This window comes from Cydia fagiglandana, chromosome 11, assembly GCF_963556715.1.
Source record: "Cydia fagiglandana chromosome 11, ilCydFagi1.1, whole genome shotgun sequence".
In the NCBI taxonomy this organism is placed as follows: domain Eukaryota; kingdom Metazoa; phylum Arthropoda; class Insecta; order Lepidoptera; family Tortricidae; genus Cydia; species Cydia fagiglandana.
Window position 1 is genome coordinate 6,926,564 of NC_085942.1, and position 576,716 is coordinate 7,503,279.

At 37.6% G+C, this 576,716-nt stretch overlaps 18 protein-coding genes and 2 long non-coding RNA genes across 29 annotated transcripts in view; 9 read left to right on the forward strand and 11 right to left on the reverse strand.

The window, feature by feature from the left end:
• Nucleotides 1-13,478: 13,478 nt before the first annotated feature.
• On the reverse strand, nucleotides 13,479-99,836 carry LOC134668843 (allatotropins-like). Of its 2 annotated transcripts, XM_063526314.1 has the most exons (9): nucleotides 99,641-99,836; nucleotides 36,829-37,014; nucleotides 33,179-33,298; nucleotides 31,088-31,102; nucleotides 29,008-29,088; nucleotides 26,837-26,932; nucleotides 23,390-23,471; nucleotides 16,952-17,039; nucleotides 13,479-14,834 (listed from the first exon to the last, which is right to left on the reverse strand). In XM_063526314.1, the coding sequence occupies exons 2-9, from the start codon at nucleotides 37,007-37,009 to the stop codon at nucleotides 14,793-14,795; spliced, it is 705 nt and encodes a 234-aa protein (XP_063382384.1). In that variant the 5' UTR covers nucleotides 37,010-37,014; nucleotides 99,641-99,836; the 3' UTR covers nucleotides 13,479-14,792. The 2 variants fall into 2 exon arrangements, with proteins under 2 accessions (XP_063382384.1, XP_063382383.1); XM_063526313.1 differs by lacking the exons at nucleotides 26,837-26,932; nucleotides 31,088-31,102; nucleotides 33,179-33,298.
• A 16,250-nt stretch (nucleotides 99,837-116,086) lies between these two features.
• On the forward strand, nucleotides 116,087-164,641 carry LOC134668827 (uncharacterized). Of its 4 annotated transcripts, XM_063526288.1 has the most exons (12): nucleotides 116,088-116,259; nucleotides 116,369-116,388; nucleotides 121,627-121,744; nucleotides 125,474-125,667; nucleotides 126,784-128,551; nucleotides 128,804-128,999; nucleotides 133,187-133,433; nucleotides 135,129-135,239; nucleotides 154,129-154,296; nucleotides 155,444-155,651; nucleotides 156,381-156,519; nucleotides 156,935-164,641. In XM_063526288.1, exons 4-12 carry the CDS (start codon nucleotides 125,557-125,559, stop codon nucleotides 157,092-157,094), a joined length of 3,108 nt encoding a protein of 1,035 aa, XP_063382358.1. In that variant the 5' UTR covers nucleotides 116,088-116,259; nucleotides 116,369-116,388; nucleotides 121,627-121,744; nucleotides 125,474-125,556; the 3' UTR covers nucleotides 157,095-164,641. The 4 variants fall into 4 exon arrangements, with proteins under 4 accessions (XP_063382357.1, XP_063382358.1, XP_063382359.1 ...); XM_063526287.1 differs by lacking the exon at nucleotides 116,369-116,388 and having other exon boundaries at nucleotides 116,087-116,259; XM_063526289.1 differs by lacking the exons at nucleotides 116,088-116,259; nucleotides 116,369-116,388 and adding an exon at nucleotides 116,470-116,652.
• A 1,045-nt stretch (nucleotides 164,642-165,686) lies between these two features.
• On the reverse strand, nucleotides 165,687-187,522 carry LOC134668513 (sodium-dependent proline transporter-like). The gene is made up of 11 exons (XM_063525958.1): nucleotides 187,468-187,522; nucleotides 186,899-187,142; nucleotides 183,704-183,908; nucleotides 177,484-177,622; nucleotides 176,610-176,738; nucleotides 176,109-176,337; nucleotides 175,190-175,302; nucleotides 168,202-168,327; nucleotides 167,702-167,899; nucleotides 166,852-166,980; nucleotides 165,687-165,760 (listed from the first exon to the last, which is right to left on the reverse strand). Exons 1-11 carry the CDS (start codon nucleotides 187,468-187,470, stop codon nucleotides 165,740-165,742), a joined length of 1,536 nt encoding a protein of 511 aa, XP_063382028.1. The 5' UTR covers nucleotides 187,471-187,522; the 3' UTR covers nucleotides 165,687-165,739.
• A 13,710-nt stretch (nucleotides 187,523-201,232) lies between these two features.
• Nucleotides 201,233-207,298, reverse strand: LOC134668813 (regulation of nuclear pre-mRNA domain-containing protein 1B). The gene is made up of 6 exons (XM_063526267.1): nucleotides 207,064-207,298; nucleotides 206,512-206,748; nucleotides 205,721-205,947; nucleotides 204,015-204,123; nucleotides 202,249-202,424; nucleotides 201,233-201,454 (listed from the first exon to the last, which is right to left on the reverse strand). The coding sequence occupies exons 1-6, from the start codon at nucleotides 207,212-207,214 to the stop codon at nucleotides 201,308-201,310; spliced, it is 1,047 nt and encodes a 348-aa protein (XP_063382337.1). The 5' UTR covers nucleotides 207,215-207,298; the 3' UTR covers nucleotides 201,233-201,307.
• Nucleotides 207,299-210,619: 3,321 nt separating this feature from the next.
• Nucleotides 210,620-212,427, forward strand: LOC134668838 (uncharacterized). Its single transcript, XM_063526308.1, has 2 exons — nucleotides 210,620-211,804; nucleotides 212,325-212,427. Exons 1-2 carry the CDS (start codon nucleotides 210,620-210,622, stop codon nucleotides 212,403-212,405), a joined length of 1,266 nt encoding a protein of 421 aa, XP_063382378.1. The 3' UTR covers nucleotides 212,406-212,427.
• A 5,295-nt stretch (nucleotides 212,428-217,722) lies between these two features.
• Nucleotides 217,723-357,695, forward strand: LOC134668851 (macrophage mannose receptor 1). Its single transcript, XM_063526321.1, has 5 exons — nucleotides 217,723-218,165; nucleotides 313,207-313,470; nucleotides 342,592-342,692; nucleotides 356,761-356,869; nucleotides 357,399-357,695. The coding sequence occupies exons 1-5, from the start codon at nucleotides 218,063-218,065 to the stop codon at nucleotides 357,647-357,649; spliced, it is 828 nt and encodes a 275-aa protein (XP_063382391.1). The 5' UTR covers nucleotides 217,723-218,062; the 3' UTR covers nucleotides 357,650-357,695.
• Nucleotides 227,074-245,694, reverse strand: LOC134668830 (uncharacterized). Of its 4 annotated transcripts, none has more exons than XM_063526294.1 (12): nucleotides 245,615-245,694; nucleotides 245,474-245,530; nucleotides 244,552-244,676; nucleotides 244,264-244,410; nucleotides 242,428-242,640; nucleotides 238,188-238,350; nucleotides 237,235-237,422; nucleotides 236,609-236,759; nucleotides 236,282-236,376; nucleotides 235,662-235,748; nucleotides 230,887-234,632; nucleotides 227,074-228,371 (listed from the first exon to the last, which is right to left on the reverse strand). In XM_063526294.1, the coding sequence occupies exons 1-11, from the start codon at nucleotides 245,640-245,642 to the stop codon at nucleotides 234,303-234,305; spliced, it is 1,584 nt and encodes a 527-aa protein (XP_063382364.1). In that variant the 5' UTR covers nucleotides 245,643-245,694; the 3' UTR covers nucleotides 227,074-228,371; nucleotides 230,887-234,302. The 4 variants fall into 4 exon arrangements, with proteins under 4 accessions (XP_063382364.1, XP_063382363.1, XP_063382365.1 ...); XM_063526293.1 differs by having other exon boundaries at nucleotides 237,235-237,425; XM_063526295.1 differs by lacking the exon at nucleotides 242,428-242,640 and having other exon boundaries at nucleotides 237,235-237,425.
• On the reverse strand, nucleotides 279,069-280,043 carry LOC134668612 (uncharacterized). Its single transcript, XM_063526051.1, has one exon. It carries the CDS (start codon nucleotides 280,041-280,043, stop codon nucleotides 279,069-279,071), a length of 975 nt encoding a protein of 324 aa, XP_063382121.1.
• LOC134668514 (uncharacterized) lies at nucleotides 292,597-293,991 on the reverse strand. Its single transcript, XM_063525960.1, has one exon. It carries the CDS (start codon nucleotides 293,989-293,991, stop codon nucleotides 292,660-292,662), a length of 1,332 nt encoding a protein of 443 aa, XP_063382030.1. The 3' UTR covers nucleotides 292,597-292,659.
• Nucleotides 357,696-359,768: 2,073 nt separating the features above from the next.
• Nucleotides 359,769-361,648, reverse strand: LOC134668613 (uncharacterized). Its single transcript, XM_063526052.1, has one exon. It carries the CDS (start codon nucleotides 361,473-361,475, stop codon nucleotides 359,769-359,771), a length of 1,707 nt encoding a protein of 568 aa, XP_063382122.1. The 5' UTR covers nucleotides 361,476-361,648.
• Nucleotides 361,649-367,558: 5,910 nt separating this feature from the next.
• On the reverse strand, nucleotides 367,559-369,483 carry LOC134668614 (uncharacterized). Its single transcript, XM_063526053.1, has one exon. It carries the CDS (start codon nucleotides 369,455-369,457, stop codon nucleotides 367,559-367,561), a length of 1,899 nt encoding a protein of 632 aa, XP_063382123.1. The 5' UTR covers nucleotides 369,458-369,483.
• A 26,723-nt stretch (nucleotides 369,484-396,206) lies between these two features.
• LOC134668824 (uncharacterized) overlaps nucleotides 396,207-576,716 on the forward strand; it is a 197,160-nt gene continuing 16,650 nt past the window's right edge. Inside the window, exons 1-17 of one of the 3 annotated variants that reach the window (XM_063526280.1) lie at nucleotides 396,207-396,628; nucleotides 429,903-430,120; nucleotides 430,295-430,541; nucleotides 430,890-430,919; nucleotides 431,515-431,658; nucleotides 432,427-432,598; nucleotides 433,125-433,285; nucleotides 433,643-433,849; nucleotides 434,292-434,362; nucleotides 434,558-437,490; nucleotides 437,587-437,722; nucleotides 437,816-437,947; nucleotides 438,185-438,376; nucleotides 438,565-438,730; nucleotides 438,926-439,134; nucleotides 439,249-439,496; nucleotides 439,720-439,908. In XM_063526280.1, the coding sequence (XP_063382350.1) occupies nucleotides 396,552-396,628; nucleotides 429,903-430,120; nucleotides 430,295-430,541; nucleotides 430,890-430,919; nucleotides 431,515-431,658; nucleotides 432,427-432,598; nucleotides 433,125-433,285; nucleotides 433,643-433,849; nucleotides 434,292-434,362; nucleotides 434,558-437,490; nucleotides 437,587-437,722; nucleotides 437,816-437,947; nucleotides 438,185-438,376; nucleotides 438,565-438,730; nucleotides 438,926-439,134; nucleotides 439,249-439,496; nucleotides 439,720-439,908 (5,532 nt within the window). In that variant the 5' untranslated portion in view covers nucleotides 396,207-396,551. Of the gene's footprint in view, nucleotides 396,629-429,902; nucleotides 430,121-430,294; nucleotides 430,542-430,889; nucleotides 430,920-431,514; nucleotides 431,659-432,426; nucleotides 432,599-433,124; nucleotides 433,286-433,642; nucleotides 433,850-434,291; nucleotides 434,363-434,557; nucleotides 437,491-437,586; nucleotides 437,723-437,815; nucleotides 437,948-438,184; nucleotides 438,377-438,564; nucleotides 438,731-438,925; nucleotides 439,135-439,248; nucleotides 439,497-439,719; nucleotides 439,909-576,716 lie in introns of those variants that run through there. The other 2 variants (XM_063526281.1, XM_063526283.1) reach the window with 2 other exon arrangements.
• Nucleotides 443,474-448,979, forward strand: LOC134668853 (uncharacterized). The gene is made up of 2 exons (XR_010098837.1): nucleotides 443,474-443,539; nucleotides 447,289-448,979. It is a non-coding gene; the product is annotated as an uncharacterized LOC134668853 (long non-coding RNA).
• Nucleotides 452,173-512,836, forward strand: LOC134668814 (CYFIP-related Rac1 interactor B). The gene is made up of 4 exons (XM_063526268.1): nucleotides 452,173-452,771; nucleotides 490,192-490,323; nucleotides 500,877-501,151; nucleotides 507,780-512,836. Exons 1-4 carry the CDS (start codon nucleotides 452,457-452,459, stop codon nucleotides 508,042-508,044), a joined length of 987 nt encoding a protein of 328 aa, XP_063382338.1. The 5' UTR covers nucleotides 452,173-452,456; the 3' UTR covers nucleotides 508,045-512,836.
• On the reverse strand, nucleotides 513,412-539,491 carry LOC134668515 (nuclear envelope phosphatase-regulatory subunit 1 homolog). The gene is made up of 4 exons (XM_063525961.1): nucleotides 539,327-539,491; nucleotides 539,042-539,113; nucleotides 538,828-538,962; nucleotides 513,412-513,595 (listed from the first exon to the last, which is right to left on the reverse strand). Exons 1-4 carry the CDS (start codon nucleotides 539,352-539,354, stop codon nucleotides 513,450-513,452), a joined length of 381 nt encoding a protein of 126 aa, XP_063382031.1. The 5' UTR covers nucleotides 539,355-539,491; the 3' UTR covers nucleotides 513,412-513,449.
• On the reverse strand, nucleotides 517,478-518,049 carry LOC134668697 (uncharacterized). Its single transcript, XR_010098818.1, has 2 exons — nucleotides 517,937-518,049; nucleotides 517,478-517,619 (listed from the first exon to the last, which is right to left on the reverse strand). It is a non-coding gene; the product is annotated as an uncharacterized LOC134668697 (long non-coding RNA).
• On the forward strand, nucleotides 539,781-542,943 carry LOC134668815 (enoyl-CoA delta isomerase 1, mitochondrial-like). Its single transcript, XM_063526269.1, has 5 exons — nucleotides 539,781-539,903; nucleotides 540,037-540,268; nucleotides 540,390-540,536; nucleotides 541,743-541,955; nucleotides 542,635-542,943. The coding sequence occupies exons 2-5, from the start codon at nucleotides 540,038-540,040 to the stop codon at nucleotides 542,887-542,889; spliced, it is 846 nt and encodes a 281-aa protein (XP_063382339.1). The 5' UTR covers nucleotides 539,781-539,903; nucleotide 540,037; the 3' UTR covers nucleotides 542,890-542,943.
• On the forward strand, nucleotides 544,415-550,683 carry LOC134668816 (enoyl-CoA delta isomerase 1, mitochondrial-like). Its single transcript, XM_063526271.1, has 4 exons — nucleotides 544,415-544,739; nucleotides 545,058-545,204; nucleotides 549,327-549,539; nucleotides 550,416-550,683. The coding sequence occupies exons 1-4, from the start codon at nucleotides 544,506-544,508 to the stop codon at nucleotides 550,596-550,598; spliced, it is 777 nt and encodes a 258-aa protein (XP_063382341.1). The 5' UTR covers nucleotides 544,415-544,505; the 3' UTR covers nucleotides 550,599-550,683.
• Nucleotides 551,093-560,624, reverse strand: LOC134668832 (dynein regulatory complex subunit 3-like). Its single transcript, XM_063526299.1, has 9 exons — nucleotides 560,447-560,624; nucleotides 559,484-559,851; nucleotides 558,451-558,623; nucleotides 557,490-557,699; nucleotides 556,920-557,060; nucleotides 553,377-553,578; nucleotides 552,536-552,721; nucleotides 551,798-551,937; nucleotides 551,093-551,276 (listed from the first exon to the last, which is right to left on the reverse strand). Exons 1-9 carry the CDS (start codon nucleotides 560,559-560,561, stop codon nucleotides 551,132-551,134), a joined length of 1,680 nt encoding a protein of 559 aa, XP_063382369.1. The 5' UTR covers nucleotides 560,562-560,624; the 3' UTR covers nucleotides 551,093-551,131.
• The window catches only part of LOC134668834 (TOM1-like protein 2), a 25,861-nt gene continuing 10,269 nt past the window's right edge, over nucleotides 561,125-576,716 (forward strand). The window contains exons 1-7 of the mRNA XM_063526301.1: nucleotides 561,125-561,254; nucleotides 561,779-562,026; nucleotides 571,743-571,850; nucleotides 572,649-572,744; nucleotides 573,178-573,273; nucleotides 575,345-575,491; nucleotides 575,926-576,074. Coding sequence (XP_063382371.1) covers nucleotides 561,200-561,254; nucleotides 561,779-562,026; nucleotides 571,743-571,850; nucleotides 572,649-572,744; nucleotides 573,178-573,273; nucleotides 575,345-575,491; nucleotides 575,926-576,074 — 899 coding nt within the window. The 5' untranslated portion in view covers nucleotides 561,125-561,199. The remainder of the gene's footprint in view (nucleotides 561,255-561,778; nucleotides 562,027-571,742; nucleotides 571,851-572,648; nucleotides 572,745-573,177; nucleotides 573,274-575,344; nucleotides 575,492-575,925; nucleotides 576,075-576,716) is intronic.

Sequence of the window (576,716 nt, forward strand, 5' to 3'; positions counted from 1 at the left end):
ACTCTTTGAAACAATCTGCCGTATTCGAACTTCAAGATATTCATAAGAGACGACACGTATTAGATCCATTATAGTTAGATTATCAACTAGTTCTCTTTTGCAGCGCAATTCGGGCAACCAATGTCACTTTTACGTTAGATACAGTAAGATATCTATTAGATGTGAATTGGATCTCTAAGTCATATTCTGTGGAAATCGTTCAAGAGTATCTTCAGAATCGCGCAAATATCAAATTTGACAGGTTAGATCTTAAACATATCGTTATCGTATCTTGGTGATGTCTAAAAGATATCTAAGAGATATCTATTTCAAAATCCGAATCGGGTCCAATATTCAATAAAGGGTTAACAATGTGCTATACTATAACAAAAATGCAATTTTCAATTTCAAAACGATATTGCAAGTTTATAAATATAATATACTTATAGTAAAAGACGTATACAAAGCTTTATAAACCTAGTGAAGCTAATCAAATTTCTACATATAAATGAAACCTTAAAATCATTGTTGCTTACAAAGTATCAAATCTCCTGGTGAAATAGAACGCCTTCACCTATCCTCCTAAGGCTTACTGTCCTAGCTGTACGGCTTATTCAGTTCAATGAAATTTAAATCGTATGCAATTGGAATAGAGCTGCTTTTGTTTTGGTTCGTTCAATTTTGAAACAAAATAAAATCAACTCTATTTTCTACACTATAGGTTCAAATTTCAGTAGCAATATTTACTGTTTATTTGTATAGTTGGGCCTTAGGAAGCTATAGCAGCTCTGTGGTAAGTGATCAGTCTCAAAGTTGCAAATACTTGGAAATTAATAGATACGCCTCCTCATTAGGAGACTTTGTGTATGTGGGTGTGTGCGGTTTAATTACGCCTTACTTCACTACACCTTATAAAACAAAGTCCCTCGTGTGTGTTTGTGTGATTGTACGCGATAAACTCAAAAACAACTGAACGGATTTCATGCGGTTTTCATTTCACCTGTCAATAGAGTGATTCTTGAGGAAGGTTTAGGTGTATAATTTGTTAACCCGTGCGAAGTCGGGACGGGTCGCTAGTTACGATTTAAGATTAAATTATGATATGTATATGTATATATCATACCTATATATATTTATCAAAGATTATTTACCTTTTAAAACATTTTTCCTGTTGATTCCACTCATATGTTTAATTTCTCTAACATTAAGTATTGCCTTGTAGTTTTCAATATGTAGATTACTGAGTATTTTTGTTCTTTTATACCTACGTACTAAAAATTAGATCATGTAATAATTATGTAATATATTTAATTTGCAGCAATATATATACAGTGGTACAACTAAACGAAATTAATAACTAGCTTAAATCTAAAATAGGCCCCTGAGGCATTGTACCAAGGATGCTGGCGGCATTTCCCCGCTGTATCGCAATACTGATACGTTGTACGAGGTAGCCGCCAGCTCTTCGGTCACCAGTTACGTCAACCAGACGCTTCGCGATTTCTGCGAACAACTTATGCGCGCTGGGACCCCATGGACCTAGAGTTTCAACTTTATTTGCAGCATACCAATTCAAAGCATTTTCATTAATAGCAGTAAGCCAAACAGACCCAAAATGTAACATGGTCACTGTTTCAAATGAAATAAAAATATGATTATTGCCAGGTAAAAATAAATCACTAACCTAACCTACCTACTAAACTAGATCAGTCCATCTAAGTATGAAACAGATGAGATGCGTTGGATATACCGGGATAATGCGTCCATTGTTGTCTCGCTATTCTTTGCTGGTTTGCTCGCGTGGGTGATATCGGTTAATGTTCACGGCAGGGCAATTATAATAGTGCCTGTCTAGTGGGAACATAGTTCTGAAGCGGTATTATGGACTTATTTTTATCACCTGTCATGCGTCGCTTTCGCACTTACATATTTGTTAGAACGTGACAGGCATGGTGATAAATGACAAAGAGCCGACCATTTCAGCCCTATAGAGCCCGTAATCGTGACCACTGCGATCTTTTAGTAATTTGTTGAGCATGGTATTGGGACTTCAAAACTGCCGGGTAACAGCAGCGCAGAGGGTCTACCGCGAACCACGTTCGACGAGTTGCCTCCCTGTCACACTTACGTACGAATTTGCTAGTGCGACAGAGAGGCAACACGTCGAACGTGGTTCGCGGTAGGTCCTTAGGCTATCTATCTACTTCAGCGTAATGACGTGTATGTTGTAGGTATATGTGCAATATATTATATATTCATACTTTCAAATGCTCTAAGCATGATACGACACCTTACAGAGCACGTTACGTACAATTAGCAATTGATACATTTGACGTGCCCCTCTCCCGAAAAAATCGGCAGACTGTTCTGTATAGAAAATGACAGACAAGGCGTTTCCAGTCACTAAATGCTCTAAGACGTCATGCCCCTGTGGCCTATTTGCTGAATAAATGTTTGATGTTTGATACATACTAGGCCTTAAAGTTTTTTGACAAGTTTTAACTATGTCATTCAGTCTGCCTACCCGGTGGTCAGACTTGATAAAAACCATCACCGGCTTGCCAATACCTGAAGCTATTAAGATCGCCGAGGACAGGAACACTTGGAAAAGCATGGTACATCGCGCAGGAAACTCTTCAAACTAGACACGACCTTCAGCAATGAAGACGCCGACTAAGAAGAAGAACTATGTCATTGATGCATCAAGGCGGTTTGTTTACAGGTGGCTTACTGCGAAACATGAAAATCGAGATTTCGTTATCTGCCTCTCTATGGATCAATGAGGCAAGAGTGATAGACTTCCCGATTTGAACATTAAGATACGTCGACGACGTTTTTGTTTGAAGTAACGTCACATTTGACACTGACATATATCTAATCCATATGTGTCGCTTAACTTCAAACTCGGGTAAATCCATTCGACCCTGTCAGCAAATAGCTACCCTATTACCTACCTTTTCTTTATACCAAAATCGCATAATCTGACAGATGGATTTACCCGAGTTTGAAGTTAAGCGACTCATATCGTTTCTAGATCTATTTGAGAGGCAGAAACAGAAATTTGCCCTGTGACTATGCTAGTGCTGCCCCCTACGCAGAGTTCTGCGTTATTCCCTAAAAATCAAATCAAAATATTTATTTGCATAAATAAGGGTACAATGGGTGGTATACAAAGTTAGCTATTAGGATAAGTAGGAGAAAAGAGCAAATAGTCGTCACAAACTTAACCGCGATAGTTTTAACAGGTATCAGTTGACTATCGCATCGGACACCGAGCCCCACTATCAAAGTAAAACTTCATCGGTATTTTTACGACGTTTCCCATCTCCATCGGAGAACAAAGCGGTGTCGGTTACAAAGAGTTGACGAGAAACTTCGATATTGCTTACGGTGACACTGCTTTTAATTTTGTCTTTGAAGATGCTTGTCTGGGTCATACACAAATACATTTTATCACGCTTAAATCGTTCGCGTCTTTCCAAAGTTAAGGGAACTTTTTAAATTTATTTTTAGCACAACATTTAGGATCAGGGATAAGTTATAAGTATGATTTTTAAAGTGGCGAAATTGTGTTATTTTTATTTTTTATTACTTTAAAATTATTTTTATGATGCTCTATTTTAAGACTGATTAAATTGCGCTATTAAACCGGTTGTTTCAACATATTAAACAGACAACCGGTCAAAATAGGTATTGTATAAAGTAGTGAAGTGGTTTTTAAATTACTCCTAGTTCACAAAATGTTGTTACAATTCCTATAAATTTATAAATTGGCATCATGGCCAGACACCCAGATGCATATAGGATATAAAAGTTTTACAAATAAGGAAAATTTTACACACTCCGTTTTATTTATACGATAAACAACGAGTACCTACCTATACCACAGAATAAATAATAATAGTACTAACAAGGAAGGGTACCCAACTGTCGGACTCCGATTTGATTTATTTGATATATGTTATAGAGTAGTCAAAAATAACGGACACGTATTTTTTTTAGCTGCCCAAACTCAACCTGTTAGGAGAAAATAGCCTTCAAAGTACTGAAAATTGACCAAACCTTCTAATTTTTGAGAAGAGATTTGAAAAAAAAATGATAATTAATTACTGGTTTCGTTATATGTTGGAGGACATGAATCAAGAATGGGGACGTGTTTTGTCATTTCACGTTAAATTGGGGCCGAACGGATGCACTTTTAGCTACCTGTAGCAAAGCGACGAAATCGCGGAGTGAGACACGCCTGCCTATACTCTGTATCTTTAGATATTTAAATAAAAAAATTACATTATTTGATCATGTAATTTCATCTACCCTCAAATGACTTAAGAAGCCATTTGAGGGTAAATTTTGTCTAAATACCTAAAGATACAGACTATAGTCTTGCGAGTACGTACGGTCTTCAATCACGATTTATTGCTTGAGTATTTTTAGCATCCCCTTTACATTTCGTATCAGAAGATTAGGAAAGTAATTTACGACCTGGCTATTGGGAAATCCTGGTTCTACAATGGAATTTAAATATTGATAGCTACGTTAAAGGGAATTTAATTTTATAATGTGGTACCTAGAGAAACGTGTCTACCAACGAAATTTCATACTGGTTGCCAGTTTTACTGAACCAAATACCTACTACAACTACATTTTTATTTAAACTTTATTGCACAGTAAAAAATATACAGTGACAAAAGGCGGACTTAATGCTACACGGCATTCTCTACCATTTAGGTTGCACTTATTTTGTTACACTTCATGTTTTTGTTAATTTTTGCCACTTTTTGAGCCACTTGCTGATAACCCATTAAACTGACGTAGGTAAGTCTTTGGGCACTTGGCCCGGCGGGAACCCGACAGTCTAGAGAAGTTGATGATCGGTGGCCAGGTTGAGGGCAGAAGAGGCAGAGGCAGAATACCCACACGTTGGTTTGATGCCATCGAGGAAGTCACACGTGTCAAGTTCCAGGGCTCTATGCGGAAGGGAGAATATCGGCCAGGTTGGAGAGCAATCCAAGTTAAAGCGACTTATGGTGGTCACGACCCTCAGTCATGAGGTTTCGATGAAGAAGAGAGAGGTAAGTTTAGTGACAAACGTAACGTCAACGTACCACCGCGATCAACGTAACGTAAACGTCAAACTTCTCTGAAATTATGACGTATAAATAACACTTGCACATTGGGCTATCAAAATCGCTACAAACTTTTCTTAGTCTAACTGTAACAGTAACACAGGGTTTGATTATCTAAATGTTATTCGTGTCGTGGGGCTGGTTCCTATTGAAAAACTACGTTCACTTATCTCCCAGTCTTCGACATAAACAGCTTCAGTTGAAAACCCCGCTAACTTATTTTAAAGCGAAGCCGGCTTGATGAAGTTTACAATTTCCTAGCGTCATTACAACGCTTGTTTTCTGCGAGAGCGCTAAATGTGTACTTTGATATTTTGCCGTTCTTATAATTGCCGTTTATATAATATTTTTTTGGTTTGGTCCGTAGTAGAAGTGAGTAAGCGGGTGAGATATTTATATAACTGGTGCTCGACGCAGTCCCAGTACATGTCCACTTGAAACTTAACTCATTGTCAATAGAGGTGACAGCAAGGTGTCATCTACTGGGCATTAGCATGTCGAGCACGTTTACCTTACATATTCGCTGTATGCATGGCATGTTTCAGGTGAGGACTGTTGGGCAGAATTGCTAACTATTTTAAATTTATAAAAATTGACACTTTACATAAACCTTATTAAACTAGCCACTAAATCTATCCGTACGTACCACCCATTAAAATAAAGTCGGACTATTAAGCTAACTCTCAATGACATTTACAATCATAAAGTACACCACACACACACACACACACACTACACATGCCACACATACTACACATGCAACTACACTACACCACTACAGATCACTACAGATGCCAGGGCATAATTATTTTCCATCGTATTTTCTCAGAAACGTTTGTATTTCACATGCTACTTTAGTCTACCTCACACGCGTATTCGGGAAACGAGATAATCACAAGATCTAGAAACGATATAGAGATCAACTAGATTTACATTAGATATCGACTAGATGTGACTTGGATATCTAAGTTATAACTTGTCGAAATCGTTCAAGAGGGCCTCCAGAATCGCGGAAACGTCAAATTTGACATATCTATCTTCCAAATATCTTTAAATTATCCATATTACTTGTTGAGGTCTAGTAGATATCTAATACATTTTCAGAATCGAGCCGTCAGTCTACCTCAGTCTACCTCAGTACTTTTTGTGCCGAGACTGACGGAGATAGCAAGACACGTTCGTTTCCATGAAAATCCGATGGAAAATAATTATGTACTACATTTGTAACACACGCACTTTGTCATTGCAAATGGCATGTGGAGTTAGCTTGGTCCGACTCTCGTTTTAGGCGGACTTTGAGATTGTGACGTGACCTTAGAGCATTCAATAACTAGAGTCGCCTTTAAGAGCTTACCCCTCTGCCGAAAAACTTGCACAATCGTGCAAACTTTTGTATGGACTGACATGGCTTTTAGTACGTTACGTACAAATAATGTAGAAATAGTAAACATTTGACGTCGTCCCCCGCAAAAATCCTTAGACTGTTTCGTACAGAAAATGACAGCGATGACGTCTCCTTAAGCATTTTACCCAGTTCTGATCTGCCACAGCCGACTTACTTAAGTAAATAAGATATAAAAGGTCATAATGCTCTCGTTTTATGCAATGAGGTGCGATCATGGGCAATTTGGAAAACTGCCTGGGGCATGGATGTCTAAAATATATACAACTGCCTGGGGCATGGCTGTCTTAAATATGTACAAAGTCTGTCGCTTCAAATGATTTCGATGCAAATCGGGCTACACTTGTTTGGAAGACTGTTTAAATTATTTTCGTCGCTATTTTTTAAAGGTCGGGAGATTTCACCTTTCTTAATAACCGGTGTTAAAAGTCAAGATGTTTAAATGTGTAATAAATAACTAATAAGGTCAATTCTACGAGGTTCGTGAAAAACGGTTAATAAAAATAAAAATGTATTTACATACCGTACCTACCTAATTATATTGCCGGGACTCACTTGAGAAGAAAAGTCTACACTTATGAAGCCACACGAGTAGGTATAACCATAATCTACTAGCCGTGCAGGACTGTACCTTACCAGCTACTACCTAGGTACATACCTACAAGATTATGTATAATTATCTTAAACATTGTTAAATTAAGTAGTTTGTCTTTAAAATGATCTAATAATTTATGTCCATCAAGATTTCATGGTCCCTTTTCTCTCTATATGTAAAGCCATAGTTAAGTTAGAAACATGTTTTACAGAGTTAGACTTGGTAAGGCTACATATTTTACGTAACCACGAATATTTATACAACATGAATACCAGAATTTAGGTTCAACTTGAAAGTTCTTCAATATTCGGGTAAGTGCTGAATACCTTTAAAAGTGATGAGTAACAATTTACACAATTCTTTGCCAATTACCGAACTGTAATGTTTTGAGGAAACTTTTTCTCAAATTACGATATTGTTACTCTGGTGACTATGACCAAAGAGAATTTCTATGACTATGGTTTCCTTTTTTACAGTGACGGTCAAAGAAAAGAGATAGCATGAGAGTATCACTGTGACAAGGCATGAAATGGTACAAAAAAGAGAATAATATAGATACATATATTCTTTTGTTTATTTTTATTTTATAAGTACGTAGTCCAAGATATTTTCAGTGTTCCGTGCAAAACTTTGGGATCACTTCTGTCTTGCAAATCAGTTTTTCTCAGAGACCGTTTGACGTAGATACCTAAAATTTGGAACAGTTATAGCAATCACCACCACTAATATTGTAAATAAGTCAAAACTGCTTATTTCTTATTTAAGGGGGAAATTTAGGGGGTTGAGAGGGATAAGCTGTATTTTTTTTATTTTCTATTGTATTTCATTTGGCCTCGTCGGTACTCGTACTCGTTATGAAACCAACTATTAGAAGTATCGTCCTTTGTCCGCTTTTAGCTGTTTCAGGGCCCTGTCGACCCCATTTATCTCTGAACGTTGTCACGCTTGCCCTTACTCGACCAGCCGAGTCAGCTGTCAAAGCACGCCGCCCTCATTACAACCGCCTAATCCACAAAACATTTTGTCGTGGATATCACTACAGGGTAGATTTATTTTATTTTATTTAGAAATTTAAATCAGGCAACAAGACCCATATTACAAATACCTTACAGACTAACATACATTATATGTATTTTATAAACTTGAAACTAAACACTATTCAGTCGAAAAAACGGCGTGGCTCCGTTGCATCGGCTGCTCTTGTGTCAAATTCGGCAGTTTGCCCCGAAACCTTCGAAACACGACACCGTTCGGCCAGAAGATTTATAAATGAAGAATGGCAGCGTGTTGTGAACCTCTGTCAAAGAGTGAAATGACAAAGAACATAAAAGAGATGTCTTTCTAAATCGCGCGCTTGGGACTTTTCGATGTTTACAAATTTATTAATGAATTAGCGACCCGCCCCAGCTTCGCATGGGTTAACAAATTGTACACAAAACCTTCCTCAATTATCACTCTATTGATAAGTGAAAACCTCATGAAAATTCGTTCAAAAGTTTTTGAGTTTATCGCGAACAAACAGACAGACGGGGCGGAGGACTTTGTTTTATAAGGTGTAGTGATGTTAAGTCAGCTAGTATACGTAGTTTATTCAAACATTTTATTTTATTTTTATTTTTACCAATTCAATTAATTATGGTTGGGAAGGAAAACCAGATCCCGATAAAAATCCTCGACTTCCAGGTCTGATTAGTCATAATATTATGTTATGTACCTATACATTTTGACGAATTAAACCTCGAAGTTTTACGTGGGACCGAAATTTTATACCGTAGAGTTCGTTCAGAAAAACGCAGATGGGATGAAAAACATCCTATATTTATTTACATCAAGATCCGTAACACGCGGAGATCGCGATTATATTGGTTTGCCTGAAGCAATGCCGACCGGCTTACGCTCTGGTCCGTTTTCCGATATGTGATATGTGGCTTAGATTTCGATATAAAAATCGTAAAAAGGCCGTATTCGCACTCATTTTCCCAGTGTTCCTAGTGTAAAAAGCGGCTATTGTGACAAAGCCAAGCTAAGTCAACCTATATGCAGCCTACCTACGTTTATTTATCTTTTCACTTCTCATGCTCAAAAAGTGCACCTTTATGTCGTGCGTAGAGGACATAAAATCGCATTTTATGCTCATGAGCATAAAAGTAAAATTTTCTTCTAAGACTAAGGTAATCGGTCTCAACAGCCAAACAGTTAAAACATATTGCACAATTTTACTGAGCAATAAAATTGTGCAGATGACAAATCTTGTTACTTATATTATTTTATTTTTGCTACAATTTATTAGAAATCCGTATTTTCTGTCATTAAATTTAGTAAATCACATAAAATAGGAGTCGATTATCGTTCAAAAATGCTCCGAAATGTTTGACTTGGAAGAAAACCAAGCGTCTGAAACTCTGATTAACTAAAACTAACTAACTATTTTGGCTCAGCGATCCAAAGAGAATCTTGGCCTCCGAAACAAGAGCGTGCCACCTGTCCCGATTCTGCGCAACTTCCTGCTAGTCAGGAGTGTGAAACTCTGATTACATGTTGAAAATTAAAAAAAAATAATTAAAAAGTTAGTTGGCGGGAATGGTTATGTATTATGTTCTTTCGCTTTACGACAATTTTGTGGTGTAAATTGCCGTGAAAAATGTGTTTTATTTTCCTCGCAATCGAAGTGAAAAGCAGAGTGTACAACAAGGGCATAAATGTCCATTTTTACCCTCGTCTACTATTTTGGTCTTCGCTTCGCTCAGACCAAAAAATTGCCTCGGGTATATATGGGTCACTTTATGCCCTTGTTGTACAATCTACTATTTTATGCTCTTGTTTTGTGTGAACACTTATCCATGATTGTCTTGATGACTTTTCCATTTCGTCGAAATTCAAATAAGAAGGTTTTTTGCGATTATCTCGAAACTTAGTTTTTGTCGAAAAACTGCCTTTTACACTAAATAGGAGGGCAGACTTATAGTTTAGAAGTTGACACCTTTTTATAGGAACATACGTTAACTAGAATACCTAGACATTTTACTATTTTACAAATAAGCCTTTTTATTATCCACAGTATAGATAAGCATTACTTTACAGAATTCTCCTTCAAATATTTTACGTTGTAAACTTCACATTTGCCGCACACCCACGCGGTTTAGTCTAAACGTTTCCTGAAAAGCGATATAAGCGGTAACCCTGCCGGCTTTCCTTTGATCTCGTCACCTCAATGCAAGCTAGAGAAGGAGGCCAATTCCAACATACATTTTGATATCAAAAAAATGTCATTTTAATATCATTCACACGTGCATTTCGCTCGCATTTGTTAGTACGTTGGCACGAGCGAGACGCGCGGTCGAATGATAGCAAAAAGGCATCATTTTGACATCAAAATATCAGTTTATGTATGTATGTATGTATGTCAATTTATTGCACATAAACAGGTTTACATAAAACGGACAAAAACAAAACAAAAATAAAAATGTTATGTACAAAGGCGAACTTATCCCTAAAAGGGATCTCTTCCAGTTAACCTTTGAGAAAATGAGTTTAAATTGGCTTAGTCGAATGCTGGAAGAATTAATGTTGCTCTCATACTTTTAACTCAATTGATTTCATTTTGATACCAGTTGTAGAACATCTTAGCCACACCAATGTACAATGTAATATGCGTGATTTGATAAAAGTTTTATTGTAAAAAAACTAAATTACAAGAAAATGCAGCAAAAATCGCCGACTCTAGTTACTCTTCTTTCATAAGTCATCTACTGTGCAGTAGATCGAAAAGATCCTAACAAACCCAAACTATGAGGTTGCCTTTTTTATTTCAGATTTCTTCTTCTACCTACCTAAGTCCTCCATAATAAGATCAACTTGAATGGAACATCATCAGAGCAACAAATACGAAAAAACTGGGCAAGTGCGAGTCGGACTCGCGCACGAAGGGTTCCGTACCATTATGCAAAAAAAAAACAAAAAAAAAACCAAAAAAAAAACGGTCATCCATCCAAGTACTGACCACTCCCGACGTTGCTTAACTTTGGTCAAAAATCACGTTTGTTGTATGGGAGCCCCATTTAAATCTTTATTTTATTCCGTTTTTAGTATTTGTTGTTATAGCGGCAACAGAAATACATCATCTGTGAAAATTTCAACTGTCTAGCTATCACGGTTCGTGAGATATAGCCTGGTGATAGACGGACGGACGGACGGACAGCGAAGTCTTAGTAATAGGGTCCCGTTTTACCCTTTGGGTACGGAACCCTAAAAAAATGTAAAATTCGCCGCTAAGACACCGAGTAGGATTCGAACTTGAGACTTCGCGGAATTACTTTCTGGTAACCTTTGGTAGCTCAGTTGCTTAAGGGCGATTGGTTATTGGTGTTCTAAATATAAGAAGTACAGTCGATGTCAAAAATATATTAACACTTTTGCACCTTACTCCTTTGTAATAAGGCAAAAAGTGTAAACATATATTTGACTGTATGTAGCAGTGAGTTTTACTTTTTATTTAAAAAAATGTTATTTAGTTTTCAGATAGGTACAAATAATTATGCCAAATCTTAGCTCAATGGGATAGGTATCAACATTATTATTGGATTATATATTTATTTATTTATTTAAACTTTATTGCACATAAAATTATAAGTACAAATGGCGGACTTAATGCCATAAGGCATTCTCTACCAGTCAACCACTGGGCCAAAAAGAGACGGTTGTTAGGTGCAGGTTTTATAATAGAAAAGTTAAAGCGATAATCACAAAACTACTACTACTATTTACAAAATAAACACTAATTAACATACGATGAAATAATAAACTTGCCTTGCTGAAATAATAAATTACGAAAAATGGATTCCGGTTTTAAACGACTTACCTGTATAAGTTAATTAATAAAAAAACCGGGCAAGTGCGAGTCAGACTCGCGCACGAAGGGTTCCGTACCATAATGCAAAAAAAAACAAAACAAAAAAAAGCAAAAAGAAAACGGTCACCCATCCAAGTACTGACCCCTCCCGACGTTGCTTAACTTTGGTCAAAAATCACGTTTGTTGTATGGGAGCCCCATTTAAATCTTTATTTTATTCTGTTTTTAGTATTTGTTGTTATAGCGGCAACAGAAATACATCATCTGTGAAAATTTCAACTGTCTATCTATCACGGTTCGTGAGATACAGCCTGGTGACAGACGGACGGACGGACGGACGGACGGACGGACGGACAGCGAAGTCTTAGTAATAGGGTCCCGTTTTACCCTTTGGGTACGGAACCCTAAAAAGCTTACCTAAAATGTAAAATTGAGGTCAGTTTCTGAAGTTCGAATTTCGCTCCAACCTGGAATATTCTATTGTATTCAAATACGTTTAACAATTAACGTCTTCATTGATGTCTATTCGTATCTGTCGGTTTATGAGTAAAATTGTTTACTATCAGAAATGTACTCTTGTACAACTTTGAGAAGATACGTCAAAATGTCTGTTCGAGTTTACAATATTCTATTGAAAATGGTAAGTACTACTTATAATGTTGATGGTTTTTTTCTCGAGACGGCAACGATCTATAAGTACATTCCACTGAGCCTACAGAAAGTTTTTAAAAGTTGGAAAAGTTCTTGGAAATTTCACAGGAAATAAAGGAAAGTTTCCTTTTGGAAATGGAAAATTTCGATCCCCATACAAAAATATGAGAAGATTCTAAAAATTTTCCATGTGGAAATTGTGCAATTTTGATACTCTCCGACGGCATATTAGTTGAGCCTAATAGAGTAAAAAATCTTTATAGACTAGGAGCAAGCCCCGGAATATAGTACAGTATAATGAGAGCAACGAAAACAGTTTGCTGTGCTATCTAGGCATCTGGGTCCAGGCAGCTGTTCAAGTTGCTTTCATTATCCTAGACTAACATTTGCATTCAGTTTAAAATTTTTAACTAACGTAAATGGAAAGCGGGACTTAGTTTACGTATAGTTAGCAATAATTTATGTTGAGTTAGCAAATTTTAATTCATTTCAGCTAGCAAGGTTCTGTCTTCTTTTCTGAATTCAACTTTGGAGCTCATATAGAAATAAAAGTACCTAAGTACAAAATTCAAAAGAGCAAAAACTGGCCTGGGTCTAAAGGATGATTCACGTTAGGACGGTCCGGGTCCGAACGTGGCATCCGACACTTCGTTTTCTATAGAAAGCATCACATGATCATCGCTGTCCCCTGTCATAGAAAGCTTGACCTGGGCCGTCTTAAGGATGACTCACACTAAACCGAGTCGAGGCATCCGACATGTCATTTTCTAAGATGGCTGATCGGTGATCACGTCTACGTGGTGTAGCGTGAGTCATCCTTTAACATCAGTCACCCTTCTCGAGGAGTAAAAGCAAATATAATGAAACCACTTTTTTGGTACCCGATAAATTTATTTCATCCATAACGTCGATAGTGTCTTTAACAACAAACTAAGTAAACATTGGGTATCCAAAACATTGATTCTCGAATATTTGACTCGCTAGCCTAGAAATTATCATATCCATTATGTAACATTACATGTATGTATGTAGAGCGTCAGAGGTAATACAAAATCTCAATAAACTTTGATAATTCACTTTGTAAACCCCAGCCTAAATAAATGTGTCAATAAATAAGAAAATGTTGCCTTTCCCCTTTTTTTTTGAAAACTTTACAAATATCTTTGACAGAACTAAAGTACACTGATAACCACTAACGTATTATTTTAGTCTTTTACCTCTTACCTACTTCTTGATTTTCAACATTTAATAATATTTTTTCTCTATGTATGTACGTCACGGTGCCAGGACCTCTAATAATAAGCATTTTTTGAAACTACATGTATATTGATTTAAACTAACACGATTTTCAGTTATAATTTATAAAACTGAACTTACTCGTACTCGCTTTTTATTTGGCCTGACGTTTCGAAAGTGACATTAAAAATGTGACGTTCGACGGGAAAAGGTACCTAACGTCACAAATAAAAAAAAACGTTAATGTACGCGATCAAGTACCGATTCAGTTATATAAATTAAAACTTTATGTCTAACGAAAATACATTAACATAGCTAAAACAAAAAATTACCATTTAACAACCAAACTTAGATACAACTTATATAAAACAAATGTGTTGTGGTAAACAATTATTTTATATTTATTTTATTGGGACAGCACCTACATATTGTCTTAACCTTAGACATAAACAAGTGCATATAAATACAAAAAAAATAAGTATAACAAAAAGGAAGTATAACGAAAAGGAAGTATAACTTCAAAATTACAGAGGTCGCACTAGGGTGACGCACATTGAAAAAATCGAAAATTTATATATATTTTTTCAGTATAGATTTGTGATGAAATTTGAAGACACACATTCATATAGGTCTACACTTTCCTACATAGATATAAGGAATTACTTTATAGACAAATTCTTATGCCATTGACATCGTATTTTAAAAACTATTTACAATAATGATAAAACATTATAGTTATATATTACTCCAATTTTAAACAAACTATACAATAGCAGAGTACAAAAACATAATTCCCACTTTTTTTTTCAAAATTATTAAATTTTATTTGATATCACAGTACCTATAGTAACATTTTAATTAAGTAGTATTATTCAAATCAACTTGACAGTGTTGGTACAAATGTATATAACGGGAAACAATCCGAAAGTCTACAACAAATAACTTAAGAGTCGTTTACACGTTCCTGAGGAGTTCGTCCGATGATAGCATGCCGTCCTGTAAACACAGAAAGTACATAAAAAAATTGTATATTAAAAAATAATATGGTTGTCTGTAAAGTCGGTTTACGGACGATAATTTTGCGTGATAACGTCATTACGTAACGTTACTATGGAGATCTGTCCACAACGTTACCATGGAGATCCGTCCACAACGTGACACTTTTTCGTGCATGCTACCGGTGTTCATCGATTTATAAGACGTTATCACGTCAAAAGTCAAAATTTATTCAGAGACAGCACATTACTAGAACAATAAAAACCGGTTAGTTGAATGGGAATATATAAAAAGTGACCCGTTTAAGAGGGTAGTAACGCGAAACTGTAGTTTATATATTGAATTGTAACACGTTATTACGACGACCGGTCTGGCCTAGTGGGTAGTGACCCTGCCTATGAAGCCGATGGTCCCGGGTTCGAATCCTGGTAAGGGCATTTATTTGTATTATGATACAGATATTTGTTCCTGAGTCATGGTTGTTTTCTATGTATTTAAGTATTTATATAATATATATATCGTTGTCTGAGTACCCAAATGACAAGCCTACTTGAGCTTACCGTGGGGCTTAGTCAATTTGTGTAAAAATGTCCTATAATATTTATTTATTACAAAGGCAAATGCTATAAAAAAATCACACGGAAACTAGTAAGGCCAGACTTCAACCAAAATCTTACTAGGTAAAAGTGTGTTTGATAAAATAAAATACCGAAAACATGTATAATGTTCATTTAATTTCAATTAATTTTTACCCTGTATACCACAGCAGTATCATTTTAGTATAATATAGTCGAGTTACAGTAGGACGTGACAAGCAAAGTTTTATACAAAAGTATATTTTCAGAGTTATGAAACGTTAAAACCATTGCGATGACCATATCTTCCGTCGCGAGTTTCGTGCAACGCGTCATGTTTTTTATTCCCTTCTAACCTGGCTTTACGCCCCCTCTTAATGCTCATGGGTGTATTTACTTATAAGAGCTAACTAATTAATGAAACTGCTCGTAGTTTTGTGCGATGACGTCACTTCAACAAGCCAAGGTGCACTTGTAGTACGGGAACCAATTTCCCGTACTTCGCTTTACAGCGGGTACTTTCGCTTGGCCGTGCATACTGTGATGGCGTAAAGGATTTAATTAGGTCTTTTATGTAACCTGTTCAGCGCTTACTACGTACTTACGACATTTCCGTTACTATATGTTTTTGCTATATGCCTGGAAATATTTACGGTAGTTGAGGTAAAGTCATCTACTACTAATCTTTGCTTTTTTCTCACACCAAGATGAGATATTTATAAAATAGATATCAAATCAATACCACATTTAAGTCTAAATAGGTACGCACCCACATGTCAGTGCCAGAACGGTATTTATTAATATATTTAAATAAGGATGCTACGCGCTCAATGTGCTACGAAGCGTACCTATTTGATCTGATATTTGTACAAGCAAAATGCAGGATATACCAAATAAATGTGATACGTAAAAAAAATATTTTGAATATGTCGCGTGTATGATTATCTAAAGCTCTGAATTTGCAAAATGAATTATACATGTTACAATACATTATTTTGCTACATTTATTTTCTAAACAAACACTCAGAATGTTATAATCTAATTGGTATTCTGAATACATTTCAACCCTACAATTTTCAGAAGTGTGATCATCGCTCATTCATGTTTTTAGAATAATTTAATGTGGAACTAGTACTGTTAGTATAAATTAGCATAACTAGAACATCTTTTACTATAGAACCAACCATGAAATCGAAAAAATAACTGTTTTATATAATTATAGCGGCTGATCAGACATAATTGTTTTCAATATAACTGTATTCGCGATTTCGGGGTTAGTCTTATATTCTGTTTCAACAATCTGAATATGGTTTTCATCTTGATACGACCTTTCTTTTTCTTCTCCTTCTTTCTTTCTTTTTTTTTCTTATTTTGGCGAAATGAAATCAAATGCAATTAAGTAGTCTTTTCACTCACACTTATTGGTGCGCGGGAAATACCCCAAACATCACTCAAGGTTGTATCAGAACGAAATGAAAATCATATGGGATTGTTAACAGAACCCTCATACTTATTATTATTATGTAATCTGTTGTTACAAACCTGGTTGATGTCTACGAATTTGCGGACCACGGATCGCGCGAAGTCCGGATTATTCACGATCTCGTTCACGAACCAGTCCAATGGGATGCTGGGAACAAATTAAAATACTTTAGCCATCTGATAATCATTTTATGCATACATGTACAAGTTGGGTCCTATAATACGAATAAATATTAAATAGGTAGTCAATTCAGCCAATTCATAATTATTGATTGTCTGATTTGATTTTTTTCCAAATCAAAATTAGTAGGACAGTTGGATGTAATTTAGGGAAAAGGATCCATACGGTCAATAAAATAAATTAAATTAATTTTGACAAAAAAAATAACGTAATAGATAAGTAAGTAATAGTTAGGTCATTTTAATATAATAATGTGTTCCCATGAGCTGTAAGTATTATATTATATACTGACATATGTAAAATATTTACTTATATTTTTATCAATAACAGATTGATTGATTGATTGAATGACAACTTTTGAGAATGGACGGATGTCCCTTCCCTACACTACGTCCTTACTCGTAAACGTCAGGTTTGAAATCACAAATTCTATTTTTTTTTGTAAGAAGATAAAACTTACCGGAATAAAAAATAATACAAATCAATCGCAAATGAAAAAATATAACATTATTTTGCTTAATGGAGCATTAAAAAAGTTATCAATTTTAGATCGTAAAATTTTCAAAACATCATTACTGTCATCAGCATGGCGGTCATCATGGTGGTGGCTTTTCACTTAATATTATCTTCTCAAAACAATAGGAAGTTTTATCTAAGCATAAAGCGATGACATAAGTACCTATTTTAGTAAGACATATTTTGTAAAACCCCTTTAGCGTTCATTTTATCAAACATGAACAAATTGTTAAAGTATAAACATTTCCCGAAATCCTCGATCTTTTTACCGCGTCGTAAAATTCATTTTATTACGACTGACCGCGTCACGAAAAGAGTTGGGGAAATAGATTTGATACATCTATCAATTCCAAGTGTGTATTAAAGTTAAAATAAAAACGAAGTCAGGGGTCACGGTAACTAAATGAATAGATGTCTTCTTCTGAAAGTTGATACTATGTAATATCAGTTATTTACAGTTAAAGGGCTCAGCTACGTTTAGGTAAAATCAACCTCAGCATTTATTTGATCCATCTATAAACCTATTTTTTAATATGTGTTATAACGTAAATAATTCAAACACTTTTGAAATGCTTTAAGCCTATTTTAGTAATCGAACAATGAGAAATAAATTAAATAAATATTAAAAGGCTTCCATTCTGGTTAATTCGATTATAAATATAAAATAAATTACGAAAAGTAGTAAATTAATAAATATCGAAATATTATTCACATATACATAAACTCAATCAAAAACTTTTGACGTGGATCGGATCCGCTTGGAATTCCATCTGCACCAAATCTTAATCTCCCTTAAATGTGTCAAGACAAATGTACTCGTATCTTACGGCGTGATTCGGGAAATGAATTAGAGATTCATCTCAGCCAGAAGACGTCCACTGCTGAACATAGGCCTCGGGTTGATGTTGAATTAGAGATTCACTAGATATAAAATAGTAAAGACATGTGACGTTCCACGGCAAAAGGTACCTTATGGCGGCTGGCGCTTACGTCGCATAGCGCCGCAATAATATTGGAGCGGCGTTAATAGTTAATAGCGTAAGCGCCACCCACCATGGAACCTTTACCCGTGGGACTCTACTAAGTCATTTCCCGAATCGCGCCGTTAAGCTTAAGCTCCCACAAGGTCGAGTGAAAGTGTGAAGTGGAGTGTTTGTGGGCAGCCTAATCTAATTGGTTCGGTGATTATCTGAGCAGTTGGAACTTGAATCACGTTTTGGGTCATATGAGACGTTTATACGCCTTTAAAGACAATCCAGAGGATTCGTAATCCTTTACCATAGAGTGTATTTATTGGATACCGATAAAAACACAAACATAGACACTAAGTTATCTTTATAGTATTTTATGCAACTTGTTTAAGAGAGGTCAAAAAAGGCGAGTGGCGTGAGTAACAATTTGAGGCGAAGCCGAAAATTTTACTTTTTCTACGACCAAGCACTTACTTTGAAATAAATTTGAAAATTTAACAAATCTTTTTAATTCAAGAAATTCAAAAATGAAGGATATGGGCGGGAAAAGAATGAATGACCGAATGAAATTAAAAAAAACATGTCTATGGTTCACTTATTTGTCAGAGATGACATTTAAAATAAGGTTGGCAACACTGTATTTCATTCAATATTTTTTAAGTGGTCATTACACGAAGTATCGTAAAATCGCCAAAAAGATACTGCGTGTATGCACAAATTCTTTTTTGGGGAATAGACTATAGACTTGTCTTGGCTACTATAAGGTAGGGTTTTAAAGGTGTGTGCACGACCCTTTAAATGTCAATTAAAAGTACGGGAGTAGAAAAAAAGAATTATCGCAAACTTTTTTTTATAAAAAGAATAAAAAAGCTCACCGGATATTATCGTATCGGATATTAAATAGTTTGTGAGAGATTTTAAATCGTTATATTATTATAATGCCACAAAGGAACCACGTGAGTTTCAAAGAAAATGTGGTTTAAAACGTACTCGTTTTATGATGAGCAACTTTATATTTCTTAGAGCCAGACAGTTAGTATTCATGAGCTTCATAACACTTAAGTATGGAGGTATGGTTACAGATATAAAGGTGGTGTGATTTTTCTTTTTAGTTACAGTATTATATAAAATGTATTATTTATTCAACTTAGAAGCAGTGGTCAGCGGAAAATGAGAATGCCAATAGGACTAATTCTAATTTATATTCCGAATAGAAGGATAGAAAATGTAATAGAATAGAGTAGAAAAGAAAAACCGAATAGAAAATGTAAACTAACATATTATTATAAAACACACAGGTCTCGGTCGTTTGATCAAAATGACCAGTGACCAGTCCTTAAAGAGATATTTTATTATTATTATTATATGTAAATGCACAGGCAGCTTAAAGCTGATACGTGCACATCAATGTCCACTTGTGTTTTGTAGTCTACGAAAGTGTTCATCGAGTTTGTTTTTAAAAGAGTTTATCGAAGGTGCACTGATCACTGGCTCGGGTAAACCGTTCCACACTTTCACTACGCGGTTAGACAGGAAGTGTCGTCTGGGGTTGCTACTACTCTGCGTCCGTGTCAGTTTCAGAGAGTGTCCTCTCAGTCTGTCATTTATGTTGCGAGTAAAAATATCGCTTAACCCGGGTACGTTGTAGTGTCCTGTGAGTATTTTATACGTTTCTATCAGGTCACCGCGTTGCCTTCTATTGGAATAGATTCCAGTGGAATTTCTAGTTTATTTCGCTAGTTTAAGCTCTGAACTAGTGACATTGCTATACATGCGAGTAGGTACAAATTGCTCGTTGTTTATGGAGTTACAAAAACTTATTACGGTTCACGACTTAAATGTCACCCTGTATTGTAACACGAATCCATCAAGTGTACACAATAGAAAATCCAATCAAACATTTTACATATCCCCGCCATTTATTATCATTCCACCATTAATCGTATCTATAACGGAAAAATGCGAAATTCTGATTTACGATTCATATGAAAGCAAACTTCTTAGGTAGAAGGCAGGCAGGCGAAGCGATTAAAGGGAACTCTCAACAGGTGGATGACACGCTTACGATCGGAAATCTGATAGTTCGGCAGAAGTTTATACAGGTACAAAACTTTTTAAGTGCGATGTAGACTTCACACCATTAAAAGTATCTCTTGCTGCTAGGTTTTCCTTCAAATGGAAACACAATTGAGATATTATAATAAACAGGTTTCTTCTGAATTTTTATAGTTATTTTACATGTAAAATGAATTGTTACTGGAGCAATAAAGAATATTTACTTACTAACTTACGTTTTCAATCATAATAATGAGGTTTAGTTTAGTAGCTTCAAAAAATGGCTTTTCAGAAACTAAGTGGTCTTTTATCTCAAATTTCATTCCTTTACGTAATAGGATTGGGCTAAGTATAGTTGGGTTATTTTCTTTGTAATCCTTTAAAAAACGTGTATGTGATGATTGCAACGAATTTGTCTTATTGGTAAGGTATGTTGAGGTAAGACTAACACTTGTATGGAATCCTCATATTGTTTGTCTTGTCCCGAGCAAAATAAACTATGTTAGTCTTACCCCACCTTACCTTAGCTATGTTGAAGCAAAAAGCAGTTTTAAACGTATGGTTTTGAAAAACTAGTTATAGTTAAGGAAAATTTTATTTAAATAATGGAAAATGGTCATATTGCAAGTTATATGCGCTATAACAATCGAAAATATGATAATACCATAATCGTTATGAACATAACTCTCCTTAATTGAACTATATCCCAATTTAACCGCGATCGTCATCCATTAACCCGAGTGTTAACTAACCCAAATTTAAGTGAGCACTTAAAACCACCGATTACATTATCATCGTCAATTCATTTATCATTGTACCCCGATTAGTGATGTGCTTTTGCGGAAATAATTTGTAGGAGGGGAATACGGCAGGTCGAACAAGCTCTCTCTCGGTCTTCTCTTTTTATTTTTTCCCTACAGTGAAAAAGTATTTCATCGAATAATTTAGATTGTTTTTTCATAATATCTACGATATTTTAGTGCTACTGTTGAATGATAGACGCCTCTACATTTTGAATAAATTTGTCATTTTATTGTACTAGTATTATTTTTTTGCTGTAAAAGACTTGAGACGCTTGTGGCAAAGAATTGAATCCCTCGATACGCTCAAGATTCCACTGAAAGCTCATGTCAAATCAACGATTCGCGAAAGAATAACACACACAGTAAACCTTTTCAAAACAACCTATATTATAAAATATCTAAAGATTATCCTACGAAATTTTAGAGACTGTAATAATATGTGATCTTATCCCACTTCCCCTGAATGTTGGTTTTTAATTAAAAATAGGTTTTAGCGTCCTAAAAACATAGGTATTATGAACAAGAACATATCCATATAAGGATTTCATGTATTTAATGTATACCGGTGGGTAAAATAATGGTGTATTTAAAATATGTCAACAAATATAATGTATACCTAATACTTAACTAAAATGATTATATGAAAAAAAAAATTGCTTTAAATAAAAAATAATATTTCCGCGTTACACTACGTTATTTATGCTGATCAAATGCCAATTAATCGGGATTAGTACCCGTACCCGACTTATCTATGTAGTGGTCAATAATTCAATATTGATTAGAGTTCAGGACCGTTTAATTACATTATGCATTCATTCATTAGTTGTGATTACTAATCAGAACCAATTACGGGTGAACGAATCTGAATTAGATTGTAAATTAGTGAGTAGCCAACACTTGACCACCTTTGAACTATTGGTCCTATTAATAGTATTACGTTGCGTCGTTACATGACAATAGTGTTATTTATTTTTAAGGTTCCGTACCCAAAGGGTAAAACGGGACCCTATTACTAAGACTTCGCTGTCCGTCCGTCCGTCCGTCTGTCACCAGGCTGTATCTCACGAACCGTGATAGCTAGATAGTTGAAATTTTCACAGATGATGTATTTCTGTTGCCGCTATAACAACAAATACTAAAAACAGAATAAAATAAAGATTTAAATGGGGCTCCCATACAACAAACGTGATTTTTGACCAAAGTTAAGCAACGTCGGGAGTGGTCAGTACTTGGATGGGTGACCGTTTTTTTTTGCTTTTTTTTCGTTTTTTTTTTAATTATGGTACGGAACCCTTCGTGCGCGAGTCCGACTCGCACTTGCCCGGTTTTTTAAGTTTCATTTTGTACCCAGTCCACAGGTAAAAAGAAAGGATTGTGATTGTAGCGGTTTATGTACTTATTGTTGTATTCTTTTTACACGTGTCGCACTCGTATCGGTGGTTACAAGTAGGTAGATTAGTTACTTATGAATGAACGATTTTAATGAATGAAATGTCAATCAATTACGTTAATGGTTAAATTTCTAAAAAAGGTACAATACGATGGGCACGATATCTATGATATTTTTTCCCCAGGTAAAATTAAGGATGAAATTGGACCTAAAAAAGCGTTTAATGCTTGATGATTTTTAAGTATATTTCGTCAACTAGTTATAATAGGATTTTGGGAGGCAAATCAATCGTTTTTACGGTACATGTGGTGCTAATTTACCGCTCTAGTGCGGTAACTAGTACTAAGTAGTAAGTAAGTAGTACGTGCGTAGGTAAATCGAAAGTTTAAGGGGCCATATGTACTGGTAAACGTTGTACAATAAACGTGCGAAAAGGTAATTCGCAACTCGTGTCGATTTAAAACACTCGATTCGATCGTGTTCTAATTTATCGCCACTCGTTGAGAATTTCCTACTTTTCTCACTTGTATCGTACTATTACGAAGACGCAGTCGCAAAATTTAATTTATTAATAACAATTACCTTTCGAGCTTGTCGTCTTCAATCTCCTGCCCTTCCCTCTCCGGCGCGGCCAGCGTCTCCCAGAAGTTGTCCAACCCGTACACTGCAACAGTAATCAAGTATAAGCTGATAGCTGCCGGTCTAGCAGGAGTTGCGTTCTCGCGCGCGCCTCCAAACATCAAGCGCGACTACAAGTATGGACTCGTCGCGCGCGAGACTGCAATTTATGCTCTAGCAGGCGGTCTAATGGTAACATTCCATTTCTAACCGCAGCTGCACTACCGGTACTGAACGCGTCGCTATCATTGTTAATTTCCATAGTAAATGAACAGTAATGCAGTTATCGTTGGAAATGGACTGTCACCTTAATGTCTGATGTGATTGGAAAAGAGTAGCCTTTGGAGTGGATCTTTAAGTCGACACAAGCCGTTATTTCAAAACTTGTTAGACTTGAGTCTTCAGTAGAAACGATCATGGGGCGATCAGAAATGTTTGCTATAAACTTCAAGATACTTTATAATTTAAATTAGCAAAGCTCCTCAATAGCGATTATTTCCATTAAATAAACGATAGACGCTCTTTTATTGAATTCAGCAAAACAATCGATCCCTAAAAGAAAAACAGTTTGACCTAAACTCAAATAATAAAGTGACCTATTCCTGAGGACCTAGACAAGGTGAAAATTCTTTATAAAAAATGCCAATTCAAACTTAAATACCTAATGTATGAAAATAGATTCATTGTCATAGCTTTTCGTAGCATGCCATGGGGGAAATATATCGGGATGACAGCATCCATATATATTTTTTCCTTTTTTTTGGCATTGGTCGATGTAGGTACGATTTGTCATTTTGGCTAGGCCGTCAGGTAGGTATTATACTTTATTGCTATCTATGTCCAATTGCCTGCGCTCACGGTGTTCCACCCTTAGGGCGATACTCGTATGAACGCCTTGCAGGTAGCAGGTAGCGAGCGCAGGCGATTGTACATGTATTTCGGGTCGTATTTTCCTGAAATCAAATCAAGCACATAATCGCGCGGTAATGAACCTTATACCTAGAATACTTCAGTTATATCTGAGTTTGAATGCCCGGTCGTCGAACCATAGATACATTCTCGAAATGTCGAATCCAGAATGCGATATGTTCAACTTCAACTGCAATGTACATTGCATAGATGCAAGCTATAATTAACAGACATCTCGAAGTATACACAAGATTATATTTGGCGTCAGCAAAGCAGTACCTGTCATATATCTTTGACAGAAATATTATTAAGGTAACAATGGCTTATTCATGTACCTCATTAAGCAAAAGTACTCATAGAGACACAATAAAAGCTATCTTACGAAGCACACTCACGTTATAACTAATTATTACGTCGTAGTGACCAAAGGCAGAGAACTAACCTAGAATAATATATAAATGTAAATCTTATTAGATACCTTTTTTAAATACAATGGAAGAAATATATAGCAGTTTTTGGTAAATAAAATGTATTGTTCAAAGAAACAATTCAATTGTCATTATTTTTCGTTTAACCTTTCGATTATTTAGTGGTTGTTTTAAACTATTTGCGAATGTAATTATATATATAAAAAAGTCAAAAGTAAAAATTTAATGGATAAGGTCTTTTGTTGATAAATATGAATGCACATTTCATCGTTCTTCGGTACTCTACAAAACATTGTGTAATGAATTTGAAATTTTAATAAGTTTTTCATAATAGGTCTTGTTACATTAGTGTACGTATATGCGTTGTGTGCATTGACATATATATCTAGGGACTGGCCTTACGGGCAATAATAATGAGGCATGACAGGGGCCAGTACAGCGGTGTGACACCGCTACAACACGATTGGTTGATGAGTTCGCATCACGAGCGCGATTGGTCGCAACTAGTTGCGTTAGACTGCACGATTGGCTGGAGTTCGTGAGTGACACCGCTGAACTAGTACCATTTTTAGTCCCCGTAAGGCCAGTCCTTAGAATGGTTGTGTGTGTATTGAAAACATTGCTTTAGGGCATTCTTGCCCGTATTTTCCGCACTTCCGATTAAACTTTTAACTAGATGCCGCCTTGTAATAAGATAGCGGGTTTAATGAAATTGCCGCGAGCGGGATAAAGTTTCAACGGTGTCCTTTACAATCATTGTTGTTTTAATTAATATAATACATACATACACTTTTTTGTTTCAAAATAATAACAATGAAATACTCAAAGGCACGTTGCAGTTAAACGTCATAAAAGTAATAACTTAAAAAAAGGACTATGATAGACAGATAGATTTTTTTTTCTTCTATGGTGAGATTAAAGGTTGACTCACGTTAGACCGGGCAGTGTCCGGGCCGGAGCTTTCGGCGCTTACGTTTCTATGACGTGACAGGCGATCACGTAATGCTTTCCATAGAAATCGATGCGCCGGAATCTCCGGCCCGGACACGGCCCGGTCTAACGTGAGTCATCCATTATACTTAGTTCTTTGCTGAGTTCCGTAATCAATTTGTTGATTGTGGTTGATGCAACCGTAAATTATTTGTAGCCAGTTTTAGAAACAAATAACGAATCTAAAATACGCACCAATTTTTTTCCTATTTAGTAAAATATTATGTTAATAGGTATGAGTTAAAGGCGTTCAATGCATATATAGAAAAATTGCACATGGAATTACGATGTCAATGTAAACTGATTAAACAAGTTGCAATGGTACATGTAAAATAAATATTACCTTCGGCAGTTTTCAAATAAACAATTGCATTAATGCATGTAGATATACATATATGGACATATGAACCGCTTTTATTCACAAGTACATTCATGTAATTAATTAAGCAAGTACAACAGTAACAAGTACAATAAGTGGGGTATGTTTTTCTCCACTTGACTGAATTCAGGGTTTTGGCTGAAATAAAATACATAATAATACATATTAGTTATAATAAGCTTACACTATATACCTATCCTTTATGAGCGTTGTATTGGACAATTATAGCATACAATTTGCAATCCCGGAAATACGACAGGATTAAACAATTAAAACAACACTTGTTAGAATTGAATATAATTATTAACACATGTCCCGTGTCCTAAAAAGCAATGAAATATATAAAAAATATGGTTGTCCGTAAAGTCGGTTTACGGAAGATAATTTTGCGTGATAACGTCATAAGAAAACATTAACTACGTATTACGTAGGTAGGTAACGTTACAATGGAGATCAGTCCACAACGTTACCATGGAGATCTGTCCACAACGTGACACTTTTTCGTGCATGCTACCGGTGTTCGTCGATTTAAAAGACGTTATCACGTCAAAAATATCACACGGATGTACACACGTCAAAATTAGCCCTCCGTTTGCACGTGGGGTTAGAGCCGTCTCATGGCTTTTTATCTAAATAGTGTAAACATCGTACCTATTCATTTACTGATATAATAGTTCGTGAGCTTATCCCGAATCGGGGCATTACCTCGCTTGTCCGGCATTTTTCGCTTGCCGTACCCGACCGCTACGTTAACTTTATTATCGGGCTTGAAATCCGTTCTTCTTGGTCTTTTCTCTTCTTCTGTTACAGCACCGATTAATGTTTAATGATTGTGAGGTTATTTGATAAATACAGGTTTTTTGTACAACTAGACATATTGTCCATGGTGATTAGGTAGGTCATACTGAAATTTGGCCTTTCCATAGAAAACATCGACATCCACTCGACCAAAATGTATGAAACGGCCAAAACATGTGATTTCGGAGTTGGTCCCATAGAAAAATTTGTTCAGCATGGTCTACCTGATCACCTCGCACAATATGGCTAAAAACGCCTTGTATGGTAGAAAACCGTAAACATATTTGAACTAAATCATTGACAATTTGACAAAGGCTTGAGATCAAATATTTTTATCCTGTTTATTATATTATTGTCAGGGGATTTTTGGAACTATGCTGGCCAGTACGTTATATAAGGACTGTTCAGTTTACTAAGCGGACACTTACACCTCTTTTAATCGGCGAATTTAAAATCAATTGACGTACAGCTCATAACAATATAATCAACAATCCCTTATTTATCAATTGCTACATATTTGTTCCCATAATAGTCAAATATTTTTCCCGAAGGACCGAACAAATTTGGAACATAGCAAGTTAGTTCTGCAATAAGGATGCACAGGCTAGTATTCACTGCGAAAAATCGTAAATATGTACATATTTTCCAAGTTAAACGTGAATAAAATAATTAAAACATTTGGAGAGCATCATATGCTTGAAGATTTTACAAAATCCCGGCACAGAAGCGGCCCGGCCAATCCAGAAACAAAAGTATTGTCATGCGGCTGTTAAAATCAATAAATTACTTATCGGTTCGCGAAATTCCTAAGACAGCAGGCGTTAGAGTAGGCACAGATTAAAATATAAGAAGTATGTACAATAAATGGACCCATAAAAAGAAAAAAATGGACAAAAGAATTACAGAGCAGCGAAAGCAATCGAAAAAAAGAAGCGTCAAACTGTACTACATTTTACATTAAGATAAATTTCGTAGCATTTTAATGGACAACGGAAAATGCGTAAAATGTTGCTGTAGTACGTTACCAATGGCCCTGATGCTACCATGCCGTTGTAGAAGATCATATATTCGACGAGGAGAGTAACATCAAAATTGACCAATTCATGAAGAAAGTCCTTGTCTGGCAGGCAATTGGTTCCTGTGGCCTTAAAAAGTTTGTTCTATTTTGCGACATGAACTTTGGTTGCGACATTTACAGAAAATAATGCATCTAATAACGAGTACTTTCCGTCTATCAGACGCATAATGTCACCTCTTCATTTCGGCCTGATTTGGCAAGTGCCCACTATGCTGGTCAGAAAGTGAAGCTACTGAATTTGAAAAACATTGATTTCGTTCAAAAACAAGTCAACTCATCTAATTGCCCGGAACTCCACTCCATCGAGTGGCACTAGACCAATGTGAAGATGCGCTTAAAAAAGGGTAGATGAGAAGCTAAAACATTGAAAGAATTCAAACGAATATTGTTTACAACTTGTCAAAAAGTGTCAAAAACTGATGTGCAGGCACTTGAACGGCGCAACCGTGTAAAAGTACGAAAATCTTACCGATGTTATTATATTATACTATATTTACATTAAAATGTTTTGCGTTGGTTTCCGTTTTTATTATATTTATCTAAATAAAGCGATTCCAGAATTAGAAAAATGTAATTTATACTTTTTTGTGTGTCCGCTTAATAAAATGAACAGTCCTTAGGTAGTATTTATCTTATTGTAATATTATACCTATTAAATTTGGTTCTAAATGATTATAAGAACCTTACTTATAATAAGTAAACGGTCTATTTCCTCGATATTATTTATACCAATCAGTTTTACATGAATCCAAGCGCGTTATTTTTCAAAAAGCACAGACAAAAAGCTATAATTGTAAACATTCTTTGCGCTTCAAAGCCTAATGGACAGAGCACACCGGCTGCGGGTGCGTAGCGCGACGATGTTGCAGCCTTGCACGCACGCGTCACGCAAGTGATGTGCCGAGTCTCATACGGATCTCTATATCACAACGCGCACGTGCACATCTACACACGCACAACCGTTGTGCACAGGCCTAGCAAGATACCGCTGACGGTTTACCTTCATCAGCGGTCTCATCACTCCGTTTGCCGAAGCTTCGAGCCACCATCATTAAGTTCTTGGGGTTGAAGCGCCTGGGCTCTGTCAAAAACGTTTTTATAAGCGCTTCCATTTTGTCTATAACCAGTCGATATGGTTTTACACAGTACAGTTTTTGCGCCAGACAAATTTTGTTTTTTACGACTCTTGTACACTGCATTAAGAATGAAAGATGACTCACGCTAGACCGGGCCGTGCCCGGGTCAACTCGTCTCATATGTCAGTTTCTATGACGGCTGACCGGTGATCCCGTGGTACTTTCCATAGAAAACGAAGCGCCGCCCCGCTGTAGCGTGAGTTATCCTTGACTCACGTTAGAACGGTCCGGGCCCAGGGTGTCACTTTGTTTTCTATAACGGGTGATCGGTGATCACGTGATGATTTCTATAGAAAATGTAAGTGCCAAAAACCTTGCTCGAACCCGGACCGTCCTAGCGTAAGTTATCCTTTTATGCTAGGTAGGCAACTACCTGTTACCCGTTGTCTTGCTTATTATTTTTAATTGAAACCTAAATCATAAGAGTGACAAATTCATCTGTCAAGCAGGTGGGTGGTTATTATTCCCTGCTGATGCACAGTGTGAAAGAGCCAGTAATTCAGTGCACAGAATAAACACGAGTAATATAATAACCTAAACACATTTGCTGACCATTGGTAGACCTTATTTCGTTGCAATAAGATCAATAGATGATTACTTATTTGTGTCGACGATCCTATGTCCTCAAGATATTGTGGAATTAGTAAGTTTATATCTCGTTATTTTTTGGTAAAACACAAAAGTAAATTATGTTCAGGTTATTTACTAGTAGGTAAGTGTGAAAGTTCTCAACTTTGTAATAAGCTCTATTTTTATTTAAGTAACAATGTGGGCAGATATATATCAGAAACAGAACACTGTTAAAATTAAACTTTTAACCCAGATCTGCCCAGATTAAGTTACTTATAATATAAAATACTTTCGGTGCATGCCCAAGACAGCCATCCTTCAAAATAATTACAACGAATATTACAAAGTTAAGAAACTCGGAACAAAACTACTTAGTATTAAAAGTAGATATCTTAATTTAGATCCGTCACAAAGATCCTTATACTTATCTAAAACATAATATAAATAAGCATAAGTTTCATAGTCTTCGAAACTTAAAGCACCATTTAACACTTCATATTTTTTATTAGAAAGATACCTTCGGGCTCCATTTCTGGTGTTCTTTTTCCATAATCCCTGGCGGTACCTACAGGTGCCGAACTTTTGAATATATACGTGGTGCGACTGGATAGTTCTGGTGCAAATTGGTCTTGCATGTCCTCTAATAATAAACAGGTTTAGAAACAACAATATATAAAACAAAACGCAAATAGCAAGAACTCTTTTAAGTCCATTTTATTATTTTAACGGACTTGAAAAAAGTAAAAGGTGTTTAGGAAGCATTTTTCCTATTGTATGTTTCAAAAATTTCTTAAAGACGCGGCATTCTTGCAACACCTTTAAACCAACTGATACAAAAATTGCAATGTAAATATCTATCAAAAAGACTGATATAGGTACAGTGAAACACAAGCCTAGCACGACCATGTTTTTTCAGAAAAATTCTAAGCAACAGTAACGCAGATAATCTTCAGGTCAGTTCGAAGATTAGGCAATGGTTTAAAGATATCACGATTCACGTCCCTCATAACAACTGAGGCAATTTTATAGAGTTACGTAAGCGACAAAACTATAACCAAGTATGTCCTTGAATTGAGACAGGAAGCAAGTGTTTTCATTGGGCGCAATTCGGGAAATGAATAAGAGATTCACTAGATATGAATTTAGTAAAGATTTGTGACGTCCCTCGAGTAAAGGTACCTTAGGGCGGTTGGAGATTATTAACGCCGCTCCAATATTATGCGCTATGCGACGTAAGCGCCAGTCGCCATAAGGTACCTTTTACAGTGGAAAGTCACATATCTTTACTATTTTATATCTAGTGAATCTCAAATTCATTTCCCGAATCGCGCCGATTGTTTTGTCCAAGCGCTTTCAAGCTTCCATTTATTTCACCGTAAGAATTGGATTCTCTGTATACCGTTCTTTTTCCAAAACCTCTAGCCAAAATTACTGGTACTGGACTTTTAAATGTTGGCGCTCTGTTAGAACGCTCTAGAACATCATCGATGTCACCTATTATTGTAAGAATGATGGGTCTTAAAGTAATAACGAAAATATTAATCTAGCTAATAGAAACAGCAATGCGAACATGTTATTGACTCCAATTGTTGTTTGTGTGGAGTTACGAAGCTGAACAATGACTTGACTACTGCTAAACCTAACGCCACTTGCACCATCCCACTAACCCGGGGTTAAGCGGTTAAACCGATCCAGTGTCAAATTGTACTGGTAACCATAGTAACTTCAGGTTTAACCGGGTTAACCCGGGTTAGAGGGATAGGGCAAGTGGCTCCTAGTGGTTTACCAAACCTAGCAGAAGTTACTTGATTTTGTAAGTGACGGTGTTTACTGATGCAGTTAAACTGTTACATATGATGTGAATTAGGACAGGTTGAAGCCAACTTATTATATAATTGTGTTATTCAATTTATTTATTAGGTAAGTTGACATTGTTTATATGGTAATTTTATGTTGTACTATCTTGTGAGCGTTTTGGGGCCACCTGTAAGCCCGCAAGAGTTGAATACCAATAAAACAAAATAAAATAAAAATAAAAAACTTTGAAGAACATCCCTTCAACATAGAATAATATTTCTGAATAGGACAACTACAGACTTTTCCTAAGCGCTGCTTGTAAATAGTAAAATTCGAAAAATATCTCCAGTTTATATAGCATGTGAAGCGTCCTCAAGCACAGTTAATTTTTTCAATAGAATACCTTCGGGTTCCATTTTTGTGGTTCTTTTCCCATAACCATACGCAAGATTTGCCGACTGAGGCTTAAAGGTTGGCGTCCGATAGCTACGCTGCAACGGAGTTGGATCTCGATCTTCGCCTAACAATCAACTACAGTTAAAACAATCTATATACACAGTAATCTAGACACAAATAGCAATTCAACCTTTAGCATACCTGTGGCGGTACTCTTCGCAGGTACTATCAAGGCTATATTTGAAATAGTTACGAGAGCTATAAGTAACCAGTCAACATGGGTTTTGTATTAGTAACAATTTTGAAATCCTTGTAGGAACTTCTTAAGCATTTTGCACATATTCCTGGTGAGAAGTTTTCAGCACCTGAACGAAGAAGTCTAAGATATAAGCAACAACGACAGACGATAAAGGATGACTCACGCTAGACCGGGCCGTGTCCGTTCCGAGGCGTCCGACATATCATTTTCTATGACAGCTGATCGGTGATCACGTGGTGCTTTCTATAGAAAACGAAGCGCCGGAAGCTCCGGCCCGGCCACGGCCCGGTCTAACGTGAGTCATTCTTACCAGTAATATCTTTCAAAGGTTTAAGTATTGTATAAGTTTAAAAATATTCATCGAGAAAACCAGTCTTATTTCTCGACTCAAAGCACCACCAATCACTTCCAATTATTTTTCCCGTAAAGGGTACCTTCTGGCTCCATTTCTGGTGTTCTTTTTCCGAAATCTCTTGCGTAGTTATTGCTCGATGAACTGTGGAATGTTGGCGTACGGTAGGTGCGCTCCAGCGGCGTCTGATCTCTAACATCGCCTTAACAACGAATTAGGGTTAAAACAGAGTGTATGACCGACTAGAAAACATTAAGTTAATAGAAGACAGTTATTTTTGACTAGGATCTTAGTATTTATTTACATATCCGATACATAAAATTATACATATTTTCCCACGATTAGGCCAGCAATTAATTTACGGGTATTTCCGAATGTTACAAAAAGCCGCAAAATCCAGTCGAAATGGTTTTGATATGTGTAGTAAAAATACAAGCATTTTTGCCAATCTCTCTTGGCATAAATACCTTTGGCGCCTTTTACACAACAACCAATAGTATATCTTAAAACATACAAGCGACAAGGCGTTTTACTTCCTTCTGAAGCTCTGTATTGGTTTAAAATGTATGAAGTATATTCGAGAATCGGGTCTCCGAGTTTAATTCTCGAACTATCCAAAGCACCAACGAACACTTCCAGTCACGTGTCCCATTAAGGGTACCTTCTTGTTCCATTTCTGGCGTTCTTTTTCCAAAATCTCTTGCGTAATGCTGAGCTGGGCTCTTGTATGTCGGTGTTGCGCGGTACGTACGCTCTGGCGGAGTTTGGGCTCCGACATCTCCTAATGAGTGAAGGTTATACACAAGCTTGATTAGAGAAATATTGTTATCTGTGGGAAACACAAAAGAACAAACTTCGCTTATTGTATTGTGAAGTCGGAAAGTAATTTCGCTCGACTCAGTAGCAGTCTAAGTTGGTTGTTCATTATTGTCTTCGAGTTGGGTTAGATACCTGCTTATAATGAGTTGTTAGAAAAAGTACAAAAGGTAGGCAACAAATAACCTAACAATATTCATAGTAAAATGAAGAAACAAAAAACAAATATGAAACTAATATGATCTACAAATATGAACCAAACATAAAATATAAATAATATGTGTAAGACCTAAGCTAATTTTTGCGCTTTTGAATTTGGAACTTTCTTTTATTTCTATCAGAGTTCATAAATCGAATCGGAGACTTAGAAGGGTAAGTAAATCATAAAAAACCTACTCCTGTATTTTCAATGTAGGTTACAATCCAATCTGTAATAACAAACTATATTTTATGTTTTTAACCGACTTTTAAAACCCAAAGAAGGAGGTTATCAATTCGGTTGTATGCTTTTTTTTTAACATTGCATTCCAAATGATAAGAATGCTAAGTTAGTAAACGTATAAAAGTAATCTTCAACCCAATTAAAAGCTTATACTCATAAATAACTAACAAAAAAATGACATAATATTTCGCGGAAAATCCAATAGAGAATTAATGTCCCACAATAAAAAAAAATTCAACAGGTTCTTATAAAACAATTTCATATTTCATTTGAATCTCAATGGAAGGTGGATGACATGAAAAGGCTAACGACTGTCAATTCATTGCAAATTATGCGACCCGTTAGACTCATAGTTGGTTGTTGTATAACTTCCAAAACTAGTTGAATAGCTCATCCACCAGTTAATAGACATGCTAATAGATCGCTTGTTAAATTCCTGGTCGCATGCTTGGAAGATATTTTGAAATGGGTGTATTCGAATTCAAAAGGTGCTAAAAGGGTTAGTTGCATCTTTTATGAGTAGGTTTCTTCTTATATGAATAATAGTGTTGATACATTAAAGTATAATGTTCGTTATTTCGGAAAGTCTGCTTATAAAAATAGTATCGAATTGGAATATGTGTAACATACTGAAAGCTTAAAAATGGCTCTTGAACTAACACAATTAAACACGAAAGGTACCTATTTTTAGGCTGTTACAAAATTAAATCGTTGTGTCAAATATAAAACAATAACTTTTTTGTCAAACAAGGGACTTATTCAGTACATCTATGTCAACATATTACTATATCCATCCGTACGAGCGTATTAAGAAACAGAACTATGAAATGTAACATCCTATGTATACCATATCTTTCGCAAATAAATAACTTATGACTTAAAAATTAAATATAATTCCAAAATAAATTCGAATTAGTCCATAGCACTCGTATATGTATCGCTTCCTCGCTACGCTTTACAGCGGGTATGAGTGATATGAGTATGTGCATTTTAGATCAAGTGATACCCACGTCAAAGGCACATACCAGCTTCAGGCTCCTTTGACCTTTCCAGCAGATTGGCATTGTAGGTGGAACAGCACGAACTATTTCGGAATCGTGAGGTTCGATTTGGTTCCGACCGCGGCTCTACATGTAATTTCGTTGAGCTAAATGGTAATACGAATTTCAGAATGCAGAGAGATAAATTCGACTGATTTTAACTATATTTAACGACGTCTATTAAAGTGGGTATCTAGAAAGAATAGATTGAGAGAAACATTAAAAATAATAATCAATGAAAAGGAGCCAAATTATGAAATTCTTCTTTCACAATTCGGAAGATCGTGTCAGTCTTGCTTCAGCCTGTTAGCCACCAAAATCGTTGTCCCCAATGTCACAGAATAAATAATAGTACTAGGTACAGAAGACTCAGTCTTTAACAAAATGCGTCTGTGACGATCAGGACAGATATGGCCGCTAGCGACAGCGCCACGCGCGGCTTGTGGCAAACCCCAAAATTGGGGTCGAAAGGATTTACTCTTACCTACCGGTAGCAAAGCGACGAAATCGCGGAGTGAGACACGCCTGCCAATGTGAACGATGTCGATACATGAGTGTTGTCGTATCAAAACTATGAAATAGACACAAAGGCCACAGAGTACCGCTTCACTGGATAAAACGCCTAGATACTTTTGTGAAAAAGGGGATATCAACGAAGAATAGTCGAAAAATTCTATCGAAAAATTGCTCCAGCCATTTCCTATGATAAATCCATTACAGGCCTTAAGAGCCAACAGGAGTGGTCATTTCTCCATACAAACGTACTCGACTGTTTCCTCCGTGGGTTTTGATGCTAGAGCAATGATTTTTTCAACACAGATTAATATTGTCAATATCTGTGTCAGACCGTTTTGCTTTTATGATATTTTTGTTTTTTAAGGCGCTAGAGTCCTTCAAAAATGGCCAAAATGGCCTCATTGACTATGCCGCAATGAGAGGCGTAGTATTCAAAACTGATATCAATTAGCCAAAAAAGCAAAACAGTCCTACACAGATAATTTCATAATTATTTAGATTTTCAAATTTGGTTACGATTGGTTAAGTTTTGGAGGAGGAAACATTCGAGTACGAAACCTCGATTTTTGAGATTTTTACGCAGGATTTTTCGCCTTGTCCTTATCGCACTAGTTTTAGGAGCCGATTCCATTAGCGAGACGGGTATATTTACCTAAAATATTCAAAACTCAACTCCTGTTTCGTCTTATGCCTACAGGCTTATAACATATTTCCATGACAAACATAGTGAGCGTCAGTTTTTCATTCATGTATGAACGGGATTTCCATTTGACTAACGAACATTATGCGGAAAGAAACAAAGTTCTTTCACAAACTTTGGAATTGCAACTCTTCCACCACTGAAGTTTCAGTCATTTATTGTCGTTACGTGGTGTTGTATTGTGCTATTAATCTCGGTTAAGCACAACTTCTAGAAGCAACCTCCAATGGCGGCTGAGAAAAATGTAGTGGGGAAAACTCGTTAAGAAATGTTGACTTAAGTAAATCATAAATGTGCACATAGGTACCTAAATCATAGATAAGGAATATCCCTTTTATTGATGTAACAAAATTGCTAACCCGATAATAAAGTAAGGATAAGTACACACTTTGTATCATTATTATTTTTTATACTAGAACTAATTGTACAGCTAAAATCCATCTTCAACAAAACACCTGAAAAAAAATTCCACAAATGAATGATATAGGCATATCAGTCGCTTATTGTTCGGTCTGCCTCAACTCAAAATCTAAGCAGAAATTGTAGTATCTATTATGTACCTACTTTACCACACCACAAAGTCATAAGGTCACAACAACCATTAATATGTATGTTATACACAAAACTCACGGAAAAAAATATATACAAACTGGTTGGTCTGTTTATTTGTAAAAAAGTCATCTATGTGCAAGTGTTCCTAGATACAATTTTTAATTTTCGCTGGAATATTTACATAAATCCATCCATACATCTTTCATCACAAACTCGTATATTTAACACAGCTAGACAAGACTCACGTTCACTCCTAGTGGAGACCCTGCCCCGTTTCCCGAAGCCCCTTGCTGTCATCATCTCGAGGTTCTTGAAGCCCCTGGTGGGGCGCTGCTGCTTGGCGCGGGCTATGCGCGCGTCCGGCGCGCCGTCGGACAGGACGCAGAAGGCGGCGACTACCAGGAGGAGCTGCATGGGGATGCTCATGTTGTCTGTGAACAAAAAAGAAAACATATTTTATAATGGGTCCAGGGGTTGATACTGTCACAGAATAAATAATAATACTAGGTACAGAAGATTCACTCTCTAACACAACGCGTCTGTTACGATTAGGACAGATATGACCGCTAGGTGCCGGTAGCGCCACGCGCGGCTTATGCATGGCTAGCCACCAAAATTGGTGTGGGAAGGATGTATTTGTAGTTACCTGTTGCAAAGCGATGAAATCGCGGAGTAAGCCACGTCTGATACTGTACAAAATAAAATTTTATATCATGGCATAAAGTATGGCAGGCTAGAATGGTTCGGGTCCATGCCGATGCGTTCGGCACTTCAGTTTTGTATAGAAAGCATCACGTGATAACCGATAACCCGTCATAGAAAACGAACTGAAATTTGGTATGGAGATAAATTATCTCGATTCTCGTTTATTAACCTCTAGCGGCCCACCATATAAGAAAAATTGCCAGGCAAATTTGAATTAACTGTATTAGAAAATAGAGTTGATTTTGCTTTGCTTTAAAATCAAACAAAACAAAACAAAAGCAACTCTGTTCCGTTTTATAAGGATTCAAATTTCATTGGAGGTAATTTACTACTAGTATTAGGACATTGAACCCCAAGAGGTTAAGTTTAAGGCGCTTATTTTTACTTCTGCTTCAATACGTGACTATGATGAGACTGGTATTAAATATTGCTCCATAGAACTAAAATAAATAAAAAAAAACAAATTGGCCTGGATTTGTTTTACTTACTTAAAAAAACCCGGTAATTTTTTTAGTTGTCTATAGGTACTTAAAAGTAAAAAATGAGGCTTTAGGATCGATAAGGTTACATAATTTCTTTGCCCACCTGCTAACTTCAAAACTTGTTAATACCAAGAAAGTTTTTAATTAGAGCATTATACACCGTAAACTTGTTGAAATTCTTAAAAAATGAATATGATGAGCCGTGTAAATTGTTCTAACTTATCTGGACCGTGTAAAGTAGGTACATTACGAGGCACTCAAAGTTTTACGAGCCGGAACTAATGTGAGGTGTCAATGTGAGACGGTATCGTACCTTACTGTACCGTAATGGTACCGTTCTGATGCATAGTAAACCAGCATTACTGTAGCAGTATTGCAGTACGAGGGATCCTCTCCCGCATAGGGCTATACAGCCACGAACGCAAGTGTCGTTACCGGGATGCTGCTTAAAACATCTGACACAGATGAAAAGGCCTATTATTATTGCAGCACGACAATACTGCCGACTGCGTTGCTGCCGTAAATGTCAAAAAGACTGGCAAAATATCGTTAAGGACATTAGTTAAATTAACATTAATATCTAGACACGCGGCAGCGTGTCAAGCCAAGTTCAAGCAAAGGAACTGGCTAGCCAGCGCCAAGTGTAATATTACACGAACCACTTGGTGCCACTTTTGACCCTTCTATAACTCAAAACATCTTTAACGTAAACACATAAAACTACGTGTGTTTAATTATATCCATAAGGACATCTAGAAGCCCAAATTTGATGAAGCTAGCTCAAACGGTTATAAAGATATGAAGGTCAAAAAGTCGTAAATTTTAAGACTGACTGACATACCTATAGTACCTAAACCTAACCTACTTCCAGATGACCTAGAAGGATGAAATTTGGAATCCAGCTCAGTTATTGTGTGAAAGCGTAGGAAAAAATCTAAAAATTAAAAAAAGTTATAAAATAGGGTGGGTCCCCATACAAAAAAAACATTTTTTATTGTGACTGACATATAAGTACCTAAACCTAACCTACTTCCAGATGACCTAGAAGGATGAAATTTGGAATCCAGCTCAGTTATTGTGTGAAAGCGTAGGAAAAAATCTAAAAATAAAAAAAAGTTATAAAATAGGGGGGGTCCCCATACAAAAAAACCATTTTTTATTGTGACTGACATATAAGTACCTAAACCTAACCTACTTCCAGGTGACCTAAAAGGATGAAATTTGGAATCCAGCTCGGTTATTGTGTGTAAGCGTAGGAAAAAATCTAAAAACAAAAAAAAAGTTAATAAATAGGGGGGGTCCCCATACAAATTTCTTTTTTATTGTGACTGACATATAGTACCTAATACTTCCAGATGACCTAGAAGGATGAAATTTGGAATCCAGCTCGGTAATTGTGTGTAAGCGTAGGAAAAAATCTAAAAATAAAAAAAGTTAAAAAAATAGGGGGGGTCCCCATACAAAAAACCTGTAATACGCGCTAAACAACCGGCCAACGGTGTGTCGTTGGCGGCGCGCGGCACCACATAATTAATACAAAGAACAGAAGTAAAAAACATGCAGCGGAAACACAAGAAAAAACATTAAATCTCAATACCTGCCTAGTTTTCTTTACAAAAAGTATTGATATCCTATCAAAAACATAAATGTAAAAAAGGAGAGCCAAGTTCAATACAAAAATTATGCTTGGCTGTGGGGTTCGCCGTAAAAAGAATGGAGATCTAAATGAGTGCCAAGTTCTATGCAAAATCCAAATATGTATTTATAGGAACAAAATAACATTATAAACAAGTATTAAACTCTATTTCTTTGCTTTATTGGATACCTATAACAATTGCTGTTATTTAAAAAAAATGTGAGATCTTAAAGTAGGTTAGATTTGGCTTGGCCAGTTTTTATCAGAATTACAAAATATATATGTTGAATAACTTTATAAAATGACTGATGTAATGAAAACTGGCCAAGTCAAATCTAACCTGCTTTAAGATCTCGCATTTTTTTTAAATAACAGCAATTGTTATAGGTATCCAATAAAGCAAAGAAATAGAGTTTAATACTTGTTTATAATGTTATTTTGTTCCTATAAATACATATTTGGATTTTGCATAGAACTTGGCACTCATTTAGATCTCCATTCTTTTTGCGGCGAACCCCACAGCCAAGCATAATTTTTGTATTGAACTTGGCTCTCCTTTTTTACATTTATGTTTTTGATAGGATTTTTTCATTACATGATTGATTACATTTTATTACATAACATGCACAAAGCCGTTATAATGATAAGTGGGGCTTACAGGCCTATTCGGATTTCGAGATAATCACAAGATCTAGAGACGATTTAGAGATCAACTAGATCTGCAGTAGATATCGACTAGATGTGACTTGGATATCTAATTCATAACTTGTCGAAATCGTTCAAGAATCAAGAAAACGTCACACTTGACATATATATCTTACAAATATCTTTAAATTATCCATATAGTAACTTGTTGAAGTCTAGTAGAAATCTAATTCATTTTCCGAATCGAGCCATTAGACAGGGTAGGCCTTTGCTCAGCAGTGGGACACAATATAGGCTACTAAAAAGCTTATTATTTTATTTATTATAATATACTGCATTTTTATACCAATTGTTTATTCCCAATAGAAAAACGAGAGAAATAATTTATGTTTGAAAGTAGAAAATAAGTACCTACACAACTAGGTAGCTACTATTACTTATAAACTGTGTAAATCATTCGATAGCGTGACGTGACGTACGCGTTTCCGTTAAGTGTAATTTTTTATGGGATTAGCTGCCGTATTCGAACTTGAAGATATTCACAAGAGACGACACGTACTAGATCCATTCTAGATACGTTATAGTTTAGATATCAACTAGTTTTCTTTTGCAGCGCAATTCGGGCAACCAATGTCACTTTTACGTTAGATAGAGTTAGATATCTATTAGATGTGAATTAGATCTCTAAGTCATATCCTGTGGAAATCGTTCAAGAGTATCTCCAGAATTGCGCAAATGTCAAATTTGACAGGTTAGATCTTAAACATATCGTTATCTTATCTTGGTGATGTCTAAAAGATGTCTAATAGATGTCTATTTCAAACTCCGAATCGGGCCCTTTGAGTGGCCCGAACGTCCCGCTTGGCGCGCTGTCCAAAATTCCATACAAAAATAGACATAACGCAAACCCAAACGCTCGTCACGCTATCAAATGAAATGTACACTAGGGGTTCTGAAACAGATTTTATACCTACTTGTATACCCACGAAAGAAAAAAAACTCTAAGGAGCCAGGAGGCGTTTTTGGAGCAGGTGGGTTACCTAAAAAACAAACGCATTACGGATAAAACCATTGTGCACTGAATGTTTTATTTATTATCTTTTGGACTGCCACTATAAGATTTAAAGTGCAACATTATAGGGCACTCAAACTTTTACAACCCGGAAGTCGGACCTAATGTAAGACCGTATAAAACCGACGGGTCGCCTAACAAGCTTCCGATTGCGGTTTATACTCCATAGACCGGTTTACGGCGTGTTTTATTGTGGCGAAATAGTAAAACTTGCATGGATAGAGCTATTTATTGCAGCCTTTTATAAATTTCACACACCCACCCGCCGTACCCACACGAGCACAATATCTGCTTGCCCTAAGATTGACTGGTAGACTTATATTCAGAATTAAAAACTGTATTTATTTAGGCCTCTGTCGTGGCTTTCGACTACGTGGCGACTATCTCATTCGCACCAGCACTTTTTTAACTGGCGTTAAAATTTATTGACACTAATTGATACTAGGCGTTTATTCACACAAAGGCGGTTTTTAATCAAACACTGTTCGTTTTTCAAGTGGCAGTGCAAGTGTTATTTAAAACGTCGTTTATGACGTATAAACAACACTTGCACTATGTGTACTAAAAAAAACGTTGCAGACTTATCTTGGTCTAACTTTATATTCCTTTACCCGACATCGAATCCAAAATATTAAGTATGGGGGCACGTCAAGTCGAGCAATTATAGTCCGTTTTTTTTAGCATTAGAAAGAACTTCGCAGAAGTAAGGTTGTGGTTCCAAATCCGGCACTTTTAGCGGTAATAATTTGAAGTAAATTATATGTATTGACCATGCTACATTAGATAATTCAATAACTATTAACAATTAAAGAGCCTGATAAAAACTGCACGCTTGCTTCTGTGGAGTTCTTTCTAATGCTAAAAAAAACGAACTATAGTTTTTCACCTCAGCAGCTCGAAGAAGGGTACCTTGCTACTTAAAAACAGTGAGCAAAATGCAATTTTGCTCACAGTTATATGAAATAGACTATTATAGAATCTTTCGCTTGCACGGGACTCAAAAGAAAACCTATCGAACCCACCTTCGGGACTCGAGACCTATCAAACTTTGATGTCTTGTTGTATTGTACAAATAACTATTACTTTATTATAAGAATCGACTTCATTGGAAGCTATTACGGCAAGTACGAAATAGTTCCAATAACGAGATAATACTAAGTTAGATATCAACAGTTTGCGGATAAAATACTTCAATAAATGCATACCGCTATCGCCGGTGTAGAATAGTTATTGCGATCGCGTACAGAGAGGCAAAGAAACTATCAATGGAACCAATTAAATGTCGTAAAAAAATAGTAAATACTCTTGTTTTACATAGATACTTGAAACTTGAATAAATAATAAATACTTACATATTTGGAAGCTTAAGTAGAAGACGCTGTACGGCGACTGACGCTTTATCGAATAAGTAAGTAAGTTTGTCAACCTAGTAATCATCAGTAAATTATCATAATGCGGATGCGGTCGGCCTGCCTGGTACGGTATATATAAAGGTAACGTAGGTAAATAGGTATAGTTCGTTTTTTTTAGCATTAGAAAGAACTCCACAGAAGTAAGCGTACAGTTTTTATAGGGCTCTTTTATTGTTAATAATTATTGAATTATCTAATGTAGCACGGTCAATACATATAATTTACTTCAAATTATTACCGCTAAAAGTGCCGGATTTGGAACCACAAGCTTACTTCTGCGAAGTTCTTTCTAATGCTAAAAAAACGAACTATAGGTAGGGATGATGCGGCAAAACTGCGGCTATGACTAAACCGCTTTACACACTGCATACACTCGCCTTAGTATTTATTTAGCGTCAGACCAGACTGCGAAAATTCTGCAGCAATTTTGATAGCCCACGCAGTGCAAGTGTAATTTTAAATGTCAAGCTTCTATGAAATTATGACACGTAAATAACGCTTGCACTGCGTGGGCTTTCAATATCGCTGCAGACTTTTCTTGGTCTAACTCTATCCATGCACATAGTTGCTAAAGATCACAGGGTCGTGACACTGGTGGGCAGAAGACCTCGTCTCGCCTCGAGAATACACGGCAGGAAGCCCTAAGCTAAAGTTAATCTAGCTATATCCGTCCGTGAGGAAATCGCATTTTGTCTCACTCTGCCACTATGCATTTTTAAGTAAGCATTAAAATCTTACTGGCTTTGTAATAGAAAAGTGAGCTGGTATAAATGAAAAATTCTTACTTCAAAATTTGTACTTGCATTCTAAGGCTACAATCCAGGTAAAACTGGGCGTTATCGGGATTGGATAATTTCAAGCGATGTTTCGTCGTCATATTTGCTGTCTTTATACCATGACTGAATTTAGTTTTATTTTTATGCTGGCATAAAAGCTAAATTTAGTCATGCTTAATTCATTCCCAAGTCCTACTAGAGTCGACTATTTAGAGTCAGGCCAGACCAAGAAAAATCTGCAGCGATTTTGATTGTTCAAGTGTTATTTATACGCCATAATTTCATAGAAGTTTGACATTTAAAATAACACTTGCAGTGCGTGGGCTATCAAAATCGCTGCAGACTTTTCTTGGTCTAACTCTAGTAAATAATACATAGGTAATTTACGCACGAAGTTACATCGAATTCAGTTATGTTTTTTTTTTTTACCTAATTAATGAACATTTATTTCAAAGAAACTATCTATGTATAATATAACATATTAAATATAAAATATTATTGTGTATGTTTAAAAAATAATGATGATATATTATATGAATTTGGTAAAAACAACCTGAGAATTTCCCCCTTGGTTAATTTTACACCGATTGCTCTCTCTTTGAAGTCATCATACGCATAAGCTGCATTCTTATTTAATGTAATAACAGGTACCGCCACGCATAATGTATGATACCAAAAGTATTCCGGCAACAACCCACTTACGCGTGCGAGAGACACGACGAACTTGTAGCAAATTTAATTATTCTGTGTACCAAAGAAGATTTTGGGGCCAATTGTGTTTTAGCTATTTGTTATAGTTGTCATGTTATTTTGATACGACCTCGAGACAGCGTGAGCCTCTGCACCAATCAGCTTGAGCCTTTAACGCTGGTTAGTCCTCACGAAGCATACAAGAGGTCGTCTTATAAGTCATCGCTCGGACTTATTACTTATTAGTGAGCGTGAGAAACGTGAGAAATCTCGAGCAACAACACTATAGAGGCGACGGGGGGATGGGGGAGATGACCGGAGGGAGAAGACCATCTCGTCCTAAGGAACTTTCAGCAGGTATAGCAGGTAAAGTGCTATTGTTAGTTGTTAAATTTTTTATTGCTACCTTTTTTTTTGGTAGGTTGTCAGATATGTTACAACGTATTTTTAATTTCGTCGCTTTGCGTATGTTTAATGCCTCACGGGTGCACACATGTCGCCAGCTCGGATCCCTTTGTTTGACATAAATATTGAAAGACATAATGTAATGATTGTCGGATTATCATTAGTCATATTTCTAAAACCGTTCATTTTTCAGGATTTACGTAAGGTTATCCTCTAGATAGGTTAGATTAGGTTTGTTTTATGGCAATCTCGAAAAGTTACTCGTTTCTGAGAAAAACCAAATTATGATTAACGAAAATGCGGACACAATACATTATGACTTATATAATAGATACCCTTGGCAGCTCCATAGTACATTTGCTTTGAGTATCAAATAAAATAAGAACCATACCAACTTGTTGAAACAGAATAAGCCTCCATATTTAGGCAGACTTTATTTGGTGGCGCTCGAGGCGAAATCAAGGTAACAACTTAAAAGGTTCTGTATTGTTATATTTAATATGTTATATTGTTATATTTAATCGTCTTTAATTTTATTGTCATAATTAATTAGCGCTCGAGCATTCCAAACAGGTTTCTTGTCTGATAAACAATATCGTCTACTTGACAAACTAGGTACACTGACGTTCAATAGTGTATGGAGATGTTTCTACCGTAGGTAATATTAATATGGCATTACGGTCGACATCTATCCATGCACTTTGGAACGTCACTGACTGTACCTATACTTATTTACTTACATGGTCTTGAATTTCGGCGTGCTTTACAGAATTTGAAATTATTATACCTACCGTAATTAGTTGTTACAGGGCGTTTGAAGTCATAAGTCGTTTGATTTCATGTATTAAGTATTTTAACCTTTTACCCTACCCTACGCGCTTTGAAGAAAATGCCTAAACATAACAATATGCGGCTGCAAATTCAACAGGTTAACAAAAAACAACCGCATGCCCTTTTTATGAGCGATGTACCTAAATTAATTATGTAATAACAGCGGTTGCCGGAAACCTTTAATCTTTCATATGAATTAGATAAAAGTTGTTGAATAATTAATTTCATCCCAGGGATATCCCTGTCGTTTATAATTAAAGAGCATATTGCAATTGTCGGTATATTTTTAGAACTCCTAGGATTTTTCATTGCGAAAATCAGAACCTGAACAATAATAATTGAAGTTAATATTGAAACATTTATAGTTTCAGATAGTCCACCTGTCCAAGATTACTCAAGTTTATTTTAGCACCCAGTTTGATTTTCTTGTGAAGTTGTGACGGATATTTTTTGCGCTGTTATTACACTAGAGTCTAAACGGGGCCGACAATCACAAGGAAGCATGGATGGATGGACTTAAAAACCTTTAGTGTTACAACATCCTGAAATAGTTTAATATCGGCAAAAGAACTAACTTTTAAAAGTATTTAAGTAAGTTCTAACGGTAGGTATCTATTCTTCATCAACGAAAATACCCGCACTATCAAAGCAGTAGATTGTGTCGCTCCGGCAAATTGATCAATAATTAGATGCGGAAACTTTGTGTCGGTCAACAGTGTACGGAAATGTACAGGGGGACTTCCTAAGTGAAATTACTTTGCTAGCTCGAATAAGATATACTCGGACCTTAGGGGTCATCCATTATTTACATCACACGTTTAGGGGGAGGGAGGGGGTCAAGAAAATGTGACATATTGTGACATGGGGGAGGGGGGAGACACAAACTTTGTGACGTCACTTTAACTTCATCAGTAACCGAAAATTTATTTAATTTATTTTATTCGCTGTACATTTAAATAACAAGTTTTTAAAACGATAATCGTTTTTATTCGTTTAATTTTCTTTCGTAAGCAGTTTTGGGTTATAAAATTACTAATATTTATATCGTCAAAAATATTTTGATAAAATATTAATAATACTTAGGTACTTACTTAATTCCATTTGGCGATTTCGTAGAAAAATGTGACGTCACACTAGGGGGGAGGGGTTTGCCAAATGGGACCAAGTGTGACAAGGAGGGGGGAGGGGTCAAAAACCCTAGAAATTCGTGTGACGTAATTAATGGATGACCCCTTAGATAATTATAGTACGATTAGAGTGCTCCCTCCATACATTAGTTTTGATGCCAAAACGACTATTATTTTCGCAGTCGACATCTAGCATCAGTATTCCTACTTGATACTAGAATTATTTAGTGTCGCGACTTACGAAAATTAGATTAAACAACAATATTATTTATACAAGTAATTTTAAAATCAAAAGGCGATGAAAATAGAGTTCCGGTTAATCGTCTATAATATTAGCTGAAAATTGTTGAGCATTCGGTCGTCGTCGAACATCTATTGTCAAGTAGCAGTACTGATATTTCCGTTACTCGAGCTCGATGCTAGCATGCCGACTATGAAAATAATAATCGTTTTGGTGCTAAAACTGATGTATGGAGTGAGCACCCTATGTATTTTTTTCTCTATGCTCTCACCTTGCGTCTATTGCTTAGATAATAGATTTACTGGAAATTAGGTCAGGTTGTGCCAAGAACTAAGCATTTCAAAAAACATAAGGACGGCTTGCCATTGACTGGCTATTTTCCACTAAAGTATTCTACTATATTTCACAAATTGTGACTGTTCTGACATATTCATTAATAAACCTAGAATTCGTCTACGCTAATTTAGTGATTAGTTACTACGCTAAGTTATTTAACTTAGCACTTCAAGTCAAGCTCTACTTTTACCTTCAGTACGGATATGATGGTCGTATTTGTCTACGTGACAGCGTGATAAAACGGTGTCCGTCCCTTTCTATCCCGCAGAGTTAAAAAGTGACAGTTGTTTTCATCATCATCAGTCGTTCCCTCAATGCTGAGGATCGTGACATCATGTCCTAATGTTGCTGACCAGTCTCTTCCATAGGCTTCTGTCACCCGCCATATGTACGGCTTCCTGCAGATGTAGATGCAGCGGTGTAGTGACTTGTGCGCTCCATCTAGCGGGTGGTCTGCCACGAGTCCTCTGGCCCTCAACTTTGCCCGTCATAGTCGTCATTTCTAGGCTATCAGGAGAACGTCGTGAGAGGTGGCCAAAATATGCAAGGATGCGGTCTTGACATACGGTCGACAGCCGGCGGTTTATGCGTAGCTCTTCTAGAATGGACTGGTTCGTACGCTTTGCAGTCCAAGGTATTCGCAGAAGTCGACGCCAACACCACATTTCGAAGGCATCGATGCGACTTTTCATTTTGTTGTTTCGACGTTTCACAGTTGTTTTATCATGTGGATAAATGTGGATAAAGCGATCCATAATAGGCTTGCAGGTATCGGATTTTGCCGAGGTGCACAGAGCACACAGCTGAATCCATTCATTCATATTTAAATATTCTCCTGCAAACAACAATAGATACGTAGACTTTGTAGCATGTCTATGGTATAAAAACATGACCTGTATTCAAATGCATCAAAACACGAAAATTCTGTGCTGGTGATACGTTTTTGTTATTCTTTCATACAATGCTGTCCTTATAAAATTGAAGCCAAATTGCTTTTATCTTGCTCGTTTCTAAATTAGAATACAAAATGGTCGTGAAGGAATTTTTTTGGTAGGTGTATATTCACTCCTCCTCACACTAACCCTTTCCTCACTCCTCAAACTAACTAATATTTGCTCAGCAACTTTAAAAAGTAAGTGTTTTGATTTTTAGAACGTAACGTTTTAGAAGAATATTTAACGTCATTCCAAAATATGTTAATTTCACGATATACATACAAATAATGCACAAAATAATATTGCAATCACACGAGAATTTCAACATAAAACTACAATTGTCATATTCTGCAAATCCAGACCTAGAATTTTCAATCATAAAAGTTTGAGGCAAGGTCTATTGTTATAAAAAGTGCTAAGGACTTTGGGACTTTATAGAACCGAAAATAGTATACACACATGGGTGTAAGTGACGTTAGTGCGTGTTAGTTTGACAGGTTGAACAGGTAGGCTTGCAGCACTGTACTTGTATCTAGGGCGTCCTGAGACTGATATAACCTAGGTGATCGAATGTATAAGTATTTCATGTACATATTAAATACGTTCTATAATGGTTCTATATTACCCATCGTCTGACAATATGTTCACTGATTCCAAAACCTTATTGCATATACATAAGTTTATTATTACTTTATTAGCTTAGATAACACATATAAATGGTACGGCGCGATGCACTTAGGGACAAATCTTCATAGCCAGTTAGTATATTAATATTATCTATACATATAATAAAGCTGTAGAGGGTCGAAAGTCTGTACATGGAAGATATTTGAAAAAAAGTTGGCTGGGGATACTTAGAATCAATAACAGAACACGTTCCAAAAGTTTTTAGAATTTTTGTCTGTTTATCTGTTTATCTGTTTATCTGTTTGTCTGTTTATTTGAACGCGCATCACGTGAAAACGGCTGAACGGATTTTGATGAAAACTTTACTAATCTGTCGAGAAAATCCCCGGCCAGGTTTTAGGCTATAAAAATTCAACCCCTAAAAGGGGGGATAGCCAAAACACTCGATTGACTTAATCAATCAATCAATCAATCAAATTTTATTTCAGGCAAAAAATATACCCATACAAAAATATTAAAATAAAAATAATTACAATTAAAAATATTATCATATAAAAATTAAAATTAAAAATACATGTCAACAAATTACATTAAAATTAAATTAAAATCTACATATTTACATTAAATTATACACTGTGCCTCTGGATCCCATATGTAGGTCATTCCAGTGCCTCCAGAGTGAACCAGCAGGATCTCCAGGAATGAGCTGAAGCAGACTGTTGGAACTGTCACGTACTCTGCGCATTAGGGAGGCGGTGCGTTTACGGATTATCGCAATGAATGCGTCCACTCTAGCCTCCGCAAACATCCCCGAGGCGCTACAGTAACGTGGCAGTCCCATCAGCATGCGGAAACCATTATTGTATTGGACACGCAGGGCATTGAGGGTCTTTTTTGTGTAATTTGTCCATAGGCTGCATGCATAAAAGGACTGGCAAAAAGCCCTAAAAAGGGTCTTTTTGACATCCCTGTCACACCGTGCAAACCTACGTGACAGCAACGCAGTTAAGTTTGCCCCAGCAAAGCAGTTAAGTTTGCCCCTGAATATTATGGCGCTACTTAGGAAGGAGGGGCAAAGTTTTTTCAAATATGTGCTACCACTATAGAGTACCCTGGTAAACTAACAGATGGCGCTGAATTTAATACGTGTTGACATGAATAAGCCACCGAGAAAGGATTTTGCCAAATTAACTCTAAGTTTAGAAGAGAGGGTACGTATATCAACAAATTTAATTGAATAATTATGTTGATTTAATAATACAACAAAATTAAACGAGTAGCGCTTTCGAGTGAAGTCAAAGAGCGAGCAGTAGAAGAGACGTGATTACATGCATAGATTTGATTTCAAGCCACTCTTTTGCAGTTCGGCGTTAGGTCTTATGCGAGGCCTTCTACCTTACGGCAAAGTTGATCTTCTGCTTTAATTACACTTGGGCATGGATCCAAATCAAAGCTTTCCTCTTTCGCAGCTGGGCCTTCTGCCTTGCTCACACTTCGCCAATTCAATTCACTTGGTCAATTCCAAGCTCTGCTTTCTTGCATTTTTTCACCTCTCTTGCATCAAACAACCTCGCTGAGACCCATAAATATCGAGCCCTATGCGAAGCTAGGCTGATAAAAAACTGTCCCATTCCCATCCCTTCTCTGTATGAAATCCTGGATTCGCGCCTGGTTGGGACTAAAAGTAAAAATGTACAACTGTCTATCAAATTGTATTTTTTATATCGAAAAATTTTCGCGCTCGCTTCGCTCGCGTTTTAATAACTTTATAAGGTCTGATAAAGATCGTTCATTCGGGTGGCGAATGCAGCATCATTACTCTGTTGCAACGTTACTGCTGCAGCACTGTCAATTTTCGTGATAAAATGATGTAACTGATTTCCATACTAAAAGTAAAAATGTACAACTGTCTATCAAATTGCATTTTATTATAGAAAAATTTTCGCGCTCGCTTCGCTCGCGTTTTCAATCACTTTCTAACATATGATAAAGGTGACATTCAGGTGGCGACTGCAGCAGCATTACTCTGTTGCAACGTTACTGCTGCAGTACTGTCAATTTTCGTGATAAAATGATGTAACTGATTTCCATACTAAAAGTAAAAATGTACAACTGTCTATCAAATTGCATTTTTTTATAGAAAAATTTTCGCGCTCGCTTCGCTTGCGTTTTCAATCACTTTCTAACATATGATAAAGGTGACATTCAGGTGGCGACTGCAGCAGCATTACTCTGTTGCAACGTTACTGCTGCAGCACTGTCAATTTTCGTGATAAAATGATGTAACTGATTTCCATACTAAAAGTAAAAATGTACAACTGTCTATCAAATTGCATTTTTTTATAGAAACATTTTCGCGCTCGCTACGCTCGCGTTTTCAATCACTTTCTAACATATGATAAAGGTGACATTCAGGTGGCGACTGCAGCAGCATTACTTTGTTGCAACGTTACTGCTGCAGCACTGTCAATTTTAGTGATAAAATGATGTAACTGATTTCCATACTAAAAGTAAAAATGTACAACTGTCTATCAAATTGCGTTTTTTATATCGAAATATTTTCGCGCTCGCTTCGCTCGCGTTTTCAATTACTTCCTGAGATATGACAAAGGTGACATTCGGGTGGCGACTGCAGCAGCATTACTCTGTTGCTACGTTACTGCTACAGCACTGTCAATTTTCGTGATAAAATTATGTGACTGATTTCCATACTAAAAGTAAAGATGTACAACTGTCTATCGAAATGCGTTTTTATATCGAAAAATTTTCGTGATAAAATTATGTGACTGATTTCCTGGCTGTAATGCGGCAATGGACGTCACTCAATTTACCAAAAAAATTCAATGTAATCTTGATGACCCTAGGGAGAAGGGGCACCATGGTCTAGAAATGCTTAGGACATCAAAATATCTTAATCTGGCACTGGTCGTTAGCGGAGTCAAACGATTTGACACTCGCATTTTATACGCATTTCCATGCATTCCCGAAAAAAATCGAATCGTTCGCAAAAGTCTCGCAACGCATTGAGGTTACAAACGGCACGCGGTCTTCCTCAGGAGTCTGAAGAAGACCACGGTGAGTGGCGCTCTAGCCAGACAGGCCGCTTCGCTTTCACTCGCGCGCGTATACCTTACTGTATCGTCCGATATACACTCTGTCGTTAAAATCACGTGTAAAATTTTAATAAGGGCTAAAAAAACTATTGATTTTGGAGTGTAGTTTTATTTAGTGGAACCTAATTGTAAAATATTTTATCTGGACTACAGTCTTCTAGCATATCCATCTGTCAACTTTATTTCAAGTTCCGCCTCCAGGGGAGAGGGAGAGAAATTAGGATCAGAAATTAGCCGCTTACTGACACAGACCGAATTCCACGCGGGCGGAGCCGCGGGCACAGCTAGTCAAAGTAAATAAAGTGAAATATATATATTATGAAGAACATATTAACCAACATGGTAAAACTTATGTTAATATTCGAATTTAAACTATAGTGAGACATACTAACTTTACGTGAGACCTAGGCTCTCCGAAACATGTAGCGTGAGTGACTACAAAAAATACGTGAGTGAAACCGTGAATTAGTTTTAACACCTTCGCTGCGGAAATTAGTATAACTCGTAATTAACCATTCTTTGCATAGGGTCTTTCGACCCCCTACCGCAATGAACTCAATCATGTCATGTTAATATATTGCTTAACTTAAAGCAATAGTTATAGATAAATATGATAAATTTGGCTTCTGAATAGAAGTCTTATGACAATGCCGAATCAAGATGTATCATTATTATAACTTTAAGTAACTGTGAACTTGGAAACTTGAGATTTGCTAATGCTTGCTTTACTTACTTATATTCTAAGTAGACTTGAAACTTAAACTATTATTGTTAAAAGGGGTAAGCTAAATAATGAGCCTTCTGAAGTAACTTTGTACGTGCATATAGGAGAAAGTAAAGTAACATTTCCCGAATAAAACTACATAAAAATTATCCTATGTATCAGAGATATATATAACTCCGTATAAGATAAATAAAGTCTAAGAAAAAAACGTGCCTCGGACGGCCAAGAAAAAGTCATTCTCGAATAGATGGCGCCATTACCTTTGGCCTATTCTCGGCTAGATGGCGGTAGAACACCGTTTGGTATTTAACAATTTTAACACATATCAGTGAAAGAACATGGGTCAGTATGGAACAATAAAAATTAAGAATCATTTATCCGTAAACATGTTTTGATTATTTTATACATTTTCAATTTTATTTTAAGTTTTAATCGTGTGTCGATAGATGGCAGTAAATGTACCGTGACTACAAAATTAACAATGACAGGACCCCTCTATACTATCTATTCTTTTTGTATGTATAAACGAACCTCATAACATATATCCTTGGATTGGTCGTAATACGTCGTACCAATAAAAAGTATAAAATGTGTCAAAAATGTATAGCCTAAAAGCAATATCATGTCCCCATTCCAGCCGGCGTATTATGGATGGCTTTATCCATCTTTATCCACGTGATAAAATAACTGTCACTTTTTAACACCGTGGGATAGAAAGTGACGGACACTGTTTTATCACGCTGTCACGTAGACAAGAACGACCATTATATCCGTAGATTCACTTTAAAGCGAAAATACTCGTCTATTATAAACTGTAATGCTGTTGTATTAATACTAGATACGATATAATATGATATATGTCGCCCTATTATGTGCACATGACAGCTGCAATTGATACATCCAGGATGGGGCAAAATCACGTGACAAATTCGCTGATATATCATATTTTTGCACAATTTGGTTTATTTTAACCGAGATATATTATGCAGATTGATTATTTTACTTTAAAAATAGTGAAGAGGTTATTTTATCAAAACTACATGTAAATTTTCAAAATACAGCGCAATTATTTAAAGTTATCTCGGTGCCCTCCACAAAAGATACCGGCGCTCCAAAATAACCCGTAAGGGCCACGTGCACCACTCACTAACCCGGGGTTAACCGGTTAAGCCTGGAGTTACCATGGTTACCAGTGCACTTTGACACTGGGTTAGAAAGATGGTGCAAGCGGCACTGAGTAAGAAGTTAAAAATGCATAGGTACGCAAGCAAGAAAAACATATTTTTTCCTCCTTAGATCTAGACACGCGGCAGCGTGTCAAGCCAAGTTCAAGCAAAGGAACTGGCTAGCCAGCGCCGAGTGTAATATTACACGAACCACTTGGTGCCACTTTTGACTCTTCTATAACTCAAAACATCTTTGACGTAAACACATAAAACTACGTGTATTTAATTATATCCATAAGGACATCTAGAAGCCCAAATTTCATGAAGCTAGCTCAAACGGTTATAAAGATATGAAGGTCAAAAAGTCGTAAATTTTAAGACTGACTTATGACTTATAGTACCTAAACCTAACCTACTTCCAGATGACCTAGAAGGATGAAATTTGGAATCCAGCTTGGTTATTGTGTGTAACAGTCAAATCTAACCTACTTTAAGATCTCACATTTTTTTAAATAACAGCAATTGTTATAGGTATCCAATAAAGCAAAGAAATAGAGTTTAATACTTGTTTATAATGTTATTTTGTTCCTATAAATACATATTTGGATTTTGCATAGAACTTGGCAGTGGCACTCATTTAGATCTCCATTCTTTTTGCGGCGAGCCCCACAGCCAAGCATAATTTTTGTATTGAACTTGGCTCTCCTTTTTTACATTTATGTTTTTGGTGGGATATACCTACACAGATATTTGTTATTTACTTTTAATTTTTATTTAGGTATCAAGCGATCCTATTACTTAGGCACAAATGCGATCTTTACTTAGCCACCAAAAACAACGCCTATCAAAACAACAAATAGGAATGTTTTTCTTTTATTAAAAATGTCATCCATCTTCTGTTCTTTTTTTAAAGTGACACATCACAAAAGAGCCACTCTCTACGAGTGTAAAAGTCGGGTCTATTGCAAGCATTCAAGAAACCCAACGAAGTTTTATCACAAAAAGAACCTTGGTAATGTAAGTATGAGATATTCCCCTTGCGAATAAAAGTGAGTTTCAAATTTGGATTTTCACTTTGGATGTAAATGTTTGCAGGTATAAAATTCAGCGGAGGAACATTCAGATACACAAAATATAATAAAGATCCTTTTAATATCATTGCATCACGCTTAAAATATGAGTACTAGAAGAGTGTATAACATTGTACGTCATATTTTACGTTTCTGAAACACCCCTCAGTATTATTGTTGTGTCAGACTATTGTATTTTTTTATAACGGTAGACTAGGCTATTGTGTAAATTCACGGCATATTTTTGTGAAAGTGATGTGTTTGTATTTTATTCATAGATTAACACATTCACTGCCAAGCACACGTAAAGGTGTTCATTTTGTACTGGAAACGGGGCGCCCGGCACCGAAAGTGTTAATGCGCAAAGCCCACAGGTGTACAAAGTTGTTCAAACAAAACAAAAGATTAGGCTGTCATTCCGGGACTTAACCTTTTCGTACATGAATATTGATGGTCTATAAAGTGCTATGAACTAAATTACATAAAATTTTATTAACCCTTGTTAATTTACCGAACTGTAGGTACTTGTCCTACGTGATAGCGATTAAGTTTTCGCTGGTTTTCAAATTGTATGCATACAACGTGTAAAACAATGACAAAAATCTTATCAATATCAGTCTGAAGACTAACGATCTTTGTATACAACCAGTGTTATTTTAAAAGAAAATTATTCCAATTCTGAAAAATATTATAGTACTTCATTTGTATGTAATAGAAAATTGAGTGAGTTGGTATTCGTTATATCACTACACCGTCTACACCTTATAAAACAAATTGCCCGCCGCGTCTGTTTGTTTGTGTGTTTGTATTATCGCGATAAACTCAAAAACTACAGAACGGATTTTCATGCGGGTTCCACCAATCTATAAGTAATATAAGTTTTACGAAGTAGTAAATACTAGTAACTAAGTACTAGTATTTACTACTTCGTAAAACACGGTCGACTATGTATCCATTAATAATCGCTGTAACGTACAAATCAACAGAATTTAATAATAACAAAAGAACCAATTAGAATTTAGCCCGACACTGTTTTGTTTTGATTAAAAAACCTGAAATGCGGAAAACGCTGAGCCTGCAAGTCCAGGCGTGGCAGTTAAAAGTTAATCGGATCACGTAAACCTTTCGCTATATGTACGTGTATCGAAACACCGAGGCAGCGATTGTTTTTACCTTTTGATTCCAATTTTAACACAACAGGAGACACGCGGCGCGATTCGGGAAATGAATTAGAGATTCACTAGATCTTATCAGTCGGATCTTATCTTGGTCGGATATCGTGAACGCTACTCATGCACTGTTAGTGCTTGAATATGGGGACAGGGCCTACCGCGAACCACGTTCGATGTATTGCCTTCCTGTCACATTTACGTACGAATTCACAAGTGCCACAGAGAGGTAACACGTCGAACGTGGTTCGCGGCAGGCCCTCACTCCTCAGGCTCTCAGAAACATGTCGCACGGCACGAGTGAATAAAAATACGCGAGTTAAAACGTAAAAATAGCTTTTTAACATTTTGCGTAGCTTACTACTCGTATAAAAAGTTTTTGATAAAAGAGGCTAGAGGGAATTAGTTGTACAAAACTTACCATTTCCTTTTGAAATAAGTCTTGAATATACTTTTAAACTTATAAATAAAATGAAATAGGTATACGTAGATTCAAATATTTATGCAAACAATACACTGGCAATTTACACCATTTATGCATAAGGAAAATATGTATAATATTATGTAAGTTTTGCTTATTACATATAAAATGCTCTAATATTTCTCAAAACAAGTTTACCTAGTTACTTGTAGCTTTTACATGTTATTTTTTTTGAGGTTCATTAAAAATTGCACGTGTTTAATTGATCAGATTCCCACTTTATTAGAAGGCAAATAACAATCAAGTTTAATTGATTTTTAGGAACTAAATTACTTCGCTTATGTAATAATGAGACATCTCTAACGGAAAAGTCGTGCGTTCATTATTTAAATAGACCAAATTTAATTCATCTTTTTTTTTATATTGCTGGGACCATTGATGGCTTTAGAAAGATACAATGAATTTCTCAATACTACAGCTTATAAACAATTAAATACAAATATTAGGCGTTATCACATAATAAATAATAGTACTAGATACAGAAGACTCACTCTATAACAAAACGCGTCTGTCACGATCAGAGTTGGCCGCTAGGTGGCGACAGCGCCACGCACGGCTTATGGCAAACCCCAAAATTGGGGTCGAACGGATGTACTTTTAGCTATCTGTAGCAAAGCGACGAAATTGCGGAGTGAGCCACGCCTGGCATTATGTAATAGATACTCAATTGTGCCAATATGAATTTGAAACTCACTGTACAAGAAGTATATTTATTGCGCTTGATTGTTGCTCCAGGCGAGACTTCACAATGCATTTTGTATTCCACTATTGAGCTCGTCCCTATAGTTCGTTTTTTTAGCATTAGAAAGAACTTGCAAGAAGGTAAGCGATCTTAACATGTCTTTTAAATGAAAAACGCTTTTTAAAAACCAAAAACGATTACTTATGAAAGCAGAAGAATATAAATGATCGTATTAGATTCATAATTGTTACATATTTGCTGTAACTTATTTTTAAAATGTGTTTTTCAATTAAAAGACACATCAATATTGTTTACATTATTTCTAATGCTGAAAAAACGCACTGTAAAATAAATAATAAAATAAAGCAACTTATTCACAACAACTACCCCCAAAGTTCTAACGTATACACTGGTCCTCACAGTGCCACAGAGTGGTCGGTTAACATTGTGAAGTTCAGGATGAAGCAATCGGTTCTGACCGCGATCGGTTGCATTCGGTTTTAGAATGTCTCCGATTTGATAGGAGTTTTGATGAGTTTGGTGATAACGTGGGAGACGTGATTTGTATTGTTTATTTTTAGAAACTCGGACAATGTGTTCACGTATATCCAGTGATTAATGAGTTTATAAGCCCATCTATTTTTCTGATAGATAGCATCAGAATATACCTTTAAATACCTATTTCATATAATCCGGTGCCTCATGTGACTAGTTATGTACCTACTACATGAAATTCTATAGATAAAGAAATGCGGTGCTATACGTTTTTAAACTGGTAGTAAGATAATTTTCGTTTGACATGGAAATTGTGCTAAGACAGGAACGGAGTAGGGTAGGTACGTAGTTAAAAGTTAGTACGTACAGAAATAACTTTATACTTCATACAATATTATTACAACTATTACCGTTAATGAATTTAATGACTTAAAACATAAGTTTGCCGTCCGTAGAGAAACTATTATTCTAAGTGCAAACACTTTTATATGACTCGTGAATAAAGATAGGAGCGTTAATAATAGTACGTGACGAATAACGTCACGTTAACAAGCCATTGCGTGCATCGAGCGAGAAGCCATAGAACTTAATGCTTTACACAAAAATGGCGTTGTCATCAATAAAACGATCCTTTTCTACATGAACCTATAAATAAACAATCTATATGTCGGCGGCCGATCGTAAGATCAGGCAGATCGTAATGTTCCTGTGTATTGTTTTGAGGATAGTGACATTAAACCAATATATAGGTAAGATAGGTTCGTTAGGTTGCTTCAGATGCCCGAAGGGCAAACTGCCCAGAAATAGGAGCCCCGCGTAGCGGGTCTCCGTCGACTTAGGGAACGAGTCAAAGATTTTCACGTTTCACGATATGCCTAGGAATTTCACGATCTGCCTGATCTTACGATCGGCCGCCGACATATATAAGGTGCTACTTTATTAGTTGCAGATATTTATACAGCATACAGCTGATAGTACTCGGTTCCTGGAGTATATTTAAGTATGAAACATTATAGCTTTTACGATGTTTTTTTTGGAGAAAACTGAAAAACAAATTTGCTACATAAAACACCCTGTTAATGTGATTATTGAATGTGAACTCATTGAATAGATTCCAGTACATCTTTTACCTCACCTGTCTAGCCACTTCATCCTAATAACCTTTTGCATTATTCCCGCCGAAATTAAATTAAAATTAAATTGAAATTAAATTTTATGTTCGGTAAAGTAAAACAAAAAAAATATTCAGAATTTCTATTTAAAGTTAATTTTATTGTTTAATAAAAGTAAAGTATCATTTCTTAAAATATCTTCAACGAATAAAGTAGCACCTTATACATATAAATGTGTATTTAAACACAAGTGCCTCAATATTTATTTTATCAAGACAAACGATATAAAATATCAAAGGTCGAAACGACTCCATAAATGCGTTTATATCAGGATTAGGTCCGATTCAATTCTGCGGTGTTCGGAGTGTGATAAATTTAAACGAAGATGCGAAATGACCATCGACAATTTTATCACTGGCCGATATGGGTGGAATATCAATTTGCAGGATTTGATGGAGGAACGAAGCCTTCGATATGCGATGTTTTCCTATGTTGGTATATGTAAATCAAACAGTTCGAGGTTACACAAACATTTGAAATGAGTTTGAGTACCTACCTACACTAAATTAAATATAGACGTCAAGATCTATTTCATAGCAAATAAAATATTTAACTACTTTGGAGTTGGTCTGCAATAGTACATTGCGATACCAGTATGAAAAATTCGCAACGAATGGCGATACGAGTTGCGAATTACCTATTTGCACATGTATCGTATAATGTTTTACAGTACATATGGGCCGTTGAATTCTCGTCGTAGATACGTAGGTTATTATCACACTAGTGCTGTAATAGTACATTACGATACATGTGTGAAAAGTAGGTAATTCGCAACGAGTGGCGATAAATTGAAAACAACCGAAGGGAGTGTTTTAAATCGAAATGCGAATTACCTTTTCGCACGTGTATTATTTTACAGTACATATGGCCCTTTAAATTATTGACATAGGCACGTATTGTGCTTAATCCCGCCCTAGGGCGGTAATGTAGCACCATTATGTACTATAAAATAGTATTTTATACAATCGTGATATAATAAAGAGCTTTTCAGTCGAGTACCGTGTTTAGGCAACGAAGCTTGCTGAGTTGCCTAAGTCAGGTACGAGATTGAAAAGCTTGATTATATCACTATTGTATACAATACTTTTTCTACGAGCCAACAATAGTACATTGTAGGAGAGGACGGAAAACCGCTAAAAGATGGACGAGTGAGTTCGAGGGCCGACACGTTAGTGGAGGCCCTCGAATAATACGAGTCCATCTTTAGCGTTTCCGGCCGAGGCATTACATAGTGCTTTTCACGACTACTGCGAGGAAATAAGAAAACATTTACATAACTATAAGTACTAGCCCGCGATTTCTCTGGTAGCAAATTACTAGCCACTGCCTGTACTGTCTCTTGAATTTCGGTAGGCGTCAGCTTAAGAATATCATTTTCTTCACTAGAAGAACTCATTTTTATAGCGAGCGTAGATACGCGTTTCTTATATTTTTTAATCAAACACAATATACACTATCCAATTCAGTAAGTATTTTCAGATCCCGCCTTTTTTACTTTTTTTACCACTTTTAAGAGGCGTTTTTCTGTTATTTGCTTCAAACCGACTCTAAAATTAGAAGCGTTTTTGCTAAAAAAACCACAAACAGCTACAAAAGTCAAAAACGCCTTAAGCGTGAACTGAATGGATAATTGTTAAAAAAAAATGAAGTGAATGGTTTTGTCATTTCTTTTTTTTTTAAACAAGAAATTGGTTCTATAAATAACCTAATTTTATTTTTGAAGGAAAAAGTTGCGCAAAAAAAGACCTTTTATTGTTTTTTATGTTTTAAATGATACTCATTGCTGTAGCGAATTGTCACCAATGACAGATGATGATAACAATGAAACATTGTAGTAGTGGTGGTTCAGGTGCTACAGCTATTGCCTACTTTCCAGCTTGGTTTTAGACCATCTATTGCTACATTTCCGAACAGTGGCGTGAAAAAATAATACTTTAAATAAGAATCATACAAACAAACCAAACCAAAAGTATACACGGCTAAGATACGCAAGCAGCCGCGATACCTTCATACTGGTACGCGCCCCCGCCGCCACGCCCGGCGCGTTGGTCAACGACACCTTCTCGTAACTCATGAGACCCTGGTACTTGCTCCGCGCTAACTTAAATTTTTAGACAGTTGTTTTCTCGATTTTGGCCACCGTAGCCTATGGAGACTAACAAGCAATACTAAGTGGTTTTCGTAGTCAATGGATATTGCTATTTTAAGGGTGTCACATGCACGTTTCTGACTTATGTTTCTACTATACAACCTAAAATAAATAATTAATTTGAACATTGGTTTTGTTTTGTCCTGTTGATCGCGGAGAGCTGTGATTGGTGAATTTCATTATAGTTGACTAAACTGTATCGTAATGAATATTATAGTTGAGTTGAGAGCCCATACATTAAAAATACCCACTTGAAGTTCAGTATAAGAAATCTTAATTCAAGAATTATAGTCGACGAGTAGGAAAATAGTATTTAATGAAACGCAACGAAATATATGCGTGTATTTCAATTAGGTAAGTACATAATATAGTGGTTTGGTATTTTTTAATTCTAAAGCACGTAGGTGTGGTAAACACATTAAAATTTAAAATTAATGACGTTTCCCATTTTGTTAATTTGGCACGACACCACCAAAATTTGCTATCGCGAAAGAAAAAGTTAATCAAGAATTGAAACTACTTTCCTTGTTTTATTACAACTTAACAACACTTAAGAGAACAACAACCGAACTAAGAGATTAAACTCCGCATCATTAAGCAGCGACCACGGCAAATAAGCGAATTCCCAATAGAAATACGTTTGAAGTGAAACACTAATGAAAGTAATATAATTACTACCACGCCTATCAGTAACGGGGGCGTCTCTAGGGAATGTCATGTGGTGTCAAAAATGACTTTATAAAACTATTAGCAAAATTTAATAAGTGTGAAAGAGTTGACATACTCGTTTTCGATGCTCATAGTGTACTTATTGTAATTGATACTGTGACCACGACGCCATGTCATAGTTACAAGTACAAGTAGGTACGTATGATATAGAATGTTGTATACGGATATTATGGTCTTACTTGTCATCAAATTAATATTTTTGAACAACGTTATTATTCTATAAAAGTAACACTCATTTACAACTAGTTTCATGCGAATGTATGAATTAGTAACATAATTTAAAAATATCTATAACTCCCTAGTGAATTAAAGCTTTTTTTTCACAAGCCATAACTAACAATTCCTTCAGTTCAGTACACCTGCACAAAAATAAGATCGTTTTCGAGCAAGTGTGATGAAAAAATATAAATTCAGAGCAGTAGAAACGAGTCATATTCCTTATGTATTTAGCCCAAATTAGGGTAATTACAGCAAATAATTTTGTAGGACTCGGAAACTGTTAAATAAGTTCAACAAAACTATTCCATAACGATCTACTTTAACCACTTAGTAATGGCAAGATCTATCTTAGCGCAGTACACAGATATAGATTGTTAATATTGTTATATATGTTACTGAAAAACATAGGTAGGTACAGTACATTTTCGAGCAATTATTATTACTAAAGCCGTCAAGGAATTTGATTCATGTAACATTTCGCTTCTTGATACAATACAGTAACAATCACATATGAAAGTCTCCAGGGATCTCACTGGATCACTGTGACAAGTTGACACACATATCATTATTTGACTGTACAGGGGCCAAATTCGACATGTACAACTGTCAGATTTCGCATCCACGTCAAATCAACAGTTGATTTTATTGCATACTGAGTGTTGATTCCATCAACGGTGGATAATATCATTTGGTACAACCAAAACTCAACTCTAAACTAAGGGTGGTTCGGTTTGGTTTGCTTGTCACCCTAACTGTGGATTGTTAATGTCAAATTTTGACATTGTACGTATTTGAGAACTTATGATTTTTCCCATATCAACGGGAGATCAACACGATACGTCAAACGTCGCTTGTCGAATAGGGGTCCAGTCTTATATACTTCACTATCTAACTCTCGGTGCTAGGCTAACTTGTGGTGGCTAACCATTCCGAATAAACAAAGCCAACAGACTGCTATCCCATATCGGCTGTCCAGCAAAAAAAAGTAAGACGAGAAAAGAAGCTTGAAGCTTCTTTGTGAACAGAAATACCTCATCTGTGAAAAGTTCAACTGTCTAGCTATCACGGTTCATGAGTTACAGCCTGGTGACATGTCTGTCACTGTAATAATATCTACAAGGAATAAATGCTCAAAAATCTATATTAATAATAAATTCCTAATAAGACAATTTAATGGTTTGCGGAACACTTTAATTGAGCAAATTTTCTTCATAAGTTTTTTGTCTGTCTATGGACAGCGGAGTCTTCGTAATATGGTCCCATTTTTATTTTACCCTTTGAGTACGCAACCCTAAAAATGGTTTCAATTCAAGAACTGCAAAATCTAAAGCCCCTTCTATGTAAAATAGTGTAGGTAAGTACATTTCTCTCCCAGAGTGATTAAGGTACGAAGAGTCCAGACATACCGTGAATAAGTGATGGATAATCCTTACTTTCGCCTTTTTAGAAAAACTCCTTTGTGGTACTACCTTCATCGCCTCATGCATGCTTCTCCTCTTCAGAGTTACTATCCAATTAATATTGCCAGCTACCAGGTTCAATCTAGACGCACTCAATAAGCTGACAGATATGCGATATGCTCCATCGACGCTTCCGGCATGTCTATTACCAACTTCAATCTCATAGATCACTTAGTTTCTGAATAGTTTCATGAGCGCGTAGACAACATGCCAATCGTTAACGCTCCGTAGTGTGACGTAGTCATCTCTATCACTCTTCAATATTAGTGCGACAGTGACAGTTGCGTTTCGTTAGCTACTGAACGCTAACGATTGGCATGATGGCTACGCGTTAGGAACAGTGTTCATTAAATAATTGTTATCGACACACCACTGATCGCTTGGAATTTCATATATTTGTGATTAATGAGGATATGGCTCTCTAATGAATAGAACGTGAGTAAAATTAAATCGAAGGAAGGGTTCTTTTAAAATGACGCACTACGGTGCTATATGTATAGGTAGCTATAGAAAGTTAATGGCTAACATTTTGACACACTAATTACAATATTTTATTGGACGTTATAAAATGTGAATTTAACCGTAAGTTGCAGTTTATGTAGTATAATCATAATGTATCGTATATGTATGTGTATTAGCCACGAAGTACTATACGAGTATACAAAACTAAAGACGTGAAGATTAATTTCAGAACTTCGTAACAACTTTTAATAAGAATTGTAACCAAATATGAACATTTAAAGCTTTCTAAAATTTTAACGAGTTATTCATGTTCGTTAAGAAATGCTCTTATGTTTTCTAATATGTATAATTTCAAAGGCATAGGAGCATAAAGGCTTATAAGTACTGGTGTAACTGTAAATCTATCAAACTTCGATACACGTAATAGGATGGAATTCTTTGAAAGTATTTTTGGCTTTTGTTTGTAATGTTCCTTTTTTATGGTGGTAAATTTACCTCGGAAAACTAAAATTAAATGTAATTGTAGTCATCGGCAAGCGGCACCAAAAAAAATTACCTGTCATTTCAATACATTTTATTTTTTAACCTTTTTTTATTCTTTAAAATCTTATTTTATTAAAACAGACTATATTGGAATGACAGGCAGGACATCAAAGGATGGGCACACAGATTTTTACATACAATGTTATCGTTGTACAATTTTTTTTTGTGATACACACGTTATAGAATATGTAGATATGTATATGTATATGTAGATATGTGTTGTTAAGTTTGGGCACGTTTTTCATATCGCGCATAAATTTTACCTTCGCATAAAATCTTAACGAAACTTGTTTTTCAGCGGATGAAACTCTTTATGGACAAATGAATACATCACTGCTCAAGAAACAACAAAAAAATAAACCTCATTTATGGCGCCGCGTCGCCGCGAGGATATACATCGTATTTTTTAGCATTAGAAAAAAGGTAAACAATCTTGACGTGTCTTTTTATTGAATAATGCTTTTGAAAAATAAGTCACGGCAAATATGTAACAAATATAATGGCGCTGTTATGGCGCTGTCGGAACGCAATACGAATCCTTCATAAAAAGAACATCCCTTAAGCTCCGTGAAAAATGGTCCAAACTATACTCACAAATAATCAACTGGATCAAAGTTAAAAATACAAATATCATTCACCAGAGCGGTCTCTCTAAGAATTAGAGGAACGAGTAGAAAGATAGAAAGATTTGGATCTGAAGACGGCTGTGGAACACCCATCCTTGAAGATTATAGATTTCTCTTCTTTCTACCGTACAACTGTTTTTAAATACGTCTAAAATTGTATTATTTAATGTAATAAATGTTTTTCCTTCTGAAAAAAACAAATATAGATGGTCAAGCAAATCTTGTCAGTAGAAAAAGGCGCGAAATTCAAATTTTATAAGGGACGATATCCCGTCGGGCCTACATTTTTCAAATTTGCCGCCTTTTTTTACTGACAAGATCTGCTTGACCAAGTATATGAATAAAGTGCTGACAAAATCAAACTAGTACGCGTCACTTCAGCAGGACTAGTTAACAATCCCACGCTTACCGAATGTTTGGCAAGCGGTAAATCTCTTTGAGTAATTAAATCAGATACCTCTTTGATTGCGAAACACTTCGCACGTTCTCTGAAATATATTTAATGAGACAAGTTATTTACTCATTCATGTTAAATACGTATACATGCTAGATTAACGCTATTAAGGTGAAAATATAGTTAACAATGTAGTGAGTATTTATATTAAATGAATGTAAATTTAATATCTTATAATTTGAAATCGTAATTATTATACATTTATTATATTTTAAGATGAAGAAATATACTTTTATTTGTCCTGAAAATTAATAAGTGACGAGATAATTAAACTCGGTCTAGGAGACCGGTACTCAACTATAGTCTGTATCTTTAGGTATTTAAAAGAATGTAAACAAACCACAATTAGGTATTTTATTGGACAAGCTTCAAGTCAATTAATTTAACTCGATGAGCCAAAACTTACAGAATATTTACTACGATATCTTATATATTAGGTACATAATTCAACGTAACAAAGAAACTGCTGTAATCATGGTATTTTATTAATAGGAATATGTATATCTGGATGATTTGATTAATTAATATAACTATCACTTAGTGTTGTAATTTTTTGCTATTATTCGCCCTAGTAAAGAACCCAAGACGAAATCGAATATTTAGCCATTTTAAGGTAGATGAAAACATTATCCGTCAATGAAAACTTGCTTTACTCATTTCTTATTTCTTAAAGCTGTTGTTGTAATTATTCCGTTTTATTCATTTGCTATTAAACATCTTATAATAAATGCGGTATAAGTAACTGTTTTCACTATTTCAGCGCCATTTCTTAATACATGAACGTAAATTAAGACATAAAATAAGATAATGGTTACTACCGTTATTTGCAGAGCTCCCATTAAAAATGGAGAATAATGACTCTGTCTATAGACATTTCACTCGCAGATTTTAATACAAATCTAAGACCGTATCAACTGGGATTACCTACCTACTATTAGCATTATGAAGCTATAAAGGCACAAGGAAAGAACTACCTTCTAAATAATTCAAAGAAAGTGCTAAAAAGCAAAAAAAATCCCTAGTGCTGTATGGTGGGCTATTTAGAAAAGTGGTTTTAAGCATTTTCAGTTAGCTATTTATTAAAAGTATAACCCGTTATTTTGAAATATTACTATTGTAGGTACACTTATAGTGTTATTCGTAAAAACGCTTGTAAAGTCTAACAAGTTCTTGATAATCGTTTGTCCTTATCCGTAATTTTAACATTTGTGTTTGTTAGAAAGAGACAAAAATTAACAGAAGTTTGCTGCAAAAATTAACCCCTTTATTCATAAAACAGCAAACTACGCTCTAACAAACGTAAGCCCTCTCAAATAAGAGTATCCTACTTTTCTCATACCTACTGTAAAAAGTACCCACTATGTTGGTATATAGGTACATACAAATAACTATTTGTATGTGTATACCTAGGGTCAGGTCGGATAAAAATAAGACTAGGTACTTTAACACTCAAAAACTTATTATATCTCATCATCATAATCATCATTTCAGCCATAAGACGTCCACTGCTGAACATAGGCCTCCCCCTTGGATCTCCATACTCCATACGTGCCGGTTGGAAGCGACCCGCATCCAGCGTCTTCCGGCGACCTTAAGAAGGTCGTCTGTCCATCTTGTGGGTGGACGTTCTACGCTGTGAATGTTAGTCCATGGTCTCCACTCGACCACTTTTCGACCTATTATATCTCATTCCTATTCAATTTAAAAAGAAGTTTGCACTGAAGGCTTCTTATTATATGGAATAAGAATCAAGTAGAATAAGAGTGTTAATTAAAAACATAGTCTTATTATTACCCGTGTCTCTATATTTACCCTACCCTATAACAATTTTTGAGCGTTAATAACTTAGTCTTATTATTACCGGTGTCTTATATTAACCCTACCCTATACGAGTAACAATTTTTGAGCGTAAAAACTTAGTCTTATTATTACCCGTGTCTTATATTTACCCTACCAGACCCTATATCAAAATGTTGGCATTAATTCGGGCTCACAATGGTCCCGTAAGCAAATATCATGAATTATGCTGAGTTGACTAAACCCGAATTTGCATTAAGTATCAAGCTTACAAATCGTGGTCCGATACAAAGGACAGTGTACTTAAGGGAAGCAAACGGAATTGTGTGTTTAGAACCATCCAATCCTATTCTCTAATGTTTCTATTAATCGAATTTAAACTAGAGATGCAACGGATAGTTGTTTAGCCGGATACCGGATGTACGGGCTGGCCTTCGGCCGAATATTCGGTATCCGGCCGCCCGAATTTTCGGCTGGCGGAACTATAGCTACATTTTGGTTTTTCAGGTGCGCATTGTGCAGGTTTTGACCTGTTTCATAGTGAACGTTCGCGCGGACTCATTTCTTTGTTCGAAACATCGAAAATGCGCGTGCAAGTGAGTGAAATGGTTAAATTGTTTTAATATAATAAACGAGTACGATTATGACCGTGACTGTTTCTTCCATCCAATTTATTTATTCCGAAATCAAGCAAAATTATTATCCGGTATCCGGCCGGATAGTAAAATAAGGGCGGGATAGGCCGGATTCCGGATAATAACCGAATATCCACATGCATCTCTTATTTAAACTGTTGTGATACACACTAACATAACTCAGAACCGGTTTATTCTTCATACAAAAAATTCCGGTATTATTCCGTTATTTTTCGTTCTTTGGATTATTACTTCAATATTTCAATTTGAATATGACATTCTAATAATAAGAAGTTGTTACCTAAATACCATATTCAGTAAAGAGCATAAAATAGTTAAAAATATTAGGATATTAAGAGTTTGAAAAATACCGGTTCCGAGCCCTGTTTCAGAGGCCCTAAAAGCACGAGTGACTAAAAACAAGTGAATCTAAACCTTAAAACATACTTATTAATTTAGAAATCATATTGATTGGCGCGCACTTAAGAATAAGAATAAGAAATGTTTATTAGCACAAATGATAACTAATAACACAAAATAAAATAACACAAAACTAAAATTTAATTACATAAATATTTGTGCCAAAAGGTCCTCACTCAGCTTCTTGTCACGTTGTGTATCCTAGGACACACAACGTGACGCTGACTTACTCACTCTATATCTCCGCCACATGTGTGCGAGTGTGACACAATGATTATTAAATGGGTATTTCTTTGCTGTATGAATATAGTTTCGTCCGCGGCTCTGAACAAATGTATGGGTCGGTAAATCTATTGTGTAGGGATCATCCTTAATTTACATAATTGTGGCGGTCTTTGAAATCCTAAATAAATAAATAATTAATCGTTGTTGGACGTATTTACACAAATTGATTAGGTATTTATTTGTGTAAATACTACGGTGTGTGTGACCCAAAGTGAGTCCTAAAAAACAAAAGTAAGTAGTTCGTTATAATATCTATATATCTACCTTATTTTCGGTAAAAATCACCCGTTGAGAATGTGTTTTTCAAAATAAAGAAATACTGCAGAAGAGACGACACGTACTAGATCCATTCTAGATACGTTATAGTTTAGATATCAACTAGTTCTCTTTAGCAGCGCAATTCGGGCAACCAATGTCACTTTTACGTTAGATCATCATCATCATCATCTCAGCCATAAGACGTCCACTGCTGAACATAGGCCTCCCCCTTGGACCTCCACTCGTACCGGTTGGAAGCGATCCGCATCCAGCGTCTTCCGGCGGCCTTAACAAGGTCGTCCGTCCATCTTGTGGGTGGACGTCCTACGCTGCGTTTGCGTTACGTTAGATAGAGTAAGATATCTATTAGATGTGAATTGGATTTCTATTCTCTAAGTCATATATCCTGTGGAAATCGTTCAAGAGTATCTCCAGAATCGACCAAATGTCAAATTTGGCAGGTTAGATCTTAAACATATCGTTATCGTATCTTGGTGATGTCTAAATGATATCTAAAAGATGTCTATTTCAAAATCCGAATCGGGCTCATAGTATAAACTGCTGAATGAGGGCAGATTGATATTGTTTAACCAAGTAAGATAACTAATTACGTTGTTATTAGTTTCACACAGACCAAACTGTAATGAGATTAATGGAATAAATACGGGTAAAAATATACACTGTATTCTTCTTTGATATATCTAACACTAACTTTACTGCCATGTGACGTTTTTTTCGTACTATAATATTAACCTCATTAAGGTGACATTCCATTTCCAACTGCAGCTGCAATACTGTTCATTTTACTATGGAAATTGACAATGACAGCGACGCGTTTCCATAGTAAAATGAACAGTATTGCAGCTGCAGTTGGAAATGGAATGTCACTCTTAGGCTGACCATATATTTTTTTCCTATTTTTAATTTGAACCTTATTGTATAGTATATAGAAATGAGTTACGTTTTTTTTTGAGAAAGTAAGATAACGAAAGATATGTTTCTTTATTTGGTTTATGAAAGGTTTTAATTATATCCTGTCAAGCCATTTCCGTCAGCAGAAAAGAGCGGCAAATTTAAAAAATGTAGGCGCGAATGGTTATCGTCCTATAAAAAAAATGAATTTCGCGCCTTTTTCTGCTGACTAACTTGCTTGACCGGCTATAGACTGAAAGGGAGTGTACATTGTAATGCACATTGGGACTTCATAGGTTATTAAAAAAACTTTACTACTGATATATCTTCGAGCAACACGGAAGGGAGGCGGCATTCGCACTATTTCCCCTCTGCCGAGGTACAAGATTAGCGCGTCAATCTAATCTAGCGCGGGTAATAAAACTAGTTGCACTTGGATTTTTCACTAGACCGAGTCCAGACGCGCGCGTGAACACTGCTGCACAAAAATGCCTGTTTGCTCGGTTTTTTGCTATAAAAAGAGGTCGGGGACATCAAATTTACAAAAAGAAAGTGTTACATTTCACATGTAATATTTTTTTTTACATATCATACGCTTAATTACATTTAAATACAATTATTATATTTTAGTCTCAAGTAATTGTTGGATTTATCGATTTTGCTCGCTCAGTACAAATTGCGGATCGGTCGAGCGACAAATCCGACTTCTCATCTCTCAGAATACAATGACATACTTCAACGAAAATGTGTTAGTGTGCGTGTTGTGACACTAGTCACTCGTCCGTACACAAAAAGAGAACGAGGTTTGCAAGATTTGTCTTTGACGTGTGTCATTTTGTATGTATTTGTGTCGTCATTACAGAGGGCCTACCGCGAACCACGTTTGACGTGTTGCCTCCCTGTCACACTTACGTATGAATTTACAAGTGCCATAGAGATGCAACACGTCGAACGTGGTTCGCGGTAGGGCCTCTGATTGGATTTTGTATGTAAGTGTGTGAGAAGTGCGACTATGTGCACCTTCCCCCCGCGAAAAATGGCAGAAAGATTTGTACGGTGAGATATCGCTTGGGCCCCTCCCTTCCGACGTGTCGGAAGCCGGTGTTGCTCGAAGACTGATATTATTTAAGTGCCTTGTTATTCCATTTTGAAAAGTTATATTCTTAGTGAGGAAAGCGGACAATATCAAATATCACATTTAAAATACAAGATTTTCACACAAGCACAAAAGAAATGTGATATTGCTTCTAGCCTACATGATACCAGTAGTTTGTTTACTTGTACACGTGTTATGACTGTTCATAAAATGAAGGAAATATTACTCAACATAGGTGTGCAATAAATAAAATATAGAGAATTATGCTTTACTCATGGCATAATGATACGATAATAATATTTGATATAAGATGATGATTTTAATTTATTCTTCCTTTAGAAAACTGCAAGTTTAGCATTAAAATAAGTTGTTAAAGTAGAATCAATTTGGTTTACAGTTAAAATATTTATTTATTTGCATAAAACATGAAAATAAAGTACAAATGGCGAACTTAATGCCTAATGGCATCCTCTACTAGTCAACCATCGGGCCAAACAGAGACATGTAAAAATTTTACAGTATTAATAGTTTTTCTCCTTAAGAATCATCTTAGATGCGAATTGTTGAAATACCTAATGTATGTACAGAACAAATGTAAAAAAAGAAAACATTATGGGACGATCTTAGACAAATTCACTTAGCCCCATACTAATGTCAAATAAGGCTTGTGTTCTGGGTATTAGAGGACGGTACATTTATATAAATATTATGTAGATAGATATATACTTAAATAGGTACATAGAAAACATCCGTAACTCACGAACAAATTTCTCTGATGAACACATAAATAAATGACCTTACCAGGATTTCAACCCGGAACGTCTTACTTCCTAGGTTGGTAGCAAAGTTTAGAATCCTTAGAAGACTTGTAACACCACACGAAATTTTAGAAATTTCCTGTATATTAATGTGAAAGATAATGTTGTGAATGAATTTGCAGTAATTAATGTTTCCTCAACCCTCGGGTAATAGGATTACGGCGGTTCAAATTTTACGGAAATAGGTAGAGTAGGCGTTTAAATGTGGTCTATACGGCACTTGCACCCGAAGTATTTTACAATATATATTTAAGTAGGCTCTTTTTTTAACTATTACAACATTTTTACTGGTGGCTCTGTTAACTGTAGATCTCGCGAGCATTAGCTGAATAAATTAATGACTCCACAATTTTGAAAGATTTCCAAAAATTTAATCGAGAAATAAAACTATTTAATCATCGGACCTGCCGGCAAAATTTCACAAGAATCGTACATTTGACGCATAAGAGCTGATTTAGACGGCGCGCGAACTCGCATGCGATTTTAGATACATTGCGGACTGTCGGTTACGTCCAATTAAACCGACCGATCAAAAACCGCAATGTAATGAAACTCGCATGCGAGTTCTCGCATCGTCTAAATGAGCCCTAATAATCAGATACGCTACCACAGTCAAAATAAATGTAGTTTTGTGGAGCATTGTATGTAACAATAAAGTTGTAACTTCTAGTATAATAAATAACTAAATAAATAAAATGATACCTAGTTGTGATGCTGTCTGTAATACAATTTAAATTCTAAACTGAAGTATTTAGTGATACTGATGTGGCGATTAATTTAAAATGTGTCAATATAAATGCACATAGGTATATTACAATAACCATCCCGTGGGCATGATTAACAAATCGTGCCCCAAAAAACAAGAATGCCTGTTCTTAACCAGCGAACCAGTGGGGCTATTGTGATAGGCCCTTCATCCACTAATGGTGTTGCGAATTCATTAATTACCTGAGTAAGCGTATCTGATTATACTCATCGGGATCCTAATTCAATTTTGAAATGAGCATTAATATAATAATGTCAAACGTAATTGAATTGAAACTGTTGTGAGTTATACAAATATTAAACTAACTTTACGGTTGAACTCACGTATTTATAGTCACACCAGTGACTATAAATACGTGAGTTGAAGTAATGAGTTCATTATCAAGCACTAACAGAGTACATGAGTACCGGTTACGATAGCCGCGCGCCGCGTACCGACTATAGGCCCCGAGCATGAACTATAGGGGGCAGCATAGGAGCCGTCAGATTTTTGGCGCGAGGCGTAAATGTGTCGTTTATGCTTCCGATGGAGCCCACAAGATGGCAGAACCTAATATGGACAAGGAAACGTACCGACGAGAACAGCACTTGCTTAGGAAATGTACACATAAGTTTCCTATTTAGACCACAAGATGGCAGACCCTCCAACGCGCACGATCCCTATAAGTCGCCCGAGTGACTAAAAATACACGAGTAAAACATATCAAGCAAGTCACTCGTGTAATTTTTAAGTTCACTCACAAATAGCAACCGACTTAGCTAATGACTAAAAGCAGCTCAGCACGAAGTGATAATTATTTAGAATAAAATCAATCACGATTTCCTCCCACACCTGGAGAACAAAACACTTGCTTACTCCGATTAGGACAAACTATGACGATCTATCACTGTCAACACCTTCAGTTTCTGCCAGCGCAGTGATTTCTGATGCCTTTTCAACCCGTTGAGAGATGATTGACAGTCTTCAAGAAGGTAAATATGGCAGGGAAGGTAAATAATAATTATTATTATCCTAGGAGGCGGTACTGTAAAGGTTTGTAACCTTTACAGTCTTTTTTAATCTGTGACTGGTTAGTCACTATATTCAAATTTAGAATATCAGCCCGCTGTCAAATAGAACGCGGTGCGGAATTGGCATTCGAACGTAGTGATTATATGCTCTTTGGGCATTCGATTAGAGGCAGCCATCGAGTAGATATTTAATTGTAAACTAGCTGAAAATATATATACAAAAGAAGTGATCTACTGTATTTCTATGCCCACAGCGTCCTCCCAGGACCAGGACAGGTCTTTAGGCCGTTCCCTTTACATGGTGGAGGATGCTATACTAGCGTAAAGTTTTCCCCAGTTTTCGCGTTTTAGATATCGCGCAAGAGTAAGCACAAGAAGTGTGAGCGAGATAATAAATAAATAATACATATTATAAAACAAAATACCCCACCGCGTCTGTCTGTATGTCTGTGTCTGTATGTTCGCGATAAACTTGAAAACTACTGGACGGATTTTCATGCGGTTTTCATCTACTGGTAGTGCAATTCTTGAGGAAGGTTAAGGTGTATAATTTATTAAGGTTTACCCGTGCGAAGCCGGGGCGGATTGCTATATATTAACGTATAAATATTGTTATGTAAAGTAATTAACTAATTACTTAATTAGATTCGTTCTGATTCGTATTACGTAGGCACCAACTATATATAATTGAGGTTGCCTTGACAACCAGAACAATTACAATTTAATTACCTTTACTCGTGTCTTCGAAATGCCTAAGGGCCCGATTCGAATTTTGAAATAGACATTTATTAGACATCTTTTAGACATCACCGAGATACGATAACGATATGTTAAACATCTAACCTGTCAAATTTGACATTTGCGCGGTTCTGGAGATACTCTTGAACGATTTCTACAGGATATGTCTGACTTATAGATCTAATTCACATCTAATTATCTTACTCTATCTAACGTAAAAGTGACTTTGGTTGTCCAAATTGCGCTGCAAAAGAGAACTAGTTGATATCTAAACTATAAACTAACGTATCTAGAATGGATCTAGTACGTGTCGTCTCTTGTGAATATCTTGAAGTTCGAATACGGCAGTATATTATTAACAGCTTCCCTTCAGTTTTAAGTATATTATCATTTTATGCCCTTAAAATATACCGAATACCTACCTACATGCAAGTCCTGCAACTAACACCTTTTGTAATCCATATGACTTGTACCTACAGTTAAAAAAAAAAATATAATTAGGTACATTGGGGTTACTTCGAAAGCGGGGTCGTTTTGAAAATGGCAAAGCACGGACGGAACCCTCAGTAGGCGAGTCCGACTCACACTTGGCCCGTTTTTAGGGTTCCGTACCCAAAGGGTAAAACGGGACCCTATTACTAAGACTTCGCTGTCCGTCCGTCCGTCCATCTGTCCGTCTGTCTGTCACCAGGCTGTATCTCACGAACCGTGATAGCTAGACGAAATTTTCACAGATGATGTATTTCTGTTGCCGCTATAACAACAAATACTAAAAACAGAATAAAATAAAGATTTAAGTGGGGCTCCCATATAGCAAACGTGATTTTTGACCAAAGTTAAGCAACGTCGGGCGTGGTCAGTACTTGGATGGGTGACCGTTTTCTTTTTTTGCATTTTTTTCCGTTTTTTTTTTTGCTTTATGGTACGGAACCCTTCGTGCGTGAGTCCGACTCGCACTTGCCCGGTTTTTTATGTCACCGTGAATAATTTCATGTGCCACATGATATGTCAATTAATACTTAGATAATTAGTTTACTTTTCTGTTATAGTTAAAAGGATAATATTAACCTCACCTCGGCCTACATTCTACACGATTCCGAGTCATGTTGACGACTTTCTTACTCGTGCGTAACATAAGCCATGTGGAAAGGTATGTAGGGTAAACTATATCCCACCAAAAACATAAATGTAAAAAAGGAGAGCCAAGTTCAATACAAAAATTATGCTTGGCTGTGGGGCTCGCCGCAAAAAGAATGGAAATCTAAATGAGTGCCACTGCCAAGTTCTATGCAAAATCCAAATATGTATTTATAGGAACAAAATAACATTATAAACAAGTATTAAACTCTATTTCTTTGCTTTATTGGATACCCATAACAATTGCTGTTATTTAAAAAAATGTGAGATCTTAAAGTAGGTTAGATTTGACTTGGCCAGTTTTCATTATATCAATCATTTTATATATATTGTAATTCTGATAAAACCTGGCCAAGCCAAATCTAACCTACTTTAAGATCTCACATTTTTTTAAATAACAGCAATTGTTATAGGTATCCAATAAAGCAAAGAAATAGAGTTTAATACTTGTTTATAATGTTATTTTGTTCCTATAAATACATATTTGGATTTTGCATAGAACTTGGCAGTGGCACTCATTTAGATCTCCATTCTTTTTGCGGCGAGCCCCACAGCCAAGCATAATTTTTGTATTGAACTTGGCTCTCCTTTTTACATTTATGTTTTTGGTGGGATATCAATACTTTTTGTAAAGAAAACTAGGCAGGTATTGAGATTTAATGTTTTTTCTTGTGTTTCCGCTGTATGGTTTTTACTTCTGTTCTTTGTATAATTATGTGGTGCCGCGCGCCGCCGACGACACACCGTTGGCCGGTTGTTTAGAGCGTATTACAAGTTTTTTGTATGGGGACACCACTTATTTTTTGACTAAACTTTATTTTAATATAGCAAATATAATAATACATATATTGGGGTAGTTTCAAATATGTGCTTGTAACGGTTCCAACGCTACAATAAAAAAATATTTTTTGTATGGGGACCCCCCCTATTTTTTAACTTTTTTCTATTTTTAGATTTTTTCCTACGCTTACACACAATAACCGAGCTGGATTCCAAATTTCATCCTTCTAGGTCATCTGGAAGTAGGTTAGGTTTAGGTACTTATATGTCAGTCCCAATAAAAAATGGGTTTTTTGTATGGGGACCCCCCCTATTTTTAAACTTTATTTTATTTTTAGATTTTTTCCTACGGTTACACACAATAACCGAGCTGGATTCCAAATTTCATCCTTCTAGGTCATCTGGAAGTAGGTTAGGTTTAGGTACTTATATGTCAGTCCCAATAAAAAGTGGTTTTTTTGTATGGGGACCCCCCCTATTTTTTAACTTTATTTTATTTTTAGATTTTTTCCTACGGTTACACACAATAACCAAGCTGGATTCCAAATTTCATCCTTCTAGGTCATCTGGAAGTAGGTTAGGTTTAGGTACTATAAGTCATAAGTCAGTCTTAAAATTTACGACTTTTTGACCTTCATACCTTTATAACCGTTTGAGCTAGCTTCATGAAATTTGGGCTTCTAGATATCCTTATGGATCTAGACACGCGGCAGCGTGTCAAGCCAAGTTCAAGCAAAGGAACTGGCTAGCCAGCGCCGAGTGTAATATTACACGAACCACTTGGTGCCACTTTTGACCCTTCTATAACTCAAAACATCTTTGACGTAAACACATAAAACTACGTGTGTTTAATTATATCCATAAGGATATCTAGAAGCCCAAATTTCAGGCCGATTTTTGTATTGAACTTGGCTCTCCTTTTTTACATTTATGTTTTTGGTGGGATATAATTAAACACAAGTAGTTTTATGTGTTTACGTCAAAGATGTTTTGAGTTATAGAAGGGTCAAAAGTGGCACCAAGTGGTTCGTGTAATATTACACTCGGCGCTGGCTAGCCAGTTCCTTTGCTTGAACTTGGCTTGACACGCTGCCGCGTGTCTAGATCATGTACAAGAGAAGACGCGGAAAGTATTTACAAATATATTTACAATATTATTTACATCACACAAATCACAAATTCCACTGTAGAAGGTAGAGAAGCAATAAAGAGCACTCTCTCCAGGCGGGTGTTATGCCTGGGGACCGAAGTCCACTGAGAGTTGGTCGGAAGTTATATATATAGAAAATGACATTATAAACTCCGTAAGCGCGATGTAGGTCTCACATACTAATTGCGCTCTAGACGTAGTATCTTCTTAGTAGTTCATGCGTTCTAGCTCCCTAACGCCATCTGTTAGATTATTATGGCACGACGTTGGCAGTGACAGCTATAGGAGTCGCCACAGCCACATGTAACTATGAAAATAACTCATTTAGCGTAACAGATTCACACTGACTAATAAACATATCCTCAAAGTCCTTGCGTAATTGACATAAGGCTTACTTTTCCCTGGCATGTTAGAAATAAATCTCAACACCCGTATTTAAAATCCAAGTACGTCATAAAATGAGACGTATTGGTTGCAAACAACTTGACAATAAAGCGGTATTGGCGGCCATAAAATAAATCCTGAGGAAGCTAGGTGCTACGTCAGCGCGTAGCATAGATCTCGTAGCACTATTGCTACGGCCAGCTACGGCGTAGCAGGTTTCAAGTTATTTCTGTTTTTAAAGTTTCGGAGGCGTATTCTGATTGTAATAACGGGTTGTGAATTTGATATGGATTTCTTATGGATATGGTCTGTCAGTGTCAAAAATGAATTTTTTTCGACTAGAAACTGGAGATATTTCTAAGCTCTTGCTGTTTGTCCTTAACAGGCCTGATTCAAATTTTAACAAAAAGAATTAAGAATGAAGTTTCAATTCGGTTTTTATTTAAAAAAAAACTTCACTTTTAACACTGACTCATCCATATCTTAATGAGGTCAAATTTTTGACGTTTATTAAAATTAGAATCAGACCGTTTACCTATAATCAAAAAAAAAAATTCAGCCTATATACGTCCCACTGCTGGGCACAGGCCTCCTCTCATGCGCGAGAGGGCTTAGGCTATAGTCCCCAGGCTAGCCCAATGCGGATGTTCACCTGGGGGCCGATTTTTGAATTTCGACCGTTCGATTTCGTCACTCGAAAATCGGTGGAAAACGGCGAAATGCTAATCTTTGAAATACGAGCGATAGAAATTGGGAATCTAGTGGTATTGACCACTCGTTTTTAATTCTATTAGTAGAATTTAAATGCCTAGTAGTGGAGATATTATTGAACGAAATACACGAAATCGAGCGGTCGAATCTCAAAAATCGGCCCCCTGTACGTTACAATATTTTGTATACTTGAATATTGAGCAATAAACATCAAATAAATATACAACGAAAAGAGAAAAGTCACATCAAACACATACAAGCACTAATTGACATCCGTAATTGCTAAAATAATACAATATAAAATGTTTCATCTAATAAATGTTTGACCTACATAGTCTAATTAAGAAACAGAGATAAAGTAATTACATGTAATAAGCAAAAACAAAAAGCCTCTTAGTTCACGGTCGTTTTACTTATTTCTTAGCTGTAATGAATAATCCATAAATTCTACTTATTTTCAGATTCTAGACATTTTTTCTCGTAATATTCCTAAAATATCGATCAACGATAAGCTATCATGAACGGTAAGCTCACAAGGACGCTCCTTCAACTAGGAAAGGTTCGACTGATTGTGAGGGTAGCCAGAGTCATAACAGGTCATGGACTTTTTAACAAACATCTTTTTATAACAGGTGTCACAGACAGTCCCCTATGCCGTGGATGCATGGAGAAGGAAGAAACAGCCTCTCACGTGGTGTTGGAATGCAGCGGATTGGCCCCATACAGGGCAAAACATCTCGGATCCCCGAGAGACCTCCCCGAGGTCCTACTCAACATCAAAGGTTTGATAGGATTCCTCGAGGAGCTGGGCTGGCAAGACTAGTCCACACCCTATCACGCAAAATAAGCGCAAGACGTCGAGTTGCGGAAAATCGCCCGAACTACAATACAATACAAGCTATTTAGGGTTCGATAAAGTATAAAAAGGCTCAGATAGATGGCGCTGTTAACGCAAGTTAACAAAAACTATAACAAATTGTGAAATTGGAATGAACCTCACAGAAATGACAATTTTTCTCGCCATCTATTCCGTATTTAAATGTCAATAGCCACTCTAACTATTGCACATCATGCATTTTTCGAACAAAACTGGAAAAAGTTAAAACCTGTAGAACAACGGGCATGAAACAAGCAACTCTCTCAAATTAAAATCCATTCGAGACAAGCCTTTGATGCTTCATTCCGGAATATTCACTTTCACGGCAGAATTATTAAACATGTGTATTGTGTTCACAATATATTTGAAACAGAGTACGAGTTTGCACGTGTACAGCTATCAGACAGTGATTACACACTGCCGTATTCGAACTTCAAGATATTCACAAGAGACGACACGTACTAGATCCATTCTAGATACGTTATAGTTTGGATAGCAACTATGTATAGTTCTCTTTTACAGCGCAATTCGGGCAACCAATGTCACTTTTACGTTAGATAGAGTAAGATATCTATTAGATGTGAATTGGATCTCTAAGTCATATCCCGTGGAAATCGTTCAAGAGTGTCTCCAGAATCGCGCAAATGTCTAATTTGACAGGTTAGATCTTAAACATAATTATCGTTATCGTATCTTGGTGATGTCTCAAAGATATCTAATAGATATCTATTTCAAAATCCGAATCGGGCCCACAGTGACACATGGGCGTACGCAGCATAAGTAGGGAAGGCTGGGTACGTTGAAACAGAAATTCTTAGCTTATGGTCAGAGACCAGGGTGGGGCAACTGCCCCACCTTGCCCCACCGTGAGTACGCCCATGCAGTGACACAGTGCTGACACAGTGGTGTGGTGGTGCCACAGTGGTGTCAGTGGTGAAGAAACAGTGGTGAGTGAGTCATGCTGAGTCGGGACCATTTCCTGGCTAATATTACTTGTTATTGTATGTAATGTTATGCGTTTTAATGTTATGTTATGTGTGATACGAAGAAGAGCTCGGAAAACATAAACTTTAGCCGCCTAGAGGCTCGTTTTCGAACGTAGTATCTATATTGGAATCGCATCATTACGAGTATTTGCAACAATGTGAGCCAGAAGTTGTATCCTGTAGATACAGTGTTACCTTAGGGCATATAAATATATGTTATCGCTTATCAGGTGCATCGCGTTTTAAAGCATGACTAATTACAAAAATAATATTAAATAAATAGCAATACTTTTTTTATCTGTTCATGATATTTTTTTTAAACCAACTGCTGTGTATTCTTTCTATTCTACCATTGAGTATAAAGACAGAGTGTGGTCACTATTATATTTTTCCAAACGAGCACACAAGCGGACTTTACGCACAATACTCAGCAGAGCTTAAAAAAGGGGTTTCAAAACACTTTTATATTACCTTTTTTTCGGTTTCCCGGATCTCATTTCCTAAGCGAAGTGCTTATGCGTGAAACTTGGATATAAATTATCATATGAACCCTATGTTATTCTTATTTAACGATCCAAATAACATTATAAAAAGCATTTTTATGCAAGTGTGTATTCTCCGTTACTACTGACTATACTTAGCTGTGGAAGATTTTACTTTTGAACGATGCCATTAAAACATAAGTGCTCCGTGTACAAAGTTTTGACGGAGCATTAAAAAACCAAGTGACATTAACTAATAATATCGTTTAATTTACTTGAAAAGATCAAAAGGTTATTGACTAAATAACAAAAAGGCGAAAAGCTAAAAAGTGTCTTCCTGTCCACGTGTTGAATATTAGAGTAGTAGGAGTTTTGTCTAAGAAATAAATAAAATAAATAAACTAAGCAGTATCTTTTGTTCAAAGTGACTTGATTATTTTGAGATACTTATATGAATAAAAATTGCTTGCCTTTACGAATTAAAGGGTCCAAACATGTGATTTGTATTTGGAAACAACAACATCGCATTTACAGTTTAACAAAAATAATAAACCTACGGGGGAAGTAATTGGGTCTATAATAGTAAATATTTTAGTAAGAGCAAAGATAATACAGTGAAACCTGGATAAGTGGGATCTCAAGGGACGAGCAAATTGGTTTCACTTAAAGAGGTTTTCCACTTACCCAGGCTCCCAGTTAGCCAGGTACAAATAAATTTCTGTCTCATTTACAGAGGGTTCCATCAATAGAGGTGAGAATAGAGTATATTTCAGTTATAGAGGTGGTTAATAAGGTATTTAGTAATTATCTTAAAAATAAATAAGGTAAAATAATCCTAGTCCCTAAATATGTTTTAAGTCTGTATAAATATTTAATTGAATTTATTATGAATGATTCTCCAAAGGATAGAAATTTCAAATTTAAATTAAATTTGATACGGACTTCATTGCGTATTAGAAATTTAATAAATAATAAATTATTTTTTCGTGTTACTGATCAAAATTTCAGCTTTCGTTTCGATAGTTTTAACTACTTACATAAATTAACTAAATCAAACTTGAAGTTGTTTAGACACAATTAGGCAAATGCGGATTTTGTGGATAGACTAAGAGTTAGTAAGAATACGGAAATTGTTCAATGAAGTCCAAGTTAGAGAGGTCATAAATTGACGTTATCTCAGGTACAGAAGTCATTTCCCTATAAAACTCTAAAAAACGATTAGGAAAATGTAATCTTACAAATATAGTCTCAGTAATAGAGGTAAAATACACCCTCTGTCTCAATTATAGAGGTAAATGTGACTATAAAATCACAACAACGAATCCCAGTTATAGAGGTTCGTTTTTTCTCAGTAACAGAGGTAATTCATTGCTAAAGTGTCGGGACCGCACCATGAGTCCCAGCTATAGAGGTTTCTCACTTATCCAGGTCCCACTTAACCAGGTTTCACTGTATATAGGTAGTATAGAGGGCTATTGCCAAAGTAAATTTTGTAGTCACGGTACATTTACTGCCATCTATCGACACACGATTTGTATCAATTAATCAAAATATGTTTACGGATAAATGATTTTTAATTTTTATTGTTCCATACTGACCTTCTTTCACTGATATGTGTTAAAATTGTTAAATATCAAACGGTGTCGTCAACGCCATCTAGCCGAGAATAGGCCAAAGGTATATGGCGCCATCTATTCGAGAATGACTTTTTCTTGATTTCCGAGGCACGTTTTTCATCATTATACGAAGTTGGAGGAATGGAGATGTCTCGATTCTGTTGTCTTCCACGGGACGCACAGAGTACGGCCGCGTCTCCGAGCCGGTCACCTATCTCCGGCATTCTAATGTGAAATTGGAATTAAATACGCTTAACCGTAGCGTAATTTTTATAAATTACTAGTCATTGGTGTCTAATGTAGATTTGTAACCTGACAGCACGTTGAAATTTGGAGCCTATTCCATATGTTCACATTAGCTGTAAGTTGTCATACCTGTTCCATGAAAAGTAAAGCATATCAGCGCGGCGCTCGCCGCCCCCATGTTTAAATATTATTGCACCACATACGGTAGCCAGTTGATCATTACTAATTCGTATTGTTAAAACACTCGTGTTATGATTAATGATAAATATCAAACTAAATTTATAAATCTCTACTTATTAACGGTCTTATTATTTAATAAAACACAAAAAGCACTACCCAGCAAAATAATTAACTAAGTTAGCACTAGTCAGATTATTGCGAAAATCACGAAAGTTCATGCCATTACAATATTATAATGGATTAGATATGTGGCCGGCAGGGTGGGTGTTGTGTTTGTCAGTTACATGGTAAAATGATTGGCTGTGCGCTAATTACGTATACCTAGTTGGAATATGTAGTGACATCGGCTCGTCGACCGAGAAATTACAGATACTAGTAGGTAATTGGTTTCGTATAATAATATACATATATACAAATTCGGTCACATGAAGTGTGGCTTGGGGGCCTAACCAATATGCATCGACAAACGCTAAGCGAAAAGAAAATAATTATGTATCGGGATGGCAGATGCTAAGAATTTTTCCGTCAACTTAAAAAGATCTAGATTTGCTATAATACGTAACTAATAGTCCGCATTTTATAGTATAAGGTGGCAGATTATTGAAGGGCGACCGGTTATTGAAACCTTATATTAAATGAATTTAGCATAAGGTGGCCAGCTCCAGGTGGAAAATTCCTTCAACTTTCTAATGTGCCCTAAATTCTAAAATTAGTATTTACTTATTCGCTCACAGTCATAATTAGCATCTCATTGTGTATTACCTGTTGAACTTGTCAACGAATCCACATCATATATGTACACTGGCGTACAAAAGTGCATGGACATGTTTCAACCGTAATATTAAAGCATTACGGTCGACATCTAACCATGCACTTTTGAAAGCCACTGTACAGTCGACGTTAAAGATATGTTTACACTTTTGCACCTTACTCCCTTATAATAAGGCGAAAGATGTAAACATATCTTTGTCGTCGATTGTACCTACATAATGGCTACTCCATTGAATCAGAAAAGTATCGGTCCACATTGACATGTTGCGAAGTTTTGACACGTTGTGACAAGCTGCTTTATTCTTTGTGTTGTATAGGAAATATACATACATGGAAAATTTACAATGTAAAGAAGTTAGCATGGATTTAAGGTTACATTCAGATTGCGACTGCTGTTTTTATGGTGCAGCAGCATAACGGGCAATGTCAATAATCTCCTTAATAAATTCCATTGCTTTATTGCCATATTGCTGTAGCAATTGGAGCGTTAATTATGTCACTCATTTCATGAAAGAGATCGAACTTTGTATGGAGAAAAAAGGATAACAAATCTCCACACCTTTATTCTATTATAATTTGTGCCAAATTTGAACTAATTTCCTAATGATTAACCCCTTTATTTATAAACGTTTACTAAAGTTGACAAGCCGATCATAATCGTTTGTCCCGTTCCGACGTATTGGTATAATGGAAATGGACAATCGATTATTATCGGCTTGTCAACTTTAGTAAACGTTTGATCATAATCGTTTGTCCCTTTCCGACGTATTGGTGTAATGGAAATGGACAATCGATTATTATCGGCTTGTCAACTTTAGTAAACGTTTATTGAATAAGGGGTTAGTGGTTGCAATGATTTGGTGATTAACTAAAACAATACTGACTCGATTGCGTCACCATTTGTTTTCTTCGTAGTTCCTCCTGCCGTCCTTATGCTAAAACAAATATTTTTCTGTAACATACAGCCAAGTGAATAGCGAGCCTCAAATAATTTGCATGCTTTTCACATACTGCCGACAAAATAAAATACACGCTCTGCCTACAATTTCATTAACTTCGATATCGGGAGCCGAAGAGCCGGGAAACTGAATACCTAATGAAGAATTTTATCCAGTTTCGGATTTCCTTTTAAGTAAGTGAATCACAAACGTGTCAAGTGCCAAAAAACATTTGATAAATGATACAGCTTCATAGGTAAGTTTTTTTGTCAATAATTCACTGCCGTATTCGAACTTCAAGATATTCACAAGAGACGACACGTACTAGATCCATTCTAGATACGTGATACTGCCGTATTCTAACTTTAATATACGTCAATTAATAGATCTAGAAACGATATGGATTAGATGTGTCAGTGTCAAAAGTGACGTATTTGTTTGAAGAAACGTCACATTTGACACTGACATATCTAATCATATCGTTTCTGACTATTAATTGAAGTATCTTACAGAAAATCGGGCCGATAGTTTAGATATCAACTAGTTCTCTTTTGCAGCGCAATTCGGGCAACCAATGTCACTCTTACGTTAGATAGAGTAAGATATCTATTAGATGTGAATTGGATCTCTAAGTCATATCCTGTGGAAATCGTTCAAGAGTATCTCCAGAATCGAGCAAATGTCAAATTTGACAGGTTAGATCTTAAACAGATCGTTATCGTATCTTGGTGGTGTCTAAAAGATATCTAATAGATGTCTATTTCAAAATCCGAATCGGGCCCTTAGTCTGCATAAAACTAGGATCAATAAATTTCTTTATTAGTGACTCCTATGGTGTATTCTTTCTATCACTGCGCTCCAGGCCTCTCGATCTTCGGCCATTTGCATCGTTGCCTGGAGCGAAGTCTATAATTTTATCCACCCCTAAAATTATCTTCATACAAAATTCGGTTAATATCAGTTCAAAAACTTTACGAGAAAGGGTGGCAGAGATACATACGCGTTTAATTTACGAGTAGTTGGGCATGAGTCATATTAAAAGGAGGAAAAGTTCATTTTGGCCGGTTGTGCTCATACAAAACGATTTTTATTGCGACCCGCTTGGCTATATAAATTTTTTGACAGTCGACATTTTAAGCCAAATAGTTCAACTACAAACCACGACGTGCACTATCACCGCTTCTACTGCCACGCAATTTGGATATTATTGTGTTTGCTTATTAGTTTTGCTGAAATAGGCGCCTGAACATGAAACGTAGGTATATTATTTAGTAGTGTACGTGTAGTGCATAGTGCACGTCGTGGTTCGTAGTTCCTCCTTTCATTATACCTACTAAGGTACTCCTGTAAAGTTGTACACTACACAATTTTTAATGTTTGTGTAATATCCCGCGACACTTTGTTACTACAGCGAATACAAGATAACAGCAGGTTTACTTTTTAAATTAACCGCTACTCTGTTTCTGGCATTCATTATCATCATCATCATCATCATCATCATCATCATCATTGGCCTTTGCGTCCATTGCAGGCGATTTATGGTGTAAAACCGGAGCGACACCTTTTTTGTTATTATAAATGGAAGTTTAGAATTGTGCAACGACACATGCACGATCCGAGTCTCGTCACAGAGGAGAGGATACAAAAAAAAACGGAAAAAAATGCAACAAGAAAACGGTCGCCCATCCAAGTACTGACCACGCCCGACGTTGCTTAACTTTGGTCAAAAATCACGTTTGCTGTATGGGAGCCCCACTTAAATCTTTATTTTATTCTGTTTTTAGTATTTGTTGTTATAGCGGCAACAGAAATACATCATCTGTGAAAATTTCAACTGTCTAGCTATCACGGTTCGTGAGATACAGCCTGGTGACAGACAGACGGACGGACAGACGGACGGACGGACGGACAGCGAAGTCTTAGTAATAGGGTCCCGTTTTACCCTTTGGGTACGGAACCCTAAAAAGAAAATCCTACTAATGTCGCATCTACATCTACTGTTAATACGAAGGATAGGACTCCGTGGCTAGCTTATGTAAAGTAAGAGTCCCTTACAATGCCAATTGATTATGTATTCATGGGTCACTTAAATAAGGGGTCATCCATTCATTACATCACACGTTTAGGGGGAGGGAGGGGGTCAAGAAAATGTGACATATTGTGACATGGGGGAGGGGGGAGACACAAATTTTGTGACGTCACTTTAACTTCATCAGTAACCGAAAATTTATTTAAATTATTTTATTCGCTGTACATTTAAATAACAACTTTTTAAAACGATAATCCTTTTATTCGTTTAATTTTCTTTCCTAAGCAGTTTTGGGTTATAAAATTACTAATATTTATATCGTCAAAAATATTTTGATAAAATATTAATAATACTTAGGTACTTACTTAATTCGATTTGGCGATTTCGTAGAAAAAATGTGACGTCACACGACGAGGGGTTTGCCAAATGTGACCAAGTGTGACAAGGAGGGGGGGAGGGGTCAAAAAACCTAGAAATTCGTGTGACGTAATTAATGGATGACCCCTAAACCACCAAATATGACCTATGTCCGTATATTTTTTGTATCTCTTGAATAAATAACATAAAAGTCAAACACGACTGTAATTATAGGAAAAGGTGTAGGTACCCTAACTATTGACGAATAATGTTTTCTTTACCTTTCCCGATATTTTCTGTAACACGGAAAATCTTAGCTTAGAAATATATGTTCATTCGCCATTAAATATATTAGGGCACCTAAGATGCTATAAAGATATTTTAACAGAATAGAATAGAATATATTCGTAAGCACAAACAATTGAGACAATAAAAACATAATATAAAAGAAAACGCAAAATAAGAATTTTAAATTTAAATGGTAATAAATAACTGATGTAACGAATATACCTACCTATAACAAATTTGGGTTACAAGATTAATTGTAGCAAGTTAAAATATATTCGAGAACTTCTTTCGATCGTTTAATAAGTTTCAACATTACAGACACATATTTTTTGAAATCACATTACTCTCAAATAAGATTGTTACTGTCCCAGAACTATTATTTGCTAAGATCATCTTATAAAAATATAGATTTCCTTCTCTTCCAGGCCGCGTAGCCAAGATGCCAATCGCTTACGCTCCGTAGCGATCGAAACGCAACCGTCACTGTCACACTAGTACGGAAGAGTGATAGAGAGACATAATGCTTTTCGTTGTCGAAGCGATAGCGATTGTAACCTTGGCTAGGCCGGCTGACTATTTTTCGCCTAGCGGGGAGAAGTAAACAAAATATAATCGTAACTTAAATAACTATTCCGACGAGTAATATTTATCTTGCGTAAATGAAATCGTTGAGTTAAGAAGACCCAACTGTCGACATAAAGTTTTAGTGCTTTTACTAGGTCATCCATGGCCAAATAATTTTGAGAGGCCGTATTATTATAGCAGTTATCGCGGATAGAGCGTTCGTCAGTTCACATAGACATTTATGTAAAGCGCTTTAGCTGTGGCGAAAAACGTTACTTTAGTACCCTAGGCCTTATCTAAGTATCCTCATATATTCTATATCTAAGTCCTTAGTCCTATTTAGCCTGATGTAAGGGTAACATTCCATTTCTGACCGCAGCTGCACTAGTAGTACGAACGCGTCGGTGTTATTGTCAGTTTCCGTAGTAAAATTAATGTTAGTGCTGCTGTCGTTGGAAATGGACTGTCACCTTAAGTTTGTCTGGGCTACGCTACTATGCTATTGGACAAGCTACGCTGGTGGGATTGCTACGCTAGAGGACAGTATTGGTTGTCTAATATAGCTCCCATACTGGCTGTTATAAAATGTTATATAACATAGTGTGACAGGGATAACACATGGAAACACTATTTAGTACTATCACGCTGTCCCTGCCACACGATGTTATATAACATTATAATATAACGGCCAAAGTTGGAGCACCATAAGCGGTGTAACGCACGAGTGAAGTGGGTCAAAACTTTTTAGTTTGAGTTAAGGTTATATGACTTTCCTGTAGACATCATAAAATAAAACGGACTTTAAATATGCATGTAAAAATCTTCTTACTTCTTAAATTTGTATGATGAAAGTCGAAAGATGAAAGAAAAATATATCCAAATTGTTAACTTTTGTAATGTTTACAGAAAAGATGTTTTCCCGGAGGTTTTTGATTCAAAGCGAAACATGGCTAACGCAAAGAGTATGTAATGCTATGTATGTAATATATGTAATATAATATAATGTACGGTTCAATAATAGGTACCACAATATTGCTCTCTCGAACCTGTATTCGTACAACAATAAGAGAAATTACTATCATAATATGATACATGGGCAAACAGTGATGTCAAATTGACGTCAATCTGTACGTACGAATCTAACTCACAAACTTATTAAGCTCCAAGTATGTTTTCGTTTAAGCGGTTGTTGCGTAAGCATTTGCTAAAACAAGAGTTCGAATAATATCCATCTTTATTATACTTATAGTATGTATTATATAAATATGAGGTAGTTTATATATATTTTATTTATTTATGTAGTTCAGCGGTTCTCAAACTTTTTTGGTGACGGAACCCTTTTGGAAAGCGAAATATTTGGCGGAACCCCAAATTAAAAATTTTCGTTCGTCACTGTGGACAGTGTGGACCAGATATGCCTAATATAGAAGTGCTGGTTTTTTCTTATTATTACAAGTATTTTCGCGGAACCCCAACAGAGGCTTTGCGGAACCCTAGGGTTCCGCGGAACACACTTTGAGAATGGCTGATGTAGTTTATAATTATGTATAGTTTGCTCTTTTTTAATTCACTCAATATGTATATTTATCTCTCTGCACCAATTGTAGATATCTCTGTTTGGCCCTAATATGGTTGACTGGTAGAGAATGCCAATTGGCATTAAGTCCGCCATTTGTACATTGTTGTGTATATTTTGTGCAATAAAGTTTAAATAAATAAACTTATCTGCTTGATAATGTCCTTTATTCTCTTCCTTATTTCAAAAACATAGCGATAAAGCTTCGCTAAACAAGGTTACTTATCTTAAATAATTCACTTTCGTTGCGGGTTGATTGAAGACTTCGCGAAAAGCATGTTTACTTTTTATATGAGTTTTATATCTTCTCGGATCATAGAGGCTTTTATTTCGGTTTTTATGGATCCTTGTGTTATATAATAACAGTTCCATTTATTTTTACTTCGTTTGTAATGGGCTCTGCGATCCTAGAAGTTAGAATGATTATTAAATGGCTACCAATTGATATCGCAGTTTGCTTGTAACGGTATTTCTTAACCAATACCCCCATAGTGGAGCTATTTATTTTTTCATGTAAATAAGCTTTTAATTAAGTCATTATTAATCGCTTTTAATTAAGTAATATTAATAAATATTTACACTAAACATTATTACGAAGTAAATATTGTAGTATTTCACAATTTGAAAATCTTAAAAATTAATTATTTGTCACAATCGTTACCCCCAATCAAAAACTTAAATCAAAAAGCATTTAATTAAGATAAATAATTAAAGTATTAAAATATTAATTTCCTAAGTTATGAAAATACTACTAAATTGGACCAAGCCAACTCTGCATGGCATTTGCAATATTGAAGTGTGGCAATGACATTACTAATGTCAAATTACTATGAAAATATGACATTTGTGGTTTAATCCGAAACCGGTTATACATATTGATGTTTGATTAATATATTAGGGGTTCAATAATAGGGGGGGGGGGGTTAGGGGTTACCATGCTATTGCAAAAGTGCAAGTATTTTGTGTTAGATTTTTTGTATATTTGATATTATTTGAACAAATAGGCCAAATCCCCAATTTGTTAAGACTAATACATTATTGCCAATTTACGCCAATATATTTTGGAAGCTTAGGTATTGGTACACCAATCCGCAAAAAAATAATATTTCTTCGTCATCAATACCAGTGTATTTAGAATATCCAAAATGACGGCCACCCTCCGCCTCCGGATTTCCGTCTCACTATTCCCGGTTAATCTATTTTATTTTATCAAGTATCCCTTGAATGTCTCCAATCCTTTTTCATTAAAAGATAATTCAACATTTTCAACATTTTCAATGAAACTTTTCTCATGTTTTTCATTTTGGCTAAACTGCTTGAAAATTAATCGTTTTAAAGGCTCTTTGAAGTTTTAGCAGCTTTTTTGCGAATACAAACTTCGGGGCTCTTTCAACTGTTTAACCATTATTTAGCCAACGGGATATTCATATTTGGATTTTCTTGGCCCGTGACGTAGAAGGAAATTATCGTTTTTTTTATCATAAGAAGCTCCTTCTTAACATATTCACATAATGGAATCATTGTTAATTCAAAGGCTCTTAACAAAATGAAAATATTTATGATACGTAGTATATTTATACAATAGGTATTTAATTTATCGTGCTCTGTGAGGCTATAGAAAAAAATAATGTGTTACAAAAGTGATGTTAAAGAAAATAGAATTACAAATTAAGAAATAACTAATAATTTATATCTCATAAAATAAATTGTTTATAGGTAGGCAAGCTTATTAACATGCAAACTACAAGTCTACTATTCTATTCCAAGATTTGTAAAAATGGACATGTTTAGCTCTTAGAGTTAATTTAATAGCCATTCTTTAATTAACTACTCCAAGAAACACGACGGGGGAAACATTTAAACGAATTACATTGGTTACATTCGGTCCTAGGGGAAAACATCCCGAATCAATGAGGCCTAAAATAGTACCTATTTTTAATTAATTGAATAAACCGACAGACGTTAGTTCAAATTATTATCTAAACGGTATTTCGTTAACGTATTTGACATGGAACGGACATCCTTTCATATGGAACGTGGAACTCGGATTCACGTTAGTAGGTATTGAACTCTAATTAATTATAATTTATAGTTCGTTTCTTTTAGCATTAGAAAGAACTTCGCAGAAGTAAGCTTGTGGTTCCAAATCCGGCACTTTTAGCGATAATAATTTGTAGTAAATTATATGTATTGACCATGCTACATTAGATAATTCAATAATTATTAACAATTAAAGATCTTTCTAATGCTAAAAAAACCAACTACATATAATATTACTGCACGGATCCACGTTAAATGGCCTACGGAATACGAAAAGTTAAAAAACAACGGGTTGCACTCCGGGAGTGCCGGTAGAAGTGAAAACTCAATAACATTGTAACAGGTTTTCGATCAGATAACGTGTCCATCTTACGTCTTACGAATCTTACGGTCACGTGACCTGTCGCGAGTTTAACAATTTTTCCCCATCACAAAAGTGCACAGCGCCGCTAAAGAAGTTTACACTTCAAAAAGTCTAGTATTTTCTTGAGACATTGTTTATTCATACGCATACTTTACTTTATTAAATCTCTAATCGCTCAGATAAGTCCCAAATCAAGTAGAAGACAAGTTGAACAATATTATACTGAGAATTTAGCCATTAAAATAACTGAATATTTTAGAGTACTCACTTATTAATTCCTATTTAGATAATTCAATTTAGCAACATGTCAGATATGCCTTTGACGTCCCTAACAAGATATTCTGTAATGACCCTCCGGTTATATCATAAATATAACTGAATTATAAAGTAAAATAGCATGCTTGCGGGTTAATTCTGAAATGTGGTTTTGATTCAGCTAAATATTACATTTTCACCGTAGTTTATCTAATATTATTGGCAAGTTTGAAACGGGTTGGAAATTGAAATATGACGTAAGTAGATACTTGCTTTAAACTCGGAGTTTTTTCTCTTATGTTTTTTTTTTTCAAATGATAATAGCAAAATGTTTGAATTACGTCGCAAATATGCATATAGTGAACTTAAAAATATTATAAATTAATTTAATTTAGATATTCTAGAAAAAAATGAACTCATAAAACAAAGTATGCATGTGTCTAGGTATGTCAAAGTTTAAAATAATAATAAATACAGTTTCAAAAACAAAGTTTAAAAAATAATAAACAATAAAGTATTACATTGTTTTAATTTTAAATAGGTATTTTTGTTTTAAAGCGCAAATAAATAAATAAGAAGTTGAAATGGAATCCCTTTCAATTTCCATTAGAGAAAGGTTCTTATCCTACACGCGCAATAAGGACCATCCTACCAAAATTTCTGTTAAGATTCTCTAGAACCTGTAATATTATAGTTAAGTTAGTTGTTTATATTTTCACGAACTAAGTATATCGCAAGACTAAAGTTTCAGTAGTTCGAAACTGTTCGGGTCTAGCCTGAGGGGCTACCGCGAAATCCGAAATTCTCAAATTGCGGGGATCTTTCTCTTTTACTCCAATGAAGGCGTAATTAGAGTGACAGAGAAAAATGCCCGCAATTTGACAACTTCGATTTTCGCGGTTATAGCCCTGACCTAGCCTAACAGAACATTACAAAAACAAGCACTAGGATATTAGAAGCACCGAATTACCTTATAATTTGGCAAGATCTGTTCGCAGCGTGTGTTCCGTAGCGTCTCATGTTATTAGGGTTCCGTACCCAAAGGGTAAAACGGGACCCTATTACTAAGACTTCGCTGTCCGTCCGTCCGTCCGTCCGTCCGTCTGTCCGTCTGTCTGTCACCAGGCTGTATCTCACGACCCGTGATAGCTAGACAGTTGAAATTTTCACAGATGTATTTCTGTTGCCGCTATAACAACAAATACTAAAAACAGAATAAAATAAAGATTTAAATGGGGCTCCCATACAACAAACGTGATTTTTGACCAAAGTTAAGGAACGTCGGGAGTGGTCAGTACTTGGATGGGTGACCGTTTTTTTTTTTGCTTTTCGTGCGCGAGTCCGACTCGCACTTGTTTTATATTATATTTTTTTTTGTGAGATCAACTCATGTTATTTCATTATAATTTGTTAATAATCATTATTCATTAATCACGGCACATTTGATGTTTGAGAGACGAAGATGGGAAACAATCAAAACGCACACATAAATTTGGAAATGACTGGTCCAGCCGGCATATTATGGATGGTTTTATTCCACGTGATAAAATAACTGTATAGACAAGAACGACCATTATATCCGTACTGCCGGCGTATTATGGACGGCTTTATCCATCTTTATCCACGTGATAAAGTAACTGTCACTTTTTAACACCGTGGGCTAGAAAGTGACGGACACTGTTTTATCACGCTGTCACGTACCTAGACAAGAACGACCATCATATCCGTACTGAAATGTCACACTGTTGACAGACGACTTAGTAAAAATGCCCCGTTTAACCGATATATTAATAATGATAACTATTAACTAAGCGCTATTTGCACCATCCCACTAACCAAGGTTAAATGGTTAAACCGTTGTCAGTGTCAAATTGCACTGATAACCACGGTAACTCCGGGTTTAACCGGTTAACCCCGGGTTAGTGAATGGTGCAAGAGGCCCTTATAACTCACATTTCACTTAAGCACGCTAACCTTTAATAAAGCCATAAGCATTAAGGGAAAATTATGTCCATATTTGTTTTATGCCTTCAATTTCCTGACGAGGGGCCTGATGGCCTTGGGCAAGACTGTCTTGGCTTTCATGTGAGCATCGCAATTAAGCTTTTGCATAGCTTTTGTTGTTTTAAATGTTCGTTCGTTTAAAAGTAATTTTTGAATCTATTGCGAACACACGAACGGACAGAGCGGCTACCGCGAAAACCGAAATTCACAAATTGCGGGGATCTTTCTCTTTTACTCCAACGAAGGCGTAATTAGAGTGACAGAGAAAAATCCCCGCAATTTGCGAACTTCGATTTTCGCGGTTATAGCCCAGACGCGGCGGGGACTTTGTTTTATAAGGTAGTGATGTAGTCAGTATGGACTCAGGCCGCGTAGCCAACATGCCAATCGCTTACGCTCCATAGCGATGGAAACGCAACTGCCACTGTCGCACTACGGCACTAATATGGAAGAGTGATAGAGAGACACAAAGCGTATCGTTGTCGTAGCGATAGCGATTGTCAGCTTGGCTAGGCCGGTTGAAGCCTTAATACATATTAATATAGGGTACATCGCCAATTACTAGCCACCCCCCAATTACTGGCCACTTAATTTGATTTCTATTTATAGGTGAACACAGTTCATTTTAGTATATAAGGTACGAAAATCCAATTATTAGCCAGTTTTCAATTACTGGCCACCTATTCCAAAAATGAATTCTATTTACAGATAAATAAAACTCATTTTCAGTATAAGGAAAATGGCCAGTAACTGAAATTTATCCACAACCCACTCGTTCAATAACTGGCCGCCTCTTACAAAAATGAGTTCTATTCACCTATACACAGAATTCATTTTAGTATAGGTGGCCAGTAATTGAAAACTGGCTAATAATTGGCGATGTACCCTATGTGTGTACATACTAATATTGAACCAACGCTTTTCATTACTACTGAAATTTCTCATTTAAGTTTGAGTGTAGTAAACTATTCATTTCAATATGTAAATACGTAAATAAATTACTTTTAGCCATTCAAATATATGTTGCGAAATTTATATTAGTAATCTGAAATTTATTTTATGCCAGATACCAGAGGGATACATTTTAGACTACGAATTAGGGCCCGGTTCGGATTTTGAAATAGACATCTATTAGACATCTTTTAGACATCACCAAGATACGATAACGATATTTTTAAGATCTAATCTGTCAAATTTTGACATTTGCGCGATTCTGGAGATACTCTTGAACGATTTCCACAGGATATGACTTAGAGATCCAATTCACATCTAATAGATATCTTACTCTATCTAACATAAAAGTGACATTGCGGTTGCCCGAATTGCGCTGCAAAAGAGAATTAGTTGATATCTAAACTATAACGTATCTAGAATGGATCTAGTACGTGTCGTCTCTTGTGAATATCTTGAAGTTCGAATACGGCAGTTAGAATAAGAATGGTTTTTCAATTCAAAAAAAAAATCAATTTAGGTAGATGAACGATACAGGCTTATGGGTTAGTCCTCTCATTAATATTCAAGTCCTAACCATGTTTAAATGAGTGTTGTACCAGATTTTATAAAGCTCAATGATACCTATCATCTGAATCAGTACTAAAATCTGAATTTTTACAAACAGGCTTCAATGAGAGGCTTCGGCCTCGGCTTGCAAAAATATGTCATACTGATATATTGTTACCTTATATGTATACTTATATTATTTTACCGAATTTCCCAACCCACTAAAACTAATCCCAATAAGGCCTAGTTTCCCCTCTGGGTTGGAAGTTCAGATGGCAGTCGTTTTCGTAAAAACTAGTGCCTACGTCAAATCATGGGATTAGTTGTCAAGCGGACCCCAGGCTCCCATGGGCCGTGGCAAAATGCCGGGATAACGCAAGGAAGAAGAGATTATTTTACCGATTTTTTAAAAGCGTGCACTTGCGAAGTCGAGGCGGGTCGCTAGTTTTAAATGAAAGATTGTTGAATTAACCCTTTTTTGCAAGTGTATATTTATGAATGTATTTTTTTACTATAGCTGCGGTATTCATTATGAATTTTGTTTAGATATAACATTTTTAATAATACTATTATGTAGTTAGTGCTTCTGGACGTTTTCCGCAAATCGACAACCATTGTAAGAACAACCACTGTGTAAGACGAGCTAGCGCTACTATAACTTTTAATATTACTACTTACTTATATACTTCCACTTTTATTTAAGCTTGGATCATATCACACCGCTTGTGTTCACGTAAGTAATGATTTTAATCAGAGTAATATGAAAGCAGTTGTTGAAAATATTTAAATCAGAAAATTAGGCTTGGCCCCATTTTAATGGCTACAAATATAATGACCACCAAAAAATACTTCGGTACCCTAAATAAAAAAATCATGCTTACCAAAAAAAATTACTGAACACCAAAAAAATAAGGCCTAAAATTACAAATGTACCACCATTTTAATTACGACTGCACTTCAAATTGTATTCGAATACCAAATATATTGAATGATTACCAAAAATCATTAATGATCACCAAATCTTGAAAACCAAATAAATGCGATATTTTCACCTAAATAAACCACTATGATACCAAAAAATTTATACATATTACCAAATAAAGTAAAATGATGCCAAAATTACTAGCCCCTCCCGCTCAACCCCCGTACCCCGCACCGCATAACTTAGGTAGGCATACTGAAATGCTACTAGAAAAGTATGTTAGGTTAGGTTTGTACTGCTATCAGTTAAGTGGGCTAGGTTAACACTGCGACCCTTACAGAAACGAATTGCTACTAGAAAACTGGGTTAGGTTAGGTTTGAACTGTGACCCTTACAGAAACGAAATGCTACTAGAAAAGTGGGTTAGGTTAGGTTTGAACTCCAACCCACACAGAAACGAAATTCTACTAGTAAAGTGGGTTAGGTTAGGTTTGAACTGCGACCCTTCCAGATAAGAAATGCTACTAGAAAAGTGGGTTAGGTTAGGTTTGAACTGCGAACCTTACAGAAACGAAATGTTACTAGAAAAGTGGGTTAGGTTAGGTTTGAACTGCAACCCATACAGAAACGAAATGCTACTAGAAAATTTTGCTTTGCTTTAATAGGATAGCAAGATTTAAAAATTTGGTTATAATTTTACATTAAAATGGAGTTCTAATTTTGGTGGTCATTTACTATTTTTGGGTTTACAATGATTATTTTGGTGTCATTTTATTTAATAGGATATCACGATGTAAAAATTTGGTTATCAATTGACATTAAATTGGGGTTTGAAATTTGGTAATTATTTACAATTTTTGGGTTAATAATGATTAATTTGGTGTCATTTCCTTTAATAGGATAGTAAATTGTAATAAAATTGGTAATCATTTCACATTAAAATGGTGTTATAATTTTGGTGATCATTCATTATTTTAGGGTGGTAAAGTAGATTTTTTTGGTATTAAATTTTATTAAATCTGGTGATCAGTTAAATAGCAGCCCATTTTAATTACAAAACTTCTGGGATAGGTACACAGATATTTTAAAAATAATAATCTGTTAGACCGAGCTTTGCTCGGAAAACATATAATTACTCAAATATGCGCGTTTTTCCAGAGATAAGACCTTCGCTAGATCGGTTTTTCGCCCCCGAACAATTGTTAGAGCCGTTTCCGAGAACCCCGAAATATATAAATATTATTATATATTATTATGTAATTGCACGTTTAAAGGTATAATATCACTCGTCACTCGTGTATTTTTAAGTTGGAGGTTACTCGATATGTTTCGCTCTATATCGAGGAGCTACAACGGGAGCAGGAAATTAAAAGTACGTGAGTGACCCATTTTAATATACATATTTTATAGCCTTAGGGGAATGTCAACAGGAGAGACGTGAACTTAATTGCTGATACAACAGACATAGTGTAGCCACAGTTTGTGATCAAATCACAATATGAACATAAACATAATTTTAAACGGTGTTTCAGGCGTGAAGTATAGCAAACATACGTAAGTAAACATATGTAAGGCGTAAAGTATGACAAATATGAAGTTATTAAGAATGCATGTCTGCATGCATGCATGTTGATGGACGGACAGGGTATGGTAGACCCAAAAAACGATGGATGGATTGTGTGAAAGAGGATATGAGAAAGAAAGGAGTGAGTGCTGAGGACACGAAAGACAGAGGAGACTGGAAGAGAGAAACATGTTGTGCCGACCCAACATGACGTGGGATAAGGGCAGGGGAAAGAAGATTAAGAATGCATGTCTGTTTCATAAGTATGTTTAAGTACACTACATTGTACAACTGATCCATTTGTATATGCGACCTTTTGGATTCTAACCCCTATTCAGAAAATTTTACGTTTATTTAAATTATGTTTTGTCCGTTTTTTACAAATACATAAGTCAAAATGACAGATAAAGACAAACGATTATTAGATAATTGAGGTCTGGAGCCCGTTTATGAATAAAGGGGTAAATAAATAAATTTAGATAAGATTTAATATACATATTTTTCACCACACCCGCTCGTAAAGGCTTACTTTGCACTTCAAAAACTGATAGCAAAGTTGCATTTTATTTACATGTGAGGCAAAGTAATCAAATGCAAATTTTGAGTTGTTTTCTTATGTTTGCTGGTAGAATTGACTTTTAAGTGATGATTTTGGATGATAAATATTCAATACCATTCATTTGGATTTTGTTTGATATTTTACATGTAATATTTGCTTCGGGTTGGTGTGGTGAAAATTTTTGTGTTTCACTCGGGGGAATACTTTGTTTAACCCTCGTGCTTTGAAACCTTTGCAAAGCTCAGGATTCTAATTTTGGGATCTTTCGCTTGCTCGGGTACCTATCAATATTAGCACGAGCGGGTAAACCACAACTTTGCCCCCTTGTAAAACAAATAAATATTTTGACTAGGTACATTTGTAGGTTTGATTAGAAAGGGATGGGCGAGCGATATGTGGAACGTGTCACACAGGTCAGCGAGCACCCCTGACGGTCTCTAGTATAAATAAAACTTTTAAAACTCTACTCTAACATATAACTTTCACGATTAACACACACCAAATAATGTTTTAAATCGTGTAACGCGGATGGCTTCAAAATAATTATTAGTTTGATGAGTTTCTAATTTGTAATTTTGCTGATATTGCCAATTTTATTTAATAACATTTTTACAACTTTATAACAAATCAATAAAACTTATAAATAAAAAATTTGCCCTAAGTCATGGTCCGTAGGTAGGGTGCCCAGAAGGCTGGCCGCATTGCCCCGCTGGATGGCAATGCTGATCCTTTGGGCAAAATATTTTGCTGATCCCAATCAAACTACTGATGTTTGATATAAGTACAGTCGACGTCAAAGATATGTTTACACTTTTGCACCTTATGCCTTTGTAATAAGGCGAAAAATGTAAACATATCTTTGACGTCGACTGTACATAACTACCCGACATAAGTCTCTTTATTTCCATATTTTGGTTTGACTAATTGACCACAACTACCTACATAAATATGAGCGGAAAAATCCGCATCGAAACATCGAAATTAAACGACCAATTAATTCGCTACATATTGTTCTCAAACTGTTGTTATATTAACAAATTTTCTAGGTAGATTTAATTATTTATTCCTATAAATATGCATTAATTCGAATAACATTATATTTCCAGAATAAAAATAAAATCTCATAATTATTGTCCTGTTAGGTTCTTGTTTTATATACGTTGCTGAATTTGCCAAAATAATTAATATAGGTACGTAATGAACATAAGTATTTTAGGCGTTAAAAATACTTATATAAATAGTCTTCAATACATAATCACCTGTCCTAAATGCTGTCCAAAAAATGTGTAGATTTTTTTTCAACTGTTATTTTATTATTTAAATAATATAATCGCCTGTATTCATAAATAGTTGCGAAACTCCGCAATGTTCACGAAACTTTAAAAAATCTAAACTATAATGAACTTACCTTAGTTTGTCGTAATCACTAAGCACGTCTGGACACAGCGCGAGCGACGCGCAGGTGAGACTAGAGTGGCCTCAGCAGTGGAGGGTTGACGCTTATATAGGCGGTCTTGGGGGTTGGTCCAAGCGGCGTCCGCCCAGCGTAGGCGGGCGTAGGTGTCATGCAGGTTGTGGTCCAAATATGTGACATTTTAAAATATAAATAAAAAATAAAAGCCTTTTATTTGTGATCCCTTAAATAATATAATTACGAGTATTATAAACTAAAATACAATATTTCACTTTACATAATACTTCTAATAATATAATTATTGTAAATAGAGTTTTTTTCGTATCCTACGTATTATTTATATTGGGATCCCCTATTGAGTAAAGGCCTCCTCCAGGTTTTGCCACCTATCTCGGTCTTGGGCCACTTGGTATTTTAGATTAGGATAGGGAACACTGATGTACCCTAGTTGGCCTAGTTCACACTCGTACTAATTACGCGGAAACTTTGGCTGGTATTAGGACTTTTTAATTGTACCTGTACTGTAAAGAAAAACAAACGTATTTTGACCAACTATGGCCATACGTATGAATTGACGTTGAAAACAATTACGCATATATGTACACAAAATGCAACGCAAACTTAAAGTATAAACGCAGATGACAAAAAAAATACAAATCCAGTGCGTGTGAGCTGTAGATCTCGTTAGTCTGACTTTGTACTAAATAAATGTATAGCTGCGCCATCTATACAAAAAAAACCGGCCAAGGGCGAGTCGGACTCGCGTTTCTAGGGTGCCGTACATAAGTCCGACTCACGCTTGACTTTCTAATAGGTTTTCCTGTCAACTATAGGTAAAGAACTATATTAGTTTTTTTTTTTAATTTTAGACCCAGTAGTTTCGGAGATAAAGGTAATTTCTCGCCTATTTTCTTAAATAACTTCGAACCCATGTATTTTAAAATTATAACAAAAAACATGTCCATCTCTGGGTCACTAATTTACATGTGTACCAAATTTCAACTTAATTGGTCCAGTAGTTTCCGAGAAAATAGGCTGTGACTGACGGACAGACAGACAGACGCACGAGTGATCCTATAAGGGTTCCGTTTTTCCTTTTGAGGTACGGAACCCTAAAAACGCAAAATTTATCGACAAATAATCGACCCTGCTCACAAAATTTCACGAGATTGCGATCTGTAGAGGAGAACAGCCGAACCTACAACGAAGACATACAAAAACATTGTTGTCCAAGTTGAAACGGGGACGCATCGTGCTCGCTTGGTCAAAATATAGGATTCGTAAAAGTGACCATTCATTAATTACCCCGTAGCCGTCTATGCAAGCCGGTGGGAACAATACGTTACTACAAACTTGCTCCTGCTATGTTAATAATAGTACGGTGAAAGTATAAAACTTTGCCGTTTAACATAACTTTGCCCACCGCGTCACAGCTCAGTACGTGCTATGACGCGGTGGGCAAAGTTATGTTGAAGGGCAAAGTTTTATACTTTTACCTTACCGGTAAAGCAGTGATAAATGATAATTAGTAAAGTTTAGGATGCATTCTAAATGTATCCGCCTATCCGCTCTATTTAATCAGCAACGCCAGTTTTGACACTGACTGATTAGAGGCCCGATTCGGATTTTAAAATAGACATCTATTAGATATCTTTTAGACATCATCATCGTTAAGATACGATAACGATTTGTTAAGATCTAACCTGTCAAATTTGACATTTGCGCGATTCTAGAGATACTCTTGAACGATATCCGCAGGATATGAATTAGAGATCCAATTCACATCTAATAGATATCTTACTCTATCTAACGTAAAAGTGGCATTGGTTGCCCGAATTGTGCTGCAAAAGTGAACTAGTTGATCTCTAAACTATAACGTATCCAGAGTAGATCTAGTACGTGTCGTCTCTTGTGAATATCTTTAAGAACGAATACGGCAGCAGATCCAGAACTAATCCAGATCTAATTCATACCCTGTTATTGAAATCAGAATACACCTGTAAGCCTACCTGTTAGTCTTATAGCGCTACGCCGTAGAGCATGGTTTTCGAAAGCATATGGAGATGGAGAAACCGTGCTATTGAATGTTATATTCAATTTTAATACCTGTGTACAAAAAAAAGATGATATCTTTAACACCTGCACAAAACATAAAAGGTTGGGACCTCCCACGGAGTATGAAGAAAAATAATATAGATTATTTGTGTCAGGAGATCCCGTTTTTCTATGCGAGTGCAAACGGGCAACGAACTCTTACTTAATTGAATTTATTTACAATATGAGATTAGAGTTCATAACATAACATAATAAAAACAATTTATTTTCCACAAAAACATGATTTATATGTAGCTACTGCTATAATTAAAACATTTCCTTACCCACTCATGTTTGCTGGTACGTTTCACACGGCATACCCCGTGTCAATGTTTTAATCGTCTTTTATTAAACCACAACATAATTATAAATACACGGTGTTGCTTTCCATATAGATCAAGTGAGCCAAGCAAGCTTGGTGAAAATTAATGATTTCAGAGAAAGTATAGGCGGCTTTATATTATATAGGTATATTTATAGTTGTATTAAAATTCTCTGCCACGTCCGTAGGTACTTATTGCGATACCAGTAACTATACAATTGTCATTGTTTTCCTATGTATTATTTTTTCCTTAATAATACAGTATCTCAAAACATTCACACTTTTACAGACCATTCATTTATTTCATATACTCGTACACACCAAAATAATTTCGGCAAGAGAGACATAAGATAGTGAGGCCGATTCAAACGTACATTTTGACATGAAAATGATATCTAAATCATGTAATTTTGTTATTATTTATTCGCCCGTGTATCTCGCTCGCTCCAATACATGTCCGTAGAAGTATATTACGAGAGAAATTCACTCGCAAATCTTTTAGATATCATTCTGATGTCAGAATGTAAGTCTGAATTGACCTCATCGGGGCATTAAACTGGGTAAACCAGGTGAAAATCGGTCCCCGCGGGATCGTTCGGACACTGCTAACCTAACATTTCACCTCGGGAAATACCACACACAAGTTAAATATGAATACAGTGTACCTAAGTATGTTGTAGAAATTGGATATGTAAACAAATCCATTTACCGGCGTAATAACGCAGGTTTGAAATAAGTATTTTTTTTTGCTACAAATGATAATAAGTATAAAGTACTTACTATTTTAGCGAGTAGGTATAATATTTTTGACAAACCGTTTTAGAGTCTAAAAAACAAAATGAAGGAAGTAAGGTTACGAACGGATTTAACATATATGAAATTGTGCCTCTTGATTGTTAAGGTTTTTATTTTCTGTGAATCATTCTAAAACAAATCTAACATTCATTACTCACAGCAACTTGCGCAATAAGTACATCACAAAACCCGACACAAAAATCCGAACAACACTGCCTTTGCTTTTTTTTTGCTTTGTTACCGAATCCGACACAAGAGCAGCCGATGCAACGGAGCCAACCGCGCCGTTCTTTCGACTAAATATTGTTTCGTTTTAAGTTTATAAAATACATTATGTAATGTATGTATGTTAGTCTGTAACCCTTATTGCCTATTTAAATTTCTAAATAAATAAATAAATAGGTACTTTTGGTGTAAGTAAACAAATCGTGGAATAAACAATTACAGATGTAGTCCATAATTGTTTTCCATCGTATTTTATCGGAAACGTTCGTATTTGTCATGCTACTTCAGTCAATCGCAGTTATTATTTGTAACGAGACTGACTGAAATAGCAAGACACGTTCGTACGTTTCCCTGAAAATACGATGGCAAATAATTATGCACTACATCTGTAAACAAAAAGGCAAATTCATAAAAGAGCCAATTGAATTAAAAGCAAAACAAATTCATCGAACATAATAAATTTATAATCTTTTTCAGGTTTATTAAAGTAAGTAACTAAAATAACACATAATCTAAACATAAAACTAATTAAAAACTAAACTTAAATATAAATATAAACTACTTAAATAATAATGTAAGACAAAAAAAATTAAACGAATAACTAACCTAAAACTACCTAATAATTAAAAACCTACATATAAAAAAATGGCCCCAGGTCTGTGCCCTCCGGTAGGGTGCCCGAATTCATAAAATAATATTAGCTAGAATATATACTTCCACTTTTGACTCTTAAACTAATATAATAATCACAGCTAAGGAGTCTTTAATAAGACATTACTTCCGGGTCACACCACAGGAAACGGGGCCGGAAATGAAATTGACGGCTGCGGGAACGCTCAAACCGCACCTTTTATCATTAAATGGGTTTGCATCTCACCCACAGTTAATTGTTAAAAAGGGTTAGTTCCAGATTCACCGGATTCTTAATACAAGCACCGCTGAATAGCTGCCAGGCGCCCGATTTTATTAATAATGATAGTATGGCGAAAAGGAGGTGGCGGGACGACTTGGACGCATTCTACCCCAAATGGTGGGAAAATGCCGATGACAGGGTCGAGCCTTTGCCCAGCAGTGGGACACCAAAGTAGGCTATAAAGAAAAAAAAAGTATGGCACACTAACTAGAGGTATTTCGTTGCTCTATAAATTGCAAACCTATTTCCGCTGCTAGCTCTCCGTCTATATCGTCGGATACTCTTATACCAGGTGTGGCCTGTAATACGAGCAAAAAATTAAACTGTAGGCTGTACTCCTCATACTGACTAACATTTGTTCAGCAACTTTTAAAAATAACTTGTCGTTTGATTTTTAATACACTTTAAAGTTTATTCTAAGACGCAATGTATGACGACCGGTCTGGCCTAGTGGGTAGTGATCCTGCCTGCGAAGCCGATGGTCCTGGGTTCGAATCCCAGTAAGGGCATTTATTTGTATGATGATACAGATATTTGTTCCTGAGTCATGGGTGTTTTCTACGTATTTAAGTATTTGTATATTATATATATCGTTGTCTGAGTACCCACAACACAAGCCTTCTTGAGCTTACTGTGGGACTTAGTCAATCTGTGTAAGAATGTCGTATAATATTTATTTATTTTTATTTATTTATTTATTTATAATGTATTGCGAATTTTGTTTTGTTTAAGGCGTGACAAGCAACGTCAATCACAATGATATGGCGTGGCGATGGCGTCCATTGAAGATAATATTTATTTTGTATGAAAAATAGGGAGTCTAAATAATTCATAATTTTTAAAAGTTGTAGAACAAAAGTGTTACCGTTTGAGGAGTACAATCTATGTTTTAATTATTTGCTCGTGTTACAGGCCACACCCGGTATTACTCTGATTGTGAATTGTGACGTCATAAAGAAAATCCGGCGAATCGGAAACTAACCTTAAAAAGGTTTAAAGGTGAATCCTTGATATATTTTTGTGCGCTTCCGGATAAGGTGGTCACTTTGACTTATTTCTTTGAATTTTTTATTTTAAATGAATTCTCCAATTTTAAGAACGATTTAAGAGGAGGCTTAATATCTGGAGTGGCAATTTGAGGGCACTTACCAAAATGACATCATTTTGATGTCAAAATGTAAGTTTCAACTGACTTCTTAGGTAACGTCTTAAGGATTACTCACGTTAGACCGGGCCGTGACTTGGCCGGAGCTTCCGGCGGTTATTTTTCTATGACATGACAGGTGATCACGAGCTTTCCATAGAAAACGATGCTCCGGAAGCTCCGGCCCGGACTCGGCCCGGTCTAACGTGAGTCATCCTTTACAATAAAATTTAGTAACTTAAATACCGCACTTTTCACACCTATTTTTCTATATTAGGTTATATACCCAAGAACAAATAAATCGGTTTATTTTGTGTGATATCTTCCATACCAAATCACCCACTATTATTGCTTCAGAGTGTCATATTTTAAAGTATCTACTCGTTGACTAGCTAACTCCTAATTGTTACTGATGAGATAGCCAAAACAGTACTTACTGCTAAAAGTAGAGTTTATTAAACTAAATGGGCAGAGTAATGTGCGCGTATTATTCTCAAGTTAAGTTGTGCGTTGTGCCCTTTGCAAGAATGACAGTCTGTGCGGAAAGAGAAGTCGTGGAATGTACTCGTATGGGGCCCAATACCAATACTTTCCACGACACTTCTCTTTCCGAACAGACTCTATACGGCCCGATTCGATCTTTAAGATATGTACGTCAAGATACGCCAAATATTACTGCTAGATACGATATGTAAATTAGATATGTCAGTGTCAAAAGTGACGTAGTCTTCAAACAAAAACGTCACTTTTGACACTGACATATCTAATCCAAAGCATAGCTATTAATAAGGCCTAGTTTCCCCTTTAACTTGAAAGGACAGACGGCAGTCGCTTTCGTAAAAACTAGTGCCTACGTCAATTCTCGGTATTAGTTGTCAAGTGGACCCAGGCTCCCATGAGCCGTGGCAAAATGCCGGGATAATGCGAGGAAGAAGACTTTTTATCATATATGTTTCTACGCATATTTAGTATTTCCAGGCATTACCCTACATTACCCATGAAGTCCATTACGGATAATGTTGAAGCACGTAGAAGTGACAACTACACAAAGGTCAAGTGGTGACCTTTCCTTGATGTGAATCCATATCGTAGTTTTCTAAACGTTATTGCCGATTAAGCGTCACGTGTGACGCGATTTTTGTCAGAAATTGTTTACGAAACTGACGCAAGATGCAAAATACAGTACCTACGAGTATATGGGTCGAAATTATTTTCGTTGTCTTATTACTGACCACTCTGTCGAGCTTTTATTTTCGTATAAAATAAATAAATTAAAGAAACTGAGTGCTTTTGCATGTCTTTCTAGCTGTAAATTATAATTTTCTTGAAAAATTAAAAACTAAATCTCACCCCATATAAATGTTTCCACTCCGTCACATTTTTTGGGAACAAAAAACAAGACAACGAACTGAATTTTGACCCATTTTACGTAAGCATGGCCATACATTATTTAAGTTTCAATTGGTGTTTCCTATAAAAGCTGTTATGCGTGGTCGGGTAGTGTTAAGAGCCCTTCAACGTGCACACTAGCGCCACTACTAAATTATCGTGATTATTTAAATTTCACGAAAGATATTTAAAAAAGGAGGCCGCTACGGACTGTATTGTGTATTTAAGTACCTTTTAAATACATCAAACTAGTTTTTATGTTGGTGGATTTGTCAAACTATGCGTCCAAAGTAAAAACGGCCGTTTTTGTTTTGAGTTCCTAGATCGACGAATCCAGCAACATAAAAACTAGTTTGATGTATTCAAAAGGTACTTAAATACACAATCCAGTCCGTAGCGGCCCCCATTTTTAAATACCTGTCGTTAAATTTAAATAATCACGATTATTTAGCAGTGGCGCTAGTGTGCACGTTGAAGGGCTCTTAAAGGCAGAAACTCTCAAGCAGCAAATCTCCAAAGGCGTTAGTGTGCAAGCACCCTTAGCTGATTGATTAGTGAATCAGTGTCCTGTTGATTATCTAGGCGTGATGGATATCACGTTGCCAAGTGTTTTCCGTCTTAGGGAAAGGTCAACACAGTCTTTTTGGCACAAGTGGGATTTTGAGACGATACATTTACCCTATTTTCAACGGTGTGACTTGAAAATGTGTTTAGATTTCTACTGAACCTGTTTTTGCGCCTGTCATCGGGCTAATTATCTTCGACGATTTAAGCGGTATATATAACTTGTCAAACAACTTTTTCAGTGGAGAAAGGGGCCAAATAAAAAAATTCTATGGGACGATGGGTTATCGTTCACGCCAATTTTTTTTAATTTGCCGGTTTAGTCTAGTGACGGAAATGGCTTCACAAATTATATTATAGTTGGTCAAGCAAATCTTGTCAGTAGAAAAAGGCGGCAAATTTAAAAATTGTAGGCGCGAAGGGTTTTCGTCCCATAGAAAATTTGAATTTAGCGCCTTTTTCTACTGACAAGATTTACTTGACCAAGTATATACTTTGTATTTGCTCTTTCTCTTGTATATAACATCAAACTTGGTGCCTTTTAGTTCAGTAACTAGCCTAAGTGCTTAGTCAACTAAGCTTGTTGACTTAATTATCTCTTAAATAATTAAACAATATTAGTTCTAAATTTTGAAATACTAAGGTAGGTACGCCTGTTTATTCAATAATGCCTAGGATTAACATAAACGCTTGTTTATTACAGATAACTATAAAAAGTTAAAATATTAGTTAAAATCCTACTGTTGAACAAATCTAAAATCAACACTATTTTCAATTAAATAAGAGGAAAGATAACTTTATTTGTGTTATTATGAGTAGTAAAACGAGAGTTATATCCTTATTACTTTGATTAAATGGTTTATAGGCATCATTTGTGGTGGATATACACTGCGCCATATTGAATGACCTAATAATAGACTTGTTAATCTCCATACACAATTAATCATAGTTGTAATCATGTTTAACATAAAATGTAGACATTGACGATGCAAAAGCGATCCAACAGATCCTACTTGAATAAAATGATTTTTATCTTTTATCTTTTGTAAATCCTGCGGCATTCCTGCCATATGAGCGCGAGATCAATACCGTACCTATTTTAAAGACCACGGCTACTTTTTTTTATAAATACCAGATATCAGCCATTTTTAGGGTGCACCGTGCACCCCTCCTTGAAGTGCCTATGCCCACATCTACAGTATGTGTCTGACCATGGGGCTTTAATTCCAGGGCTTGATTTTACTCGCTAAACTGAGCTACTTTTACTATGGGACCAACCGTAAAATCGGGGAAAAATTTTTGGCTTTTCCATAGAAAACGTCGACATCTGATCAGCCAAAATGTATGAAAAAGTAAAAAAAAAATTCGGGATTCGGGGTTGGAGCCATAATAAAAGAAGCTCAGTTTAGCGAGTAGAATCAAGCCCTGGATTTAAAGCCCGATGGTCAGTAACACCCTGTATACTCTGTACTATATATATCTGGGGGCACGGTAGTGCCCCCGCCAAGACGAGCAAAGCGAAGCGCAAGGGCACTACCTAAATACCTTTTCTAGAAGCACTTCGTCGTTTTTTTGAACCCTCATAACTTGGGTTTGGATTATACCAGATAAACAAAACTATCGAGATATGATGTCAATACTGGACTTGTTAAGCACAAAAAAAAATTAATTGCATAGATTCTCTTTATCTTTAGATTTTATTCATATCTCAAAAAAACCCGGTTTCGTCACTGACTCACTCACTGATTATCATCACTTCCTGAAGTCCTAGGAAGCTGAAATTTGGTATGTAAGAAACAACAAAAAAAACGAATATTCGTTTGCGCCAAATTAAAAAAAAAAAACTTTTTTTCATACAGAAATCATGCATAAAACTTATCTTTTTATCAATATAACGTATGTGTGTGTCACACATGTCGTGTACAAATACATTGCGACGATGATATAAGCATGACTTCAGTATGAAACAAAGTTTTTCTATTAATTTAGCGCAAACGAATATTCGAAAGTAGATAAATGCGGAAAGAATTATTTAGTAATAGTGTGTAGTAACTTTAATAAATGGCGATTGAATTTTGTATCTACTATCCTTATGCGCACTGCCAAGGAATAGAATTCCTTGCCGGCGTCTATATTTCCGTGTTCTTATAACCCGGCAACCTTCAAATCAAGAGTGAACAGCTTCTGGGCGAGCTCGCTCCATCGTAGGCCACGTCTACGCCTCGGCTAGTCTGTGGCCATGAGTAAGCCCATTCATAATAAAAAAAAAATTGTATTAAAACCGAACCACCTTAAGATATTGTTGCGGGTAAGCGGACCCCATACTTAGTTGTTTTTTGTGAGGCCCATGGGGATATAATGGGAAAGTGCACTTCTACCCAAAAAGTACCACAGGGTAAAATATTTTCTTTAAAATAAATAGTGGACATTATCGAAATATCCGTAAGTTTAAAAAATGCCTTGGTTTTCTTTTGTTTTTTCTACCTTAAATCTTGTAATTTACTATCCGATATTTTATTCTTTTTAAATTCATAGTATAGTCCGCCTTTTGTACGATAAGTTTTCTTTTGTGCAATAAAGTTTAAATAAATAAATAAATAAAGAACCATCCAAATACAAGATACCATATTTATAAAAGCCTATTTTTTTTAACAAAAAAAAATATAGGTACCTAAGCTATCATATTTTGGTCAGCTTTTAACCGGATAATAATTGAGACAATAATGTATATCGTAATACAAAATTAGGTGCCAAATACAAAGATAAAATCACAATTAGAACCATTTGCGACCGAAATCACGTCCACGTCCCATAATGATGTTCCAATTATCCTTACGTTATCATCTGCCTTTATTCACAAATAAAATTACATCAACACAGTAAGCTAATCCCTAATATACCTTGACATGGAGATTCCTGAAAAATATATGCAGTTGGGGGTCTAGGTTCAACCTCTGATTACTCGAAATAACTCGTGAATATGGTACGATACTGTCCTTACTCAGAAAGCCGTGGAAAATTCTCAAAAATAGACTTTGTAACAGCCAAATAAGACTCAATTTAAGTTAACAAATGTATCTCGAAAGGAAACCCGCATTAATATTAAAAAGACTTAAACGGTAACAGCCGGGCGATGTTTTTACAATTAAAGCCAATATATATGCAAAGATTAGGGCTTGGAAGATTAAAGCCAAGTTAAGTCCACGATGGATGGGATAGCTGTTTGATTATTACGTTGGGAGAGCAATTTGCAGTGATCTGTCGAAAGACGAACTAACATTAAGGTAATTAAAGGAATAACTCGCGTAAATGGAGATCAGCCGGCCTAGCCGAGGTTACAATCGCTATCGCTTCGACAACGAAAAGCATTATGTCTCTCTATCACTCTTCCGTATTAGTGTGACAGTGACAGTTGCGTTTCGATCGCTACGGAGCGTAAGCGATGTGCATCTTGGCTACGCGGCCTGTACCCGTACCATGATTCACTGAAAGTGTCAATACTGACGTATACGCTAACATCTATGTCTGTATCTTTAGAAGATAATCTACCCTCAAATGGCTTCTTAGCCAGGTCGTTCAGTCAAAAGTCAGGTCGTTCAATGGCAGATCCAGTTAGTTTTGTATTTGGTTGGTCAAGCGTTTAATATGTCAGTGCCAAACTGATGGTAGCCGTACTTAGCTCTGAAACATGTCGCGCGAGTGGCGTAGTCGTATCAAAATAAGATCAAAACCTGCTGCCAATGGCTGCTTGCAGGAAAATTAAGATTCGCAAACCTGTAACAAAATCATTTTTTGAATATATATATCATATTTTGTTACTTAACCTGTCGTCTACCCAGGCCGGAGATCTCCGGCTAATTGTTCGTTACCCTTGTCTCCCGCTCCCCACACGCGCCGGAGAACCCGCATTTGTTACGACCGATTTTTTTTGGCACCCGCGATAATTGGAAGGTGAAAAAGCAGCTTTAATTTCATTCAATAAAAACTGCTTTTCGACTGAGGTTAAAATGGCCGGAACAAATACGGGGTACAAAATAATTGACGGAGATCTCCGGCCGGGGTAGATAGAGGGGTTCTTTTTTGATAGCTTGGTAGATGACAGGTTAAGTTCAGTTATTACTTAGATTGAGTACCTTTTTTCTCACCGTCTTACCAAAACCACTTTGAATTTTCATCATATTTCCAGTATGAAAATTTTATTTATTCCACACTTTCCACAGTGGGCGGCATAGGTAGGTACGCCTAAGGCAATAGGTCAAGACTAAGAATACGAACGTAGTGCCATTGTTTTCACTACCTCTACTCCTAGGAATAAAAAGGACTAACTTTATATGAACTTTGTATAAAATAGCAACGTTTCTTGAAAGATATGTTATTGTTCTAGTTCTTTTTACTGTACCTGGGAATGTGTAGGAAGTATTTAAAGTTTTGTTTCCTTTTGTGTATTAGTCACTTATTCTTTGTGTGCTGGCAGTGGCGGATTTGCCCTAAGGCACAGTAGGCCCGGGCTTAGGGCGGCAAGATATTTAGGGGCGGCAAATTGTGACATAAAATTCGCTGATGGTAACAAGAAATAACTCAAGATGTAGTCAATATTATGGGTGCCAAGGGGCGGCTACAGAGCCTGGGGCCTAGGGCCTAGGGCAGCAAAGACTGCAAATCCGCCACTGTGTGTTGGGACCCAGTGGACACAGTACACGTGTCTAGTGTCCATTTTAAGAGAAACTGGAAGTTCAATAGAAAGCATCACGTGATCATGTGGTCATAGAAATTCTAGCTTGAGCTGCGTGAGTCATCCTCAAACACCTTTAAGGCCTGTGCACACCGGCTGCGTGTGCGTGACGTGCACGTGCGCGTGCGGCGTTGTAGTATACAGATCCTTATGAGAGACGGCACACCGCTTGCGTGACGTGTGCGTGTGCGGCTCCAACATTTTAGCGCACGCACACGCAAGCCGGTGTGGCTCGGCCTTTATTCATAAAACTTTTAATTTTTTTTTTTACTTTAGTTTGTTAATTTGTCTTACAAATACGATTGAATAACGCCATAAGTACTTAAATAATTAAAAATTATAGGTCCATAAACTCTTACATTCTCGACTGCATGGAAATTGAAATGCATTTTTATTAGTTTTGCAGTCAATATCGCTCTCAAAACAAAGCCTGTGGCATCGAGAAGAGCATCGCTTCAAATGTTATTGAAATCCATAACCCGACAATATGACTTGTGAATTGAAACAACTGACTTATCATAGAGATGTGGTACTAAAACCGTCTTTATAACAAACAAGAAAAAGTACAGAATGCAATACTGGCAATCAAAGTGTGTCTCTGAAACATTGCATGTGTTTTATTTGTGTCCAATCGTAAGGGTTGGTAGTTTTAAGAGCATTTCACAGAACTTAAGACGGATACTTCAAAATGTTTTATAAAAAACTTAAATGACCGACTGGCCGTGTCATATTGCTCATGTTACCATGAGCAAATAATTAAAACATAGATTGTAGGAAACGGTGACATTTTTGTTCAACCACTTTTAAAAATTATGAAGTATTTAGAGTCCCTATTTTTTACACTAAATAAATATTATCTTCAATGGACGCCATCGCCACGCCATATTAATGTGATTGAAGTTGCTTGTCACGCCTTAAACATAACAAAATTCGCAATAGGTACATTACGTCTTGGAATAAACTTTAAAGTGTATTAAAAATCAAAGCACAAATTATTTTAAAAAGTCGCTGAGCAAATGTTGGTCAGTATGAGGAGTACTGCCTACAGTTAAATTTTTTGCTCATATTACGGGCCACACCCGGTATATCTACGAGTAACTCACGACAGCCGTACTTAGCGCGGACGGAGTTTTTAAAAAATCGTGCTATAAGAGTCTCGCTGAGCAAAATACTGACTCTTTTCTGCCAATATATTATTACTTTGTCTTTGCATTTGGCTCAATCGAATATGTACTGACGTGCCTACATATACGTATGTGTTTCCGATAGGTACTCTATATAATATTTTAATTTAAAATATTCAACTATTGACAACATATTTTTTATTTCAGGCAGAGACATCCCTACACCTGAAGTACACGTTTCCGGTCGCCTTATGTCGGCATATGAACTGAAACCCTCAAGTATCCACCATGTTTGCTATCGAATGTACACTGGAAGATTTATTATTTTAAAGGAGCTCTACTATAAAGCCAAGTGTATTTACCTACTTATACTTATCTACATAATTTCCACCTTTAGGGTACATTCCATTTCTAACCGCAGCTGCACTACTGGTACTTACTGAAGGCATCGCTGTTACTGTCAATTACCATAGTAAAATTAACAAACAGTAGTGCAGCTGCGGTTGGAAATGGACTGTCACCTTTATGCAACAATAAATTAATAATTTAAAGATTAATTTATCTTGTGTTTACAAATACATAGCAATAAAAAGGCATCATGTAGTGTTAAAGTAGAACCAATTAGTAGGCACATATATTAACAGTTTCTCGACGTGGAGATGTGTCCATAGAGCGACTGGTAGTGCAGGGCAGAGTAGAAGGTACCCGAGCGCGAGGAAGGTCGCCCATGAGGTGGACGGACCAAATAAAGGCAGCAATGGACGGCCCCTTGCACGAATGCGCTAAACGCGCAGCCGTCAGGGAGGAGTGGAGGCGAGCCGTCAAACGTGTCACAAAGGGAGACTTCCAATGATGACCACGACCGCTCTGTCAAGAGTGTCCCGATCAAGAAGATATTAACAGTACTGTCTGTAACAAAAAATAAGGATAACTATACCTGTAAAGAACATAAGAACTTTAGAATAGATGAAGATAGCCCTTTTCCTAATTATTAGTACCTACCTATTATTCATCATCATCATCTCAGCCATAAGACGTCCACTGCTGAACATAGGCCTCCCCCTTACATAGGCCTCTCTCTTACCTATTATTAGGCAACTCTTTTCCTCTTTTCTGTTAGTCCCATGGTTGAAGTTCAAATCAATATAACCTAGTATATCCTTCACAATTGTCCCACGCAACTAAATCCCTATTAGTTTTCTGGAGAAATCGAAATACGAAAATAATGGTATAATGCGTCACGTAGCCGAATTAGGGTGGCAAAGCAAACACTCAATATTTGCCGAGATTGGCGGCTTTAATACGATCCAGATACAGACCACTGCCCCATTGGACGAGGCGTAGAAGCAAAGTACCTAGGTACCTATTAGATGAAGACTAATAAGGTCTTAATAAGTCTAGAATAACTTCAAGATAATATTTGCATGCTTAACCAGCAAAATATGTTTCTGGGGGCCGATTTTAGAATTTCGATCGTTCGATTTCGTCACTGGAAAATTAGTGAAAAACGGAGAAATGCTATTTTTTGAAATACGAGCGATAGAAATTGGGAATCTAGTGGTATTGACCACTCGTTTTCAATTCTATTAGTAGAATTTACATGCCTAGTAGTGGAGATATTATTGAACGAAATACACGAAATCGAACGGTCGAATTTCAAAAATCGGCCTCCTGTATTCATTGGAAAGATATTCCCATACAGGGGACCGATTTTGTTATTGAACACCTTGTTATACCATATTTTAAGCGAATAAAGAATTTTCATTTCATTTCATTTCATTTCATTTCATTTCAAAGATCTATTATTGATTGTGTAAGAGGTTTAAAATCCGTCTATTAACTTTGCACCGATTTGAACAGAACAAAGTGTGGAGTGACATTATAAACGTCATAATGATTTTCATTCGTAGTGACATCGCTACACTTTGGCATTGCAAATGCCATTCAAAGTTATTTTGGTCCGGATCTAAAGTCTAAGACAATTTCGTGCTTCGAATTTGACAGCTAAACGAGATGGCGATGTACGGTGTACGGCTCAGCAGTGTACGTTGTAAGGTAAGTAACTTTGATTGTCAAAAGTGGACGTTTGACAATTCAGTGACCATAAAACCTAGGTGGTCAAGTGAAGCATCACGTGATCACCTGACTGTTCACCATCTTCGGTTCATAGGAAACGTCTTCAGTTCATAGGAAACAAAGTGTTAGACGCCTCGGCTCGGGCCCGGACCGTTCTAGCGTGAGTCATCCTTAAATCGAGAGTCACGGCTAAGTGGTTTATAATGCAGAGTCAATAGGAGGTAATCTTTGGACAGAGATAATCGGTCAGGTAAGACTGAATCGCGTTCCTGTGCCATCAATATTTATTTTAATAAATTGACCAAAAAGTAGGTAGGTAGTAGGATTTATCCTAATTGCAAAAATAATAAATAGGTTAACGATACCTATACCTCCACAAGGAAATTACATGTAAGCGCTAACATTTGTTGTCGGTATTTAATTCGAATCTAATATTATTATAATTAGGTTCCTACCTACTGGTAGAGCTAGAAATAAATAGCTCGCCCGAACTGAGATCTCGTCATAATTTACAGTACAGTGGAAAAAACTAAAAATAGACAGGTATAAATACCTATCTGGACTTTACTCTATGAAGCCTTTCTTGTAAAAACTAAGCCAGTTTAACCATTCCAACTAAACAAGTCTTCCCATCTGCGTCCTTTTTTAACTGCCTTCAAGACAACTTCAAGAATTCAAAAAGAGGATGTTCTTTATTTTTAATGTTTGTTACTCCATAACTCCGTCATTTCAGGACCTCACTCTCGACGTTCAATCAAGCCGGAACGATTGCATACATTATTCTCAGGGCATAGATGGAAACAGTTTGAGCGTACTGGAAATAAATGTACGGTTGTAAGTGAATAGCTGTTACATTTAATTTAAGAAAAGCGCCATCTGTTGACGCGTAGCTGAAGCATTCGATAACTTTCTAAGGTTGGTAGTCATGTGTAGTCTATACGTGCATGGTAAGCTTTATTTAGCCCAAAACTAAAAAAAAAAAACTATTTCAGATAGGTGTCTATGGAAGCAATCCGGCGCTCCTATTGGCTAAAATTTGTCAATTGAATGAGCGCGGCTTTTGTCACATCCTGTTCTGTAGTATTGTTGGTTGAGTGAGTGCTGCATGGCCTCGACTCGACGTAGCGTAGATCCCGTTCCAAGATTTGTCTATAAGACTAAAATTCATGTGCAATATTAACCGCGGTATAATTCGTAATGGTGTTCTCTAAAAGGCCATGGATTTGATGAAAACGGTAAGCAGACTGTTCATTCCACATGTACTTTTTAATTTGTTTGGCTTTTGTTTCTTGTTTTGGTGATTTTGAAACTGGCCATTACATTAGAAAAAATATCTCTTTCCAGAAATTGTGGGCACGTGGAAGGTAAGTGGTGCTAGTTTTCATAAATAGATGGTGCCCAGTTTCGAGTAATGTGATAAAGAATCTTCAGTGTGTTGATTTGTCAATACATAATTGACACCCGGCCCGGCAACTCGGCCCGAGCGTTGTTACGCCATCTTATAGTCCTCCAAATGTTCCGCATATTTTACAGCTTTGCGTTATTAAGAGGCACGATTAGAGGCTGAAAATCACGCTTAAATCGAAAAGGATTGCAATGGAAGTTGGTTCAATAAACATTGCTTTTAGGTATGTCATTTTCACTATTGCATCTTATTTCACGAGTACAAACCACATGTGCGTAGATTTGTTGTTGTTGTTATTTGGTACAGAATTGCGTAATATACTTCTACTTTGCACGTTGGGACACCGCGAAGTGTATATAAAAGTTTCTGATCATGTATTTGTGCTTTTAAATTGGTGTTTCATCAATAGGTGTTATGTATAACCTACAAATTTGACAGGCAGTGAATGTAAAAAAGTCCAATGTTCATCTTGGGAAGAAGTGTCAATGTATCTTAGTTTTGCGGATAACTTCAAGGTTACTTTTCTACTAAAATACAAGCCTACTGATCTTGGTCAGTTATGTAGAAGTTGAATTCATAATAACAGATGAGTTTCTTTGAGTTGTCACCAAATTGTTCCACTGTCACTTTCATTGCTTATATTCTATAGCTGTGTATAGTTGATAAGGAACTAGTTGAAAATAACCTCAAACTCTTCCAATTTCTATATTTAAAAACGGTGAGTTACTTAAATATCTCAAATAGGATACTTACTTGGAATTGTACTTGAATAATTTGTAGAACTAGAGTATTTTAAATATCTGTGCTGCTTTTAAAATTCATTTAAGCACTTGTACTATGACAAAGCACTTAGTACTTGAAAAGTACAGGCAAAATAAGTTTACTGTCTAAATTATGGAAGCGGTGCTATGTACCTATAGATAGACTTATAGATTATTATTAAAACTGCCCCTTTTGTTGGTTACAAAACTTGTAACATTACACTGATTGGAATATAAAATGTCACTGACTTTTCTGTTAATAACTACATAACTTTTATTGCACATATTAGCATTACAAATAATGAATACAACTTTTGGAAAAAAAATAAGTTCCTTTGATTTAAAAAGTAACATTTTTGTTGGATAACAGTTTTGCAATAAACTTAAATAAATATATATTTAACTTAACTTATATTGACATGAATAAGGTCTATTGTGGATCACGATTGTTGTTCTTACTCAGGAAAGTTTGTTGGCCATACTTGTATGTGTAGTCCACAGTTTCGTGTCGCATCGGTTGCAGAGTCCATCTAAGCTAACTTTGCACTGATTTGAACAGAAAAATGTGAGAGGATTACATTGACATCATATTTTCATAGAATTGATGTTGGAAATGCCATATACAGAGTTAGTGGTCTTTAGACACTTAGTACCTGCTCAGGTGAATCAACCAGTATAATTAATAATAATATGACATATAATCTGATGAAAAGGTCCTTATGCACATAGGGTTACCAGATGCCAATGTCAGGAATTTTAGTGAATTAACGGATTTTTTTAATTATGTACCTAAAAGATACATTATTAAAATTTACTTACATAAATCCAAAACAAATCAAATTTAAGCATACATACATATCGCTACCTAGCTTAATCTCCTTTGGTCTTATGACAGCTATAAAGGCATCCTAATTTATAAGAACAATTAAAAGGGTCAAATAGTGCAATTGAGTCACTTAACTTCAAAGTCTGATAAATCAACTACAATTTAATCATAGAGTAACTTAAAATATAATATATCCCTTACTAATATAAGTATGCATTCTAATGAGTGCATCTATCAACATTTGTGGAGGATATTCCTTGTAGAGTGTACTAATGGTCCGTCATTCAGACTTTATTGTTGATTTTTGACTGACTACTTGGTTTGTTTGCTTGCTTGAGGTTCTGTTTATACTACCACCCACACAAACTATGACTGTCTATAACCTATTTTTAGAACTTATTTACTCAATTGACTATAGTATAAACAATTAAACATACTGCTATTATATTTGCACTTTAGTGTATATGGTACTTAAAGATTTTTTGTGTCTATAGCATCTACAAACCAAACAACTGATGTTTGCGGATATTATAGATATAGGGTTCCGTACCCAAAGTGTAAAAACGGGACCCTATTACTAAGACTCCACTGTCTGTCTGTGTGTCACCAGGCTCATTCTCATCAACCGTGATAGTGCAAAATAGTGTGAGTCGGACTCGCCCACCGATGGTTCCGTACTTTTTAGTATTTGTTGTTATAGCGGCCACAGAAATGCATATTTGTGAAAATTTCAACTGTCTAGCTATCACAGTTCATGAGATACAGCCTGGTGCCACACGGATAGTGGAGTCTTAGTAATAGGGTCCTGTTTTTACCCTTTGGGTATGGAACCCTAAAAACAATTAAATCAACTTTAGACCTTAGTAAGGAGTACAAAACAACGATTTCCCTATTAATTTCTTTTTTTTAGGATGCTAATAGCCCTTTTGTCAGTCCTTACTATTATTGTTAGCTTTCTATTACAATGACACTCAACTTTTGGCTGTAGTTTCTGTATGTATCACTGTATCTATATGTATATACTGTACTATCTTGTATATAGGTACTACTTCCTAGACAATGTCATAAAAGCAGTTTTTATGAACATTATGAGATTATCACTTCTATGCAGTTGCACTTTTGATTATGCAATGAAGTACTTTGTGTGGTATAATTTCAGACAACAACAATAACACCCTTAACTTAGTATTCATAACCGTTATTTCATTAAAATACGATGTACAAATGACCAAAGAAAAGAGCGTACTCCCATCTTAAACGCCGGCGACGCATTTGCAACCCCTCTGGTGTTGCAGGTGGCCATGGGCGACAGTAATTGCTTACCAGGCGATTCGTCTGCTTGTTTGCTCCTATATCATAAAAAAGAACAGTTTTTAAGATGCCACATCAGATGAGATTATTCGAAATTATATGACGCAATAAAGTATATTTCCACTTCAAGCTTCGACCATGTGACTGTCATATTTCCGAATAGACCAATGCCTTGTACTGAAGTGTTCGATTGTTCACAATATCATAATTATACAAAAATATTGGGATTAAACCTGCATGTTGCATGATTACGAGTACGTTGGTTTGCCTTGATTTTTATTACGAACATTTTTTTTTATAAACTTCATATTTAAATTTCTATGAGTTTATTGAAATCAAGAATTCATATAGTTAACAAGGCATAGTTTATCCTTCATGAACTTGATCCATGTAAGACTTTCATATAAAGTATGTTTATGTGAATATGTATTTCAAATAAAATATGGCTCCTTTTTGTCTCATCACACAGCTTACACTCATGAAAAACTTGAGAAATGATATTAACTGAAATTCAGTAGAAAAGAAGTTGAAACAATTCTGTAGAGTATGTGTACATAAACTGTTACACAAATAGTGAAGCATATATGTATAGTATAAATATATATGGAAAATTTAACAAAGTGCTTTATTGTATACATAATTTTAAGTATGATTGCGGTCTATTCTGCCTTCCCTGTCTGAACAGCTTAAAACTTCTGGTAGTTAAGGAATGTGTCTGGCCTCAGAATCTGTGGATTTGGTGTGTATGCCCTTCTGTCATGCTTAGCAAATGTGGTAAATTTATTTGGCAATTAATTTTAATGTATACCGATGCATAGGGCTTTTGGAAAGCTTTGGGACTTTGGATTTGTGGGCTGTAACTCGCTCTTTGAGTTTGTTTGTTACTTTATAAAATTTTAGAGTGCTAAGCTAATTTTGCACTGACTTTGCAGTGACAAACTGTGGAGCTGCCATTAGACGAATGACTTTATTTGACGTTTTTAATAGCAATTTCACACAGTCACGGCGAAGTGTGTACAGACTTAGCTTGGTAGACTCTAGGCAGGTGGAATAAATATAATGTTTAAAATCTTCTCATCAAGTTGATGTCCCAAATTTTGATGATTAACACTTTAAACTCTCGCGTTTAGTACACATGTTTAATTACACAAACGATTTCCGACTTTTCAGCTGAGTTGCACCAGCTGTGGTTGGAATTTAAGTTAAAAATAATGAAAGCATATCGCGGTAGACCCGTTTGTGTGATAAAATATTTGATGATTAAATTATGAATTTAAATATTGACGAAAAACTCATTAAAAAAATACACAATGCTAGATGGGTATTAGATAATGTACTTTTATTATACAAATATATAGGTAATGTTATGTAAAAACCAGTTAGTATAAGATTGTATTCTGAAATTGATAATAGTTAAACCATGAACACAAAAGGATTGTTTTTTCCCACTATAATAATACTATAAAATGTTCAGGCTTTTGAACCTTCCCTATGATAACTAAAATTTAAAAATTGAAATAGCCTTAGGCAGTCGATCTTAAAATAAGGTACCATCATGCTCCGGGATTATTGCGCCATTTAGGGTCCTAGCTAAATTGGTTGTTCAATACTTACACTATAGAATTTCCAACTTAGCAAGAACCCTAAATGGTATAACAATCCCGTGTGGCGATTGTACAATATCGAATTATAGTCCGACCACTTAAATGAGTCCTCGCCTGCGCTGAGAGAAAAATCATCACCAGGAATTAAAAAACAGTTCTGTACTGGGGGAAAAAATTAAGTTTTAGTAATAATTATGGATGTTTCACTATTTCTGTAAAGTTTATTTATTTCTACAAACAGCTCAGTAATCCCAAATATAATTTCAACAAACAGATAATAGAAATTGCAAGAACTAATAGAAATTGCAAAAGTCAATTTGTTCCTATTAGTTAACTCTCCTTGTCCCCGGATTAAGTTTATTTTTGTAATTCTAAGTGTATTTTTGTTGTAGTTAAGTTCAAAAAAGGAGTGTACAGGTTTTTAAAAGGTCGGCAACGCGCATGTAACACCTCTGGAGTTGCAGGCGTTCATAGGCTACGGTGACTGCTTACCAACAGGCGGGCCGTATGCTTGTTTGCCACCGATGTGGTATTAAAAAAAAAAAAACTTTTCTCTCAGTGTGCGCGGTACGGGGTAGGACGACTAAGGCCGGCGGGGACTCATTTGAGTGGTCGGTCTATAATTTTCAAATGGAGTTACCACATTTGCTACGCGCGATGTAGATACATGGCTATATATCCGTGACGTGTTTCAGGAATATGAGTTCCTAGACTTGTCAGATGTGAAAGAAGCGGAACTGAGCAGTTTGCAGTGTGCACTTTACCAGCGGAAGACGGAGGGTTCGAGCTACGGTTGGACCGAGCCTGCCATTGGTGAGTTCAAATTTTGAATTATTCGCATGAACCTAGTCGCCGCCATATAGGTATAGGGAATATTACGCGAAACTGCGTAGGGGGCGCTACTACCACAATCCATCACAAACTGGGGGTCTACCGCGAAGAAAATAGAAATATCGTTATTTAACCTCTCTATAACTCTTGCATATTCGAGCGATAAAGAGGCAGATAACTAAATTTCGATTTTCGCGGTTCCCGGTAGAACCTTGTTAACAAATTGCCTTGATGCATCATTGTCATATTTTGTTGTCTGTGAAAACTTGTCAAAAAACAGTTTAAGGCCTAGTATAGCTACTCTAAGTTACTCTATGGTTTACTAGCTAGCTTAGTGCTGCACTCTGGCGGCAGAACATTGCAGTAACACACCCCCTAACCCGCTATTGAAGTTACGCTCTCATTTTAAAACGACATTCAGAAATAACATGAAATTTGACAGGAACATTCTAGTAACATCATGTATATCTATTTATGGTGCTGATTTTAGTTGTTAGAATTTGTAATACAAAGATATTAGAGCGAATAGAAGCCAAACCTTGTCTTGAAGACCTAGATGTTAAGCGTCATATAAGCAAGACCAGGGCCGTCTTAAACTATACTGGGGCCCAAGGGCACATAAAAATTTGGTGCCCTTTTCGTAAAGAAAGCAAATTAAACTAACATTTTTCTACTATGATTTTCTATTTATTATGGGTAATCAAATATACTGTTACTATCAGTCCTTCGGGGCCCCCTGAGGATGGGGGCCCTGGGCACGGGCCCGTGTGCCCTTATGGTAAAGACGATACCTACCTACACCCCCACCCTACCCCTCCCAAGACCTACGCCCTCCTACACACACACCCGCAACTCGACTGAACAACTCCATTGCGCATCGTGTGACCGCATCTTCAAGACAAAGTTCGGTTTTGCTTTATGACCTTTATGTAATATTTGCAATATGATCCTAGTGTTTGAATCGCTATTGTGTAAATGTAAAGGTATTGTATGAGTCGTCATAGTAACGCCTTATCTTAAGAGTCGAGTTATCAATGAGAGCCGAGATTATATTAATGTTAAAATAGACTAAAACTGCTTTGATCGGCTTAAATTAGAAATTTGTCTCATATTACAATCAAAAATGTGGTTACCGTAAGGTCGGGGTACTTTAGCTCCTCAAGGTTACTTTACTCACCCATGAAAACCTATTTTACAGTACATATGGTCCTATTTTCCCGCACTAGTGCGTAAAATAGCACTTTTCGTGTGTATGTCAAAAGTTTAAAGGGCCATATGTTTTGTTAAACGTTGTACGATACACGTGCGGAAAGGTAATTCGCAACTCGTGTCGATTTAAAACACTTTCTTCGGTCGTGTTTTAATTTATCGCCAATCGTTTCGAATTTCCTCTTTTCTTTAAAAATTACATTATGTGATTAATATGTTTTTGTGTAAGCGTATTTAAAAAATTATTATTTCATTAAATGGGGTTTCATGGGTGGACAAAGTAATCTTGTAATGGCTAAAGTACCCCGACCTTACGGTACGGCAAATGTAGACATGAATGGAAGATTAGTTTTTTTACAAGGAAGTAACAATGTTTTGGCATCGTCTTGGGTCGTCCCATTCGTTCGTTTTTCGTCAATTTCTTAAATTTGTCCTATTCTGCTTTCGTCACGCATTCTACATTGAAAGCCACCGACGATTGTGACGAATGAGTGACGAAAGCAGAATAGGACGAATTTAAGAACATGACGAAAAACGAATGGGACGACCCAAGACGATACCAATGTTTTCAGTTCTCATTCTCTAAAAGATGGTGTTTAGTAAGAAAGACGGTTGTTTTTTTAAGCTCTATAGCAGGGGTCTCGAAACTTTTTTACCTGAGGGCCATATTGCGCCACAGACCCTTAAATATGTAAAATAACCTTAAATATTTGATATTTCTGTATATTTTCTTCGCAGTCGAAGTCAAAAGCAAAGTAACTCGGGCAGTTTTGCCCATTTCATCCTCGACCTATATCGGCCCTCGCTTACGCTCGCACCGGTAAATTTCCTTGGATGAAAGGTATCGTCTTGGGTCGTCCCATTCTTTTTTCGTCAAGTTTTTAAATTAGTCCTATTCTGCTTTCGTCACCCATTCTACATTCGTCACAATCGTCCGTGGCTTTCAATGTAGAATGCGTGACGTAAGCAGAATAGGACTAATTTAAGAACTTGACGAAATACGAATGGGACGACCCAAGACGATACCGGATGAAATGGGTTACTTAATGCTCTTGTTGTATAATCTACTAAAATGTTCCAGTCCTGAACACTGACCCAATAACTGCCACCTTCAATCTTAATTCCAAGCAACAAAGGTAAAAACGGCCTGTCAACTATTGAAACACCTGGGGCCTCAGGCGTTTACTTCACACTTGTATACTAATACTGTGTTATACAAAAATACTCCAAATGCAATGCTCTCATTTCTGTTCGTAGTACTATCATTGCATTCGATCTCTTATTTTCATACCTATTTGAAACTTGGCTCGTAAAAATAGAACGAGTGACGTCAGAACTTGTAAACAATGAAGGTGTCTGTTGACTTTTAAAAAACAAAATGGACGTAATATTAAATTGATACAATACAACTAAGAATTCATTGATATGTCGGCGGCCGATCGTAAGATCAGGCATATCGTGAAATTCCTAGGCATATCGTGAAACGTGCAAATCTTTGACTCGTTCCCTGAGTCGACGGAGCCCTGCTAGGCCGGGCCCCTATTTCTGGGCAGTTTGCCCTTCGGGCATCTGAAGCAACCTAACGAACCTATCTTACTTACATATTGGTTTAATGTGACTATCCTCAAAATAATACACAGGAACATTACGATCTGCCTGATCTTAGGGCCCCCCCACATCTGGCGTCTTTCGAGCGTCGGCGTCTGTCGGCGTCGGTCCAGCGCTATGGAAAATGACGTCGCTGCGCAGTTGCGTCGACGCTGCGTCGACGTTGCGTCGACGTCGGCCATAGAATTGTAGACGCCGACGCTCGAAAGACGCCAGATGTGGGGGGGGCCTTACGATCGGCCGCCGACAGATATGCAACCTTTTTTCTAACAGGGGCAAACTCGGCTCCGTTCGGCTCAGCATTGCTCCGAGCAATTATTAGGGTTGAGACAACTTGACGTTCCTTTGCGTACACGATCACAGATAAGATAATGACTTGAATTTTGAGAACCCTACATAGCCGAAAGGGATAGTGCCATAGGTATATAAGAAAGGGACAGCGTAATTTGACCCTGAACCGCTGTCAAACTTCGTTTTTGTAGGAAGTTTCCTTTCTGTACGGTAGTACTGTTACTTATTCTGTGGTGGTACCTAAATATCAAATGATATTCCATACACATAACTCACATAAGTCCGAAAATCTCATTAGTACAGTCAGTAGCAAATAGGCTTGTCAATGTATTTGTTAGCCAGCGCTTATTTCGCTGGGCTAGGCTTTTTGAAGTGAAAACTTCTTTAACGGCGCTGTGCTCTTTTTGTGATGGGGAAAAATGTTAAACTTGCGAGACGCTTCGTAAGACGGACACATGACCTGATCGAAAAACTTACAATGTCATTGAGTTTTCACTTCTGCCGGCACTCCTGGAGTGCAACCCGTTTTTTTTTTTTTTTTTGATGATGACATACATGAAATGGATAACACACTCACAAGTCTCACAACATGTTTGACCGCAGATCTGTCCTCGTGTTCGTCGTCGACCTTGGGCCCGCGCACCGTGTCGAGCAGCCTGGACAGCCTGTCGGGCGGCGAGTGCGAGATGGCGCCCCACTCGCCGCAGCGCGCGCCGCCGCCGCCGCCCTACGCGCAGCCCCCGCCCGCCTACCCGCAGCAGTGGCCCGTGGCGCCGCCCAACGTCTACGTCAGCCAGGTGAGTGCTATTGCAGCAGTGGCAACACGTGTACGTCAGCTAGGCGAGTACTGTAGCCGCAGCAGTGGCCCGTGGCGCCACCTAACGTCTACGTCAGCCAGGTGAGTGCTATTGCAGCAGTGGCACCACGTGTACGTCAGCCAGGTGAGTACTGTAGCCGCAGCAATGGCCCGTGGTGTCTACGTACCGACGTTACGTTACCGACTTAGTCGACATCCGCATCATGCGGTTGTTCCGCATCGATTTTATGCGGATGCAGTTGCAGATGCGGATGTTGAAAATAATGCGGATGTTAGCAGACCGAGTAACAAAAATAACAAACTGCTACATTTGTTTCCTTGCTAACGGGACAGAATAACAACAAAAAATGGTACATACAAAAGTAAAAGTAAAAAAAAAAAACACTTGCACCCAATAACATGAAATATGCAAGATTATGTTAATACCTAGAAAGTGCATCTTCAATACTGATTTGACCCTATCACCCCAGACGAGTTGTTAAAAAGAATGACACAGAGGGCACTGACTGCATAATTAATGTTAATGAATGTATAAATAAATAAAATAAATAAATAAATATTATAGGACATTCTTACACAGATTGACTAAGTCCCACAGTAAGCTCAAGAAGGCTTGTGTTGTGGGTACTCAGACAACGATATATATAATATACAAATACTTAAATACATAGAAAACACCCATGACTCAGGAACAAATATCTGTATCATCATACAAATAAACGCCCTTACTGGGATTCGAACCCAGGACCATCGGCTTCGCAGGCAGGGTCACTACCCACTAGGCCAGACCCTCTTAAAATCTTTCTAAATCTTTCTATGAATCTTTTTATGAATGAACAACATTTATCTATTGAGGAATTCTCTGTTATATTTTTACAAAATTAACATAATGTGGCTGCATTAATTAGTTTTGTTGATATTTTATCAATACAGAAATGTGCTGCACCAGTATTAAAACCGTTGTTTAATATACCTAGACACTGACGCATTTTTAATTAACCCTTATCTAAACTTATTAATATTTATAGAATATATGTACTACGAAATTGCCTTTGCATTTTTTTTACTGTTTATAAAAAAATGCTAATATTCCCAGGTGACCGCCAACGTGAACGTGCATGGCTACATGGGGCAGTACTACCAGCCGCCCCAGCCTCAATACGCGCCGCCGCCACAAGTGGACCGCCCGCCGCGCAACCACCGCCGCGACCGCCGCGGCAAGCGCCCCCCTTCTCCGCCACCTCCCCAACCGCCCCCCTACTACGTCCAGTACCCGCAGTACTACCCCGCCGCACAGGCCCAGGCAGGAGCCCCTCTCTACCACCTACCCGTATACCAACCTCTAGTCTACGGACCTTACGCGTACCCGCCTTACTACCAAGAATATCAGATACCTGTCGAAGGTGAAGACAAGCCTGATGAATACCAACAAGAGGTTGTGATGGAGCAGGAAGCTGTAGATGCTTATTACGCTGGCGCTCATTACGCCCCTCCATACGGCCCGCCTGTAGACGGGGGCGTAGAATACATGCCGCCCATGTATCTCCCCCCACCACCACATCCACCACCTATACCTATACAGCCTCAACCACCACATCAATCGACTCCGCACCAGTTTAATGTGCACGCTAAAAACTTCGTAGTCCAATCGCACAATCAGAATAAATACACTCCGCCAGAAAAGAGTCAAGAACAGAAGACGCCGCCAGCGACCGCCTCTGCTGTGGAATCGTTACCTATTAAAGATCTGACCATCAGCAAGGGCCCGGGCAGCCCGAAGCAGACAGAACGACCGATAGAACAAAAACCAGCCAGTGACAAAGCTTCACCTACCCCTAAAGTAGAAGCCGTCAAGCCAGCTTGGGTAGCGAATGAAAAGGCTCCTGAAGTTAATCAGATACCAGCTAAGGCGTTCCCGCCGATGGCGTCTGCGAGTCAAGTTCCCGCCGCGAATAAGATGCCTCCAGTGGTAAATAAAACTACGAAAGGCCCGGCAGCCCCGTTCTCAGGAGGCAAGCAACCGGCTAAGCCCCTGGTTCCTCAAGCGGCCGTGCCTGTACAACAGGCGGTATCTACCCCAAAAGCGCCGTTTGGCAATAGACAGAAGAGGGATAACGTGGCTAACAGGTCACCGACGAGTGAAACTGCCGAAGTCCCAAGCCCCGCCGCGCCGGTTGAGCATCCTAAACGCGATCCGCCGCTGCCGCCAAGCAAGGCGCCTATGCCTATCTCGATCACGCTACATTCGCAAGGGCCACCGCTGATCGTAACTAACAAATCACCTTTCGGACACTCTAGAAAGTCGACAGCCGCGCCTGAACCGCCTCCAGTGCCTCAGCCGCCTCCCCCAGCGCCTACTGCGTCAGATTTCCCCCCACCACCCACTCCTAGAAACCGTGGAGACTTGCCGCCGCCTGTGGTGCAACCTCAACCCCAACCGGCTCCAGGGAAATCCTGGGCAAGTCTGTTCTCAAGCAAGACCGCAGCGGTCACAGTGACGGCTTCGCCGCCGGCACCTTTGCCTATCGAAGAGCCCCCAAGCCCGACCACAGTATCGCCACCAGCGACGGCTAGCATTCAAAAACCAGTGGCTAAAGTGCCCCCTTTTGACGCGTCTCCATCTCAAATAACGGCTCCAGATAAAAGCTCCCCTGTGCCGCGGCCGACCGCCGCGCCTACTGCCATCTCCTACTCCGAGAAGACCTCTGTGAACGCCATTAGTATAACCCCTGCTGCTAAACCGGCGTCTCCCAGCCAACCTGTGCCCGAGGTCCGGGAGGTTCCTATTCAGAAGGAGCCTACGCCAGCGCTGCCTGTGCAGCCTTCGCCATTCGCTGATGACCCGAACTCTTACAGGATGGGAGGTAAATATTTTCAAAATGTCAATATTTCATATGTCTTATTTGGAAACAGCTAAGTCGAAGTTTGATATTGCTTCGCGTCAGATGACGGGCGGTCAAAGTGTTACATTCTAAATCTTTTAACTTGATTTTTCAATTTACTTAAATTTGTTTCAATATTTTACGTTTATAACAATTCGACCAGCCTACATCTATCTCAGAGCATTAAAACTATTGTTTTACTTATAGTCTCCTTAAAACATTTCTTATTTTCAGAATTCCTGTCAAAATATCAGCTGGACAACAAGCCAGTGACGCTTCTACCCCGCGGCCTCACGAACCGCTCCAACTATTGCTACGTCAACTCGATTCTACAAGCGTTGATAGCGTGTCCTCCCTTCTACAACATGCTGAAGGCACTGCCCTACCAAACCCGACGCGGCAAGTCTAGCACACCCGTCATTGACTCCATGTGAGTCAACTTTTCAATTCTTTCTAGTTTCCTTAATAGCCGGGTCCACACAGAGCGAGCATACGCGCGAGGCAGTTTCCTAGCGCACAAAATGGCCAGTGTAGACGTGCGTCCATATGCTTTTATAATTTTACAGGCGGCGCGCATTTTATAATTACTTGCATAATTTTACACATGCCGAATATCTCCTTCAATAAGCCGAGATTTCGAATTTTTCGTTTGATATTTATAAAATTCTTCAGGTTAGTTGACATAAACATAAAAGTTTAGTTAGTAAAGTAAAAGGGTTACTGCGTTTGGAAAAAAAAATTAAGCAAAGATTTGAAGAAATGGTTACACCAAATGTTTTGGATTCTTCTAGTTTGCAATGTCTAGTTTACAATGATGGTATTATTTTTCGTCTCTGAAAATGGTTTTAACAATAAATCATTTATTGTTGACAAAACTTGCTGAGTAAACTATAACATAATGCAAACAAATCAGTTCATGGACAAGTTTAAGTAGATATGAGATAAGGAATGCCCTTGCATAATAAAACTTATATAAGACAAGGAAACAATTGTAACTGATAAAGATCGTGCAGAATGTTACTTTGTAGCAATTTGTTTGTAATTATACAAGCAATCCATTCTACGTATTCAGTTAAGTAACATATTACTGGTGGCTCTGTGAGACCTTGTGAGCATAATTTAGAACTAAATAAAGAAATAAATAATAAATATTCAAAAGTATAATTGACCAAAAATATATTTAATCATCGAACCTGGTTACAAAATTTCACGAGAATCGGTTGAGAATTGCGACTTGTAGAGGAGAACATCCGGACATATGAAAACATTTAGCAAGCTGAAATGGAGACTTTTGCTAACGCTCGGTTGACTGGGAAATGGTCTATTTAGTATTTAGGTCTATAATATCTGTAAAGAAAAAAGTTGTAAGTTTATCAATTTCCCTCGTTCATATAGAAAGATTGTTGATAATGATACTCTATTACGAAGTTGTGCATATGACTCATGCTATGCAATTTTCACATATTTATCATTTATAGTGAGGGTCGTAGTTTCACGCTAATGTGAGAACGTATATTTTGTATTGTTTTTCTCTAGGTAAGTGCATAAAACTCGTACTTGTCTCGTTCGTGTGACGGCAAAAACGTTGCGTAGAATTACTAGAGTCAGACCAAGCTAAGATGGCAACGATTTTGATAATATAGGCAGTGCAAGTGTTATTTTAAACGTCAATCTTCTATGAAATTATGATGTTTGTACAGTCTGTGCTATCAAAGTCGTTGCCAACTTGGTCTGACTCAACTCAGGAGAATGAAATGACCAATCGCGACCATTACACTGTGTTCCTGCTTCGTCGTTGATTAAAGGCAGTTATATAAACTTATAGACTAGACAAAAAGATTCAAAATCGCTCTCCTTCTTGATGCGACTGGCAAATCATATTACTTTTTGGCAACCGGGTTTTTTAGCCTAATTAGACCCTGCTGAATCCGAATTTGCCGGTTGCTCGATCGAAATCTTGACCGGAAGTGAGATATTTGACATTAAAGGTCCTTTTTTTTCGTTTTTCGTAAATAACTCTTAAACGGTGGCGCATAGCAAAAAATGTTCTATTATATAAGTAATCTACATAAAATTGCCTACAAGAAAGATTAAGTACAATTTTTCGCTAGGATCAATATTCAAAGAGATTTCAACACGGGAAATTTAATTATAATCACTTCTAAGGTCCCGTTTTTTAGGTTTTCGTAAATAACTCATAAACGGTGGCCAATATCAAAAAATGTTGTTAGAATTTAATAATCTACACAAAATTTTGAATAAAAAAGATTCAGTATACTTTTCGCAGGGATCAATATTTAAAAAGATAATAAAGAGGGAAAGTTAATTATAATAAATTCTAAGGTTCCTTGTTTTTATTTTTTCGTTAATAATTTTAAAATTATGAATCATCATAAGCAAAAAAAATCTTATACATAAATAATAAACGTAAAATTTTCTACAAGAAACATTTAGAACACTTTTCGCTAGGATCAATATTTAAAAAGACAAAGCAGCGGGTAAGTTAATTATAATCAATTTTAAAGTCCCTTTTCAGTTTTTTGTAAATAACTCGTAAACGGAGTCCCATGGCAAAATAGGTTTTTAATAACAAATTATCTACATAAAATTTCCTCCAAAAAACATCTAGAACACTTTTCTCTAGGAGCAATATTTCAAGCGATATTAAAGGAAGAAAGTTAATTACAATCAGTTCACAGGTCACTTTTTTTAGTTTTTCGTAAATAACTCGTAAACGGTGGCCCGTTACAAAACAATATTCTACGTAAATACTAAACATAAAATTGTCCACAAAAAAGGTTCTGTACACTTTTTCGCTACGATCAATATTTAAAGAGGTATTAAAGGGGGTAAGTTAATTAAAATTATATTCAATTTCCAGGTCCCTATTTTTAGGTTTTCGTCTATATAGGTAAAGAACTATTTTATTTTATTTTAAAAATGTAGACCCAGAAGTTTCGGAGATAAAGGCCAGACCATCCCCCCGATGGTCATTTTTTGTATTTTAATGTTTTATTTTGGGGGGAGGGGCTTTAGTCTCCGAAACTATTGAGTCTAAAATTTTGAAAAAATATACAGAATAGAACCTCTATAGACGACAGGAAAACCTATTAGAATTATGCAGTCAAGCGCGAGTCGGGCATTACTCAGTTTTTGAACCGATCCCGACAGGTTTTTTAAAGGCAATCACTTGCGTTTCACATATACAAAATACATTGTTAAAAATTGGGTAATGTACGGAACCCTTGCAACGTGAGTCCGACTCGCGCTTGGCCGGTTTATTTTCATTATGTTTTCCATATGTTTTTCGTAGAAAATTTTATATCGAGTATTTATTTACAAGAACATTAAGAACTTATTTTGCTATGAGCCTTATTTTACGAGTCATTTACGAAAATCTAAAAATAGGGACCTGAAAATTGATTATAATTAACTTACCCCCTTTAATAATACCTCTTTGAATATTGATCGTAGCGAAAAAGTGTACAGAACCTTTTTTGTGGACAATTTTATGTTTAGTATTTATGTAGAATATTGTTTTGCAACGGGCCACCGTTTACAAGTTATTTACGAAACTCTAAAAAAAAGTGACCTGTGAACTGATTGTAATTAACTTTCTTCCTTTAATATCGCTTGAAATATTGATCCTAGAGAAAAGTGTTCTAGATGTTTTTTGGAGGAAATTTTATGTAGATAATTTTTTATTCAAAACCTATTTTGCTATGGGACACCGTTTACGAGTTATTTACAAAAAACTAAAAAGGGACTTTAAAATTGATTATAATTAACTTACCCGCTGCTTTGTCTTTTTAAATATTGATCCTAGCGAAAAGTGTTCTAAATGTTTCTTGTAGAAAATTTTACGTTTATTATTTATGTATAAGATTTTTTTTGCTTATGATGATTCATAATTTTAAAATTATTAACGAAAAAATAAAAACAAGGAACCTTAGAATTTATTATAATTAACTTTCCCTCTTTATTATCGTTTTAAATATTGATCCCTGCGAAAAGTGTACTGAATCTTTTTTATTCAAAATTTTGTGTAGATTATTAAATTCTAACAACATTTTTTGATATTGGCCACCGTTTATGAGTTATTTACGGAAACCTAAAAAACGGGACCTTAGAAGTGATTATAATTAAATTTCCCGCGTTGAAATCTCTTTGAATATTGATACTAGCGAAAAATTGTACCGAATGTTTCTTGTAGGTAATTTTATGCAGATTACTTATGTAATAGAACATTTTTTTCTATGCGCCACCGTTTAAGAGTTATTTACGAAAAACGAAGAAAAGGGACCTTTAATGTCAAATATCTCACTTCCGGTCAAGAATTCGATCAAGCAACCGGCAAATTCGGATTCAGCGGGGTCTAATTAGGTTAAAAAACCCAGTTGCCAAAAAGTAATATGCTTTGCCAGTCGAAATCGTTTTTATGAAAAATATGACCAGTCTATTATAGATGGTCGAGAAAATCTTGTCAGTAGAAAAAGGCGCGAAATTCAAATTTTCTATGATCCGACATCCCTTCGCGCCTATATTTTTCAAATTTGCCGCCTTTTTCTACTGACAAGATCCGTTTGATCAAGTATAAGCTATCAACTTATCACCCAGGGTGGAGCTGTGCTACGAGTTCAGCCCGCTGGCGCTGGGGCGAGCGCGGGGCGGGTGCGGGGCGGCGCGCGGCGAGGCGGGCGCGCCCGCGGTGCCGGTGCCGGCCGGGCCGGCGCTGGACGGCGCGGCGGGGCTGCGCGTGCTGCGCGCGCTGCGCCCCTTCCCCGGCTCGCAGGAGGGCCGCCAGGAGGACGCCGAGGAGTTCCTGGGCTGCCTGCTCAACTCCCTCAACGATGAGATGCTCGAGGTCTGTATACTTCAATATACTCTTGTTTTTCTCTAACTATACGGCTCATCCTATTGTTAGACCGAAGCGCACAAGTCTAAAGACCGGTTTTCCTTGAATAGCGGTGCCGTCATGTAGCGGCGGTCTCCATACTAAATAATACGGCTCAATATGGATGTCGTAGTATTTGTATGGAGACGGCCGCTATATGACGGCACCGCTATCCTAGGAAACCAGAGCATAAGCGGGGTATTCTACCTTTCCGATTTCTTTGTCCAATGTCAACGCGCCTCACTCTCATTAAAGCAAAATGTGAGACGCAATACGCATTGGACAAAGAAATTGGATAGGTAGAATAGCACCCCAAGCCGGGCCTTTGGACTATCGAGCTGTAAGTACATACTTTGTTTTTTTTTTTGTGACCATCCAGCGGCCTAGACAGTAATAATCGTTTATGAACATTAAAGGAAACTTAAATAAGTAGGTATGGATATAATTAATTTATACAACATACATCCTTTCAATGAATTTGGCTGATCGCCAAAACTTGCGAGTCACGACCAACATTACTAGAGCAAAAAAATATCCTATCCTAATCTATTATACTCTTATTGCATAACAAATAATATTCTCATGTTACACATGTTTTGTCTAGAATCTAGATTATCGATAACTCCTACGCAGTACGGTTGTGCTATTACGTATACGCTATTTTACAAACAAAAACAACTCTATGTACAATAGTATAAAGGTCCTGTAAAATAATAAAAAACTAATCTAGTTCTGATCAAATCTAGTTTACAATGATGGTACTATTTTTCGTCTCTGAAAATGATTTAAAAGCAAATCATTTCCTTGTAGATATAATCAACTGAGTAAACTAGATACTATTTTATAAGAAATAAGAAACAGTTGCGTTGTACTTGTAATTTCCACTCTATGATCTATTAATTTTGAGAAAAGAATACTTTATGTATTGTATGGTCGACTTCACAAACATCTTTACAAACTAACAAGCCAAAAATATATAAAACAAGGCAATAGAGGCTTCTGGTGACCAGAGGGCTGGCCACTATTTCGCCCAGCGTATTAGCATCGCTATACAGCGGGGAAATACGGCCAGCCTTCTGGGCACCTTGCCCATTGACGGCGATCTGGGGCAAATGTTTTATCTATAGTTTTGTAAGTGAAACTTGTTTATTTCTTTCTTTGTTTTTATTTGCTGAATAATAAATGTTAAAACAAGACCTTATTGTCGTTAAGATACTTAGAGGCGTGTTAATATACCTATATTTGGAATGTTGGCTTGTATTTGTGAATTCGACGGTACCTATAGTCTTTAATATTTAATTTTGTTTACCAAAATTTAGGCACATTTTGGAATTTTAATTCGTCAGTATTGAATTAACATGCGTATTATTAATACCACCCTTAAAACTGTGGAAATATCAAGCAATCACACTGATCCTGATGTTATCCTTCTGAAACTAAATGTACATTAGGATGTACTTATTCGTTGCAGTCTAATTTGAACCAAATAAAGTAGCTTTCGTGAACCAAATAAAGTAGCTTTCGTGAACCAAATAAAGTAGCTTTTCTTTTGTTTCATTGCCGTTTAAAACAAATGAAATTCGTTCCAATTTACTAAAATAAGGTTCAAATTAAATATTGGGAAACTTTGTATGTTGGGTCTTACGAGGTTATTATAATTTTCAGCTGATGAAACTGGTGGAACCAGAGGAGCCTAAAGAGGCGAATGCTCCAGTGAATGGAATCATTACACAGGAGCAACCTCCCGAAGAGGATGATGATGATGACGAATGGAAGGTAATATCATTGTTATTTGTAATATTAGCTGTTCCACCGCCAAGGAGTAGCTAGCGGCAAAATAATGACAATTTGCTCACTCGTATTATACAGGCGCCATCAGATATATCGGAGCAGCCAAGGCGCTCACAAATATCTGAACGCGCAAAACAAACATTCGCTTATAATTTAATATTGCTAGTAGGTCAAAGCTGGCGGGATACCGCTCTGGACCGATCAAAGTGGCGTGCTCTTGTGTTTGAGGCCAAGACTCATTTTGGGTCACCGCGAGTAGTGTGTTTGTGCCGCTTTTGGACCAGAACTTTTCCGCCAGAGGGCGACAGTATGTATGCGTAAGGTAGTGACAATTTAGTTCACCCTACTCCCCGCTAGATGGCGCCACTGTCTATGCGCAACGTTAGTTCCAAAGGTCTCCGCTAGATGGCGCCACTGGTTAGTTCACTCTACTCCCCGCTAGAGGCGCCACTGTCTATGCGCAACGTTAGTTCCGAAAATATCCGCCAGCCCCGCCGGAGGGCGACAGTATGTATGCGCCGCTGGTTAGTTCACTCTACTCCCCGCTAGAGTCGCCACTGTGTATGCGCAACGTTAGTTCCAAAAATCCCCACCAGCCCTGCCTGGGGGCGACAGTATGTATGCGCAAGGTTAGTTCCAAAAATCCCCGCCAGCCCTGCCTGGGGGCGACAGTATGTATGCGTAACGTTAGTTCCAAAATTATCCGTCAGCCCTGCCTGGGGGCGACAGTATGTATGCGCAAGGTTAGTTCTAAAAATCCCCGCCAGCCCTGCCTGGGGGCGACAGTATGTATGCGCAACGTTAGTTCCAAAAATATCCACCAGCCCTGCCTGGGGGCGACAGTATGTATGCGCAAGGTTAGTTCTAAAAATCCCCACCAGCCCTGCCTGAGGGCGACAGTATGTATGCGCAACGTTAGTTCCAAAAATCCCCACCAGCCCTGCCTGGGGGCGACAGTATGTATGCGCAACGTTAGTTCCAAAAATCCCCACCAGCCCTGCGTGGGGGCGACAGTATGTATGCGCAACGTTAGTTCCCAAAATCCCCACCAGCCCTGCGTGGGGGCGACAGTATGTATGCGCCACTGGTTAGTTCACTCTACTCCCCGCTAGAGGCGACAGTATGTATGCGCAACGTTAGTTCCAAAAATCCTCACCAGCCCTGCCTGGGGGCGACAGTATGTATGCGCAACGTTAGTTCCAAAAATCCTCACCAGCCCTGCCTGGGGGCGACAGTATGTATGCGCAACGTTAGTTCTAAAAATCCCCACCAGCCCTGCGTGGGGGCGACAGTATGTATGCGCAACGTTAGTTCCTAAACCATCCGCTATGAAATGAATAGATGTCTCCACTTTGTATGTGAGTTTGAATTCTGCCAGCCCCGCCAGAGGGCGACAGTATGTATGCGCAACGTTAGTTCCAAAACTGCAGTATCATAGGAGAAACGCAAAAAGTGACGGGGTGGTCTCCAGTGGCGAAGGTCGGATTCGAACCAGCGCATCTTTAGCTAACCGGGGCTATCGTCACCACACACTGTATGAACCTCTAGGCCACCCCGTCACGGTAGGACCAGCCTCAATTTCTCGACTACATTCTCATAATTTCTCGGGGATATGCTAAATTAGCGTGTTTGTGGACTGTTATACAATGTATTCTAGAAGTCATGGAATAGAATAAATATGACGTCATCCGATTTCTCAACTATATCTCATTGCGCAAGTAAATGGCTGCATTTGACATCGCTCGACAGAGATTGTTCATCACTGAAAGTTGAGGTAAGTATATATTTATTTTTTACAAAACATTGTACTTAGTTTTCTTTACTGGGTTCACACGTTTCTTTGCCATAATCACCTCGCCCCCTACACCCCGCCCCCTTCCCCCTGCCCCCTACACCCCGCCCCCTACACCCTGCCCCCTACACCCCGCCCCCTTCCCCCTGCCCCGTACACCCCGCCCCCTACACCCTGCCCCCCTGCCCCTACACCCCGCTCTCCTATGCCGCGCTCCCTACACCCCGCACTCCTATGCCCCCGCTCCCCTCCACCGGGTTTATAAAAGAGCATGTTCAGCCATAGTAAACAGTCATTTCACCGCATTCTCACTAGAGTGTCACTACAATTATCGTGTTGAAATAATATTCTACAACAATGGATCCACAAGCTTCATCACATACCAAATGTAAGTTTCTTTTCAAGTATAGTCGTATCATACTAATTTTTTGAGTATATGAACTCTGTTCTGTCTTTGTAATTAAAAACTTCTCAATTAGATACACTTTTTGCTTACTTTTAATATAAACAATACCTAATTTTTATTACATCTTCCCCAGCTGACATTAACAGTACCATGACCGCTTGGTGCTGCCAGTGCTGGTTGTCCACGACCACAGGCGGCGGCTGTGACGGTGGATGCAGCAGCTCCACTTCACACTCACCACCCGCACAACCGATGGCAACAGCGAAAGCACAAGACGACGGGGGCAAGGAAAAACACACCAATCCCTTGTACTACGGCCACGAGAGCGATTCCAGCAACGAAGTGAAATCTTTTCATCAACAATGTAAAAACGAGTGGATGGAAGCGTTCCAAAAGAATACATTGATTAATAGATGGCGCGTGCCCATGCCATTACACTCATTTAGAGCAGAAGTGGCGAGATTGTTGAAAAGTTTATATGTCGAAGGTCACCGTGACGATTGTCATATTTACCGTTTAATTGTAATGTGGGACGATTTAAACGATGAAGCGGAAGAAATAGTGGGAGACGCCCAAATAAATTTTCAAGACTGGATTGACTTGTTAGGTGGTGTTACAGCGGAACTTTTTTCACGCGCAGTGTGCAATGTGGAATCTTTTACATATTTAATTAATGTCATATTTTGTGTGGTAGGTCCAAACATAATAGATTCTGGTGATTATTAATGATGGTGTATTTTTGTTTCCTTTTCATTGTTTACTTTTAAATTGCTAGCTCACTGCACATGTATTATAATTGTACACGTATAGGTATACTAATAATAATTAATAACAATAAATATATATAATATTTCTGAATATAGAGATGTTTTATTGAATGAAACCTCATTGATTTAGAGTAGATAAATGTTTATTGAACATAATAATAGTTAGACAATGTTATCTTTATCTATCCAACTTTTTTCATTTAAGCCGAGCCATTTTACATACACTTTATTTCCACGACGTTTCAACACTTTTTCCACTAGATAAATGTCATGGTGTTTAGTTTTCTGCAACTCTTGTTCATAGAAACATCCAGAGATGGGTTGGTGATTAGCGTCTTGAAGTAAATATGTCACTGGATTAGTAGTTTGCACTCTAGTTATTGTAAATATCTCCGTAGTCCAATTGCCGGTGTAGCCTTTGGCGAAGGTGGATTTATATTTACTAATTCTCACATGTTGACCCACCTTGAACTTGGCCCGTGGTTTAATTTTAATGTTATCGTAGACTTTATGTAACAACTGTTTAGAGTTGTTTTTATTCACACTCGCCGGCGCCATACCGATAGTACGATGCGGTTTGTTATTGTAATAATGCTCCACTTGGCTTATCAGTTGTACCCATGTGTAAGAACCATTCAAGCTAAATTGCTTCCAAATCCAATGTTTTAAGGTTCTAATTAGTCTTTCCACTATGGAAGCTTTCATGACGCTATAGGTAGAGTAGTGGTTGATATGATGACGTGTCATGAGCGATTTAAACTTGAGATTGAAGAATTCCTTGCCGTCATCTGACTGAATATTCTTGGGCCTTCTCCCGCCTTCACTCAAAATTTTGCTCATTGCCCTTGTAACATCGTCAGCGCTCTTGGATTTTAGCGGCTGCATCCAAGCGTATTTCGAAAAAGTATCAATGCACACTAGAATGTATTTATAGTTGTTATTATCCTTGGAGTACTTTTGCATATCAATCAGATCAATCTGCCATGTGTCATCGAGCCCCCTCTGAATGAATCGTCGACGTGGAAATGTCTTTCTCGCATACTTGTGTATCTCGTCGACTACTTGAGCCTTACTCATTTTTCTTCAATGCAATGCGCTTTCCTGGAACTGTTGCCGCTGTCGATGGTGGTGTTTGAGGTTGTGACGGAGTTGGTGCAGTAATTCTTTCTGATAATTTTTCAAGCTTTACCCGTAAATCTTTTATATCTTTAATATTCGCCTTTAGCTTTGTGTTTAAAAATACTACTTGTTCATCTAGTTCAGCTCTACAGATGGCATCAGTTTTGAGGAAAGACTTGTGAATTCCTGCCACTCGTCTATTTTCAAAATTGACTAAATCTCGTTCCACTTTTATATCGTCACGGATTGTAGATTCGCTGCCCAAGTATTGTCCAAACTTGTTAAGAGGCATTGTGAAAGTGAGCGATGGAGGGAGCCTTCATCAGTATTTATAACAAGGTAACCAGGGAGAAACAGATCGGTTTTACCGGAAAACAGCTTTTAAAACAACAAACAGAAGCGGGTCTGTTTTCTTACTTTAAAATTATACCGCTCTCAGTTAGTTCCTCAACGATTGCATTGATCTCGTTCGAATGAGAGGTGTTGCCAGCGTTTTGTGATGCTATCAAAAGCTGTAAACGGCTCACCAGCTCGTTCGGGTCATCCCAATAGATGTAATCGGTTTTTGGATAAAAAGTTTTAGTTGTTAATATATCTCTTTTACCAGAGTTCAAACACCCACCTTCTTTATGTTTCTTTGATTCTTGTGGTTGTTTAATGTAGCGCAGATACTTTAAACTTCTATCTCCACTCAATTGGCCGTTGGGTGAGAATCCTCTACGATGAGCGTTTGTCATGTCTAAAATCTTATTGTAATCATCTACATCTTTTTTCAAAATTACATTCTTGTTTGGTACTCGTTTAAAGATAAGTTCCAACAGTCCAGGAGTCATGTTGAATCGTGAATCTTTAATATACAACACGTCATCAATGATTCTAACTCGACTATTACCAATATGCATTTTATCATCCTCGAGATAAACACCAAATGGTATCTTTGGTGTTTTAACAAGATGTTTAATATATTTATTTTGTAGATCATCAATACTACTATTACCACCTTCATCAATTTCAAGAGCCGATTTCATATCTTCATCATCATCGCTAAGCTCTTCATCTCCCTCTGTTTTTTTCTCTTCATCTCCCTCTGTTTTCTTCTCTTCATCGTCATCATCATCATCATCATCATCATCGTCATAATCATTAGAATCAACATCATCATTATCAATCTGGTGTGTTTTTGTTAAAGGATGATTACTCCACTTGATCAGTTTACTATTGGGTTCTTCGGTTTTGATCAGATATTTCCTTTTACGCGAACGTTGTGGCAATGGTGTGGAGGTTTTTATCAAGGGGCCATGAGGTTTATTCATAACTGCTGGTTTAGCATTGTCATCGTCATCATCGTGATTCTTATTACCCTTGGATTCCAAAGCTTTATTCATTAAAACATTGAGCGGTTTTGTGATTGGTTCAAAGGTTTGCGCTAGCGAAGTGTCAAGCGATGTCTTATCTGCTCGCAACGCCTTTACTTTTCTCTTTACACTCTCAATTGAATTTACGAGTTTCCGTTTCAACTTTTTATTACCAAACATGTTTGCTTTTGTTATTTTAGATAAAGAGGTTGTTCCTCAGTAGCTGACAACATAAAACTGATGATAAACCGGAGATGACACTAAATTTTATACAATAATGTAAACGTCAAATCCTTTACGATATCGACCCTTGTTAATGTCTCTCTCCTTGTCGATTGTTAAAAAAGTGTACTTTTTCTGCCAACACTCGCGACAAATTCCCTTAAACATTTCCCAACTCATGTCGGTGTTCACGTGATCGTCATAGGCATGTTTTAAATTCAACTCGTCCTGTTTGAATAGCAATATAAGATTGGCATTGTCACGTACCAACTGTTTAGGTATCCTACTATATGTCTGACACAAGTAGAAACAATCCAACCAACGATGCCGTCCCATTGCAAAGTACTGACGAATGGCATCTTGATCTTCCAAAGCCACATCATCGAATACAATGACGCTGTCCTCGGCGGCTTCCTCCGGTGGGACGACTTGACTCTTATCATTGTACGTGTGAAACGGAATGTCACCCGCTTGCTCTAAAACTTTACTCAGAAACTGGTATTTGGGTTGATTCAATGATTTCGAATAAAGATAAACATTATGAAACTTTACACCGTTCGGATGTAAGAGTAGAGTCAATAGAACATTTGTCTTGCCACAGTTGGAAGGTCCACAGATGAGACATCTAATGTTATTCGCCAGCAACGAGCCGTGTTTAAAGGAGCGATGAGTCACTGTTTGTTTCACATTATCATCCAGAACAACACTCCAATCTTTAATAGCGAGCGACGTGTTTTGTTTTTTAAGCTTCATTTCACTGTGACATATCAAATCATTAGGACGTGTATTTTATACTCACACATATACACACACAAATATTAAATATATATAAGCATACTTTATACTCACGTACACAGTCAAGTATAGGTACTTGAGATGATAACACACATTGGCGGGGTTAGTGTTAAACATAACCCCAAACTACGTAGACGTAGACGTAGACAGCAGCATCACATAAGCGGCGGTGGTATTATAAATAGTTTAATTAATAATCTACCATTCGAAGCGCACATACCCGGTTACAATTATTGCGGTCCCGGTACTAGATTGAAGGAGAGATTGGCTCGCAACGATCCCGGTGTGAATCCGCTCGACGAAGCTTGTAAATTACACGATATTGCCTACTCGCGTGACAAGTCATTGGAGGGACGTCATCAAGCAGATTTACAATTGGCCAAAGCTGCTGAAAATCGTTGGCGTGGTCACAATCCAATTGGTGAACGCATTGCCGCGTTAGCGGTAGATAAGATTATGAAGTATAAAGTTAAACACGGTATGGGCATGGTCCCCATATCAAAAGTCATAAAAGCAAGTCGTGACGCTGTAAAAAAACACATTGCGAAAAGGAAGGATACAACTGCTAATAAACTACTCAAAGTGGGCGTAAAAGCGGCAAAACATTTTGTTAAAGGGAAAATTGTCAAGGGACATCAGAAACAGCGAGTCATCCCAATACCTAAGAGAGGCGGTTTCCTACCGGCTTTGATACCGCTACTGGGTGCATTAGCCGCCACGGGAACTTTGGCCGGTGGTGTTACCACTGCTGCTAAAAATATTTATGAAATGGTAAAGAATAGAAATAATAATAATAATACCGAAAGCAAGATTGTCGGTAGAGGTTTATATTTAGCACCTTATAAACGTGGAATGGGACTCTACATTACACCGGCTAATGGAACAGTAGCGGCAGCAACTGCAAAATTGATGAAGAAAAGAAAAAAAAAAACAAGGAAATAAATTTACCTCCAATGGATAAAGCTCTCACCGATTTGGACATTGTGAGATTTGCACGTAGAGAGAAAATCCCCTACTTTAGAGGTGTTTTCATGCGAGATAATCTCCCAAAGAATCCTCACTATTATGAAACTGGTATCATTAATTTAGACTCTCAGCGTGGTGAAGGTACACATTGGTGTGCCTATGCGAAAAAGGGTGATTATTGTCTATATTTTGATAGCTTTGGTGATTTGAGACCACCTCGAGAGTTTATTGATTATATAAACGGTACCAAACTACAGCGCAACATGCGAATAGAGTATAATTACAATCGCCTACAGAAATTTAATACTGTAAATTGTGGACACTTGTGTTTGGATTTCCTGTGTACCAATGCTAAGCGTTTGTTTTAAATAAATATCATGAGCATTACATGTGTAGTTTCATTCTTACATTAAACTTCTACCCGTCAGCAGCAGCAGCAGGTATCATGTCCATGACATCATTCACAATAAGTCTGAGCGGTAACGAGTCTGTGTTGAATGTAGACTTTCAACCGGCTCTAGAATTGGACAATGATGGTTTTTACGAGTGTGCTCTCGTGTACTTTAAGACTTTCAACACTATTCCCAATGTTGATAAGAGCAATAATCTGTTTCACTATGGAGATGATGTAATCGCGATTCCTGAAGGTTCATACGAGCTCTCCAGTATAATACACCTCTTGAAGGAGGAAATGACCAAGAGGGCTAAAGGCCTAGAGGGTGAAAGAATGGCGGTGGCAGATATCTTTGTAAACAACAATACCTCCAAGTGTATGATATTCTCGCCAAAGTATGATATTCACTTTGACAAACCAAACAGCATAGGATCATTGTTTGGTTATTCACCGAAAAAGCTTAAAGCAAAATCATCACATTGGTCGGATAAAACAATAAACATAATCATAACAAACACTATAAGAATAGAGTGCAATATTGTGGAGGGTTCATTCGTAAACAACAAGCCGTCGCATGTTTTACACGAGTTTTCACCCGACGTCCCGCCCGGCTATCAAATTATTGAACATCCTACCAACATTATATATTTACCTGTCAAGAAGAGTAACAATCGCATACAAAACATTGAGTTGCGCATTGTAAACGAGCACGGTAATACGGTGAATTTTCGAGGTGAAAGCATTGCACTTCGTTTGCATATTCGTAAAAAGTAAAAAATAAAAAGAAATGATTATTCATAACAATAAAAGCCTTGGTAACAACACTTCTACAATTAGTCGAGATCTTGCTCTCGTGGGAGCAAGTACTACTCGTCGTCGTCGTCGTATTAACAACGAGAGACAGCAACGCCAGTCACTACAACAGCCAAAGAAATTGACACGAGAAAATAGTGCATTTTTACAGAGTATCGGTTTCCAAGTATGTCCTCATCATCTATCTTAAACATTGGTGAGAAGGTGTTATTCGATGATAGTATAGAAAGTATAGAATTTCACCCGTACACTCCGTATAATGACTCGTTCAAAAATAACGACAACATCCACATATGTATCAACCGTCAAGATTTAATTCTACTACCGAGTCACAGTCAAATATTAGTGGAGGGCACAGTGGAGAAAGGATGTCTACTGATCAACAACGGTGCTGCATTTTTATTTCAAGACATTCGTTATGAATTGAACGGTGTGGAGATTGACCGCGCGAGAAACTGCGGTATCACGTCCACCATTAAGGGACTAGTCTCATACACCAAGGAAATGGACCATAGTCTTCAGACGGCGGGGTGGGAAGTTGGTGCTAAAAAGATTCAAGACAAGTTTACTGTGACTATACCACTATCTCATTTCTTGGGTTTCGCCGAGGACTATAAAAAGGTTATAATTAATGGGAAACACGAGTTGATATTAAATCGCGCCAGTACAGATGTAAACTGTTTAGATTTAGCACCCGTTGATGCGGAGAAGGTACCGCAACCGCCAACACCAAATGGTGAGATTGAAATCACCCGTGTCACATGGAGGATGCCAGTCATAAAAGTATCTGATAAGGAGAAATTGCGTCTAATGTCGTATGTTGAGAGGGGCATACCGGTTCAGATAGCGTTCCGCACCTGGGAACTGTACGAATATCCCATACTGCCTGCCTCACAACGTCATATTTGGTGCATCAAGACTAGCACTCAACTGGAGAAACCTCGCTATCTCATTGTTGGTTTCCAAACGGCTCGTAGGAACGAGAAGAGCAAAGATATGAGTATATTCGACCATTGTAATCTTACCAATTGCAGGGTGTATTTGAACGCACAGTATTATCCATACGATCCCTTTTCGGCTGAATTTAAAACAAACAACTATGCGCTCTTATACGACGCATTTACCAATTTCCAACGGTCGTACTACAACCGTCATCATACCAGCCCTCAAGTAAATTACGCTCATTACAAGACACAGTCTCCATTAATTGTCATTGACACGTCAAGACAGTGTGACAGCTTCAACTCGGGAGCTGGTGCTATTGATATTAAATTGGAAATGGAGTTTAAAGAGAATGTGCCGGCTAACACCACGGCATACTGTCTCATCATCAACGATTCACTGTTTGAGTATAACGCTCTCACCAGTACCACTCGTAAAATTATTCAGTAGACCATTGACCGTCCTCACTTGTAAACGTGTCGTGGAGCCTTTAAAATAAAATAAAAAATGAATTATTCAAACATTTATTCACCTTCTTACACACCGTCGATTGATTGTTCCGGCAGCGGTGAAGGTGTCGGTCGCTGTGAGCTGAGCAAGAGTGTCTACAATCTCAAACGCTGTCCTGCTGGTGCAAGTGCTCTGATTGAAAATATCCATGTATACTTGAAGTTGCAGTTTATTGAGGCTAAAATCAGACTAGATGCCTGTGTCAATTTTAATGGGCGATATGAACTCACCAGTGAAGAATGGAATGCAATGTTTGCGGAAAAAGTTGAAGTCATCGGAAACTTCTTTCATAACCCAATGAGTGTTTCACCACAACTGATACAGTGCAATCGTCTTCAGATGTGTATCTCTCCGGTGCCGTTACTTTTACTCACCTGTGACGATGATGACGAACCTATGACAAACTCACACCCCTTGGTGATAAACCACATGGAATGGAGCCATATCGAACATGTCGTGGAGTGTATTAACGCACGTATCGGATACTTGAACAAAACAAAGTCTACCTACGAGAACCGTCTCAACTTTTTCAAGAAACATTTCAAGATATATCACCCCGTCAATATTCAACAGGCACGCAATATTATAGGTAGTTTGTGCAATGTAAACGATATTGTCGACTCTGAAATCAAGTGTTATGCCGCCGATATTTTGTGTAATACCTATATTTTCCATTGAATCGGTTAAATTTTGATGAAAAAATAAAAAATAACTAAACTAAACCCATCTTCTTTTATTTCACAATAGAAACTTCCAGAGAATACTTACCCGATGACGCAATATTGAGTCACTCGCAGTCGAAAGAAACACGTGTAAATTGCACAACATTGCGCAATATTGCGTCACTCTCAGTCGACTGAAACGCCGTAAGCGCCGTGAATTCCCTGGCGCTTACACGTTTAGGTCACGAGATTCACACCCCGCTTCTGTAACGATGTAAGCGCCATGAATTTCACGTCACTTACGACGTTTTGATGTTGCGATGACCGGGGGGCCGCCCCACATCACGCGACATCGGCCTTGATGGCGCACCTGGCCGGCGAGTCTCCCCTCCCCCCTACGCCCGCCGCCAGTTGTGGGTTTGGAAATGCTCCGCCATTTTGGTGCCACCCGACACCTGACACCTGCGCATGACGTCACTGCTCCGCCGGGGCAAGGCACACGTGCAAATTCAAGGTCGATGTCGCGTGATGCGGCGCGTCTCCCCTCCCCCGCTCTGCCGCGCTCCGCAGCCGCACGCGCAGGGCCTGGCAGTTGCCCGCGGTCCGCCACACGGCACACCCGCAAATCATTTCCTTTCGCGTCAGTCTCAGTGTAGCCACGTAACAAGACAATTGAAAATGTTTCCGTGTGAATATTGTAATCGCAACTTTACTCAGAGAGCCAACATGCTTAAACATGTGACTTACTGTATGAAGTATTTAAAGTCGGATAAGTCAGCGAGTTTAAAACGTGAAAATACCATACCTACCAAATGTGAAAAATCAAATCAACGGTTGGTGGGGGAGAAACGCAGTCGAGTTAGCGATGAAGGGCCATCAGTACGAGCTAATGATGACGCATCACCCTCCAAAACGCAAAAATGTGATACTTGTGATATAGAGGTAAAATCATTGCATAATCATCTGAAAAGTGCAATGCATAAACACAGTCTAAAATGTAAGATGTATGACGAAGACACTGAAATATTAACATCAGCGTTCAAGAGCCGGATCATCTCTTATAGACTGTTTACCAAGGAAGAATATCTCACTCCTGACGATTTCATGGACAGTGTACGCCAACGAGTTGTTAATCTCATAGAGGAGAATATATCTAGGGTTAAGAGCGCTGTTAAGGTGAATTTGCAACTTTTCGGACGATATAGTAAATGGATCAAGGTGAATGATAATGATCAGGAGGTGGAGGAGGTGAAATCTTTCAACACCAAGAATAAAGTGATTTCATTAGATGGGTGCAACGTAAATGAAATTTATCAATTGTTTATGGAGGAGATCAGAGTTAAGGCTGAAGACTTTCAAGAACGGGACAGTGGGTGGGCTATAAGTAAAGTGTTACATCTAGAAGTGAATATTAACAAATATCAACCCTTGCGAGGATCATCATACCTGCCCCTACCAAAGTGGGTGCAAGCGAGGCACGCCTGTATTAATGTTAAGAATGATGATGACGCATGCTTTGCGTGGGCCATTGTTAGCGCTTTGTATCCCGCTGATAAACATGGGGATCGTCCCTCGTCATATCCCCACTTTAAGGACATACTAAGCCTAGAGGGGGTGTCTTTTCCCATGTCATTGTGCGGGATTAAACGGTTTGAACAGTTGAATAATATAAGTGTTAATGTTTTTGAAATTATTGATGAGTCAATAGCAGGACCGGTATATCATACAAAAAAGCGACGCGACCGTCATATAAACATGCTCATAATAGAAGATGGTGACAAAAAACACTTTTGCTGGATTAAAGATATAAGTAGATTGATAAGCACACAGCTTTCAAAACATCGTCATAAGATGTGGTTTTGTGATGGATGTCTTTTACCTTTTTCCAATGAAGTAAAATTCAAGGAACATATAAAACGCGACTGTTCCCATGTAAAGACCATTTTACCGAATGATGGAGAAAATATATTAAAATTTAAAAACTTTCGCTATCAATTACGAGCACCAGTTGTCGTGTATGCAGATTTCGAGGCTTTGTTAAAACCTATTATACCCACTTGCACGCCATCCCAATCTTCCTCATATACTGTAGACTATCAGTCACATGAGCCGTATAGCTTTGGTTATTATATCAAATGCTCATACGACGAATCAAAATCTAAATATGTGACATTTCGCGGCGAGGACTGTGCGACAGAGTTTATTAAATCATTGGAGACCGAGTTAGCGCCCTTTGCAAGTAAAATTAAAACTGTAATACCTATGCGTTCTCTTACACGAGAGCAGCAGGTACAATTCCAGTCTGCAATAAATTGTCATATTTGTGGGGGAGTGTTGGGAGACGATAGGGTACGGGATCACTGTCATCTCACGGGTGAGTTTAGGGGCGCTGCACATTCTAACTGCAACTTGAATTATAAAATTTGTAATGAGATTCCAATAGTGATGCATAACTTCAGTGGGTATGACTCACACTTTATAATTAAGTCCTTGAAAAAGTATGACAATGTTAATGTTATACCTCAGAATAAAGAGAAATTTATATCTCTTACTTTGAAGAGTGATGTTTTAGAGTTAGATCTTAGGTTTATAGATTCTTTTAGATTTATGGCGTCCTCGTTAGATACATTAGTGCAAAACCTTCCAAAAAATCAGTTTAACATTATCACCTCACATTTCCCTCATGATAAACTCGATTTACTAACACGCAAGGGGGTGTTCCCCTATGAGTACGTACGGGGGTGGACGCAGCTTGAGGAAACTTCACTACCTCCTCAGACCGCCTTCTATAACAGCCTCGCCAGCTCCCCCATTTCCGATGAGGATTACCAGCATGCCCAAGATGTTTGGGATGCCTTCAAAATTGGAACTCTGGGGGAGTATAGCGATCATTACCTTAAGACTGACGTCATGTTATTGACAGAAGTTTTTGAGAACTTCCGTGACGTCTGTCTTGAGACGTATAAGCTCGACCCGGCTCACTATTATACCGCCCCTGGACTCAGTTGGGACTCTATGTTAAAGCACACTCAAATTGAGTTAGAGCTACTCACTGACATGTCAAAAATAAAATTTATTTCATCCGGAATACGAGGGGGGTTGAGTCAGTGTTGTGGGAAATTTGCAGTAGCAAATAATAAATATTTAAAAAATTATGATTCAGATAAACCCTCTAATTTTATAGTTTATTTAGATGCAAATAATTTGTATGGATGGGCTATGTCCCAGTATTTACCTGTAGGAGGTTTTCGCTGGCTATCTGAAGAGGAAACCATCAATTTCGATATGACTAAATTATGCCCCGAAAATGAAAAGGGTTACTTTTTTGAAGTAGATTTAGAGTATCCTACGAGCTTACATGATTTACACAATGACCTCCCGTTTTGCTTTGAGAATAAGGCTCCATCGATAGGGATGAGTAAAACAAATAAATTATTAGCTACACTAGAAGATAAATGTAATTATGTAATTCATTATATAAATCTGCTACAGGCTATAAGACATGGGTTGAAAGTAAAAAAAATCCACCGCATCCTTGAGTTTACTCAACGTCCATGGCTTAAATCGTACATTGATCTTAATACAGACAAAAGAATACAGTCTAGAAACAAGTTTGAGAAAGACTTTTATAAATTAATGAACAATGCAGTCTTTGGTAAAACTATGGAAAATGTTGAAAAACGACAGGATGTTAGAGTAGTAAGTGCTTGGGAGAGTCAGGGAAGACGGTTAGGTGCGCGCGCTCTAATCGGTCGTCTTAACTTTCATAGCTCATGCATAATCAATGATGATGTTTCGATAATACAAATGACTAGAAATTGTATAAAATATGATAAGCCTATATATGTAGGGTTTACAGTCTTAGAATTAAGTAAAACCCATATGTTTGATTTCCATTATAATTATATGCTACCTAAATATAGTGAAAATATACGACTATTATATACAGATACAGACTCATTCATCTATGACATTAATACAAATGATTTCTATGAGGATATCAAACCGGATGTACAAGATAAATTCGATACATCAGATTTCCAAATAGATAATGTTTACGCGTTACCTAGAGTTAATAAGAATGTATTGGGAAAAATGAAGGACGAGGTTAGTGGGAGAATAATTTCAAAATTTATAGGAATAAGATCAAAGTGTTATTATGTGGAGAAAGCAGCAGCAGATGATGTTTTAATGGGGAAAATGGGGGGTAAAGAGAAGGAAGGGGATAATGTTATTAAAAAAATCAAGGGTATAAAAAAATGTGTCATAGCTAAAACTGTTTCCGGTGAGGATTATCACAATTGTATTATGAACGCTCCACCTCAGTATAGGAACATGAATGTTATCCGTAGTAAAGGTCACCAGTTATATTCGCAAACTGTCAACAAAATTGCTCTCAAGAATTATGATGATAAGCGATTCCCAATCCCATCCAAACCGCATCAAACATTAGCCTTAGGACATAATGAAATAGATACCTATTATAGATTATTTATAGATTTATGCTAGATATAATAATCTTTCTTGATTTTACATATGTACTGTAGTTAAAGTCTATTGACGAAATAAAAATATTATGTGAGTAAAAACATTATTTTATTATGCCTCTCCTTACCCATTGGAACATGTGAAAAAAAAAAAGTTATTGAGTCTTTTTGCGGTCGGTAAAGTACAAACTCCATACATTTGATAAGCACAAGCGACAAAACCAAACGCAAATAAAAATGCATCCGTGGTAACAATAGAATTCGCAGGCGTCCATGGGCTACGGTGACTGCTTACTGTCAGGTGGGGTCGTCTGCTTGTTTGCCACTGACGTGGTATTAAAAAAAACACCGATATATGCCTCATATTTTAAAACAAAGTTATTGAATCTTTGGGCAGTCGACAGCGCGCTTGTATCCACCCTGGAGTTGCAGGCGTCCAAAGGCTACGGTAACAACTTACCATCAGACGGACTGTATGCTTATTTGCCACCAATGTGGTATCATAAAAGAAAAACCCCTTTGCAGTTGGTAAACTATAAACTCCATACATTTGATAAGCACAAGCGACAAAACCAAACGCAAATAAAAATGCATCCGTGGTAACAATACAATTCGCAGGCGTCCATGGGCTACGGTGACTGCTCACGTGTCGCCGAGGCGCTTACCCTCTCCCCTCACCCCGTTAGGCACCCTCCCCTCCCGGTCCCCCTCCCCTCAAGGTCACGCCCCCTCAAGGTCACGCCCCTCAAGGTCAAGGTCAAGGTCACTCAAGGTCAAGGTCACCCAAGGTCAAGGTCACTCAAGGTCAAGGTCACCCAAGGTCAAGGTCACCCAAGGTCAAGGTCACCCAAGGTCAAGGTCACTCAAGGTCAAGGTCACTCAAGGTCAAGGTCACTCAAGGTCAAGGTCACTCCCCTCCCCCCTCCCCTCCCCTCCCCCCCACCCCCGCGGGGGGACTTGAATACCTAAACTGAGGCAGCTCTCTCAAGCAGGCGTCCAAAGGCTACCGTAACAACTTACCATCAGACGGACTGTATGCTTATTTACCACCAATGTGGTATCATAAAAGAAAAACCCCTTTGCAGTTGGTAAACTATAAACTCCATACATTTGATAAGCACAAGCGACAAAACCAAACGCAAATAAAAATGCATCCGTGGTAACAATAGAATTCGCAGGCGTCCATGGGCTACGGTGACTGCTTACTGTCAGGTGGGGTCGTCTGCTTGTTTGCCACTGACGTGGTATTAAAAAAAACACCGATATATGCCTCATATTTTAAAACAAAGTTATTGAATCTTTGGGCAGTCGACAGCGCGCTTGTATCCACCCTGGAGTTGCAGGCGTCCAAAGGCTACGGTAACAACTTACCATCAGACGGACTGTATGCTTATTTGCCACCAATGTGGTATCATAAAAGAAAAACCCCTTTGCAGTTGGTAAACTATAAACTCCATACATTTGATAAGCACAAGCGACAAAACCAAACGCAAATAAAAATGCATCCGTGGTAACAATACAATTCGCAGGCGTCCATGGGCTACGGTGACTGCTCACGTGTCGCCGAGGCGCTTACCCTCTCCCCTCACCCCGTTAGGCACCCTCCCCTCCCGGTCCCCCTCCCCTCAAGGTCACGCCCCCTCAAGGTCACGCCCCTCAAGGTCAAGGTCAAGGTCACTCAAGGTCAAGGTCACCCAAGGTCAAGGTCACTCAAGGTCAAGGTCACCCAAGGTCAAGGTCACCCAAGGTCAAGGTCACCCAAGGTCAAGGTCACTCAAGGTCAAGGTCACTCAAGGTCAAGGTCACTCAAGGTCAAGGTCACTCCCCTCCCCCCTCCCCTCCCCTCCCCCCCACCCCCGCGGGGGGACTTGAATACCTAAACTGAGGCAGCTCTCTCAAGCAGGCGTCCAAAGGCTACCGTAACAACTTACCATCAGACGGACTGTATGCTTATTTACCACCAATGTGGTATCATAAAAGAAAAACCCCTTTGCGGTTGGTAAACTATAAACTCCATACATTTGATAAGCACAAGCGATAAAACCAAACGCAAATAAAAATGCATCCGTGGTAACAATAGAATTCGCAGGCGTCCATGGGCTACGGTGACTGCTTACTGTCAGGTGGGGTCGTCTGCTTGTTTGCCACTGACGTGGTATTAAAAAAAAAAAAACGCCGATATATGCCTCATATTATAAAACAAACATGATGGGCCTTTTTGCAATTTCATAGCGGATGTTTTTGGAACTAACCTTGCGCATACATACTGTCGCCCTCCAGCGGGGCTGGCGGAAATTTTAGGAACTAACCTTGCGCATACATACTGTCGCCCCCAGGCAGGGCTGGTGGGGATTTTTGGAACTAACGTTGCGCATACATACTGTCGCCCCCAGGCAGGGCTGGTGGGGATTTTTAGAACTAACGTTGCGCATACATACTGTCGCCCCCAGGCAGGGCTGGTGGGGATTTTTGGAACTAACGTTGCGCATACATACTGTCGCCCCCAGGCAGGGCTGGCGGGGATTTTTAGAACTAACCTTGCGCATACATACTGTCGCCCCCAGGCAGGGCTGACGGATAATTTTGGAACTAACGTTACGCATACACAGTGGCGCCTCTAGCGGGGAGTAGAGTGAACTAACCAGCGGCGCATACATACTGTCGCCCTCCGGCGGGGCTGGCGGATATTTTCGGAACTAACGTTGCGCATACACAGTGGCGCCTCTAGCGGGGAGTAGAGTGAACTAACCAGTGGCGCCATCTAGCGGAGACCTTTGGAACTAACGTTGCGCATAGACAGTGGCGCCATCTAGCGGGGAGTAGGGTGAACTAAATTGTCACTACCTTACGCATACATACTGTCGCCCTCTGGCGGAAAAGTTCTGGTCCAAAAGCGGCACAAACACACTACTACCGCGCCAACCAAGTAAGTAAGTAAGTAGGTCATAGCCGTTCATGAGCAATGAAACTAACACGAAGCGTAAAATTAACATTAATTACTTTAATCATTTTGCCAATTGAAAATTTTGTCACACAAGTTGCTAAGTACATCATTTTTTCAGAAATGTTCAATAGTACTTTATGTGACTAGGACATAATGAAAGGCATTAAAACTCGAGTGTGGGTTTATGAAACTCACGAGTGTTTTAATGCCTAATTATGTACAGTTACATACACTGCTTTATCTACACACATATTATAAATTTTCTATGATGTATTCAGTAACCTCATATTACAGCCGACATTGATTGTAAATTATAGTCCTTAAGTATTAATTGAAGGGATGTTTACAAAAACAACATAACTGCTTAGAGCGGTTGACACTTTTAAGAACATTGTTAATCGTTTCAGGTGTCAACCAGTGTAGTCAGTCATGTTGTTTTTGTTGGGATGTTCCCTTCAATTATTAAGGACTATATGTTCGGTGCAATGCACCTTTAACACGTTTTTCGGCTCGGCCACGACATCGAGCGACTTGCGACGGCGGGAGCGATAACCATAGGTTGGAGCGTGACAGCGATCGGACCTTTCGCTCCAACCTATGGTTATCGCTCCCGCCGTCGCAAGTCGCTCGACGTCGTGGCCGAGTCGTAAAGCCTCGTACAATAGAAGCAGGACAAGTCAGTAAGTGTGTACGTTTGCAGGTGATGGGTCCGCGCAACAAGGGCTGCGTGGAGCGGCGCTGGGCGGCGCGGCGCACGCCGGTGGCGGACATCTTCCGCGGCCGCACGCGCCTGCGCCTGCACCGCGCGCCGCAGCACGCCGTCACCGACGCCGTGCAGCCCTTCTTCACACTGCAGCTCGACATCGAGGTGAGGAACCTTGTTACTATAGTCCGACCGCTTAAATGAGTCCTCGCCTGCGCGGTACGGGGGCGACGGGGTAGGACGACTAAGGGCGGCGGGGAATGTACGAGCGCCGTACGCCTGCCGCCCGCACCTTCCCCGCCACCCGCACGTCGTCCCACCCCATCGCCCCCGTAGCGCACAGGCGAGGACTCTATTCTATAGTTGCCATGGTTACGGTATCCCTGGTCACTCATAAAATACTAGTTATTTCATATTTAAATGAACCAAACTTGAATTTTTTGGTAGTTATAAGGCCTTTCCATAATGGGACATCTACTGAGCACGTTTGTAGAACATGGTACAGCAGCTCTTCTAAGAAACTATGCTACTAATGTCTCCTGGCTGATGGGATAGAATAACAACAAGAAATAGTTGATCGACCCGACCAATACCAGGTGGACGCAATTATAATCTTCCCAGTGTCAGTCGTGGCTCACTCCGCGATTTCGTCGCGTCACTACGCGGCCCACACCAATTTTGGTATCTAGCAGTAGTAGTTGACGCGCATCGCTACGGAACGAATGCCTGCTCGCGCTTGCGCCACCTTGTGGTCATATTTTATCGTAATAGACGCGTTGTCTATTTATTCTGTGCGAGTGTGGCAAACTGCCGGCGTATAATGGCAGTTTATATCGACGTGCCAAAGGACCTGTCACTTTTTAAACTCTTGGTAGCAAATTAGTGACGGACGCTGTAATTCTCACGTTTTCACGTATAACTGCTACCTTCATATCCATACTGATTCAATCGCTGACAACCGTCTGGATTACCTGAAATCTCAAGTGAACACAAAAAAACGTCGTAGGTATCGTCAAATTAAATTGATAATCTTGCATGACTTCCATAAGAGATCCCTAGTAAGAGGGATATCTTTCAAACGATTTACACTGAACGTTCACACAACAACGACCCAATCTTCGCTTAAAGGCGCTGCAATTCAACAGCACATAGATAAATTCTACTTTAGCAGTCTCATTTACTATGATGCTACTATTTTTCGTCTCTGAACATGACCAAGACATGTCCTTGTAGACAAACCTAACTGAGTAAACTCAACCACGTAAATCCACCCCTCTTTTATCCACCCATACTAAAATGTATCCTTTTTCAGCGTGCATCCAGCGTAAAGGATGCCCTAGAACTCCTAGCGGGCAAGGACACACTGGAAGGAGTATCCGACGCCTGGCAACAGTTATCCTTGGAACAGCTGCCTGTGGTCCTCTTGCTGCATCTGAAGTGCTTCCAGTTGGACTCGGAGGGCCACACCGCCAAGATTGTCAAGAATATTGACTTCCCTGTGGATCTGAAGATTGATCAGAGTAAGTTCTTGTTTTGTGTGTATAGATTCTTGTGAGTCCTATTTGGTGAACACATGGAAACTGCTGAGAGTTTTTTTATTACTCTTGTTGTTTTCAAATGATTGTTTAAGAAACACCACTTAATCAACACATACAAATGGATTTCTTTATCACATCACACATAACAAAAATGACAAAATAATTAAATGAAAATCTTTATTTCAGGCAACTAGTGGCCCATACATAAATACCTTAAAACTAGCATACATATTATAAAAATATATTTTAAAACTAAAACTATAAACACTACAAAACACATTATGGCTGCGATGCATTACGCAACCCCGCAGCGCCGGAGCCGGCCGCGGAACCGCCGAAACTTGACACCCTTCGGCCAAAATTCCACCTTAGTGAAGGATAATGCCCCAAGTTAAATGTTAGATTCACAATATTTTTAAAGTTACCGATATATTTTGATGTTTATTTGGGCACAAACGGTTCATATTGGTTAGGTATTCCAATTTAACGGTCACCTTTACGCCTTGGGACTAAGCTTATTTTGTTCATAATAACATACTTGACATGTTTAACTTTTATATTTCAAACTGCAATGATGGTACATTACTTTTCGTCTCTGAAAGTGGTTCAATCACATACTTGTGGACATCAATGACTGAGTAAATTAAGTAGCAGTCCCCTGCTTATTTTTCCACCCAAAACTTCTTCACTCAAAACAATATGTATTTACAGAGATCATGTCTTCAAAGATCAAGTATTCGGGCAAGCAGCGTCTGTACAAGCTGTTTGCGGTGGTGTACCACGAAGGAGTGGAGGCGGTGAAAGGGCATTACGTTACCGATACCTTCCACGGGCAAGCGGGCTGGATCAGGTATGAATAACTTTTTAATCATGAAACATTGTTAAACTGTTTCTAAATAATTTATTGGATAATTTTAAAAAACCTCACCATTCAACAACACATTACATGTTGTTATTGATAAACTCTTGAGATGGATTGTCAAAGTTAATTATGTAGCCACTGTAAATTTAACGCCATTTGACTTTGATCCTTATTCTTTCACTGATACGTGTTAACTTATTAAATTTTAATATTAACGCCATCTACTCGACTGCAATCTTTTCAAGGGATGGCGCCATAACCTTCAGCCTATTCTCGAGTAGATGGCTTTAATATTAATATTGAACAAGTTAACCCATATCCCCATCTTTGTATTTACCTACTATTCGGTATCTCTAATAGGTATCGTCAAAAGTGTGTATGTAAGCAACACTAATGTTTGCAGATACGACGACTCGACAGTGACGCCGGTGTCGGACGGCGCGGTGCTGAAGCCGAAGCCGCCGCGCATGCCGTACCTGCTCATGTACCGGCGCCACGACACGCTGCCCCCCCACCCCCACCCGCACCCCCACCCCCACCGCGCGCCCGGCAAGCCCGAGTGAGCCGCCCCTCTACAGTGAACCACCCGTCTACAGTGAACTGCCCGGACAGTGATTTGTTTATAAGTGTTGTAAATACTGTGAAAGACTCGAATCGTGCCTGTCGAACGCTCCCTACGGTGCAACGAAGTTGTCTCGTGTACGTAATGTAAGTATAATTTTTATGTTTACGAGCCGCCCCCGGGGGCTGTGTAAAAAGATTGGCCGGCGGTTAGCACTCTGCACGTTTTGGTTTTTTAATGGAAATAGTCTTGTGTTAGTTTGAGTCGGTGGGCGGTGCTAGCCGCCGGGCTTAGTTTTGTATGTGTAATATTTTGTACATTAGGCTCTTTTATTTGAGGCGTAGGATTACTTTATGTGTAAATTCGGATACTTTTTAGAATAAAGTACAAAATGATATTTGTTTGCCGCTCGAAATGAAGCTGATTCATAGCTATGACTATAAATTGAAGAAACTCTTAATGATGCATTCGACCTAATTAATTTATTTTGGTAACTAATTGAATCTGCGAAACGATTGTATATATTGATTGTGTACGTATTAAGTAACTATAGGAGCCGCGTTCTCTGCTGGACAATATGGAATTGTGGTGTTATAATTTGAAAAATTAAAAAAAAAAATATGTAAAAATCATAATTCATGATACATATTTCTATATTGTTCATCTTATTGTGTAGAATAATCTTCCTAATACTCTTCCATTGGAAAATGTCAAGGTACTGTCGAGTACAAACATCTCCGGACAATTACCAGAGCGCATTTGAGAAACTACAGTGATGTATTGTAAAAAGGAAGACTGGTATGTGAATGGTAGAATTATGTAACGTGAATTGCAGACGTTCGTCCTCTTCGTGGTTGATATGGGTTGTAGAAGTGGGTGTCCGGCACCGAGTGCCGGAGGAGTGCTCTTGTATGTGATATGGGATGCCTGAGACCGACGACTAAATGTTTAGCTGTAGTCACTTGTATATTGTATAAAATTGTTATAACGATATAAGTGTTACATATAAATAAACAGATATATATTATCTCGCCGTTGGTATGTTGTATGAAAGGATGCCTGTTTTTAATATTATTCGAATTCAAATTGAGGTTTATATTACTTTTTTTGACACATTACAATAATATTCGCGTATCATTACATCATATTATATCTATTGTCGAAGATCATTAAATTATTAGTAGCATTTTGCTGATATTAAACTTTTTGATCTCACATTTGTTGTTGTTTGGGGAAAAATTTATATGGATGTGAACGAAATTTTCCTTCTCTAGTAATATAGGCAATACATCAATGCCTTATTATTTGAAATACAATATTTTCTTAGTATGAAAATGACCAAAAAATATAATAAAAAAATGTGTTTGAAATTGCAAATAAAATAGAGCTTTTCTAAATTGTTCTAGTAATGAAAATGCAAACACCCTTAGAGTTAATAAAAAATATATATGTATAATTAATTATCTTTAATAAAATATCTTCGGTTCAGTGTCCAAAAGTTGAAAAAATATTTAGTCTTAAAAATTAGTCAATTTAATATTATATATTAATGAAAACGAAATAGGTTTAGATTTGTATGGTTTCTGAGAGAGGTTATTTACGGCTAACACGCTAAGCTTTTTTTATAGTAATACTTGTTTTTGTTTAGTTTGGATCATGGGTAGGTCATAATACTTAGTGATACTGGCAATAATTGTAACTCGTAATAGGTAACGAAGTTTGATGGCACCTACTTAACACCAACGCGGGTGGAACTTAGTTCGTCCGCGCAGTCCACAGTCCACGTAACGGCTTACACATGTGTCGATTCATATAAAAATGCCTTTAGTCTTATAAAATTGCTACGCAAATTTGACGTTTATTTCCTTCTGACATAGCTCATATTCCTTTACAATTTGCATGGAATTAAGTAACTTTCATATGTGTCGTCACACAGTAGTTGCAAGTTCTCTAGGATTAGAACATACGAATTTATCTTTATCACCATTCTGCCATACGAAATAGGTCGGCAGTTTCTCTTCCCACATTATCTTCCACGATACTATCATGTTCATGCCCTGACTTGTTTATTTATTTGGATGCAGTGGAGCCTGGTGCTATTGGTTTGTCTGTATGCCAGTCGTTATAGCAGCTGTCTTAGACATGTTTTAGCAGTGCTGCAAAAATATCTATGTTGCTACCAGATTCAAATTTATCTACACTGCCGTGATAGCTTATGAGGCGACGTTTTGTTACTATGTTGACTGTATTACACTGACAATTCGATCGATATACTTCAAATATAGTTTTAAATGTTAGCAGTATAGATATTCTTGCACCTGACTTGTAGGCAAATCCTATAGGCTGTTGTAATAGCTCGGTATGTGAGGTTTGCATGGGTTTATATACGTAAGACTGAGCGAAGAGTCCGGAATGTCAGTTTATTTATGTAAAAAGCACACGTTTTAGCTCGTAAGTTTTTATTATAACAATTGCTGCCTTTTAGTTAAGTGTCTGTGTTGCATATTTATTGAGATATATTTCTAAAGTGATTGTGCACTGTGTCCGATGTAAATATAGACGAAGATTAAACAAATTAACATGAATACAATATAGACTTTATTTTTAGATGTGAAACTTGACGGTTAACGCAGGTTTTTACATCTTGATTTGTTGCCAAATATCGACAGTTGACAACATAATTTGTCACTACTTTTCTACACTAAAAACTGTGACAGTAAAATATATCTTAAAAGAAACACCCGCTGCAAGGGTGACAATACGGATTTAAATTTTCGAGGCCGTAGGGAGTCCCTTTCTAACAAAAGATGTCAAAAAGTGACATCCGCTTGTATTACAAGTTACAAGCTTTTGAGAAACGGGCCACTGATATGAAGGTACAGAGTAATCTTCTCATATTGATATCGGCTGCAATGTTCAAGAACTCTTTGTCAGTAAAAGAAACCCGTAGATTTAATTTTCTAATTAGCTTGTTCTGGCATTTATAACTTGAAAAATCCTTCTGCTGTATGGCTGTGATGTAGCACCTAGGACTTCGACTGTTATAAATACCAGTTAGCCTAGAATATTAAGGCCTGGAAACCTAGCCGATGTGTTATAAGTGAAGCCAAGACATAACTTTTAAACATTGACATAGATATCTAGGGACTGGCTTTACGGGCAATAATAATGAGGCATGACAGGGGCCAGTATAGCGGTGTGACACCGCTACAACGCGATTGATTGATGAGTTCGCATCACGCGCGCGATTGGTTGATGAGTTCGCATTACGCGTGCTATTGGTCGAAACTAGTTGCGTTAAACTGCACGATTGGCTCGAATTCGTGAGTGACACCGCTGAACTAGTACCATTTTTAGTCCTTAGATATTATACGTCAATGCTTTTAAAACATTTAACTAAGGCGTCTATTAAAAATGGCAACTAGGGTTGTACTTTCACCTGCAATAATAGATTTAGATATACTTAATATGTTATACTTACAACGAAGACCGCAAAAATATCACCATCATAAGATGGCTCTACAAATAATTGTAGAGCCATCAGAGCGTGTCACATAGTTTTGCGGCTTTCGAAGAGTAACATATTATTGCAGGTGACTGTACAGGTTTGGAAGACTTCACCATGGAGCATTCCACGGTCTGTCCCGTACAAACGCATTTTTCGTTTGTTTCATGTATTTGAACTTTTTTCTGTGCAAATTTTTGACCATTTGTCACGGAAAAAGAAACTTATGCCTGTAAATCTTCAGAACAATGTCATGGAATGCTCCTATGAGCAATAATTAACACTCTTGCTTACTTTAATGGCGCAGCTACCCAAAATGAGTCTTGACCTCCGACACGAACACACGAATCAACATTCTAGGCCTTATTTTCTAAGCCGGTTCGCTCCTGATAATTAACGTTCTCAATGTAAATGATATTTAGTATTTACGTCTAACTCGTGAGTTCAGTTGTTTTCGCTACTTGATTAATTACCCCAGGTAAAAGTGGGATTCAGAATTGGATAGAGTAAACGGCTGTTTGATAAAATCATATACTTTGCATTTTAGCGTAAAAAGATAATTGAAAAGTAGGTAGGTCTGACGAAACGTCGATTTAATTTATCTAATTTTGAGTATCACTGCAAATTCTTTTTAATGTTGGTTTACGGGATGAACTGGACTGCCACACAATTTAAGCAATGCAATGTCTTTTATTTTACCTGCATTTTAGTACAGTAAAAAACGCAGGCCAGACGAATTTATACCTTAAGTCCAACGTCATAAAGACTCGCATATGAATGCTGTTATGTCTTGTGTATTTGTGACTAATATTGCCCCATAGCTTATTATAGTTAAAATATGGAAATAACCAATTAACTTAATGAAATACATATTTATACGCCAACCTATTATCACTGCCACAATTAAGGCCCTACCTGACATTGCGTTGATGGAATTATTGAAGTACGCGGTATATCTTATCATTCTCACCGCAAAGTCAAGTAGGGTATTGGAAATAACGTTATTATGAATCGTTTTATACATTAAACCAAATGGGTAAATTCATAAATTAATGTTTAAGGACATTTTGTTGTTCAAATCAGAGTTAAATCGTTCCTAGTCAAGTTTCATCCCGTAATAGTTGAGAGTTTAATCCTTAGTAAATGTTCCTGGATCATAGTTTTAATCTGATCAAACTAGTTGTGAAGTTATCGAACTTAATATTAAATAATTTAAGTAGTGTGCAGCTTCCCTACTGACACTTTCTAAGCAGATAGTTATAGGTCAGAGAAAATTGTTTTAACAGTATTCAATGTGTTTTACGCTTTTTAGAGCTCGTTTTAAAATATTTATCATAATTACGTCAAAAATATCAAAATGAGGTTAAACTATATATACAGATTGTATACAATATTGTTCTACTATAGCACAAAGAAAAAATAATTATTAGTTTGAAATAAATACCAATGCTTCGTTTTGTATCAGTCGCAGAGATCAATTTTATTTATGTTGACAATGTCTAGTCTACAGTAGAAAACTCTTTCGACACTTTTTTGATTATTATTTTACGTTGAACTTTTCCAACTACTTATGCCATTTTGTTTTGGGTGCTCGCGTGGTATACATGAAATCTTGCAAATTATGGTGGTTTCGTATGAAAGTATTGTACCGCGTCCTAATAACTCTTTGCATATTATTAGAAAACACACTAGGTACACAATTGTCCTCAGATTCCACCATAACACAAATAAAAACACCATGAAATCAAAACCTGCTACAAAATAAGACAAAATGGTGTTTTCTAATAAATTGGTAAGTGCTGCTAAGTGCTAGATAATTATACTAGTAGCTACGCCGTTCTTAGTATAACGAAATAAGTGTCTTTAACGTGGTTTAAGAACTGGCAATCACTCATTACTGAGGGCTCCTGAATTAAGTCCGGATTCCACGGAGGTCCAGTTTCTCGATCGGTTAAGATCTTGGTCTCCCGTTGACATCGTATCCTGCGTATGAGGAATCACACCGAATAGGATACCCAAACAAAACATCAACCGGAGATCGAGGCCTAAGCAAAAGGAAGGAACAGTCCCCGTCAGATATATGGGAGCGGCTAAGGTACCCAAAAATATCTGAACATGCGCTTTAACGTCTTGATCAAGCCTCTATTGCTTTGTTCATATATTTGTGAACACCTTGGCCGCTCTAATATATCGGATGGCGACACACCAACCGCTGGAAACTTACGCCTTTGATTGTGGGACGGCTCAAAAATGTTGACGGTTGTTTTATGTTAGGGCGGTAGTGGTAGGTATTCCACCTGTCCAATGTGTATTTTATCTCACATGTTGCGTAATGAGAGAGTGAAACGTAATGACATTGTATCAAGATATTCGACAGATGGAATACCACCCTTAGTTGTGTGGTTGGACTTGCTCGGAGGCGCCCTCTGCAATGAGCTGTTGACTTAACCTCAATCTAAAATAAATAGCAAGAAAAGTGCAATAGTCTAAAGCTTACAATGATAAACCAGAACTATAAACGAACACATTGGCGGTCTATCTACTTAGGTTCTAACGATGTATGTAGTGTCTAATAATAATTATCCTTATTTTTATATGAGAGGTTTATCATTTAAGTTACGTTTAATTTTTAGTAATAAGATCCAAGGCTGTATTTAATACAAGGAGTGTTTTTTCCCAATGAGCTGGATACGTTTTACATTTTGTTAGCCATTATTAGTTATTGTGTGAAAATACTCCTGTTGGTGATAATAGATGAATGTCTGATTTGAAATCGGTAACGTATAGGCAAAGAGAATAGAATAGAGACGGATTGTCAAAGTAAATTACGTAGCCACTGTAAATTTACTGCCGTCTTTCGACAGAACATAAAACTTTAGAACGCCATTAAATTTGACTTTGATCCTTACTCTTTTACTGATATGTGTTAACCAAACGTCGGACTATAGGGGGCAGTTTGAGGGCAAGGTAAGGTTTACAAAAAAATCTTAACTTACGAGGATTATAATGTACCTAGTATTTGTAACATAGTTAATTAAATTAGTTACCCGTTATCATTTTATTCATCTTTAATGTGTAAATACTCTTTGAAGTGATGACTGATAGCACACTGAAGTGGCCACTTAAAAAACAAATAAATAGCTGACATGCGTCATTATGACTGTTGTTCATACTTATATTTGTTGGTAGAGTGCCGTCTAATCAATAGAAAGATTTGCTTTATTTGTTATATTATAATTACTAGGTACCAAATACTAAGTACAAATACTCGAAAGTGAATTGATTGATTTGCGAACCTTACCAATCATTCTGACATGCCACGAAAATGCCCGCTGGAGTCCGACGTATGGTGTTAACTTATTAAATATTAATATTAACGCCATCTACTGGACTATAGGGCAAATGTATGGTGCAATGTTTTCGAGCGATGGCGCCATTCCTTTCAGCCTATGCTCGAGTAGATGTCGTTAATATTAATATTTAACAAGTTAACACATATCAGTGAAAGAATTAGGATCAAAGTCAAATGACGTTCAGTGTTAATCTTCTGTCGATAGATGGCAGTAAATGAATAGCCGGCCTAGCCAAGGTTACAATCGCTATCGCTTCGATAACGAAAAGCATTATGTCTCTCTATCACTCTTCCATATAAGTGCGACAGTGACAGTTGCGTTTCGATCGCTACGGAGCGTAAGCGATCGGCATCTTGGCTACGCGGCCTGTAGCTACATAGTTTACGGCAGTAACTCTCTACTTCAAATCGTCGGGTGACAAGCAAAAGTCACTAAGTACTACCATAAAATTAAAGTAACAATGCACTTTATTACACTTGTAACACGGTTTATTGTCCAATAATTTCAATGGTGTTAGTGACTTTTGCTTGTCACCCGACGAAATTATCTTTGGTATAGGGCATTGTCTATTATGACCAGCTTCCTAAGTTGTTACGTGATACGTGTGTATGACTAATTATAAAATAATCCTTATTTTGGTAACAAATTGGTGTTATGAAAATTTTGTGAATAAAATATGGTGTCATTCTAGCAAGGCATTTTTATTTGATGACCAATTTTCTTTGACTACACCAGCTGACTACTAGGAAATATTTACTGGCCAATTTTTTTTGCTTTATGGTACGGAACCCTAAGTGCGCGAGTCCGACTCGCACTTGCCCGGTTTTTTTTACCCTATATATGGCGGAGGTCGTAAGAGTGTTACAACTGGTTGCACAAAACCGTCTGTCACCGTTAACCTTTTGGACCCTAATGACCGATATTTGCGCACCGCAGGTTCAACGCTAAGACTGATTAATCGGTCACAGACCACAGAGCAACATAGACCTACGTGCATATGCATAAAGTTCAATTTCAGTTTTGACCCTTCGGTAACGTGGCGTCAGTACTGCTTTTGAGTTTGACATGGCGTTGAAAAGGTTAAAGCGATCGCTAAATTTTATCGTATGGGAAGTTTCATAGTTGACTGCTGAGTGACGTTGATCAGTCCGCTAAATGTGGTTGGTGCAACTGGCCCTTACTCTGAATATGAAACTATGCCAAATGGCATTTGCTAATACATATAAACATCCCGTGGTTCCTAAACAGCGCACATGATTATGAGTCAACGTTCCTAAACAGCGCACATGATTATGAGCCAACGTTCCTAAACAGCATGATTATGAGCCAGCGTTCCTAAACAGCGCACATGATTATGAGCTTGAGCGAGGGCAAATGGGAATGATTTATATGACATTACATACTCCCATCTGTCCCCGGCGGGGACAACTGGGAATCGTCAGAACCTTTGCCCTAGTGCTCGTAGCTCAGAATACGATACGCTCGGTTGCCAACCTTGTGCGGGAATCGAGATCAGCAGGGCTAAGATGGACGGCTCTTTATCATTTGTCACCATGTCTGTCACGTTCTAAGAAATATGTAAGTGCGAAAGTGACGCACGGCATGACAGGTGATAAAAATGCGACCATGATACCGCTTCAGGATTTAGTAGTTAATAAATTTTTTTTTTTTAATAATCAGTCTAGATTTTAATTATAGGTCAGTCTTTATTATATATTATAAAATATGAATAAGGGTTTAAAGCAACATACAATGTAATTCCACCAAAAGCTTCGAGTTGCGTCATCTTCACTTCTCGCGTACAATGTTCTGTAAAGCAAAAAGTATCTATGAAATAAAAAACCGGACAAGTGCGAGTCTGACTCGTCCACCGAGGGTTCCGTACTTTTTAGTATGTGTTGTTATAGCAGAAATACATCATCTGTGAAAAGTTCAACTGATGTCTAGCTATCGCGGTTCATGAGATACAGCCTGGTGACAGACAGACGGACAGTGGAGTCATAGCAATCTCCCAATTTTACGTTTTGGGTACGGAACCCTAAAAAACCTTAAACCTTCTGTGCTGCTGATATGATTACGAGTAGGTACATTATTTAATAATGTTATAACGTTTAATAGTTCAGTTAAAGCACCACCTAGTTCGGCTGTCAAACTCGTACCTACCTCGTACTGCATCGCACGAAAAGATGGCGCCATACCTTTGGCCTATCCTATACTCGCGTAATGGCGACACTTTTTGATATTTAACATAACACATACTTATCAAAGAGAAAATAAGGATAAAAGACAAACGGCGTTCTAAAAGTTGTAATCATGTGTCGAAAGGTGGCAGTAAATATACTGACTACAAACTTTGACAATACGCCTCTATACCTACTAAATAAATTATCTTTGTAAGCAGTATAAATAGGTACAGCTTGGCAAAAAAGAGTAGAAATTAAAAAGTGGCAACACTGTAGTGTCGTCCCGTTTTCATATATACATTGGTTTGAAAGGGACACCACTACAGTGTTGCCTGTAGTGGTGTCCCTATTCATTGTAGAAGTGTAAAAAAAACCGGGCAAGTGCGAGTCGGACTCGCGCACGAAGGGTTCCGTACCATAATGCAAAAAAAAAACAAAAAAAAAACGGTCACCCATCCAAGTACTGACCCCTCCCGACGTTGCTTAACTTTGATCAAAAATCACGTTTGTTGTATGGGAGCCCCATTTAAATCTTTATTTTATTCTGTTTTTAGTATTTGTTGTTATAGCGGCAACAGAAAATTTCAACTGTCTAGCTATCACGGTTCGTGAGATACAGCCTGGTGACAGACGGACAGACGGACGGACAGCGAAGTCTTAGTAATAGGGTCCCGTTTTACCCTTTGGGTACGGAACCCTAAAAATCGTTATGCTTACCCGAACTCTGAACTTGAATATTAGATAAATGATGGCGACGAATCCGATGGGAGCCAACATGAATGTAACCAGCGACCAGCCCGCTACGGCGTACGGAGCTTGCTCGATCAGGCCCGATAGGTACGCCACCTGGCGGAAGTAAACACGACTAAACACCAAAATATGATCATGCCTTTGTAGGCTCAGTAAACCATACCAAGCAATAAGTTGTATTAGGCCCATTATTAAGGGATTAAGGTACTAAAATAGCTAGGAAAACGCTGTAAGAAAACCTCTAAAATATCTATAATAAGTATATACCTATCCGGAGAGTAGGTACTATAAAATACAGCGAATGCCAACAGCTAAGATGCTCTGAGTGTCCAGAAAATTGTAGCGAAAGAACCTATTAGTATCTTGGTCGTTCAAGTAACTTTGTAATAGTCAATTGTTTTGTTGCCCGCTGCTTAGTAGTCTAGATAAGTATGTGAATAAACATATAATGTCACCGTGAGTATAAACGGTGCAACCGCCCAGCAGACCCTGACGAACAGGCTAGGGTACTCGACGACCGCGAAGAATACATCCTCGCAGAACACCGTCTGTCCGTACGCGCAGCTCACACACGCGGCCACTATGCCCGCTATTGCTGCGCGCGTATAAAGTGTCGTCTTTGTAAATATAATCTCACGGTGAGTATAAACGGTGCAACAGCCCAGCAGACCCTGACGAACACGCTCGGGTACTCGCCGACCGCGAAGAACATGTCCTCAAAGAACACCGTCTGTCCGTACGCGCAGCTCACACACACGGCCACATGTCCGCTATGGCTGTGCGCGTAAAATGTCGTCTTTGTAAATAAACATCTCACCGTGAGTATAAACGGTGCAACTGCCCAGCAGACCCTGACGAACACGCTCGGGTACTCGCCGACCGCGAAGAACACATCCTCGCAGAACACCGTCTGGCCGTACGCGCAGCTCACACACGCGCACACTATGCCCGCTATGGCTGTGCGCGTGCGCGTCACTGGCCAGTCCATTAGGAAGGTTACCACGTAAAGGCCACCCTGGTGAAACATTAAGTTTGTTTAATGAGGACAAAGTTGGAAATTTACAACAGAGGTTTAACTTTGCCGCGCGCCGTTACGAAAATGAAACAATACACAGTGCAGGTTTGTTTGGGTTGGTCGGTCGAAGTATATCACAGATGGCGCCAGTTTTTCTACTTACCTGTCATTTCTACTAGTGTCAAAATATTCTTTTTTTTTTTAATTTAAATCGCTTATTTCAGAATCATAATATATGACTTAATAACTAAGTTGTTTTATTTTATTTTATAGCCGCGCTTTAAGTACAAGTTCCTATTTACCTGCGTGCATAAAGTCATGACTCCAATGAAGCAGAACAGGATACAGATGGCGATGAGCAGAGCCCACGTGATCTTGCGGATGGAGTGGCCCGTGAACGCCGACATTATCGTCTGCACCGACAACGCCTGTGGAACGTTAAGGTGCGTATATAGTCAGGCGAACGTGGTACAAATGTTTGCGAAATGTTCGCCAGCTGCGCAGCTGTAGGCCCCTGTACATATTGGGCCAACGCAAGCCAGTCCAAGGGACGCAGCCATGCGGTAGGTAGAATGAGATAGCAATATCACTTTGGTCCCTCTAACGCATAAATGGCTCCCCCAGACTGGCCCACGCTGGTCCAATATGTTCAGGGGCCTTTATACACAGTACAAAAATGCTTGAGCCGCACAGCACTGAGCAAATGGTGCGCTAGGTACCTACATGTTTGCCTAATCTGGTACCACCGATAGATTTAAGACTGCGTCGTGCAAAATCAGCGAAAAAGGCAGTCACCGTTTAGTCGCTAGCGTCCACATCGCTTGATAAAAAAATTTATAATAAATATCATTATTATCCCAAAGAGTGTGTTTACAACGAATCACCCTTGAAAATTTGAAATCTTTTACAATATAATAAATACACTCATGCAAAGTTGTACCTAAAACGTGATGAACGAGTGTCAGCGTTTAGTAAAATTTGTATAAAAAAATCGATGCTCATGCTACAAAATCGAGTGATTTCGAAAGCCAGATAACTAGACTACAACGAATCAGGCTTTTCCTATTTTTCCTCTTAAAGGCTACAGAGAAATTCAATCGTAAACGTAAACTTTCGTAAAATTTCCATACATCCGCCATATCTGTCAAATTCTCCTTCTCCTCAGATGCCCGCTGTGGGCCGTTGGAAGCGGACGCGTACATGCTTTTTCCAAATTGACTTTTCAATTTGGCATATATATTGACAGAAATTCATGTCCGTATACGAATGATGATACCAGTGAAAAACTGTGTTCAAAATAAATAGGGTAAATGAATAATGTCACACGGAGATCCAGAGTCATTAAAATTTTGATTTGTTTTTATTCATAAGTCATAATACTTTAAAAATATAACAAATTATTTAAAATATATACGAACACAACCAAATCAGCGTAATTAGTTTCTTCCTAATTCACTAAAAATTAAAAAAGTTTGAAGATTTGTTTTATCTTATTGGAATAAATTTTCATTGTGCTGGCATTCATATTACGTCATTTTAAAAACATATATGTATGACATAATGTCAATATACTAGATAGACAATTTATCAACAAATTTCTTCACATTTTAACGTAAACAATATAAATTATTAAAATTTTATTTATGAAGACGAAGCAATGTTGTTCACATAATATCAGCAATAAAATTTTTAGTTTCAACCAGTTTTGTTGCTATTCTGAGAGCTATCACGTGCTTTGAAAGTTAATTCAATGATATATCATCAAGAAATTGAAACCAAGACTCGACCTGCAGTCTCAGCGTGTTTTTGTGGCATATATTATCAATTGAAAGAACGATATTTCCATCGCAGTGGTATGGTTTACGAGTACCTATATTGGTTTCATGTGACGATGTTTATATAAATGTATCTATCAAATAACAACGTGCTTTTATTTCATTGATATTCGGTGCAAAACGATAACTCAGTAGGTAACGAAAAATAATTACTTATCAAAAATGCCTTAAAGTTTTTTCAGTGAACGTTTATTTATAGGTATTTATGAGGTCTTATGTCTTATCAGCGTGGCTTTGGCCTTTGGACATTTTTGTAATGCTTTGTAATAAGGTAGGTGAGGTATCTATATCCCTCATTTAATAACCTTTTTTTGAATGAATTACAATTTAATTATTTAAATAAATAAGTGGTCTACAAACATACATATCCGCTCGGTCCGCTAAAATAATTTAAGTGCCCTACATAATAGGTATATTTAAGATTAACAATCAGTAAACATCATTAATTACGCTCAAATGCTTGTTTCAGTACAAATTGGCTGAAATACTTCCGACATAAAACCTAAAGGTATAAAAGTACAATTTGCTAAGTAAACTGTCAATCTACATTAATTATAATAGATAGACTCTTAGAAGTCAGCTTACTGAAGATTATGAACAACATATAAGTACTTTCTAAATAAAATACAATTTGTTTTTCCATGACTCATGTAGGCCGTATTTTACTATAGACCATTTTAAATTGAAGATGAAATTAATTCATGATAAAAGCTAATAAGGCCCGGTAATATTTTCTGTTATTCTTGAACTTCTGTTCAAGTCAGTGTTCAACTGTCAGTGCAAGTAACAAGGCCCGGTTCCGAACCAACATGGTATGGTTTTTAGGGTTCCGTACCCAAAGGTTTACCCTTTTACTAAGGGACCCTATTACTAAGACTTCGCTGTCCGTCCGTCCGTCCGTCTGTCTGTCACCAGGCTGTATCTCACGAACCGTGATAGCTAGACAGTTGAAATTTTCACAGATGATATATTTATGTTGCCGCTATAACAACAAATACTAAAAACAGAATAAAATAAAAATTTAAATGGGGCTCCCATACAACAAACGTGATTTTAGACCAAAGTTATGCAACGTCGGGAGTGGTCAGTACTTGGATGGGTGACCGTTTTTTTTTTTGCATTATGGTACGGAACCCTTCGTGCGCGAGTCCGACTCGCACTTGCCCGGTTTTTTTTATAAAACGTGTATTTTTCAAAAGCGCTGGAATATTTATATAACTATTTTGGTATGTGAAGAAACATGAACAAATGAGAAATCTATATTGAATTGATTTGTTAATAATATCCTGATTATTAATAGAACTATTTCAGTTAAAATAAAAGTGGGCGTTATATGCTTCACCTGACCTTATTCGTCCACATTTAGATCCTATAATTATATTTGGTCACTTTGGCCGTCACTATCTATTTGATGCCGATTGTACTAACAATTAAAAGTACAGCTCATATGAAAACCTGTACTGAAACTTAAGCATTTGAGCGTAATTAAAGATGTTCACTGATTATTAACATTACGTGTTAAAGAACCGTGTCCCGATGGTGCGTCCATTAATGAATCGCATACTAACGGATAGAGGTTTACGAGTACATTCACGGAAAAATGATTAAAGGCAACCCAATACTAGTGGCTTAGTTGCCGTTTATAAATCGTTTTTGTCGAGCAAAATCAGCGGAAAAGGCAGTCACCGTTTAGTCGCTAGCGTTCACATCTCTTGATAAAAAAATTTATAATAAATGTCATTATTATCCCAAAGAGTGTGTTTACAACGAATCACCCTTGAAAATCTGAAATCTTTTACAATATAATAAATACACTTATGCAAAGTTGTACCTAAAATGAGATGAACGAGTGTCAGCGTTTAGTAAAATTTATATAAAAAAATCGATGCTCAAGCTATAAAACCGAGTGATTTCGAAAGCCAGATAACTGGACTACAACGAATCAGGCTTTTCCTATTTTTCCTCTTAAAGGCAACAGAGAAATTTAAGGTTAAAGTTAGGTGAGGAATATAAGGCCCGACGGGTAACAAGGCCCAGCATTCAAGAATAGTAGTTAAAATAACAATTAAATAGTTGTAAGCAGTACTGTAAAATACTGATAAGTGTTTGAGGCCTCCTCACTGAGGAGATTTTGTAATGTCATGACCGAACTGGACCAAACGTTGGCATGTTATGATAAGTCTTGTCATTCATGATAGTGTCGGGCCCGTATAAAGTAGTATGAACGACAGCCTTACTGGATCGTATTTTATATTTTTCTTAATTCTAATATGTCAATGCGGTTACCAACTTTTTCTGTCACGTGTGATTATATGCTCTTTGTCTGTCACACGTGTCTTAGAATAAATTTGCACGTTCTTTGTTCGGTTTTATATTTTGTTTGGAAATAACTTATTTAACATTATGCTACGCTAACATCGGTGCACGTAGAGAGATCATATTCGACACATACATGGATTTTTCATAAATTGTGAATCCGTATAACTCCAGCTAATAAGGAACAGATTGCTATTATATAGTATAGGCTTTCCATAATATTGACAACCGTATGACATCATATGAAGTAATAATACGCAAGATTTTGAATTGTTGATTCCAATCGCAAGTTGTTCAAGACATGAACATTTTAGCAATATTATTTATTTTTTACTTTTATGAATCATTCATTAATTTATTTCATCAAAAAATGGTTGTCTGTAAAGTCAGTATACGGACGATAATTTTGCGTGATAACGTCATAAGAAAACGTGGCCGTAACGTTACCATGGAAATCTGTCCACAACGTTATCATGGAGATTTGGCCACAACGTGACTGGTGTTCATCGATTTATAAGACGTTATCACGCCAAAAATATTTACAACAACAAATCCACTGCTTCATTGTTCACCCTAATGCCACTAAACATCCCAACTCTGTAGGTTTATAACATTAAAAATGTTTATCAGATCGTTTTCGTGGGAGACTGTACATTTTCAAAAGTTACAACGATAACAAAAGGCAGTGGTATTAAAAGATGCAGGAGTTTGCGGAGCATCGTAAGGTAGGTAAGGTATTAACACAATTATCGTTACGAAACACAAACTAAGCTTTTGCGATGTAGTACAATTTAAATCAATTCTAAAAGTGAAGTTTGTATAGGTATGTATATTCTTCTGAGAATAAATTGTCTTATACCTGGAATCGATTGTTTTAGTAAGTTAGGTAACAAACACTCTATATTACAATCTTGTACCTATTACAAATGCAAAGTATAGATCGTGTCATTCACGAAAACGCGTGCCTTGACTTGTATTGCCATGTTATTAAAGGTTAGATTTACCAAAGCAGCGCGTCATCGTGGATCACATGAAACTATAAAACAAAATGCCAACAATCAAATGAATCTAGGCCTTAATTTACTATACAGGGTGGAAAGATAAGTCGGGCCCTGGAGGGAAATTACCTTAATTATACCTTATTTTTAAAAAGAAACAAAACTGCATTCAAAGATTTTCTAAAAACTCGCTTGCCTCGCCCGGGACTCGAACCGACTAAAAATTCCAAAAAATAAAAACTCGCAAGTTTATTCTACTAGTCGATACAGTTAATGTTAATGATAACATTTCTCCAAGAAACATTAGGTCTTACACTCGTCTGTTGTACAAAATATCCATAAAATCTAATAAGTAGTTAGTACTTAAGATTTCGTTTGACAAGCCAGATTGAATAAAAAAAGAAAAATACTTTTAATGCAGTTTTGTTTCTTTTTAAAAATAAAGGAATGTCTCTTTTAAGTAAAATGAGCCAGCTTAAGGATTTAAGGCTCCCTCCAGGGCCCGACTTATCTTTCCACCCTGTATACCATTTTAAATTTAAGGCGTAATTCATTCCAGATAAAGGATAATAAGGCCTAAAGGGAAATTTTGTAGGCCTTATTACCCACGAACAATGTATGTGAACTGAATAGGATAAAAAGGAACTAGATTATAACATATTGTTCTCATGTTTAGCACAGTGTAATAAATAAATATTCTTTTATGACAAAAACGATCGTTATATGATAAGTACCTACAAGCTGAAATGTATGTACATTTTACCTGTGTGAAAATTGTATAATTGAGATAAATAAACTAAATTATACTTACTATATTCTCTGTTATTCTTGAACTTGTACTTGGGCTAAAAAGGCCCTCTGTCTGTGCGGGTGACAAGGCCCGGCCCCGGGCCTTATTGAACGTGAGACGAAATAGTAAATTTAATTATTTTTATACAGGTAATTATGAGTTCTTTGATTTCCCGATAAGCATCACTTACTGACTTACAAAAGTATAAATGTAGTACATATGTAGTACCTGAATTTTATTAGAGGTTTTTAAAGCCTTATTATCAATTAAGTTATAAGTGAAATATAATAAGCGTCTTTAGTTGTAAAAAAATATTACAAGCCCTATAACTAATGAGGGGATCATTTTAGATATAGTCCACTTTTTTCGAGTAGGTAAATTCGGACTATGTTTACAAACCGCATACCATCGCCCATGACCACACTGTTAACTGACAGTTCGTAAACCTTATTACAAAAGGCATAAGGTCCACCGATGGACAGTTAAGAGCATCGCCGTTTGTACCTATCTTAATACAAATAAAAGTCAACAACGAAAATAATTAATTACCTAATACGTCACATACCTATGACATGACATGAACAAACAAGGAAAGCTATATATAAAAAGTGATTTTTCTCTGTCTTCTCACAAAGGAAAGCTTTGACAGTTTAAATTCCTGAAAGAAGGTCCGTAGTTAACACTAAACTCGAAACAGCACCTTTAAAAAAACATTAGGGGTCACTGACCTGTCCCAGTAAATTGAGGTAGTGTGTGTGAGCTGCGTTTGTGTGTGAAATGGGGTAATTTGACAGAATCTGAAAATTTACCCTCCTCGACGCCCTCTTAACTAGTACACATTACCACGATTTTCTGTGATTAATTATATAGCTTAGAAAACCGAAGTTGGACAAAAAATTAAATTCGGAATTTTTTCTACAGTCGATTTAGGGTCTCCCCAAATATATCGACGCGCATTCGGCAAAAGCCGATAGGAAAAAGCTTTATGTCCGCGCAATAAGAGCGAAAAAGTCGTCGTTCGGCTCGGCTCGCATCGGCCGGCGCCGGCCGACGCGTCGTCGGCTTCTTCGCTCTTATTGCGTGGACATAAAGCTTTTTCCTATCGGCTTTTGCCGAATGCGCGTCGATATATTTGGGGAGACCCTTAAACAGATACAGGACAGCTCTACATAAGTGATGATCGAACTACCTAGATCAGATACAAGGCGCGGCAAAATCATCGGTACGAATAGTAGGTAGTACCTACCTATGTTTTCGCCGCGCCTTGTATTTTCATTAGGCACCAATTAACTGTAGGTATCTTCGAAGTACTTACTCGTACTATACTAAAGTGTATTCAAAAGAACCTTACCACAAAGGAGAGGGAAAGAACGAATAGCGTGAAGAAAATGATGGCCGACCAAAACTGGCTGCCGGGAATACGGGCCGCGAAGTCTGCCCACAGGATCATTGGTGTTGACGGGCCTGCAATATTATTCAAGTGTTATGATGATAATGAGAAGGAACGTCCGGCCGTAAAACGAATATATCTATCGATCATTGTGGTACAAGATAGCGTTCATTCAGTCCATTTTAAATATGCCGTTTGATGATAATATTTTGTATGAACACAACGGGTTTTTTTATTCATGCTTTGAATGCTGAGCTGATGTAGATGGCACTGTGTATGTATGATTTTTTGCTTAGGACTAGGTAGTCTATATTAATTATATTATAGGGGTCATCCATTAATTACGTCACACGTTTAGGGGGTCAAGAAAATGTGACATATTGTGACATGGGGGAGGGGGGGAGACACAAACTTTGTGACGTCACTTTAACTTCATCAGTAATCGAAAATTTATTTCAATTATTTTATTCGCTGTACATTTAAATAACAAGTTTTTAAAACGATTATCGTTTTTATTCGTTTAATTTTCTTTCCTAAGCAGTTTTGGGTTATAAAATTACTAATATTTATATCGTCAAAAATAATTTGATAAAATATTAATAATACTTAGGTACTTACTTAATTCGATTTGGCGACTTCGTAGAAAAAAAGTGACGTCACACTAGGGGGGAGGGGTTTGCCAAATGTGACCAAGTGTGACAAGGAGGGGGGAGGGGTCAAAAAACCTAGAAATTCGTGTGACGTAATTAATGGATGACCCCATAGGTACCAATCCATCTTTTCTATGGACAGGTAAATAGGTAGGTAGGTAGCTATATTTTACGATCCGCGCATGGTTTAGCACATTTTAATTTGATAAAAGTAACACTCAAGATCTCACCACTCCACAAATGAGTGCTATTCGTTTCATAATCCTTCATCAAGGCTCCATGCGTAGCCCCCAATACTAGGGCGCTGGCCATACAACCAGCTTTAGCCGCAAGAAACGCCAGTAGCACGGTTGTAGAAAGCTTGTGCTGCTGTTGAGGGCAGTATGACCCTAGCATAACTAGTGTGCCCTGTCCGACTGTCATTTCTATGAGAGAGTACTCTATCGCTTCTCTCCAGATCTGGAAAAGTTAAGCAAGGTTAGCTTGGGTCAATTTCTGGATGGGTGACCGCTATAAGTGCTGCTAAGCTACGGTCGTAGCACTCGTAGCCGATAACGTGAGTTTTGTAGAGGAGAAGCGTAAATACTAGCGTTGTAAGTCGCGTTGTAACTTTACCTCCCTAAATACGATTCCCACCGAACGGACGGGGTGGAGTCGGAGCGCATTAAGCTACTCACTGAGAACCTATGCAGTCGGCTACGGCGTAGCGCTTAGAGCGTAGCTTGACTGACCTGTGTTCCTTCGAAGAGTACTCCCCAATCGCAGTAATGGAACATGTTGCCGGCCCCCTCGAGGTTCAAGCAGCCAATTGCGCAGCAAATCAGCACGAAAAACGCCAGTGTGTCTTTGAATAATACCAACTGGAAAAAAAGTTACATAGGTATTAGGAGTAAGTTAAATAGGTACAGGATTTGCATAGTCAAGAGGTTATACACACACGATCACAGTCATGCAGGTACATAGGCCAGGTGAAAGCAGGCGGAGGGGGGAGGTGGCTGCCCTCTCTGGAGATTCAATATTACACTATAATTACTTACCTATGCAACACATGCTGTTATAACTAATAAGTACCTACCTATTATAGTGTACAAGAGTGACAACATAAATTATGACCATGGGACCGATTTTTGAAATTCGACCACTCGGTTTCGTGTATTTCGTTAAATGATATCTCCGCTACTAGGCGTTTAAATTCTACTAATAGAATTGAAATCGAGTGGTCAATACAACTAGATTCCAAATTTCGATCGCTCGTATTTCAAAAATTTCAATTTCGCCGTTTTCCACCGATTTTCGAATGACGAAATCGAGTGATCGAAATTCAAAAATCGGCCCCCATATCGGTACCTATCATCATCATCATCATATCAGCCAGAGGACGTCCACAGCTGGTCATAGGCCTCCCCCAAAGAGTGCCACAATGACCGGTCTTGCGCCACCCGCATCCAGCGGACTCCCGCGACCTTTACCAGGTCGTCAGTCCACTTTGTGGGGGGTCTACACTGCGCCTTCCGTAATGTATAAACACAAACCATTCATTGCATTGTTACGTGTATTAAAAATACCATTATAATAAATTCTTGCATAATTGTAGGATTTGTTTACCTTAGAATAGCTATAAATTCTTTTGACGGCGATCAAGTAGATGAGTACCCAGCATATGATGTAGTAGATGGTGAGCTCCCACACAATGTTCCCTAGACCGCACTTCAGTCCATCTCGCCTCAGTTTCAACACGAAATTACTGTAATCAGATTTAGGTATATATTGCCACTTCAAAAGTTTATATGCAAACGGAATTAAACCAAATAAGTATTGCCTTTTTTACAGCTGCTAAAAAATCTACTTTTCAACCTAAACTAGGGGGTCCAAACTGATCCTTTCGGGATTCGTTCGGCTCAGCATTGCTCCGAGCAATTATTAAGCCCCCTCCAGACTATGCGCGTGAATCGCGGGCGAAGCCGCGAACGCGAGTGTGGAGTCGATTTCGCTGTCTGCGAAAATCGACGCCACACTCACGTTCGCGGCTTCGCGCCGCGATTCGCGCACGAGTGTGGAGGAGGCTTTAGGCTTGACACAACTTGACGTCTCTTTGCGTGCACAACCAAAGATAATGACTTGTGACAAACCTAAATAGCGGAAACGGATAGTACCATACATTAGAAAGAGACAGCATGATTCTTCCCTGATTCGCGTAGATTTCGGTTTTGTACGAAGTTTCCTTTCTGTACGGTAGTATTATTATTTATTCTGTGCCATACTATAAGTCTCAATATCTATCTATACATATAATAAAGCTGTAGAGGGTCGAAAGTCTGTACATGGAAGATATTTGAAAAAAAGTTGGCTGGGGATACTTAGAATCGATAACAGAACACGTTCCAACAGTTTTTAGAATTTTTGTCTGTTTGTCTGTTTATCTGTTTATCTGTTTGTCTGTTTATTTGAACGCGCATCACGTGAAAACGGCTGAACGGATTTTGATGCAAACTTTACTAATCTGTCGAGAAAATCTCCGGCCAGGTTATAGGCTATAAAAAATCAACCCTTAAATCGGGGGGTAGCCACAACCCTCGCTTGATTTAAGTTTGCCCCTGAATCTTATGGCGCTACTTAGGAAGGAGGGGCAAACTTTTTTCAAATATGTGCTACCACTATTGAGTACCCTGGTAAACTAACAGATGGCGCTGAATTTAATACGTAGTGACATGAATAGCCACCAAGGAAGGTTTTTGCCAAATTAACTCTAAGTTTAGATGAGGGGGTACGGACATCAACAAATTTAATTGAATAATTATGTGGAATTAATAATATACAACAAAATTAAACGACAGTAAATTAATTACCCCTCATTGCACAGTGCCATCTTTTTCACGACTACCCAGAAAAAAGAGAGAGAGAGTGTATTGTGTTTTCAGCGTTCGTGTTTGTATGTAGGTCTATATTTATTTATCTGAGTTTCTTTATTAAACCTTAACTTCTGAATGCCTTAACCTTAGCCCGACGTACGTGACACGATGTACGCTTACCAAAGCCGGCTCATAGTAAAACCTTCGGACCAGTGCCGGATTAACCAATAAGCAAAACAAGCACTACGTGCTTAGGGCATCACGTTCAGGGGGGAAACACCAAAATGTCAGGTTGAAAAAGTAGAACAAATTTTAAAATTAGGGACAGACATATCGTTTTTACCACACGATTTTTTTTAGCTGTCCAAAAGATAATTTGCAAAAATAGTTCTTTGGGAAACAATCGGTAGCAGTAGAAGAGTCGTGATTACATGCATAGATTCGATTTCAATCCACTCTTTTGCGGTTCGGCGTTAGGTCTTATGCGAGGCCTTCTGCCTTACGGCAAAGTTGATCTTCTGCCTTAATTACACTTGGGCGTGGGTCCAAATCCAAGCTTTCCTCTTTCGCAGCTGGGCCTACTGCCTTGCTCACCCTTCGCCAATTCAATTCACTTGGTCAATTCCAAGCTCTGCTTTCTTGCATATTTTTTTATGCATGAAAACAACCTCGCTGAGACCCTTAAATATCGAGCCCTATGCGAAGCTAGGCTGATAGAAAACAGTCCCATCCCTTCTTTGTATGAAATCCTGGATTCGCGCCTGGTTGGGACTAAAAGTAAAATTGCGTATTTTATATCGAAAAATTTTCGCGCTCGCTTCGCTCGCGTTTCTAATTACTTTCTAAGGTGACATTCGGGTGACGACTGCAGCAGCATTACTCTGTTGCAAAGTTACTGCTGCGGTACTGTCAATTTTGGTCATAAAATGATGTGACTGATTTCCATACTAAAAGTAAAAATTACAACTGTCTATCATATTGCGTTTTTATATCGAAAAATTTTCGCGCTCGCTTCGCTCGCGTTTTCAATCACTTTCTAAGATATGATAAAGGTGACATTCGGGTGGCGACTGCAGCTGCATTACTCTGTTACAACGTTACTGCTGCAGCACTGTCAATTTTCGTGATAAAATAATGCGTCTGATGGAAATCAGACGCAAGTTGATAGACAGTTGTACATTTTTACTTTTAGTATGGAAATACTAAAAGTAAAAATGTACAACTGTCTATCAACTTGCGTTTTTATATCGAAAAATTTTCGCGCTCGCTTCGCTCGCGTTTTTAATTACGTTCTAACCTAACATATGATAAAGATGACATTCGGGTGGCGACTGCAGCAGCATTAGGTACTCTGTTGGGCTGTCAGCACCGCTGCTTTCTGGGCATCCACTGTTTAAATTTAAGAGGAACCTCGACACGAGAGAAGAAGAAGAAGGTACTCTGTTGCAACATTACTGCTGCGGCACTGTCAATTTTCGTGATAAAATAATGTGACTGATTTCCATTCTCAGCTGTAATGCGGCAATGAACGTCACTCGATTTACCAAAAAAAAAATGTTATCTTAATGACCCTAGGGAGAGGGGGCACCATGGTCTAGAAATGCTTAGGGCATCAAAATATCTTAATCCGGCAATGCTTCGGACTTAACCCGACGTACGTGTCGCGCTGTACGCGTTCCAAAGCCGGGCGCCTTCGGCGCCCTCATACTTAAAGAATCTGGCGTACCCCGACAACTTGGCGCGCTGCACGCAGTTCAAAGCCAGGCGACTTCGACTTTCTCATACTAAAAGAGACGTATTGTCACATAGCGCTCACTAACAGAAATAACAAAACCAACGAAGTTCCACCTAAACCACTAGCTGGCGCTATGTGACAGTATGTGACACGCTGTATGGTTACCAAAAGCCGGGCGCCTTTGCCGCCCTCATACTCAAAGAGTTGGGCGTAGATCTACGTACGTGACACGCTGTACGCATTCCAAAGCCGAGGCGCCCTCATACTCAGAGCGTCGGGCGTAACGTACGCGTTTCAAACCTGGGCGTCTTCTGCGCCCTCATACTAAAAGTGTCGGGCGTAGACCGACGTACGTGACACGCTGTACGCTTGCCAAAGTTGGGCGCCGAAGGCACCCTCATACTCAAAGCGTCTGGCTACGCCCGACGCACGTGGCACGCTGTACGCGTTCCAAAGGCGGGCGCCTTCGGCGCCCTCATACTAAAAGTGTCGGGCGAAGACCGACGTACGTGATACGCTGTACGCGTTCCAAAGCCGCCCTCATACTCAAAGGGTCGGGCGTAACGTACGCGTTTCAAAGCAGGGCGTCTTCGGCGCCCTCATAGTTACTAAAAGAATCGGGCGTAGACCGACGTACGTGACACGCTGTACGCTTGCCAAAGCTGGGCGCCGAAGGCACCCTCATACTCAAACCGTTGGGCTACGCCCGACGCACGTGGCACGCTGTACGCGTTTCAAAACCGGGCGCCTTCGGCGCCCTCATACTAAAAGTGTCGGGCGTAGACCGACGTACGTGATACGCTGCATGCGTTACAAAGCCGGGTGCCTCCCTCATACTCAAAGCGTCGGGCGTAACCCGACGTACGTGACACGCTGTACGCTTGCCAAAGCCGAAGGCACCCTCATACTCAAAGCGTCGGGCTAAGCCCGACGCACGTGGCGCGCTAAATGCGTTCCAAAGCCGGGCTCCTTCGGCACCCTCATACTAAAAGAGTCGTCGGGAATTGCCGGACGTTTGTGGCGCACTGCACGCGGTCCAAAGCTAGGCGACTTCGACTTTCTCATACTAAAAGAGTCGGGCGTAGTCGGCCTACTACAAATCGCGCTCTAAAAAGTATGAAACAATAAAATAGAATTATTTTAAGAAATTATCATGCAGGAAATTATAAATGTTATAATTTTTCGAATAAAAAAGTACAGAGTAATGTAATTTACTATTTTTTATATATTTAGCAGCTTACTGACACAAACCGAATTCCACGCGGGCGGAGCCGCGGGCACAGCTAGTTATCTTCTATACATATAAATGCAAGTGTCCTGACTGACTGATTCATCAACGCAGAGCCGAAACTACAAAAGCCAGAAAGTTGAAATATTCACACCAGATTACATTTATAAAGTGTACAAGAGATAAGAAGCGATTTTGAGAAATTCAACCCCTAAGGGAGTTAAAAAGGGGATGAAAGTTTGTATGGGGTTCAAGTTTTATTTTAAGCTAGGAATTTGAAACTTCGTAAAAAGATATATTATTAAAATACAAGAAAACTAATTTCAGCGTTTTTGAAAATTCATCCCCTAAGGTGGTGAAAAAGGGGTTGAAAGTTTGTATGGATATCAAATTTTTTTTCGAACGCGGGACTTGAATCTTTGTATTTGGGGATATAATTAAAAGACAGGAAAAGTAATTTCAGCATTTTGTAATATTCATCCCCTAACAGGGATAAAAAGGGGTTGAAAGTTTGAATCCATTACAAATGCTTTGAAACTTCTTAGAAAGGCGTAATAGCTGATTAGAAAAAAAAGTAATTGCAACGTTTTTGGAAATTCAACCCCTAAGGGGGTTAAAAAGGGGATGAAAGTTCGTCTTGGGGTGCAAATTTTATTTTAAGCTAGAAACTTGAAACTTTGCAAAAAGGTATTAAATTAAAATACAAGAAAACTAATTTCAGCGTTTTTGAAAATTCATCCCTTAAGGTGGTGAAAAAGGGGTTGAAAGTTTGTATGGATATCAAACATTTTTTCGAGTGCGGGACTTGAATCTTTGTATTTAGGGATATTATTAAAAGACAGGAAAAGTAATTTCAGCGTTTTGTAATATTCATCCCCTAACAGGGATAAAAAGGGGTGGAAAGTTTGAATCCATCACAAATGCTTTGAAACTTTTTAGAAAGGCGTATTAGCTGATTACAAAAAAAAGTTATTGCAACGTTTTTGGAAATAAACCTCTAAAGGGGTTAAAAAGGGGATGAAAGTTCGTCTTGGGGTGCAAATTTTATTTTAAGCTAGGAACTTGAAACTTTGCAAAAAGGTATTAAATTAAAATACAAGAAAACTTCTTTCAGCGTTTTTGAAAATTCATCCCATAAGGTGGTGAAAAGGGGGTTGAAAGTTTGTATGGATATCAAAATTTTTTTCGAACGCGGGACTTGAATTTTTGTATTTGAGGATATTATTAAAAGACAAGAAAAATAATTTCAGCGTTTTTTAAAATTAATTCCTTAAAAAGGTTAAAAGGGGTTGAAAGTTTTAATCCATTACAAATGCTTTGAAACTTCTTAAAAAAGCGTAATAGCTTATTACAAAAAAGTAATTGCAACGTTTTTGGAAATTCTACCCCTAAGGGGGTTAAAAGGGGGATGAAAGTTCGTCTTGGGGTGCAAATTTGATTTTAAGCTAGGAACTTGAAACTTTGCAAAAAGGTATTAAATTAAATTACAAGAGAACTAACTCATTTCAGCGTTTTTGAAGATTCATTCCCTAACGTGGTGCAAAAAGAGTTGAAAGTTTGTATGAATATCAAACATTTCTTTTTCAAGCTTTCAAGCTAGGAACTTCAAACTTGGTAAAAGGGCATTAACATTATATTATAAGTTTGTATTATAAAATTTTGCATCGATGAAAATTATAGGTAAGTACTCAAGATGTAAAATGTTCAAGATAAAAGTCCACGCGGACGAAGTCGCGGGCAACAGCTAGTAAAGTATAAAAAGACACTTCCTACAAACCCGAAGTTTGACAGCGATTCAGGGTCGAATCATGCTATCCCTTTCTAATATATTATAGCACTATCCCTTTCTGCTATTTAGGGTTGTCAAAATTCAAACTAGTGATTATCTTATCTGTGGTCGTGCACGCACAAGGAAGTCAAGTGGTGCCAACCCTAATAATTGCTCGGAGCAATGCTGTGCCGAATGGAGCCGAGTTCGACCGAAGTCAGGAGTGTCTCCCCACTGGTATTTACAAGAAGAAGGAGTGCGCCGGGGTCTCACTGCCGGCAGTGAGCGAGCGATGCCGCGCCGCGCATGCCGGCACCGCGGCCGCTGCGCAGTGCAGCCACGGCAGGAACGAGTGGGCCGAGTGCACCAGCTGCGCCAAGCACCACGCGCTGACTGCGCCGAGGGCTAGCGCTGTTGCCGCGCACGTCAGCAGCATCGAGCACCCCACACCTGGGTGACAGATACGGCGGTTATATCATACGGGCAGTACCGTCTTTACCATAAGGGCACACAGGGCCCGTGCCCAGTAGGGATTGCAGAACCGGCACTGTTTAAAAGAACCGGGATTTTCCGTACCAGGCAAAAATGGAACCGGGATTTCCCGGTATTTTCGGTACTTTCGGGACTGCATTCAAAAATCAGTTTTTACCTCAATTTTCAGGTAAAAAATACTTAAAACGATCATGAACCTATCTCTAAACATTGGTACAGTAGTACCTATAAAAAGTACCGTAGTGAAGGTACACTCATTTCTTTTTAGGGTTCCGTACCCAAAGGGTAAAACGGGACCCTATTACTAAGACTTCGCTGTCCGTCCGTCCGTCCGTCCGTCCGTCTGTCACCAGGCTGTATCTCACGAACCGTGATAGCTAGACAGTTGAAATTTTCACAGATGATGTATTTCTGTTGCCGCTATAATAACAAATACTAAAAACAGAATAAAATAAAGATTTAAATGGGGCTCCCATACAACAAACGTAATTTTTGACCAAAGTTAAGCAACGTCGGGAGTGGTCAGTAGTTGGATGGTCGACCTTTTTATTTTGCTTTTTTTTTGTTTTTTTTTTGCATTATGGTACGGAACCATTTTGTTTACTGAAAAATGATGTTTGCCAGACTATATAAACGTTTTGAACTAAATACAATAAAATACAGTCACATTTGAAATAAAAAAATATGGAATAGTAGTACAACAGATGTCAATAAACTTCACCCGCACTCCGTGGGAAAATCAAAAAACGTCCACGGCCTGTTCACTTCCTAAGAAAGTTATGTCCCCAAATAATTGCGCATGTGTGCGCCTTAAGCTTCTATGTGTGCGTTGGCCTCCGGGAAAAAGTTGCGAGTAATAAAAATAAAAACATTTTTCTACAGCAACATTGCTCCCAACTCTGATTTAAATTATCACAAATTTTATACAATATTAATCATAAAACGGGACTTAAAACGCTTAAAACTTAATTACATGCGATTAAGTTTTATAATGAATATTTGCTTCCAACTGTCTTTATCAATGTTCATAAAATATATGGAGGGTAGGTACGTCTACCCACCATAATAAAAAATATATTTGTCAATGACTCTGTCCAACTGCTGTGGTTAAAGTTCATAACGAAAATTTTATTTATTAACTCTTTAAATAATACATACAACGTGTACCGCTACGTACCACTTAAGACTGTAAGTCTGTACCTACATGGATTACAGCAATGCACATAGAAAATGTGCTAAATGCGGAGCAACGGCTGTTGAAGCAGCCAGAGTGAAATTTACAACTTTAGTGGGTTCAGAAGGAACCGAGTCATAACGCATCTGGAAAGCGTATTAATTAACCGTGAAGAAATGTATGAATACAAGTTGGAAATCTCGAAATCTGTGTAAAATGCCGTGTGTAAAGTGTAGTGTATCTGTGTGTAAAGTGTAATAGGTAGGCATGCCTAATGTTATTTGTATAAAAGGTACTGAAAACTTTGTGAATGCGCTTTATTAATATCTATTTTTTTATTAAGTTGCCAGTTGCCAGTTTTCAGTGTATATTTTTATATGTAAAACATTTGTTAATAAATAATATATATAATGTTATAAACATAAACATGCCTTTTATTTAAATCAATTGATAATACCACAAACAAGGGGTAATATTTGCATCTTGCATATATTTCGTGATATGAAGATAACAAATATGTTTATCAACAGAATTACTACCTACCAATACCCGCCAGGCTAAACCGGTTGTCAACTTTAGTTCCATTGGTACACAAAGACGGCGCCACTAGTATAAACGTATAAACGGTTGGGGACATTTTTTTGTATGGAGTTACCGTTCTTCTCCTAGTGAGTATTATATTCTTTGTACGGAACCCTTCGTGCGCGAGTCCGACTCGCACTTGCCCGGTTTTTTTACGATAATGCCCAGGACAGTATATTTGATTACCCATAATAAATAGGAGACCAAAGTAGAAAAATTACAGTTTAATTAGCTTTCTTTACTTTCCATAAGGGTTCCAAATTATTATGTGCCCAAGGGCCCCAGCATAGTTGAAGACGGCCCTGCATATGGGTACATTAGGTACCTACATACTACATACGGCGGTTATCATACGCGTATCGACTCCCTAAATCAGCGGTCGGCAAACTTTTAGCAGCCTAGGGCCACATTAGCAGTTAACGAAGTGGACGCGGGCCGCACTTTGTTAATATTTATGACTTTATCAGACATTGTCAATATTACATACAAAGTAGCCAGGGAGGCTCGCGGGCCGCAAGTGAGAGGTTCGCGGGCCGCGGGTTGCCAACCGCTGCCTTAAATGATAACTAATATTTGTCTCGTCATTCGCACGAATGCATAACTGCGGGGCTACATCCATCAGTAAACGTTATGTGCTTCAGAAAACTATTTAACCTTTTGTTGCGTACATACCTATTTAGAACTCATAGGAGTCATAGGTTAATTAGATATATTACGTTTACGTACTTACATATATTGTACCTTAGGTTTCCCCCATACAGGGTCGACGCGGAATCGGCAAAATCCGATATCTTAGGAAAAAGCTTTGTCTGCGCAATAAGAGCGAAAAAGTCGTTCGGCTCGCATCGACGGCTTTTGCGCTCTTATTGCGCGGACATAAAGCTTTTTCCTAGCGGCAGGCGTGGCTCACTCCGCGATTTCGTCGCTTTGCTACAGGTAGCTAAAAGTACATTCGTTCGACCCCAATTTTGGGGTTTGCCATAAGCCGCGCGTGGTGCTGTCGCCACCTAGCGGCCATATCTGTGCTGATCGTGACAGACGCGTTTTGTTAAAGAGTGAGTCTTCTGTACCTAGTACTATTATTTATTATGTGCTAGCGGGTTTTGCCGAATGCGCGTCGATATACTTATCTGGGGAGACCCATAGGTATTCTTACTTTCAGCAGTTTCAGCTGAATACAAATTTAACTTACCTCTGGCAATAGGCGATAAGTCCCAAGAGCTCATAACCCCCTTCTTCGTCACCGCCCCTATCCCCAGCTCCAAATAAAACATCGGGTAGCCGATCACGAAACTAAACACGTTGTATAGGAAGATGAAGGGCAAGAGTTTCCTCAGATCGAACAAGTATGGGTGCCACCAGAGCTGGAGAATTCCTACGCAGGACGAGACGACCAGTTGCCGGTAGTTTATGTTGTTGGTCCAACGGTCTGCCACCTGTTTGGGAATTAAAATTCAGTCAAATTTTACTATATTAAGTTATGTTACGTGTTGTTTTCTTCTTTTATCTATAGCCCGCTCCACACTGGTGCGCGAATCGCGACGCCAAGCCGCGAACGCGAGTGTGGTGTGGAGTAGATTTCGCAGATCAGCTAAATCGACTCCACTCGCGTTCGCGGCTTCGGGCCGCGATTCACGCAGTCTGGAGGGGGCTTATCATACGTCTGCGAACTATACTACTAATGTTTATATTTAAGGAAAAATTCACCGTAGGTACTGGTATACGGGTAAATTATAAATAGGTATTATAAATATTGATTACCATGGGCACATCTGTTGATTCAGAATCCACCGATTCTGTCGCGGTCTTCGTAGCAGAGCTCTGTCAAATTATAAATAAAATGGATTGGTAAAATAATATCGTAGTTAATAGTTTATTAAGAAATGTCGAAAATACACTCGACTTACCCCGGTTTCACTCATGTTGCAAACAATAAATAAAAACACATCCAAAATACTTCGTTATTTCAGAAATAGGTAAATATGATATGTCAATGCGTCTTGCCAAAAGGTGTCTATTAAGTGTCATTAAGTACAGTCACCACACGGGAATGTTGAGCCACTTACCACTGTTCGCAACTTGGACGAATAATCCAAGTCGGGGTCCGAACTCTTACCAGTCTCGTATCACGACTTCGGCCGAACTCTGCTGACCAATGGGGCGGTCGTTGCTACAGTTACGTAAAACCAAATACGGTTAGCCAATGACCGCCCGTGTTTTCTTCGGAAGGTGGCGTTACTATGGTTACGTAATAACAAAAATATTTAACCAATGATTGATAGCGATTTTTCCGGAAGCTGACGTTACTATGGTTACATTACAACATCCGCTTTAGTCCTAGAAACGTCTATTTGACTGCTAAGCTGCTATGTAGAAATTTTCGTTCACTTTCCTTTTAACGGCAGCCATTTCCATATAATTCATAAACTGAAACTCATGTAGATAACAGCTGTCAAAAGGAAAGTGAATGAAAAATATAATTATAAATAAGCAGAAGTTCATTATTTTACGAATATTTTATTGTGTTCTTTTTATTGGAATTTAAAACATTTCTTTGTAATGTTGTCTAATACCCTCATTACTGTCTCGTAAAGATCTATGTCAAAATATTTATTATTATTTAAAAAATATTTACGTTTAACTCTACTATTTAAAATGTAAAAAACATAACAAATAGACCAAAATCTGTTTATTCGTATTAAAGCAAAGAGATATCTAAAAACTAATAACTTGTATATGACCCATCGTTATCAATGACAGCTTGGAGACGCGAAGGCATGGACTCCACAAAACGAGTGCAATAATCAGTTCCTCGCAAGTCTTCCCAAACTTCTTGGCAATGATTTTCCACAGCTTGTCTTGATCGTTCATTTCGATTTTCCCATCTTTGGACCATTAAACCCCATAGATTCTCTATGGGGTTTAGATCCGCAGACTTAGCAGGCCACGGTATGACCGTTATTTCCTGTCGACGTTGATGGAGCCAGTCTTTTACAATCCTGGCCCTGTGTATCGTGCAGTTGTCGTGCACAAAATGAAAATGTGGCAATTCTTCCCGTGGATAAAATGCCCTTACGGTGGGAAGCATGCTTTCCTGTAACACGCTGAGATAACATTGAGCGTTGGTCCTGGGAGGTAAAGGAACCAGCTCACCTACACCGTCCGAACTCATCCACCCCCACAAATTTGCACTGATGCGACCCGACTCCCTGTTTGGTATAACATGGTCTTCCGCATATCGCGTATTGTCATAACGCCAGAGATGTAAACGACCGTGGTCACTTGAATTAAACGACTTCTCATCGGAAAATATTGTCGAACCCCAATCAAAATTTCGGTACTGTTGAGCAAAATTGACTCGAGCGATTTTGTGATCTTCCGTCAAAGCAATTTTGTATGCGGGACGTCTATGGTGAAGATCCATAGAATGCAAATGCTTTCGGATGGTATTGGGGTGGCAATTGAAGCGGTCTGCGAAATAGTTGGTAGATATAAACCCATTTTCCATGTAGCTCTCTCGCATTTCATTGCGTTGTTCCATTGATAGTATCGAGACACCATGATTGCCTTGACGGTGATCATTTATATCTCCTTCTGCGGCATACCTATTTACCCACAAACTGACAGTATTTCGCTAGAAAGGAATGAATAGGTTAGATATTTTCTTAATAAAATCAATGTGTTTGGAAATTATTATTTTGTAGAACCTTATACCTGCACATTTAACGCGTTTGCTATTGCACGCATGCTTAACCCTTGCTGGTGCAAAAATATAATTTCATGTCTAGTTTCGTCGTTTATTGCCGGTGGCATATTTGATTTTTTTACTAGATTTAGATAGCTACTTTTCCGCAATTAATGTTACAGCGAAAAAAAAATTGACAATACTCATTGTCAGATATTTTTTCAAAGTTAGAATTTGAGTCAGAAACTATCAAGTCTCTATTAAACATTTCTATAGCTACTGACAGATTATAGGATTATATGTAGACTATCAAAGGTTAGAGTCTGGCTAGCCAAAAATTGTTGACAGATATTTCGTTGTTGTATCACCAATTGTCTATGATTTGAAAAAAAGCTAAAAGTCAGTTGTCGATTTATGTCATTCATTCAAATTGTTTGCGGTTTTTATGGGGTTTATTTTAAATAATATTAATAATTTCTATGCTGAGTGAGGTTCACAAACTATTATTTAAGCTCGTAAATAATTACGACAATGTGCGAAGTCGACGTGTAGCGTTGTATAATGAAAAAGTGCAATGTTTACAACTTCTAACCAAATGTAAACAAAATACGAGGTTGGTGCTCTATAAATATTTTGATACTTTAAGTACTAGTTCTAACATTTGCCGATTACTTTGATTAAGTACGTGAATTTATTAATGCCTGATCGAATCTCATAAATAGGACAAGTGTATAAAGAAACGGATAAATTAAAAGTTCTGAAAAATATCTATAAAATCTAAATATTGGAACGTAAACATGTGTGTTTGTCGTTGACTGTACTTTAAATAGTGGTAGAAATTATGTGAGCTGACTTTGAGTGCACTTAAACGTTTATTTAGCTTATTTCCTTAGGTACCTTATTTGTGCACAAAATATCAAAGATATTGTCTAGTATCAAAACTATAATTCCTACTACACAAAGTGTGACCAGCCCAAGATTTTTTGAATTTCCCGCCAATAATTTAGGTAAAATTTCAGTAGCCAGACTCTATCTACCATATTTCCACAAAGGTTACATAAGTATTCAATTAACGTCAACTAGGAGCTGTGACACATTTAATGATAGTAAAGACAGCAATAGCATTTGTCTCTCAATGAAAAAATAATTTGAAATTGCCTGATAACATGGATATTTATATAAATATCTCGACTTGAAAAAAGATCTCGCCTATTAATGTCAGTTAAATCATGGCATCCAATTTGAAAAAAATACTAGTAGATTACTAAACGGTTTTAGACGAATTCATGAAGAACTCTCGTTATCCAGTTTCCGCTGGGAACAACGACATCTAGCGTCTGATTCAAACGAGTAACTTCAAAATTTAATGGCCGTTGGCTAATCCTTTTCGTAGACGAAGGAATTTTTATTACGTCAACTAGTTTTGACATAGTGAAATTTTGACGCAACAAAGCAACCAAGATATCATCGGGTAACATCGGTGTGCTACTCTGCAGCGGCGCCACCATAATGAATACCAATGAATTATATGGTGAAATGATGTACCTAAAAGGTACATCATGTACATATAATGTTTATGGCCGTACCTGTGATAGGAAACGAAATAATCGGCATTGAAAGTGGCGCCGCTGGGGAGCATACTCCCCAGCGGCGCCACACAGTACTCATAGATAGAAATGATATTAGCAATTTTTTTCTTATGTAAATTGATGTACTAATGCTGTTTATTACGTACCTATTGAAAAAAAGAATTATTTTGCATTGATTAGTGATTTTATTTACATTTTAATTCCGCATTCCGCCTAAACGGTATGAGTTGTAAGAGAGGCGCGCGGGTGAGCGAGATGGAGATAGAAATTCTTCCCGCGGGACCGCGCTCCCGCGGCCCGCTCCTGTTTTCAGTAATAAATACTTTTGTTTTTGCTTTCGTTATGTTTCTGTGTCTGTACTTCTGTATCAAAAGGAAAATGAAATATATTAAGTTCGTTGTATTTTTTATGATTAAAAGTATATAATTAATAGTAAGTTATTTGAGTTATTTGTTTTACAAGGGGGCAAAGTTATTGTTTAACCGCTCGTGCTAATATCGATACCCGAGATAGCGTAAGATCCCAAAATTTAACCACGAGCGTAGCGAGTGGTTCGGAAAATGGAATCTTGAGCGTTGCGAGGGTTTCAAAGCACGAGGGTTAAACAAAATTTGCCCCCGAGTGGAAACACAAAATTTTTCACCACACCAACCCTTACCCGTAGCAAATATTAAATGTAAAATATTAAACGAAATCAAATCCAAATGAATGTTATTAGATATTTATCATCTAAAATCATCATTTAAGAGTCAATTCTTCCAGAAAACATAAGAAATCAACTCAAAATGTACAGTTGATTACCTTGCCTCACATGTGAATAAAATGCAACTTTGCTATCAGTTTTTGAAGTGCAAAGTACTTAAGCCTTTCTGAGCTGGTGTGGTGAATTTTACATTTTCTGTATGATAGTTTCAAATGAGAATTCTATGTTGTTTCATTGTGATTTTCAGTAGTCTGGTTTTAATTTTTGAACTTATTTATATTTTTGTGTTGGCTTTCGTTATGTTTATGTGTCTGTAATATAGAGGTACAATAATATAGAGATGAAACGGGGGAGGCGCCTAATGACTGAACGAGATACACTTATAGAACTTTCAGTAGGAGTAGCAGAGAAAGCGGTACTATTGCTTGTCCTTGTCACAGTCTCACTTTTTGTTTGTTCCCCACCATAAATTCAGTATGGGTTATGGTGGGCAACAAATAACCCGACCGAATTACGTAGATTGTTTTTGGTATATTGTCAGGAATGTTAAAACGTGTTTTTAATATTGTCGCATTGCGTATGTTTTGTCCCTCACGGAGGAACGCGCACACCACTTCTATAGGATGCTACCTTCTATGGTCTGTAAAAAGAAAAATAGTTATTTGTTTTACTAGGGGGCAAAGTTGTTGTTTAACCTCGCGTGCTAATATTGGTACCCGAGCAAGCGAATGATTCCAAAAAAATAAAAACAAAATCAAACCAAATCAAATTCAAATTAATCTTATTAAGTATTTATCATCCCAAAAAATCATTTAAAAGTCAATTCTACCAGCAAAAAAAAGAAAACAATTCAATATTTGCATTTGATTACTTTGCCTCACATGTGAATAACTGATAGCAATTATTAAGTGCAATATTGCTAGCCGTTTTTGTGCAAAGTAAGCCTGTTTCAAGATGGTGTGATGCTGAAAATATTTAATAACATTCATTTGGATTTGATTTTGTATGATATCTTACAGTTCATATTTTCTCGGGTTTGTGTGATGAAAAATGTTTTATTCTATTCGGAAAAGAGCTTTTTCTTCCCTGTTAGGATGGTCAAACTGGCACTTTTCCTCCCTACAAGGAGGAATCAAAGTAACAGTTTTCTGTTCTAGCACACAATTTTTACATTATTCGCTTAAATAATCTATTTAAGCATCAGATTGTGTCAACACTAAGAATCTTTAGTTTCCTCATAGTTGATGTGAAAAGCAGTATGGGTCACACGGTATCAAAATTATTTCGTCTTGGGCGTTAACACTTGAATCCCTCATCACGCTCAGGATTCTACTTTAGAAGGTTTGTGTGATGAGCACTTGATCACAGATATTTTTTTCTGAGTCATGTATGTTTTCTGAACTTTTTCAACTTTGCCCCCTTGTAAAACAAATAACTTACTATTACTGATTTAAACTTTCACGATTATTAAACATTATCAAACTGCACAACGGGACTTAATCGCGTATTTAAGTTTTAAGATTTACCTCCGACGTTTCGAGGACGGCGTTGTCCCCGTGGTCTCGGAGAAGACTGGCTCAAGTTGACATCAACATCTTCTAGCCGCGAACTTAAATACGCGATTAAGTTCCGTTGTGCAATTTGATAACTTACTATTAATTATATACTTTTAATCATAAAAAATACAACGAACTTAATATATTTAATTTTCCTTTTGATACAGAAGTACAGACACAGAAACATAACGAAAGCAAAAACAAAAGTATTTATTACTGAAAACAGGAGCGGGCCGCGGGAGCGCGGTCCCGCGGGAAGAATTTCTATCTCCATCTCGCTCACCCGCGCGCCTCTCTTACAACTCATACCGTTTAGGCGGAATGCGGAATTAAAATGTAAATAAAATCACTAATCAATGCAAAATAATTCTTTTTTTCAATAGGTACGTAATAAACAGCATTAGTACATCAATTTACATAAGAAAAAAATTGCTAATATCATTTCTATCTAGTACTGTGTGGCGCCGCTGGGGAGTATGCTCCCCAGCGGCGCCACTTTCAATGCCGATTATTTCGTTTCCTATCACAGGTACGGCCATAAACATTATATGTACATGATGTACCTTTTAGGTACATCATGTCACCATATAATTCATTGGTATTCATTATGGTGGCGCCGCTGCAGAGTAGCACACTAACATCGGTCATATCGCGATCGTGCCTACTAACGAAAAATACCGAACCCATTATATTACACGACTAAATTGCGTCCATTGCCAAGTGGCTCAACATTCCCATGTGGTGACTGTACCTATAAGAGTTCTGGCAGACAAATGTCATGATTGGTGGTCATGTCGAAGTTTGGATTAAGATTAAAATGCATCTTCATGATTTTCAAATAAAAGCTTCATTCATGTCTGTTTTTTCAACGGGTAATTAATGTAATTATGGTGCATTAGGGGCCCGTTTCTCAAAAACTTGTAATTTGTAATACAAGCGGATTTCACTTTTTGACAGCTTTTGTTAGAAAGGGACTTCCACTTGTATTACAAGTTACAAGCTTAGGTACACTATAGAAATTCCAATTTACCAACATACATACCTATAGTTCATTTTTTTTAGCATTAGAAAGAACTTGCAAGAAGGTAAGCGATCTTGTGACATATATTTTAATTGAAAAACGCTTTTTAAAAACCAAAAACTATTACTTATGAAAGCAGAAGAATATAAATGATCGTATTAGATTTATTTTCAAAATGTGTTTTTCAATTAAAAGACACATAAAGATAGTTTACCTTTTTTCTAATGCTAAAAATGTTGTCGGTTGTAATGTTAACAGCTTAAAAAGGTCCTTAAACAAAATGAATAAAACAACATGTAAAATAACAATCTTATAATTAAATATGATGGTTCTAGCTATACACGCGGGTTGTCCCGACAGTCTATCGACTCGCACCAATACGTGGGCCACACTGAAAATTTCTGGATTCTGATATATGAGATGACTTATATATCTAAGTGGCCTGTCCAGGAATGTTCAGTATGCCCTAAGTACATAATAATATTTGGCTCACAAACACAGAAGGATGATATTGCGCAAGCTATTATCGCAGTTTTAAGATCCACTTTATCAAGTTACCATTTTGTGAAATGTCAATAATGAGAAAACCGTCTATCAGGTAAGGTAAGACCGTCTGCTAGCTTTTTTATCGCTTCTAACTTTTACGTTGATATACTCCACTTACAGAAGGTCGGCAGACCAGAAGGAGTGAAGTTCTTCCTTTCTGACTGTGAAAGAAGTTCGTATACAAATACGGATTCTTGCCCTGTGAGGTTCTTACCAACCGGCCAAAAGTTTTACAAACCGGTCTACTCCACAAGACATTAATTCTTACCTGTTACCAATTTGTTGCTACTGCTGGGCATTAGGTATATACATATAATTTTTGACCATAATAAAAGTTCTAAAATATGTGGCCATTGGCGGTAACCCATTCACATACATATCTAGGGACTGGCTTTACGGGCAATAATAATGAGGCATGACAGGGCCCAGTACAGCGGTTTGACATCGCTACAACGCGATTGGTTGATGAGTTCGCATCACGCGCGCGATTGGTCGCAACTATTTGCGTTAGACTGCACGATTGGCTGGAATTCGTGAGTAACACCGCTGAACCAGTACCATTTCTAGTGCCCGTAATGCCAGTCCATAGATAAATACGTCAATGCGGTAACCACATGGGAAAGATCCCACCTGTACCATCGCCCACACTGTAAATTGTCCAACGGTGGACCTTATTACAAAGACCTTATGGTCCACCGATGGAAAGTTAACAATGTCGCTGTTTGTACAAGTGCAGTGGTAACAAATTGATGTTCATTAACACCTTTAATGGTGAATAGTGACTATCTATACAAAACCAGTTTACATGCATTATAATCAATACATTGCGCTGTTTCAAATAAAATATTTACATTTTTGTGAGAAGCAGCGGCTACAAAGCCAATATATAGCGGTAATCGCACTGATGCGGAACCGCCTGCCACTCCGGTGTGGGAGCGAGACGACGTTGAGCACGGATAACGCGCTGTCCCACTTGCACACTGGTTCCGCATCCAATGTGAAGACCGCCTATTACGAGTAGGTATAGTGGCGTTCAAAAGTGCACGGATAGATGTCGACCGTAATGCCTTAATATTACGGTTGAAACCAGTTTTGAACGCCAGTGTACACGATCTTGTGATAGATAGATACAAGAAATATACTGCTTATTTACTTCCGTATTTCAACAATTGGAAAACAAATAATAAAATAAACGACGTATCGGGTCGTGACAAAACCGCCAACGTGTAAAAATAATCAGTCAAACCCATACCCTAGGTAAATATTTTATCTATGACTCAGTTACCTAAATGATACCAAATCTTAAGCCTCCTCCACACTCGTGCGCGAATCGCGGCGCGAAGCCGCGATTCACGCGCATAGTCTGGAGGGGGCTTTAGAGCATTTAGTAACTGGAGCCTTGGCTGTCATTTTTTGTGCAAAACAGTCTTCAGATTTTAGCGGGGGAGGGGCACGTCGAATGTATGCCTATTTCTACATGATTTGTACGTAACGTACAAATAGCCATGTCAGATAAACGTCAGTCCATACAAAAGTTTGCACAATTGTACAAGGTTTTCGGCAGAGGGGTAAGCTTTTAAAGGCGACTCCGGTTATTAAATGCTCTAAGTACCAAATCAACAAATGTGTCAAAACTGTCATTCTTAATAGTCCCGGCGGCCTAGCACGGTCGCGTTTTTATCCCTTGTCACCATGCCTGTCACGTTCTAACAAGTTTGTAAGTGCGAAAGGGACGCGCATAGTGATAGTCGATAAAAATGGAACCGTGCTGCGCCCGCAGGCTAGAGCACACCGGCGCATGCACTAAAATGTTTGAGCCGTGCACGCACACGTCACGCAAGCAGTGTGACGTGTCTTATAAAGATCTATATATTACAACGCGCACGACTCCGAACAGACGTCTGGTGTGCACAGGCCTTAACATCGGAACCCCACAGCGGCGCACGGCCGAACAAATGAACGTTACTCCTACAAAGGTATACGGAGTATCTTATAAGCACTATTTTGTGGGAAGTAAGGTAATCTATGACAGGAATAGACTCCGTAACGCTTCATAGAAACAATGGACCCGCGTATATTTTTTGCGCAGCTGTGAGCTTCTACCTTTATTAATTAACTATCCAAAAAACAAAGCAAAATATAACAGATGTCTACAGCACTCATGATTTCTTTATGACTATACAAAATATAAGAAATTATACTATAAAGGAAATAATTTGCAAAGTCAATTGAGGAATAGTATAAGCAATTCGTTATTGGTGCCAAAAATACCAAAGATTGTAACTTTTTGGACAAACGATTTTTTTTTAAATTTATGATAAGGGTGGGGAGAAAGGTGTAGGTCCCCCTTCTTCCACTGATGATACGTCAGTTATATTTAGTAGTTGTGAAGTATTTGTAACACAAATTTCAATATTTTAGAACAACTACTTATCTATTGTTGCTAGAAAAGTTAACATAAGCCTTATTATTACTGTATCTATAGATTCGATATTCGAATTTAAACTGTCGTGAGTCATACTAACATTAAACTAATTTGTGACGTTTTCAACCAAAAGGTGTGGTACCTTTTGTCGGTTGTCGATAGGGTTGATTTCAATGAAAATAGCGCCTTATACAGTATGTGTCCGACCATGGGGCTAACCTTTTGGCCGCCGGACCTAGTCCGCAAAGACGCTCACTCACACGCCAGAGCAAATTTTAAGTAAACAACTAATAAAAAGTTTAGGGATTGCAAATAGTGATATCGATATTTACAATTTATGGTAAAAATCTTTTTAATTTAGCTTTGTTCTTATCCTGTTTTAATTTAATTCCAAATTGCCAAAATTAAACATATGTTTTACACCCGAAAATGTTTAAAATATAGGGATTTAACATATAAAACAACCACTAAACAATGTCGATTCAAGACGTGATATCGCCGCACTAGGCTGTACGAGAAGTCTTTTATACAAGACAACGGCGCGCATGGACTGCCCGCAGTGCAGATCGACAAGGACTGTTTCCGCGCGTATCAAGTAATAATAGTCTCTAGGTCAACGGCGTAAGCGCTTGTCGGTACGTAAACTTTATTGGCGTAACGTTAAAGCTGCGCATCATGTGTCGATAAAGTCAATATACCGGAGCTGTTTTAGTGAAAATTACACGTGGGTTGAATTTTTAATGAGTGAAGATATTATTCCGGAATTAGAATCTATCATTATAATTTCAGTTTGGTTTACATTAATCTATAGGTACTCTTATAAAAAAAACGGTCAACGACTTGTTATAAAAAAAATACACATTAACTTCAATATTATAACAAAAAACTAAAGTCTGATAAACAGGTATGTCCCTGTACTACTCTTGTGCGAAGCGGTCGCTGCGGTGTATCCCTTCCCACTAAGCTATAAAATAACATCAAATATTTTTTTTATTTATCTCTTCTGCAATTAAAAAGTCCACAATCTACAAGGGCAAATTTACTTGTCTGCCTCTACTTTATAGAGCTAAAGAAGCTGCCTGAACTTTAAATATAGTTATGCCTATCTGACTCTCGTTCTACGTATTCTAGTAAGTAGTTACCTAAAATTGGCGATTAACAAGTGTTCAAATACTTAGATAAAAACATATTTCTGACTTTATATTTACTTTAAAAATTCCCATATCGAGTTAACATTCCCATCCCTAGCTGTCTTTTATACAAGACAACGGCGACGAGGAACATGAATAATGTTGAAAATTGGAGCAATTTTTTTAAATGCCTTATTATAAAAGAAGGGATTTATATAGCGGCTTAAAAAGCAAATAAATGAAAAAACAAAGACCTTAAATATGAACACGAGTGTAAATTAAATTGCAATTGTTATTATTTTCACATTAACTCAGTGGTTGAATTTGTGTCTTGTATACAAGACGACGGCGCCAGCGTAACGTTCTATCGTTGTCTTCTATACCGGACAACGGCGGTCAAAGGGTTAATTCCAGGGCCTTATTTTACTCGCTAAACTGAGCTACTTTTACTATGGGACCAACCCTATAATCGGGGAATATTTTTTGGCTTTTCCATAGAAAACGTCGACATCTGATCAGACAAAATGTATGAAAACGTAAAAAAAAATTTCGGGATTTCGGGGTTGGTGCCATAATAAAAGAAGCTCAGTTTAGCGAGTAGAATCGAGCCCTGGATTTAAAGCCCGATGGTCATTAACACCCTGTAGAAAACCGACAAAAGTACCCATAAAGTAAATATGTCGCAATGACATCGGACAGGTGGAATACCACCCTCACATATTTTTAGTCACTCGCGCGACATTTCTAGCACTAACAGTGCTTAACAACATTCACGTTAAAATACGTGAGTGAAACAGTAGCAGCCCAATTCGAACAATGCTAATAAATCACAGCGATACGATACCGATCTGTCAGTGTCATTTCTTCAACCAAAAACGTCACTTTTTACACTGACAGCTCGATATCGTATCGCTGTGGCAATTTATAAGCATTGTTCGTATTGGGCCGTTGAATCAGTTTAATGTTAGACTCGATATTGTATTACATATTAATCATTTTATTATAAAGTGAAGACACTCAGTTTTCTTTAAGGGCCGGTTGCATAATATGATCTGTGAATAATCAATAATCAAAGATATGTTTACATTTATCGCCTTATTACAAGGGAGTAAGGTGCAAAAGTGTAAACATATCTTTGACGTCGACTGTACGCTAAAATTTTACAAGGCTTTCCATCGTTTGCAGAGTAACGTTATCAGTCTGTTAATTGTACACACTAGCAAAATGTTACAGCCATTTTGTACGTGTTCCCATTTGTCCCCACCAGACGGGAACAAAAAGGGAAAAAGTAATACTTTAGCTCTAGCTTGACCCCGCCTGGTATTTCCATTAATAAGAATGGATGGTTTTTAGTAGTAAACAAATACTTAGAATTTTGAAAGAAATTTCTCAATACTCCCCACTTCATGCTCATAGGTCGGGGACAAATGGGAATACACAATTTTGTACACCATTGTACACAAATTTTATTACTAAGTATTATCTAGAAATGGAGTTGTCTTTAATATTTGTATGCAGAACAAGTTATAATATCGCTATATCGGTGAACTTTTTTTTTCAATTTTTTAATAAGTGAATATACATTGCAACACACACAAAATACAAATTTTAACATTGTTTTGAACATCGTCCAGTAAACTAAATAAAGAAAATACGGCAAAAACAAAATCTACATCACCTTACAAGCTAATCTATAAAAATATGGTATGCATTTTATGCAATACAAGTGAGTCAAGGATTTGAGAACCATACAATACTTTTAATATTGTAGAAAGCTACGTTGAGGCAACATTTTTTTGAGAAATCGTTGCAACGACATGTCTATACTACGGGTGGTTGGTACAAGTTATTTTTACAGCCAGATTTTGCATTTGTTTCATTCTGATCAAAAATGTCTGCTGCTATAGTCAGTCAAGAATGTGGTCTACCACTTTTCGATTCTGAGTGATAAGTGGTCTACCCACTTGCTTGGCTAACCGTACCTATTAAAAAATATTATACGCATATCTGCTCTCTTCAACTTTTACGTAGATCCGAGCGTAACTACGTTCATAGATCAAAGAAACGAACGAACCTAACCTACCTGTGTGATATAAAAAAGTGGTCATTTTGCGTTCTAGACCGTTCGCGATGTAGACTAAAAGCGATATAGGCAAACTATGTATTACACTAGTCATTTTGCGTTTTAGACCGTCCGCGACTATACCATATTGAGCTATACCTGGGCCAGCCCGCCAGCCCAATATCAACCTCCGTGCATTCTCACAAGGTTCAAAATGACGCGCAGCACACGATAGGCGTTCAGCGGGGATATTTTGACCAGAACGCACAAAAACTTGAAAACCTGTTTAACCTGTTCATGTCACCTAAGCATTTTCCTCCACAACTTGAAAAGCACATGTGTCGGCCATTTTTGAGTTTCAAATGCTGAACAGAGCGCCTACCGCGACACCGATATGCTCGCAAACTTCGGGCATCCTTCTCTATCACTCTAATTACGCCTTAATGTTCGCAGTAGGTCCTTAGGTCGCCCGAAGGGGGTAAAGGCGCCAGGTCGCACACATCCGGCGACATGAGATACAAATACCGGTACCGAAACTGACATAACCGAGGGTTAAATTGAAAATTCGTTATCTGCCTCTGTATTGCATATTCAAGTGATAGAGAGGCAAATAGGCGCATGAAACGACGAAATGGTTCGCGGTAAGTCCTCTGACTACATACATGAGTGGCGCCACCGTTAAGCAACCGGACAGGTTCAATAAAGCCGTAAGAATGACTATTTCCTATCTAATGTCACATGAAAGTTAGAATATACTTGTATAGCCGATATAGCATTTCAGACATTTTTGACCAGAATATCGCTTTATAAATTTACTCATGTCACCTAAGCATTTTCTTCCACAACTCCAAGAGAACATGTGTCGGCCATCTTTGAGCGGAGTTTCAAATGCTGAACAGGTCGCCGGCCGAGGGTAATGGCGCCAGGCCGCCGGTCACGTCGGGGAGACGAGACACATCGGGTAGATTCTCTATGTGGGATTTCACTTCGGTCTTCACTGCGTAGATCTTTTGCAGTTTTATGTTGTATTCCTGTGGACAAAGGTTTAATTAGATGGCGAGATTATAGGGTTGTAGAAAATATATATTGTAAATGTCCACCGTTGGCGCTAGTTGCATATGCAGCTGTAATGCTCAGCCAAGGTATGGTTGGACCGGACCGATACAGTGTTGTGAGCTCAATGCATGTTTTAATATGTGTAAATAATCTTAATTTTAATATAGTTGTTATGTTATGTTGTATCTTGCTTGTAACTTTTTTCTTATTAGCTATTTGTTTACTGTATGTTATTTTTATGTCTTTTTCTTCTTGTCTGTTACCGTCCGTGATTCTTCTCACTTGATGATCTCATCGGAAGATCAGAGCTGGAAGCCACCAGCAACATGCTGAGATGAGGCCATTTCGTGGCACTTTAATCTTATTTTGTGTTTTATATTATGTATTGTCTCGTTTAATTCAATTCTATTCTATTCTATAGAACATCAATTTAACTAGATATTTGATTTACAAAATGTAGTATTTCATGACAAAAAAGAAGGTACTAAGTACTAATTCAACGATAATCAAACTCTAGAAGAGTAACGACTATCTGTCGTGATTATAGCGCTGAATGGGTTGATAATAATCATCACACCTATCCATAGAAGTGTAGTACCTACTAATAGAAGTAGTTTCAAAAGAAACAATTCCGGAGCTAGCACATCTTTGAACAAGCGATAATAGCTCTTAATAAATAGACTATAAGTTTATTTTTCTAACTACGTCCGTCGTTCTAAGGTTCCAGACGATAATAGCTCTTCACACAAATACATAAAGTTGAGTTTACCTCCAGCCGCGCCTCGGCCTGCTTGGCCAGGTCCTTCTGCGCCTGCGCGAAGTCCCTCAACATGGCCGCCACCTTCCGTCTCTTCTCTAGCTCCTCAGTTAGTCTCAAGTTGTATTCGGCCAGTAATTCTACTGCTGAATTGACTATGGCGCTGAGGGCGAGCGCCGATTCTTTATCTGTGGACGGAAATCTGCTTTAAGTTGGTGAATTAAGAGTCCATTTTGAGGTGTATTCTCATTTGTCCCCGCCCCACGTGTCCGCCGCCATACATGAGGTGGTACTGGGAATAAATTATATGAAAACACCTAGGTATTCCCGGACAGATGGGAATACACCATTTTTGATTGACGAAATGAGTGCGCTTTAGCGACCACATACGTTCCAATAGAATTTCATGAGTATTTCATAGAAATGTAATTTGTCTTCGATTAGCAAAGCTGGATTAGGTAATTGGAATATACTTATTTGGATTTCTTGGGAAAACCTTGTAGATTGATGCAGCCTGGAAAAGGATTAATTAATTTTCATCCAGATAGGAATTCCAGTATTCCTCTGAAGCGTGAAATCTAAACCTAAGTAAAGAAAAGTTGTGCAAGTTGCGGAAAGTTTCCAAAAAGTTCTAGGAAATTTCATAAGAAACATTCATTTTAAAAATGGAGATTCCCACAAAAAAATATGTGAATTTTTCATTCGGAAATTTAGCAACTTCGGAAAATTTCCCACGGTATCAGTATCAGTAGTACTGTCAGTTAAATATGTGGTAGTACCTATGTGAATATGACTATACTTAGTTGTTCAGTACCCACACTAATTTCTTTTTTTATGGAAGTATGAAAAAAACCTGCGAGCATACATTTAAAATTAATACGCAAGCCAACAGCAGGTTTTTGTTGGTTGTGTGCGTATGTCTATGTATTTTAGATTACTTTCGATGTGAGCGAATGTTCTCTGGAGTGGCACTTCTTAATTTTGTCCGCCCCGACCATTTTATTATAACGTGCAATAGTAAACATTCCGTAAGTTTGTCTAATTTGCATTCTCCCCTCATCTACTCGAAGGTTAGCTGGAAGAGATCCCTTACAGGGATAAGTTCGCCTTTGTACCTTTATTTCTGTAAATATTATGTAAACCTGTGTTGTGTACAATAAAGTGATTACTACTACTACTACTAAACTTTATTAGAATACATTAAGGTTCATTTGGAGATGGCACACTGCGGCGGTCAAAAGCTTGATAATGCAGTTTATTATCACCAAAGCCTGGGTATGAATTTCCTGCAGTGTTAGCATTCTGGTTACAAACTTTCGTTTTGCATTTCTTCCTATTGCGTCTTCAATTATTGTTATTGATTCATGTTTGTATGTATTAGTGCACTCTCTGGCTTAATTTTTTATGTGTTTCGTTCAACACCGAACAATAAATGTGTAGAATGTAATCTTATCATTACGCTTAATATTTATTTACATGTGTATACAAAACTGTTTGTTCATAGCAATTAGTTTTGTCTATGAATACATAAATGAATAAAACAAAATAGCCGAATGCAGAACATTTCGACTCAGCGCTGAAGCGTTTTGGATACACCATAATTGAAACACCAATATAGTAATAATAGGGTATTTATTAGAAGAAATGAAACAAAAATTTGTAACCAGGTGAAGCTTTTATTCTTATTATTTATCATCGGTAGAGGTAGTTGAATCTTTGTTTTAAAAATAACACCAGTCTTATAATAACCCTAGTGAGTAGGATGTCTCTCGAGTTACCTTCTAACTTAGACAATAATTGCACTTCAGAGACTTCGGGGGGAAGGGAGGCGATGCGCTCGCGGACTGCCTCGTCGCTGGAAGCACTTGATTCTAATTCAAGGAGAGCCTGGAAAAGGAAAGTTATGGTTCAAATATCATATGTACTTTGAAAGGATGGAATGATAGAAAACTTTCGTGAGACTCCGAGATATTAAATATATTGTCGGGGGACAAGCAAAAGTCACTAACTAACAGCATTGAAATTATTGGACTAACACGGTTTTACATGTGTAATAAAGTGCATTGTTACTTTAATTTTTTGATAGTACTTAGTGACTTATGCTTGTCATCCGACGATATTAAAACGCGGGTCGCTCGCGTATTTCAAGTTGAAGGTTTCTCGACATGTTTCTCTCTCTCGCTCCATACAATCTTCAATCAATATGTCAAGCAATCTACAGCTTAAAATACCTGACCTGTTCTAATATATTTAGGGTCGGTTGCACCAAACTGTTCGTATTGTTAAAAAGTTCGCAAAATTTTTATGTAGGGAAAGTTTCATAGTATAGCGCCGGGGCGCGCCGGCTGACGTTGATCAGTCTGTCAAATATGGTTGGTGCAACTGGCCCTTAATATTTTAAGTGATGCACAATATGGATCAATTTTATTTAATAATTATGATCATGTGGGTGGCGTTTGTTTTACGAGTAACAAAGTCTTCATACAAGCAGAAGTATTAACAAATGGAAGTTGAAAAGAGACTTCTGTGAGTATAATTGATTACAGCAATTAGAACAGCCCCCAGTAAGCCAAGAGACAACAGTATAACACTTAATTGAAAAAGTTATGTTACACATGCTACATCAAAAAATCATGGTTTACAAAGGTGACTTAGAAGATGTGACAAAAAAGAATTGCTTGAATATTGCTGAAGTTATATTTTTTTCATGATATTCCAATAGTAAGAAAAAATATTGTCTAACAAATTTATTGCTAATGATGCCCATATGATCTTTACTTTGTAATTTTAATGACAGTTCCCATTGTCGATGTTTGTATAAACAGGAAATGTTGTCACAAAGTTAATTGCTTTATGTGTTTACAACTTCATAGTGCACATCAAGATAAACAAACTTTTATTTTTAACCATCACATTATTTTAAATCGGGCATGACATCTGAATGTAAAATGTATGAGAGATCCCTCCCAAATTTTGTCTAAGATTGCAAATCCTACTCAAGCATGAAACTGACATAGTAAAAACGCAATATTAAGATTTCAACTAGTTTCTATCACAAATTTAATCCACACACAGGCATTATGAATCTTACCTGCACTAAAGGTAGCTGAAAATTTCTCCAATGGTGGGTAGGTATGAAAAATGAATGACATTTTAAGGTGGGTATCGCACTGGTACAGTTTTCTGAGGCAGCAACAGAGTGCGAGCGAGATGCAATGGTGCGTTATAGCACTGTTTCACTTACACACTGCCACCGCATCCGAAAACTGCTTCAGTGTGATAGTCACCTAAGTCCAGAAACAAAATTGTTTTCATTTGAAACTTACCATTCTCACTAATACATACCAGTTGTAAAGTTTGCCAGAAATACACTTAATTTCAATTATCAGTGGTCCATTTAACTTGTTTTTAAAGGAAGAAACAAGCTTTGGCGTAACAGGCCCCTGGAATTTGTATTGCAAGCATAAGATGAATTGTAACTCACCTTAATCAACTCGTCTGGTTCTGGCGGGTCTCCTGGCGGAGTCTTTGGGCTCAGCGTGGTGTGTGTCTCAATCTGTCCATCTACTTCTACTTTAGTCTCACTACGGCGTCTCTCCCGCTTGTCATTTTTCTTAGAGTCTAATTTTGGCTTCTTCTCCGGATCCTTTGGTTCCACATCGGTAGATTTGCGCTTGCTTACCTTTTTAGGTTCAGCATCATTTGGATCAACTGAAATAAGATTTAATATTATCATACTATAATTGGTATTCATTGTAGTTTTGTCACAGTAGCCCAATAGTAGCATTACTGTGACCAAAACTGTCACTAATTAGTGCTTAGTGGTGTACTCGTTTAAGGACAATAATTAACGGTAGTTACACTAATTGTGTCTAAATAGGTTAATGAAAGTAAGAGTGACAAGTTTAACATTTTATAAAAGCCAGAGACAAACCTGTTCTATCAATACATGCAGATAAAATTTCCCGATTTAACATTGATTAGGAATAAAACTCCAGGGTGCCTGGCCAACATGCCAATCCTTTATGCTACAGCATATTGTTATCGTCTCAATCACTCTTCCATTTTTGTGCAACAAACATAGTTGAGTTTCTTTCACTATGGAGTATAAACGATTGACACGTCGGCTAGGCAGCCAGTGGTGAATGTTATCAAATAGTAGGTCCACATAGAACATGCCACCCTGAGAGAAAATTTTGAGCGAAGCAACTTGGTCTGTGTAGACATACTCCTCTCGAGGCTTTGTGAACCCAATAAACATAAAATCATACTTACCAGCCACTTTTAATTCCTGTATTTTCTGAGCGTCATATACACCTCTCTCTTGCCATATATTTAATATTCTATGCAAAGAATGTTTTGTCTTAGCATTAATTCCAGTCTTTGCCATATGCTTCAAAGCATCTTCGAGAACTTCTCCAAACTCCTTGCCATATTCTGGACCTTTCTTTTTACTATTTTGAATAACATCATTGGCTAGATACATAAATGTCAACTGCTTCCCATCTTTAACTGCAAATAAAACAATTATTATTGTCAACACTGTGGTAGGTAGGCTTCTGGAATATCCCTGAAAAATTTCGTTTATACAATAAATACAAGCTGTTACAAATTGAAAGAGTAATAAAAACGACGTAGGTACGTCAACAATATTTATTTTATAAAACGATCATAATCAGTTTTGGCACGTCTGATTTTTAGGCTGTTGTAAAAATAATTTTAAAACCTTAACATTGAAGTAACAAGTTCGTTCGAAAACAGAAATCGATAGAGCATAATTGCGTTTGAAGTGTAATTAGTATCACAAGCAATATAGAATGTAATTACCTTTTAATAACTCTTTATACCAAGTTTTTACGACAGCGGCATGGTGCTTCCTGTGATGAATTAACCACAGAGATAAAGTCTGAATACTTTGCTGACTCGAATTCAACTCTTGCAATTTACGTATTAGCGCATTTTCAGTAAAACCGGCCATTGTTTTTATATTCTACAACAAAATTAACACAGAATCTTCGTAGGAAATCAGGAACGCTTGCAGAAGACCAACGCCATTTTGAAATGAAAATCAGAGCAAACCACAGATAAAAATATTTTGTTTCAAGTTTTATAGCCGTAACACACTACCGCACCGCATCGCGCCGCTATGTTGGTGCGCCACACTCATAAGTGAGAGCGAGAGAGATATATAAAATGTATTCCATAGACTAGCCATAGATAATGATGGGTGTGGGAACTTTGTTATTTTTAATAGTTCTTTGTACAATTACTAGATGGCGCTAATTCGGTAAAGTTTGTAGTTCAGTATTTTGCTTGTAGATGTCGGTGATGAATCAAGATTATTGGAAGCGCGCGCGCTTATGGCTATGATTATGAATACTTATGATATGATTTAAAAATTGTTTTTATGACACCCGAGGTGCTGTTGGTTTTGCTGCCTACTATTTTGCCCTACACCCACGAACAGCAGCAGCAACCAGGCGCGAAGCAATGGGACAAGTTTGACCTGTGAAATTGACTCCAAATAATATTTGCTTATTTCAAAAATTTCCTTTGCATTTTCTGTCCATTGTTACGTCCGCTACAAGTTACTCGCCGGTAAGAAATCTAGTTTTAAAGAAACCGGTCAAGTGAGAGTTGGAATTGCATAGATTAGCATTACGTGTGCGTTTAAATGTAGGTGTTTACGCCAAGTGCAAGCACCTTTCACATGTGCCGTGTGCAATAATCGTAGGCCAATTTCCTAGAGGCTCAAGCGTAACTTAAATGGTATGTCACTACATTCATTATGGTAAAACTTCATATCGATGGATTCTATTTCCGGAGGACGATTCGGAGCGTTGTAGCGAACGCACGTAGGTTGCATTCCTGCCGGGTTTGAAGCTAGACTTGGCCGCAGCCATTGACCACGCCGCGTGTGTTTTCAGTATAGTTATTTTCTAAGAATAGTAGTTGTCGTGTCACGATTGTCACGCATCAGGCGTCAGTGTACGAACGAATAAGTGTAGATTAACGTAAAATATACGTGCATGTGAAACATTGAGTTTCTTTTCATCGCCACACCTACCCGAACCACCCAGGCCGGAGCGGCCAGGGTCCTCAGCGGCATCACAGCAGGCGTTGGAAGGCCTAGCTCCTACCGGACCACGCGAGGCGTCACACCGGAGCGGTGGAGGCGCTCCTCACCAGCAACGAGCACCAAAGGAAAGAGAAGTATCGGAACGCGACCACGGGAGTCCGGGCTAACCGCCTTGTGACGTAGACATTTTTGGTGTTCCCATCAGAGGGGAGGAATTACAGCACGATATTATTGAAAGCCATCGTCATCAACGCGAGCACCGCAGCGGTACATCGCATTGGTAGCGTAATCATCGCTTCAAGTACTCATCGTGTCAGCATTATTCATTTTTGCCGTTAAATTCAGTGGAAACGGAGCCCGGTGCGGTTGGGCATAGTGCGAAAAAATCAAATCAAATCGTAATAAAAGGGAAGGCGTCGGCCGCCATTTTCTTGCGTAGGCAACGGACGGGGACCGTACAGTGCGGAGTGCGGCCATCTTTAGCATAAGGACATTTCCGGTTCGCGGCAAACGTCAGTTTGGGACATTTAGGTTAGAATTATCTGTCAACGTCAAGTGTCGCCAATAGATTAATTAGGTTATCGTCAATATAAAATCCAACTTTAAGGTAAAGCCAAAGCCACCTAACTTGTAAACTGTTAGTCGAATAGTGTCACAAATTAGTGTCTTTCATTAATCGTAAAGTAAATTCACGTCATGTCGTTAAAGTCAATCAAGGTGCAGCTGCGCACCAAGTACCAAATGTTGACCGACTATGCTGGCACGGTCACATCACGACCTGACAGCATGGCCGCGTCGGTGGCGAAGCGGCACTTTGATCTTATTTATACTGAGTACGTCAAGGCCCACGAGTCACTGCTGGCCTACGAAGGTGAGCTCGAGGAGGAGGAACGACTTCAATACCAGGAGTGCTTCAGCGAGGTTAACCGGCTGCTGATCCAGCTAGACGAGGCGTCGGCTGGAGAGGCTGGCCAGTCACACACACCCCGTGGACAGGCAGGTAAAGTCAAATTGCCCTCTGTGCAGCTGCCCACCTTCAGTGGCAACCTGCCAGAGTGGCTCTCCTTCTATGATCTCTTTATGTCGTTAGTCAATAGTAGGGACATCTCCGACGCGGAGAAACATTACTATCTTCGGTCGTCGTTGCAAGGGGAGGCGCTGTCCATTATACAGCACCTTCCGATGGACGGACCCAACTACGCGGTAGCTTTACAGTTATTGCGGGCTCGGTATCAGAATAACAGGCTGCTGTTGGATACATTCATTAGCCGAATCATGAACCTGCCTTCAGTGGCGCACTGGAGTGCAGGGTCACGCTCAGCTTTCTATGACCCGCTCCGGGAGTCAGTCCAGGCGCTTGAGAAGCTCAAGCAGCCAATCACGGAGTGGTCATACTTATTGGTTTTTATAATTTTGCAGAAACTACCGAACAGAATCAAGACCTTATACGAGGAGAGGTACGGTGGCAATCCGGAGGTGTTGCCCACTCTCACGCAGCTACTGGCGCTGTTGGAGGAGCAGTGCCGGGTTCAGCAAGCGGTCTCGCCAGCAGCGGTGGAGCAACCAACTGCGCAGCGTGGTTCCGCACCTGCACGAGGAAGAGCGGGGCCGTCGGGTCAAGCTACCAGGAAACCGGGACCGCCAGCGAGGGTCTTCGCCATCGAACAAGAGACCAATCAGGTGAATTCACCCCCTGTTCTTTGCTCATACTGCTCGAGTGACCAGCACAGCTTGTACAAATGCCCGAAGTTCCTTAACCTGGCGATTTCGGAGCGGAAGACCTGGGCTAGGAAGTCAGGCGCATGCTTCAGATGCCTGCGCAGTCACTATGCACGCGAGTGCATGCAGCGCAACTGGTGCGCACAGTGTGAGTCGTCCGCACACAACTCACTGCTGTGCGATGGTGGTGCAGCGGGGAGAGCCCCACCCATGGCAGTTGAAGCAGCTGTCCATCGGGTAAGGGTCATGCCGCTTGCCACGCCAAGCACGTCGAGAGCAGTCACGCTGCCGGAGCGGTGGCCGTCTCCCCAGCGACGGACTACATCTCCGCCGAGGGCTGCGAAGCCGCAGTCTCCCAAGCCGTCAGTACCAGACCAACCCCAAAGGAGGGAGACAGGGTCACCTCATAGTGCGCTTCAGCCGGCTCAGCTGATTCCCACCGGTCATATACCGAGGGCTAAGGTAGGCGCGCGTGTTCAAGCGGCGCAGCAGTCATTCCACTCATTGCGCTTCGGGACTCGGAGCAGTCCTGAGCCTGAACAATGAGATCAGGCCACTGTTGGTGCACCGGAGGAAAGACTACGAATGGCGCCAATTCGTGTCTCTCCTACAGCTGTGATCATGGTCAGATCAGGCAATGGGTCTTATGTTAAAGCTAGGGCTTTGCTTGACTCGGGAGCGGGGTGCTCCGTAGTGAAGAAATCATTTGTAGAAAGATTCAAAGTACACCAACAGTTTACTGGGAATAATATTTTTGGAGTAGGTGACATAAAGGTAAATGTGCCAGGCACGATTGCTAAGCTTGTATTCAAACCACGCGGGAAAACAGTGCCTATCATCAGTGTAGTAGCTACAGTCATGTACAGGGTTACGGGAAACATACCTTATTATGATACTGAGATCAGGACTCATTTGGATTCATCAAAACTTGAATTAGCTGACCCTGCCTTGGATAAATCGCAGGATGTGGACATCATTCTAGGAACGGATGTGCTCAATTATATATACACTGGTTCAAAGATACTCACTAACATTCCAGGTGTTGAGGCGTACGGCACCTGCTTCGGTCACGTGCTGATGGGGGCAACTTGGAATTACCCATCATCATTAACAACACCGACCGCCGGGACATCAGTAGAGGACTACGGCATCCATGCTACTCGGCTCGAGGACGTCCTAGAAAGGTTTTGGAGAGTGGAGCAGCCCCCCGAGGAGCGGCCGCAACACCCAGAACACCTCGAATGTGAAAGGTTGTATACCTCCACTACTCAACGTTTAGATAATGGCCAATTCATGGTGCGGTTGCCGCTGCGGGCAGACCGACCCAAGCTGGGCGAGTCTAGGGCTCTAGCCATGCGTAGACTGATTTCGTTGGAGGCCAGGCTGGCCAAAAATCCAGTATTTGCTGAAAAATATAAGGAATTCATGAGGGACTATGAGGCACTTGGTCATATGTCCAAATCAGACTTTAATTTCGAGAGCGAACACTATGTAATACCCCACCACGGAATTTTCAAAAAGGGATCCGAAAAGATCCGCGTCGTATATAACGCTGCAGCTAACTCAAGCACCGGAGTATCGCTCAATCAATGCCTTCACTCAGGCAAACCGCTTCAAAATGATATCACTCAAATATTGTTAAATTTCAGACGTCATCAAGTTGTCTTCACGACCGACATCAGAATGATGTTCCGGCAAACGTGGATACACCCCAGCGATAGGCGCTATCAGCTGATTCTGTGGCGCGAGGATCCGTCGCAGGATGTACAGGTATATGAGTTAAATACCAATACATACGGACTACGCTCCAGTCCTTTCATCGCGATAAGGACCTTACTTCGATTAGCTGATGACTGGGAAGCCCAGCATCCAGACTCACCGGCTGCTCATATCATGCGCAGAGATGTATATGTTGACGACATCCTCACTGGGGCTGATTCACTCACCGAGGCCCAAGAACTCAAATCAGAACTCATAGAACTCATGCGGAGCGCTGGATATGAGTTACGCAAATGGTCGTCTAACCGCAGAGAATTATTACAGGATCTTCCGCAGGAGCATTGTGAGATGCCTCGTCAGTTTGACACTGACGACAAGAGTTTCATAAAGGTATTAGGGATACAGTGGAACCCCATGTCAGATTCCATGTCGTATCAACTCAACATACCGTTGGGCCAACCAACGACGAAACGTAGCATATTGAGTACCATAGCTAGACTGTATGACCCGTGTGGCTATTGCGCACCAATCATATTTAGATTCAAACTGTTTTTACAATCACTGTTCACAGATGGATTACAGTGGGATGAGCCACTGTCCCATACTCAAGACCTTCAATGGAATGAACTCATTCAAGATCTACATCACTTGAGTCAGCTACAGATTCCGCGGTGCGTCACTCTGCCCGGTGCGGTGTCACACTCCCTCCACGGCTTTGGAGATGCGTCGGAGCTCGGCTACGGAGCCTGCGTGTACCTCCGGACTGAGGACGCGTCAGGGAATGTACTAGTACGGTTAGTGATAGCTAAGACTCGCGTAGCGTCAAGGAGAGTCAAACAAACCATTCCGAAGAGCGAGTTAAATGCAGCTCACCTGGTTTATAAGTTATTAAACCACGTCGCAGCGGCATACGAGGAATCAGTTCAGATTGACAGCATAAATGCTTGGTCAGATTCCAGAATTGTGCTATGTTGGTTGAACACAAAGCCTCATGTGCTACAGACTTTTGAAGGTAACCGTGTTCAAGATATTCAACAGTCAACCCGACCTATGACATGGAGGTATGTCAGATCGGAGTCGAACCCTGCCGATGTCGCATCGCGGGGGGCTACGGCGAAGGACCTCATCGGGTTTCATCTTTGGTGGAACCCAGAATGGTTAATGACGAATGAGTCACAGTGGCCGACGATGCCGGTCACCATGTCACCAGATTTACCCGGATTCAAACAGTTACATCACATTACGCCGGCCGAGAAGTCATGGGAGGAGTTTCTGTTATCACGAGTCAGTTCGTTCAACAAGCTTATCAATGTGACGTCATACGTATTGCGATTTTGTAAGAACGTTCGTTTGCCGAAAGCGCAACGGAACGTTCGCCCTACGCTAACGATCGACGAAAATCGTGAGGCAATGAACCACTGGATTAAGTACGTTCAACTGGATGCTTACAGAGATGAAATCGTGTTATTGAAAGGAGGCAAGATTGTTTGCAAGTCACTTCAAAAACTCAGCGTTTTCGTAGATGAGAATCACTTCATTCGCGTCGGAGGGCGACTGCGGCATTCATGCTTACGTTACGATGCTAAGCACCCATACCTTCTACCTAAAGACCATAAATGGACTCAAATGTTGATGCAGCATTATCACCGTACCTATTGTCACGCTTCAACGAGCGCACTCATCAATATACTCCGGCAACGTTACTGGATCCCGTCGGCGCGACGTGTGGTATCCCGCGTAATCAATAGCTGTATGTCGTGTTTCAGATTCAACGCTTCAACGCAGGCCCCGTTTATGGCAGATTTGCCAGCGGACCGAGTCACGGCGGCTCGTGCCTTTTCAGGAGTAGCAACCGATTTTGCCGGTCCCTACTGGGTCAAAAGTAGTCACCTCAGAAATGCTAAATCACTCAAAGCTTATCTGTGTGTTTTCGTATGTTTAGGAACGAAAGCCGTACATCTTGAACTCGTCTCGTCGCTGAGCACCGAGGCCTTCATTGCGGCGTTCACACGGTTTGTCAGTCGACGAGGGCTGCCCGCCTTAGTCAGGAGCGATCAAGGTACAAATTTCAAAGGTGCTAGCTCATACCTCAAGGAGGTTAGTCAGTTCTTACTTGACAACGAAATTGTCCTCCAGGAGGAATTTCGTCGCCAAGGTGTCCGCTGGGAGTTCAATCCTCCTGGTGCCCCTCACATGTCAGGCTTGGTAGAAGCCGCAGTCAAGAGTAGTAAGAACCTACTCAAGCGTGAGTTAGGGGACCGCATACTGACCTTCGAGGGTCTTTCAACCGTATTTACCAAAGTAGAATCGGTGCTTAACTCACGGCCTCTGGTTCCTTTATCCGAGGACCCATGTGACTTGGAAGTACTCACTCCGGGCCACTTTCTTATAGGGCAACCATTGCTATCGGTACCTGAGTACCCGTGGAAAGACACTAATGTAGCATGTTTATCACATTTCCAGTCTTTACAAAAGATTTCACAAAACTTTTGGGCTAAATGGCATATTACTTACCTTAATAATTTGCAAACCAGACTCAAATGGTACAATCATGTTCCTAACATGGCTTTAAATGATTTAGTATTAATCAAGGATGAAACTGCACCCCCTCTCCACTGGCGTAGAGGTAGAGTGATTCAATTATTTAAAGGTGCAGATGATATTGTACGATCAGTTAAATTAAAAACTCAGGGCGGCGACTTAATCCGGCCCGTTGTCAAATTGTGTAAATTACCAGTAGAGTGTACTTAACTGTATTAATTTATAAGTTATGTTTTGGTATTGTCACATGTTAACAACTTATGGTACCTACTGTTTAAATTGAATTTATTTATATCAAGATGACTCACTGATTTCTAATTGCAACTGTACTAGGTACTGTTTCTTTATAAGTATTTAGTTGGTTACTTGTTCTTTCATGTCACCACTTTGCTGTGGTCAATGTTTGATAGTGCTGTAAGTTAGACTAGCTAATCCATTGTGCTTCAAGGTATCAGCTCAACTCTGGCCTCCCCCCCGCAGGAATGTTTACGCCAAGTGCAAGCACCTTTCACATGTGCCGTGTGCAATAATCGTAGGCCAATTTCCTAGAGGCTCAAGCGTAACTTAAATGGTATGTCACTACATTCATTATGGTAAAACTTCATATCGATGGATTCTATTTCCGGAGGACGATTCGGAGCGTTGTAGCGAACGCACGTAGGTTGCATTCCTGCCGGGTTTGAAGCTAGACTTGGCCGCAGCCATTGACCACGCCGCGTGTGTTTTCAGTATAGTTATTTTCTAAGAATAGTAGTTGTCGTGTCACGATTGTCACGCATCAGGCGTCAGTGTACGAACGAATAAGTGTAGATTAACGTAAAATATACGTGCATGTGAAACATTGAGTTTCTTTTCATCGCCACACCTACCCGAACCACCCAGGCCGGAGCGGCCAGGGTCCTCAGCGGCATCACAGCAGGCGTTGGAAGGCCTAGCTCCTACCGGACCACGCGAGGCGTCACACCGGAGCGGTGGAGGCGCTCCTCACCAGCAACGAGCACCAAAGGAAAGAGAAGTATCGGAACGCGACCACGGGAGTCCGGGCTAACCGCCTTGTGACGTAGACAGTAGGAATACATCTCGTTTGTAGGAAGTTTAAAGGAAAATGTGTCACGATAGGTATGGCTACACAACATGCCTGCACGAAGGATTTATACACATAAGTAAGCACAAGTAAGTATAAAATCGTGTTACGTAGGTACCTATAATCCTTATTAATTTGAGAAGTGACTGAACAACTTTTAGTATAGAAATAACCGGCTAATTGCCTAAAAATAAATCGATTCATCCATAGAAAATATAGTAAATAGTGGAATGTATTGGGCCCCATATATTCCACCACTTTTCTCTTTAGGCACAGACTAGAGATAGCCCCGCGAAAAACAATTAGACTGTTTCATAAAAACCGGCCAAGCGCGAGTCGGACTCGCGTTTCTAGGGTTCCGTACATAAGTCCGGCTCACGCTTGACTGCACATTTCTAATAGGTTTTTCTGTCATCTATAGGTAAAGAACTATTTTGTGTATTTTTTTCAAAATTTTAGACCCAGTAGTTTCGGTGATAAAGGGGGGGGGGGATGGTCATTTTTTGGCTATTTTCTTAAATAACTTTGAACCTATGTATTTTAAAATTATAAAAGAACATGTCCACTTTTGGGTCAATAATTTACATATGTGTACCAAATTTCAACTTAATTGGTCCAGTAGTTTCCGAGAAAATAGGCTGTGATAGACGGACAGACAGACAGACGCACGAGTGATCCTATAAGGGTTCCGTTTTTTCCTTTTGAGATACGGAACCCTAAAAACATCGACATATCCATCGAAACGCAGGAAACGGCAGGTTTTTTTGCATCGGGGTTGGCTTATTTATAGAGAAAGTTGTTTACTATGATAATCAGCGACTTAAATATTAGATGGTCAAGCAAATCTTGTCAGTAGATTTTTTTTCCATGAGACGATATCCCTTCGCACCTACATTTTTGAAATTTGCCGCGTTTTTCTACTGACAAGATCTTCTTGACCAACTTTATTTACCTTTTAGATTCTGGTAACGTGTACCAAATCATATAATTCTGTATAGTGTATATATTATAATCTACTCTTGCAGCGAACGAACGAAATTAAATAGACATTGTATCACCAGAGACAGGTAAATAATACAGACTTTAAAGTTCCACATAATGCCGGGATCCTCATAACATAATCATCATCAATGTTGTAAATTAATGTAGGTAAATGGTTATCTGTTATATTCTGGTTGAAGAAAAAAATACTTTTTAATACCTGTTTTGATTATTATATAAAGCTGCAACCCGAAGATTAATTGACATGCTCGATCTCCCAGAAGGAGGTTCGTGGGGTGTTAGACTTTGACAGTTTCATATAGAGGGCGGTTTGGTGACCCCCAGAAAAATCTGACATTGGTCTACCGGATTCGGTCAGAAAAATGTTTGACGGCCCGGCCAAACGGTCAGACCAAGGGCCCAACCTTTTCTGTTCTCTTTCAAGGCGCAGCAACTAGTATCATTTCTCTCTCCTCGCTCTTTTAAAAATGCCGTTTGTCAAAAAAGGACAACCATAACAGTTGACAAGGTGGACTTCAAATCAAGTGTTGCCTTTCTTGATGCGCCCAGGCTGTGTATGTGTGCGTAAAAGCGTATATGTGTGCTTTCATTGTGCTCTTTTAGGGATGTGAAAAGTCGATTTTAATCATGTTATATATCGATAAACGCTACACAGCGGAACGAAATAGCGATTAATTGAAGCTTCAATATCTTCGTTAAACATAAACATAATTGAAATGCTAATGGATAATGAATATATTATAATATAATAATATAATTCAATTATTGCGGAACACCTATTTTAGGAGGTATTTATGTATTTTAATTAAATATCTGAACTTTGCCTTGGTTCCCTGCTGGGGCGTGACTATAAAATTGTGATGTGATAACCACAATAAAGAATAAAAGCGTTTTTGGTCATTTTAGGTATCGTTAAGCCTTTGAAGTTAAATTAAAATTGCAAGAAATGTCGATAGTTTATCGATATGACTTTATCGACATGGCTACAGCAACGTGGGCCGCATTGTTAATCGTACACTAAACAAAAGTGGCAACAGTGACAGCTCGCTGAGACTACGTCTTTATATATTATAAGTCTATGGGTCAGACCTAGTTTAGTTATTATAGATGTAGAGTGAATACATAAATGTTGTATTTATATGAAAACGTATCTTCTCATAAATATAAACAGATAAGTAGGTAACGGTATTCCTGAGCGTCAGGAATAAATTTAAATAGTGCCAATGACCTATCTTTCTAGTCATAAAACCCTCGAAGGCTATAAACCGCAAGAATACGATCCTACCTGTTACATCGAATATGGTGAATCGTATAATATTTGCAAGTGTATACAATTCTATCATGTTGCTACGAAAATGAAACTTATAACGTTAAAAGCAAAGTCTTATTTCTAATCTGACGATGAGTGAGATAGGCATTCGTGAAAGTAATCTCATGGATAGTTTGATGACATCGACCGGTCGCGTTCTTTTTGCTCCACCTGCGCGCAGCTTCTCAGTCTGACTCCTAAATGCCGCGCCGCACGCGCCTCGAACGCGTCCGTTGAAATCCGCGCGAAAATGAAATCGAGTTTCTAAATTCAAACATTCATCCTAAATTTAATTTTTTTAAATTTATTGCCAGTGTCTAGTTTGTTTTATCTGTTAGTTTTTAATTTTTAATTTTAAAAGTAAAGTGTAAAAATGAAGTTTCTCTTTGGTCATAATATTCCCAGTGTTGTTTTGATGTCGCTGGTTTTACTGGCTAATGCTCAAAGATCTTCAAATAACGTGCACAGAGACCTGGGTAAGATACACTATTTTTATAATTTTACCATAACTTCGATTATCTTTTATTACGTATTGTAATAGACTCTAAGTTAAAGAAATCACATTTTATTAAGTATATATTACCGTGGTGTAAAGTAGGTAACTATTACTAATTTACTAAGTTTTAGATTAGGTATAAATGTGATATTTTTAAACGACTGCCCAAAAAAAGAAGTGTAGGTATTGTTTCTATTATAGGTACTTATGTATGTACCTATAGGTAGGTACATCTATCTTTATTCCACTGGTTTATTTATATTATCATCTACTTGATATTCTAGAAACAGGAAACACGTATAGCTGCAAATACTGTATTAATAAAGTGTATAATATGTTAATACAATACAACATATCGCTCGTCTACATGCCTAACTACTTAAAATTTATTTAGAAAATAATTGTCAGCAAAGTTATGGTAAGAAAAATATCCTCTTAATGAATTAGGTAAGTATTTAATAACTTAATAATTAACCTATCTTCCGATAAAATAAAAGACTACGCACGGCCCTGATCCTGAACGATCGATACTTCAAATAAAACACGATTCTAATCAAGCTACTAACATAAACATTACAATTAAGTACGCTATGTCATGTTACTTTATGTTCGCCAAGACAATAGTGACCGCGACTGAGCCGCGACTAGATAAATCATGTCAGCTATGAACTGTCCTAGATACGTACACTACAGCTAAAGCGTATCCTAGAGGTTAATTAATATAAGAATGTAAGAGGTGTAAAGATTTAATTAATTCCTATTTTATGATCGATATAAAGATACTGAGCAATTCATTTAAGCAGGTAGTAGGTAAGTAACTAAAGTTATTCAAATATGTAGCTAAGCATTGTTAAATACTCGTACATATACAAATACATATAAGAAGCATAATATTTCAAGTAGGTTCCCTTATCGGTATTTTTTAGTTCTGTAGTCAGATCGAACTCTTTAAAGTATATTAAAATAAAATAAGAAACTAAAATTAAGTTAGTTGACTTAAGGTATTTTTCCAAATTAACACAGTTTATTTGTATAGGATGTATTTAAATAGGTAAGTATCTAAAATAACTTTCTGACGTCATTGACGAAACTAGTCTTCATATTAAAATTATTAAAAAACTCAACACAATAATAATGATAACTATTTCAAGTTTGTTGAATTATTAATACGTTAATACGCATAATATTTAAACAAAACGGCGATTAATCTTACAAAAAAATATAGACGTATATTACTAACCTTGGTTCACATTTTTTATTTTATTTTTGTCGCCGAAAAACTTGAAGAACCTTGAACTTTGTCATGAAATAAGAAAAAATAACACAGCTCACTATTTATCTATAGTTCATAAAAAGTGCGGTTTTTAAAGTACCTACAGATTTTGATTCCCAAGCGTAAGGTTTTTGGATGCCAATTTTTGAATTTCAATCTCTGTGTAGGGATGCACTGCACACTGCACACAGCATCAGTTTTTGATTCCCAAGCGTAAGGTTTTTGGATGCCAATTTTTGAATTTCAATCTCTGTGCAGGGGTGCACTGCACACTGCAGACAGCATCAGTTCTATAGTTTAGTAGTAAAAATATTCAGACACTACAGTCAAAGAGACAGTGTCTTTCGCATTTATAATATATTTATTATATTAGTATAGGTATTTATATTTAGGTATGCATAATTATTATAGATGAAATCCAAAACGTGTTGTAAGTAAACATTTCATTTCGAATATCTCGTTCCTACTTTTACTTTTTTTCTGACAAGTGACAGGTCCAATTTGAGATTTCGCTCAGACCCCTATTATAGTAACAGCACCAATCATGGGACATTTAAGAGGAAATTTGGAGTATTTATGATATTTCCCGTATACATGTAAATGGTCTACCGCTTAGCGTGTTAAAAGATGAAAGTCCTATCCGTCTTTCATGTTTTAGGCGTGTTGTATGAAAGATACAGCAATTAGTTTCCACATATTTAACAAATTAAAACTATGCTTTTTTTCTCCAGTCATGGACACCAAAGTTCCAGTAATGGGCCCCCGGTAATGGACGTGGATCCAGTAATGGGCCCCCTATAATGGACATTGCTCTATCAGTATAAAATATTGAAATGGGGAATAAGTTACGACAAAAAAATCAATTTTTGGTAATAAGCTTTTATCGCTGAATGTATTTTTCTTTCCACAGCCAATTATTATTGTATTTGATCCATGGAGACAATTCTAATATACCCAAACACAATTAGTTAGGGTTTATTGCGATAAAGTTCCCATGGCCACCTCCTGTCTCCATCATCAGATTAGGTCCATGTTATCATAATATTGCATTATCATCCGATTTGCATACTTAATTACGTACTTACACAAAATTTCAACTGAATCGGAAATCGAAAAGTGGCTCAAATTCAGCTACCAAGATTGGACCCACACTAACTAACAGGGCAAGTTAAATAAAAGTTTGGAAAAACGATATTAATTTATCCGAAGTCCGAGAATACCTCCTGATTGATATATTTCGTAACTACATTTTACTTCTGTATTGTTTAAACATGAAATTATGGCATGGCAAGCATCATTTTGTCAATTGTCCCATCATAGGAGGTACGCAGTTTTACAGCTCCTATAATGGGATTGGGCCAAATACCACTATTTTTTTACATCTGTGGAGTCACAACATAGTGTGTTGTATACCTTATCTCATGGTAAATTCAATTAACAAAGCACATTCTAGTTTTCATCAAGTATTAATTAATTGAAATTTAATAAATTAACTCACCTCTCTTAGCGAAGTTGTTAAGAATTCGTAGTGGTATTTTTTTTCAGTGACACGACAACTTTTGGGTTGACGCCAATTTCTTAAAAAGCAACCAAATTTAATGAAACTTCAAACTGAAACAGCTCTAGGACTCTTATTTATGATAATATACAGCCAGTGTTTATAAACTACTTTTAGATACTTATTTTAGAGGAATTATGTTTTTTTGTCCCATTACTGGTTCCACGCCCATTATATGGTATACTACTATACCACATACCTAGATAAGATTATTATGCAAATTAACGAAGCTAAAACTAGACGCTTATGCATGCACGGTAAAATAAAAGTAATAGGGGAATTTTTGTTTAACATTGAGAAGGTAAATAATTACCTTGTTTAATTTTGTAAAAATTTTATGTCTATAAAATAAATACCGGTTAAAATAGTCAGTATTTTTAGAAAGTTATTCCTATATTTTAGCCAAGCACAGATACAGTTTTGCAAAATACATCTTAAAATTTGAAAATTTGAATACGTAAATAACAAACTTTCTTCCTTAAGTTGTCATAAATATCCACTGCGTTGCACTTTTGTACTATCCATAATAGTTATATCATTCGGAAAGACCACTATTTTGTGATGCTTTCATTTAAATAATTCATCTCCAAGCAAACAGAAGAAAGTAGTAACATTTAATTAGATACCTACTAAATAACAATAAAGGATAAAATAGCGTGTCAATTAGCGAAAACATCGTATTAATTAAGCTACTTAATTATAAATATTTTATGCAGTGAAAATACTTTTTTGTTTACTACTCACTACGGAATTAGGTACTTACTTAGTTAAATACAATAAAAAGCACAGCATTGTACAATATGTAGCCGAGTGGTAGGTTATAGAGAGTGGCTTTCAAACAAGAGGTCGGAAAGTACGTTTTGTACTGAATCGAGACAGAAGTATGTAGTAAGTAGACTGAAGTAGCATGACAAATACGCCAGAGGCTTTGCTAAGTTGTATAAGTACGTATAGGTAGGCACGTATAGGTTGACACTTTGATGCCATTGAGGCAGTCACACGCTTCAAGTTCCAGTGCTCTATGCGGAAGGCAGAAGATCGGCCAGGTTGGAGAGCAATCCAAGTAAAAGCGACTTATGGCGGTCACGACCCTCAGTCATAAGGTTACGACGAAGAAGAAGAAGATAGGTATACTTAAACACCGATTTGTTATGCTGTTATCATATACATAATAACAAATTATGACATATTTGGACTCGGAGGTATCAGCCACAGTGTCGAGCGCGAAAGTGAGACGGTGAAAGTTGTCTCACCTCTACCTCTATAATTATTATACACATATTTAATTTGACGTTTCGGCCGCTGGCTGGCCCCAATTTCACATCGGTGACAGGTGCGACGAATTGTAAAATCACTATTGCTGACGTCACAGGCATCCATGGGCTACGATTACCACTTACCATCGAGCGGGCCGTATTCCTGTTTGCCACCATCATTGTATTATTTAAAAAAACTTTATTACATCGGACACAAAACAGAACAGATATTTCTCCTGCGAAGTTTCTGACAATTGTCAAAGGTTTAGAAGAATTGTAGGTAATGAGTTATATGTATTCTTGACAGGTAATGAGTTATATGTCGGAATTTCGTGACAATTGTAGTGTTTCTTGTGACAATTGTCATAAACTTAGCAAGAGAAATATCTGTTTTTTTCCGATATCATAAAGTTTTTTTTAATAATACAATGATGGTGGCAAACAGGAATACGGCCCGCCCGATGGTAAGCGGTAACCGTAGTTCATGGATGCCTGTGACGTCAGCAACAGTGATTTTACAATTCGTCGCACCTGTCACGTTGGTGAAACAGGGGCCTGGTCAATGTATTTAAAATGCGATGAGCAAATAACGCTTCCATCCCGTTCGTTGACAGTGCAAACGAAAGTGATAGTGCTCTAATAATATCTTTATAGATAGTGAATGATTTTTCGCTTAGCTATACAAAATATGTATTTTTACAGCAGGTTTAGACATTTATACCCATATCGTTTTACAGGACTAGGGTAATGGTTTTTAGCAATTATGATATTCCCTGGGAATCGTAGTTATATCGCGCCGCCTATATCGGGCTACGCCCGACTCCTTTAGTGCCTATGAGGGCGCCGAAGGCGGCCGTCTTTGGAACGCGTACGTCGGGCTACGCCCGACTCTTTTAGTATGAGGGCGCCGAGGGCGCCCGGCTTTGGAACGCGTACATCGGGTTACGCTCGACACTTTTAGTATGAGGGCGCCGAAGGCGCCCGGCTTTGGAACGCGTGCGTCGGGCTACGCCCGATTCTTTTAGTATGAGGGCGCCGAAGGCGCCCGGCTTTGGAACGCGTATGTCGGGCTACGCCCGACTCTTTTAGTATGGGGGCGCCGAAGGTACCCGGCTTTGGAAACGCGAACGTGGGGCTCCGCCCGACTCTTTTAGTATGAGGGCGCCGAAGGCGCCCGGCTTTGGAACTCGTACGTCGGGCTACGCCCGACACTTTTAGTATAAGGGCGCCGAAGGGCACGTACGCGTAGCAAAGCCGGGCGCCTTCGGCGCCCTTATACTAAAAGTGTGCTACACATACGCGTTCCAAAGCCGGGCGCCTTCGGCGCCCTCATACTAAAAGAGTCGGGCGGAGCCCGACGTACGCGTTGCAAAGCCGGGCGCCTTCGGCGCCCTCATACTAAAAGAGTCGGGCGGAGCCCGACGTACGCGTTGCAAAGCAGGGCGCCTTCGGCGCCCTCATACTAAAAGTGTCGGGCGTAGCCCGACGTACGTGTTCCAAAGCCGAGCGCCTTCGGCGCCCTCATACTAAATGAGTCGGGCGGAGCCCGACGTACGCGTTCCAAAGCTGGGCGCCTTCGGCACCCTCATACTAAAAGAGTCGGGCGGAGCCCGACGTACGCGTTCCAAAGCCGGGCGCCTTCGGCGCCCTCATACTAAAAGAGTCGGGCGGAGCCCGACGTACGCGTTGCAAAGTCGGGCGCCTTCGGCGCCCTCATACTAAAAGTGTCGGGCGTAACCCGACGTACGCATTCCAAAGCCGGGCGCCCTCGGCGCCCTCATACTAAAAGAGTCGGGCGGAGCCCGACGTACGCGTTCCAAAGCCGGGCGCCTTCGGCGCCCTCATACTAAAAGAGTCGGGCGCCGAGGATCGCCGTGGTCGTATGCCACGATTATAAACTTAAAAGTAATATGGCATACGACCACGGCTATCCTCTGAATCTCTGTAAATATATAAAAAAATCAGTAAATTATATTACGTTGTTTTTTATATAAAAAAATGGTAACATTTATAATATTTCCTGCTTGATAATTTTAGATAAGAATTCTATCTTGTTTCATACTTTTTAGAGCGCGATTTGCAGTAGTCGGGTTTTAGTTTTTGAACTTATTTTTTATTTAATTAATTTTGGGGTCATGATTTCGTTACTAACTTTTTGAAGTCACTTTATATTACTTTTGCGAGGGCGTCCTCAGTACAGAAATGCACGCAGAGCGCCGCCTATATCGGGCTACGCCCGACTCCTTTAGTGCCTATGAGGGCGCCGAAGGCGGCCGTCTTTGGAACGCGTACGTCGGGCTACGCCCGACTCTTTTAGTATGAGGGCGCCGAGGGCGCCCGGCTTTGGAACGCGTACATCGGGCTACGCCCGACAATTTTAGTACGAGGGCGCCGAAGGCGCCCGGCTTCGGAACGCGTACGTATCTTGTAAAAAAATTTACTGTTTCATACATTTTGGCTGATCAGGACTTCTATACACTGAAAGAATTTTTTAGTTGGTTTTACCATATTTCAACAAAATTTATGGGTTAATATAGCACCTACCCTTGAGTTTTGTTGAATCAACAAAAACTGTATTGTTGATCAGTTACGGTAACTTCAACTTATTGCATATTTGTTGATTCAACATTTCAATATAATGGTAAAATTAACCCTCTAACAAGGGGTTGATATAGCACCAACCCTTCGATTTTTAGTTGTTTTTACAAGTAGCACAATGGTTAATTTAACCGTCTAGCAAACTATTAATTCATTACTTAACCTTTACATTTTTGTTAGTTTTACTAGTTTGCACTTGGTGCAAACCTGTAAAAACAACAAACCATGACAGTAAAATTAACTCTCTAACAAGGTTTGGTTTAACGCACTTGAAATGTTAAAAACACAAGTATGTTTGTGTTGAACCTACTTACTTTCAATGGTTAGTTTTACTAGTTTGCACTTGGTGCAAACCTGTAAAAACAACAAACCATGACAGTAAAATTAACTCTCTAACAAGGTTTGGTTTAACGTACTTGAAATGTTAAAAATACAAGTATGTTAGTGTTGAATCTATTTACTTTCAATGGTTAGTTTTACTAGTTTGCACTTGGTGCAAACCTGTAAAAATAACAAACCATGTCAGTAAAATCTACGTGTTTTTAATGTTAGATTAACCCTTTTACTCAAGGTTGTGTTAACCGAGTTACTATATTGGATCAACTCTTACTATATTGTTGGCTCAACCCAATATATTTTAAATACAGCCAACAAAATCGTGGTGTTGATTCAATCAATGTTTTGGTGTTGAATTTACCTGATTTATAGGTTAAATGTACTTTCAAAAAGAGGTAGGGTTAACAGTCCTGCACTGTTGAAACAACTTTGGCTGTAATAGTTAGGTCTACATGTATGTTTTGTTGAATTAACCTCGATTAAATAATAAAACTAACAGTGTATTTTTGTTGAGGCAATAAGTGTCTTGGTGTTGTATTAACCTAGAATCAATAGTATTTTCAACAAAGCAGTTTTGTTGTGTCAACATATACTAATTTTATTGGGAATACTCAAAATTTTTTGTAGTATCAACCTAGATAAAATAGTATTTTCAACAAAACAGTTTTGTTATGTCAATGAGTGCGTTAGTGTTAAAAATACCTAATCTTAATGTTGAATTAACCTTTAAAGCATAGGTTGGGTTGACTTCGATTAAATGGTAATTTTAACAAACTCGTTGTGTTGATTCAATCAAATGTATTGATGTTGATATTACCCGCTTTAAAGGTTAAATGTACTTAAAAAAAAGGGTAGGGTTAACAGTCCTGCAATGTTGAACCAACTTATCTTGTAATAGTTAGATCTACATGTATGTTTTGTTAAATTAACCTCAATTAAATTATAAAATTAACAGTGTAGTTTTGTTGAGGCAATAAGTGTCTTGGTGTTGTATTAACCTAGAATCAATAGTATTTTCAACAAAGCAGTTTTGTTGTGTCAACATATACTAATTTTATTGGGAATACTCAAAATGTTTTGTAGTATCAACCGAGATAAAATAGTATTTTCAACAAAACAGTTCTGTAGTATCAATAAGTGCGTTTGTGTTGCATCTATCTGATAAAATACTGTTGAATCAACCTTTCGAAGTAGAGGTTGGCTCAACACGAGCTACAATGTTGAATCAACTTTCGCTTTAGTTGTTAGGACTACAACTTGTTTTTAGCGGAAGTTGATTCAACACTGTAGCTCGTGTTGAGCCAACCTTTACTTCGAAAGGTTGATTCAAGGCCTTTTTTATCTGTGGAGCCTAGTACGCTAAATTGTATGTCTGACATAAAGCATTCGTCCCTTTCTGGCAAATATGCGAGTGGAGAGGACTAATGCTTTACGTCGGACATAAAACCTAACAGACTAGGGGAGCAGGTACATAATATGCAACACAAATGCAAACTTGATACAGCAAAACTGTTGTATTGACAATACTATTATGTCTAGGTTGTTAATACTAGGTACAATACAAAACATTTAGTGTTCGCAACAAAATTAGTAGAAGACACTGCAAAACAGGTTTGTTAAATATACTAAATTGATTCTAGGTTAATACAATATAATTACATAAGTTCCTTGAATATTTTGATAAATTTACACACATTAGTCAAATTCACACAGATAGGAAGTAGACACGACACTAAACAAAAATATCTTCTGCATGCGTAGGTACACATAACTTTCAGTCAAATAAAATAGAGGTTAATTATAGCCTAACTAAGAAAACAAGTTGGTTCGGCATAGCAAGTACTGTAAAAAGAACATTAAAAAACGATTCATACGACAAAAAGTTTATTCTTAAACAATTGAACCTACCACAGGTAGAAAAAAAATCGAATTAGGTTTAGGTGGCGCGCATATTATGATGCTTTATACATATATATATATATATGTGCGAATATATATTCAAGGTGTTACAAAAACCCTGTATACTTAACCCGAAACCTAGTGACAGTACAGTAGGTACTCACAAAACTGAACAACTTTTCCCACGGAACATGGGTCATGAAATACAAAATGGTTTTTGGGATATATAGTAGCATATTAGATTAAATATGTTCAAATCTAAAAACGAAAAGATATAATAGCTCGACTGCATTTCAATCAGGGCTCGGAACCGGTTTTTTGTAAAACCCAAAATAGCCCCAATATTTTTAATTATTTTATGCTCTTTACGTAGGACTGAATCATGTATTTAGGTAACAACTTCTTATTATTAGATTGTCAAAAATGAAATAATAAAACCAAAGAACGAAAAAGAACGTAATAATACCGGTATTTTTTGTATGAAGAAAAAACCGGTTCAGAGCCTTGATTTCAACTGCGAAACGACTACAAAATCGCAATGGGGTAGGTGGGCTGAGTTGCGTTCTCGCGCGCGACTCCATACATCTGGCGCGACTTCAAGTATGGAGTCGCGCGCGAGAACGCAACTCATGTGTATCATTCATTAATCTTATTTAGTATTTGCTCAGTCATGGCTGGCTCTAACAAAATATATAATTTATTATAAAATAGACTACTATGGAAAACACTCTAAAAGGTAGCCACCTCCCTACAAGCAATTCTGCCATAAAAAATTTACTACACAAAGCTGCCGTCCTAATAAAATACGCAGTAACTATGTATCAATCTCATATAATATATAGTTATTGCATTATTCGGGTTATTCGCACTAGTTACCACCAATTACCAGTGGTAACTACTGGGATTTTTTTCCCAGTAGTTACCACTAAAATTCAACAACTAATAAAAACAGTATATATACTGTTGTATATACAGGGTGTTTGGTACATCGTTTGCCAAATTAAAACGGCAGATAGCTTGAGTCATTTGCTATGTTCTCATACCTAGAAAAACAAAATTGGCCATGGTATTTTTTTACAACTACGAAAATAAAAATTTGAAATTTAAGTACGAAAAACTGTCATAGAAGGGAAGAATTTTTTTTGCACCAAATTAAACATTTCTAGGCCTGAGAAGATAGCAAATGACTCAACCTATCTGCCGTTTTAATTTGGCAAACGATGTACCAAACACGCTGTATATATTGTACTTTAATAAATAATTATACTTAAGGTGGTTCGCTTTTCATACAAAATTCAATCAAAGCTCATTAAGTAACTACACACTATTAGTACACAAATATTTCCGCATTTATCTTCTTTCGAATATTCGTTTGCGCGAAATTAACAGGAAAACAATGTTTCATACAGAAATCATGCAAAAATCATAGTTAAATTTTCATCAATTTTACGTATGTGTGTGTCACAAATGCCGTGTACAGATACATTTGCGACGTTGCCATACCATTTCCGACGTTGCCGGGCTGACCACGACTCGAATTTGGAGTGCCGTCATGTTTAGTGCAGTTTTGTTGACACTGATATTTGACAGGTAGTTAATTGACCTAAGCGAGAAGTTCGTCAACTTAGCTAAGAACTATCATGGCGTGTTATGCAAACAGTCGCTTTTTTGCTTGCAAACGGAAGATTCCCGGTTCGATCCCCAGTCATTGTATGCTGGAACATAACTTTTTGTATTTTTGTTACACCTAAATTTCGTATTGTTTTTTTATTTTTAATTATTTTTTCTTATTATCATACATCGATTATTAAGTATGGGCTACACGTGTTCTTTTATTTTTACAAAGATAATTAGAAATTATACTCTACCTAATCTCTCTGATTTTTACAATCAGGACATCCTCACTGCAATAAAAACCGGGCAAGTGCGAGTCGGACTCGCGCACGAAGGGTTCCGTGCCATAATGCAAAAAAAAACAAACAAAAAAAAGCAAAAAAAAAACGGTCACCCATCCAAGTACTGACCACTCCCGACGTTGCTTAACCTTGGTCAAAAATCACGTTTGTTGTATGGGAGCCCCATTCAAATCTTTATTTTATTCTGATTTTAGTATTTGTTGTTATAGCGGCAACAAAAATACATCATCTGTGAAAATTTCAACTGTCTAGCTATTACGGTTCGTGAGATACAGCCTGGTGACAGACGGACGGACGGACGGACGGACGGACGGACGGACGGACAGCGAAGTCTTAGTAATAGGGTCCCGTTTTACCCTTTGGGTACGGAACCCTAAAAAGAAGTGTATAAAATTTCCTGTGGTTAAAAATAATGGATTTTGTCTATGAATGAAAAACACAATTATTACTATAGTTTGTTTTTTTTAGCATTAGAAATAAGGTAAACAATCTTGACGTGTCTTTTAATTGAAAAACACATTTTAAAAAATAAGTTACGGCAAATATGTAACAATTTTAAATCTAATACGATCATTTATATTCTTCTGCTTTCATAAGTAATCGTTTTTGATTTTTAAAAAACCGGGCAAGTGCGAGTCGGACTTGCGCACGAAGGGTTCCGTACCATAATGCAAAAAAAAAAACAAAAAAAAGCAAAAAGAAAACGGTCACCCATCCAAGTACTGACCCCTCCCGACGTTGCTTAACTTTGGTCAGAAATCACGTTTGTTGTATGGGAGCCCCATTTAAATCTTTATTTTATTCTGATTTTAGTATTTGTTGTTATAGCGGCAACAGAAATACATCATCTGTGAAAATTTCAACTGTCTAGCTATCACGGTTCGTGAGATACAGCCTGGTGACAGACGGACGGACGGACGGACGGACGGACAGCGAAGTCTTAGTAATAGGGTCCCGTTTTACCCTTTGGGTACGGAACCCTAAAAACCTGATAACACTGAGTATGTGGGGGAAGCGCTGCTGGCCTAGCGGAAAGCAATTCGGAGGTCGCGGGTTCTAACCCCGGCTCGTACCAATGATTTTTCGAACTTTTGTACGAAATAGCATTTGATACCTACCTATTTATACACCGATACCTATTTTTCGGTGAAAGAAAACAATGTGAGGAAACCGGACTAATCCAAATAAGTTTACTCTCTGGGTTGGAAGGTCAGGTAGTCGCTTTCGTAAAAACTAGTGCGCATGCCAATTCTGGGATTAGTTGCCAAGCGGAGATTGAATATCTGGGAGACCGACCAAAGCTTACAAAACATAAAAACTCAAAAATGCGCGTTTTCTCATAGACCTAGCTAAGAGATCAAACCCCTTATAGCAAATTTCATCGAAATCGTTAGAGCCGTTTCTGATACCATCCAAATATATAAATAAATAATTATATATCTAATAATTGCTGGTTTAAAGGTAAGATAACACAAAGGAGAAACAAAAAGAAATTACCTACTCGCACCAGTCTTGAACCCCAATCCTCTTGCACGTATTTCCACGAACATACCGTTACGCTATTGCAACATACTTACGTTGTGTGAAATTGTCTACTACAAGGATCACGGAAACACTGTTTGCATGTGTGAGTAATAGTAGGAAAAAGCGTGACAGCAACACTCCGTCGAATTAAAAAGGTGGTTTTTGCACAATGAAGTATTCAATGTTTATTTTAATAGTTCAATATTTACTTAAAGAGTGCGCGAAACATACTTTTAAGTATACAAATACCAAGACCATTTCACAAAAAAATAAAATCTGAAATTTTGCAAAAGTGGTGCCATCTAGCGAGAGTTAGGTTTTGAGTAACCTAGGCGAACCACCTTAAGCCGATTAGTGTTTCAGTGAACTGCCTTAAAAGTGATTAAAAATAAAAATAAAAACAGTTTTACCCGTGCAAGTGCAAAAACTAAAATAGTCAATGAGAAATTAACGCTTGAATGAGATTTATCTTATTAATTGTAACTCGAATTAATTATACGGACGAACATACAAATCAGTTAAAAACAAACTATTATTTATCACTTTAAGGCAGTTTACTGGAACACTAATGGACATATCATTATTTATTAAACTACTCTGTATTTATACGATACAATTTATACTGTTTTTATTAGGTTTGAACTTTAACAAAAAGGGTAAAAGGTGGAGAAAAAAATCCCAGTAGTTACCACTGGTAACAGCTTGGTGGTAACTAGTGGGAATAGCCCCTATTTTTCCTTATATTAGGACGGCTGAAAAGTGCCCTATTGCTCTATAGATAGTGGCGCCTATATACCAAAATTTATATAAAACATAGAAATGATAGCGTTTGAAAGTTGTAAAACAGTACTATTTTCTAACGGTACATTAAATGTTGAAGCAGAGTGCCAGAGTTTTGAGAGAAGAACATAAACCGAGTGATGCCGCCTTAATTGCAGATATTAATAATTTTGTACCAAATGAGGTAGTTGATTTCTACTTATATGTAAACCTGTATGAACCTGCATGTACACTATCTTATGAAAATGTATGAATTATGACTGTAAGCAGCTGGTTTATGATTTGCAGATGGAGTTGGACTTTCAGCTCCTCAGATTACATACTTTACATTAATTTGAAGGAAACCTTGTTTTCTGAAATATGTTAAACATAATAAAATACCCAATAGGTATAACTATTAATATTTCACCCTGCAATACATATCTCCATTAGGCACCAAATGAGGAACTATTGGAAGACTTGTAACGTTCTCTAATTTAAGGCATTCAAAATTACTCGTGCAATTAGTTTCGTGTAGCTGATATGCTTGAAGGTGGTCATTGAAACCAATATTAATAAGAACTTTACATAATAAAAAAATGGCTGGCTCTAATTTAAGTATATAAACAATTTTGTAAAATATAACTTCTTGCTCATTGAAAATGGTAAAAATTAAACCAGGCTTAAACATAGTGCCATATTTTGTCACCCAATTTATTCGAATATCACGTATACTAGATCCGTTTACTGTCGCGTTGGTTAATTCAGGAATCATTGTAGTGTTATCAACGCTTCCACATGTAAGTCTGTCAGAGAAACCCTGCCTAGTATGAACTCTTTGTGCAACGTTTAACTGTTGTTTTATCATTAAAGTGAGAGGTATATTGCGTTTAGATGATGTATTATAAGCAGTTTGTTTTAATTGTTTGTGTTTTGCTTCAAATCGCATGCACCAAATGTGCTTTAGAGGTCCTATACGTTTTATAATATGAGGGTAGTGTATCATAAAATGATGTTTAGGCTTTAACGTGTCATTAAAGTATTCGAGATATTGTTCATGGTGTTCTGTTATTAAATATTTGAGATATTCTACTGTTGAACAGTCAATTTCAGACATTAACAAAATATCAATAATTTTTAACAAGTTCAAAAATAAGTTCCAGACTCTGTCATCTTCTGGAACGAGATCTCCAATAAGAAAAGGTAAAATATTAACGAAACAAGACATCTCAGATGCACTCATTTTTAATTTTTTATTTTTTAAATTGTCAATGGTTATTTCCGTTGCGGGCTTTTGATCTAATTCCTTGGCAGAATAATCAAATAATGATAATCGGCTGTTTAAAGTGCTCAAACTAAATAATTTAGTCCTATGAACATAGTGCAATAACATGTTGCATATATCGTAATGACAAACACCTTCAAAAATATCGTGCATGATATCAACTGCCATATTTTCAGTTACATGGTAGGTTGGAAGAGTATTGAAAATACTATCTCCGTATACGCCTGTTCCGGTTGGGTCATTTGAAATTAAATCTTTAGTATAATTGTCTTTGTTTCTCAAAGTACAAACTGACTCAACTGTTTGTTTACACATTACTGACTTGTGAGTTTTACAAATTCTGCAGTAATAATTACTGGAAAATGATTGACTAAATCCTAACAAATAGTTTAAGCCCAAGTTATCGCCAATAATCAAACCAAGGACAAAATATACTTTTTGTGTTTTACTTTCAATTACTATATCAATACCTTCTGTTTCCAAATCTTTCAATTCACTGATAAGTAAATGAAAAAGTGAATCTTTACCAAACTTTTTTAGGGATGTGTTAAACAGTGACGCAACTAGTATATTTTCCAATAATGATAAATACTCCAACGGAAGAGTTGGAAAACTCAAGTATGTGGCTGCGATGGACTGTTTGCCTGAATGGCTGCCTAAAGCATTGCCCGTTTCAAAATCATCAAAATATAAAAAATAAGGGATGAATATTCCACTCCTACCTAAAATTTTCGATTTCCATAGAGATCCTTGAATGAAATTGCTCAGTGGCTTTCCGGTTTGACTCTGTAAATTTTCCATATTTGTTAAAGTTGATTCAAACACGGATGGTAGTTCAAAAAAACATTTAAACAACTCCTTCAGTGACACCATTGTCCCTTTGGCCGTTTTAGTTTGTAATATGTTAGAGCCATTTTGTAAGCATGGTATCACAGAAGAATCTATTATATATTGCTGGGGTTTAATATAACAACCTAATCCTTCAAAGTACTGTAAAAGTTTCCATTCTGTGTCAACTTTTTCAAACGGAGTGGAACATACATCAATTACAGCTTGAATAGAACTGTTGTTTACAGCATCTGACATGTAATGACTTAAAGTCTCACCAATCACTTTAGTTATGTTCTGTGTTATTTCAGTTAAAATGTTTGCTGCCGTAGCCCTGTTTAAATTTGGATTGCTATAAAGGGACAAAGCAAATTGTAATGCTTTGTTTTGTAAATTTTCAATATGGCTGTTATCATAAACGGTTTTTTCATTTGTATCAGCTATGTCGTCTGAACTGGTTAGCTTTGAAACTTGTGAAAAAGCACAATTAGGTAACGTATCATTTCGTAATATTTCTGTTTCACAATTTTCAATACATGTTACTTCAAAGTCATTATTTTGTTCGGATTCATTGTGGAGAATACAACTACTACTCGGCTCACTTGATTCACAATGTGTGTGTGTATGATTTCTTTGTGTTCTAATATTAGTAGCATTATTAGATTGAGATTTACCCCGCTTACAGATATTGTGACTGAGTAGATGTCTCTTATAGCTTTTTATATTTTGAAAGCGTCTGTTGCATGTAGACTGTGCACAACTATATTCAGATAAATTATTATGTTTCAAGTCAAAATGTAAAAACAAACCTTTCAGGGATTTTAACTCGGAATTACAGATAAAGCAATTAAACGTCATTTTCACTAAAGAAACATTGATAGTAACTTACATTAAATCTGCAATTAAAGTGGCAACACTCGGAAATGTATGATCTTGTGGCGTGTGAATTTCATAAAAGTACCGTTGTATGAACATCCACGGCTGAATACTCTCGCGGGGATATTTTATATCAAATACATGAAAGGTTTTGAAGCAAATGTCAACAGCTTTTAAAAGAGACTCCAGCTGGTAAGTGACGTCATCAAAATTGACGTAGAACTCCGTAATATTTTCGACGTCTGGCCCGACGCAAATTACCACTGGTTGGCATGTGAGTCCTTTCTTAAGGTGGATATCCCGACGTGTTGCAAGGCAATTCTGAATGTCACTCTGAGTCTAAAACAAAAAAAAAAGTTTATTACACATTTGACATCAGTGATTCCGAATAAGACAAACCCAAAAATTGGGTTTGCTTCATGGTTTGCCGAATATGCCGATTGAAATATCTACATTTTACAGGTTTAGTATACACAATAAAAAGCGCTTGTGGCCTAGCGGTAAGAGCGTGCGACTTTCAATCTGGAGGTCGCGGGTTCAAAGCCCGGCTCGTCCTAGTGAGTTTTGCGGAACTTACGTACGAAATATCATTTGATATTTAGCAGTCTAGAAAATAATAAAATGTAAACTGTATATTTCTTACAAAAAATATTCAATAGGTACATGCTTGGAGTACTTAGCTTAGGGTAACATTCCATTTCTGACCGCAGCTGCACTACTGGTACTGAACGCGTCGGTGTTATTGTCAATTTACATAGTAAAATGAACAGTAGTGCAGCTGTCGTTGGAAATGGATTGTCACCTTTAATTTATATTTATTTTATATTCTTAGCTAAGACGCTTTTCGGTGAAGAAAAACATCGTGAGGAAACCTGCATACATCTGCGAAGAATTCAAAGGTATATGTGAAGTCGTCAACCCGCATTGGCTAGCGCGGGGACTATAGCCCAAGCCCTCTCGCGCATGAGAGGAGGCCTGTGTCCAGCATTAGGGTAACATTCCATTTCTGACCGCAGCTGCACTACTGGTACTGAACGCGTCGGTGTTATTGTCAATTTACATAGTAAAATAAACAGTAGTGCAGCTGTCGTTGGAAATGGATTGTCACCTTTAATTTATATTTATTTTATATTCTTAGCTAAGACGCTTTTCGGTGAAGAAAAACATCGTGAGGAAACCTGCATACATCTGCGAAGAATTCAAAGGTATATGTGAAGTCGTCAACCCGCATTGGCTAGCGCGGGGACTATAGCCCAAGCCCTCTCGCGCATGAGAGGAGGCCTGTGTCCAGCAGTGGGACGTGTATATGCTGAAATATTTTTTATTATTATAGTATACAAAATAAGGTATTAAATTAAAAATATTTACCTTCACATGCAATATCAAGCTGTCACGTGATTCTAATATGGTCGGTTTGTTATATTTTTTTTGGTCAGCCAAATCCTTTGACGAGCGCTAAAAACAGAAACATTTATAAGCAAAGGGTCAATATATGTAATATAAGTAAATAAATAATATAAAAATCTTAACAAACATTGAGTAAATAACTGTATGATAAAATAGAGACCACGAACTGTGAACTATCTGTGAACCATCGACTTTTTTGAGGTCGATTAATAAACCTATGTTAGGAGAACCAGACATGTGTGACATTTAAAAGAAAATTTGGAGCATTTTGATATTTTCTCGGCACCTGTAAAATTTCTACCACTTTACGAGTTAAAAGTTGAATGTCCTATTCGTCCATTATGTTTTATGGTTTCAATATAACAAATAAAAACTATGTTTTTTTTGTTCCAGTCATGATGGGATGTATGGTGCCATTAATTTTAAAACAAAGAATAATCAATGAAACATCAAACTTAAGCAGTTCTATGGCTCCTGTTTATGGTAAAATCTTGCCAGTGTTTAAATTACTGGTGCCTGTTCCATTGTAGGGATGTTTACTAATTTACAATAAATGTATCAAAACCTATCAGCTATCTTACCTTTTCGTTTTTATCGTTCCTTCTATTATCAGATCTGCCGACAGTCGGGACAAGTTTCCCACAAAGTAGGGACAAAGCAATAAATGTTTTCGTGTCTGAAATTAAATTTAAATTTTATTAGTGAATTTTATTTTATTATAGGTACCTACTTATTAGAGCTTATTATATAATATGGTCATGTAAAACAAAGACGATTATTATGTATAAGATCAGGTAAGGTAAAAGCAACCTAATGTTTTTTCCTGCAGTGGCCCAATTTCTCGATTCATCCACATAAGAGAAATCTATCTCTATCTCGCGATAAAATTTACCAAAGGCAAAATTTACCTTCTTGTGTTGTGTTGTTGAAGAGGATCTTCAAATCTTGAAATACTTTCACGCCAATAAAAGCAGCATTAGCTTTTTCTAAAAACTCTGGAAACTTCACAAACAGTGAGATGCCCCTTTTAGGATGGCTGTATTCAAAGTCCAACTCAATCTGCAAACCATATAAAATATTAAATACTAATCAGTGCTGAAAGATAATATTTGTCACAAAATAGTTAATCCGTTAGCACCACTTGCACCATCCCACTAGTCCGGCGTTAACCGGTTAAACCGTTAACCCAGTGTCAAATTGTACTGGTAATCGTGGTAACTCCAGGTTTTACTTAATTTACCTAATTTAATATCAATTTTGACGTGTAATATGTAATTATATTATAAATAAATGAGTATGAGTAACCGGTTAACCCCGGGTTAGTGATTGGTGCAAGTGGCCCTTAATCGTTTAGGGCCACTTGCACCATCCCGTAACTCAAGGTTATGCGGTTAAAACGTTAACTTAGTCTCAATTTGTACTGGTAAGTCAGGTTTAACCGGTTAACCCGGGGTTAGTAGAATGGTGCAAGTGGCGCTAAATTAACTTTCACAGGAATAACTATTTTACCGCTTTAATAAAAATGTATACTTACAAGCTGAAAGCCAAAACTCTGCTTTAACAAGGGGTATTTCTTTAATATGTCTTGCAAATTTTTGGTGGAGTTTTTGTAATCTGTTTGTATGCGATATTTTCTAGTTTGCAGCCATTTATCTTTTACTTCTTGAAACGGCTCTTTGTTGTACTGAAGCCATATAACGGTTTCCTCGTCTTCTTCAATGTCTGCTGAAGATAATGATGTTTTAGTAAAAAAGTAAAATGCAAAACAACACATGAAAAGTAAATATAAAACACGTAAGAGCAGACAATGTGGCCAAATACTTTGCAACAAATCCTTAGTATAAGGTACTTAATTAAGGGGCCCATATCGGCCTGTCAGTTGGAACAAAAAGTTGACAGCTCCGAACAACTGATAGGCCGATACCGTCCGGCGGACTGGTAATCAGTGGGCCCCTTTAAGATGGGTTGCGACTTAGATATACATTTGGCTACTTTGTCTGCTATCATCCTGAGCAATGAAATCAGGATTTTCCATACATAGTGACCCGATTACATTGATCTTAAGTGTATTTGGTGTTGACTCTGTAAACTAGTACACCAAACGAACACCAAACATTGCCAATCGGGGGAAATAATTCGTGTGTAAGCCAATTTTAGCATGGGTGTAGGTAATGGTGTATTAAAGAAAATACTAAAAGTACCGGGGGGTGGGGGTGAAGCTAACGGGTAGGGGGGGTTTTAAGGTCACTTTTCGTAGTTTTTCGTAAATAACTCTTAAACGGTGGCCCGTAGCAAAAAAAAAATCTATTACATAAGAAATCTACAAAAAACATTCAGTACACTTTTTCGCTAGGATCAATATTTTAAAATGTATTAATAATATATTCGCGCCTTTTTATACACGTACACACACTTATTATACACGTATTATTTCCGCTGTAATTCCTTCGTTTACTGGCCTAAACATGTAAGTAGTTAGGTAGGTACCTGAATGTTCCTGATCAATATTTTCAATTTGAAGTTTTCTTTTCCGGCCAAGAACACCTTCTCGTTTTAATAGTCTCCTTTGATTATTATACCTATCTATCAGTTTTCCTTTGGCAGGTCTATATTTGTTGTTGTATTTCAAACCAGGTATGTAGTATGTCTCCTAAAAACAGACAAAAACGCTGTGACGTAACTATACTCGTAGTTAGCTAACTTCAGTACCACGAGCTTGACATTGATCTGACACTGACATATTCGCTAGCGGTGTGCGTAACTTACTTTCTATGCATCTCACTCGTATTATCAGTGTTGGGCGTAATTAATTACTTGAGTAATTTAATTACTAATTGAATTACATATAATTTAATTGTTTGTAATTTAATTACATAAAATTTAATTTTCTGTGTAGTTTGCAATTGCAATTACATTAATTCGTAATTAAATTACTCAATTACTTTTCGTTAACTTTTTTAATGATTTGCAAAGATGAACAAATTTACTAGGAGTAATTATAAAGAAAAACTTTTTTAAATCCACTCTAACCAGGATAACGTTATAAGAACATATTTTTTTATCTCGGGAATCATCCCTTGAGAGGGTAAAATGTGACAAACCATGTCGAAAGGTACGTTATTGCGGTCTGCGCTTACGTTGCGTAGCACTGCATTAAATAAGGCGTCGATTGCGTTGTCTTCGATTTTGGTCCACCCTCTTGGTACATCACATACATAATGCCTATCTCTATCTACTTACATACATTTTAGCTAAGCGTCTATTACATTTTCAATGAAGCAACACTAATCTAATTATACTTATACAAGATATCCCATAAACCAACGTCAAAACGAAAAGGGCTGATAATAAGGCACATATAATCCATCATTGTGTGTGTGATGCTATACAGCACGACCACGGAAGATTTTGTATAAATTCACGAAAAAGATGCTATCTGGCACGACCACGCTTTATGTTATGTTATAGCAGTCGCTTTCATAAAAAACTAGTGCCTACGCCAATTTCTGGGATTAGTTGCCAAGCGGACCCCAGGCTCCCATGAGCCGTGGCAAAATGCCGGGACAACGCGAGGAGGAAGAAGAAGAAGAGTACGGTTCTATCATCCGATCAGGGTGCTTAGCCAACATGCCAATCGTTAACGTTCCGTAGAGTTGTATATAGTCATCTATCTCTATCACTCTTACATATTAGTGCGATAGGGATACAGAGCTAGCGTTTCGTTGTGGTAGCGCAAGGGATTGGCATGTTGGCTACGCACCCATGCACCCAAGGTGCCTAGCCAAGATATTTTTTTTTGTTTTTAATTTAATAACCAAATCTTAAGGTACAATTTAGATGTTCTGGGGGCCTGGCTAAGTTACCAATCGCCTACACTCCGACAACCGACAACGAAGCGCTTTCTGTCTCTGTCACTGGAATCTTACCTACATATTAGTGCGATAGAGAGACAGAGATAGCGTTTCGTTCTCGTGGCGCAAACGATTGGTATGTTAGCTAGGCCCCCAGAACAGCTAAATTGTACCATTTGTAATACCTAATGATATGGTTATTATCCGGTATCCGGCCAATATTTTAATATCCGGCCGGATACCGGATAGTAACCTACTATTCGGCCGGATACCGGAAAGTAACATTGCGTGATTTCTGAGTAAACAAATTGGATCTAAGAAACAGTTTATTATTTATTATTTTAAAACATTTACTATTATAGTCCCTGGTGTTCACTTAATTATACGGCAAATGATGATGATGGAATTTCCTTTTGCAGAGTTGCTCCTTTTGACTCACAGATTGATTTACGAAGGGGAGCCAATCGAATTTTTGATGCAAAATTTTGACTCAAGGGTCCCCTTGATTTTCCCTTGAGGTCCCCGAAATTTGTAAAAAATAAAGTTTTGCTATTTGGTCAAGTTTGGTATCATTTTCGTGTAACTCAAGGATGCTAAATTAGTTTCTGATATTTAATTTATACGGTTTCATATAAATAATTTGAAAAAAAATGAAAAATATAAACTTTCTATTTTTTTTTCCAAATAAAAGCCGATATTTTTCTTATTATAATATGCACACAAAAAATAAAAATTTCATGAAAAAGCCCTACTATTTCTCGTTATAAAAAGTATACATATGGCAGATTTATTCTACATTAATGTGACCAAAAAAATTTAAATGTAGACCTACTTTCGACTACCCATTGAACAAGATACAACGGTGTGAGCTACAGCTTAGCAATTTATGATGATGAGATCCCTTTTTACTATACATAGTGAGTCCTTAGAACCCTTAGATCATTTTAGGAAGGAGATTCACCTTGATTTTTGATACAGTCGGGATGAAAGGTGGGGTGATTTGTCCCATACAATCATAAATTTACGCAAGCACCTGTTTAGGTTTCTGCAATAAGTTTGATGACATTTTCGAGTAAATCAAAAGATAGAAATCATTTAGGTAATTAAGTATTCAAAATACAAATTAATAATGTCAATATTGACTAATATTTAAATTATTTTCCTCCGTATAGTTACGTCCCTTAAATCGGATTACGTTGTGCACCAAGCATAAGCAATGTTAAAGAGTATTTACAAATATATTAGGCAGTAAAATCTTTTAAATACGAAATAATGTAACTATTAGTCCATTGCTCTTTTTTTCTTTTAATTTACTCGATAATGACACCAAACTTAATGCAGAAACCTAAACAGATGCTTTCATAAATTTATGATTGTATGGGACAAATCATCCCCACCCTTTCAATCACACCGCACCAAAAATCAAGGTGGCTCCCATTCCTAAAATGATCTAAGGGTTTTAAGGACTCACTATGCCTATCTGTGGGTATCTCATCATCATCAAACGCCGTAATTCTCATAGCTGTAACTCATATATTTGTATACTATTCAGTGAGCTGGTGGTCGAAAGTAGGTCTACATTTCATTTTTTTTCTCTATATTTTTAGACATAAATATACCATGTGTATACTTTTTATAACGAGGAATAGTAGGGCTTTTTCATGAAATTTTTATTTTTTGTGTATATATAAAAATAAGAAAAGTTTTGGCATTTTATCGAAAAAAAATAAAATTGAATTTTTTTTTCAAATTATTTATATGAAACCGTTTAAATTAAATATCAGAAATGAATTTAGCATCCTTGATTTACCCGAAAATTATACCAAACTTGCGCACATAGCCAAACAAATTTTTTTACAAATTTCGGAGGGCACCCCCCCTTAAGTCAAAATGTTGCATCAAAAATCCGGTTGGCTCCCCCTCCTAAATCAATCTGTGAGTCAAAAGGAGCAACTCTGCAAAAGGAAATTCCATCATCATCATTTGCCGTATATCACACTTTTATGTCGTGAGCTCCACGGACTATAAAAACCGTTTATTATTTTAAAACAATTTAAACATTCCACTCACTTGCACGCGCACTTATTTCGAACCCAGAAATGAATCCGCGCGATCGTTAACTACGAAACAGGTCAAAACCTGCACAATGCGCACCTGAAGAACCGAAATGTAGGTATAGTTCCGCCGGCCGAATATTCGGATATTCGATACCGGATATTCGGCCGATGGTCAGGCCGAATATCCGGTATCCGGCCAAACAACTCTCCGTTGCATCTCTAGTTATTATTAAATTAAAAACATAAATTGGCATCTTAGCTAGGCACCTTGGGTGCGTAGCCAACATGCCAATCGTTTGCGCTAAGGCAACGAAACGTTATCTCTGTATCTGTATCGCCCTAATATGTAAGAGTGATAGTCTGATAGAGACAGAAAGCGCTTCGTTGTCGGAGCGCAAGCGATTGGCATATTGGCAAGGCCCCCAGAACAGCTAAATTGTACTAAAGATTTGGTTATTAAATTAATACCCCCAGAACGGCGAAATTTGTACCTATGTAATGTACCTAATGATTTGGTTATTAAATTAAAAACAAAAATTGCCATCTTGGCTAGGCACCACGGGCGCGTAATAGCCAACATGCCAATCTTTTGCGCTACGACAACTGTATCTGTCTCTATCGCACTAATATGTAAGAATTGTAAGATTGATAGGTACAGAAAGCAATTTGGATAAAACAAAGAGGGTGACCATAAATGACGTAAATGAGCTGCCTTATATCAGACCTTTTCATTTTAACGCTGGTTTTTGGAACACTTGTATACTCATATTACTTACATGCAATAACTACCTACGAATAATGCGTATAAAAGTAGGTAACCTTTAATTCCGTGGGAATAAAGACTTGAATTGCTTCAGCTATAACCATAAAATCTTCCTTTTTCATGCATTCGTTATGCTTAAGGTACCACTCAACAATACTTTTGGTTAGATGGGATCTAAAAGTAGCGTCGAGCTTCTTGCACGTTTTCAAACGTGCCAAAACTAGTTTACCGTGGTTATTATCGTTCAAAATTGTTGTTATATCGATTTCCTATGAATAAGAATCAGAAAATAAATAAAGACAATATAGTGGATACACAATTAATACCGAGAAAGCTTTGTGGTAACTGCATAACTAAGTTTGTTTACAAAGGTTTCGAATATTTAGTGTTACGTGTGAAAACAACAATTTGTTACTTATACAGTTTAGGATTTTTTAATGCCACCTGTAGGGAACGTACTTGTATACTTACTTCAATATCTCAAAAAAGGCTAAACAGATTTTGATACAATTTAGCTAAGAATCATCTCGATTAAAAAAAGCGGTCCATCCGTTTAGATGTCACAGACAGACACACAAGACACGTGAAATTTTAATTACTTACCCCTCTTTTTGCGTCAGGGGTTTATAAAGACTAACAGACCGATAGACAGACAGACGGACGGATAGACATGACGAAATTATAAGGCTTCCCTATTAAGACCTACGGAACTCTATTAAAGGCTTCGTCACACAGGACACAGGACGCGCCGCTTTTAATACAAAACGCTCACGTCCCGCCCGGAAAACGCGCCTGTGTGACGGAACGTTTAGGCCGCGGACTGGCCCCTATTTCACCAACGTGACAGGTCCGGCAATTGTCGACATCACTGTTACTGACGTCACAGGCCTCCATAGGCTACGGTAACCGCGTACCATCAGATGGGCGGTGTGGTTGTGTGCCACCAACATGTTAATTTAAAAAAAACTCCACTATATCGCCAGTTAATAAGTACTTATTTTGCGAAGCTAATGACAATTGTCACAAGAAATACGACAATTGTCACAACATTCCGGCACAAAACTCATTTGCTGTCAAGAATTACCGAAAGTTCTTTGAAATCTTGTGACAATTGTCATCATTATCATCATAAGCATCGCAAGAGAAATGCCTGTGTTTTGCCGATATAATAAAGTTTTTTTAAATAATACAATGATGGTGACAAACAGGAATACGGCCCGCCCGATGGTAAGCGATAACCGTAGCCCATGGATGCCTGTGACGTCAGCAACAATGAGACTTGTCGAATTGTCGCACCTGTCACGTTGGTGAAATAGGGGCCTGGACGCACGCGGTCCGCAGCCTTAAAATTCGTGTAAACAACAATTTGGACATGTAGTTTTAACCTATTGTAAAGATGGTGTGCACAACCCATGCCCAACAAACTGTAATACCAAAGAGGGGCCGTCGGGCCGTTTCTGGGAATAGGAAATTTAATTAAAGGAACAAAACCAAGCAACCCCTATGGGTTGCAAAACACTTAGAATAATTTAAAATAAAAATAAAATAAATATTACTTATAGGACAATTTTACACAGATCTACCTAGTCCCACAGTAAGCTCAATAAGGCTTGTGTTGTGGGTACTAGACGACGATTTATTTAAAAGATTTTGATGAAATAATCACTTTTTTAGTAATGACAATTAAAATTAAAATAAATAAAAATTCTAAGTCCCAGCCCCTCTTTGCTACAGTCCAACCAAAGAAAGAGTCGCGTCACTCGAATGGTATTGGTCAAAACCGCATGAAAATCCGTGCAATCGTTTTTAAGTTTATCGCGAACATACAGACAGACGCAGCAGAGAACTTTGTTTTATAATATAAATTAGTTAAGTAATGCTCAAACACTTACGCGTGGATTTTTTCCGGATCGAGGGTTCTCGTTACAGCTGGACACACTGGATAAACTGGACGCACGCCCTGATGGACTACACGGCGCTGATATACCATCATTACTCGAATCTATGTCACTTGTTGTTGCCGCTTCCGTTGACGTTTCCTGCAACCATAACCATTTCAGTAAAGAAAGGAAAACTGTGGTTTTAACTAAGAATAATGTGTCATTTCAACAAAAGCACAGCTTTTGATTCAACTACTTAATAAGTAAAGGTTGACAGGTAAGTAAACAATAGGTACGTACGTCTATAACTTTGTAGAGCTGTTCCAACCCAGATTTGAACAAAATTCTGTCTCTTATATTCGGAATGAGTTCCTGTAACTCTTCAGATTTCATACATTTCATTAATTCGAGGGATATATTGTTATCTGAAATATGTTAAGTATTGCACTGTTAACAATAATATCTGGGAGACCGAGCTTTGCTCGGAAAACATTATAAAACTCAAAAACCGGGCAAGTGCGAGTCGGACTCGCGCACGAAGGGTTCCGTACCATAATGCAAAAAACGGCAAAAAAGAAAACGGTCATCCAAGTACTGACTCCGCCCGACGTTGCTTAACCTCAGTCAAAAATCACGTTTGTTGTATGGGAGCCCCACTAAAATCTTTATTTTATTCTGTTTTTAGTATTTGTTGTTATAGCGGCAACAGAAATACATCATCTGTGAAAATTTCAACTGTCTAGCTATCACGGTTCGTGAGATACAGCCTGGTGACAGACGGACGGACGGACAGCGGAGTCTTAGTAATAGGGTCCCGTTTTACCCTTTGGGTACGGAACTCTAAAAATTGAGCGTTTTCGCAGAGATAAGACTAGCTAGACTAGATCGATTTTTCGCCCCCGAAAACCCCCATATACCAAATTTCATTGAAATCGTTAGAGCCGTTTCCGAGATCAACGAAATATAAAAATAAATAAATAACAATAATTGCTCGTTTAAAGGTACAAGATTCATGAGATAAAACAACACAGAAATTTACCGTGAACCAATTTAAAAAGATGGCGACCGACAAGCTCGCTTTCATAAGTAATAGTTCAAATTATATATTATACTAATGTTTTAAAAGCATTTTCCAATAAAAAGACACGCCAACATTGGTTACCTAATTTCTAACACTAAAAAAAACGAAAATAATCCGACAACGAAAATAACAAACACGTACCTTCGAAGCGTTTAATGGTTTCCGCGGAAATGCCCCATTCATGCAAATATACGAGACCTTAAAAAATAAAAACCCTATTACCTTCTTAATTTATAACAATTAGAGTTAATTACATAACAATCATAATGTGTTCTTACCCACCAATGTTTAAATCCATTATTCCCGTCATAATGTATCACTAGTTACATGTACACATCGCTGCACGAATTCGGATAAACTGGCGGTCGCCGATGGCCGGACTGGCCGGTGGGGCGGAGGCGCGGGGGCGGGGGTTGCGCAAGCGTCGCCTCCGTCGTCACCCGTTCGCGCGCACGAGTTTCGAATAAAGGTTTCCATACACGCAACGCATGGCGTGTCAGCGCACACTTTCTATTGGTACCTATTGGAGTAAATTTAATGAGATAGTAATGGCACTATTACTGGGCTTTAAAAGGGAATAATAAGATAACTATTGAAATAAAAAAAATGTGGGTTATTTGTGTAATATTACTCGTTAGGTAGCGGTTTAGGTATTAATATTTAGAATTGAAATTGTGATTTTAAATTGCAGACCCATAAGTAAAAAAACGACAGAAGCGTTTAATGGTCCAATCATAATGTATCGAGTACCGCCACGGTCTTTGACATGTGATGAATACCTACACATTTTTAGGGTTCCGTAGCCAAATGGCAAAAAACGGAATCCTTATGGATTCGTCATGTCTGTCTGTCTGTCTGTCTGTCCGTATGTTTGTTCTTTTCTAAAACAAATATTTTTTCTACCTATCCAGCGATATGGAAATTTTATGTTAAGATATCTTTGCATGCTATATTAAGATATAGACGGTCAAGCAAATCTTGTCAGTAGAAAAAGGCGCGAAATTCAAATTTTCTATGAGACGATATCCCTACGCGCCTACATTTTTCAAATTTGCCGCCTTTTTCTACTGACAAGATCTGCTTGAGCAAGTATACAAACCAATATCGCAAAATTCTTATATGAACATACTACAAACAGCATCTTAAAATACAAACGGCATCTTAAAAGAGAAACAGATATCTCTTACTCGCTCTCACTTATGGATGCGACGCACCAAGGTCGCGGTGCGGTGCAATAGAGTAAAATAAAATATTGTACCGTGTATGGCGTCCTTTAAGACGCGTCCTTCGCCGCCGTCTTAGTTGTCTATTCTAAAGACACCTATTTTGTCTTACTTTTTACCATAATAACCACTATAACTAGATATGCAATTTAAAAATAAATCCGCGTATTTGGAGGTCAGAGTTACACTAGAAATTCGATGGCGATGGCACGTCACTTAACATTGTGAACATTAGTAACAGCGAATAAAACCGAATACTGCCGAAAATTAAATAAACGAACGCAAGTCAAGTAGGTAACCTATTGCCATGCTTCTCGCACGTGAGCTAGCTAGACGGATATCCTTTTATTATTAATTAACTTCGATGTTCGACAAAATGATTTAACACGTAAATAAATGACTGCATATGCAATCCGCGAAATTTGAAATTCGCGTTAAAGCGAAACCGCGCCTAATAATGGGGTCACGTACTTAAAGCGATATTACTGTAAAAGTAATGTAAAAATGTGAAAAGAGTTGCGATTTTAAAAATAATAAGGAAAACCAGAAAATACGTATGCGACTTTGCTAATACAGCTTAGCAAGTATAAACTATATTATTGATGTCGATTTTACCTGTTTATATTATTGTTATCCCAACTGTTTGTGTGAATTCTGGTGAAAATTATTCTAGGTTCTGTTTGTAATCGAATGTAGAGATGCAAGGGATAGTTGTTTGGTCGGATACTAACCGGATACCGGACATTTAGCCTGACCGTCGGTCGAATATTCGCCCGGCGGAACATTTTGAGTTTTGCAGATGCGCGTCGCGTCGTGCAGAGCCTCTACCATCAGTTTTAACATTGACATAACGCTCACGTCTACGTAATTTACTTTCTGTACATCTCGCTTCCACTATTGCTCGCATATGCGAGTACGAGCGAGATGCATAGAAAGTAAGTTACGTAAACGTGAGCGTTATGTCAATGTCAAAACTGGTGGTAGCCGTACAGGTGATGACTGATGACTGTTTCTTATACCTACTTACTTACCTACTTCATTATTTTAGCATTAGAAAGAACTTCACAGAAAAAAAGTTGTGGTTCCAAATCAGGCATATTTAGGGTAAAATTTTGAAGTAAGTAAATTATAAGTATTGACCATGCTACGTTAGATAATTCCATTACCTATTATTAACAATTAAAGAACCTGATAAAAACTGCACGCTTACTTCGATGGAATTCTTTCTAATAGTAAAAAAACGAAGTAAGTAAGTAAGTACCTACTTATAATTTCGTTCGCGCGGGCTCATTTCTAGGTTCGAAACGAGTATTATCATGTTATTTTTACCACACCAGATGGCAAAGGCTCTTTTGATTGTTCAAAAACGAATAAGAAAGTTGCATTTTATTCACATGTGAGGCAAAGTTTACATTTGATTAATGCAAATTTTAAGTTGTTTTCTTAGGTTTGCTGGTAGAATTAGCTTTTAAATGATGATTTTGAATGACAAATATTTAATAACATTCATTTTGAATCGATTTGCTTTGATTTTGTTTGATATTAATTTACAGTTAGTAGTTTTCTTGTGTTGGTGTGGTGAAAAATTTTGTGTTTCACTCGGTGGCAACATATGTTTAACTTCTCCTGCTAATATTGATACCCGAGCAAGCGAAAGACTCCAAAATTGAAACACGAGCGTAGCGAGTATTTACTATGGGTAATCATATATTATACTGTTACTGTCTGGGGGGCCCTGGGCACGGGCCCCGTGTGCCCTTATGGTAAAGATGGTACTGCTCAATCCGCATGGGGCTAGCGTGGGGACTATAGCCCAAGCCCTCTCGCGCATGATAGGAGGCCTGTGCCCAGCAGTGGGACGTATATAGGCCAAATTTATTTATTATTATTAATTATTTGTTGTTTTTAACTGTTTATATTGTTGTCCCAACTCTTTGTGTGTCGGTTAAATCAAACATTTGAAAGGTCTAGTTCAACCATTCGAACAGGCTGATTTAGCTTTTTGTATTAATAGCAGCGTTTTACCTACCTACCATTAAAACGCTTTCATTGTGTACATTCATATTTGAGAGCCAATGACGAGGGCTCCGAGCGCTACCTGCCTCGTTGCCCCACCTGGTGCACAGGACCTGACGTCACAAGGTAGGGATGGAGTGGGGAGTATTCGTGGTTTGACCGATCTGTTACAGGAAATCAAGTTTGCTACTCTCAAATTATTTATTTATGTTAGGCTTCAAATGACGGTTCAAAGCTTAATGTTGTTTTTACCTTTATATATTGTTATCCCAACTGTCAGTGTAACAGTTGAAACAAACACTTGAAAGAATTATGTCTATCGTTTTTTTTTGTACTGGACCTAACCTGTTTATACTGTTATTTAAACCCCAGCACGTGAGTTAGCTTAGCCATTCGAACATGTAGTTTTTACCTGTTTGATATTGTTATATCAACTGTTTTTGTGACGGATAAAATAAACATTAAAAAGAGTTGTGTCAATTGACTTTTTGAAGTGAAAACTTCTTTAGCGGCGCTGGGCACTTTTTGAGGTGGGGAAAAAATGATAAACTCGAGACAGCGATCACGTGACCGTAACGTTTAGATGGCCACTCATTTAGATGGCATTTAAATCAATAAAGAAAAACTCAATGACATTACATGAAAAAGGTTCTAATCTTGTACGGGTTGAAATACAAGGATCACACAGTTACATTCTAACTTTATATCACTCAAATATAATTCAATAAAGCTGTGTCAATTGACTTTTATTTTAAAGGATTTAAACCGTTCGTATCGTTATTTTAACCTTAACTCGGGTGTTCGTTTAACCATTCGAACGCGTAGATCTAGCTTTATGTCGTGCTATTGTTTTTAACTGTTTATATTGATATCCCAAATGTTTGTGGAACGGTTGAGACAAACATTTGAAAGGGCTATTTTACCCATTCGAACAGGTTGATACAGCTTTTTGTATTGATGTTGTTTTTATCCTTGTATATTGTTATCCCAACTGCGTGTGTGTTAGTTAAAACAGACACTTAAAGGGGCTAGTTTAACTATGCGAACAAGCTGATTTAGCTTTTTGTATGATGTTGTTTTTACTTTTGTATATTGTTATCCCAACTGTCTGTGTGACAGTTGAAACAAACACTTGAAAGGGATAGTTTAACTATGCGAACAGGTTGATTTAGCTTTTCGTATGATGTTGTTTTTACTTTTGTATATTGTTATCCCAACTGGCTGTGTGACAGTTGAAACAAACACTTGAAAGGACTAGTTTAACTATTCGAACAGGTTGATTTAGCTTTTCGTATGATGTTGTTTTTACTTTTGTATATTGTTATCCCAACTGTCTGTGTGACAGTTGAAACAAACACTTGAAAGGGCTAGTTTAACTATGCAAACAGGTTGATTTAGCTTTTCGTATGATGTTGTTTTTACTTTTGCATAATGTTATCCCAACTGTCTGTGTGACAGTTGAAACAACCACTTGAAAGGGCTAGTTTATCTATGCGAACAGGTTGATTTAGCTTTTCGTATGATGTTGTTTTTACTTTTGTATATTGTTATCCCAACTGTCTGTGTGACAGTTGAAACAAACGCTTGAAAGGGTTAGTTTAACTATTCGAACAGGTTGATTTGGCTTTTCGTATGATGTTGTTTTTACTTTTGTATATTGTTATCCCAACTGTCTGTGTGACAGTTGAAACAAACACTTGAAAGGGCTAGTTTAACTATGCAAACAGGTTGATTTAGCTTTTCGTATGATGTTGTTTTTACTTTTGCATAATGTTATCCCAACTGTCTGTGTGACAGTTGAAACAACCACTTGAAAAGGCTAGTTTATCTATGCGAACAGGTTGATTTAGCTTTTCGTATGATATTGTTTTTACTTTTGTATAATGTTATCCCAACTGTCTGTGTGACAGTTGAAACAAACACTTGAAAGGACTAGTTTAACTATTCGAACAGGTTGATTTAGCTTTTCGTATGATGTTGTTTTTACTTTTGTATATTGTTATCCCAACTGTCTGTGTGACAGTTGAAACAAACGCTTGAAAGGGTTAGTTTAACTATTCGAACAGGTTGATTTGGCTTTTCGTATGATGTTGTTTTTACTTTTGTATATTGTTATCCCAACTGTCTGTGTGACAGTTGAAACAAACACTTGAAAGGACTAGTTTAACCATTCGCATAGGTTGATTTAGCTTTTTGTATTAATGTTGTTATTACCTATGTATATTGTTATCCCAACTCTCTGTGTGACAGTTGAAACAAACACAAGAAAGAATTATGTCAATCGTTTTTTTTTGTATTTTACTGAACCTGTTTATATTGTTATTTTAACCCCAGCGTGTGAGTTAGTTTAACCATTCGAACATGTAGATTTAGCTTTATGTGTTACTGTAGTTTTTACCTGTTTAATATTGTTATCTCAACTGTTTGTGTGACGAATAAAACAAACATTTCAAAGGGTTGTGTCAACTGCCTTTTTTTGGTAAGGATTTAACTTGTTCATATCGTTATTTTAACCATATTTCGGGTGTTCATTTCACCATTCGAACGTGTTGATTTAGCTTTATGGCTTGCTGTGGTTATTACTTGCTTATATTGTTATCCCTATTGTTTGTGGAACGGTTGGGAGAAACATTTGAAAGGGTTATGCCAATCAGCTTGATTCCAACATTAACATTTATATTAAAGTCAACTATTGTGAACAGACATAATTAACAAATTTATTTTGTTGTTTCTGGTAATTAACAAATGGTTGAATATCTTTTGTTGTTTTAACGTATTTGTTTTGTTAACTTTACTATTTAAATTGTTATTTCAATAATTTGAACAGTAAAATCAACAATTACCTATTAAACTTTGCAGGAATTGTTACGCCAACATGTACAAATAGGTAAATACAACTGTTTTCATATCAACAAAAACTTTTCTGTAAAAACAACAATTTGTTCATTTTGCTTTAACCCATCATTTTGTTAATTCAACTAATTTGTCGCCAACACGTGCAAAATCAACCTTTTCCTTCTTTCAGTGTACCTATTCACGTTATAAAATGTTGCAGGACATTAAAAAAACACCATGTATAGCGGCCAAACAAATTTCTTTTGCAAAAACCTTCTTGTATCGCCGTAGTCGCGTAACACGCGGATAGAATCCAGAGCGCTTGTAGATTCATAGTTCGAATCACCTAACCGAAAATTTAATGTTTTATCTGGCGCATGCAAGCAAAGCCGGGTGCAAACGCTAACAATATTTATATATTTGAAATGTGCTAATTGAGCTCTTTCCAATGATGTATAACACATCATCATTACTTAATTTTAGTTTTTTGGTTCGTGACTTTATGACCTCTAGCGGGCTCAGTGTTCTATTTTTTGTGACGCCATATAGCCTATAACCAGCGGACGATTAAGACGATTCGAATGACACATCGTTTATTAAATTATAATAAGTGCTTTAGAAGTTATGAGGGAACAGATGAACATACATACATACATACATACATACATACCCACATACATACCGGTCAAAATCATAACCCTCCTTTTGCGTTGCCGTAGTCGGGTAATAAAATAAATGACGCGCTGAACGACATGTAATGCAAAATTTAAACTTACAACTTAGAAGCATGACAGAAAGTCCACATATCTTTGTGATAAGATCACAATCAGATCTAGATATAATTGTGATAACTGTCGGTAAATTCCGCCGCGTACATTAATGATTGTATCAAGAGATGTGATGGTGCCGAAAAGAGATAGTCTATCTTAAAAAGTATACGTGCAGTCAGCAACACGAGTTGCTATATAAGCGGGCCAGGTGTTTAAAATGATCTTGACTTAACTTTATTGTTAAGAGAATAAGAGCGTGTTAAGGTAATTTTGAACACCTCGCCCGCTTAGCAACTTCTGCTGCTGAGTGTACTATAAACGCGTTGTGTTGTAATAGCTTTCATCAAAGGGTTTTGAATAGTTGCAACTCAAATATGTAATAACGAAATAAACTAAGCGTACAATTTGCGATATAGAAGTTTTTATGCTGATAGAGGCCAAGACAAGTCTACGACGATTTTGATGGCACACGCAGTGCAAGTGTTATTTTAAGGCGCTCTTATAGTTGAGTTTTACGTTTCCGAGGGGGTGAAGCAGACGAGTGGAAGAACAGGCGGGCGGGCGCCCCGCGCACCCCGCCGCACCATTCCCGCGCAGCACGTGTACATCCTTATTCTGGCGCCATCGGTATTCTGAATATTCTGATTTATCAGTTCCGGGATTTTTTCCGGCAAATAATATCGAATAAGGTTTATTAGCAAATTCGTAATTTAATGAGTACTTAATGAAATTATATACAATATGAGAGTATACCCCGACAAACTAAGAACCTAATCAAATTATACCCAATTACTATGAGCTACCTACCTTACAAATATAATAGAGTTAGACCAAGAAAATTCTGCAACGATTTTGATTGCACACGCAGTGCAAGTGTTATTTTGAACGACAAACCTTCTTGAAATTATGATTAATACTTGCACTGCGTGTGTAATCAAAATCGTCGCAGACTTGGTCTAATTCTAGAAGTCAATTTCGGGCAAGTAGGTATTGAAAATAAGGAAGAATACTGTAGTTCGTTTTTTTAGAGCACCGTACAAAACTTTGTTCACGGTGCTCTTATGGGATCACTTCGGTCTTGCAAATCGGTTAAATGCGTTTTTCTCAAAGACCGTTTGATGTAGGTACCTGAAATTTGGAATAGTTATGGCAAGTACCATCACTAACACTGTGAATAAGTCGAAACTGCTTATTTCTGATTATAGGGGGAAATTTAGGGGTTAAGAGGGGTAGGCTGAATTTTATTTTCAATTGTAAGAATCGTGTGAGGTACCATTAGAAAGCTTGCAAAAAATTGAGTCGATGGACTGATTTTGACTTCATTTTAGAATGCAATAGTTTCGATAAAAAATGCATTTAAAGTTGCAAGTTTTCATACAAAAATTTTCACCTCTGTCCTGGCGATTTTCGGGAAAACTATAGCTAACAGGCAGCTGACCAGTCAATATCCAACTAAAACGAGTATGGAGACGGCGGGAAAATTATCAGGTTAACTCTAACTTTATTAGTTTTTAAACTGCAGCCTGATCTTTGGTTGCTTAGGGCTAGCTAACTGATGCTTACACTGGTCATTCATATTAAGAAGTAGTTTTAGTTAGAAAGATCCTTACTTAAAACTTTGACATTGAAATTTATGACTTATGTCTTTGATACAAAGTTTAATTCTACTTACTTACTTTTGTGAGATATTTCTTTTTTTTTCTGAATAGCCTACTATAAGTATGAGAGAGTAAAAGATCTGCAAAATGCAACCTTATTATAAAGCAAATAAGTTTAAATTTCGAACGGGCTTTCCAACCAATGGACTATCGCAGTGTGCTCAGTAAGAATCATATTTATTATTGGAGTTTATCAGTGCAAATTTAAATTAAGAATTCCGTTCTTCACTGTCGTTGTGTTTTTTTTTTCACATTAGAGCACATAGAGTTAGTAAAGCGAATAGAGATAATAAAGTCATTCAATATTTATTAACAGCTATGGCGTCATCTACCTATAGATTTTACTGAGAGTATCTGATTCGTCGAAACAGTACCTATTCCTTTTCATTATTAAGTACCATTACATTTATGTATTAATTGTATAAAGTATGTATATTTTTGAACCGATCGGTGAGAGCAGCAACTAGATACTGTTCTGTGACGAAAAAAAATTTAAATTCACAATTCACAGTTTTTGGAAACAAAGGTAAAGTTGATGAAATATAAAGTAAGCCGATCTTGATCAAACTTGTTTGAGTGACAAAAATGTCAGGTAAAATTTGGTACTTACTCATGAATTCCAGTTCTACTAAAATATTTTTGCTTTTAAAAACTGATGTACAATAAGTCCAAAATTGTCCGGTAAGTTAGGTTTATATTCAAATTATACGCAATTCTTTGTAGCAACTCCGCCAAGTGGACGGAAACAGGTACTGGACGGCAACCTGACGCAGTTACCCTACTTGTACTAAAACTTAGACATTTATTATTAGGTACTTATTTCTGTGACTAATATGAAACATGAGCAAATTGATTAATACTTTACGTTAATTATATTTTGAGTCAGAAACAAGCCTAACGTCAAAAACCGAAAAATGCCGAATCACAGACTTAATTGTAATATTATTCCTTTTTGAGTCGTGCCTGCCCAGTCTACAAGTTTAAAATACAACAATTGCGACTATATCAAAGATTATGAGGTTGTATGTATACCCAGTATTTTTGACGGATTTAGTTTTTCATGCTCGAAGTTGCCTGTCAACTCTGACGTATATTAAATTGTCAACTATTTTGGTGTTTGAAAAAATCAATAATTGGAAAAGTGCCGTGGCAGAAAAAGCCAGTCTCACAAAAAAATAATCAATAATAATGAAAATGTTCAGACAAGTGGAAGAATATCATACTTCAATATGTTATGGATGCTAGTAAGATGTAAAAACAACAGTTTAGCGGAATGTCAGTTTACGAAATGGTTTGTACCATGTTTGTACAAATTACAGAGAAATTCATAATTTGTTTCTACTAGAAATGTGCCTTCACCAAACGTTTTAGATAAACGGTATTAGGCCTATATTATATAAACGTTCTTGATTTCGGTTGGCCGAAATGGGACTTACGATTTTTCCTCTTTTCACCTCCAAGATGAGGTTGATTGTTAGTGTTAGAAAGCTGTAATTTGGTATGGATATACAATCAACCCGACAAGGTGGTAAATAAAATCTTTAATCTCTAAAAAATATATCTAAGGTAGAAGCTTCGTAACTTCTACATTACCTATACTAGCCCAGAGGACTTTAATAAAAGTCCAAACTCCAAGGTCCCAGAGCTCCCAGACATTACCTTCTTATTTCCTAGTCAATAAAATGTACTTATGGGATAAATTAGTATTAGTATCCAAACTTAAAACCGCCTAGGGATGTGTCGTACGGTGCTCTGAACACCGTAGTCTTGACTTCGTGCTTGGCCAATTATTTAGCATTAGAAAGTACTTGAAAGAAGGTAAGCGATCTAGACATGTCTTTTAATTGAATGGCGCTTTTTAAAAATCAGTAACTATTACTTATGAAAGCTTATTTTATATATTAGGACTTTTATTTTATATAAAATCAATCAACATTTGGCATGATGTGTCATATCCCCGTAGCTGCAGGCGTCCATAGGCTATGGTGAATGCGGGTCGTATGCTGGCTTGCCACCAGTGTGGTATATAAAAACAGCATTTTTGGAATAAATTTCCATATAGCACGGTACGGACTTGGCGGAAATAAGGTAGAAGTACTAGTGCACAACGCTGCACTAGTATTCGACACGGGCACTTTATGTCAAAGTGACAAGAATTAAATTTGAATACAGAAAGATCGTCGCCGTTCAAATTTAACCTATATTACTTTGACATAAAGTATAGTGTGTAGCTTTCAAATAGAGCTCAACGGCTAATCCTATTGTCTATTGTTAAGTAAAACCGCACGTGCTACTTACGTGCAAAAAAGGGTCTTAATTATTTTATTTGGCACCTGAGCGCCGGCTAGGCCAACGCTCAAAAAACCAGTGTAGGTGCGCTCTCCGATAACGCGCCTTTGTGTCATCTCGATGACACATTTTAGACTGGTTCTGTAGCGTTCGACTCGCCGCACTCAGTAACCGGAGTACGTATTTTTTATGCAGGTGGTTGTGGCACGTGGCATGAGCGGTTTTACTTAACAATAGACAATAGGAGTCTGTGGCCATGAGTAAGCCCATTCATAATAAAAAAAAAGGATTAGCCGTCGAGCTCTATTTGAAAGCTACACACTATACCCATGTCGAATACTAGTGCAGCGTCGAGCACTAGTACTTCTACCTTACCTAATATTAAACACAAAACCATTTTAGGCATTTTTCGACCACTTCCCTTAAAACGCATGTAGGTAACTCGAAAACTAAAAGCGGTGAAATGGTTAGGTACCACTCGGAAGCCGGTGTTGCTCGAAGGGTACCACCATACACTAAACACTCCCACATAGGTATTTGAATCCCGTACACATATGTTTAAAAATGATTCAATTTGAAATAGCCTTTAATAAAATTTGTTTACACAATTTATCAATCGTGACTGAATTCCGGATTGGTTAGACGGGTGTGTGCCTTTGCTTCCCAACTTGTTATAAATTGACAATATGACGGGCGAATGTCTGAAATGTCACAGTAATTAAGAATTATTTTGCTTTTCTTCGTAAGAATGTTGAAAAACATTGTGTGTATAACATATTTGCATATTTATACAGTGGTTACCCATTTTATGAAACGTCCACTAAACTAGCATAGGTCCGACGCTGGCAGTGGCCACGGGCGTACTGGCGCGGGGAATAGGCGCAAGGTATTGCCGCGTAGGGTGTAATTTAGTAGGCAAAAGTTGAATTCATAAAATTATGAATGAAAAGATTAACGTATCGATAAAAGGACCAGCAAAAACGAAGATTTACTTAAAAGCTATCGAATGAGGTAAGTTTCATATCCATTTTCGTCGTAGTACTTCTAAAATATGGATCAAAAGACAGCTTTAAGCATGTTTTCAACTTAAGATTCTATCGAGAAAATAATGAGCCGTTGTGTTTCTGACAAGCAATAACGTAGTTCAAGGACTAAAGTTATACATACTAGAAAATAATGCATGAAATCCTTGTAAAAGTCTGTAAATATGGTTACAAAAAAGCGCATTTTACTACACACCGCGCCTTAAACGTCAAACTTCTATGAAATTATGACTTACGCAATTGGGGCAATTTCTATGAAAAGCGACCTTATTGTCGATGGCGCTTACGCCGCAAAGCGTCGCGCGGCATTGTATTTATATCAGAGCATCGTTAATAATGGCGTAAGCGCCAACGACAATAAGGTCCCTTTTCATAGATAACGTCACAATTATACTACTCATTTTCTCGTACCCTACATATTTACCTACCATTAAAGGTTTACAACACATTTATAAACCAACTAGGGTGTCACAGTTATATTACATATATGTAATTATATAGAGTGTAGACATGTAACAAACGTAATTTACTGAATCGGCTAAAACATTTCTTCCGACTCAGGCAGGTAGATCTATTTTCGATTGGCTATTCTATTAAAAAATGCATAAGATTAATGCAACCATAATTTAACAGTGGTTATTTAAGCAAATTGCGACTAACAGATTGCAAACGTAATTAATCTAGATTTGTAATTTATGTCAACTTGGTTGCAATTACAGCTTTACGGATGCAACTCATTTAAGCCAAATAGCTAATATTTCAAGTCTCGGAAATTATTTTTAGAGATAAAGAATTCTATTTGCCATAAAAGTACAATTTTCCATTAGGTACATCTCTGTTAGGGAATAGCAAAATATTCTAGTTTTTTTAATTTTGTCGACTTCGTGGCAAAAAATTGGTAACACGAATTTATTTAAATTGTAGATAAATACTATGTACCTACCTCATACCCATAGACCATTAAGCCCGCGTGGTTTAATTTTTAAACATAAAAGCATAAGATTCTTAGTTCATTAAGATTTTGTGTTTGACGCTAAGTACCTACGTGCCAAGTCGGCGTCTTAATTGCTGAAGGTCTGGTCTAGTTTGAAGAGTTAATTTCCTGTGCGATGTACCATGCTTTTCCATGTGTTCCTGTCCTCAGCGGCGGTCTTAATAGCTTCAGGTATTGGCAAGTCCGTGATGGTTTTTGCCAAGTCTGACCACCGGGTAGGCGATCGACCCCGTCTTCTTTCCCCTTCGACCTTACCAACTACCATCACCAGAAAAAAATGTACCTGATAATTTCAAGTAACAATTTAAGTATCAGAACTCTGAACTGCATTAAAATTTGTTGTAGTCTCGATTGTGCAAAAAATTCAAGATTCCATTTAGTAGGCTATGAAATTACCATATTGATGAAGATATTAAGTAGACTTGTTTAAAAAAAATAACAACTATTTAATAAAACAAAACATGGCGATCACATTGTAGAGGAACCTGTTTTTGAAATGTTGAAAGGTGAATTGGAAATAAAATATGCCATAAAAAGGTGAATATATTATGCAACACTAGCATATTATGGTATTTATATAAGTATATGTATAAACTATTACAGTTTTTATTTATTTACTTTATTAGGTACACTAAACAGACATCGTACAATATCATGGGTAATACATTTGCACATTATGGCTTAAATCTAGCACGAGATCCAAAACAAGTGTACACAGCATATATTATTTAACAATTGAGCGGAAATATTACAAACTAATTAGCACAATATTATAGCTACAGTGAAAAATATCAGAGAAGAAATAACTATCTAAACATTACAATATAACGAGAAACGAACTTTACATTATAAAGACTATTAAAAATCACAAATGAAACAAACTTAGAGGATTAAGGCAAGTGTCAAGTGTCAAGAGGAGAAGAGGACGCCAGCCAAGCACTTCCTAAACCTAGCGATGTGAGGGTCAAAAATATCAATATCAGTGCCCCTACTGCGATGATCACCGGCTATTAAATCGTTATATTGGCAGCACATTCTAGTGATTGGATTATAGAATGAAGTGTTGTTTTTGTACACTCTAAGTGCGAAAAGTTTAGTGTTGCGACCTCTAAATCTTGTTTTATATATGAACTGACCTTTACGAGGGTGTGAGATAAAGTTACAATAAAATGTGTATGATCCGGGGACATGTTCATCCGGTCATAAAGTCGTGTAAACGCCTACTTGAAACAAACGTCTCACTATTACTCGACCTTGTCTTCTGACCTTTTATGGACAAGCGAAGCGCTCAATAATTCGATGCACCTTCGTGCATGACGTGTGAAGTGATTATTATTAAATTAGATTAGGTCACCTCTTTGTGCGGGGCCAGATATGTATTCGTAATGATTTTGTTAGGTTAATATTTAAAAAAAATATTAGGTACAGGTCTGAATTTACTAGCGATGGGGAAAATAGCTATACCTATATCTAAATGAAGAAACGTTTCCAATCTTATTGGTAACCATCAATAACAATTTTATTGTATGGTTAGTTAAACTTTGCTTTGCTTCTTCAGAATTTCCTGAGCTTGATCAGATGTCTTTCATTTAAAAAATATATATTTCTTTTTTAAATTGGCTTTCGCTAAAATTACTGGTATACAAACAAATACAGCACTCCAAGAAAACGCAGGTACCCAGTAAGAAAGGCGTAAAAATTACTTGTAAAATTAATAAAATTATACACACACGATATTTTAACAGAACTAAAGGTGGACGTGACTATAACTGTTGTCCTTTCGTTGTATAATGTATATACAATTATGATTAACTACAAAATATTTATTATACTTTATTGCCTCCTTTGTATTTGGCGCCACACATACATAAAGATTAACATTTACGTGTCAAATTAAATAACAATTAATTTTAACCGTAGATGGCTTGTCCATTTGTTCATTTGTCTCCTTGAAAATAAATGTCTAAAAGATACATCATTTTCGCAATAAGTTCGTTTTGCTACATACAAAATGAGCATTCAATCCTTTGAATCAATCATTAGCCTGTCACACGCGATGCCTGCAAATAACTAGTTGAGAAATTTAGTTGCTAAAGTAATATGACGGGGAACACTAAATTGTTTTTTAACTATCTATTTATCTCCAAACGGGGATGTTTTTTAGTTATAGCTTATAAGTATTATGTAATCTTTCAAAGGTCAGCAATTTAACTTAAACAAATACCTAAGTAAAATTACGTGTTTCGGTCATTCTGCACAACTTAAAAGCAATGAAACAAATTACATGTATGATTTTTTTATGAGTAAGTAGTCTACTTTTTTAATTCATTCAATAAACTGACTGGCAGAGAATGCCTTTAGGCATTAAGTCCACCATTTGTACATTGATGTATTATCTATACCATATTTTGAGTAATAAAGTTTAAACAAATAAATTTCCTTGTACCCGATCTATAAATAACTACGCGGATTCATTTCTCATCTAGTTCTGTAATAGTCAATAATCAAGATTAGAAAATTTACATTGACGTAATTTATTACGTATCACACCTTAGGCAAATAGTCAGTCTATAACAACCAGAGTGGTAATAGGAACTATTAGTATGTAAGTACTTAGAAAGGCACTTTCTCTACCAATAACAGACCAACAATGGGAGTAAAACTCAATCGGCGCCGTAGGCAAAGGGTTGACCACCTCGTATATTTTATGAGGGTCGGTACGAGTATGTATTTGATTCAATAGGCTAAGTACCTACCACCCACAGTTAAAGATTGCGCTTTGTATAGCGTTGTAAACGCTGCATGAAAAGGAAGAGTTCTTTTGCTTGTAAAATGCTATGCAATGCTATGCCACAAGTCAGATCACTCAGTTGTATACTATACTATGTACTTATAGGTACCTACTATAGTGGCTCTTATACTGTAGACTTCGCGAACTATACAGTTTTTAGGGTACCGTACCCAAAGGGTAAAAACGGGACCCTATTACTAAGACTCCGCTGTCCGTCTGTCTGTCACCAGGCTGTAACTCATGAACCGTGAAATTTTCACAGATGATGTATTTCTGTTGCTGCTATTACAACAAATACTAAAAACAAAAAAATATATTTAATAGTGTAGTAAATAAAGGTAGTGGACCCCGCAGTAATTCCTCAGTCAGAAAAAGCTTTACAGTATGATAAAGTATCAATAAATGAAAAGTATTGTATAAATTTCCAAAGAATAATAATAATAGTATTTAAGTAAATACCTTAAGTCTTAAATCGTTAATATCTTTTTACGGAAAATTGCTCCGTTTAAACTTTCTTCTCCGGACATGTTCATGTAACGTATTGCAACAATATATGAAATATCAAAAAAAAAAATCCCCGCAGAAATACCAATATTAACAAAATATAATTTTTTGGCGTGGCTTGGACCGGAAAATTGCTCAGTCTAATTTTTTTACTGGAATGCCATTTTATTGCCGATTTATACATACAAATTGAAAATCTAAAAAATTTACCATGTAACTATACTTTTTTTCAGAAATTGCCTTTTTACTCGCTGTGGAAAATTTCTCTATCCATTTTATTTATTGAATTAAGTTCACAGTTTTCTTTCCATTCAACTATAAAAACATCCAAAAAAATAACGAGCGTATTCAAAACTAAACATATCGGGAGCAGTGTATAGGGAGCGGGGTGTACAAGGGATGACAGTTCTTTTGGATATTTTGGATTTAAGTATATACGTGACTACTTAGTATATATTTAAAAAGAAATCAGGCTGAGAAATTTTCCACTCTCAGTTTTTTATAGTTCTAAAATACATAAACTTGGGTATGCATTTTTTTTTGGATTTTCTTACCCACTACGCCAAATTATATTCTAAGATCATATAAGAAGGAAAAAATGGCAGAGCAATTTTCCGATGAAAATGAGCGCCAAAAAAGAAATTATCGTAAAAAAAATATTCTCATGTTTGACAAAAGTTTTAGATTTTTTTCTAGTATCACATACTGATACAAATAACTTATTTGGTAAAATAATTTTGGACGGAGGAATTACTCGGTTCAATATATAAACAGATTTGTATTTTTACGTATAAATACCTAACTTAGGAGTGGTTTTTTTTTGGATATTTATATGTTAGTTTCGGCTCATACTATACAATAACCAAGCAAAATTTCATCGACTGAGAAATTAATGCATGGGTCTCCATACAACAACTTGCTTCGTTTACTACACTATAAGTGAGGCTACAACAAACGTGATTTTTTTTGCCGTTCTATTGCGTAATGGTACGCGGAACCCTTCGTGAGCGAGTCTGACTCGCACTTGGTCGGTTTTTTTCCTCTAGTATGTAAGGGATGATAAGGGTCTCCCCAAATATATCGACGCGCATTCGGCAAAAGCCGATAGGAAAAAGCTTTATGTCCGCGCAATAAGAGCGAAAAAGTCGTCGTTCGGCTCGGCTCGCATCGGCCGGCGCCGGCCGACGCGTCGTCGGCTTCTTCGCTCTTATTGCGTGGACATAAAGCTTTTTCCTATCGGCTTTTGCCGAATGCGCGTCGATATATTTGGGGAGACCCTAAGGCAGCACATACAATGGGGACCACGGGTCATCTTAAAATATGTTCTATCTAGTATTTAAGTGATTTATATCTAGGAGCGCCGGCCGCTTCTCTAGACACGCCGCGCTTAATGATATTCTCCGCCGGTCTCTTGCCAGCGTCAACGTACCAGCTCTTCTCGAGCCTCCTGGTATTGTAAGAGATGATGGTAAGAGACCGGACGGAATGTCACTAATTCCGTGGAAGATGGGACGGGTGCTGGTGTGGGACGCCACCTGTGTGGACACCCTAGCCCCGTCTCATCTCCACGGCACTATTGCAAAAGCCGGCGCGGCGGCAGAGGCGGCCGAAAAATTAAAAAAGAACAAATATAGGGGTCTCGGCCCCGAATACTATTTCGTACCCTTCGGTGTCGAGACCCTTGGCCCGTGGGGTCCGACCGCGTCTACACTATTTAAGGATTTATCCAAAAGGATAGCAGACGCCACTGGTGATCGTAGAGCTGGCAGCTTCCTCGCACAAAGAATAAGTATTGCGATACAGCGGGGAAATGCTGCCAGCATCTACGGCACCATTCCGCAGGATAGTTTGTAATTATTTATTTTTAGATTAGTTTTATTTATTTTTAGATTTAGTTTTTAAGTTTTGTAGGTTAGTTATTTAATTATGTTTTAAGTATCATTTTTGTTTGTAGGTATTAAGTTTGTATTTAAGTGATTAGATTTTTAATCTTAAAATCGTATCACATTTACTATTATTTTAATTTAATTTTCGACTTTTGTTTTTATACTTAAATTTTGATCTCAATATTATTTAGACTTGTAAATCGGCTTTGTTTTAATATTAATTGTAATTTTAATACAGATCTTAATTTTAAATTTTCAATCTTTATTCTAGATCTCAATTTTAATTTACACTATTTCTAATTTTAATTCGACATGTGAATAAGTTTTGTTTTAATTCTCATTACAATTGTATATATAATTTTAAGTTTAATTTTAATTTTCGATCTCAATTTTAACTGTATTCATTTTAATTTTATTTGACATGTAAATTGGCTTTATGAATAAATGAGTATGAGTATGAGTATGAGTATGAGTATGAGTATGAGTATGAGTAGCATATGATACTACTCGTACTTGGTAGGTAATTAAAGAATAGCCTTGCTAAGAAGGTCTTAGGTCAACATTTTAAAGGTGACCGTTTGATACACGCAGAGGTCGCATTCTCTACGAGTAAAGCACTATTTTAATCCTAATAATGGGTTATTTGACCTACGACAAAATACTTTCGTACAAAAAAACATGTGAATATTGTAGATTCTTTTTGTAGACAGTTTTAAATAATAATACTGTTCATTCGTTGTGCTCAGGCTAATGTCAAGTTTTCGATTCGTTTTTCCACCTTAAATAAATATTTTTTTATATATATATATTTTTTTTTTATAAATATTATAGGACATTCTTACACAGATTGACTAAGCCCCACGGTAAGCTCAAGAAGGCTTGTGTTGTGGGTACTCAGACAACGATATATTATATAATACACAAATACTTAAATACATAGAAAACACCCATGACTCAGGAACAAATATCTGTATCATCATACAAATAAATGCCCTTACTGGGATTCGAACCCAGGACCATCGGCTTCGCAGACAGGGTCACTACCCACTAGGCCAGACCAGTCGTCGAGAAATGAAATAGATGAAGAAATGTATCATATTTCATGGTCCACTTTGCTTTGAATTGAAGATATATATTTTCAGCCAGACTATCAGACTAAGCTATACGTTTTATTGTACTTACATGTACTATAGCCAAAATATATAGTCTGTGCGTAAAGAGAAGAGTCGCAGAATGTATGGGCTCCCCTACATTTTAGGACTCTTTTCTTTCCGTATAGACTATATATTATGTCTTTAAACGTGCGTAGCATAATTGTTACACATGCTGTCATTATTATTATGGGCCATTGTTTTTCTCTCACAAGATATGTATGAGCTATTTATTAGCTGTCTTAACCGCTCTAGGATACTGAGCAAAAGATGGCTTCATATAGGTCCTGTTTAGATAGCTTTCAATGCTGTATGATAACAATACTTGCATAAAAACTGACGAGGTTTAATTAAGAATGAGAGATATCGTGGAGAGAGCAGTATAATCATAGTTTTTGAATCAATGGATGAAGAAAGTGATAGGCCCTTAGTTTGTATGCGCTATAGTTAGGGATATACTTATATTCTTCGGGTACCCTTGACTGTACCATACAGGGACTCGTAAAATGTAAAACGGTACATTTATGGTATTTAATTTACTAATACTTAGGGCTCATTTAGATGATGCGAGAACTCGCGCGCATGCGAGTTTCATTAAGGCCCCAGTACACAATGGGCCATCGCCAGCCACTCCAAGGGACGCATTTATACATTAGAGGGAGCAAGTGATATTGCTATCTCATTCTACCGCATGGCTGCGTCCTTTGGAGTGACCGGCGATGGCCCATTGTGTACTGGGGCCTTTACATTGCGGGTTTTGATCGGTCTGTTCAATTGGACATAACCAACAGTCCGCATATTAACTAATTAAACGCATGCGAGTTCGCGCGCCGTCTAAATCAGCTCTTAGTTGTACAGTTATATCACTTAACACAAAAAAGAGCTCTATATGTAAAAATTTTGGCGCGTTGTTTCACCCGCTACTATTGATACTGACTGTACCTATACGTATACGTATCAAAATAAAATGATTCGACCCTGACAAGTTAAATACTAAAATACTTATTTCAGCGGTATTTCATACGCATTACGCGACCGTATTCAAAACCGAATTGCAGAATCGTTGCAATTAAACGAGCATCTAGTGCACCAAGCTGCACTTTTCAAGGCAAACTTTATATGTAATATTGAAACTGTAACGGCGTATGCCATAAGCGGTAGCGGGTTACTTTCCAGCAAGTTTGTAATAAAGTTAAATAGCCACAGATTATAAATAGTTCCAACTGTGAGGAACCTAACAATTTTTTTAGTGGTTTAACGTTATCTGGTTAATGACATGTTTTTTTAAATGATTAAGCCCAACGTGCGTTAAGTTATAATTGGCTTAGTTGCGCATAATATAGCAATACGAAGTAGTCTTTTTTTATCTTGTTTTATTATGGCCATTATGGGACAAGCATCTGAAAAACACTTTGAGGGTTATATAATGATATGTTTGATAATAGCAGTAAGTACAAATACCACGAATCAGTGCTTGTCAAATCTGCAACAATCACTATAAGAATTTTTATGAACGCTGAAATCAATCCCGGCAAGAGTTATAATTATTATATCTCGTTACTTCATGCTAGGTACTATTAGTTACCTTGTGCAATTTATCGAGTAATCTAAAAAAATAAAGGACAAATGGCCAAAAGTGAAGGTAGATAAACTATCAATAAAATCAATAGTAGGTGATAACTATCATAATTGTTTGCAAACTGTAGGTAATGCTGATTGCTTACAACATATTTATCGCATAATGTACGTACTTAAGTTGACTTCTAAATCTTCTAATGTGTGTAATATTAACATGCTAAAGTGGTATGTAGATAATAATATGGGTAAAATCAGTCACAACTCAAATCTTGTACGACGAAGAGCATCACAAAATATGGCTGTTGAAATTAGATTGTAGGTACCAGATATTATTGCGTGCTTCCTTTCCTTGTGCAAGGTAAAGATAATAGAATATGAGAAAAATATTACTACTATACATATAATACAACGACTTACTTACTTACTGCTGTGGCGCAACGACCCGAAGTGGATCTTGGCCTCCGACACCAAAGACCACCATGCTACTCTGTCCAAAGCCGATTCTGTCCAGTCGACGGCGCCGAGTTCGCTAAGGTCTTTCTGCACTTCGTCTCTCCAGTGGTACCTAGGAACGACATAAAAGTAAATTATTTTTTCTTAGAAATAAACGCTTTCCACCTCTGACTTGCAGCCAACCGAACCACATAAGTAACTTTACATTATATTTCTACATACGAGAAATACATGTGCCACTTTTCACTTATTCGCGCCCAGAGATTATCGTGTGGTAATTGATTATTAAGCAGGTTTAGCCCCTTTTTACTGTCATACAGGCAGTTAAATGTGCGCTCGAAGTGCTTGAACGGAATACTGATTACGCTTGGATTTTAAATAGAGATATGGGCTGGTATACAAACAGTGCTTTTTACTAGACATAGACTAGGAATCCTCTAGACGGAGTTTAGAACAATTATTTCATGCAACCGATGCTGCCAAAAATGCGGGGGTGCGCGGGACGAGGTGAGCGAAGTCCCGTGCCGTGATTGGTCCGTTCAAACGACTAACGAGTTCACGGATATCACACAAAGACACCTTTCACTCGAACATGGAGTAAAATTACCGTATGTGTGGCAGCGGGGGTGGCGCGACTATGCTCAGTCTAGAGGATGTTTTTTCTGTGTTACTAGACTACTAAACTTTACATGCAGTATGTGCATTTGATGTAGAAACATCTGTAAACGTAAAATATACATTTCTACGAAGGTACGACCAAGTACGACTAAAATCCAGTTGCACCAACCACATTTAACAGACTGATTAACATCAAACAGCAGTGAAGTATGAAATTTCCTATATAAATAAATTTAACGAACGGTTTAACGGTGACAGACGGTTTGGTGCCGACCCTAAGTATGTTAAAATGAGTGTTAAATAGTAGGTGAGGTACCTGTACCTACATACCTAACCGTAAAATAAGGTACCTATAGGTGTATTAAATCATTTATTTACATACAATATATATACAGTGGTACAACTAAACGAAATTAATAACTAGCTTAAATCTAAAATAGGCCCCTGAGGCATTGTACCAAGGATGCTGGCGGCATTTCCCCGCTGTATCGCAATACTGATACGTTGTGCGAGGTAGCCGCCAGCTCTTCGGTCACCAGTAGACCTATAGGTTAGTTTTGGTACATTCAATTTGATAGTACTATAATAATAGTAAAAAAAAAAAAACATTCAATTTGCAGCTGTCTGTATCAAATCTATAAACTTTAAAAGCATCTAAGTACATAAATTCATTAAAAGATACCTAATTAAGAGAAAAATATTTAAAAATAGCTGGAAAATAACAACGGTGTTAGATAATTCGTCCACTTGTTAAAGAGTTTTCAATATTTCTTATACATATTTTTCTCCAAGGAAATTCCGAGAAATTGTTGATATACCATTGTACTTAAAATAGAAATAGATAATTAAGAAGAGATACCCACTTGGAATATGAATTTTCTTTAACAGCTCTTAAAATATACCTAATATTTTTTGCTATCATTCAATCCATCTTTAGACTTTATATTTATTTTTATGTTACCTATCTTTTATTAATTGCACTAATAGTAACTTTAGGTAAGAGCGAGAAGACTTTAGAACTCCGGCTTGCACCAATGAGTTTTTCGGAACTTATGTACGAAATTCTATTTGATATTTACCAGTTGCTTTTCGGTGAAGGAAAACATCATGAGGAAACCGGACTAATCCCAATAGGTCCTAGTTTTCCCTCTGGGTTGGAAGGTCAGATGGCAGTCGCTTACGTAAAAACTAGCACCTATGAACAATTTGAACCCTAATGATTAATTAGTGTTAATTACGTTAATATTTACCATTTCAGTCGGATTATCTATACCAATTCCGTTAACACCACTCCGCTGCACCAAAAATGCTAAATAATTATGATGTCTGATTTATTAGACACCCTTCTTAAAGGTTTAAATAATAAAACAAAAGTAGCGACTGACTACCTTGATGTAACAACTAAAAAGGAAATGATGAAATATGCAACACCATGCTTTCAAACTTGAGAACGGAATCCACAAGTTTCGTGTATACATTAAGTATTTTAAGAACACATAAAAAATAAGCACTATCAGCATTCAGACTGCGTATAGTTTTATATCAGGCTCTTGTTTTTAAAAGTAAGTTTACACTTTTAAATAAAATATCGAGAAGATCACCTTTTTGGGATATCAATGTCGCTACATCGTGTGTACGATGTCGGGTATGGTATTGAATAATTATTGAAATTTTAGTGGCATCCCGATTGCCTTGTCATTACCATATTTAGCCGTATTTAAGTAATTATATTTATTTGCTTAAAAGTAATAATTCAGATGGACTGCAACCCGACTGTAATTTGTATGGGGACTGCACACCGACTGTACGCTAACTGCAACGTCTTGCAGTCCGTCTATACCGGCCATTATACGTATGGTGGCCAAAATGGTCATACGTTTTAAATAATTTTCAGTTTTGTACCTACTGCGCAATCTAAGCCTTATAAAGTATAAATGTTGCGCATTAGAACCAATAACTAGTCTAGAGAAATATAATAGGACAAACGGCCAATTTTGGCACATACATAATAATATACAATATATGTATCATACATTTTTTGTATATTATTATGTAATTTCGTGGATTTGATACTGCTAATTATGCTGGAAAATACGATTATGTGAATAAGCTAACCCGTATCCAATGTCCAATCTTATAACGCGTATCTTCACCGTATTTGCCCAAATGATATCGTTACTTTCCCTTATATAGAAAAAATTACAGACGCAGAGCTGTATAAGCGCATAAATAGCTATGAATGTCTATAATAGGAACGATGTCAATAATGGGTTACGGTATTGCTTACCTAATAATTAAATTGATTAATGTAACCGATTGACGATAACTTGAAACAAGAAAGGAAGTAAAACATGAAGTAAGCCGATTCGCTGATGTTAATTATTTTAGACGTAAGGTTTCTCAGAAGCCTTACTTATCGCTGCCTACTGTCTACAAGACAGCCCCTTTCGCAAACCGTCCAAAGATGCAATGTTAATTATTCGACTAACCATAGGCCATAAAGTGAACTAGATGCAGCAAATGCTCGTATAAGTCCGCAAATCATATCACAATGTTTGCTTTGGATTAGCAGATTTTTTTGTCACGATTTCAGGGTTTGCTTCATAGTAAAAGTTGTCCAGGATGACCTACTAATTCACCCCTCAGAGTAATATGATCAGATATTACAAAATCCCTCTGTATTGATTTAAAAAAGCCGGCGTGGGTTTTAAGCAAGTATATGCCAATTTTCACCGATTAGTTTAATCTCCCGACAGTTCTTATGAACCTATATACATAATATGTATATGTATACGTCATAGCGTATTTAATCATCTAATCATAATCATAATCATTTATTTATTTCTTGAATGCGGCCTACAATAAAGATGTAAAAAAAAATGTACAGCACATCCTGCCTGAATAGGCATAGAAATATTGAATATTACCTAAATAACTATGACAGATAGATTCTTATGACCTATCATGCAGCATGCAAAAATAATAAATAAATAAATATTAAAAATAAATAAATATTATAGGACATTCTTACACAGATTGACTAAGTCCCACAGTAAGCTCAAGAAGGCTTGTGTTGTGGGTACTCAGACAACGATATATATAATATACAAATACTTAAATACATAGAAAACACCCATGACTCAGGAACAAATATCTGTATCATCATACAAATAAATGCCCTTACTGGGATTCGAACCCAGGACCATCGGCTTCGCAGGCAGGGTCACTACCCACTAGGCCAGACCGGTCGTCAATAATACAGTTACGACCTGCCGAGCGTGCCGGCTAGTTAGTACATCTAGTTCAAAGCATGGTCTGTGTGTAACTAACGCATTCTGGTTCACGAGAGATCCGATCTGGATATTATACGAGTACTTCGTGACTAGAACTAGACTGCTATGTTGCTCATAGGAGATTTACTACCGCTCTAACTAAATTCTACACAATGTCATAAGAGACAAAACCAATTTCATATAAACTTAGCTCAAACAAAGCACGAACATCTAAAGATTCAGAAATATGGTTATGGTTTGGTTTGCTAAAATGTCGCTTACGACATTTTGCTAAATGAGAATTCACATGGGAAAGGTATCGCTAACGCATAGCTAGTAAAATTCTGAAGTTACAAAGTGTCGCGGGCTATTTCACAATTGTGAATTAGGTGTCTGTGGGAACATTTTCTAAAGTAACCTACAAATTTGATAATATAATATTTTTTGTATGAAGATATTTTAACCCAAATATTGTGTTTGACACTGCTTTATTCGATGCCTACATTTAATTTCAATTAAATATATCGTAGCAATAAAGTTGACAAACGTTAAAAATTATTGCAGTTAAAGGGACGTACTTACCTAAATAATTAGCCTAGGACCAAAAGGGAGAAAACTAATTTTTGGTCTGAATTTCTAGACTCATTTTGATGAGCTTTTCCTAGAGGGTCGAAAGCGACGCAAATGGGCTAATATGGATTAAAATATACCATTAGGAGTCAAACATTGAGACGTTTTACCATCAGGCCTCCTAAGTACCTACCTAATGCCAGTTAAAACGCATTACGAATGGTATGTTGTCTTATGTCATTTAGAAATGAGGTCTCTCGTAATCATATAAGGTTTTCCAAGAAGGCGTTTTCTCGAAAACACGTAGGCAGTAAAAATATATTACTTATCTTAATTCTTATTAAGAATGGCTGGTAAGTGGATAAAAATAAATATGACGCGACAGGAACGACTGGATTAAAAAATCTAGTACCGTATTTGAGTAGATTCCATATACTACACAAAAACGAGAACGTAAATCGACTCAAATAAATCTAAGATTAGATTAACCCGCGCCACTTTAAAATAAACCTTATTTTTATAAGCAAGAAATTGAAGTTTGAGTTTAGTGGAGTCGGTAAAGTTGATTTGAGTTGCGTGAAAATCCTTGCGCTTATTCGCATTGCTTACAGAGCGCGGGTGAGACGAACACATTAGCATAATAATAATGTATAAGCATAGTGGTATTAAAGGCATTATCACACACATGATAAATCGAACGTATTAAGGTCAGTTCGGCCATATTAGTCTGCCGGGTTGGTGTTCCGTACACAACCATAATATGCATTAAAACTCGAGAACGTAAATAACGACTCCGACAGAATTGACCGGATGCCACTGACCTCACTGCAGGGGCATAACCATAGAGTATATTGAATATTAGGGCATAACATCCGCGAACATCGAAAATATAAATATCGTTATATGCCTATTGCTCTTGATGTACCTACTGATGTGCCGTCAGATTATTTCCTAAATTGTGAAAACCTTTTACATTTCTTAAATGAAAGACGTTTTGTTTCGTATGATTTTTTACTGAAATTTCCGAGAACTTTTCCTACTATTTGAAAACTTGCAATTCAACGCGGTAACGCTAACGCAGCGAGTGTGATGGGCACCTTTGCGCCGGGGGTAGCGCGGGGAGGCCTCTTTGAGTAGTTTTTATATTCCTTATTTTATTTTAGATGTATTTAGGGTTTTAGTTGTAATTTAGTATTATTTATAGATGTATATAGTTCATAAGTTATTTATTTGTTTTTCTTTGAAAACTTTCAACAGTCTTGCATACACGAGTTATTAGAAAGCCAGATAACGAAATTTCGATTTTCGATGTTCTTGATAGGCCCTCTGGTGCGCTGAAGATTTCGACGCGGTGCACGATCGGAATAACCCCCTCGAATCGGGTAGAGCGTTTTATGACGTTTCCGTGCGATTTCGCATCGATTTCGTGCAGTTTTTATTCGCCGGTGCCTTTACGGATTTGCATGTTTATTGTTTATTGCTCGGAAGAGGTTTCTAAAGAATTCGTGGTACAATATTACCCGTTGAACTGTGACACGAATGTTGTAAAACATTAAGTTCTGCGTCCGACACTTCGTTTTCTATAGAAAGTATCACGTGATCACATCACCCGTCATAGAAAAGGAAGTGTCTGACGTCTAGGGCCGAATCCGGACTGTCCTAGCATGTCAGAATTTAACCTCTCTTCACTCAGTCGACAAAGCTTTAAAACTTAAGCCCTTACGTTGCGTCTTAGATTGTGTAAGGTACCTATCTAAATACAATCAAACTTCGTAACTTCGTAAACTTCGTAAATTATAGTTTACGGACCAGCGAAAAAGCTAGGCTAGTTTGTAAACGTGGACCACATCTACCAGTTTTAATTGAAAGCTTATTTATGTTACGATCAAGGCACGTTCGGTCGTTAACATCCCAGCTCGCGGTAGGAAGAGAGAGCATTGTGCGTTGTGAAATAAGCCCTAACTGGAGCGCACTTATCTTTCGGCCAGCTGGACTCAGTTCCCACAGTGTTGTCGCTTTGTTGCATTCTAGACAATTATATTTTACACACATAGGTTATGGGCGCATCAAAATTCCGACACATCGAAAGAGGAAGAGACAATGTTATGAAAATTAATTAATGAGTTACAGATGTAGTGCATAATTATTTTCCTTCGTATTTTCACGGAAACATACGAATGTTGCTATTTCAGTCAGTCTCGGTACAAAAAGTACTGAGGTTGGTTGAAAAGCATGACAAATACGAATGTTTCCGATAAAATACGAAGGAAAACAATTATGCACTACATCTATACCTACATACAATCATTTAGACCAGCGGTCGGCAACCTTTTAGCAGCCAAGAGCCACATAGCAGTTAACGTAGTGGACGCGGGCCGCACTTTGTTAATATTTATGACTTTATAAGACATTGTCATTTGTCAATATTACATACAAAGTAGCCAGGGAGGCTCGCGAGCCGCAAGTGAGAGGTTCGCGGGCCGCATGCGGCCCGCGGGCCGCGGGTTGCCGTCCGCTGATTTAGACTGTATGTATTACCTATTCCCTTACCATCAATATTGACTAATAATGAATTTCTAAGTCGTACGACGAGCTTAAAGGCTTCATTTCTCATATATATTAATATAATCACCAGAGGAAGCCTTAAATAAGCCGTAATGTTCAAAGTCGCTGTCATAAATTACGAGTAAATATACGTACGTGGGAACTCTTGCGCATGAACTACTATACAAATGTCAACGAATACTCCACGTTGTCAACTTCAATTCAACTTGTTTTAATAAGTACAGTCTGTGGGCTGTGGCAATAAAATATGAAAAAGAAATTGTTTCACTGTAGATAGGTACCTTACAAATAAATATCTCAATACATATTTTCGTTTTAAAGTTTTAAATTGCAATTGAGATAACAGCTGTTAAGTAACTCAAGTACGTTCAGCTATAAACTGAAAATAAATTTTATGTCATTCTAATTTATGATGGAGTAACGTTTTGACTGGTGTTCCCAATAATCCCAATAAAATAAAAACAAGATGTTTCCTGCAGTTTCACGTAAATAAGCGTGTATATTTTTCACTGGAAAAGCTTTACGTAATATCTACTCACCTAAAACATTCTCTCTGTCTACGCTATTGATAAAATCTGTTAAAAATTTTTTTCCTCCATTCAACCATCGACCAATCAATCAAATCATCTCCTCTATTTCTTATGAACATAATTTATAATACCCCGTCTATGTTGCCGATTGTACTACCAGCAACACACTTAATTGACCATTAAAAGACCTTATAACGATGCAATAGGGTTCACATTTCGCTAACCATGTCAGCGATGGAACAAGCAAAGACCCAACCGGCCCATAAGGTTATATTAGCATATCTAGTATCTACACGCTCCACTTTCCTACCACAATGGCAGCCGAAAGCAGATTAACATGGGCCCGCATTGCATAAAGATGAGTTAACTTATGTTATAATAATGGCTTTATGAAATAGTTGTATCTGATACGGGAAACGGCCGCTCTTACGTTTTTGTTTGTTTATTTATGTGATGATATAATATCGTATAGTCGAAGGCAACTATTTTGTAAACAACCGAGTATAAAGGCTCATGCTAGACCGGGCCGAGGCAGGGGCGGAGCTTCCGGCGCTTCGTTTTCTATGGAAAGCACCACGTGATCACCGATCAGACGTCATACTGCCGTATTCGAACTTCAAGATATTCACAAGAGACGACACGTACTAGATCCATTCTAGATACGTTATAGTTTAGATATCAACTAGTTCTCTTTTGCAGCGCAATTCGGGCAACCAATGTCACTTTTACGTTAGATAGAGTAAGATATGTATTAGATGTGAATTGGATCTCTAAGTCATATCCTGTGGAAATCGTTCAAAAGTATCTCGAGAATCGCGAAAATGTCAAATTTGACAGGTTAGATCTTAAACATATCGTTATTGTATATCGTATCTTGGTGATGTCTAAAAGATATCTAATAGATGTCTATTTCAAAATCCGAATCGAGCCCATAGAAAATGACACGTCGGACCCCTCGTCTCAGAGAGCCTCCCGCAAACCACGTTCGATGTGTTCCCTCTCACTCGCACTTGTAAATTCGTACGTAAGTATGACAGGGAGGCAACACGTCGAACGTGGCATGCCCTCAGGTACGGCCCCCCGGTCTAGCGTGAAGTCATCCATCGACAAATTGATACACTTACAAAGCTTTAAAGTCACTGACTATCGATTGTAGGTACCTACCCGTTTATTTACCAATATTGTGCAAATAACTGTCTATGTCGGCGGCCAATCGTAAAATCAGGCATATCGTGAAATTCCTAGGCATATCGTGAAATGTGAAAATCTTTGACTCTTTCCCTGAGTCGACAGAGCCCCGCTACGCGGGGCTCCTATTTCTGGGCAGTTTGCCCTTCGGGCATCTGAAGCAACCTAACGAACCTAACCTACCTATATATTGGTTTAATGTGACTATCATCAAAACATAACACAGGAACATTACTATCTGCCTGATCTTACGATCGGCCGCCGACATCTATATATTTTACATAATATTATGCTTCTTAATTGGTATGTACTCGTTTAATCCATACCGTCATTGCAGAAACAGAATATGTACCTTAGAATAGATGCCTTATTGGTAACGCAATGCACATATTTCGCCAAAAGGATAGAAATGTGGAACGAAACGTATGGAATAGAACGGTCGATCAAAGGAATTTGCAGAATTGTAGCGGTTCGCATTCGCAGCAAAGTTATTGATATAACAGAATAAAGCAGGTCAGACTTGTTAACATAGAAGGAATAGCTACATGCATGCCACATGTATAGTCAACAGCAGAAGTTGCTAAGCGGGCCAGGTGCTCAAAATGATCTTGATGCTACTTTAGGGAATAAGAGCGTGTCAAGGTAATTTTGAACACCGCGCCCGCTTAGCTAATTCTGCTGCTGACTGTCCAATATGTACATATTTATTTATTTCTTTATTTATTTCTTTATTTCAAGGCGAGGTAACAAAATGTAAATTGGATACATGTGTCTTAATATATGCTAAACTTATAGTACTAAATTTACATTTCAATAACTACCAAGCACAACATTCATTAGAAATTATAATATTTAATACTTAACAATTAATTTATGAATCTTAAAATTAAGATGAGATCATGTACTTAACTAGGTATGTGATAATTTTATTACACTGTTTCTAAATCTATTACAACTTAAATGAAAAATGTCAACATCATTACAAATCTTATTGTAAGAAGTGCATATACGAGCCAGGGGACTATGTTGTGAAACATTATTTGAAGCATGTGGAACTAAAAACTGAGTTGGGTTACGGCATGGTTTAGGGTACACCCGGAATTGTATGTTACTAATAAGGTCAGAATCTATTTTATTGTGAATAATTTTATGCAGTAGTAATAATTCGTTAATATGTCTTTGATTTTGTAAACTATTAATTTTGAAATGGTGCAGTCTATTGTTATATGTGGGTAGTTTGTTTTTAAGGCGCAATTTAAATACTAGATGGCGTAAAAATTTTCTTTGAACAGACTCAATGCGATCTATGTGGGTGTTGTAGTGCGGTGACCATACTGCGGAACAGTATTCTAAAGAGCTTCTAATTAGGGTGCGGTAAATTATTAAAATACTTTTGGCATTCTTAAAAGGTTTTATGGTTCTAAAAATAAATCCTAACAGTCTAAATGCTTTTTCGACTATATAGTTGTAGTGAGCTGTAAAGGAGAGTTTTGCGTCGAACCAAACACCGAGGTCTTTTATAACTGAGACACGATTTAGAGATGTATGATCTATGGTGTAGTCGAACACAATTGGGGTTTTGTTTTTAGTAAATGTAATAGCATTGCACTTTTTTACATTTAGTGTCATGTTATTTTCAGAGCACCACTCGTTCAACATAGAAATATCCTTTTGAAGTAATTGACAATCTTGAATACTATTTACTTTACTGAATATTTTTAGATCATCGGCGTATGCTAATGTGTTACATGTAATGTTATCTAACAAATCATTAATGAATATAAGAAACAAAAGAGGGCCTAGGTTGGATCCCTGTGGTACACCAGAACTAGCCGGGAACGGAGTAGAATAATAGCCACGGACTTTAACGAGTTGTGAGCGATTTCGAAGGTAACATTTTAGCCATCTAAGTAGTGATCCGTGCAGTCCAATGTGTTCGGCTTTAGTGTAAAGAATATTGTGATCTACTTTGTCAAATGCTTTAGCAAAGTCTGTGTAAATGGAATCTATTTGGGTACGAGTATTAAATGCGGAGCTAAGATATTCAGTGTAGCTTATAAGATTAGTGCTAGTTGATCGATTTTGCATAAAACCATGTTGTTTGGGACTGGCTATAAGTTTAAAGTGCGTGTAGATATGTTTATAAACTATACTTTCAAATATTTTTGACAAGCAACAAAGTACACTAATAGGTCTATAGTTTGTGACATCTGACTTATCACCTGCTTTGTGTATGGGAACTATTTTTGCAATCTTCCAATGAGCAGGGAAAACTCCTTCGGAAAGGGATTTGTTAAATAATATTAGTAAGGGTTCAACTATTGCCGACGAACATTGTTTAAAGAATATTGGAGGAATATTATCATTACCAGGACCCTTGTTTATGTCGATGTTTTTTAATTCTGCTTTAATTTCAGATTCTGTAATAATTATAGATGAGATATTGTTATTGGTACCAGGAAATTTAGGGGTATATGGGGTAGAGGTCGGTGTAGAGTAGACTGAGGAAAAATAATTGGCAAATAAGTTAGCTATATCAGTACCATTGCTTGCGTATGAATCATTAAGATGCATACGGCAAGGAATTCCGTCACTTGTATTTTTTAATTTTATGTATTGCCAGAATGCTTTAATATTCGTTTTTATGTTATTTTCAGTGCGATCAATATAGGTAGTAAAACAGTTATTAAGTGTAGTTTTAACTCTAGTTCGTAAGAGAGAAAAAGTGTCATAGTCGCGGGGATTTCCGTACTTTTTATACTTTTTATGGTATTTATCTTTCTCTTTAAACATGTGAATTAATGACTTGCTAAACCAGATAGGATACTGGGTGCTTTTATGTTTTCGCTTTGGGGTACATTTATCTATTATTTCCCATATAATTTTGTAAAATATGTCTAAAAATTCATCACAACTTAAGTGAGTGTACTGATCCCAATTTAGTGATTTTAACTGTTCTAAGCATTTTTCATAATCTGTCTTTCTGAATTGGTATTGTAGTGTAGGATTATCTTTTAATGGGCGTGATGGTATAATGGATAATTTAACTTCTATAGGCGGGTGGTGAGCATCAGGACGACTAATAGCAGAAGCTTCTGTTATTGAACATGACATATCTGATTGTACCAATACTAGATCAAGAATACGGCTAAGGTGATTGGTTATTTGATTCAACTGAGTGAGGCAGGTTCGAGCGATAAAGTCTGCTAGGAGGGTGTTTCTAGTGTTTCCTATTGATGTAGATGGCGTGGAACAGTGAAGCATATGAGTAGTAAGTTCTGGCGTGTTAAAGTCACCGATTATAATGTTTTGATCATTTTGTGTAGAAAGAACATTGGATTCATATAAGTTATATACTCTAGATAAGTCATCGTTAGAAAGATAGGACGGTAAATATACTACGCATAAGTTAAGGTTCTGTTTCTTTAGTTTTATACGTATCCATATGTCTTCGATAATGTCAGATTGCCAGTTAATTATTTGTTCAGAAATCAATGATTTTTTAACAGCTATTAATACTCCGCCACCGTGGGTTTTATTAAATCTTTTAAAGAAGTCGGGTGATCGGTCTCTTCTATAAACAGTATAACGTGGGTCAATAAATTCTGACGATGAAATAGAATTATCGAGCCAGGTTTCACACAGACATATTAAATCATAATCATAGGTTAAAATAGACTTGTATATATGCAATACTTTAGATCTCATACCTCGTATGTTTTGATAGTAAATACTAATACTGTTTGGAGAACTAGCCATAATATGAGTAAATAAAGATATTATTACTAACAAAAATTGCACTTTACTGAAGAGAATCCAGTGTCTGTTGGGTTTTGACGATTATATATCTTGAGTTATCGTCTTTACGCATAAATACTGATCCGTTTCTGACCCAGACGTATTTGTAAGAGAGTTCCGTAGCTTTCTTCCTCGCAGCCCAATGAAGAGTCTTATTCACCGGGGACAGATGCTCGGACACGTAGATAGGCACGGCGGGACCCCCGATGCCCAGTACTGACGAGTTGAGCTTCTGGTCCCTGGCCTTGGTCTTGTTGAAGCGCCCGACAGCCGACAGTAACTCGTCGCGGCAGCGTGTGCTGCGTAGTTTAGCGATGATAGTACGGGGCTTCTTGTTTTCCTTATTTTGACTGGCGACTCTGGTGCAGTGAAGGATATCGACGTCCGACATGCTGCAGGAGACTACCTCTGCGATGTGTTGTATTGTGTTTACTAGGTTCTCATTCTTGTCCTCGGGTATTCCTTGTATTTCTACATTGCAATCTCTCATATGCTGTTCTATTTGGTTGAGACGGTCTGTAAGGCCAGTAATCGTTGAAAGAAGCTCGTTGCGCTCACTGTTTAAAGTTTTTATATCATTATTTAAGGTCGTCATGGTGGGGTGAATATCATCGTATTGGTTGCTCATGAATGAAACAGAATCTTGCAACTTTTTCAGCTCTTCTTTAATAGGTGTTAGCTCTGCTTCAAGATGTTGGCGCAGAATTATTGGTAGCTCAGCGCGCAGGGCTTCCCTTACCTCATTTCTGATCATGGCTGAGAAGTCTGTATTCTCAAATGCTTTTTTAGGTGTGCCTGTGCGGTCGTGATTTGGTTGCTTGGTGCAGTTTTCGCATGTCCAGTTCGTTTTGTTTGTTTTCTTGTAGACTGCTGCAGTCACATTGACACAAAGGAAATGGAATAGTGAATCGCAACGAGTGCATATGAGCTTTTCTGCGGGCTTCACTGGCCTTTCACATTCACTACAGGTGTTAGACATATTGTAAATTATTAGGATAACAAGATCTTATATTCGCAAAAATAACGTCGTCGTTCAACAGTGCTAGTCAAAATTCGCGGAATTCACTCGGAGTTTCTAGGAAGTGGCCGTGGCGAACATCGAGTCCAAAAGAGCGTAAGCGCTGCAGGATTTCATACATCGTACGCGTTAATTTCAAACGGTCACTAGTATAGCGCGCGCTTTTGTATTGTCTTTTGTTTTCTGCAAATTGTACTTCAGGGCGACTTCTATTTGCACTTACACTAACTAATACACAAGCACTGTCTTATAAGGATTGTTTTGATATAAAATTCAAGTTCATCAATTCACTTTACACCAGTTAAAACTATTTTTGAAACGGAGAGGTAATGATAACGCGCGCGCGCGCGCGCTCCGTGAAGTTACAGTTATATTGTTAATTGATATATACGCAGGTACATGCAAGACTTTCAAGAGGGAGTTTAGCCAAGTGTTTACTTATATCACGAACGCGGCCGTAAAAAAAGAGAAAATATAATTATATTGGAAGGTGAATAATCGATGATACCTATTTTAAAATCTAAAAGTCGCGTAGCAGCTTAGATGTAGTATGTTTATACAAATCACTACACAGTCCAAGATATATGTGAAGCCTACATTTAAGTATTAGGCAAACCAAACTGGCTCTAATCTAAGCTGAATAAGTATTAGCCCAGAGATCAAGTCGAGTTCGCAACCCGGTCATCTATTCACGGAGTCAACAGGCCAAGGACGCTATCATGAATTGACTGACGTACCTACTGTCGTAAGGTTAATAAAAGACAAATACTGAACTTATTACATCCCAAGTGAACTAGAACTTGGCACCCATTTCTTTTTCCGGCGAAGTCAACAACGACGTTTCTGGCGGCCTAGCACGGTCGCGTTTTTATCCCTTGTCACCATGCCTGTCACGTTCTAACAAGTTTGTAAGTGCGAAAGGGACGCGCATAGTGATAGTCGATAAAAATGGAACCGTGCTGCGCCCGCTGGTTGGATTAGGTATGACCTTATTTACTTGAAATAACATAACATGTACCTAACAGTCCTAGCTTACTTATAGGTGTGTTTTAGTCGTTTACAAATGTGACGTTTTACGAGAAAAGGTACCTTATGAGCTTAGGAGCGGCGTTAATTATTATTGGCGTAAGCGCCAACCGCCATAAATAAGGTACCTTTAACCGTGGGACGTCACAAATATTAGGCCAGTAGAGCCCGGTAGGATATATGCCTGCCTCTAGCATTCAAGACGGTAAACCTATTGTCAGATTTAGTATTCATGAACCAATGTGTTTACGCCTACTTATCTTATTTAAATATAAAAATTATTATATAATTGGTGTTGCGAATCGTTTCCTTTTGCTGTTATAGAAGGGTAACCACTTTTAGTCTGGTTTTCAAGAAAGTAATTAGGTATCAAAAACAAACTTCCTGCAATCATCTTTAATTTTACGCTTTACCCAAGAACTGAACAGTCAAGAAGCACATTATCGAGTAAATGATTCATTTATTAATATAAATTTCTAAAAGACATAAACCGGAATATAAAACTAAAACTAACTACAAAAAAATAACTATAAAAATAAAAATTAAAAACGCATTAATGGGTATCGAGTAAATTGTTAATAAAAGTAGAAATGGCGCGAAATTCAAATTTTATATGGGACAATAACCTTTGGCGCCTACATAGGTACATTCTTTAAATTTGCCGCACAATCTAGAGGTTATGTAAAAGTTGCCCGATACAATTTATCTGACGTCACATTTAATTCAAGGGCACCAAGGGCAGTAAAAGTAGCTCCATCAGGTGCGCATTTTAACCCACATTTTGACTTTTAATTTGTAAAACGCCTATTATGAAATCTTGCAACCTTTTACGGATTCCCTGATAGCGGGATTCCAGTTTTTTAATTAAGCTGTAATTTTGACCTTTGTGGTCGGATATGGACCTTTTTACCTAACTACGCCTACGCTGAAAGGCACAATTATGATTTTAGCAGAAAATTTTAATTATTATTGTTTGCTTCAAAGTAATAATGATTGTATACTGAGGTTATGATAAGTCCCTAAGCGGTCGAGGTACTGAAAATGAGGTAAACATAACTTTATTGTCAAAAGCGTGTGTATGTAATTTTAGAACACCTCAGTTTTTTAACCTCAAACACCCATTTCCGGTACTTCAGCTGCTAACTGTACTACTATCGGCATTTTCATACTATGCACCAACCTACGCCTACGTCCAGAGAGAAAAACAATTTACCAAATGTGTTATGTATATAAAATTATGCACATCGCTGCCATACAAGATTATTATGAATACTTATTACATCATTCAGAATGAACTATTCCACATTTCCGCATAACCTCAGCTAAATTACAAATAAATTAGATTGTTATTACTGTATAAATGATTAGATAACTCCAAGATACTGTGCTAAATGCAACTTGATTTAGTGGTCATTCTAAAATAACCCTTAGTTAATTGAAGTTAGAGTTAAGGGTTTGCCAGAAATGATTGTTGAATGAGACATTATTATGATGTAGTGACACGTGTTGTGAACATCTAGGGCATAATGTGCATGCTATGTACTAAGATTAAGAGAGAAGTAGGTAACACTCACTTAACTATAAGGTTTACAGATTATCAGATAGGCAACCTATAAGAAAACACAGAAATAAGAAAGGTGGTAAATTCCGTAATGTTAAAAGTGTTTCATTGTTGTTTTAGGACAACATACGTAGGTATTAATTAAGTGTGTTAGGAAGGAGGTAAGGTAAATGTACGCTTCACCGAATGCTTAAGCCCTAGACTTACGTTTAATTTTTTTATTCGTTCTGATATTTTCTTACGAATATGTTCAATACTAAAATAGAAACATAGATAAATTTGTCCTCATTTAAACATACCTATAAATTACTGAATTGATTGGACGTGTATTAAAAACATTTTTAAAATCATTTCTTCCAATTTCCTTGTTTGTACCGTTTACCGAACTAAGAAACGTGATTTGCACATTATACCGAATAGGGAGCCCGCATTACCGAACTAGGAAATAATTGTATGAAAATATGGTGTTGAGTGGTGCTCAAACTTCAGTAGTTCACTATTAAATCCCTACTATGCTTCGTTTTTTAGCATTATAAAGATGGTAAGCGATCTTGACGTGTCTTTTTTATTGAAATAATTCTTTTGAAAAATAAGTCAGTAAGTAAGGTACGCAACAATTATAAAACATGTACGCATATGTATAAAATAATTTGGCTGTTTCATAAATTTTGGCTGGTCCATTTTCTATGGAAGGGTAAATTTTTTTTCACGATTTCGGAGTTGGTCCCATAGTAAAAGTTGCTCAGTATAATCCCAAAACCTCCCTGGGAATGGGAATGTAGTTAATTTTTAGCCACCCTGTATGTGAACCCCGGAATTTCATAACAAAAGATAAAAGTTTAAAAAATCACAATCGCCCACGACGAGAGGAATCTAAAAAAATTTTTGAACATCATGCTTCATTATTTTTATTATCCTATTCAGTTTTTTTGTCCACGTTCCAAGACTATTATCAGGCGTCCAATAAGTATGTCTAAAGTTTGAAAAGCGCTGGCATTGAAATAATGGTCACAAAAAATAAACATATAAATATCGACCTAGCCGTTATCGTAATAAGGATGATATTCTCATGAACGTCGAATAGAAACATGTCCAACGCAAACATGAGTTCGGTAGCAGAGACCATGGGTACCATTCACCGAACGGCCGTTCGGTGAACGAAACATGGAAAATATGTGGAACCTATTTCGCGAACGGATTTTGAAAATAGTATTTTAATCGTAATCAATGTGGTATAACTACAAATCTATCATTAAATTTAATACTTGAATCCATTACAAAACCGTACATGTATAAAGTTCTTGTTAATACTGACGTAAAATATCTAAAATTATTGTTTGATAATAGTCTTGCCAAAAACCTTATTTTGATGCCAAAAAGTCGTAAAACATGAACATTTCAAACGCAGTTTTATAATAATCTATATAGGTTATTGTTGTTTGGCAATTGCTCATAAAATTACAAATACATTAAGTTATTTGTGAAATTAGGTAGTTAATCTAAATAGTTCGTAATCAACCATTAAAAAAATAATTTCAAAAACATACGCTTTCCCTGATTTCGGACGCTGTTCGATAATACCTTCCAATCAAATTGTCGGTGTACTCATCACCGAACTCACAATAAGCTTAATTTCTGATAATATGACTGCACTAAATTAATTAAATTTACTAAAATACACAAACGAATTAAGTAGTCACACTGAAAAACCATACTTTGAAACACAGAAATAAATTTAAAAGGTTTTATGACCTTAAGAAATATACGCAACTTCTTACCGATTTCTTTAAGGTTGCCCATACAAAGTGGCAATCGGGAGCAACGATCCGTTTCGATCAGTTGCCACGTCCCAACTGCGGGACAAATTGACCGACTCTGAGGCATAGTTGAAGGGATAGGTATTTAACTCGTGGAAAAAAAATACGCAAGTAAATATCAGCTGTAAATAATCGACTTATAGCCTAAAATAGAAGAAATTCGGTGATACGGACGGATATTGAGCGTTCGGTGGAGCGTACTTTTACCTTACTTATTGCATAGACAAATTTTCAAAGACATCTACAATGCATCTAATATATATATCCTAAGGTAAAGGTATATAATTATTATTAATTACTACAGGCTACTTTGTCTATATACAACTATAATAGTTTGAAAAAAAAATGTAAGTGTCTACATATTTATTTAATTGTAGAGTCGAAACTTATCTCTGAATTATACATAATAGATGTACCTACCTAACAAAAGTGCCCAAGCGACGCCTAGATCGAATTGACTTCAGTGTTCAGATATGGCCCTGTGCATAGTAAAAATATTTCTAAGTTGACTCATAACATGTTACGAATCGGTTCCCACTTTACGATACAGCCACATTGTCGTAATACTTTCCGGCATGGCACGGTCGTGTTCTCAGCTTTATCGGACATGGCATGATACTTTATGGTCGGGTGACTTTAGAGCGGCCATGGCCGGGAAAGTTATAGATGTAGTTTGGGGACAATCTCCATTGTCTCCTTTATATACACGTGCAGATGTGTAGTGTAGGTAGGTACAGTCAGCACCAAAAGTAACGGGTCAGACAACGCGTCAAAAGTATCTAATATATATAAATCAATCAAACTGTTGCAGATACTTTTGTACGTGAACTGTCGAGATATATGTACCTATTTGAAATAGTATTCGAGGGTGGTAGATACTTATGGAGTGTTGTTTGATATGAGTATGAGTGTTGAATGATATTCCTGTCGTTTAGAAACACATTTTTTCAGTGGCGTAGCTAGAGGATATGGCGCCAGGGGCAGACACCAAATTTGCGCCCCCCCCCCCCCCCCCCCAAACGAAATAAACTAACGATACGAAGGGTTATTTTTTTGCTTATTAAAGTTTACTTTTAATTTAGACAAATACAGTGTACCTATGTTTTTTTAGTATATCGGTGGCTAACAAGCTTACGACCCACATGATGGTAAGCGGTCACCGCATCCTATGGACGTCTACACTCCAAGGATGTTACATGCGCGTTGCCGTTAAAAACGTTCAATATCGCTTGTGAGTTTGGGATCGTAGACGATTCATAGGTACAGCGCGCCTTTGGACTGATTTGAAGGGTCCAAGGTGGCATCCAGGTGCTCCTCCAAAGGTGACAGCAGTACTCAATATAATGGGATCAGTCTACCCGAGAGTAAAGTATCGCTTCCCTTTATTGAGCACACCGAGTGTTTTTGTCAAGCTTACATGTTGCCCTTACCTAAATAAATAAAAACGTATTTAACTGATTTGCAAGACCGAAGTGATCCCATAAGTGTTCCGTAAACAAAGTTTTGTACGGAACACTAAAAAATACAAGCGATTTCAAGGACAAGGTTATTTTAGAAACTGCTAGACCCTAAGTTTTTTAAAAGGTCAAAAAGTGATACTTAATATAATAGTCATAGTTTGTCAGAGACCGGCGCCGGTCAAAGGAACTGAGGTAGAAAGCTTCCAAATTAGTAATTCATTAAAATAATCCTTTTGTTATTTTCTACTATTATTTTATGGGGTCACTTCCCCATCGCTATTTCGTGTTATCAGTGCAAATAGTACAAATACCACGAACAATAAAATTATTAGAAGGCATAAATAAAAGCAAAGCAAAGCTTGACCCCGGAATTTCTTAACAAAAGTTAAAAGTCTCGAATAAGGTAAGTACCCCTATTAACGAGCCCCTTAAAATCGGCAGTGATTACCGCGGTATGTACAAAAAGGCGTTTTATAAGAAAACCAATTGACTTTTTTAAAATTTAAGTACGCACAAATAAAGCCTTCTCTTTTGACTGTCGAATAAGTATAGCACTAGTAAAGAAACACAAAGTAAATAATTCGAAAACCGTAAACTAACTCATCGGGGGCGCATTATTTGAATGCTCCATACTAACGCGCAACACCTCAAGTAAGCAAACGCGTATTTTATTTAGTGATTTTCATAGTAATGGTGAATATTATAGAAAGACCAAGACTTTATATCTATTCTGAATTATGATATTTATGGTTCCCAAATACTCAATTTGTAAATATTTGCTTGCCAATAGTAAAAAATAGGAATATCAAAACCTCGGTGTTGGGTTCCCTTTTTTTGGTGTGGTTCCTAATTTCGAGGTATACCTCGGTAATAGCGGAAACGGTATTTTAAGTTCAAAGGGTTGTATATTCATATGTAGATACACATTTCCATAACTCTTAATGTTATTGAAATATTTAACCATCTATAAAGCTAAAGAGCCATTAACGTGGTATGAAATCTATTCAAGAACTCTTAATTTTGACTACAGTATTAAGTACTTAACTGAAGGTTTTCTTAGACCCCATTATATGAGAATCTTGTTTAAATATTGATATAAAAACAAAAGCTTGGTTGTCAAGTCTGTTTTATACAATGTTTTGTAATATTTAGAATCTTCCCTTTTGATTGTATTCAAAATATACACGATCTTTATTTATTTTTATTACTCGTAAATGAGTTTTGCAATAATGTGAATTAAACCGTTTAGCGATGGTTACAAAAGACATCACTCGGTAATAAGATGTATGGGAACCTAATACCGACCACCTACAACTTTGGTAGGAAATAAATAGGTTCATAATATAATTATCATAAAACCTATTGTATTATTTTAATTAGAACATATAATTCACAAACATACAATATTAATTTATTTTAACGTGGTAAAGCGGCAAGTGCGATGGGCACCTTTGCACCCGGTACAACTCGCGGAGGTCTTTTAGATTAAAATACATATTTTAATATTTAGATATATGTATTTATGTTTTTTTTTGTATAATTTTATATACCATTAACCTATTGTATAAATAAATTCTTTTTATTTATTTTGATATTTGATTTCCCATATCTTGTATCATTGGATGTTGATGGGCATTTATTTGTGTGTTGAATACAGATATTTTTTCTTAAGTCATGGGTGTCTTTTTATGTATATAAGTACGTATTTATCTATATAAGTAGGTATGTATATCGTCGCCTTGTATCCTTAGTACAAGCTTTGCATAGTTTGGCTATGTCGGTCTGTGTAAGATGTCCCCTTATATAGACCGCCTTTTTAATTTCTAGAATTTATTGTCCGTCTATAATTTATTAATATTATTTAGATACTCGTATACAGCATGTATTTTTGATACGACCACATATCTATTATCTAAGTGTAGTTAGTAGGTGTAGGCTCAAAGGAATTAATTTTCATAATTATGTTTTACTAAAAATCCTCTTGTTTCTTTAAAGAAAAAAAATTAATTGAATCTTATGATTGGAAATCAGATGAAATATAATCCCTATTATTTATTTAACTACAATTGTCAAATAAATATAATTAGGTATATAAATAAGGAACTAAAAATGCGATGGGTTTATCTACCCTCGTAAAAAGGAACCCTTATCCGCGGTATTTGGGTAACAATGATCAATTGCCACGGTAATAGGCGATTTCGACGTTTTGGTTTTAATAATTATTCTTTTCCATATAATTGGCCAAAACAAGTCCAAAACTCAATAAAATATAAATTTCGATATACAAACTATCATAAAAAAATATGTCTTTTTTCATACAGAGCCAGCTTATATTTCATTTTTGGCTGTCTTTGTAAAAGTTGCTTAACCCCCTCGTTAATAGGGGTACTTACCTTACTACGAAAAATCGGCTAACATACTCGTACGTATATTCTCGGGGTATATTCTGATAACCACGACGAGGATTCTTAAAAAACTTTTTGGGCGTCAAGGTTTGGACCAGCCTGTATACCTATCCTACAGGGTGGCTAAAAAATAACTGCATTTCCGTTGCCAGGGCGTCCGTTTTTTTCGCGATTTCGGGGTTGGTCCCGTAGTAAAAGTTACTCAGTATAATCCCAAAACCTCCCTGGCAAAGGTAATGTAGTTATTTTTTAGCCATCTCTGTATAGTACTGTCGTCCGCCGTATCGAAGAATGTCGTCGATAGACAACATGTCACAGATATGCAGCAGCACCTATTGGAGCAGCCGGCCTAGCCAAGGTTACAATCGCTATCGCTTCGACAACGAAAAGCATTACATTATGTCTCTCTATCACTCTTCCTTATTAGTGTGACAGTGACAGTTGCGTTTCGATCGCTACAGAGTGTAGCGATTGGCATCTTGGCTACGCGGCCAGGTTCCGTCTACTACGGCTCATATGCGTCTGCTGGACAAAGGGCTAGCGATCCATTTGCATAGGTAGTCTCTTGGACAGTCCATAAGATGGTAACTTCAGCAGGAGACCCCTGTCGGAAAAGACGCGCTAACACGGGACACAACTCAACGCTCGCCTTATAACTAAAACGAAAGCTTAGCAACTCCCGCCGAATATCCCTCTGCTTGATAGAAGTTTCTGGCATAGAGTATTCGCACTGCGGAATGGTGGGCAGTAGGGCGCTACCGTCGTCTTTCAAGGTCGAGTTCGAGGCAAAAAGAGTACCTTAAAGATCGGCTTTCTCTTTTGCGCTGTGGGCCAGAATACCATCCGCATTTCACACTTCACAGTGGTGGTAATGGTGGTAAATACGACTAACAAAAGTTTCCCTGCTGCCTTTTGGCAAGGCGGAGAGGTAGTCTTTTGCCCATTTTGGCGCCCCCCCTTGGACGGCGCCCGGGGCACGTGCCCCCTCCAACCCCCCCTAGTTACGCCACTGCATTTTTTATGTGCGTTGGTATGAGACGCCACTTGCGCTGACACGCTAGCGGCGTCCTACGTCCCATCGCCCAGCCGGTGTGCTGGCGCGGCGGCGGACACTCGGGAGCGTCAAAAGGTAGCCAAATACAGCTGTCTCGGCGCTCAATACGAATTCGTCGCATTTGGCGTCGAGACGCTTGGTTCGTGGGGCAGAGGCGCACAATTGCTTCACAAGGCGCTCGGGAAAAGGCTGAGGGAGGCAACGGGCGACCCCCGCGCGGGCAGCTTTCTCGCGGAGATTTAAAATTTTTAGTTTTAGTTATTTTAATTGTAGTTAGTTTTAGTTTTATATTCCTGTTTATGTCTTTTAGTAATTTATATTAATAAATAAATCTACGTGTACGTAGTGTAATATAGTGAAACATTATTTTCGAGACATTTTTTTATTTCCATAGAGGTTGTATTTTAGGGCACTACGGATGAGTACGAACGAGGATCCAAGTTCGCCACGTCAATAAAAAAATCAAGGTATATCGGCCTGGGCCTAATATACCTTGTGATTATTTCTAAGTTCACTACAAAATCAAAATACGAATATCCTACGATTTTATAATATGTTAATTAAATTCAAATATTGAGTAGGTTACCTACACGGTAGTGAGAAGATTCCTACATCAGGTTTAACGAGTTCTCGAATTGACCTTAAGAGCCTTAGAAGTATTTACTAGCTACAAAGTATGTACTATATAACTTGGACATCGTTTGAAATTATGAAACTAGGTAGATTGGTATAGGTAGGTTACATATACCAATATGTACATTCAGCTTATTTACTTGAAGTAGGTACCTAGTCATAAGTAGGATGTCTGGCGTCTGGCACATTGCCGATATCAAAAAAGCTAAAGAAATGTGAAAAGAATTCCTATATATTTGTGGTTATGTGGTTACAAATCTTTGAAATCATTTATGTACTTAACAGGTCAGAGATATATGCCTGTATTTAACTTCTTACTGCCTACCTAGACAAGCTCTTATATCCACATAGGTAAAACTTAAATAATTATCCCTACACCCCTATCTTCTTACGAAAATTACCACTGCGACCATAAAATAAAATTAAAGGGGTATCATCGGGAGTGTCATTATTTTACACCTAGAACTAGTATATTTGTCGCTTAACTTCAAACTCGGGTAAATGCATTTGAACCTGTCAGCAAATATCTACCCTAATACCTTTTATTAATACTAAAATCGCATAACCTGACAAATGGATTTCCCTGAGTTTGATATTAAGCGACTCATATAATCTCTAAGTACCAATGTATTTAATCTTATACCTAAATAAGGTAGAGTAAGATAAGTAGGTTTTACGAAGGTACCTTCATTACATTACATACCTTAGTCATTACGGCTTGCTGATAAAGGTGCAGTGCCTTCAACGAGCATTCCATTCCATTCTGTCAATAAATAAGGTTAAGTAGATATACTACCTTTATAGCTAAATATTCTTGCTTAGAAAACAATACAAATATCTCGAGTATAACTTTGTTTTGTTATATGTAACCTCCATTAACAGGGTCATAAAAATCATAAATCTATTAACACCTCATTCAGCAAAACGAGGACAGTAATTTTAACACTACAGTGGCACGAACAAAACAAAAGTAAATAGATACATGATAAAACCATAACCCTTCGTTTTGGAGTTGCTGTAGTTGGGTAAAAAACTAAACAAATATTCTGATGCTCTGGCCCCGTAGCCAACATGTCAATCGCTAACGCCCCGTAGCAAACGAAATGCATCTGTCACTGTCACACTAATATGAAAGAGTGATAGAGAGACACAAAGCGATTCGATGGCGAAACGCAAGCGATTGACACCTTGGCTAGGCTGTCTGAACAGATGCGTCGGCCATTACCACTTTCACTGCTAATCGGGACAGCTTTACGTATTATTTACACATACATAATACCACTTAATACCGGCCTACTAGATGGACTATACACCTGCAGGCTGTATGCGACTATGGGACACATTTTGTTGTTTTATAGTTAGGTATATTTTAACCCTAGTATTTTATATTTTATATATACCCTATTACCTTTTCTTAACACCAAAATCGCATAATCTAATCTGACAGATGGATTTACCCGAGTTTGAAGCTAAGCGACTCAAATGCCCTTACCAGGATTCAAACCCAATCAATGCGGAATGCATTTTATAATCTAATTACTAAGTAGGTACTTAGGTAGAGTTTGCTTTTCAATGCTGTTGCTATGACATACATGTTTATAATTTAGATAAGTAATCAATCTGTTACCCTTTTCATCAGACGTTAAAATGTATACCTATTAATGGGTAGAAAGCCACAGGTAATTAAAAACTAAAATGAGACGCTAATGGAAAGCATTGTGCTGTGATTGATTCACATCACGCTGTCATGTCGTCCTGAATTTGTGGTGTAATTAAAAATGAGCATACTCGATTACAATATACGTGTAAGCAGGTCTAAGTATGGAATAAAGGTAGTCTACTCTGAGAATACGCCATTCCTTATGGATGACTCACGCTATAGTCTGCATCTTTAGGTGTTTAAAAAAGAGTAAACAAAATCTACCCTCAAATGGCTTCATAAGCCAGTTGAGGGTAGATTAAAACATTACATGATCAAATAATATAGGTTAAAATTAGGTCGTTCAGTGACATGACAGATCCAGGTGGTTTTGTATTTGGTTGGTTATTCAATAAATGTTATAACTTATAACTACCCAAAAATGTACCAATTATTTGTTTAGAGATACACAGATAGACCGGGCCGAGGCGTCCGAAATGTAATTTTCTATGACGGCTGATCGGTGATCACGTGGTGCTTGCCATAGAAAACGAAGCGTCGGAAGCTCCGGCTCGGCCCCGGCCCGGTCTAGCGTGAGTCATCCTTTACTTGTATGAAACGTGCTCACCATGTAAATCTCATTTAGTGCGTTCTGCCTTGCGCGTAATAGACTGTTGAACACCGTTTAAAGGGGCCCACTGATTAACAGTCCGCCGGACGGTATCGGCCTGTCAGTTGTTCAGAACTGTCAAAATTTTGTTCTAACTGAAAGCAGGCCGATGCCGTCCGGCGGACTGTTAATCAGTGGGCCCCTTAAGACGTAATTAGACGGTTATACTTATTTTATATTATATAGCTAAAGTAAACAAAGGTGGATATCCCTTTTATTCAGTAACCTTTATTAAAATTTTATCAGCAACAATAATTATTTAATTACCAAGCACCGTAATATTATATAAATAAGCAATAAATTCAAATGAAATTAAGAATAATCGTTTACATACTGTTTAACCATTTCCTGATACCGACGGTGTTTCTCCTCGAGATTCTTTAAGGCATTGCCAGTGCTATGCTCCACATTAACTAGAAAGCTTATATGAATTGGAGGTACCTCGTTGTTGGCCGGTTTTATTTGCGTTTTAATAGTTTTAGACCCACTTTTGACTCTCACTTCTATAGAATCATTATTCTTTCTTTTCTCAGGATGTCCATCATATGCAGATTTATACCGATGTCTCAGTTTTTCGAAGGCCTTCTTGCCTGCTGACTTTCTTTTTGAATGTTCACCATCGCTTGCCTGCTCCTCAGTCGTCTTATTCGGTTTAGTCGACTTCGAGACATGACTTTTACGCAGCACTTGGGTAGTTTTCTCAGAAGATTTATTGACTAAATACGACACTTTTTCCTCAGTTACCCTTCGTGTTGGTGTACAATGAGTGGATTTCCTTTCCGACTTTAGTTCACATTCCATGTCGCTCTGTTTATTTTCGGTAACGGTCTTCTTGTAAATACTGATCCGATTCGCCTCTCTAACCCTGTCGGAGTATCTTTGGAGACTTCTAGTTCTCATCATATTGGGTCTCATCGATTCTAAATCGGGGCCGAGACCTCCAAGCTTGACATTAACATTAGGTTCCAATGTGACACGCCTAAGTGGTCGCCGAGGCTGAGAAACTTCAGAAACGCTTTTAAGGTCCTCAGGAGACTGGTTTTCTAAAACATAATTGAAACCTACATTTTCAACCGAAGATGTGTCAGAATAGTTAGCTACCTCCCGCTGAAGAAGGTTATCGTAATATATTTCATTAAAGGCTTCCGTATCACGAAATTCTTCGACAGGATTGCCCTGTTCTTCGTCGCTTAAGCTCAAGTCGCCTCTGTCCGTATCTCCAACTTCGGGTGAGAGAGAACGAATCTCTTGTTCGTTCTGTTTATTGTCGACATAATGTGGGAGGAACTGATTCCGGAATTTCTCTAAGTATGTGCTTGAGCGTTTACTTTGCATATTCTTGTTAACGAGATAGCTCGCAGCGTTCTGTTCTTTTTTTACTTTTGTTTTGGGCTTCATTTTTCCTTGTTTTACACGTTTTATGTCTTTCGGTACCTTCATGACCACTTCTTTCTCGTAAAACGGCACGACCACTGTTTCGACATTATCATCTGAATTTGTATCCACCAGTGAAGATTTATTTTTGAAATTTTCCTCCAAGCTATCTGTTGAAATATTGTTGCTGTTATTTGAATGTTTTTCCATCTTTCGCGGTGGTAAAATATTTCTGAGATTTCTCATAAATAAGTGGGATGACGTTTTCATTATGACAAATGACAAATCAGAAGTCATTAGTTTTACTATCTAACAAAGCATGCAGACTTTCTTATTTCGGACTGAGTAAAAAGTTTGTACATAGGTAACAACTATTAAAAATTATAGGGAATATTACGCGAAACTCTGTGTAGGGGTTACTCACTACCACAAACCATCATAATTTGGGGGTCTACCGGGAAACGAGAAAATTGAAATTTCGTAATCTAATCTCTCTATCACTCTTGCCTATATTCGAGCGATAAAGAGGCAGATAGCACAATTTCGATATTCGCGTTTCCCGGTAGGCCCTTGTTTACAAAATGCCTTGATGCATCAATGCCATATTTTATTACCTGTGAAAAGTTGTCAAAAAACAGTTTAAGGCACAATATGTATAAGTTACTCTATGGTTTACTGGAGGAGCTAGTGCTGCACTCTGGCGGCAGAACATTGCAGTACCTAATACCCCCTATTGAGTACTTACCAAACACAGATTGCATAAAAACTTTCAGCAAAACCCGAAATTTTCCGTAAAATCAATCCGTAAATTGCATGCCACGCTGGAGGCTTATTCAGATTTTTTACTGTGATACTGTTATGATACAAAAGATATCTCATTTATACCACGAGCCACGTAACAAACAAGTAAATTTCTACCTGACGATAATCTGTTACCATAGCCTGCTATAGGGTTGGCCGGCCAAAGTATTTAGCAGATGGCGCCAGCATAGCTTGCCCTTGTGAATCTCTAATCTATAATTGTGTCAAATTTCTGTTTTTTTAATGGATTTTTATGCCCTGAATGCCATCCTTTTAAGTCAAATCTCATAGAAAAGATTCAATCTATGATGGCGCGCCATCTATACTCTGTATCTTTAGGTACTTAAATAAAAGTAAACCGCAACTCAACAACCCAACCGCAAGCCAACCGCATTCCAGAGGAGATCTCACCCTCACTTACTATTTGATGCAAGAGCGAAGTACTGAGGTTAATTTCGAGTCATGTTTTGAAATCACAATGCGCCTCCTTGTCCAAAGTTGGGACACGTAGCGTGTTGGCGCTAAGCCAGCGAGGATGCGTGCCGAAAATCGCTTTACTCTGTCTGCCTCCATCACACACCTAAAGGAAGGGACAGACAGTTCACTTCAAAGCTATTTTGCCAAATGTAAATGTCTTTTTCAATAAATCTTTGTCACCCCCTCGTCAGACAAAAAGAACGAAAGACTTTCGAACCGGCTAACTGGAACCAGAGGAATTCAAAGCACTACCCATGAACTCCATTCGGCATATGGAGATGGTTGAAAAGGCTCTTGAGTAGGCGAAAGGTCATTGCCCATATCCCGATTGGTCGAAGTGTATCCGCAAACGTTCCCGAAATAAGATAAGATAAGAGAAGATATGAACCCTAGTGAAAATCGCGAGAAGCAATTAGCGCTTGAACCCCGTGTCTGGCTGTGGCTTTGTCGGTAGTGACGCTGCCTATGAGGCCGATACCTTCGAATCTCGGTAAGGGCATTTATTTGTTTGATGAGCGGAAACATTATTTAAGAATGGCCTCTTCGAAATCTTGGTCTACTGGTACTTGTCCAGTTGGAAATCTGTTTCGGCTGACAATATGACGAATTATTTGATAAGCGTCAGATTTTCAAATGCTTCCTAATTAAAAGAACAAACTTTCTGCAAAATGTTTAGTCTGCCTCGACATAGAAATGTCTGGGTGGCTGTTTACACCAGCCAAAATACTGCTGTGCAATTCCTGTAATGGGAATCTACTTCGTTCTACTATAGCAAAATTAAAGACAGTGTATTTTGCTAAGCAGTCAGCAAATAGAAAGTTCATGCCACGCAAAGGAATATCAAAAACTGGGAAAAAAAAGCGTTAGATTTAAACATTGTATAATTAATTATGTGCACAAACTGAGGTGTTAAGAGGCCTTAGTTATGTGAGAGGTGTTATTTTAATAGCTTTCACGTCATCCTGTCTAAGCGAGTGCAAATACGACATGCCATGTTAGACGTATTGGAAAAGGCAAAATTAATTTATGAATAGACTTAGGTAAATAGGACCATTTTCTTTGTTAATTTAACCACTAATTATAGTCTGTTCAGAGAGAGGTGTCGTGGAATGTATTGGGCCCCATACATTTCTCTTTCCGCACAAACTCTAGCACACTTTGTTTCTAGCCAAGATGACAATCGTGCATTGACAAACGCCATACGAAAAGCAGAGATATATATAACTCCGTATAAGATAAATAAAGTCTGAGAAAAAAACGTGCCTCGGAAATCAAGAAAAAATCATTCTTGAATGGATGGCGCACACACCTTTGGCCTATTCTCGGCTAGATGGCGTTGACGACACCGTTTGATATTTAACAATTTTAACACATATCAGTGAAAGAACATGGGTCATTATGGAACAATAAAAATTAAAAATCATTTATGCGTAAACATATTTTGATTAATTTATACATTTTCAATTTTATTTTAAGTTTTAATCGTGTGTCGATAGATGGCAGTAAATGTACCGTGACTACAAAATTTAGGTACTTTGGCAATAGCCCTCTATACTATCTATTCTCTTTGCGAAAAGTAAAAAAATGTAACCGGATGACAGATGCTACGAAAAGTCACATGAGTATTTTCATACATTATTTAGCTTTCGATTGGCGTTTTCTACCAACGATTGCTAACTTGGATAGGCCCCCTGCATAGAGATGGGTAGGGGTGAGTAAATACTGAGTATTTACTCGGTATTTACTCAAAGCACCCGATAAATACCCGTATTTACTCATTTAGGTGGGTAAAAACGATTCCTTATAAAATATTCAAAAAAAGAGATTTTAGAACAAAATTGTCTTTTATTGAAGAGTACTAACATGTAGTAACAATATCTATAAAATAAAAAGCATAGAGGACGCTTAATTTAGGAAAAAAAGGTAATTATTAGTGAGAGGCAAATTTTGTTAACAATTTTGTTTTAAATAAGAAGGTATTTACTTTAAAAATATGAGTACTTAAATTCTACCGATGTTCTAGATAAGTGCAAGTCGCGCAAAAGTCCGTGTTTACGCGGCACTTACGACCTTTTATTAAGGGTTTTTTAAAGAAAACTCAAAAATGGCTCAATCGATGATGTTCAAAATATTGTTTTTTGTACTCTATTACACGGCTAATCTCCCGATATGTTTTCATATTTTTTCTGAACTTTGGTTCGAAAGTTATAGGAAGATAAACATTATTTTGGCCTTTCGAAACGGTTTTATTTCAAAAATATCCATTTTATCCAAAAATGTTCTTAGAAACATTCCAGTTATTTTTAAAGACCCATTTAATGATGTGCAACACGTTGGTGGTTTCTGAGATTTATTTTTGTGACAATTAGTTACATGTATAGTGCTCCTCTTAAAAATACATGTCTTACAATTTTGAGTACTTAATCCAGTAGCGGCTTACAAAATACACCTATATTTCAAATTTATATGCCCCTTTCAGCACTCTAAATAGTTTATACCCACCAATTTGGGTATAAACGAGTAAATACGGGTATATTGAGTAAATACTGAGTATTTACTCGGTATTTACCCGTGAGTATTTACTCACTACCCATCTCTACCCCTGCATTCAAATAGGCTTGCACTACGTATTGATAACTATGTTTTGTCGCAAAGCCACTCCACTGCAGACAGGGGAGCGATCACGCGTCCTCCCGACGCCCGCGTTTCTGCACCTACTACATCCACCGTATCTACAGTAAAAATCTCCATCAAATATGTTATTTATACCATAACAATAAGGTTCAAAATAGAATACGTTTTCAAATACACATACGGTGGATAATGTTAGGACGCCCGCGGCGGAGATGCTTTTAGTTCCGCCTCGTAATGGGGGTTTCGGATTGCGTAGACAACATGATTAGCGAGCTAGTGTGTGTAAAATGTACGATGACGTGCAATTTATTTGTTCCACTAAGAGAAAACACGATTAATTTCACTTTGTTTTTGAGTCCTCATCGGAGAATAAAAGCTATTTATAGATTGATTCACGACAGTACCTACCGGTTTAGGTTCGAATGTTGTAATACACTTTCCCGACTTTCATTCCGACTACAGTCTGCTTTTATGAACACCGATATTCTAACAAAAAAGTTTATATATTCGTAAAACGCTAAAGAAGATTGCAAAGTACGATAGGTAACACATTGATGTAGGGAAGTACCTAAACAAGAGTCAATTTAAACATTTAAGACGACCCATATCCATACAACAGGTAAGCTTAGGTTCCAAACTTCATGGCAACATGGCTGTTATCTTAAACGCTGGCCAGTTAAGTTAACCAGTTAAAATTTGAATTGACTAAAAAGTAGTCCCATATAACGAATCGTGGGGGCAAGTTCTACTAGAGACGAGATAAAATGTTTTGTAAAGTGTATATAGGAAGGAGTGGTGTTTACGCGGACCATCGTAAATCGTATATTTTTTCTAATTTATTGCATTTATGCACCCCTTATTTAACTTAAATCATTTTTACCCGGTTATGAGGTATTGTTTGAGAAAATTATGGTAAAGACGTTATTGCAAATCAAAATCTAAATATAAACGCACAAATACTTAAGAGTACCGTAAAACGGGGTGAGTAGGTTTCGCAGGGAGAAGTGGGTTATGAATGGGGAGAGAAGGTTTGAGGGGGGGGGGGGGGGTGAGAAGGGATTTTAAGGCTACTGCTACAAACATAATGTATTCCAATTTAAAATGGAGCTATAACTAGTATAATAAAAAAAAATCGATCCAACAATCTTCCAAAATCACCTTTGTATGAAAACCCCCCTCTCACCCCAAATACGAGGCACTACGAGGCACTGAGGTGGGTTTTCCTCTTTATCGTCAAAGTTATGAAATGGAACTACCCAAAATAAAATAAAAACTAAAATACAAACGTCCGGAACACTTATTATATACACCATTCAGTTTTCACATGTAAAAATAAAATATTATCGAGGTTTGAATTTCAGTTTTGACCCTACTCACCCCATTTTACGGTACATACTTTTTCATGGTGAGTAAACAAGTACAGTAGAATTAAAATGTTCATTCATATATATATTATCTCGGAATCTATTACTTTTGTTAATATAAAGAGCGGTTATGAGCATCCTTGACTTTACATTGCTTAGATATACTGATACAAGTGTCTAATGGTCAATGCTTAACATGGACTAGTAGCCTTTAACTAGTCCAATTTAAATTCTGTTTCAATGACAGTAACACTTCTTACGAAGACGATCTTATCACATACGCACCATTAGCTAAATCTCTTAAGTTCATCGTTCATCAGTCTGTATAGTCTACAACGAGAAAGTAAAATCTTAGCCTCTATTTTAAAGACTATAGAGTTGAAAATTCTGTGAGTTCTTAGATAGACTGTTCTTTTTAAATCAGTGGTAACAAAAAAGTATTGTCATCTAATTGGCACCAATTTCACGGGCCTTGGCCTACTTGATAGTAAACTTGTTCGATACAACATCCTAATTCATGTCACCTCGTTCAAGGTTGTGAAAATGCGATACACAAACTATTGGCAATGTCTCGTGACGATGGTTAGTTGATATTGGTTAGTATATCGATGTAAGTTACTGAAAGGTCAAGTGAGGTTATGTAGAAATGTGTAGTAAAATGCTAGTAAAAGGCCAATGTTTTTACATAACTGAAAAGTCAATTTTTCGTCAAAAATTGCAGATATTAAAGTTTATCTATGCTTCAACTAAAGTAGTTAATAGTTTTTGATGTAAACCGATTTATCGTTTTTGAATGTGTCTGAACTTTATTAACGAGCATTTGAAAAATGTTATATCTAAGTTAAATTAAACATTTATTGTCTACATTTTATTCATTGAATGCTGAATGTGTCAATAAATTGACTGACTAGGTACTTAAACTTCAATATTTTGATATTTCTGGATGTCTAATCTTAGTAATAAATAATCCCACCAAAAACATTCTGTAAAAAACTAGCCAAGTCTCGATGGAGCTGCTTGTTTATCTCTAAAAAGTAATGAAATCTAGACAAAGTCGTGCCAAGTCTAAGGTTCCTTACTGCGATTTCTTTATTATTATAGTTAATGTTGTGTGACTTGGCCGTTGAAGGGTACACAAGGGTACAAAACCAGGTGCTCCGTGACACCATTGCACCAATCTGTCGCCAGAACCGCTACCCATTGACGATGGAAAATTGCCACTTGGAAAACGTTGATTCAATAACCAGTCAATTGTAGGCTTGATAAAGCTGCGTATTTCAATAATACTTATGTATGGGCGAGCCTGAAACAAACACTTCTTTTTGGTGCAATGGCAGATTGGTGCAATGGTGTCATGGAGCACCTGGTTTTGTACCCTTGTGTACCCTTCAACGGCCAAGTCACACAACATTAACTATAATAATAAAGAAATCGCAGTAAGGAACCTTAGACTTGGCACGACTTTGTCTAGATTTCATTACTTTTTAGAGATAAACAAGCAGCTCCATCGAGACTTGGCTAGTTTTTTACAGAATGTTTTTGGTGGGATTTCACTTCTTTTTGTAGAAACGTGGGCATATTGATTTATTTTATTAGATTTTCTTATTTAACACATTTTTTTTCTTTTTAGGAGTAGTTTTTTTTATTATTACAAATCTTTCTTTTCTTTTTTTCCGGTTCTGATTCTTGTACAGTAGCAACAGTTTTTCGTATTGCCCATTCATTAAATCTAATAATTAAATAATAATCAGTAATCCGTCACTAATCATCATATAATGACTTGGCAATCGCACATAATGCTTTACTCGTACCGTACTCGTAAATATGTGTAATGCTCAAACTGCAATTAGCGCTAGCGTTGTGTTCAATTAGAATTATTTTTAATAGGTGACGATGATCCTTTTGTCATTATGCAGCCGTGCGATGGCCAAGTCATTATACGTATTACAAATTAAAGATATCTTATTGATACGGTTTTAACACCCCCTGGCACTGATTAAAATAACCGACTTGGTTTCACATTACATCTCAAAACTTTTTTGTAGTAAAAGCGTTGCGAGACTTGCACCTTTTTACATGTAATGTTTTTGATGGGATCTCATCTCTTTTTGTAGGCAGTCCTTCTTTTCGGGTACTCATACCCATACTATGTATGTATACACATATCATAACTAAACATATCTTCATTCATACTCACATCGTACATCGTAGAGTACCTTTACTTTACTTTACCTACTATTTGTAGGAACTGCAACAGTAACTTTGTAATATCATATATTTATATGGGATTACAAACTTACTTATGCAGTTCTTAGATCTTTAATAAAACGTGACTGATATTGCAATATTTTTAGGTTTTCCCTTTATGTGGCCATTAAACCCTAACTCTGTACCAAATTTCAGCTCTCTGAGTTTATGGGAAGTACTAGTTCTATTCTGATGATCATGAGTGAGTTTCATAAATGCGAAACTTTGCTTTCGCTTAACTTCGGAACTAAATGACCTACAGACTTGAAATTTTGGATTTTAAGTATGTGATTATAGCTTACTGGATGACCAAAATTTCTTCGTTCTGGTCTTATCCAGAGGTTCTCAAATAGGGGCCTGAAAATGCGGCGAAATGGTTCCAGTAAATATGGTACGGCAGTGTTTGCTTCGCGCTCGACTTGGCGGGGGCACTGCCGTGCCCCCCGATATCATAAAATTAGACACACATTGCTAATTGTCATCAATCATCATTTATACATATACCAATCTGTGTAATCAAGATTGGCCAATTGGCAAATTTAATTATAGCCACAATATTACTAGTAGGTATGTATTGCCTGAAATTGCTAGAAAGAACCACTGCACCAACGTTTAAGATATCAACATGCTTAAAAGAGTGATATATATCCCATCAAAAACATAAATGTAAAAAAGGAGAGCCAAGTTCAATACAAAAATTATGCTTGGCTGTGGGGTTCGCCGCAAAAAGAATGGAGATTTAAATAAGTGCCAAGTTCTATGCAAAGTCGAAATATGTATTTATAGGAACAAAATAACATTATAAACAAGTATTAAACTCTATTTCTTTGCTTTATTGGATACCTATAACAGTTGCTGTTATTTAAAAAAATGCGAGATCTTAAAGCAGGTTAGATTTGACTTGGCCAGTTTTCATTACATCAGTCATTTTATAAAGTTATTCAACATATATATTTTGTAATTCTGATAAAAACTGGCCAAGCCAAATCTAACCTACTTTAAGATCTCACATTTTTTTTAAATAACAGCAATTGTTATAGGTATCCAATAAAGCAAAGAAATAGAGTTTAATACTTGTTTATAATGTTATTTTGTTCCTATAAATACATATTTCGACTTTGCATAGAACTTGGCACTTATTTAAATCTCCATTCTTTTTGCGGCGAACCCCACAGCCAAGCATAATTTTTGTATTGAACTTGGCTCTCCTTTTTTACATTTATGTTTTTGATGGGATATCAATACTTTTTGTAAAGAAAACTAGGCAGGTATTGAGATTTAATGTTTTTTCTTGTGTTTCCGCTGCATGTTTTTTACTTCTGTTCTTTGTATTAATTATGTGATGCCTCGCGCCGCCAACGACACACCGTTGGCCGGTTGTTTAGCGCGTATTACAGGTTTTTTGTATGGGGACCCCCCCTATTTTTTAACTTTTTTTATTTTTAGATTTTTTCCTACGCTTACACACAATTACCGAGCTGGATTCCAAATTTCATCCTTCTAGGTCATCTGGAAGTAGGTTAGGTTTAGGTACTATATGTCAGTCACAATAAAAAAGAAATTTGTATGGGGACTCCCCCTATTAATTAACTTTTTTTTGTTTTTAGATTTTTTCCTACGCTTACACACAATAACCGAGCTGGATTCCAAATTTCATCCTTCTAGGTCACCTGGAAGTAGGTTAGGTTTAGGTACTTATATGTCAGTCACAATAAAAAATGGTTTTTTTGTATGGGGACCCCCCCAATTTTATAACTTTTTTTAATTTTTAGATTTTTTCCTACGCTTTCACACAATAACTGAGCTGGATTCCAAATTTCATCCTTCTAGGTCATCTGGAAGTAGGTTAGGTTTAGGTACTTATATGTCAGTCACAATAAAAAATGGTTTTTTTGTATGGGGACCCCCCCTATTTTATAACTTTTTTTAATTTTTAGATTTTTTCCTACGCTTTCACACAATAACTGAGCTGGATTCCAAATTTCATCCTTCTGGGTCATCTGGAAGTAGGTTAGGTTTAGGTACTATAGGTATGTCAGTCAGTCTTAAAATTTACGATTTTTTGACCTTCATATCTTTATAACCGTTTGAGCTAGCTTCATGAAATTTGGGCTTCTAGATGTCCTTATGGATATAATTAAACACACGTAGTTTTATGTGTTTACGTTAAAAGATGTTTTGAGTTATAGACGGGTCAAAAGTGGCACCAAGTGGTTCGTGTAATATTACACTTGGCGCTGGCTAGCCAGTTCCTTTGCTTGAACTTGGCTTGACACGCTGCCGCGTGTCTAGAACACACACATAATATAAAAAGTTATAATTGAACTCATCTTATTTACCTACTCTTATGTTTTAGAAGTGTTCGTATAGAGTACCTACCTACTGTTGTATAACAAAAAAAATAGTTTGTTTACCTGTTCATTTTTTCCGTATTATTTTAGTTTATGTTCAATTCTAGGTCCAAACATTACATTATTTTCATCCAAAGTGCATCGGAATAGTTTGCAGAAGATCTCGGTAAAAGCTTTTAAAAGCGTGTGTATAAATAATGTGGGACAATAGCCGGAAGGGTGGTTGCCCCCAATCCGTTATCTCAGGCGGACATTGGCGCGCGTCCAGCCTGCAATCTCACCCCATGGATATGTTGACGGGAAACGCGACTACCCTGAATTTTCACGTCATTCTTTATTAATGATTTAGTGAGTTGTAAACCTCGGAAACCTCAATGATCCAGCCAATTCCGCCATTTTTTTTAAAACAAAAGGATTTTTTATCGTCTAAAAATCCATATTCGAACCTCCTCACAAGATTTCACAAGACTCGGTTGAAAAAGACGAACTGTAGAGGTTTATTAGACTCCGGCTGGAGCAAAAAGCTTTGGAAACTTCGCAAAAGACAACTCCAAATCATAACGCGGGTATTTACTGGCCATTACGGGGTCAAAGGAATTCTGGCCAAGAGGGGACACTCTGAAAACACCGACTGTCGTATGTGTGGCGAAGAGAATAAATGGTGAATATGAATATCGTGCCCTCGCCAGACAAAGAATGAAGAACTTTGGAGCAGGATATCTGAAACCAAAGGACTTTAAAACGCTACCCACGAGCTCCATCATCCGACACATGGATATGGTGGGAAAAGCTCTTGAGTAGTTGACGGATCTTCTCTAGAGGGTAATTGTACAAAAGATCCCTATGGGTCGAAGTGTCCCAAGTGGCAAGGGCCCCCGAAAACAATAAGATATAAGATAAGATAAGGGGTTTATTTCCTTTCCTCGGACCTCAAAATGTAGGCAAATTTCTTGCGAACACTATAATTGTTACCTATAACGATTAAATAAGTTTTTTGACCAATTTGTCTATACAACTCCATGCCCTCACCCTATCCTCCATTCACCTACATCCGTACCTACATACATTTAGCCATAGGTAATTAGGAAGTGTCTGGGACGGCAGTCTAACCTCATTAAGCTAAAACGTGGATTTCTTGTCGTAGGGCGTGGGTAGCGTTTCGCTTTCTCGGGCCACGTGTAGAACTATTCCTTTCACGCTAGTTTATAGCGTGTATTATCAATTTTCACCTTTGTATATAAATCAAAATCTACTTTATGTAAGCTTCCCCGAAACGCCCCGCAGCTCTATGCCCTCACCCTATCCTCCATTCACCTACATCCGTACCCACACTTAGCCGTAATTAGGAAGTATCTGGGACGGAGTTCTCTCGTTGCTGACGTAACGACACCGTGCCAAAAACACTACGTTCGTCTCATGTTACACATTGTTCTATGTTACATTGTTGTCCTTATATAAATAAACTACTTAGTAAGTTAATCTTCTCCAGCATCTTCTGATGATTCCTCGTAGAGAGGCGAAGCACGTGTCGAGTTTTATACTGTTGGTGGTGGTTTGTTGTATCAAAGACATATGTAACTTCGTATAAGATGAATGAAGTCTGAGGAAAAAACGTGCCTCGGAAATCAAGAAAAAGTCATTCTCGGATAGATGCCGCACACACCTTTAGCCTATGCTTAGCTAGATGGCGTGACGATACAGTTTCATATTTAACAATTTTATCACATAGATATCAGTGAATGAACATGGATCAAAAAGATATAAAAATAATAAAATAATTTATCCATATAGGTATATAAATTTTTTTGATAGTTTTATACGTTTTCGTTTTGAGTTTTAGTCGTGTCTCGATGGACACACGACGATGGCAGTAAATTTACTCTGACTACAAAATTTACAATGACAGGGCCCCTCTATACTATCTATTCTTTCTGGTTATTATATATTTATTTTCGCGGTGGGAGATTGTTACATTATTTAATTGCATGCAAACAATACTAGACTAATACGTTATTATTTCTCGGATTAGCAAATTTATTATTGTTTTAAAATACCTATTCGTTATCGAGTATTATAAATAAATATGTATATCTTTTTTAGATTTTAGCGCTTTCCTAGTTGCATTTCTGTATAATGTAAAAAGATTAGAGAAAATCAGTTTGCCGGCAGAATACTGTTAGTCTTAACTGTACGGTGCGATTGTGTGTGTGTGTGTGTGTGTGTGTGTGCTGCCATTCAGAAAATGATTATAAAAAAGAGATATGAGTATGACTCTATATGTAGAAAAAATACTTTTGAACGAGAGCTGTAGAGATTTATAGGGGGCCATAGGTGGGCAGATAATTTTGGCGCGTTGTTTCATCCACTACTATTGATGCTAACTATACCTACCTTACCTGCACCTTAAATACTTGACATAGTGTACTGAACGTATTTACTGAGTTTATCGATTCTCCGCAACATTCCGAGATTTCTGTCTATTATTTACGAGTAATAGGTATAATCAAATAGGCGTTTTAGTAATTAACGTTTACTGTCTAAATAAGGTGTTAGTCGGTAAATACCAAGGCTTGTAGGTCAAGTTCACTGATGCAAAGATCCTTACGCAATGAATCGCCAATTATCAACGTTACATTTTAAAACCCTTATTACTCTAGTAATAAAGTCGTATTTAGAGCTGCTAGATTAAATTCAGCGCTTCGAAAGGCTTGTGGCGGTCGAGAGCAAATGTGTTTTATGCGAATTAGAGTGAACTATCGGCTCGATTCTGAAAATGTATTAGATCTCTACTAGACCTCAACAAGTTACGATATGGATAATTTAAAGATATTTGTAAGATAGATATGTCAAATTTGACGTTTCCGCGATTCTGGAGGCCCTCTTGAACGATTTCGACAAGTTATGACTGAGATATCCAAGTCACATCTAGGCGATATCTAATGTAAATCTAGTAGTAGTAGTAGTAAAACACTTTATTGTACAAAAAACAAAACAAAACAGGAAAAATAACATTCTTCATTAGTACAAATTGGAGGTTCTAGTTGATCTCTATATCGTTTCTAGATCTTGTGATTAAGTATCTCGTTTCCCGAATACGCGTATAAGTTTTTAGTATTTATCGACTAAAAGTCTAGGTACCTACTCATTTATTAACAAGACGGGTAAGACTGTAAACAAAACGGTCTTCATGGATGACTAATCGCGTACTTGTTATTGTTTTTTGTCGTTGGATTTGTTGGTATAAATGACATTAAAATTTCGAAATTCAACCATGGTAATGGAAGGTTAACGTTTAGAATTTATAAACTGTACCTATTTACTGTGGATTTTTTCTCAAAAGAGGTGTAAATACAGATTTTTCATAAATCGCAAATGCACTTGTGAGTCCTTTAATTATATACATAATTGTAAGTTTCCATAGCTAGGTACGTTTAAAGGCCTGTGCACACCGGCTGCGTGTGCGTGACGTGCACGTGCGCGTGCGGCGTTGTAGTATACAGATCTTTATGAGAGATGGCACACCGCTTGCGCGATGTGTGCGTGTGCGGCTCCAACATTTTGGCGCACGCACTCGCGCACGTCACGCACACGCAAGCCGGTGTGGCTCGGCCTTTGTCATCGACCGGGCTGAATGCTTGTTTGTCTCAATGTCATTAAAAATATTTACATAACTGACAGCCTTATTTAAATATCTGTAACTTAATCGTACACTTTATGTGAACATGCCCATATTTAAAGTCAGCCATCGGCAAAACAATTTCCGAAAAACGTTAATTCCCTGATATGATCAGATGCAATATTTTATCGATCGACCATTTGCATGTATCGATGAGTTAATCGATCCCCAGTGTAAACTGTAAACGATACTCGTTATCGGTGTCATGCGAGTCGATACAATCCTGGAGCGACATTCGAACTTAAAATTTATTACCGTAAAATGGGGTGAGTTGGGTGAAATTTGACTTTCAAACCTCGATAAAATTTTATTTTTACATGTGAAAACTGAATGGTGTATATAATAAGTGGTTCGGACGTTTGTATTTTAGTTTGTATTTTATTTTGGGAGGTTCCATTTCATAACTTTGACGATAAAGAGGAAAACCCACCTCACCCCGTAGTGCCTCGTATTTGGGGTGAGAGGGTTTTTCATACAAAGGTGATTTTGGAAGATTGTTGGATCGATTTTTTTTTTATTATGCGTATTACTATAGCCCCACTTTAAATTGGAATACATTATTTTTGTAGCAGTAGCCTTAAAATCCCTTCTCATCCCCCTCTCAAACCTTCTCTCGGGGTCCCTTTGTTTCCCATAAAGTTTTAAGTCATAATGTATTGTTTGTCATATTATCGTTAGTCATAAAACTGAAACCGTTAACTTTTCAGGATTTTCTCTAGGTTATTCTATAGATAGGTTAGGTTAGGTTAGGTTTGTTTTATGGCAATCCTGAAAAGTTAGGCGTTTCTGAGAAAAACCAATTATGACTAACGAAAATTCGGACAAACAATACATTATGACTTAAAACTATTTGGGAAACAATAGAGACCCCCTTCTCTCCCCATTCATAACCCAACTCTCTTTATGTTTTACGGTTTCCTCCAGAGCCTCTGTAACGTTTAGTTCGTCGTTAGTTGGTAGTGCTAGGCGTGGCTCACTCCGCGATTTCGTCGCTGTAGCTAAATGTACATCCGTTCCACACCAATTTTGGTGGTTAGCCATAAGCCGCGCGTAAAGCTGTCGCCACCTAGCGGCCATATCTGTCCCGATCGTAGCAGACGCGTTTTGTTAGAGAGTGAGTCTTCTGTACCTAGTACTATTATTTATTCTGTGGTAGTGCTTACGAATTCATGGGTTCGAATCACATTGAGTCCTTTTATTTGTCCGATAAGAGGATATTTACTCCTGACGTGTGTTAGTTTTTATTAAATATATCGTCATCTAGTACCATCTTGTCCCATAATATTAATTTATATAAAATCGACCATTCTCATTTATTCATTATATTTTTTATCTTCTCGCACCATTTTTAGGGTAGTTTGTACACATCTCTGTTTAGGGTTGACTGGTAGAGAATGCCTTTGGGCATTAAGTCCGCCATTTGGACATTTTTTAGTTTTTGTGCAATAAAGTTTAAATACCTAAATAAATATTGTTGATAGCTACCTATCTTATTACTCGCAGCGCATCTCGTTCGCATTGATAGGTATGAAAGTACGAGCAATATGATATTAAAATGAGATAAAATTGCCATCAATTTGTAAGTTCGAATAGGCCTCTTGCATCAATTCGATGTTTCAACGTAATGGATGTGCTTGTTAAATTATAGTACCTACATGTAAATAAGTTTTTGTAAACCATTAAAACTTTAGTTTCTTTTTGCTCTAGTTTGTTAACATTTGGAAGTTAATTTTTAATGTAGTCACTATTAAATGTGTGTAAAATAAGAACAGGGGTAGGTCATAGGGCAGCTAAGTGACCATAAAAGTAAACGGAAAGATAAGTTAGATCCAAGTAAAAAAACCATTTCAAACAGCTCGGAAAGTTCAAGAGTATCGAAAGAATTGAAGGCATATAATGTTTCCACGCTAGGAACAAAAAGGGAACTCCCAAAGAAACCTTCCCAAATTAAATTGATAATTAAGTATTAAAAGCATGAAGTGGTTTAAAGAATTATACTTAGATCAAAATAGCTCTGTGCATTCTACTAACTAATACTAACTTGGCATTAGTAAATGTAAATAATAATAACTTGTAAATAATATTATGCAGTTATTTCAAGTAGGTAATAACTTATTACTAATAAGATTTCGCCTAAGACTAGGTAATGCATTACGTCATTAGCTCAATGACAACAGTTACGTATCAACAGCGATTGGGAAAAGTTATTCTTGCACTTGGCCTGAATTCTCAGAATTTTATGAATGTACAGCACGAACAATACGAAACGCAAAAGTATAACTTGCGTTGTTTATTATTTTTTAAGTCAACCATTTTTTAGTTTGAGTTAGTGTTACATGATCTCCTTATCTTCTTTTTCTTCTGCGACGCCATTTATTTTCGGTTGTCTTGTTCGTACACCTTCATTTTATTCTATACCACCCTCTGACGACGCCCTTGCTCACGCACCTCCAAAAAGATTGAAGCAAGTTAACTTATGGGGAAATCGAAAACTTATAATATTCGAATGCAATACAACTGGCTATACGCAGCAAATGCGGCGATCTTTTCAGCAAGCTATTTATAGCCCTTAAAGAGACTGACTGCCACATACTCGTATTACTATTTGCATTTTCTCCCAAAAATCCTTAGAATAAACAAGATATTCAATAACGTCACTGAATCAATGTCAATGTCAATAACCCTCGGAAATTCATATCGCGGCTCGTGAGCTTTTACAGATGAATGGAACACTTGAAATGAAGCACCGAGTTCCTATTGACCTTACGTATCACACCGGTCATTCGTTATGTCATAAAACATTCGGCCAGGCACGAACGCAATAAATTAACGGATCAAAAACAACCATACGAGCACCAACGTATCTGTAACATGGTTTAGTGCTTATCAACGTGGGAGAAAGACGATTATTGCTTGCTTCGTCTGTCAGTTAAAGTTGATAGATATAATTGTCAGGTGATAGTGACGAAAATACTATTAACGTAACGAACTAGGCGCGACTCACTGTTTATGATCGGAAGTCACGAAGTATTAGTTCGTACACGTAAAACTATGTATGAAGCTGTTATAAATTGAATTGATTGGATCATTTAAACAGATTCTTAAACTATATGATTAATCGTAGGTACATCAGTTTTAACCGCTTTATTACATTATCGACAAACTTGGAACCATACTAGCTTGTTGAGAATATTGGGTGGAAGATATTTAAAAGATCGCGAGACACTTCTGGATGACACTAACTCAGGATCGGGATAAGTGGCATACACAAACAGAGGTCTAAGCTCAGCAGTGGACGACAACAGGCTGAAATGATGACATTAATTATTTGGAACTTGGAAGCAACGTGTTGAAAATGAAAGAGCAAGAAACGAGAGAATTAAATTCAGCTTCTTGCACCATCTTAAAGGAAAATTTGATTTAACATCACAGACACACGGCCCTCAATTATTCAATGTCTCAATTAAGAAGCATCTTGACTGTAAACAAAGTATATAAAACGTCATTTCCTTACTTTGTCAGTAATAAACAGCTTTAAGAAATTATGTGGCACTTCAAGCTCGCTTCCATGTCACTAAAATTAACATTTTAACCAAACAAGTATCATGCAGGGACTGTAATTGCAATTGGATATGATTTGTGGAGGATTTACCCCTTTTATGGAAATATCTTGATGAGATATTTTATTTCATTATTAAGCTTAAGTTATTGTTTATGGTATTGTTTGTTTTCTTGGGTTTTCCTTATTTTACGCCGCCACAATGCATCAAATGGACCATGACCTGATCTGAAATAAAGAATTTAAAGATCCCAAAATTTCTAAAATATAAGTATAGTTGACCCACATACAAACAAACTTCTATGAATGAAGGTTCACATACAGGGTGATTCATGAGACGTGAGCAGGACTAATCCTGCATACTCAGTAACTGATAATTGACCGATCACCGTCGTATTTAGGTGAAACAACCACACTTTTTCCTATTTTTTTTACTTTTTGGCGAAGGCAAATTTAATTCTCTACAATCATGGTCACCCTACAAGACCTAATTAATAAACATAAAACCTCTTTAACCGTAATGACAGCATTATGATTACGAAGAAAATAAACTGTCAAACTTGAGTGAGATACGAGTTTTCAAAAGTAACCAGACCGTGATGACATTAAATTTGACACAGAATATCGATAGTTTACTATTCTGATTGTAGGGTGACCATGCATGTCGTAAATAAATTAATAACTTTTTTTTTTCAACACGACTAGAAAATTAACGTTAACCTCACTAATACTGATACGAAACAGTTGGTTATAATTTACGAAATGCGCAGTGTTAGTCCTGCTCACGTCTCCTGAATCACCCTGTATATCTGCAGTTCATTACATAAGTAATTATTTGTAAGCTAATAGTTAAGCTTTTTTTATGAATATAAATATTTTTCGACTTTAAGCAAACCTCACACTTCAGCAATTTTATTTCAATGCAAATGTTATACAAAAAACACAATTTTAATAAAGTAATAAATAATAAGAAAGTAGTCGTGTTCGGGGTTTTTTGTCGTTGAGTTATTACCTTATATAACATTTTCAATTTCAAACGGGTGAGGTGTCTGATATTTTTTGTCATAGATACGTTTTTTCTTCCATTTGGCACTGTTCCATATCTTTTGCATGTATCTTAAGGTTAAAGATTTCTATTTCTTTGTTATCTGTGTATTGAATGTACTTCAATGTAAGGCAATTTGATCTTCTACTTCAATAGTTAGAAATATATTAAATTGAAAGTAATTTTATTATTTGATAAAAACAATGCGTATTGTGTCCTTTACTGTTAATCTCTTGCCTATGATCTACATACATTAACTTCCGCTTTGTATACCCTGAACCACACACGAAGAATTAATATCCGTTTGAATCAGATAACTATCAACCTAATTAAAATCAACCATACACACACGTAAAAAACGTCGTGAATGAATGCGATACAAATATGAATGTTAAGGTCGCTTACGTACCAAAAGACCTTATCAATTCTTCCCATCAACACGATGTTGCAATTAATCATCAAACATCAGCTTTATTAATTATCCTTCCATACAATTCCGAAGGGCATCATAGATGGCCCTAAACAGAATTAATAGGTCTTTAAACTTCCTACGGAAGCATTTGCTTATACAATACAAGTACAAGTTTGTTGTTAAAATTAACATATCCTTTACCTTAATTATTTGCTTACGAAACATCCTCGCATTCACCAAGTGGTTTGAGACCAATCGGGAGATAACGCTATTGTCTGATACGTGCGGAGTGTGTTAACAATGGAGGACGAGACGTTCCATCTGAGCACACCCAGTTATGTACCTAATTGGAAATCAAATAGATACATTGATAAAACTAGAAACAGAAATCAAGATTGTTTTTGAACTACTTCATTAATCAGCGATTCTTCTTATCGTCATCTTTCTTATATCAACCTACAAGATAATCGATCCACTGCTGAGCATTCTTTTCTTGTTAAATAATCAACCTTGGACGTCATCTATTCGGCTACTGCCAACAGTCCTTCTAAAGGTCATCACTCAGTGAGAATTGGTGCATCCCACGCTGCCAAAAAATCTGTCTCTACTCAAACTCTTTCTGTCCTTTACTGAACATTTATGCCGCTTGCTGAGGCAATTCTTGAGAGTTTAATTAATTTACTTAGACTACTCAAAATAGGACGAGTAATAATTTTATTATTGTATGGAGTGAGGAGAAACGATAAAAATGACATCGATTTCAAAATGGCCTCCCTTTCCTACTTTGGGTCTTCTTCTTTTCTTACCATCGGTTAATAAAGTGACATCTGAATTTTTAACTGTCACCTTATCTGTCGATGGTCACGAGCCCACTTCTTCCGCGCAGTCATTTTTATCTATCTTTCTCCTTTCTCCACAGATTTCGAAGAGCTATCGCGTCAGAACAAGATCACGAAGCAGATCCTCGAAGCGTTTATTCAGAAGAAGTTGGGGCTGGCGCGGCACAACGTCAGGGCGCCGTCTATACGAGATATTCTGCCGGTGCCGAAGCAGCCTGAAGCGAGGCCTATTAGGGAATTGGGGCACGAAGGAGATGTGCTGCAGGACAACCAGGACTTGCCTGAGGATGATAACTTGCAGAGCGTTGAGAGCGAACAGATTGACTCCATCTATCCTGACGAAGGCATGTATTGTTGTATTTATATTTTATGTGAACTTTTCTCTATGTTGTAGATTTTCTTTTAAATATGTTCACGCAACTTTTCTTATTGCCTTTGGGAGACTGTGAATACTTGATCTCTTGTAGGCACTTGATGAACTTAATGAAATCGACTATTTTTTATGTAAATTACCAGTTTTACATGTTATTAACCCATAATCCTCATACAAATTGATCTTGGTAACCTCATGATTTACATGTTATGAAAAACGTTTTTAGGCAGGTTGTGTAACATATGCATATGCTGCTCCTCGTGGTACTTGATACGTGCTATTTGATACTCGGCAAAACTTTAAAGTTAAATTAGAGCCATCACTCATCAGTCAAGGTCGTAAGTTACAGAAGGTACGGTAGAGGTTTTCAGAGTGCTAAAAAATTACTCAACTAACCGCAAACGTCCCAAAGACATTTTTTTGCTTTCACCGCCAAACATTTATTTAGTCTTCATCTTCAATGACAAAAGTATACTTACTTAGGTACACATCGAGAGAATGATTTGACAACCAAGTGAAGTGACTTTGAGTACACTTCTCAATAGAGGACCGGGTTGTTATCAAAATACATTAAGATTAAAGATTTAAGAGTACATTTATTTTATTTTATTTATTTACATTTTACTTTTAAGTATTTATTTTTGGGTAGTTATCATATAGGCAATAGTTTGACTGTTTTTGATACGTTATACCTTATAACGTTTCGATAAGAGTATAACCAACATTAAGTATGATTTCATATTCTTACACTGGTATGGTTGTCATTGTCAGGCGGTGTGGTCTCTCCTAAGGTACATAGGTACCTTACGCACCGGTGTCTCGATTTAACCGCAAACTAAATGTTAAAACAATAGTGTTTTAACATTTAGTTTGCGGTTAAATCGAGACACCGGTGCGTAAGTGTCGCAAACATGACTTACGAAAAACAAAGCTCAGTGTCGCGTTTGCACCAAATCTGGGTTTGACTAACATTTGTCATACGTTTGCACCTATGTGATGTTTACCTTTTAATTACCAGATATTGACTTTCACGTGAGCTTGCCAATGTTTGTGCGGCTTCTTGAATGGAGTAACGTATGCCGTTGCGACATTGATAAAGCAAATATAGTAAGGTTGGATGGAGCTAAACATTTTTCTTGATTGTTAATTAAGGGCACTAAGGAGCACTAATAATTGGTCAACTTTGAAATAAAAAAATCTCGTCAAAGTAGGTGTACTGATACTACTGATGACCTTACATGGGCTTAAAAGTTACATGTCGATACGATAACCAACGTATGTCCGATTTTGTATTCTCTCACTCAATATCTTTTGTAATTTGGTGAATTGACCGAGTTAGATCGTCGTAATTTATGGCTTAACAGTAAATTGCACAGTAGGACGAATTATGTGTTAAAATTAATTATTAATTCAGATTAAGGTTAGGTACCTACATGATAACCTTTCTCGGTCGGTATCGGCCTGTCAGTATTTCGGAACTGTCAAAATTTTGTTCTAACTGACAGGCCGATACGTTACGACGCAATGTTCACGAACACAAATTAATGCTTGTAAATAAAGAAACAATGAAAAAAGAAAATACTGTCTCCACTAAATAAAGTTTACTCGGGTAATTCCGAATGTCGAAAACTGTCGGATAGTTCCGAAAAGAGACTTTTATTATGATGTAATCAAGGGTGATTTTCATCTGAATTTCGGAATTGTCCGACATTCGGTATTACCCGAATACACCTTACATATAAATTAATTTAGTCGGTTGGTAATATTGAAATATTTGGATTTGTGGCGTAGTGTCTATAAGATTAATTTATTCGATTACCTGATCATTGGGTACCTTAGTCATCATCATCAACCTCCACCATAAGTTATACGACTGCTGTGTGTAGAATTTGCCAGTGAAATGTAAAATATAATACGAAGTAGATATTAATATAATAGCGACCAATTATTCACTGTCATGGAATCCTGTGCCAAGTGAGAAATTTGCGAGCATCATTCGTCAACTATTTGTAGCAAGTTAGCATCATTAGCCTTGGAATAATATATATTTAGCACCTACGCAATAATGCTAATGCCCATAGATAAATCGGTATTTAAAATGGGTAAAACGGGACCCTATTACTAAGACTTCGCTGTCCGTCCGTCCGTCCGTCCGTCCGTCCGTCTGTCGCCAGGCTGTATCTCACGAACCGTGATAGCTAGACAGTTGAAATTTTCACAGATGATGTATTTCTGTTGCCGCTATAACAACAAATACTAAAAACAGAATAAAATAAAAATTTAAATGGGGCTCCCATACAACAAACGTGATTTTTGACCAAAGTTAAGCAACGTCGGGAGTGGTCAGTACTTGGATGGGTGACCGTTTTTTTTATTGCTTTATTTTTGTTTTTTTTTGCATTATGGTACGGAACCCTTCGTGCGCGAGTCCGACTCACACTTGTCCGTTTTTTATGTTTTTTATTAGACCCTCTGAAATGAGGTTTTCATGTGGGTCAACGTTACCCTCCATTGGGTCGAAGTAACCCGAGTTTACGGTACTCAGATACTGATGAAGAGATGAAGGTAGGTTATATTTAAAAGAAGTCTTAAAATTGCTAAAATGATGTAGTTCCAATAATAATTATGGATATTTTTTATAAGTACCTCCGAGAGAGCGATAATGGGGATGAAAGTTTACAACGACTTTGACGAGTATGTACGAAGTCACGGGCGGATTGAAAAAAATAATTAGTCTTTAAAAATAATTGGAAAAACAAAACGTAAACAAGGTAGCAAAATAAGAGCAAGTAAATATCCGCCCTCCGGATACCTATTTAAAGCGCAGGTATTAAAAAATAAAACAACTTTTTTCCAACAAACTGGATCAGAAATAGCTCATATTGCCAGCTCAACCTTCAAGAGTGTATTACTCTAAGGTTAAAGACCGGTGTAATATCCTACGAACAAAATAGTAGTAATAAAACATGGAATCGTCACATTTTTTAAAAGGCCATTATTTTTTTTATTAAAGAACATGTTATCCGATCTAACCTTTCCCGCTGCGTTGATGGCTAATAACCTATCATTAATCGATGAGGCACAATTTATAGATGTCAACCTTCAAGAGTGTAATACTCTAAGGTTAAAGACCGGTGTAATGTCCTACGATCAAAATAATAGTAATAAAACATGGAATCGTCACATTTTTTAAAAGGCCATTATTTTTTTTATTAAAGAACATGTTATCCGATCTAACCTTTCCCGCTGCGTTGATGGCTAATAACGTATCATTAATCGATGAGGCACAATTTATAGATGTCAACCTTCAAGAGTGTAATACTCTAAGGTTAAAGACCGGTGTAATGTCCTACGATCAAAATAATAGTAATAAAACATGGAATCGTCACATTTTTTAAAAGGCCATTATTTTTTTTATTAAAGAACATGTTATCCGATCTAACCTTTCCCGCTGCGTTGATGGCTAATAACCTATCATTAATCGATGAGGCACAATTTATAGATGTCAACCTTCAAGAGTGTAATACTCTAAGGTTAAAGACCGGTGTAATGTCCTACGATCAAAATAATAGTAATAAAACATGGAATCGTCACATTTTTTAAAAGGCCATTATTTTTTTTATTAAAGAACATGTTATCCGATATAACCTTTCCCGCTGCGTTGATGGCTAATAACGTATCATTAATCGATGAGGCACAATTTATAGATGTCAACCTTCAAGAGTGTAATACTCTAAGGTTAAAGACCGGTGTAATGTCCTACGATCAAAATAATAGTAATAAAACATGGAATCGTCACATTTTTAAAAGGCCATTATTTTTTTTATTAAAGAGCATGTTATCCGATATAATCTTTCCCGCTGCGTTGATGGCTAATAACCTATCATTAATCGATGAGGCGCAATTTATAGATGTCATCAAAAGGCAATATTTAAGATATTTACCGTAAAATGTTAAAATAATTACATAGTTTTATTTTATGGTATTTTTTAGTGCTGTATACCAGGGGCGGCGCGTCAAACATATCCGTAGGCAAGCCGGGGTTAATTTGGCTTACATATTTCTTTTACAACTCTCCTCAAACGTCCAAAAACAGGCAAGCCGGTGGGAATCGGCTTTTATGGACGCGCCGCCACTGCTGTATACTTAACTTTTATTTAATAGATATATTGTATTACAATAACTGTACAAATACTAAAACTAAATTAACAACTAGCTTAAATCTAAAATAGGCCCTTGAGTTATATTTCAAGTGATATTAATGATGTCACGAATTTTACCAAAGGTAACAATTTTTATACCATTCCTACCTAAGATTATTACCGTTGATGATTCGGATAGAAAAATCTGATAAATAGCCAATGATGTCACACAGATTTGTCACAAAACCTGTGTGACATCATCGGCAACGGTCATAATTAATTAAAATAATTAAAGGGGGCATTCCAGCAACAGAGGTCAACCTTTTGAACTTCCGTGATGTAACGCTATCTTAAAAAAACAGTAAAAATCTGTAGAAGTTACCAAATGTTATAGTGCCAAATTATCGGCCTCTTAGTTTTTATCAGAAGTACCTATTTAAAAAAGCGTCACATACTCCACACTTTTAAACTTGCACCAAGTCACATATTAATCGTGGAATTCGGGTCTGTGCGGAAAGAGAAGAGACGTGGAATGTATTTGGCCGATTGGGCCACATAATTCCAAACCTCTTCGCACAGACTAGGGTTTCCAAATACAGAACATCTTTCAATGCCGGTATTAATACCGAAACTGTCTTCATTAATACCGGGATCACGGGATCCCGGTATTGGAAGCCCTAGCACAGACTATTTAAACTGAATATTTGTTTCTTTTTGTTACAGGTAGGAGTAAAAAGTACCTCGGCCCTCCATTCGAAGCTGAGTCGGATGCAAGTCGTAAGCGGGACCTTATACTAACTGCTTATAAAACGTGCATTCAGCTCGTAACACCAGTAATGGACAACAATCAATTTATATCGACTTGACTTTTAATTAAGAATAAAATGTCCATGACTGGTGTTTGTCAGCTTTAGGTGTGCCGTTATCTTAGCATTATCACATTATTATTTTTTTATAGCCTAATTTGTGTCCAACTGCTGGGCAAAGGCCTCCCCCTTCTTCCGCCACTCGTCACGGTTTTGTGCATGTTCCCGCCAGTCGCTGCAAAAAGCGTCAAGGTCATCCCGCCATCTCTTTTTTGGTCTACCTCTGCCCCGGCTAATCTGCGGTATCCGTTCAGGCCCCCTAGCCAAGGTTACAATCGCTATCGCTTCGACAACGAAAAGCATTATGTATCTCTATCACTCTTCCACATTAGTGTGACAGTGACAGTTGCGTTTCGATCGCTACGGAGCGTTAGCGATTGGCATCTTGGCTACGCGGCCAGTAGCCACTTTGGCCCACCGATCCGGGTGCATACGGCAGACGTGTCCCGCCCAATCCCACTTAACCCACATCTACTATACCAGTTCTGGAACGCAGCTCGGTGTTCCTAACCCGATCGGTTCTGCGAACTCCTAGTATGCTGCGCTCCATTGCTCGCTGCTAAATCTTGAGTCGGGATTTCTGGGCTTCCGTTATCACATTCTAAAAGAGATTAATACTCTTAATATGATAGATACACCATTTTAAAAAGAAAACGTTCATGTACCACATTAAATCACACGCGTTAGTCGAACGGAAAATTTTAATCTCCAAATCTATTCTAGTGTTATGTACTTAATACCTAAGGATGGCATTCACTTCTTAGATTGAACTTCGCTACTGGGCTCATTTTACAATTTATCTTATTACAGCTTTTTTAATAAGTAGATTTTAAAAACAATTTGTAATTGTTAAACACAAAACCAAACCCATTCTTCATAAAATACCTACATCAGTTATTGTAGGCAGGCAGTAATTCAATGCTATCAGTCTTAATGAAATCGAAAACTTTTCCCTGAAAGGGGTCATCCACCCTTTTAGCTTAATTAATGCAAATAATGTATTTTTGTGACGGCTAATTAATTTGTTTTTGTTGAAGGACTGCTTGTTTTTTAATTATTTGGATTGGACTGTTTTTCCGTGTTTTTATTAAGAATACTGGTAACGAACTTACTGTTTATCTAAAATAATTCCTAATCAAAGTCGTGTCCTCTAAACTTTAAAGGTTTGAATACAAAACTAATAAGTGGAGGATTTTATTTTTGTTAGAAATTATAATTAAATGTGATATTTAAAATGATAACTTTTAAATGCTGCGGTAAAAAACAAAATATTTGAATTTCTTATTCTTATTCATGTGTAAGTACAGTCGTATGTTAATAACATATTTGATGTAAAAAAAACATGATAACAGACTCTTCTTACTCTGCTAAAATGTTATTTTTGCGCTTTATGTCTTGCAAGATTTTTTTGTAAGATGTCGTATATGAGGGTGAAAATAAAACACACTTCACATTTTAACAAGGTAACTTTATATTCTTGGGCTAACATTCTCTCGCAAAACCTGCCAAATAAAATAAGGCATCCATAAAATAATAATGCTACTTAATAATGATAGGCTAGTCAGTGCGAGTGGTCATCGCTATGCGGTCTGACATTTGAGCTACATTTACCAAGGCCGGTACGCTCCGTTCTGTACCGTCTTCAGTCTTCATTGATCCGTTGACTGACCTTTCGAACACCTTATTACCACGGCATAAGGTCCACCAATGGTGAGTTTAATATATTGCTTTTAGTACTGACCTGTCGTAAACTTTATTACAAGTACATAAGGACTTCCAATGGCCACAATTGCTGTTATTACATTAAAAAGTCTCTGAACCGCTTTGTTTATTTTTGTTCCCAGGTAATTGAAGACTTATATGTTATACAGGCTGATTTTTAACTTGCCTTAGGTCAGTATTATGAAAACCAATTAGTCTATTTCAAACATGACATACGTGTTAGGTTGAAACCCGATAAGTACTAGGTACATTAGGTTTCGCATGAGTGCATTTAGTCATACTTAGATCTTGTCACTAATTACGGGTATTAAAAAGCTATTAGTAAACATATGAAGTAAGAGACTGAGTGGTAGGTATTAAGTAGAAGTATATATTAAGAGGAAAGCGGCCGTCCACTATTATCTTCATCGTAATCAATCATAAACGTTCTAATTACAAAATTTGCTTTAAAAAAATGATTTTTTGTGAAAATAAAACTTGTCTTCTTTCAATATTTTTCCTGAGGTATTTTTTATCAGGTAAATTTGCGTTTTTAACAAATAAAGTAAACGTCCTCATGCTCGACGAGCTTAATGCCCCATAGGTAGATGGCACCTTGCTGTCACCTCTACAATGACTTAAGTTTAATGGTGAAATGTACTGCAACGTCTGCAACAGTAAAGAGCCGTAAACCAGTTATTAAAATTAGTAATTTTTCACCTGTTATCAACAACTATAATATAGGTACTTACCTCATGTTAAATTCATTCAGAAACAAGTCAAAAGAAACTTTTAAAAGATATTTAACTAAAAGTAATTTATGACGCCTGACTGATGAGTGCATGATTGATTGATGAGATTAATAATATCCATTTTACGCTGATGAATTTCCTGATGGTAAAATACTGCTTATTGACTCAAAATGCCAATAGAATAATCTTATGATGAGGACCTTTAAGAGAACATAGGATGCTTCACGAGACGTGTGCAGGATAAACTCTACACACTCAGTAAAATATAATTTGATCACACGTCTTAACTAAATTTTGTAAATTAATTGTTTTGAGTGCACTAATCTTTCAACATAATATCGTAATTATTAAATTAAATTTTAATTATAATATAAATGGTATGTTAAACTTTACTTTAGCTTAAGTTCATACTTAATACCTTCACCTAAATATTTTGTAATGATATGTTCGGTTACTACTATTTTATAAAACCTTAATAGTTAGTAGCGGGGTCTTCTGTCACAAGTATTTTACAATACTTACTAGGAGATTCCAAGCATAACTAATTGTGAATTGTGAAATGTTTTAATCCAAATAAACAATTTTTCATTTTTCATTTTTTCATTTTCATTAATGGATCGTTCATATAAAAGTGAAACAATTACGCATTTTTCCTGTTTTTTTTTTGGTTGTTTTCATAGAATATTGACATTTATTATGACACCTCCACACTGTATCATTAAAAATCTGTCAACGTTTGTTATATATTCATAATTATTTTGTTAAACGCCGTTTCGTTTAGTTATTAGTAGTAATGGCATTTTCAGTGCCTTTTCTTCTATAAACAATTATAATCGTGAAAAAAAAACTACAACTAATACAACAAGATAAAAGGACTTAAACAAAATAAAACAAAAAGCAACAGCTTAACGCAATGCATTCCAAACTCAGTTTAAGCCAACTGTTACAAAACTAACCCATAGATAGAATAATAGAGATGTGTAATCCAACATATGCCTCCGTAATTATTACCTTACAAGTCTCAATCTGATAAAAGTCAAGGATGGACACAACAAATAGTACCAATGTAGTTGATGGCAAAAAAACAAGCTATGATGTCGAAATGCCATCGAGGATGCTGTAAACATTTAAAAAAGAGTTTGATATTTAAAAACGGTTTTTACAAGCCATTTAGCAGAAGATAATCATTTACAGTTAAAAAAGTTAATATTTAATGATTTGTTATTCAACAAAATGTTTTCAATACATGATGAAGAAACGTGTAGTAAAAATATTGTTAAAATATGAATTATATTAATTGGTTACCTCTGGTTGCAACATCCTTGTTAGATTTGACAGCGATCAAGTCACTTTCGTGTGTAGGTATGGTATGTGTGTGGTTGACATGAAAGAGGCTATTGTAACCAATCGAAACTTGTTTTAATTGATGGTTAACTCAAGGTCATACATGTACCGCAAACTCGGGTTACTTTGACTCAATGGAGGGTAACTTTGACCCACATGAAAACATCATTTAAAAGGTTCTAATAAGAAAACATAAAACCAACCTCATGTCATATTTTCATAACTACAGTGCATAACCTGGATCGAGGAAATCTTAATGGCCAAAGTTACCCTCCAGGGCTAAAGTAACCCGACTTTACGATATACATTTCTGTCCTTTAATTCATCGAAGTAAGGTGAAAAATTGTGAGTGTATTAAAACTTTCGCTGTGTTTTTAGTACTTATCAATAAATTATACATAAATTTATTGTTTATAAATACAATTGTGTAGAAAACATAAGCCTTGTAGAAAAATAGCAATGTTTCATAAAACCTGCTTGTTCCTGTTGTTCTACGTCAAATAAAGAACCTTAATTTTTTTCTACATTATGGTCCCATAATGTGTCATTATTTTTAAAGAACTTTCATTAAAAATAATGGCACATTGTTCTGTCATCCCCAGTATACCCAGATGGATTACATCTAAAGGTGAGAAAAAAGTGTAGGTCTATGGTTTACCTTGCCCTTTATCGGTCCGATGGGTCGTTAGCCGTAGATCTCAGGGCAGAGCTTGATATAAATACTTTTAAATTGTAATTAACTCTTTATATTAACGGCAGTGTATAATTATGGAAGAGATCTCATGAATTATTAAAATAAGCATGTTTTGGACGATTTTGTGGCTCGATGGTCAAGAACGTTGGGTGGGCGACCTAGAACACTTTTTTACTGTTTTATTACTCGTACATACCTACTTGTTCGAATGCTTGTGCGTAGGGTGTTGAGAATGGAACTGCTTATGAACATAATATATATAGGTATTTTAAACTTATGCATATATTTTTTTGTAAATTATGATACTATTTTGGAGTTTTTACTTTTTTTTACTCCTAGCTTTCATTTTGCTACTTTTGCTTGTACCACATCACCGTATTTTTATTTATAACTTAGTAAGTATGATGAGGAAATAAAAAAAATGCATTCGAGCTTTAGGAAACTAAAAACTAAGACTTTATAAAATTATGTTTAGCAATTTATGCAAAATAATGTTTTTAAACCTAGGACAACACAAATTACACAAAGTGGTAAAGTCAAGAAAAAGAACACAAGAAAATTCAAGCCTGTACTGATTGCAATACGGTTGAGAATCAATTGTCAATAAAAACAACGGGCATTTTTACGACTACACTGTCCGATTAGAATCAACTCTACGACACCCAACATTTGAAATCCTTGCAAAGGTCACACCGTGGCAGATGCGTTTGCCAACGCGCTTGACCGCAGGAATGCTGCTTTCGACGAAGGTTGCATAAAGCTTCTCGATTCAATCTCAACATTGTCGAGCGCTTAGTAGAAACTTCAACGCGCTCGCGCACGCGCGTTTCGGTCGCGCGAATTTTTTGCCAAAGATTTCTAACTTTTTTAGGCGCTTTTTTCTCGCGCGTCTCGAGTGCCTAATGAGGTTGACACAGTGTATTTGACGGAAAAAGGTGTGGTTCGAGGGGTTTTACTATCACTTATGTAATGTTGCGTTAGATGACCGATAATAGATCGGAAGACGATTTAGCGACTGGTTTTTGTCTACTTTCGTTTAACTGTTGTCTTTTCCTTGTGTTCAAGTGAAGATTAATGTATAATTTATTATAATATTGAATTCGTTTGTCCACTCTCTCATGACCTTGGCAGCGAGTTGAATACTTACTTGTGGCTTGTATTGATACTAGTTATACTTTCTTGGAGTTTTATTATTTTAAATAAGCTTGTGTGTTCCAGGCTGCTTCGTTTAAATAGTTATCTGGAGCATTTTCTTACTAACTATTTATTCTAATTTGTCTCTCAACTAAATATTATTTCCATGAATACATGTATTTACCAACACCAATTATGTATAGTAGGTACCTAGGTATTAAAGTTTTGAAAGACAATATCAATTATTCCTCACGATTACGAGAGCAAATAAACTTTCACTTGAAGTTTTTCGCACGCATTATATTTTAACTCATTGTGTAAATGTTCATTAATGCTCAGCAGGACGTCATCTAATATGTGCATTTGTGGCGTAAACTGAAAAGAATCTATAGTTACATGACTAAGGCCCACTTGCACCATTCCACTAACCTGGGATTAACCGGTTAAACCTGGAGTTACCAGTACAATTTGACACTGGGTTAACGGTTTAACCGCTTAGCCGCGGATTATTGAGATGGTGCAAGTGAGCCTAAACAGTTATCATCTAAAACATACTACTCCTTTAAAATAAGTTCATATTTTTCAAATGTTGTCACATACGAATGTTTAAATTTAGGTATTGTATAACCCCATAAATCTAAGATTTTTTGACTTAATGCGAGTGTGTTATAAATACTTTGAAATAGTCGTCATATGTTTTTTTATGTGGGTATCAGAATTTGGCCAAGTCTAGTTTCGGTCACATAGCGCCGCCGGTACCGGTTTCTGACAAGTTCTGAATCGAGCTGTCATCTAATAGGATGCTAATATCAATACTGATTTGCTAATGAGTGTATCTTTGTACATTTAAATTTTGTTGCGTAACCACAGAATAAATAATAGTACTAAGTACAGAAGACTCACTCTCTAACAAAACGCGTCTGTTACGATCAGCACAGATATGGCCGCTAGGTGGCGACAGCGCCACGCGCGGCTCATGGCAAACCCCAAACGTTGCTTATCATGAATAGTGACACAAAACAAAATGAAATGCCATTCGATTTTAAATTTTACCAGTAAAAGATAGAATATTAAATGCAATAGCATTTCATTTTGAGTTGTGCCACTGTTAATGATAAGCGTCGCAAAATTGGGGCCGAACGGATGTACTTTTAGCTACCTGTAGCAAAGCGACGAAATCGCGGAGTGAGACATGCCTGGTGTAACACAGGAAAGCCTGTACTTATAGCGACACTATTCCTAGCTTGTAGAATAGACACGTAGACCTAGTGATTTTGTAAGTACATACAGTCAAATAAAACTAAACATATTTAAAGTTAACCTCATCAGAATTGCTCATTATGTTTACAGATAATGTACCTAATCGACACTTCCAAACTATTTTCAGAGCAATTGCGGCGATAAATGTAATGAAACTAATGAAATAAACGCAGTCCAATATGTTAGGTACCTATTTGTTTTGAAAATATCACAAGTTTTCCGAGGCAAAACTTGCCTTAAGAAATTTTCAACTGCCCATTTAAATGCAAACAGATATTAATATTTAGGGGGGATGAGAAATGGCGTCAACTTTTAATGTCAGTTTTATGGTCCGGGCGTGGGGCGGGCTCTGTAGTTGACAGAAATTGATGGCTGTCACCATCCCTGTCATCGACACTTATTAAGATCGTGGGGCTTTTGTTTATGAAATCGATTTTGCCTAGTTACCAGCGAAGTGTATTTAAACTGCAAAGTTAACAATTTATTACTTATTACAGTTATTAATTATTATAGTTCATTGAATTAACCATCGTGATCTTAAAGCGGCCTTCGGAGTTAATGCTAGGTGAAGCTAGGCAGTCACAGTCGTGACTAAATAACCTTATTAACACTTACCTCAGGTCAGTGGCTGACGGCTAAGACTAAAAAGTCGTGGACAATTTGTAAAGGGAACTATATAATTTTAGGTAGACTCCGTCATATTATAAACTTCGTAATGATGTTAGCCAAGAGATTTCTACTCTAGTAGATAGCCTTCCTTAATGGTAGCCATAAGTTTAGGGCGATTCTGTTTTAACAATTTCATCTTATTTTGATATGACCTAGATTGGTGCTAACGCAATGAAACCAGGAGTCGTCTCATAAGGCACTTACCTATGTGCGCATGATAGTAGTGCATAGAGTAGGAATCCCCTAGACCGAGTTTAGAGCAATTGTTTCATGCAACCGATGATGCCAAAAATGCGCGGGTGCGCGGGACGAGGTGAGCGAAGTCTCGTGCCGTGCTTGGTCCGTTCAAAGACACGGACGTCACACAAAGACACTTTCGACTCGAACATGGAGTAAAATGCGTGGCAGAGGGGGTAGCGCGACTATGCTCAGTCTGGAGGATGTTTTGTCTGTGTAGTAGTGTCACCCCACACTAGCGTTTTTTGAGCGTCGGCGTCTAGTCTGCGCTATGGAAAATGGCGTCGTTGAGCAGTTGCGCCAACGTTGCGTTGAGCAGCAGCCATGGAGTTGACTAGCCCGACGCTCGGGAGACGCTAGTATGGAATGGCTCTTAATGGGAATCACAGAATAGTATTATCATGCAGAACGGCCACGCACCGCCCCGCCCCGACTCGCATTACTTCGTCCCGCGACTGACCGCGACATGAATCTGGCGGACTTCTGGCGTCCTCTGAGTAAAGCGACTTACCCACACATACACAATGACGCGTATACAGACGTGCCGCGCACACATATAAACGCAAATGATTTTCGATGTATGGCGTGTCCGCCCTGTGTCGGAATGTAAGAAACCCTGCACCAAACATTGAGTAAGGCATGGGAATAGCCAGTATGCATTTCAGTTCCGCGGCGAGAAGTGCAATTTCCTGCGGCACGGAGCCGGACGTCTCGCCGGGAAATACTAATTAATTACTTAACTAATAGTATCCTGGAGACCTTGAAATGTTGCTATAATTCTTTGGAATTCGACGATTGCAAAGTGTATTTAAATGCATTCATCGATGTACGGTCGATTTAAGTAACTTTGTTGTTACTTGCTAATACTTATTCTTCCCTATTGTATTTTCATTAGGTTTATTTGTTTCAATATTAGCTAACAAAATCGTTATTATTATTTATTAAATAGATTAGATTCAAATTTTGTTAGCTAACTCTACTGGAGGCCGAGTTGATTTTTTTTATCCTTACATAATTTCGCACTTAGAATAGACCTAATAATTGCAGTTTGTAGGTAATAATCACAAAACACCGTATCGAAAAAATGCAACTATTACGAAATTATTAAAGAAATGTCCAAAGAAAGATACCTGGCAGTCAATATTAATAATGATTAAATTTTCGGTTTTATATATAAATTTTGCATGCATATTATTTCATCAGAATAACTGAATAACCTTGAAATAGCATTTCTGTAATACCTACAGTTTTTATTGACTGCACTCAAATTTATTACATTAATCTGACATTCTTGAAATCATAATGTTAGGTTGAAAAGGTCACGTTAAACTGTTGATAAATTGATAAAAAATAAAAATTTAATTAAAAACAGCTTAGTTTGATTAGTAGCGAAAATAACTTGAATTATAATTAAGGTAGGTAGGTACTATGACAATTTTAAATAGGTATTGCGATTCTGTTGACAATTATCAATTAACGGCTTGGCAACGGTATGTCTCCATTACAAAGTTAATTAAAATATAATTACTAAAACGTGGAATTATTATTTAATTACTATTACTTGATTTACCTACATAATTACCTTCAGCAATGTGTGTACCTATACACAGGAGAGTATTATTACATTATTATTACACCTAACCTAACCAAACATTTTATTTGCTGTTTACAATAAATACGATATACTCACGATCTACGATCATTTGTTTCTTAAATTGGCTCTCTAACACTCGAATATGCAAACGCGATACTAGAATCAGAAATATGTGCGGTCATTGTGCGTTTATATGTATAGTCCTACATCACGACTAAATCTTGCAAGCGCACGCAGAACTCAAGTGTGATTCGGAAGGGTCCTGCCCTGCCGGCCTAGCCAAGGTTACAATCGCTATCGCATCGACGACGAAACGCTTTGTGTCTCTCTATCATTCTTACTTATTAGTGCGACAGTGACAGTCGCGTTTCGATCGCTAAGGTAAAAGTACGCTTCACCGAACGCTCTGAATCCGTCCGTATCACCGAATTTCTTCTATTTTAGGCTATAAGTCGATTACTTACAGCTGATATTTACTTGCGTATTTTTTTTTACGAGTTAAATACCTGTCCCTTCCATTAGGCCCCAGAGTCGGCCAATTTGTGCCGCAGTTGGGACGTGGCAATTGATCGAAACAGGTCGTCGCTGCCGATTGCCACTTTGTATGAGCAACCTTAAAGAAATCGTTAATAAGTTGCGTATATTTCTTAAGGCCATAAAACCTTTTAAATTTATTTCTGTGTTTCAAAGTATGCTTTTACAGTGTGATTACCTAATTAGTTTGTGTATTTTAGTAAATTTAACTAATTTAGTGCAGTCATATTATCAGAAATTAAGCTTAATGTGAGTTCGGTGATGAGTACACCGACAATTTAATTGGAAGGTATTATCGAACAGCGTCCGGAATCAGGAAAAGCGTATGTTTTTGAAATTATTTTTCTAGTGGTTGATTACGAACTATTTAGATTAACTACCTAATTTCACAAATAAATTAATGTATTTGTAATTTTATGAGCAATTGCCGAACAACAATAACCTATATAGATTATTATAAAACTGCGTTTGAAATGTTCATGTTTTACGACTTTTTGGCATCAAAATAAGGTTTTTGGCAAGACTATTATCAAACAATAATTTTAGATATTTTACGCCAGTATTAGCGAGAATTTTATACATGTACGGTTTAGTAATGGATTCAAGTATTAAATTAATTGATAGATTTGTAGTTATACCATATTGATTACGATTTAAATACTATTTTCAAAATCTGTTCGCGAAATAGGTTCCTCATATTTTCCATGTTTCGTTCACCGAACGGCTGTTCGGTGAATGGTACCCATGGTCTCTGCTACCGAACTCATATTTGCGTTGACCATGCTTCTATTCGACGTTCATTAGAATATCATCCTTATTATTATAACGACAAGGTCTATATTTATATGTTTATTTTTTGTGACCATTATTTCAATGCCAGCCCTTCTCAAACTTTAGACATACTTATTGGACGCCTGATAATAGTCTCGGAATGTGGACAAAAAAACTCAATCTGATAATAAAAATAATAAAGCAATAATATTTTATACAGGATGGTTCAAACCTAGACGTCAACATTTTTTTTAGATTCGTCTCGTCGTCGTCGTCATCTCGTCGTCGTGGGGCGATTTAAACTTGACTTTTTAAACTTCAAACTTTGGTTATTTAACCTTCCCTAGAAAATGGACGAGACAAAATGCATAAAAGAGCCAAATTTTTTTATACATATACGTACATGTTTGATAATTGTTGCATACCTACCTATTTGGGATGACTTATTTTTCAAAAGTATTTTTCAATAAAAAAGACACGTCAAGATCGCTTACCACCTTTCTAATGCTAAAAAACAAAGTATAGTAGGGATTTAATACTGAACTACTAAAGTTTGGGCACCACTCAACACCATATTTTCATACAATTATTTCCTAGTTCGGTAATGCGGCCTCCCTATTCGGTATAATGTGCAAATCACGTTTCTTAGTTCGGTAAATGGTGCAATCAAGGAAACTGGAAGAAATTATTTTAAAAATATTTTTAATATACGTCCAATCATTTCAGTAATTTATAGTTATGTTTAAATGAGGACAAATTTATCTAAGTTTCAATTTTAGTATTGAACATATTCGTATGCAAATACCAGAACTAATTAAAAAAAGAAACGTAAGTCTAGGTCTTAAGCATTCGGTGAAGCGTACTTTTACCTTATGGAGCGTAAGCGATTGGCATTTTGGCTACGCGGCCTGGATTCTGGATTATTCCCAGGGATGTGGAGGGAAAATATTGCTCTAGTGTCTACTGTATCAACTGCCCCAGAGGTATAGAGATCAAGACAGTTAAAAAAAACAATTGCAATCGCGCTGTATAAATTCCTCTATATGTAAACGGCCTAATATGACGCTACGTACAATACGTACATACAATTCGTACTTTCATTTAACTATAGCACTTAATGATTTCATAACCGTACACGTTTTGTTTTGATTATTGTTCGATGACACTAATTACGCTTTGCGCGTGAGTGGGATGATTTGTTTTGCAACATAAGTGCATATTGATGATATGTTCAGACAAATGAGGCTTGTTTGAACGAGGCTTGATCGATTAATAACGTTACAAACTCAATTGTAACTTAACTTATACTTAAACTTAAGTCAATAGATTTAGCAAGATTATATAGTATCATGTTTTTAATAATGAAGTGCAAAAAACAGCATGCCAATTTAGTTGATATTATTATCATCGTCATCAATGTCATCATCTAGTTTATAAAACAAAAACTATCCGTAGCCGCCTGCTATCCTTTTTATAGATTTACCTACAGGGCACCGGGCCAGAATTTTCGTTGGACAATACTATAAAGGTCTCTGCCCACTACACCGTATCATACCATGACCGTCGCGTGCCATGCACGGACCGTCAGGAATTGTCGGCGAGGATATTTTGTCGGTGCCGAAACGCTCCGTGCATGGCACGCAATGTTGCCAGAACGGTGCGTGCAGACGGCGAAACGGTGGGCATACGGGTTATAACCGCGTATGGTGACCGTTCTAAGCCCGTTATAAACGCGTTGCTATATTTCTTGCTCACTCTGATAACTATTCTCTCGCTCTTTCTGACGAGTCATGCTCTCGCGGATATAACGCGGGTACTAAGGGGATGAAACGCGGATGCTACGGGGATTATAGGCGGATGCTATGGGGATGATGCGCGGTTACTACGGGCACTAAACCCGTTATACTGTACGGATGTGAAACAATGTGGACACGGTGTAGTGGGCATAGTAGTCCGTATCGCGTTACATTCCGTGCCTGATACGTTCACAGCACGGTCTTGGTATGATACGGTGTAGTGGCCAGAGCAGGCCTTACCTTTATTCTTATACGTTTTGTACTTAACAGTTTGGTTTGAATAGATTATTTAGATTAGTTATAATTTTACGTCATATATAAATAAACAGTTATATATTCAGAAACGATAAAAATAACAAGAATAAGGCAGGTCTATAGGCGTCAAACAGAATTAATGTCAGAGTTCATTGACGAGCGAGATAAGTGGTTTTATACATTAAAACTTTGATATCCTTGAAGGATGTAAATTGATTAGATTACATGCCTAATGACAAAAACAAATGATGAACTTACGGTTTTAGTTACCAGTCAATATTCTTCGCCGCTGTTGAGAAAAACATCGAGACAGGGGTATTTATAACCGCGAAAATCGAAGTTCGCAAATTGCGGGGATTTTTCTCTGTCACTCTAATCACGCCTTCGTTGGAGTAAAAGAGAAAGATCCCCGCAATTTGCGAATTTCGGTTTTCGCGGTAGCCGCGCCGGTCATGAGACTATTCGGGTTCTAATTTCAATTGGCCCAATAAAGGTGCTCTCACACTTTAAGCTGGTACAATCTTATCCTTGACTATAATTTATGCTCCGATGATTATCAGGTTGCACTATCAATGATAATTGCACTAAAATTATAGGTTGTTGTCACGAAGAGGCGTGCCTTCACATGTCTGTTGTATACATTTTTAAATTCTCCCACGAAGATAGGAAGAGCATTTCATCAAAGAATGACGCTAGTATTTTGATTTTTCTGATCATCAAAGCTAAGCTTTAATTTGATTATATAATTTTTTTATAACACATTATATTATCTTTATCATATTAAAAATGGTTCCCTAGTATTTTCAACCGTAATAAAAGAATTGCATTATCCAGTAAGCTTACATCCAACCCAAACATATAATATACAGTATGTATCAGAACGAAAGGCAAAGAAAGAGACCCATTCATGTTTAGGTCATACTGAGTAACTTTTACTACGGGACCAACCCCCACAACCCGGAAAAAGGCGCTTTGCCTTTCGTTCTGATACAAACTGTATATCTGTTATAACTAGGGATACTACAGAAACTAAATCACATCTATATAAATAAACCTCTCATAATTAATGGTCATCTACACGTCGCCTCATTAGGAAACCCAGACGCAACCTGCCATTCAAGTTTTAGACGTTACCGATGCGAATTGGAGTCAGTTAACGCGCGAGCCTACCTATCACTACACCTAGGACTTAACTAGTGGATAATAAACCTAACTGTGGATACAAAGTGTCAAAAATGTGCCAAAGACAGTTTCTGTGTTGTACGATTCTTGTGCTGATGAGCTGGATAGCGGACACGAAAACAGCGAATTATCAGGCTTCGCTAGGGCTTGGGAGCAAGTCAGGTAAATATTTTAATTGTTTGTGGGCGTGTGTGACACGGTGTATAATGATTGTAAGATACTGAACACATATTAACTCACATTTATAGACGGGTAAAAATGTGAGTTAATATGTGTTCAAAACGCGAAAGTTTAAAATATTATATTGTAAAATACTGAAGTCTAAAACTGGATGTGTGATGATATTTAATGGTGGTGATTAATTATAGAATTACCTCAGTTAAATAAATGCTGTTGACATGCAATAGGTGCTTAATCTAAACTGTGATGAATTATCCTTTAAAAATAAAACAAACAAATTAATAATAAATTACGTAAAAGGAGAGACATATTTGAAACCGGTTCAAATTTAAAATTTGTTCATCATCATCATCATCATCATCATCTCAGCCATAAGACGTCCACTGCTGAACATAGGCCTCCCCCTTGGACCTCCACTCGTACCGGTTGGAAATTTGTTCATGTTAGTTTTAATTTGTTATTGTTTATTGTTGTTGTATAGTTTTGATGTTGTTATGATACGAGTTTGACACGGCTCGCCAAATCAGTTAAATTTTTATTTTTATTGTTATTTCACTATCTCACCTTCTTCTAAGGCTTCTGATATTTTCGACATCTCTCTCCTAGTAGATACTAATCTTTCGCTGTTTATCTAGTCTAGCATGTAATATTATAACAGCATGTCAATCAAGTGTCAGCTACCGTATATTGTATTAAGCACTTGTTGACAAAGCCTGTAAAGGTTTTATTACTTGTGCATGTTTCTTAAAATCTTGTCTGTGTATTAACTTGATAAGGATCCTGACCGAATTTTTGGTCATCTGTTTGCATCTTATTTGCGAACTATTTTCTGCTCTACGCAGCATACAGCACAACCGAGCCTACGATTTTTACCACCATTAGGTATATTAATGATTTAGTTATATAAAAAATAAAATTTCGAGCCAATTTAGTGACCGACACCAACATACCGCCACCAAGCGTGGCTCACTCCGCGATTTCGTCGCTTTGCTACAGGTAGCTAAAAGTACATCCGTTCGACTCCAATTTTGGGGTTTGCCATAAGTCGCGCGTGGCGCTGTCACCACCTAGCGGCCATATCTGTGCTGATCGTGACAGACGCGTTTTGTTAGAGTGAGTCTTCTGTACTTAGTACTATTATTTACTCTGTGCCGCCACGTACAAGTTGTCCTTACTATGAACACAGGTACTTATTACTTCTGGTTTTATAGATAATAGCCATTTTGAAAATCATCCCTTACGAAGTATCCAATATCAATATCTAATCTAAATGAAACTGTAAATAGCTTAACAAGCAATGTGCTTGACTCCTTGACCTCTGAGATGTAATTAGGAATCACCTCTGCTGACTCTCAAATTTAATTGCGATTTCTATGTTAATAAGTCGAATTTAAACTGTTGTGAGACATATATACTAACATTGAATAATTTTACGGTTATCACTTACACTAAACACAAACAAGCGAGTGACTAAAAACAAGTGAGTCTAAACCGTAAAATTATTCAATGTTAATAAGTATTCATTAATTAAAGTGGTTAATATAAAAATAACTTCTGTATTTATTTTTGATAAAACATAGTAATTAGCTTAATCGATTGACCTTATTTTGACACAATGCGGCGTATAATAGCAAAATATCACTTTATGTTTATTCCTTTTTTGTTTGTTGCATAACAATTAAGTAATATTTGTCAGCTGGACAATCTGTTGTTAATACTTAAACTTAATATACCTATTAGTATGTGAACTTATCAGTTAATATCACATTTTAGAAACAGCCGTAGGTTCCGAGTTTTCAGTATATTTAAAGTATTTTTGTTTACTATCTACTCTAATACCGATACCTACCTTTAAACGCGCAATTCTTGTTTATATGTATATTGTATATTTCGGGGATCTCGGAAACGGGTCTAACGATTTCGATGAAATTTGCTATAGGGGTTTTCGGGGTCGAAAAATCGATCTACCTAGGTGTTATCTCTAGGGAAACGCGCATTTTTGAGTTTTTATATGATCCCAGATATTTATGTATGTATATAATATGCGTAAGTGCGTACATTACGCCTTAGACTTTATAGCGTCAAGTACCTAATTACAACTGCATTATTACAACATAACATAAGTCACAGCCAGTCATAAAGGCTAGCGCATAATGGACAAAAAGTCGTTTGGTAACCATTGAATGATGTGTTACATTGGTTTAACCTTTACAATAATCCCTATAGTTTCATCATGTGTGATTGAGTGAGCTAACGCGTATGTGACAGTTGATATTATTGTAATTTGATACGAGGCGTATTCAGGTTTTAAAGTATGATAACAATTAATATTCTACCGGTCGCTCTAGTGAGTGTGAGTGGGATGCGCTGCACTTAGTATTTCAAGGTAGAGTTAGATCAAGATAAGTCTGCAACGATTTTGATAGCACACGCAGTGCAAGTGTTATGTTATGAAAAGCTGAAATATCCAGAAAAATCGGTGCCTTTTGGAAACTTTGGAAGGTATATATAAAATATAATTTTCAGAGTACTAATGAAAACCACAATGGCCAATAAAAAGTCAGAAGCGATAAAAAGTAAGCCTACGATGTTTTAAAATGTTCACATTTTCGAATACCTACAGTAGATATTATAAATTAAGTTTAGTTTCAATCTAACTAGACAGTATGACTACAGCCATCGATAGTTTCTGCTTCTTATACGTTAATTATGCAAAAGTAATTAAATATAGATTAAATATAAGTAATTATAACTACAAACCAAAAACACGTAACTATCTGAAATACAATCAGTGATTATAAGTTGATTAACTGGGTTAATTTCACTGCAAAAAGACACATTGATAACAATGATAATAAAAAAATATGACCGAGTTTTTATATTGACAGCCAGAACTACAATGTATATTTATTTAAATATACAAAATGAAGATATATTTTGTGATTTCATATCGCCGGTAATGTGTTACCTCATATTTCTCAGATTTTCTCATTGTCATTAAAGCACGATCGGATGATAGAATTCCGCAGAATACTTATGTGCGAAATCTTCATAGAAACACATCATCATCAGATATTTAGTTTTAATTTGATAAGTAGTTTTTTTAATTGTTGCTCTTTGAGATCAAACATAATATATAACGTTTGATCTCAAAGAGCATCAATTAATGAAAAGGACCTGCTGATTAGGACCATAAAATCCTCCACGTGCTAAAGGATCCTTTGGGCATGGAACGCCACAAATGATGACATTGTGAAGTAACTCGGTGTTTTGATTGACTAATTGATTGATTTGAATAATATTCACAGAAAACAATACAATATTTATGGTATTTATTAAAACAGATATTAAATAACAAAATAAATCTAAATTAGCCTGAGGCATTGTTCCCAGGACGCTGGCCGCGTTCCCCCTCTGCACAGCTAGGCTGAGTTTTTATCACCTCAAGAAGAGGTAAACAACGGGCGGTGTTTTTGCTAAAAAGCGATCTCTTCTAGTCAACCGATAGGTTATTGATTCTAGTAATTTCAGTTGCTGTAAAAATGTATTGCTAAATTCAGTACTTGAGTAACAAAATACTAGCAAATAGTTAAGACATATCCTGGAAACTACGGTGATTAAATACATAGCTTCAACTACTTAAAACTGTTCGTGTATGGTACTATTGCCAAATGAACCCAATAGGCGAGTCTAACGTTCAAGGAAAAATGGAAATACAGCAACCAATACACGATTTCAGACGACAGTGCCATAAAAATAGTCCTGCGGGCGCAGCATGGTTCCATTTTTATCGCCCGTCACTATGCCCGTTAATTTCGCACTTAAATACTTGTTGGAATGTGACAGGCATGGTGACAAGCGATAAAAATGCGACCGTGCTACCGTCGCAGGAAGCCTAGCCTAGATGTTGCTAGACGTCATGGCGACTTGATATAATGGAAATACCTATTAGCCGCAAGCGAGTAAACTCCGAGCTCCGTTGGTAGTGCAACCTCATAAAACTTTTCCCTCTTCGCTCTATATCTGGCCTTCCTCGATGTAGTCTTTCCAACGCTTCCTTTATCTTCCTTTTGGCCTTTTGTTGCATTGTACTTTCCCTGACCCTCTAATTAATACAAAAAGAAACCTACTAACTATTACGAATCTAAGTTTGCAGTTCTGCTGGCTTACTGTGAATGCCCGACTCACAAGTTACTCCCACCCAATAGGAACACCTGCTTCTAGCTTGTTATCGCATACCTCCAGTTTGATTTACTAGCTACGCTCCAACGAGTCCAGGCCTTCCAGACCTTGGCCCTTATTCCAAGGGTACAAGGCATATTTTACTAGGTTTAATGCGTTACTGACCTGGAAAAATAATGATGCAGTGGATCCGAGTCGAGTTTAAGGGTACAGGGAAATGTGTTTTGTTTACGTTGATATCTGAACCGCACGAGTGATGTCATAATGATATCAAATTGAGACAAGAATCTGTAAAGTTTGAAAAAAGTTTCTACCAGTTTATATGAAGAAAGTTTTGAAATGTCTCCATTTCATCATACAGAATTTTTTTATAGCTTCAGTTTTAGTGATGATTTTACAAATATACTTATATGTATAATTTAAGTGTATGTCGAGCAAGTATTATAGCATTTTATGTTTCGGCCACTTCGGCTTAATTGACCTAAGTCATATAACATTGTTTAACACTTTTTTGACTTCATAAATGGGTGATTAAAATCCAGAGTCCCAAGCACGTGGAAACTATAACATGTAGGTATACCAGGCCAAAATTATTTGCGACCGTGAATCACCCAGGGGACCGATTTTTGAAATTCGACCACTCGATTTCGTGTATTTTGTTAAATGATATCTCAACTACTAGGCGTTTAAATTTTACTAATAGAATTGAAATCGAGTGGTATTGACCACTAATAGATTCCAAATTTCGATCGCTCGTATTTCAAAAATTTGAATTTCTCCGTTTTCCACCGATTTACGAGTGTATAAATCGAGCGATCGGAATTCCAAAATCGGCCCCCAGATCCGTGAAATAAAGACAGAAATTAAAAAGTTTAAACTACATAACACGGAAACACGGAAATGTCATCGTTTACGTAAAAGTAGATCTACTCCGAAAGGTCACGCAATCAGCCCCAACATACAATTATAAAGCGGTACCTACTGAGATTATCGTTCCATCTTTTATACCAGTGGTCGGCAACCTTTTAGCAGCCAAGGGCCACATAGTATACGTATTTAATTACACAAACGGGTCTACCGCGATATATGTAATTTCATTGCACTGAGAAAATGAAATGGCTAGAAATAAATAAATTTTGCTGTCTACAACCGAGTGACTTGGCTCGGAGGGAGCCTGAAAAGTTTGTTGTTAATAAAAGAAGTCAACTAGGTTAACGTAAGTTGGTAAAATTACGCTAATAAATTTATTAAAAGTAAATAACACGCGTTTATATTGACTAAGACATTATTTGAAAACAAATTAGTACTTTGTTAAAACAACCAAGAACGTTTAGCAATAATTGCTTGTTTGTCAATTACAAAGCTTTATTCCGCATTCTAAATAAGTCTTTGTTGTATCCAACTAAATAAATTTTAACGAAGCCAAATTGGTACTTTGCTAGAGCTTATTTTTTTGTGTGTGTAATTAAATATGTGTACAAAACGCGAGAGTTTAAAGTGTTATATAGGCCACATAGTAGTTAACGAAGTTGACGTGGGCCGCACTATGTTAATATTTATGACTTTATCAGACATTGTCGTTTGTCCATATTACATTCAAAATAGCCAGGGGGGCTCGCGGGCCGCTTGTTGCCGACCGCTGGTTTATACTATTAACTGACATAAACCTTATTGCCAATGCATAAGGTCCACAGATGATCAGTTAGAAGTTTTCCTGTTAGTACTGATAACACCTTTGAGTCAATGACAACTGGAAATATTTCTCTGTTGAAAAGCTGTTAATATTTCACGTCGATATCAGCGTGCAGATAACTAGTGAAGTGTAAATTTACATTTCAGTAAAAATATATATAAGTAATTATTTTTGCAAGGTAAAAAACATAAATTCTTACTAAGAACTCGGCTTGTGAAAAGCGTGCGACACTATCAGTAAGAATGACATGAATAATATTGTCATTCCTTGGTATAATTTAATTTTTTTATTATTTCGTTTCATTCTAATTACTGCACTGTCAATTCAATTTGTCAATACTTTAATGTTGATGAGACTGATGGTGTCTCATTTACAATCTACCATAGAGACATAAGTAATACCTACGTTGCGGATTCTCAATAAATATGTCTGCGGTCGAATTGCCGCGACCCATACAAAATGTATAAAAAAAGTGGTGGCAATTAGATGCAACCGCAGACATATCCTCAGAACTATTTATATTTAAACCCATTAATGGCACATTATACCTACATCAATGTGCATAGAGCAATATTAACCACTTACATTCACGCAATATAAACGGGAAAAACGCTAAGCGCCACTAAACCGGGGTTAACCGGTTAAACCGTTAACCCAGTGTCAAAATGTAATGGTATCGATGGTAACTCCAGGTTTAACCGGTTAACCCCGGGTCAATGGGATGGTGCAAGTGGCCCTAATAATGTTTAACGTGCTTGACAAAATTTTTCGACTACTTAATCCACAATTCTCAGCCTACACTGAGAGAAAAATCATCACCAGGAATAAAAAAACAGTTCTGTACTGGGGGAAAAAATGAAGTTTTAGTAATAATTATGGACGTTTCACTATTTCTGTAAAGTTTATTTATTTCTACAAACAGCTCAGTAATCCCAAATATAATTTCAACAAACAGATAATAGAAATTGCAAGAACTAATAGAAATTGCAAAAGTCAATTTGTTCCTATTAGTTAACTCTCCTTGTCCCCGGATTAAGTTTATTTTTGTAATTCTAAGTGTGTTTTTGTTGTACTTTTCTCTCAGTGTAAAAATATGTGAGCAAAATAACAAGTATCGCGTGTATGTAGCCACTAAATTGATGCGTCATTACACAACACCATCTCGTGTCAGAAACGTACAAAATAAGCAGCAAAAGCACAATGTTTGATAACACAATTACACTGCCTACTTAGAGATAATCTTCAACTTTCTAACATTGCAAATGAGCCGAATATGGTCTAAATAGTTGGAGTAGTCATCTGCGTCAATTGGGCAACTGTTACGTAACGTATTAACGGCCTACTGTCGTCAACGCTAGCTGACCATTTGTGTACTTTATTTCAATGACATAAGACCTACAATTGGTTAGTTAAGAGTGCTGCTGTTGATACATGTGTTCATGTTGTTGGGCACACAACTGAGGCTCCACCGCGCTAAACGAAAATCGGAATTTCGTTATCTGCCTCTCGCTCTTGCTTGTTCCAGCGAAGGAATTTATCTTTGCACCATTCACATTTCTGCCAACAGCATACGACATCTAAAATATGGTCCGAATCATTCAAATTTTGATTTTTAGTGCGTAACGGAACACATTTAGGTGACATTCGGATGGCAAATGCAGCTGCATTAAGGTGACAGTCCATTTCCAACTACAGCAGCACTACCATTCATTTTACTATGGAAATTGACAATAACACCAACGCGTTCGTACTAGTAGTGCACCTGCGGTCAGAAATGGAATGTTACCTTTAAGGTGACAGTCCATTTCCATTTCCAACGACAGCAGCACTACCATTCATTTTACTATGGAAATTGACAATAATACCAACGCGTTCGTGCTAGTAGTGCAGCTGCGGTCAGAAATCGAATGTTACCATTGCTGCGGCCCTGACCCGGGCGTTATCACTGTCAATTAACTAGAAGTGACGGATTGCCATCCGAATGTCACCTTCTGAGTAGCGCAAAATTTAATACACTACATTTTATTTAAATCAACATTACACAACATAAAGAAAAACACAACCCTTTTGATTCGGCTATATATCGTAATAATTATGTATATTAGATGGATATACATGCAGTACCTAACAACTTCAACAAACATTGAACAAGAAGTCATGTAATTTGCATTTAAATTACCAGTTTTAATAGATTGATTACGAGTTACTAGAAACAAATTATATCGTTGCTTCTGTTTTTAGTTTTAGATCATTTTAAAAATATTCAATCACGTTTAATTAACTTTCGGAAATAAATATTCAACAACAAAGATACCGACAATTATTTAATTAGGACCAATATATTAAATGCACATCTGACTAGTACTTGATCGTTTTATAAATGGGCGTAATTACTTATCTAAACGATATGATAGGTGACTATAGTAAAATAAGTTCCATGTAATATATTAAGTTTAATGGTTTCTTAATACTTCTTTTAAAACGTACTTACTTAAAAGTTCTACGTGCTAAAAGTACATTGTCAAGTAAATACCGTAAAACGGGGTGAGTAGGTTTCGCGGGGAGAGTTGGGTAATGGGGAGAGAAGGTTTGAGAGGGGGGTGAGAAGGGATTTTAAGGCTACTGCTACAAAAATAATGTATTCCAATTAAAAATGGGGCTATAGTAACACGCATAATAAAAAAAATCGATCCAACAATCTTCCAAAATCACCTTTGTATGAAAAACCCTCTCACCCCAAATACGAGGCACTACGGGGTGAGGTGGGTTTTCCTCTTTATCGTCAAAGTTATGAAATGGAACTACCCAAAATAAAATACAAACTAAAACACAAACGTCCAAACCACTTATTATATACACCATTTAGTTTTCACATGTAAAAATAAAATTTTATCGAAGTTTGAAAGTCAAACTTCACCCAACTCACCCCATTTTACGGTACTTGTAAGTACAACAGTAAACATGCCAATTGTTTTTATTTATTACGATACATAGTCAATGAAGAAAGGAAAATAAATGCACAACAACCAATGTAAACATAAGTAGCCTGTTCTTTCGTATTTTATTGGATGCAAAGCGATCTTATCACAGATCACAAAAATATAAGTTTCTTTAAAAACGCCATTTAAGTTTATAATGCAACCCGTAAAGAAATACTTGAAAACGCATCGATAAACATTGCATCGCATATTTGATGACAAGTCGTACCGGTCCTTTTAACTTTTCAATGTAGCCGTTTCTTACAATATTTTCCGTAAAACTTCTCGTTGCCAGGTCAAGTGGTAAAAGCATACCTTTTGAGTCGGCTGAACATTCCACTTTTAAAAATGTTTACTTTTATTTTGATACCATTTGGCTCCTCGTTAACCGAGGAGTTTTCGCTTTATTGTCCCGCGAATATTCAAACTGCATCGGCAAAGTGAATTTAAGAATCCATCCTGAAAGCTTTGGTCAGAGTCGGAGACCGTAAATTCTTAATGATGTATTTTTGCTGTGGAATTCCGCTTTGAACTGGTTTAGCCTGGATTTTTTGCACTGCATCATTAATAAAAGATGTCAAGCATCTTAGTGTTACATCATGCATACGCGGTATTTTTTATTAATTCGATTTAACCTTGGTATTCCTGCGTAAATTCACATTAACGAATTACCATAGTGAGTTTCCAGTCCAATGTCATTCCAAAAGTTGAAAATCACATATTAGGGTAAATACGAAAAGTAAGATGGAATCCTGTAAAAATATCCTACGAGTATCCAGGTTTTACTTTGGGTGTATGGGAATCTTCAATCCTTAAATAATTTACCTAGTTTCATTTCAAAATATATATTTTTTAAATTTCGTGTACTCTATAGGTACCTTCTCTTGTTTATTCACCCTCGCTTTAAATGGTGGAAAAGTTAATATGTAAGTATTTAAATGAGGGTTTTAGCCAAAAGGCAGACAGCATGCGAACCCGCATGCGATTTTAGTTACATTGCGAACAATCGGTTACGTCCAATTCAACCGACCGATCAAAACCCGCAATGTAATGAAACTCGCATACGAGTTCGCACGCCGTCTAAATCAACCCTTTGCTTTGCTAAACTGGCTTTCCCGTTGTCCACAGAATGTTCGAGCTGCAGCGACGATGAGCTCGGAGTGACGCGGTGGACCATGCCGCTGCTCAAAACGGGAGAGAAGAGATACTATTTGGGAATATTCTTCAAGGTAAACATGTACTTTAATAGTTTCTATTATACCAGGTGTGACCAAAATAATATGAGCAATAGTACATTGTGTATTAAGGGCGGGAAATAAGAAATTACGAACGAGTGTCAATTTTAAGCCCGACGCGAAGCGAGGGCTTAAAATGTTCACGAGTTCGGAATTTCTTTACCGCCCGTGGCACACACAATGTTTTTCATCACACTTGTAAGGAAAAAAAGGAGAATTAATAAAAACAAACTTCTGTATAAAACACTTTTCCGCCCTAGGGCGAAAATTTCAATTTCCCGCCCGCAAGCCCTACGTGTAAATAAGTGTTTTTCATCACACTTGCTCGGAAAAGATTTTTTCCGCCCTAGGGCGAAAATTTCAATTTCCCGCCCGCAAGCCCTACGTGTAAATACATCTTTTCCGAGCAAGTGTGATGAAAAAAATTTTACTGTAGGCTATACTCCTCATACTGGCCAACATTTGTTCAGCGACTTTTATAAAAATAACTTGTGTTTTGATTTTTAATACACTTTAAAGTTTATTCCAAGACGCAATGTATTGCGAATTTTGTTATATTTGAGGCTTGACAAGCAACGTCAATCACAATGATATGGCGTGGCGATGGCGTCCATTGAAGATAATATTTATTTTGTATGAAAAATAGCGAGTGTAAAAATACTACGTAATTTTTAAAAGTTGTTGAACAAATGTGTCACCGTTTGGGGAGTATAATCTATGTTTTCATTATTTGCTCATGTTAAAGGCCACACCCGGTATACCTACATGTATCTACAGATGGCCTAGCCAAGGTGACGATCGCACGTACTTAACCAAAAATCAACTGTTTTCGCAGACAATTTGCGATCATTTCAATTAAAAATCTAAGGTGTTGAGATCATAATTAGAAACGAATTAATTTCGCCATCGGCGAAAATTTGATGACAAAGAGAAATTATATATTTGAAGTAGATACCCATCAAATTAGGGAGATAGAAATTTAAATTTAATTGCTCGTTTCAATTTTCAAGTTCAATCGAAGATATTGGAAATAAATATATCCCTACTAATAATATCAGAGCGACAAAGTGAGAATAAAAGTAATAAGCAAAAGGAAACTGGTTTAAGAATGATATACATAGGTTTTGAATTGATAAGAGGTAAATTAACTACAAATAAGCGCAAATTGCAAATGCCATGCATTTGTCGCTACCACGTCTACAAGCTTAGTTTTAAAACTTAGATTATACACTAGTGATGTTACACGTGTATGTGGAGTATTGATGTTAGTGAAAATACATCCATTATACCGTAGGCAAAGTAACAAAGGCAACTGTTACATAAAACGCGCCCGCACAGAATTGTCTCAGAACAAGTCTAGTAATTAGTGGGCGAGCCGAACAGAGACAATGACACTGCAATTTGTTTGGTAGCATTGACACCTGTTGCAAGTGATAGAAAGTGAAGTATTAATTTAAATATAATCGAACAATGCGCGAACGCCGTGGGTGTGCCAGAGAAAGCCACACATCTATCATTACGTTGGATCATTAAAAATGTCTCAAAGCTTCTTATGTATTTCGTAAATATCTATGCAATTTTATGCCTTATTTCATTATAACAAGTAAAAATTTTAACACATATTTATAATTTCTACTGTGAGTTACTCTGTTTTGTAATTCGTGGCGATTGCATAGCGTAACGACAAGATACGCACGTGTTGACGTAACTGCATTTATCGGTCATTCGTGAGTGTAATGATAAGGAGACGAAATTGACACCGCGAGGATATTCCATATATTTGCATTTCAAACAGAAAAAGTTGTCAGGTGACTGGTGACATCGCTATTTCTCAACTTTTTTGTAGTCATAAGCAGGCGTGGCTCACTCCGCGATTTCGTCGCTTTGCTACAGGTAGCTAAAAGTACATCCGTTCCACTCCAATTTTGGGGAAGCCATAAGCCGCGCGTGGCGCTGTCGCCACCTAGCGGCCATATCTGTGCTAATCGTAACAGACGCGTTTTGTTAGAGAGAGAGAGTCTTCTGTACCTAGGTAGCACTAGTGCTATTGTTTATTCTGTGTCAGACTAGTAATTTAAGCTGTGTCATAAGTTAGACATGTCATAATAGATACGTATACATACTGTTACCAAAATATTGATTTAAGTTTTAAGGTTTTACCAAAAAGAAAATACTACTAAGCTGTCTGTTTCTTAAAGTACTACGCCATTCAAATTCTATGAAAGAAACAAATGAATGTACCATCCTATTTCCTAAGAGCAGTACCTATACTACCTACCTACTTCATATTTATAAAAAAAAAACAGATTAGTAGTTAGTACCTGTGTATTTGGCCTAACACAATGTTACTTGTGAAACCGTAAAATTTAATTTATTTAATAGTTTTCTGTCGGTGCATTAAGAAATGGCGCTTAACCTTTCAACCTCCATTGTCTGATATGTGACAACACATTCAAGTAAAAGTAGTAATAATTTATGGTTAACCCTATGACCGCCAAAGATGTCCACAGACGCGCGCGGTTGCCGTTTAATAGTAATCTTCATGCATTCAAATAAGGTTTACTTTGGAGTGTTACCTGCGTAAACTAGACATGGTGTTAAAAGGGAGTAAGGTTAACAGTGGATGTTTAATAGTAACTACGTGATTTTTATTGGCGCCGAAACATTGCGTTCGATCAATGCGAATAACCAATGACGAGTCTTAGTTCATATTATCAAAGATATTATTTTCATTACCCAAATAATCATTTAGGTACTTATTTATAGTTTATTCAGATTAACCCTATAAGTACTACAATAATAAGTAACATTCGATAACAATAGAAATTAATAAAGAAAAATACTATAAATTAACTTAGAATTAAAAATTACTAAATTAGGTACTTACTAAATTTATATTACAGCGGCGTCTCGCGTAACAAATGTGGCCGCTGAACGACCATATCTGTGCTTTAAGTGAAATATAATTAAAATAAAAGAAAACTAGATCGTGATAGACTTCGTAACGCGATTGGCATGAGAATGTGGAGTTTCCATTATAGTTGACAACCGCAAATGCCACAGCCAATTTAAGATCGCGGTTTGGTGATGTGGGCTATTACGGTAACACAACGAATTCTTATGAAATTATTTAGTCTGCGCCATGTGAGGTCTAGGAATTTGTTGGGTTTTCTGGTATGACTACATAATCGTTTTTGCAATTATGACGTTATTTCTAATCTATTACTTGTATCTCGCAGACTGTCGAGGTGTTACGCTACGTCTTACGTAGGCGAACAACGCGCGAACGCGGCGCGGCGCGGCGCGGCGAAATCAATCCTTTGATGCCCATAGAAGTGTCCTACGTAAGCGATCTCGTTGCGAACGCGGTGCGGCGCGATTTGCACGCGAATGTCAGGCGGCGCGGCGCGGCGCGGCGCGGCGGCGGCCGCTTTCGCCGCGCCGCGCCGCGCCGCGTTCGCGCGTTGTTCGCCTACGTAAGACGTAGCGTTAGAAAACTTTTTTACAAAGTGTCTATCTTTGAATAGGTACCTACCTACCTAAAGTCATAAAAAAGGAGAATAAAATTTATTTCAATCTTTAAGTTCAAAGAATCATATGACACATCGTGCTAATTTTTTAAGTTTGAAACGAAAACATTAAATCACGATAGTTTCGTTAATAAATCTAGCATTACATCAGCACCTAAAAAACTAAACATGCATAATCGGAGATTTTAAGACCATCCAAATATACCTCTAATGATACTATTGGTCTAACCTAATACTCGTGGAGTGGATAATATAGCAAGTGATACCTAACCTCGTTTGCGTTCAATGTTATCTATAGTTCATTCATTATTAATTTACTCGATTATACCAGTTATTACACTTGTTGCCCAGTTCAAGTGCAGTAACTTACTCCACAGGCCACGCCGTCTAGTTTTGTAGACTGAATTTGTAATTTAAATTTTATATTCTACGATATTAAGTTTTTACAAGATTTTTTGTTTTAAGGACGCTTATGAATGAAAACTCGAATTCCATTAGTTACTAATATACATTACTAGAGTTTTATATCGATAAATAAATTGTTTCACAAAACTAAATCAACATTACCAGAACACAATGAAAAAACATTGTGTTAAGCATGATTTGCCACTTTTAACGATTTCAAGATCAGTAAATACACAGATATCATAGAGATCAGTAGATAGTAGGAAATAATTTTAAAATCATTTGTGGCATTTCCATAATACCATACATTGATATCAGCCTATTGAAGTTCAATTCGTGCTGTCGAATAGTTTTTTATCTAAACCCTAGATTAACGTAAGTCCGTTTTTAAAAAGGCAATTTACATTCAAGCTAGCGCGTTACATACTAATTTCGCGCAATGAAAACAAAAATCATCAATCGTGATCTCTGGGTGCAGCACCATTGAATCCGGCACGTGACTCATTTCGCTTTCGTATTGTCAGGATGTTTACTACTTTTTCCCCAATACATTTAATGACATAAAGTCGTAAGTGTGAATGACTTGTGAATATATAAAGTACCTTTTAGTGTGGCAGAATGGCGTGCATCTGTTAGAGATAACTTTCGTAATAAGTACTTAGTTGCGTACGGCGGCACCCATAGAAATGAAAAGTGCTGATAGTTTTGTAGAATCGTTTGTTTTTTTTATTCTGTTTTGGTTAGTTTTGATCTTCAAAAGTACCTATGGGCTTGATTCAGATTTTGAAATAGACATCTATTAGATATCTTTTAGACATCACCAAGATACGACAACGATATGTTTAAGATCTAACCTGTCAAATTTGACATTTGCGCGATTCTGGAGATACTCTTGAACGATTTCCACAGGATATGACTTAGAGATCCAATTCACATCGAATAGATATCTTACTCTATCTAACGTAAAAGTGACATTGGTTGCCCGAATTGCGCTGCAAAAGAGAACTAGTTGATATCTAAACTATAACGTATCTAGAATGGATCTAGTACCTACGTGTCGTCTCTTGTGAGTATCTTGAAGTTCGAATACGGCAGTATATCTCTAAGGAAGTAGGTACCTACGTTTTCCACCGTACTTAGCGGTATAAACAGCATTGGGTAAGCATACAGCTTTTTAAGATGTCCGAATGTTACTTAAGAGTTTTTCATAACATTGGACATCTTAAAAATATCACAAATATTTATTTAAGAAAACTTGTCGTGTAATGGGAAAGTACTATAAACATAAACAACTTAAAATAACATGACTGACCCAGATTTTAAATTCTCATAAATATCCGTCAAACGAAGTGTTCGTTGTTGCCATCAGATTTTTCGCATGAATACCGGCGCGTTGGCATCGAGTTTCCACGGGATTTAATCAAATTCAGTAGCCTGATGGACGGTTAATCCAATCGCGCGAACCTGACGCCGATTGTGATGTAACATTTTAATATTTGCACCAAGCTCAAATGGAGTTGGGCCGGACATGTTGCTAGGCAGAGCGATGGCAGGTGGACCAAAATGTTGACGGATTGGTGGCCGCTTTCGGATGAAATAAAAAAAGAAGCGCCTGGCGTCCGAAAATCGCGGGGCACTTTTGGATGAGACTAGCCAAGGACCCGGATAAGTGGCGTACCCGAAGAGAGGCCTGTGCTCAGTAGTAGGCGACTGAAGGCTAAAACGATGATGATGATGAATATTTTCATTTTATTTTGATACTACCTTGAGTCATTGGTGCTCAGACAATGCAATCAGGAGACGTCATATAAGGCATCTCGTGCGCACTGTAATGCCTATATAGCGCGCGTGAAATATCTGATGATTATGAATCAAGATCGTATCATAACAAGATAAAATAATAACAAATTGCTATTTTACAATCGGCCTCCATACCAGCGCCGGCGGCAGATTGGTACCTGCATTTTTAAACTCGGAACTTTGCACGGCGAAGCGTGCTTTACTTTATTGAATTAAAACTTGTGGAGATGAAAGGTGCGTGGAAAATTTTGAGCAGGCGTTATTAAATTTGTTTATAATAAGATTATTGCTCAAATTAAAATAAACCAGTTTGACCCGTATTAGACCGTTAAATACATGAATTACCTAACTGTTTTATTATTATTGTAATGATAGTAGGTACCTATGACAGACGACAGTTTATATGTAACTATTTCTCTAGTCACCTCTACAGACACATCATCAGCGAAGCTGTTATTGATAGTCAAATTGTCGACTTTTACTGCTGTGGATAAGACATATTATTCTCATGTAATTAGATACTTACTTAAATAATTGTCAGACGTAACTACCGTCTCATTGAAATTAATAAATAATATAAGAAAAACTCCGTCATCTGAGCTGTCGGTGTTAGCAAAAGTATAAGCAAATAAGTAAAAATAAAACGCGTAAGGAATTAAAAAAATTGTCATTTATATTGTGGAAACTGGACTGTCAGGTACGGGACTGTGTAGCGCCATCTTCAGCAGTCAACTTTGCATCTATCTTACACCTTTTTGATCATTTGTCTATGATAAAACGAAAACATTCAAAGGCGATAAACATAACGAAGGCGATAAAATGCAAAAATCAGGCTCATGAATTTCCAGGCAACTTGTCAGTTTCCAGGGAATTAGCTCCGTCGCCAATGTCCCGGAACTAACGTGGCCACAGGAAATGTAGTTCGGCACCATTGACCAATATGAAACCCTATTTGCAAAGATATAAGGACCAACGATGGTCAAGAAGTTAAAACTGTTGCTGTTAATGCGTTGACACATTTACCTGGTCATTCTTGAGCCTTATTGGAACGAAATACGGTCTAAAAATGTTCAGTCGTCTTGCTGCTAGTTCTGGAACTCCAAAACTGACCGGCACAATGTCACTCCCGACGAGTTTTAAATTCAATCAAATTTACACCTTAGCTAAATCTGTTTAGAGTTCCAATTGCTTTGTGATGGAGCCGAAGCCGGCGATGCAATTTAACTTGATGGCAAAACTACTGTAGCTTCCCCTATATTGCTGATTTAGAAAAAGCCGAGCGATGTAAAGCTAAATTTATGGTTTCATGTATTTATAGAGGCAGGTTAGCGAGTAACGACTGACTAAGAATAGTAATATGTGAGTTTAGCCATAAAATTAGCTAAATGTTATATTATGACTCACGACAATTTAAATCCGAGCTTTAATGGTATGCGAAACAGGCTTCTGCTTAATATTTAAGCGCTCCGTTGCTGGAGATTACTGTTAATACTGCTAAATTATCCCATTGTTCATAGTTGTTAAATTTTAACTAAGTGCTGCCTTGTCTTGTGGAACTATTTGGTACTTAAGTACCTTTAAGCTTTGAGTCTGAATGGGTCATAATCGTTCCGAAAACGGGAGTCTCTTGTGGACAATATATATGTATTTAGAAAGACCTTAACACTAACGTCTCTTGAGCGTCGGCATCTAGTCAGAGCTATGGAAAATCGTGTCACTGCGCATTTGCGCCAACGTTGGGTCGAGCAGCACAGCAGCAGCTATGACTAGAATCCGACGCTCGGGAGATGCTAGTGTTAGGTCTCTCTATATATTTGCTAAAGGTTGTCTGGAAGAGGTTGCTTTTTAGCTTTAGAACCGCTTGTTGTTTACCTTTACTTGTGTGACAGTGTTTTCTGTCTTTTTTCTTTTGAGGTAATGCGATTAAGAGTGTTTAAAAAATTTGTTACCAAAGTTCGAGCGACATTGTTCTAACTATTTTATACAAAGAAATATGCTTGTAACCTGGATACCACTTCAAATGCAATCCTGTCATGTACTGGCCTGTATTTTTCAATAATAGGTACCTAATACTTAGAACGTAGACACAATGCCGAAGTAATAAACAAACAGTTCTGTTTCACTTGAATTGTAACTTAAACTTATATAACCTCATGAAAACAATCATCTTATGCCAAATATTGTCTAGTTTTATATTACCTAACAATATAATAAATGATCTAACTATACAAATCAACACAATGCAAGAATCCACACGAAACAAAAGCAAATTACCATTTTAAATGCCAAGCGCCTTAAGAATTTAGTGAGATTATGACAAGCAAGTTTTTTCGTACCTACTCGTAAAATGCATTTGAGCGATAAACGTTTATATAAGTAAGTGCCAGTTCGATTTTGTAACACGGTGACATTTTGAAAATTTAAACATACATGTAGCCTATTTCATATTAGGCGTATTTTGTTTTACAAAACATTTTCTCGTTTCCTAACCAAACAATTATATATTTCGCTTGAAAACATTCTAATTAAAATTAGCACTCAAAAACTGATATGCATGAATCTTCCAATCTATTAGGTACCAATAAATATATATTTTTTAATTTATGACTTTACTTCCTTCTAGCACTCATTATCTAACGCGGTACGAAGATAATTACAGACAAATTCGCACTAACTTCCTTACTCTTACTCATATTATAATAAATACTTATACCGTATATCTATATAAATAGAGCTTAAACTCCTACCACCACTTAAGTCATGACCCACTTTCTCTTATAGAAACAAGATCAGGTTATTATGTCTATTATTAGTCATATAGCAGCAGGTATCATCTCAATTTATTGTACATTAACATCTCAAATCAATCATAGCGTCAAATTTTACAAGGATGTGTTTTGTAACTTTTGTTTATAGCCAATACCACTTTTGAAAGGGCTTATTATGAGGCACTTTGTGTCTTAGTCAAATGTTAATTGATGGATGGAATTAATAGGATATTCACATAAAAGAGATATATTTAGTTTGTAGGTCGGATTCACTAAAAAGTTCAGTTTCACAGGGTACTTAAAAATGTCTGGTCAAATATTCTTACGCCTGCACAATAGAGACATGTTCAGTACGGACATGATGGTATTGATGGTCGTTCTTGTCTACGTGACAGCGTGATAAAACGGTATACGTCATTGTCAATCGCGCTCTGTTAAAAAGTGACGGATATTTTGTCACGTGGATAAAGCCATCCATAATAGGCCTGCTGATAGTGCTGAATTCCAGATATTGTGAGTACTTTTGTCGCTCCAGGCTGCCTAGTAGGCTGGTGGCATTACCGCGCTGTATAGCGATACTAATTCCCTGGGCAAGTAAAGAACCAGCCCTCTCCTCTGGTCACCCGTAACATCGGCACAGAATAAATAATAGTACTAGGTACAGAAGACTGACTCTCTAACAAAACGCGTCTGTCACGATCAGCACAGATATGGCCGCTAGTTGGCGACAGAGCCACGCGCGGCTTATGGCAAACCCCAAAACTGGGGTCGAACGGACTTTTAGCTACCTGTAGCAAAGCGACGAAATCGCGAGTGAGCCACGCCTGACATCAGTAAGACGCTTCGCTAGCTCCCTGCTACTATATCAATAACAAATCTCTTAATTACCAATTGATTGTATTGTGATATTATTATGTTACAAAGTTTTCACGTTAGTATCTCCTAAAAGGACTCACGCAGAAACTTTATCCTAAAACCTCTGTACAGTCACCTGCAATAATATGTTATAAAATGAAGGCCGCAAAAATATCTGACACGATCTTATTTGTAGAGCCATATGAGCGTGTCACATATTTTTGCGGCCTTCGAAGAGTAACATACTATTGCAGGTGACTGTACATTCATAATAATCATAATTCACCATTGAGTCGAGGTGAAGTTAATTGCTCTTGCAAGACGTAAATGAATTACTTAAATTGAAGATTCACCGCAGAAGGCCTTTGATCCTTAATTACTGGAGGCTGCAAAATAATCCCGACCCCCTACTAAGGGTTCTAGAATACGATCTACTGTTCTTTTTTATACAACGAGGGCACACCAGATTGTAACTATTGTAAGCAACCATCGCAGCCTATGGACGCTTACAACTCGGGTGTCGAAAGCGTGTTGACAACCTTTAATTTAAAGTAGGTATCTACCTTCTTCCATATACAAAGATTCACCCTGTTTATTCACAGCTCAACTTAGGTATAGATACCTAATTCAGGCAAGCAATTTTTGTATAATTAACGTATTTTAATGTTGTGTCACAGGGCGGACACGCCATACATCGAAAATCATTTGCGTTTATGTGTGTGCACGGCACGTCTGTACACGCGTCATTGTGTGAGTAAGTGGCTTAGGGCTGACTCATGCGGCGCGCGGGGAAGGCGAAGCCGAGGCTTGCCGAGGCCGGCCGAAGGACACGACGAGCGGCCCGCTGCGTTGCATAATTCGACCGAAATACGTAAAAAAACAAAATATAGGTTTATGTTTTATTTCGCTCCAATTGTTGAATTGGCTTTGTCAGTTTATAGTCCTGCACGTACTTGGACTTTCAACACGCCATTATTAAATGTACCTTATTGTTGATGCCTATTGATTATTTTATATAACATACATAATTAATTCTTAAATTCTTAAAATTAAATTAAAAATCAAACGCTAATGTCCCGCGACCAACAAGTTCTTTTTTGTGAAAAGAGTGTTAAACTAAAAATAAAACATTTACGAGGAATATCTGTGTAGAAGGTCTAGTTACCTTAGGTACTTTAAATATTAAATGTTGGCTTAACATTCACAAATTCAACGAACGGGTTTTAATTCATATTATATTATTATTTATACGCAAAAGTATAGCCTTATTTACTGATACATATTTCGTCTCTTTGGAAAACTATATTATTATTCATTTACACCACAATAAGTAGGTGCCCGTACATCGCACAATACACCGGCATTTTGAACATTGCGTCATCGCGTCGCGGCGTCGCTAGCCGAACTGAGCGTATGTCAGGAGTCCGTCAGAACTCAGTCGCGGGGCGAGGTAATCCGAGTCGGGGCGGGGCGGTGCGTGTCCGTTCTGTATGATAATACTATTACTTATTCTGTGGTTGTGTGTTTAATAGTTTATGGAAAGAAACAGGCCGCGTAGCCAAGATGCAGATCGCTTACGCTCCGTAGCGATCGAAACGCAACTATCACTGTCGCACTAATACGGAAGAGTGATGGAGAGACATAATGCTTTTCGTTGTCGAAGCGATAGCGATTGTAACCTTGGCTAGGCCGGCAGCTCTTAATCATAAAGGGCATTTTTTCTTCCCTTATCCTGCTACGGCCTTTATACAATACAATGGTTTGTCAAAAACTTCTCCACTTGAAGATGAGATTTACAATCCCCGAACTTCTTAACAATTATTTTATTGAACATTACCATTATTCATTTGTTGTGCACCGGTAGGTACAAGGTAATCCGCGGGTCTCGACTGAGTGGCGAATTAGTCTTTCAGCGACGCAACGGGTTGGGGATTATACCTGAAGTGACGTGCCACACAGTACGGCCGGGAACTTATGGCAGGGGTCCGGATCCCCTCGCTTCGGGCAAATTCGACTCCGTTCGGCTCAGGATCACTCCGAGAAATTATTAGGGCTGAAACTACTTGACGTTCCTTTTCGTGCACAACTACAGATAAGATAATGACTTGAATTTTGACAACCCTAAATATCCGAAAGGGATAGTGCCTGTTTATTAGAAAGGGACAGCATGATTCGACCCTGAACCGCTGTCAAACTTGGGTTTTGTAGGAAGTTTCGTTTCTAAACGGTCTTGTAGCGTTGTCCTAACTTGTGGGATGTCTTTGCGGAAAACATAATGGTAGGTCCGTGTCGGGGTTCGAACTCACGATCTCTGGTTTGAAGTCCTATCGCTCGGTTATTGCCGTAGTCTTGGTCCCGTTCCCGAAAATTTTAGTGGTTTTGTTACCGAATCTTTTCTGAAAACGGTACATCACTAATAACGCCCCCTCTTGGCATTAAGCCTCAGTTGCATTGAGCAAAATGACGCTCATTCGCGATTCGTGAATGGGAGATTTATTTTATCGGTATAAGGATGATGTTTGCGGACTGGGAATCGAGGGGTCGGAGACTTAAAATTGCTCCTTAACAATTTTATACGAATACTTCGTGTCATCGATTTTGTCGCGTTTCGCTTGGTGCCTTCGTATTTTATAAGAACAATACACGTTAATAATTATTGTAATCATAAGAATTACAATTAGTTTATCAACTAAGTACATAGACAACTGTCTAATGTGTGTGTATACCGGGTGTGGCCTGTAACACGAGCAAATAATTAAAACATAGATTGTACTCCTCAAACGGTGACACTTTAGTTCAACATCTTTTAAAAATTATCCAGTATTTAGACTCCCTATTTTTCATACAAAATAAATATTATCTTCAATGGACGCCATCACCACGCCATATCATTGTGATTGATGTTACTTGTCACGCCTTAAACATAACAAAATTCGCAATACATTGCGTCTTAGAATAAACTTTAAAGTGTATTAAAAATCAAACCACAAGTTATTTTTAAAAGCCGCTGAACAAAATGTTGATGAGGAGTAAAGCTTACAGTTTAATTTTTTGCTCATATTACAGGCCACACCCGGTATACCAGTAACTTAAATATAAGTTCAGTTCTTTTCTTATTAAACAACTTGTTTCTCAAATTTTTTAAGTACCTAAGTAGTCAAACTTAACGTAAAAATGTAATCAAATACAAAGATTTATTACCGAGTATAGTCGCCTTTATTCCATTTCTGGCCGCTTGCATGACTTGCATTGTCGCGCGCACCACCATAGATAATTGAAGTCGCGGTTGACATATGGGTTGATCCATTAATTATATGACACGTTTAGGGGAGGGGAGCGGGGACTCTCAAACTTTGTGACGTCACTTTGACTTATTTAAATTACCTATTTAATTCGCTGTACAGTTAAGTAAATAATAAGTTTTTGGAACGATAATCATTTTCATTCGTTTAATTTTCTCTCCTAATCAGTTTTGGGTTATAAAATTACTAATATTTCATTTTTCAGAAATATTTTGATAAAATGTAATAATAGAGATACAACCTACTTAATTCGATTTGCCGGGGGGGGGGGGGGGGAAGGGGTTTGCCAAATATTATGTGACCAAGTGTGACAATGAGGGGGTGAGGGGACAAACATCTAGAAATTCGTGTGATGTAATTAATGGATGACCCCTATGGAGTCGCGTGCAACAACGCAAGCCATGCTAAGGGGTCTGATGTCATTCCCACCTGTTTTAATCTATAAAGAAAACAGCATCCGCAAGACCTCACGTAACATCAGAGGAATCCGAAAGCCAAACTTGACATTGCATCCGCGAGCATGCGAATTAAGTGCAGTTTTAATGGTTGCGTAACACGGACCGGACGGGGACCGGTTGCGGAGAAAGTGCCGATGGCAAGAGATGTCTGCGTCAATATCCGAGATGACGGTCGGAAATATGGAATCGGTGTTAGTACCCAATTACTTAGTTACACCATACAGATAAGTGGCGGCGACAAGTTTTAAAATTTGTTATATTTTACACATGGAAAGATTTCGGGATTTTTTTCTACTTAGTTTCACTGGATGAATCGTATATACATAATTACATATGTACGTACTTCACATTTGTTTCATGATACCTACAGCAAGATCGTTATGTAGTTGTTACCTATATACCTATATATTTACCTATATACAAAAAAACGCTGCTGCTAAAACCTGCTAGAAATTGGTTTCTTATCAGCAATACCTATGTGGTACCGATAAATGCACATATTACCTACCTACACATTTATTTTGTAATTATGTAATTAAAATCGGTGAGCAATTACCATTATCGTGGATTAATTACGATTAGGCACACAATTAGTCATACTAAAAAGTTAAAAAAAATCTCATATTTGAAGCTACTGAAGGCCAATAGTACAGGCCGCGTAGCCATAGCCAAGATGCCAATCCCTTACACTCCGTAGCGATCGAAACGCAACTGTCACTGTCGCACTAATATGGAAGAGTGACCGAGAGATATAAAGCTTTTCGTTATCGAAGCGATAGCGATTGTAACCTTGGCTAGGCCGGCAGAACTGAAGTCAATGGCACCGAAAGGTTCCGCAAAGTATGGGGTAACTAATCAATTGCTAACGTTGTACACAATTGTAGCGGGGGACTTGTTGTTGTTTTATAAGGTGTAGTAATTAAATATGTTAATATTTGTTTCAGGCGAACTGGTTTAAGGCGCAGCAGTACTGCCGGTTCCACGGCATGCACCTCGCCTCCATCGCCTCGCAGCAGGAGAACGACCAGCTCGAGAAATACGTTAAGGACTCAGGTAACGTCTCTGCTTCATTTATCTTCCCGGTTTTATACTGTTGTTGTTTCTATGATACCCCAGAGGTGCACAGGGCCTTCACAACCTCGCGCCACGCCTTCCTATCTTCAGCGACCCTCAGTGGCGGATTTTCCCTAAGGCCAAGTAGGCAAATTGTGACAAAATTCGCTGGTGATAACAAGAAATAACTCAAAATGTAGTCAATATGATGGGTGCTCAGAAAGGGGCGGCTACAGGGCCTGGGGCCTAGGACGGCAAAGACTGCAAATCCGCCACTGGCGACCCTTCTGTTTTATATAGTGTAGGTACCCATAAAATCATGCACATGGGTCACCCATTTGGGTATTTCCCACCCACAGAATATTTAGAGTCTGGGAGACTGGGAAGAGTCTATATTTAGCTACAAGTTCAGACCAAAAACTAGCTCTGAGCTCAAGAACTTAAAATTCTCGTTTACAAGAAATCTAAATAACGTTTTCAGTCTCCATCATAATTATTTTACTAAACCCAAATTATAAAACCGTTCCAGGTTACGGCCGCGAGCATTTCTGGACGTCGGGCACAGACTTGGCCGAAGAGGGCAACTTCTTCTGGATGGCCAACGGGCGGCCGCTGACCTTCGTCAACTGGAACGCGGGGGAGCCCAACAACTTCCGCTACGAGAACGGGGAAGAGGAGAACTGTCTGGAACTGTGGAACAGAGACGACAAGGGGCTGAAGTGGAACGACTCGCCGTGCTCGTTTGAGACGTTCTTCATTTGCGAAGTGCGATCGGATTAAATCAGTGGACAGACATTGGAACGGCCAAGGCACAGGCAAGAGATCCTCCACACTGAGCATAGTAGCGCTACCCCCTCTGCCACAAATATACGGTAGTTTTACTCCATTTTCGAGTCAAAGTGTGACCTCCGTGTCTTTGTACGGACTAATCACGGCTCGGGACTCGCTCACCTCGTCCCCCGTACCCCTGTATTTTTGGTAGCATCGGTTTCATGAAATAATTGCTCTAAGCTCCGTAGAGGATTCCTAGTCTATGGGCCAAGGTTACTACAAAAAGGTGTAGCAAAAATAGTGGTGATCCGTATAAGGGTATATTCAGTATAATGTTCTGATTATGAAGAAGTAGGTAGAAGAAATATTTTTTGTCATTTTTTTCCCTATGGGGCAAGTCGTTCAAGTTGGCCATACACCAAGGCTAAAAAAAAATATCACATCAAAATTTTTCTTCTACCTTTTCTTAGTCAGATCATGATACCGCCAGTATTACGATCTTTGTTACAACTTGTATTTGAAAAAAGCCTTACATACTATCTCAAGACGTTAAATCGCAAGTTCAAGTTTTGAGCACCCTGGCCGCTCCGATATATATGATTTGTAAGAAGAAAAAAAATATCCTGTTTAATAGCGTCGTAAGTGTAATTGGTCCAAAAAATTGAAAAAAAAAAAGGAAATTTGTTCACGACTGAATATATCTGTAATGATTTTTTATTGTTCAAAACTCCATACCATTATTAGGTACTTATATTACGTTTGATCGGGATGCGCGTCAGTTAATATTGCTAGACCGTTTTTTTACTACCAGTATACGATAAAAATATGTACAAAAACATTACAAAATTACAATAAAATAAAAATATTTTTTTAAGATTTTCACATGGTACTTGTTTAAATAAATGTAAATAAAACACATCTATGAATGGTTATAAAAAGTTTGTTATCTTAAGTAGGTAATCGTAACGTTGAGTCACATTTTTGTAAAAGAGTCGCCTCAAATGATTAAAAGTTACCAATTTGTTCAAGTTACTAATTTGTTTAAGTTACCAATTTGTTCAAGTTACTAATTTGTTCAAGTTACCAATTTGTTCAGAAAGTTACCAATTTGTTCAAGTTACCTTTTCGTAATTTATTCAGCCTGTAAAAATTACAATCAAGTTCTAAGTGTAGTTAATTAAAGGATTAGTTCGGTCAGTAGTAAAATTACGACGTAGATTAGTGTTTGGTTATTTATTAATGTAGTTTTTGAAAGAAACAAAATAGTAAACGATCACTGCCACATGATCTTTTGAGCTTCAAGATTGTTTTAAATATCACCAACCTGCATTTCAATCGATATACAATATACAAATACATCATACTAGCTGTTAAGTAAGACAGCCTGAATACTGAACTACTTAATTTTTTGTTGATACTGTGTCGCTTATTTTTTTTTTTTTCAATGAGTTTGGTGTCGTGCTGTGTTAGGTTTTTGTGTAATATTCATGTTTATTTATGTTTTAGTGCCATTTAATTTAAACACGGCTATTAAATTATATTTATCAATTCCCTGCATTTTTTCGGTTTTAATAAAACTAGGGTCAACCTTTTTTTTGCTAATTGTTATTGGTTTTCGGCTGGAGCCTATACGAATCTGATATGTTGCTTTAAAATATTGTGCAGCCGATTTTGAATAAATGTGAGTTGTGATATTTGGAATAGATCTTCGGTTCGATGGGACCTCGAGTCCATAGTCAAACTTAGGTATAGTGATAATAATTATAGTTAGTTACCATAGCGTATAACTGTGAAAATAGAAGAATAAAGGATTAAAATACTGATGTTTTTTTTTCGTTACAGTCTTCCAAACCTAATTCCACATTTACTAAGTACAAAAAATATATAGGTCTGAACAATATCTGTTCCGGTGTATGTATAAGTGGCGGTATCCACATGATAAAATAACTTCTTTTTTTAACACCATACGATTTAATGAGACAGGCCAGGCGTATTGTAATGTACGCATGAAGTGACCAATGTACATATTATATCTAATCAGTGGTGTATGTAAACGGGATATAATTAATTACAAACACACTTAGGTAGGTATATCAAAGGTAAAGGTAAGGTAGGTAAGGTTTTTATATTAATAAATGCAATAACAGTAAAGCATTAACTGAGTGTCTCCATGGTATTTGATGCAGTTGCTTTGGTTTCTATAGACGTTTACTCGGCTTACGGAGCCTAACAGAAGCCAGGGGCTGCCGGGACCTCCTTGTCTCCCCAGCGTGGCTTCAAACTCGCCTCCTCCGGGATTCGTACTGAACGCGACACTCAACTCAACTGATTTCTTAATTTTCTCTTTGGAACTTTCGGATATCAGTCGAGTAACAAGCAAGACTTTGTCAAGAATGAGCTCAGCACACTGCGGATAGTCCTTAAGAAGACCATTTAAATGCCACATTGCGTACTCTACTGCTTCGCTTGCTTCAGGGCTATTGGAATCAACTTTAACATTTCCGTAATCAACGCACCAGTGGGCATCTATGGCTGCTGATTCGCATGTTCTGTTCTCCGGAATTGGTAAAAATAAACTAATGCTTCGTTGACTAGAATACGCCTCATTGATTCGAGACATTATCTTAGCATTTTCAATGGTCTTCAGATTAATTAAGTCTAATAAAGTGGCGTGCACATCAAATGGTGTAGTTAGGCGATGAACATTCTGTTTCAGATATTTATAAGCCTCACTAAAGTTTTTACGAAACGACGGAGGCATTAATGCAAATACGAAGGGTAACCTCGCCTCCAAAAATCCCTGCCTTGTTTTCCGAAATTTGCCCCATCTCATGCCATGGTCGCTCATTAAGAAAACAATACTTTTATTTAAATAACCAGAGCTGTGCATCTTCTTAAACAGCGCTGTGTAATCATCGTCCATCGCCGACGGATAATGTAAATGATCATGGGTCATTATGTTTTCCCAAAAAAATCCGAATAAATTTATTTTGGACAATGAAGTCAGTTCTTCGACATAGTCCAGAAGAATTTTGAAGATATATTTGTTATTCAAGCATAATGTGAAGTTTCCTCCATTGTTTGTTCTGGCAAAGGTTTCAGCTTCGACCATGAAGGTGCGAAGATAGTAGTCGGTGGGAGAACCCGCGAAGCCGCGCCTGTTATAGTTGAACGTCCCGATCTTCGAGTGGTCCTCTCCGTAGGCTGTGGCGAAGCCCGCCTGCTGGAATCGCTCCCATATAAAAGGACAGTTGTCAAACGTGAGCTTCTTGTTGGGCCAACACATTTCCTGCAGCTCTGTTACGTTTTTACCAAGCAAAAGTGGTATTAGATTGGGAAATGTGTTGTCACCTACTTTATTATATCTTAACAGTTCTATAGCACCCAACGTGTTCAAAAATGTAACTGTTTTGGGCATAGTCCTATGGAAATTCAATCTAGATACCGAGTCTATTCCTAGAATCAATATGTTATACGGTAAATCTGTCTTTGGTTTGACTGAAATTTTCTTTTCACGCGCAAATAGAAAAAAAGATTCGAATAGTTTGTTTCCGTGAATAGTGTGACTACAGTTCACTCGGACAAATTCATCTTCAACTTGAATATAATCAGAAAAATTACGACAGGAGTTATATTTGACTCGATTATCTATTTTGAAAGACGAGATGTCATCTACCGTTTTAGGGCGGTAAAAAGATTTATAACAGCAAATAATACTCGAGGAGGAACTTAAATCGTAATAGGGAAAATTATCTCTTTCAACCCAAATGTGAGTTCTGTTCGACCCTAGCAAAGGGTGAGCTGGACATGGTTTCACATCCTTCCATTCCTCCATTTTTCGAATTTCATCGTCAGAGTAAAATGTGTTGTTCGTAGCGTTAGTGCTGTGTATTATGATGGGTCGTTTTTTAATGTCTTCGCGTAACCGATATAATCTTCCATATTTTTTAATGTAAGCCCTCGGGTCGCCGTAAAACACCACACATAGAAAAGATCCAATCCCAAGCACTATACTCAGCATAACCAGATTCTTGAAGTAGGGCACCATATATGACGCAGTCTTTGGATGCGGAAATAATATATTATTCCACGATTTACATATGTTTGTATCAACAACACTTCTTATCGTCGTTTCACCTACTCATTGAATACTTCTTACTGCCTAGAGTTTTGCGCGAACGTATATCAAATTATATTTAACGCTTGGTTAGGTTGTTAACTCTACGATAATAGAAAATGTAAGCAGGGAACTAATCACCATGAATAAAATTGCTTTATTACATTCACGACGTGGATAGACGACTTCAAGAGATTTCTCACTCGGACTGCCTATATATTAATTTACTAAATGAATTAATACGAGTATCACTTTTTAACGTTTTTTTGATCTGATAATACATAAAGTTTTATCTTTTTCCGATAATTTTATTCGGAGTGCTGTATGTAAACTGGATATTATTAATTACTAACACACTAAGGTAGGTATAACCCATACAACCATTTCCAGTCGCCGTTACGACGCGGTGTAGACACATCTTGTGTCGACACCGTCTGTTTCGGTCACAATTCCAGTCGCAGAGTCGTCGCCGTGTCGACACAGTTACCAGAAATGGGGAAGGGTCGACACATGACACAAAGTGACATAAAGTGTGGTCGCCGTGTGCACACATTGTTTCGGGTTTGCGACTACTTTATGCCAAAATCATTCGTTCATTCGTTCATTTTGTTCCTGTCAAATGGAAACTGTCAGATGGAAAAATAGTTAAATAAAAATAAGTGACATTAATACGCCATCTCTAAAACGGATTACAAGATGTAATTATATATTGTTTGCATTTATATTAAAATAGGACTTAAATTATTATGGGGAATTAAACTGCTCGAGTGATTTGATAAACTAAGTGTAATATAATCAACGCGCCACCACATTGTTTTAGTTTAGCCGGAAATGAAATTGTTTACTTCTCAGTGCTTGTGTTCATAAATATATTATTTGATGCATTTTTAGTACTTCGATGCGTATACTATACTTAAATAACAGAAATAACGCTTTACATACTACGAAACTTGTTAATTATGATGTATAAATATGGTTTAAGGCTGAGAAATATTGCAGTCACAAAGTAGTCGCAAATGTTTCGACTTTGTGTCGACTCTGTGTAGACACATGACACGCGCTGTCAAAAGTAATAACAAAGTTACTGGATTTGCAAAATGGCTCCTTGTGTTCATTTGTTTTCAGATATTCTCAAAGTGTAAAAATGACGTGGTCAGAGATGGGACTTAATAGATTAACTGTTTATTCGACTAATTAATGGAATAAAAAAAGTTAATCCTCAAATTTTAATCACGATTACTTTAGTCGACCCAACATAGATTGAAATTGAATTAATCTGAACATTAATCGAATAAATTATCGATTAAATCTCGGTTGGAAGTTGACAGGGGGCCATTTTCGTACGTAAAAATAATAGAAATGTCTTGCATGCAGATGGTAGCCAAACACTTTGTCATAAAAGTCGAGATGGGTGTCGATTTATAGGTTTTAGGGAGTGCCGATTTCGAAAATGATGACCATTTTGGAATCCAAAATGGCGGCCATGCACTGTGTCATAAAAGTCGTCATGGATGTCGTTTTATACGTTTTAGGGGGCCCCAATTTTGAAAATAATGACCATTTTGGAATCCAAAATGGCGGCCATGCACTTTGCCATAAAAGTCGTCTGGGGTGTCGTTTTATAGGTTTTAGGAGGCGAGGATTTCAAAAATGATGACCATTTTGGATTCCAAGATGGCGGCCATGCACTATGTCATAAAAGTCGTCATGGGTGTCGTTTTATAGGTTTTGGGGGGCGCAGATTTAGAAAATGATGACCATTTTGGATTCCAAAATGGTGGCCATGCACTATGTCATAAAAGTCGTCATGGGTGTCGTTTTATAGGTTTTAAGGGGCGCAGATTTCGAAAACGATGACCATTTTGGATTCCAAGATGGCGGCCATGCACTATGTCATAAAAGTCGTCGTGGATGTCGTTTTATAGGTTTTAGGGGGCCCCGCTTTCGAAAATGATGACCATATTGGAATCCAGAATGGCGGCCATGCACTATGTCATAAAAGTCGTCATGGGTGTCGTTTTATAGGTTTTGGGGGGCGCAGATTTCGAAAATGATAACCATTTTCGATTCTAAAATGGCGGCCATGCACTATGTCATAAAAGTCGTCATGGATGTCGTTTTATGGGTTTTAGGGGGCCCCGATTTAGAAAATGATGACCATTTTGAAATCCAAAATGGCGGCCATGCACTATGTCGTAAAAGTCGTCATGGGTGTCGTTTTATAGGTTTTGGGGGGCGCAGATTTAGAAAACGATAACCATTTTCGATTCCAAAATGGCGGCCATGCACTATGTCATAAAAGTCGTCATGGATGTCGTTTTATAGGTTTTGGGGGGCGCAGATTTAGAAAATGATGACCATTTTGGATTCCAAAATGGTGGCCATGCACTATGTCATAAAAGTCGTCATGGGTGTCGTTTTATAGGTTTTAGGGGGCGCAGATTTCGAAAATGATGACCATTTTGGATTCCAAGATGGCGGCCATGCACTATGTTATAAAAGTCGTCATGGATGTCGTTTTATAGGTTTTAGGGGGCCCCGCTTTCGAAAATGATGACCATTTTGGAATCCAGAATGGCGTCCATGCACTATGTCATGAAAGTCGTCATGGGTGTCGTTTTATAGGTTTTGGGGGGCCCTGATTTCGAAAATGATGACCATTTTGGAATACAAAATGGCGGCCATGCAGTATGTCATTAAAGTCGTCATGGCTGTCGTTTTATAGGTTTTAGGGAGCGCAAATTTCGAAAATAATAACTATTTTGGAATCCAACTTCGAGAAGGAGGTCACCCGCCGAATCCAACTCGGTTGGGCAGCGTTCGGGAAACTACGTAATGTCTTTTCGTCCGACATACCTCAGTGCCTCAAGACGAAAGTCTTTAATCAATGTGTGTTACCAGCGATGACTTACGGCTCCGAAACGTGGTCTTTCACTATCGGCCTCATCTCAAAATTCAAAGTCGCTCAACGAGCTATGGAGAGGGCTATGCTCGGAGTTTCTCTGCGTGATCGAATCAGAAATGAGGAGATCCGTAGAAGAACTAAAGTCACCGACATAGCTCACCGGATTAGCAAGCTGAAGTGGCAATGGGCAGGCCACATTGCGCGCAGAGAAGATGGCCGATGGGGTCGAAAAGTGCTCGAGTGGAGACCACGGACTAGCAAACGCAGCGTAGGACGTCCACCCACAAGATGGACGGACGACCTTGTTAAAGCCGCCGGAAGACGCTGGATGCGGGTGGCTTCCAACCGGTACGAATGGAGGTCCAAGGGGGAGGCCTATGTTCAGCAGTGGACGTCTTATGGCTGAGATGATGATGATGATGATGGAATCCAAGATGGCGGCCATGCACTATGTTAAAAGTCGACATGGATGTCGTTTTGTTGGTCATGGTCATCATTTTCGAAATCTGCTCTTCCTAACACCTATAAATCAACATCTATGACGGCTTATATGACAAAGTGCACGGCAGACATCTTGGAATCCAAAATGGTCATCATTTTCGAATTCTGCACTGCCTAAAACCTATAAAACGATATCCATGACGACTTTTATGACAAAGTGCACGGCACACATCTTGGATTCCAAACTGGTCATCATTTTCGAAATCGGCACTTCCTAAAACCTATAGAACGATATTCATGACGACTTTTATGACAAAATACGTAGCCGCCATCTTGGATTATAAAATGATCATCGTTTTCGAATTCTGCACTCCCTAAAACCTATAAATCGACATCCGTGACGATGCAAGTTATCTTTATTTTCAGATCTAACAAATTGCTACAGAATACAAAGGACAAAAAAAGAAGCGAGGAGGTAATGAAACAAGCAAAAATACAGATGATTCCTCGACGCAATTGGATGCTTCTTAAATTGTGTCCAGATTTTTTTGTCATAAAAGTTTTTATTTTTCACGTATTACTCTCACAAGTTCCGTGACATTTCGACCTTGTAATTTTTTTAAGTAAATGTTTTTGTTTATCTGTGAGGATCTCACTAGAATAATATAATCAAGGTATGTTTATATTTGATGATTGAAATAGTAACGCAAAAAAAAAAAAATATTTGTGTCTTATATTCCTGCCGAAGACTTTTATTTTTCCTTTTCCTTCTACACAAGTTTCGTCAAGTAATAAGAATTTAGGGCTCTCAATTTTATTTTGACTTCTACAACAGTAAAGCTACGAGGCCATGTTTGGTATCGTTTTCGTATAAATTCGCAATACCAAATTTAGTTATGGTATCACATTGACACCATTCCAAAGTAAAAACATATAAACATACTTTCTTTTAAACTCCTCTTCACGCTTAAACTGCTGAACAGTTTTAATTTAAATTTAGTACACATATATTTTGAGTCCCGAGACAGGACATAATAAGTTATCTCAAAAATCATCCTTCAAAAGTGTGAAATGAGGTGTAGGGGGGAATTCAGAATTGACTTCTTGAAGTTAATACTGTTTAAGTTTAGGTTTGAAGTCATGTTTTATTTATCATTTTTAACTAAATCAAAGATGTAGACCATCCCAAATTTATTATAAATCGGTTCAGCGGTTATTGATTTCCCGTACAAATTTCCACGCCACTTTTCACACCTTCAAAAGATGATTTTGGTTATAAGATCTATCCTATGTCCTGTTCCGGGACGCAAACTATTTCTATACCAAATTTCAACGAAATCGGTTCAGCGGTTAAGCATCAAGAGGAGTTTAAAAAAAACCGACCAAGTGCGAGTCGAACTCGCGTATTAAGGGTTCCGTACATTAAGTCCGACTCGCGCTTGACTGCACATTTCTAATAGGTTTTCCTGTCATCTATAGGTAAAGAACTATTTTGTGTATTCAGACAGACAGACATACAGACGCACGAGTGATCCTATAAGGATTCCGTTTTTTGCTTTTGAGGTACGGAACCCTAAAAAGATTTTTTTTAATTTTGTGGAATGGTGTCAATGTGATACCTTAAATGGATTCAGCAACCCAGATTTATACGAAAACGATACCATACACGGCCTAGCACCTTCACTGATGTAGATATATCAAGATAAAATTGAGAGCCCTAAATAAACTTTCAAGAGCGGATATCTCAAAAACTATTCAACATATCGAAAAAATTGACGGAATAAACTTGTAACAAATTAAATTAACTTTCATTTTGTATAGTGGCCATGTCGCTAAGATGCATAGTTTCCGAGATATAATCGAAAAACCGGAAAATGGGACCTTCAAAGCCCCCTCTCTTCCCCCCGCTCAAGGGCTACGGCCGGGGACTTTTGATATGTTCACCTCCTAACTTGTCCAAATCAAGTTACAGAGTCAAAAATTGTGTTCCGAGCATTTCCCTCTACAACTTTTTTGAGCATTCGTTGGCTGACCTAAGTAGCTTATTGCATTTCTTTAAAAACTTTCCTGTAAAAGGTTGACGGGTGTTGGGTGTTTATATGGTTTTGGTCGATTATTATCATTTGCATCGCCCATGATGACTTACTAGAATTACTTACGAGCACACGAGACACTAATAGTAGTTTGACAAACCTTGGTTTTCAAGAGGTATTTTATATTGACATTTGCTGTCACAAATTTGCTGTCAGATTTAGTCGCAAACCGCACGCAAAGTGCACACAAATGTGTCGACACCTTGTTACGGAAAAGTGTACACACGGCGACGACACTTTGTTTCGAAACAATTCTAGACACATTGTGTGGACTCTGTTACGACACATCTGACATTTAGTTACCACTTTGATGATTCTGCGACTGGAATGGTTATATGGGAACAAAGGTGTAATTTTTTATATTAATAAATACAAAAACAGTAAAGCATTAATTGAGCGTCTCCATGGTATTTGATGCAGTTGCTTTGGTTTCCATAGACGTTTACTCGGCTTACGGAGCCTAACAGAAGCCAGGGACTGCCGGGACCTCCTTCTCTCCCCAGCGTGGCTTCAAACTCGCCTCCTCCGTGATTCGTACTGAACGCGACAGTCAACTCAACTGATTTCTTAATTTTCTCTTTGGAACTTTCAGATATCAGTCGAGTAACAAGCAAGACTTTGTCAAGAATGAGCTCAGCGCACTGCGGATAGTCCTTAAGCAGACCATTCAAATGCCACATTGTATGTTCAACTGCCTCCCTCGCTTCAGTACTATTGGAATCTACTTTAGTATTTCCATAATCGACGCACCAGTGGGCATCTATGGCTGCTGATTCGCATGTTCTATTCTCCGGAATTGGTAAAAATAAACTAATGCTTCGTTGACTAGAATAACTCTCATTGATTCGGGAAATTATCTTAGCATTTTCAATGGTGTTCAGGTTAATTAAGTCGATTAAAGTGGCGTGAACATCGAATGGTGTAGTTAGGCGATGAACGTTTTGTACCAGATTTTTATACGCCTCACTAAAATTTATACGAAACGATGGTGGCATAACTGCTAACACGAAGGGTAACCTGTCCTCCAAAAATCCTTGTCTAGTTTTCCGAAATTTGCCCCATCTAAAACCGTGATCGCTCAATACAAAAATAATACTTTTATTTAAATAACCAGAGCTACGCATCCTCTTAAACAGCGCTGTGTAGTCATCGTCCATCACTGATGGATAGTTTAAATGATCATGGGTCATTGTATTTTCCCAAAAGAACCCGAATAGGCTTCTATTAGTCAAAGCTGTAAGATCTTCGACATAGTCCAGAAGAATTTTGAAGAAATATTTGTCGTTCAAGCAAGATGTGAAGTTTCCTCCGTTGTTTGTTCTTGCAAAGGTTTCAGCTTCGACCATGAAAGTGCGAAGATAGTAGTTGGTGGGAGAACCCGCGAAGCCGCGCTTTTTATAGTTGAACGTCCCGATCTTTGAGTAGTCCTCTCCGTAAGCTGTGGCGAAGCCCGCCTGCTGGAACCGCTCCCATATAAAAGGACAGTTGTCAAACGTGAGCTTCTTGTTGGCCCAACACGTTTCTTGCAGCTCTGTTACGTGTTTACCAAGCAAAAGTGGTATTAAATTGGGAAAGGTGTTGTCACCTACTTTATTATATCTTAACATTTCTACAGCACCCAACGTGGTCAAAAATGTTACTGTTTTGGGCATAGTCCTATGGAGATTCAATCTAGATACCGAGTCTATTCCTAGAATCAATATGTTATACGGTAATTCTGTCTTTGGCTTGACTGAGATGTTCTTTTCACGCGCAAATAGGAAAAAAGAATCGAATAGTTGGTTTCCGTGACTACAATTAACTCGGACAAATTCATCTTCAACTTGAATTATATCAGTAAAAATACGACAAGTGTTGTATTTGACTCGATTATCAATTTTAGAAGATGTGATGTCGTCTACCGATTTCGGACGGTAAAAAGATTTATAACAGCAAACAATACTTGTAGAACTACTTAAATTGTAGTACGGTAAATTTTCTTTTTTAATCCAAATGTGAGTTTTGTTAGAACCGAGCAAAGGGTGAGCTTTGCATGATTTCATATCTTTGACTTGAGGACCCATTTTACGAATTTCATCATCAGTGTAAAATGTGTTGTTTTTTTCGATAGAATATTTTTCAATGTAATGCGATAACGAATAAAATCTTGCATAGTGCTTGATATAAGGCAGCGAGTCACCATAAAATACTATAACCACAAGAGAACTACTTCCAAGTAATATAATCCACAGCAGAACTAAATTCTTGATGCGGGGCCCCATACATGACGCGGTTTTCGAGGTATACATTTTAATAACACAATTTTCTGTTAATACCAAAACGCTTGGTTACGATAATAGGTATAAAATATAATGAGCCTACAATCTTTCTGTTATCATAATGGATCATATAACTCAAGAACTAATAGCCGTGACCGATTAAGTGTTTCTTAGTTGAAATAAAAATGGGAAAATTGTGAAAGGTTTAATTGTGTTAACTGTTTGAAACCTTCTTATAGCATTCTTGTAATACTGAGCGTATTGAGGTTGTTACTCATGAAATAAACCTCTGTGAACTTGGTACCCGACCTTGACCAATATTTTATTTATATTTTTTTTCTTATAGTATTTTGTTTGTTGTAGTTAAAAGGATTTTATTTGTAGTTGCCCCAAAAAAAAGTTATGGGGTGAGAAAAATCCCAGCAACCCACTTTTGAAATCTTATACTTTTATTGTTGATACTGGCTTAAAATCGTTTGTAGTTGATTGTAGTTCTTGATTGATAGATTTGAGATTGATTCTTGTTCAGAATTGCTTGTAGTTATTTGTAGTTGAAATCTTATACTTTTATTGTTGATACTGGCTTAAAATCGTTTGTAGTTGATTGTAGTTCTTGATTGATAGATTTGAGATTGATTCTTGTTCAGAATTGCTTGTAGTTATTTGTAGTTCTTTTTTTTTTCGTTTGTAGTTGCCAAATTACCCCAAAAAATTTGATTTGATTTGTCTACGAGAGCTTTGTCACGTCAAATATCATGGAAAATGATATCTTATAATAAGGCAAATAAACGCGCCTAAGAAAGGTATACATTTCAGCCAGGGGCAGTTTCACTATGGGATTGCGGCTAGACCCTTTGGGAAATTCGACTTTTAAATGATTGATTCTTGTTCATAATCGTTTGTAGTTATTTGTAGTTCTTTTCATTTCTTTCGTAATTGCCTGGTAACCCCAAAAAAATTGATTTGATTTCAGTACGAGAGCTTTTTCCATGACATTTCAATAATAAGTGAAAATTTTTGGAAAATTCGACACTTTAATGATTGATTCTTGTTCAGAATCGTTTGTAGTTGCCAAATTACCCCAAAAAAATTATTTATTTCACTACGAGAGCTTTTTCCATGACAATTCAATAATAAGTGAAAAATTGGAAAATTCGACACCTTAATGATTGATTCTTGTTCAGAATCATTTGTAGTTATTTTTAATTCTTTTGCATTTCTTTCGTAGCTGCCAAATAACCCCAAAAAAATGTTTTGATTTCACTACGAGAGCTTTTTCCATGATAATACAATAATAAGTGGAAATTTTGGAAAATTCGACATTTAAATGATTGATTCTTGTTCAGAATCGTTTGAAGTTCTTTTCTTTTCGTTTGTAGTTGCCAAATTACCCCAAAAATTTTGATTTGATTTCACTACGAGAGCTTTTTCCATGACAATTCAATAATAAGTGGAAAAATTTGGAAAATTCGACACCTTAATGATTGATTCTTGTTCAGAATTATTTGTAGTTATTTGTAGTTCTTTTCTTTTCGTTTGTAGTTGTCAAATCACCCCAAAAAATTTGATTTGATTCTACGAGAGCTTTTTCCATGACAATTCAATAATAAGTGAAAAATTTGGAAAATTCGACTTTTAAATGATTGATTCTTGTTCATAATCGTTTGTAGTTATTTGTAGTTTTTTTCATTTCTTTCGTAGCTGCCAAATCACCCCCAAAAAATTGATTTAGTTACACTACGAGAGCTTTTTCCATGACAATACAATAATAAGTGAAAATTTTGGAAAATTCGACACTTTAATTATTGATTCTTGTTCAGAATCGTTTGTAGTTATTTGTAGTTCTTTTCTTTTCGTTTGTAGTTGCCAAATAACCCCAAAAAATGATTTGATTTCACTACGAGAGTTTTTTCCATGACAATTCAATAATAAATGAAAATTTTGGAAAATTCGACACTTTAATGATTGATTCTTGTTCAGAATCGTTTGTAGTTCTTTATAGATCTTTTTTTTCGTTTGTATTTGCCAAATTACCCCAAAAAAATTGATTAGATTTCACTACGAGAGCTTTTTACATGACAATTCAATAATGAGTAAAAAATGGAAAATTCGACTTTTCAATGATTGATTCTTGTTCATAATCGTTTGTAGTTATTTGTATTTCTTTTCATTTCTTTCGTTTTTTTCTTTCCTATGATAAAAACTATATCCCTACGTTACGAACCCTTTACAGCGTTCGTGGTAAACGGCGACTGAGGAAAAACATATTCACCTCTGTCAAAATTAACCTAACCATCCCGTGGCCCGACACGCGCTTTACCGGTTTTAACTATTTTCTTTCTTCTTCTTAAATCAAACAAAACCCTGAGTACAGTCAACTAAGGAGTGCCGCTGATGGGACTCTTTTTGAAAAGCAAGATTTGTGTTGTCCACGTGTTTATAGACGCATCGTTGTCCATCGTCATTGGAAAAACCCCTCCTGCTGTAACTGAGGAAAAGTCATAACAAATTTAAAGTTAAATTATTATACTCTTTATTTATTTTTCTTCTTAAGTTAGGTTAATTATAATATGGATATAAAAGTAAAATATAAAAACACTTACAAACAATAAAAAAAAAATTATAAACACATTATAAAAAACCTAACCTAGGGTGCCGCCGGCAGCGGGGCAGGGCCCAAGCTGCCGGTGGTCAGGGCCGCAGAGTGAGGAATCGACGTACTATACACGCCGTGTCCAAAATTACCGCCTTCTGCATCTGACCCTTGATCCAACCACCTAGCGAGAGTCTCTCTAGGTGTTGGTCGAGACTCTTCGCTATGAGACCGTTCGCTGACACGACTATAGGAACAATGATCGTCGAGTCAACATCCCACATGGCGGTTATCTCGTGAGCTAAGTCTAGGTACTTGCTGGACTTGTCCTTCTCGGCCTTCACGAGATTCTCATCATGGGGGATGGTGACGTCGACGAGCACAGCCCGGCGCTGCGATCGATCTATCAGCACGATGTCAGGCTTATTGGCTACAATAGTCCTGTCAGTGATGATAGATCGATCCCAATAGAGCGTGGCACGACCATTTTCGAGAACTGGCGCAGGTGAGTACTTGTAGTACGGCACTTCACGGTCCACAAGGCCGTATAGGAGGGCAAGTTGCTGGTGAATAATTCTGGCTACGAGATTATGTCTGTGCAAGTACTCGCCGTTAGCAAGATGAGAACAACCGGAGATAATATGCCTGAGTGACTCTCCGGGACGGCGGCATGCCCGACAAATGTCGACCGTACCGTCCTTCAGGATATATCTCCGGTAGTTATTCGTCATGATAACTTCGTCCGCAATTGCACAGGCAAAACCCTCGGTTTCTCCGAAGAGGTCCCCGAATCGTAGCCAGTTCACCGACGCGGGTAGGTCTACATCGGGTCCCATGAGGGCCTTGTAGAACCGCCCGTGTAGCTGCTTATCCTTCCATACCGCCTTGCGGTCCTCGGTGCTTAGTACTACAGGTTTGCGCCAGTTCTCGTTCGCCAAGGAGAGCGGCGTGAGGCCCCTGTCAGCTGCCACCACATCACGATGCATCCCACACTCGTTGTTGAGGAAATAATTCCTGAGATTGTACACCTCACGGTTGTGGAGATTTTTGGCGTTTAGAAAGCCGCGACCTCCACATTTCCGTGGGATGTACAATCTCATAACAGACGAGCGTGGGTGCAGCATACGGTGTGTGGTGAGCAGCTGTCGGACCCTCCGATCCAGGGCATCCAGCTCGGTCTGAGTCCACCTTAGTATGCCAAAGGAGTATGTGAGCAGAGGCATTACCCAGGCGTTGAAGGCGCGCACTTTGTTGCCTCCTGACAAAAGACTGTTAAGTACTTTTGTGAGCCGACTAAAAAAGCGCTCCTTCACCGACCGTCTAATACCCTCTTCCTCAATACCCAACGACTGTGACATACCAAGGTATTTATAGGTTTCTGATTCAGAGATGGATCTGAAAGACATTGTCTCAGAAAGTTGTAAATTTGTTGAATTTACAACTTTCCCCCGCTGTACGTGCATAACCGCACATTTATCGACACCAAACTCCATGTTGATGGCATTACTGAAGACTTCGGTGGTTTTCAGTAGCTCCAGCAAGTCTTGGCTATTCGGTGCAAATAATTTGAGGTCATCCATGTACAGAAGGTGAGAAATGACTTCACCCCCTCTCCGAAGCCGGCAACCTAGTTCTAAATCCTTCAGCAAGGTACTGAGAGGATTCAGAGCTAGGCAGAACCACAGGGGACTCAGACTATCACCCTGAAATATTCCTCGCTCAATCCTTATAAAATCCTGCGGGCCAGGGCGTTCATCCCCGCCTCCTGGTTGACGAAGAACTGTGGTCCATTGCCTCATACACGCACTTAGAAAGGCTCTTAAAGCTGTATCAACTTTATACAGCTCTAAGACCCTCTCCAGCCATGAGTGAGGCACCGAATCATAGGCCTTCTTGTAGTCAATCCAGGCTGCTGAGAGGGCCCCCCTGTTCCGCCGGATTTGTTGGCAGATGGTCATGTCTATGAGGAGGAGCTCTTTAGTACCACGGGACCCAACCCTACATCCATTTTGAGCAGAGGCCAAAATATTGTTTGCGACAATGTGCGCGTTGATTTTTGCTCTCAAAATGGATGTAAGGAGCTTGTAGAGTGTAGGCAAGCATGTGATGGGTCTGTAGTTCTTCGCTTCCGTGGTACTACCGGACTTATAGAGCAGGAAGGTGACACCAGTTGTTAAGGAAGGTGGGAGAGAACCAAGCTCGAGGGCTTGTTGAAATTGTGCTGCCAAGCAGGAGTGCGAGCATCGGAACCATTTTAGCCAGAATTATTATTATTATTTGTATCTCCTTTCTGGATTTCACGGGCCTATAAATCCCGGTCTTTTGATAGGCTTGCGTGGGGATACAGATCCAACACGTAGAGGCCGTTTGGAGAGCTTTAATGTCATGTAGAACGCCTGCTGGAACCCGTTCACAGGCGCAACAATAGACACCCATGAACCGGTCGCAGCAGGCATTGGGACTATTGTAGAAAAAGTGAACAGCGTTCCGGTCTATAGATTGCAGTTTGGGTGGACAATGAAACTGGGCTATTGCAAAGAGGTCCGGACACCTGCCATAACAATGTTAACACCGTCATCGAGGCAGGTGGTGACTCGCCGCTGACTAGATGGGCCCCTGAAACTGCCGTCGTAAAGACGACCAGGAGCAACATCGATGTGAGCGGCTCAGGGGTGTCGAGAGGTGTGCGCCGCTTTCTACCCAGTGGCTGTTACCAGCCACTGTGCCAACTCGCGTCTTATGCATCTTTCACTTCCACCCCTGGAGCATATAGCTCTAGCGACTCCTCTCTGGACGGCCAATGAAGGCAAGCCAGAGCTGAGAGTCCTGCGGGTCCCCTTGGGGTCCACTCCGACCGACGAAGACACGCCGGAGACGGAGACCCTGACCGACTCTCGGGAGCACTCGGGTCCGTGGGGTCGTTACTCCCCAACAGCTCGCCACAAGCTGCCCTGCGGGCTTATTATTATTATTATTGTGTGTAAGCAGGCAGGCAGTTGTGACAACTGATATTGCCTGTATCCAGTAATCATTAATAGTTATCGTTGACAAGTAGATGTATTGATGTGTCTGTCTAATTTATTTTTAAATTGGTTCACATTTTGTGCTGAAACCACATCTTCGGGGAGTTTGTTCCAAGCCCTCACTACTCGGTTGCTCAGAAAGTGTTTGTATGGGTGTTTGTGTAAGTGGGTGTAATTACTGTAAAATTGTATCTGATGTAAACAAGCTAACGCCATGTGATGCGATATACCCGGCAGACCGAAAATTCTCCCGTCTGCGCCGCAGGCGAAATGTTCCTTCGCCATTTTAAATTATGTGCCTTGGGTGCAATTGAGATAATACTTATAAAAAAAAAACTTTATTAGTTGATATATATATGCATTATTGCATTAGATGAGATGAGAAAATGAATGGCTTCAGTTTTCAATACAACGTATATTTATTTCTTTAGATACAACATTACAGTTTTGTGAAAACTGACAAAAAGTAAGTACTCGAGTCTCTGAGTAGAAATAACCCACCAAATGTTAATTTCTTGAATAAAATGGAATGGCACACTTTTTTCTGAAAATGCCCAATAAGTCAAATATACTCGCGTAAGTACAGATAAAATTTACAGAGCTGTGATCTCAACGATCATTCCGATACTGTGGCCATTTTGAAATAAAAGTAATGGTTGTTGAAACTAAAATCAGATTATCTTGAACGCTTGGACACAAAGGCTAATACTGCATCTATAATTATGTTTTTCTTCGACTCCTCTACAATTTTTGTTTGCATTTTCGCAATCTTCTGTTTCTACTATCAGATAGTAACTATCTTACCACTTCCCCATTTAACTTAAGCTTGGTTAAGCGTAATAATGCTCCTCTTTCCCTAATTTTCTTGCATTAAGTAAAAGCAGAGAGTCGACTATCGAGACGATTGTGATTTAACAACTTTTTTAGGTTTTGATCTCATGTTGATATGACGTTGACATACTCTCACGCTGATTGGTCACGCTCGCACGAGTCGTGGTATTAGCATACCCGATCAAACGCGAGCAAAAAAAAAATTAAAAAAATTTGGTTTGACGTGCGTTTGTGCGAGGGCAAATAAAACTTGCTTTATAGTATTTTTCAAACTGGAAGGGTACGATGATAGATATCATCTCCATACAATTTATAACCTATAAATGCCTAATGTCGCAAAATTGTATTGAATTAACATCTTTTTTTTGTGTAATTAAGCAATTGATTTGAGTCAAACGGTCCTCGCTAGAAATACGGGCGGCCGTTTGCTTTTTATTTTAGTAAGAGCTGTATTGGTAGTAGATTGCGGTATCTGTTTTGGACAGGTTCCCACAATAGTACCTACGGGTGAACCTGTCCCAAGTTTTAGGTAGGGAGGTATTCGCCATGATGGGCAGCAGAACACAACAAAACATAATACAAACTAATTATATTCTGTTGAAATTTCTGAGAGTATCTATTATGTATTTTGTGTATGCTATAAATGAGTCCAGTGTTTCTTCTTTTCCTGTGATATGTTTTATATTGTACGAGTCAATATCCTGATATTTCCCACAGATAGTCTAGTGGACACAATTTATTTTAATTAACAATTTGACGATATACTATAGGTACCTAAAAGTCGATGTGCGCGTAAAACTGCATTGCAACTATTGCAAGTCGTGCCAATGTCGTATCAAAACAAAATTAAAACTATATCAAATGGTTTAACTAGAATCGGCCGTTATACTTAAGTATTGTTAATCTGGCCGCTCATAAAGCAAGATAAGCTGCAGGAAGTCTGGCGATCGGCTACGTGGCGAAGCCCACTTTGCTGCTACATTACAACCGAATGCACACTCATTTTATACTTCGTTTGTGCTTATTTCACGGTTTTTCGGTTGTTTCGTGGCCTTTGTAGGTTTAAAGGAATTTTGAAAGTCTATCTGCGGTTTCAGACGTCTGTTTTACCTACTCATCGTCTTCCTCGCGTTAACCCGGCTTTTAGCCACGGCTAATGGGAGATCGGAAGCTCGAAAGCTGCTGGAAAGCTCGGAGCTGGAAACAGCTGGCAAAACCTGGAACAGACTGGCACAGAAGAGAGAAGATTGGAAAGTGTTGGGGGAGGCCTTTGCCAAAGGGCACACAGAATAATTATAATTAACAATGGAAAATAATTAAACAAACGATAAGTCACATATTCTTATCACAGATACAAGGCTATAAAATAAAAAATAAAAATAATGGGAGCTCGGGGTCTGCTTGTTGACTAACCCCGAGAATTGGCGGGCGTAGGCACTTGTTTTAGGTTTTATACCTATTTTTGTTAACATAACTAATATTTATTGATACTTACATTCATTTGAACTTTATTGCATATAAAAAAATAAGCGCAAATGACGGTACAATAAGTCTAAGCTAACTCTGTACCGACTTTAATACAACGAAGTGCGAGGATGTCATTAACGTAGTATTTTTATAGACATTTGATATTTATGATGCCATTGCCACACTTTGTCATTACAAATGCCAAGGAGAGATAACTTGGTCCGACTTTACCTGCTAAGCAAAATGTGAAATTTGTTTTCTTCCACATTCACTTATTCGTTCACTCGATACCTTTTGTGCAGTACTTTAGTACCCACTCTATGAAGACAAAATGCATTAGTAAACACTTGACGAGTCTATTTATAGCCATGCAGTTTTCATGTAGGTACCTTTTTTTTTTTTTTTAGGCACCTGCAAACCGCTACAAGCGGTACAAAAGCGGGCGAGTGTGTCATTGGGACCGCGCGTCATTTATCAATCGACGGTTCCGTCGAAGTGATATTAAGGATTCTTCCATTTTCAACCTTTTTATACAATTTTTAAAATCGCTAATATCTACATAGTTAGAAAGCACTTCATAAAATCTTGCTTACTGTTGCTACAATAGAAAGTGCTTCTAGTTTAAGTAGATAATAGTGATTTTCATAATTTCCCCGTTTTCTTAGTCACCCGAAACCAGAGCACCTTATCCCGCAACCAATTTACTTAAAACGTTAAATATAGAAATCTATGATAACAATTATGAAAATATGGCAAATGTTACTCTTTCAAGTAACAAGACCAGACCAAGAGAGTCGTTTAAATTTAAAGTCCAAGATTCTCAACTACGTCTACAAAATCGTTAAAAATGATACCCTTACCGACTCGTGTCGTGTCATTTGTGTGTGTCATTACCATCGTTAATCATACTAACATTAAGTAAGCAAATTTTGCGTTTTAACTCGCATATTTTCAGTCACTGGCGAGGTGCGCGGTTATCATGTCCGCAGCTGCTCATCATGTGCTTGAAAATGGAGGCCTAGGCTCTCCGAAACATGTCGAGCGAGTGACTAAAAATAAGTGACATCAACCATAAAATTAGCTTGATATCTATTATAAAAAAATCTCTGTTTTTCTTTCAAATGCAAATTAAAAATATTCAATCAATATTTAAATGGTTGACAGGAGAATCGCCCGCCCATGCAAGAGAGCGAAGTGCAAAATGTATCCCGAAGTGTGATGGCAACGCCTCGCCTCGCTTTTTAGGTCGCAGGTAATGGCGCACTATTCCCCTTAAGCCTGCTATACCTGGATACAACTACAGGCCAACGGAGCCCTAAGTGGCGAGGCGTGGGGATGAATTTCGAGAGCAAACTTAGCGCTAGGTTGCTTAGGGGTAGGCGTTTTAGTTCTAGGTACGAAGAATGTGTAAGGATTTGTACGGCAGTTCTTCCTTTGTTCATTCGAATAAAACACAACATAAACATTGCAAATGTCGATGCATGAATAAAAACAGAGCCAATAATTAATGAAAAAAATATTTAAAAAACATCTGAAATAATAATTATTGAATAATTCAGAGAAAATAAGTAATGGAAAACAATTGCACATCTGATTCGTTATAAACAATTTAAAAAAAAAAACTTTTTTTTTCAATAAAATTTAATTCTACAGTTTATCAAATGGAAAATAAAAATGGGCTTACGAATAGATCATTAGGTACTGTGTTTTCATGAAAAATACAACTTACGACAAAATACGTTTATATTTATATATAAAACGAGGCAAATGTGATAAAAATTAAAAATTGAAGAAAAAATACTTTCCTATGGCGAATAACGGGAAAGTCTAGCTCAGGCAACGTAGCACTACGAGCTTAGTATAGCATTGAACGGGTTACGTTATGGTAACGTCATAAAACTAGCAATTTTCGCGCTACGGCGTGCTACGCCGTAGTACGACTGCATGATGAAAGAGTACCCTAGATCGGTATGTGATAATTTTAAAGTAACTTCTGAACTACATAGAGAAGAAAAAAGTGTTTAAGCTTCCAGTGCCCAGGGCTGTCACGCTCTGGACCTCTGCGCTACCCGGCCACGGCAGATCAGATTCCAATTTTTCGAGTATAAGCAATCTTTGAAAGACAGTGGCCTTCGTCACTTAAGGGCTTCGTCATCTTATCTTCCGAATATGAAATCTATTTCATGTTTTAATTTACATATTCCTAGTAGTACTCAAAATATTTAATAAGATAATTTGATATGTTGAATTAAATTAAATTTCTATACAGTATGTAAACTTACTAAAACCATTTACTCAAACCCGTTAATGTGTAGATCACACTGAGCAACTTTTATTAGGGCACCGACCCCGAAATCGCGAAAAAAAATTTGGTTGTTTCATACATTTTGCTGGTCTAGCGTTGAATTTTTCTATGGGAGAATCAATTTCTTTTTTGCGATTTCGGGGATGGTGCCATAGTAAAAGTTGCTCAGTGTGACCTATTCATTAACGGGGTTGAGTAAATGGTTTTAGTAAGTTTACATACTGTATAACTAATGCACGGATTTTTTAGTGTTGACATTTATTATCCCACTCAAGAAAAATCTACCTAAACAGGTCGAAATACTACTTATATGGAAATATTTATTTAGGCTACATTAATAGTGGTTACATTAAAAAAACGGGACACAAAAACCGGTTTGTACCAAAACTCTAAACTGGAGTATTATTTTTAAGAACTTGAACTGCGGTAAAGCAGGATCAAAATAAAATAACTGCAAAAGCTCTCTACTGTATACACCGTGAAATTTGAGTGGTTGTTTTCCCGCGGCAGGGCGATTTGCTATCGGTAGTACTTTCGAATTATGATAGACAAACGTATAAATAAACTGTTTTCCAAAAAAAAAAATTACAAAAAAATAATCTAAACTCGAACAAGCGAAAAACAATAGTAACACACTAAAACTGCAAGTCGACGACAGTTCCCGATATTGTAAACAGATAAACAAATAAACAAGCACATGTTACTTTTTTAAACTGTGTAACAGGCTAGAGTGCTTTACTGTTTGACAACTGAAAATAAAATTTACTTAGAATGTTCCTTCACGATTAACAGTTGAAATTAAACCTTTTTATTAGTTTGATGATTGCCATTATGTTGTGTCAACTTTGGTAAATCGAATAATTACATCCTCTTCGCTTATTAAACTAATGTGATAACAGATCCTGTCAATGTCATCACTGCTATTTCTAGTAAAATGGATCGACATTACGAATATTCTAATTTAGAGTACGTCGCGATGGTGCAGCTGTACGCTAGGGCTAACTACGACTCGCACGCCGCCCGGCGACTTTACGCGGAACCGGACCATTTACAGTCGCTGCGTCTTCGGGGGATTTAAAACCCCCAAGTTCCACACGGACGAACAATTGTCGCCGCAACACAGCGGCTGCTTAACCACGGGCAGTTTCAAACGCCAGCACATGCACAGGGCAGAGGTGATTGTGTATTGAACGTGGCGGATTGCAGTTCGAACAATTATTGAGGTATCGGGAAGTTTAAGTGTTTCTTTAAGTTTTTGAGCATTAAAAGCTTGATCTTAACTTGTTATGACACTTTTAAGGATCTGCAAACTAACTGCACGTAAAATGTGTAAAGGTAAAATAAATGGAACTACTTTTTAGGTTATTTTGTTTCATTCACTCAAAAGAATTAGGTAGGTACTACTGCAGTGCTACTACTGGTGTTAGGTCACTTTCGAGTTTCGTTCGACACATTTATAAATCTGGCATTTCTTAACATTATTTAAAAAAAAGATTACACATCGACTGTATATCGATAGCAGAATCATTTCGTTGCGGGAAAACAACCACTAAAATTTCACGGTGTATTCTAACTTACCTAAATCATTTTTATCGCGGACGTAGTGCCACTGCGGCTTCCTCCGTCAACAAAAAGCGCACGTAATATTATTTTCATCGTATTCTCTTTCATTTTACATATAAAAGGCAGCCATAGTGCTTTAACTATAAGGTCGATTTCTTAAACAAATGTAAGGAAAGATACGAGGTTGCGATGTGAGTAGTGGAGGCTTTCGGAGGCGTGTAGATTTAATGTGACTTCCGGAGTCGTATTTGAACATTAAATACGAGTATACCTTTATTCAACTTAATATTTCTTCAATACACTTGCATTGCATCTCCCGGGATCATTACCCGAGGTGCATTATTATCAAATCAATAGATTTCAAAAATTCGAAAGCTCCTGCTATTAATTGCATATTTAACTTTACTTTGTTTTTCTATTCTGTGTAGTTACTCTTTTAGATAATATTGGATTTGGTGTTTGACGCTTTTGAGAAATAAGAGATATTTTCCATTATCAAGAAAAAACTTTAACAACTACGTGCGTACGTCGTAGGTAGGTACGTACGTACGAAACCTAACGTACGTACCTACCTACCTAATTTAATCGATTATATCTCGGTTTGTCAAAGTACCTATCAGAGTCTTCTATTTTCTCCTATTCAACATGTACGGTACTAGTAGGTATGAATGTTTGTCAAGCTTATAAAATTATGACTCACATTAGACGAACGGTGCAGGTCCGCGCCTAAGCGTCCGACACTTCAGTTTTTTTTATAAAAAGCATCACATGTTCACCAATCACCAAGGAAACGAAGTGTCGGAAGTCTCGGCCCGGACCAGACCAATCTAACATGACATGAGTTATCCTTATTAAAGGGGCCCACAGATCAGTTCAGTTCAGACTGGTCTGTTTAAGCTAACACTAGCTATTATACTTAGTAACTTAATTTTTATGAACTAATTACAGTGAGACGCCTCATTCTGGTCTCGTATGTTTCTTTTCTCTTAATGAATGTATTAATTATACAGGATATTGACTCTTGGAGACCCTATACATCTCTAAGGATAACTTGATAAACTATATAATCTTATAGTTCTGACACCTAGAGACATTTACACCTCTAAATATTATAGATTTTTTTTGTGTGTTCTTTTATCTGTATTTTGTATGTAATTCGACATTAAGAGACCATATACATCTCTTAGTAATTGTAATACGTTAGATTGAATTGTTAGTTTTATTTTATAAAATTGTTGATGTTATTATTTTTGCTTTTGTGTAAATTCAATGTTGACGTGTAAAAGTGCCCTTGTGGCCTATTTGCTGAATAAGAGTGACATGCCATTTCCAACTGCAGCTGCAATACTGTTCATTTTACTATGGAAACGCGTCGCTGTCATTGTCAATTGCCATAGAAAATGAACAGTATTGCAGCTGCAGTTGGAAATGGAATGTCACTTTAAATGTTGATGTTTGATGTTTGATCAGTTCGCCGGACGATATCACCCTGTCAGTTGTTCGGAGCTGTCAAATTTTACGTTTAACTGACAGGCTGATATCGTCCGGCGAACTGGTAATCAGTGGGCCCTCTCCTGTCTAATTTGCAATTAATGAACTGTATAATTAGCTGAAAGCACCGAGCATGAGAGAATGGCCATTCAAATTCAAATGCCATGCAAATACCTAACTGCTGGAAGAGGCAGAAGATAAAAAGTTACAAGCGGAAGTTGTGGCTCAGGAAGCAAATTCTACTTGTATTCATGACATAATTAGATTTTTACCGCCAAACTGTTACCTACTGCAAAATATCAAATTTAACGCGCTGTACTCTATAATCGTGGCATTCAAAGTGTTCGAGTTGGACTCGCCCACCGAGGGTTCCGTACTTTATGGTATTTGTTGTTATAGCGGCCACAGTACATCATCTGTGAAAATTTCAGCTGTCTAGCTATCACGGTTAAAGAGACACAACCTGGTGACAGACAGACGGACAGTGGAGTCTTAGTGATAGGATCCCGTTTTTTTTTACTCTTTGGGTACGGAACCCTAAAAACAGTAGGTAGACTAAATAGCAGGCTGCGCTGGTAAATATTCATTCGCACTGTTTATGTACCGCAGCGTGTTTCGAACGTGGGTGAAAATACAGTAGAAAATACTAGTAGCTCTTGAGCTTTTGTGTACAGTCAGCAGCAGAAGTTGCTAAGCGGTCGAGGTGTTCAAAATTACCTTGACACGCTCTTATTCTCTTAACAACAAAGACGCGTCAAGATCATTTTGAACACCTGGCCCGCTTAGCAACTTCTGCTGCTGACTGTACAGGAACCTAGAGGGTACAGTTGCAATTTTTAACCAAGTTCAGTTTATTTAATCATATCGCACAGGGGTCGGCAAACCGCGGCTCGTGAGCCGCATGCGGCTCTTTATTTATTTAAACTTTATTGCATAAAATATATATAACAATGTACAAATGGCGGACTTAATGCCAAATGGCATTCTCTACCAGTCAACCATACTATAGGGATACGATTGCGGCTCTTCAAGCGACTAAAAAAATTGCATCTTCTAAACCACTGAAACACCATTAGCGGCTATTTGATATTCCTAAAACAGGCGATTTCTACTAATTCTACTGCGTTTTCCGTTTAATATAATTCTTTTATTATAATAGAAAACCTTGATGAAATTCAAATATAGCAAAAGTACTTTTATAATAATATAAATTTAGAAGCGATGAATTCATAAGAATTCAATGCTTCTAAATTTAGGTTACTTACTTACTTAACTAGAAATTCACTTATAAGAATTCAGAAGGGAGCTACGTATATTTTTACTCCCAGATCTGGTCCTAAAATAGAACATGCTATAATGTTATGCCAAAGGTAGGCGTCGTGACGTCATCTCAGGGCCTCAAGGGAATTAGGAGCGTCACAAACATGATGTCACATGAATGTATGTGGGATTATACGATTATGATATAAGGTTATTCATTTGGTGGAACCACTACTGACCCATAGTCCCGTAGGGGAAAAACCGGTCAAGTGCGAGTCGGACTCGCGTTTCAAGGGTTCCGTACATTACCCATTTTTTTACAAAGTATTTTTTATGTGGAACGTGAATGAAATGTCTTTAAAAACCCGTAGGGGTCGGATCAAAAACTAAGTAATTAAGTCCAACTCACGCTTGGCTGAACATTTCTGATAGATTTTCCTCTCATCTATAGGTAAAGAACTATTTTGTGTATTTTTTTCAAAATTTAGATCCAGTAGTTTTGGAGATAAAGGGGGGAATGGTCGGACAGACAGACAGACAGACAGACGCACGAGTGATCCTTTAAGGCAGCGGTCGGCAACCTTTTAGCAGCCAAGGGCCACATAGTAGTTAACGAAGATGTCGCGGGCCGCACTTTGGTAACATTTGTGACTTTAGCAGACATTGTCGTTCGTCAGTAATTACATACAAAATAGCCAGGGAGGCTCGCGGGCCACAAACGAGAGGTTGGCGGGCCGCATGCGGCCCGCGGGCCGCGGGTTGCCGGCCGCCGTTTTTTCCTTTTGAGGTACGGAACCCTAAAAATGATATTTTCCCACTATCAACTACCACCAATTTCTCGATTTGAAGTACCCTGATATTATTTCCCGTTTCTCCTAAGGGTTAGGTTGTGCGTGTTATATATGGGTACCTATATTTATATATCGGGAATAAGTGGGTAGGTAGTCGCGTAATAAATACTTGCCGAGGAACACGTCTTTTATTTAACAGTGGCGGCGAATGGTAAAATTATTGTGTAATTAAGTGTTTTATCGGTAAAAATGGCTGGCAAAGGTAAATTTGTATTGCGATAGGTTGGACATGTACTTTTTAGCTAATGGCGTTACGGACGATTTGAAACTACCAACCTTGATTGCGAACGTAGGTGAAAGTGCATATGAATTGATAGTGAATTTATGTAGTCCGGACAAACCATCTACATTAACGTACGCTAAAGTGGTGAAATTAGTGAAGGATCACTTGGAACCCGTGCCATCGGCGTTAGCAGAACGTTATAAGTTTCGGCAATGCAGACAACAAAATGGCCAATCCATTGCCGAGTACGTGGCCACGTTAAAACAAATGGCGAGGTTTTGTGACTTCGGTAGCGTGACTAACGGGCTAGAAGAGAACCTCCGGGATCAACTAGTGTGCGGGATTACCAGTGACGCAATTCGACAGAGGTTATTTGCAGATAAAAAACTCGAATACAGTAAAGCGGTACTGATAGCGACTACAATGGAGTCGGCGGAGAAAGATTCTAGTGCGGTGGAATCTACGGCGATAGGAATGCACTACAATGCCAGCCAAAGTGGAAAAAAACTGTGTACAGCGTGCGGCGACACCAGACATGAGCGTTCCGCGTGCAAATTTAAGGATTACGTGTGCGACACGTGTTCACGTGTCGGTCATCTACGGCGTGTGTGTCCCGAAAAGGAGGGGCACAAAGCTAGGGCAAGACCAGGAGCGACCAAGAGTTGGGGAACCAGTCAGGAGTACGCAAGTGGCTCGGGAGGCCGCGGCTATAACGAGAGGGCGTTGACCGGCCGGGGAGGCAGCACGGCCGGCAGGAGGCGGCGAGGCGCGCGCTCGGGCGCGGCGCCCGCGCGCCAGCACTGCATCCGGGAGCACCCCGGGCCGGCCGAGGACGCCAGCTGGCGGGGCGACGGCGGCGAGGGCGCGGGCCCTAGCCGACGCACGGACAGCGACGACGAATGGCCGATATATCAAATGGGACTGAGTCAATATCCACCGGTATGTATGGAGATACTTGTGCAAAATATGCCATTAATTATGGAAATTGATACCGGATCTCCCCTTTCGTGTATAAATAATGACACTTACAAGAACAATTTCAGTCAACTAGAATTAAAGGCGTGCCGTATACGATTATTTGCTTATAATGGTTCCCGCATTTATCCTTTAGGCTACGTTGAAGTGAAAGTGTCGTATAACAACTGTGTTAAGACGTTGGATTTATATGTGATAGATAATGGAACCACTAATATATTAGGACGGCAATGGCTTGCCGAGTTAGATATTCAGGTTCCGCGATTAAAGGTATCGAGTGTCAATAAACTGGAGAAGGATTATGAAACCCCGTCTCTTACTATGAATGATATCCTTTCCAGGTTTAAAGATGTGTTCGACGGAACCCTGGGTTGCTTCACCGGCGGGCGGGCTACGCTGCAGCTGCGCGAGGGAGCGGTGCCTGTGTATTGCCGGGCGCGACCTTTGCCCTACGCGCTACGTCAGCGCGTGGACGCCGAATTGGACGCCATGCTGACGGCGGGCGTCATCACACCGGTCGACCACTCGGACTGGGCTACACCGCTGGTGGTGGCGCACAAGGCGGACGGCGCCATCAGACTGTGTGCGGACTACAAGGTTACGCTAAACAAGGTACTAATGGTAGATAGATATCCCGTGCCCAGAATTGATGACCTGTTAAGTAATATTAGTGGCTACAAATATTTTTCCAAGCTTGATCTATCACAGGCCTATAACCAGATTCTTTTGGATGATACGGCAAGATATACAGTGGTCAACACACATAGAGGTTTATTTCAATATAACCGTCTCGTTTATGGGTTGTCCTCGAGTCCCGGCATATTTCAGAGGATCATGTTAAATTTGTTCAAAAATATGCCCCATGTTATTGTCTTTCTTGACGATATATTGATCACTAGTAAAACGATACAAGAACATAATCAACATAATCAGGAGGTCTTACACATATTGCAAAGTAACGGGTTAAAAGTAAGAAAGGATAAATGCGAGTTTTTTGTAGATGAGGTTAAATATTTAGGGTTTATTATAAACAAAGACGGCGTGAGGGTTGAAACGGATAAGGTGGCCCCGATTATTAGAATGTCGCCTCCCACCAATGTTTCCGAATTAAGGTCATTCTTGGGTATGGTTAACTTTTACGGGAAATTTATTAAGCATTTGAGCGATATTCTGGTTCCTCTATACGAGTTACTTCGCAAAGGTAAACATTGGATGTGGGGTGGCAGGCAGAACGACAGTTTTATCAGAGTTAAGAAGGCCTTGTGCAGTGTGGAGGCCCTGGCCGCGTAGCCAAAATGCCAATCGCTTACGCTCCGTAGCGATCGAAACGCAACTGTCACTGTCGCGCTAATATGGAAGAGTGATAGAGAGACATAATGCTTTTCGTTATCGAAGCGATAGCGATTGTAACCTTGGCTAGGCCGGCTGGTACATTATGATATGCGCTTGCCTTGCCTGGTGACATGTGATGCGAGTGGACACGGCATTGCAGCGGTGCTTGCTCAGAGTAGCGGCGACGGTGTTGAGCGCGCCGTGGCGTATGCATCGCGCGCGTTAACGGCAGCGGAAATGCATTATAGTCAGGTGCATAAGGAGGCACTGGCCATAGTCTTTGCCATAAAAAAATTCCACCAGTATTTATACGGCCGTAATTTTGTTCTTCGCACTGATCACAAACCACTGGTTACGATTTTTGGACCAAACTGTGGTGTTCCAACAGCCGCCGCGAGTCGATTACAACGGTGGGCTATACTATTATCGGCATATGATTTTACTATTGAATATGTTCGTACTGATCAAAATACCGCGGATGCCTTATCTCGCATGATACAGGGCCATCGCGACAACGGGATTCAGGAACGCGACGAGGTCCCTGAACAGACGTATTTACATTTTGCCTCTGACGCGATGTTGTTAGATTATAAGCTTCTACGTAACGAAACCTCTAAAGACATATTACTTAGTCGGGTGTTAAACTATTTAAAAGATGGTTGGCCGTTAGACGTGGAGGTTAAAGAATTAAAACCGTTTTTAAATCGCAAAAGTGAACTATATGAAGAACTCGGGTGTATTATGTGGGGTCACCGGGTAGTTATACCAGAGGCATGTAAAGAAAAAGTGTTGCGAGAATTACATGAGCCACATATGGGTATTGTCAAGACTAAGGCTTTAGCCAGAAGCTACGTGTGGTGGCCTGGCATCGATGAGGCGGTCGAACGCGTTTGCCGCGCGTGCGCCGTATGTGCCGCGGTGGCGGACGCGCCGCCGGCCCACGAACCGCGCCTCTGGCCGTGGCCTGAACGTCCTTGGGTACGGTTGCATGCAGATTTCCTCGGTCCATTGGCAGGTACTAAATATTTAATAGTAGTAGATCCACATTCAAAATGGATAGAGGCAATTAAAATGTCAGGTACGTCAGCGAGTTATGTACCTAATAGACGTGTTTAGAGAAATGTGGGCGCGTTTCGGTTTACCAAAACAGCTGGTGACGGATAACGGTCCCCCATTTACGAGTACTGAATTTAAAGGTTTTTTAACCAGTAATGGAGTGGAACATATTTTTACCGCCCCCTACCACCCAGCGTCGAACGGGGCTTGTGAGTCAGCGGTAAAGATATGTAAAAAGGTAATGAAAAAAAGTATGGAACAAGGGACTAATATACATACGGCGTTATGTAGATTTTTGTTGAACTACCGTAACACACCCCATTACGCCACGGGTTACCCTCCAGCCAAGCTGTTGCTAGGTAGGTCACTTCGAGCCAGATTAGACTGCTTAAAACCGGAGCTGGCGTCACGGGCGCACGAGAATCAGGATCGCATTAGGAAGCAGGCGAAGGGTGTACAAAGAAGTTTTCAAGTAGGAGATTTAATTTGGTATAGGAAATTCGGTACTAATAAAACTAAATGGTGCCCGGGGCGCATTGTAGAATGTCTTGGCGGTACAAACTATTCGGTTAAGGATGAATCGGGAACGGAAACGGTACATAGGCACGTAGATCAAATTAGGTCGAGAGTGATAGATCAAGCTGGGCAAAGTAATCCATTTAAAAATCTACACGGGACACCACAACATCGAAGTTTAGCGTATCCTTTACCATCGCCCGGTCCGGCGGTGGGCACAGAGGTGAATGATGATGATGACGCTGCGGCTGGCAACACACAGGCAGCGCCGGTTGAGACGCAGCCAAATATTACTAGGAACCCGCCCGCAGCAGGTCAAGCAACTCCGGAGTTACTGGTGGCTAACCGCCCAAAAAGAACGCGATTTCCACCAGTAAGATATGGACTCGAAATTGATTGAATACCTACCTTGTTTATGTAAGGGCCTCTGTCGTTATTCATTATAGTCGGTCAAGGAGCACGTATCAGGAATAATCGATGATCCCTTTATAGTCAGTTTTTTTTTAAGTGTACTCGACGGAAAAAGGAAAATAAAACAGGCATTATGAATAACGCAGATGACTCACAGGAAAGATTATTATTGTACCTATTAATTTTAAGTTACTCATACTATGTTTTTTTTTAAATTATGTATTAATATCCCATTAGGTATGTGTGAATAGGAATTAGGTCAAACTCCTTAGAATAAACGACTTTAGCAATAGGAAAACAAAAGAACATTCTGTTATATATGAGTTTAATAAACAAAAGTATAACACACACAAAAAACCATGATGGCCCTTCAGGCAAATACTAAACCTACCTAGGCTAGGTACCTATTAATAGGTACGTGATCAATACGAAAATCTATAATAACTAATTTGTAAGAACAAATTTAATATAATAACTAGGCGAACAGGTAAACCAGTAGTTATATACCTACATAATGTAATCTTTGTCTAGTCATACCTACTCGCAACATAAGTTATGTACCCGTGTATCAGTCAATAAGACTAAATAGACGATTAATTATTGATTGCATCTTTTTGTAACTATCTTTCAAATCGACATTTACATATTGTATTGTACTGGTTAAGTTATTCCCAAGGAAATTATTGTAGTTTTAGGGTGAAGGTAATAGGTAAAATCATTTTTATAAATGTTATACCTACTTAGTTATAGTTTACTTTCTTTTTTAATTTACAGTGTGCCTTATGTAATATTTTGGAACACAATTATTGAATTAGACCTAGCACATAAATGTAGCACACTATACTCAACTTTGAGGATTGTTTTAGAATAAGGGTGAAGGTGTTATATATGGGTACCTATATTTATATATCGGGAATAAGTGGGTAGGTAGTCGCGTAATAAATACTTGCCGAGCAACACGTCTTTTATTTAACAGTGCGGATGTGGTTTTATCAGAACCTCAACACTCAGAAAGTGTGAAATGTTATTTTCTTGATAATGAAAGTGCTTTCAGTATCGGTTATAGAGTTTTTATCTTTGTTAATTAAGGGTTGTAGAGTGTCCATGATTTTAGTTCATGAAAATTTTTACTCCAAAAAGTTTAACAGCAGAAAAAAGGATGATTGTTTTACTGAAATATTATGGTGAACGATTCATTAATATTTACTGATTGTGTAGGCTTAGTCCTGCTCACGCCTGTATCCAGGTATCTATGTAAATAGGAGGCATAAATCACGTTCCACGGAACATTTTGTTCTTTTGCCGCAGCAATATGCTGAGTGTAGGCCATATTCCACCGACTATGGAGCATTCGCCACACGTCTCATCAACAAAAATATACCGGCCTGGCCTGTAACATGAGCAAATAATTAAAACACAGATTGTATTCTTCAAACGATGCCACTTTTGTTCAACAACTTTTAAAAATTATGAAGTATTTAGACTCCCTATTTTTCATACAAAATAAATATTATCTTCAATGGACGCCATCGCCACGCCATATTATTGTGATTGACGTTGCTTGTCACGCCTTAAACATAACAGAATTCGCAATACATTGTGTCTTAGAATAAACTTTAAAGTATATTAAAAATCAAACCACAAGTTATTTTTAAAAGTCGCTGAACAAATGTTGGTCAGTATGAGGAGTAAAGCCTACAGTTTAATTTATTGCTCATATTACAGGCCACACCCGGTATGTCTGCGGTCCAACAACAAAACTCCTAGTCAAACATTTTATTTGGCGAATAGGCCACAAGAACACTTTTACTTAATAATTAATAGGGGTTTCCAGAGTTCCCTGGATTTCTCGATAAAGACGAATGCTCGCTAAACTACAAGAATAGTAAGCTGCCGTAGCCGTATTGTCGTCGCGCGCCATTGTAAGCGTTACTTTGTACGACCGCGAACTACTGGCAAGCAGCATTGCAATCGGTTGCCGAGTCGAGGTCCCACATTAAGGATGAATCACGTTAGACCGGGCCGTGTCCGGGGCGGAGCTTCCGGCGCATCGTTTTCTATGGAAAGCATCACGTGATCGCCTGTCATGTCATAGAAAAGTAATCGCCGGAAGCCCCGGCCCGGGCACGGCCCGGTTTAGCGTGAGTCATCTTTTATTTTTCAAACTTTTTGGAAACCTTCCGAACCTTTTACACATCTTAACAAATGGTATGGCACAAAAGTCCACTTTCATCGGCCCAATTTTCCATACCAGGAATAGTTGCCCTTCCATTGCCGTCAGGCGCCGCGCCGCCACATTCGTATACCTTAATTAAGCCCGTTCAGCCAAGTGTTCGATTAGCTACGAGCATTCGAAATTTTCAAATCAATCTCAGCCAGTTTTGTCGAATTTTGACACCACTTGTATTCATGCTGCTCGCATCTAGACGGGGTGTGTCTGACCTTGCGGCTTTAAATCCAGGGCTCGATTCTACTCGATAAACTGAGCTACTTTTATTATGGCACCAACCCCGAAATTCCGAATTTTTTTTTTATTTTTTCATACATTTTGGCTGGTCGACGTTTTCTATGGAAAAGCCAAAAAAAATCCCCGATTTTAGGGTTGGTCCTATAGTAAAAGTAGCTCAGTTTAGCGAGTAAAATCAAGCCCTGGATTTAAAGCCCCATGGTCTGACACACCATGTATATAAATTTCATGTACCTACAAAAAAAAAGGAGAAACAAGAATCACGAGTAAGTCATCCTTTAAATAGTTATTTGTTTTACAAGGGGGCAAAGTTGTTGCTTAACCGCTCGTGCTAATATTGATACCCGAGCAAGCGAAAGATTCCAAAATTGAACCACGAGCGTAGCGAGTGGTTCGAAAAATGGTTTCAAAGCACGAGGGTTAAACAAAATTTGCCCCCGAGTGAAACACAAAATTTTTCACCACACCAACCCGAAGAAAATATTAAATGTAAAATATCAAACAAAATCAAACCAAAAATCAAACCAAATCAAATACAAATGAATGTTATAAAATATTTATCACCCAAAATCATCATTTAAAAGTCAGTTCTACCAGCAATCATAAGAAAACAATTCAAAATTTGCATTTGATTACTTTGCCTCACATGTGAATAAAATGTAACTTTGCTATCAGTTTTTAAAGTGCAAAGTAAGCCTTTCCGAGCTGGTGTGGTGAAAACATAATTAATTTATAAGTTTGAATGGCGTTCCAGCACTTAGTAAGCAGTTGGAATGAACCATACAGACTTTGTAGAACATTGGTAGTTTGGAATATTGCTTTAATATTCTTTTCTTTTTTGTAATTTTTATATAAGAAGACATTTTATAGCTTAAGCCACGTGAAATTAGATTTTGGTAAACAGTGCATTCTTTATTTTATTAATTTACCACGTATAATAATTCCCTCTGCTGGGCACCGGCCTCCTCTCATGCGCGACTTGTATCATGACCGTTTAGACTATTTTCATAACTAAAAAAATATTCAGTGAAGTTCGCAACAGTGAAGCTAGGATTCCCTTCGGCGATATTATTGCTAACCCTTATTTTTAAATTAATTATATTTAACATTGAAACCAGGGTTTATTTACTAATTGAGACCTCATATCGGCCTCCAGGTCGTAGTAATCACGGCGCGATTCAGGAAATGAATTAGATATTCAGTAAAATAGAAATAGTAAAGATATGTGACGTTCCACGGCAAAAGGTTGGTACCTTATAGCGGTTGGCGCTTACGCTATTATCAACGCCGCCGCTCCAATATTATTGCGGCCGCCATAAGGTACCTTTTGCCGTGGAACATCACATATCTTTACTATTTCATATCTAGTGAATGTCTAATTCATTTCCCCAATCGCGCCGACACTCTCTACAACACTCGACCACAGAATAAGTAATAGTCGACTTAGTATGCAATGAAAATCCAGGCTATTCCGCCGACTGACGCTCTGTATCGACCCTTCGGATCATGACCTGTGACCTTTCCACCCAACTTCGAGGCATTGAAGTTTCATTGTCCTCTCAGATTCAGTTTTGGCTACATGTTTCTAAGTATAGATAGACTACACCAGAAGTGGCTAAGCGGACGAGGTATTTTGTGAGAGAGACACAGACATATTAAATATATTAAGAACGGGTCACTCACGTATTTTAAGTCGAAAAACGCTCGACATGTTTCACTCCGTACCGAGGAGTGTCATCAGCGCAGCGCAGTCTGCGCCGGTCCGTCACCGTAAACGCAAGCTCCTGATGACACTCCTCGGTACGGAGTGAAACATGTCGAGCGTTTTTCGACTTAAAATACGTGAGTGACCCGTTCTTAATATATTTAATATATTTTGTGAGAGGTTAATTATTCTCTTTAACTATAAGGATGTGTTTAGCCCATTTTGAACAACATGACCTCTTAGCTATTTCTGCTTCTAATCGTAAGATATATATTATGTGTGTGTTGCCAGTACCTGATGGTCGAGTTGTCAGTAGTAGGTATAGAGTCAGACCAAGAATAGTCTGCAGCGGATTTGATAGCCCACGCAGTGAAACTGTTATTTTAAACGTCAAACTTCTATGAAATTATGACGTATAAATGACACTTGCACTGGGCAATGACACGTGGGCTATCAAATCCGCTGCAGACTTCTTTTGGACCGACTCTACCTACTCGTCGTAGATGGAGCTGTGTCCTTTAAGGTAGTTTTGTAAAAAAATAGTTTTCTTATTGAATTAACGTTAAACTCTATCGCAAATTGCATGAAATCGTTACAGTACTTAATAGATAGATTACCTATATACATTACCTGTATTGTTTCCAAATGTAGGTTTTTTTTTTAATTTGGTAGGATAACATTTAGGACTAAGCATTCGTTTACATTTCCATTTTTTTAGCCTCACCGTCAGGTACATATAGATGTAGCGACACAAAAAACTTTAAATAAATATTCGATTGACTTGATACTTTTATGGCCAATATCAATATTAATATCATGAATTCATGACAGATACACACGAGTCCTATTTCCTAGTCAAATATTCCTGACTCACTTGTTATTTTTAATTAATATAGGCGTACAGCGTGGTAACGCCGCCAGCCTTCTGGGCACCCTACCGGAGGGCACAGACCTGGGGCCAATATTTTATTTGTAGGTTTTTTTACTTTTTAGGTACTTTTAGTTAATTAGTTTAATTCTTTTTTCTTTGTCTATATTATTTTGCTTATATTTATATTTAAGTTTAGTTTTTAATTAGTTTTATGTTTAGATTATGTAGTGTATTTTTAATTGTATTATTGTTTATGAATAAATTTTAACTGATTAATATAAGAATTTATTGTTAATTTTTTTTTGTATAGCCTATATGGTGTCCCACTGCTGGGCAAAGGCCTCCCCTGTCTTATCATCTTGTATCATATGTCTTATATTGTTTTATTGTTAATTAATGACTAAATTCGCCGATATCCCCTCGTATTGTTTTCTATTATTAGATGGAGCTGTGGGCGATAGGTAAGTACATTTATAACCGGCCTTATACATATTGAGGATTACGCAAATCGTAGGGTGACGAGACTGTTTACCCCTTGTTGGCAATGGCAGGAAATTGCTTCGATAGTTATGCGTATCTATCGTACGGGAGTTTCGCAACTTTTATATTTGCTATATAATACAATCTTAAGAAGGAAGCCTTCTCCTTCACAGGAGGGGTTCTTGTAAAATAAAAAAAAGTAAAGAAAGATAAAATTTTAATTATATTTATTAAACATTAAATACGAGACTGTAATACTAAACCTAAAGTAAATTGAATTGTATTGCTAATATCGCTAATTATGTTTGTTAATTAAGTACCTGCGAGAAATAAAAGGCTTTTTTATTTTTATTTATTTATATATAATAGAGTCAGTTTGTTATGTGTGATCATACTCTGGATCATATTCACCAGAATATATGTAGACAGGTGTCATACTGAACTTTTACTATGTATGTATAAGGTTGGCATGTCTACGTTTTGGCAAATCATAATAGATATGTCGATGATTTCAATGGAACCGTAGATTTTTTTGCGATTACGGGGTCGGCCCCATAGTTGTTCAGTATGGCTACATATTCATCCCTCAGAGTGGTCAGAAATAACAAGATCATCCGGTATACCTATAGGTACTTATTTACTGGGAGGTACAGGCCCCCTAGCCAAGGTTACAATCGCTATCGCTTCGACAACGAAAAGCATTATGTATCTCTATCACTCTTCCACATTAGTGTGACAGTGACAGTTGCGTTTCGATCGCTACGGAGCGTTAGCGATTTGCATCTTGGCTACGCGGCCAGGTACCTACTGATGTACCTAAGTTTCAAAAATACGTAACTTCTGATATTTTTGTTTGGGGTATTTTTTTTTAATTGGGAATCAAGAAACAAACGGTCATTTACAATAATGCGTGACGGGATAGTTTTCAATATCACATTGATGCATTCAACACGTATTATATTCTCGAATGTGTTCACATTTGGTTCACATATATTATATAACCGATTCAAATTGTTTAATAAAGTTTTTGATTTATGACTGTAAACTAAGATTAAAATAGGTACTATTAAGTACCCACATTTACTAACATCTCTAAGGTTTACTAAACTACTTCGACATTTGATTTCTGCGTGAGCGGGAAAGTGTTGATCTAAAAATATCCCGACACGTGGAAACAGCTGAAAATATCCACGCGAGCAAATACCAACGACGGACTTTTGCGGCCCGTGAAACATCAAAGCTCGCAATAAAGGTCGCAGTGTTATAGACAGGTATTCATAAAATGGTGGTAAAGGTTACATTACGAAAGGGCGGGTTAAGCCCGAAAGCGCTCATAACAAGTCTTGTAGCTAGATGGATTAGCGCGGCACCTGCGAGACCGAAGCCGGGCCCGAGCGGCACTGCAGGCCCGGCGCGGCGGCGCGGTCTGCACGCTCCGCGCATGCGTCCTTCCCACTATTAAAAATGAATTCCTGGCTCCCGCACTGAGTGCCGCTCGGCCGTCGCAGCCGGCTCGCGCTTGTTATTTTCGCGTGAGGCCGGGCCGCGCCCGTGACGTGTGTGCCGTGTTGGGTGTTGTCAGTGCATGTGTTGACGCCCGAGCGGGCCCGGATGCGGTGCTAGCGGCCGCGACATGGCGCGCCGCGCCGCCCGCGCCCGCGCCCTCCACTCCCCACCATGAGCGACCTGCAGGCCACCTTCGAGTTCTCCGTGGAACTCTACAAGTTCTATAATGTCGACCTCTTTCAGAGAGGGTGAGGATGATTTTAAACCCCCATTTTCATTCCCAAGTGTACCTAAGCAACTATACGGAAGGTTCAGGACAGGAATGACTGAAAATCAAGTTAAAAACTGAATACAACCTTTAACCTTTTCAGGACACTAAATTACAACTACCTATACTAGCACTAGCAGGTAATCTAATTCCAACCGAGACCTTTACAGAACTCATTATTATCAACTTAATTAGCCCTGAAAGGTCCTATTTAGTTAATATACATTGAAATCAGGATTATGCGCTACAAACTTAGCAGCAACAGCTTACCAAGAAATTAATCGAACACTGACAGACACTATTATCTAGAACCGAATCAATAACTCATGAAAAAACACGGGGTAAACTACGTAGACCACATTATCTGTTAACCTAGTTCGGCATTACATAACTAGTAATAAACAAGTGTCAGATGGGTCCTTAGTGCATGTTATGATATGGAACTGTCGGGGCTAGTTAGGGAGTTTTCTGAGACCGGGTATTGTTTACGAGATCCCTCGCCCCCGGACCTAACTCCAAATAGGATTTGCGACGGACCTGCGCTGCTATCCGCAATATTGTCAAGTCTCGTTTTACGGTTTTTTCGAAGCCATTCGGTAAGGTGATTACTTGTAAAGCTGACTCGCTTTGGAAATCTACAACGTTACCCTGTCTACCCATGAATTATAACTTATACTTACGAAAACAAGGTGTGAGTGCCAGTTTTTATACATTTCCATGCACAGGTTAGGTAGTTATCATTACAAGTATGCTTGGTACCTGATAAAATACAATATACTTAGATACTCGTAGTCGTAAAATACTCATTATTGACCGTGGCCCATAATTTAACCGTTAATAAAACGTAAAACTTAAGTAAAAACGATTGATTGATGTTGGAGGCAGACATAGGGCGATCTTATCGCCGAAGAGCGATCTCTTCCACATAACCCTTGGGCAGTGGAAACGGAGAGTTAATCAAGAACCGGACAAGTGCGAATCGTACTCGCCCACCGAGTCCTATCCATACTTTTTAGTATTTGTTCAATTAGTTGTTATAGCGGCAACAGAAATATATCATCTGTGAAAATTTCAACTGTCTATCACGGTTCCTGAGATACAGCCTGGTGTCAGACAGACAGTTAGACGGACAGACCGATAGTGGAGTCTTAGTAATAGGGTCCCGTTTTTACCCTTTGGGTACGGAACCCTAAAAAGGAGGTACCTACTTACGAGCATAGGTAGTAATCAAAAATAATGACATCGGATTTTGTAAATCTAAAGCAGGCCACTGACGAGCCTTCCAAATGGATGCCGTTACAATGGATTCATCCAAATGGACGGCATCCTAATATTAAACATTGTATGTTTTTGACATTCACGGACCGATTTTGGATTGCAGCCACGCTATTTGGACTGTTGGAAGGCTCGTCAGTGGCCACCTTAAGCTATTTAACATTTCGTTTTTATACTGATCATATATAATGAAGGTAGGGAGGGCTGGGACTCTTAATTAACATTTACGTTAAACAAAATGCCTTTTTTGTAGGTACCCATCCCACGCGACAGAAGGGAAAAAATGAGACTGGTCTCATTAAAACCCTTCTGTTGTTGAATGAACGGAATTACGTGAATGGGTCACATTGACACATACACGGGCCAAACAGATTACTGTGTTACGTCTCTCCTGTAGACATACACAAGAGTTAATAAATAAATAATAAATAAAAACTTAAAAAAACATCTCAAAATAATACATAGTTAAAGGTACAGTAAAACGATAACCGTTAGAAATAAAAAAATAAAGCTTTTTATGAGTAATACCTAAGGTTAATTACCTTAGTTGCATGCCACATTGCATGCGAGCTTCCTTTACGAATCATTTATTAAAAGCTCTTTCAACATTTTACCGCCACTTAAACACGAAGGTCATTCAGACTAGACTTTAAACTAACTCTAAAATCGATTTAATTTAATGTCAAGTAATATATTTGTTTTACAAGGGCGCAAAGTTGTTGTTTAACCGCTCGTGCTAATATAACCCGAGCAAGCGAAAGATTCCAAAATTGTTTTTTTTTTCGAATAATGGAATCTTGAGCGTTGTGAGGGTTTCAAAGCACGAGGGTTAAACAAAATTTGCCCCCGAGTGAAACACAACATTTTTCACCACACTAACCGAAGCAAATGTTAAATCTAAAATATCAAACAAAATCAAACCAAATCAAATCCAAATGAATGTTATTAAATATTTATCATCCAAATTCATCATTTATAAAAAATAAGTTTAAAAACTAAAACTCGCCGTGGTCGTATGCCACGATTATAAACTTAAAAGTAATGTGGCATACGACCACGGCTATCCTCTGAATCTCTGTAAATATATATAAAAAAATCAGTAAATTATATTACGTTATATTTTTATAAAAAAAAAATGGTAACATTTATAATATTTCCTGCTTGATAATTTTAGATAAGAATTCTATCTTGTTTCATACTTTTTAGAGCGCGATTTGCAGTAGTCGGGTTTTAGTTTTTAAACTTATTTTTTATTTAATTAATTTTGGGGTCATGATTTCGTTACTAACTTTTTGAAGTCACTTTATATTACTTTTGCGAGGGCGTCCTCAGTACAGAAATGCACGCAGAGCGCCGCCTATATCGGGCTACGCCCGACTCCTTTAGTGCCTATGAGGGCGCCGATGGCGGCTGTCTTTGGAACGCGTACGTCGGGTTACGCTCGACACTTTTAGTATAAGGGCGCCGAATGTGCCCGGTTTTGGTTTTGAACGTGTACGTCGGGCTACGCCCGACTCTTTTAGTATGAGGGCGCCGAAGGCGCCCGGATATGGAACGCGTACGTCTAGCTACGCCCGACTCTTTTAGTATGAGGGCGCCGAAGGCGCCCGGCTTTGGAACGCGTACGTCGGGTTACGCTCGACACTTTTAGTATGAGGGCGCCGAAGGCGCCCGGCTTTGGAACGCGTGCGTATGAGTATGAGGGCACTTTTAGTATGAGGGCGCCGAAAGCGCCCGGCTTTGGAACGCGTGCGTCGGGCTACGCCCGACACTTTTAGTATGAGGGCGCCGAAGGCGCCCGGCTTTAGAACGCGTACGTCGGGCTACGCCCGACACATTTAGTATGAGGGCGCCGAAGGCGCCCGGCTTTGGAACGCGTATGTCGGGCTACGCCCGACTCTTTTAGTATGAGTCGGCGCCCGGCTTTGGAACGCGTATGTCGGGCTACGCCCGACTCTTTTAGTATGAGGGCGCCGAAGGCGCCCGGCTTTGGAACGAGTACGTCGGGCTACGCCCTACTCTTTTAGTATGAGGGCGCCGAAGGCGCCCGGCTTTGGAACGCGTATGTCGGGCTACGCCCGACTCTTTTAGTCTGGGGGCGAAAAAGGTGCCCGGCTTTGGAACGCGTACGTCGGGCTACGCCCGACACTTTTAGTATGAAGGCGCCAAAGGCGCCCGGCTTTGGAACGCGTATGTCGGGCTACGCCCGACTCTTTTAGTATGAGGGCGCCAAAGGCGCCCGGCTTTGGAACGCGTACGTGGGGCTACGCCCGACACTTTTAATATGAGGGCGCCGAAGGCGCCCGGCTTTGCAACGCGTACGTCGGGCTCCGCCCGACTCTTTTAGTATGAGGGCGCCGAAGGCGCCCGGCTTTGGAACGCGTATGTCGGGCTACGCCCGACTCTTTTAGTATGAGGGCGCCGAAGGCGCCCGGCTTTGCAACGCGTACGTCGGGCTACGCCCGGCTTTGCAACGCGTACGTCGGGCTCCGCCCGACTCTTTTAGTATGAGGGCGCCGAAGGCGCCCGGCTTCGGAACGCGTACGTATCTTGTAAAAAAATTGACTGTTTCATACATTTTGGCTGATCAGGACTTCTATACCTATTCACGTTATAAAATGTTGCAGGACATTAAAAAAACACCATGTATAGCGACCAAACAAATTTCTTTTGGAAAAACCTTCTTGTATCGCCGTAGTCGTGTAACACGTGGATTGAAACCAGAGCGCTTGTAGCTTGTAGCTAACCGAAAATTTAATGTTTTATCTGGCGCATGCAAGCAAAGCCGGGTGCAAACGCTAACAATATTTATATATTTGAAATGTGCTAATTGAGCTCTTTCCAATGATGTATAACACATCATCATTACTTAATTTTAGTTTTTTGGTTCGTGACTTTATGACCTCTAGAGGGCGCAGTGTTCATTTTTTTGGGACGCCTTATAGCCTATAACCAGCGGACGATTAAGACGATTCGAATGACACATCGTTTGTTAAATTATAATAAGTACTTACTTTAGAAGTTATGAGGGAACAGATGAACATACATACATACCCACATACATACCGGTCAAAATCATAACCCTCCTTTTGCGTTGCCGTAGTCGGGTAAAAAGTCAATTCTACCAGCAAACATAAGAAAACAACTCAAAATTTTCATTTGATTACTTTGCCTCACATGTGAATAAAATGCAACTTTGCTATTAGTTTTTGAAGTGCAAAGTAAACCTGGCGCGGTGGAGCTGGTGTGGTGAAAAATATCTTATTAGAAAATGCTAAAAAATAAAAAAGCGATAAAAAAAGGCGATTGTGTTTTTAAAACTACCTATATGGCGTACAAAAAGGACCAATTAAATCTTCACCTCTACCACCCTCTACATACCCGGAAGCGTATTATTTTATTACTTAAATATTTTTTTTCAATTTAGGTTACAAATTATCTAGATTTTAATCAAGTCATAGTCAAAGTGACACTTTTTCAACAAAGAACGTCACCTTAGACACTGACGGATAACATCCGTAGGGGCCCACTGATTAACAGTCCGCCGGACGGTATCGGCCTGTCAGTTGTTCGGAACTGTCAAAATTTTGTTCTAACTGACAGGCCGATGCCGTCCGGCGGACTGTTAATCAGTGGGCCCCTTAGCCCGTTATTACAATCAGTATACGCCTCCCGTTTGTGTATTTGCTATGCCTAATTTTGTAAAGCCTAATTTTACATTGTAATTCGTTTTAAAACGCGATGGGTGACGTTTGCATGGATTAGCAGGCCAGCCATCAAGGAGGATAGGCTCTTGAAATACGGCCCATAAAGTATTGTCGTAAAAACATGCTGCGGTACCGTAAACTCGATGTTATCAATACCGCTTAGACGTCGTATCTCCCTGTATATTTACAAAGTAAAAGCTATCTTACGACGTGTAAAATAAGGTTCAATTCGGAGACAGGACAATAGAAAGCCATCGCCGTGATAGAAGCTGCGGTATGATATGGGCGCAAAACAAAATAAGTTCGCACTCGGAAAGTTAGCAAGTTTCTACGAAGTCATGCTTATTTTATTCCTGGGTAAAACTTTGGTAGACACCAGGGTTTTTTAGAGACAAGTGCCCTGTTTATCAGAAGCGTGTAACTTGTAATACAAGTGGAAGTCTCTTTCTAACAGAAGCTGTCAAAAAGGGACTTCCAATTGTATTACAAGTTACAAGCTTTTGATAAACCGGTCAAAGGTCATGCTTTATGATCGTGACTTGGTGATTTAGTTTTTCCTTCTTTTTGGATTGGTCTCAGGAAGTCAGAGTACAATAGCTTTTAGGTACCATATAAAAAAATGTGATAAGGTATGCTTCATTTTTTGTAATCATTATTTTTTATATTATAAAGTATTTAAATATACTTCCTAGTTACCAAATAATTCGTAAGAAATATATTTGACACACTGTTCACCTATTAAATTGAGAAGCAATTACTTACATTTTTTTTATTAGTCTGGTTAAGTTTAAGTGTCCCACTGCTGGGCAAAGGCCCCCCTCGCTTCCTCTACTCAACCCTGTCCTTTGCAGTTTCCCGCTAATACTTGCAATAATTTATTAATATCTTAAATTAGTGAATAATTCACAGAGAAAAACATACTATTTTTTTAATTCATTTCTACACGAGTTTATTGAACCAGTTCAACAGCGACCGCCATGTGTCATAGCGTGCTATTTTTACAATGTTTACTGTATTTCAACAACTTAATAAAATCGCTTCTCAACTATATCCTTGTGAAACCCGAACGATGCGCCTACGCTTTGGTTTCGTGACCCAATTTCAAAGAAAACAAACATAGGTACTTATTGTTTTCTGGGTTAAAATTAGAATTCTCTGTTTTATTTTACGGCGAGGTTGTACCATCACGTGAATGATAAGCCATGTAGGATCGTAGCTGAAATGGTCTATACTTACGCTAGGTGTGGAATGTCCAATTTAGCTAGAACCCTAAATGGCACAATAATCACGAAACGTGACTATACTGTCAGTACGGTGTTTCAAATAATTTAAAAATTTACATATGCGAGAATTCTATCTCTACATAAACGTACGAGTAGACTACTTTCAATAAAACATGTTTTAGTGCATTGTGAAAATACAGATAATATGAGTTTTCCTAGAAAATAATTGGGCTTCTTTCCTGCACGTGACATCCCGGTCGATAAAGTCCTCCGGCTTTCTAGCACACATATACAAATATACAAACAAACATTAAATTTGTTCATTTAATAGTCAAGGGTGACGAAGCACTAACTACTAAGGCCCACTTGCACCATTCCACTAACCCGGGGTTAAACCAGGAGTTGCCATGGTTAGCCATACAATTTGACACTAAGTTAACAGTTTAACCGCTTAACCCCGGGTTAGTGGAATGGTGCAAGTGGGCTTAAGTGAATTAGTGACTGTCACTAACTATCAAATAATGACTACATCGAACCAGGAAAAACAATAACAGGCCGTCATGAATTAAACATAACAAATAATGTATTATTCATCACTGGTTCACACGTGTGGACGAATAGGCGACAGCCCCTCCCTACTGTTTATAGTTTTCAGGAAAAAGGTTCTGATAGATAGAATAGAGGACTTTATTCAATCAGATGAAGATCGGGGCAAAAGAAAACTGATAAACTCACACACCATCTCACACATCATCATCACCTGACACATGATTCTTCAAACCTCCCAAATATAGTCCAAAATCTCCCAGCTATGGTTTATATTATTAACTAAATAATAATTCAGCCTATATACGTCCCACTGCTGGGCACAGGCCTCCTCTCTAGCGCGAGAGGTCTTGGGCTATAGTCCCCACGCTAGCCCAATGAGGATTGGAGACTTCGCATACAGCTTCGAATTTCTTCGCAGATGTATGCAGGTTTCCTCACGATGTTTTCCTTCACCGAAAAGCGACTGGTAAATATCAAATGATATTTCGAAATATCAAATGATATTCCGAAAAACTCATTGGTACGAGCTGGGGTTTGAACCCGCGACCTCCGGATTGCAAGTCGCAAGCTATGGTTATTATATCCAAAACATCTTCTTCATTCTAGGTTAAGGAATACAAAAACATAAAATGGATTTAACCCTTACAGGTGACGAGGTCATTGACCTTACTGAATTCAAGATTGATGATAATGATTAATAATGAATGTCGTATTATACAGGTAAGCCGCTTATTGGGCTTGAAATTTATCGTAATACGTTAGACTCGCACTGACATACCATCATACAGATGTATAGTGAATAATTGTTTTCACCACACCAGCTCGGAAAGAATTACTTTGCACTTCAAAAAAGAATAGCAAAGTTGCATTTTATCCACATGTGAGGCAAAGTAATCAAATGCAAATTTTGAGTTGTTTTCTTATGTTTGCTGGTAAAATTGACTTTTAAATGATGATTTTAACTGATAAAGAGGGCGGAGTACCGGTGGCAAATTTCACACAAAAGGTATGGAGTCGTTTTTATAATTATTATTTTAGACTTGAATAATAAAATTATTCATTTACCTAATGTACTTAGTATGGTACCTACTCGTAAATTGGAAGTAAGTACTTAACATTTATTTTCATAAATCGATTTCAGGAACACCTAAATGTTATGTCGTAAATGTTTTGGGTTATTTTTCAATTTCTTTTAACAAAGTCACCATTCATCGATATAATATTTTTTACCATATGCAACCTTTCTTTTCAAAAAGTTACTAATTTACAAATTTATGAGACATTTAGAAACTAATTATTTGACATTGTCAATTTAGACAGCTGCTTTACATCTCTATTATCTGAATTATTATTGCGTCGGATAAATATTTAAAACCGAAAAATATCAAGATGAATAAGCCATGTGAAGCAACAATTCTGCGGATGATAGAACCGTACGAAAATCTTATATATAATGAAGAAGAATGTAGCATTCACTGTATTTCTTGCTCAGTGGATTTAAAGCAGTTGAAAAAATATAATGTCGAAAAATTATTATTATGTATTATAGATATTAACAACATATTACATTATATTTGTATGCTCGTAAGATAATTTCTATAAGTTCCTAAAAATTATTGTGCAAAATTAATCATTTATTCGTTATTTATTTAATCATAAGAATACTTAGGCGACTCCATACATTTAGTGTGAAATTTGCCACCGGTACTCCGCCCTCTACGTGATAAATATTTAATAACATTCATTTGGATTTGATTTGGTTTGATTTTGTTTGATATTTTACATTTAATATTTGCTTCGGGTTGGTGTGGTAAAAAATTTTGTGTTTCACTCGGGGGCAAATTTTGTTTAACCCTCGTGCTTTGAAACCCTCGCAACGCTCAAGATTCCATTTTCCGAACCACTCGCTACGCTCGTGGTTCAATTTTGGAATCTTTCGCTTGCTCGGGTATCAATATTAGCACGAGCGGTTAAACAACAACTTTGCCCCCTTGTAAAACAAATAACTATTTCCTTCGTATTTTCCCGAAAACGTACTGTTTTGCTATTTCAGTCAGTCTAAGTACAAAAAGTACTGAGGTTGACTGAAGTAGCACGACACATATGAACGTTTCCGAGAAAATACGAAGGAAAACAACTACGCACAACATCTATACATATTTTCATTTCTTACAGGTAACCGACCTTTATTACCTTTTCTTAATTAGTTAAAGTATAAGTTAGTCCCTATCGACTTATTTACTGACTTTTTATGTGAAAGAAGAGTATGTTACCTATTTACCTAAATTTACTTTATTTCGAAAAACGAATAACTTTTAGGTTAATTTGACTAAGAATCATGAGGACTGTTGGTTAAGCAAAAGAGAAGACGTTAGTATGTATTTCGAAAATAATCGGGTATTCAACCGTCGATAGTTTTATTACTCGTGAAAGCCAAAACTACGCGGGAACTGTTTACCAATTCTTGCGTCCAATTTTCAGGTATCACTACTAATATTCGATAGTGCCACGCGTCCCAAAAACATAATCTCTGACGTCTTGAAACTCATATTATCTACGTTTATAGTATCACAGTAAGCAGTCAAAAGTATATTTACCCGACCCTCTCGACCTATATCAAGTAGGCGGGGCGTTGACAGCGTCTTCTTCTTGTCCGTCTATGCTCTATTGTGCCTATTAGGTATACATCGATAATGTAATATAGAACAATTTATTAATTATATGAAGATAGTTAAGGGTGGCTTGTAGTTCGATATACTAAAGCTAAATTCGACTAATATTATAAAAACGAAACTAACTCTGTCTGTTAAATTCAATACCTCTTCATCACTCTTAAACCGCTGAACCGATTCAGATGAAACTTAGCATGGAGATAGTTCGAAGCCCGGAAAGACAGTATAGTTTCATCAATCATTCTCTTCATTATTCCAAGCAGGCAAAGTCGCGGGCCGAAGCTAGTTTGCAATAACTATCAATCACACTTTAAGAGGCCCACAGATTACCAGTCCGCCGGACAATATCGGCCTGTTAGCTGGGGTTCTAAGGTCCACCACCTTGCATTTTGGAGACAAAGCAAACCGCTTGGAACAGGTGTTCCTGGGGATGATCTGAGCCGATTAAGCCCGGTTGCCAAGAGGTTCCACCCAGCAGGTGGGCAGGGGAGGGGGGGCAAAAGTGGCTCCGGCGCGCCTCACTCTAAGCTATATCTCTGCATACATCTAGCAAGTATATCAAGTTTGGTGTCTTTTTCGTGTAATTCGAGGATGAAGAATTCATTTCTGTGACTACATTTTCACTCTTCCATACAAAAAAATCGAGATTTTAAAAATTCCAAAAAAATCTTTTCACTTTTTTTTTCGAAAATCCTCTACAAAATTAAAACTATGAGGATTTGCTCTAGAAAAAAAATACCTGTGAATAGCCCAGTTATCCTACTATATAGAATAGTAAACTTGTTAAACATTTTTTTTTCATAACTCTGATAAAAAAAATGTTTTGTGTCGCGCGGCGTACCTGCATTGTCCCAATAACCATTTTGTTTGGACCAGCTCCAGTCAGCAGGACATGGAAGCTGTTGCTGAGGGGCTATAATCTGTCCCCAAACATAGCCTCCTTGGTAAACTGCACGGAGAATATGTTTACGTAGGTAGCGCATCTTCCATTGGAGGCAGATTCTCTAACTGAAGATTATTTTTTGTAAAAAGTACTTTTCGGCACTCTTTTACACTTGTACTTGTACCTGATCCGAACACTGTAACACAATGCATAGTATCAAAATAATGTCTAAGGACCAATTCACATCTCGTAATTCAAATCTGTTCAGATTTAATATTGTAAGACTCTTACTTGTCATACAAGACAATAACATTTTTTTCCAAAATTGGCTGCTCAATGTTGTTTTGTTTACCGTATTTAAATCCCTCCGGAACATTACAAGGACCACTAAAACCAGGATTGTCAGATCCCTCATATTTCCCACTTTTCTGTATGCTGTATGTCTCACATGGACACTAAGGGCATCCGAAAAACAGAAAGTGAATGCACTAGAGATGTGGTGCTGGAGACGAATGCTGGGCATATCATGGACTGAGCATCAATTATTGAGGAGCTTGGCATTAAAGAGCGGTTGCTTTCTACGGGCAAAACTCGGTACTCAACTTCTTTCGACACGTGTCTCGTCGAGACGGAACCTCTACAGAACGTCTAGTTGTGCAAGAAAGAGTAGGAGGTGACAGGGCTAGGGGAAGATCTCTAATGAGATGTACTGACCAAACCAAATCAGTGTGTCGGTCACAGTAAGCGAATGCTTACGGAAAGCAGCTCTACGGGAGGAATGGCGACGTGTCGTTAAATGAGTCGCTCAAAAGTTTTCATAATGGCCACGACCACTCTATCAAGAGTGTAACGAAGAAGAAGGCCCTCCGTTACAGCAGGATATGCGCTTTAAGCTTGAAATACGCTTTTTTTCCCTTTCCACACACAAAAGAAACTGTGTTGTAACCTGAAAAGGCGTGGAAGAATGGCAAGACTACTATCCTTTCTGGTCCTGTAAAATAAATCATATATCTATGAGTTACAAATAAAATCATATATTTAAAGAAAGTTTGCAGCACGTGACCATTAGCCCAGTTGACCTGTCTCTTATTGCGGTGACATATTTATTTATTTTATTTACAATTAATGGAAGAACTACAAACGTTAGCTTAAGAAAATGCAATAACATGGCACGAGAGGAACAGGTGATTCTTTCCTGTGCCAATCCTCCATTAATTGTAAATAAAATAAATATGTCACCGCAGTATACGAGACAGCTCACCAGGGCAATTGGTCAAGTGCTGCAAACTTTCTTTAAATATATGATTTTATTTGTAACGCATAGATATATAATTTATTTTACAGGACCAGAAAGGTCAGAAGTCTTGTCATTCTTCCACACCTTTTCAGGTTGCGACACTGTTTCTTTTTTGTATGGACAGGGAAAAAAGCGTATTTCAAGCTTGGAGCGCATATCCTGCCGTAACGGAGGGGTTTAAATACGGCAAACAAGGCAATATTGAGCAGGCATTGCCAATATTGATAAAAATTGTTATTGTCTTGTATGGCAAGTAAGAGTCTTACAATAGTAAGTATGGACAGATTTGAATTACGAGGTGTGAATTGGCCCCTAGACGTTATTTTAACAAAATGCATAGTATTTTGTTACTGATTTTACGAGTACATCAGGTACAAGTACGAGTGCAAAAGAGTGCCGAAAAGTAATTTTTACAAAAAAAAAATCTTCAGTTAGAGAATCTGCATCCAATGGAAGATGCCCTACCCACGTAAACATATTTCTCCGTGCAGTTTACCAAGGAGGCTATGTTTGGGGACAGATTATAGCCCCTCAGCAACAGCTTCCATGTCCTGCTGACTGGAGCTGGTCCAAACAAAATGGTTATTGGGAGCCCATATGTACAAGCCTACCTGCGGCGGCTGCTGCTTGTTTAGAGCTTATTCGTTGCCGCTGCAAAACAAAATGGGCAGGAAGGTGCAACTGCGTTAAGAAAAAACTAAAATGCACGGACCCATGGGCATGTAGTGGCAATTGCGAACAATATATATCTTACTCGTATTTTAACCCGCATTTTAATCAAACATCTGCTTTGTTAATTTTATCACATTTATAATAACTCTATTGGCGAAAGTTTTCCCAACATCTATATTTATACGTTTAATTTATATTTGTATATATATCACGTCCAGAAGTAATTTTCTACAACCAGAAGAATAACAACTTATCAGAAACCATCGAAACATACTTAAAAATCCTAAACGCTGCATACCGCTCTTACAATGTGGGTACGCCGCGCGACACAAAACATTTTTTTTATCAGAGTTATGAAAAAAAAATGTTTAACAAGTTTACTATTCTATATAGTAGGATAACTGGGCTATTCACAGGTATTTTTTTTCTAGAGCAAATCCTCATAGTTTTAATTTTGTAGACGATTTTCGAAAAAAGAAGTGAAAAGATTTTTTTGGAATTTTTGATTTCTCGATTTTTTTGTATGGAAGAGTGAAAATTTAGTCACAGAAATGAATTCTTCATCCTCGAATTACACGAAAAAGACACCAAACTTGATATAGTTGCTAGATGTATGCAGATATATAGCTTAGAGTGAGGCGCGCCGGAGCCACATTTGCCCCCCCTCCCCTGCCCACCTGCTGGGTGGAACCTCTTGGCAACCGGGCTTAATCGGCTCATATCACCCCCAGAAACACCTGTTCCAAGCGGTTTGCTTTGTCTCCAAAATGCAAGGTCCCCTTAGAAAACAGGACCTTAGAACTTCTGCTATGTCAGTAGCATAATTTGACAGCTCCGAAGAACAGGCTGATATCGTCCAGCGAACTGGTAATCTGTGGGCCCCTTTAGCTTAGACGGACTATACCAAATTTCCACAACCCTAAATCATTTCCGTGTCGAATAAAAATCTAGACAGGATAGCACGACACCGATGACAATCGTTTTGCTTTGTAGTGGCCAACAGCACCGAGTTGCGGCAAACCTGACTCGCGGCCCGCATTGGTATGAAAAGTTTATTATTTTAAATAAAGGTTTTATATTGCGGAATATTTTCGGGTTGACGTGTCCAGGGGGCCGATTTTTGAATTCCGAGCGTTCGAATTCGTCACTCGAAAATCGGTGGAAAGCAGCGAAATGCTAATTTTTGAAATACGAGAGATAGAAATTGGGAATCGAGTGGTATTGACCAAAGAGAATAATTATAACCACTACGTTTATTGACCACTCGTTTTCAATTCTATTCCGGGTACTAGAGATATTATTGAACGAAAAAAATACACGAAATACGAGTAGAGCGATCGAAATTCAAAAATCGACCCCCTGTCTAGGTTTCCTTCACCGAAAAGCGGTTGGTACAAAAATTATAGTAAAATACATTTAGAAAATACCTACTTAGTTGAATTACGAAACGCCTATTATGATACAATTTATAATGGAGTTATTATCGAACGAGCGAGCGAAGCGAAGCGAAGTTCTTACATTCGACTTCGGACACGCGGCCGGCTAGCGGCACGTCCCGGCATTTCGATGTTTTTAAGCTGAACTGTCAGAAGATAGTTTGATACTCAAGAACTTAAGTAAATTTGTCCTAATTTAAATGAAATTGGGTAAACGTGTAGTTGAGGGCAGTAAATTTTAGTCATTAAATTATGAGCAGGCTTTATCAAGAGGTTATTAAGCTATAAGAGCTTAAAATGCTAAAAAACTATTTGTGAGGGGTCATGAATTTCTGGTCATCTTTTTTGTAAGAAAGTATGGTCGAGTTTGGTATCAAATGAAAGTGCTCGGCTTGCACTTTTATAATATCGTCTTTAAATTTACCCTTTTTAAATAATTAGCAAGATAAAAATAAACATAGTTTAAGTGTTTGACATTTGGCAAAAACTATGGAAGGTAGAGGTTCTAGGTACTTAACACTCCATAGGTACAAAAAACATTACGGCTTACCACAGATACAGTTTATTTTAATCTCTATGGTGAATCAGTTAAAGGCTCCACAGAGCTTACAATTATAGTTTGTCAAAGGACTGTCTCGTTTCAAACACAGACAGAGAGAATCATACCATCTTTGTCTTACACCAGTACTAGCACCCGAAAGAAAAGGACGAGTATAGTTTTTTGTTCTTATTTACTGACTTTGATTCGACAACTATATTCGCACACGTTTTCAATCCATTGTCGACTTTAGCCTCGCCACAAGGCCACAGACGTTCGGAATGGGGTTGGCAACTGTCAAAGGTTTGCATAGATGGCGCCATCATAGCTTGCCTGTTTGTCTATGAGATTTGGCTTAAATGACTGGCATCCAGGACATAAATATTCATAGAAAACAAAAAATTGACACAATTCTAGGGATTGACAGGGCAAGCTATGCTGGCGCCATCTTCAAAATACTTCGACCGGCCAACCCCATTTTCCGAACGGAATGACATTTGTAGAGCGACGTCCCGTTCCTACCTGTTATTCCGTACGGAAACTGAATGAAAATTCCGAACGTCTGCGGCCAAGGTAAGTGTGCAACAAAATATAGATGAAGATGGCGGCCATGCACTATGTCATAAAAATCGTCATGGATGTCGTTTTTTAGGTTTTGGGGGCCGCAGATTTCGATGATGATGATTATTTTGAAATCCAACATGGCGGCCATGCACTGTCATAAAAGTCGTCATGGATGTCGTTTTATAGGTTTCAGGGGGCCCCGATTTCGAAAATGATGACCATTTTGGAATCCAAAATGGCGGCCATGCACTATGTCATAAAAGTCGTCATGGGTGTAGTTTTATAGGTTTTAGGGGGGCACAGATTTCGAAAATGATGACCATTTCGGATTCCAAAATGGCGGCCATGCACTATGTTATAAAAGTCGTCATATATGTCGTTTTATAGGTTTTGGGGGCGCAGATTTCGAAAATGATGACCATTTTGGAACCCAACATGGCGGCCATGCACTATGTCATAAAAGTCGTCATGGATGTCGTTTTATAGGTTTTAGGGGGCCCCGATTTCGAAAATGATGACCTTATTGAATTCCAAAATGGCGGCCATGCACTATGTCATAAAAGTCGTGATATATGTCATTTTATAGGTTTTAGGGGGCGCAGATTTCGAAAATGATGACCATCTTGGAATCCAACATGGCGGCCATGCACTATGTCATAAAAGTCGTCATGGATGTCGTTTTATAGGTTTTAGGGGGCCCCGATTTCGAAAATGATGACCTTTTTGAATTCCAAAATGGCGGCCATGCACTATATCATAAAAGTCGTCATGGATGTCGTTTTATAGGTTATGGAGGGCGCAGATTTTGAAAATGATGACCATTTTAGATTGCAAAATGGCGGCCATGCACTATGTCATAAAAGTCGTCATGAGTGTCGTTTTATAGGTTTTAGGGGGCACAGATTTCGAAAATGATGACCATTTTGGATTACAAAATGGTGGCCATGCACTATGTCATAAGGATGTCGTTTTATAGGTTTTGGGGGGCGCAGATTTCGAAAATGATGATTATTTTGGAATCCAAGATGGCGGCCATGCACTATGTCATAAATGTCGTCATGGATATCGTTTTATAGGTTTTAGGGGGCGCAGATTTCGAAAATGATGACTATTTTGGAATCCAAGATGGCGGCCATGCACTATGTCATAAATGTCGTCATGGATATCGTTTTATAGGTTTTAGGGGGCGCAGATTTCGATAATGATGACCATTTTGGATACCAAAATAGCGGCCATGCACTATGTTATAAAAGGCGTCATATATGTCGTTTTATAGGTTTTAGGGGCCCTGATTTCGAAAATGATGATCATTTTGGAATCCAAAAAGACGGCCATGCAGTATGTCATAAAAGTCTTCATGGATGTCGTTTTATTCGTCATGATCATCATTTTCGAAATCTACACACCTGTTTCAAATAAGGTATAGGTAGATGCATCCTAGTAAGTCAACAACATCTATATCTACTATCGAATTGTACTTTTGATAGTAGTACGAAATGTGATCTGAAAGGAGTCAAGTAATATATTCCTGTAATGAGGAATCTACATTGATTCCAATTACTAGTAATTGTAGTATTCGAAAATTGATTCCTGATTCCTCAAATGGAATTGTACACAATACAATACAATACAATACAAATACTCTTTATTGCACACCTCATTACAGAAAACAATACAAATAATACAGGAAGAAGAGGTTAAACAACAGGCGGTCCTTACTAATTACTAATTGTACTTAGTAATTCGGTATTGTTAGACTACAAAGTAATCTGGGAATCGGTAATCAGATTACAGAGTAATTTCCAGTAATCGTGGAATCAGAAATCAATTACGAAATGCCCATCTCGGACTAAGTAGCACTGCATTCAATTGATCTTTTTGGCGAACCGCGAGTTCACAGTTCGGGGCGAACTACTAGTTTAATTCCAGTTTAAGGCGAAGTTACGTATAAAGGCGAATTTAAGCAACATTGATAGTGGGGTTTGGATATTTGGTTGACGTGTTAGTTTAAGTCTTGGTTGTCAACAGACGAGACGGTGTCTGCCAAAGGTTGACGACCGACAGCCGATTGAAATAGATGCGAATCACTGACCTATCCCGCTAGAATTGCGACTGTCAATGTGACGTTTTACTTTCACAATTTTCGTATCCACACGCAAAAGCCCTAAAATTTATAGATGTCATATGCCGAAATAATCATTAGCGGATAAATCGTGTGTGAATTTTTTTTCTGGCATGATTAGAATGAAGACTCACTACCCCATTTACACACCCTGTAAAGCGATACTTACACTAACTAACGGCTCTGATATACAACACGGACCTATATAGAAATAGCAAATAGGTCATCCTGTATAAGCCGCGGTTTGCCCCGACAGCGTAATCCGTCTTAACATTAAACACGTGGGGCGAATATAACCGCTCTTGGCATATGAAAATTATGAGTTACCATCGTGTTTAATATTTTTTGCTTGTTTGACGTAATCCTATTTGTTCAAACAGCCTCCGCCTCCGACTTCGTCTGCGTATATATATCGGAGCGGCCAAGGTGCTCGCAAATATCTGAACACGCCTCTATTATTCAGGTGTAAGAGTACGTGTTCAGAAAGTCCATTTTGGAGCACCTTGACCGCTCCGATATACCTATCAGTAAGGCTATGATGGTCGACTGGATAAATGATATGGCTGTATAAATGATGATAAAACTGACATTTTATCCAGTTTTTATTGATTTGTCGTCTTTTCCACTTTTGACAGCGATAGTCGTTAAATGATTAACTGCATAACATGGTCGTTGGATAATATGTCATTTGTCTACATTTCCAACTTAAACTTAGTGGATAAGTGGATAAGTTAAATGATATAAATGCCACTTGTCTAGATTTATACAGTTTTATAACATTCATACCGTTTTGTCCACTTGGACAACAATACACGGTAAATGGCTACGATTGTTGGATAATTAGACATATAGTCGATTTTTGACGGCTAGCCTTTGATTAATTTATCGTAGTGCTCACTGGGTCACGATAAGCGCAGTTAAGAAGCTGTGATTAGTCTTAACTTAATTGATTCATTTGTGTTACGAAAATTAACTATGTAAATTGTATTGTTTGTATTTTATTGTACTTAAATCGTACACATATAAGTCTATAGCATTCGGTAACACACTTTCATGCATCTAACTTAAATAGAAATGGCTTAACTGTGGTAACACAATGGAATCAATTAACTTTGGACTAATTACAGGTGCTTAACTATGTACAAATTTTTTGCACTTCACTCATAAGTAATAAGTGCTCTTGTGGTATATAAGTGGTGAAAAATGCAAGTTAAAATATCAGTAGGTAAGTATCTGTTTTTTTTCTTAAATATAATATGTATATACAATTTTAACTTTGAATTAAATTTGAATTTACTTACATATAACATTATCAATACGTACATTATTAATATCATTTCTTCTTGGCAGCTGCTGCTATCGAAGAAAAATAGCATAGATAACTCCAACGACGGGCCATTAAGGGCTACATGCAACCCATTTCATATGCCCAGCGAGGAGTTTCGGCACATAAATATAGAGTGCGCAAAGAATTGGCACTCTATTTGTGTGCCAAACTCGACGCTGACCTCAAGCCTCAACATGGCGATGGATTGCCGGCACATTTTAAAGTAAAGATACTCGTATTATGTTGCACTATTCCTCAAATCATTCTTGTCACCTTATTTAATAACGACATACCAACTTACAACTCTTTGTTTTAGGTTCTAACATCACTGCATCTACTGGCTGACGGTAGTTACCAAAGAGGAACTGGACAAGACCATGGAGAAGAAGTAGGAATAGTTGAAGTTGAAGAAGTTAGAGAAGTTGAAGTTGAAGAAGTTGGAGAAGTCGAAGTTGAAAAACTTAAAAAAGTTGGAGAATTTGAAGTTGAAGAAGTTAAATAAGTTGGAGAAGTTTAAGTTGAAGAAGTTGAAGTTCAACAAGATGAAGATGTTGGAGAAGTTGAAGAAGGTTAGGAAGATAAAGAAGTTGGAGAAGTTAAAAGTTGCTTTTTATTTATTATCCATACAAACTTCCACCCCCATGTCATCTCTTTTTCACCCTTAAAGGTAGGTATGGCTAATAAAATTGGTCACAAATACATAAACATTCTTTATCACCATACCAAATTTCATTTAAATCGGTTCAGCGGTTATTGATTGCCCATACAAACTTCCAACCCCCTTATCGCCCCCTTAAGGGGTGAGTTCTGAAATAAAAAGTATCCTATGTCCTTCCCCGGGAGTCAAACTACCCCTATACCAAATTTCAACTAAATCGGTTCAGCGGTTTAAGCGTGAAGAGGTAACAGACAGACAGACAGACAGACACACTTTCGCATTTATAATACTAGCTTTTGCCCGCGACTTCGTCTGCGTGGAATTAGTGACAGCAGCTAAAGTAGGTATAGCGCCTGGTTAATGCTAATAGCAATTATTTAATTCACGCATTGCTTACTTCATTTATTAGGTAATTCATCAACTCTTTCAATTCCACCCCCTTTGATTTTTTCCTTCCTTCCTTTGATAATTTCCAACATAAAAACTATCCTAGGTAATATAATATGTCCTTCCCCGGGACTCAAACTATCTCTATTATTCTCTATAACAAATTTCAACTAAATCGATTCAGCGGCTTAAGCGTGAAGAGGAGGAACAGACAGACAGACACACCCTTTCGCCTTTATAATACTAGCTTTTGCCCGCGACTTCGTCAGCGTGGAATTATTAATTTAGGTACGTAGCTATTATTTTGTTCAATCTGCGTTTTGTTGATTCCCCATACAAACTTCAACCCCCCTTTTCACCACCTTAAAGGGTGACTTCTTGAATGAAAACTACCATTTGTCCTTCCCCGGGACTCAAACTATCTCCGTACCAAATCTCGACTAAATTCTGCACCAGCGCCGGTCCTACACCGCGCGGGCGGGACAGTTCCTATTGACAATGTTTGTTGTGCAGTTGTTGTTTAATTCCCCGTACAAAATTTCACCCCTTTAAGGCATGAAATGGTAGGCCCGTATTTTTTACATGTTTATGCAAGTAACTGACGGTCTTTCCACCGCTATACAACCGGCTGGCGGTTTTTTTTATTTATAATAGCATCTAAACTATCATCTGGCAAAGTATCAGGAGGCGATGATTAAAAAAAAAAATTTGCATGTTCATGTGTTCAACTGACGGTCTTTTCACAGCGATACAACCGACTGACAATTTTTTAATTCACGATAGCATGTAAGAAACTATCATCTCAGACAAAGTATTAAGCGGGAGGCGATGACTGACGATATTTGCTCCTGCCGCAACATATAGGGCTAGTATAAGGCGACGCTTACGGGAAAGGGGCTGTGACCCTCGCTCTGGTTCTTTCTTGTCCAGCAAATATCACTGGCACATTACGTCCGGGGTACAATCCGAGTGGGGGTAATATTGTACTTGTTAAGTCATTTAGTTTTACTTATTACTATAGTTCGTTTTTTTCTGCATTAGAAATAAGGTAAACAATCTTGATGTATCTTTTAATTGAAAAACACATTTTAAAAATAAGTTACTGCAAATATGTAACAATTATGAATCTAATACGATCATTTATATTCTTCTGCTTTCATAAGTAATAGTTATTGATTTTTAAAACGCGTTTTTCCATTAAAAGACATGTCAAGATCGCTTACCTTCTTCCAAGTTATTTCTAATGCTTAAAAAAACGAACTACAGTACATATTATTCGCTGGGTCGGAGAACCACGAATCGATCGCAACGCGCACCGTGGCCCAAAAAGAAACTTTCGGCAGACCAACTGTCACTTTTTACTAGCGAGGTTTACCTACGTATCTGTGCATTTAAAGTAATAATAATAAATAAAGCACCAGCTTCCATTATTAATTTTAATGCTGACTCTCCCTTCAATTCCAACATGTAACGGTAAAGGATTACACCTAATTTTCTTTGCAGGTGCATACATTTCTTCAAAGTAGGTATTTCCCTTTTGAGTTATTTTCATTAGCGAACTATCTGGCACTAGGTCTGCCCAATTGCTGCTCTTCACTGGTTTTTGGGAAGCTTTCTTAGTAGTTGATGTAGTATATCAGAGCCGCGATATGTTTACTCCTAACGTACACACAATCACATTTTCCACTCGTAACATAACGACTAAAATCAATCTGTAAAAAATAAATTATTTCTTTACTTTCTATTACATTAATGGATCATAATATTATGTATGTACTACGTCAAAGATTGCAAAAACAGAAAAAACACCTTACATTCAAGGTCGTTTGTCACTGAAGTTTGACGAATTAGGTACACGAGCTTCAATGGTGTGGCTCTTATGATCTTCACATTTGATTTCTTTTAGGTACATCTTGCACATGTTAAGCCAAAACTTATTATTATCCCTTTGGAAAAACACGAAAAGTCTGCATTATTAACGACACTACAGTCATATCTAATACCTACCTTTAAACGAGCAATTCTTGGATATTTATTTATGTATTTATTTCGGGGATCTCGGAAACGGCTCTAACGATTTCGATGAAATTTGCTATATGGAGGTTTTCGAGGGCGAAAAATTTGATCTAGCTAGGTTTTTATATGTTTTCCGAGCATAGGTCGGTCTCCCAGATATTTAGTTACCTATATGAAATGCGTTATTCGATTTTTATTTCTTTACTTCTCGTAAAGTCAGCCATGAGTAAGTCCGTGTGTGTGTATACTACCTGAAATTTATTGATTGTGCCATTTAGAGGGGAAATGAAGATTTACATGTTCGAATAGAATATGTATATGTAAATTACAATATTTCATTGAAATTATTTGTTCTCTTCGTAATGACAGCCAGCCATGTGACACTTCAAAGTCCGCTGTCATATCGCACCCAGCGAATAGGTTATGTTTTATTTAAAAAATAATAATTTGGCCAAGTCCGAGATAGCTCGAGGCATTTAGTGTTCCGTACGGCTACCATCAGTTTGGCATTGAAATAAACGATATTGTGAACGTAATTTACTTCCTATAGGTATATCTCTTTCGCACTAATATATCAGTACGAGCGAGATGCATAGAAAGTAAATTACGTTCACGCCCACGGTAGCGTTTATGTCAATGCCAAACTGATGGTAGCCGTACCGCTCGCATCGTTACATTTTACAGAGGTTGTTTGCCTGTTTTTAGGATACCGTATTCAACTACACACACAGAACAACATATAGTACAAAGTGTCTAAGTGCGAAGGCCGAAGGCCGAGATTTAGCAAAATGTCATCGCTTTAGCACAGAGCAATAGTACAAGTGTCTAAATGTGAAGGCCAAAAGCCGACCTCCGCGTAGCCCGAAGGCCCGAAGCGTCCAGGATATCAGTGCTTTAACACAGAACAATAGTACAAGTGTCTAAATGCGAAAGCCGAAGGCCGAGCTCCGCGTAGGGCCGAAGGCCCGAAGCGTCCAGGATGTTAGTACTTAAACACAGAACAATAGTATAAGTATCTAAATGCGAAGGCCGAAGGCCGAGCTCCGCGTAGGGCCGAAGGCCCGAAGCGTCCTGGCTGTCAGTTCTGTGTTTAACCACTGAGATCTTGCAGGCTTCAGGCCTTCGGCCCTACGCGGAGCTCGGCCTCCAGCCTTCGCATTTAGACACTTGTATTAATTACCTGTGTTTAGAACTGACCTCCTGGATGCTTCGGGCTTTCGGCCCAATGCGACTTCAGCCTTTGGATCTTGCGACTTAGACACTTGTACTTAAAAATACTTGGAAAAGTTACGGGAGGCGCGCGTCTGTCGGACGCTTCGGATCTTCGAATCGTTCCTTCGGCCTTTGCATTTAGTTAGATTCTTGTACTATTGCTTTGTGTTTGAATACCGAAGTCGAGCATCTCGCGAATGCTTGATGTATTATAATAATTTAGAGTAAGGCCAAGCGCGCACCACGATTTTTTGTCCTGCGATAATTTTGTCGCAGAAATGCAACGTATGTGTTTATATATTAGTGCGCGCATATGCGACAAAAAAATCGCAGTGATATTAAAATTGTGATTTGTCACATTTTTCCGCGATTGTTCGCGACGCGATTGTCGCAAAGTGAATTGCAGCATGCGGAGTTGTATGGCCCCGCGCGCACTATGATAATAAAATCGCACCCCGGCCGGACCTCAGTCGGCATTTCGCTCTCCAAACCCCAACATCTCGGCACCTGCATCTCCAATGGAGTCTCAAAATGAGACGCTAGATGTTGACCATTTAATTATGGAAATAGACGGGGATCACCTTTGTGTTATAAATGCTCAAAGTCATACAGCAATCGCATATTAAAGACACGTTTCATGAAATAGAAATAGAAATAGAAATGTTTATTTGCCAGAATACGTTACAATTAGGTTTAAATACAGTTTTAGTTTCAGTATTCAGTCGACATGAAGCCAACATGCAAAATGTATGTAAATTACATTTACTAGTAGGGTACATCATCACAAGCAGCATCATTGTTTATGACAAGCGACTGGTACGAAATCCATGTTGAGAATGAACAAATCGTCGACATTTTCATCGCAGTGCGCGCAGTGAATTTTCTGCGATATATTACAGCGCGATTCTAAAATCGTGTCGCAAAAATTAATATAGTGGTGCGCGCTTGGCCTATAATACCTTAAATGTATACTCCTTCATTTGAATTTAGAACTTATTATTATTTTTTATTTGATTTTGTTTCTAGTTCTATGCCATATATATAGACTTTAATATTATTTAGAACTGCTAAAAAACAAGATCGGCTTACTTTAAATATTTCGTCAATTTTACCTTTGTTTCTAAAAACTGTGATACCTATTTAACTGTCATATACTATTAATGTCTTCCAAAATTATTTTCTCGTAACAGGACTGAGGCGCTACCGCGAAATCCGAAATTCGCAATTTGCGGGGATCTTTCTCTTTTACTCCAATGAAGGCGTAATTAGAGTGACAGAGAAAAATGCTCGCAATTTGCGAACTTCTATTTTCGCGGTTATAGCCCTGAATCTTGTTGCTCACCGATCCGTTCAAAAATATACATAAGTACTGAATATAATTAATAGATATTATAATTACACAATTAATACAGAAATGTAATGGTACTTAATGAAAAGGAATATTGTGTATATTGTTTCGACGAATCAGATACTCTCAATAAAATCTATACATGAGGCCAAAGCTGTTCATAAATATTAAATGACTTTATTATCTCTATACGCCTTACTAACTCTATGTGTCCTATTGTGGAAAAAAAAACACAACGACAGTCAAGAACGGAATTCTTAATTTGAATTTTTCAGATTTTTGAGATGCCTAGTCTATTGGTTGGAAAGCCCGTTCGAAATTGAAACTTATTTGCAATATAATAAGGTCGTGTTTTGTAGATCTCTCTCATACTTATAGTAGGCTATTGAGATAAAATTAAATATCCCACAAAAATAAGCAAGCAGAATTAAACTTTGTGTCAAAGACATAAGTCATAAATTTCAATGCCAAAGTTTTAACTAAGGATGTTTCTCGCCTAATATGAATTGACCAGTGTAAGCATCAGTTAGCTAGCCCTAAGCAACCAAAGGTCAAGCTGCAGTTGAAAAACTAATAAAGATAAAGTTAAGCTGATAATTTTCCCGCCGTCTCCATGCTTCTTTAAGTTGGGTATTGACTGGTCAGCTGCCTGTTAGCTATAGTTTTCGCGAAAATCGCCAGGACAGAGGTGAAAATTTTTGTATGAAAACTTGCAACTTTAAATGCATTTTTTGACGAAACTATTGCAGTCTAAAATGAAGTCAAAATCAGTCCATCGACTCAATTTTTTGCAAGCTTTCTAATGGTACCCCACACGATTCTTACAAATGAAAAAAGTTTCAGCCTACCCCTCTCAACCCCCTAAATTTCCCCCTTTAATAAGAATTAAGCAGTTTTGACTTATTTACAATATGAGTGGTGGTAATTGCTATAACTGTTCCAAATTTTAGGTATCTATGTCAAACGGTCTCTGAGAAAAACGTATTTAACCGATTTGCAAGACCGAAGTGATCCCATAAGTGTTCCGTAAACAAAGTTTTGTACGGAACACTAAAAACGATTTCTTTTTCTAAACTGCAACATTCCTAACTGTAGGTACATCGGTGGACCTTATTTCAAAAGGCATAAAGTCCACCGATGTGCAGTTAACAGTGTGGGTGATTGTACAATTCGGCCGTGCTTATAATAAGAGCAGTAGAGTCAGACCAAGAAAAGTCTGCAGCGGATTTGATAGCCCACGCAGTGCAAGTGTTATTTTAAACGTCAAACTTCTATGAAATTATAACGTATAAATAACACTTGCACTGCGCGTGCGTGGGCTATCAAATCCGCTGCAGACTTTTATTGGTCCGACTCTAACTCATTTTGAAGTATCATTCAATTGGATACTTTGTACTTGTACAATATTATGTTCACAATTGAAAGAGATTTCAAAATGAGTTACTGCTCTTAATAAGCACGGCAGAATTATTTATTTGATTTGACAGATCACCGTATTTTAGGTTAATAAGGTCGACTACTCTCCTTAAAATTTTGTATGACATTGCAAGCAAATATCAGCCTTTAGTCCGATAATGTATTAGCTTATTTCAAAGACTATGAATTCTAAGTACTAGAAATAAAGTAGATTTTGCGACATGATAAAGACGGTTAAATTTGAGGCGATGGAATAAAAGATTCACTTAAAAAAAACCTTATATAAATTCAATTAGAATCTATATTTCAAAATCTTAAACCATCCAATAACTTTTAACTATCAATGCCACATGTGCATAAGTGGTGTGTGCGGTAAGTCATTTAGCCTATTCATTAAAATACGCTTTAAGTAAACTTGTTTAGAATTGATTTTTCAAAAGCTCGAACTATGGATAAATTTAACTGTCAATGACATAGGGTAACAGCACCAGTGGCCAGCCAGGGACCAGTGGTCAGCCTTTTGAGTCGTTTATTGGTCATAAATATCTGGTATATTAGTTTAAACAAATCGCGAGTACTCAAATAGGAGCTTTATTGATTCCTTATTGGTTAATACATCACACGACAGGTGCGGTGAGGGAACGGGGGGAAGAAATATACTCGTTCATACAGGTGCTGTTTATCGACGAGTGCAAAAGTGACATGTCTGCCATATTTTTTACTGCACGTGGTGTTCTCTTAACAGGCAAGAAAAACTATGTTTTAATGTTATAAGTTATTATTCTTGTTAATAATTGGTTTGTTTATTAGTTTATCTATTAAATTGGATCATGTTTTGATGAAAATATCAATATTTCACTTATAAATTGAGGGGGCTGGCCACTGGATAACACTTTTTTCCAAAAAATCCAATGTTCAGCCCCCCACGGCTGACCTTTGGGTTATTCGTTTATTTCATTATTTTAGAGCCAATGCGACCGTTAGGACCGTTAAATTTACATTTTCAAATTTAGTTAGGCATGCCCTAGTCAATTTTAAGTAAAATCCAGTAGTCAGCCGCATTTGAAATTACGTTATAATGCGGCTGACCACTGGAACTTCTTCACTTCACTTCGCGGATCCAATACTCAGCCATTTACGTTGCTTGGTACGTCGCCGCCAAAAATATGTCCACATTTTTAAACCCTATCTCATTGAAATAAGGTTCATAAGTGTATACATGTGTGTACGGTTTTGACGACCGGTCTGGCCTAGTGGGTAGTGACCCTGCCTGCGAAGCCGATGGTCCTGGGTTCAAATCCCAGTAAGGGCATTTATTTGTATGATGATACAGGTATTTGTTCCTGAGTCATGGGTGTTTTCTATGTATTTAAGTATTTGTATATTATATATATCGTTGTCTGAGTACCCACAACACAAGCCTTCTTGAGCTTACTGTGGGACTTAGTCAATCTGTGTAAGAATGTCCTATAATATTTATTTATTTATTTATTTATTTATTTATTTATTTATTTATACATATTTATTTATTTACACCATGCCTAGTGCGGGGTTCACTGTAATGTGCCTGTTAAACTTTTATTGTGAATAAAAATATTGTTATTGTTATGACGTTAACTATACATAACTATCATTTTGCTTTTTCCTGGTAGGTATATGACTTTGTTTATTAATGATAATTAGATCTGCATAGAATCGTTTCATTCTTTTTTACCGAATACCTAGGTACCTTCTTCTTCCTCGCGATATCCCGGCATTTTTGCCTGGGGTCCGCTTGACAACTTTTTTGTTAAGTAACAAATACTAACAAATTTCGTGTCATAAGAATTGTATGTACTTATAAGAAAAAATAATGATAATCATATTGTTGGTTATGATATAAATATTATTAAGATTTTGACCAAATTATTATGAATATTATAAAGGCTGAGTACTGGGTACACAGAGGCTGCTTACTAGATTTTGGAGGCCGACTACTGGAGAAAAGTGCCACTTTTTGTTTAAACTTAATTAGAGATATTATAAAGAGGATTGTTATTTTTTTAAATATTTTGTTTTAAAATTATGATAAACAATTGATCTAACTATGTCATTTGTTTAATTATCCGACTAATCCTGTAGAAATGCCGAACGTTCAAACTTAAAAAAGTAGTTATAAGGCTGACTACTGGTGCCTTTACCCTATCTAGATAAGTGGTAGAATGTGGTTTAACCATATTTTCTTTAAAATACACCTTAAGTCATCGAGTATAAATATGATTTTTCAAAACCTTAAAACATGTCACGCTATCATTAGTCACATATACGTTATCCTCGCGAACTATTAATTAAAATACGCTTTAAGTAAACTTGTTTAGAATTGATTTTTCAAAAGCTCAAATCATGGATAAGTTTTAAATCTCAATGACATATGTCGATAAGTGGTAGAATGTGATTTAACCATCTTTTCTTTAATATACACCTTAAGTCATCGAGTTTTAAATTGATTTTTATAAACCTCAAAACATATCACGCTATCATTAGCCACTTATACGTTATCCTCGCGACTTTTTACCGAATTATATCATTTATCAGATAGTCGTCATATCATGCATTAAATGATTAATGATACGGTGACATAACCATCATAGCCCTCCTGATGACGACTGTACCTACTTGGATTTATCGGTTTGTGTCTTCGCGTCCTCTGTACATTTTGGTCAAAGCTTTTTTAACTAAACATCTCTACAAAAACAAAATATCATTATTTTCTCACATCACCCACTTCTTCGCTGCGCAACACTGAAACTTCAATAAAATTGAGGTATTTGCACATTTACCCATTTGCACATTTGCGTATTTATTTTGTATGTTACCCTTCGTGACACTTTTCACTTGATGGTTTCATCGGAAGATCAGGGGGCCGATTTTTGAAATTCGACCACTCGATTTCGTGTATTTCGTTAAATGATATCTCCACTACTAGGCGTTTAAATTCTACTAATAGAATTGAAATGGAGTGGCCAATACCACTAGATTCCAAATTTCGATCGCTCGTATTTCAAAAATTAGCATTTCACTGTTTTCCACCGGTTTTCGAGTGGCGAAATCGAGTGATCGAAATTCAAAAATCGGCCCCCAGCGCTGGGAGCCACCAGCAACATGCTGAGGTGGCACACCATTCCGTGGCACTTTAATCTTATTTTGTGTTTTCTTTTTATTATGTATTGTCTCGATTGTTTGTGCTTACGAATGAATACTATTCTATTCTATTCTAATTTAAGGTCCGTCTGTTTCATAGGCAGGTTAACTGCCAACTAGGCTAAAGCGGTCATCAAATATGTACCTCTAAAGTTTATACGGGCTCATAACTGATACAACTGTTACAAGCACGTTACAAGTTATAGTACGACACTCGAACTTATAGGCACCGGAAAGGCACTACCAAGTTAGAGTCTTGTTCGCAGTCGGCAAGTGGAAGTAAATTTGACGCTCCAAGAGTTTCTGACTTCTGAGACAACTAGTTGCATAGTAACTTTGTTGTGAGGGTGTAGCGATTGAAGTCATGTGCACGAAACTTTGCTTTGTGAGAACGTGTCATCACAACGTGACGACACAAAACAGATAAGTACAGAAGTCAATCACATGTATGTACTTTACTTTTCATACCTACGCTCGGCGGTCGCTCTAGGGTTGCGATTGTTGCGAACTATGACTTATGCACAAAAAACTATCGTGGTAGTGGCACTCGTATCTATCGTATCGTATCTCGTATCTAGTTGTTTGATTTATTGTTGAGGATGAAACGGGAACAATGGAAATATAAATTAATAATAACATTAATAACTCAAATAGGTATTTTAATCTTAATGTCATTGTTATATTACAAATTTGCCAAAGAAAATATCTTGCGATGATTTCGAGATTGGCGAAATGCACGATTATTATATTTTAAAGTGTAATAAATTCACATTCTCATGTACAATGTAATAAATTCGCATACGCATTCTCTCTGAAACCACTGGTAGCTTAAAAAACGACAATTCACCGTTTAATGTTGAATTTAAACAAACGTCCACTGTACAGTTATAATAACTTTTTGTTTTGTTTCTCCAATTATTGCACAAAAAAGTTCACAGACGCGTGTCTCAGACAGAAGCGGACAGAAGCGGATGGCACTCGCGCTCGCAGTGGTCCCAACCGGTCCGAGATATCGTGTCCGTGAGCAGTGTCTATGTGTGCGTTGCTCGAGCGCGCTTTGTATGTAGATTGATTTCTGTACCTATCTGTTTTGTGGTGACGAGTTACAGATAAAGCAGTTAATTTCTGATTGGTTTTCGTAAGGAAACAGCAGGTCGAGCATAGCATTACTTATAGGACCAAATTAATAAACTATGCTACAGAAATATTCCACAAAACTCTTGATATTAGGGTTCAAGATGAATTACAAAAGTGTAAAGAGTTAGGTGTAGGTATGGCCAAGGAACTTGACTTGTGTTCCTTTTGGTACCTTGCACAATGGCAATAAGGTACGAAATGGTACAATAATCAAATTCTTTGAGTGTAGGTACAGGTACCTACTTTATCTATAAAAGTTCGAAAAATAAAGTGTGCAATTTAAGACCTAATCTCCAATTTTCAATTGGGTGTTGTGATAGGTTTTTAAGTTAAATTATTATTTTCTAGCTTATTTTCAGTAACAGTGTACTTTACACATGTTAATTGCCTTCTATATTACTTTTATTAAATTCCCACAAATATAAATACGGTACAAATGATAGAGTCTGGCTACTGAAATTTTACCTAAATTATTGGCGGGAAATTCAAAAAATCTTGGGCTGGTCACACTTTGTGTAGTAGGAATTATAGTTTTGATACTAGACAATATCTTTGATATTCTGTGCACAAATAAGGTACCTAAGGAAATAAGCTAAATAAACGTTTAAGTGCACTCAAAGTCAGCTCACATAATTTCTACCACTATTTAAAGTACAGTCAACGACAAACACACATGTTTACGTTCCAATATTTAGATTTTATAGATATTTTTCAGAACTTTTAATTTATCCGTTTCTTTATACACTTGTCCTATTTATGAGATTCAGGCATTAATAAATTCACGTACTTAATCAAAGTAATCGGCAAATGTTAGAACTAGTACTTAAAGTATCAAAATATTTATAGAGCACCAACCTCGTATTTTGTTTACATTTGGTTAGAAGTTGTAAACATTGCACTTTTTCATTATACAACGCTACACGTCGACTTCGCACATTGTCGTAATTATTTACGAGCTTAAATAATAGTTTGTGAACCTCACTCAGCATAGAAATTATTAATATTATTTAAAATAAACCCCATAAAAACCGCAAACAATTTGAATAAATGACATAAATCGACAACTGACTTTTAGCTTTTTTTCAAATCATAGACAATTGGTGATACAACAACGAAATATCTGTCAACAATTTTTGGCTAGCCAGACTCTACAATCAAGTATGAATGTTGCTCCCGAATCGAACAACGACACCTACATAAAATAATAAATAAAAAAGTTTTCGTATAAGACATTTTAAGCATGAAGAGTTTATTAAGTAAACGTTTTCAACCCGGCTCGTCCGGAACGCCGCCTGTCAGATTATGAGGTAGAGTCTGTGCGGAAAGAGAAGAGTCGTGGCAGAAACGGGAACTAACATTTTAAATTTTATATGGCAATCAAACCTTTGACATATGTCTTGTAAAAAGTAAACAAACTTCTGTCATTGTATATTATATTAACAAAAACCGCAAGTTTTATGCATAAAATATTTTCAAAACACGATGAAACCGTACATAAAACCACGAAAAATTATATTTAACATTGTTCGGTTTTGTCAGCGGGCAGAAAACGGCTAAAAGCCGACTATCGACTTACAAAAAGTCGCGGAACGTGTTTCCGCTATTCACGGGTATTGATGTTGTATTTAATATTAAATAATTACCTATTTAATAAGCCCCCTAAGTAACTTGTCTCCGGTACATAATCGGTAAGTATATTAATTCAAAATATATTAATTTTCATAAATATGCAGGTCATTCATGATCTTTAAAATAACTGACAAATAGTCTTGATACTTGCCATTTTATGCACATTTATATGTAATTTTTTTTCAGGATTGTGTAAAAGTACCTACGGTATCTCGAATAAAAGACCGCTAAGTAGGTGATATGCAAGAATTCGTAATCTACGTGCCGGATTCAAGCACATCCAGTTCCTCACATCAGTCCCTGGTTGTTCTGAAACTAGCTCAAACATAAGTGACATTGAATATTTTAATTCAGACTTCGATTACAAAGAATAAAACTTTTTTATAAAAATATTTCTTTATTTGTAAGTTCGTTTACTAGGTTCTGTTAGTTACGAAATTATAAGTATTTCATATTTAGCAGACTTTTCGGCGAAGTAAAATATCGTGAGATGAGAGAACCGGACATATCCCAATAAGGCCTACCTACTTATGCACTATTTTTATTCATATTCATATTTATTATTATTAATGTACAGATACATTCAAGTTTACAATTGGTTAAATATATCCCAGATAGTAAAATTACAGGTCTAATGCCCAATTTCTACCCGATCTACCCGGTTTTGTATTAAAATAACTGTTGGACTGCACATATTAGGTAGTACATAAATGAGACTCTATCTTGTTTGGTACTAAAATTACAGTTGTTTGGTACTAAAGTTACAAATTCTTAACTAGGTTTAGCAGTTTTGTCAATCGCACTGTCACTTTTTAGTATGTGAGACATAAAAACAAGAGTGTGTTTTAAAAAGAAAACTAGTGCCTGCGCTAAATCAGAGGATTGATTTGACGAGCCGACACCACCACCAGGCTCCGTTTAGTAAGCCGTGGTAAAAAACCGGAACAAAAGGGATACAAGTATCATGACCTTTAGTGTCGTACTATAATCACGTGACCAGTGTTGTCAGCATAGCAAAAACCATAAAATAGCACTGGCGCGCCCTCAAATCCCACGACTCTTCTCTTTCCGCACAGACTCTAGCGAAATTTCCAATTTCGGCAAGCGGAGGGTAGCTGCATTTCTACAGAAATACATTATGCACGGTGCATTTCATCGCGGCGCTCTTGACACGCCGCTGCACTTGATTTCCCGGGAGACTACCATCTATTAGTGGTATTTGCCGTGTTTCCTGATGCCAATCGAGGAAGCGGAATAATTGAATTGGTGCTACAATTTTTGTACGTTCATTTGGATTCGGTCTTTTAGTAAATGTAAATGCCTTGACAATTTCAGAGAATAATCCCTGGGTCACAATTGTCACAAACAAGGTATCAACTAAAATAAATAGACTGTCAAAGATAAGATAAGCTGGTAAGAGATTTACCTTAATTTTCACAGGTGAATGTCGCTTTGTCCTCTTCGGAAAACTTCGGATACACAAAACCTCCCCTCATTATGTTACTACCATACACGAGAAAGTACAAAAGAGTGCATTATTCCGGTGTATTGTATTCGACTTATTCATCGTCAGTGAATCGATAACGCTATACGGTGTCTTGGTGGGCCTGATTGTGAGTAGGCAGAGCCTTTTACACGAAAAATTCCCCCGTATTAAGTAAATCAATCATAACTGCGAAAGGTTCTATAAATATTGTGTAATCGAGGCATAAATTAATAAGTTATATGTATTACAAACATTACACAAGCCCAAAAAAGTTCTGAAACTCACAATATGAGAGCAGCTCACGACTGGGCGTTATGGTGATCCTTGGGGAGGACTAAGTCCTTTCATCATCATCATCATTTCAGCCTATATACGTCCCACTGCTGAGCACAGGCCTCCTCTCATGCGCGAGAGGGCTTGGGCTATAGTCCCCACGCTAGCCCAATGCGGATTGGGGACTAAGTCCTTTAGTCGCCGTCATTCGATATACGATCTCTAACCGGTATTTCCTAATTTCCAGGTTGTACCAAGTCCGCGTGGGCCTCCGCGTGTCGCCGAAGATCCCAGTCCACATCGAGGCGTCGGTCTCGAGCGGCAATGGTGCCGCGCGCACTGGCCGGCCCGCCGCCAACGCCAGCCTCATCGGTGGGCTGGCAGCATCACGTGCCTTCCAGATAATGTACAGGAACGAGGAGGTCACACTGCGGGACATCGTGCATTTTAGAGCGCATTTGCTTGGTAAGTTTCCGTTATTGCACTCTTCAAACCTCGGCAAAGGCGACACGGGCACCTTTCGCTCTGCCACGCCCACGCCAGTCTCATCGGCGTGTTGGCAACTTCACGAACCTGCCATGTCCTGACTTAGTGTTCAATAGTCTACCTATGCCGTAAACGGAAACTTTTTTATTTCAGTTGACAGCCGCAACCTAAAAGATTCCCTGGAGCGTGCAGAATGGAGCCTCGGCGTAGAACTCTGGTGCAGCGAAGGCGCCCAGTCCAGCACACTAGCTCCTGTCTCCTGCCGAGTGCTGAAGCTGCACTTCCAACCGGCGCAAGGCCTGCACTACCACCTGCCCGTGCTGTTCGACTACTTCCATCTTTCGGCCGTTTCCATCACCATCCATACCAGCTTAGTCGCATTGCATCAGCCTTACATCAAGTGAGTAACGAGCGCTTATTCAACTCGTAAGAAACTTACTGTTTTTTTATAAGTAGCGTAGGTGTATGTACATGTATGTCATGTATGTGCATTTATACATCACATACGTAATACTTAAGTAGGTACTTACTAAATTAGTATACGAGCGCCAATGTGTGATGACCTCGAGTCGTCTTATATTGTATGAGAATGTTTACAAATTGAAGCTCACATATAAGTAACTAATTATTAACATAACTGAAATCTTCATTTAGTACCTAGGTGATCTGTATAGAGCATAGGTTCCTAGTTCCTACTTGTGGGAAAAGGAGGCTAATCTATTACCTATTTGCATGTCTGGTCATGAAGGAAAAGCATCATGCATTATGTTCAAAGCTGGTAAGATATTTATTTTAACGAGTACCTAGGTATATTTCGAATTAATACGATCAGTGGCAGCTTAAATATTGGATGAAAAAATCAACAATCTACTTAATGATTTATACCATAGCGTTAAATCAAAACGTTAATGCTCACTTTATGTGTAAAAGAATGACCAAAATTCGCACAGGCGGACCGAAAGAAAGACGACAGATCGCCAATCCCTAAAAATATAAAAGCAAGCCAATTGTAGGTAATAATTTTAATGAATTAACCTACTTTACCACAATAGTGGAATACAAAGCATACGACCGGTTACGGCCTGCTTGCCTCCATCGCTGTCCTTACCTACAGGATATTTATTCAACTACATATAGTCTGTGCGGAAAGAGAAGAATCGTAGAATGTATTAGATCCCATACATTTCACAACTCTTCTCTTTCCGCATAGACTCTATTAGCTAAAAGCACTGTGTAACATGTATTACCGACTCTAGAACTTAACCAGTTTCTAAATGAGACATACTTCCTCAAAAAAAATTATGGAAAAATAATCTTGAGAAAATATGTTCGCACACTAATATTTTTGTTAAAATAATGTGTTTTCGTTTCAGTACTCCTCGCTCAAGCAAACAATGGGGCAAGCTAATGAAGAATGCCGGGTCAAACTTCACTTCGTCAGGGAGCTTAGAGAACATGCTGTTTGGCTCGAGTGCCAAATGTGCCGGCGGAAATTCCAGCAAGATTGCACACGCCAGGTAAATATACTCGTAATGAGTGTTGACTGGGGAAAAATGCAGATTTTCTCAGGGACTCGGGTATTTTTGTGTCAAACTGCATATTTTCACCAAAGTGTGTGAAAACTGTGAAATGAGGCTATCTCCCACGCAGTGCACTGACTTTTTGCGGACTTCAAATGTGTTCATTATCGGTCCACTCCAGTAATAGATAGATTTAGTGAATATCCTGAGGTTTCCGAAGACAATTAATAAATATAAGTAATGTATATAATGTGTGTATATGGTATTATCATCCGGCGTTCTGTTGTACCGACATGTACGCCCCAAAGTTATGAATCTTTGTAAATTTTACAGGATTTTAACATCTTATTATTCTCCGATCCGAGTGTCCCACTGCTGGGCAAAAACTTCTGCCCTTGATTTCCTCAACACACAGTTTAGTGCCCCCTCCAGGCTGTTAAGGAAGGTCCCACACACGCCCCTCTACCGGCATCCACTTGGTGGCTATGCTAACTCCACTATCTGGATGCATGCCGTAGACGTGTCCGGGCCTATCCCCATTTGAGCCGATCGGCTTTTCCGCCTTCGTTAGCAATGTGGGTATTTGAGCGCAGCGTCCTTTTTTTAGCGTCGTTTTTTTTGGACGCCTAAAATTCTAAATAAGTAGGCAAATTGTGAAACCCAGACTTCAGGAGGTTGAAACCGATACTAATCAGTTTATTGGGTGGATATTGGAATATAAAAGGATGTAGACAAAAACTAAGCAGTGTCATTTTTTACGTCCAGACAAGTCCACGCGGAAGTGTGCGGCATTCTGCTCGGTTCCTTGGAAGGGCTCCAGAACGCGCTGACCATTTGTGGCTCCACTGGTGCCCTGCTAACTCCTGAGGAGTCATCGTCCAACTCCATCGTCGGTGAAGTGGCCCAGCGTATCAAAGACCTCAGCGATATCGGCAAGGTAATTAAGGTTAAAGCCAGTTCTGCTTTCTGAAATATTAAAGGGAAAAGAGACGCGGAGCGAGCCATAAAATTAGATACCTGAAAGAGATGAAGATGAAAGAATATGATACCTTATGTCAAAGCAATAATTCTTGCTCAATGATATTAGATTTCGTAATTAATATCGGCAAGTAGTCAAATTATCGCTATCCATTACTGAAACGTCTGAAACGGACACTCGTGTAGGATATTCGTTAGTACAGATATTCTTTGATGTTTTTTGTGTGTTTCGCATAGCACCAATTTCTGCTCAAGTAAAATAACGAATATAAGAAACTGACTGTGGCACTAAGTAAACAATATCATTCCTAGTGCCTTACAACCGATTCCAATAAATGAAAGCTTGACTTTGGGACCCTATTGCTACAATTAAATATTGTAAGTGGCAACCAATGTTTGAAATTAATCTGGAGTCGAATTACCGCTGATGAAGCACTTAATCTGTTCTCACAACCTTAGACCATCTATTTGTCTCTTACTTTCAGAAGTCGGAAGCGGGTGAAGAAGAGGAATGGGCTATGGGCGCAGCGCACGACATCGCGCGATTATGCGCGGAAGTTACGTTGCGCTGGCGCGCATTCTTACACCACACCTCCGACCGGCCCCACGTGCATCATGCGCTTGCCGCGCGCCACCACGCACTCCGGTAAGCGGACCAGCAACTATGGATGATAACCAGTGATCGGCTATTTGGTTGCCACTCAATGCGAAAGCCCTCAATAACTGCTTATTTAATGTACCTACCTAGTCTATTTTATAATTTTTATAAATATGTTACGTACACTTATTAAAGTCTTTCAAACAGTCTATTCGGTATGTAAATGGAGTACACTACAACCAATTAATCGCGTTATCTACGAATATAATACAACCAATTAATCGCGTTATCTCCGAATATAACGTGTAAGCACCAACCCTGATGCACTTATAAAATAACGAAAATTATCGTGTTGAACTTTAACCGTTAAAAAGACCCAAACAGCCAATTTTAATACAATTCCAGCATCAAACGCTTCTCGGAATGCTTCTTCGTGCTGGACAACCCGCGACACTCGCTGGCGGGCTGCTACGATAGCAACTACCAATCCTACCAGAGCGTGGGTGAGGCGGCGCGTCGGAGCCGCTATCTAGCTTTGCTACCGCCGCTCCCCGTGCATTGTATCGCATTGGATGGCGATCCACATATCATGCCCATCATTTTTGAAGACCGGTAAGTCACAGAAAGTAACCTCTAAAATTCGAAAGAGAAGTTTGAGTTAGACCAAGGAAAGTCTGCGACGATTTTGATACCACACGCAATGCAAGTGTTATTTTAAACGATAAGGGTCTATGAAATTATGACGTATAAATAACACTTGCACTGCGTATGCGATCAAAATCGATGCAGACTTTTCTTGGTCTAACTCTACCCACTCAATAAATCTAAACTCACAAGTCTAACTGTAATTAGACTCAACTCAATGTGGACCTTGGTGGTAATAAATCGATCGAAAACTTTGGTTTTGTTGATAAAACTGTTATGAATAATTACAAACATTTTGCAGTTCTTACACTACTATTTGGCCGTTCAGTTAGTGAGATCATATTCGGAATCGCACTCAGTCTATGAAAAATCAAATATGAAATAAATTATGTTATATTTTTAATTACAGATACCAGGACACCGCAGAGTTTGCAAGAAGACGTTCATTTTTAAATTCAAATGCGAGTAAATCTGGAAGTGGTAAGTTTTCTTTGCATATCTAATTTAAGCAGTCATAGTAAAAAAATAACATCACTATCATATACTGTATGAATCAGTCTTCAGAGTACCTGATGCTCTGATATTTTTATGAACCCATTAGTCGTATATTCAGGTATAAAATAGGATATAGATTTTGCTCACTGCCGATATCAGAATTGTACGTTTCTATTTCAGATCCATTTTTGTGCACAGACCCACTAAGTGAAGACTGTGGTTGTAGTGTCTCCTCGCTGATGGATTCACGAAGGCCTTCATCTGAGGCATCTCGAGTTACGCTCACTCTACCCAAGGCAATCATGGATGTCCTAGAGCCGCAGTTCAAATCACCTAAGTCTAGTAGCGCTGGTTCCAGTGTCGTACAAGCCACGCTCACCATCACCCCCCAAAAATCAGCCAGTGGATCCCCCAAGAGGAACTTAGTGAAACAAGCTGTGCTCGAAATTAATAAAACACCCAAAGTAGAAATCACTGGACGTAATAGATACATCGTGCAGAATAATCAAATAAGCGAGATCCAACTACCGCCTAACAACGCTTTTGCCTCTTGTTCCATTCAACAGGGACAACAAATGTCAAGATACTCCGCTTCCACTCTTTTAGATGTAACCAAAAATAACCACACGTCGCGACAAGGAAAAGATCCGAGTGAGACAAATGAAGTGTTCCATCAGAAACATGAAATCACCAGTGGCGTCAGTACACTCCCCGCTAGACATAGCAAGTCACTAGATCAGTTGAGAGTCGCACAAATGACACCACTTAATAATTCGCAACAGATGCTTGCGAAAAACGTGCGAAATAGCTCCAATACCTCTGTAAACTATCCTCCCAAACCATATCTACCGCCACAACAAATCAAACCTACCACTTTACCTCGTAGCGTAACCACCACCGCTTATCCCACCAACACCACAACTAGATGTGGATCCAAAGGAGACGATTATAGGAGAAACATAAGCGAATTCAGAGAAAAGTACAAAAATCCATTTAATCCAAATATACAACCACCTCACGGAATAAACAATGAAGTATTTCATAACGTAGGATATAAGTACGACGGTCGAACGAATCCTAACCAAGTGTACGGTTATACTTTCGGTAATCAGGGTACTCCGCAAGTGAATAATATAATTCGTAATCCTTTAGAATTTCAAAGAGGCTATAGTGTAAATTTACCCCGTCCTATGTTGCCTCCACGTAATTCTTATCCACCGGTTAGTGGAAAAAACCAAGTGACTGATCAGACTAGCTTAGTTTCTAACAAACATGTTCATAGATCTAACTCTACCCATGTCTTTCATCAAAATATGGAGAACCCGCAAATTGATATCGAAGCAGCTAGGAATCAACTGCGACATGAATTAAACTATTACCTGCAAAAAGGTGACTGGAGCTACGATTTTAATACCGGTAGTTTAATTCAGAATTACCAGAAGAAATCGAGTAAAAGTAGTGATGATAGCGGATTTGTAATGACATTAGACAGAAGCAGTGACGGGACTTCAAAATCGACCTACTCGAAAACCCCACCGTCAACACCGCATTCAACAATGCCATCAGTGAGGCATAAGAAGAGCCGGTCTAAAGAATCAAAATTGAATCATGGCACGAAAGAAAACTCAAAAATGAATTCAAGTCGAGATTCTTTGAACAGTCATCATTCTATTAGATCAAGGGACAGTGCTAAGTCAGACCGACAGTGCAAATCGGATCGCAGCACACCTAAGTCTGATCGAGGAACGCCACGATCAGGTAAAGCGACTCCTAAATCAGGGGCCATTACTCCCAGATCTGGTTTAGCAACTCCAAAATCAGGACGACAAACACCCAAGTCCGGTATAGCCACGCCGAAAAGTGGTAGATCTAGTGGAAAACCAGAAAAACGTTCGAAACATAAACCTTCTGAGAAGATGACCCAACTAATGTCTGAAGCCGCGTCATCTTCCAGCAGCGATAGTATACCGTTTGAACTAAGAAGACTGGAATCGTCAGCAAGTGTACCCTACAGTTTAGATCATGGTCCCGAACTTTTGCGTCACTGCAGAAGTGCTGCTTCTGTATTGGATGAACCTAATATTAATAATACGTTTGGATCCGAATCATTGCCGAATTTAGCCCCACCTCCAGCTTTCGAATCACCGCCACTTGATATCGCTGACAAAGACTTTAAAATATTACCACCTGAAAACTTTTCTAATAAAGAAGAAAAAAGAAGCAGAAGCAACTCGACTTCAAGCTTAAGTGAACAGAGCGGATGGGTATCTAGTGGGCGTAGTTCTGGACCTTCAACTCCAGATAATGCTAGTTGTCAATTAAACCAAAATTTCCCTCCTCCTGTGAGTTCAACTGGCTCTAAAGTTTCTAATGATGAAGTTGATGGTAGAAAAGTTGAAGGTGAAACTATCAGCGACTTCAAAAGAACAGTCCTTAACGGTGATCAACTTAGAGAAAGACTTTTAAAATTAGCTGTTAAAGTAGCACAGGCTAATCCAAATGAAAAAATTGAATGCTGTGATAAAGAAGTGTGCGAAGAATGCACTATTTGTAGTGACTCTATTTGCACGGATAGCCAATGCGAATATAACAAGCTTATGCATAGTAATGGAATAGACGCTGGTTGTAACTCAGACACTTGTACGGCCAGCTGTTTTCAGCAAATGCCAACTAACGTGGGTAAAATTAACCAAAGACATAATTCTTTTAGTGCTATTCAAGGAAAATCTTACAATAGCACGCCTAAAATATCAAATGAAGGGATGGTGAAGAAATCACAAACAATTAGTGACAACCTACATCCATATTTGCGAAAGGAGATATCGCCGAAGTTGTCACAGGAACCAGTGAAGAATCCACAAGTGAAAAAAGTATTGAAAGACCGAATTGAATACACTGAAAAATTGATAGCGGCCGAAATTAGAAGTCTTACAGTTGATCGTAATTGCAAAAGCCACAAGAAATCAAACGGGGCGACTGCAGCTGTACAGAAATATCATAACAGAGCGAGGTCAGAAATTGATCTAGCCCATTTTCAGGCTGAAAATGATTACGAGCATTTACCCCCACCCCAGCAGTTTAGAGATGCCCCACCCCCTCCTGACGAATTTAAGGTAAGGCCAATCATAGTATTTGCATCACATATGTAAATAAGTACTTTGAGTTAAGAATACATCATTGACCTCAAATTAATACCAATATGTTTTCAGGACCCACCGACAACCAAGTCTCCAAAATTAAGCAGACAGAGCAGCAAATCTTCTACTCCTTCTAAAACGCCTCGAAAACAATCAGTCCAACCCTCAACCCTCGAATTAGATAATCCATTATACCACGTTTGTGAAGGTATTATTTGAATTATAAATATTTCTGTAAATACCTATGATTGTGTATTTCATGTGCTTCTGCTACTTACTAATCTTTTCGGCTTCGCATCAGGTATTAGAGAGCGCCGAAAACTTAGGCCTCTGCAATCGGTCACCTCGAATGGTACTTCTTCGGGTGGCACACTGAATAAAAGCCAGAGTACTGGCGAATTAGCCTCTAGAAACGAGAATGGAAATAACAAAGGTACGCTTTATTGCACTAACACTATAAAATTTAGCTTTCAAGCAGCGCTGCCTGCTTTTCATGTCAAAACATAGAGCATCACTTTAAAGCACAAAAATTGTTGCACCTAAGGAGTGAATGTATGATGTAGGTAGAGTAAAACAATAAAAAACGGCCCTTATAACTTTAAGATTAAAGGGCACCTGTTTTTATTCACGTTCTGGCTTTCTCCGCCTTTATCTCCGAATTTTAATTCAGAACAACGGGAGAGCAACTTCGTCAGCATCTTCGGATTAGCCGAGTCAGAGCGCCTCTTCGTGAAGTGCAGAGAAGAGTTTAGACAGAGCGTGAAGTACCCAGGTGCTATCTACTCTGACTACACGTTGCCCGTTGAGGGATCTCTGCCGTATTTCCATATCAGTGACGAATACAGGATGTTTAATCCAGAAGGTAAACTTCCCTAAATCCGTTTTATATGTCTTGAAATTTTATTTAGTGCTTTTGACTTGGTCCGTAATAAAGAGCGTAAAGCCAAGTAACTTCAATTTTTTTGTAACTTTGATCCCATGTCCCATGTTGGAGTGGCTTTGCTATTTTTTTAAACTCTTACGGATTGATACATCTTTGTTAAATTTCAGGGCTGCATTTAATTATCTGCGTGCATGGCCTAGACGGTAACGCAGCAGACCTACGCTTAGTGAAGACATACCTAGAATTAGGTTTACCTGGAGCTAGATTAGACTTCCTTATGTCGGAGCGTAATCAAGGAGATACCTTCTCTGATTTCGACACCATGACAGACAGGTAATGGCCTTAGCGTTTTGAACTACTTTTCCTGTGTTGCGGGCATATTGTAATGCATTTCAGATCTGTTCTTCGAGTAAAATAGTACAGTAGCTGATTCTTCAACTTGCAAGTTTCCTGAGAAATCTTGATGTATATATGTAATATATATTATAGATAGAAGACTGCATCTTTAACCAAAAATGTTCTTTCCAGGCTTGTTCAAGAAATTATTACACACATACAAAACTCTAACGAGCCAGCTCGAATAAGCTTCGTAGGCCACTCGTTGGGCACAATTATCATCAGGTCCGCGCTGGCGAGACCGCAAATGAAGCCATTTCTTGGCAAGCTACACACTTTCTTGTCTTTGAGCGGACCTCATCTTGGAACGCTGTACAATTCCAGTGGATTAGTCAATGCAGGTAAGATATTTATTTTTTAAATTGTATAGTTATATCACATGAACTTTTCTGACAAATTCCAAAAACTTCAGTCACCGCATTCTTAATAATTCATATTTTATGTTTTCTTCCCAGGCATGTGGTTCATGCAAAAATGGAAAAAGTCCGGCTCCCTCCTCCAACTATCACTACGTGATGCGTCCGACCCCCGGCGGTCGTTCCTCTACCGTCTGAGCGAGCGAAGTCAGTTGCATCAGTTCAAGCACATTCTACTCTGCGGATCGGGGCAGGACCGATACGTGCCTCTGCATTCAGCTCGCCTTGAGCTTTGTAAAGCTGCGGCGAAGGATACTTCGTTGTTGGGACAAGCTTATAGAGAAATGGTAAGATAAAGTTTTCACTCCTTTAGGGTTTTAAACTTTGTCTACCGGCTCAGCAAGCATATCGGGTCAGTCTATAAGCCACACTGCTGCTTCCCAGCCTTCTCTCACAATTTGCTCTGCTGATAATATTTTTGGGCCCGTTGCCGTTGATTCAACAAAATCATTCATTGTGCTTTGTAGTATAATTAACAATAATTATTATACTTTGTTGTCCAATCCCCAGGTACACAACATGGTCTCTCCACTAGCATCGCGCGCATCCTCCGTGTCTGTAGTCCGATACGACGTTCAGCACGCGTTACCCCACACCGCTAGCGCACTGGTCGGCCGAGCGGCACACATCGCTGCCCTCGACTCTGATCTGTTTATAGAGAAGTTCTTACTCGTCTCTGCTATGAAGTACTTCCGATAGATAAGTAACGTGAAGCCAGCTATGTCCCCTTATTTTTTGTAATGTCGAGAACCGGACGAGCGACACGACGTACACCACGCATTGCCGCATACCGCAAGCGCACTAGTCGACCGTCTCTGATCTCATCATTGAGAAGTTCCTGCTAATCCTGCTGGTTTCAGCTATTAGGTACTCCCGATATCCATCGTGTGTACCTAATAACTTATCTTAGTTATGTGGAACCAGCCATTACCCCCCCTCCCCTTTATTTATGACATATCGAGAAACTCGTGTCAATGGTTCGCTACGTGCAATAGGTCTTGCCGCACACAGCCAGTGCACTCGTCGGCCGAGCGGCATACATCGCTGTTCCTGCTGGTGTCTGCTATGAAGTGCTTCCGATAAACGCGTTATAAGCACAGTATCGGATAGGCAATAAGCAAGTTAAGCTGTTGCTTAAAGCACCACATTTAGGCAGATAGCCGCCTTTGAAGTATTGTGGTAGCTTACATTGCAAGACAAGCGTAACAATATAAGACTTTGAAAACCTAAACCCTAGATTTTATCGGTCTAATCTAATGTAGGTATTGTATGATCGGGAAAGTATCGGCATTTCTCTGTTTTGATAATCGCACCTACATTATCGCACAATACGCCTATGAAAACTGCGTTTTATATCATAATGAAATTTACATAGGCATACGGGTTAGGCTTTATAGGCTTCGTATTGCCGCTTATGTAATATTTTAGGTACCTAGTACGTAAAATATTGAAACGTACCGTATCTTGATGATGATGGCCTAAACAATACAATTGCTTCTGGGTCTCAGGAGGTAAATAAGTATCTTAATGTGAAATTACCTACTGAAAGAGCATCTCTGCCACACATGTTGCACATGTCGCAAGCAAGCTAGACTTGTTGTAATTTCAAAATAATATCGAATAAATGAAGAATGCCGCTACTACGCAAATAATCTGCTAAATGATTACTTATTTAAAGTGTACTCGTTATAATCCATCTACGAATAAATAATATTATCGTTACATGCTATTTAAAAGTAAATTTGTCAAAAGAGTGCTAATAACAAGAGAAGGGTGACTGCTGAATTTTTACTAGACCTAAGACGGATCTTTACACCAAATAATTTAAGACGATAACTTAGTCTGTAGATATTATAGATGTTATTTGTATTCTATTTATTGTTGTGTACACGAATTGTGTAGGTACTTAATCGTTTTCGGGCTATTTATTAATTTGTTATCTATTTCTTTTTCTAATTTTTTCATAAAATTTGGTAGATAGAGTTCCCTATTCTGTACAACATATATTATTTCACCGTATGTCCTACAAAATTCTCCACTGAGTTACGAAAAGGTAACTCAAAGGAATTTTACACATTTTTTTTCGTCCCAAATCGGGATTTATTGTTTATTCCGACCAGAATGAGAAGCTGTTCTAACTTCAAACCCACCTACCAATTTTTATCAAAATCTGACAAAATAAATCTACAAAAAAATAAAGAACGGCCATTAAATACGTCTAATGAAATGTCTTCACTACAATTTGTAACGTACAGTCAGTTTTGTTACAATAATATATGTCAAGATGAAGCGCTCAAATATACTTGGCACAGGTAAACTTTAAAAATAATTGTCGCCCTCGGTATTTCTGGACCGATACGACCTTTAAACCTTCAAAAAACCGGGCAAGTGCGAGTCAGACTCGCGCACAAAGGGTTCCGTACCATAATGCAAAAAAAAAATTAAAAAAAAGCAAAAAAAGAAACGGTCACCCATCCAAGTACTGACCACTCCCGACGTTGCTTAACTTTAGTCAAAAATCACGTTTGTTGTACGGGAGCCCCATTTGTTGTTATAGCGGCAACAGAAATACATCATCTGTGAAAATTTCAACTGTCTAGCTATCACGGTTCGTGAGATACAGCCCGGTGACAGACAGACGGACGGACGGACGGACGGACAGCGAAGTCTTAGTAATAGGGTGCCGTTTTACCCTTTGGGTACGGAACCCTAAAAAGAGCGTACTCCCATCTTACAGGCCGGCAACCCACTTGCCCTCATGTATCCATGGGTGGTAATTTCTTACCATCAGGCATTTGCCTCCATCATAAAAAATACACGTTCTCTTGTCGGGTATTCTTGAGCACTTCATTTAATTCAATGTTTAATGTACTTAAACTATTATTATCAGACATCATACATTTTATAGCATTTTCGGTGCAGTGCAACGGAGTGGTGTTAACGGAATTGGTTTAGATGAAAACCTTAATTTACCATTTCAGTTAATATTAATTAACGTAATTAATCATTAGGGTTGAAAATGGTTATACCTATTCCGTTAACACCACTCCGCTGCACCGAAAATGCTTACTAATATGCTATGCTTTAATTATGTTACTTCCTTGCTTCGACTTTCATTTACTTGGGACAGAAACTCGTTAAATTACAAAAATATGACTATTCCACATTCCCACACAACATTCTCTTTACTCTGTCAGACAAATAAAGCTGTGCACAAATTGAAAACTGCCGTAAGATGACACGTTTTCCTGGTATATTTCCACCTAGAAAAGTATATCCAGGTATATGGAAATCGCATAAGAACCCGTTCACATCGCTGCGTTGTTACAATTCTGTTGTTATACAGATACTAAATGATAATTTTATTGTATTGGTCGATATACCTGATTATATACCAATTTTGTACTAAAAAGACAGATCAATCAGGCAAATTGGGGCAATGGAAATAACACTTAGTGTCTGGCATTTTGAAAACAGAGCTTAAAGGAAAATTTCCTCTTGCCTACTTTACCTAATTGTAGAATGAGTGTGATGATGGCCTAAGATTAATTTAAAAAAAATTAACTTACAAGATTTAGAACTGAATTGAACTACTAATTGAAATTGAAACACGTTCTCCGCGAGATCTCTATCATGTATATCTAAACTATCAATGTATATTATGTCCTTGCTAACCAAAATCATGTATCTCCGGTGATACACCATAAATCATCTGTAGTATATATGAAATTAATTTAACTTATTTATTTTGGAATTCACTAGGATCATCGGTACTTCATATTTTATAGCTGCACTTAAGATTACATCATTTACGGCTCGGCTTCCTAAACATAAGAGTAGAAATCTAATCTATGTTTCTATAGCCAAGTGACCATTGGTCGACCTTATATCTTGCGTGACTTTCGGTTGCTATATAAAGGAAAGAGATGCAAGACGTATATTTAGGCAAATGAGGCAAATCCCAATAACAAACCAGCAAACCACCAATGTTAATGTTAATATTTGAAAAATTACCATCAAGTACCATTTCTGATATTTAAAAGGCTGAGTTCGTACACGTGATAAATAAAGAATTGTTTGAAAATGTACCCTGCAAGAAAATAAACGTATATATTATTATATTTATAATTAGTAAATCATGCCTACAACATGTACAGTCGGAGCGGCCAAGGTGTTCACAATATCTGAACATGCACTCTAACGCCTTGACAATAGAGGCGTGCTCAGATATTTGTGAGCACCTTGGCCGCTCCGATATATCTGATGGCAACTTTCATAGGTACTAGTTCGTTTTTTTTTAGCATTAGAAAAAGACTACGCGATCTTGATAGTGAGGATGTTAAGTGCAAACACCTTTTTTTTCTTGATTAAAGCATGAAACTTGGCACAGTTGTTTCTTATATCAAATAAAGCCGATTTCGATCGGTAGCCCGAAGGAGCCCCCCCTCTGGGGCCCGAGAGGGGGGGTCTAAGTACCGCTCCGCCCGGCTTCATTCTTAAAATTCTAACAGGCCCCGTTAAGCTAATAGGTCATATTTGGTATCAATTTCGGATAAATCAATAACGTAGAATTCATTTCTGATATAAAAAAATTGCAATTTGTAGAAAAAAAATTAAAAAAAATTAAAAAATCTAATTTTTCAAGTGTAATATTTATTTTTTATTTAGTATCAAAATTAAACTGCCTGGTTTTTCTACATATAAAAAATATGACAATAAAGCCTATTTAATGCAGATTTTAAAAACGTAACTTTTCCTTACCTTTATTATAAGAAAATTGCATAAAAAAAATCTTATATCGTCTCGCGCGGTGAATATCTTTTTACCGACATCGGCATCGTTATGGACAACATCCGAAGTACACACTCTGGAGACCGATTAAATGTATTGTTTGTTGTTGTAGATCCTTTATAGATCCTATTATAAAGATAGAAAAGTGTACAAATACTATTTTTTATGTGTCGTTCAGTAAAAAAAGGGACCTAGGAATAAATTATCATAGAGCCTCGCGTTTGTATAGAAGCATACTCGTATTTAATTAGTGTAAACCACTCCATGGACTCCATGGTCGCTATTCTCAATGAATAAGAAGTAAACTGTAAGTATTATTAAATATTTTTATTACATTATACCACACTTTAATTTTGCGACTTGTGTATTAAAAAATACAATTCCTTCCCCCGGCACATGAATGCGTACATTTCATCATTCACGTATATAATATATGTCAGTTTCAACCATATTCTGGCCACAGCAGGGTTGTCAGAACAGTTTGGAAACAGTCATCTGCTCCTTGCTTCCATTCCCAAGAAGACAGACTGAGCAAGTTTAAAGAGGAACTAACGTCTGACCCCCAAGCCCCAAAAATATAATTCTATCCTGATAAGGCTGCTTCTGTTTCAATAGTCTATTCAAGTAAAGAATTATTTCAGGCATTTTTTATTATTATTTAGCAACGGCTTTATCAGTAAGGTATTCACTTTACAAGGCTATTTCACATATCATCATATGAAGTTATAATAAACTTTTGGCGAATGTTATTTATTAAATTTACTGATATTGCTCTATCCTGTAGGAGCTTGAATCCTTGTATCGGCCAAGCTAAAAAGGGTCTATGCTTAGATCTCACTTTTATACACCATATATTAAATGGGGAACCCGGTTCAAATCCTAGAAGGCATATATTTGTGTTTATCGTGAAAGCTTGTTCCTGAATTACCTATGGATGTTTTGAGTGTATTTTCAAATACATATTATCATATATATATCATCTAGTCTTATTATCACAAGTCTTATTGAGCTTACAGTATTACAAGGTCGATCGAGAGAATGCTTGGAATACGAGTAAGACTCCTGGTGTTTCAGAGCCCGATAGAAATAAGAGTTAAATTTACCATGATGATAAGCTTCACTTATAACCACTGATATTTTAGTGAAACTCATTTCTTTAGCACTAGGTAAATCAATTTGAGACACTGTGTTGACAAAACTTCGAAGAGTTATAAGTCCTTATTTATGCCATCGCGAAATTGTGTAGAGAAACATGTTATAAGTAATGTTCCTCGTGAGGTTCCGAATACTCCAAGAACCATGAAGAGTCCGATTCATTTCATATGATGGCCCTAGTTGCAGATGCTGTAAAACAGTCATTGCAAGGTATTGATAAGCACAGTAGACATAGACGATGTAGTTATAGCAGCTAGACTAGATTCATGCGTACGAATATTTCCCCAACTACAGGATTTGTGGGCTCACGTTGACACAGTGGAAAACTCAATTATATCACATGTCACTCCATTGCATCCACAATAGGCCAGGGAATTCTATTTTTAAGCCAATAAAATTATCTATTCTGTAAGCTACTTAACTAAACTCTTTTATTTACCCTGAAAGAGTTGAAGTCTTACCCCTGTTTCGAGCATTCAGCTGAAAGGGTAGAAAAAGTGAGTTCGAAACATGGAACCTGTTCAGAGTTCAGCCATGCTACTACAAGGATCCAAGCTCTTACAAGATGGAGCAATAGCGGTGGCTAAAAGCATTCCCCTAAAATACTAAAATGAGATATTATATGTTCGGTAATAAGTGCAATATTGAAGAAGACAAGTTACACCGGGATATTGAAATGAAGAGTTGTATAATGTTATACCTGTTCAAAAGGGAGCCGTATAAATGCCTCATTACGCGCAGTGTACCGTGTGGTTGATGTTTGGGATCAGACATTAGTTCGTCGTCAAACTTGCTCAGTCCGTCTTCTTGGGAATGGAAGCAAGGAGCAGATGACTGTTTCCAAACTGTTCTGACAACCCTGCTGTGGCCAGAATATGGTTGAAACTGACATATATACGTGAATTATGAAATGTATCCATTCATGTGTCGGGGGAAGGAATTGCATTAATACACAAGACGCAACATGTGTGGTATAATGTAATAAGTAAGCAGATTAAATAATACTTATAGTTTACTTCTTATTAATAGGGAATATTACGCAAAACTCTGCGTAGGTAGCGCCACTACCACTATCTGTCAATCACTAACAATCTGGGGGTCTGCCGCGAAACAAGAAAATCGAAGTTTCGTTGTCTAATCCCTCTATCACTCTTGCATATTCGATAAAGAGGCAGATAACTTAATTTCGATTTTCGCTTTTACCGATAGGCCCTGGTTAACAAACCGCCTTGATGCATCAATGTCATATTTTATTGTCTGTGAAAACTTGTCAAAAAACAGTTTAAGGTACAGTACGTATAAGTTAGTTTATGAATTTACTAGAGTCGGTAGTGCTGCACTTTGGCGGCAGAACATTGCAGTAATATCCCCTATTGAGAACAGCGACCATGGAGTCCATGGAGTGGTTGGCACTAACTAAATACCTACGAGTATGCTTCTATACAAACGCGAGGCTCTGTGATAATTTTTTCCAAGGTCCCTTTTTTCACTGAACGACACATAAGAAAATATTTGTACGCTTTTCTATCTTTATCTATCTACAACAATAAACAATACTTTTAATCGGTCTCCAGAGTGTGTACTTCGGATGTTGTCTATATCGATTCCGATGTCGGTAAAAAGATATTCACCGGCGCGAGACGATATAAGTTTTTTTTATGCAATTTCCTCTTAATGAAGATATGTAAAAGTTATGTTTTTAAAATCTGCATTAAATAGGCTTTATCATCATATTTTTTATATGTAGAAAAACCAGGCAGTTTAATTCTGACAATAAATAAGAAACAAAAATTAAACTTGAAAAATTAGATATTTTGAGTTTTTTTTTATTTTTTTCTACAAATTGCTAATTTTTTATACCAGGAATGAATTCTACGTTATTGATTTATCCGAAATTGATACCAAATATGACCTATTAGCTAAACGGGGCCTGTTAGAATTTTAAGAATGAAGCCGGGCGAGCGGTACTTTGACCCCCCCCCCCCCTCTCCGGCCCCAGAGGGGGGGCTCCTTCGGGCTACCGATCGAAATCGGCTTGGTTTGATATAAGGAACAACTGTGCCAAGTTTCATGCTTTAATCAAGAAAAAAAAGGTTCGACCTTTTTTTGTCACTTAGAACCCTAGCTATGAAGTGTCTTTTAATTGGAAAACGCTTTTTATAAATCAGTAACTATTACTTATGAAAGCAAAATAATGTAAATAATCGTATATGATTCATGATGGTTACATATTTGCCGTGACTTATTTTACAAAAGTGTTTTTCAATAAAAAGACACGTCAAGATTGTTTACCTTTTTTCTAATGCTAAAAAACCGAACTATATAAGTTCATAATAGTTACAGTAATTCGCAAAAAGATAACGAGGCCTGCTAAGGCCGTAGCCTTAATAAATATAACTATAACATGTTAGACATTAAAGTTGTAAATTTTTATCGAATGTTAGACTGATCTTTAAAAAATATACGATCATTAAGATATTTGTAAATTTCATAGAAAATCTTTTTTAAGAGTAGAATTTCATTTTAACCTTATTGTAAGGTAGAAGCCGATGTGTAAAATTTTCTATTTGATCTTCTATTGAGCAAACATAATTTAATTGAATACTCATTGCCATAAGTGCTACGGGTTACGCTCGTAGCGCATAGCCACGGATTCGCCGTATGTAGCGCGTAGTCGCTACGAACAGTGTACCCAACAGTCGAGTTCTTGGCCTTAATGTGTTAACCATAGGTATAGCAATATCAAGAGTTCTGAACTAGAGACTAGTGCCATTGCTAAAGGGTTACACAACATAATTACTTAATATTAGAAAATCAAATCGAAAATTATGATATTTCATGGGCTGCCACCCTATCTAAAAGCAGCTGACCTACCAATGACGAGGAAATGACTAGCAATCAAAAATTCCGTGTCATAAAAAGAATTGATTATAATATGTACTAATCTATGGTAATAAAATAAAATAAAAAAACTTGCCAAGAAAAACCATCACTACTTGCTTCATGCATATTGCCACTGGTCGGACAGCTGCTTAAGAAAGTAGTATCATTCTCTGTCCACTTTACTCCTAATTATTTCATACTTTAACAGGGGCTTGAAATAATGTATGCTTTAGATTTACTAATACAAAAAGGCAGTCAGATCACTAGTTGGAAAATATCATGGTTTATATTGGTAGCTTGGCTGTGGATAGATGAAATGTGTTTCTTACAAAATTCACTAAGGCCCACTTGCACCATTCCACTAACCCGGGTTAACCGGTTAAACCTGGCGTTACCATGGTGTTCAGTACAATTTGACACCGGGTTAACGGTTTAACCGCTTAACCTCGGGTTAGTTGGATGGTGCAAGTGGACGTAATGCAATGGCGAAACAGTGGTTAACCGAGCTTCTAAGGGTGCAAGGTTACCATGCTTAATTCTCAGGAGTCTAAATTTTATTCTCTTTGCCACTAAAGCCTCAAGGGGTTAATTAAGCCAATAATAACTGTAATAATTTATTAATATATACAACACAACTGTTAATCAAACTACGACATACAAAATAATTAATCTGAGACATACATTATCTCAACAATAATTTTATTAAATTAATGTTACGAATGTACACACCTACTTACGGGGATAGAATTAAGTAATATACCTCAATTTGCTCACGGACTTGCTTAACGACGGAATCTGTGTAGCTAAATGTAAAATGATAAGGATTTTGTAAATATTGTGTATGTAGAAAAGAAAATCTTATTTGTAAATTAAATTCATATGTTTAATGGCAATGTGTCGATGTAATACACTTATGATGATAAATAAATATGGTAAAATAACTTTTCACTTTCCTTTCCATCATTCATTATTTTAACATACCTATCTAATTATAACATAGTAAATATTTTACTAGTTTCTATGTATTGACATAATTATAAATATACAGTGTGGAAGTCTAATACGGGCAAATCTCTTAACGGTGGTTAGTATAGGACAAAGTAAAGGTAATTAAATAACATTTACTTAAAGTTGCAACAGTAATTTTGTCCATACAAAATAATTCAGCCCGCAATGTAATGCAAACACACTCACGTTAAACGCTCGTTGACAGTTACTTTCAAAAACTCCTATTGCGTATGTAATGTCATTAACTGTCATGAGTGGGTAAATAATAAATAAGTATGATGTTTTTTATCTGACGAAATTACTACCTAGTTTAAAATCAAATTACATCAAAAAATCTTATTAAAGCAATCATTTATTTTAATAACGACCCATTGAAATTACAACTGAAATGTACTGAAGTTGCTGAAATACTTACCTAAAGAAAACCAACTAAAAGAGTAAACTAAAAAACACAATTTACAACAACACAAATTCTGAGAAACCTGAGTTTAGTTTTGCCCCCTCCACCCTTCCAGTTACGGGCAATCCTTCGCGAGCTCGCTGTATCGCGTTTACAATAATTACTTGAGCGTTTCTTGGTACAACCCGATGAGGGAAACGCTCTCTGTAAACAGCTAGCGCTCGATGACCATTTTGTAGTGTTTTACCGTAAATTAAAATCATGTCCATTAATTCAGGAGCAATAAAGGTTGTTAAACGAGGCATTTTTATAACATACGATTACTTTTGAATCGAAAGACTGACATTGTCAAATGAAAGTTGAGATAAAATAAGAAACTTGCAATTCCACCAAAGAGTTTGCCACGTTTTCACACAATGTACCAAGTTTTGTGGTGTTTAAACGGTTTAGTTAATTCTCGAAATAATTTTGGTAATAACTGTACAACTATTAGGCGGGCCGTATGCTTATTTTCCGCCATCCTGGTATAAAAAATCAGGCAAATTAATACTCCACAATAATCACTTACAAAAAAAAAGTATGAGATACTGATATTAAATGAATTTTCAAAAAAGGTGTGCTATCAAAGGTGCTTGTCTATTGCTCATTAAAAATAATCACGTCAAGTGCTGTCATCGTGACTGATTAAAATGAAGTCAGTTTCTTGTTGATAAACATGATAAATAAATAAGATTTAATATCTTTTAACACGCCTAGTAGTACTTTTATCTACCAAAATAACTACAAAACATTAAACGCAGTGTAATGCTAACATGTATTGTGAATATTCCTCCAGACAGGTAAGTTTGTAAATGCTATTGTTGTATTGCTAATGAACATTTGACTTTTCGGTACCGCAACCATGTTTACAGTACATTGCTGCTGAGAATTTTTTTTTAAATTAATTATGGGGTCGTAATGAACTGCAACTTAAAAAAACCATTTACTTCATGATTACACTAATGAATACTATGTCCGATTTAATTTATCGCCCGTATAAGACTTCCACACTGTATAATGTAACATAATTATTACTTTAAATAAACTACAGAATTGAGTAAAACTAACCAGTACAAAACTCAGTTAAACTCTTCCGCTTGATATTTTCCCACTTCATTTGGAAGGCACAGTCTCTTTTTAGTAGTAGTAGTAATCACTTCATTGTACACAACACATCATCATCATCATCATCATCTCAGCCTATATATGTCCCACTGCTGAGCACAGGCCTCCTCTCGGGCCTTCATTGTACACAACACAGGTTTACAAAAATAAATTACAGTAATGGAAGTACAAAGGCGAACTTATCCCTACAAGGGATCTCTTCCAGCTAACCTTCGAGAAGCAAAATCAGGGAATCTTTGTCAGGGATGATACAAAATTTCCTGAATATTGAATTGTTTTCATTAGCCCATTTTAATGTAGTGCACTCCCCGTCCCCCCCAGTGTTGCCAACTCGGATTTTGAAAAAAAATAATGCCAAAGTTTTTTTAAATATGCTAAAATGTCACTTGAGTTTAGACATTTAAAATAATATGGTGTCTAAAAATATTCAGTAAAAAACAGTTCATTGTCTGATCAAATCTGCAAAACGTAACTCGAAATATGTCAAATCCACGAAAACATCAGAGGTCAATTTAACTGAATTTATTTGCTATTTTAAAAAAATTACATATATTAGTCCATCGACGTCCATCCGCCCACAAAAGTCAAAATTCATGTGAAAATATGAACCACATAAGGCGATGGCGCATATTCTTGCTGCCAAATTAGTGCAAATTTGGCTCAGACTAAATTATGCTAAAAAATATGCCAGATGCTAAATGGAAAATTTTGGTGCCAAAGCGAGTGAAAATATGCCAGATCTGGCATCATTTATGCCAAGTTGGCAACACTGGTCCCCCCAACAATCCGGATTACAGCGGCCTTGGGATTAGCGAGAGTTCGGATTTGCGAGTCTTATAGGAAACATTACCCGGGTCGTATAAAACATAATTATCGTTTTTATGAAGCAACGGCTAAGATTATAGTATGACTGATTGGTAAAACATCGCTTGTACTAATGTACTTGAATTTCGTGTTGCTTCTTCTGCCATCCTGTCTCGGAACACTTACACTTCACTTGATCACTTATGAATTCTTATATTACCAAAGTTGTTGAAAAACGAAGAATGAAGAAAGAAATAAAGAAACTCATAAACAAAACTCAAATCATACTCAAACATTCAAATAACAAAACCAACAAAACAAGGCAATTGACATTGACACTATTGACAGTCTAGTTTTTTTTTATTTTTTTTTATGGATACGATTTTTTTAAGCCAGCGCATTCTAGTGTATTAAATATGCGAAACAAAGAATATAATACTCATGCGAAGTGTGAGATTTAATTGAATTCGCGAGTTATTCATGCCTTCGCGATTTGTTTTCCATTTTTTGTGTCGGGTTAAAGAGAACTTGCGAAACAAAAGCCATAACACACTATCGCACCGCAACGCGGACTTGGTGCGCCGAAGCCATAAGTGAGAGCGTGAAAGAGATATATCTTCTTCTTGACTTTGGTGCGGTACGGTAGTGTGTTAGGGCTATAATGTCGATGGCATCGGCTCAATGGCATTAAAAAGAATTGCTGACAACACTGGCGAAAATGTCTGTTTGACAAACAATTGACAGTTGACACTTCGTCCTGCCTTCTGTCTGAGGACGGTGGTTTGGTTTCGTTTGTCGCAGTCGGGCTGGGCTGGGTCGCTGTGTTCTGTGTTCGCGTAGTCTTTGGGCGTGTTAAATATATTTTGATAAATCGAAGGACTGTGAATTTTGTATAAAAACGTTATATAATAAAACAAAGAATAAAAGTGTATAATTTTCAAACAGAAGTGCTCTTCCTAGAACAGTTATCATAGGCGATGATACCTTTGCCACTGATGAGTAATATTTAATAGTACAGTGAATTATTTTTATATAAACAAAAATGGGGAAGTTGTTGAGTCTTTTGGCCCGTGACGACTCGAATTGTTGTTCGTCGCCGCGCTACGATATCTTTTTGGATTTCGAGAACGCTGCGCCCACGGAAACGGAGAAGGAAGTGTACGAGGAAGTTCAGAGAGTTTTGCTGGAGTCTGAGAAGATTTTGGAGGAGATACAGTGTTATAAGGGTGCTGGGAAGGAGATACGAGAGGCAATAGCGGATCCGTCGAGGATTTCTCAGGAGCGAGCCTGGCGCGCGGTCAAACCGCTGGTGGATAAGCTGCTGAGATGCTACAACCACTCTGTGGAGCTACAGCGGGTAAGTTACCATTTAATATATTTAAAAAGAGAAAACCTTTTTACTACTGGCTGGCGAAGCTAGTTTATAAGATTGGGTCGGGATCCTGGTAATGCATTCAACCAACTGGTAATGAAAGGTTTTTATAACTTTTCCTTTAAAAGTTTTTATGTAGGCATTTATGTTAAATGTTATATACATATGTAAGTCTTAAAGGCGTTTCCATACATGTTCGCACACTTTAAAAAAACCATGAATACCCTCGCCTCCTTGTTGCATTCAAAGTTGTGACATAGTAAAAGGTTCTTGTTATTGCTGAGTGTATTACATTAGTTGTGTATTACCTAACCCGAGATTCTTACTATGGTTGGTAATGGCTGAAAATTTATGTTATATATTATGTGAAGTAAAATCAATGTTAATAAGTGTTCCGTGAACAAAGTTTTGTACGGAACACTAAAAATGAACAAGAATTGTAAATATCCACTGCCTGTATGAGTTATTTTCATTTTTCATTTATACCTAACATTGTAGTTATTGATTAATACAAAATAAACAGTGATCCAACAGCACTGTGCTAGATAAAAATATTATAATTGCAATTCAATTTAAAAAACGGATAATTTTCCAGTTGTGTATCTGTTCTTTTTTTTGTCATAACATTATCTCTATATAACAGTTGTCTTTTATTATGAATCATGGAATATTTGCTAGCTTATCTTTACTAATCATTATCATTTAGATAGTATAAACATCATTATAAACTTTAATAATTAGCAATAGGACCGCCTGTTGCCAACTTCATTAACTCTGAAAGTCTGTTTCTGACTTATACTTACTTAATTATTTCTATATTCAATTACACAAACGGGTCTACCGCGATATAATTTCATTGTTTTTACCTTTAATTCCGACGTTTCAGCTGAGTTGCACCGGCTGTGGTCACGGAAAGACTGACGTCCCAACAGTCAGTCAGTCTTTCCGTGACCACAGCTGGTGCAACTCAGCTGAAACGTCGGAATTAAAGGTAAAAACAATGAAAATATCGCGGTAGACCCGTTTGTGTAATTGAATATGTGTACAAAACGCGAGAGTTTAAAGTGTTAATTATTTCTTATGTCTAAATAAATGAAATAGCATAGTTTTAAAGTATGCATCCTTTTGATGCGCCATATCTTATCACATGCTTATCAGTTTGATTACATTCTGTCAAGTGATAAGTTCTTTCACAGATAACACAACCAAACAAAAGATTCTTAACATGTGTACATACTTCTTGTATGTGTATATACACATACAATGCGATAAGGCAACTACTGTCACAAGTGTCACAGGATCTTCAAGACCAAAGGCCTGGCCAGCCATATGAGGGTCCAAGGAATCGCAATGAGCCATTAGGGTCGCCAGCAACGAAATTGAAACAAAGTTTCGGTTTAGCTTTAGCTAGTTTAGCAGATTATGTTTCGGCCGAATGTTCAATTCGGCCAAAAACTGCTGAATCGCCGAAACTAATTTAATTTGTCGGTCGACCGAAATTTCTGTTACGGCAAATTATAGCACAAAAATAATATTCCGGCCGAAGGTTCGGCCTGCAGCTCAAAGCTAGGTTCTAAGTAAGTAAGTCTTCTTATATCCGAAAGTTAGAAACATTTGCAAAGAAATTCCCTCAATTTTTATACAACTTTTATGCATATTACCTACACCCATGTACTTACGGGCGATACCTATGAGTCATAAGTAAGCAGAAATTAGGCTCCATTCACCATTACTCCGGCGTTTTTCGTAAAAAATAAAACAGGTTTGATTGATTTCATTTTCTTTTGGCCGATAATCACTGTTTTTTCAACCCAACCAATGGTAGGCAATTTATAAAATAGAATAAAGAATAAAAACATTTATTGGCGACAGTCACTATGGCACGAACAACAAAAGGTAGAGAAAAACAAAAATTGTGTATATAAATATTTACGGTATCTTATTTACCAAGCCATTATTAATAGCATAGCCAAGCAAGCGTTGTGCGTATCTCACCGTGAAGAGCCTCGGTAAAGGTCCGATTAAAATATCCTATCGATCGACCTTTGAAGGTCTGGCCATCATGCAGATAATGGCAATAAATATCTGAACTGTAAATATCTGGGCTCACCTTGAACATAGAAAATCGAAATTTCGTTAGTTGCCTCTTACAGATGTGCCGTGAAAAAGTTTCCAACTAGCGAAGTTTCCACATGGAAATTTTCGGGAGACTTCTCATTCTTCTGTAAGGAAAAGGAACTGTTTCATTTCCAAAATGAAACTTTCCTTTGTTTTATGTAAATTTCTTCTGAAATTTCCGAGAACTTTTAGGAAACTTTCCGCAACTTGCACATCTGCATCTTATTATTATTAAAAAAAAATGTCCACACCCGGCATACAGAACCTCACTGCTTCTTGAACTTGTCGCTAGTTAAAAAAAAAACAGAGTGCTAAAACCCTCACTGTTCGCCGGCCGACCGTTACAATGGGTGCCATTATTTTGGGTTCCATCTCCATTCCTTGTCTACCTGCTACAAAGGTCTTTTTTTTAATTTTGCCAATGGCTACTTTGGAAAATAGGATCTTGCGTGTTATGGCTTTTTCGAGGTGAATTTTTAGTATCACCATAATTATGTACAATATAAAAAATAAACACCATCGCATCTGTCCTTTTGTTATTAGACACGTTATACTCATACGTAAACACCGGTATATATAAATACCGTTGTCCGTTGAAATAGCAACACTACTGTTAAATGCCTTTTCATCCTAAACAGCTGAAGTCGAACTAAAACGTGTCAGTCATTTTTAATAATCCAAGATCATTTCCAACATTTATAGCAATCCAATTTAATAATCCACATAATTATACCTAGAAACATTGGTAGCGTACTGCGTAGTAATATGTATAGTGCCAGCTGGTGTCGACAAAAATATCACCTTTCTTTATATATAATAAGAGCACCGCGAACAAAGTTTTGTACGGTGCTCTAAAAATAACCTTGCTTGAAAGATCGATGGTTATTTTCGGTAATCAATTTGAAATATTTAATTATTACATACTTTATATCATAGGGCCTTTAGCCGTGGCCGTCTGGTCGTAGGACCAGAACCTATTATATTCGGTAAACCAGGTAATCTACGCGGCTCAAACTTCAACATACCTTATGTTATGTTGTATACGAAAGTATTCCAGAAAAAGTTCTCTAACACAACTGAATGCGATATAATATTATCAAACTCGGTCGTCACTTGTCTCATATATATGCTCTGATGATTACGATAATCTTTGTTGACCTCATTTCCGCAATTTTCACGTTAATCATACATTAAACAACAAGATAGGTGATGAGAAGAGACTTGTTTACTCTGTTTTAATGTCATTTTATGTATGCCTATGTTGCACTTCCAAAAAATTTAATTCGACAGTCAGAAAACAGGCAATTGGAAGCTTTCTAAAAAAATTGACATAAATTCCCTACTGAGAAAAACTTATTTATTATGAAGTAAGTGCTCTAAACAATAAACATGGCTTATAATGCTTATGCAGACATACCTACGTAAATAGGAATTACGTAAAAATGATTCGTTTTATGTTACTAATCCTAAAATGTTGGCGGGATACCGCTCTGGACCGATCAAAGTGGCGTGCTCTTGGAAGGCCAAGACTCATTTTGGGTCATCGCACCAACCAAGTAAGTAATACTAAGTAACCCTAAAATGTAGTTTCGAAAATAACTTGAGCTAAAATTAGTACAAAATTAATACCTTTTGTTCTGACAATGACCAGGAAGAAAGGTTGCAATTGAGGAGTCTTTATCCAATTACTGCAATATACGCTTCAGGTCTCTACTGCCCTTTTATTACTACCTAGGCCATTACATTCTTAATGAAGATGGTGCCTTTGATAATGCCTTTCAGTAAAAAACGTAGTGCAAGTTGTTACATTAATATACCTAGGTATAATGACTCCATCGGTATCTAGGTATTATCGATGCTAAGTCGGTTGCATATATAAAATCAAGGTACCTAACAGATTTCAGCAAGGTCCGTTTTATGTTGTCTATAACTAACGCTACGTGGAACGCGGAACTAACGCTAGTGGAGAAAAATGTGACCGGGAATAATGCTACCCGGAACTAACGCGAGTGGGGAAAAATGCGATCGGGAATAATGCTACGCGGAACTAACGCGTTTTGGGCACTGATCTAGCTACTCGTCACTGCATAGTCAAACTAAAAACTGGAATGAAACGAGTGTTGCCTCCCTGTCACACTTGCGTACGAATTTACAAGCGCGACAGAGAGATATCACGTCGAACGTGTTTCGCGGTAGACCCTCTGTCGCCCGCGGTATTTCCGGACCGATAGGACCTTCAAATCTTAATGGAAAGGGCGTAACAGTACTCTCATCTTAAATGTCGCAACATACTTCCCCTCTGGTGTTGTGTTGGTGAACTTGATGATGTTGCAGGTGTCCACGGGCAACGGTAATTGATTACCATCAGACGAATCGTCTACTCGATTGCCTCTTATAATATGAGGCAAACGAGCAGACGATTCGTCTGAGACGAGAGAATCTTTTTAGGGTTCCGTACCCAAAGGGTAAAACGGGACCCTATTACTAAGACTTCGCTGTCCGTCCGTCCGTCCGTCCGTCCGTCCGTCCGTCTGTCACCAGGCTGTATCTCACGAACCGTGATAGCTAGACAGTTGAAATTTTCACAGATGATGTATTTCTGTTGCCGCTATAACAACAAATACTAAAAACAGAATAAAATAAAGATTTAAATGGGGCTCCCATACAACAAACGTGATTTTTGACCAAAGTTAAGCAACGTCGGGAGGGGTCAGTACTTGGATGGGTGACCGTTTTTTTTGCTTTTTTTTGTTTTTGTTTTTTTGCATTATGGTACGGAACCCTTCGTGCGCGAGTCCGACTCGCACTTGCCCGGTTTTTTATGATATATCATAGACTTATATCATAAAAAAGATTGTCAGCATATTTAATGTTAGGTACATGTAGGTTTATTACGTACATAGTCCTATCGACTTTTGAAGACAACATTTGACTTGAATCAGTTCAATCAGTGTAACGCTCCTTAAGTCTGGACTGAAGTGAATCACGTCCACAATCTGCATATCTGAGAACTCTGTCCATCTCAATATTACTTAGAATTCCAAGCATCTCAATCTCGACAACGATACGCTTAAATACAAACTATCTCATTTCTCTCTTTGACTGTTGCAAGTGTTCAGCGTTCAGCCAAGCATACGAAACTCATCAGTTTAACCATATCGTTAATCACTAACGTATGTGTCTAATTATAATTACAAGCTTTTAACTTGCAATGTTTGTTTGTAATATGTTTGTTTAGGTCATATCATGCAAGCTAAATTAGGCTCACTTCCCATTATTCGATTGAGCTGAAACTTCACATAAGTACATGTAAATTAGGTGACAGTGCAATATTAATATGGTACAATCGCGCTGATCTCGTGCTCGTGATGGACACCGGAGGTGGTAAAAGGAACTCTTATGTTAAATAAAATAACGCAACGCATTTTGTTTGGGTTTGTTAGAATTGTATCGATGAGTATTAGTTGACAGTTGAAAGAAAAGTACAGTCGGCGATAAAAGCCTGGTATTGGTACCTTTTGACGCCACAGACGTCAACGCAAAATCGTGACAACGACGCCAAAGACTGCATTTGACGTCGATCGTTAAATTTTACCCTCGTGGCGTCAGTGGCACGGCAAATGGATGCGCCGTTTGGGATTCAAAAGGTTAAAAATCATTTTTTTTAATAAATAACTTATTCAATCCTAACACTGCACATCCGACGGAAAGCGGATTGCAACCCGTAGTAACCCTGCAATCTCTTCACGCTTTAAATGCATGTGACAATCATCCAATAAAATGATCACAACTCGAATAGATCGCGTGAAAATTGTTCGAGTGACGTATATACTTCCTTTGGGGGCAACGGATCCATCAATTTAGTTATTGAATTATTGATATGAGAATTATTGATACAATTAATTTGCTATCGGGGTGCTCATATCAACTGTTTCCTATTTATAGACGTGAACGGAAAGTAGGTATGTAACCTAATTCGCTTGATTACATTTGAGTCACTTGAGTATTTCGTTCATTAAGGTAGGTTCAGTAAGGTTTAGTCCTCATGGCTTCTTTACTGAATATATTACGATAATCACCCAATTACATCAAGTGGGTGAGGTTTAATTACTATTTTATAACAACATTAACATAAAAAGTTACGCCACCGGAACTAACTGAAAAATTCTAATTTTTTAATTACATAAATGCAGATGCATATTATAGGTGATTAGTGTGATTACCTAATTAACTTCACGCTGCTTTGCATGAAGCGCAGTATAATGGAGCTAGATGTGTTGATGGGAGCAATATTAAATATTAGTACCTAGTAGTAGTAGTAGTAAAACACTTTATTGTACAAAAAACAAAACAAAACAGGAAAAATAACATTCATTAGTTTAACTTATATCGAGACACAAATTCGGCGTGATGACGGACGTACTACGTACTGTTATATTATTTTGACATGGAATTGTTAAGTATGACAATAATACAAATTATTTGTTGGTTCAGTTAGATGCATTTCTCAAGTATTCTAGCAACTTTTATTTTATATCTAGCAATATACATGCAGGAAACAAGTACCATCGCCCACACTGGTAACTGTCCAATTGTCCATTGGTGGACCTTATTATAAAAGGCATAAGGTCCACAGATAAACAGTAAAGAGTGTTGCTGTTTGTAGGTCATTTATACGAGTAAGCGCCACTTGCACTATCCCACTAACCCGGGGTTAACCAGTTAAACCGTTAACCCAGTGTCAAATTGTACTGGTAACCATGGTAACTCCAGGTTTAATCGGTTAACACCGGGTTAGTGAATGTAGTATATCCAATTCATTTCATGTTTTGTAATAACATCAAGAACCACCAAATAATCCTTTATAGTTAAACCATAAACCACATGTTCTCTTTGAAAATGTCGCAATCGCAATAAACCGTTTCACAATACTAGAGAATAGCATGACTTGCCCTGTTTAGCTATTAAATATACAGCAGGCCCATCCCGATCCAGTAAAACCAAATTGGTCTCAAGTTTTATTTAAACTAACAGTTTATACGACCTTTTGGTAATACTGTGGCATGTGCGCAGTGCGCCTTTCGCAATGTGATCGTCCCGACAGACCATATTACGCAGCTGCTGACAAAGACCGTAAGTACATACAAAGCCCATACTCTGTTGCCTTTTTGCTCTCAGCATAGCTCAACAGCTAAGGGTGTTATTACAAATGCTTGTCGGTTCGCATTCGGACTACTAATATTTTATGATACCCGCCAGTCCTAAATGAATTTAGTTTTGCACGTTTATGGATCTTCAATATTTAATGTCATTCTGTCTGAATTTTGTCATCGTAGACATTAAGATCTTAATTCTTCCGAACCATGATATTTTCTGGTCAGGCCATGAAGCCAAGCTAGCCAAGATGACAATCGATGATAGAAAATTCCAATTGAAACTTAAATTTAATAATGTATGGAATTAGTCACGTGACTTTTCGCAGCATCTGTCATCCCGTTCAGTCATTCCATCTGTTCACTCGTACATATTTTTTTTCGTTTTGCGTTTGTCCGATTGTCATTTGTCTGCGCCTCCTGATCAAAATTTCTGATATGCCCGGAGTGCCCCTTCGTTTTTCCTGATCGCAACATACTGGTTTAACTAAGCATTGAACTCGCATGCTTTTGTTAAGCAGTGAGAACATACAGCTAGCTATAATACCTTATTTAGTGCCCGGCGATCTAAAGCTAGATTTTCGCCCGCTATCCCGATTCCGCGCTGTCGTTTTGCGTGCCAGCTACGTGCTCAGCCGTGTGCCAAATTAAACGGAAAAAGGCACAGGAGAATGCACTTAAAAGCGGATTATAAAGTGCCATGAAGTGCATAAAGGAAATACAGAGGGCCATTAAAAAAAGTCATCTGCATACATCACACCGGCGCCTTTTTCTAGTTTATTTTTTAGCTCGTCTCGTTCGTTTTTTCTGTCCTTTTCAAATATGCTTCTTCTCACCTGACTGTTACTAGTTGGCTAATTAATTCTTACCAGTAATATGTTTAGTTATTTTGCTTCCATACAAGATTTTGTCTAAAAAGTTCATAGAAAATAGTGAGTTAATTTTAAGTGATTTTACTTTTTGAACAGATGTTGCGACCTAATCTCATCAATGAACTCACATATTTGAGTATGAGTATGAACCGAAACTAGACGAAACGTCCAGCTGTTAAAACACTAGTAACACGACAACTAAGTAAAAACATTCTCGACAGGAACTTTAACTTTACACCTGTCTTTTGGACTTCTTAGTAAACCTATAAATAGCTGGATAACGTTTAAGCGAATTGTCGAACTGGTTGAATAACAGCTGCTGCATGACTTGGCATTGGCAGGTGCCACGTTCTTCAGAACTCCACCCAAACAAAAACGTCTAAAACTTATACCAGTTGTATAAGAACATACGACGTTTTAGTCCTGAAGGCCCACCGGGAACCACGTTCGACGTATTGCCTCCCTGTCACACTTACGTACGAATTTACAAGAGAGAGGCAACACGTCGAATGTGGTTCGTGTCAGGCGAAATAGCTCTCAAGAAAGGCTTGCAAGGTCGCTGGCATAAAAGGTCCTCGTGCGACTGCCATTATTCATCGTGAATGCAACGTCGGAATTTGTAGCTGCAATTGCATTAATCATATCTGTCAAGAAATGGCAGGTAATTTGGTTTGTTGCTTTGTCATTGTTATCAAAGTACGAACTTTGCAAGATTGTTTTATTGAGTAATGATTCCACTTCCAAGCTTCCAACCCGCCCATGGATGGAATTGCTTATTGTGTTTGTTAGTTAACACAAAAAAAATAATATTTGTGCTTTCCCTAGTGATTCTGAAAGTTAGGAGCTTTCGTTAACAAGTTAGTAACGATCTTTTATATATATCAATCTATTTTGCTAAACTAGATCTCTAAAAATAGAACAAAGAGTCAAACAACTAATGATTGTTGTTTTGGCTAGCATTAGTTACCCAAATTCCTTGTTTAGATAAACTAATTACCTTTATAATATAAAATACGAGTAATTAGAGAGTGTATAATATAATAAACACCTACTTAATTAAGATTTCAGTAAATTAATATATAGTTTTATAGTGTTCTTACTTTGCCCTACCAGGGCCCATGTGAAACTATTTATAATATTATGTTATGAATGTTATTTATAATATTATAAAGAATTTTGAACTAAACTGACCTAGACCCAGCATCCATCTAGATGACTTACCAACGACCCAACTTTGTTTTATCTGCCGACGGCGAGCCTTCACAAAGCTCTTTCTCTAAAGCTTAGATAAAAATATCATCTTTAATACATGCAGCATAAGATTCTAATTTAGAAGTTGTCACAAGCAAAGCTTCTCCAAAAACTTTTGTCATCTTAATACAAAACCCCTAAATAATTAGTGTTTTAATAGGACCACGGTTGAAAACTGACTGGGACCGGCCATGATTGCGCATAAATTTATCATAAGCCGTGATAAAAAATCTTGGGTGGATCCGTGATTAAAATGAATGATTTCATCCGACATAATGATGTTACTTCTTTCTTTTATGCCGTGCCTGAATATACGAGTGTTACTTGTGCATACTGTGCCGTCTGTGGCATAACAACAGTTTTGGAGATGTTTGGCTTAGGCAAATAGGCACGTTCGGTGTAGGAGTGGCCTTTGATTCTTTGTTGATGTAACTTGCTACTTAACTATCCACGTAGTTCGAGGAAAAGAATTATTAGCTAACAGACTAAGCTTACCCCCCAACTATGGAGCTACAATAGTGTTACTTAATTCTTTAGGAGCTATATGGGTTGCATATAGGTGACTACAAACTGTTGTAGTAGAAGAGTGCTAAAATAGTGCTGTAATAGCGTTGATTAACAACTTAGGATTTAAAAGGGTGCCAAATAAGCGACTACTAACTGTTTGAGTAGTAGTGTAGAGCTATATAGATGATACTTTCAGCTTTAGATGGTATATTAGCATTTAAAGTCAATATTTGTAACACTCAAGAAGGTAATTGCACATTTTTTCCTTAGCCCTGCCTGCTTTGCTTGCAGATGTTTCCATTTTGTATTATTATTTGTAAGCTTGCACTGTGACAGCTTGAAGTGAAATGTAATGGCGGATAAATAAAAGCAAATAATTATTTTAGTTCACTGATGCCGGTGTTATCTGCGGATTTATGATGGCGAAATTAATTACACTGTCAATAACTATATGTATTACTAACAAAATTTTAAAGGGCCTCTGATCCTTTGCATATTTATCTGAATATAATATTTTTTTAAATTGTGGTCCACCGTATTTAATTTTCGCAAAATTACACAATATACGTGAAGTCCGGTTTTAAATACAATAATACTAACATTATGTCTATATTGAGTAAAAGTATCGATTTTTATTAAGTATTTACGTTCTAATTAACAGTTTTTGTTTTGCTTATTGATTCATCGGTCATATTAACATGGCGCTATAGGCTTAGGTTGTAAGTAAGACTCTAATAACACTATAAGATGTACTAAGGTATTGAATAACGCCCGTCTGCGACTACATGATCTATAAAAGTGACTCATAACTTCTCTTTTCGACTGTAAGTGAGACAAGATCCTTTCGCATTTTCTCAAAGGTTAGCTGGAAGAGATCCCTTTTAGGGATAAGTTCGCCTTTGTACATAACATTTTTATTTTTGTTTTGTTTTTGTCCATTTTATGTAAACCTGTTTATGTGCAATAAAGTGACATACATACATACATACATACAAGAGAGTTAAGAAGCGATTGCGAGTAACGGAGCTATAAAAGAGTTTTTATCGCCTGTTTAGAACCTTAAGTGAAAATTGCAGCTGCTTATTACTCATATAGATGTTAAGGTGGTAGAATTCACTTTGAGCTATAACACTAGCTGCTTAAGATCCATTATAGCGGCCAAAAAGGCTACTGTGGATCTTAAAGCTATACATGGACCTCTTAAAGACCTTGATGTCACCAGAGCCTGTAAGCTTAGAGTATACAGCTATTCTACAGCCGTTATATGTCTTTAGGTGATAAAATAAGTGCTAAGTGTCGCCTAATTGTTTGTTGGGCCATGTCTGAGTTCCTTAAGGGGCCCACTGATTAACAGTCCGCCGGACGGTATCGGCCTGTCAGTTAGAACAAAATTTTGACAGTTCCGAACAACTGACCGGCCGATGCCGTCCGGCGGACTGTTAATCAGTGGGCCCCTTTATAAAAAAATATAATGATAGCAATGGTTTGTAGTGCATATTCGTACTCTTTTCAAATTGCCAAGAAATATTTGATCCCTAGAGATCGTATTGCCTCCCAAAAGGGTGGTATGACTGGTATGAACTTTTTTGTATTTTTAAAGATTACTTTAGGTGTTTATATAACCAATGTAGGTATCGTATACAGATATATTTATTATCTCTAGCATAATCAATAAAAAAACTTGATTTAGCACAACCTTACATAATTTACGCTATTTTCCAAAGTTCTAAGAAAAAAAAATGAAAGCGAAAACAAAATAAGCATTGTAGAAGCAGACTTTGTATAGCATAGAAGCGGCTCTATACCGAGCTTGGTATCATGGCATAAATAATAATAGGTACTTCGTACAGAAATCTCACTGATTAAAATCCGATCGCTATGACAGATGAAGGTCACAAATCATGTAGGGTTGTCAAATATGCACGTCACTCACTCAGTCAATTGTTTTATTTGTGATCGTGGCGAAATATAACAAGCAACATTGTGACAATACCTGAAACCCAAGTCGTAACAATTGAGTGATCTGATACTATTTGACTGTTTACACGGCTTGTGTTACACTGTTTGAGTTAAAGCGACAATGTTTCCTTGCCAACTAACTGGACTGAATTCCCAACGCTCACCAACCAACCGAGCACTCAATAAAAAATTAAAACCAAAATATTACTTTTCTAATTCGCGCAAAAGATAACGTGCTAGTCAATCAGTGCTAACCCGTTATACTTAGCAAGCCGAGGTTTGCCTCGTAGAGATGCGAAACACGTGTCGAGTATTATTCTTTTGGTGGTGGTTTGTTATATTTATTTGCGTATTTATTTTTAACCGAGCACTCGTCTTATTTCAAACCAGTAATTGACTTTATTGTGGTCTAAAGCTATCTAGAATGCACTGACAATAAATAGCTATATTTTAAACCGACTTCCAGGTAAAGGTTGAACACTTTTGAATGATTCACGGTTAGTTTCACTAGACTTATATCGACCGGGATATGAACCGTGATTACCTTTTGTATTTTGTTCGAACTCCCGAATATGTGTGCCCCATTTTTGGCATGATCAAAACTTTGCTTATTACGTTTTGTCCTAAAAAAACGTAGCCAGGTGATATTTTTTAACGTAGCTACGTACTAAAATATGTATTCGAGAGAACGTTTAAATTCCTTTATTTAATTACCTGCTAGTTACTAGAACATTACTTATATGTACAGTAGCTCAGATCTAAATTAACGCACTATGATATATATACCTATATATACGGACGTCACGCGACGAATCAATTAAATAAGACAACCGAGCATATGTCTTCATATCTTATCACATAAGTGACAGCCGCTACGCCACCCACGTAGATTAAATGTAGTTATTCCCACTAGTTATAGGCACCAGGACAATATCATACTTATGTGAGAAAGCTTAAGTTAGTATGCTTGTAATAGACGCGCTTTTATCACTTATCCATGGATAAATCCACCGTCACGTTAGACAAAAGAGTGACGGATGCCTCCGCCCTAGCCACACGATGACACGATTGCAATAAGTAGGTATACTTCGTTTTTTTTAGCATTAGAAATTAGATAAACAATCTTGATGTGTCTTTTAATTGAAAAACACATTTAAAAAATAAGTTACGGCAAATATGTAACAATTCTGAATCTAATACGATCATTTATATTCTTCTGCTTTCATAAGTAATAGTTTTATATTTTTATAAAGCGTTTTTCAATTAAAAAGACATGTCAAGATCGCTTACCTTCTTGCAAGTTCTTTCTAATGCTAAAAAAACGAACTAGTTTATCGCCCGAAATGATAAATATCTGAGGGTTTCCGTACCACCCATGGGGTGCACAAATTTTACGATCACCCATTGGTCAAGAAAATGGATTTCTTGCTAGCTTAGCGGGAGGTAACAAATTGGTGCTTAGGGTGACGGATGTAGAAATAATTACAAGCCGTAAAAATAAACTACTCGAGTGAATTATGTTTAATTCAAACATTTATTTCTAATAGAACCGACATATAAGATAAATATTAGATCCTAATCTTAGGACAGCAGATAGGTATAATTATTAAAATTTATTGACTTTAATGCTAAAGATATTACTTATCGAAATATCGACATACAAAGTAAGCTTGCGCTTTACATTTTAACATTACGGGACGCCAACTATATTTTACTTAAGAGCGCTCTTACAAGAAAAGTCGAAATAATGCAAAATTGATGATACTAGTCGACGAAATTCAGGACTTTGTGCTCATTATTAGAAACAATGAGTACTTGTTCCAGTAAAAGCGTCTTCTTATCTTTTTAAATATCGTTGTAAATATTAGAAAAAGGACTTATTAAATTAGTAATTAATTTTTTTCTGATGGTCGTTTCCGAAAAACCCCGTGAAGCACTGAACGGCAAGCTCTTATTTGGAAATGTTGAGAAGTTTACTCTGCTAAACCTGGCTATTTTGTATTACTAATACCCTGTACTTTAGGCATATCAAACGATATTTTTCCTACATACCTTTGAGAAAGAGAAAATCAAAGTAAAACGAACTCAATTTTCTCTCCGAAACAAGTGTCAATTTCTACGAAAATCTACTTAATATCGAAGTCATTTTCATACTCAAGCAATCTGCAACGTTTGCTTATACTGTTGGTATACATTAGTGTTTATGAAATTCTACTATAATTTTTTGGCAATTTTTTGAAAACTACTCTATATTACCGATGACGCGCGCTCGCCAGCTCAGTGCCGCGGCAGAGCTTGTACAGGTAGGACGTGTGTCGGTCGGCTCCGCACATTTTCAACGGCGACGACGAGGTTTTTTATCATTGTGTGCGGCGGGCGCCGTGTAAAACGCTATACTGTGTGCGTGTAAACCGCAACGAGAGACTTTGATCCTAGCACTGTTTTTATAGTATTATAATTTATAATGGTACAGTTTAATAAACTACCGGACAGGATTAAAAATATTTGAAACGACCTGACATTCTATATGTATTTATTTGACTCAAGATAGTACTCAGGGTCTGATGATGGAGCCGAAAGGTGGTCACCGGTACCAATCAACCATGCAACTAAACCACTTTGTGTTTAGGCTCGTTTTATTCATCTCAACAAGATCTTTGACACAAGATAGTACTCAGGGTCTGATGATGGAGCCGGAAGGTGGTCACCGGTACCAATCAACCATGCAACTAAACCACTTTGTGTTTAGGCTCGTTTTATTTATCTCAACAAGATCTTTGACACAAGATAGTACTCAGGGTCTGATGATGGAGCCGGAAGGTGGTCACCGGTACCAATCAACCATGCAACTAAAACACTTCGTGTTTGGGCTCGTTTGATTCGGTTCAACAAGATCTTTGACTTAAGATAGTACTCAGGGTCTGATGATGGAGCCGGAAGGTGGTCACCAGTACCAATCAACCATGCAACTAAACCACTTCGTGTTTAGGCTCATTTTATTCGTCTCAACAAGATCTTTGACACAAGATAGTACTCAGGGTCTGATGATGGAGCCGGAATGTGGTCACCGGTACTAATCAACCATGCAACTAAACCATTTCGTGTTTGGGCTCGTTTGATTCGTCTCAACAAGATCTTTGACACAAGATAGTACTCAGAGTCTGATGATGGAGCTGGAAGGTGGTCACCGGTACCAATCAACCATGCAACTAAACCACTTCGTGTTTAGGCTCGTTTTATTCGCCTCAACAAGATCTTTGACACAAGATAGTACTCAGGGTCTGATGATGGAGCTGGACTGTGGCCACGGGTACCAGTCTACCATGTAACTGAACCACTTCGTGTTTGGGCTCGTTTGATTCGTCGCAACAAGATCTTTGACACAAGATACTACTCAGGGTCTGGTGATGGAGCTCGAAGGTGGCGACGGGTACCAGTCTATTACATAACTGAACCACTTCGTGTTTGGGCTTCGTGTTTGGTTTATCACCTAGTGTCAAAGATCTTGTTGAGACGAATCAAACGAGCCTAAACACGAAGTGGTTTAGTTGGATGGTTGATTGGTACCGGTGACCACCTTCCAGCTCCATCATCAGACTCTGAGTATCACCTAGTGTCAAAGATCTTGTTGAGACTAATCAAACGAGCCTAAACATGAAGTGGTTTAGTTGCATGGTTGATTGGTACCGGTGACCACCTTCCGGCTCCATCATCAGACTCTGAGTATCACCTAGTGTCAAAGATCTTGTTGAGACTAGTCAAACGAGCCTAAACATGAAGTGGTTTAGTTGCATGGTTGATTGGTACCGGTAACCAACTTCCAGCTCCATCATCAGACTCTGAGTATTACCTAGTGTCAAAGATCTTGTTGAGATGAATAAAACGAGCCTAAACACGATGTGGTTTAGTTGTATGGTTGATTGGTAATGATGACCACCTTCCAGCTCCATCATCAGACCCTGAGTACTGTCTTGTGTCAAAGATCTTGTTGAGACGAATCAAACGAGCCCAAACACGAAATTGTTTAGTTACATGAGAGACTGGTACCCGTGGCCTCCTTCCAGCTCCATCATCAGACCCTGTGTATCTTCAGTGTCAAAGATCTTGTTGAGACGAATCAAACGAGCCCAAACACGAAGTGGTTTAGTTACATGATAGACTGGTACCCGTGGCCACCTTCCAGCTCCATCATCAGACCCTGTGTATCTTCAGTTTTTTGTAAATAAGCGAGTACCTATAATTTCTTTCGAGTAATATACGTTCATAAGTACGAGTATGGGGCTATTCATAAATTACGTCGTTTCAAATGGGAGGGGGGGGGGTCTGGACATCGGATGATGGTAGCATGACGTAGGAGGAAACAGAGTCATCCGAAGCATGATTTTTGGATGATTTGAGGGATGGGGGGGTCAAAAATAGATGACGTAATTTATGAACAGCCCCTATGTACATTTGCACTGCATTTAGTATTTTCGTACTTACCAAATAACGGTTTTAGGTTTTAGGACTTTATAAGTTATGTACAGTTAGTGTTGTTATGGTTGATTTCAATATGCTTCGCGAAGGATCAAGAATGTTTAATCCATCATTGTAGTGCGAGTGTAGTAGAAGGGATCGGAATACTGAGCTCGCACGGCCTGCCGCAGCGCGTAAAATACCTAAACTCGTTCAACCCCGAAATGTAATAGCACTCTTAATACTACTTTACAGTCAGCAGCAGAAGGGTTGAGGTGTACAAAATGACCTGATGGCCTAGTCAAGATGACAACCAAAACCAATAGACAACGCCAATAGAAACCTAAATATGTGGAAATACACGTGGCTTTTCGTAGCATCTGTTATCCCGATACCACAGAATAACTATAGTACTCCGATACATTTTTACTTTTCGTTTAGCGTCAGTCGATGACGTCGATGTATTACGCTTGTCATCTTGGCAATCCTCCTGCACTCGCTCTTGTTCAAAAGTTGTGCTCTGTTCACTTTAACCACCCCGCTTAGAAACTTACTGTCACTTAGTACATCTTATTGAGGACACTAAGTTCTCGCCTAGCGCAGACGTTTCCGCCTAACTTGTGCCAGCACAAACTTAACCATTCATTCGAATTGGCACTTGGCACTCTGCAGAATATTAATGCGGCATTGTCGGAATTAAACGCTAGAGGGCCTACCGCGAACCACGTTCGACGTGTTGCCTCCCTGTCACACTTACGTACGAATTTATAAGTGCGACAGAGCGACAGCAGACAGCGAGCGGCAGAGATAGAGCAGTAAATGCAATGCCTAAATGCGTTTAGATGAATGTTAAAGTGACTAAAAAGAGACTTCAATACCTAACCTTTTGGAAGAGATAAATGGAAAAAGAATTCAAAAATCTTTAGTTAAAGCTCCATATAAATACCTGGGTTATAGCCGTTGGTAGTAAAGATAATCTAAGGTCGTATAAAGTGAGCAATATCCATTCTAATAGTGTTTGCGGAATATAGGTACACCTCATTTATTAAAAGCGAGCGTTTTATCCGATTAAAAATGGTAAAACACAGTAAAAATAATAAAAATCAAAAACCTATGATGCAATAAAAGGTACAGTCATACATAATCATTCAAATCAACACTGTATAATAGTTACGTTACGACAATTCGAGGAAATTAATGATACCACCCGGGCAGTTAGATAATTACGTCAAAAACATAATCCGGTCTAATACGATTATGCGAAATTTACGAATACCTAATATTTAGTTTTTCTTTCTTTTGTTTTTAATTTATTGAAAAAAAATATAGTACAGTGGTTGTTCTTAAAGACTAACAATTTATATAGAGACAAGTGGTTTACAAATGCCTGAACTAGGATTCCCTGTGTTTCAGGCAGTGAAGGACAATATTAATCAATTTTTAATTATTCACTTATAAACTACATGTATTACACAATATATAACTGTAATCACCTTAACAAAGAAGAAGGTTCTTAAGTATTAAATATCACAGTACAGATAAGATTATAAAATGATAAATTTAGCCTACATCCTAACACAAATCAGTTTAGTACAGCATTGTAATCGGAACTTAAAACAGATATCCTTACTTATAAGTCAGATCTTATTTTTATTTTATTTTATTTTATTTTTATTTATTGAACACAATGTAAGCTTACAGTTATAGACCAGATCACTTACACGCTAGAAAAACAGATACATTGTCAAAATAGTAACAATTAAAAACATACAAAAATATAAAAACATGCACATAAAAATGTCATACAAATTAAAATTATAATTTTACGTACACTCTAAGAAAACAAGAAATTAAAATCAGAAATAGGGTAAAACAATAAAAATAAAGTAAATTAAATGTCAAAACAGATTACAATACATGTTACCAGCAATGTCATGCAGTATGAAAATTTAAAAATTGTCTAGCAGTTTTGCACAAGTTTGCTAAACGATCGGCGAACATGTCAGCGTCAACGTGTTGAGTGAGCATTATATGTAGAAATGATAAAGCACGCGTGGTAGGTGCGTGCCTCGCGTAACATGTGCGAGCGGACGGCCGCAGCAACACACACGGCCGGCGACGCGGCGCGACCGCCCCGTCCACATCCCGCGGTATCCTCCTAGGAACCAACAACCCTATCTTCTCTAACACCTCTGGGCTATCAACTTGGTGGTGAATGATTGAGAGATAGTGCACCAGAAGCAACAACTTCCGCCTCAATGCGAGCGTGTCTAGCCCAACCATCCCCGAGACAAAGATGGAAGGGTAGAGGTAAGGGTAATATCCATAGGCTTTTTTATACAACCAACGTGCAAATTTTCGTTGTATTTTTTCAAGCATTAGGGAATACTTGTCCTCATATGGATCCCAGACAACCGCACCATATTCCAACTTACTGCGCACGTATGCGTTATAGAGAACCTTAGCCACTCCAACGTGAAATTGCTTGGATATTCTCATAACAAATCCTAAGGTTTTACTGACCTGCTTGCAAATACTATTGATATGCGAATGGAAGTCAAATTTACTATCTAATATTAAACCCAGGTCTCGAATTTCGCTAACTTTCTCCAAGGAGGAACCCGCTAAGCTGTACCCAGTTTGAAGAGCAGAACGTTTGCGCGAGAAAGTGATCGCCTTACACTTTTTTACGTTAAAGGGAAGTCGATTCCTCTCACTCCACCTGGCAGCAGCATCAATATCAGCTTGCAACTCTGCGCTGTCGCTAATACTACGAATGCCTAGGAACAGCTTCAGGTCATCAGCGAAAAGAAGACATTTAGCAGCACTGATTGTGTCCGGCAAGTCATTTATCATAAGGAGAAAAAGAGTGGGCCCCAGGGTACTGCCCTGACTCACACCAGACAGCGTACAGTAGTCATTAGACTCGAAGCCGCCCACCCTGACGTACTGCTGCCTGCCACTCATGTAATTAGCAAAGAAATCTAATAGCTTTGGTGTGAAGCCCGCTAGCGCCAGCTTGCTCAGCAAGACGTCGTTGTCGACCAGGTCGAATGCCTTTCTGAAGTCGAAATATGCAGCATCGACCTGGTGCCCTTCATCCATCTCTTTGCAGACATAGTCAGCGAGGGCAACGAGATTCGTGACTGTAGATCGCGACTTACGGAAGCCGTGCTGACTGGGATGCAAGCGATTAGCCACCTGTAGACTTATTTGGCGGTTAAGCATGATTTCAAATATTTTACCAAACACAGGAAGAACAGCTATAGGCCTAAAAGAGGTTATATCTGTATTGTTACCATCCTTAGGAACCGGTGTCACCCTAGAAGTTTTCCAGCGATTTGGATAGGCGGAGTGATTGAGTGAGAGATTATATATGTGCAACAGAGGTGTAATCAAGGTATCAGCACAATCTTTGGCCAGAAATACTGGGATACCATCCGGCCCGCCCGAAGAGCGGGGTTTAAGGTTGCGAATAGCCGCCCTAAAATCAGACTCAGAGACGAAGGGAATGGAAACTGACCTGGAGTCACCAGAAATGTATGCCCCACGCGCCGCGGCCGCCGCGTCCAGGCTCGGCCTATCCTGCTGAAATACTGAGCTGAAATAATTAGCGAAGGCATCCGCAGCGCCCTGACCACTTACCACATTTCCATCGACATAGAATGATTCATTACTGTGTTGTCGTTCCCTTTTTTTGTCTTTAACATAATCCCAGAACCTTCCCGGACAGTTAACAATACTGCATTGTAGATTTTGAATGTAAAGTTTATATGCTTCATCAATTAAATATTTCACTTGTGATCTATAATATTTGAACATATGTCTGTTGAAGTCTTTGCCCTCCTGCCTAAAGCGTTTCAAGTGAAAGTATTTTAATTTAATATAACGTATAATTTCCCCTGTGAACCATTTTGGGTATACGTATTTAGAATGGTTATTAGAGCGGCTTTTTAGAGGAACAAATTGATTAATGCAAGAGTAAAGTTTGGCATACAGGATTTCAGTAGCGCAGTCGACGTCAGTAGCTGCTAGGAGATCGGTCCAATCAATAGCGGGCAGGGCCGAATAAAGCATTTCGAAGTCGGCCTTACGCCAGTTCCAGTCAGGGCAAGAAGTGGCGCGTGGGCGCGGCGGCACAGACGGCGGAGGCAGGCCGCATGGAAATGTCACCAAAATCGCAAGGGGTGGGTGGTAAGCGTCCATCGGGACTAGCATTTCTTCAGAACAGGCATATACCGACAGCCGTTTCCCATCTAAATCACTCAGCACGAGATCTAACATGCCCCCGTGGTCGTTAAAAACATTATTATACTGAGTCAATTTACAGAAGTCACAAAAAATATCAAAGTCAGTTTTTACATTAGACGAACATGAATTTAGATTAAAATCGCCAAACAATAAGAAACATAAGTCAGGATAGGTACATACAGCATTTTCAATACATGTCATGACATTCGTATACTGCTCAGCATTATAGCTTGGAGGTAGATATACGACACAACACAAAAATTTCAAATCCTTATAAGTAATTGTTGCAAATAACAACTCCATATCTGCGGTAAGCCCATCAATGTCATGAAGGACACGTATTGAGTAGCGCTCGCGTGCGGCCAGCAGCACCCCGCCCCAGCCAGCGTCGCCCGCGCGGTCTCGTCGCGCCACGCGCCACCCACTGGGGAAGAGCTCACCGTCGCGCACGGAGCTTGTCAAGAAGGTTTCAGTAAGGCCAATGATGTCAAACTTACAAATGGTAACATTTTTAACAAACATGTCAGTCTTAGATCGTAATCCCCGAACATTTTGGTAATAACATAAAAGTTTTTTATGCCGGGGGCGCGCCGCTGACGCGGCTTTTCCCCCGGCCCGATCGAAAGTTCTGTCGCCAATATTTAACACATATTCCTTGGGCCCAGTTATTAGCTGACAGCACTAGCTCAGAGAACTTAGAGGGCACTCCAAGTTTAAATGATGAATAGTTCCCAGATGAATAGTTATCATGATCTTAGAAGTCAATTTCACGAATATATGCGAATCTCAGCAATTGTTTCGGTACCCACTAATATCATTTTATACAACTATCTGAAGATAAGCATCGGACAGATATTTCCTGAATGACTCAACAAATCCCGATGAAACCATAAATTAACAGCAGAATCACATCACAATTATCCGTAATCCATCCGGCCCAGAAAATCGTGCAATAATAACTCTTATCTCCCAGCCATAAGGTCCAAAACGTCCACACTACAGTTAGTCATCATGCAGCAGATGTCTGCAGCGTGGAACAGAGTTAATGGTGCATGCAGGACGTTGCACCGGCAATGCATGCTTTCTGCTCTCTGTAACCCTGTTCTGCATTGCACGTATTGTTCCGGACTGCCTGTGAATAAATATGTTCAATTTTTAGTGTTCCGTACAAAACTTTGTTCACGGAACACTTATATTTCATTATGTATAAAGTTGTCCAACCAGCAATGAGATTCGATCGACTATTTTCTTGCGCAAGATTCGTCTTCAAACCAAACTCAGTTTCCTACAACTCGCAAAAAAATCGAAAGATTAGCGTTAGCAAGCTTAGAGCATTTAGTTACTGGAGACGCCTCGCCTTGTCTGTCATTTTATGTACAAAACAATCTGGTTATTAAATGCTCTAAGTTAGTAAGTGACAATATATCGTTGTACGGAACTTTCGTAACTAACATATGATGGAATTTTCTAAGAGATGTCGGCGAAAAGCGAAATTTTATATCAATCCATTTTAGCAAACCGAGTTACTAAGCTGATGGAGTGGAAAATGGATGTCACAGATGACGCAGATGTAATTTATAGCGACCAACATTGATAAAAAAAATAACTTGCGCGGTGTAACCCTTCCTACATTTTACAGCAAGTACCTAAGTATAGGTATTTTTATTATTATTGGGAAACAATAGTATACATTAAAATGAATAATACAGCAGCCAAAACAGTTTCCACGAATGATATAAATCGTAAATAATAAAAGGGAACATAATTCAACACAATAGAAAAAAAAATTTAGTACCTATCAAGAAACCAAGGAAAAAGAAAGATTATAATAAAAATAACATCAATAGATGAATTAGATGATGTACTCCTGCAAAGAGATAAATAATTTTAAAGTTAAAGATAAAGATAGTATAAGTATTTTTCAAGTAGGCATATTAGAATGCGCTTATGAACGTCAAAAAAGCTAATAAAATTATCAAGCTTCGTGCGGAAAAAATCCATTCTACCAACTAAGCAACCTACATATTTACATAGGTATCTACAGAAACATTGAGAGAGTAAAGATAACACAGCAGACGACTTTGTTTAAACGGGCTCCTTAAAAGTTCCCCTCAATTTGGGCAACTTTGTTTGTTGGCTGCCAAGTACCTTAACTTCTTGTCTTCTTGTCGCGTCTTGTAAAAGCTTGGCTCGCTAATTTAATAAGTAAAAAATTACCCTGAATCTGCATAAGGAATCTATTATAAATGCGAAAGTCCCTGTCTGTCAAGGTAAGGTACTATTACCTTTTCAGCTGTATTTCTTTATTATTATCTTTGCAAATGAGAATTTTAGACATGATTTCGAGTTCTAAAACATCTATGTATGTATGCTTGAGTAAAGATTTGTTAATTAATAATTACGAAGTTATTGATAAATCTCATTTATTATTTTTGTACAATGTGTTTGGATTAATTTAAGTAAATAAAAAGGTACTTTATAAAAAAAGTTCCTGTCATCTGGTAACCCTAGACCTACCTGACCAAAGTAAGTTTTTCACGAGTCAAAACTAAAGTTATGTTCTTTCTAACCTATATTGCGTAATGAAGGGGAATTAAATATTGAGTTGAATCACTAATATAGGTTCGGCACGAGATAACGGTGTAAACAACACCTAGTTTATTTTACATGCAATTTCCTGTTAGGCGTAATTATGAGTTTAGCAACTGTTTTATTTCCATATATTATTTCCTTGGTTGGTCGTTATAAATGTGTCATTGATATGGAGCATGACTTGGTGTATTTATTAGCAGTAACCATTATTGTGGTGTTATTATTTCCATTACTGTGAAGTGCAATAACTATTATTTATTAACTATGATCACTCTGAATCATAGGCAACTAATCGGTGTTTAATTATCTTTCGCTTGACGAAAGTTTGCTCAGTTTCCAGTAGATGTGTTTTGTCACTTGGACGTACATACCTAATTTAGGGAAAATGATATAATACAAGTAATACAACCCCCAATATGTCAAGAGTATTTGAATTTTTGTTGTCAAAAAGAAAAGTCATTCATGGATTCATAAAGGGAATTCCATTTTTTTAAGATGGATGATTATTAGAAAAAATTGCGTTCAGTTTAACTGTAAAAAAGTATAGTTAACGTCCTAAATATAATGTTTGTGACTTTGGCTGTATGTTTGTCACACAATATTTAATCATTGACTTATATACACTAATATTTTTTTAGTATAAATAATGCCATCTAATTACACTAGTCTAATACTAACCTACGCCTAATATCATTAAAAAAACCGGGCATGTTCCGTACCATAATGTAAAAAAGGCAAAAAAAAGCCGGGCAAGTGCGAGTCGGACTCGCGCACGAAGGGTTCCGTACCATAATGCCAAAAAAAAACAAAATAAGCAAAAAAAAAACGGTCACCCATCCAAGTACTGACCTCTCCCGACGTTGCTTAACTTTGGTCAAAAATCACGTTTGTTGTATGGGAGCCCCATTTAAATCTTTATTTTATTCTGTTTTTAGTATTTGTTGTTATAGCGGCAACAGAAATACATCATCTGTGAAAATTTCAATTCTCTAGCTATCACGGTTTGTGAGATACAGCCTGGTGACAGCAGAGTCTTAGTAATAGAATAGAATAGAATAGAATGTTTTTATTCGTGACAAAACTTAATAGATAAAACAACAGGTAATACTACCACGGTCACGAAATGGTCCCGACCCTTTGGGTACGGAACCCTAAAAACTACATACCTAATATAATGCTTCTAAACGTGTTCTAAACATTATCACACGTCGTGCACCTAACTACATAGAAAGAGGTCATGTTGGCCACTTTTCTGAGCTTCGCTTTGCCTAATATCATTAAAAAACTACATAATATAATGCTTCTAAACGTGTTCTAAACATTATCACACGTCGTGCACCTAACTACATAAGAAGAGGTCATGTTGACCACTTTTCTGAGCTTCGCTTTGCCTAATATCATGAAAAAACTACATAATATACTGCTTCTAAACGTGTTCTAAACATTATCACACGTCGTGCACCTAACTACATAGAAAGAGGTCATGTTGGCCACTTTTCGCTTTGAAGAGTCCTCAGCCAAGGCACGTTTGCACACCACGTTTGAGGACACTTGAGACTGAATGCAGATAGGTTTAATACAAGCAAGGAAACTAGATAAGATTAATCGAATCAAAACATTTAATTGTTAAGCGTTTTTGTGTACCTATACATATACCTACTTATTTTGTTTTCCTTCACCGAAGCTATAGTTCGTCTTTTTTAGCATTAGAAATAAGGTAAACAATAACAATCTAGATATGACTTTTAATTGAAAAAAAAAAGTTACGGCAAATATGTACTAATAATGAATATCATACGATCATTTTATAGTCTTCTGCTTTCATAAGTAATAGTAATTGATTTAAAAAGCGTTTTTCCATATTAAAATACATGTCAAGATCGCTTACCTTCTTTCAAGTTCTTTCTAATGCTAAAAAAAACGAACAATAGTGGTAAATATCAAATGATATTTCGTTCATAAGTTCCGAAAAACTCATTGGTACGATAGTACAGTCATTATATCCAAAAAACCGACCCTACCCGTGAATAATTAGTTCTTGGATTTTTTTTTCGTAGGTCCCTCGGGGGGGTCACTGGGAGTGTAAATTCAAAAAGTAGGCTTAATCAGGCTCCTGCGTATATTCGAAAAATGGTTTTTTTCCAAAAAAACGGTTTTTCTTCAATAACTCGGCCATTTTTGATTTTACAGTAAAACCGTAAGGACAAAAATTGTAGGAAATTTGAGTCTCTACAAGTTAGTCCAGTCATTATATCCAAAAAACCGACCCTTTCCGTGAATAATCAGTTCTTGGATTTTTTTTCGTACGTCCCTCGGGGGAATCACTGGGAGTGTAAATTCAAAAAGTAGACTGAATCAAGGTCCTGTGTATATTCGAAAAACGGTTTTTCTTGAATAACTCGGTCATTTTTGATTTTACAGTAAAACCGTGAGGACAAAAATTGTTCAGAATTTGATTCTCTACAACTTTGTTTCCCTTCATTTATGCCGTAAAGCGTGGAACATAGGAGATAATGATAATATTTTGAACTTGTCGCGTTTTTCAGGTTTAATTTCTAAAATATCGATTTTGGGGGAAAGAAGGTGGGAACCAAAATTGTTCAGAATTTGATTCTCTACAAGTTTAGTCCTCTTCATTTATGTCGTAAAGTTGAAAATAAACGAGATGTTATAAATATTTTGAATTTGTCGCTTTTTTCAAATTTTATTTCCAAACTATCGATCCTAGAAGAAAAATTGTGAGGACCAAACTTGTAGAGAATCAAATATTCTAAAATTTTTGTCCTCACGGTTTTACTGTAAAATCAAAAATGACCGAGTTATTCAAGAAAAACCGTTTTTGGAATATACACAGGAGGGATTCAGTCTACTTTTTGAATTTACACTCCCAGTGATTCCCCCGAGGGACGTACGAAAAAAAAATCCAAGAACTGATTATTCACGGGAAGGGTCGGTTTTTTGGATATATTGACTGGACTAACTTGTAGAGAATCAAATTTCCTACAATTTTGTCCTTACGGTTTTACTGTAAAATCAAAAATGGCCGAGTTATTGAAGAAAAACCGTTTTTTTGAAAAAAAAACCATTTTTTGAATATACGCAGGAGCCTGATTAAGCCTACTGTTTTAATTTACACTCCCAGTGACCCCCCCGAGGGACCTACGAAAAAAAAATCCAAGAACTAATTATTCACGGGTCAAAATCTATAATGACTGTACTACGAGCCAGGATTGAAAGTCAGAAGGCATATCCATTCTGCCACCACCGCTTAATATAAATTTCACTAATCCTGTAAAATTATATTGAGTCCGTCTAATTTGCATCGATTTGAATAGATTGAAGTGAGAGAGTGTAAAAAGTTAAAACGTTATATTTTCATAGAAATTTGACATTAATGATGACATTGTAGTGTGTGATAATGGAATATATATACAAGAATATATAACATTAATCACAATCCATATAGAGTCACAATACACGTACGTAATTAAACGCGAGATGCCCGTGAGGAATTCCAACAATGGAGAACTCTTCCTTCTTCAAATCAGAGACGAGCAAATAATAGACTGTCAATCTGTGCGAAGTTACAATGCATTGTCCAATCAAAAAACGACGTCAGACTATTTTACGAAGTTATGGAATAATATTTTTTATTTAATCCCTATACTCAATGTGCAAAATTACGTTATTTTATTAATTCATAATGTAGGTACCATCACTTTATGTCTTTAAATTGGGAAAGGAGAGAAAATCAGCCTAATTCTTGCATGACAAATGAAGTAAGATAACTTTAAGCCCCCCCCCCCCCCCACATCTGGCGTCTTTCGAGCGTCCGCGTCTACAATTCTTATGGCCGCTGCTCGACGCAACGTCGACGCAGCGTCGACGCAACTGCGCAGCGACGTCATTTTCCATAGCGCTGACCGACGCCGACGCTCGAAAGACGCTAGATGTGGGGGGCCCTAAAGATTGAATTGTTTTCCTCTGCACCCTTTATAAGGGTATATAGGTATGTAATTATGTATGGAAATTGACCATCTCAATTTTCTAAGAACCAGTGTTTATCATTAACCAGTCACAACTTGAATACATTTTGCCGGAAATCGTTTTCCGTTTACCCGGACCGGGTCAAGGCCGGGCGTTCCGGAACCTTGACTCTATCGGATCTTTAGACCAACGCGAACATTACTAGCTAACACCTTACGCGATACTTTCCACATTTTGAACTTTCAACTGTTTGCAAAATAAACTTGTAACAATTGTTATTAATAAATATATTTAATTTCTTGTTTTATAATAGGTACCCGGCAATCCCAATACTCGCTTATGCCAGCAAAACCACTAACAGTATTGCACCTACATGTGTTGTATCAACATAGAGTCTGACCAGCGAGTCGTGTCACAAGCAGTTTTTTTTTAATTCTCTATATGGCAACTTTTTTCCTGTCAAATAAAGTAATTTTATTGCCAGGTGCGGTTTGTACTGAAATTCCTGCGTTTTTTTTGTGACGCGACTCACTGGTCGGACTCTAGGTCCATAATTCCTTTTTCAAATTTATATCTAGTTAGTTTTCGTTAAGATTTGAACCGTGCCAAGACCGGGCGTTCCGCGACCTTGACTCTATCGAATCTTTAGGCCCACGCGAACATTACGCGAGAGTCACGAGACTCTCCAGATGGTAAAACAAATTGTATACCTGCTGATGTTAATACTAAGTACAGTCGCCATCAGGCATATTGGAGCGGCTGAGGTGCTCAAAAATACCTGAACACGCACTCTAACGCCTTGTCAACAGAGGCGTGTTCAGATATTAGTGAGCACCTTGGCCGCTCCGATACATCTGATGGCGACGCTTTAAACACGTACCGTTTATGGCAAAGCATTGCTCTATAAATCACCTCTACTGATGTATAAATTAACTGTGTTAGCATAGTAATAAAACCACATAGCATTGTAAAGTGTAATTATTGTAATTAAGATTACAGTACTTCAAGCACGCATGATCGACCGCCGTCCATTAGCTTTTTGTTAGAGACCAGTGATTAATAGAAACTGGTAGACTGAATACCAGACACTTCTTTTTCTACAACCCTTAAAAATATGTTTAATGACTGGAGTTGATAGAACTGCCAAAGTCAAAGATTGAAGTGATTATGGATGTAATATATCATAATCGTATCTATTCTAATCAGGGACAAATTGAATAAATTTGCGTTCTCATCATAGGTGTAAATGCATTAAAAAGGTCTTAACTCCATATTTTATAACACGCTTCAGTTCAGACCTATGTGTAACGCTATTTATGTTTACTACTATATAGCGGCGGCGTTATGATTTCATTCAGAGATCAAAACTTCACTGAGATATTAACATCTGAGGTCTCGTTAAGTAGCGCTTGGTTGAGATCATCAGTGTCTAATACGTGTAAACTAAAATTGATAGTCCTTATTACTAAAACGTCACTGCTTTTATCAAATTAACGCTAGTTATAGTTAATTTACTTGTTAAAATTGAGTGAATTACGCTTGTTCGTCAGAGTGGTTTTATTTGTCTCATTGAACTGAAAGCTCACGCTCGTAAAATATGGGTTGGGTGGGGTTTTATAACGACTATAAAACGTTCCGATTGAAAAATTTGCTGTTTTCTGGTCTATAACCGCGAAAATCGAAGATCGCAAATTCCGTGCATCTTTCTTTGTCACTCTAATTAAACCTTCATTGGAGTAAAAGAGAAAGATCCCCGCGATTTTCGCGATAGTCCCCTGTACCGTTGGGGGCAGCCTCATAAATGTTTACCTATGGGGTTTATGCGGATATGTCTCTGCAGAGATGTTTAATGTTTATAGTATAAAACTTACTATATGGAGCCCATGGGGCGTTTTGAGCTTGAAACTGTTATAGGTCAGTAAATGAATGCTCATAAAACGTTGTAGAGGGAAATGCTAGGAACACAATTTTTGTCTCCGTAACTTTGTTTAGACTAGTTAGGAGGTGAACATATCAAAAGTCCCCGGCTGTAGCCCCGGTGCTGCGGGGTAGAGGGGGGTAAGAAGGTCGAATTTTTCGGTTTTTCATTGATATCTTGGAAACTTTGCATCTTAGCGACATGACTACTAAGACAAACCGAAAGCTCATAAAATTAGTTACAAGTTTTATCTAGTCAAGTTTTTCGATATCTTGAATAGTTTTTGAGATACCCGCTCTTGAAAGTTTATTTAGGGATTTTAATTTTATCTTGATATCTACATCAGTGATGCTGTTAGGCCATGTTTGGTATCATTTTCGTATAAATCGTGGGTGCTGAATTCATTTATGGTATCACATTGACACTATTCCGAAGTAAAACCAAAATTAAAAAAAATATATTTTTAAAAATCCCTCTTCACGCTTAAACCGCTGAACCAATTTCGTTGAAATTTTGTATAGAAATAGTTTCAGTCTCATACATAGGATGGTTTTTATAACCAAAAGCATCTTTTGAGGATGTGAAAAGTGGGGTGGAAGTTTGTATGAGGAGTCAATAACCGCTGAACCGGTTTAGGTGAAATTTAGGATGGTATACATCTGTGATTTAGATGAAAATGATACCTAACATGACTTCAAACTTTACCTTAAGCAGTATTTACCTCAGGAATTCAGTTTCGTCGACGAAGTTGAATTCCCCCCATACTCTATTTCACAACTTTAAAGGATGATTATTGAGATAAAAAGTATCTTATGTCCTGTCTTGGGACTCGAAATATCTGTATACCAAATTACAATTAAATTGGTTGAGCGGTTTAAGCGTGAAGAGGAATTTAAAAAAAAGGTATTTGTTTAAAGTTTATATGTTTTTTCTGAGGAATGGTACGTGTCAATGTGATACCAAAAATGAATTCAGCACCCCCGATTTATACGAAAATGATACCAAACACGGCCTAGCAGCTTCACTAATGTAGATATCAAGATAAAATTGAAAGCCCTAAATAAACTTTCAAGAGCGGATATCTCAAAAACTATTCAAGATATCGAAAAACTTGACTGAATAAAACTCGTAACAAATTTTATCAGCTTTTGGTTTGTCTCAGTAGTCATGTCGCTAAGACGCAAAGTTTCCAAGATATTAGTGAAAAACCGAAAAATGAGACGTTCTTTCCCCCCTCTCCCCCCCAGCACCGGGGCTACGGCCGGGGACTTTTGATATGTTCACCTCCTAACTAGTCCAAACAAAGTTACGGAGTCAAAAATTGTGTTCCTAGCATTTCCCTCTATAACTTCTTATTTCTTGGCCTATTAACACTAAGATTTTAGGCAGATTGCTTAATAAATGAATAAGAGTATTACAACTAAAGCAACTTACTAACATTTTAGAGTGACAAAGAAAGATGCACGGAATTTGCGAACTTCGATTTTCGCGGTTATAGACCAGAAAACAGCAAATTTTTCAATCGGAACGTTTTATAGTCGTCATAAAAGACCCAACCCATATTGTTAAGTAAGGCGTACTACACTGTAAATGATTTTATAAACGATAGAGATGCTTTTAAGCCGGTAGCTTGATTTCATTAGTATAATAAGAGTAAAATTAAATATGCTAGTGTCCAGTAGAATTGACACATGAGACAATGATGTTCTCGCTTGATGATATTGTTTAATGTAATTTTAGTTTTGGACACTTGGAGACCTTATACATCTCTAAGTACATATTTATTTATTAGATTTTTATTTTTGATTGTACATACCAATATTTTTAATGTTTCTGACACTTAGAGACCTTTACACCTTTACATCTCTAAGTCAACTTAGGCTAGTAATTATGTGAAGTTATACTGTCTTTTTATGTAACATATGAGCACAAAATGCCGTGTCTTACAGCTACATGTTATTACTATTTTAATATTAATATAGGCCGGTAGCTTGAACATGTCATGCTCGCTTAAAAGTCTTTGCTTACGGTGGCGTCGTTGATCGGGTCGCCACTTTCCCGAATGAAGGTTGAGGGAGGCGATGGCTGAGATACGCGTCATACTCGTGAACGGGTGCTGTTTGTGGAAACTGGTCTGTTTAAGCTAACATGAGCTATTATACTTAGTAACTTAATTTTTATTAATTAATTACAGTGAGACGCCTCATTCTGTTCTCGTATGTTTCTTTTCTCTTAATGAATGTATTAATTATACAGGATATTGACTCTTGGAGACCCTATACATCTCGAAGGATAACTTGATAAACTATATAATCTTATAGTTCTGACACCTAGAGACATTTACACCTCTAAATATTATAGATTTTTTTGTGTGTTTTTTTTAATCTGTATTTTGTATGTAATTCGACATTAAGATACCATATACATCTCTTAGTAATTGTAATACGTTAGATTGAATTGTTAGTTTTATTTTCTAAAATTGTTGATGTTATTATTTTTGCTTTTATGTAAATTCAATGTTGACGTGTAAAAGTGCCCTTGTGGCCTATTTGCTGAATAAATGTTGATATTTGATATTTAAATAATATTTGAAATATTATAGATAGAATAGAAATAGATAGAATACTCTTTATTGGCACACCTCAGTAAAAAGATACAAAAGAAAAGTACAATTGATTAAATTAAAAAAAAAATTATATTATAATTTCTAAGTAGGTAACACTACAACTGCTATTAGGTATACTTACCTGCCTACATTTTTCACGCTCTCTTTACTACGTATATCTAAGTGCATATACTTGGAAAAATTCGACCTATACCGCTGTGGCCCGGTGGCCGTGTGGCTTAGGCATCTGCCGCGATAGCAGAGGATGCTGGCCTGTGGCACTGGAGGCCTTGGTCACTTTTTCTTAGTATATGACATTTATTTCATTTTATGTATATCTACTTATAACTTGGCTTCCCCGTTATTATAATCATGTGAACAAGCTGTCCTGATCCGCCACGATTAGATTAAAATGGTACAGTCATCAGCAATAGTATCTTACACAACTAGGGCCGCAAAAATATATGACGCGCTCTTATTGCGCTCCAAATAAGAACGTGTCACATATTTTTGCGGCCCTAGTTGTGTAAGATACTATTGCTGATGACTGTACGTGCGCTCCGCGGGGGTATGGCCTATTTATAGTTTTATAGGGCGCTTCGGTAAATGTACTCAAAGAGAATTAAATCACTACGTTAATGTACTTCGCAAAGTACAACCATGGAAGGACACACGAATGTATAATTAATTTGATGATGAACGCTATAAAATAATTTATTAATTAAACGTACCTAATACTGCTCGCGACTTTCCTAAACTCAGCCTACGACGACGTACATCTGTATAAATCAATTATATTTCGCTCTCTAGAGAAATTGACATTACGAATGAAGCTTCTATAAGGCATGAACGGCGCATAACTCGCATAAGGGGCCCACAGATTACCAGTTCGCCGGACGATATCAGCCTGTCAGTTGTTCGGAATTGCCAAATTTTGCGTTTAACTGACAGGCCGATATCGTCCGGCGGACTAGTAATCAGTTGGCCCCTTTAGATGTAAGATTTTTCCACAATTTCCACCATAAGGAAAACCCTTACAATATCAGTTAGCGTGACTCACGGTCCGCTTACTTCAAAATGAATTCATTTTCATAATACTGTCAAAATAACGGAAAGCGTTATTCATTGTGTTCCCTATTTCGGAAGTATCACAGCCACGTGATTAACTTTTCAATACTGTTACATTTAAAAGGTTTTATTTTTACTAGAATCAGTGTTTACTTATGCCTTTATTAACTGTGGTAGGGTCGTCAACTCCTCACCTAATTAATGGGTATGAAAGGGAAACCATGTCAAGGGTGTGTTATTTTCAACTTGAGGCTTATAATAACAAATTAGCTGGACTAAAGGAGAGTTAAAGTTTTGAGAATGGCGCTCTTTGAAGCCAAAATGGAAGACAAAGAAGGTAAAATGTTAACACTTCAATTGCTTAAGTATTTTTTTAAATAATACAATAAGTTTTGGGTAATATATCAGAATTCAGATCAGATCTGCAAGACGTTTTTTCTAATTACATCCTGTAATCATCAAAAATAGTAAATGGGTTACCATTGTTTTTTAACGCAATTTCATTTTCAAGAAGGAGTTAGGTACTGTACCTACCTATTCGTGTTGGGATACTTTTACGAACTATCTTTAAGAAATATGTATACATATATCCAATTCGGGACGCCGCCAGTAATATAAAATAAAAATCGGTCCCTGGCCACTCTCATCTATTCTATCCTAAATATGTGTTCTATTTGCAAGTTTCAGCATTTAGTTTATCGATCGATCCTTATAAAACGCTTCAATCGACAAAACCGTCCAAAAGTACTTACTATTTATTTTTATCACGTAAAAACTCCTAATGCATATCATATTTAATAACCCATCAATAACACGATACCAATAAATTTTTACACGGTTTATTTAGCATGGCGAAAACCCCGAACAAACAATAATTGTCGTCCCCAGTGCGATATAAATTCCCGATAAAGGATATCACCATTTGACCCATTACGGGCAGGAACAGTTGGCATAATTGCTTACATTCGATTCGTTACTCTCGACCCGAGGATGCGAATCCTTATTCGGAACATTCAATTGTATTGAAGATTGAATCCAACCAATGGGAGATTGAAAACAAAATGTCGGAGATTTTTGTTATTTGCACAGCGGAAGGAAGAGGAGAACAAGCAAGGGTGTTAGAAAGCCAAAAAAATCACAATGTTCAAAAGCAGTAACTTCATGTAAGAATTTCTTTCGTATAGATTTTCGACAGAGGGTTATAGTTGATATATGGATATCATCCATGTCATGTAGATAAATCGATTGACATTTCTTACCAAAAATTGGCTCAGTACCAATTAGTACTTTTCACGCTGCACTGAACACAGTAAATATTCAAACATATCTTTCCACATACATACTGCTAAAACTGCTCTTTTTTCGTAGCAGGGTCGGGTAACTAACGATACATGGAAAAAGTCTTATTTTTAATAGAATCACAGCCTTTATTGACAAACGTGGTATACTTACCACATATACTTTTGTTCACATAACCTTTAGCCCGTAGTTTGCTGATTCTCGATATTTCATTTTTCCTATTTAACGTTCTCATAGCCCAGAATCAGGATGTGTTCGGCCCAAGCGACTGAATTACAATTGCTTCCTGACATTGTTGATAAACGTTCCACAGCGAAGTTTTACCAAACATTTTCTATGTATAGCAAAAAGAGGATTGTTTGATGTTATTGCTAGATAATTAAACATTAAACACACGATAATGACACGGTTGGCGATAGCTATGGGCGAATTAATTGTGTAAATAGAACTTTCTCGTGTAGTTTTTGAAACATAACAACAGTTATTAGGTATCATTATATCATTATACACTCTTTATATAATGATACACATAGTAATTACACAAATTGTGTGTTTTTATGTGGTGCTGGTGAATAAACTTGCTTTATATGAACAGTAAAGGCCCTGTTGTTCCATTAGGCAGCTTAGGATTAGCAACACTTCAATCGTACATACTATTGATTAAAAAAAGAAAAAGTTTCTTAGCATTAAAAGTACCTAATCAAAAATTAGCAAATGAAAAAAACGATATTAGTATAGGTACGCGTTTTTCTGAGGACCTCCTTCTTCTTCCTCGCGTTATCCCGGCATTTCGCCACGGCAAATGGGAACCTGGGGTCCGCTTGACAACTACAACCGCTTGTACGATTGTCGCCGTCGTCATGCCATCAACATGGTTTTAAAAAAAATTAGCCGCATAATGGCTGAGTAAAAGCTTCCAAACATCGAGTAATGTTAGCAAAGTGGCGTCAATGGCGATAGCAATATTTCTTTATTAGCGTCTATTCGCCGGGGATCGCTGGGGTCGGATTCTATTATATCTCGCTTAATAGCCTGCCAAACTTCACTTAGCGTAAGTTGCGCGAGATGATTCTGGGAAGCGTATTTAGTACCTAGTATTGTAACTAAAATATGAAATATTTTAACGTATAGTAGACATGACGTATAAATAAATACATAAATACCGTAAAATGAGGTTCCTTTATTTAGGAATTATATGTATAAAATACCTACAACCAAAAATCTTCATCACATTGCTACCTACTGCATTTCAAAGCCACCCATTTTACGGTGCTTGCAGACAGCGCCCTGCCTAAACCCTGTCAAATAATTTGAATTATTTGATGTTATAAGCATTGAAAAGCTTTACTAACTTGGAAAGGATTGATGGAAGTTCAACCCCTAACCCCGCCACTGAAAATGTGCTACAAAATGTTTGCCCAAGGGTCACCCCACAGCGACTTTTGAGCGTCTAGTCAGCGCTATGGAAAATGGCGTCGCTGTATCGCCTACGTTGCAGCAGCCATAGAGTTGATTAGACGCCGACGCTCGGGAGACGCTATTGTGGGATGGCTCTAAGGCGTGGCCTCAGACTTGTAAAAGTCGCAAAGCACATTTCTCTTTCTGATATGTTGATCTTATTTTGGTTACGTTGTCCAGTATGTCCAAACTTTTAATTACTTTGCTGGATTCAAGTTCATACTATAGTTCGTTTTTTTTAGCATTAGAAAGAACTCCACAGAGGTAAGCGTACAGTTTTTATCAGGCTCTTTAATTGTTAATAATTATTGAATTATCTAATGTAGCACGGTCAATACATATAATTTACTTCAAATTATTACCGCTAAAAGTGCCGGATTTGGAACCACAAGCTTACTTCTGCGAAGTTCTTTCTAATGCTAAAAAAAACGAACTATAGGTCAAACATTACATAAAATCCACACAATGTAAACGAAGCCTTATTAATTCAAAAACTTCAGATTTCTCCCAAGGACTGTATTCTGTACTTTTCTTATTTTATACCCTTGGCATGTACTCAAAGAATTGAGGTCAGTGCATAAGTGTCCTGGGTCAGACAGTACTTGACGCCCACTCGATGTGAAACAGCGACCTCTATTGGTGTTTTTGTTTGATTTATTGGAAAATTTATGTTATTTACTGTGTTGCTTTCAGTACTAATCGCAATCAATCATAGGCTAATGATAGAAACCATTAATTTTCGCTGAACACATAAACACAGTTAAATCGGTAGCTCTTAAAGTCCTCTATCATTGTTTGATCTGTACTTTAAAACAATTTTTAAATGCTGCGATGAGTTATAAGTAGTTACAGTATAGAGATATTCCCCCTTATTCATGAACTTTACGGGCCCGATTTAGTTAAATTATGTTTTATCCCTTTCTTACAAATACATACGTCAAAATGACAGATAAAGTCAAACGATTCATAGCATAAAGCTCGGGACACACTTATCCCACGTACGCAAAGTATGCAATGCATTATGACATCTGAACCCTGAAATTTGTACGCTTAGAAACATACTTGTAACACGCAACGCAACGCATGAAAAGTATGTTTCTAAGCATTTAGAAGTGCATACACCATCTAGAGGTAAATTTTTATCATACTTGCATAAACAACAAAGTCAAAATTAATGTAAAACGCACCCACCTAACAGCAAAAACGTAATTAAAGTTAAGAAGCGCAATAGACACTGTTAATCCTTGCTTTTATGACGCCAAAAAATACTAATCTATCCGAAACACCGCACATCAAACACAAAGAACCCTCTGAAATGAAAATAAGAAATGTAAGGCAAAATGAAAGCTACGTAAAAGCGGATTAGCCTGCGCTGTGATGAAAGCTCTATGCGGACTTTTTGAGGCAAATCGGAACCCCACGTAGGATAACTAGTTGACCCAATACGGCGATGTAGGTCGTTTTCTGACGTGTTGTACTTTTTGCAATTCTTTGATGTGAGGTAACTAAACCAGGTTTGATCAATTATCAGCGTAGCGGCGTAGGGTTAGGCGGAGTGAAATACCGATAGGTATAGTTATGACAAAAAGCAACTTTATTTTCCTATGCTTATCGTTTTGTACATGTAAGTTGTCACTGACAGAAGCAATATGCATTTATGTCGTAGTAAACTATAGCGTCGCTCGTAGCCAAAAGTGGACATGTACCATATATTGCACTGCGTCCAGATGATTCAGATATTTTAGCGATTTTATGTCGCATCCATTTAGACTGTGTCCGCAGTCTGTGGTTGTGTAAATAACAAAAAACCGTCAAGTGCGAGTCGGACTCGCGCACGAAGGGTCCCGTACCATTACGCAAAGAAACGGAAAAAAAAATCACGTTTCCTAATGTAAATATTGTTTGTCCTCAGGTAGTGCCGCGGTTATTGGGCTCGCTAGTCGGCGGCACCATGAGTCCGACGCAGCACCTTGAGCAGCAGCAGGCCCTTGTCAAGCAGTTCGCTGAAATACTGGAGTTTGTGCTCAAGTTCGATGAATATAAGGTACGTAGTTTCACAACAGGCGCTTATTTATCCAACTTGACAAATATACAGGGTGGAACATTTCTAGAGACTGAGCTGAAAGGATAGTGTTATCTATGTGGTCTACAATAGAGTTACTTATTATAATCGTAAAGCTGGATTCAAAAGTAAAACAAATCATTAAAACGTAATATTTTTATATCAATCAACCCTACAAAGTTATTTACGTTTTAAATTGACACATGTCATGTCATTCATCGGATCTATTTGCTGGGGTTGAAACATGCAGATTTGTGCACTAATGTTAAACAAATTTTATCTCAATAACGGTTAGAAATATTAACATGATCAATAAGTGAAAAATAAAGTACGTAGGCGTAGCCTAAACAACTCCCCATTTGCATAAAAGTCCCTCATTCTGTTCCACCCGGTATAGAGGAAAGTAGCATTCCATTTCAGTCCATCATTTAGTATTAGTACTCATACTAGCAGGCCAATTCGAGTTTTAGTTATTCCATCTGTTTCCGATGTGATACCGATCTGTCAGTGTCAAAAGTGACATTCCTTAAACCCAAATCGTCACTTTTGACACTGATCAGTATCATATCGGAAACAGATCGAATAACTAAAGCTCGAATTGGCCCATGAGTGTAGAATAAGTTCGTATAAAACAAGGTGGCCGTTTAGAGATGGACTGGCCTGGATTCCCATTGTGTTCGCACTTCGCACTCGGCCGACTCCTAATAAGTCGGTCTTATGAAGTCTTCTACTTAAATGTAGTCCTAAATGTATACTTACATTACATTGTTAATTGTAGGGTGGAAAAATGGATAGTAATAATCATTAGACCGCACGACTTTTTTTCCGACAAACATTTTAGATTTAAGTTACCACAAAGTTGCACTTGCAATTGAAACTCTCGGTCCTTGGTCGTCAGACACCAAAAAACTAGTTAAAGAAATTTCTACCAAACTGGTCTGGGTGTCTGGCAACCTACGAGCTGCCCCTTTTTTTGCACAAAACTCAGCCTCGCTGTGCAGAGGGGGAACGCGGCCAGCGTCCTGGGAACAATGCCTCAGGCTAATTTAGGGCTAGATTTATGATTAATTTATTTTGTTATTTTAGTTGTAATACAAGCCTATAACAAAAAAAAAAGTTAAATATGTTGATTGTCAAACTCGCTCACAAAGTTTTATGAGTTATCACTTATCACTATCAGCTATCGGTTGAGAAAAGCGACCTATAGAGAAAATCATCCAAATAGACATACGAAAGCATTATTTGGAAACGGAGACCTTCGCTTATTGCAGTGTAAACCAAACTAAAGTAATAAAATACTCTATTTGACGTGCATATCTGCCACCCTACCGTGTTTACGCTGCGTAAATTAAATACATCCTATACCACATTGCCGATATCGAATGACACAATGACACAACAATAAAAAGTGGGAGTTATCGCGCTGTCAAAGTCACGCATGTTGACAATCCATTCGAGAAACGATAGAGAAACTTGACGTTTATGCGTGTGCCTATTTGAGGTTGCCGCGTTATGGTATCATGATTGTACTTTTTATGGTATTGTACCTTCATGGTTTCAAAGTTACCTATTCTTTACGTCTTTTATTAGGGTTCCGTACCAAAAGGGTAAAAAACGAGACCCTATTACTAAGACTCCACTATCCGTCTGTCTGTTTCTCTGTCACCAGGCTGTATCTCATGAACCGTGATAGCTAGGCAGTTGCCGCTGGAACAACAAGTACTAAAAAGTACGGAACCCTCGGTGGGCAATTCCGACTCGCACTTGTGGACGGTTTTACTTTTACGTAAAAATGCCTAAACAAGCGGTCAAAATCAGCCTCCTAGTTTTTAGAAGTAGTAACATACATAAGAAGAATAGTAATAGTAGTAACATAGTCAGCCCTCGCTTAGCAGCAATTGGTTCATTCAACATCATATATTTAAGCGGCCAAGGTGCTCAAATTTTCTAAACATGCACTCTACCGATTTGAGAATAGACGCGTGTTCGGTGAAATGTGAGCATGTCGGCCGCGCCGATATTTCTGACTGTCACACCATTGAATATTGTCATAAGTTACGATAAAGCTGTAGGATCCTTTATGTCGAAAGGACTGCGAACGAGCTGATTATCCTTATTTACGGGGTCATTTATTGTTGTTTACAAATGGTACTGTTAGAATTCACTCGAGTGAAACTTGATTGTATTGTGTCTCTGGAATATTCGTTGTTGAATTTACATTCGTGCTGTAGATTCGAGATTAATTAACGGCAACGTACATATAGTCTCTTTAGGAACATACGTTATACCTAAATGTACAGTTAGTATGCACATAGATAATGAATTAGGTATAAACGTAGTAGTAGTAATAGTAGTAAAACACTTTATTGTACAAAAAAACAAAACAAAACAGGAAAAATAACATTCGTCATTAGTACAAAGGCGAACTTATCCCTTTAATGGATCTCTTCCAGTTAACCTTTACGTGAAAAATAAAACGTATAATGTACATTAGTACCGACATGTCTAAAAATAATGATACGGACAAAGTGCTAACTAGAGATGCAACGGATAGTTGGCCGGATACCGGATATTAATAGGCCTGCCCATCGGCCGAATATCCGGTATCCGGCCGCCGTAAATTCGGCCGGCGGATCTATACCTACATTTCGGTTTTTCAAGTGCGCATTGTGCAGATTTTGACCTGTTTTGGGCACTGGTCCCACCGCGAGCTAGTAAGCTATGAGCTATCGGCTATAAACACGAACAAAAGATAAGCACTCCCGTGTAAGCCGTTTCCGAGATCCTTGTTCTATAATGTTTTTTTTTTTGACATGACGCACGAAGATTTATGCAAATATTTTTATATGTATGTATAGTGGGTATTAGTGGCTACTCATGCATATTTTTTTTGTAGGTGTACCGTAACATCGGGGTACTTTGTCCCAAAATCAAGATACTTTTTACTTCTCGTTTGAGCACTTCAATTTTAATCGCATTATGACACTTTTATAGTCATAGGTATTTAATTGTGGGTATAATCAACTCATGCACATACGTAAAACTTAATAAATCAACCTCTAAATATTTTTTCATTTTTCGCAAAGTTTGAGCCAAAGTTGCGCTTTCAAGCGGGTTTCTTTGGCCATCGATTTTTCATTGAGTACAACGTAACGGTTTGCAATAAAAGCGCAAAGAAAGCTGTTTAAATTTATTACACAATACACATGTATATCAAATAAGGACATAGTAGTAAGATTCATTTGTTTTTATTACACTAAAAAAGCAAACTAATCAACACAAAGTAATAAATCTATTAAACATGGTTTTTTTTAATAAAAACTTTGCCCAAACAATCAGAAAAACCTTCTAAACTTATCGATCATAATCATTAGAAATAGTTAACGTGTATAACTATAATTATCATATGAAAAATTAGTTTTCCTATAGAATTATTTTACTAGGTAGGGTAGGCACCTAGTTAACAGTCGACTGTAACTAATCAGTCTTAAAAATTGATAATCATTTTATAAGATATTAAACTTATGCGGCAGATGTTCTTTATCTTTGTTTTCATTAATTCCATTACAATCTAGAGAATCTGTCTTTGAAACCTGAGCCTGTGGTTCATCCAGTGCTCCGGCACAGGACGAACCACTGGCTGCTGTTCCTGGGATTGCGATTTATAACCTGCGTCAATAGTAAATTGTCTTCTTAGTTAGCAGATTGATCTCGTGCCGTTATGAGAGCTTCAGTAGATGAAGCGAGACTATATCTGCGTCGCTGTTCTCTCTGAAGGAAATGTTTTCCCATGGGTCAAAGAAACCCGAAAACGATAGCCAAAGAATACTTTGATTTTCAATAACATATACTTTTCACAATAATGTCTTAAATTCTATGATTTATATCACATTAGGATCCTAGATACATATCTGTTACGATTAATAACAATCAAACACTTAAACTTATTTGCTTTCTTTGTTTCGAGAAAAAGTTTGCACATTATAGAATCGCGTAGTTTATAGGTAACAACTTGTGACCGAAATTATGGACTGACCAATCAGCGTTGTTAACGTGAAACTGTTTCTACCCACCGCCCCATACGGTCATCTATCGATGAATAGCGCGAAATACATCGATAGGTCCTGACGTGCAGCGTGACGGGAAGTTCAATCTTTTTTTCGTTTTGGGACAAAGTAACCCCCATGGGCTAAAGTACCCCGATGTTACGGTACCTCCGCGAATAGTATAAAAAATAATGAGAAGAAAAATAAAATGTTTTTTTTTTTATAATGAAGTATAAGGACATGATGCAGGTTAAACATATTCATTTTGTAGTCTATTTTATTGTTGTCAAATATAATTTTGTTTGGTTAATCTAACTTGAACGGTTTACAAAATATAACACTTTCAATGATACACTCATGATTTTACATTATCCTGAATAACTCGAAAACAAAAGAAGATCGAGGACTGATATTAAGCATAGAGAGTTCTTAGGACCTGCCAGTACACCACCTGAAAGAATGACCAAATCCGTCGTTGGGGGCACTTCTTGTTCGCTTAGCCTGCTAGACCCTTTTTCAAATCGCAGTTATTTCATAGTATCTAATATCCACTCTCTGCAAAACAGTTTGTCACTCCTTTACTTTAAAAATAAAGAAAATAAGTATGGTTAGCAACTTAACTAGGTATGCTTCAAATATTAAGAACCTCATAGCCCGGACTTTTTCTCAGATGGTAGGTGTGGACACCTACATTTAAATAAATTATTTAACCTCACACCTTATGTTTAATTCTATTATAAATACCTACACATTAGAGCGTTATCTGAACAAATGGCAATCAGTAACGTGGGCCCATCTGACCCTGTCACGAAGTCGTTGCTCCCTGACTCATACGATAGGAGGAAACAAGCATCTGCCAGCATTTGAAAATTGCTCTTTTCGACATTATTAAGCTAAGCTGTATTTCCTGTTTTGAGTGAGGTTAAAATCTGGCGATAAAGGGAAGGTAGGGAAGGAAACATACGAACGCGTCTTGCTATTTCAGTCAGTCTCGGTTAAAAAAGTACAGAGGTTGACTGAAGTAGCCAAATACGAAAGTTTCCGAGAAAATACGATGGAAAACATGCACCACATCTGCACTTAATGTTGTTCGAGTTTAGTACATACCTAGAATATTTCGGTTAACATACATGTGTGTCTATTTATTTTGAAAGATAGATCATCGAAATTTCGGTGTATGCTACTCTAGGTATCACTCGAATACACAAGAGCGATAGAGACATAAACGAAATTTAGATTTTCGATGAATCGCAGTTCGCATTAAAGCCTGTTGTGATGTGAATAACATACCTAATTATAAGTCTTATATGTCGTACAGTACTAAACATATGTATTAATATGTATGTAATTATATTTTATTTTACTCAGTATATTATACTTATAGGTATATTCTATTTTTTAACTGCTAAGTAAGAAATCAAACTTAATAACTTCCTCATTACAGTTGGGGTCGCAGTTTTCCCTCAAATCACCCCCCTGGGCCTAGGGCAGAACGCCCAAAATAAATATTTTGTTTTCAACTAACTTCCTAAACTGAGGAAAGTAGGCAAGCCTTACTTTCAATTTGGATTTAAATTTGCATGATTTTACCGAAAAAATGATTAGGCATCTAGTTTTAACGTAATTTAGTATTTATCATTTGCTTTTAATCATTTTTAGTCAAGTGTAATCATAATCATTTATTTGCACATAAAAAGGGTTTTACATAAAGGTGTAATAGAGTTACATGTCCAAGCCTTTTTAGCTGTGTGTAAAAATATGGGTGCACAAATCATCTCAAACATATGTTCCGTAGCTAACTAGTTATGGGCAGGCGTGACTCACTCCGCGATTCCGTCGCTTTGCAACAGGTAGCTAAAAGTGCATCCGTTCGGCCCCAATTTTGGGGTTTGCCATAAGCCGCGCGTGGCGCTGTCGCCACCTAGCGGCCATATCTGTGCTGATCGTAACTGACGCGTTTTGTTAGATAGTGAGTCTTCTGTACCTAGTACAGTCGCCATCAGATATATCGGAGCGGCCAAGGTGCTCACAAATATCTGAACACGCCTCTATTGTCAGGGAGTTAGAGCGCATGCTCAGATATAGAGCGCATGCTCAGATATTGTGAACACCTTGGCCGCTCCGATATATCTGATGGCGACTGTACTATTATTTATTCTATGCTATGGGACATATTTTTGAGTAAGTTGTATGCACCCATATTTTTACACTTGACTGTAGGTACTTGTTTTTTTTTTGACATCTTGTATCTTTGACTTTGAATAGCCAAATTTGATAGTCATAGTCACCGATGCTTTTCGCTACCGCACTAGTTGTCATTTTGTTTTGAGACCTTTCATTTTAACATAGACAAAGATTGATTTTAATAAACTACCTATCAAAAACGTCTCTTTTTTTAAACAATACAAGTACCTACATAGATCACAATACAAGATCCACATGAAACTCATTAATAAAAAAAATACTTTATCATATCTATTCCTACACCTAGGTACTAGACTATCCGGTATCGGATTCAATTAACTCGCGGGTTAATCGAAACAAAGGCTATTCTGCTATCAGTTTGAATGCCTTCCATTTAAACGTTAGATTAAAAAAAGCCGGCCAAGTGCGAGTCGGACGCGCGCATTAGGAAAAAAAACGGCAAAAAAAATCACATTTGTTGTATGGGAGCCCCACTTAAATATTTATTAAGTATTCTGTTTTAAGTATTTGTTGTTTAACAGAAATACATCATTTGTGAAAATTTCAACTGCCTAGCTATCACGGTTCGTGAGATACAGCCTGGTGACAGACAAACAGACGGACGGACAGCGGAGTCTCAGTAATAGGGTCCCTTTTTACACGACTGCCCAAACAAAAAGAGTGTATTGTTTTTTACCCTTAGGGTACGCGGTACCATAAAAACAAAAAATGTGTGATGGAGGTGGACTGTAATATACAAACATTATGAATTATCACCATCAATTTAGTGACGAGTGCTGCTGACGACGAATTAGGCTCCTGACGCGCACGTAGTGAAAAAAAAAACATTTTACCAAGCGTAGCTCAATCCATCGAAGCCAATGAATTACGAATGGAACCCAGAAATCCCGCACGACCGCACGTTCCTTCAAAGTAAACAAAACGTGTTTCCGCCAAAAGAAAACGTACAAAAACCTTAAGTATCGAATTTTTCATGGGATAATAAGTGTGACTAAGTCATGCAAGGTCAGCAGAAGGCCGACTTTCTACAATTCGCTGATGATAGTTTACTTTGCCATTTCGGTGACTAATGTTTGCCTCGTGATCGCAGACGCTTGTTGATTTAATACAATAATCAAATGTTTACGAGTTGGTATCAAATCCATCTAAATAATCAATGTTGTATTGAATTGTCGATTACATCATTAAAGTAAATAATTGTGTTTATATTCAATCAATGTGTGTTTACCAAATAACTTAGAGTTGAACCAAGGGAAGTCTTCAACGATTTTGATAGTGATAGCATAAGCAGTGCAAGTATTATTTTAAACGTCAAACTTCTATGGAATTCTTCTTCTATGATGACGTAAGCTGAAGTGGCAATGGGCAGGCCACATTGCACGCAGAAAAGATGGCCGATGGGGTCGCAAAGTGCTCGAGTGGAGACCACGGACTAGCAAGCGCAGCGTAGGACGTCCACCCACAAGATGGACAGACGACCTTGTTAAGGTCGCCGGAAGACGCTGGATGCGGGTCGCTTGCAACCGGCACGTATGGAGGTCCAAGCGGGGGACCTATGTTCAGCAGTGGACGTCTTATGGCTGAGATGATGATGATGAATGATGTACGAGTATAAATGACATTTGCATTGCGTGTGCTATCAAAATCGTTGCTGATTTATCTTGGTCTGACTCTACTAGTTTCTAACTTTTACAGATATAGTTTTACAAGGCTTCATAAGAAGTAGCAAGTGTAGAAACCTTGCCTTCGAACCTTAGAGTAGAAGTGCCGTACCTATATATATTTATATTTTTCAATTGTTGACAGCAGACAATAGCTAGAATTATTATATTACTTCTATGGGCAATTATTTTTATTCATGTCTAAAGGTGGCCACTGACGAACCTTCCAACAGTCCAAATAGCGTGGCTGCAATCCAAAATCGGCCCGTGAATGTCAAAAACGTACAATGTTTAATATTAGGATGCCATTCATTTGGATGAATCCATTGTAACGGCATCCATTTGGAAGGCTCGTCAGTGGCCTGCTTAAGTTTAACCATTATACATGAGATGATCAAGGTACTTTATCCCGAGTCTCTCAGACAAATACGTTGAGTTTAGGATTATATTTTTGTGTATTTCATTTATTATTTACAAGGGCATGTTTTCGTTAACAATAAAATGTTTACAATACACAATGTAATCGATCATTCAAGTCTGCCCACGTCCACCCACTGAAACGCCCAGACCAGTTGATCCAGTATAGCCCACACGATTATTAATGTAACCAGCGAATACGTGTACAAATATGGTTTTAAAATGTTGGATTAAAATACAATGGTGTCGTAACTTTGAACGTGTAGTGTGTTACTACAAAGCACTTGTGTCTAGGAATAAAGACTGTATCGTTAAGTATAGGGACAGATTAAACCTGGTCTAACTGTTGGCATGTGTATTATTTTGTATTACTATGTTCTAAGGGTTTGATCTGGGGGTATTTTTAAGCTATATCTTAAAGGTTTGACATTTTTTTTATTTTAGGGAATTTATGATGCTTTTAATACCGTATAGCAAATACAGTCCGGACAAGCCTATCGAGCTGAATATGAGACTATTTCACCGACTATATCGTTGGTACGATTTAAAGTAACAACAGGTTAATAGGCTGCCAAAACATGTTATCTAAGTGTCCTCTTCATGACTGTTCAATTGAGCAGCTGCGGAATAAATGTGGTGAATTTTTATTTTTACATAAAAACGATTTTTCACCCTACGTTTTGGAATCCCTTCAATTTCTGATGCAAACGTAATGACGGAGACCGCTAGAAGAATAAGCTTAAAACTAAAGCCTAACGGACATTCATGGCGTTGATCCATCGCTAGAGCGGGTCGATAGAAAACTCCATGATAGTTATATTAGATGTCAAAGTCATAGTTGTCGTAAGTAGCATGCCATATTCTCTAAAAGGCCACCATGCACAGATCCTAAGCTTTTTTTTTTAACGAAAAGAAATGCTTAGACTATGTCCAGATGTTTCGCTATACGAATCATGTGTAATTGCTGTTTACATAGTATTTTTTTTTAGTGTGATATGTTCTTGTTCGCATATCGCAAAATTTCTTCTAGTATTTGTCCGCACTCGTTATTTTTACTCGAGAGGATTGGGTAAATTTCGTCCAAACCATAATGCTTTACGTCGAGCTCCCAGGACGAAATGTGTACCTTATTAAAGCACTAATTAAACACTCTGTAGTTTTGAAATAAAAATATAATACCAAAAAAAAAACGGCTAAGTAAAGTTGTCCCTATAATTAACGATACAGTCTTTACCAGTGTAGAAAATGTGATACATAATGTAATGTAGTCGATCGATTAAATACCGATAAAAAAATAGGTATAGGTGCTCAACATTTTGTTAGAGCTGTTTCCCACTGACGTCCAGTTTTTTGCGGGTACGGTTTTTTGCAGGATCCAGTTTTCTGTAGTATGCATGCAGAATCCCGCAAACAGGATCCTCGTGTGAAAGTTACTATATTAGCACCTATACTACTAAAACGGGATCCTGCAAAAAACCTGGACGTCAGTGGGAAACAGCTCTTAGGTTGTGTTAAGTCAGATATTAATTTAAGAGCGCTATAGTAGGTAGCAAAAACTTCGCCCCGTGCAATATTATATGACCAAATCATTAGACTAACTACACAACCTATGTGTAATGATTAATATTTACTATTTGAAAAAACAAAGATTAATATTTTAATCCACCGAGCGATGAAACACAATTGAATTCTTGTTTTGTATCGTTGTGCTCCCAGGCAATATCAACATTTACGTACCTCTGTATTATGTATGTGCACGATGTGTACCGAAAGATTGCGTTTGACAAATATTTGTTTCTTTTGTCTTTTGCGTGAAATTAAAGAGCTGGCACACAGACATATATTTGTATTAGTATTTTTAAGTAAAGAAGATATGTTATTGTCGCATTTTTTTTTTCAAAAATCTTTGGTCCTGTTTTCAAGTTTGTAGATATCGAAGTGATTTATTTACTTATACTATTTAGTCAGGTCTGTGTGTGGTTTTACTCACTACTTTGTTAAAAGCGATGTGCATTTGTCCTTTAAACTGACAAAGTCATCGTTTTTGTAGTCCTTATCTGTCTGAAATCCTTAACAACCTTTAATCATTTATTATGAGGCGATCAGTTTGCTTCCTAGTCATTGCCATACTAAAAAATCTTGACTAATATACTCGTATGTACCTAACTCTTTCATACAATAAACGAAACCCTTTCTTTGCTCTCAGATGAAAACACCAGCGATCCAAAACGACTTCAGCTACTACCGCCGCAGTGTATCACGAGGCGGCTTGATCAACCCAGACCTACCGCCCGACGAATCCAACATCAGCGCAGAAATCGCAAACCGCATGTCGCTCTTCTACGCTCAAGCCACGCCCATGCTCAAAGTGTTGTCAGAGGCTACCAGTCAGTTCGTGAACGACAACCAACAGGATTTAGAAAACACTACGGAGACGCTCAGCACAATGGCTAAAGTGTGCTTAAGGATGTTAGAAAACCCGTAAGTATCACTATTGTTTACTGTTCTGTTTAGTATAGAAACATAGACTCTGTCTTTATCAATATAAGTGCAACAATCGCAAACCGCATGTCACTCTTCTACGCTCAAGCCACGCCCATGCTCAAAGTGTTGTCAGAGGCTACCAGTCAGTTTGTGAACGACAACCAACATAATTTAGAAAACACTACGGAGACGCTCAGCACAATGGCTGAAGTGTGCTTAAGGATGTTAGAAAACCCGTAAGTATCACTATTGTTTACTGTTCTGTTTAGTATAGAAACATAGACTCTGTCTTCTGTTCTAAATAAGTGCAACAATCGTAAACCGCATGTCACTCTTCTACGCTCAAGCCACGCCCATGCTCAAAGTGTTGTCAGAGGCTACCAGTCAGTTTGTGAACGACAACCAACAGGATTTAGAAAACACCACGGAGACGCTCAGCACAATGGCTAAAGTGTGCTTAAGGATGTTAGAAAACCCGTAAGTATCACTATTGTTTAGGGCCCCCCCACATCTGGCGTCTTTCGAGCGTCGGCGTCTACAATTCTATGGCCGACGTCGACGCAACGTCGACGCAGCGTCGACGCAACTGCGCAGCGACGTCATTTTCCATAGCGCTGGACCGACGCCGACAGACGCCGACGCTCGAAAGACGCCAGATGTCGGGGGGCCCTTACTGTTCTGTTTAGTATAGAAACAGACTCTGTCTTTATCAATATAAGTGCAATAATCGCAAACCGCATGTCGCTCTTCTACGCTCAAGCCACGCCCATGCTCAAAGTGTTGTCAGAGGCTACCAGTCAGTTCGTGAACGACAACCAACAGGATTTAGAAAACACTACGGAGACGCTCAGCACAATGGCTAAAGTGTGCTTAAGGATGCTAGAAAACCCGTAAGTATCATTACTCGTACTTTACTCCTTATTTTCGAGTAGGAACATAGCCAAGACCTTATATGCATAATCAGTTGTTGACATTCTTACATATCAACAGGCGAATTATGGATGGTTTTATCCACGTGATAAATAACTGTCACTTTTTAACACCGCGGTATAGAAAGTAACGGAGACAGTTTTATCACGCTATCACGGAGATACGAGTAAAAGCGGCCATAATATCCTTACTGATGTCGCAAAAAAGTTGCCAGTGTCACTTTTCTGTACGGAAATTATGGATATCAAATACTCGTACTTTTGGATTACTCACTGGATTTGTAGACACGTGGTTAAAATAATTATTTTGAAGATACAACATTCGATATGTTGCTAAGTGCTAGGTTGCTAACGTTTAGGAGGAAACATTATATGTAGGTACTCAATATATAGGTAAGTGAGAAAATCTGGAGTTAAGTACTTCACTTCGGTTTCAATTTACTCTTGTTGGGTCACGGTCAGGATGCGTGTACGCATCGGGTGCGCGAACGCAATCTGTTCATATTTTCGGTTACCAGCGTAACAAGAACCTCGATATCCGTAACAAATATGCGTAATGGGAGATCGCACTTATACTGGTTTGCTGAGCAGTTTGTGAACCCGGTATGCTTGGTGTTTGGTGTTGAGGTTGTCGTCCTATAATATGCTCAAATTTACATCCAATTGGACGCCCACGATATTGACACCTCGCGCACAGAGTAAACTGACTTAAGATCGTATAGCATTGCAGAAAACTAAGATACTTGTAGCTTCAAAACATACCTCCAAAAATCTGCAAAGACAAAAACCAATCAACTTAAATAATAATGCAATAGAACAGGTAAATTCATTTAAATATTTAGGCAGCATAATTACTAGTGACTCCAGATGTACACAAGATATTACTACTAGAATAGCGATGGCTAAAAAAGCTTTCAACACAAAGAAATGCCTATTTAAAGCCAGGATATCAGGCAATATACGCAAAAGGCTCATAAAAGTGTACATCTGGAGCATAGCACTGTACGGAAGCGAAACGTGGACAATGACGCAACGTGATAGGAAGAGGCTGGAGGCTTTCGAGATGTGGTGCTGGCGTCGAATGGCAAAGATCAGTTGGACTGAAAAGAAAACTAACGAAGAGGTTTTACGCATAGTAGGAGAGAGGAGGAGTTTGTTAAGAACTATAGACAATAGAAGAGGAAGGATGCTTGGGCACCTGATACGACACGACGAATTCATCAAAAATATCATAGAAGGGAAAGTTGAAGCAAACAGGAAGAGGGGAAGACCAAGGAGAGCGTACATGGATCAAATAAAGGAAAAGATCAACGTCGTGTCGTATCGGGCTGTCAAAGAGAAGGCGGAGGACCGCCAAACATGGAAATTGCTCCACCGACAAGAGTCATACTCTTAAATATATGATGATGAGCATTGCAGATAAAACTCAGTGATAGATCCCAACAAAGCTATCCGCTAGGCTAGATAGTTGCATCCGCAACTCCCCTTCTTACCTCCAACTATTTAGCTTCATATGGTCTCTTTCATACTATAAAACAATCGTTCATTGAAACGGCAAATGAATAGAAAAAATGTATCGGGATGACAGATGCTACGAAAAGTCTCGTAACAATTTCCATACATTACCTATTTAAGTTTCGATTGGCGTTTTCTATCAACGATTGTCATCTTGACTAGGCCCCCGGGTCTACGCCAAAATACATATCCATAAGTTATGCAGCACAAATGTAGTGGATTATCTTAATCAGCCTTACGCTGCATAAACCAGCTCCTCAAACAATAGCCCATAAATCTCAGGTTTCCCCTGCAAACCTGATTTCCTAACTGCATACAGTTCAGGTATAGGACAAGCTTACAAGCATTCGCCTCGACAAGGGCGTATTTATTACACCGGATCGAGTTTCTCGCCCGCGATATCGATATGCCCGAGCCGCTATCTTTAACACAAACACATTATGATAATTCAACTGTCATTGACATGACGTAGGTCGGTGCCAAAAACGATGCAGCGAAAATAAGGTTCCGGCGGTCGCGCGTAATTTGGTAGCAGTCTTTTATGGATGATACTTTCAAAGACTCATTAAAGTGTAACCTAATATATTAATAATAAACTTATCCTGTTTGACCTTCCTTATTGATGTAATGTATGTTAATACCTATATATAAAAGTAATAAATACCTAGTGTAACATTAAACAAGAATGAAATGGAAGAAGAACATTTCTATGCTAGACGTATATCCAGTCGTATCGTCTACGTTTTGCTTATGCAATAATCGTGCAGAACCTCTATTATGGAACTCGTAAATTTCCTAGAAATAACTTTTAGACGAAGTTTCTTGCCGTTTCGCTTTACGTTATACTCGTAAATACAATTCAACGTTCATCTTGATAACGTATGTGCCTTTATTGAATTTACTGTTTTCAATAAATTTGATATGCTATGATTTGGGCGTTAAATTATTCGTCAAGATTAACTTTGAATGTACTCGTATGTTTGCCGCTGACTCATACCTTGCCTCAATCGTCCGTACCGTATGTTCATGTCATTTGGCATTTCCTTGCCAAACTAAAAATAAGCCTGCGGGAATCCTGGCTTCGCTTTTGGATTTCTGAATCACGTGTTTAAGTAATCGCTTTAATTGGACGAGTTTTTATAATATAACCAATGACTCGATTCCAGGAAAATTTAATTTCAATGGCCACTCATCCTATTTTTTTTCAACTATAGTTAGTCATTCGTGTGGTCTGTTTGTGCGGAGCTCCATTGACATAACAAATAAGTATGAGGTTACCAATGTGTTTATAGTGCATATCATATCAAAGACACGATACAACTTATAGATGAAATCTTTTAAGCTGACCGTTTAGGACTATGAGCTCTATCTACCAACTATACTATAAGTAGGTATTTAGTTCTTGTTTTGTTCCGATTCCAACTGAAGTCCTTTGTGTCTGAAAAGGTTTTCTTTTCTTCTGTTTATTATATAGCTCTGAACAAGTGCCGCTGTCTGGAATTCGTGCTTAGATTTATTTTATTCAAATAAGCTCGCCAAACTCCATTATAAAAATTTCAACTCCTTTATAGAGTCCCTGAAGTTTTGTTGACGCTATGAAATGTAAAGGGCAAAGAAAATAAAGTAAGACTGCTCTAGGTTCTGATACCTTGACAAACATGATGAGAAGAGGAACAATGGACTAGGAAAAGCATTAAATAGATCAAACGGGAAAGAAAAAGAAAAGGCTTTTGCTTACTCTTAGATAGATAGATAGATAGATAAATCATTTATTTGAATATTTGAATCTTCTCGCACAGCACAGATAAAGCGGTTGATGTTATAGGTATAGTTATTAGTTACCCCATTGTTCATAAAACTTAACAGACCCCTGGGGGCCGATTTTTGAATTTCGATCACTCGATTTCGTCACTCGAAAATCGGTGGAAAACGGCGAAATGCTAATTTTTGAAATACGAACGATCGAAATTTGGAATCTATTGGTATTGACCACTCGATTTCAATTCTATTAGTAGAATTTAAACGCCTAGTAGTGGAGATATCATATAACGAAATACACGAAATCGAGTGGTCGAATTTCAAAAATCGGCCCCCTGTTAATTTTATCACTTTTTACAAAAATCCAAATATCAAAATGGCGAATAGAGAGGAACAAACAATTATCAAAGGCTTGTTAGATTTGACAGACGTTTATGAATACCAACGTCTAAATGAAGACTTACTCGTATGTAATTAATTAAATTACTAAATGAAACTCACCATAAATTTGACAATCATCAAATATCAAACGCTCCTGTCGCATTTCGCGTCGCCCTCGCATGATTGTCCGCTTCCTTACGGGGCACCAGCCATTGAAAGTGACAATGCGCCGTATGCTGTGAATAATAATGCTAGCTGATAGTTTCGGTGACTGGTTCGTGCTAGATTCTATAATTTAATATAAGTCTGGTTCTCTTCCACTCACCTTGAAACAAATCACATGCGATTTTTGATAAGTACATATCTGCGTTGAATTTGTCGGGAATGTATCAAAAATCGCATGCGATTTGTTGCAAGATCTGTGAAGCTCTTTATAAGACTTCCAACAACTAGCGCATGCTTGACTGACATAGTCCTGAACATGATTCTGAACTAGCATACAAAGACTGATGCCATTTGGGACATTTGGTTTCTTTTAGGTACGGCTTTGTTTTACATGAGCTCTACAACATAACTGTCTTCAATGAATAGGTAGATATATACTTACAGTCGATAGGTACTTTGAAATATCTACTTAGGTATGTTTGGATTTCTGCAGACAGACTTTTTATCAATTAGTATCCTAGGCAAACCGCTTGAGTCGAGTTTGATTCACTGCTTTAAATACAATGTAAATGTTTTATGTTAAATGATAACTACCGTTAAAACCATATTGACCAGTGACCATACGGCTATTCCTTCCTTCGTTAGGTAATATCTATTTTCGTATTTTCCTTTGCATTTCATATTTAGATTTTCCTGTAATTCTATTAGGATATCAAATTAAACAAGTCATTCACAAAGTGCCCCAGTTATTAAGAAAATCTTAATTGTGTCACGGCCTCTAATCCTATTATTAGGCTCTGCGTGGTTCTCCTTATAATTCAATTGTAGGGAACGACCAATAAACATCTGTCTACTCTATTGAGTTTGAGTATAAGTAGTCAGTGGTACTTGACGGGTCACACCGTCGATCAGATTACGTACGCTTCCTTTATTAAAATCGTTACTTTATTTGATGCCTGAATATACATTAGGTAGGTATATGGTTGCCCGTTCGGAACCTCATTGAAAGTTATGCGAACAACTTGTATAGGTCCTTTGTAAATCATTTTGAAAAGTGTGCCGTAGATCAACTAGACTTCAGCACATAGTCTTTGTTAGGCAGGAATTTACAATTAGGTATGTATGTACTAAAAAGCTCCAATGCCTCCAATGAACCAGAACCATCCTGGACAGTTCTTGTTATCGTTCAAAATCTTTACTTTAGATACTATCGCTTTCAAGCCATATACAATTAAGATAAAAGCCATATTATTTTCTCTGGAAAAGTTATATTTTTAAGCGATAACATGACTTGTGTCTACGTCTGCTTAAAACCCGTGTATTAAGTATGTATATTATTTTCTTTGATTGAAAAGTATTTTTACTGAGGGCCAATGAACGTGTTTTGCATAGCAAACTTATCAATTCTTCCGCTTGCTTCACGTACGGGATACGCTGACCTGAATCCGTAATAAGTACATAGTTTTATTGTGCTGTAAATTCCAGAATAGCGTAAACGCAGCCTGGAGCAGTTTATTACACCAGTGTTTACACAATTTTAAAACAAACTTATCCTAAAGCGTGTTCTCGATGATGATGTTATCTATCTGTAAAGTGTGTTCTCGACACGGAAAGTTGCGGCGAAGCGTGGCGCTATCGACCGTTTCAAAACTTTGAATGGTTGTATGAAAAATGCAAGTACCGTTGTAGTAAAAGGTCAGCGGTCTGCGTCTAAACGTCTTAGCGTTTTCCTAATTACTAAGTAAGTAACTAAAGACTTTGCGAGTTAAATATTTTAGCCTTAAGCATTCGTAGATCCCGGTTTTGAAGAAAGTTTCTACCATCTGCCCTTTTTTTTACTCACCTTTAATTTAACACAAACTCTCTCTCGTTTCCAGAAAACTCGTCGCTCAGTTCAGCCGCGAAGAAACGTCGCTCCTAGTACTCCGCGTCATGGTAGGCCTAATCATCCTCTACGACTGGGTCCATCCATCCGGCGCTTTCTGCCGCTCCTCCTCAGTGGACGTCAAAGGCTGCGTCAAGTTCCTACAACAGCAGACCCCGGCCAAGGCCGAGCCTCTGCTGAACGCCCTCAGGTATACCACCAAACACCTGAATCATCAGACGACGCCGAAGAATATCAAGACGCTGCTAGCGGCGTGAGGTCAGCCTTCCAGCCTTGCATGTTGCTGTGGGGAATGAATCGACAATAAATTAGGGGATTTCTCATCGGCGCATTTACGTTGCTGTAGTCTAGCTGCGTTTCTCGTTCACACACTCCTGTCATTGACAAGAAAACTATTCTAAGACCACTGTAAAATTGCAAAACAGTCTCTAAAATGGTCTTGATAACAATACAGCTGTGTGAACGGACGCTTAGGGTCTAACACTGTCTGGGGAACCTTGTCAAGTTTTGCACTAAATTACGACATACATGATACAGAATCAGACCTCCTTTTTCTTGAAATTTAAGTCGGTTATTGAGATTCCCATATGATAGCGACCTTACCTATCCAAAATTAAATACAACATAATTTTATTTTTCTTATACAGGGTGATTCATGAGACGTGAGCAGGACTAATCCTGCGCATTCAGTAACTGATAATTGATCGATCACCGTCGTATTTAGGTGAAACAACCACACTTTTTCCTATTTTTTAACTTTTTGGCGAGGGCAAATTTAATTCTCTACAATCATGGTCACCCTACAAGACCTAATTAATAAACATAAAACCTCTTTAACCGTAATGACAGCATTATGATTACGAAGAAAATAAACTGTCAAACGTGAGTGAGATACGAGTTTTCAAAAGTAACCAGACCGTGATGACAATCAATTTGACACAGAATATCGGTAGTTTAGTATTCTAATTGTAGGGTGACCATGCATGTCGTAAATAAATTAATAACTTTTATCTACACACATGTCATTAGTGCTCTATAATGCGTTCAGAAACCGTAGGAAATGACAAGCTTTATTACAACCAATTTTACTATGAGAACTTTCTTATCTGTGGTAGTAGGAAAATTTTGTACTTTAATGTTCATAACGTTATAGATCTTTGTAGGTTATGAGTTTAAATTTGGAACATCAGTCAAAACTCAAGTAGGTGTCTATTCTAGTATCCATAGATATTAAAACAGTTATCGATACGAAACGTCAATTTAATATGTTTTTTAAATATAAACCGCACGACATTTGATCTCGAGTGACATGAGAATAGGGACTTCATTCTTTTGTCTAGGAATTTAAAAAAACTACGGATGTGTGACATGCGTGAAAAAAGTTTCCATTCACCGCCATTTGACGTACAGTTTATCTTTTAGTTAGTTTTAAGTATGTGTTTAGATAAAGTAGTGTATGTAACTGTACATAATTAGGCATTAAAACACTCGTGTGATCCTATTAAGAAACTCACTAACGTTCGTTTCTTAAACCCACACTCGTATTTTAATGCCTCTCATTATGTAGCAGTCACATAAACTACTATTTTTTCAACACGACTACAAATTTAACGTTAACCTCACTAATACTGATACGAAACAGTTGCTTATAATTTACGAAATACGCAGTGTTAATCCTGCTCACGTCTCCTGAATTATCCTGTATAATGCAATACTTAGTCCGAAATTTTGAAAAAGGAAGAATTGAATGTTATGAATTTGGGTAAAATTATGTGTCATCGTTTAAATAGTAAGTGGTTAATGCATTTTTGCCATGGTTCCTCAATGACAGCATATTATTAAATATATTGCATGAAGTGAAGGTAAAACTAAGTTATTCGAAACCGAGAATTTTTACCATCTTCCAATAATAATTATGCATTGCGCATTGTAGATTACACTAGCCAACCGCGTTAGAATAAGCAAGAATAGGATATTTTATAACCACACCGTTTTGTAATAACCTTTTACCATTTATAGTATTGTAGCAGCATTCGTTGTTTGAACGGATCTTAAGATATACACCTATACAAGCAATCACTTCTTTACAAACTATATCCTCGATGGAAGGATGTAACCGTAAATCGTAATAAACTACAAAATAGATAATGATATAGACGTCGTCGAAAACTCGATATTTTTGAGACATGTACATAAAAGTTAGACAGAATTTCATAGGTTAGCACAAACGCTTTAAAAGCAAATTCGCCTATGAAATTAGTTCTCGAGAAATCATATCCCTTACCCCGCACATGCAAGGTTAATGTACCGTCACAATATGTATAGCATCAGAGGCAATCTTGTAAATCAGCTTTTAAAAACTTTAAATTAAGAAGTAAGGTAAACGTCCCAATGTTTGACACTAAATTAAAGCCCAGTTTCTCACCTACGAAATCGAATGTGACAATGGGGCAGTGTCGCTGGGACATTTACCTTATTAGAGTATGTAGATAATTAAGAAACAAGTATTATTTATATTTACGTTACTCTACTTATCTTACTGTATGATGCCTTGGAATTACTTTTACAATTCGTTACCACATTCGGGTGTGCAATATTTATTACTATTTTAAGCACAGAATTTAAGTACCGTTCAACCGATAGTTTCAAGTAAAACCATTTATGTGAACCTAGACCTATTGTTATTACGAGTATAATAAAAACGTTTCACATTTATACAACCGCTTTTAAAATTATTTAATAAAAGCCAATATTACTTTTATTGTATTTAAGACTGAAATGTAAATTCTCACAAGACAATTCCTATCGCATAATATTCAAAGGCATTTTATAGATTTATTGACACAAAAGTTCTTATTAATATCTACTTTTATTAGTCGTAATATAGTTCGTTTCTGATTGAAACGTAATTGTGAAAAACTAATCTTATGGCATTATTATGAGTAACGACTAATATTGAATCATGTTAAAAAACGTGATAATTGAACAAAATATGATTAATTATAATAATGGTCGGGAAATGCCTTTCTTGAATTAATATAGATGTTAACAATGTTAAATTTATGCATATACCTACCACTGCCTTGATGTTATCTATCATAGTAAATTTAAAAGGATTTTTTATAATATGTTTCACCATTGATAATTATGTAAAAAACGTAACATAGGTAATATGTCCTACTTGTTTACAAGTTTTTATAATTATTAGGAATATTTACTATGTTTATCATTCAATTCTATTATAGTAATTTAAACATTATACATGTTTTGAAATATATAAAGCCGCTGTTATATGCTCAAATCAAAGCCACATTTCGTGAGTTGTGAATTTCTGTCCTGTATGGTAAACTTACTAGAGCTCGACATGCGAATGCCCAATAGATGACAACTTTATTGACAATGACTTAAGTTTCAAGATGACATGTACTGGGACCGCGTCGAGAACCAGTACGTTTACCTTATAAAAAAAATTGTTTACTCGTACCTTTCTTCCTAGGATCTCATTGAAAATTTATTAAACCATAATTTACGGTAAACTATCGAATTTAATTGTAGTGGTTTAACACTTGGCACAAAGTTTTATGATATTTTACTTAGGTTAAGGATCCTTTGACTTGCATCTAGCGTACATGTCGCCAAATTGCCAATTGTCATCAAATGTAATTTTGGTGTCATTCGCCCATTCGTCTCGCTCGCTCTAATACATATAATTAGATAAGTATGTGAACTAAATGACATAATTTAGATATCATTTTGACTTCAAAATGTAAATTGGCCTCAAGATTGTCAAATAGAACTGATATGACTACGTTAGCAAGTATATCAAAGGATTCTTATCGTATTTATTGAGTAACATAATTGATTAGGTAATAAAACTTTCTTCACACAGTGAGCACAATCTTTATTGCTCCTTGATTAATGTATCTCTGTTGGAATGTGTAAATCTTTATTAATACACTTGTGACTGTTGCTTGCAGAGTCGAATGTATCTTGTGGATACTTTAAATTGCATTTACTGTTAGGAATTGATCGATATAAAATATAATGCTGTGTAAAAGTAGATTTTATTGTATTTCTGCTTATACACAAGCATTTCACTCAGTGGCGGATTTGCAGTCTGCCGCCCTAGGCCCCAGAACCTGTAGCCGCCCCTTTCTCAGCACCCATCATTTTGACTTATTTCTTGTTATCATCAGCGATTTTATTTTGTCACAATTTGCCGCCCTAGCTTACTGACTCAGGGCAAATCCGCCACTGATTTCACTTCTCACTTAAGATCAGGTCGGCCTTAAAGACACTTGAATAGAGAACATCTTATGCGGAGGTTCTACTGCCACTGATAGGCGAACTTTCCCTACCTTTCTCGTAAAATGCCATGGTTTAAGCGCCTAGCTAACCTCTACTCTTTATTTCTATGTCTGTACGAGGCACATTTACCCGATCTGACCTATATGTGAGGAAGTTGCATGCGATATACTAGGGCTGATAAAATTTACTTTTGCTCATATTAACGTGAATTGCTGGATCGTGTAACCGATAGATATAAAAATAAGGTACGAAATCCAAATTTACACTGCCCAGAGTCATAATTTTATAACTATTTTTATAATCGAATAAGTTTTCGAAAGTAATATTCCATTTTGAATAATTCCAATACGAATACTCCATGTTGAGTCTAAAAATTAACTCTAGTGAAGTGAAAAATTTGATTGAAATAAGGTAGTTGATAAATTTGATTTGATTGAAAATTAGGATTGTCAAAGTCGGTTTTTAAGTCCCTAAAATTCTGTTGTTATTTGACAATTGCAAGATAGCTTGCTGCATGTTCCATGTACCCGTAATATTGAATGTTAAAACTAGACAATTTTATAGCAAATTTTTCATAGAGGGATTTAATAATACAATTCGTAGTTTATCTTGATTGTTGTTAATTGTTTCAAGTCACATTTTGTTTATTGCGATTTGTATAATACGTAGTAGGTACTCATTATTTGTAGTATAATAAACACACCAAAGTTATGATTAATAAACATGAATAGACTCTCACAATACTTAGTTTTATTTCCACACAATTTGATTCACGGCTACTATACAGCAGGGGTGCGAAACTCCTCGCTTCGAGCAAACTCGGCTCTGTTCGGCTCAGCATTGCTCCGGGAAATCTCGTGGCCGCTCCCCAACACGATGGACATTGGACAGACCTCATTAAGCCTATCACAGGAAATACAGTCAACAACTGTTCCCACTCCACCACAAACAGAGCCGCATGGCGACGGATCGCAAGAGCTGCGGTGGCGCAGAAAACGACCGTGAGTACCGTGACATGACCACAACCATTCTTTCTTCTTACCTACGTCTAAAAGCTAAAATTATACTAGGTTTAAGAATCAGTTTCCCACTGTCTGTTAACTTATAAAGGGACACAAACACTTAGCCAATGACCGATATATCCGCACCGCAGGTCCAACGCCAAAGACGGATTAATCGGTCACAGACACAGAGCAACATAGACCTACGTGCATATACATAAAGTTCAATTTCAGTTTTGACACTTCGGTGACCTGGCGTCAGAGTGACAGCTTTTGTGTTTGACACGGCGTCGAAAAGGTTAATAAAAGTCCTCATAATCTACAAAGTAATGTATTCTTAAATAATATTTACTTTAATTATTGGCGGGGCGGGGTTTGAGGATAAGTTTCCCGCTGTCATCACAAGACATGTTGAAGTCGTTGAGCACGGCGCGCGTGCGCGCGGTGACGATGCTCGGCGCGATCACTTTGCGGTGCACGCCCATCATGAACAAAAGCACTGAAACAAATGAAATAAATTTGTCAATGGAGCATTCCATGAAATTCTAGTTCAAGTCTACCGTTTGTCCCATACAAACGCGAATTTTCTGAAGATTTGCAGGTATAAGAGTTTCCTTTTCTATGACAAATGGTCAAAAATATGCACAGAAAAATAATCGCCTGCTTTTAATGCCGAAAAAAGAGCCGCAACACAGGAAATAAAATGCGTTTGCATGGGACAGCGCGTGGAATGCTCCAATACACGGTGTAACATGAGGAAACTTATGGCATCTGACAATAGTGATAATGACTGAGAATTAATTTTACTGAAACCGATAACTTTGTCTCAATGTAATGGAATGATTAAATGAATTATTATTTTATAAATGAATTGACATAATTATTATTATAAATAAATTGACACTATTATTATTATAAATGAATTGATGCTCGTGAAGTTGACCACCCCATATCGTTTGCCCGCAAATGGCATAGCTATATCGTTTGTTCATCGTTAGTTCACGTTTGTTCAGCAGGTAAAATCGTAAGGACCCGATTCTAACATCATTTTTTTTAAAAAACAAAAGGGGGTGGCTGTCTTCACGCTAGCCACCCCAAACCACTTTTTGTAATTTTTTTTGGTCTAGATAGCAAGATATTCGTTAGTTCACGTTTGTTCAGGCATTAAAATCGTTAGGACCCGATTCCTTCATTTTTTTTTATTTTTTTAAAGTGGGGTGGCTGTCTTCACGCTAGCCACCCCACCCCGAAATCAGCCAAACTAACCATGTGAAGTCACCGAGCGACGTTAGTTCACGTTTGTTCAGGCATTAAAATCGTTAGGATCTCATTAGATTTGCCATAAAAAAATAAAATCGAAAAATTCATATATATGGGCCAGCGGAGTCAAGTAATGTGGCCTAGCAAGCAATCGACGCGGATACTAACGATTCTTTAGCTTGAATAAACTTATATAGACGATATTTAAACGATTAATGACAGTCAAGTGCCTTGCGGGCGTTCAAAAGATAATAAGAGATATCCGTAGTTTTATATTTTTTTATAATATGGGGGTGGCTGTCTTCACGCTAACCACCCCAAACCACTTTTAGTACAAAAATTTGGTCTAGTTAGCAAGATATTCGTTAGTTCACGTTTGTTCAGGCATTAAAATCGTTAGGACCCGATTCCTTAATTTTTTTTAATTTTTTCAAAGTGGGGTGGCTGTCTTCACGCTAGCCACCACACCCCGAAACCAGCCAAACTAACCATGTGAAGTCATCGAGCGACGTTAGTTCACGTTTGTTCAGGCATTTAAATCGTTAGGATCTCATTAGATTTGCTATAAAAAAATAAAATCCAAAAATTCATATATATGGGCCAGCGGAGTCAAGTAATGTGGCCTAGCAAGCAATCGACGCGGATGCTAACGATTCTTTAGCTTGAATAAACTTATATAGACGATATTTAAACGATTAATGACAGTGCCTTGCGGGCGTTCAAAAGATAATAAGAGATATCCGTAGTTTTATATTTTATTATAATATGGGGGTGGCTGTCTTCACGCTAACCACCCTAAACCACTTTTAGTACAAAAATTTGGTCTAGTTAGCAAGATATTCGTTAGTTCACGTTTGTTCAGGCATTAAAATCGTTAGGACCCGATTCCTTAATTTATTTTAATTTTTCAAAGTGGGGTGGCTGTCTTCACGCTAGCCACCACACCCCGAAACCAGCCAAACTAACCATGTGAAGTCATCGAGCGACGTTAGTTCACGTTTGTTCAGGCATTTAAATCGTTAGGATCTCATTAGATTTGCTATAAAAAAATAAAATCCAAAAATTCATATATATGGGCCAGCGGAGTCAAGTAATGTGGCCTAGCAAGCAATCGACGCGGATGCTAACGATTCTTTAGCTTGAATAAACTTATATAGACGATATTTAAACGATTAATGACAGTGCCTTGCGGGCGTTCAAAAGATAATAAGAGATATCCGTAGTTTTATATTTTATTATAATATGGGGGTGGCTGTCTTCACGCTAACCACCCTAAACCACTTTTAGTACAAAAATTTGGTCTAGTTAGCAAGATATTCGTTAGTTCACGTTTGTTCAGGCATTAAAATCGTTAGGACCCGATTCCTTAATTTATTTTAATTTTTCAAAGTGGGGTGGCTGTCTTCACGCTAGCCACCACACCCCGAAACCAGCCAAACTAACCATGTGAAGTCATCGAGCGACGTTAGTTCACGTTTGTTCAGGCATTTAAATCGTTAGGATCTCATTAGATTTGCTATAAAAAAATAAAATCCAAAAATTCATATATATGGGCCAGCCGAGGCAAGTAATGTGCCTAAGTCGACGGCTGAAAAAAATAGTCAGGATCGGGTCCTTACAATGCCACTTGCAGGACAACGTCAGCTGACCATGCTGATTCAAGATAGATAGGTCATTTGCGGGCGATCGATACAGATTTACCGGCAAAAAATAAAACTTGAAAATCTGAATTACTCAAATTCTGATACTAAGTCGCAGGCTGAAAAAAATACTCAGAAGCGGGTCCTTACGACGCCACTTGCAGGACAATGTCAGCTGACCATGCTGATTCAAGGTAGATAGGTCATTTGCGGGCGATCGAAACAGATTTACCGAAAAAAAAAAACTTGAAAATCAGAATTACTCAACTTATGCTCCTAAGTCGACGGCTGAAAAAAATAGTCAGGATCGGGTCCTTACGATGCCACTGGCAGGACAACGTCAGCTGACCATGCTGATTCAAGATAGATAGGCCAGGTGCGGGCGATCGAAACAGATTTACCGGAAAAAAATAAAACTTGAAAATCTGAATTACTCAAATTATGCTCCCAAGTCGACGGCTGAAAAAAATACTCAGAATCGGGTCCTTACGATGCCACTTGCAGAACAATGTCAGCTGACCATGCTGATTCTAGATAAATAGGTCATTTGCGGGCGATCGAAACAGATTAACCAGAAAAAAATAAAACTTGAAAATCTGAATTAGTCAAATTATGCTTTTAAATCGCAGGCTGAAAAAAATACTCAGAATCGGGTCCTTACGATGCCACTTGCAGGACAACGTCAGCAGACCATACTGATTCAAGATATATAGGTCACTTGCGGGCGTTCGAAACAGAATAACCGGAAAAAAATAAAACTTGAAAATATGAATTAGTCAAATTATGCTTTTAAATCGCAGGCTGAAAAAAATACTCAGAATCGGGTCCTTACCATGCCACTTGCAGGAAAATATCAGCTGACCATGCTGATTCAAGATAGATAGGTCATTTGCGGGCGATCGAAACAGATTTACCGGAAAAAAAAAACTTGAAAATCTGAATTACTCAAATTATGCTCCCAAGTCGACGGCTGAAAAAAATACTCAGAAGCGGGTCCTTACGACGCCACTTGCAGGACAATGTCAGCTGACCATGCTGATTCAAGGTAGATAGGTCATTTGCGGGCGTACGAAACAGATTTACCGGAAAAAAATAAAACTTGAAAATCTGAATTACTCAACTTATGCTCCTAAGTCGACGGCTGAAAAAAATAGTCAGGATCGGATCCTTACGATGCCTCTTGCAAGACAATGTCAGCTGGCCATGCTGATTCAAGATAGATAGGTCATTTGCGGGCGTACGAAACAGATTTACCGGAAAAAAATAAAACTTGAAAATCTGAATTACTCAACTTATGCTCCTAAGTCGACGGCTGGAAAAAATAGTCAGGATCGGGTCCTTACGATGCCACTTGCAGGAAAACGTCAGCTTACCATGCTGATTCAAGATAGATAGGTAGGTCATTTGCGGGCGATCGAAACAGATTTACCGGAAAAAAATAAAACTTGAAATCTAACATCATTTTTTTAAAAAAACAAAAGGGGGTGGCTGTCTTCACGCTAGCCACTCCAAACCACTTTTTGCATTTTTTTTTGGTCTAGATAGCAAGATATTCGTTAGTTCACCTTTGTTCAGGCATTAAAATCGTTAGGACCCGATTCCTTCATTTTTTTTTTAAAGTGCCTTCACGCTAGCCACCCCACCCCGAAATCAGCCAAACTAACCATGTGAAGTCATCGAGCGACGTTAGTTCACGTTTGTTCAGGCATTAAAATCGTTAGGATCTCATTAGATTTGCCATAAAAAAATTAAATCGAAAAATTCATATATATGGGCCAGCGGAGTCAAGTAATGTGGCCTAGCAAGCAATCGACGCGGATACTAACGATTCTTTAGCATGAATAAACTTATATAGACGATATTTAAGCGATAAATTACAGTGCCTTGCGGGCGTTCAAAAGATAATAAGAGATATCCGTAGTTTTATATTTTTTTAATACTATGGGGGTGGCTGTCTTCACGCTAGCCACCTCAAATCACTTTTATTATTATTTTTTGGTCTAGATAGCAAGATTTTCCTTAGTTCACGTTTGTTCAGGTATTTAAATCGTTAGGACCCGATTCCTTCATTTTTTTTATTTTTTCAAAGTGGGGTGGCTGTCTTCACGCTAGCCACCCCACCCCGAAATCAGCCATACTAACCATGTGAAGTCATCGAGCGACGTTAGTTCACGTTTGTTCAGGCATTAAAATCGTTAGGATCTCATTAGATTTGCCATAAAAAAATAAAATCTAAATTTCATATATACGGGCCAGCCGAGGCAAGTAATGTGCCTAAGTCGACGGCTGAAAAAAATACTCAGAATCGGGTCCTTACGATAGTAGAAGAGCCGGCCGCAAATTTTCTAACCGACTTGATACCACGATGAAATGCACAATGGTTTCCCATAAAAGTGATGCTAAGTCCGAATTCGATAGTCTGCCACGGCGGAACTTGCCGAAAGTACGAAAAAGAAGGCCACTTCCGGTGCGAAAAAAGGGGGCTGATTTAACCCATCTGATACCGAAATAATAGTTATGGCAGCAGTTAGAAATTTACATGTAGACACATAAAAGCGAAGTCTGCCAGTATTTTTTTTGCCGGAAGTGCTTGGCAGACGCTCTCAAAGGTGGCCAGCGGGACCCCTAATTTAACCCATCTGATACCACCATGAAACCAATTCCAGTCGGTAGGTATGAACCCTCATGTCAGGAATATATAAGTCTGCCAAGGCTTTTCCTGCCGAAACACCTTGGCAGACGAGATTATGTAAGCAAGGTCGGCATCGGTTACCCTACACTAACCCATCTGATACCACCATGAAACCAATTCCAGTCGGTAGGTACGAACCCCCATTTTAGGAATATATAAGTCTGCCAAGGTTTTTCCTGCCGAAACACCTTGGCAGACGAGATTATAAACAAGATGACCATCGGTTACCGTACACTAACCCATCTGATACCGCCATGAAACCAATTCCAGTCGGTAGGTATGAACCCTCATTTCAGGAATATATAAGTCTGCCAAGGCTTTTCCTGCCGTAACACCATGGCAGACGAGATTATGTAAGCAAGGTCGGCATCGGTTACCCTACACTAACCCATCTGATACCACCATGAAACCAATTCCAGTTGGTAGGTATGAACCCCCATTTTAGAAATATATAAGTCTGCCAAGGTTTTTCCTGCCGAAACACCTTGGCAGACGAGATTATAAGCAAGATGACCATCGGTTACCGTACAGTAACCCATCTGATACCACCATGAAACCAATTCTAGTCGGTAGGTATGAACCCTCATTTCAGGAATTTATAAGTCTGCCAAGGCCTTTCCTGCCGAAACACCTTGACAGACGAGATTATGTAAGCAGCATCCACATACGAGGGATCCGTATTTTGGGATTATACAGATTACGGACATTATTAATAACTGTAGGCTTATTTATTACTTTATGCTTATACATATTTGTATATTATTATGTTATTAATAAAATATATTTATAATTTATTAAACCTAATACATTGGGAATTCATTACCTGCTTACGGCAGTAGTAGGGATAAGTGGGTCAGTTCTGGCTCACTGAGCCAGGCCAACAGTCCCTCCCCCTTTTTTCCCTTGTTGAGGCCCTGCAACCTTGCCTTGAACCCAAACTAATGTCATTGTAGCTCGAATCTAACCTAATTTATTTTTATTGCTTTTAGAATATTTCAATTATCTACTTTTGCAAAGTTAAATGTTGAAATCTCTATTTCGAAAAATGGAATTTTAATGTGACTTTAACACGTTCACTGCGTTACGGGGGCTTTAAGCCCCGTACGATGTCATCATTCAGTGCGAAGTTAAATTTATTTTAGAAGTTAAAGGGGGAGGGGAGGGTGCACACATTTTACCACTTTGGAAGTGCCTCTCGCGCAAACTATTCAGTTTAGAAATAAATGATATTAGAAACCTCAATATCATAAGCGATAAGACCGCCTGTTGTTACCTCTATTGTCTTTTTAGGGTTCCGTACCCAAAGGGTAAAACGGGACCCTATTACTAAGACTTCGCTGTCCGTCCGTCCGTCCGTCCGTCTGTCACCAGGCTGTATCTCACGAACCGAGATAGCTAGAGTTGAAATTTTCACAGATGATGTATTTCTGTTGCCGCTATAACAACAAATAGTAAAAACAGAATAAAATAAAGATTTTAATGGGGCTCCCATACAACAAACGTGATTTTTGACCAAAGTTAAGCAACGTCGGGAGGGGTCAGTACTTGGATGGGTGACCGTTTTTTTTTGCTTTTTTTTTGTTTTTTTTTTTTGCATTATGGTACGGAATCCTTCGTGCGCAAGTCCGACTCGCACTTGCCCGGTTTTTTTATGTTATTTTCCATTTATTGTAAACTAAGTGTATGTGAGGCGTGCAATAAAAAGTATTGTATTGTATTGTATCATTTTTGAAGACCTATCCATAGATACCCCACACGTATGGGTTTAATGAAAAAGACATTTTAAGTTTCAGTTCTAAGTATGGGGGACCCCCAAAATTTATTGTTTTTTTTTTCTATTTTTGTGTTGAAATCTTAATGCGGTTCACAGAATACATCTACTTACCAAGTTTCAACAGTTCTTATAGTTTCGGAAAAAAGTGGCTGTGACATACGGACGGACAGACAGACAGACATGACAAATCTATAAGGGTTCCGTTTTTTGCCATTTGGCTACGGAACCCTAAAAAGGAGGTATTAATTCGGTTTTTTAATGTTTGATATCTCCGTCATTTTGGGATCGATTTTGAAAATTATTTTTTTAGTTGAGTTGTAACTTGTAAGTATATACATACAGATTGGTTCCGTCTTTGTCAAAACCCAGTTCTGATGGTGAGATTTATGAGGAATCGAGGGCACTCTTCAAATCTTGTAAGGGTGGTTCACGTTTGTATGGGAAAAATTCAAACTCTAGCTAGAAGAAGCGGCACCCCCTCATTTTGTTACACTTATTATGTTGACAAAATACGCCAAGCATCTTGCAATCTTAACTACAAGGGGGTGCTCAAACACATTGAAATTTTTCAAATTGTATGAAATCAAAAAAATAAATAAGTTACTATTTTTTTTATTTTTATGTAAGTAGTAGTTTTCACATTATTTGAAAGTGTGATTTAAAAGATATTATTTTGTAAGAAAATGTTTTTCTACTTCAAAACTTATACATCACATGTGCAAATAGTGTGAAACCAGATATTTTAAATAAAATTCTGAATCATAATTACTCTTTTTGTTGGGTTTCAAACAACATACAAAATTTCAACGTGGTTAAGCACCACCTTGTATAGTAGTGTTGAGTCGCTCACTCGCGAGGCACCTCATTTGTACCACTCAACTCAAAAATGTCTTACTTCACTCCTCTATTCATTTTACTCATTTACTCGCGCGCATCACAAACACCTCTTGCCACACAAATCATTCACACACTTCAAATTTCAAAAAAACTCTTATCCTTTCAAATTCACTCGCGAACCTCAAAAACTCAACGCTCCTCACAACTTGCAAAAGAGTCCCTGGATGGCACGAGGCGCTAGGTGCTCGCCTGCTCGCCGACATACAAAACTCGAAATGTCTCAAATGAAGAAAAGTTGCTTCTCTGTTGCACTTGTAAATTCCTACGTAAGTGTGACAGGGAGGCAACATGACGAACATGGATCGCGGTACGCACTCTGTATACCAGACAGGCATTTACGAAGCTTGCATATAAACAGTAATCCTTTAGTGACTAAAATATTATTGAAATATAATACTGTAGCGTACACAATATATGATCATTTCAATAAGTTTCAAGTTTATTAAATAAAAAGTAAGTATAATTTGCATAGGTAAAATAAACATGTAGATGTAAATTATAACGATTTGAATTTGCAATACTTTTTATTAACATTATTTGTAAACGACTTCGGACTGACAAATTATGATTGTGACATATTTTTATTTATTTTGTTCGTTCGTACGTCGTTGTAGCTAATTTTAGTTCTCTAATACCTAATACCTAGTGATAATTCTTATAATTATACCAAAATAACAAAATATGGACATCGTTTTCGCCATTAAATTTACCCGCGGATCTTCCTTGGTGCCTTTTGCATGAAAAAATGAAATGTAAATGTAGCCGGCGGCGTCCGGAGCGAATGGTGCTTTGTTTAATATCATATTGATGATATTACTGTTAAATTATCTGAAGTGGTAAGTTAGTCATTTCTATATAAGGTAAACGCAGCTATCAACGCCCCACCAAAAATCTGCAGGTATTGCCGACCTATTGAACTAATTAGATATGTTTTCGTTGCCTGAACTATTTCAGCGGTAGGTAGGTAAACTTCCACAAACGTTTGTTCCTTGAGTACCGGGTAGTTTTACGTTAGTTTGAGTGGTAGTCCGAAAAAAAGATGAAATACGCCAATTAAGCCGCGGGAGGCGTGTACGCAAGTCTTGTCATACTGGCGCTTGTACCTTCAAGTAAGTACGTGACTTTTCTGTTTAAGATATTTATTTTAACAATTGACTCCTGTACTTAACTATTTATTACTAAATGTGTTCTTCCTGTTGTAAATTCTTGATTTTGTATAACAATTTGTTTAAAAAAAGTCATTTACAACCATAAAACATTAAATTTTAATTGGACGGTAATGGCTTCATTTCTTTTAGTTATAGCAGCTATCAACGACCCGTAAGTCGGTAATGACCATAACATAAGGTTTAGTAACTTTTTATTAGTTAAAACTGCGAGTTAGTGCTTATATTTTTTAAGTCACATAATCACAGTGTTTTGTAGTCACAAGGTCAATTAAATAAAAAATTTAAAAAAATTGGATCGGTAATACATTTTTCTCAAACATGCAATGAAATATTGATGTTATGTTCCTTATAATAGGCTGCGAAGTATGTCGTTTCAGGTGCGGCTAGGACAAAAGGTATTTAATGGAATTTCATACAAAGCTTGCAGGCCTAGGCCGGCAAAGTCCTCTTTTTTAATTTTCATTTCACAGATATTTGTGACACAGCATCGTGGCATTCATCCATAAAAAAAAAACTAGAGGCAGTATTGGCTTTATGGTTCGTAATGACACTGCCACTACGCCTATAAAAAAAAAACAAAAAACAATGTTTGCTATAATTTGCAGTTTTATTTGTATAAAATCAACATGAACTTAATAAATAATACATTATTAACCAAATTTTATAATTTTAAATTATAAATTTAACTACACAAATAAAAACATTTAAAATATTTCATCTAAACGTTAGCGGTAAAAAGGTCTACTCAAACACGCGTAGTTACTTTTTTTTAATTGTTATGGAGGTAAAGTTGAAAAATTTTCATTCTGTTTTATTGGATTTATGGTGCGTTGTTGATTTTTTTACTTTAATATGAGTTCCGACGAAATAATGAAATTAATTGTAATCGTAGGTGTTGGAATTGGCAGCGTAAGCAGAATTGATTTTAAATAACTTGCTGCCTCTACCGCCAAGTCAAAGACGAAGTATGTATATGGTTGCTTATGGCAATTTTATTATTTGGTAAACTAAGAAAAATGGCTTACAGTTTATTAGAAACAGTTTTGTGGCATATTTTAAATGAATGTAACTACAAATTCGTCAACACTGTGGAAATTATACTTATTTACTCCATGCATAAAGCAACGATGTATGCGAAACATGATATCAATATGAAAGACTATGTAAACTTATGTGTCGAAAACGACAGTCAGACGGATACAAGGCGAAAAAATCAAAGATACATGAAAATATACGGGTAGTAAAAATACACGACTCGTGTAAAACATACGCGTGATAATGATATAGGTACGTGTTGGTTATATTTTGGGTGTAGTTTACTTTTAGTTTTTTCTATAAATGAAACTTGGGTTTCGTGGATTTTTTATTTTATTTATTTCATTGCATGTTTGAGAAAAGCACTATACATACCTTGGCGGGAAATGGGGTTGCCCGCGCTCAGACCTATCCGACCTCGCTTCGCTCGGCCGTCTATATGTCTTCGGCCGGCAACCCCTTTTGTCCCGGCCTCTGTAGTAATGTACTATTATATTCGTAATTACATATTTTATCACCGACTCATAGGAATCGGTAATAGCAACCATAAGAAAGTATTACCGATCATCGATATTACTATACTTAATTTTGTGTTAGGTATCTATATTATTATAAATACACGCGTGTACTATGAAACTAGGTAACGATATACATACTTATATAGATAAATACATCCAAGTTATACAAGTTTATGTCTGGATGTCATGAAATTTGATATATTTTTTGAGATCATAATAAATTCATGTTGATTATTTCTTAAAAGTAAAATTATTTAGCAAAGAAGTGGTCCTATTTTTATTTTTTTAAATAAAAAATAGAATAATATATAGAAGCAAATATTTGCATTTTTATTTTGTTTCACCACACCAGCCTACACCAGCAACCATATGCGTCTCACTGCTGGGCACATACTTTCTCTTATACACGATCGGAATTAGCAGCTTTAAAATCGTTAATAACCTCACAGCCATTTTTATGGGTCGGTAATAGTAACAATTGACTCAGTAACATTATAAATTATTTTCTACATCTTAATCCTTTATTTATGTATAGGCAACTTAGTAATTACCTTTTACAAACATGATATTAGCATATAAAAATGGAAAAGTGAATTTGAGGGCAACCTGTATACTTAAAAACTATGGTCGAATTTTAAACTGCCTTAAGGGGGGCGTTAATACCTTCATTTACCTTAATAATGACTTGTGAAAATATTGAATTTGTTCTCCTTAGTTTGTTAAAAATGTGGTAGTTTTATGGTTATGAAATATATCACTACATATTATGAAACAAAGTCCCCCGCCGCGTCTGTCCGTATGTGTGTTTGTTTGTATGTTCGCGATAAACTCAAAAACTACTGGACGGATTTTCATGCGGTTTTCACCTATCAATAGAGTGATTCTTCAGGAAGGTTTAGGTGTATGTATAATTTGTTAACCCGTGCGAAGCCGGAGCGGGTAGCTCTCGCTAGTGATTATTATACTTAAAACTATATCAAGTAGCAAGGAGGAGGACAAAACAATCTAACAATAAAAAAGAGCTAAATTAGAACAAGTTTCATAAAAGCAGCAAATTAAGTTACTATGTGGGATCTTTCTCCTATAAGTTCTATTCTTACCTTCTACCTCCAGAATTGCACTCCTTAATTATTATTATTTATTAATTTACAAAGGAAGTGATGAATACATAAATATGTATATTTATTAAATATTTTTGCACCGTTGGCCCGTTGGATTAATAGAATAGTCGACGCTAAAAATATGCTAGTACCTCACCTTATTTGAAGTAAGACAGTGTAACACCTCATTTTAGAAAATGAGGTACTCATACAAACTCATTTAAAATTGATGTCCTACCCATCACTATTGTATAGTTCGTTTTTTTAGCATTAGAAAGAACTTGCAAGAAGGTAAGCGATCTTAGCATGTCTTTTAATTGAAAAACGCTTTTCAAAATTCAAAAACTATTACTTATGAAAGCAGACGAATATAAATGATCGTACTAGATTAATAATTGTTACATATTTGCCGTAACTTATTTTTAAAATGTGTTTTTCAATTAAAAGACACATCAAGATTGTTTACCTAATTTCTAATGCTAAAAAAAACGAAGTATAGTTGAGATAAATTAAGAAACTTATACACCAAGTTTCTTAATTTATCTCAACTATAATCTCAATTTATCAACATAATAAGTGTAACAAAATAAGGGGGTGCCCCTTAGGAAAAAAAAAATGTTTTTTGAACCACCCTAACATATAGTGATACTGGTGGATTTTAAACAAACCAAGCATTTACATTCAGAATTGTGACATTTGATGAAGTGAAACTGCTGATGATGATCAGAATGGAACTCTTCAGCGACGCATAGCTCATGTTTGGGGATTTGTCCTCTTCGTTATGTTTGTTAAGCACGTTAGATTTTTAAGTCATATTTTCGTGAAGCTCAAGTTCTGATGATGGGATCCATAAGGAATCGAGGGAACTCTACAAATCTTAATGGCATTGTATAGTGACTCTTGTATTTTCATCAGGCAAACAAGGATTTACATTAAGAACAGTGGCATTTGATGAAGTGGTATTGCTGATGGTGATCAGAACGGAACTCCTCGACGACTTGTCTTTTTCTAATTGATTGTTAAGCAAGTTACCCCACTGGCAAAACAAGCAAGATTTTGAATTCGACTTCTACCTGAACCTGGACCCGGACGCGGACCCGGACTCGAGATCGCGAATTCGGACACGGACCCGTTTTCTATTTGGTTGGTGTAAATGGTGTAAATGGAGTTGGTGAATTTTTTGATTAATTCGGGCGAAAACTGGAAGGTTAGGTATCATAAAATGTTCATGAAGAGAAATTGTAAGAGATGGTATCATTACCAACAACTGTGGAAAATACTGTTTAGTTACTCTTTATTTAAAAAAAGCAAAATCAAATTGCATGATTTCATTCGTTTTCTCCACTGTACACAGAATAAGTAATGATATTTATACTAGACAAAAAAATTCAAAATCGCTCTCCTTCTTGATGCGACTGGCAAATCATATTACTTTTTGGAAACCGGGTTTTTTAACCTAATTAGACCCCCGCTGAATCCGATCCGGTTGCTCGATCGAAATCTTGACCGGAAGTGAGATATTTGACATTAAAGGTCCGTTTTTTTCGTTTTTCGTAAATAACTCTTAAACGGTGGTGTATAGCAAAAAATGTTCTATTACATAAGTAATATGCATAAAATTGCCTACAAGAAAGATTCAGTACAATTTTTCGCTAGGATCAATATTAAAAGAGATTTTAACGCGGGAAATTTAATTATAATCACTTCTAAGGTCCCGTTTTTTAGGTTTTCGTAAATAACTCATAAACGGTGGCCAATATCAAAAATGTTGTTAGACGTTAATAATCTACACAAAATTTTGAACAAAAAAGATTCAGTACACTTTTTGCAGGGATCAATATTTAAAAAGATAATAAAGAGGGAAAATTAATTATACTAAATTCTAAGGTTCCTTGTTTTTATTTTTTCGTTAATAATTTGAAAAGTAAAAAATCTTATACATAAATAATAAACGTAAAATTTCCTACAAGAAACATGCAGTACACTTTTCGCTAGGATCAATATTTAAAAAGACAAAGCAGCGGGTAAGTTAATTATACTCACTTTTAAAGTCCCTTTTTAGTTTTTTTGTAAATAACTCGTAAACGGTGTCCCATAGCGAAATAGGTTTTGAAGAATAAATTATCTACATAAAATTTCCTCCAAAAAACATCTAGAACACTTTTCTCTAGGATCAATATTTCAAGCGATATTAAAGGAAGAAAGTTAATTACAATCAGTTCACAGGTCACTTTTTTTTAGTTTTTCGTAAATAACTCGTAAACGGTGGCCCGTTGCAAAACAATATTCTACATAAATATTAAACATAAAATTGTCCACAAAAAAGGTTCTGTACACTTTTTCGCTACGATCAATATTTAAAGAGGTATTAAAGGGGGTAAGTTAATTATAATTAATTTCCAGGTTCCTATTTTTAGGTTTACGTCTATATAGGTAAAGAACTATTTTATTTTAATTTTATTTTCAAAATTTAGACCCAGTAGTTTCGGAGATAAAGGGGGGGGTGGTATTTTTTTGTATTTTAATGTTTTATTTTGGGGAAGGGGGCTTTATCTCCGATACTACTGGGTCTAAAATTTTGAAAAGATATACAGAATAGAATCTATAGATGACAGGAAAACCTATTTGAATTATGCAGTCAAGCGCGAGTCGGACATTACTTAGTTTTTGAACCGATCCCTACAGGTTTTTTAAAGGCAATTCACTCGCGTTTAACATATATAAAATACACTGTTAAAAATTGGGTAATGTACGGAACCCTTGCAACGCGAGTCCGACTGGCGCTTGGCCGGTTTTTATTCATTTTGAGGTACGGAACCCTAAAAAGAGAAAAGTGTTCCATATGTCTTTCGTAGAAAATTTTATATCGATTATTTATTTACAAGAATATTAAGAACTTATTTTGCTATGAGCCTTATTTTACGAGTCATTTGCGAAATCATAAAAATAGGGACCTGGAAATTGATTATAATTAACTTACCCCCTTTAATACCTCTTTAAATATTGATCGTAGCGAAAAAGTGTACAGAACCTTTTTTGTGGACACTTTTATGTTTAATATTTATGTAGAATATTGTTTTGCAACGGGCCACCGTTTACGAGTTATTTACGAAAAACTAAAAAAGTGTGACCTGTGAACTGATTGTAATTAACTTTCTTCCTTTAATATCGCTTGAAATATTGATCCTAGAGAAAAGTGTTCTAGATGTTTTTTGGAGGAAATTTTATGTAGATAATTTACTCTTAAAAACCTATTTCGCTATGGGACACCGTTTACGAGTTATTTACAAAAAACTAAAAAGGGACTTTAAAATTGATTATAATTAACTTACCCGCTGCTTTGTCTTTTTAAATATTGATCCTAGCGAAAAGTGTTCTGCATGTTTCTTGTAGGAAATTTTACGTTTATTATTTATGTATAAGATTTTTGTTTTGCTATGAGTCATACTTTTCAAATTATTAACGAAAAAATAAAAACAAGGAACCTTAGAATTTATTATAATTAACTTTCCCTCTTTATTATCTTTTTAAATATTGATCCCTGCGAAAAGTATACTGAATCTTTTTTGTTAAAAATTTTGTGTAGATTATTAACGTCTAACAACATTTTTTGATATTGGCCACCGTTTATGAGTTATTTAAGAAAACCTAAAAAACGGGACCTTAGAACTGATTATAATTAAATTTCCCGCGTTAAAATCTCTTTGAATATAGATCCTAGCGAAAAATTGTACTGAATCTTTCTTGTAGGCAATTTTATGCAGAATACTTATGTAATGGAACATTTTTTGCTATGTGCCACCGTTTAAGAGTTATTTACGAAAAACGAAAAAAAGGGACCTTTAATATCAAATATCTCACTTCCGGTCAAGATTTCGATCGAGCAACTGGCAAATTCGGATTCAGCGGGGTCTAATTAGGTTAAAAAATCCGGTTGCCAAAAAGTTATATGCTTTGCCCGTCGAAATCGATTTTATGAAAAATATGACCAGTCTAATTACTATATATGTTCAGAATATTATTTGAATAAACTTAGGATAGGATACTTAGGATAGGAAATAAAATGTGTGTTTTTATATCTTTAAACCCAATTACTAAGTAGACTGCACATACATTAAAGTCACATTAAAATTCCATTTTGCGAAATAGAGATTTCAACCTTTAACTTTGCAAAAGTAGATAATTGAAATATTCTAAAAGCAATAAAAATAGTTTAGGTTAGATTCGAGCTACAATGACATTAGTTTGGGTTCAAGGCAAGGTTGCAGGGCCTCAACAAGGGAAAAAAGGGGGAGGGACTGTTGGCCTGGCTCAGTGAGCCAGAACTGACCCACTTATCCCTACTACTGCCGTAAGCAGGTAATGAATTCCCAATGTATTAAGTTTAGGTTTAATAAATTATAAATATATTTTATTAATAACATAATAATATACAAATATGTATAAGCATAAAGTAATAAATGAGCCTACAGCTATTAATAATGTCCGTAATCTGTATAATCCCAAAATACGGATCCCTCGTATGTGGATACTGCTTACATAATCTCGTCTGTCAAGGTGTTTCGGCAGGAAAGGCCTTGGCAGACTTATAAATTCCTGAAATGAGGGTTCATACCTACCGACTAGAATTGGTTTCATGGTGGTATCAGATGGGTTACTGTACGGTAACCGATGGTCATCTTGCTTATAATCTCGTCTGCCAAGGTGTTTCGGCAGGAAAAACCTTGGCAGACTTATATATTTCTAAAATGGGGGTTCATACCTACCAACTGGAATTGGTTTCATGGTGGTATCAGATGGGTTAGTGTAGGGTAACCGATGCCGACCTTGCTTACATAATCTCGTCTGCCATGGTGTTACGGCAGGAAAAGCCTTGGCAGACTTATATATTCCTGAAATGAGGGTTCATACCTACCGACTGGTATTGGTTTCATGGCGGTATCAGATGGGTTAGTGTACGGTAACCGATGGTCATCTTGTTTATAATCTCGTCTGCCAAGGTGTTTCGGCAGGAAAAACCTTGGCAGACTTATATATTCCTAAAATGGGGGTTCGTACCTACCGACTGGAATTGGTTTCATGGTGGTATCAGATGGGTTAGTGTAGGGTAACCGATGCCGACCTTGCTTACATAATCTCGTCTGCCAAGGTGTTTCGGCAGGAAAAGCCTTGGCAGACTTATATATTCCTGACATGAGGGTTCATACCTACCGACTGGAATTGGTTTCATGGTGGTATCAGATGGGTTAAATTAGGGGTCCCGCTGGCCACCTTTGAGAGCGTCTGCCAAGCACTTCCGGCAAAAAAAATACTGGCAGACTTCGCTTTTATGTGTCTACATGTAAATTTCTAACTGCTGCCATAACTATTATTTCGGTATCAGATGGGTTAAATCAGCCCCCTTTTTTCGCACCGGAAGTGGCCTTCTTTTTCGCACTTTCGGCAAGTTCCGCCGTGGCAGACTATCGAATTCGGACTTAGCATCACTTTTATGGGAAACCATTGTGCATTTCATCGTGGTATCAAGTCGGTTAGAAAATTTGCGGCCGGCTCTTCTACTACGATGCCACTTGCAGGACAATCTCAGCAGACCATACTGATCCAAGATAGATAGGTCATTTGCGGGCGATCAAAACAGCTTTGCCGGAAAAAAATTAAACTTGAAAATCTGAATTACTCAAATTATGCTCCCAAGTCGACGGCTGAATAAAATACTCAGAATCGGGTCCTTACGATGCCACGTGCAGAACAATGTCAGCTGACCATGCTGATTCTAGATAGATAAGTCATTTGCGGGCGATCGAAACAGATTACCCAGAAAAAAATAAAACTTGAAAATCTGAATTAGTCAAATTATGCTTTTAAATCGCAGGCGGAAAAAATACTCAGAATCGGGTCCTTACGATGCCACTTGAAGGACAATGTCAGCTGACCATGATGATTCAAGATAGATAGGTCATTTGCGGGCGATCGAAACAGATTAACCGGAAAAAAATAAAACTTGAAAATCTGAATTACTCAACTTATGCTCCTAAGTCGACGGCTGAAAAAAATAGTCAGAATCGGGTCCTTACGATGCCCTTTTCAGGACAACGTCAGAAGACTATACTGATTCAAGATAGATTGGTCATTTGCGGGCTTTCGAAACAGATTAACCAGAAAAAAATAAAACTTGAAAATCTGTATAACTCAACTTACGCTCCTAAGTCGACGGCTGAAAAAAATTTTCAGAATCGGGTCCTTACGATGCCACTTGCAGAACAACGTCAGCAGACTATACTGATTCAAGATAGATAGGTCATTTGCGGGCGTTCAAAACAGCTTTGCCGGAAAAAATTAAAACTTGAAAATCTGAATTACTTAACTTACGCTACTAAGTCGCAGGCTGAAAAAAATACTCAGAATCGGGTCCTTACGAGGCCACTTGCAGGACAACATCAACAGACTATACTGATTCAAGATAGATAGGTCATTTGCGGGCGATCGAAACAGATTAACCGGAAAAAATAAAACTTGAAAATCTGAATTAGTCAAATTATGCTTTTAAATCGCAGGCTGAAAAAAATACTTAGAATCGGGTCCTTACAATGCCACTTGCAGGAAAACGTCAGCTGACCATGCTGAGTCAAGATAGATAGGTCATTTGCGGGCGATCGAAACAGATTTACCGGAAAAAAATAAAACTTTAAAATCTGAATTACTCAACTTATGCTCCTAAGTCGACGGCTGAAAACAATACTCAGAATCGGGTCCATACGATGCCACTTGCAGAACAATGTCACCTGACCATGCTGATTCAAGATAGATAGGTCATTTGCGGGCGATCGAAACAGATTAACCAGAAAAAAATAAAACTTGAAAATCTGAATTAGTCAAATTATGCTTTTAAATCTCAGGCTGAAAAAAATACTCAGAATCGGGTCCTTACGATGCCACTTGCAGGACAACCTCAGCAGACCATACTGATCCAAGATAGGTCATTTGCGGGCGATCGAAACAGATTTACCGGAAAAAAATAAAACTTGAAAATCTGAATTACTCAAATTATGATACTAAGTCGCAGGCTGAAAAAAATACTCAGAATCGGGTCCTTACGATGCCACTTGCAGGACGACGTCAGCAGACGATACTGATTCAAGATAAATAGGTCATTTGCGGGCGATCGAAACAGATTAACCGGAAAAAAATAAAACTTGAAAATCTGAATTACTCAAATTATGCTTTTAAATCTCAGGCTGAAAAAAATACTCAGAATCGGGTCCTTACGATGCCACTTGCAGGACAATGTCAGCTGACCATGCTGATTCAAGATAGATAGGTCATTTGCGGGCGATCGAAACAGCTTTTGCTTCAGCTTTTACCATGCTGATTCTGAGTATTTTTGTTAGTCGTCGACTGAGGAGCATAATTTGAGTCATTCAGATTTTCAAATTTTAATTTTTTCCGGCAAATCTGTTTCGATCGCCCGCAAATGACCTATCTATCTTGCATCAGTATGGTCTGCTGACTTCGTCCTGCAAGTGGCATCGTTAGGACCCGATTCTGAGTATTTTTTTCAGCCTGCGACATAGTATCATAATTTGAGTAATTCAGATTTTCAAGTTTTATTTTTTTCCGGTAAATCTGTTTCGATTGCCCGCAAATGACCTATTAATCTTGCATCAGTATGGTCTGCTGACGTCGTCCTGCCAGTGGCATCGTATGGACCCGATTCTGATTTTTTTTTTCAGCCTGCGATTTAAAAGCATAATTTGACTAATTCATATTTTCAAGTTTTATTTTTTTCCGGTTATTCTGTTTCGAACGCCCGCAAGTGACCTATATATCTTGAATCAGTATGGTCTGCTGACGTTGTCCTGCAAGTGGCATCGTAAGGACCCGATTCTGAGTATTTTTTTCAGCCTGCGATTTAAAAGCATAATTTGAGTCATTCAGATTTTCTAGTTTTAATTTTTTCCGGCAAATCTGTTTCGATCGCCCGCAAATGACCTATCTATCTTGCATCAGTATGGTCTGCTGACGTCGTCCTGCAAGTGGCATCGTAAGGACCCGATTCTGAGTATTTTTTTCAGCCTGCGACTTAGTATCATAATTTGAGTAATTCAGATTTTCAAGTTTTATTTTTTTCCGGTAAATCTATTTCGATCGCCCGCAAATGACCTATCTTGGATCAGTATGGTCTGCTGAGGTTGTCCTGCAAGTGGCATCGTAAGGACCCGATTCTGAGTATTTTTTTCAGCCTGCGACTTAGTATCATAATTTGAGTAATTCAGATTTTCAAGTTTTATTTTTTTCCGGTAAATCTGTTTCGATCGCCCGCAAATGACCTATCTTGGATCAGTATGGTCTGCTGAGGTTGTCCTGCAAGTGGCATCGTTAGGACCCGATTCTGAGTATTTTTTTCAGCCTGCGACTTAGTATCATAGTTTGAGTAATTCAGATTTTCAAGTTTTATTTTTTTCCGGTAAATCTGTTTCGATTGCCCGTAAATGGCCTATCTATCTTGAATCAGCATGGTCAGCTGACATTGTTCTGCAAGTGGCATCGTAAGGACCCGATTCTGAGTATTTTTTCAGCCTGAGATTTAAAAGCATAATTTGACTAATTCAGATTTTCAAGTTTTATTTTTTTCCGGCAAAGCTGTTTTGATCGCCCGCAAATGACCTATCTATCTTGAATTAGTATAGTCTGTTGACGTTGTCCTGCAAGTGGCATCGTAAGGACCCGATTTTGAGTATTTTTTCAGCCGTCGACTTAGAAGCGTAAGTCGAGTTATTCAGATTTTCAAGTTTTAATTTTTTCCGGCAAAGCTGTTTTGATCGCCCGCAAATGACCTATCTATCTTGAATCAGTGTAGTCTGTTGATGTTGTCCTGCAAGTGGCATCGTAAGGACCCGATTCTGAGTATTTTTTTCAGCCGTCGACTTAGAAGCGTAAGTCGAGTTATTCAGATTTTCAAGTTTTAATTTTTTCCGGCAAAGCTGTTTTGATCGCCCGCAAATGACCTATCTATCTTGAATCAGTATAGTCTGTTGACGTTGTCCTGCAAGTGGCATCGTATGGACCCGATTCTAAGTATTTTTTTCAGCCGTCGACTTAGAAGCGTAAGTCGAGTTATTCAGATTTTCAAGTTTTAATTTTTTCCGGCAAAGCTGTTTTGATCGCCCGCAAATGACCTATCTATCTTGAATCAGTATAGTCTGTTGACGTTGTCCTGCAAGTGGCATCGTAAGGACCCGATTCTGAGTATTTTTTTCAGCCTGCGACTTAGGAGCGTAAGTTGAGTTATACAGATTTTCAAGTTTTATTTTTTTCTGGTTAATCTGTTTCGAACGCCCGCAAATGACTAATCTATCTTGAATCAGTATAGTCTTCTGACGGTGTCCTGAAAGTAGCATCGTAAGGACCCGATTCTGAATATTTTTTTCAGCCGTCGACTTAGGAGCGTAAGTCGAGTTATTCAGATTTTCAAGTTTTAATTTTTTCCGGCAAAGCTGTTTTGATCGCCCGCAAATGACCTATCTATCTTGGATCAGTATGGTCTGCTGAGGTTGTCCTGCAAGTGGCATCGTAAGGACCCGATTCTGAGTATTTTTTTCAGCCGTCGACTTAGGCACATTACTTGCCTCGGCTGGCCCGTATATATGAAATTTAGATTTAATTTTTTTATGGCAAATCTAATGAGATCCTAACGATTTTAATGCCTGAACAAACGTGAACTAACGTCGCTCGATGACTTCACATGGTTAGTATGGCTGATTTCGGGGTGGGGTGGCTAGCGTGAAGACAGCCACCCCACTTTGAAAAAATAAAAAAAATTAGGGAATCGGGTCCCAACGATTTAAATACCTGAACAAACGTGAACTAAGGAATATCTTGCTATCTAGACCAAAAATTATAATAAAAGTGATTTGAGGTGGCTAGCGTGAAGACAGCCACCCCCATAGTATTAAAGAAATATAAAACTACGGATATCTCTTATTATCTTTTGAACGCCCGCAAGGCACTGTAATTTTTCGCTTAAATATCGTCTATATAAGTTTATTCATGCTAAAGAATCGTTAGTATCCGCGTCGATTGCATGCTAGGCCACATTACTTGACTCCGCTGGCCCATATATATGAATTTTTCGATTTTATTTTTTTATGGCAAATCTAATGAGATCCTAACGATTTTAATGCCTGAATAAACGTGAACTAACGAATATCTTGGTATCTAGACCAAAAAAAAATACAAAAAGTGGTTTGGGGTGGCTAGCGTGAAGACAGCCACCCCCTTTTGTTTTAAAAAAAAAATGATGTTAGATTTCAAGTTTTATTTTTTTCCGGTAAATCTGTTTCGATCGCCCGCAAATGACCTACCTATCTATCTTGAATCAGCATGGTAAGCTGACGTTTTCCTGCAAGTGGCATCGTAAGGACCCGATCCTGACTATTTTTTCCAGCCGTCGACTTAGGAGCATAAGTTGAGTAATGCAGATTTTCAAGTTTTATTTTTTTCCGGTAAATCTGTTTCGTACGCACGCAAATGACCTATCTATCTTGAATCAGCATGGTCAGCTGACATTGTCCTGCAAGTGGCATCGTAAGGACCCGATTCTGAGTATTTTTTTCAGCCTGAGATTTAAAAGCATAATTTGACTAATTCAGATTTTCAAGTTTTATTTTTTTCTGGTTAATCTGTTTCGATCGTCCGCAAATGACCTATTTATCTAGAATCAGCATGGTCAGCTGACATTGTTCTACAAGTGGCATCGTAAGGACCCGATTCTGAGTATTTTTTTCAGCCGTCGACTTGGGAGCATAATTTGAGTAATTCAGATTTTCAAGTTTTATTTTTTTCCGGTAAATCTGTTTCGATCGCCCGCACCTGGCCTATCTATCTTGAATCAGCATGGTCAGCTGACGTTGTCCTGCCAGTGGCATCGTAAGGACCCGATCCTGACTATTTTTTTCAGCCGTCGACTTAGGAGCATAAGTTGAGTAATTCTGATTTTCAAGTTTTTTTTTTTTCGGTAAATCTGTTTCGATCGCCCGCAAATGACCTATCTACCTTGAATCAGCATGGTCAGCTGACATTGTCCTGCAAGTGGCATTGTAAGGACCCGATCCTGACTATTTTTTTCAGCCGTCGACTTAGGCACATTACTTGCCTCGGCTGGCCCATATATATGAATTTTTGGATTTTATTTTTTTATAGCAAATCTAATGAGATCCTAACGATTTAAATGCCTGAACAAACGTGAACTAACGTCGCTCGATGACTTCACATGGTTAGTTTGGCTGGTTTCGGGGTGTGGTGGCTAGCGTGAAGACAGCCACCCCACTTTGAAAAAATTAAAAAAAATTAAGGAATCGGGTCCTAACGATTTTAATGCCTGAACAAACGTGAACTAACGAATATCTTGCTAACTAGACCAAATTTTTGTACTAAAAGTGGTTTGGGGTGGTTAGCGTGAAGACAGCCACCCCCATATTATAAAAAAATATAAAACTACGGATATCTCTTATTATCTTTTGAACGCCCGCAAGGCACTCATTAATCGTTTAAATATCGTCTATATAAGTTTATTCAAGCTAAAGAATCGTTAGTATCCGCGTCGATTGCTTGCTAGGCCACATTACTTGACTCCGCTGGCCCATATATATGAATTTTTGGATTTTATTTTTTTATAGCAAATCTAATGAGATCCTAACGATTTAAATGCCTGAACAAACGTGAACTAACGTCGCTCGATGACTTCACATGGTTAGTTTGGCTGGTTTCGGGGTGTGGTGGCTAGCGTGAAGACAGCCACCCCACTTTGAAAAAATTAAAAAAAATTAAGGAATCGGGTCCTAACGATTTTAATGCCTGAACAAACGTGAACTAACGAATATCTTGCTAACTAGACCAAATTTTTGTACTAAAAGTGGTTTGGGGTGGTTAGCGTGAAGACAGCCACCCCCATATTATAAAAAAATATAAAACTACGGATATCTCTTATTATCTTTTGAACGCCCGCAAGGCACTCATTAATCGTTTAAATATCGTCTATATAAGTTTATTCAAGCTAAAGAATCGTTAGTATCCGCGTCGATTGCTTGCTAGGCCACATTACTTGACTCCGCTGGCCCATATATATGAATTTTTTGATTTTATTTTTTTATGGCAAATCTAATGAGATCCTAACGATTTTAATGCCTGAACAAACGTGAACTAACGTCGCTCGGTGACTTCACATGGTTAGTTTGGCTGATTTCGGGGTGGGGTGGCTAGCGTGAAGACAGCCACCCCACTTTAAAAAAATAAAAAAGAATTGAGGAATCGGGTCCTAACGATTTTAATGCCTGAACAAACGTGAACTAACGAATATCTTGCTATCTAGACCAAAAAAAATTACAAAAAGTGGTTTGGGGTGGCTAGCGTGAAGACAGCCACCCCCTTTTGTTTTTAAAAAAAAATGATGTTAGAATCGGGTCCTTACGATTTTACCTGCTGAACAAACGTGAACTAACGATGAACAAACGATATAGCTATGCCATTTGCGGGCAAACGGTATGGGGTGGTCAACTTCACGAGCATAATGAATTGACATAATTAGTTATTGTATCGCTTAGTGTTAGTATGATTCACGACAGCTTAAATTTGATTATTAATATTTGACATCATTGCATTATATAAACAAGTATAGCATTTAAATTCGTATTGATTATTATTAGTGTTAAATAGATTCCATAATTATTATTTACTATGATGAAACTAACTAATTAAGCAATACGTGTAATATGTTTTGTAAGGTAACTTTAAGTATTTAGCTATTAAGGTTAACTTGCCATACCCTATTCAGGGTCCATGTTGTACAATTCAATTTAAAATACCATCTGTAAATACCATGGAATGCAATAAATAAATGAAATGAAATGAAATGAAACCGAATAATTTTAACCACGCATTTCTGAGGTCATAAGAAGTAAAAAAATTAATATAAGTATAAGTCAATTTCGCCAAAAAAAAATTTTTTTTTGTTGTTTTGTTTTTTCAATTTTTTGAATGTATTTGTTCATAAAAAATAAATGTTATTGGTAAACTTGTCACTTAACATTGATTTTTACAATTTTTTTTCGTAAAACCTACATTTTGCAAAGTGTTACTGGTCACTTTTTGACATCTATCAATAAGGATATTTAGACTACGTCCCATAGCAGCAACATCACCATCAAAAAGGCCTCGTACACTATGTAACAATAAAAACTTGTTTTTTTTTTTTAATTAATAATATCTCTGAAACTAGGCGAATTTCAAAATAGTTTATAGGACATTTTTGTCTCTAAATATGATTAGGTATACGCTGTTAAAATTATTCGGTTTACTCATGTTACACCGTGTATATATTACTGAAATTTTATCAGCAGGCAACTGAATAAAATAAACACAACAACAAAGAAGAAGAAAGATTAATCCAATTTTTAATTTGAAATCACATATTTGTTTTTTGGCCACCAATAGTTAATAGTTTCATAGAAGTTTGATGTTTAAAATAACACTTGCACTGCATGTGCTATCGAAATTAAATCATCAAGAAGAAAATTTTATCTTATAGACTTGTTAATAATCGTTCAAAGGAATTTTGCTTGTCTTATTCCTTGACTCAGACTTAAACTTACCTAAAAATGTAGAAGTGAAAGCGAAGAAAGGGTGGTTCCACAAGGACTGAGTTAGTGAGACTACTGGAGTCAACGGGTCTGTCAGCCAGTGCCACGCCGCGATCGCTGTACACACAGACACCACTGCCAGCAAGACTGCAAAAAAGGTATGAGAATTTCAAGTGTTGTAATAAAATATGGTTATAAAAACTTATGTGGCTTGAATGATACTTACTTCGCCACCTAGTCGTCGCCGGTTGCAAACATGCTATTACTTCAGTCAGTCGTCGTTCAAACGCTTTCAGATCTGTGAAATGTAAACACAAAAAACGCTTATTCGAAATTAATTTAATGACACAACAAATTTTAAAAGGGTATCTGTTCATTGATATGCTTTATAAAATCAAAGATTTACTTGTATACGCATGACCTTACAGTATTTTTAGCCGGCTTAACAGTAAAAATTAAAGGTCCGACTTGACAAAGATACTTTGGTCGAATGGCTAAGTTTGAGACTTACCATCGCACGCTGTTTGTTCGAGAGACATTTTACAGTATTTAATCTATTACTGTGTGATTTTAGTACCACTACATATTGTGAAGAATAAGAAAAATTACGAGTTTTCACGCGTAAAGATTAATCTCAATGAAAAGCAATATCAATATGCCAAATTGTATTTGACAGTGACACTGACAGTCGTGGCATGACATGTGTTTTTACAGGTCTACCTACTTGAAGAATAATGTGCTCGTTTGTAAAGCATGCTATTCAATACGCTACATTCACTTCGCGGTTTGTTATCGCCTTGTATAAGGCAGCGTCACTTTCGTTCGCCATCCATATTAAGAAAAGAGATACAGATATTTCGGCATTGAGTGTATTTATAGTTGGTCAAGCAAATCTTGTTTTTGTCTGTCAAAAAATAGGGACAAAATTTTAGTTATAGTTGGTCAAGCAAAGCTTGTCAGTAGAAAAAGACTTTTTTGACAGTTCAAAAAGTTTGAGTACAATTTCAGAAAAACGCCTTTGCATCGTCCAACAAGATAGAAGTCCAAGGTTCAAACAAATTTCAATTATTCAATAAAATTTGAATAAGGTAGGCATTAAACAATTAACTTAATTTAAATATGTGCTACAAATCGTAATCAATTGTTTGGAAACCGCTAATATATTAACATTAGCTCAGGAAATAGCTTCAGTACATGTTCTATTTTCAAACTACTTTTCAGAATGTTTCCTTTGAGGCAACTGGCCAGGCATGCTACCAGGGTTTTGCCAGCATGCCGGTCTATGTCAGCGTCTGCCGGGCCGATGGTGGATGTGGCTGACGATGGAGGTATCGCTGTGATGACGCTACAGCGAGCGCCGGTCAACAGTCTCAACCTGGACCTACTGCAAGCCATGAGCAAAGCATTGGATGATGTGGCTAAAAACAAACCCAAAGGCATGATTTTGACTTCAGTGAGTATTATAATGAAATATACAAATAATTACCACCACCACCACCATTGGTTAGTTTATACACAACCTAAGTCGTAGTTACTGCTATTATTTTTAGTAACATTTATTTCACTTATTTCAGGCATCTCCTACTGTATTTTCAGCAGGTCTGGACATCATGGAGATGTACAAACCTGATCTAAAGAGGGCGGAGCAATTTTGGACAACCCTTCAAGAAGTATGGATTAAACTCTTTGGGTTCAAGTTTGCCACAGCTGCCGCTATTAATGTAAGAAAACATTCTTAAAAAAGTCACATGTACTTGAGCTTTATAAGGCCCAATGCATGACAATGACAGTCTATACACTGGTTTAATGGAATTTCAACCTTAATCACTTCCTTGTCTTATCAGTTATCACTTACTTGAGCGCATTGTAATATGCCTACTTGAATAATAAACTATGTTTATCTTTACATAATATTTATTTTGGTCAGCAAAAGGAATCAATATTCAATTCTAAATTAAAAACTATAGTTCGTTTTTTTAGCATTAGTAAGAACTTTAAAGAAGGTAAGCGATCTTGACATGTCTTTTAACGCATTCACTGCCACCCTCTTTTCATGGACATTCACCAGGTGCCTCACTTTGCTGTCACTATACAATATTATGAACGCGTCTGTGCGTCAAAGGCACAGCGTGAAAGTCACAGTGACGCATATATGTGTTGGTGGCAGTGAATGCGTTAATTGAAAAACGCTTTTTAAAAATCAGTAACGGACCTACTAGAGGGGGTATTCTTTTTATAATTAGGTTTTATTTTTATTTTATAGGTAAGTTTCTTTTATTATAGTATTAATTTTATGTTGTTTGTAGTTTTAGTTTATTTTAATCTATCACTTTCATTTTGTTCAATAAACATTTGTGTAATAACATACAATGTGCAATCGAAAAATCAGTAACTATTACTTATGAAAGCAGAAGAATATAAATTTGATCGTATTAGATTCATAATTGTTACATATTTGCCGTAACTTATTTTATAAATGTGTTTTTCAATTAAAAGACACATCAAAATTGTTTACCTTATTTCTAATGCTAAAAAAACGAACTATAGAGGTGTTATTAGCCGAGAAGTAAAATTTATGTACCTTCTTTCATCTTATAAAATTTTTAAACGTAATAAATTCAACCCAACAACATTTAAATAAATTCCAAATTCTTTAGCAAATCACTACACCCTACAAAACTAAGTCCCCCACCGCGTCTGTCTGTTTGTATGTTCATGATAAACTAAAAAACTACTGAACAGATTTTCATGGGGTTTTCACGTTCAATAGAGTGATTCTTGAGGAAGGTTTAGGTATAATTCGTTAACCTGTGCTAAGCCTGGGCAGGTCGCTAGTATCCTAAGTATCTAATATGCTGGGCATTACAAACAGGAACAATTTACTTTTGATGGATCAGATCATAATTTATTCACTAATATATTTTCAGGGTCACGCTCCTGCAGGAGGTTGTCTCCTGGCCATGTCCTGCGAATACCGTGCCATGGTTGGCGGCAAGTACACCATAGGCCTCAACGAGACTGCCCTGGGCATTGTAGCTCCGCTCTGGTTCATGGATACCATGTGCCACACCATTAGGACAAGAGACGCTGAGTTAGCCCTTACTACCGCTAAGCTGTTTACCGTAGATGAAGCTTTAAAGGTAATTCTCACTATTATTTTTCGACGTCGTCTCAAACACAAAAGCTGTCACTCGGACGCCACGTCACCGAAGTGTCAAAACTGAAATTGAACTTTATGCATATGCACGTAGGTCTCTGTTGCTCTGTGGTCTGTGAGCGATTAATCCGTCTTTGGCGTTGGACCTGCGGTGCGGATATATCGTTCATTGGCGTCAAAAGACATCAAAATATAAAGCGCACGGATTTTGGATATTGGTCACTAAATATCAAACTTCGTGAATTGCGACAAGGTTCATGATGACGCGCATGATAGGCGTGGCGTTTAAAGGGTTAAGAAATACAGAAGTCAAAAATTAGAGCCAAATTAGACATTTCTACATATCCGATCAAACGTATGTATTAACATAATACTTTCCTAGGCCCATAACCTGTCTACGGAAAATCAAAAACATTTCGGTTGTGCGTAATGCGTAAATTGCGGTTTTGAAATTACTATAATTTTAAATTTTGAACTTAGTTTTTATTTGTTTTTAACATTTTTTACATTTTCGTATTATTGTTATGCTAATTTGATCCATTAACAACTTAAGTCATTTTAATTTGGTAAGTTAGTTTTACTGGGCCTTTTCCGCAAATCAACATCCATTGTGCCTATTTTACGTGATTTGGTAAGCTAGAAAAACCTGGTTTTTTTTTCAGGTCGGTCTGATTGACGAAACAGCATCTGACAAAGCCGATGCCATAGACAAATGCAAGAAATTCATAAAGAAGTTCGACAGGATCCCACCACTAGCCCGCACAATGACTAAGCTCAAAATCAGACAAGGACCACTGAGTCACATGCAGAAGATCAGGCAGGCAGACACGCAGGAGTTCCTGGCTTTCCTGCAGAACCCGCAGGTGCAGCAAGCGCTGGAAATGTACATCCAGAGCTTGAAGGCGAAGGCAAAGTAAATATTTAGTGAAATCAATTTTGATACATAGAAAATGTATTTAGACGTCTATCCTGATTCTAATCTTGCGCGCAACTTTTTATTTGAAAATGATCTGAAACCCCTTAAAAAGGCTCAAGATATTCTAAAGTTTACGGTTTTTACACTTCTGTTATTATATGTACAGTCGAATTTAATTGGGTCGTTTTTAATCAAAAAGTGAGTTTTTTTGTTTTGGCTGTCAATTAGAAGCTACTGTTATATTATAGGGAAGCCATTTGAAATATCTTTATTGACAACTGAAAATGTGGTACCTTTTAACTGAAAACGTCACATATCTCTACTGCCAAATATCTTCTGACCTTATGTTAGAACAGAATAAAACACCAAACTTTATATATTTTATTAAATAACAGTCCCCAGTAGTATGTCTGATATTATGCTAAGTAATACAAAATAGACTATTAGGCACTTTTGTGCGCATGTATTATATAGGTTAAAATATAATAATATCAATGTTGTGAATCAGATAATTTTTATAAAAATATTGTATTTTTGATGGATGGAAGTTTTAAGACTATAAAATATGTAACTTTTTGAGCATGTCTCTGACTTGTGTATTTATTTGTAAGATTTGTTAGCGTGTTTTGTCACAATCTACATCCTTTGACCTTACATTAATATCCATCATGAAAAGATTTAAATATAATTTAATCATAAAAACATTCGTTTTATTTACACTAACTCATGGTATAATATTATACTCCGCCTGGTACTCTCTTCCCGTCTTTTCTAGGTCACCTGACTGACACAAGCCTACGTCATCATGCGACAGCGCTATATGATAATATGCGATAGCGCTATATATAGCGGCCATGTTATTGTGACGTAGGCTTGTGTCACTCTGGGAAGAGAAGACCATGTTTTATTAGACTGTGCACTAACTTTACGTGAAAAGCCGTGCCTCATTCGAATCTCCATGTAACGCGATCGCGAACTTTTTATTTATTTACCGACTGAAATAAAAGGACCGTGCGCGTTGTGAGGTCTGCCACCTGTTGACATAAATCGAATACCTACTTAAATTTTACATTGACACTTTACGCCAATAAGCAAGTGCTGTCATCTACACGCACACCCCGGTATGAGCTGGAATCTTACCTACTTATGTTTGCCGGGTAACATAGTTGATAAGATATAGCTAAGACTAAGATAACATACCTATTTACAACATCTCAGGCATACTAAAGCAACATCAATATTTTTCTATTAATGATTACGATTTTCATCCATTGTTCCCAGTGGTAAGAAGTGAGAAAAAAATCTTAGCTGTCCCATGGCAAAAACTTGGTGGTAACAACTGGGAATAGCCCTAATTATCTACAGGGTGCCTATGAGGCAAACGAGCAATAGAATAAAAGGTCGACGGTATTTGCATATAATATAATTACATTTTGTATAAGACAGTCTAGCAGCAGTACGATATATAGCTATAGGTACAATTCATGCAGGTCATCGATAAGATATCTGCTGCCACGAGGCAACGAATTAAGCTACCTATGTAATAAAAATTCAAGGATATTGTCTGATAAACATCAATGTATTTTAGCAAAAGTTAAATTTAGTCTATTCTGCACCATGTTGCCCTTGAGACTAGTCAGGCTTGCAACTAGACTGCCTATATGCCGGCCAATGTCAGCGTCAACTGCACCCGCTGGGCCGATGGTGGATGTGGCTGACGACGGAGGTATCGCTGTGATGACGCTACAGCGAGCGCCGGTCAACAGCCTCAATCTGGAACTACTGCAAGCTATCAGCAAGGCGCTCGATGATGTGGCCAAGAACAAACCTAAAGGCATGATTTTGACTTCTGTAAGTTTGTTTAAATACCATAATCTCCATATCTCTTGCGTCCGTATGTGAGTACCTATTTGTTTTGCGCGCAGATAATTGCTCGATTTTTGACCTTTGCTCCATATAGTTGGTCAAGCAGATCTTGTCAGTAGAAAAAGGCGGCAAGTTTGAAAAATGTAGGCGCAAAGGGATATCGTCTCATAGAAAATTTTAATTTCGCGCCTTTTTCTACTGACAAGGTTTGCTTGACCATCTAGATTTGAAATTGACCATAGATAACGTAATATGGCTTACAGAAATGGCACCAAAGTATTATTTTATTGGGAAAATTTTCAGGCATTGCCAACTGTGTTTTCGGCTGGTGTAGACATCACGGAGATGTACAAACCTGAAGTACAAAGGCTCCAACAGTACGGAAACAATTTCCAGGACGTCTGGATCAAACTTTTTGGGTTTCCGTTTCCAACAGCCGCGGCTATAAACGTAAGTTATTTGTAGTTTAGGTACTGGTGTTTAGCGCAGACCCAAATTAAATTAAAATTAAAATTAAATTAAAATTTCTTTATTAAAGACAACATAAGGTCCATACATTTGTTAGTTATCGCTTATAATTTATGTTAGTAACAACTAGGGAATGCAATACCGGGATACCAGGATCCCGAAATACCGGGATCCCGCATGCAATTTGCGGGATTAATCCCGCTCGTAAATTAAGCGGGATCCCGCGGGATTTGCGGGATCGAAGAGCGACGTGGTTCTTACGTGTTACTACAAGGAACACAGGCTCGGGCACGTGCCTACTGGCGAAAATTCTTCACGGAACCTAAATGCATCTATGGAGGAAAGGGGTAATGACACGGAAGAGCATTTTACCCGAATTTGTCTATTTATTTCGTCACACTTGCTCGTAAAAGGTGTTATTTTACGTAGGCGACGCGGTCCGTAAATCTTAATTTTGTACCCAGGGAATTTTGTTATGTAGGTACGTCCGAAATTAGGCAGATTTTTATTGTTTTCCCTCTTTTTTCCTCACAGGTGTGATGAAAAACATTGTGTGTGCCACGAGTGGTACAGGACTTACGAAATCGCATTAATTAAGCCTTTACACACGTTCTTAAATTCTTGATTACTGTCATTATACCGTATTCTTGTAATACAAAATGTACTATTTCTAATTTTTGTTTACTTTTTGTTTTCAACCTTCATATTTAGTACTAATTCGTAAAATTGTATACTAACTTGCGGGATCCCGCAAATACCGGGATCCCGCGGGACTTAAAATGGCAATCCCGCGGAATACCGGGATTGAGTTCCTCATGCGGGATTGCATTCCCTAGTAACAACCGTAACCTAATAAAATATTTAATAATTTATAAACAAAAGTGACTTTGTCCGCTGACCCATTGCCCATAACAGAGGACAATCTAGCTTATTAGCTATCATGTTTAGAATGCTGTTGGTACTCCCGCGCACTCTGTCTAGCAGTGAGGCCGTTTTCTTGCGCCACACGGCATCGAAGCCGTCTGTGCGCGCCTCGGCGAACATGGACGATGCGCTGCAGAAACGCGGCAGTCTCAACAGCATCCTAAACGCATTATTGTATTGAATGCGCAAGGCATTGTAAGCTCGCTGAGTATATCTAACCCACAGACTTGACGTGTACAATGATGTACAATAAGCCTTAAATAGAGTGATTTTGACTCCATCTGTACACCGAGCAAATCTGCGGGCTAGCATGTTCGCTCTAACTGACAATGCCCTGCGCTCCCTCTCCATATCTAAATCATCCTTTAAGTCTTCGGTCAGCAAATGTCCCAGATATTTGAACTGTGTCACTCTATCGAGTGGAACACTATTAAGCATGATAGGTGGTATAAAGAAAGGACATTTACTTCCCGCCTTAAAGATCATAATCTTGGTTTTACTTACATTGTAAGTCAAACCATGCGCTGTCGCGTACGCCTCACACACCTTGATTAGCTGACGCAATGCACTGACTGAGGGGGCCAGCAGCACCATGTCATCTGCGTAACTTAGGTTATTGACGCAGACACCGTCAACAAAACAGCCGACCTGAGTGCTACTGAGCTCCTCAATCAGTGCATTCATGTATAAACTGAAGAGTAAAGGCGAGCGCAACCCCCCTTGCCTTACTCCGCAGTTCAGCCCACATGGGTCCGACAGCTCTCCTGCCCATTTCACTCGATTTTCCTGGTGTAAGTACCAGTACTTAAATAGTGAAATTAACTCCGGTGGTAGCCCTATTCCTTTCAGTTTACGCCAAAGTATGTCATATGAAATCGTGTCGAAAGCTTTCGAAAGATCCATAAAACAAGCATAAATTGGCGTATCCCGGTCGGTGTAATACCTGACAGTGTGCTTCAAACTAAGAATGGCAGCCTCCGTAGATAGCCCCGGTACGAAACCAAACTGAGCATCATGGAGCTTCACATACCTTTTTAAATGCGAGTTGAACACACTGTCAAGTACCTTTGCTATTATCGTGGCCAAGGAGATAGGTCTGTAGTTAGACTTATCCGATACATCTCCCGACTTGCACTTGATAATAGGCACCACCAAAGTTTTGATAATGTCCGGGGGCAAGTATGAGTGACCGAGACAAATATATGTTATAGAGCATGGCAAGTACGCGCGGTAGGTGAAAGCCGGCATTTCGCAGGTGCTCGATGGAGAGGCCATCATGGCCTGGTGACTTGCCTTTCGACATCTTACCTATCGCTAACCTGACATCCTTTGCGAGAACCAAAGTTGTTGCCTTTCCGATGTCCTCTCCATCCAGCAACCTGCAGGGGGATCCTAAGGAAGACGTAACTTTAAAATGGTCCAGGAACATGTTGGCCACTTCCGTCGGGTTAGAAACCCCGTCGATACTCACGGGAGTGCCAGGCTTAGCGTTCAGCTTGTTGGTGCACTTCCAAAAGTTCTTAAAGTCAGATTCAGCATGATGTGTCGCTATTAAATCCATTTTAATCTGGTCTTGGTGGTTTTGACACCACTTTAACCTGCCTTTAAAAACCTTACGAGACTCGATCATCCTACTATACACCGGACCACTACTTGGTTTGCCCCAGCATACCCATGTGTTGAAGTGTATCCTGGCACTCGCGTGAGCCTCGCTTACATACCTGTTCCAGCCAACCACGGGCCGCTTACGACCTTTACGCTTCGCAATCCCGCGAGTGCTACTTGCGGCTTGACACAAAACACTTACGATGCTAAAATATACTTTATCTATAATGGCCCTATGGTTATGATCATTACAATGGTGACCACAACATTGCATTAATTCTAATGGAAAATCAATATACTTTAGACTGTCGTCGCATAATTTCTGATACGCACTGATCTGATCTGCATTTCGTTCACCCCACCTAATTTTATCAGGCGTTAACGATGCTAAAATATTTTTTACTGGTGTTAAATTAAACTCGCATTTAACAATAAGTGGGAAGTGATCAGACCAGTACACATCATATTTGACATATGTGTCAACAATACATTGCTTTGCAGCACTCGTCACAACGCAATGGTCCAGCCACCGCTTACACCCGTGAGCCTCGCTGATGAACGTAAACGTCTCTGACGATAAACCCAGTTTCTCCACATCGATACACAGCCAATCCTGGTCCATTGAGAATTGATATAATTCACAGTAAAATCTGGTATTTGGATGCGCATTAAAGTCCCCGAGTATAAAGGCAGATTCGACGTCATGTTCCTCAATTATAGCGTTAACTAAACCTAAACAATCGGTCAGCTCCGTTATGTTATCAGCACAGTCTGTAGGCATGTATACGCTGAACACTAGTATTGACCGGTCACTTATTGTAATACGCACCGCTGCTATACGCGGATTAGCACAGTTAATCACGGAAACGCACTGAAATACCGATTTGCGCCAGAGGATCGCAACTCCGCCGAACGGTCTGCCTCTTAACATTCCCGCACCAGTGTCCATCGCCGACGTTCCCGTGCTGCCGAAGTCCTCATGAATACTCCCCAGGAACGGCAAATCTACTTCCATCAGCCACGTCTCCTGCAGAGCAATTACGTCGGCCAAAGCCTTCCTTAATTTAAAAAAAGTATTGCGCTGTCTTGAGTACTATAGTTGGTTAAGCAGATCTTGTCAGTAGAAAACGGCGGCAAATTTGAAAAGTGTAGGCGCGAAGGGATATCGTCTCATAGTAAATTTTATTTTCGCGCATTTTTCTACTGACAAGATTTGCTTGACCATCTTTATATGCTATCTTCCAAAAGGAAACTCCGATATATAGGTACGTACCTACGTACCTATAGTCTGTCAAGCCATTTTCGTTAGTATAAAAGAGCGGTAAATTTAAAAAATGTCGGCGCAGAGTTATTATCGTCCCAAAAAAATTAGAATTTCGCCGCTTTTTCTACTGACAAACTTGTTTGACGAGCTATACTTGGCATGTTTTGTGCACTATATATAGAGACATTGCCCGACGCACTAAATTCGGGCGGATTTTAAATGCAAAGCGGAATTTAGAGTATTTAAGGTGGGTTCCCTTTTGAATTTGTATGACAGAACTACTGTATCAATGTTCATCCATTTCATTACAGGGTCACGCACCAGCCGGTGGTTGCCTCCTAGCCATGGCCTGCGAATACCGCGTCATGGTCTCTGGCAAATACACTATCGGTCTCAACGAGACCGCTCTCGGCATCGTCGCCAACGATTGGTTCATGGACACCATGTGCCACACCATTGGAATAAGAAACACCGAGTTAGCGCTTACCACGGGAAAAATGTTCGCTGTCGATGAAGCTTTAGAAGTAAGTGCACCATCGCCCACACTGTCCATCGGTGGACCTTATGCCTTTTGTAATAAGGTCCACCGATGGATAGTTAAAGAGTGATGCTGTTTGTACCTACCTATTTTCTTGCCCAATCATACATGGCATATAATCGAATGCTGCATGCCGCGCATATGCTGTAAACTGTAAAGCGACCAGCAGAATAGGTTTGATCAGCAGGTACATTTTTGATGTTTAACTGGAACCTGAGAGAGAATAGTTTTTTGTTTTACAAGGGGGCAAAGTTGTTGTTTAACCGCTCGTGCTAATATTGATACCCAAGCAAGTGAAAGATATCAAAATTGACAAATGGAATCTGGAGCGTTGAGAGGGTTGCAAAGCACGAGGGTTAAACAAAATTTGTCCCCGAGTGAAACACAAAATTTTTCACCACATCAACCCGAAGCAAATATTAAATATAAAATATCAAACAAAATCGAACCAAATCATATCCATATGAATGTAATTCAATATTTATCATCCAAAATCATAATTTAAAAGTCAATTCTACCAGCAAACATAAGAAAACAACTCACAATTTGCATTTGATTACTTTGCCTCACATGTGAATAAAATGCAACTTTGCTATCAGTTTTTGAAGTGAAAAGTAAGCCTTTCCGAGCTGGTGTGGTGAAAAAGTTCTTGTTGTCCATGCCCAGGGCGGTCCAGTCCAGTAAAGTAAGCAAAAGATTCATTTATATTTAACAACTATAGGTAGCACTTACCTATAGGTTTTTTTTAAAGAAATATTAATAGAGTATTTTCGAAAACAGAAGAGTCGTGGAATGTATGGGAACCAATACATTCCACGGTTCTCCTCTTTCCGCGCAGACTCTAAAACATTTATCTTTCCAGATTGGCCTGATTGATGAGGCAGCATCCGATAAGGCTGATGCCAAAGATAAATGCAAGAAATTCATAAAAAAATTTGATGAAATTGCTCCCTCGGCGCGCAATGCGACTAAATTAAACATACGTCGGGGACCTTTAGCCAATATTGAAAAGAATCGTAAGACAGAGATTGCTGAAATGCTTTGAGTTTGTGCTGAAACCGGAAGTACAGCAAGGACTAGAGGAATATATGCAAAAGTTGAAAGCAAAGGCAACCAAGTAAAATTCTGTCTAAAAGAGAGACTTATTATCAAAAACATTGACGTTGTATTTACCACAAGTCCACAACCCAGTTAGTATCATTACGTCATAAGATAGAGAAATAAAGACCTGAAGAGAGGATGTCAAATATCGTTACGAACGATATTATATTTTATATATGGTATAAGAAGAGTAAATTGTCAGAAAGCAAAACAAAATAGAAAAAGACGAACTTAAAGTTTCAAAGCTCCTTTTACCTGTCAAGAAGAAAAATGGCTCAAAGTGCATCAGAAATAAAGTTTTACGACCGTAAAGGCGGGATTCCACCAGTGTGCGGCACAAGCATTTTTGTACTGAATATGTTTGTGCCGCACACTTGTGGAATCCCGCCTTAAGACGTACACGGTAGGTATCATGGTGTTCTACTATGTGTTATTAAAATATACATGTTTAATAATAAAAATATATTTTATAATAAGTTAAAATTCATCTCCTAACAACGCTGCAGTCTCTGGATCGATGTTTTCTGTAAGCAGCATCTGCATATCGGTCCACTCGTCTCTTTGGTTGTCTATGTAATAGTTTATTTCGAGGATCCGATCTCTATTGCGTTTCACTTCGTTGCTGTAAGAAACGAGCGTTATTTTATTTAAATACGGAATCGTCGAAACCCTAAAAATAACTTATGTATCTGAATTGAATATAAACTGTGAGTGTATGTACCTACCTATTTTACGCACGGGCCCGCGGGCTATAACCGCGAAAATCGATCTCTGTCACTCTAATTACGCCTTCTTTGGAGTAAAAGAGAAAGATCCCCGCAATTTGCGAATTTCGGTTTTCGCAGTAGCCCCTCTGAGGATATCTAAAGGTTCCGTCACACAGGCGCGTTTTCCGGGCGGGGCGTGAGCGCGGCATGAGCGTTTTATATGTAAAAGCGCAAAACGCGCCTGTATGACGGATCCTGAAGTAATTGTCTCCTTCATTCTATCATTGACCGCGATGGCATTGTACATGCGCTTCCATGCTAGCTTTGTAAATGAATAAATTACCTCATATTTTCCTTTTCCAACTTTGAGATCTAAAGACATGAGTTGAACAGACAAGGACCGCTATTAGCTGCACTAGTAGCTAGAGAAACTTACTCATTGGTCCCTTGAACGAGCTCGTCCCGCCACGCGTTGGCGCGAGTCATCAGGCGGTCTTCGCGATCGTCTATAAAACGACTGTGGTTGTCTGCGGATTGAGCCACTAGGTTCATCATCGCGTCTCTGTCCATCATTATCTGAAAATGTTTCGTTAGAAAATACACACAATTTATTTAAAATTTTTGTAAAATATAGCAATGGCGCTTACAGCCATCTTTTGTGATCAACAGTACCAGATAATTCGTGGTGTTATACCAATGTATGTGGTACTATCCAATGACAGTGATCCGAATAGCAGCAGACTTAGCAAAAGACGGAGCTGGGTTAATTGTCTTGATCGATCGAATTAAGCGTTCCCCAGCTTACAGCTTCATAGGTTGACAAAAATACTGACTTCTTATTCCCAAATAAAATGTAGGTACCTACGGTGTCTCGCATCTGCTGAATTTTTTTGTACCTCATTCTAGCCACCAAGAATTGCGAACCATTTCCCAGGATCTATGTAAATGATTTCCAGAATGTTGACATTGTTGATTCCTTATTGCGTCTTACGTAAGCGAACGCGACGCGGCGGGCCCAAGGCGTTCGCGTTCGCAACGAGATCGCCCACGTAGGACACTTCTGTAGGTATCAGGATTGATTCACCACGCACCGCATCGCTTCACTTCGCGTTTGCGTGTTGTTCGCATACGTAGTACGCTGCGTTAGGCCTAGGATATTACTTTTTAAACTTACCTCAAACAAATCCGGAGGAACGTCACCCAGCAACACCTTATTCCCCAGCAATTTGGAGAGCGACTCGAACTGCCTCATGGACCAAACGCCCTCGATCTCACGCCATGCACCGAAAGCATTTCGAGATACTTCCAGCAGCTTTGTAATCTTCTCTGTCATGTTTACGGAGAATTGCGTTCGTGACTCCTGTGAAGATACAAAATGTAGGCAAAGTGGTATCCACACGGGACCAAATCGACCGATTTGATCAGAAACGAAATTGGCGTCAATCTCCAATTTTAGATTTATGTGATATTAGAGCCCTCTAAATTGAAAAAATGCCCCAGAACGAAAATACTGGCTTCACAAATTGGTATTCTTGCGTCCGCACCTCATTTTATCGGTAATATCGGTCATTATCGGCGGTTGAATTCGGCGAGCCAAATCGGCTTGTGCGTCCGCACGTCCTGATTCGATCGGGTCGGAAGGACCATGGGCAACTTTGTATGGAGCCTTGCCCCAAAACAAACAGAGTTGAGAGTTAGGTCATTAGATAGGTATTTTTCTGTATTTCATTTCATTCTTTGGGCACCAAGCGGAATTCGATTGCAGAACTGAGATATTGGTATTTTAGCCAAAATGTCGTCACCCTTATTACCTAGGCTATAGGGTCCAAGTAAGTAAATTAATTGCAGGGTAGATGTTCGCGCACCGCCGGGCGAGCACACTGCATGATTTGCCGCGCTGGCCCGGCGGTGGCCTCGTGGACTTTTCGTGGGCCCCAACCTCGCGTGATTTGTGCACAAGCCCAAAGTAGGAGTTATCGTTAAAGCCAATTGTTATAACTCGCACAAAAACCTACCTCACACTGTTCATACAGCTGCATCTCGATAGTCATAATGGCCTTCCACAGATCATATAGCACATCATTAAAGGTATCACTTAAATCCATGACCTTCGGCTCTATTTGGTCGACGGTTGCCTCCTTAGCGGTGAACTTATCAATGAGTTCCTGCATTTGTCCCATCATATTGAACTTCTTTTTTTTGTATTCTGCTATGACACTGTAAGTGAAGGGTAATGAAGATAGTGGGTAAGTAAGTAGCGAGACGAGATGGAGCGCACGTGCGAACTCTCCTTTAAAATTGCAAGCATGTAAAGGCTCCAGTACACAGTGGTCAAGGATGGTCCATGCCAAGCCATGCTTTGCAATGCGCAACAGTAGGCCTATATCACGTAGGTGTTCACACAATGGTGCATCAAAAAAAAAAAAACAAAAATAAAAATCAAAATTGCAGGCTCTGATTGATATAAATCTATCTATCTATCTTCTATATATATAAATGCAAGTGTCCTGACTGACTGACTGACTGATTCATCAACGCAGAGCCGAAACTACAAAAGCCAGAAAGTTGAAATTTGCACACCAGATTACATTTATAAAGTGTACAAGAGATAAGAAGCGATTTTGAGAAATTCATCCTCTAAGGGGGTTAAAAAGGGGATGAAAGTTTGTATGGGGTTAAAGTTATCTTTTAAGCTAGGAATTTGAAACTTCGTAAAAAGATATATTATTAAAATACAAGAAAACTAATTTCAGCGTTTTTGAAAATTCATCCCCTAAGGTGGTGAAAAAGGGGTTGAAAGTTTGTATGGATATCAAACATTTTTTCGAGTGGTGGACTTGAATCTTTGTATTTAGGGATATTATTAGAAGGCAGGAAAAGTAATTTCAGCGTTTTGTAAAATTCATCCCTTAACAGTGTTAAAAAGGGGTTGAAAATTTAAATCCATTACAAATGCTTTGAAACTTCTTAGAAAGGCATAATAGCCAATTACACAAAAAAGTTATTCCAACATTTTTGAAAATTCAACCCCTAAGGGGGTTAAAAAGGGGATGAAATTTCCTCTTCGGGTGCAAATTTTATTTCAAGCTAGGAACTTGAAACTTTGTAAAAACGTATTAAATTAAAATACAAGAAAACTAATTTCAGCGTTTTATAATATTCATCCCGCAAGGTGGTGAAAAAGGGGTTGAAAGTTTGTATGGATATCAAATATTTTTTCGGGCGCGGGACTTGATTCTTTGTATTTGGGGATATTATTAGAAGGCAATAAAAGCAATTTCAGCGTTTTGTAAAATTCATCCCCTAACAGGGTTAAAAAGGGGATGAAAGTTGTATATGGGGTTAAAGTTTTCTTTTAAGCTAGGAATTTTAAACTTCGTAAAAATATATATTATTAAAGTACAAGAAAACTAATTTCAGCGTTTTTGAAAATTCATCCCCTAAGGTGGTTAAAAAGGGGTTGAAAGTTTGTATGGATATTAAACATTTTTTCGAGTGTGGGGCTTGAATCTTTTTATTTAGGGATATTATTAGAAAACAGGAAAAGTAATTCCAGCGTTTTGTAAAATTCATCCCCTAACAGGGTTAAAAAGGGGTTGAAAGTTGGATCCAATACAAATGGTTTTGAAACTTCTTAGAAAGGCATAATAGCAGATTACAAAAAAGTAATTGCAACGTTTTTGGAATTTCAACCCCTAAGGGTTAGGTAAGGTTAAAAAGGGGATGAAAGTTCGTCTTCAGGTGCAAATTTTATTTTAAGCTAGAAACTTGAAACTGTGTAAAAACGAATTAAATTAACATACAAGAAAACTCATTTCAGCGTTTTTGAAAATTCATTCCCTAAGGGGTGAAAAAGGGGTTGAAAGTTTGTATGGATATCAAACATTTTTTCGAGCGCGGGACTTGAATCTTTGTTTTTGGGGATATTATTAGAAGACAATAAAAGTAATTTCAGTGTTTTGTAAAATTCATTCACTAACAGGGTTAAAATGGGGTTCAAAGTTTGAATCCATTACAAATGCTTTGAAACTCCTTAGAAAGACATAATAGCCGATTAGAAAAAAAAGTAATTGCAACGTTTTTGGTAATACAAGACCTAAGTGGGTTAAAAAGGGGATGAAAGTTCGTCTTGGGGTGTAAATTTAATTTTAAGCTAGGAACTTGAGCTTTTTGCAAAAAAAGGTTTTAAATTAAAAAACATGAAAACGATTTTAAACATTTTTGAAAATTCATCCCCCAAGCTGGTGAGAAACGGGTTGAAAGTTTGTATGAAGATCAGATATTTTGTGAGTGCGGAACTTGAATTTTTGTATAAGGGCATAGGTACCTATTATTAGAATACAAGAAAAGTAATTTCAGCAACCAACATCAAAATCCACTTGACTTAAAACTTCATACAACTTGCTGAAAAAGAAAAGTAATTTCAACATTGCTTGGATATGAAAATTATAGGTACTAAAGATGTAAAATGTTGAAGATAAGTTTTCACGCGGACGAAGTCGCGGGCAACAGCTATCTATAATAAACTGATAAGTCTCTTCATTGCTCCACAATAATGACATTTTGGGCTATTAACATTTAATCAAGCGGTCAAAAATTCAAGAAACTAAACAAACAATGGCGACTGTGTGAACACCACAGGCCACGATACGCCACGATTCCTTTGAAGTGTGCCAAAAAACCGACAACTCCCCGATTGCTCACCACGGCTGACAACTGACGGCAGTCGTCCGCCATTGCATACCATAGCCCCCTGTACACAATGGCCAGGGTGTGGCATGGCCCATCCTTCACCACTGTGTACTGGGGCCTTAAGGAAGGTAGAGGGGACGGTATTCATGTGAAGAACGATTGTAAAGTGGCGTTCAAAAGTGCATGGATAGATGTCGACCGTAATGCCTTAATATTACGGTTGAAACATCATGCACTTTTAAACGCCAGTCTACAGTATGATATGATGCGATGACCCACCATGAACAGCTAAATGCTCTTTCCCACTGACGTCCAGTTTTTTGCGAGTACCTTTTTCTGCAGGATCCCGTTTTCTGTAGTACGCGTGCAGTATCCCGCAAACAAAATGCTCGTGTGAACGTTACTATATTAGCTCATATACCACTAAAACGGAATCCTACACAAAATCTTACCCGCAAACAACTGGACGTTAGTTGGAAAGAACTTTTATAAAAGACGCATCGGTGGGGTAACCCCGAGCATCCAATGTTCTCCACCTTAAGATATATTATCCCTCTCGATTAGACGAGAGATGAAGATAGAGATCTTCTAAAGGTACTTTCGATGTTCTCAGTAGTCGCCCCTCAGATCCCGCAGTTAAGACCTCCCATAAGATACTAGTCATGGCCTTACAATCTACTGAAGGTTGGGAGAGATATTTAGGGTATTGTGAATAGGACAATCAATGAAAACCTTGAGTACCTTTTGTGTCTGAAGCTGACACGTCAAATAGGGTAAAGATGGAAAGAAGAAAAGGAGGGTAGACCCCGCCATCAGTTGGGAAAAATAATTGCAGAGAGAGAGAGAGAGAGAGAGAGAGAGCTTACTCCTTGGTCTTCGCGACGCTGTCAGCCAGCGCGTTGTCTACCAGCTCCCTAAATAGTCCGATTTCATTCTGACGATCGTTGTAAGCTTCCTGAGCGAACTCCACCAGACCTGCCATTGTTTCGACGTATTGCTCCTTGTAGCTTGAAATCGTTACGTGTAATGTGATTATATATTACCAGACAGGAATCCGCAGGGCAAATTGTGAATTAAGACTTTATGTTTGTGCACTTATGGTACTAAGTCTTACTCGTATTTCACAATTTGCCCCGCGGATTCGATGTCTGTATATTACAATACAACACATGTAATGAGGCTATCGTATAAGTCTATTATATAAGTACCTACAGACTAGCGAGCCGTAGGTAGGCACCTAAACTACAAGTAGCTAAAAGTACATCCGTTCCACGCCAATTTTGGTGGCTAGCCACAAGCCGCGCGTGGCGCTGTCACCACGTATCCTAGCGGCCATATCTGTCCTGATCGTAACAGACGCGTTTTGATAGAGAGTGAGTCTTCTGTACCTATTACTATTATTTATTTTGTGGTATAGGTAGGTACCTAATACTTACTCTTCATAGAATATCAGCAGCTCGCCTCCTACTTTGAGCAGGAGCGACCCATCGGGATCCTTCTCAAACATGGATTCCAGTAACTCTGGTCCGGCCAAGTACTCTACAAAGGACATGGCATAGAACTCCACTCGGGCGTTGTACTCTTCTCGAGCAATACGCTCTTTTTCAGCCTTTTCATCTTGCTCATCGAGTTTTCGAAGTAATCCCCTGAAAATCAGTCAGTTTAACCGTAGAGGTTCCGCGCCGTATAATGCAGATAATACCTATATATAGTAGGGTGACTACTTAAAAACAAATCAAAATACTTAAAGCGCGGTGTATAGTAAAACGCGCTTTTAGTGGATCAATGGAAATGGAAATGGAAGTAGACGTGCTGCGCGGGAATGGTGCGGTGCGCCGCGCGGGGTGCCCGCCTGCCTGTTCTACCACTCGTCTGCTTTACCCCCTCGAAAACGTAAAACTCGAGTAGGTATAAGAGCGCCTTAATAATATAATTTGATTTACTTCCAAACTTTCTACAAGTTTGGGAATAAATCAAATAAATCATACCAAGCTAAGTTGACAGTGATTTTGATAGCCCATGCAGACTGTACAAGTGTTACCTATGTAAACGTACCTAATCATTTCATAGCATTTTGAGAAATAACACTTGCACATTCTTGGGCTATCACAATAGCTATACTCTGTATCTTTAGGTATTTAAATAAAAGTAAACAAATAATTTGTAAATTGTCAGGTAGGTAGTAATAACATTTATTGGCTAACCAACCAAATACAAAACCGCCTGGATCTGTCGCTGAACAACCTATATTATTTGATCGTATAATGTTTTCATCTACCCTCAACTAGCTTAAGGAGCCATTTGAGGGTTGATTTTGTTTACTTTTATTTAAATACCTAAAGATACAGACTATACATACTTGCATCCTTTAAAACCGGTTTTTATAACAGTCGTCACCTGAAAAGCGCAGCGCCCTTCTCTCTCTCCTCTTCCGTCACTATCGTGTAGTCTATATACGTGACCCGCACCAATGCCGACCTGAGGAACTTATAGGTCATGGGGTCGTCGCAGCACGGGTTACCCTTGAAGCTCACAGCGCGCAGGAAACGGAACTGGCGGAGGTACGCCATCTGAAATGTTGCAGATTTCTAATTTATATAGATGGTCAAGCAAATCTTGTCAGTAGAAAAAGGCGCGAAATTCACCTCACCGAAAGAGAAAGGGACAAGCTCATGTTCAACAACGGGTATACGTAACAATGATGACTAGTCTGTGGCTATGAGTAAGCCCATTCATAATAAAAAAAAATTCTTCGTAGGTATAGAAATAAATATTGGAAGTATTTTTGTGTACTCCTTATACATGTATATAACCTGTCTATAGTATATAATATCATTGACTATACCTATACTTACTTATTGCTTAATTGCTAATAAACTACATACAACACGTGTGCAGAGGGCCTACCATAAAAAACGAAAATCGAAATTTCGTTATCTGGATCTGTATTATACACCGTGTTTTTTTTGATTTCCGTTAATTTCAAGGGTGCATTCCTGGGCTTAAATCAAGTAACTTTCCCAAAGACACCGATATTCTAATTTAGCCCATTTCGGAGATAATCCATAATTTATTTTTTCCTATAAGGCCTAAAAAGGCGGCAAATTTAAAAAATGTAGGCGCGAAGGTTTATCGTTCCATAGAAAATTAAAATTTCGCGCCTTTTTCTACTGACAATACCTGCTTGACCAACTAATATATATGCTACATTTAACTACTTTTTAAACTTATTTAAAAAAAAGCAAAAAAAAATTTTTTTGGAAATTAACTATGCCATTTAGTTCTCTAATACGTACTTAACCATACCCCGAAGTTAACGGAAATAAAAAAAAAAACACGGTGTATAGGCATATAAGGACATTTCGTTTTTCGCGGTAGGACCTCACGTATGTGTAGACATACCTACATTTGCTAGATAAATAAATTTTACCTCTTTGTAATCCTCAATCAAATTATCGCCAATACTAAACACAAGCAGTTTCTCCAACTTTTCAAAATTCTCCAATTTCCTTATTCTGTTATGGAAAAGTGTCAACACCTCGACGTTAACGAGTTCGTTCAAGTTTTCGATCTTCTCGATAAAATTAAAGGATAAATCTAATTCATTTAGACTAGTTAACCGTTCCAAGTTTTCAATTTTTTCGATACGATTATGTGCCAAAGAGAGTTTTGTGAGGGACGTGAGCATCCAGAGATGGTCGATGCGAAGAATGTTCTGGAATTCTAACCGAACAATTGTAGCTTCGTCAAAGTGCACACCTTCTTCGGCGAATAAACGACCAGCTTCCTCTTTAGGGCCTGTGTCACAAAATAATATGGGAGCAATATGAATAAAGGTTATGCGTTTTAACACGTTGATTGCCACATCACGCGACGTCGCGTGATGCAGTCCATTACTCTGTGGCCGATGACGCGATGTCGCGTGATAAAGCCTTACAATTTTGTTCGCGCCGCAAAATGGTGGCCGTAGCGTATTGGCTTATGGCTTATATTAGTTTTGGCCACTAGAGAAGGGATTTACCTATTCTACATTCGTTGGCCATCTCGGTATCTTCGCCGTTTTTGGCTTGGCAATCAACGTGTTAAAAAATTATGTTACCTACAATAGTTGGCACACTTGGCACTATCTCTTGGAATTTGGAATCTTTCTTTATTTATCCACTTACTAGCTTTTGCCCGCGACTTCGTCAACGTGGAATACCAAGTAATTTATTTTATTCAATCTGCGTTTTTTGATTCCCCATAAAAACTTTGACCCCCCCCTTTCCCCGGGACTCAAACTATCTCTATTACCAAATTTCATCTAAATAACAGACAGACAGACAAACAGACTTCCTTTTATAATATTATAGTATGGATTACAGGTCTACAATTGGTCTACAAGGGATTTTACCATATTCCAAAATGCAGCGGGTTATCATGGCATTATCAATAACGCCAGGTTCAATGGCAGGATGGATAATTAGACTGTTCAAAGACTTTTTCTCTTTCTTTGTCTTATCTTCCATTATGTTAATCGAAATTGAGCCTGTAAATTATTAAATATTAAAACCAGATTATTTAACTTCAATCTTGACAAGCAATGATACTTGGATTTTTATTTACGTTACGACAACGGGTTGCCAAGGAACCAAAGGAACGTAAATTCGTTTAAAAAGTTTTCTATACTCGCAGATACTAGTGATTCTAGTGAAATAAATAACAATCTTAGAAATAAGAAAGTAAAAAAATATTGTAAGATGATTTTCAGGAAAATATCGTCGCACTTTGTCTTCGAATATTGCCGCCGTTCTTCTCCCTTATTACGTTTAGTTTTTGCAGTGATGCTTTCTAATAACAGTTTATATTATATTGCTTAATACAAAACAAGACGAAGGAAAAACGAAACGCATCGATTTAGATGCTTGGATTTCAAGACTACAACTTCTCTATGAATATGTAATTTGTATCAAATAAATAAATATTTTATTAATTTTCAAAAGCCTTTTCAAACATTAAGAGATATAATTATTTAGTAATATTAGAAAATATATTGGCCATATAACTTTCCATCCGAATGACCCTGTATTTTGACATTTCTGCGTTTTGCAGTGACAAGTGAAATCGGTGAAACCTTTTTTGATAAATATTCAAGAAATCCTTTAAAATGTCCTTTTTTGGTGTAGGAAATCCGTTTTCTACGCCGGTAGGCCAGAAGATAGGTAACTATTGAATTCTCTACAATATCAGTTTACAGGACACATTTCTCCGAAGTGTTTATAAGATCAGTGTCCTTTCCTTTTTGTTGCGCACTATTTATCAGGAAAATACAAGTTTCTCTTTGTCATGGGATGATTGATTTATTATGACTTTCAGAAATAAAGATGTTGCAAGAAAAGTATATTGTTATTGCTCTAGAAACGTAACTGTTTAATATATAAATATCTCACATAGGTGCTAATAACTTTGACCCTCGTTAATTGATTGATATAAATGTTAGTTTAATCAGATGATATGCCGATTCATACTTTCAGTGATGAAAACATGAAATAATTACTCAACTATAAACAAAACTAAAACTACAGATTTCTACATAACTTTAAACCAAGAAGTACATATTAAATAGGATGTTGTTAGCATATAAGTGGGACACTGCATGGTACTTGCTTGTTGTGTGTATTACATGCATCATGTAACAGACTCAGGATGTGGCGAATACCTGTTAATTTACCTTATTAACTTTCAGAACAAGCTACCGATGGCTCTCTTCCATCAGAAAACTGGGCTCTTAATATGGAAATATGTGACATCATAAACAGTACCGCAGACGGGCCTAAGGATGCTATAAAGGCTATTCGTAAAAGACTGACGCAGAGTGCGGGCAAGAACTACACAGTGGTGATGTACACCCTAACGGTTCTGGAGACTTGCGTGAAGAATTGTGGCAAATCCTTCCATGTGTTGGTGTGCAATAAGGAGTTTATCTCAGAATTGGTGAGTTGTAGTTAAGTAAGATCTCGGAAAAAGTGTTTTGAAATAGTTGTGTTGTAGTAAATATCCCTTTGGGTGTCATATAATATAATAGAGTTATATAATACACGGTGTAACATGAGGCAACCAAATAATTTTAACCACACATTTCTGAGGTCAAATGAAGGAAAAAATTTAGTATGAGTTTAGGTCAATTTCGCCAAAAAAAAATTTTTTTTGTTTCGTTTTTTCAATTTTTTGAATGTATTTGTACATAAAAAATAAATTGTGTTGGTAAACGGACATTTTTGTCTCTAAATATGATCATGAATATGCTGTTAAAATTATTCGGTTTCCTCATGTTACACCGTGTATGTGTGGTTCTTATACTTACTGGTATGTATGCAGCTCTATTTAGCTATTTAAGTAAAATTAGAATTAGATTAGAGTTCATTTAGAGAGAAATTAAAGGTAAGGGACCAAGTTAATTTCACATTTATAATAATTTTGTACGGACAACTTCACAGATACGCTCACAACCAATATGTGCCGTACAGCGCCATCTAATTCAGCTGTCGAAAATGTGGATGCCTTATTTTACCTTGTGTGTTAATCTTTCTTTGTCTATACCAGTAGTTAAAGTAGGGATTAGCGTTTTTACTGTATTTTACTGCTAAGTAGATTACACTTGCCTCGCTGTCTAGTGTCTATATAGATTATTAGTATTACCAAGTTCAGTGAACTAGCTGACTCATGGCTATATCAGATAAGGTGACATTGATAGGCACAGGTGATATTCAAATGTATGACATTGCTCTCAACATTGAATGATATAACCAGTGGTGGATTTGCCATAAGGCCAAGTAGGCCCGGGCCTAGGGCGGCAAAATATTAGCGGCGGTAAATCGTGACAAGAAATTTGGTGATGATAACAAGAAATAGCTTAAAATGTAGTCAATATGATAAGTGCTGAGAAAGGGGCGGCTACAGAGCCTGGGGCCTAGGGCGGCAAAGACTGCAAATCCGCCACTGGATATAACTTAATGAAAATGAGTCGCATTATTAGGAAAATTTCATTTAAAATGATGCGTTTTTATTGCTTTTGACTGTATCTGGTGACAGAGATCTATTTTGTCATGTATGTGTTTCCTTAAAACTGTTATATTTTAATTCCTTGTTTTTGTATTAATGCAATTGTCCTTGTTAAAAACTGATTAAAATTTACTGATATAATTGTATAAATTAAATTCTTGTTTATTTATATAATTATTCAGAAACGGCTCTAACAATTTCAATGAAATTTGCTAAATGGAGGTTTTCGGGGGCGATTAATCGATCTAGCTAGGTCTTATCTCTGGGAAAACGCGCATTTTTGAGTTTTTATATGTCTTCCGAGCAAAGCTCAGTCACCCTTTTTGATATACAGGGTGTCCCAGAATTCGACGTCAAGCCGTAAACGGATGATAGACCAAGTCATAACAGTTATCATAAAAATACAAAAAAAATCCAACTCAATCATGTTCTTTAAAAATTATGGTCACTTTAAAAATTCACTAAAAAATCCACACCCTGCAATTATTCAATTATTATTATTATTCAGAGCCCACTGTGTCCCACTGCTGGGCAAAGGCCTCCCCCCTCTTTCTCCACTCGTCTCTATTTAGTGCAATATCTGGCCAGCCTCTCAAGAAGGAGTCCAAGTTATCCCGCCATCGCCGACGAGGCCTGCCGGCTCCCCGGTTAGACTCGTGGGGCTCCCACTCTGTGGTTAACTTGGCCCACAAGTCGTCCGGCATTCGGCAGACATGACCAGCCCAGTCCCATTTTAACTTGGCCGCTTTCCGAGCTACGTCTATTATTCGAGTTTTAGAGCGCAGCGTGGTGTTTCGGACTCGATCCCTTAATTTTACACCTAATATGCTGCGCTCCATAGCTATCTGGCAAACCCCGAGTTTGGACTTCTGAGCTTCCGTCAATGACCAGGTCTGAGCACCGTAGGTGAGAACTGGAAGTACGCACATGTCCATGAGCCTACGCTTGAGTGATAGAGGTAGGTCTCCCTTCATCAGGTGTTTCATTGACCAATAGCTCTTCCAGGCGTTTTCAATAATAATAACTAATAATAATTATTCAATATTACACAATAATAAACAAATTCGAATAAATTATGGAATTTGTAGTAACAAGAGTTAAAGAAAAGAACCATTACAGAGTGTGGATTTTTTAGTGAATTTTTGAAGTGACCAAAATTTTTAAAAAACATGAGTTGGATTTTTTTTTGTATTTTTATGATAACTGTTATGACTTGGTCTATCATCCGTTTACGGCTTGACGTCGAATTCTGGGACACCCTGTATTGTTAAAGTAAAGTTGTTGCGTGGAGGTCTAGTTGAAGCTGAGTATTGGGATTACTAACTAAATTTTATATTACATTTTGACTTACCTAACATAATACAAATCAGTAGAAATGCCCCTAATAGTGGTTTGGCCGAATACCGAATATTCGGTCCTTCTCTCGGTCGAAGCGCCGAATATTCGGCGACCGTATATTATATTATAAAGCAGACATCTTATATGTTTTCATGGAAATACCAAACCATTTGCTATAGTACAAGAATTGAGGCATAGTAATACATAAATCAAATATCTTTATTACCATTTGTATTACAACTACAACTGCAACATAAGAATCACATCTTGACTATAATATGTATAGGTATGAACTATGAGTCATGTCGAAGCTTATCATGAACAGTGGCACAATTCAAAATGAAATGCTATCGCATTTAATATTCTATCTTTTACTGATAAGATTTAAAATAGAATGGCATTTTGTTTTGTGCCACTGTTCACGGTCAGCAACAATGTATTTTTTATATTATTCAACTTAAGGGCCGCCGCCCACAGACTACACAGTATGGTCGGGGATTTTTTGTTGACAAATAGTTACATAAACAATAATCAGCATTAATTACATTACAAAATATGTGGCAATACAGTACAATACAAATACTCTTTCACACCTCAATATAGAAAACAATACAATTTATATAATACAGCAACTCAAGTAGAGGTAATCAACAGGCGGTCTTATCGCTAAAAAGCGATCTCTTCCAGACTATTAGAAAGATTTGACACTCCTTACACTCCCTCGCTCTGTTCTATTCAAGTCCGTGCAAACTTAGACAGACTCTATAATATGCAGTGGCGGATTTGTAAGCTTTGTCGCCCCAGGCCCTGTAGCAGCCCCTTTCGCAGCACCCATCATATTGACTACATTTTAACACTTTGACTACCGAGAACCCGCCTGGTAGGCACTCGTAATGTTTGCTCAGATGCCGGACAACCCGCCCAGCGGGTTGTTTTGTACGCAGATATAGACGACCGGTTTCTGGGGTAGTGCGCCGTTTTTTGCCCGGTTGCGAAAGTGTTAAGTTATCATCAGCGAATTTTTTGTCATAATTTGCCGCCCTAGGCCCAGGCCTACTGGACCTTAGGGCAAATCCGCCACTGATAATATGAAATACAGAAATCAGTTATCAGCTGTTGTACTATCTTACCTTTAAATCAGTATGGGATGGGAGCAACAATGTTATGGTGAGTCACCACTGGTGACGGCGAGTTATCTTATGAATATGTTCCATCTGTGAACAATAATACTACAAAACGTCATGAATCATATCATGATGTTAGAATAGATAGAGTATCCATGCCCCAAGACATTAAATCATTCTGCATGGCCATTTAAATTGCAATCGTAGCTTCATAGCATAAGTTTCATTATTGTTCGACTTCAAAAATACCTTAAGAGGGTGTCAGTATTTAATGCTAAGCTTCCAAAGTACCTGCAATATAATGCAAACAGTTTTATTAGATTAACAGCTTATTGCTTTTTTAAAACCAAATAAGTATTTTTCTTGAGTATGAGTTTCCATCAGTATAAGGTTCTAACAAACTACGTTTCAGTAGGTACCATTACTGTTAGCTAGTGTCCGACTGAACTAAGTTTCGGTTTCGGCATGAAACTTTTATTTCTGCTAAAAAACTGCCAAACATACAACATTGCCCTTTCGGATCTAGTTTTCTATGATGATAAGCGATTCTTTCTTAATTACCTAATACATATAAAATAGGCCTAGATAGTTGTCAAGCGGACCCCAGGCTCCCATGAGCCGTGGCGAAATGCCGGGATAACGCGAGGAAGAAGAAGATAAAATAGGCCTAGTCCGGCACGCGCATTTGGCCGGTTTTCTATAGGTATTTATTTACGCCAAAAATATTGTACTAGTTTACATAGGTATCCACGCGAAACATTACGTCATTATTAATTAATTCCCGAATACTTTACATTTCCCTAGGGCTTACGTGGACGCGTGCTTAGGTACATTGAGAGAAAAGTACAGAGTTTATTTGACGTTCATAAGCGCATTGTAATATGCCTACTTGAATAAACTATTTTTTATCTTTATCTTTTATCTTTATCAACAAAAATAAACTTAATCCGGAGACAAGGAGAGTTAACTAATAGGAACAAATTGACTTTTGCAATCTCTATTAGTTCTTGCAATTTCTATTATCTGTTTGTTGAAATTATATTTGGGATTACTGAGCTGTTTGTAGAAATAAATAAACTTTACAGAAATAGTGATACGTCCATAATTATTTCTAAAACTTCATTTTTCCCCCAGTACAGAACTGTTTTTTAATTCCTGGTGATGATTTTTCTCTCAGTGTACATAACATGTAGACAATTATGTCAATTATACGTAACTTATCTAATAAATATGAATATTAATACCAGGCCGCGTAGCCAAGATGCCAATCGCTAACGCTCCGTAGCGATCGAAACGCAACTGTCACTGTCACACTAATGGGGAAGAGTGATAGAGATACATAATGCTTTTCGTTGTCGAAGCGATAGCGATTGTAACCTTGGCTAGGGGGCCAGTATACCTATTTTTACATATCAGATGTCTCCAGACAAGTGCATACATTGTGTTGCACAATGATTCACTGTGGCCTTCAACGGATATAAAATCTACTTGCTCTCGTATAGGGACGCTTTATATTGACTTGATGGCTTGAAATGAGACGCTCTCTACAATAAGCGTCTTTGTGTACCTACTTACTTAGGTAAACTGTGTTGTGGACCAAAAACATATCTATACAAAAATGTAGACCACCTCCAGACTGCTTTTCCACTGAGGCGGAGATGAGCGCAGATGAGAGGAGACATGGACATGCAGGGATCAACCAATAGCATTCATGGTTGTAATCCAACGGAGTGGAGAAGAGCGTCTCTTCTTGTCTCAGTTTTCTCGGCCTTAGTAAAAAGCCAGACTTTCGGCAGAATCAGAATCAGAATCAGAATATTTTTATTTGTTTAAACATCGGTACAATTATGGTGTTAAATTATGTACAGCAGGCTTCTCTATGTCTTACCCACGGGTGCAGGTATACAAATATTTGATCGCATGCAGCATGCATCTTAACTATAGCATATAACAATTTATATACAGCATAAATTACACCAGGTTATAATGAATAATGATAGGACAGGACAGGAGTCACGTCACAAATAATTTGATTTGCAAAATTTTTGAACGTTCAATCTGTACATAGTACCTATTTGTTCGTGCTTTGTACGCACGAACTTTCCAATGACTTGACATTTGCGACTAGCAGCTTTCGAGTGCGATCGTGTACAATGTGTGCAGCGAGCATTCGATAATTTTCAGCAATCATATACTATTGTGTTGTTTCAAAAGGGTTTATTATGGTTTCCATAGAGAGCTCACTCTTTTGAAGAGACACTTCTCAAGTATTCATCTTAGGGTGTATTCAATGTGGTCTTAGGGTGTATGTTAGTTTTTGTGGTTTGGGTTTGCGTTGGTGCATCACTTTCGTTGGACAAAAAAAGAGATGCAATACGAATGTTCGGGAAGATCCCGATAACAAACCACGAAGTGAATTGGTAGCATTAGAAAAATTACTAATTGAGAAAACAATTTGGTTGTAGTAAAAATATAAACGAAATGCATATCAAACTGTTTGCCATAAAATATTGTGCAACAGCTCTAAATTGGATCGAATAAAACTAGTTCTGATAATGTGATACAAAACTGGTTTATTTTTAGGGTTCCGTACCTCAAAAGGAAAAAACGGAACCCTTATAGGATCACTCGTGCGTCTGTCTGTCCGTCTGTCCGTCTGTCACAGCCAATTTGCTCCGAAACTACCGGACCAATTAAGTTGAAATTTGGTACACATATGTAAGTCTGTGACCCAAAGACGGATATGTAACGTCAACAAATGAATTTTAAACATAGGGGCTACATTTGGGGGGTAAACGATAAAATTAAAAAAACTGGTCAAGTGCGAGTCGGACTCGCGTTTCAAGGGTTCCGTACATCACACAATTTTCAACAATTTTTTTTGTACGTGTAACGTGACGTGAGTGAAAAGTCTTGAAAAACCCGAATGAGTCAATCAAGTTTTCAACACATGTAATATGAAGTTTTCTGGCGTGGTGGCTTATATCTCTGCAAATATGCAAAGTACCTAGCTTAGATAGGAAATTAAATGCCGAACAATAGTACAAGTGTCTAAATGCGAAGACTGAAGACCGAGCTCCGCCAGGCGTGTCTCACTCCGCGATTTCGTCGCTTTGCTACAGGTAGCTAAAAGTACATCCGTTCGACCCCAAGTTTGGGGTTTGCCATAAGCCGCGCGTGGCGCTGTCGCCACCTAGCGGCCATATTTGTGCTGATCGTGACAGACGCGTTTTGTTAGAGAGTGAGTCTTCTGTACCTAGTACTATTATTTATTCTGTGGCTCCGCGTAGAGCTTAAAACTCGGAGCGTCCGACGGGTTGCGCTTCCTACAACTTCCGCAAGTGTTTTAAAAGCGAAGGCCGAAGAGAGATAATACCTACAAGGTGGCCAAAAAATACGCACATTCCCGTAGCCAGGGAGGTTTTGGGATTATACCTACTGAGCAACATTTACTATGGGACCCGAACTCGCGAAAAAAAATGTATCTTCCCATAGAAAACGGACCAGCCAAAACATATGAAACAGCCAAATTTTTCTTCGCGATTTCGGGGTTGCACGTCGGCAACGGGGATACACTTAGTTTATTTTTTGGCCATCCTGTATAGTGCTTTTTAAAACACGTGACAATACCTAGTAACCTAATCAATCAGTACTACAAGTACCAGTGCGGCTGTGTGCCAGATACAGCCTAGTCGCATTTTTTTATCTACAGTCCAACTCACGCTTGAAGCTAAAGGCACGCCTCTTCGGGGCGCTTCGGGTCTTCGGCCTTATGCGGATATCGGCCTAGGGCCTTCGCAATAGCTGTCTACATCATGTTTCACTTAAAGTATTGCGGCTGTGTCCCTAAAAAAACCTAAACCGCATTTTTGTTTTTAAATCCGACTCACGCTTGACTCTAGATTTCTAATAAGTTTTCCTGTCATCTTTAGGTAAAGGACTATTTTGTGTATTTTTTTCAGAATTTTAGACTTAGTAGTTTCGGAGATAGAGGGGGGGAATGGTAATTTTTTGTCTATTTTCTTGAATATCTTCTAAAATTTTTATCGTAAATTTATAAAAAAAAAATATTTGAGATTCTCACAATGAGCTCTTTCGTTTGATATGTAACACGACATAGTTTGCAAAACTTTGATTTTTGATTTTATGGTTTACCCCCCAAAAGTAGCCCCTATGTTTAAAATTCATTTGTTGACGTTACATATCCGTTTTTGGGTCACAGACTTACATATGTGTACGAAATTTCAACTTAATTGGTCCAGTAGTTTCGGAGCAAATTGGCTGTGACAGACGGACGGACAGACAGACGCACGAGTGATCCTATAAGGGTTCCGTTTTTTCCTTTTGAGGTACGGAACCCTAAAAACAAAGTTTTGAAAACTAGGTATATCATGTTACATATCAAACGAAAGAGCTCATTTTGAGAATCTCAAATATATTTTTCTTATAAATTTACGATAAAACGTTTAGAAGTTATTCAAGAAAATAGACAAAAAATGACCATTCCCCCCCCTCTATCTCCGAAACTACTGGGTCTAAAATTCTGAAAAAAATACACAAAATAGTCCTTTACCTAAAGATGTCAGGAAAACCTATCAAAAATCTAGAGTCAAGCGTGAGTCGGATTTAAGAACAAAAATGCGGTTAACGTTTTTTTAGAGACACAGCCGCAATGGTTTAAGTGAAACGTGATGTAGACAGCTATTGCGAAGGCCCTAGGCCGATATCCGCATAAGGCCGAAGGCCCGAAGCTCCCCAAAGAGGCGTGCCTTTAGCTTCAAGCGAGAGTCGGACTGAAGACAAAAAATGCGACTAGGCTGTATCTGGCACATAATCGCAATGGTACTTGTAGTACAGTCAACAGCAGAAGTTGCTAAGCGGCCGAGGTGTTCAAAATTACCTTGACATGCTCTTATTGTCTTAACTATAAAGTCGCGTCCAGATCATTTTAAACCACTCTGACCACTCTCCCGCTTAGGAACTTCTGCTGCTGACTGTACTGATTGATTAGGTTACTATTGTTACGTGTTTTAAAAAGCAGTAGGTATACAGGATGGCTAAAAAATAAACTAAGTGTATTCCCGTTGCCAAAGTGCAACCCTGAAATCGCGAAGAAAAATTTGGCTGTTTCATACATTTTGGCTGGTCCGTTTTCTATGGGAGGATACTTCTATTTTCGCGATTTCGGGGTTGGTCCCATACTAAAAGTTGCTCAGTATAATCCCAAAACCTCCTTGGCTACGGGAATACACTTATTTTTTGGTCATCCTGTAGGTATTATCTCTCTTCGGCCTTCGCTTTTAAAACACTTTCGGAAGTTGTAGGAAGCGCGACCCGTCGGACGCTCGAGTTTTCAGCTCTACGCATTTGGACACTTGTAGGTACTATTGTTCGGCATTTAATCTTCAGAGATGTAGAGATATGCCACCACGCCAGAAAACTTCATGTTACATCTGGTTTTTGATTGACCCATTCGGGTTTTTCAAGACGTTTCACTCACGTCACGTTTCACGTAAAAAAAAATTTTGAAAATTGTGTGACGGAACCCTTGAAACGCGAGTCCGACTCGCACTTGACCAGTTTTTAACCAACATTCTTACTTATTTCTTATGTATACATATTTTAATTAAGTATAAAATAAATTAACATACACATTAAGCTTAATTTGTTTTTAAGAAAACGTAGAATAATATTTATTCCCAATCCGTCGCTAAAGAGCCTCAATATTTCATTTAAAGTTTAAAAATTAAGGTCGTTTTCTGGCTGACCAACACTGTTCATTATCATGTATTTGATGTGAGGTAATGAGTTATTTAAAGGACAAATATAGGTCCCTTGGGCGTCAATATCATAGTCAAAACACGAGCCCATGCCCATGGCACCGCCCTCATTGGATTTGGTCCTTGCTATGTCATATTCCAACGCCGTGAGGTAGATTAAAAAAAAGTAGGCCACGTCCAATACGTCCATCCCCAGAGATTACGCTTTCTGCAATTCATAATTTTGGTATGGATACATATGTGATGTCCCACGGGTAAAGGTACCTTATTGTGGTTGGCGCTTACGCTATTATTAACGCCGCTCCAATATTATTGCGGCGCTATGCAACGTAAGCGCCAGCCGCCATAAGGTATCTTTTGCCGTGGATCGTCACATATGAACTGTGACTGGTTATTTTGTTAACAGGTAAAACTGATCGGCCCTAAGAATGATCCGCCGACCGTGGTCCAAGAAAAAGTTCTGAGTCTCATCCAATGCTGGGCTGATGCTTTCTCGAGCCAACCCGAACTGCAGGTAACATACGGAAAATGACCGTTACTACACTAAAATAAGGTCTATTTTTGAACAGATACCTACTGAAATGGAAATATGGCGTTAGAGAGATCTTGGCTTCCCATGGTTTAGGTACAGCCTTTTTGGTTAACCTAATTGGTCAACAATGGCAATCATTCTTTATATTATCTTCTTAACAGGATGGTTTTTCATATACTTGCTACTAATTAGACAGTAGGTATTAATTAAATTGTTATCAAATGACGTTAAGTATATTTTTACATTTTAATAAGGAACTTTATCAGTCCACCAAATACACCAATTTCCTGTATAACTGAATATTGTACCGAAATACATTTATTTTATTGTTTTCAAGTTTATAAAATACCGTCATTCAACCCTTCGCAAAATTGTACATTACCATTGACCCATTAGGTAGCCATTTTTTTCCTAGCTAGAATCGTTACGACGATTTAGCTTTAAGGAGGTTGCGGTTCCTTCCCTTTTGTGCCCAATTATGAAATTTAATCTATTCCTTTTTTTAGCATTAGAAAGAACTCCACAGAAGCAAGCGTGCAGTTTTTATCAGGCTCTTTAATTGATAATAATTATTGAATTACCTAATGTAGCATGGTCAATACATATAATTTACTTCAAATTATTACCGCTAAAAGTGCCGGATTTGGAACCACAAGCTTACTTCTGCGAAGTTCTTTCTAATGCTAAAAAAAACGGACTATAATCAATCAAATCATACCTACTTCCGATCATTCTAGGTACTTATAACATTTATTATTCTGATTAGTTATTTCGTTTCAGGGCGTCGGGCAAGTGTACAATGAGCTACGTACAAAAGGAGTAGAGTTCCCTATGACCGATCTGGACGCCATGGCCCCTATATTCACACCACAGAGGGTAACTACCTGTACCTAGTCTCAATTAGCTGTTCAGCTGAATTCTAAACACTGCGTATTATTTATATTCATATAATTTATACAACATAAAATTCCTCCTAAATGATGTTTTATCGCTTTCTATAGTTCGTTTTTTTTAGCATTAGAAATTAGGTAAACAATCTTGATGTGTCTTTTAATTGAAAAACACATTTTAAAAATAAGTTCCGGCAAATATGTAACAATTATGAATGTAATACGATCATTTATATTCTTCTGCTTTCAAAAGTAATAGTTACTGATTTTTATAAAGCGTTTTTCAATTAAAAGACATGTCAAGATCGCTTACCTTCTTGCAAGTTCTTTCTAATGCTAAAAAAAACGAACTATAACTTATGCAAATATCAATGTGTCCGATAAGGGTGGCAGAAACTAATTTAGAAAAGTGTTCGCAGAGCGTGCCGGACGGAGACGCTCCGGTGGGCTCGCCGGCGCGCGGTCCACCACAACTGTCTCCTAACCACGTGCCCACCGAACTCCCACCTAGCACTGTAAGTACCTTTTTCTATTGGAAATTAGAATAGAATATAATTTATTCGTAAGCACAAACGAACAAGATATTACATAATATAAATGAAAACACAAAGTAAGATTAAAGTGCCACGAAATGGACCCATCTCAGCATGTTGCTGGTGGCTTCCAGTGCTGATCTTCCGATGAGACCATCAGGTGAGAAGAATCGCGGAAGGTAACAGACAAGAAGAAAAAGACATAGAAATAACATAAAGTAAACAAATATGTAGTTAAATAATAATAATACTTACTTATAGTCCGTTTTTTTTAGCATTAGAAAGAACTTCGCAGAAGTTCACTTGTGGTTCTAAATCTGGCACTTTTAGACGTAACAATTTGAAGTAAATTATATGTATTGACCATGCTACATTAGATAATTCAATAATTATTAACAATTAACGAGCCTGATAAAAACTGCACGGTTGCTTCTGCGGAGTTCTTTCTAATGCTAAAAAAAACGAACTATAGAGTTACTATTCTTACCATTCGACTCTGGAGGGAAGCAGCCAAACCGGCTTGAACTAAAGTGCCTGCATTATAGCGTTCCAGAAAATAGGTATTTATTCCCTTTGGCACTATCCAGGAATCGATTCTTCAATATTCTTAGAACGCTGTCAATTTCATGGTGCTGGTGTTCAATGTTCATGCTTAACTTTCCCGACCTCATAGCCATAGCCTCTGGTGAGAACCATGGTATAATAATATACTCCGCTTGGTACTCTCTTCCCGTCTCTTCGTGGTCACATGACTGACACAAGACTACGTCATGCGACAGCGCTATATGATAATATGCGATAGCGCTATATATAGCGGCCATGTTATTGTGACGTAGGCTTGTGTCACTCTGGGAAGAGAAGACCATGTTTTATTAGACTATGGTGAGAACGATATATGACCGGGTAGGGGTGCGAAACTCCACCCTTCGGGCAAACTCGGCTCTGTTCGGCTCAGCATTGCTCCGAGCAATTATTAGGGTTGACACAATGCGTGCACGACCACAGATAAGATGGGTAATGGCTTAAATTTTGACAACCCTAAATAGCTGAAAGTGTCATTTATTAGAAAGAGACTGTATGATTCGACGCTAAATCGCTGGCAAACTTCGGTTTTGGAAGTTTCCTTTCTGTACGGTAGTACCATAATTTATACTGTGGGTGAGTTAAAAATGACAATAAATGTTTTCAATGATTACCTACAAAGGTTCAGTAGCATGCCATAGCACCTAACAGAATAATAGTATTGTCGAACGTTCAAGGCATTAACGCTGACATAGATCGGCAGTAGAGCGGAAAAGTGGAGAACTTTTATTTCCTTAACTGTATCTGTATTGATGTACCTAGGTAAGAATTGTGTTTGACCTTTACATTATCGTGTCGTTTTAGTAAAAAATTGTCTGAGGCGATTGAAGATTTATGTCGTATTTTAATAATGTAACGTAGTCATTTTCTTAAATTTTCAATTAATATTTTGTTTGTGTTACAACATAGTTACAATAATGAAAACACCAATCGCATCGTTAAACCTTTTTTTCCATGGAATGACGTCCTGTAATAGGTATTTTAAGGGCCACTCCGCACTAGCGTCTTTCGAGCGTTAGCGTATAGTCAGCGCTATGGAAAATGGCGTTGCTGCGCAGTTGCGTCGAGTAGCAAGCATATAGTTGACTAGACGCCGACGCTAGAGAGACGCTAGTGTGACTGTGGGGTGGCCCTTAGGTCAAAATTGAAAATCGTTTTTAGTTAAATTTCAAGTCGCTCAACGAAAAAAAAACTATTTAACAATTTATCACATTTTACTTCTGTGTAGTAATAACTGGCGGTTTAGCATGAGTTGCTTTCTCGCGAGTCTATACTTAAAGTCGCGCTAGATGTACGGAGTCGCGCGCGAGAACGCAACTCATTCTAGACCGCCTGGTTTGTTGTTTCTCTACCAAACCTTGAAATTATATCTATGATACGAGAACGCCGGGAACCTATTGCATATTTACTCACTTATATATTCGTTTATCTAAGATCTGTTGGAAACCTATTTAATCCATGTATATTTCAGGTGTCACTCTCAGACAGCCAAATGGCCAAGCTTCGCGGAGACCTGGCCGTCGTAGAAGGCAACATGGCGGTCATGTCCGACATGTTGAACGAGCTGACCGCACAACCACCCGCCGCCACACACCAGAGCGACATTGATTTGCTTAATGTAAGTTCTAGGCATTGTACACTGATTTATACCGTGTAATCCAACTTCGAACAAAAAATGAGCGGATCTCGGGTATAAAAACCAGTGACGATGGGTTTTCTAAGGGGGATGCCCGGATGGACCGTACGAGATCGTAATCGCTGCTAGGAGCCGGTGGATGCAAGCGCAGGACCGAACGTTTGGCAATCGACGCCAGGCCTATGTTTAGTAGTAGATATGTGTGGCTGTACTAAAGCCAAGGCACGTACGTACCTACGCGACGCGTATACGCGGCCTGTACGCAGTCGAAGAAGAAAATTTAGTGCTAGACTTGAAATCCCCCTTTTAGCGTTACTATTTGTAAATAAATTGTAGGTATGATTAAATAAAAGACGCTTGTCCTAACTATCCAATTTAAATACCGTGTGAGAATATCATGGTAATTTCTTGTACAGGAACTAGCAGACACACTTCGCGCGATGCAAACCCGCGTCGCTGAACTAGTCGCGCGACTCGGCGAGTCACCCCTTACTGGTGCCCTTCTGCACGCCAACGACCAGCTCAACAATCTACTGTTACGCCACGCTCGCCTCCTCAACAACAGGTGAGGTTACAGGAACTAGCAGACATGCGACAAACGATGCAAACCCGCGTGGCCGAGCTAGTCGCGTGGCTCGGCGAGTCACCCCTTACAGGTGCCCTTCTGCACGCCATCGACCAGCTCAACAATTAGGGATTGCAATCCGGTCCGGCGGATCCGGTAATCCGGCCGGATCCGGCACATTTTTCATGATACCGGATCCGGCAAAATTCACCGGATCCGGTCCCGGATCCGGTAAAGTGAAATAAAGCGCTAAAATATAAAATAACAGCTTAAAACACTGCTAAAATTTAAAAGTTCTCGCCAGTATTCGAATTTTCTCGCTCGCAAACAGCAACACAACAACTTGTTTGTTAGTTGACGCCAGTCTTCTAGCCGACGAAATATGTGTCGTGAGATTTCCGTGCACCGTAAGTACTGGATTGGTTTATATTCAATTTATTGTGTTGTTACATTGTAATTTAATGTACATGTTCTTTCGTTTTATTTTGTACAAACCATTTTAGCCCACTTATAATAAGTGTTACCTGCATTTAAAATATAATGAATAAATATTTATAAAATTAAATAGAGAAATATATGTTGACTTTTGACGACCGGTCTGACCTAGCCAGTGGGTAGTGATCCTGCCTGTGGACCCGCGAT

What these genes read in the sequence shown, in the direction of transcription:
- LOC134668514 (XM_063525960.1), bottom strand. Translation starts at nt 293,991, where the DNA reads ATGAAAACGTCATCCCACTTATTTATGAGAAATCTCAGAAATATTTTA.
- LOC134668843 (XM_063526314.1), bottom strand. Translation starts at nt 37,009, where the DNA reads ATGAGCATCCCCATGCAGCTCCTCCTGGTAGTCGCCGCCTTCTGCGTC. An exon ending in AAAAATGCCGGACAAGCGAG is followed by an intron (nt 23,472 to 26,836) that starts GTAATGCCCCGA and finishes TTACTGTTGCAG; the next exon opens with TGTACGGGTTGGACAACTTC. An exon ending in GAAGACGACAAGCTCGAAAG is followed by an intron (nt 17,040 to 23,389) that starts GTAATTGTTATT and finishes ATTTGTTCCCAG; the next exon opens with CATCCCATTGGACTGGTTCG.
- LOC134668838 (XM_063526308.1), top strand. Translation starts at nt 210,620, where the DNA reads ATGGCGCCAATTCGTGTCTCTCCTACAGCTGTGATCATGGTCAGATCA. An exon ending in ATCCGTCGCAGGATGTACAG is followed by an intron (nt 211,805 to 212,324) that starts GTATATGAGTTA and finishes CACTGTTCACAG; the next exon opens with ATGGATTACAGTGGGATGAG.
- LOC134668613 (XM_063526052.1), bottom strand. Translation starts at nt 361,475, where the DNA reads ATGGAGGAATGGAAGGATGTGAAACCATGTCCAGCTCACCCTTTGCTA.
- LOC134668515 (XM_063525961.1), bottom strand. Translation starts at nt 539,354, where the DNA reads ATGTCTCTCGAACAAACAGCGTGCGATG. An exon ending in CGAACAAACAGCGTGCGATG is followed by an intron (nt 539,114 to 539,326) that starts GTAAGTCTCAAA and finishes TACATTTCACAG; the next exon opens with ATCTGAAAGCGTTTGAACGA. An exon ending in TTTCACTTCTACATTTTTAG is followed by an intron (nt 513,596 to 538,827) that starts GTAAGTTTAAGT and finishes CATTTGTTTCAG; the next exon opens with TGCTTTTGTTCATGATGGGC.
- LOC134668612 (XM_063526051.1), bottom strand. Translation starts at nt 280,043, where the DNA reads ATGTCTAACACCTGTAGTGAATGTGAAAGGCCAGTGAAGCCCGCAGAA.
- LOC134668827 (XM_063526287.1), top strand. An exon ending in CACTGCAGCTCGACATCGAG is followed by an intron (nt 154,297 to 155,443) that starts GTGAGGAACCTT and finishes ATCCTTTTTCAG; the next exon opens with CGTGCATCCAGCGTAAAGGA. An exon ending in GGATCTGAAGATTGATCAGA is followed by an intron (nt 155,652 to 156,380) that starts GTAAGTTCTTGT and finishes ATGTATTTACAG; the next exon opens with AGATCATGTCTTCAAAGATC.
- LOC134668614 (XM_063526053.1), bottom strand. Translation starts at nt 369,457, where the DNA reads ATGGGGCCCCGCATCAAGAATTTAGTTCTGCTGTGGATTATATTACTT.
- LOC134668813 (XM_063526267.1), bottom strand. Translation starts at nt 207,214, where the DNA reads ATGGCCGGTTTTACTGAAAATGCGCTAATACGTAAATTGCAAGAGTTG. An exon ending in AACCAGACGAGTTGATTAAG is followed by an intron (nt 204,124 to 205,720) that starts GTGAGTTACAAT and finishes TTCCTTTTCCAG; the next exon opens with GCTCTCCTTGAATTAGAATC. An exon ending in AGGCCGAGGCGCGGCTGGAG is followed by an intron (nt 201,455 to 202,248) that starts GTAAACTCAACT and finishes CTTTGTCCACAG; the next exon opens with GAATACAACATAAAACTGCA.
- LOC134668814 (XM_063526268.1), top strand. Translation starts at nt 452,457, where the DNA reads ATGGGGAAGTTGTTGAGTCTTTTGGCCCGTGACGACTCGAATTGTTGT. An exon ending in ACTCTGTGGAGCTACAGCGG is followed by an intron (nt 452,772 to 490,191) that starts GTAAGTTACCAT and finishes GTTTGTCCTCAG; the next exon opens with GTAGTGCCGCGGTTATTGGG. An exon ending in TCAAGTTCGATGAATATAAG is followed by an intron (nt 490,324 to 500,876) that starts GTACGTAGTTTC and finishes CTTTGCTCTCAG; the next exon opens with ATGAAAACACCAGCGATCCA.
- LOC134668851 (XM_063526321.1), top strand. Translation starts at nt 218,063, where the DNA reads ATGAAGTTTCTCTTTGGTCATAATATTCCCAGTGTTGTTTTGATGTCG. An exon ending in TAACGTGCACAGAGACCTGG is followed by an intron (nt 218,166 to 313,206) that starts GTAAGATACACT and finishes CTTTCTCCACAG; the next exon opens with ATTTCGAAGAGCTATCGCGT. An exon ending in ATTTGGGAATATTCTTCAAG is followed by an intron (nt 342,693 to 356,760) that starts GTAAACATGTAC and finishes TATTTGTTTCAG; the next exon opens with GCGAACTGGTTTAAGGCGCA.
- LOC134668830 (XM_063526292.1), bottom strand. Translation starts at nt 234,275, where the DNA reads ATGACGTTTAATTGCTTTATCTGTAATTCCGAGTTAAAATCCCTGAAA.
- LOC134668832 (XM_063526299.1), bottom strand. Translation starts at nt 560,561, where the DNA reads ATGGAAGATAAGACAAAGAAAGAGAAAAAGTCTTTGAACAGTCTAATT. An exon ending in CTGCTGATATTCTATGAAGA is followed by an intron (nt 557,061 to 557,489) that starts GTAAGTATTAGG and finishes AACGATTTCAAG; the next exon opens with CTACAAGGAGCAATACGTCG. An exon ending in AGCTGTATGAACAGTGTGAG is followed by an intron (nt 552,722 to 553,376) that starts GTAGGTTTTTGT and finishes GTATCTTCACAG; the next exon opens with GAGTCACGAACGCAATTCTC.
- LOC134668816 (XM_063526271.1), top strand. Translation starts at nt 544,506, where the DNA reads ATGTTGCCCTTGAGACTAGTCAGGCTTGCAACTAGACTGCCTATATGC. An exon ending in AAGGCATGATTTTGACTTCT is followed by an intron (nt 544,740 to 545,057) that starts GTAAGTTTGTTT and finishes GAAAATTTTCAG; the next exon opens with GCATTGCCAACTGTGTTTTC. An exon ending in CAACAGCCGCGGCTATAAAC is followed by an intron (nt 545,205 to 549,326) that starts GTAAGTTATTTG and finishes ATTTCATTACAG; the next exon opens with GGTCACGCACCAGCCGGTGG.
- LOC134668815 (XM_063526269.1), top strand. Translation starts at nt 540,038, where the DNA reads ATGTTTCCTTTGAGGCAACTGGCCAGGCATGCTACCAGGGTTTTGCCA. An exon ending in AAGGCATGATTTTGACTTCA is followed by an intron (nt 540,269 to 540,389) that starts GTGAGTATTATA and finishes CACTTATTTCAG; the next exon opens with GCATCTCCTACTGTATTTTC. An exon ending in CCGTAGATGAAGCTTTAAAG is followed by an intron (nt 541,956 to 542,634) that starts GTAATTCTCACT and finishes TTTTTTTTTCAG; the next exon opens with GTCGGTCTGATTGACGAAAC.
- LOC134668513 (XM_063525958.1), bottom strand. An exon ending in TAGCACTCATTTGTGGAGTG is followed by an intron (nt 175,303 to 176,108) that starts GTGAGATCTTGA and finishes ATAATATTGCAG; the next exon opens with GCCCGTCAACACCAATGATC. An exon ending in TATTCAAGTTCAGAGTTCGG is followed by an intron (nt 165,761 to 166,851) that starts GTAAGCATAACG and finishes TTTGCTTTACAG; the next exon opens with AACATTGTACGCGAGAAGTG.